Raw genomic sequence first — 576,716 nt, forward strand, 5'->3', positions numbered from 1 at the left:
TCACCTGGATATATCTCTCCTTTGAGTAATCTCTGAGTATTCCATTGTTTTATTTTTCATCCTTGTTCTGAAAGCACTCTTATTGTTTAGTAAGCAGAATTAGGGTAGCTGAAGTTTATAGTCAATGGCTGACAAACAATAAGGTCAATGTCTGTTTCATCTTGAAAAAATTGAGGTTACAACAGGTGAAATTATCATTCTCTTTTGTTTTTATGGCTCTAATAGAATGCCAGAGAGTCCCTGACCTTTGCTGCCAGTCGTGTCTTACTCTAATCACAACGTATAACCTTTGATACTCAATTAAAACAGGAAATAAAGCAAAGAATGGGTCAATATGCATGTTTAGCCAATGCAAGCCTTCAAAGTGAATTCCAAAGGGCTTTCAAATATGCCATAACCCTTATTCATTGGGCACACAGGCATTAAAGTTATGTCAGTAAAGTAAAATAACATAGAAACAAAAAAATAACCTGTATCATTTATTTTCTTTCTGACCCTGAGACCTGTGTATTAAGTTATCCCACAACGGAACAATTCACATTATGTTTCCTGATCTCTAAAGGCAAGGGTGTTTCTGAACGGGAAAAGATACATGCTTTGGGCATAGAAGGTTGCTAGCTTGAATAGTCAGATCTCTTTATTTAATGTAAATCTATTTTTAAGTAGAAGAGAACCAGAGTGTACTTTTTTTTTTTTCTTTACATAATACACTAGCATGGTTTTTGAGAAGAGTTAAGTATGACAGTGTCAGTGCTGGTAATAGTTTTGGTGATCAACTGGGGAGGCATCCGTCTTCAGGTATACTATAATTCTGATACATCCTACAAAGTGACAATTTGTTAGTGGATAAATTTTCCTCACATATGTTCAAAGATACTAACTCATGTTTTATCCAGGAAACAATGAGAAAAAAGTAGGAAAAAGGACATTCATGGCAAAAAACTATGTCAAAAACAGCATGGTTTGGGGATTGATTAGATCTATATGGAAATCCCAAATTTATTTCTTGTTAGAAATGAATAATTTAAATAATCTTTGATTTATCATTTTCTATGAATTAGGAATAATATACACCTCCTTATTTTGTATTTCTTCTTATTTTTTTTACTAAAAGTGGTAGCTTTTATTTAATTATTCAATGAATAGCATAAGACAGGCATTAAATAAATATTTTGTAGCTTGTCATTAATTTACTATATATGTTTCTCTATCAAACAAACTGATTTGATCTAATACGATATCAGTAGTTAAAGCTCCAGAAACACAGTACCAGAGTATAGTATGTCATGTAAAGTAGTGATGAATTTTAATTTCAGGTAAAATGGTTTACACAGCCTCTTGAATACACACAATACACAGAGAGACACACAGACACACATACATACACATTAGAAGAGATTTGGAAATATATGCATAAATGTCTATAGCAGCAATCTTTGGGTAGTGGGAATGTGATGTATTTTTCTTATTTTTCTGTATTGTACATTTACAGCTTTTGTAATAACAATATAAAAATCCTATTAATGTTTGCAAATCATCTACTTAGTTTAAAAATTATAAATGAGATTATTAATAATCTGTCTTAGCTTCTCACTTAAAAATATTGGGAAAATTATCTTAGTATCATCTCCTGTTTCCAGTTTTCACAGGTTCATTAATTTCTGAATGCATATATTAATTAATTGCAAATATGTGTTCCCTACATGCCAGCTAATAACTAAATTCATCGTCTCATTTTAAAATAAAACTTTATTGTGTTCATTGCTTTAAAATGATGAATGATATTACACTAAGCTAGCATTTTCTTAGACTACATTAGATATTGCATTAGACTTTGATATGTGGGAAAATTTACCTTTTTTTTGTGCAAGATTATGAGATTATAAATACGCTAACTATTTTGAATGAAGAATATGGATACTTTTATGCCATTATATATGCTTGGAACATTTTAGATAACATTCTGATTATTCACTTTTTTTAGATTTGTAGAATTTTCTTGTGGAATCAGCTGAACCCAATGCATTTTAAAAGGATAACTCTTAGACAGTTTTCTTTATCATTTCCATGTAAAGAAACATTTTACTAATTCTAGGGTCAGTTTTGAGAAATCGTATTTTCTAGAAAAAAAAATTCATTGAATTTATTGCATTGAGTTTTGTAAAGTATTTAAAGCTTTCACTACTTATTGGTTATGTCCTTCCTTCCTGTCATTAATTATTCTGTGTATTTCTGTGTCCTCCATTGTTATGGTTAGGCTATTTCTGGTTCTTTTTTTATTTATCTTTTCCAATGAGCTTGATGTTTATATTATCAGTTCTACTATTTTCTAGCTTACTAAATTCTACTTTTATTTTTAAATAATGTATTAATTTTATTTTTAGGGTACAAGTTTTATCTTATATCTGTAAGATCTACTTTATTATATTGCTCAGATCATCTATATTTTTACTTTTTTTGGACTATTTGATCTATCTTCGTCATAGAAAGTATATTAAAGTCTATTATGTTTGTGATCGTGCCTATTTGCCTCAGATCTCTGATAGATTCTGCTTTATGACAGCCTCTGCTTCAGATAGGATGGATAAATATTTACTACTATCATGTCATCATTGTAAGTTGTAGCCGTTAGTGTTATGAACTGCTTTCTTTTGTTTGTTTCATACATCTGTGCATTAAATTGAATTCTCCCTTAATTGTCTATTAAAAATTTTGCATCCTCCTTTTTTTCACATACCTACTATGCCCTTGACCTTCCAACTTACTAAATTACTTTGTTTAAATAGGTCTCTCATATACAGCAAATAACTTGGTTTTGCTTTGTGAGCAATTTGAAGAATTTTTTTTTCTTTTAATAAGACATTACTTACTTAAATCTTAGTTATATCTTTTACATGACAAGTTTTTGTTAATTCTGTGATTTATGTTATGTTTACTGCTTTAGTTGTCTTTCATTATGTAGACAGTATTCTTTATTTATTTTGCTTTTAATATTTTGATATTTATGATATTCTATGATTTTTCCTATTGTTAAGCTTTACATTAATATTAAAATATGTTGGTCTTATCCCCCTCTTTATTTATTTATTTGTTTATTTTTAATTAAAATTATTGGAATGATATTGGTTAATAAAGTAGTTTCCAAGTATACGATTCATTTATGTGTCATATGTATATGGCATTGTGTGTTCACAACACAAAGTTAAATTTCCTTCTGCCACCAAATATTCGACCCTCTTTTAACCCTACCTACTTCTCCCACCCTCTTTTCCCTCTGATAACTACTAATACACTGTCCATGTCCATGAGTCTTTGAATCTTTTTTGTCATGTTTGTTTGTTATTTTAAGTTTTATATTTCACATATGAGTGAAACCATATGGTTCTCATCTTTTTTCTGTTTGTCTTATTTTGCTTGGCCTGATTATCTCAAGATCCATCCATGTTGTCACAAATGGCAGTATTACATCTTTTCTTATGGATGAATAATATTCCATTGTATATATGTACCACATATTCTTTATCCAATCATTTTTTGAAGGACCCTTCAGTTGTTTCCATGTCTTGACCACTTGAACAATACTGCTATGAACATCGAGATGCAAACATCTTAATGAATAAATGTTTTCAAGTTTTTTGGGTAAATCCCAGAAGAAGGATTATTGGGCCATATGATAACTATTCTTAGTTTTTTTTGAGAGAACTCCATACTGTTTTCCATACTGGCTATAGCAAATTACATTCCCACTAGTGGTGTATTAGGGTTCCTTTTACCCCATAACTTCTCCAACACTTCTTGTTATTTATCCTCTTGATGACAGGTATTTGGTAGTAGCTCATTGTACTTTTGATTTGTATTTCCCTAATAGCTAGTGATGTTGAGCATCATTTCCTATGTCTGTGAGCCATTTGGGAAAAGTATCTGTCCAGGTCCTTCATCCATTTTTTTAATAGGATTATTTGTTTTCTAATGTTGAGTTGTATGATTTCTTTATATATTTTGGAAATTAAACCCTTATCAGAGATATTGTTTGCAAATACTTTCTCCCCCTCAGAAGGTTGTCTCTTTATTTTCTTGATGGTTCCTTGCACTGTGCAGAAGGTTTTTAGTTTGAAATAGTCCCATTTATTTATTTTTGTTTTTACTTCCCTTGTCTTTGAAATCAAATTCACAAAATCCTTTTTAAATCCAAGGTCCATGAGCTTAGTACCTATGTTTTCATCTGTGCAATTTATTGCTTCATGTCTTATATTCAGGTCTATGGTCCATTTTGAGTTAATTTTGGTGTATGATAGTAGACAGCAGTGTAGTTCATTCTTTTGCATGTGACTTTTCAATTTTCCCAGCTTCGTTTATTGAAGAGGTTTTCCCTTCTCCATTGTATATTTTTGGCTCCTTTGTCAAAAAGTATTTGCTCATATACATGGGATTTTATTTCTGGACTCTCAATTCTGTTCTATTGGTCTGTGTGTCTATTTTTCGGCCAATATCATGCTGTTTTGATTATTGTCGCTTTGTAGTATAATTTGAAATCCAGCAGAGTGATGCCTCCAGCCTTTTTCCTCAGGATTGCTTTGATTATTCAGGGTCTTTTGTGCTTCCATACAAATCTGATGATTTTTTTTGTTCTCTTTCTTTAAAGAATGCCATTGGGATTTTAATGGGAATTGCATTAAATCTGTAGAATTCTTTAAGCAATAAGATAATTTTAACTATGTTGATTCTTCCAATCCATGAACTCAGAATATCTTTCCATTTTTTATTTCTTTTTCAATTTATTTTAATGATGTCTTATAGTTTTCAGTATATAGATCCATCATATGTTTCATTTGGTTTATTCCTAGGTATTTTATTCTTTTCATTGCAATTGATAAAAAATTTGTAGAAGACAGCTTTGTCTTGATCCTGATCTTAAAGGAAAGATTTTTAGTTTCTGTCCATTAAGTAGGATGTTAGCTAGGGTTTTGTCATATATGGCCTTTACCATCTTGAGGTACTTTCTTTCTATACACATTTTATTAAATGTGTTAATCATAAATGGATGTCATATCTCATCAAAGGCTTTTTCTACATTTATTGATATGAGCATATGACCTTTATCCTTTATTTTATTTATGTGGTGTATCACATTGATCTATTGTGTAAATTAAACCATCCCTGTGTCCCTTGGATGAAGCTCACTTTACCGTGGTATATAATCTTTTGAATGTGTTATTGTATTTGATTTGCTAGTTTTTTGAGAGATATTGGTCTGTAGTTTTCTTTTTATGTGTTATCTTTACCACATTTTGTTAATAGGGTAATGCTGGCCTCATAAAAAGAGTTAGAAAGTATTGCCTCTTCTTCAATATTTTGGAAAAGTTTGAGAGCACATATTAAATCATCTTTGAATATTTGGTAGAATTCACCAGTGAAGCAATCTGGTCCCAGACTTTCACTTTTTGGGAGGTTTTTAATGATTGTTTCAATTTCCATATGTTGATTGGTTTATTTAGATTTTCCAATTCTTCAAGATTCAGTCTAGGAAGGTTGTGTATGTCTAAGAACTTTTCCTTTTCTTTTAAATTATTAAATTGGATGGCATATAATTTTCATAATATTCATGTATGATCCTTTGTATTTTGGTGGTATCTATCTTAACATCTCTTTCATTTATGATTTTGTTTACTTGAGTCCTTTTTCTTTTTTTCTTAGTGAGTCTAGCCGGGGGTTTATCAATTTTATTAATTTTCTGAAAAACTAGCTATCTGTTGCATTAATTTTTTCCATTTTTGATTCTCAATTTCATTTAATTATTCTTTAATTTTGATTTTTTCCTTCCTTCTCTTGACTTTGAACTCCATTTGTTCTTTTTTTTTTTCTAGTTTTTAAGTTGTAATGTTAGGTTTTTATTTGGGATTTTTCTTGTTTTTTTGAGATATGCCTTTATTATATGAACTTTTCTCTTTTTGCCACTTTTGTCACATCCCAAAGTTTTGATATGTTATATTTTCGTTCTCACTTGTTACTATTTATCTCTTGATTTCTCCTCTTATTTCTTCTATGACCCAGTCTTTATTTAGTAGCAGATTGTTTAATCTCCATGTATCTGTGATTTTACCATTTTCTTTTTGCAGCTGATCTGTAGTTTTAAAGCATTATGGTCAGAGAAAATGCTTGGTATGATTTCAATATTCCTAAATTTGTTAAGGCTAGTTTTGTGTCCCAACATATAGTCTATCCTTGAGAATGCTCCAAGAATGTATAATCTGATGTTTTGAGATGAAAGGCTCTGCAAATGTCAATTATGTCCAATTGGTCTAATGTGTCATTTAAGGATAATATTTCCTTATTGACTTTCTGTTTGGGAGTGGGGCATTTAGGTCCCCTACTATATATAATTATGTTTTTGTCAGTTTCTCCCTTTAGTTCTATTAGTAGTTTCTTTACATATTTTGGTGCTCCCCATTTAGAAGCATAAATATTAATAAATGTTATGTCTTGACGTATTATCCATTTATCATTATGAAGCATCCATCATTGTCTTTTGTTACTTTTTTATCTTGAAGTCTATCTTGTCAGATATAAGTACAGATATACCACTTTTTCCTGTATGCTAATTGCTTAAAATATCATTTTCCACCTCTTTACTTTGAGTTGGTATTTGTCTTTGCAACTGAGATGTGTCTCTTGAAGGCAGCACATAGTTTGGTTTTGCTTTTTGATCCTATGTGCTACTCTGTGACTTTTTATTGGTGAATTCATTTAGGGTGATTATTAAAATATGAGGTTTTCCTATAGCCGTTTTATCTTTTGTTTTGTGGTAGTTTGGTGTATCCATTATTTCTTTGCCCTTGCATTTCTGTCTAATATTTTAATTTGGTGATGTTTTAGATTTTTTTTTTTCCCTTTTGTTCCTGTTGTTTTATGATATGTGTCTCGGTTCTGGAAATTTCGTGTGTGGTCACCATTATATTTATGTAAAAGAAAATTATATGTATATCTAGTACTCTTTTTTCTTCTGCGTGAGCCTTATCTCTATTCCCCTTTGCAGATTCGTACCTTCATCTCTACCCTTTTCTGTTTTTTGTTTGTTTGTTTGTTTCATATTATCCCTATTTATACTGTACGCTCCTTTTTGAGTTTTAGTAGCTATTGTCTTCTTTCTTTTCAAAGTTTTTTTTTTTGACCTTTAACCATTATGTAATATTTAAGCTTATAATACCTTGTCCTTAATAAGGGTTGCACTTTTCTGTTTCTGTCTGCCTATCTTGAATTCTCTGTCATTTAAATTGCATATTTCTATATCTTTAAGTTTATTTTCTGAAGATTTTCATTTTCTTTCTCAGCTGCTTTGTCAACTTGGTGGTTCATGGTGTTCGATGGACTTTCTCCACTTGAGCATTAATGGGGATGTAATCAGCTTTTTAAAAAAATAGAATATTTATTATAGACTGATAAGAGGTTTTTCTTTTGATTTCCAGTAGGTGGCACCCATGCCTCCAGCACTACTCAAGCCTGCTGGATCTCTGCTTTGAGGTTAAGAATGCCCTTTTTTCCTCTGGAAAGGTGTGTATCTCCTCTGTGACTAGGTCACCTTATGCCTAGGGTTCCACCCCCATAGGAGAATGTAAAGGGTGATGGATGTTCGAGCCTCTGGAAAGGCCCTGAAGCCCCGGAACTGCTCCAACCGGCAGATGCAATACTCTACTTCTTTGTGAAGCAGCCTGACTAGGTGGTAGTGGGGTGAATTGGGAGAGGCCTGCTTTGTGCATGGCTGTTTTCCTTCCATTAATGCTGGCTTAGGCTTTAGCTGCTTTGCGTCTGTATCCTCTCCCCTGTTTCCGGGAACAGTTGCTGTGTATGTTTCATTTCTGGTTGTGCAATATTCCTGTGGCTTGGTGCTCACACTGGGAGAGTGGGGAGTGGGGGCACATTCCGGGATGGTGAGGGAAGGTGGCCAGGCACCCTGATAACTCAGCCTTCTGCTTGGCAAAGGCGGTTTCTAAGACACAGCTGTGACCCCTCCCGTGCTGTCTCCATCCTGCTCTCCACCTTGCTTCCTGGGCTCCACTGCGTGGAATATGCTTATCTCTGAAGTGGAACTGTTGGCCCTTCAAAAAGACAAGAAACCGTCGTGTATTTCTCTCTTTCCCCTTGCCCTGCTTGGAGATCTGGGCTGGGGCTGCTTTCCTCAAGGCCTGCTTTGTTACTTTCTCTCTACCTCCTGTCATTGTGCACCAATGGCCCACCTGAAATACTCTGATGCGCAGATCTCTCCCATGTGCTTGTGTACATGTCGATGTTATTTATTGGGATGCGGGTGTTCAGCTCCTTACAGTTTCAAGGGGAGAGATCAGGGGAGAGCTCTCGCTGCGCCATGTTTCTGATATCACTCTTATCTCTGTCGTTTTTAGACACCATCTTTTGTTTCTCCAAACTGATAAACAATAAAATTAGAATATATTCTTTTCTCACCTTTCTCCTTTCTATAGCTTCTCAGATTCAACTATTGCATGAAAAAGAATTATCTTTTGGGGTACTTTGTTACTATAGCATAACTTAGAAAATCCTAAATAAACGTATTTTTGGCTTGCTGCTGACAGTATTCTATCTTTTACTTATAGTTCAATAATTTTATCAGGAAATAGCTTTGTACTGATGATTCTAGATCAATTCTCCTTGGTACAGACTTTGTCTATACTCTATGTAAATTCACATCTTCTTTAAGTACATCTCCTGAATTATAATTTTAAATATTTCATTTGTACCATTATTTGTTTTTCTTTTAAGACTCCAGTTATATTTTGTTGTAACATATTTGCCCATCTTCAATACTTATTATTTTTTCCTCTGGACCCTTTACATCTTTTATTTCGGTTTTAGTTTCTTACCTCTGCATTTGATCTGCTCTGAACTGTGCTGTTTTTCAATTATTTCTTAGCTTTTTGTAATTTAGTCATTATTTCAGAAATAATTTTATATTTATAAATTATTCATATCTAATAAATGAGTAGGATAGATTTTCTGATTTCTCAACTCTTCTGATGTTTTAAGACGGTCAATTCCTCTTGTATATGGTACTAACACTTCAATATACATATTTATTCCATGCATTTTTCTCTCTACCTTGATTGTTCTTAGATCAATCCAGAACTTCTCCCCTCAAAAATATCAAGCACCCAACTGCAGCATTGGTTTCTCTAAGAATAAATAATGGAAATGCACCTTAAAAATTATAAGGATTATAACGGAAATTTAAGAAAATGTCTTATTATTTACTGGTAATATAATTGCCTCTGTATATACAAATTTTTATTAGAATATAATATTTTTAAAATACTATTAGCCTGGAAGATAAATTCAAGGAAACTAAAAGAAGTAGGAAAAAAAATGAGATGATACATAAAAATGAATTCAGACTATTCTGCGGCTTTTATTTAAAGCTATTAAATACAAAAATTTAAAATAAAAATAAAATATAAATTATTATATTTTAGAAGAATAGCAGAGATAATAGAAGTGTATATAGATATTATTGTTCTCTTAAGATAAAGAAACTCTCAATTCTTTAGTCTGAAAGAATTTCTCAAGGGCCAATGACTATGAATCAATTTAAAAAATGAGACATAGACTTATAACACTTCAATATTTCAAGTGGAAAAAGTCTTAATAAAAATTTTGGGTAAAGTCAGGTGAAGAATGTTAGAAAGTTTTCTTAGAGTAAGAATCATATCGATATTAGATAGCATCCTTGAAACAATAACATAATAGCTTCACAATCATGAAGACTTTTTTTAAAATTTTTGTACCTAAAATTCTATAACAAGCAAAACTAACAGTCAAGAATAAGAGCAAATAAATACATTTTCAAATTAAACATACTCAGATATTGACCTTCCATGGCCACTTTCTGAAAGAAGGAAATATATTCATTAATGTACTTTACAAAAAGGAACAGAAATCCAAGAAAGAGGAAGATATAAGTCCAAAAAATAATATATTTAATCTAGAAGAACAATGCAAGTAAATGCCTAGTTGTCAGCTTTCTCACATCCTTAGAAGACGATACTAAATTAGAAAGGCAAATCAAGTCTCCACAAAAACTATCTTGAAAAGGGTCACAGATTTCATTCCAAACAAATTGTCTAATAAAAAATCTGTGTCATATTAGCAATAGGATGATGATGTATTACTTTATTTAACAAGAAAGCACTAAAATTAGAAACTTCAGAGGATAAAAGTATACATATGAGTCATGGTTCAAATATGAACCAAATTAATATAACCCATAAAATTTGAGTAGCAAAAACATAGTAAAATGTGGCATGACTCAATAGACTATAACAAAGACGTAATCCCTGTACAATTACCAAAATTTAAAAAGTCATTTTTATGATATTACTATCAATTTACAGAATCTAGTCGGATTTTGCTAATTGTCCCATAAGTGTTCTTTAAACCAAAATAAAATCCTGAATTAAAAACTATCTTTTTAAAAATTTAATCCATGCCTTTGACTATTGTACAACTTATTCTTTTGGTACCATGTAGACCATAAATTGACATTATTTATTTTCTCTAAAATTCCCATTATTTTAAGTTAGCAATCAATTCTTCCCTGCTCCAAAGAATTAAATCCATGATAGCTGTTTGATTAGTTTTTCTCCTTTCACCTCTGGGAGACTGAATTTAAAAAAAATAAAGTTAAAAATGTGTATATATATTTGAATGAGACTCTCAGTGAATGTCCAGATGGTTAAAGCCTCAAATCACCATTATAATTTGCATCTTAGCCAGTGTATGCTCTGCTCAGACAAAGCTTTTTCTACTTTCTCCACATAGCAGATTAGAGTATAGTCTAATTTTTCATAGTGATATCACTTCTGTTCCATATATTATGCTTGCTGAATTTTCATGGATTTCTGAGGACATATATATTGTTTTGACTTTAAGAATTTCTCTGCTTTCTAAAATAACAGATGTTTCTTTTGAATAAAGCATAATTTTTCTTTAGTGTTTTCTTTTCCTATACTACCAAGTTTAAGAGAATGCTAAAAGAGGATAGTCACCATTTTACTTTATAATCTCAGATCTGCACTGTTTTATTATTCATTCTTTACATATTAACATGCTACAGAGATTTCCAAGCTCACTGCTATGCAATAATTTATTCTTTGAGATGTAAGTAGGTATATTATTAACAAATGGTTCTAGAGTCATTATTTTGGGAAATACCGTTTGTTATAACTCTGATTTAAGAATTCTCAAGCTGGACAACATATGAATGGCCCTGAAAATACCATAATTAAAAACCAATAAATTGTTTAATTTTGTATATCTGAAACATTAAACATGCATCATTCATGATGTAATCAAAGTTCAAATAGATACTGTCTGTCCCCTTAAAATTTATGCAATAAATAAACCTTATCTGGCTCCTAAATGAAAACCTCAGGAAGGCCAAGACTCTTCTCTATTAATTACCATGGAATAATGATTAAATAGCCCTAGAATTACTTTTAGTCTAAAACAGACTTTAAATACATAATTAGGGTGTCTATAATAAGATACGAATCAAATTGTGAGTTCAGTTAAGCAAATATCTTTTAACACCCTTAGATCAAGTCTGCTTTAGACTGAAAGAGAAGATACAGTTATATCTTTTTACTTATTGTTCTCCTGCCTCTCCTCTGCCCCAGGTTAGGGGTAAATGGAAGAGTAATAAAAGCATAGGAAAGGACTTAAAAACAAAACAAATAAACAATAACGACAACAATAACAAAACATGGCTCATGGTCTTTGAGACTAGGATAAGTTTACAGCTCTTGGTATAATAGGCATTTTTTGTTGGTGAGAATCTTTCCAAAAGTTTATTAAGCCCACTAAATTATACCTTCTTCTCCAGTTTCTAGATATTCCATAATCATGTCCATCTTTTTACTCTTGGGTCCCTCTACCTAACTAGGTGGTTCTCCCAGACAGAACTCAAGACTATTCCATCTTGGTTCTCTATCTTACATGGTCACGTATACCTACAGGAAGCACTCATGCATCCCTCTCCTTGATAATCTCTGAGTGTACAAGTCAATCTTAATATAGTCTCCTCTACTCTGCTGCCACAAGCCACTTTCATTTTCTCACACAGGAGTCAGGAAGCAATCTTGAGTCCCCAGACTTCAGGGGGCATATTTTCAACTCTCTGAGAGTTCTATAAAACTCCTCCGCTAGACTTGCAGTTAAGAAGGTAGCACACCTTACTGCTCACCATTGGTGAGTATAAGACTGGCAGAGACACTGTGTTGCATAAAAACAGAAAGTAATACAGCATGCAATCTATGAATGACTGAAGGTTGGGAATGAAGGTGTCCCTCACAGAAATTATAGTGCCCATTGAATTGTGCAGTCTGCTTTAATAGGTGGAGACTGGACACAGCAACAGGTATTACCACAGTTAAATATTCACAAATCCTCCCTCTTTTTACTAGTTTATATTCTTTAATTGAGTCAGAGAGTTCAAGGATCATTAAACTTGTTCTTGGACATTTCCTATGTAAATTCTGCATGTAGAAATCTCCCGCTTCCTTCAGGATCTGATATTCATCATGTCTGCACCTTAGTAAATAATAAGGCAGAAAAAAAAAACAATTTTAATACTTTTTAATCAAACATCTTTTAAAATTATTTGATTACAGAAACCATTTCCCCACAGAACATGGATTAATATTTCATGGGTCAGTGATGATTCATATAACAGTGTTTGGGTAACACTAATATGTACTAATCTGAGGTCAAATGTAATAGCCAAGACAACTATAGTTTTTATTTGCCCATAACGTCTTTTCATTCTTTTCTTTCAATTCCCTTGGAAAATTTTACCTGCTTTCCATGTCTCAGTGTCCTCTCTTTTATCAGAAAATAAGAGTGTGGGGGGTGGAGTGGAAATCAAGCCAATGAATTTTTCCACAGGATATTTTGGATAGAACCAAATTTTAAAAATGAATATCTTAAGAGGAAAATACATGAATCTGAAAATAAGAGCATGAATAGAGGCTGTCTGCAGAATAAAATCAATGTTAGAGGGAGTCAGAACCAAGAAAGGATATTTTTTGAGTTCCTGGATATGGCTGAGCCTCACAAGACAAATACATCACCAAACTTGCTAGTAACAAGAGAAAATACATTCTTCTCTCAATTGTTTTTCTTTGGGAAATAGGTACCTTTTATGGGTGTATGTTGCATTTTTTTTTCCCCAATAATGAATCCACAGGCATGTCACAGGTCAATATTAGCTGGTTTATTATTTTCTCTCAGTCTCTGTCCTATTCTCTATGATCCTCAATACAAAGCCACGATTCTGCCAGATTATTCAGTTCTGCTAATGTAATGACAAGTCTGACCCTAATATATTCTTTACAGGATGAAATAAGGAAATATCAAGGTAATATTAAATCATTTGGCTTAACTCAAAAGTATGATTTATATTTTGTAGTTTATATCAATTTATGATTAATGCTAATGACTTTTGAACCCAAACTTTGTATTTGAAAATGAGCAAGCACATTCTGTTCTAAAGGAATTATACACGGGCAACAGTTCCCATCGAGTCTTTCTTCCTTGTGCTTTGATAAATATGGCATTTATCCTTTAATATCCTTAGTGAATGATTTACATGCTCACTAAAATAGAATATATTTCTAAATCCAAAAATCCTGGACAGTTTACTTTAAGAACCTACTTGATATTAAAAGCTTCCCTGTGTTGGGACAAAATAGGAGCAACCAGGGGACATTATAGTATGAAAATAAGCATAAAACTGAATGAATTTAGGAAGCCATATTTTATTAATATCCTGCTACTATGAAAGATTATCATAGCTTCCCTTCCTCAAGTGAGCTTACTCTTGAGAAACAAGATACATCATCATAGACTGATGGTGTGTATGTGTGTGCACCTGCACCCACGTGCAACAAAATATACAACCTTTTCAAAAATTAATCAAAGTACATATTTTAGAGGAAGTATTATACAAGGAAATATGATTATATTTCCTTTACAAAATTTAGCTTCACCTCATCAAGGAATAACTTTATTCACACTAAATTTACCCTTAGTCGATTTAGACGAAAGAGAAAAATAGAAAAAAAGACAAAAGAGAAACAGCAAAAGCATACTATAGTGAAACTAAGTTAAGGATAGCATCCCCTAGAACAATGTAGAATGGAAACTTTATCCAGAGACTCACAGAGAAGCACCAGTTCTCTCCAAAGAAACATATTCACAAATCTTTGTCATTACAATTCTTTAATCTCTGAGTCAATTTGTACAGAATTTTCTTTTAATCAAATGGATAGAAGCCTGATCAACTACATTTCATAGCATTGAATGGTTATACTATTTGGTATAGGGAGATTGGATGGTTATTAAGATCAATACATGAAAATAAAAGATAAAATAAATTGGAAAATACATTTTCATTTTAATTTAAGAGCTCTTTCTGAAGACTGAAATTAGTTCATTCTGAAGGGCTTAATATTGATCTCTTTCTTTCCTGGCAGAACAACAAATGACAGAGGCAAAAGAAAGTAGACCAGGTTTTCCTAAGAGAATTTAACCGCACAGTTATTAGTGATGGGGAATTCATGTCTATCTCAAAGACTCATGTATCCATAGAACTTTAGAGCTAAAGTAAATACATTACCACCAAATACCACTTCCTCAGTTTACAAATGGGGAAATGAAGATCAGAAAGTTGAAGTGATTGCTCAATGTCATACAAAGAGATATTAACAGATCTGTACCTGAAATCGTGAACTCGCATATCTCTTAATTACTTTAGAGGCATCAAAAATCGTACCTGTTAGGTAGCTAGTCAGACATGAGCGACAGGGGAACAAAGCACTAGAGGCCTAGCCGAGAGACCGTCCAAAGAACACCCTATTGATAGAGAATCTCTCCTGCATCCCCAAAGACAAAGGACAGGAGGACCATAATCTATAGCCTGTTTAATCTGGTCACAGACACCTATGCAGAAGGTACTAGCCTAATTTTCCCACAATCTAATGTTCATTATACTGTCTTTTTAATACATGTTTTTGCCTGGAAGTTCATGAATCTAATTATAGCAGACTAAATTCTGAATAAGCATGTATGCACTAGGCAAAGTGTTATACAGCAGCCAAGTGTCAATCAAAATGACCTCACTTGTCAATCACCTAAGAACACCTTTGAAACCACCCATCATGGCCCAAATATAATTCAGAGATTCCCAATTCTGGGATGTGGTTGTTTCAGTTCTCTTCGCTAAAACCATGTTCCTCCTTGGAGTGTGATTTTTCTTTCTAAAATATACTTTTAATAAATCTTTTCTAAATCTCTCTAATCTGTGCGATTCTTCACTGCATCGATGAGGAAGAACCAAGGGAAAATGCTAATTACACTTCTGTGCCCTTATCGCTCAACCCCCTCAGCCCCATATCGCTAGGGCAACATCGAAGTTCAAATCGCCCCCAATGGTAATGATATCTTTCCATCGTCTCTGAAGTGCGAAAATCAGAATCTTAAGACTGGCAATGAGCCACATAAGAACAGTTAATCCCATCTAATCAGTGTGCACCATGTGAACATCTGCTCTCACTTTCCCAACAAAATTCTTTAATACAATAATCAAAATAAAACTATTTCTAAAAGTGCATTTGCTTTTGAAAAGTTTGATATCTTGCATATGTAGTATAAAGACTCCCTTTAGATGGAGTTTTTTTTTTCTAGCATGCAATAATTTTATAAAAAGAGAATATATTAAGTATCATTTTAAAAGCTGGAAGCAGCCATCAAACTGTTAAAAACCATCACAGAGGAATTTGCATCATATCCATGCTTAGTTTATGCTTATTCAGCTACACACAATCATAAAATAGATTACCTGAGCAATTTAACTACTAAGCTGAACTACATGGAACCATCATTTTTGTGGTTTAAAAATTATCAAATATCAACAGCTTTATATCATTGGACCCACATGGTTCTGAGTGATCACAGAATAGCGAATGGTAATCCTGATTTTCTTGGTTCTTACATAACTTCAGTATTTTGCTAAGCTGAATGTGACTCTAATATTTTAAATTACTCCCCCTCCCCTTGTTTTTTTTACCATAGGAGTCTTAAACACAACCCAGTTGCCTTGGGTTTATACAAATTAATGTGCCTTGTACTTTTTGAGAATGTATAATTTAAAGGCATTATTAAATTTATTACTTTAAAATGTAAATCTGTATAAGATATAAATTCATTTATCTATAGGTGTTTGACGTAATAAGATTTATTTTGATCATTAAACTTTTATACAGTTTACATTTTTTTTTACAACAAACGTGCTTTTATTTTATTATCTTCTAGATATTAAAGACTAGTGCCTGACAAGTTATCTAATCCACCTCCATATTATATCAAGGATTCTAGACAATAAAAAAGCAGTTTACTGAAGACTACCCAGTTCTTATGATAGTATCGCAGTCGGAAGCCATATATCTTGAGTTTCAGCCGGCTGTACTTTCTACCACTTGTCACCAGAGTGAGTATTCCTTTACCTCTAATAAATGAATCTTTTATTATTCTTTGATGTTTGATTTTATCTTTTATGAAGGCTATCCTGCAGCCTAAGGAATGCGCCTGTCAATAGCTATGCACAAAAATTCATACTCTTTTTTACTTCAGGTATGGGGCCAACAGAAGCTGAGGTGAGAGCTTATAGTGGTGAACACAAAGAATTATGAGAAATCAAATGGCATTATAACCATAGCCATTTGCTACTCAATTTACAACACTCTGAAAATATGATGGGTTCTTTGTTCTAAGGTCTGGCATTACTTGAGAGAATAATCAGGACAAAGAATCCAGCAACAGCAATTGAGGTCAGGAGAGTTGACACAGGACTTTAATGGATTGGGCGTCAAAAATGTCATGGTGAGTGTCTTTCTAAATATTTAACAGTAGAAGCAATTAACAATGTCTTTCCAAGTATTTAACAGCAGGGCAACCTAATTTTGAAATTCAAGCAGTTTCTTCTTCCACTCAGGATTCTGACTGCTCAAAAATTAAATCACAATAAAGATAAATGCAATGTGTTAAGTTGTCCCTGAGCTATTGGAATCAGATAAGAGGTGTGCAGCATTGTGGGGAGATCACATAAGATTGTGATAACTCAAATAATCAATTTGTCAAATGGCTCCTTCTGTTGGCACAGAGAGCTGAATTTCATGAGCTTGAGATCAAGATCCCAAGCAAGCACTAAAAAAACTATTTTCCTTTGTGGACGAACAAAGATAAATGTGCTCTGAATTATTAGGAGGAAAAAGTAAGTGTGATTAAACTTACATATTTCCAAAGTATTTTATTCAGAAATAAAGCTAACATAAATATTTGATTTGTTCCCAGCTCTCATTTTCATACACTATTTTTGGTCTCTGTAAAAGTAACAATAGCGCTTTACATTTATATAGCACTATTTGTCCCAAAACGCAGTAATATTGTAAATAGAAATTGTTTGATTTATCTTTGCAATGTATCTCTTATATGAATAAAGGATTTTTTCCTTGTTTTTATTTATTTATTTTTGTTTTAAGGATAGAGTGAGTCAAAATCAGCTTGAGGAAAGTTATACAAACAATAACTGTAATAATTGAAAACTGCTGCCCTATTTCATCATTATATTTCTATCAAGGCCAGGGATTTGCAATTTTTCTGTCTGAAAAATACCATAATAGAAGTTTAAAATACTCTATCTTCCTGCAGTTCGACCATTAACTAACATGTAGTTTTCATTACCAAGCCACTTGATAATCTCCCTCTTTGCATGACAGAGAAATGCGAATCTCCGTAAATAATTAATTATATTAAATTTACAATTTGGTTTAAGGTAAGATTTTGAACCAAATGAACCTTGATTCCTAAACTGGAAAAATGCATAGTCAATTGCTAAATCATAAACCAAACATAACAGCCACTTTGTATGAACAGTGGGCTTGCAAAAAAACACTCAAGTATAGTGACAACATTTAAAATAAAGTGTCTTTATAAATATATATTACATAGTCAGAAACACTGTGAACTGGATGAAACGAGTATATATCAGTGCAAAATGGCTCAGAATTATCCCAAAAATAGCTGATGAGAGGAAAACAGTTAAAGAATTTAGAGTATATATTAGGATCAGTAGGATGATAATCAAGGACTCAGAAATAATTTAGCTAGGAGACAGTCATATTTTTGGATAACTCAATAAGTCTTCTGAATATTTTTCAAATAGTGTTTTCTATTGAACTTTCAATGGCATAAGAAGTAACTAGCTTCCCTCCCTCAAAATAGAACTCTTCTATAAATTCTTTCCTTTTTTGAGATAGTAATTAGATGTGGACTGGACCTCTTGTGTACATATCACATATTCAAGAGTCTATGTTCAGGCTATCTGTCTACATCTTAATTTTATTCTTATTTCCTTTCTTTAGTATTTATTTTTGGTTCCTACATTTTCTAATGTAAGGGGAAAGGCCGCAACAGGAATTCTGAAAAACACAGTTTTCTATAAATGAAGACAGCCCAACCTCAAGACCTTACATAACACTGATAATGGTCAACATTAGAGAGTTGCGCTTTGAGTGTATTTCAGAAAGAAATACAGAGAAAAGAGAGATTCTAAAAATAAATAAGTAAATAAATAAAATGTTACCATTAGGTGTCATAATAACTATAACTATTATGTGCCCTAATAACTATTATGTGCCCTAACAACTATAAAAGACGTACAGTGAATGATGCATTTTGACCTTGAAAACACAATAAAAGTAAATTAAAAGAAGGTTCTGAGTGTGTGTATGTGAGAGTGTGTTTATACACACATCTTGACTTAATTTTCTTTTCCCTCTCAGTTATTTTCCTTGAGTTCACCTCTAATCCTTTGTATTTTCTCCTAATTTTCCATTTAATTTCTAGTCATCCTTTCTCTTCTTTACCTGTTGATCTTCCTTCTCAATTTTTTTTCACCTTTTTACTCCTTTCTCAGAGTTCTTTCAAACAGGAAGTAGATAAGCAGTATATTTTCCACTATCTTCCTAAGTTTTGTCCTTTCCACCAGCATTGTAAGACATTTGTCATTTTATATATGATTCATTTGTACTTATAGAAAGGTATTATTCACTATCCTTAGAATTTGTTGGCAAAGGTCTCTCATTAATAATTCCGACTTCAGTTGGTACCAACAGGTTTGTAAGCAGTATGCAGTGACATTTCAAACATATTTAGAATTTATAGCAATTGCAGAAATGAAAACAGCTTTTCCTCTGTCCATTATATTTTGTTTTTCCTTAGACAGAACCAAACAAAAACAGAGATGATGAGTCATAAAAAAGTTTGTTTTTTCTTTTAGTGAGCAGGATTATTAAAACAATTCAAGCAAATATATTTTAGAAAAAGAAATATTTTAAATACATTAGTGTTTTAATTTTCTAAGCATCTTAATTTTTTGAAAAGATGAAAAAGTCATAATCGATATTAAATGTAGTATCTTATAATTACTTCAAAATATATTCTATACCAAGTTTGACACATTATGACAAATACTGAGATGGTATGTATGAGGGCTCAGTGGTTAATTGTCAGGCTTCATGAGACAGATTATGCCATTATGAATCCTGACTATGTCACTTACTAGTTATATAACTTTGGAAAGAAGGGGTATTAACTTATGTAAAAATAGGGCAATAATAGTATCTTCAAAGACTAGTTGGAAAGATTAAATAACATACATAAAGCACTGAAAACTGTGTCTTAAAAATAAATAGTATTGACTCAATAAAGGTTTATCATTATTGTTTCATAAAACTTTGATATTTTTAATGTTCCCACATGATCAAGAAAGGGAGAGATTTCACAGTCTTACCCTTAATATTCTACTCTCTCTCTCTTTTTAATGGATAAACAACAATAAAGGCAAACTAATGAGTGATGCAGTTAATTAAATGAAAGCCAAGTCACTTTGTATGGAATTCCAAGTTCTGATTGGTGCAATTTTAAAGATGTAGCATTAAGTAACACCTACAACCATAAAAATGAAGAATTAATAAAGTGAATGAAAAAATGGAATGAAATGTCTCTGCCTCCAAAAATATATTTATTTGTATTTGTATCAATACTTAGAAATAGTTCATCATATTCAGTCAAGGTACAGAAAATGAGTATTTTATGTATTTATTACAAACAGATATGCTTCATTTCAATTGTTAAGAAATATTTAATATACATTATATTTTGTAATTTTAAATTTTATAAACAAACATTTTAATGCCTGAATTTAATTACAAATTAATTAAAATGATAATTTACAAATTTCACCTTATAACTATATAGGAATAACATCTTGATCATTGCATCAGAGAATTTTTTAAATGACTTTGCTTATTCTTTATTTAGTCATATTTTATATAAAACATTGTCTGCTACATCATGTTCATATTTATGTTTTCAGAACAAAAATCAAGATATATTATTTAATAAATCTAATTAAACCTTTTACATATAATTGAAGTATGGACTACAGGGTAAGATCAGGATAATTTGATTCCAACATTCCCTCTAAGGTCACTTGACAAAATATCTGAGTCCAATTTTGTTGACAAACCCTAGTACATCAACAGCAATACAAGAGGCCAGTTGATATAAGACAAAAATCTGTTTCTTGAGTCTACAGAATCTGATTCAGCATTTTTTTTCCTCTCTAAGTGGTACTACCCAATACTTCATGAGCTCAACTGAAAATGATGTCCTCTATCCAATTTTTATCTTCCTACTTGCCCAATTATGGATTGCTGAAGTACAAAGAAGACTTTAAGGTTAATTAACAAATTAAATTAATTTAAAATTTGATTTATTAACTTGGAAAATATTTTACCTAATCATTAAAAAAAAAAAAAAACTAAGAATTTGGGTGGACTACATAAGAAAATTGAAATTCATTGGGATTAAATAGTTGACTTAAGCTAATAAGTGTTGGTCCTGGAGTTTGAAACCCAGAACCTGATCATTAACCATTCTATTCTCCTGTTCCAGCCTGGATGTGAACTGCTTGACTTTACAAAATTAGCAGGGGAAGTCATATAAGATTACTAAAGTCTCATACATTCTGTTTTTGAGAATTATCTGACTAGAGTAGGAAAGGATTGGCCTTACCTTCTCAAAACAGCAATTAATTCTGTCATTAAAAATAAAAATTTATTTCCAGAAGTAATACTCTATAGCTAGGTCCTAATGACTGCTTTTCATTTTAACTCATTCCACCTTATAGCCAGTATAATCACTCAACCAAATCCAACTCTGAGTGATTGCCTGTTAAATAGATTTTAATAAAAGTTATTTAAAATGTGAGGATTGTGCAATATCACCAAATAGTCAGTTGCTGCTATTTCTGATCTCATTCTCCAATCTCTTATCCCGCTTCCTCTTCTCTTTTCCTCCCCTTCCCTCTCTTTAAAAGCCAGACACCCTCTCTTAATCTCCAATACTTTTAATACCTTCCACTTTCAAGAATAACACTCCCCACTCTTGAGATAAAATGTTTTCTCTCCTATCCTCTCTAAACTAATTCTTCCCATCACCTTTTCAGATTTTTAAAGTTCTTTACTCAGAAATGTATCCTTTCCAGAACAGTGAGAAGGAGAAAGGAGAGTTGAAGATTGGACATAGGTACACACACACACACACACACACATGCACACAAACATACACATGTGAGTGCACTGATGTAAATTTATCCTGTCACAGTACTTGATAGTTTCTTTTTCTTTTACTCTTTAGAGGAGAAAGAAAATCTGCTGGCTAAATATATGTATACTCTCATATTCATAAGTTAGTTAAATCAAAAAGGTAAAGAGAAAGAGAAAGCAGAAAATAAAAGTTGTGTGTTTTGCCAAAATAATAATAATCTCTTATATGTTTTCAAAATTTCTGTATTTTATGGTTGTAGGTTTATAGCTAAGCATTAAAAAAAAGTGATCTGGCAAATATCAAAGGAGGAAATTGATGAACTCATAACACATAATACAGAATAAATCATGGAGGAGAAGTGGCAAGGCAAAAACTAAACACAGGATAGATGAAGAACTAATTTGCTTATAATAATATAATAAAATTTCTAAGAAAGCTCATAAGTAAAAATAAAGAAGGTGATGGATATGTTGTAATAATTTGGGGCATTTCTGTTAAGAGTTGCTACTTATTATTTAAAGTATATTATACTCTCAATCACGCTTCAATTCTGTTATTTTCTTTTCCTTCTCTCTTCTCAGTATTAGTTTATCTCTTAAATAAAATGTAGATACTTTTATCACCTTTGGTAAGATTCAGTTAATTAAATATTGCATGTAAAATAAAATTTTACATCCTTATTAGTGAAAATGAGTTCTCCTTGGGTAAAGATCAGAAAAGAAATTGGTATGCTATAATAAAAAGAGTAAGATAGTTCTATATCATTTAGTGAAGAAAAACTAAAAGTAACTCCATTTTAAAAATCCTTATTCCAGTTTGAACTCTGCATATGAAAAAGAGGAAAAGTGGATATTCTACTTTCATATCTCTTTAGATTATAGACATAAAAGAACAGTAGGAGAATGTATACTGTAATCAAAAAGAATGAGAACAGTTTATACATGAAGCATTTTTCTAATTTATACTATTAACTGGAAAAAATAAAGAAGAGCATGTTATTGATTGCCTATAAAGTGAAAAAAAAGATACATATATATATATGTCTCTATATTTTTACATAATTTCTAAAAGAGTTGGTAAGTTTTTCCTTCTGGAGAAGGTTACTGGATAGCTGCCAGATGTGGACAGCAGGAGGATATAGTCTTTGTTGTATATACTTTTATACTTTTTAATTTTTTACCAAATTAACACACTTCCTATTGAAAAAAAATTATTGGGAAAATATTAGTCACTATGCAGAAATGGGTTGGCACTCATTATTATTGAGACCTAGTACTCCCTTTATTGCCTGTCTAGATTTGGGACAGATCTAAGAGTTTTGCAAACTCTGAAAGCACCTTTTATTTGTTGTAAGCACATAAATACATATTTTTAAAAAATACAAGCATTAACATTCCTATGTAATACGTAACCTGAATGAGAAGTTGCCTTGATGATGTATTAAGCTATACATCATCAGAGCCAACTGTCATTCTGATGATGTATTGATACAATAAATCTCAAGGTGTGACACATTGAAAAAGTATTTCTCAAAAAAGAATGGTCTCCAAGTTAAAAATGGATCCAACATAAAATTCAAAGAGAAAGCTATAGAGAAACGATTTATCTGTTGCCAAGAAGTGATATGCAAGCAAAGATATCTTCGCAGAGTATTTCTGTTTTGAGCATTAGACCTTTAGCAGACTCAGGGGAAATCAACCCAATATGCCTCTTCTTCCAGCATCCAAAATTGATCCTGGAGATAACTAAGAGCAAGAAGGTCCAATAAGCATCAGAGTTTTAAAGGTGACATGGGAGGGGAAAAAAATGCCCAGGCATGGGAGGCATTTTAGAAGACGGTCTGTATATAATTTAATTGAGAATCTGTTCTGAAGGCTGAAGAAGTAAAAAACTACAGTGGAAATGCGGAACTCAAGTCAAGAACATGGCAGAGAACATGGAATGCATTGTCACAGGTCAAATTCAGAAGCAGTTTTGGAAATTTTCCCTGGATTAGAAAATGACATAGAAAAGGGAATTTCCTAGGTATTCAGAATTTTGCCATTTACAAATCATATGAACTAGGAAATTTTAAAATAAGCTTTTGGCATCCAAATTACAAAAAGAAATTTGAAATACCGTCATAAGTCATCAAAGAAAGTTTCTGCATCAATTTGTCTCTGATTGTTTAGGTTTCTTTGCTTGGGAGGCCTTAAGAGAATACAGAATGTGATCTGTCAGATGTCATCCCACTTTCGAGAAAGGGGAATGCCTCCCAATTAATTCATTATGTCAGAAGTATGGATTATAGACTACCTAGAGTGTGTCAGGTACTGTGGCCTGAGGGCACCAAAGTGAACAAAGCAGACATAATAACTTTTGTCTTTGCTCATACTTTGTCTTCCTTTTTATATTCCCCTGTCCAACAATATCCTCTTAATCTTTCAATGTTACATCATGTTGCAGGTGCCCCATGTAATCATGAGTGTCCATATCACCCCAAGATCTGATGTCTCTTTTTCAAATTTCATTGAACTCCAGATCTGAATAAGACATTCTAATCTAGTTCAATATTTTCAATATACAAATGAGATAACTGTGATTAAGTTACTTACATGTTCAGAGAATATAGTTATTAAGTTGCATATATGAGTTGAATTGGGTCTTCTAATTTTTTAAAAGAATTTTTCCACTTCATCACACCTACATATTTATATATCCATGCCACTCATTTGGCATACTACTTACCACTGTCTTGTTTGCTTTTTATGTTTGTGTGTATACTTTATGCTTTCCCAACTAAAAAGAACATTTTTGAATCCAAAGAGTATTTTTAATTTATCTATGTATTCTCCCCACTCCGAACCCAGGACCTAACAGTCTTCCTGACATAAGAAAGTGATTGCAAATGTTACTCTCTTAAACTTTCCTAAATCACTACCTTCTCATAAAAGAGCCATGCCAAGTGGTGTTCTTCATGTGGCTCCAATCATGTCACCTTCTTTGAATAAATTGTGAACCTCTTCTTATATCACATTCTAAAATGGAATTTTATTTTATATGTGGAATTGTGACAAAAAGCACTTGAAGAGAAGGAACTGAGCTCCAGAGAAAAAATAGTAGATTAGCTCTTAAACTGTCCAGTTCTATTCAAATTAATTTCTTTTGATCTAGGAAAAAGAATTGGATATGATTTGACAAACACATTCAATAAAATAGTCCCTGAAAATCCTAATGTTGAATCTGACTGAAAATTTTGATATAGGAAAGTAAGCCAGTTGGCCAGACAGCTCGGTAGTAAGGATAGTTTTTTGTTGTTGTTTGTTTTTTTAAAGTTTATATTGAGTAACTCCCGTAATCGTGTCTGGCTGATGGAATTGAGGACATTGCCACCAATTCCTGCAGGATTATTTAAAAGATATAAACTTAATACAAATATTAATTACTTTTATACATAAGAAACACTCTCCACTCCTCCCCCTTTTTCAGGTTTCATTTGAAAATCCAATTATACAGAAATGCAGTTTTAATTATAATATTGATTTTACTTCTTTGCTAGGAGTGGAACTAATTCAATTAGTTCTAATTATGCACATAGAGTGGCCCGACTAATCTTTCAGGATGTTGGCCCACTAATTTTATACCACTTTTCTTCACATCCTAGTCAGAAAGGAAAATAAGACTTTGAAAGTTCTGAAATTATACAGACTTTTAGTAAAGAAAAACAAGGAAGAAGATAGAATAGTCTGTGAAGAATTTGACCAATTGTCAGTGTTATTTCAGATGCAAAATTGTGCAAATCAGAATTCATTTAGCTTTTCAATTAATAGCTCTAACAAGATTTAGAGAACTTTTATAAAATAAAACAAAGAAGAAATAACGTTCAGTGGTAATGACTATTTTTCTATTAAAAATCAAGGTAAGATCAAATGACAGTTTTAATAGTTTATATAATAATGAGCAGGACGTTTTCTGGAAATTAGAGGTGGCATAGTGCTAGACTATTAAACAGGCAGAGAAAACTTTATTCAAGACTATTCTAATAGAAGAGACCAGAATTCTAATTTCAACTCTGCTGCAACAAAGGGCAGAATGGGAAGATTTTAGACCATCTGTAATGGCTAATTGGCTTTACCCAAAGAAAAAGTTAGCTTTCTCATATCTTCATGGCAGAAGACAATTTTGATGCAGGACAGGGCAAATTTTCCCACGTGGCAGGGAGAACAAGCCCTATACTGAGAGAAGAAGAGGGTCCTTTGGCAGAGAATGTAGAAAGAATTCAACACACACATCAAAATTAGAGTCAAAATGAAAGTTTATTAGGAAAGGGTTAACACTTTCCAGAGTGTGGTCTCTTCTCAGAGGCAGAGAGTAAGAGGGACAGAGTAAAGGCAGTGAGAGGGACCCTGAGTGTTCAGGGAATTCAATTTATTTGTCATTCTTTTGATATGGACAGACAGGAAGGGGAAGAGGAAGAGTATGTAGTGCTAAAAGCCTGCTGGTTAGCATTTCTCAGCCTTTAATCCTTAGGTGCCCATGGTTTTAGCCATAGGGAATGACTCTTGGTTCCTGTTTCTCTTTCACAGGTGTGGAGAATGGGTCGTTGGCAATCCTGGTAGAAATCTTCCTTTGTTCTGGTGTCCTCCTGGTCTAGTTGCAGGGCTGATCACCATATTTCAGTCTAATTGTGACTTTATTAACATTTTAATTCTCTTGCTTCCTCTTGACTTTAATTTTATAACTTGAAGCTAAGTGCCCACTGAAGTTAGGTTCTTACCCTCCCACAGAGATTGAAAAATAGGGGCTTAATCTTCCTTAAGAGTAACTACTTTGCAAGGGATGTCTCCCAGGTCATCTGAGAAAAGCAGTCCTGGATGTAAAAATTGGCAAGAGAATTTTTTAAAGATTTACATCTCAAAGGGGCAAAGGAAAAAATTTACAATATTAAATCCTTTTTAATCAAATGCCAAGTAAAATAAGAACTAGGTTTAGTCTTTTTCCCATAGTACATTCCTCTCTTCCTTAACAAAAACACAAAACAAAACAAAACAAAACAAAACAAAACAAAACCCCATGCCTCAGACGCCTTCTGCAAATCTATCAACTAAAATTCATTTCCATCCAATACCTACTTGATCTTTTCCTTAAGATATTAAAATAACCTCAGGGCATCTGATCAATCAAAAGTCTTCTTATAGTCTCTCAATGGCTATGTAAGACTATGACCTTGAAGACACAGTCTGTCACTTTTTGTATATACTGGGAAATACACATAACTCGTGGAATGTAATCTATTTGAAATAACCTCCACATATCACCCAGATCTTTAGCGATGCTTTGGTCCCAAAGTCACCATGGTTCCTCACATATAATATTGTGACCAGTGGGATGAGATGAAATCTGTCGTTGTCATAGTGGCGTGGGGGAGGAGAAGGTGGATAGTGGAAGGTGATGTTGTGTGCTGTTCCTTGATTCTTCCCCAATGACACAGCAAAGAATTGCATGTTGGTGAGATTTAGAAAAAGTAAGAGTTATTGAAAGTACGTTGTAGATGGAGGCAGGTGGTGCTATGGAAAGTGCAACCCTGTGGAATTTGGAGGTGAAGAGATAAGACAGAGTAAGCTAAGGGAGAAGCACGTTTTCATCAAGGAGAGCTGTAACCACACAGAAGGGGGAAGTTCTGTTTATATTTACACTGTGATGGGAGGTCCTAGAGAATCTGTATGTCAGATCACCATGGCTGATAGTTGGCTGCTATATAACACTTTGCCTACTGCGCATGTGTTTACCCAGAATTCAATCTGTTATAATTAGATTCATGAACTTCCAGGCACAGTAATGATATGGTAATGATGATACAATGGTATAATGAGGTTGAAGTTATGGGTAGTACTTTTTGCGCATGCGTCTGTAGATGGTTCAGGCCGGCAGCTTTTATGGCCTTTGTGCTTTAGTATTTGGGATTATTTATGACCTTAAAAGGGAAGTGTTTCTAGAGGGTACTTAAGGAAGGTTTTTAAGGGAAGTTTGTATGGTTACAGAGATGGTTGTTCGCTCCTGTTGTTCATGCCTGACTACCTACCTAACAATGTCAGTATGATAATTATATATACTTACAGGTCATACTACTGATGCGCCCAAATTATTAGGATATTCAAATATGTAAAAGTATTTAGGGAAGGCTTGCATTAGCTTTCTATATAGTCATTTAGATTTAACCTGTCTCTATGTTGGTGACAGAAACTGGCCATCGTATGTGTTAACCTTTCCAGAAAAGAGGGCGGCTAAATCCAGATAAGCAATATTTCTTTAGAAAGTCTGTGAATTCTAGTTTCCAATATGGCTTTGTGTACCCCTGCAATTTTATCACATTGATAACTTCCTAAGCTAATAAATGTCTATAATTAGAGATGAAAACACAAACAGCTAAACATTAGCCTCAGTGTCAGAAGAGCCAAATTATTATTAAAAAACATAAAAAATAATTATATCAGTGATGATTATGGGCAATGTTCTAAACAGTTTGCTTGTATTAACTCATTTAATCCTTCTTTTTACCATTTACCTAAGAGAAAACAAGACTAAGAAAGATTAAGCAACTTGCCCCAAATCACACACTTCTAAATAGCAAAGTGCATATTCAAAGCTCACTGGTTCTAGATACTGCAAACCTTCTCATTACCACACCAGCTTTCGGGAAAGTCTTACCAATCTTTAATTCTAAAAGGCATGTAGTAAATATATAATTTTACTCTCAATAACAGTGGAGTTATTAGTAAATAATGTATTTTGTCAATTAGCAAAAAGTAGTACATATTACTTGAATATAGATTTAATTAATATTGAGTTTGAGCACTCTAATGCAATTCTGTATTTAATTGCTTTTATTTACAAGTTGTCTGTGTCCGACTCATTTTTACCTTTTGAATTAATATATATATATAATTGTATATAACATAAATGTGTTTACGCATATATGTAAAGCAAGTATGAAAGATTATTTTGTTTTGGTGTTTGCGTTTTTTTCTTTTGAATATATATCTCTGTATTGTTGAAAGCACTAAAATAGTCTTTTATGGTTACTCTCTAGTACTAAATACTTTATTCTTTAAAAGGGTTCATTATTCTAAAATGGGATAATTCATTTTGTATTTTCTTAGATATTTGTTTATACTTTATTTTTATATTTAAAGTTTCAGTACAGGTGGAATTCTCTAATGGTCAACTAATGCAAATCTCTCTCTTTCTCTCTTGCTCTCTTGCTCTTGCTTTCTTAATCTAATTAACCAGTTGTCCTATAGCTATTTATTTAAGTTTTTATGTTTTACACTGACTTGAAATAAGATTTTTATATATATATTAGGGTCTTTGTAATTTTGTTTATTTTCTTGGTCCATTTATCTGTTCTCGTACCATTTCCTCCCACACAGCTAAAACATTGAAAATTTATGTGTTTAGATTTAATTTAATTTAAGAATATTAGTATTATTTTTTAAAACACATTTAGCTATCATTGACTATGTCTACTTCAATCTAAACATTACAATTACGTTCAGTTTCAAAAGGAAAGAAAGAAGAAAAAAAATAACATTGATTAGAATTAAATTCAACTTATAAATTAATTTATGGAGAATTTATATGATGCCACAATTTAATCTTAGATCCAAAACATAGCATTTATTTCCATTTAATCAAGTCTTCATATTAGTGCTTCATGTTTCTTATCAATTTAATTCATAGGAATGACTGGCTAGAAAGAACATATCCAATAGTCATTCTTATTTTGTTTTTGCTTCACTACCGGTAAACTTATGAACTCTATATTCTTTAAAAAACGTAATATTTCAATTGATTCTACTGGATTATTTTCAGTGTAAAGTTGTTTTCTCATTTAATAATAGTTTTGGTCCTTGCTTTTTAGTAAATAAACATTATTTTTATTATACTGGATCTTGCTTCCAGTTCAACATTCAATTATTGTCTTATTCCTGGCTTTATGAAAATTTATCAAGAATATCAGATTAGAGACTTATATTACAAGTTTACTATAAAGTTTTTCTTACTATTTTATGCTTTAGGTTTGCTAATGTAAGGAGAGAATCTGAAATCTTCTTGACTCCTTATCTTGGTTTGAGAAGATTTTTTTTAGAAAGGTCCCCAGCTACTTTGATTTCTTCCTTTACCAGAGTAAGTGACTAAAACACCAATCCCCAAGATATTGTGCTGAGAAAACTTCTGGGTTAAGCCTTCCCTATTGCTAACTTAGCAACTACATAAACTGCCATCCTTTATAGTATTGAGTTGGTTTTAAAATGCTCAAAGAGTGGCTAGAAGAAAAGTTTTAGACTTTTGCTTTGATTTGGGAAGAGGGTAAAGGACAGAGAAATAGACGTTTTGGCCTTAGAAAGTGTTTCCTTTTAGTAAGGAAGTAGCTTCTGAGGTAAGAATCCAAAGTTATGGTGGCTGAATGGCAATTTCCTACCTTCTTTTCTTGGATGACCATAGTTTTTTCTTCAGTAGCTCATTCTCACTTTGAGGAATGGAAATTACTACTCAGATATGGAGAATTGCTGACCACTGGAACATTCATCGTTATGTTTCCCTGAATAATCAGCAATTCAGTGAGAAATATGGGGCTGCGATGCAATCATTGCTAGCTTTCACTGTTGAAACCAAAACGTTCAACATTGTATATACATAACTTTAGTTTAATTAAAATTCTGTGTTTCTTAAGATTTGAGAGTTCTCTCTTGAAGATAAATTAACATCATCTCTATTTTTCCCCGTTTTTCTCTTATTGTCTAGTTTATAATCTTATATTTTCCTATTTCACATCAAATATGTACAATTCTTCCTTGGCTGAGTGTATTCAAGATTATTACCAATGCCATTGTGGTTTAAGCCTGTGAGATTGGACGTTTGTACCATCATTTTTCAAAGTGCTGCTGACTGTGCTGTGTAAGGAATAGTAACACAAATTACTTCTATGTCTGAGGAGAAAAAAATCTGAAGTCAATTTCTTGAATTAATTAAGAGATAACATTGATATAGGAATGAGTTAGTGCCACAAATAATTATCACTTGAAATTACACAGTCAAAAAGGCCAATTAAAGAACCAAATATAGCTAATGAGAAAATTTAATTGATAATTTTTCAAGCTGCTGGCCTGGTCTTGCTTTTTTTCTATAGTTCAGCAACAACAATAACAATAGAAAAAAATTTAAAAGCATCAGAGGCTCTGATGATTTTATATGAGCAAGCTCCTTCTGGATCACAGTTGAAGTTTATTTTATTTTTAGCTGTATAAATTCACTTATTTTCCACAACATCCGTATGGATTTAGTTTATTATTAATTATTTTTCCTAACTAAGCATGATTTCCTTGACTTTTTAAAAATTCAAAAATTCAAAGTGGAAGAGAAATTTCTATACTTTTAAGCCTGCTGATTTAAAAAATACCAATTCAAATTCACCTTGACTGTCTTGTCCTTCATATTATCTTTGGTAGCACTGCAGACTGTATCTTCTGATTGACCTTCCTAAAGAAAATATCTAAGAATTCTGGTTAAAATATAGAAAATAATCTTTTGAAAATTAATTGCTTAGCAGGCAATATAGCAAGAATTTTTTGTAGCTGAACCAAAATAAGATCAGGAACCAAGAGAGATAAAAAAAAAAAAAAAATTATTCAAACTGCTTTTTATCTTGAGAACATTTTCCAATGACCTATACCTTTGAGTTTATTTTCAAAACTCCATAGAGCATGAATAGGAGAAAATCTAGAATTTATTTTATATAAGGTGAAGGGTAGGAGAAACAGGCATAAAATTTCACTGAGGAAGCTGGAAATAATCTTTCTCTTTTTACACATGGAGATAGAAGAAGCAGCAAAACAAGGAAAAGGAGAAAAAAGAGGAAAAAGAAAAGGAGAAAAAATAAATTGTACATTTCAAAAAAAAATGTTTTTAGAATTCGCACTTAAAATCTAGACCTTCTAATAGTTTTGCTGTTTGAATTTACATTTATTGCTTGAACTTAAATAATTTAAAATAAAAGCTCATGTTAAAGAAGTACTAGGCTGATAGTACCCGTAAGCATCTTGCAGAAGAAAACACAAATCTTCCTTAGCCCATTTCCTATTTGCCCCAAGAATATTCACTGATAGTGTTTGTGGTTGCAGCATTTAACCCGAGATAACTCATGGATCACAGTCCTAATTTTACCCCCAAAATTTGTGACAAGATATCGTGCTTTTATTATTTTACATCCTTCTAATATATAGATAGTATTTGGAAACAAATGGACGTCATTCTATGTATAGTATTTTGTTTTTAGTAGTAGTATCTCCATTTACAAAATGTAGTAATTCTCAATCGCTGAAAATGTCAAATTCTAGATATTCTGTTTTGTGTTGTTCTATGCTATGAAATTTACCACATAAAAAATTATTAAATATTGATCATTATATACATTTCTATAACATTAGAATTAGAGATAAGTTCTGTTTAAAATATTTCCAGTAACAGTTTTTGTTTTATTTTCACACTAAAAAGCAGTCAGATTTGCTTCAGTCTCAAAGAGCATGTTTATGTGAAATTAAATTAACACTAGCAGCGAGCTGCACCTTTTTTCCTAAACAGAAAATGGGCTAGAGGACTCCATAGCACCCATCTCATACCTCAAAAACATTCTTTCACAGGATCAACATTATAAATTCAGAAGAAAATAAGGCTTGTGAGAGGAAAAAGCAGAAACAGAAAACCAGATCAGATCAACAAAGGTTTCAGGTATTAGAATTACTGGATTCCGATTTTTTTAAAATAAATATTCATTTATTTAAAGAAATAAAAAAGGAAAATATAAGAAAATGGAGAAAGAGACTATAAAAATGTTCAGTCAGATTTGAAAAAATGTTTGTTTCAGGATATGAAAAATATATAAAGAAAATTATAAACACAGTGTGATATTGAACATCAACAATATAAAAAATCTACAAGAGAAGCAATAACTTGAAAGATATATCTGAAATAAGCACTAAGAATGCAGCACAGTGGAAGGAAATATGTCAAATATGAAAAGTCATGCTACCTCAAAAGTAATGACTGCTAACTTTTAAAAATTGGAAAATAGTGACAATCTGTTAGTTACTAGTTGTTAGATAGTAACTATATAGCATCTGTTAGATCAACTGTCAAATCAAAATATCATACAGAGCATAAATGTCTTTCAGTGATTTTTTTAGATAATCAAAAATGGAGAGTTTACCATATTCCTTCATGAGAGGAATTTCTAAGGGACAATTTCATTAGTGGGAAATAAAATATAAAAGGGAGGTTTGAAATGCAAAACAAGATGATAAATTTTTACATAAATCTAAGCAAATAGTAACTATATTAATCAATAATAAAATCTCTTCTGCTTTTTAAAAATGAATTAATCATCAAGAAAATACCAATCATTTGGGTGTGAGTTGTTGAATTTAAAGTAGTTTTAATACTTATTATTAAGGAGGGCAAAGGTATTCATTAAAGTTTGATTTATATTAAGAGATTATGATGTCATTTCTAATTATTAATAGAAATAATGTATGCAACTTTCGACATGTAAAGATAAATAATGGCATAATAAATAATAACTCAAAAGAAGCTAAGAGAAAGAAAAAGAAAAGACAAACTACAATTTAGATGGTGCAATTAAATTTAAATCTTTCAGTTATTACAATGTATAAATAGAATAAATTCTCCAGAAATTAGGCAGACAGAACTTTAAAAATTCTGGTATATCATTTTTGACATCATGGGTGACCTAACTGATGTTATGCTAAGTGAAATAAATCAAACAGGAAAAACAAATACTATATGACTTCACTTATATGTGGACTCTAAAAAACAAAATAAACAAAACAAACAAACTCATAGATACCGAGAACAAACTGATAGTTGACAAATGGGAGGAGGGTTGGGGTTAAGTGAAAAAGATTAAGGGATTAAGAAGTACGAATTGGCAGTTACAGAATAGTCATGAGAATATAAAGTACAGCTTAAGGAATGTAGTCCATAGTATTATAATAACTATATATGGTGTCAAATGGGTGCGAGACTTATAGGGAGGATAACTTTGTAAGTATAAAAATGTACAACTGCTATGCTGTACACCTGAAACTAATATAATATTGAATGTCAACAGTAATTGAAAAATAAATTATTTTAATTAAAAAGAAAATTCAGGTATATGCTCCTTTCAAAAGCCATCTCTAAAATACAAAAATATTTTAAATCACCAGGAAGATAAAATAATTTGAAATTTATATGTACTTAACAGTATAGATTCAAAACATAAATGGAAAAAAAAGCGGCAGAATTACAAAGAGAAAATAAGTTAATCATACTAATGAGGGATTTTCATATCTAGTAATTGAAAAATTAGACAGATAAAAGCTCAGTAAGTATATTATTTAAACAACACAATTAACAGGTGCTCACATACATGGACAACTCGTAGATTACTAATTGAAAAAATGAGATTATTATTGTATTAAACAGTAACAAATGCGATAGGGTGATTTTTAAAAGTTATATAATTCTTATTTTTGGAAAAGTTTCCTAGAATATTAATATCTCCTACTTAGTTCCTCCCTAATAAACTCTACTGAATGCCCAACTCAAATGGCATTTTTTGCAATAAACTTCCACTCAATTTATTATTCTCTTCAGTTGTGTCATTGTTCACATTGTTGGTTAATAACACTCTGTCTCCCATATAAAACTGGAGTTCTCCTTAAGATGGAAAGGAGATTACAAGCTTTGACAGCTGAGGTAGAAGTATCCCTCAGCCCATCAGGGATAAAGTGAGATTGCTTCCTCTTCTACCAAGCGTCATGCAGTTCCTTTGAGAATCCTTCTAATAAGTCACCCCTTACTGAGGTTCCAGGATTTAAGCCCATTAAAGAGAATGCTCTCATAAGTCTTTCTATCATCAAGTATATTAACAACTATGGGAGCCCCCAATAAAGTCTTTTTATAATTCTGTAACTATACCATTTTTATTCCAAGAGGCACAATTCTAAATCCTTTCCCCCTTTCATCCTTCCCTTTCCACTAATTGATACCACTACCCTTTGGCTTCTGTATAAATGAACCAACAAGTCTTTTTAATTTTATATTTAAAAAATATACTAATTTATTCCATTTCTTCACTTTCTAGTCCAAACCATCATGCTTGTAAAAATTTATTTGAACTACTGCTAAAACCTCTCAACTTGCATTTGTGCTTTTCTATCAACTATTAACCACAAACTTCAGAGGAGATCTTTTCAAAATAATAATGATAATAATAATAAAGCAGATAATTTTTTTTTGTCTGTAAACTTGTGACTTCTTCACTTAGTATTAAATCCAATCTCTTTACCTTAACCTAGTGTGGTTTTTAACATCTCTGTCTTTACCTGATGAAGCCTTCTTCTCCCTGTTAATTAAAATTCAGCAATAATGGTCTTTTCTTTGTAACACTGAGCTCATATTCCCACATAAAGACCTTTGCTCTTCTTGGTCCCTTTACCTGCCATGCTCTGCCCCTGAGTCCACAAAACTGCTTCTTCTCATCCTCAGGTCTCTGTTTAAGCATCATCTCCACAGAGATCCTACATGAACTTTCTCATTTTAATGGCTTTTTGTCCTAATTATTCTGTCAGCACCTTAAAAAATTCTTAGAGCTTTGCAGTCTGTATTCCTTTTGTTTAAAAAGTATATTTTAAAGTATATCTTCTTTATCACACTATAAACTCTGAGAGGATAGCAGATCATATTCAGCACATTGCACAAAAACAGCTCATATAAATGCCAAATAAATGTTTTGAATGAAGGAATTAATGACTGAAACGTCTAAGCATAATGCTTGTCATGTAAAAGTTCTCAATAGTTGAATGATAGCATGCATATTCCACGTACCTATCATTTACATAGTGATAGGTACATAGTGCTAAGCTTTGGCTTTGATGAACAGTCAAATATGCATTTGATGAATAAAAGGTTGGGCTATGGCAGAGATGACTATGTGGTCCCCAAATCTCATTTAATTTCCTTCCAGACACTTAGCTATGATGCATTTCTCAGTCCCCCAAATAATTAGAACTTGCCAAGTGATTGGGTTCTGGATCATGAGATGTGTACAGAAGTGAAATACGCCATTTCAGGCCTAGCCCATAAAATTCTCTCATACAATCCTCCTCTGTTTTCCTCTCTCTATGCCTGAGTAATTAATAATGACACTGAAAATCTAAATTTAAAAAGACCACTTTCCTGATAACTGCATGAAGCAGTGTCTTCCATACCTCTCTCCCTATCTTGGACTATGATATGAATGAGAAATAAACTTTTGTTATATTAAGCCACTAAAATTTGTAATTGTTTTTAGAGCATTTGACTTACTTTTATTTATATAGCCTCACAATTTATAATCCAGTGGAATTATAATTTAGTGTGATAGAATTTTATCATATTTTGCCTTTCTTTTAGTTTTAGAGTATTAATATTTTACCACAGAATGTTATACTAGAACTTGTAAACTGAAGTCAAACCACATAACAGAAATTAAATGTCATTTTATAAAATGGAAAAGAAAACCACGGAAATGTAGGATCACAGAAGAGATTACTAGAGACCGTTTTTTGTTGTTGTTGTTTATTTGTTTTAACTTGTTAAAGTAACCCTTTTCAAGCTATTTCTCTTTTTATGAAATGGTAATACAAATCTGTTTTATGTCTAAATCTGCTTTATGCTGAAACTTGTCCCTTTTTTCCTCTGCCTTTTCCAATTCATTCAGCTATTTAAGAGCTGAAAGTATATCTGATTTGCCATTTCTAGGGACTAATTGGTACTTCCACTAATTGCATGAGGTACAATATCAAGATAATGGCAGTCATCTTGTTTTGAGTCATAAGGCTACTGGTACTCCAGGCTCTATAACGACTCTTCCATTAGTACATGATATCTTTGAACTGGGTTTTAAAATTTTATTTTCAGGTATTAATTGGTGCCCTCATCCCCAGAATCTAAGAACTGAAATGTCAAGAGTGACAGCAGTTATTTTGTTGAATGCTCACTTCACACTTCCTTTCACTTTCGCCACTTGAATATTCTTATTATCTAATTATTTTACCTGTTGTTAATTCGGTACACTATAAAAGTCTTCTCTCTCTTCTCCCAAACTATTTTTACAGGTTGACCCTAGTAAAAGAAAGGCTGATATTCTTAAGGTTTAATGAGAAAATGAAATATTGAAATCACGGAAGTCAATTATAAATTTTCATTGACTCCAGAATAATTATAAAATTGGAGCCACTGGTATAGTCACAACCTTTGGAATTTCACCTATTGGTAATGTTTATCGTTTACCTTGTCTTCTAATTTGTTTTAAGATAAATTTGTCCCATATTATAAACTTATTAATGTTTTCAGTCCAAGAAAACCAATAGTATTATTTATTTTGTTTTTCTATACATTTCTGTGGTATCATTTGTGTTATTTTTTAAGTCATGGGAATAATTTTTACATGGATTCCATTTAACAAAATTTTTGAGTAAAACAAAATTTTTTGCAATGGCAGCAAAAACATGTGTTTGATTCTGTTTCTAAATATATAAATCTTCAAGGACAAAAGTATTACTTTCCTTTAAATTTGTCTTAGTGCATAATGCAATTTCATTCTTGAAACTTGTTTGTTTCCAGTAAGAAAGGCTTTTGGAGGAAAAAATTTCAAAGATAAATAATTTAATTCTAAAAGTAAGAATTATGTAAGAATAAAAAACGCATTAAATTAGAAAACTGAAGGCTTAGATTTTGGTATTGGTTCTTAAATAGGGTGCTGTTAGGCAAAATGGTTCTTTTAACCATTCTGTACATTGCTACATTAGCAATTATTATCTTACAGTTGGTTTTTCCAGTTCCTCTAGCTTTAAAAAATATCACTCTTAATGTCAGAAGTTACATTATATCTTGAAAACAATCTCTCTGAAATCCAAAGCTCTTGGAAAGAAAAAGATTCAATGATGCAGATATGAGTCAGGAGCAGAGTATTTGGGGCAAAAACATAATAAACAGGTCAAGCAAGGTAGACCTTCTAACACTGAGCTGAGGATATCCTCTGAGTACTCCATTTAAACAGGGGACACCAGAGAAACCAATTTGACATAAGAGGTGAGAATAAGAATCCTGTTCTGTGTTCCCGAGTCTTGGCATTCAGAAAATATCACAATGGTCATGTTATAACAAGTTATATCTTTAAAAACACTGTTTTTTATTGAGGTATAATTGACATATGCCATGTTAGTTTCAGGTGTATAACATAATAATTTAATATTTTTATATATTGTGAAATGATCACCACAATAAGTCTAGTTAATATCTATCACCATAAAGAGTTACAATTTTTTTTTCTAATAACAAGAACTTTGAAGATTCACTCTTAGCAACTTTCAAATAGGCAGTCAAGTATTAATTATACTCACCACTCTGAACAGCACATTCTTTGACTTATATATCTTCTAACCGGAAGTTTATACCTTTTGACCACCTTCACCCATTTCACTACCTTCCCAATGTCCCTCCTCTGGCAGCTATCAAGCTGTTCTCTATTTGTGAGTATTTTTTGTTGTTGTTGGTACCTCTGCTCCCCCCAAACTATTTCTTATAAGGGAAAATATACTGGTATCTTCTGAAACCTATGACTCTATATGAGAAATGTAAACTTTTGAGCTTGAAAAGCCATTATCTTTTTAATTTTTAAAAACTACCTAATTTCCAATTTTTAAAAAGTCCTTTTTGTTTCTTTGTAGCTTATTTTAATATTTTACTCTTTGAGCCTATAAAAATAATTTTTAAATTCTTGCTTGTGCAATGTTAACCTACCAAGTTTTTGTTAGCTTAGTTTTTAAATCAACTTATATATTACTTTATTTTTATCATTATAAACTTTTAGATATTTGGTTCCACCTATTTTTATTATATTTCAATCATGTTTACTGAAATTTTCTTAGCTTTTATTTTTAGTTAGTCTTTAGTCTAACTTATTTTGTTGCACTTTGGTTGTAATTTGGCCTGATTTATATCTTTCATTATTTTATTCCACTATTCGCTTTATTTTAATCTTCAAAAGTATGTTTATTTTACTGATGTTTTGCCTTACATTTTTAAATGTATTGTCATTATTTTATCTACACACTGTATTACACCTAAGTTGAAAATGTTTTTATTTTCTTGAGAGAGAGAGAGTGTGTGTGTGTGTGACTAGTAAGGAAATTATTTTAGTTTGCTTGTTATTTATTTATCTGATTTTTTAGCATAAGGTCATTGGACATTTTTGGAAAATTATTACTTTTTCTTAGATCCAAGGAGTCTCATAATTTTCGAAAATTCACCAGGAAAGGCTATTTAACTACAAAGGTGAATCCCTACTGCCTGTTCCTGCAAATGGACTGGGACGGCACTTGCACTAATGCTACGAACAGTTATTAAAAGCTCCATTAAGTCATGTAAAAAAGGCAGCTTGGAGACAATTTTCTAAAAAAGATATGTTAGCTGAAATGTTGGCCCTAACCCAAACATATTGTAACAAGGGAATTTTAGGGTAGAACTGTAAATGTTGGGGGGACTGGACTATGAACTGTTTTGATTGCTGATTGGGGCAATGAGAATATCCTGTTCTGTACTTTTAAGTTCTGCGAGAGAACCTATTTCATTTTTAGTGAACTTTACATTTAGAATTTCTGAATTTGTCCCAGAGTTTTACTGTTTCAGTTCTCTGTCAAGTCCATAATCCATTTCAAGTTTATTTCTGTGAGTTATGTAAGAAAAGGGTACAGTTTTATTCTTTTGCATATGAATATACAGTTTTCCCAACAATAATTATTGCAGTGACTATCATTTCCTCATTGAATATTCTTGTCAAATATTAGTTGACCATATATGAGTGGGTTTATTTCTGGGTACTTAATTCTGTTCCGTTGGTCTATGTGTCTGTTTTTATACCAGTACCATATTGTTTGGATTTCTATAGCCTCTAGCTTCGTTCTTTCTCATGATTACTCTGGCTATTAAAAACTTGTGTCTCCATACAAATTTTAGGATTTTACTCTATTTCTGTAAAAAATGCCTTTGGAATTTTGATAGAGAATATATGAATCTATGTACGGATTTGGATAGTATGGACATTTTAACAAATAACTCTTCAAATTCGTGAATATAGCATATCTTTTCATTAATTTGTGTCTTCTTCAATTTCTTTTATCATTGATCGTAATTTTTGGTGTGTGGACCTTTCACTTCCTCAGCTAAACTTATTTCTAAATATTTTTTGTAGCAGTAGTAATGTTTTCTTTATTTCTCTTTCAAATAGTTCACTGTTAGTGTATAGAAATGCAACTGATTTTTTTTTGTATGTTGATTTTGTAGCCTGAAATATTACTGAATTTGTTTATTAAATGTAATAGTTTTTTAGTGGAATCTTTAGGATTTTCTACATACAATATCATGCCACCAGTAACAGAGACAAATTTACTTCTTCCTTTCTGATTCAAATGATTTATATTTCTTTTTCTTGCCCAATTTCTCTGGCTTGGAATTCCAGTAGAGTGTTGAATAAAAGCAGTAAGTGTTGATACACTTGTCTTATTCCTAAACTTAGGAGGAAAGCTTTCAACCCTTCACCTTGGGTATAATGTTCAATATGAACTTGTCATACATGGCCTTTATTATGTTGAGGTATGTCCCCTTAACATTGGTCTTGGCAATGATTTTTTGGACGTGACACTAAAAACACAAGCAACAAAAGTAAAAATCAAAAAGTGGGACTAGATCAAACTAAAAAGCTTTTGCACAGCAAAAGAAACAATTTACAAAATACAAAGGCAACATATGGAATAGGGGAAAATATTTGCAACCCGCTTATCTGATTAAGGGTTAATATCCAAAATATGTGAGGAACTCATAAAACTTAATAGTAAAAAAAAATAATAATAACTCTGATTAAAAAATGAGTTGGGTTGAAGACTTAAGTAAAATCTCTCCAAAGAAGACATAAAACTGGTAGATGAGTACATGAAAAGGTGCTCAAAATTGAAACCACAATGAAATATTACCTCACACCTGTTAGAATGGCTGGTTTTAAAAAAGAGAGAGAGAGGGAAAGATAAAAAATGCTGGTGAGGATGTGGAGAAAAAAAGGACACTGGTGTACTATTGGTGGAAATGTAATTTGGTGCAACTTCTGTGGAAAATAGTGCAAAGGTTTCTCAAAAAATAAAAATAGAGTTGTCATTTGATCCAGCAGTCTCATGTCTAAAAATGAAATCATTATCTAAAAATGTTGAAATTATTATCTCAAAAAGATATGTGCACTTCAGTGTTCATCCCAGCATTATTTACACGGTCAAGACATGGAAGCAACCTAAAATTCCCATCGACCGCTGAATAGAAAAAGAAAATGTGGTATACGCATACAGTGAAATATTCAGCTTTAAACAAAGGAAATCTTGCTATTTGCAACAACATGGATGAACCTGAAAACATTATACTAGATGAAAAAGCTAAATGGAAGGACAAACACAATATGATACCTCTTATAAGAGAAATCTAAAATAGTCAAACACATAGATGCAGAGGGTAGTGTGTTGGTTGCCAGGGACTAGGGGTGGGAAAATGGGGAGATACTGGTCAGAGAGTATGAACTTTCAGTTAGAAGATAAATAAGTTTCAAGGATCTAATGTACAGCAAGGTGGCTATAGTTAACAATACTGTATAGTATACTTAAATTTTGGTCTGAGAGTGGAGCTTTAATAATCTCACCATAACAAAAACAATAACAAATGGCAATAATGTGAGGTGAAGGTTTTGTTAACTAACCTTATTGTAGTAAGTGTTTTGGAATATATAGGTATATTACAAAATCACATTGTATACTTTAAACTTAGGTAATATTATATGTCAATTATATGTCAATTAAGATGGAAAAAAATTAAAAATTTAAAAGACAGAATCTTGCATTTAAATTCTGACTGCCTCTGCTTTTATAGGGGGCTAGTTCTGAGCAAGTAGTATAGCTGCACCTAGAATCTTCCACACTGTGAAGGGCTACTCTGGTCATTAGCAAAGACAGAGCAGGCAGAGAGTGGGCATTTGGTGAGTACTTCAGTGTAATCTAGGGCAATCAGTAAGAGCAGAGGAGAGTTGAGCCTTTAGTTAGAATGCCCAGACTTTTACATTTCAGAATGTAAGCAATAGGACCACTCATTTAGGACAGAGAAAATGAAACTGTGTAGCCATAGGACATCCTAAAGAGTAGAACTCTAGCAAAGAATAAACTTGCCCTGATTCAAGATTCTTGAAGTGGCATACTCCATATCTCTTATCGTGTTTTATTTTACTGTATTGTTGTTATTTTCTAACATAATACATAATGTACTTGATTATTAAATCAATAGTTTATATGTCTTCTATCCAAACTAGAATAAAACCTATAGGAATATAAAATTTTTTGCTATATTAACTTCCTCAATACACACCATAATGCTTGTGACAATATAGACCAAATAGAGTAAAAACTCAGATGAATGAATATTAAAATGTAAATGATAATTTGAATAACAAATGTTTTTAAATACGAATCTGATGAAACAAGATATAATGGTTAAGTATGTTTAATGAAAAATGAATTGCTAAGTTTGGGCAAAACAATATACAGTAGATTCTGATGATTTCCAAGATACAAGCTCAGGCTAGACACCCATTAAGACATCAACACTTTGTGATTCTGAGTTCTCAGCCCAGATACCCAGGTGTGTTCTCATTCTCTCTCTCTCTCTCTCTCTCTCTATCTCTATCTCTCTCCAGATTTTTTTTTTGACAAAGCAACAAATTGCTATCCCATTTACATGCTAGAACCTATCCAAAAATCTATTGTTCATTGATTTATTTACTTGTTTAACTCATCTAGAAACAAACTTCAATATAGCAGAAACTACTCTTTCTGTCTTTTTCACTGAATCTTCAGAATCTAGAGCAAAGTAATTTTTTCAAGAAATATAAAGTCTTTGAATCTTACTTAATATAGGTAATTCTAATGTAAGAATAGTTTTGCCTTACAAACTAGATCTAATTTTGTTTTATTATAATCTTTGGAAATATAAATATGAAAATGGAATATCCTCCAAAATACTTTTCATGATCCCTTATTTAACTTTTGTTTGTTTTGCTTTAAATATTATAATACTGACACCTCCCATTTGGACAGTATCTACCACATGCCAAACTCATATTAAGTGCTATAAAATCATTATCCTTAAAATTCAATGCAAACCTATAATACAAATACTGTTATCCATACTTTAGAGTTCAGGAAGAGCCTTAAATTACATTCAAGATATGTTGATATTTTTACTCTGATTAGTCAAAACACATTTTCAATCTCATTTTTTATCCTGTGCTTAAAAATTCACATCTACTAAGCTAAGGAATGCAAAATTTATGACTTAAAATAAAAACTCGATTCAACTCAGTTGAATTCTTAAAAAAAAAAAAGTATAAGAAAACCAAAAGTAAAAATTAGATTTACATGATGAGTCTATGTAATTAAGAAGTAAATATACTTATGTGGATTGTATTGAATTGTCAGCAAAGTTTTGTTTATATTAGTCCTCAACTCCAAATTAAAAAAAAAAATTAAACGAAAGTTAGCTAAGGCATTATAGAGTGAAAGATTTCTTCCAACCATCATTCAAACATTCATGCAATAACATTTACTGACCATTAGAAAATGCAACAAATTAAGAGAGCAGAGTACTGTGATACACACAATGAATATAATACGACTCGAGTCAATGGGATTATCGATTGTAATTATAAAATAAAGGTATTGAGATACCAGCAAAAGAGAAGGAAGATAAAATAAATGGAAACATAGAAGCAGCATGTAATTCAACCATGAAAATGTTTAGGAGACAGTCTCTGTATGTCTGTGCCTGGAGACTGCATGTCTAATAATTAGTGGACTAATCAACTCAGGCAAAAAGCTTCTGCTATCTTTAAGACCTGATAGGCAGAGCCTATGATATAAAAACCTGTGTTTGGGGGATATGGTTTAGAAAAGGCTCCTGGTGTTTAGGGAAGATGTTTTCTTAACAATGCCAAAGTAGGTATATTCATAGATTGCTGAGTGTTGATTTTATGGTTTTGTTTCTCTATGAAAAGTATCCTCGTTAATCTCTGTTCCCTATGCCTGAAACTATTTTCCGAGGAGTGTGAGTTAAAATTAATAAGCGCTCTATATTGGCATTCCCTTCAGGGAGCTTTAGGAGCACAGAATAAGGAATGGCAGAGATCTCTATTTACATGAACTAAGCAATTTCCATAATTTCTCTGAGACTCAGTTTTCTTTAAAGTGACTATTCTAACTGACCTCACAAAGTGGTAAGAGAAAAAGAGTCACATACAAAATATGTGTCAGACAGAGAGTAACTGCAGCATTTACATTTATCTTTATCATTATATATTTTAATAAGAATTAGGAAAAGGTACCTAATACATATGTTACTCTACTGCTTAAAATTCTATCAATGGTTGTTCACTAAGTGCATAATATGTCGGATCTTCAGCCTCGCATTCAAATCTGTCTATGATTTCACCCATGCCCATTTTCTCGCCTTTAAATTCCCCATAAAATATACTCTCATGCACATTTTGGAATTCTCCCCAAAGATTCCCCTATTCACATATAAATGCATATATATGTATATATGTCATATATATTGATATATTATATATTTATATAATGTATAAGTATTATAATACTTATATATATACTTAATATGTAAGTATATATAAATACATATTTTTAAAATTTTTCTGCAGATTCTTAGTTGAGACGCCTTTTCAAAGGTGCCTAAGTTTCTAAATTTCTTGTCTTTTCTTTTTCTTTTCTTCTTTTCTTTTAGATTCTTTTCTCCTTCTTCCCAGCCCTGCCGCCCCCCCCCCCCACGCCACCCCTTTTCCTGTTCTTTCTTTGCTTAGGCAAGCTTGGATCTGCTTTCTCTTGCTTAAAGATTCTTAATTCATATTTCTATGAATCCAAAAACTGGAAATCTTACACATTTATTTCTTTCTCATAGGAAGTTTACATCTATTTCGGAATATGAGCTATATTCAAAATAAAAGTGCATTAAAAACAATACAATTTAGAGGAGCCATGGCAACAGTGTAAAAGGGTATAAGAAAAAGATCTGAGTTGGGCTAAAAAGGATAGTAAGATTTAAGTTAAAATCATTAAATATTAAAACATGAGCCAATGGAACTTTAAATCTATCCTCAAACATTTCAATTTTTTGTAACTTTGATTTAAATAACCTGACATAATTTGTTTCTGCATTGTAGCATTTAACAATTTCAAAGACTATATTCAATCTGGCACTATGAAAAATATTTTCTATTAACTTTTAAATGTGGTGTAATTTTATATTTAAAATCTGATTTCAGGAGTAATTATCATATCATTTGAAGAAATATTTATGTTTATCATCGTGTTTTCAATAGAATGCTGCCTTTAAAAAATCCATATAGTTAGCCAATCAAGAAGACAAATGGTCTGCAGCTGTTTTTTTTTTTTTAATTCTTATTAACACTCTAGTCTTACCCAACTCTTTCATTTATCCTTCTGTTTTCAAAGGAGCTCTTAATTACTTCCAACCCCATTTCAGTTGTAAATACTTCTTTATTGCCATCCTTTCATTAGAATAAATCCTCCAATCCATTCAAAGACCTGACACTTCACCACTGATTTACAAGTGATTCCATTTTATTAATCAGATGTTTGCCCCGGCTTTGGGGTATCTGTGCTAGTAACTGTTGATAAAAGGCCGTCTTTCTTTATTCCCATTTTTTTGAACATATACAGGGATATTTTCAGCATTTCAGGAAGGTTGAAATTAAGAAGAACTAGAGAAATTAAAAAATCTTAAAATTGTCATTATTTTACACTGTTAGCTAAGCAGGCTATAGTTGCAATGGGGATTATATGGCCTATAAAAATTATGTCTAAAATTTTTTATTAGAAATTCTTTCTTCATAGATTTGAAGCTCCTTCTGAATTCACTATCATAGGACCAAAACATAACACCACTACACACTATTCTAAAAGCAAAATTAAAACAACACAGGAGAAAACACATTAAGCAACTGTGGTGGTTGGTTGATATTAGTATTCTTCCTCATTTAGAAAACTCCTCTTTAAAATATACTAAGCATTCTATATAGCATCTCAGTCTTCTTTAATGGCTTGATTATGTAAAACTTTCCAATTTAGTTATTATTGACTATACACTAAAGTCCTTGGGATCTTTGACTGTAAAGATTTTTGACTATAAGAATGTAAAGCTTTGTGGTTGCATTTGTAAAATTTTTAAAAATTATATCTTATTAACTAATAATTCTTGTGTTGCAGAATTTTTGCAAAGCAAGACTGGAGAGAAACCAAGTACCACTCAGAGAGTTGGAGAACTCAGGTTTATTATGCCAGCAGTCCTAGAAGAACTAGCGCTCTGAAGATCTGGGCCCCAAGTTCAGGGGCAATTTTACTTTTATATCCACAATGTTATATATAGTTGGCATGGGCTGGCTGGTTGATCCTCAGACGTTTACAGACCGTGAGAGTTGCTATGGGTTACAGGATGTGCAGGAGTTGCTATGGGCTATGGGCAGTTACAGAACATGAGATTTCTGAACAGGAATTTGTTCTGTTATGCAGACAGAACAATCAAAAGGGAAGGTGAGTCTTCAGTTGATCTCGAGATCACTGCCCTTCAGCCTATGCAGCAAGCATGTCCACAGAAGCAGAACAAAGAGCTGATTACAAGGTTAGCTGTTTGAGTGGAAAATTCCTCTCAAAACATTTAACTTCCAAATGTTTTACTTAAATGTTTTGCATTAAGCATGGATTATTATTTTCTTCATTTGACATTATATGTTTTCCTTGAATATTTTGTGTTAACAGTTCAGATACCATATTGCATAGAATCCACATTCCTTTTTATTAGTTTCATTTTTTTAATTCACATACTGCTTTAAATAACATTTCAATCTCAGTTCACTTTTGTATAAACGTCTATCCTTGTATAATAGTTTATTCTTATTTCATATATTTTTTTTCAATACTGTATTGGTTTTCTACAGATGCTATAGCAAACTACAACTAGCTGAATAGTCCAGGGGACCCCAACTCTCTCTCTGCCTGCAAACTGGTATTGGTCAGTGGCCTGTTGAGCAACAGCAGGAGGTGAGCAGCAGGTGAAGAAAGCTTCATCTGTATTTGTAAGCCTTTCTCCAGCTCTAGCATCATCGCCTCAGCTCCACCTCATATCACTAGGCATTTGATTCTTGAGACATCAGTCCCTGGTGCCGAAAAGTTTAGAGACCACTGGTAAGATTTTTATTTTCTTACAATTCTGGAGATCAGAAGTCCAAAATGAAATGATCAAGTTGCCTTCCTCTTGGAGGATATAAGGGAGAATCTGTTTTCTTGACTTTTCCGGTCTACATCCTCATGGGGCTTATGACCTCTTCCTTAATCTTAAAAGCCAGCTGTATAATGTCATCAAATCTCCATCTCTCTCTCTGAAATTTAGTTCTGTCACATCTTATTCTCTATCTCGGACCTTCCTATTTTTTCTTATAATGACTCTTGTGATTTCATTGGGCCCACATAGTCTAATTCCAGATAATCCCCTTTTCTTAAATTCTTTAAGTTAATCACACCTGCAAAATTCTTTTGCCACTTAAACTAACACATTCACAGGTTCAGGGATTAGGATATAGAAATCTTTGGGAGACCATTACTCTCTTACCACAGTTATGTCTCTGCCTTCTCTATATTCGTAATCTTTTTTTTTTTTCTATGACTTTTTGCAAATCTGAGGAAATCTCGTCTTTTTTTAAAATCTTCCTTAAAGAAAAATTTCCAATAGTTGCATTCTAACCTGTTGAGTTGCAGGATATAATTTAGTTCTTGTATGCAATTTATCTCACCTTTAAAGTTGCTGAACACTAGCAGTTGGAATGTTTTGTTTTTTTCCTACTTTTAATAAATAATTTTCTATTGTATTGAGATTAGTTTGATTTTCTATTACTTCACCACTTAATATGAACCAGTCACTTAGTCACTTAGCATGAACTATTAATAATAGTTCATTGTAGTAAGGGGGAGCAGTTTGCCACCCTAAAATATACCTTTTTTGGGATATTGATTATTTTAAGCTTTTTATTTTTAAGGAATGAAAGACTCAAGAAAAATCTTTGACTCTCCCCTTAATTGCCTAGAAAAATTTAGATAGAAGACCTGCTCCATGAAAGAGCTGTCATCATAGATAACTGCAGTTTAATCTGAACAAATGTGTTATAGGTAGGAACTTAGTATGGCCCTTTGATCAAGGTCCTCTTTGTACCCATTGTTAAGGATGGACCAGCAAATATTTGTTTACCAAACATTTGCTCTTCCATTTTCATGTGAATTTCCTTCCAGTTCTTTGAAGTCCCAAACACTAACACCCTTTCTCCTCAGCTCAGGTTGGCATTTAAGCCTCAACTGCCTGATTTTTCCTCAGCTCCATATTTTTATAGAACACCTGTATGTATCCACATAATAAATGTTGTTTTCTTCTGTTAGTCTGTCTCATGTTAATTTGCTTATTAGAACAGCAAAAAGTATTTAGAAGGGTAAAAGGAAAATTGTTTCTTCTCTCATACAGTAGTTTGTATCATACACATAAGTAGAGCAAATGTATTTCCTAAAAAATATATCTGTAAAGTGTAATTTAGTTTTAATTCTAGTTTTCCTGTACATACGTAGTTCATCTTAGGTACAATAGGCACCAAATTTGAAGGAATGTTGGTTTAGGACATTTTATATCATATATTTGTCTATAGAAATATTTCAGTTTCCACATCTTTGCCATTTCTACACATCTAAATAGACTCAATCTAAAACCTTTCAGCTATCTGGCTATAGTTTTGCCTATGAAAATTGAGCAACCTAAACCGTTGATTTTGGCAAGATGTGACATCCTTCACTGTGTAGGAGAATCTCCTATGATTTTATGCTGACAGAGAACTATAGCCAAAACTGAGCTCATAGTCATAATTTGCATGCAAAAAATACTCTAACATATCAATTCAGTTAGTTCACCCAGCTCCACCTCTGAAATATAGCATAATCTGTCCATTTCTTTTAATCTTCATTATAATTTCTCTCACTCAAGTACTATATCTTTCACCTGTATCACTGTAATTTAAGTCTCTTCCTCCCCCTTACATCTCTCTGATCCGTTGTCTTAGGATAATAAAGACAAGCAGAAAGAGTCATTTGAAACCCCAGGTCACGTAAAATAAAAATTATTAGTATGATCTTCATTCAGGGCCCCAAAAGAACTACTTTCTGCTAAGCTCTCCCATCTTACCTCTTATCACTTTTCCATCATGCTTCAGTCACACTGGCTGGCTGTCAGTTATGTGCTGAGCTCTTCTCCGCAAAATAGATTCACTGTTGTTTTTCTACTGCCTTAAATTCTCTTCTCCAAAGTCTTCCCATTGCTGACTCTTTCTTCTCTTTCAGGTCCCAGCTTAAATGGCACCTTAGTAAAGAAGATGTCTCTGACTACCCTCCTTAAATTGGAACCTCCCTATCATTATCTGTGATTAAATTCTCTATTTCCAGACACTTCCCTAAAATGTTAATTCCGTATGTCAAGAACTCTTTCTTATTTTTATAGTATCTCTAGGACCTTACATACTACCTTATGTATAATAGGCAATCAACTGGTATATAGCAAAAACATGAATTAATAAGTGAATAGGTTATGAAGGGAGGGAAGTTTACCTTATTTCTCTCATCACAAATTTTTTACTTTCATACCAAATTTAGAAATCTTACAGATGCAAAGCAATGTTGGAGAAACATATAGGAAAGATATAAAATCAAAGAGAATGTCCGACAAAAGAGAAAAAAAATGTCATTTTAAATACTTCACCCACAAGTTATGACATTACAATGAGAAAACTCCTATGCAAATTCAGTCATGCAAGCTCCATTTAGCTCAGAAAAATGTGTAGAAATTGATTGAATGAGCAGCTGGTGATATTATAGTCAGGCTCTCTGGAAGTTAATTGGGAAGCGTTGTGAAAAATCCTGACATTGTAAAGGTAGCTCTACTGACTTCCATTGTGCCCTAGACACTCATCACACACAGTTGCTCTCCACTATTACAAAATAACTGGATGCCTCTGAGTCTCTGATGACTCTCATCAATAGCCTCCTAAGAAAACAGGAAGAGGGAGTGATGAGCTGGAGCTTGAACTTTTATAATTGGAAAGAAAAAGCCCCTAATCTTGTGAGTTTTTACTTCCTTCAAGAAATATTTTTATTCTTCTATAAACAAAGACAAATTATTATTTCTTCCAAGGTCTCTTAGTATATTGTTCTCATGAAAAATCTAGCATTGAATTTAATTACTTTCTTTTCCTGGTGTTTTATTTATGTGTGTATATCAATTAGTTATTTTCATAAAACAAACACCCAGATCTCATGCTTAAAACACCAAGTGACCATGCATTATTTCTCACAAGTCTCCATTTCAAGTCAACAATGCTTTTGCTCTGAAGTGGGCTTGCTCATGTGTCCAGGTTAAATGGTGATCTAGGCCTCATCTGGAGCAACGTGACTATTCTCCATGTATTTATCACATCTTTAGTGTGTATTATATTCTAGGCATTGTGTTCTGTACTGAAAATACAAAAGTTAATAAAATTCTTTGAACTGGAAGTGTATGGTCTCAAAGAGAAATAATGATATGAAAACAAATAGTACATTTAAATATCATAGGTACTATGCGAGAAATTTGTGGTGTACAGAAAGGACATCAAAGAGAAAATGCTCAATCCTGAGTTTCAGGAGGGATCAGGTGGACTTTGTGATATATGTTTTTTAAATGAAGTCTTAAAATTGCCAGATCTTTAAGCTAAGAAACAGGGTTCTAGGCATAAAGGGCAGTTGGGCACAACCACAGACATACGAGACAAGCAATATTTTGGGGCCCTGAAGAGTATGTGTTATGAATGCAATAGTGCTAGATAAAACTAAAGGACTAGACAGGGGTCATGGGGGTTTTGTATACCAGGATGAGTTTGAATTTTTCCTTAGACACTAAAATTAATAATAATAATAATAATAATAATTAATAATAAAGTTATTACCAACATTTATCATGTTTTTGCTATGTCCTAGGGCTCTTTTAAAAATGTTTTACATGCCTTTTCTCATTTAAATCTTCATACACCTCTATAACATCCTACTACTTTTATCCTCATTTTAAGATATAATTATTAAAGAAACTCTAAATAAACTTAAACGTTAATAAAATAAGTATTAATGTAGGATTCAGTCCCATATCTGTTGGCCTGAATTCTTAATCACTAGGCCATATTGCCTATCAATGAGAAGATAATAGATAGATTTTAGTAGGGAAAGAATATGATCAGATTTCTATTTTATAAAACATTTGTTTGTAGAACTGTAGAGGAGATAAGAGACTGCAGACAGACTAATCATTTGGTAAGGTATGGAAGTAGTCCTTGTTAGAAATAATGATTTAAAGTTACACATTAGCAGTGGGGACAGAAAAAGGAGATGGATCCAAGATCCTTTGAAAGGATTTGGTAACAGACTGGATATATAAGTAGAGGTAGAAGGCTAAAATGACTCCAGGGTTTTTGACATAATTGACTAAATAGATAGTGATAGCAAAGGCACTATACAGCATGAAGGTGAAGAGTCTAGATTCTGGGGAGGCTTAATTACCTGAGTTTAGACCTTAGCTCTGCCACTTACTTAAGTGGCTAGGTGCTTCAATTTATTTATGTAAAATTGGGGAAATACCTGCTTCAGCAAGTTGTTGTAAAGATGAAATGATTAAATAAATATAAAATGCTTAGCTCTGTGTGTGTTTGGTACTTAACTGATATTTAATACTATTCACTATGAAAAGAGGATGAGGAATTTGGGAAAAGTTGGTGAGTAAAGTTTGAAACATGTTTAGGATGAGGTTCTGTTGAATCGATGGATCTCCGGAGTTCAGGAGAAGGATCTATGCTAAAAAGCTATATTTTGTAATCCTTAGCATATAGACAGTTGAAGTTCTGTGTGGTCATGATAACAGGAAAACAGATGGCCATAAGAGAAAAGCAGCATTTAAGTGGTGAAGAGACTAAAATGCTGAGAAACAATGGTTAGAGGAAAAAGAGTAGTCAAGAAAAGAAAAGCTTTTGAAGTGATAAAGTACTAGACACCGTCAAATTCTACAAAAGGTTAAGTAAGATGTGAATGGTATCTCAACTTAACATGCCCAAAAGAGGATTTTGTGATTTTTCCAGCCGTTTGTCAATCTTCGTAAAGGGCACTACTAATTATCCAGGAGAGAGGCCTAAATCATGGGCACCATTCTCGATTATTCTTTTTGTTTCATTGTTCCTCCTTCAATCCTGCAGTAATCAAATCCTTCAAATGCAAAAAAAAAAAAAAAACAAACAAAAAAAAAAAACGGTCTTGCCCTTTTTCATCACTTACACCACAAATCTCTAGTCAATAAAAGAATGTACAAAATAGTTCTATTACTAAGAACATAATATTTAAAAAATTGAAGTTTCATACATGATGAACTCCCAACTTAAGTTGCTTGTCATGCTTCATAGCATATAACAGGGTGCTGAACTAATAATAAGCATATGAAAATGTTTTTACTGAATTTAAATAAGTCATTTTATCACGATGGAGAGAAGTGAAATCTTTGTAGGCTAGTTAATTTTGGCAATAAACTATTTTGTACATTCACTATAATGCTAAACGATTCTAGGGGAAAAAAAAGACTGACAATCTCAAAATACTTCTTAAGCATCTTGATTAATTGTTGAATTTGTGTTAACCTTATATTGAGGACATTTTCTTTTATTCGATGCATCCTATTTACATTCTAGTATAAAATTATTCACATATTTGTTTCTGCTGAGTAGCAGTTATGGTTTATACGTTCTAATATCTTGAGCTAATGTATGTTTCCCTTTCATTCTGGCTTCCTGAATGCTTAGAGGAAAAAAATATGAATCACATTACCTGTGTTGATCTATTTTGAAATCTCTTACCTTGGCTTTAGTGTTTTATATTTTACTAATTTATTAAATATGCTTTTTGTTATAAGCTAGCTTAAATTCTCTGCAGAAGAGGTAAGTTATAAGCAAACATATTTGATTGTTAAAAGTCCAAGAAAATGCATGAATCAAACTGAGACACGTGACCAATTAAAGCAAGTGACAGCTCTGCCATCGTTCTCTCTGTACTCCAAGCAGACGGTGATTCTGTAACTAGTTTAAAAAGCTCAAGGACACCTAACAACAACAACAACAAAAGCCAAAAACACACAAAAAAGGATTGTTTAAAGCCCAAGAGTTCCACAAGAAAAAAAAAAACTATAATACTATAAACAGGCTAAGTTATATACATATTTGATTTGTTTTGTCTCCCAAAAGAAACCAAATTCTAGGAAAGGACACTGGGCCTCCAAAAGATGACTCCTGCTAAATTGGGCCGTGAACTTGCGTGGTGGACTAGTCTTAGCAGTCCAGCCTTGGAGGTTTCAGAGACTAGTGGGTCCTAAGTAAAGTGTGAGGCTACATTTGAAAGCACTTCAACTCAGTCCCCCAAAAGCTCCTAGATGTCCTGGGAAGAAGAGAGGTATATGATACAATGAAAGATCTGTGTTGTTAGAATCACTAAAATGTCTAATGTGGGACCTCCTTTCAAAGAAGCGAAACACTGTAATAGAAAACTATTTCCCTGCAGGCTGGGAAAAGGAGTAAATCCTGGAGAAAGGCAGGAGATAGCATGGCAGTCCAGGAGGGTTAGAAATGAGAACAGATGTCTCCCTCATTGGGAGTCCCCAAGAGAGGCATGTTAGGGGAGTGTCTCTAATGTCTTCCCACTTAACAGATGGGTATTAAGTCAGCAGAATAATGAAGAGATCTTGAAATGCTCTTGTATAAGACTCAGAAACAGTTAAACTCTATGGGAACATTCTGGAGATATATAGCAAAATCTTATAAAATCTGAGCGATTTCCTCATTTCCCATATACTCATTACCCCACAGTAACTCAGCATTTCTATACTCTCATAGCAATGTACTCAAGCAATAGTCACTAATGATATCTTATTGTCAAATATAATAGATTCTTTTATCATTATTTTATGCAATTTATTCAACACATATTTATGAAATGCTTACTAAGTTCCAGGATGTATCCTGGGTGCCAGTGACACAATTAATAATATTGTAGTATTCTAGTAGAGTAGAGAGATTAGGGAGGCATACAAGTAAAACTGTTTTCTGGTAATTTTTTTTTTTTCCTGGTGCACTTGGGTTTTCTAAATTTATAATAGAAGTGTAGGTGAAGTATTGAAGCTATTTTGCTAGGGGACATAAAAACAAGTTAATTCCACCACTAACCAAACCCATTCATCTCTGTAGAGTTCCCAAATAAGATAAAATATATGTGTAAATTCAAATAAAAAGTGAGAAACAAGTTATTACTTTATTTTTATCTAGGTTTGTGCTTAATACTTTATTGTAAAGATCTTTAATAAATGCACTAAAGCATCTGAATTGACCTCAAAGCCTAAGTAAGACAAGCTCTGTTTCTAAGACAAATCTTACCATGAGTCAGATTCCAAAGCCCCAAGCAATAAGCATTCTCTCAATTTAGGGATAAAAATCACCAAAACTAAGAATGCAGTACATCTTGCATATATTGATGGATGGTTCTTGGTTTGTCTGAGCTCACTTTTTGTAGGGGGGGTCTCCTCATTAACTCTGGGGATATAAGACACTTCCCAATTCAACTGCTTCAACACGCTAGTACACAGTGTTTTGGCCTATAGTAAGTTTTCCCACATCTTCTGCACAATGGTTAGAGCACAGAAAGTATGTTTTAAACAAGAGAAAATAAAACTAAAATCATGTCCCACAGTCTTACATGAAAGAAAATAAGGAAATCTCTAAGCACATCATTCACAAAGTGATGTCAACTTTCTAAGGCTTTGCGCAATCAAGAATGCATCACTTATGCGGGAAATGAATTTTTTTACTTCAAAATATATTTTAGTATTTTCTAATTCACAATATTCGTGATAAAACTTTAGAAAATAAAAATCAGTAGTGATAATTACCCAAAACCTTTACCCAGAAATAATTTCTATTAATATTCTGAAACACATATATTTTTAGCCTTTTTAAAATATAATTTTCATTTAAATAAAAATAAAGTCACACTGAAAATATTTGTTTCTTTACACATCCTTTTCATATAATACATCTTGAGTATCTTGCTAGGATATTGATGACTTTTTGCAATATTACTTTTAAGACAATTCTTTATTCTATTTATAATATACAACATTTATATTACAAATATCCTATTATTGACCTTCAAATTGTTTATATATTACCATTATTATAAAAAATGATATAACATACAATTTTTTTAAAAAATCTTTTTACATATCCATCATTTGTTCATTAGGACAAATACATGTGAAGTAGAATTATTATGTCAAAAAGTACATGCATTTTTAAATGTTTTGATATAGACTATCAAGGTACATTCACAAAAGTTGGTAAAAATGTAAAATTCCCCCTAAAGAATATGAAAGTGTCAATTTCCTACACTTGCTCAAACACTAAACATTGCAACATATTCTTCGCAGTTCAATTGTTAATCTACATTTCTATGTTTGTTAATGGAATTTAAATTAGTGTTATTGGTTAGGCATTAGCATGTTTAGCACAAAGCTCATCACTACTTCAAAGAAAACAAAAGACTTCAAAGATAGGACATCACATACTGCTGTATTTGACTTCAGAGAAAAAGAAAATAAAAGTTCCTTATGTAGATATGTTTCTGCAGGCCACTAAATAATTTGTACTTTAACAGGAGTGTTTTAACAGCAAGTAAGTAAACCCAACCAAAGCTAGCTCAGATGATAGGAAAAAATTGTTTATTATGTTTCTTAAACAACCCTAATGAGCCACAGAAACACTAGAACTAGATATTCAAGTGCTCTCTCATATGTCGTCTCTCATCTCTGCTTCTCTCTATCCATTAATTATATTCTGTAGCCTTTAAACCTGGAGTTAAGAAAAATATTTTGTGATTTCAAATATAGGAATTATTCTGTTTCCAATTTAATGCTTTACTTGGGTCAGATTTTTATTAAGGCAATCTGATGTATAATTAGTAGCTTTCGCTACATTGGTGTAGTAGGGAGATGAAATTATACCAAGGAAAAAATATTAATCCAGTGAAAAGAAAAAAGCTGGTTAGGCAATCACTATGTGATTAGTACCTATTAATCATATCCATTCTCAAGCCTCTGCTCTGAAAATCTTGACAAAGAGTACCGTAATGAATCTTTTGCATGTTTTACATCTGGAGGTGAGAGAAGAATGATCACTTGTTTGGACATAATTTTCGTTCATGTTTTGTTTAAGCCTTGTTTAATTAAAATCACTCACCCAACTTATTCTACTCGATGTTGGAAATATAATGGCAGAATTTTGCAGGAATTTGGGGAAAAGAATTTCTTTTTGTTTATATACCCAAAGGTAGAGATGAGAAATTCAGTACCAAGTCTATCTGACTCAGAATAATGTGCTCAGTTTCAATGGAAGCATAGAACTCACTGAAACAAAATGTATGTGTGTGTCTGTTGGGTCTGTCCTAAGACCACCACCAGTTATCAATGAGAAGTGGCGTCATCACAGTACAGGATCTAAATACCTACACAGCTACCTACCCATGTAGTACCTAGTTTACATTTATCAAGGCATAATTTATCTAAAGCTACGTTATCCATTTTATATTTTCAAACCTTTAAGTCATTATTAATCCAAATGTATTGCTAAGTGAACTGTAGCTAATCATTTTCCATATGAACGATAGATATTTACTTAGTTGATTTAGTTACTAAGAATCAAAGATAAAATTGGAATTTTATATGAGAGAGTTAGTTGCATGAGTTATATACCATAATTGCTCAGTAAAGGAACCATTGACTACTCTTGTATAATATGTGTCACATTTTCTTGTGGGCATCATCAGTCTTAAAGTAATTGAATTGCATATAATTTCTGTCCTAAAGATTTTAACCGCCCTACAACTATGTTCATATGAATTCCCCATGTCTGCTCACAGATGACTAAAGAGGTAAATACTCTTCTAAAATACAAGAATCATGAATATAGATGTTCAATATACAACTCTTAGTATAAAGGTTACAAGTTCAACTCTAATATAGATTAGTAATGATGCATTATCATTATACTTTAAAGGTCACTGAAAAGAAGTCAACAATTTGATGCTAGCTTCCAGGAAAAAAAATGTTACAAATATTTTTTCTTTATCAGTAAAATTTGCTTAATTCACATAGGAAAAAGCTTTTATGGAAAGAACCCAAAATCTTAGAGAGATCAAATTAGACAAGAAAAAAAAAATAAATGCTGAAGATCCTACTACTTACTTACACAAAGAAGCATAATTTTATTTTAGCTGTTATCTATCTTCAACCTTAGATGAAAGATAATTCATTTATGCCGTATATGCTTTTTATTCATAACCATCTACTATTTCAAAGATAAACTATATCTTAGTTTTAAATAAAAAATACAATATACCATAAAATGTTATTCTTTGGAAATTATCCAGTTGCAAACTCCTTCTATTCTGTCATCTATGGAGATATGAATCATGCTAGCAGATTCAGTTACTATAAATTTTACCCAGAGATCAAGTTCATAACTACATAAACAGTTGAGAAAATTTGAAATTTAAATTTGGAACTATGGAAACTATTTAAATTAGAACAACCAAACTATTATGGAAGAATTTTATAATAATATATCAAATCGCATGCCTTTTGAACTAATTGCAATATATTTAGTGTGAATTAATTTCTATTCATTTGACGACCCCTCCCTATTAAGAATTAGTAAAATACTGGTAAATGTAGCAAAATACTAATTCGAGTGTTCTCCACTTAGCCTCATATGAATCTGTCATCTTTTCTTATTTGTAGTAATAATTGTGGATGTATACTGAATCGAGAAGCTTTTCAAATTCTGTTGGAATTTACTTAGAATCACTTTCAGACATGGGAGCCATTTTGCCTTTAAAAACCCTTGATATTGTTCTTATCTTGTTACTCTTTAATTAATTTTACTCTATTTGTCTACAAGACTTAATTTACTCATTCAATAAATCTGAGCACCTATTATGTGTGAGTCAGTGTGCTAGGAGTCAAGTTTACAAAATTAAATACATATAGATCCTTTCTTTGAGATGCTTATTCCATGCATGATGAGAAAGAGAGAAACAGAGAAAGTGTGTGTGTGTGTGTGTGTGTGTGTGTGTGTGTGTTTGTGTGTATGTGTATGCATGTGTGTATATGTATGTGTGGTATAATACTATGGAAGGCAAAGAAAAGAACGACTGTCCTTGAGAATTGGGAGAATTAAAAATAAAAAAAATGAAACAAAATAACATTTCCCCTGAGGTTTGAAGAGTGAAAATGACTTTCTATAGTGTACATGGGGGATAAAAAAAAGTTATCCAAGACACGGGGAATGACATTTTCTATCAGAGTCTCTCCTATACACACCAAACAACTAGTATTAGTTTTCTCCTGAAATATTTACAATGAAAAATATGAACGTGGATATTTTCTTGTACCTTATTTTTCAATAGTTTCTCCAGGTTGCTCTCTTGTACCCATGCTTTCCAAAGCATCTGTCTGAGAGTTCACACTCAGACCCTCACTGGCCAATCCAAGCTACTAAGGTCTTATCTCACCAGCCCCCCTGATTCCATGAAACAAGCATAACATTCACCACTCTGGATTCATGGCCAGTGGTGTTTCACCTTTACCATCATACCTCATTTGAGTGCTCTGCCATACTTCTCATTTTTTTCAGAGCCAATTATTCTCTTGTATTCTGCTTCTTGGAGTGGCATTTTAATTGCATTCAATGGCTTTTTTGGAAAGGTAAGCATGTAGAAAATTGAAAACTAGGCTGTTCTCATTGCAAAGAAGAGTATTTTTATATCTTCCTGCTCTGTTATTGTGTCTTTTGTATAATATCCTTTTTTCTTCTCTTACATTTGAAGAAAATTTAGAACAAAGCAATCAAAAAATTTTTTTTCAATTATAATAATATTCAAAATGATGCTGCTATTTCAGCAGCAAAACTCTATTCACATCCTTAACTTCTTCCACTGTGTGGTCCTTATATAGCACTGACTTGAATGGAAGAAATGGAGGAAAATCAATGTTTACATTTAATACTTTTAAAAGGTTGAAAAATCAGAAAGACTGGGCAAAATGGCATGGATGATAGGGGCTTTGTTCATCTGCTCTTGAGACCACATCTAAGTTATGATGGAAACAGCAAACAGCGGAGTCTCCTGGAGTCTAGATGAGCAGAAACTCTACAACTAGGGAGAGAAGTAAGAAATTATCTTGTAACAGTAGAAGGCAGGAGGGGCTGAAGACACGAGGCTGCCTGGTCCCCAGTGGCTGAGTGGGACAGAAGCTATGGCAGCTACAACTGGCAACTGTGAACATTCCTCTTAAAGAGACTGTGTCCACAATTGGACTTTCGTGGTGACCGACTCACTCTACCTGAGCACTAGCTCTGGGTTGACTCCTGGGGGGGTTGAGGGGGGAACCGGTATTCCTATATAGGTATAATCTTTAATTTCACAGTTATTTTTCTTACTTCTATAAAATGATCTATCAAAGATCGTCTTTATGTATTTTAGAAAAATATTTTTAATGATGTATAAATGTAGTTTAAGATTTTAAGCTTGTTCACATGCCAGTTCATTATTTTATTTTTTATATCTAATAAATACTCATTAAAACCTAAAGTCACTATATAAAAAATAGTAAAACAAAATTAATTTGTATAAAACTCCCATCCTCTTCCCAGTATTTAATGGGACCAGGTGACATGTGGCTGAATTGTACAAAATCCTTTCTACATTAGCACAAGTAGCCCTTTAGAAACTAAGTATTCAATTCCCGTACCTCCTTGGTATATTACTTTTTAACACTTGCTATATATTTTAATAAAAATGATTGAAAGTAATATTCACTAAATGTTTTGGAAAATTTCCAATCTATGTTAATACTTAATTGAAATGTGCCTCCGGCACTTAACATGTATTAGCCTTATACTGATGGTTGTTTGGTTTTGCATATGACTAACAGAAATTGTAAATAACAGTGATGCCTTTGGGGAAGGAGACTGGAAGTTATAAATCTAAGGTTAATGAAAATGACCTTTCTGCACAAATGTTAGAGGTAAAAAAAAAAATGAGTTGTTAGTTATGAAAAATAAACAAAAAAAGAGTGCTTTCAGATCCCACTCCTACTTTGCAATGTCTTAACCACTTACTTCATATTTTCTGTAAATTTCCTTTTTTTGTATTGAATTTTATTCTATCTTGTAGTATTCTACTTTTATCTAATTTCTCTAGTTTTGAGTTCAAAATATTTATCTTGTTAACATGATAAAAAATTTCCTTTTAGGTTGTTTGGCCATTTCTGTGTTTTTCCTTACAGTCATAAAAAAAATGAGTTGAGATGGATGAATTCTGAATTATGCTTAAATAATAGAGACTTAAGAAAAACAAAGGGATATGTATATGTAGAAGATTCTTTTGGATTCATTAGACAGATATTTAACTTACTATTGTATTCCACATATAAAATATTGTGCTGCTATGTAGCTAATTAAAAATAAAGAAAAAGAAATAAAAATCATTTAAGCCCACAATAATCTTACAGTTAAATTCAGTAAATATGACACAGGCATGCAAGCAATTAGAAAATCAACTAAAATGTATAAAAGTGACAAAAAACCAAGTAGTTTAGAGACAAACTTTGTTCCTGACTTTTCCTTTATATCTATGAAAAAGTCTTAATTACTCTCTTTAAGTTTAACAAATCATCAAAAAGTGTATTAGAGAAATTAAAGCACAAGAATTTCGCAAAACTTTTCGTAGTTAATTATCAAAAAGAGTTTCTATCCAAAGATTAAAAGTCATTAAACTCTATTGTTATTATTGTAGACATGTACTGCTTACTAATTTTAATGGAAGCAATAGGAATTTTTCTCTGAATGATACTAAGCACACATTTAATTAGAAATGTTTGGATTCACTTGAGAAATCAGAGCTCTTGTTAGCAAATCTTTTGTGCAAAGAAAAACTGTGGTTACAACAGAATATAAAATCATGTACAAGACACTTGAGAAAGTATGTACAAATATACATGAAATTAAAAAGGAGTACATATGCTCTGGATTTCTCTTTCTGAAATAACCACAAATGACATGGACAACCACGTGATATACAAATGAGCAAAAAGATATTTATATACAAAAACTTTACCAGTCAATAGAGGCCGAGAGTAAGAGTGGCAATATTTGCACATAGCTAACATCTACTCCCAGTTTATCTATATTCATTCAAAGAACATTTCTTAATCCCCCTACATTTAAGGCTGACTATCTTAAATCCTGTCTCCTCTCATGATTTTGTTTCTGAAAACACTTTTCTAGTTTGTCTACTGCTGCTCTGATCCTCTACTCACTTGCCTCCCCACTCTGCTCAGTTCTTCAATGTAGATCATCCCTAAGCTTCTGGAGTCTGTGTCTTATCTCTTGTCATTGTATCTATAATTCATTGTGTTCTAGTATGGCTTCAATTATCATCTCAGATGGCTCAGAATCCTATATTTCCAAGTCTGAGTCCTCTCCCAAACTTGAAATCTGAATTTTTACTTCCATCATACCTTTGGTCCCTGGATACCTCTACCTGGATTTAACACGTCTTAGACAAACCTTTCTCCACAAGAGTTTTATACTCCTTAATGTCTCTTCTTATGTCTAAAATGTCATTTGATCTCCCTTCTCCCTTCCATCACTCTTGTCTAGAGGCTCAGGTTTGATGCTTCTTTTTCAAATGTCCAGTTCTACCTTCCAAGCAGAAGGAAGCCCCCTGCCACTGTCTTCAAACTCCCATAAACAAGAGTACATTATGGCTGTACTCTTGTTTATGGGAGTTTGTTTTCAACTATAATTGCCTTTTGATTTTTAAATTTCTTTTTTTGGCAACCACCCCTAGTCTTTCCAGATAAGAACTTTGGATCAACTTGATTTTTCACCCCCTATCCTCAAAGATAGTGATTAAAAATTGTAGCTATTCCTCTGCAGAAGCCTCTGGTTTGATGCCTTATTTTAGAATTTCAGATTTCTCTCCTCAAGTAGAAACTGCTTCTTCTTTCCAAACAAAGTGTTTTATTGTTATTCCTGTATAATGTTTTATCCTTAACTATCATTATACTGGATATAACAATGACACTTCCTTCATCTGATTATCTACCAAAGCATCAAACATTAATAACTGATAAATTTCTTCATTTACTAATATGTTATTCCTCTTATATTAATCTGTACCTGTACTGATCTATCTGGTATACTAACCTCTTAAAAAGAGGTATCATACCTCTTTACTATTCTGTTCAATTCTGCTTCATCTCAAATTTTATAATCTTTATCTTCTTTATAATCATTATCATCACCATCACCATCATAATCAACACCACTATCATCATTATCATTATTCTTATAGTGCTTTACATTTATTCATAGATTTCTCATTTTCAAAAAATTTCATATGCTTATTAGTTAAAAAGGATACCATAACATTTTAAAATCATATTACTAATTTTCCAGAGGATTGAAGAATAATCTGAAGCACTTGGAAATATATAATAATAAAAATGTTCCCTGAACTTAAGAAGTTGAAACTTTATAACAAATAAGTAATAAATAATGTATACCTATAAACTTTCAACTAGGATTTGAGGACCTATGTCTTAAATTTGAATAATTCTTTACTAGTTGTCCTTGAGGTGCATAGGATTTCTTTTAAATTTTTCTTCTTTAACTGAAGTTATGCTAGTGCAGGTGTAATAATATGAGGGAAATACACACTCCTTATAACATCTTTTTGCTTTCAAAGATCCCCACTGAGCCTGTATTAGAAAAAGCTTTTTTACCTAATAGTATTATGTTTAAAGAACATGAGTGCTTCCTGAGATACAGAAAATCAATGGAAAAGATATTCTAATTTTTGAGAGAAAAGCCCATGACTATATGAAAACGTTAACCACTAAGTAGGTCAGTGCTACTAAACAAACCATTAACCTGATTTAAGAAAATAATTTTATTTTTTTCTCCTGGTTTAATGGATATATCCTCGAGTTGCCATCCTGAAGATTAATCATATTGGTCCATAATGGACCTTTAATTTTTTTACTGCTTTGAGATAGATACTGTATATTAAAAAGCCTCAAACCATTTTTATCCTTTATTTCATCACATTAAATATCAACAACCAACTTTTCACCCTAGGCAACCATAGGGTCTAAGCAGAAAGCAACACAATGAAACCTTAAAAACTAACCTTGATTTAGCACCCTAGTAACTAAAAAGGAGAAGAGAGAAGGAAAATGCAAAACGAAATGAAAAACAATGAGAATCTATTACTAGCAAAACACATGTTAGTTAGTGAAACACATTATTTCTTTTAATCTTTATAATTTAGAGTGAGAGGTTTTATTTTCTATTTATATCCAAGAAAATGAAAATCTCAAAGATCTTAAAAAGGTGAAGCTGATATTCAAATCCAAGATTAGTTTTTAATCCATTTTCTACATTCTCACTAACCAAAGAAACCAAATTTTAAACAAAACAAAATGAAAGATAACTGACAAAAAATTAAAACTCATTCATGTAATTAAGGTATCACATAAAGAGATCTTGGATTTTTTTTTACCTCTTTGTAAAGTTTGGGTTGGTTTGACATGTCAAATGGGAGGTTTAATTTGATGACCACACATATCCCTTCCAAAATAGAGATATGAAGTTATTTCTCAGTAAAAAAAAAAGATGTATATTGAGTACACAAAATCTATATAGTAACAGATGCTTGGGATATAGTAATTAACCATGCAATTTGGCTTAAAAGAGGGTGCCTAAAATATTATGACGTGGCATCAATTGAGAAAAGCAAATGTCAGTTTAGTATATCAGAAACGCCACCAATTATATCCTTGGAGGTGCATAGGATTTCTTAGAGGGATGCGAACTCTTGGTACTCCAAAGATTCCTCTGTGCTTACAAATTAAAAGAGCATTTACTATAGGGAAACTTGGTCTAAACTTATGCCCAACATATAAAATAAAGACTCCTTGAACAATCATAATTCATTGGCCTATGCCTTTAAGCTCAGGCATCATCACATACATTCTCCAAACCAATGAGTTAGCAAAAATATACCCTGAGATCTTGAAAGCTGAGTACTCCTAGATCTTTGAAGAACTCATGCTGCAACCTATCTTGGCTCAGCAAGAAAATTAGCATAACATGAATATAATGTTAATTGTTTCATGATATGTAGTCTAAATTGTATTTCTACCTGGTCAGTAAATTTTGAATCTATTTTGAAAGACAAAAAAGAAAAATGGTTTATGTTTACACATGAAACAATGAAACAATGAGCATCTAGTCTGCTGACCTAATCAAATCACTTCAAGCTGTAAGGTCAGGAGGTCCTGACAGAGCTGGAGTCAGAAACCCTTAAGTTAAAAATTCATACACTCAAATCGAATACCTAATACTTGTTTTGACCCTGAAATAAATAAATAAGGTCAGAAACAATTAAAGAAAATGTAGTAGTGTCATACCATGCTGTCATTTTTAATATGTCTTACACAGAAGCTGAGTCATTAGGTTCCGAAATTTTATCCACTTTATATTAAAACCTACTTATTTCAAATTCATAGGTATCCCTTACTGTCTTTTGTTCCTAAAATTAATACAAGTCTAAAACTGGAACTCTCAGGTTTGCTTAAGAGCTAAATCTATGTTATTTTAACTTATGCAAAATTACCTAGAGAACTAAGGATAATTATCCAAATAAATCAACCAAAAACAAAGTTTTGCAGTACTCGTATGTAATGAATATTGAAAAAGATGTTTTAGACTCGCATTTTTCTGATGATATGTTCAGTTCTTTCTTTTAGTGGTCTAAGACTAGCCATGATCTAATGAGTTTTGGAGTATTGGTAGGCAGAATAATGCCCCTACAAAAGACATGCACATTTTAAACTTTGGAAGCTGCGAAATGTAATATTATGTGGCAAAGGGGAATTAAGCTGCAGTTGGAATTAAAGTTACTAATAAAATAACCTTAAAATAAGAAGATAATCCTAGATAACCAATTGATAACGAAATTTTCTTGACCCAGTGTAACTGTAAGAGTCCTTATTAGTGAAAGAAGAAAGCAAGAGACTCAATGTTAGAGTGATGCAACATGATTAAGAATCCACTGGTCATTGAACCCCTACTGGCTTCTAAGGTAGAAAGACACCCTGAATCCAGGAATTGGGCTGTCTCAGAATGCTAGAAAAGTCGAGGAAGAGTTAACAATAATTCATTAAATAGACATAGGCTACTCTTTTCTAATAGTAATGTGTGGGTTCATATAGGAGAATAGTATCTGTCACTCTTCTTTTCAACAAAGCACAATTAAAAGTAATATATTAAATGTGGAGGAAAGGAAAGAGGGAGCAAACATAATAGTTGTAATGGGATAAAGATATGGTTAGAAATATCAGCAGGTATCTTTACTGTTCCGTTGGCCTAAGACATTAGAAAAAATGACACTACAAAAGATAGATATATAAACCTATTATCCTCATATAATTTATGGAAAAGTGTTGTTAGCTTGTTTGTTTTCTTTATATTTACACAAAACTGGGTCAGAACATGCCTATTTTGATCCCGCAAGATGAGTCAAATTGTGTTTTTCTCTGGAGTTCCTCAATGTCATGTGAGTCATAAATCATATTTGCTAGAATTCTCCAAATAAATGAGAAAACTTTGGCTTTGTCTATTCTATATTTCTTCTTTACAAACAAAATGCCATTACTCCTGGGGAAAATCGAAATCCATTATAATAGATTAAATTGATGAAATTGAGGGAGTATTTAATGTACTCTGAAACTCTGATAAATATTAACTGGTTGAATTAGGAGAGCAGCTTAAGTACAATATGAAGGGAACATGAAAAGGAGAAAGTATATTTTAATGTATAATGATAAATTTCATTTAAGTAATAGAAGACCTATGTACTCTCTCTCATGAGAATAGATGCAAAAGTCATAAACAAGATTTTAAAGAGCTGCTTTCAGCATTGCATGAAAAAGATAGTATACCATGATCAATTCAAGTTAATTCAGTAAGACAGGAATGTTTTAACATTTATATGTCTTCAGTTTTGTAGCAAATTAAAAGAATATTGTATGATCAATGCAATCTTTATGAAAAAGTGATAAAATTCAATATCAAGTCACGTAAAACTCTTTACAAGATTAAAATAGAGGGGGAGGGTAAAAACAAAAAAAGTGTATCTTCTTAAAAGCAGAACTTTTAAAATTAAAAATATTATACAGATGTACATTACCATTGTTTCTTTTTAACTAATTTGGCAAGTCATACCACACTGAAAAAAGGGAAAAAATAAAATTATCAGACTAGTTAGTAATAGAAAACCATTACTAGTCATTGATACTATTATTACTACATAAAAACATCAAATGACTCTATAAAAAATGTTATACAAGAGTTTAAGTGTACCTGAATGTAGGTTCAATATAATATAATAAAATTAAATTCACCAAGCAGAAATCATTAAAAAATGCAGTCATCATCATCATCATCACCATCATCATTTTCATCAAAATAATTATTATTTATAATAGCTAACAAATATAAAATATTTAGGAAATTCTTAACAAAAGATATGTAAAAGATTTATAGAAAAAATATAGTTTTATTGAAATATGTTAAAGAAGATTTAAATAATTAGAGAGATATACCATTCTCATTGACAATAAGACCTCCGAATTTATGTATAGATTCAAGGTACCATCAATCAAAATTCTAAGAGGTTTTTCAGAATTTGACAAATTAAATGTGAAATTTATATGAAAAAAAACAGTGACCCAAAAGAGGTTCATACAAAAGATACAATTTGTATAGAAATAAATATATAGTAAAAAACAAAACGAAACAAAAAAACAGTTGCTGCTTTCTGGAGGAATGCAGAAGCTGACTGGAAGGAATCATGAGAGAAATTTCTGGCATGGTAGTGATCTTCTATAAATTGATGACCATTTGTGTTAGATACATATATGTCAAAATTCATGAAATGATATACATAAAGTTTGTGCACTTCACTGTATGCATGTTTGATAGAGCAAATATTACAAAATTGAGGGTAAGTTTATGGACCACCAAGTAATCTCATGTAACATTTATTCAAGTATAATTGGTGTGACTTCTTTGAAATACAATATAATAGAATTATATAAAGTTGAAAGAAATATCCTACTATTCCACTTTTTTCTAGCAGTACATCTACAGTAATTTATCAGAAATCATGTACAAGATATAGCATAATTCCTAATAGCAAAACAATTTAAAACAACTCAAGTAAACCTCAAAAAAAAAAAAAAGACTAAACAAAAATTTTGTTATATTCACATAACAAAATATTTTAGGACCATAAAAGTAAACACAAAACATGCAACACGTGGATAAATTTTAGAAATATATTGATTAAAAATATTGTCAACAGAAACCAAACAAGTAAAAAAAGCAAAACAAACAATATATTTTTAGGGATACTTTTGTATCTGATAAAAACATTATTTTAAAAGGGAGAATGATAAATCCAAATTCAAAATAACAGTTACTCTTGACCACGAGTCAGAAGGATGGGATAGTAAAGAAGTACTTAGTTGATGATGCAGTGATTGTTATACTTCAGTTCTTAAATGGAGCAATGAGTTCATAGGTATCAATTTTACTATTATGATTCCTAACTGAAATATGTATGTTTTTATGCATCAAATATTAGAAAATAAAATGTAAATTATATCTACTAACAAAAAAATTTGCATTTTAAAAATTAAAAATAAAATGTCCAACAACGGAGAAAAAGAAATAATAGCAGGGAACTATGCCCTCTATAAAGAGATTTCTACATTTGCTGTTTTCCACATATGTAACTGCCATTGCTGCCATTGCACACATTGTGCTTCATACTTTAAAGAAGTGTTAAATATTTACCTTTTTAATTTATCCTTACAACAACTGTGGAGGTACTATTATTTTTCTCATTTTTACACATGAGAAAATTTTGTTTAAAAGCAGTTAAGTGTCCTACTCAAGGTCATACAACTCAATGCAAGTTGCAGAACTAGAATTCTGGATTGCCTGAGATTTATAGCATTAAACCTAGAAGCCCCAATGATTTTCAGGAATCAAGTATCTTGTAGGTCTCCAAATTGGATATACCATAAATTTATTATAGGAACATATTTTTAGAGAGCACCCAGCAGTAAAAGAATGAAGTTACAAAGAAATTATTCAAAACAGGTTGATATTGCATATCCAAAAATTTTGTCTAATTAATAAATTATAAAGAATGGCTTGATAGTACCCCTTAACCAAAGCGAACAATATGAGCTATTGCCAAAAGATTAAAAAAGCAAGGTTTTGTGTTTTTAAAGTAGTATTTGTGGATTCTCCTCATATCCACTAATATTTAAAGATTCATCAGTGTCCCCAAGATAAGGATTCCAGTCCTACCTTAATTTCCAACAGGTAGAGAATGGCCACTTAGTAGATAGGTTATAATTAACTTAAAACTTCACATCAAAATAAGACCACCTTAAAAATAAACTGTAATTATATACAATAATCACAATTCAAGTACCAATCTTCATGTCCGTCTTTTGATATCAGTCTGTAGCTCCCAGGATAAAATAAAATAAATGCATTTATCTGGCCTTCTCTAGTTGTGACATGCTTTTATATCTTTTATGTCTATAAACAGGAATAGAATCTATGTTCAATTTCTACATATACATTGCTTCAGAGAAACAGAAATGTTAACCCTTTTATTTTAAACCTCAGCCTTCCTTTTGTGAATAATCTATTGGTTATCCTCCAGATTTGCTCTAAATACTGATGACTCAAAAAAAAAAAATGTGAGTGGAGTAACAGTTCGGTATATATTCTGGTCTCCATAACCCACTCATAAACTCCACAGTGTAAGAAGCGACATAGAGCTATCAAACATCTGGGTCGTAGATAATCCTCCAATCATTTAGAATCATGTAGACAGCAGAGGGTTTACTTGGAAGAAAATGTAGTACACAACTTTGAAAACGGGTTCAGAAAGCTTCTTTTTATTAGAGTCAACTTCTTTATTACTTTTTTAATAAGACAAACACCATCATTCCATCCCAGGCGATGACTTGCACCACACTTTGCTGACAAAATAGAAAAATAAGAAAGAAATGCCTTCAGCATTCCTCCAAAAAATTTGCTACCCTACATGTATCTTTTCATGTACTATCTGTTTCCTTTCTTTTGACAAAGAACGAAGTGTCCCTAATTTCTTCTAAGGCTGGTCTTTTCATCTATGTTCAGGCTCCTATTCTCTTATCCCTATCTCCTCTTTTGGAGGGCTTTGGTCCTCTATTCATGCTCTTTCTTCAGGATCATCAATTCTTTCCTCTGTATTGTATCAGTCCCAATTTTAAAAGCAAAACAAACCAACAAACAAACAAAACTAGTTTCTCTTAATCCTATACCTGCTCATTTTGTTGTTGTTGTTATTAAGTCTTTAAATAGAAATGTCTTAGAAATTTAACATTTATGCATCCAAGATCCACTGAGTCACGTTCCAAGTCTGTTAACCTGCACCACTGACACCACTCTTAACAATATCAACAATTGCCTCAGTAATGACATATTTCATGGCCACTTCTTTGTTCTCTTTTACTCAAGCTATTCAGAGTATTTGCGCACTTAATAATTAATCCCCCAGTTGTAGGCTCTTGGCATCCCTGAAGTATCATACTCCTGGTTGTTTTTCTATCCTACAAGCTCATCCCTCTAAGCTTTCTTTTCTGGTTTTAGCATTTCTAGTTGAAATGAAAATGTTTAGGAGTACAGAGCCCCTTGTCTTTTTTATCTATATTTACTTCCAGAAGATATCTTCTACTCTCAATTTATTGATGCCCAAATTTACATATCTAGCTCTGATCTATTCCCTGAACTTCAATTGCCTATATCTAAGTATTTATAACACATTGTTATGTCTATATCTAAAAAGTCATTTAAAAAAAAAATTTCCCTTTAACCCCAGAGTAGTCAGACTGATGTTTAGAATGTAAAATGATATTCTCCATTTCCAGGGCTCAAAATCAATGGCTAGACATCACATTTAGGTCCAAATCCAAACTTCTTTTCAATGTTTGCAAGGAAGTTCTGGCTCTCAGCTACCTATCCTATGTCATTTACTGCATTCCTCTTATTTCCCTTTGCTCACTTCAATTTTATCTCTTTCAGACTTGAGTCAACTTCTTTTAAATATATAAAATTTAAAATTTCTTATGTGATTCATTTCAATAAATTCTTAAAGTTTTCTTTAAAATGGCTAAAATATTTTTCTCCATTTGTACTTCACAACATGTTAATTGACATTACGTTCTGATTAAATCAATCCTTCTACTTTATTTTTTGATCATAGTATTGTTGAAAATTTTCACCATTAATTTTTCAAATACTCTACGGAATTTGATAAAGAGCTCATACTGCTGCTATTCATGTCCCTACTATTTCTGAACAAAGATGCAAATGTCCAAACTATGACCATGTAAATGGGGTCAGCAGTGGAAAAATTAGATACAGCAGCAGTAGATTTCTAAAGTATTCTGATTTTCTTCACCTCAAAGGGATTTCTATGCCTTTTCAATCTATTTTTAATTAATTAATTAATTAATTAATTAACTTATTTATTTATTTTTGCCACACGGAAAAATTCAGAAGCTAGCTTATAAGAAGTCTAGTTTCTAATAATAGCTGATTCCAAATTTTTATCTTACTCTAACATATCATAAGGCCAAGAAGACATTAGCGACTTCCTCCTTCCTCTCCTAAGAAAGTTTGAGCTAAAAGACTGGTCAATTTCAGTAAACATTTTACCTCAGAAAGATCTCTATTTTTTTTTTTCTATTTTGTTTTGTTTCTATTTGACTTTATTTGTAACTGCTATGTTTAAAATTATTTTATGATAAGCTTTGACAAAATCTTTTTTGCAAGTAACTGGGATACATAAAATAAACCGTAGAACAGCTTCGCACTCCCTTCCAACAGTTCTTTTAAAACAGAGGTGTGGTTTTAGTAGATGAGAAATTGAAAACAAACCTGAATTGTGTAATCTGGTTTCTAAAAATCATTTTAATCTAAGGTTTCACTAATAGAAAAAGATATTTAAAGGTGAGAAAAAATAATTCCGCTATATGCTGTATATATTAGACAAGCACTGTTCAATAGAAATATCAGCCAAATCACGTGAGTGCTTTCAAATTTTCTTGTAGCCATATTTTTAAAAGATACAGATAAAATTAATTTTATTAATATATTTTATTTGAAATATACAGAATATGAAAAATGTTATAATTTCGAATTTAAATTCATATAAAAATTATTAGTGATATTAAAAATTTTCTAAGTTATTTTAAATCTAGCATGTATTTCACACTTATAGCACATCTTAATTCAAACTACTCAAATATTCTACAGTTATATATGGCTAGTGACTATCACATTGGTCAGTTTATACACTATATCTGTAAGTAAATATCAATTTTAGTCACAAATACATCTAAAAGGGTATTAGAGAAATCAAACTCCAAATCACTATTAGGTGGAAAACATGGGAAGTTTAAATAATATAAACAGAGGATGGACACATTTATCTCCCCTGAACTCCACTTTAGTGATTCCATAATAAAGCACTTTAAATCTTTCTATTCAAATAAACATGATTTAGTACAGTACTTTACCTCCTGCTGCAGCAACTTTAAAACGCTGCAAGTAAAAAGCTGCTAAAAATTACAAATTGCAACCTAAGCTTCCCTGTCTACACGATAATAATTAGTCCTATTTTTGAAGGACCACAAATTATTGCCAAACAATTAAATATATCTCTAGGAAAACTCATTTCCTTTCAAAATATATTTTTAGAAAAATAAAGTACATTAATCTGTTTCCATTCAGTTTGGGAATCTTCGCTTTATTTTGAAAGTCAAAAATAATTATTACCTATAATATTCTAGGCATTTATTGGTGATACAGGATGAATGAGATACTATTTTTTCCTTAGAGAAACTCACAAAAACCTGAAGTGACTATATATTGTTTCCCTTCAGGAATATGCATTCAGTTATCTCAGTGAAAGCTTCTAAGAGTTAGGACATTTAAAAGAAAACTAATTTAATGAGGTATAACAGACATACAAAAAGCTGTATATATTTAATGTAAATACCTTGATGAATTTGAAGATATGTATATACCTATGAAAATATCACCATAAAGTATGCTATCCATAATCATACCCCTCACCTCCAAAAGATTCCTGCTAATCTCTTTACATTTTTGTAATAAGGACATGTAACATAAGATCTTATTTTCTAGAAAAAATTTTAAGTGTGCCATACAACACTATTAACTACAGGCACAATGCTATGTGGTAGATCTCTAGTACTTATTCATCTTGTATAACTGAAACTTCGTTCTTTTTAACTAATACTTCGCTAACCATTTCCCATCCACCTCAGCCCTTGGCAACCAGCATTCTACTTACTCTCTGCTGCTATGAGTTTAACTTTTTTTAGATTCCTTACATAGTGGTACTACGTGGTATTTATACTTCTGTGTCTAGCTTATTTCTGTTAGTATAATATTCTCCGGGTTTATTCATGTTGTCACAAATGGCAGGATATCCTTCTTTTTTAAAGGTTGAATAATATTCTGTTATCTATACCTATGTCTGTGTCTATACTTATGTCTATATATCTACATCTCCACCTAAGTCTATGTCTATATCTATCTAACCACATTTTCTTTATCCATTCAGTTGTCAGTGGACATTTAGGTTGCTTCCATGTCTTAGGACATAGGAATAATGTGATGAACAGAGGAGTTCAGATATCTCTTTGACATTATGATTTCAATACCTTTGGATATGTATCCAAAGTGGAATTGCTGAATCATACAGTAATTCAACCTTTAATTTTTTGAAGACCCTCCATATTGACTTCCATTATGGCTATGCCGAATTTCCATTCCTACCATTAGTGCACAAGGATTTCCTATTTGTACATTCTCAAGGATACTTATTAACATTTTTAAAATAATAGCCATCCTAGCGTATGTGAGGTGACATCTTATTATTGTTTTGATTTCCATTTTCCTTATGATTAGTGATGTTGATGTTGAGCACCTTTCATATACTTGTTGTCCATGTATATGTCTTCTTTGGAGAAATGTCTATATCGATCCTTTGACTATTTTTTCAGGCTTTATTAAAGTATAATAGACATTTAGTTGCTTGTATGTACAGTGAACAATTTAATGAGCTTTTTTTTTTTCAATTATAGTTGGCATGCAATAATATACAAGTTTCAGTTGCACAGCATAGTAATCAGGGATCCACATAATTAACAAAGCAATCACTCCACTAAATCTAGTATCTCTATTCCCCCTTACATATTTATTACAACATATTAATCGTCTCCGCCATGCTACACTCTACATCTCCATGTCTATTCTGCAACTATTCATTTGTACCTCTTAATGCCTTTGCCTTTTTTTTTGTTGCCATCCCCCTAAACCACCTTCCATCTAGTAGCCCTCAAAACATTCTCTATGAGTTTATTTCTGCTTTTATTGTTGTTGTTGTTTATTTCATTCTTTAGATTCCACAGACACATGAAATCATGCAATATTTGTCTTTCTCTATCCAACCCATTTTATTCAGCATAATATCTTCTGGGTCTATCAAGGCAATATCTTTTCCATCCCCTTCCTTTTAGTCTGTGTGTGTCTTTTAATCTGTAGTAAGTCTCTTGTAGGCAGCATATATAGGGGTCTTGTTTTCTTATCCATTCAGCCACTCTGTATTTTTGTTGGAGCACTTAATTCTCTTTCGTTTGAGCTACTTGTTGATAGGAATGTAATTATTGTCATTCTTTATTCCTGTTTGTAATACATGTTTTTTCCTTCTTAAAAAAAAGTCCTTCCAACATTTCCTGTAATATTGGCTTGGTGTTGATAAATTCTGTTAGTTTATTTTTGTCTTGGAACCTCTCTATCTGTCCTTTGACTCTAAATGATAGCTTTACTGGATAAAGTATTCTTGGTTGTAGATACTGGGTTTTCATCACATCAAGTATTTTGTGCCAAGCCCTTCTGTCTTGCATAGTTTCCTTGAGAAATCAGCTGCCAGTCTTATGGGTACTCACTTAAGCATCATTAAGTTACTACCTAGTAGGTAACTAGCTGCTTTTCTCTTGATGCTTTTAAGATTCTTTCTTTGTATTTAACCTTTGGAATTTTAATTGTGATATGTCTTGGTGTGGGCCTCTTTGGGTTCATCTTTTTGAGGACTCTTTGAGCTTCCTGATATTATATGTCTATTTCCTTCACTGAGTGAAGGAAGTTTTCCAACACTATTTCTTTAACTCTTCAATGTCTTGTTTACCTCTATAACACAGATATTTTTACATTTAGTAGTGTCCCATAGGCTCCTTAAATTATTATTTTAGTCTTGGCTTCTTATTTCTTGCTATTCTGAATTAGTGTCCTTGGCTTCCCCATCCTCTTCGTAGGTTGTTTGATCCTCTTTTTTATTCACTCTGTTTATTCTATTTAATATACTTTTCATCTCAAATAATGTGTTCTGCATTTCTGACTGGTTCCCTTTTATTATTTCCATTTTCCATTTTTATGTTATTTTTTATCTTTTTGTTAAAGTTCTCACTGACTTCATCTTCACTTCCCCTAAGGTCATTGAGCATCTTTAAAACCCTTGTTTTGAATTCTGCATCTGTTAGTTTGCTTGACTCCATTACTTCCGGATCTCTGTTCTGTTCTTTCATATGTTTTCAGCTTCTTAGTCTTCGCATTTTGGCTGGTTTCTGTGTCTGTTTCTATGAAAAACAAACAAACAAACAAACAAACAAACAAACAAACAAAGCTTTTAAGTCTCCTGGTCTTATTAGTGTGGCTTTGTGTGGTAGGTGTCCAGTGGCACAATACGGAGAGAGGTTCAGCTGCAGGCCAAGTTTAGCCCCAGCCTGTGCCCCTCCGGGGCCACCTATTAAGATTCAGCAAGCAATTCACAGATGCTGTGCCTCAAAAGGCTACACCAGAAACCAAGGCCAGCTGCCATCAGCATGAGTCTAGGCTCTTCTCAGCAAAGAGTACCAGACTTGCTGAGGACACAACTGGATATGGCTTAGGGTGGGACCGCGAGTAAGGGGAGGTGGAGTTTCAGGGAATCCTCTGGCCGGAGCAACCTTTGTTATCCAGTTTGACGAGTCTCAGCTACAGCTGAGTCTGCACACTGGGTGTAGGGAAGGGCTCAACAGAGGAACAATGGATACCACTGGCATCTCTGTATGGAGCGAGCCTCGCCTCTGGCCCTCACTTTGACAACTCAGTGTCCTCCTCTATAGCCCTGGTGTCCCCGAGCAATTGACCCAGTGCTGGAGCTCAGAGGAAGCAGGTCCACTTGCAGACACAGCCCCTTAAAAAGGTGTCTGCAGCTGCCACCTGCTGCTGCTATGGCCTCTGTCCCACTCAGCCACTCGGAACCAGATCGTCTCGCCTCCTCACCACCATCCTACCTCTTCCCATTGCAGGGTGACTTTTTATTTCTCTCCCTAGTTGTAGGGCTTATTTATCTAAATCTCAGGTGATTTTCCTTGCTATTTGCTCCTTGTTTCTGTCACAACTTTGATTTGTTCACAAGAGGGATGAACAGAGCCTCTATCATCTACACCATTTTTTTCTTTCTCCCTTTGTCCATTTTTAATCAAGTTTTATTTATTTTTGTTATTGAGGTATAGGAGTTTCTTATATATTTTGGGTTTTGCCTTTTATCAGATATAGTTTGCAAATATTTTCTTCTCTTTAGTAGTTTTTTTTTTCATTTTGTCGATGATTTCCTTTGCTCTGCAGAAGCTTTTTAGTATGTAATCTTACTTGTCTATTTTTGCCTTTGTTGCATGTGTTTTTATGTCATATCCAAGAAATCATTGCCAAGGGCAATGTCAAAAAGCTTTTTGCCTATATTTTCTTCTAAGAGTTTTATGGTTTAGGGTCTTATATTTAGGTCTTTAATCAACCATTTTGAGTTGAGTTTTGTATAAGGTTAAGATAAGGGTCCAATTTCATTCTTTTGCATGTGACTTTCCAGCTTTCCCAGAACCATTTATTGAAGAGACTATTCTTTCCACACTGTGAGTAATATTTGCTTTTAAATTGTCTCTAAAACTAAATGATTTGGTGAGAAGTTACATAGATCAGGAAAATTAAATGGAGCAAGAGAACTTTATGCATGTAAACTAGAATAGCTCAGTAACAGTGATTCACGAACATCTTCCTATACTACTAATTCATCATCTCTCTCACTATAACATTTTTTCGGCCTTGTTTTTTCAATGACTCTAAACCAGAACTTGAAAAGAAATTTTGTTAAACAAAAAACAATATATTATGTTAGATTTTTTTAAAAAATATTTATTTTTAAAATTTTTCTTTAATTCTTTGTAAGTTTTCCAAGGTAATGACCAGACTATCTTTGGATATTAGCCAGTACTTAACACAGTGCCTAGCACAGAACAGGTACTCAACAGTGAATGATTGTTAGTTTTGTTAATTGATTAATGGATTATTTTAAAATTTCCCACCTTTTATTGTATATGTTCATTGAGACTTTATCTCTGTAATGTTCGAATAAAAACTATTAGGGTGAATTGTTGCTGTTTCTTTCCCTGCTTAAGACAGCAAGGTAAACATATCAATGTTCAAAAATTATGTGTCAATGGGCTTATGCTTTATCAATATCCATATAGACCAACAGAGCAAATAATCCTCATCATGAAGCACTTATTTTCAAGTGGCATAAAAAGTGATAAGAAAAATACTTAGTATAAACATTGCATGATAGGAGCAGTGAGATATGTAGGACTGTTGGAGTTAGAAGTAATTGAATTTAGGTTTGTTTGGTGAATGCTGAATACCTACAATAAAAGAGTATATTGACAGATTTTATAACATGGAATACTCAGTGTATTATTTTAATCTCCTATACAAATGTTTTAGATTAATTGCTTTGATCATTTTGAGACAGAACTAGTTATTTTAAAGCAATGTAATAAGGCTTATTCCTCATATTATTTAAAAATCAATTTTAATAAAAGTTATCGTAAATATTGTTGCCATTAGCTTTAATAAATCCTTTTTATTTGTATGTGGTTTTAGATCTTTAATGCACTTTAATGTATACTCACCTCATTTGAGTTTTCAACAATTTTATGAGTTGGTAATACTATGCTATAAGTAAAGGTATTGAATCCAGATGATTTTTCTGACTGCAGATTATAGAAAGGAGAGACTGCCATAAAAATCCAATATTTCTCTCTTATATAAATGTATCTTCACTTCATCTTTTGCCTTTATCAATATCCCTCTCTGATCGGCATCCCAAAAATAAAGATATAGTTTGCCACAACTACACAAAGGACGCAGGAACTCTTCCTCATCAACTTCATAATCCTGATGTTAAGCCTGATAAGTAAAAAGATAGCACAGCATTATTTTCTTTATATTTCTTATTAATAGTTTGTGTTTTTCCCCCCAATACTAATTCTGGTTGCAAAGTCTCTACTTGGTCCCACTCTTTCACCCTATACACATACTTCCAAGACTCCAAAATTAGGAAATTTCCATCTCTACACATGCATGATATATATTAATTCTACTTATTTTAACAGGATAACAAATAGAAAGAGATCATCAGAATTGACTTATTAATAAGAGTACGTAGAAAATTCAACTTTAGAAATAAAAAGTTCTCTTGTGCATCTTTAAGCTACCTTTCACAGTTGTCTCTTGCATGCTTTTCCTCCTCATGTCCAATACATTTTACACAATTATAATGTTCCTTGATATCAAAACTCACCTAGGTTCTCAGACCGCTCTGCCATACTTTTTATTCCCCATTTGACTATGTTTTAAGTATCTTTCAATGATATTGAATACAGTTTTGATCTTGTTCAAGCCCTACTACCTCTTAACTGAAACATTGTTCTAATTTATCTTTCTGATATTCCTACTTCCAGCTTCATCTTTCCTCTAATTATCTGCTTCTTGTGTAATCTTTCCTAAAACAACATCTGATAATGACATGAACTACTCTACGATTCTAAATCAATCACCTGTTGAAAGAATTTTTATTTTTTCCATTAAAAGATTAAATTCTCAGTTTGGAATTTAAGACCTTTCACTATTTGACTACAGTCTACTTTTTCAGATTTACATACAACCCTATATACCTTTTGCGTCAATCATACTACAATCTCTTTATTCCTAGAGCATTCCTTATATATCTCTATTCATATTTCTTTGATTATGTTCCCTTAGTCTTGAATAATCACCTCACAAGACCTGTCTACACGTCTTTAAAGAATCTGTTCAAAAAACCCTTTATATGAACCCTCTTCTTCCTAGATTGGAGACTTAACAATTCCTCCTTGATTTTCTATTTTACATTATATGTCTACATCTCTGCATTAGATATTAAACACTTCAAGGGAAGGAATGACCTCACAGGTTATGTACCAATGGTCAGAGATTTTGTGCATAAGCATTATTCAAATAATAAATATCTATTGAATGGAATTGAATATCGAATCACTTCAGATACAATTTTATAAAACTCTGTAAGTAGTAATATATACTTAGTATCTTTCCATCAAAACTTAGTTTGAATATATACATTTTAAGTTAGTTAAATCAAGAAAACATCAAACTGAATTAATTGAAGATCAAATTTTAAGATATATCCTTCTTTTCAATGGAATCTTTAAAGTGCATTAAATTTTTTAATAAAAATTAAAGCATACCAGTCACTGTTTATATTTGATTCAACCCGAGTTCCCAGAGGAAATACATGGCACACTGAAGGTGTATTTTTAAAATAGTTTAATAAAGGCCTGTTTACCTAAGATTGGGTGTGGTTTAGGGAAACCAGAGGAGATTGAGCAATACCCTGAAGCAGGTATTACTTACCACGGAAAAGTTCACCATCCATTGGCCAGAAGTGGTGAAGGGCTAGAACCTTTACCAGGACCTGGAGACAGAGGCCTCTGCAGAGAAGAAGGCAGAGTTATTGGAGCTGCGACCTTTGGTAGAAGGATGTAAATAACCTGAAGCACACCCAGACCTAGCAATATTTCCTCTTTCTTATCTCATGCTAATATTTCATAGTGGCCAAATGTAATCAGAAGTTAACATTGTCATGTAACCCAAAGACTAAGGGAGGCCAGTAATATGATAAATAGGAAGCAGGATGGAAAAGGATGGAAAGTGGTTATGGCAATGTTTGATATCTGAGAGTTATGTTTGGACATTTTGTTTTTATTTGACTTTTTTTATGCTGCTAAATCTGTTTCAGAGAATAATTCAGATTAATCTATCTCATCAAAAATATATCGGTTTAATGAAAATGTGAAACTCTTTTTAGTTAAAAAAAAAGTCTTCAGATCCAATTAATTTGCATTTTTATGAAGAAACTCAACATTAACTTCAATAACAGGAAAAAACATTGTGGAAGGAGAGTGGATTCAGAAACATTTTGATTATAGCTTTCTGTTAGAGTACATAATCAACTTCACAGTCAGATATTTTCACTTCTTAGAATTGTTAGTAGTACTAATGTGTCTTATTAAAAGCATAAAAGTGTTTTTATTCTTCTCAGAAAATGTTGTGAAGCACATAGATTCAGTAATATAACCTTTGGAATTTATTTGCAGGTTAATTTGGTAGCCTTCTTATACTTGATAGATATGAATCTGCCTTGAGTTCTTCACTTAAAATATATAAAGGGCCAAGCAAAGTGATATATACCAAAAACAATCTGATAAATTAATCTTTAGCCTTAAGAAGTGGTTGATAAGATAAAACAAATTTAAAAATCTGAAATAATTTAAATAACTAATTCCTTTTGTCCCAAAAGCAAAGGACATGAAGAAATAATCCTCCAGAAATAATAATTTTCTCACTTTGGTATTGTATTTTAAAACACAAAATTCAAGTTCAGATACAATATCTAACTTAAGTCTCCTAATAAACCTAGCTGTGATACATATTTGAATATATTCTATTATCCAATTTTTAAATTTGAAAAAATTGTGTATTAAAGAGATCAAGTGATATTCTTAAGGTCCACAATTAATGACAACCGCTGTAACTGAGCTGTCTGACTTGCAGTCGTAGTAGTCTTTATACTCTACCAGTATCTATAAAACATTTTGAGTATTAAAATTTGTATAACATTTACTATACTAAGAACATTTTAGAACATACACAAAAAGAATATTTTAAAAGGACACTAGAAAAATAAATGTAAATAGATGATTTGAGATTTTTTTTACCTGCTCCCAGCACAGCCTGCTTTAAAGATTATTGGTCAATAGCATATATACTAATTACCCTCTGAACTAAATAAAGTTGCATCCCTCAATGTTCACCTTACAAAAAATAAAACCCAAAGGATCTTAGATATCCTAGGTCCAAAATTATGAATAAAAAGGAAAAACTGTGAAAGGTATTTTTGAGGCAAAATTTAGAAGTCACATAGATTTAAGGATCATTGGAGATATTCAGAATGATTTTTAATTTTTTTTATTTAGTCATTAGGCAAATGCTGATTATTTGAGTTATGGAATATATGAGATAGAATATCTAAGTTTAGTTTTATATTACTATTAATTTGAAAATCTCTCCATATGCTTATTGGCTATTTAGTTTTTCTCTAATATAAAGGATCTTAAGGTGTTTTGCTTTTTTCTGAACTGCAGTTATTTTATTTTTCTTGTTTAATAGGAGTTCTTTCTAAATATTGATATTAGCTTTTGTCATTTTATATTTTATTTGATGTCTTTTCTACAATATTATGTTTATGAGACACCCATATTTTGATGTGTCATGGTAGTATTCATAGTATTATATTTTGAGTCCTATTAAGAAAATTCCCTAACTCAAACTGGCTTAAACAATAAGGAAATGTACTTTCTCACATAAATGAAAGTCCAAATGTAGAACAGTCTCCAGTAGTGACAAACAGAGTTTCAATGATGTTATCAAGATATAAATTTTCTTCCACCTCTGCCATTCTTAGAATCACATCATAGCTGCCAGGTGCAAAGGAGCTGTATTTCTGTGTTCAGTAAGACAAAGGCAGGACCTCTTTTAAAAGAACAAATAACTCTATTGCTATTTAAACTGTTCTACAACACAACGAGTGAAAAATATTTTTTGTTCTAAAATTGATACAATGTCATGCCAATTATATATCTTTCAAAAATTTTTTAATAATTACTTTCGAACTTGGAATAGTTATTCAATTTCTTTGTTCATCAGTTTCCTCATTCATAAAAAGGAGGGACTACTACTTCAGATTGGAGTTCAATGTATAGTTCCCTGTGAAAACTGTTAAATTGTTGGCAAAAAGACTGAAGGATGCTGGGCTAAAACACTCCAAGGGCTCTTTCAGCTATAAAAGTTGCAGAATGCTAGTAAATAGGAAACAAAATAAACAGAAAACATTTTCCCTCAAGTTATAAATCTAGAGTTACATATGAAATAGAGTGTTTACCAAGTATAGGCTCTTAAAATCATATTTTTTATGACATATACACTATACAGAAATGGTTCATACTTTGTAGGGATTTCCTGTATAAAATGAAATAGCTATAGTCCCTTGTTAATTTCAAACACTCTCTTATGTTTTGTACTTATAAGGATATAGTACATAGGGGAATTAAAAAGTCAGTTTTTAAAAAAATCTATAAAGCATTCACATTATGTTTCTACTTTAAATTAAGTTATATAGATTCAAAAATATTATACCTGGACATATAAACTTTTTGAAAAATTAAGTAGATGCCAACTTCCATTAAAATGGTAGTCCACCAAAATGAGTTCTCCCATTATTCCATAATAATGAAGTTATAGCCAGGCAAAAGTCTCTACAGCTTGATTACATTTCTCAGATCTCTTTGACGTTAAATGTGTCATGTGATGAACTTTTGTCAATGAAATGTGATTAGGAAAATTTACATCATTATCAGATTTGGCCAGGCCTCTCTTTTCCTTTCCCGAATTCTGAGACCTGGATCTGGAAGTAAACTATTTCTACCATGCAGGTGAAACAACGTAAGGCAGAGGGACATGATAAAAAGAATCTGCAACCTGAATGACGACTATGTGGAGCAGAGCTTTCTGACACCCTGAAGCACTTGAATCAGGAATTTTACCAGATTTAAAAAAAAAAAAACAAAAACAAAAAAAAAAAAACTTCACTGTTTTCAATAGTTACTAAGTATTGGTTTCTTGGTTCTTAGTAACAGAGTCTTCACCATAAAGGCAGATTTGTTAAGTTTAAAATACAACAGAGGTTATATGTTTAAAATGATAAAGTCAAAGATAAAGTGAGGAGACCTGGAAAACTTTTATCAGCCCTATGTATGAGATATGAGAGAAATTGTTGCTCAAGTTTCTCCTTCAAAGAACTCAATTTTTAGAGTAGAATCCTTATCATTTAAATAAGAATCAAGCACCATACAAATTCACTGTCATCTTTTCTGTTCTGTCTAAAGCACAACAGATGTCTGAAAGTCTGGGTTTAAAAAATGACTTTCTTACTAATAAATTATCATGAAATATGCAAAGATGATCCTGACAAGTAGATTCTGAATATTAATTTTATAATTAGTAAAATCTGCTATGGATAAAACACAACGTAGTTTAAAGCTGATCATTGAGAGTTGCTAAACTTAGTTTAAGGTTTAAAATTTGAAATAAGAGCAAGATTAATTCTTATAAAGTCAAAGGTGGGTATTATCTAAATGTTTTCCTTGGTCCATATTTTCAATGCTAAAATACTGTCTATATCAGATAGATAAGATATATATCAAAAAAGAAAGTTTATAGTAGAAAAGTTAGAATTTATAATTGATCAATTAATCATTAAACAGAAATATTAATAAATTGTCATTCATTCATGAAGATTTTGTAACAAATTCTCAGTTCCTTGTTATTTTGTCATCAGAATCAAAATCATGCTGCTAGTAATTATTTGGTATACAGTGATAATTTGATTTATTAAATAATTTAGTATAGCTTTATCATGGCTTTATTCATGAATTGGCAAACTTAAATCTAAGACTTTTTAAACAAGAAAAAAATGTTTTCAAGACATCTTTAAATATTTATAATATTCAAGAAGTTTAGCCAGGAAAGTATGCTCTATTATCTACATAAATATTCATTTTATATGACTTTAATTTATATCTTAATTTTTATATAGAAAAAGATAAAGTATATTTTTGTTAGTAATAAATATGTCACTGAGACATTTATTTTGCTCGTTTCTGCAAATTATAAGCCCTCTTTTCGTTGGACAACAAATTTCAAAATATGAAAATAAAAGGTCATTGTAACATGTGTAATGATATGCACTTTTAGTTCATTTTAGATTGAACTAGAGCCTAGATAAAACTTTTCTAAAATTACCTTTACCCATGTCTTGAACAGGTATTTTAATATAACACGTTTTATATTACTACATGATACTTTACCAGTTATCAGAAAGTTGAAACATAATTGGCCTTAACCCATCTTAAGGGGCATTTGTTTTCAGAATTTTTAATACTTTTAGGAATTACACTAAAAAGTAGTCCTTGTGTGTGTATGTGTGTGTGTGTGCGCACGCGCGCATGTATGCCTCTTTACTTAACAAAATATGGTTTCTCCATGTTATTTTGCACATGTTTTTAAGACAAAAGATGTTTAAAAACTAGTACACTAAATATTTTCCCAATTTGCTTAATATTGGAGTTAAAATGCCAATTCATTCAAAATATACATTTCTCTGCTCATACTCATAAAGTCATAACGGAACAAAAAACAGAAGGCAAGGGAGTGTCAGTAACATACATATTTATGACTTCCAAGTTTTGGGTTGTTATTCTCACTGATAGAGCACTAACTTTGAAGTAGGCATTTTGCATATAGCATCTCAATAAAAATTTATAACATTTTAAGGTAAATGTTATGTTTTAATGATGAAAATCTAAGACTTAGTGAGATTAATTTAAACCTAAAATTAAATAGCAGTAGGGTTGATGTTTTATTTCCATTCTTCAGTTCTTATTATCTCCTAAAAACATTTTCTTTCTTTCACTATTAGAAAATGAAGTAAAAGGGATAGAAACACTTTTCATATAACTATTCTTACTAAGTTTCTTTTCATATTTCAGTCATAGGGGAAGAATTTAATATTCATAGCAAAATATCAACTACCTTTAAAAGGCACAAAGCATCTTCAAAACCCAGGACTAGAAAAATCACAAAACTATTTTCCTTGCGAAGTGTGTGTGTGTGTGTGTGTGTGTGTGTGTGTGTGTGTAAAACCTGTGGAATATGCCACAAATAAAACAAAAACTCTAACTCTATTTTTTTTTCTAGGGCGAACAAAAACTCTTCTCATGATTTTTTTTTTAAAGTGAAGTGTTTTCCATCATGTAAACTCTTACATGATTTTTATCAGGTTTAATGGTATTCTCTTCACTTATTAGTAGGCAAAGTATTATTCATTAACAAAATGCATTAAAGTTATCTTTAGAATATTTGTTGTTAAAATTGAAGTCACAATTGACACTTAAATAGTTGTGGGACTTTGATAAACATAGAATTCATAATTTCTTTAAAATTCACAAAATTAGCAAAGTAGCTGTGCACTGACTATGCTCTAATGTCGCCTAACAGGTAATAAAAATAATTAAGCGTTTAGACTATCTAATCTTTAGCTTAAAAACGACCAGTTACATAAAGCGAAAATGTTAGTTTACAAAGAAAACCAAAGTCTGATATTGAAATATGTAAAATATACACACATGTATATTTCTTGAAGAAACGTTTGTAAAACTTTAACACGCTTTAAACAATAATCATGGGATGTTTTTAGGTTATTTTTAATGCACCAGATTTATTTACCAATTCGAAGAACCACTCATAGGCCGATACTTTAAAAATTCCCGGGGGAAGGTATGGTTAAACAAATCAACACATATTAGATGTATAAGGACCAGAGCCACAGGCAGACGTGAGTTATATTTTTTTAGTAAAAATGGTGGTAGTTTATAAGATATCCAAGTAATACCGATTTGTTAAAACAATAGTTAGAATGTTGGACATATACGATATAATGGCTGAAAACTTTAGGGGACTGAAGAATGAACAATAAACTCAACCAACTCAAAATGCGTTATTCGCCCCTCAAAGAAAATAATAATAATAAGTAAAAAGTTACAAAAGGTCCTCGCAACACAGAGAAAAGGAATTAGGTGTTGATTGGCACCCATTTCTTCCTGTTTTAAAACCCGCCCCTCGTTATTAGGCCTCTCTCCATGGAAACCAAAAGACAAGTGCTTAGCACTCTCGAGGACTCCACGAGGCCCTGCTCCCTTCTCATCCTCCGCCTGCCGAAAACGCAGCGCCTCCCGGAAGTGCCGGGCCAGGCTCTGCCAGCCAGTTTTCGCAGGCGGAGCGCGGCCAGGGCGTGCGCTAGTGGCTGGGGTCTGGGGGAGCGGTGAACCAGGAGGCGGGGCCCACGCGAAGCCCCGCCTCTCCCCGGCTGCGGCCTCCAGCTACTGCCAGGGCTTGGGGGTCTGCGGGTCCGGGACTCGAAGGCCTGGCTCAGGTTCGTGCAGAGGCGGCTCCTCCTTGTCCCCGCGCGGCCGCGGCCCCCGCTGCTCGAGGTGCAGCTGCAGCAGGGCCCGGCGGTACATGGCCTCCAGCTTCTCGAGGCGGGCCCTCAGGGCCCTGGGGCTGCCCGGCTCGTTCTCGGGACCGCCGCCTCTCGCCCTCGGGTTCGTGCCGGCCTCTTCGGGCCCCGGGGTCGCCCTCGCCGTCTCCGCGGGCGCCCCGTCGCCGCCCTCGCCGGGGAGCCGCAGAGCCTGACGGAAGAGGTTGCGGTTCTCGCGCTTCAGCCGCCGATTCTCAAGCCGCAGGCGTGCGTTCTCCTCGCATAGCCGCGCGTTCTGCCGGTCCCGTTCGTCTCGCGCGCGGATGGCCTCCAGATGGCTCGCCGCCAGGTCGGCGAACCGCTCCTCCAGCTGCTGTCGGGCGCCGCCCGCGCGGCCTCGCCAGCCCACGCCGCCGCCGCTGCCGCCACCCCCACGAACCCGGCCTGGGCGGCTCTGCCCGCGGCGGATCCCGCCGCTGTCCCCGCCGCCGCCGCAGCTCCCGCGCCTGGTGGCGCCACCACGCATGCGCCACATCGATCCCGTCCCTACCGCGCTGCCAGCGCTGAGGGCTGAGGGGCCACGCGCTTTGGCGCGGGAGAGTTCGGGCCCGGCGGGGAGGCCGGGGCAACAGCGGAGGCGGAGAGGAGGTGGCGGGCGGCGGCTGCTGGCTTAGAGCCAGAGGAGGCCGGGAATTTGCCCGGCCTGAGGCGTGTCTTGCCTCCCGTGGTGGAGCTGCCCCCCTGGGCCTGCGATCGCCTAGCCCGGCTCACGCACAATGCCCCCGGGGAGCGCGTCGCTGCTCAGCCCTCTGGCAGCGCGGGGGAAAAGCGTGTACCTGCTGGGTTCATGCCAGGGCCTTTCCGTGCAGGTCTGGGCACTATAGGAACCAGCCGGCCTCGCCCAGCTCACCAGCGCAACCACCAGTGGTTACCTTGCTCTTTACGTGGCAGTCTCAAAGCAGATAATAATAGAATGGTAAGTTCTAGCACAAGAGATATGGGGCAAATTGAAAAGCTGAACTACTTCATTTTTAGAACGTAGCGGTTTAACTCACGTATAAGCTTTGTAAAACATTCAACAGAATTGAGCTGAGCACCTGTCATGAGGCCCTTAAGTGGGAACAGGTAGCTCTTAAAGAACTAGTGATTCTCAGTTCGGCTCCACTGTATAAATTGTTTGCAACTCTAGTTAAACATGGATAATTAGTTGATTTGCTCGTGCCTGTCCACAAAACCCGGAAAACTCAAAATGTACCCTTTCCATTCAAGAAACTGAATACTCATTTCCAAAATGTCGGGACAGGTGGGTACAACTCATTGAGCGAATCTGGAGCTACTGAAACAAGTGAATGAGCAAGAACTCATGAAAACCCTGGTTCACTGAGTTGGGGTTTTCAATGAACAGTAGAAATTAAAGTAGGAAAATGCTGAGTTATTTAACTTCTTATAATTTACTTTGCCAAGATCCTAAAACCCACAAACACAAAATCTCTTAATTGACACTATCATTCCATGAAATAAAGTAAGAAAGATATAATTTCAGAATTTCAAAAAATGTAAATTTGGTTTTATGAAAGACCATATTCTTAATTTTCATTAAAAGTAGATGGTGAAAACTTTGTTGCAGATATGCACCAACTACTCTGGATTACTGAACAACAACAAAAAAAATGTATTTTCTCATAGTGTGTATAGAGCAGGCAGGAGAAAATGCTAGTATATAAAGAAAGATGATTAGTTCTCAATTTTAGACTTGTTGAATTCTAGGGACCTGTAAGATAATAGATATGCTACAAAAGCTGGAGAAAAACTCTGTATAAGAAAGATTCAGTCACCTTGTGGGCGTTTTGAATACTAGTGTTTTTTTTTATTATTTGTTGGCTCCACTTCCTCAAACCTGTGCTTGTAAATCTAGTGTTCTCTTTTTATAGTGTCCCAGGTCAAACCTGCCTTTTCACTTGTAGAATATCTGCTAAATTTTTGTAACTAACCACTGTAATGAACCACACTGAGTATCCTAAACTTTTTTTGGCAGCAGGGACCAGTGCTCTTATGAAGATCTAATGCCTAATGATCTGAGATTGAGTTGAGGCGGTGATGCTAGTGCTGGGGAGAGGCTGCAAATATAGATGAAGCTTTGCTCACTTACCTGCTACTCACCTGCTGTGCATCCCTGTTCCTAACAAGACACAGATGGGTACCAGTCCATGGCCCCAGAGTGGGGGTTGGGGGCTGGGTGGGTTGGGGACCCCTGTCCTCTAGGACATTGATGCTGGTTTTATGGGAAGGCCTCCATGCCCTTCTCCCTACACCCAGCCCAACCCCAAAGTACTCTCTTTTGCCTTAATAAGTTAATGAAGTAATGTTTAATATTATGAAAAGCAGGTAAAACTGATTAAGCAGAAGATCCAGTAAAATTGTCAGTCTGTTATGTTTTAACATTAACTAATTTGATTATACTTATATCCTCCCAAAAAGACAGAATCCATTAATACTACCTCTCTGAGGCAGGCATATGACATGTATAACTATATTTTATTGATAGAAAGGAAGGGAAGACAGGGAAGGGGAGGGGAGAGGAAAAAGAAAAGGAATGGAAGGGGAAAAAGGGGAAAAAATATTGATCCAACAAAAAGCTGCCAAAAACAGTCATGAAAGTTACTTGAGTATAACAATAAACATTCATCTTATGGTTAATGGAGAGTCCACCAATTTCCTAAATAGGACATAGAGATATTGGATATAAGTTGAAAGAAGATTTGAGACAACAGTGACAAAAATTATTGCTGCCAAACATATTACTTGTATTTAAATTTATTTAAATTTAATTAGAATAATATGTCAAGAAGATGCACATTACATCATTTCTAAATATAATAACACAAAACTTAGTAAAAATGCTTCTACCCACCATTGTTTGTTAGTAGTCTACATATGCAAATATTATTGTGCAAACAATGTAACATGTATATGAAGATAAAATGAAAAAAATCTTGGAGAGAGAAAAAGTTTTGGAACTGATAAAATTTGGAATGTGTAGCTATAGTTATCCTTAAGAGAATACAGAAGAATATACAAGATCTTAATTAGAAAAAAAATATATATATATGTATATATATATATGAAGCATCTGATCTTTTAAAAATGTTCATTTCTAAACAGTAAAATTACTTGCTTGCCAAATAGAAAAAAAATCTCAACACACCGATCACTCTTTTCTCACAGTATTTATCATCCTTTAAGCTAACCTTAAGAAAAAAGGTAAGAATTCTATAATAAATTTGACAGCTTTATCAATAAAAAATAAAAATTCCAATGGACTATTTGTATTTTGTGTTTAGGAAATTCTAAAGCTGAAGATTATTTCTTGACTAAGATTATAGAGCTTAGAGTTAAAGAGCAAAAAAAAGGCAAATCATTTAGAGCAACGGTCCCCAACCTTTTTGGCACCAGGGTCCGTTGCTCCTATGAGAATCTAATGCCTGATGATCTGAGGTGGGGCTGAGGCTGTGGTGATGCGAGCCCTGGGGAATGATTGCAAATAAAGATGAAGCTTTGCTGCTTGCCCGCTACTCACCTGCTGTGAGGCCAGATTTCTAATAGGTCACAGATAGTACTGGTCTGTGGCCCTGGGTTTGGGGACCCCTGATTTAAAGTACTTGATTTTGCTATTTCCCTAAAACTTATTTTTTTATTAAGGGGACTTTTTGTAAGTATTTAGTTCTCCCCCTCCCCCCTACACACACCCTGAATACCCATTTCCTAGTTATTCGACAACTTAAAATTTATCTCCTGTAAGAGGAAAAAAACCCAAAACAGATGAGTTTACAATCACTGTGCTTAATATAATGTCTTAAAGCAGCATTTTGTAAATACTGTCAGCAAATTGGAATGATGCTGTTTTTTGTCTTAAACTTCATCCATTTTAGTGTTTCTCAAAACCAACTTTGAATGACATGTTGAATTTATTGCTCCCTTTCTTCCATTCTCCAAACACGTTATTTCTTTCCATACATGATTGCTGTTGTATATTTCTAGGTACCCACTTGAGAAAGAGGCCCATGATTCATTCTCTTTCTCTTCTCTCTCTCTCTCTCTCTCTCTCTCTCTCTCTCTCTCTCTCTCTCTCTCTCTCTCTCTCCTCTCTCTCATAGCATACATCTTTCTTAGGTCTTCTGAACCCAAGGTGCTTTTTCTCTGTTCTAAACATTGATAAAATAATGCCTGTTATTGTAATTTGATGGTGAGGTCCTTTGCTGTGTTAACAGTTCTTGGGCAGATGTACCTGCAAATAGAATGTGAGCTTCTGGAACAACTTATATGTGGGGGGTGTGTGTGTGTGATACAAATATTTCTTAAATGACTATAATGTCAAAAACATTCCTCATTATCTTAGATTATCTTGAAAATTTTACAAGTAAAAATGCTAACTATTTAACAGTCCAAATTAACCTATATATTCAGCATACTGAGCTAATTGAAACTCACTAAGAAAGATTGTAGAATGCTGGAATTATTCAGACTGAAATAAGGAAGGAAGTTGGCATTGCTTTGTTAATGACAAGTCTTGTTAATGTCTTCTCTTAATATATAGTGGATCTTCATGTGTAGATTTTTAAATATAAATAACAGGCATTAGTTTTGGAGTAAGACAACCTGGATTTTATAAATACCACAACCCTCCCACCCCAGAAACGTGGCCTTGGACAGCCTCCTGAAACCAGTTTCCTCATTTGTACAATGGAAATAAAATAGTACCTATCTCATGGCGTTCTTGTGAGGATCCCTGAATATCTTAAAATCGGTCAGCAAGGAGTGAGTACTCAATAATTTGATGTTATTGTTATTTTGTAGCTGTTTTTATTTTATAAGACACACAGAATGAGTTCTTGTGAATAGCCAGTGCTATTTTAAACCCTCATTTGAGTTATTTGCTTAAACAGACATCACAAATATAATATGCAACCCCTTTGAAGATATGATTCTTATTTCTTGATTGTTCTCATTAAGTGTTAGGGTTTTAAAAATCCATATTTTGTAAGCCCCATGTGCTGAAGTGTTTGGTTAATCACATTCTAAGCTTGATGTTTGCTAATATTCTCTCTAAAGCCCTGGCTGAACATGGTTTATTTTGTGGAAGCAGATTTTTTAGGGCTATGAAGAGCATGTATTGATGCTTGGTAGTATGAATATCTCTTTATTGGAATAATTACTAGAGAGTTAGGAATTGAGAATATTGACGGCATTTATTTAGTCTTTTGATATGGACAAAAATATTAAAAGCCATCAAACACTAGCATTGCCCTTTGACAGCATCATTTAATTCTAGCTACAGGGAAAATGGTGACATAAACAAAAGCAGCATGACTTATCTATCTTAATTAGGATACTTTCCACAGTGGGGAAAATATCCTCCTTCCTTCAAATATTATGAAGTGCTATCCAGACTAATAAAAGAGGACAAGAATACAATAGCTTAGCATAAAGTAATGCAGCTGAGAGCAAAATGCGGCCACACAGGATACTCGGCCACAATAAGAGTCCAAAATAGTCTGTGTAAGGGGGGAAATGGCTGGGAAATGTCTGTTCATTCTAAAATAGTGTTGTTTTATGCTATGTGTTTGTAGACGCATTATTCCTTAAAGAGTCTGGGTCTGCGCTTCTACTACCCACAGATGTTTATTTTAGTTTAAATGAGTTAAGTAAAATAAAATTTAAAAATCACTTCCTCATTTACACTAGCCACATTTCAAGTACTCAGTAATCAAATATGGCTTACTGGCTAGGATGATGGATGGTGCAGATATAGAGCACTTCTGTTATCATAGAAAGGTCTATTAGATAATCAGTACTATATTCCACTTCTTACTCTAATTATTAGTCTCAACCTTCAGAAAGCCATGTTGAAGCTGATGGAAAATAAAATGAAAATGATCTCTCTGCATATTTCCAGCATTTTCTGAATGTTTGATTTCATGCCAATGAGATGCCGCTTTCATCGATGGTCCTTGTACATGAAGGACCATCTTATTCTTAAACATGTGTAACCTAAGATAGTGATTCTGTCTCAATACAAGTTCTCCAGTTACGTTATACATCACTAAAGGTAGTAATAGGAGTTTGGGAATAATTTCTAAATAGAACTAAGATATTCACAATTATTTTCAGAAGGGTAATTTAACTTTTCTCCTACCACTGTCCCTCAAGCCCATTCTGTCAGCTCTTCTTTCCATTCCCTTTTCATTCCCATACATAATATATTGAGAGGAACCATTAATTTGTAATTACTTCTGAGCATTAATGAGCAATCCTCATTTTCAGATATTAGAGGGCCATTTCAATGTAATTTCAAAACTTCAAATGATCTTCCAATTCATGGCTTCTTGTTTCCTCACAGCAGTATCACTGCCCATGCCCCAGATCAGGATTAAGCAGTTTGCAATGGACAGGAGGGTAGAATTTCCATTTTCTGGCATTGGGTCACCTGATGGCAGCAGATGCCTGCATGCAAGCTTTTTCTCTCATAGGACACCTTTCTGCATTTTTGATCATTCCACACTGATTCTCTGGCAAAGACTGTTTGTTCCCTTTTCTTCACTTCTAGTGACATCATCCTCAGCCTTTGCTCCCATGGTAAACTCCACACAGCTTCTTTCAGAGGGGTTGCCTTACCTCCCATAGATAATCCTTTTGGAGAAAGATAAAGCTAGTTACATTTCTTACTTCCCACTTTAGGCCAAATTCAAGAAGTATAGGTCACTTCCACTACAGCCTTGCCATTTTTCTCTGTCATCAAAGTCAGCCTCAGTTAACCTTTTGCCTTTAGATTTATCCCAGGAATAGTGTCCCACAAACACCAAGAGCCTCAAGGTCACTTCCATTTCACTCCACCTTGTGAGCATGTGCTATGAGTTTCTGCAGTTCAGAATATATTCTGCTGCAGGCTGAGATGCCACTTTCCTTCCTGTGGACTACTCCCACTATTTATTTGTGGTTCCTTTGAGGAATATGTAAGGAGTGGGGACCTCAAGAAAACACTCCCTGCTAAACTCCTCCAAGAAATTCATATTCTCAAATTTCCTCTCTGATTATAATGTCTTCTTTATGTGGGACATTGAACCAGTTTCTCAGCTTCAGTCTCACAATGAAAGTTCTAGATATGGTGTAGCCTCTCTTCGACAAGTAGGCACTTATAATCCATGTCTTTAGTTTTGACACTTCAGCTGAGATGAGAACAAGTTCTACCATATTTCAACCAGATAAAATATTTGTCCTAGTGAAGGATACACATTCATTCAGTCAAGTAGTATTTATTGAAATTCAACTATGAACCAATATTCAAAAATGTGAAGTTCCTAGCACATTGTAGAAATTTGAACATATATCACCATTACAATTGTAAATTCTAAAATTGCAACTCTCAGATTATGCTGGATTCCTATATTCTGTCTTCGTGTTTTCAGTAAATATTTAATTCAATCCAATGAACTTAAATATGTTTCTCTATGCTAGTGATTTCCAAACTTATAACTCAATCCAAATATTCTACTCTGAGTTCCAGCTTAAAATATATCAGTTCTCACTTGACATATCTTCTTGACTATCTCACAGGTATTTCAAGCAATGTTTTCAAAATGAAATTCTTAATACACTGCCCTCTTCTGTTAACCTATTTTTCTCCCAGACTTCTCCATATCCACAATTAGTACTACCATCTATCTGATTGGTTAGGCCAGCTGTATTTGATTCTTCGTTCTTTCTTATCACTCTTTCCCCTGGTACTAGCTCCATCTCAAGTCTTTTATTTCTTGTAAAAATGTATTGATTCTTCACAGAGTCTTCTCAACATCAGATTAGATCAAAGTACTATCGTCTATCATCTGATTTATGCAGCAACTACTTTGCTGGTCTCCATATTTATTTACTCTCTCAAATCCATATTGTATAGAGCTGCAGTGTGACTTTTTTGCAAACATAAATGTGAATATGCTGCTCCTATGCTTAAAACCCTCTAGTGGCTTCCATTATACTTCCAATAAAATCCAAAATCCTTATCATGGCCTGTGAATTCTTGAATAATCTCTGGTTCCTTCTTATTTTTTAACTCATTTGTTGCCTACTTGTCTCCTACCTTCTGCCATGCCGACTTCTTTTAATTCTTAGAGCTTGTCAATTTGTTTCCTGCTTTGAAAATTTTGAACATTCATTTCTAACTAACTGGAAAATATTCTTCCTCTACTCTGTGTGGCTTTCCTTAAAAAAAAAAAAATCCTTTAGATCTTAATTTAAATATTTTTTTCATCAAGGTCTTCCTAAATGACAACCATTTTTGCTATCTACCCCTTCTCCCTATTCACTTACTTCAGAATGTTGAAATTAGTTGTAACTGTATTTTGTTTAATTTTTCCACTATTCTCCATGTTTCATTTTAACACTTTACTTTGTTTATATCTGATTCATTTACTCCTGTATACTATCTAGGACAGTTTAGGTGCTCATTTAATATTTGTTGAAAAATGAAACTAGGGGTGATAAATAGCTTTTTTATTCAACTATTAATGTATGAAAACTCTTATTTATTAAAAATGAAGTTATTACTGATTCCACTTTTGATAAGCCTTATTTATCCAAATATTAGGGCAATAAGAAGTCTTTGGAGTTCAGATATTGATAAGTACTGGCTTAGTTTAATCATATCTACAGAAAATAACAAGATTTAGAGAGCAATTCACCAAGAAAGGACAACAATCTACCCATTAATAGATTTTGGATGAGAGTAAAACAAGGGATAGGAGAAAATACAATAGAGTTGACCAAGCACTTTAAAAGATGTTCAAGTTTAGGAAACCGACTCTACAGTGTTTTCTAATTCAAAAGCGGTGTCTTAAGTAAAAAAACAAACAGCAACAACAACAACAACAAACCATTTTGTTAATATTTAATCATATACTATATCATTGGATTCTCTCCGTGATGAAACTTGAGACAGCAGTTCAAGATGAACTTTGGCCAAGAACCAGCCGATAAAGAAGCAGCTAGAATATATTTGAAAAAAAACAACTGAGGACTTAGACATAGGCACAAATGTGACAAATATATGTAGTAGGAGAAGTTAATACCTAAGTGTTTCTGAGGATATTGGACAGATGCAATAACCCAGTCACCATTTTATAGTTAAATGGAAACTCTATCAAAGAGTTCACCAGTGATTATTTACAAGCTGAGAGAAAGATATTTGCATGAGATCGTGTAGAAGAAAAGAATGTGTTCCTCAAAATAGAATGTCATGGAAATAGGATATCTGAAAAATATACATCTGAGATGGGGGCTACACAGTAGCAAAAGGAAATTAGAGGATAGTATGTAATATTAGGTTTTAATTTTTCCTGAGTACATTTAGGTTAGAACATATACCTTGATTTCCTAAGCTTTAGCTTAGAAGTTTGTATAGTTGAAATTCAAAAAGGCATTTCAAAACAGACACAAAGATGATTGAATGATAAAATGGATAAGCAATGGGTGGACCAGGGGTGGCAAATATGTGGCAGGAGGGCCAGCACCCGCCTTTCAATACTTATACAAATATCACTAATCATTCAAGGCCTCTGTCCTGCTAAGGTTGAATTTGGATTCTCTTTAAAACTTTCCCAACGCTGTCCTCCAAGCTGCCCCTGCTAATGTGTGGGAAATCTAATTTCAATTTCTTTCATCAGCAATTCAGAAAGCAAAGATTAGAGGATGGTCCTCACCCTTCAAGGGCAGCACTGTTTGCATACTCCTAAATTATGTGCTTGAGCGTTGTTACTCAGTATTTTAGCTATAGCTGAGTAAAAGGTAATATTTCTTTGCTTGTGCTGTGAATTCCAGCTAATTCTGGATAAATCATTGAATACATTCTCCTAGATCCATAATCTCATGAATTATCTCATGACCCACATGAGACATTTGATTGAGTTTTAGATCTATTGTTTTTCAATGGATAAAATATACATGTATGAAATATAAAGTCATGAATATATTCATTTTTCTTTATTCAATTGAAAATAATTATTCCCATATACCTTTATCTTTTTATGGCATGTGGTAATAGAAACACATTTGTTTGTTCAAGGTAATTTGAGTTGATTATAACAAATACAGGATAAATTATTGGTCATATACTTCCCTTTATTTACTCACTGCTGAGAGATATACCACAATTTGGCAAGCTCCTCAGTGTAACATTAGTTATGATCCAATGAGTGGGATGAGATGGAAGCATCCCAATCATCAGTCCCACTTTGAAAGCAACCTCTGAAACTCTTTGTTTGGAAGGCTAGAAATAATACTCTTCTCTTATTCCAGGCAACTCAAACAAACAACAAACAAAAGCCAAATCTTTTCTAAAATCCTCTTAAACGTCTCAGATCAGGATAGTCAGCTGCACCTATTGTTGCTTAGAGATTCAGAGGTTTCAGGGGAGAGTCCAAGAGAAGGAATATTGTCTGCTTTAACAGCTCTGACTTGAAAAAATTTTTTTCTTGGCCACCTCGCAAGCAAGAGACATCTGTCTAGGGATGAGACAAAAGGGTGTCGGAACAGAGCTATCTATCAAAATGAGACTTCAGGGAAAAGACTATTCATATTTAGAAAAATTAAGTAGTTGAAGTCCATGGAATGAAGACTAGGACAGATACTGTATATGCTAATGGGGAGAACAGGGCTCAATGGGGAATATCTGCAAGTGCAAATATGCTTCACATTCCAGTCCCAGGGAATGTGCTGGGGTTTTTTTGTTTGCTTGCTTGTTTATAAATGTAATTTATTTTGTGACAGCTCAGTGGTTATCATTTCAGGCTGTTCTCTCCTATTTCCTAAGTGTACTTGGAGCGGTACTGCCTAAGAAAGTGAAAAGCATTTTCATGACCTCCAGTAGGGCTCAAGGACCTGTGGTGACCATTCTGAGGCTCACCGTCCAGAGATGGGGCAGGGAGCTACTTACAGGCAGCATTCCCTCTGCCAATTCAGAAGGCACTGGTTCCTGCTCATGTGGAATCTTACCCTGTCAGTGAATATAACTCCAACTTTTTGTTCCCATTATTGCTTTGTTTGTCAGGGAAACGGACAGAAGGATGCTGCTAGAAAGGCTGGAGACTCCTGTGGTATAGATCATTTTTACTAGTGAAACTTCGACTCCATTAGGGGATGATGAACTGAGATTGACTCTCTTCTTTAAAACCTATTTTATGGAGGTTTAAAGAGGAGGAAAGTGAGTTAAGTGAGATGATATGGGTTCTGGTAGATAAAGATGTGATTAAACAAATTATACCCAAATTAAAATTCCCTATTTTTATTTCCCATTTGTAAGCTTCAATTCCTGTTTCATAGGAGTTGTCTTCTTTATTCTATCTTTTTTTAATATGATAAAATGTTTAATAGAATATTTGAATCATAATCCTCATTATGGTTTTAGAATATTCTTTATATATGACCGAATGACAAATGATAAAGACCAAATTAATATTTAATAATTTCCAATCAATTCCTGTGTTCCAGGTTCACCTAGCTATGAACTTCTCAGAAGTTAAAATATATTCAAAGTAAGTGGAAAATTTAGTAAGTCCAGTAGAAAGTCTCAGGTTTTCCCAATACCAATTAAAATAAGTTGATTTTGTTGTGAACAGAACCATGGTCTCTGACCTCAAGATGTTTACAGTAAATAGTGAACACTGACATTTCAAATCTACCTATAATGTAGATAGTAAACATAGTGCTGAGTATGATTTTGAACAGTTTACTTTTTCTTTCCTCTATCTCTTCTTCATTGTCATTTTATAATTTATTTAATTACCCAGCTTCAATCCAAATCCTTCTCTGTCAAATTTAAACTTATAGTTTAAGATTTTTTGCTACTTGTAGGTAAAAGCTACAAAAAACAAAAAAAGATATTAAGCTTAAGTACATAAAAATAATCATTTTAGAGCAAATGAGGAGACATTAAACATACAAACATAGGTATGTTTCTGTTTAACATGCAAAAAAAAATCTATTTTGAGTTTTATCACTATGTATTCAGAGAAAATTCTTACATGCGTTGGTAGGCTTCACATTTGCTCCCAGCATAATCAGTATGACCCCTATTGGAACTTCTGCTGGTTTCAAATAAGACAGTTGTGAAAATTTCTGCAGTTTCTGATAGCATTAATTTATGAAAATGTCATTCTCTGACCTTGGCAGGTTACAGTTCATTTTTTTTCAATGAATATCTAGTTCTTAGAACTTCAAATTCCATGTTGTCACTGGAAGCCCATCAACTCGCTTTTTTCGTCCTGTGTTTTGGATCTGACATATGGCTGCATGTATCAGGTTCAGGGAAAAGACGTGGCAAAGAAGCCATCTTTTTTCATCTAAATCTATTCCATGGATTCATAAACATTTGTAGATGCCAAATTCAAGGAGTTAGTCAATTCTTTCTTTTTAAAAAATCACTGCTTATTGAAAGAAAATTAGTAAGTCCAGTAGAAATTCTCAGGTTTTCCCAATACCAATTAAAATAAGTTGATTTTGTTGTGAACAGAACCATGGTCTCTGACCTCAAGATGTTTACAGTAAATAGTGAACACTGACATTTCAAATCTACCTATAATGTAGATAGTAAACATAGCACTGAGTATGATTTTGAACAGTTTACTTTCCCTTGTAACACTGTTGTATATACTTCATTTAGATTCTGGTTCTGGCACCAATGCTAATGGGTCCTTCTACCTGGATATCTAGAGACAGAACACTAACTGGGTGGAGGGGGTATTTATAAACCAGAATGTAGAGAGCTTGCTGAGTTAGTGCTCATCTTTCAAAGGAACCTGAGCTATATTCTTTTTCTCATATTTTCAGATCTTATTTAATATGTCAAACTAATTAGTGTTATTTATAATAGATATAGTAGTAATACACATTATATAGTACAGTGTGACCACAGTGAGCAATTCATTTTACATAAATCTTTGAATACTTATGAAATATGTATATAGATTTGAGTATATAAATGAAATGAAAGTTTCACAAAATAACACAGCCAACTATACGTGACACGATTTTGTGGGTGTGCTCTATTTAACCAGGAAAAAACATTTTTGGTTATGATCTACTAATAAATTGTAACCCACAGCTTTAAAAATACTAACAGATGTCTAAGGATTTATGCTATATTACTAGTGGCAAATATGGCTTTTAAATCTAAAACATGTCTTAAGAGAAAATGTTATTGTTAAAAATTATATTTCTTTTGCTGCTTGTGGTGTTTCCTTTGACCATAAGAATAGTTATTTTAATAAACACATTTTGGATTTAATAATATGAATTTTAACTGATTTGGTTTTTCTTTTGCTGAACTATTTCAATGGAAAGTTTAATGAGATTCGAACAAGAGAATTTGAAAAGCTTTTAGGTTATTTCCAGAGACATATCATAAAGTGCCAGCATTTGAAAATATCAAATATCAAAATAAGAAAAATGCTATCTTATCAATTATAAGGAATCTTTAGCAAATCACTTATAATTTGCTGCATTTTTCTGTAACGTTGCCTGAAGTTAAACAATTTTAACTTTTAATGTATATGGAAAAATTTCTACACAGATCATACATAGAAGTACCATTGGTAGGAAATTTTTATATGAAAGGGCCTCAAAATAATCATTTTGTAGAAAAGAAAACTTAGACCCAAGCAATATTAATTGGGTCAAAATCTGGTTAGCAGAGAAATAGGCCTGGAATTCATATTTCTTCATCCACAGTGTGTTGTTTCCACTACAGCAGCATTTCCAAGTCTTGCCTGATCTTAAGAATTATTTAGGATGCTTATTAAAACTGAAAAATTTCAACACTATTTCAGAAGATTGTGAGTCAGTGAATCTGGAATGACACCCAGGAGTTGTATGTTTTTCCAGTAGCATCCTAGGTGATTCTTAGGAAAATTTAGGAATCACTGCTTCTCACTATTTTAATGACTGAATTATTTGTTTCTGGTACAATACAGATTATTTGTTGCTAAATGTAAAAATGACAGTTTTAGTTTGAAGAGCAATGTATTTCCCACTATTATATATGTATGTAAAAAAAAAAACTAAAAATCTTCTGTTTTGAATAGCCGTTTGTTTTGTCCATTTATAAATTAGAAAAGATGTATTAGTCATAGATATTTGAATTTAATGTAATAACAAAATGTGTACTTCCCATAGGTTAAAGAGATTTTAGCTTAAAGAGCCCTTGGCTCACAGTCTTGCTGTCTGTTATACCTAACCTGATCTCAAAGACCACGAGGACAATCCCTTTAACAGCCTTCTCTTAACATTTTTTTGATCTCTTCCCCTTCGATAACTTTCACAATGCTGCCACTTCAGCCATGTATTCCCTAGGTCACACTCCAAACTTAGCAATCATCTAGGGCTGCTGTACATTTGAAAACTTAAACTCTGTTCTTCCAGTCAATGTCTACAAATCCCCATCTTTCCAGATGCTGTCAATTTTTGTCGTACATCTTATTCACTGAGAACTCCAACTTTCTAACTCTCATTTCTTTGTTCCCCACACTATACTCTAGTTCCATTATCCTCCTTTCAGATGCTCAAACATGATGAGCTCTTTTCTCTACATAGAACAACCTTCTGCTGGCTTTCCTATGGTTTCCTCTTCAAACTTCAATTTTCAAACTGGAGGCATTTTTCATGAGTACTTACTTGGAGGAATTGATGGCTTTCCCCACTAATTATCTTATTAGCATCCTACTGTTGCCTCTTATAGCTCTTTTAACAACCTATATTTGTTTTATATAAATATTTGTTTACTATCACTTTATGATAGGCTATAAGTTCTATGAAGGCAAGGACCATGATTATTTACTATTATATTTTTGGCACTTATATAATATCTAGGTTTTTGTAGTTAGTCAATATGTTCACCCTGGTATCCATGTTTCACACTAACCTATTACTTCTCCTATAGTCATTGTCTCAACAACAACAAAAATAATATCTAGAAAGAAGATGGGGTATCCCAGAAACTACTTGGTAGAGCAGGTCAATATCTGATGTGTTTCAGATGAGGATCTCAAACAATGAGAAATGCAGCGGAAAAAAAACCAGATCATCATGAATACCCTGTTCATCAATGAGGCAGAGCTAACCTTGAAATGTCTCAGGATGTTTACTCTCAGTAACGTATTTTAAAATACTGTATTTATTTTAGTTGCTAATCCATTAGATGTTCAAATTGTTTTCACCTATCCCAAACATACTGTGCAGTGACTCATCAGACATCTGTGACAAGTAAATATACACAGTGTATTTTTAGAGTAGCAAACATGTGTGTATGCATTTATAGTACAAGCAAAATTAAACCTGATCTGAAAAAAGTGAATGTTTTAGCCCTGACCACTATTGTGCCATTTTCATCTTTAGAACTTACATTTTCATAATATGATTTTCAGATCACCTCCCACCTTTAAATGCCAGAATTAATGGGGAATTGTTATTTTTCCTGTATACTATTCTAGAGAAGCCTTTCTGCAATGAATGTTGAATGCTGTTAAACCCTGTTTATGGCTTTAATAGCCTTGCATTAATGAAAAAGTCAGATACCCTTTACATACCCACCTCAGGGGGTCATCTAGGAGATGTTCTATTGATGTGAAAGAGAATCGAATTGATTTCTGCCAAAGATGAGAAAGTAGCAAAAAGGCTCAAATTGCATGTGGATAATTAAATGGCTTGTTTTATCACAAATATTCACTGCACACATTCTCTACTTATTTATTCTAATGGGTGTCCCCTGCTTTTCATACAGCTCAAATTCTAATGTCTCAACTCTTGTGTGTCAGCAGAAAGAGGGAATTAAGGAGATCTTATAATATCATAGTGAGAAGAGAGTTAAATGTAGAGATATCATTCCTGCCTTTTGACTTGTGTGTGTTCAGGGTTATTTGGATAATTGGAAAGTTTGCTTTTTTCCCCATGAATTAAACTTCCTGGAATAATTAATCAGGATCTTAATCACTGCATCTGTAAAAATGAAGGAAGATGTGAGAGGCTTAAGAACTTTCTAGCACAGAATTTTATACACACACACACACACACACACACACACACACATACATATACACATATGTATATATTTTTCCCTTCATACCTTTAAAGTATCAGGAATTTCCAAGCTATCAAGATTTGCTTAATCTGGCCATGCAGTCTTCAAAAATAGTCTATATTTCATTTATTTTCAAAATACTTTCATTTCAATAGGTTTCCATGGTGTGAAAACATTTACTATGATGGACGGATTTAAAGAGAGCTGTTTTAGCACTGTCCTAAGTGAATAGTGTAAAAGCATTGCAAAAATATAGTAAAATAAAGAAGTAAGCCTCTTTTTTCAAAATGTGCTAAATTTTAAAATCTCATTCTGCAAATTTGACAAAACCAGATATTTTGTTAAGAGTGAGTGCAATAGAGAAGTCAGAGACAAAAGATAGAATCTGGAGCAGAGTCAGCTGGATTAGCGAGACTCTGTCTCACTGTAAAAGAAACACCACTGTGGCCAGGGGAGTTTATGGTGAAATTGACACACAGGCTGAGACTCATTGTGCTACCAATGTGGAACCAATATTGATGGAAGGTGCCTGGGGCAAGACAGAGGGACAACCAGAAACTAATGACTCTAATTCAAACAGGAGATCACAAGATGAAGCAAAAGACAACTGAAGCAAGAAGTAACAGGAAGGAAGAGAGTGATAAACACTAGCCAGAGTATGTGCATGAGACCAAGTTAGAGATATGTATGTTTTCCTGATTCATGAAGCCAGGGAGGAGATAAAATTTCAGGCAGCAAGTCATGTGGCTTTTTTTTTTTATTATTTGAATGTAAGTCATCATCACAATCAATTAATGAAATTAGTCATTCTCATCAGTTTGCATGTATGAAAATTTAAGAATTTTGGACACTCCATACAAAGATGTAAAAATGAATGAGGAAGTTCTCTATTAACTTAAATGGAGTAATTTTCAAGATATATTTTTAAGTGTAAAAAGCAAATTGTGAAAGAATACAGTATGCAGCCTTCATAAAGAAAGAAAAGTAAATAAGATAATTCAGTATATCTGCTTATTTTTTAAAAAGTAATTCAGATAATAAAATTCAGAAAAAAAAAATGAGGTGGGTTATAGGAGTGGTGGGGACAGAATGGAAAGAGTGGGGAATGGGAGTGGGTTAGAAGAATAGAAGGGGAGGAAGAGAGATTTCTCTGAGTATACCTTTATGTGTAGTTCTGCACCTTAGAATCATAGCAATATTTCATAAACAGAACCAATAAACAATTAAACTCAAATAGAATATGAGGGAATGACCAAAAATGGAATACAAAAAAAACAAATAAATCTAATCTTATTACAAATGAATAACATGGGCCCCACTGAAGGTATAGCAGAAAAATAGACTAAGAAACTGCATAAAAATATTTTGACAAGATACTGCAAGTTTTAAAAAATAACTACACAAATGGTATACTCCAGTTAGTAAATTTGATTTTCACTGGGTTATAGGTTAGCAATTCTGAAACTATCTTCTGTAAATGCATCTCATAGAAATAGGTGGTGGGTAATGGGGACCCAGTTTTTTCACTATCAGAGAAAGGAGTTACAAATAAGGAAAGGGAAAGGCTAGAATGAATTGTGTGACGATGGATTAGAATTTGAAATGTCAGTTGAAACTCATGGATTTTATTATAAGTAATCTCAATAGATAAACAGATATAGATGTGCATATAGATGTGGGTTACCATCCATATGAATATTTTCTACCTATATTCACTGAGAAGGTATAACAGCAATGAGAAAACTATAGACCTCGATAGTGGTTTCTATAAACAATTTCCCAAAAGAAACAAAAACTCTTGAAAAAATGGTAGCTTCTTGACTGGGAAATTATTGAGGAAGTAAAAGATGAGTCTAGAATATCTTAAAGTGCTAAAAAGAATGTTACAACAAATAAAGGATGGAGATCATAGAAACCAACTTAAGGAAGCTCTCAACAGCTACAGATGAGACAATTTGAGGGAATAACTAAACAGTGACAAGCAATGGATAATAACCCACAACTATCCATGACTTTATATTGAATAAGTAAATACTTAAATCCATAAACAAATGGTATAAAAGAGACAGCTCTTCCTTAGAGTAGAATGTCAAATAATAAATATAGGAGGAATGATAAAATTTGACACTTGGTATACATTATACTAATAGACATTACAGGTAAGAGTCATCAATTAATGCTCAAATAAGTGGATGAAAGTATGAGAAAAAATTTTCATAGTCTCAAAGTATCTCCCCACAAGTTACTAATTTCGAAAGGAAAAGCAGAAATTTTACAATGGAGAAACCTGGCAAAAAATCACTAACTAATATTATCAGGAGTAAGACATATCATCAATTTCTGTATGTTTTTCTAAGCTCTGTAAGCATTTATCTGAAAACTTTAACATAGAAACAGCACTTCCATTAGAGTAATTTTCTCCCTGCTGACTTTTCAGGCATAGTATTACACAGAATGTATCCAGTGGGACTAAATACTGTTGTGGACTTGCTTGTTGTTGCAGTCCGATGACAAGGAAACTGTCTAGTGTAATGTCTTCTGAGTTTATCGGAGGACCCTACACAAGAGCTGTTAGATGGTTTTGACCAAATGACAATACTTCTCTATTCAAGAAAAGGATTGTGACAGAGATAATCTGATCAACTGAATGAACTCTATCATTAGGGTGATAGATGTCATACTTCTTTTTCTTGTGTCACTCATATAGTTTCAAAGGCTAAGTAAGAAAACCTAACTTATGACCTTCATAAAGTTATTGGACATCTTCAAGGATATTCCAAACACCACAGCCATAAGCTAAACAGATGCTGTCTCCCAGATGTAGCATTTACCTTGATTATACTACTGGCAATAATCATTGGCTGTAATGCAAAAATGTATTTCCTCAAAATTATTCTGTAGAATGCTGGTTTTAAGGGATGTTAAATGATATTCAATAAAGGGAGAAGAGAATAACTTTCATTTGACCTATATGAAAAGTTAAAATATCCATTTAAAAATATCCATGCTGTCATTGTAAAAATCAAACCAAATCAAATTTAAATTACCTTAAATATTGAATTCTTAATTCAGATACCTAAATTCAGATATAATTCCTAAAGATTAAATCTGATTGCATTAAAGAAGGAATGGGTTAAGTTTAGAAAATACCTAGGTAAAATATCTTTAACCCATGAATTTTCAAAGTCTTACTTGTTGTCAAATTGTATTATGTGTTTTCAAAAGGAAAGACATAGTGGACAGCACTTCACTAACGTACTCAACCTCATGGACTACCACCACTGCCCTTTTTCCTAGAATATTTTAAGGACTAATATTCTCTGTAACACATTTTAGGAAATAGTATCTTAAGTAACAACAAATTAATCACCAAATAATCTTCAACCATAATAAACAACAATAGAAAAATGAAGGCCTTGTGCTTAAAATTGTGCCAAAAAATTAAAGCTTACATTTAGATATTAATAAAGAACCAAATAATTTAAAAATATATTAAAATGCCAAATGATTCAGATGATCGTTTCAATAGGGAATATCGACATGGGTTAGAATCAGTAGAAGAGGCAAAGGAGCAGAGATTGGAGCTGAGCTTAGATGTGTGAGCAGACTTTGCATAGGTGGTGAGCAGAATCGCACAGAGTGCTCCACACACAGTAGATGCTTGTTAAGCGCTTGTTAATTAACCAACTAGCCTAAACCGTATAGCTCTCAGAGGAAACATGGCCTGGCTCAAACTGGAGAGGAGCCACTAGTAATCTTTTCATTTATCAGTGATGCAGTGGAGACGCCTTTGCAGGAAAATCATTAAAGCATCTTTGAAGGGACTGCACAAGCACTTTCCCCAGAAACCTGCAGTGAGACCATTCAGGCTATTATGTGTGTCCTGGAATTCTTTCTTTAGAGATGAAAACTTGGCTGAAACGGTAGAGGGCTTGAGGGTGCAGTATATCATCTCTGTCTTAGGGAGCATGTATTAATATCTCTCTGCTGAGGTAGAACTAGCCCATTAAGTTATGACTATGTCATCACTCTCTGGACTTACTTTCCACTCAATCAAAAATACTGGCTAAGCAAGATCATGTAAGCAAGACACTATGACAGGTATTATAATATGGCAGGTAGGAATAGTTATATCAACTTATCTGGAATGAAGGAGGCCACCATATACTTTGTTAAAGCCTTCTTAAGTGTGTGATTCATATCTTATTTATCACTCTATTCTATTGCCAGACATTAAACATAGTGTGTACTCAGTAAATAACTTTATTCAGGTAGAACACAGTTTAAGTCATATGTACAGAAAACAGCAGAAACTATATTAGCAGATCATAATTGGTTAAGTTGTTTGGAATAAACTTTGGGAATTCTGGCAATATGACAGACCAAATAAACACTGTTTGGGGCCTCTACCTCTGCAAACATTTAAAAATAAAACCAAAATAATAGAAAACAATATGAAAGATAGTGGTAAACTGAGGTTTAAAGTGATTTTTATTGTTCAGGAGGAATTTAGATATATAAAGTAGATTTAGACTCTGCTAAACAATGTATATGGTAAAAATATAAAGCAGAATTTATACATTCTATCCTTATAAATACCAAAGCTATAAAGAAAAAAAAATAAAATATACTTAATCAATCTTTTAAAAAAGATTAAATGAAGTAAAGAAAATATATATAATAAATTAAATAAAAAATTATTTAAAAGGAAGGTAGGAGATATTAGCATATATATAAGTAATCACAGTATACAGAAATGAGCTACTTTGCCAGCTAAAGATTCTGAAATTAGTACAAAAGAAAATCTCCTTATACTGTTATAACAATAGTTATAATACATCTAAATGTTGACACAGAAAAATTGAAAGCAAATGGATTTTATCTACATATACATGCACATGAGCATAAGTGCACAGACATTCACGTACACACACACACACACACACACACACACACATTTCAAGTGAGATATTTAACCAAAAATTCCTAGCATTATTATCATACAAAATATACTTAAAAGAACAAAATCATTATTGATTTTAAGAGGGTTGTTACTTAATGATAAAATTAAAAATTCACTAAGAAGTTATAACAATCATCAATCTGTATGTGTCTGTCAACATTGCTTTATAAAATACATAGGAAAAAATGGCAAAAAGATAAATTGATAAATTCCCAAAGTTGCTAGGGAATTTTAACTTTTCTGTTTCAAAACTGATATGGTCAAGCATTCAATTCATTTTAAAGAACTTACTCTGTTCCTCTTGTTGTGGTCAGAAATAAATTATGGCTAGACAAGTAGAGAAAGGCATTCTGTACAGCAGACTTTTAGAAAGAGTTTAATGATATCAAGGTCTAAGTCTTAACCACAGTATTATGTCATATACTAATGTTTAGAGTGGCCTTTTTTTTTCACTTAAAGGATCCCACCTTTCTAATAAAATAGGAAAGTAGCCTGCATTGAAATTCAGTATTGCCCTAAGTTGCTACCATACTTACACAAAGACTTAGTTTAATTCACAAGTGACTTGAAATTTCTTTGAAGATATTTTGATATATGCCTTACAATGCCAGATTTTACAATAATCTTTTATTTTTAAGTATAATGACACAAAAGGTGAAATCTCTAGATATTAGTTGATCATTATAAAAATGCAAATTAAAAAAATCAAATTATCTCTTTTAATCTTGAATTCTTAATTCAGTTACCTGTATACAGAGGTAAATTCCGAAATATTGCATCTGATTTCATTAAATTAGGTAATGCAATCTATGATGGATAATACAGATATGATTTTCTTTAATCTCTTCTAAAACTATATGCCTTTATTGAATTCTATGATTTTCATTGTATTTAGTACTGTTAATTATAAGATATTATTGAGTATTTGTGAATAAATTATTTTAGATATGCCCTTTTATAAAGCTTAGGTTCTTAGTTATTATGTCGAAATAAGGACTTTTCATTAATAGTTACAACTGAGTGGTATAAATTACTTACTTGTCCATTAACCAGATCTTTCTATGAGGACTGGGATCTTATTTGTCTTGGTCAGCACTATATCTGTCGCCTAGGGTACAATTGAAATAAATATTACTTCAACATATAAACGAATGAACAAACAGGTGAGTAAACATGTAAATAAGTAAGCCATTTTGCACCAGGAAAACCTTTATATTAAAAAATGGATACTTTATTTAAATGGAAAAGTACCCGAGATTTTCAAGAGTTCTTCATTAGGCCCCTGACTATTCCTGGCAGATATTAACTGTAAACAAGAATTAGGAGAGCTTTTTAGAAGCTCCCCAGTGTTCCCTTATGTTCAGAATAGGTTCCATTTCTAGAAAAACCAAATATAGTCACAATCTTTAAAAGCTAAGAGAAGCTATTCACATTAATTGGACCTAAGCTGGGACCTCTGTGCAGATTTTAATTCTGTTCCAAAGCATTTGTCTAGGACAATATAACAATAGATTCTTTCTGGATGCTACTAGCCTAGGGACAAGATAACTCTACAGTGTTCATTCTTCAACTCCAATCTTTTAAGTCTTCTTGTAAACTGTGTTTTAAATCTGTATACAAGCTCCAAGTCTCTCGCTTGTTTTACTTTTTGTTCAGAGCCTGAGCTGTCATCACCAAATCAAGTTCTTGACTTCTTTGTGTTTAATACTTTCCATTTAGCTTTTACTAGGATCCATCAATCTACACTTTATATTCACAGCCTACATGAGACAAATTTGCTCTGACTTGAAAGAAGGAAGGAAGGAGGAAGGGAGGAAGGAAAAAAGGGAGGAAAGGAAGAAGGAGGCAATCTATACATCAAAGTTGTATTTCTTCCCCCCTCTCTTTAATTCTCCCTCCCACCTACTCCCACCCCTGACCTATGGATATTTCCATCTCTCCCCTTATGAACTGGATCTCTGAAGATGAGGCACCTCCTCCCAGCACTTGGGGCATGCCCACGGGCCTGGCACCCCTGGCACACTGGGAGGCCCTGCACGCTGAGGGGCTGGTGCACTGGAGGGCCCGGCACACCCAGGCTGGCGCACCCGGGGTATGGTCCATGGCTCCATCTGGGTGGGGCACAACCCCAGGACCTTCTTCATGTAAAGCAGACATGCCAACCACTACACTATGGAGCCACCCCCAAAGTTGTATTTGTTTGGATTAAAAAACATATTCTCCCAGAAAATTTTATCTAAATTCAAATAGTCCAAATAATCTTGAAGATAAAACAAACAATTATCCCTTTTTTTGAAAGAACTAATCAATTGTATAGCTTTCTGTCAAGGAAGAAAGGAACTAACATGAGAATAGAATATTGTGCATTCAGGAAAGCAGGGACCTTAGAAAGGAAATGAAAAGGGCACAAAAACAGATAATGGGATTCTAAAACCTAATTTTGCTTACCTCATACATTTCCCTGAGTTTGTATATGTGCAGAATTTGATGCACCTAAAACATTAAGAATGTTCTAACATATCCTTTAAACTGTAATTCTATTCCAAGAAAAATTTACAGACTTAAAAGTATAATATTTAATTTTATTTGGAGCAGAGGAAGACAGACCTTTAAAAGTTCTACTTGTGATAATAATCTGGAAAAGAGAAACAGTATTCTGCCATATTTGTATAATTTTTATCGTCTGACTAAAAGCTATGAGTCAAATAATATAAAAACTTTTTTTTAATATATGTTTCTTCCCCTTGAATATATGAAACTCCACTTCACTAACAACAACTAGTTCATCTTTACTGCATAAAATGTAACCTTTCATAACTGCAAAAAAAATAGTATACGCATCATTTAAAACTAAAATAAAAAAGACTTTATATGAGCAATAAATATAATAAACATGTTTAAATGTAAATGTAAAACACAAACCTCAGACAATGAGCCTACATGAACACTGTGATATTTAGACATTTGTCAGGCAGCCCTTTTCTGTTTTGACAGCCAAATGAATGTTATATATAGTGGGACTCTTTGGAAGATAGAATTCCTTGCCTGGTTTCCTTTACTCTGAATACAACTGTAAGACATTTCAATGTGTGGGAAGCATCTATGGTACAGAGAGTTGGAAAACATTCAGGCATGAAGTACCAAAACAGTTAAATACTTGCAAATCCAATCTGCTCGTCCATAATGATTCACTCTCTTGTTTAAAACACATTTTCAAAGCCTAGGGCAATCCAACCTGTAAAGTTAAAAAAAGCTTTTTGCTTTTGACCTTCTTATGAATGAACTTTAAAAGAAGGAATACAGAATCTAAATGTTAATAATTTTCAGTTCTAGGAGGTGTTTTTTTTTTTCCCCTGTGCTCAGACATGCAGCAAACACTAACTGTAGTTCTCATATCCTTAAATCTTCTGTAGTTTTTGTTCTTATTTTTTTATTCCTGCTTTGTATAAACTATAGGAGGAAAAACCAGCAATGCAACTTCCTGCATAAAAGATAGCAATGGTTCCCAAAATTTTGAATTTATTTTGATTAATATTCTCTACATGTGTTCCATTATATCCAGCTGGAAATTATCTTTGAGTTCTTTGGATATGACAAATGGGTGTGAATTTTAAATTTGTAAAAACGAAATAACAATATTGTTGATAATTCATCATTTATGTCATTTTTTTTCTTTTATACTTTTTAGGAGACCAGGGCTATAACAAATATGTCGTCTTCTCCCACATTCTGCTCCTGCTCTGCTTTCCAGGAGAACTTATTTGATTTTACCCCATGAGAAGCATATTGAATATAACTTCTTTCAGTTTTGATTATGTCTAGTGACAATTGATGGATCGAATGTCTTTCAGCCATGTAGATTAAGTATTTAGAAGAAATAAGAAACATAAAGAAATAGAAAACTAGAGGAATAGTAACAGTCTGGCAATATTCATTTTGTTAGCACTACACCAGAAAACATTCTAATACTCTAGACAACTATTAGAGTTCCTACAGAAGCATGAAAAAAAATAATAATAAAATCTGGAATGTTTTTAGTTTTGGAATTTTATTAAATTTGTAAACATAATAGATATTCAAAATATTACATTGAAAATTTCTTTCGATTCTGACCAAATAAAGTAAACCCATTAAAAAATGTTAGTAAAGTGAAAAAACCATAATTAAAAAAAAATAGTTCTTTCCTGTCTAAAAAAAAAAAGTGTATTCATAATAAGCTCTTTTCAAGGCACTTAAAGATTTAGACAATGAAAACATACAATTCTCAATATTCTACCTGGAGTGGGATCTTTATGTAGTATTATATACAATCTTCTATAACATATATTTTTTAGTGATTATAAATAAAAAAGAAAAATTAGTTCTTAAAAAATGTGAGAATGCAAATGCTTTCCTACGTTATGGTATTAAACACAGTCACTTGCTTTCCATCTAAGTCATAACTTTTATTTTTACAAATGCACTTAAAACTTCTTTGGTTTTTTAAATGAAATTGCATTTTTTATTATGCTAGTACATGTATTATTAAAAGTCATTTGATTAGATGTTATAGTGAATATTGTGTAAGGTTCCAGTGAAAATAAAACCTTATTAAGATGAATTGTTATTATAGATGTTTACTATTTCATAAATGATCTAATTAAACTCTTATTTAGTATTTATTTATTTTTTAATATGCAGAATTAAGCTTATTTTGTGACAGCCTTAAAAAAGAACATGGTTCTGAAGGTGAATGCAAAGCTCTGTACCATGGCTGGAAGCAAATTATTTAAAAACTCCTATCTACTTTCATAGAAATGTTGTGAAAACTATAAAAGAAGTCTTTAAAATATTTCAGCTTGGTGAAGCTTTTTATTTCATTTAGGTGCTCCTTTAAAAATGCAACCAATCTAAGAATATCCATAAAATATAAAGCACTGTGATAAATATATGAGAAAAGGACAATCAAATAGAAAAATGACCAAAAGACTTAAGTAGATGTTTTACAAAAGAGGATATCCAATAATTATATGAAAATGTGGTAAACTTAATTGGTCATCATGGAAATGCCAATTATAACATTTTAATGTTACTATAAATAAACCCTCCATAACATCTAAAATTAAAAAGACGGATATTACTAAGTTTCAATCAAGATATGTGTGAATTGGTACATTTTGGGAAAGTTTTAGGCAGGATCTTCTAAAGCTGAACAATAAACTCTATGACCCAGCAATTATCACTCTGGATGTATAATTATCTAAATTGCATTCCACACCCAAAGACATATAAAATAGTATTCATAGCAGCACTATTAGTAATAGATCTGCTGGAAACTGCCAAAATGCCTATTAATCATAAAATGTGTATATAAATTGTAGGATATTCATACAATGAAAGGTTATACAGCAATAAAAATGAAGGAACTACAATATGCAACAATATAAGTCAATTTCACAAATATAACGAGATAAAGAAATCAGACATAGGAGTACATATTGTATAAATCTATACAAAGTTCAAAAACAGATAAAAATAAATTATGATTTTAGAAATCAGATTAGTCGTTAACTCTGTCAAGGATAGTGATGGAGATGGAACAAGAAGTGATCTGGAAAAAGGATTATGTTCTTTTTTTTTATGTATTAGTGATATGGATGTATACATATGAAAATTTATCAAGACATATACTTAAGATTTGAAGAGAAGGGAAGTTATCTTCAATAAAAATTTTACATTAAAAAGTAATTATTTTAAGTTTCCAGATAAGGAGTCATGCCTGGGAGTGATCTAGGAATGTGTTTAAACTGAATTGTCTGTTTGAAAGATTTATAAAGGTAAGATCTTTAACTTAATTCTACACACTTTTGACTTTGATTTCTCTTTATTCCTTTTGCATCATTGGAGTAGTTGAGGGCTTTTTGGAGGTCCAGCTTAAAGAAAGTTGAGTTGCATATACATTCAGTTTGTATCAAATGAGATTGCTTTATGGAGTTCGCAGTTCTTTCCACGTATAATTACATTATTGATTGCTGTCCTTGTATAGGAATGACTTCTGGGAATTCTCTGAGGGCCCACTGCACTGCTATAGTGAGATAATGCATCAGGAAGAGCAATCCTATGGAGAGAAAAAAAAAATGTTTGCAACCCTCAGCACTGGAAATATGAGGTTAGTGGAGGAAGAACACAGTATGAACGTACAGACCAAAACCTATTCTATGAAAAGTTCTTCTGATAAATACATATCTAAAATTTTAAGTATTTATTTAGTTTGTGTCTCATCAAAATGAATGTGCTCTCCTGTCAAAAATAACACTTTCAAGGGAAAACTAGGTAATTATAAAAGCAGTATAATTTTTATGTGAATCGAAGAAAGTTGAGTTTACTAGTATTCCTGTATTTGTAGGGAACAAACTTATAGCAGTACTAAAAATAGTGAACATGTGTGCAATTTTCTATGTTTTATATACCTGAGCTGTCAATAATAAAAACAAATTTGGTCAATCATGTTAGGAACAAATCTAATTTTTATCTGTTTCCTTTATAGAAAATGATACTACATACATAATTGTTGCGGTGACAAGGATAATGCAGCCAAGAAATGTAGGGAAAAAAGTAGCTAGTCCATTACAGCATGATTAGTATTTTCTGGATTTTGTGATCATTTTGATATTTGTCTGAGCTTTTAAATTCATAATTTTGTATTTATTCTTTCATTTTAATTACCAATTTTGTACTGATTTTTGTATTTTCAATTATTAGGTAGCAAAGTTGCCTTCTTTCAGTCCACAAGGCACCTCCAATTGTGGAACAGTTTAAACCTTTAGTCAAAACCCAGTTTGACCATTACAAGTTGTACAGCTGTTGCATGGGTAAATTCCCAAGCCTTAGTCTTCTCGTGTATAAAGGGGAATGATAATGGAATTAAATGAGAGTTTAAGGGAGGAAATGATTGACTTCAGTTTTATGAGTTCCACAGAGGAGAATCCTTCCAAATGTTGTTTTATTTTCTCTCTACATGGAAAGGTAGTTGCAAAATGCTTAGCTCAATGTCTAAACTTAAAAAAAAGAAATTCTCAGAAGTTCGACCTATTATTAGGTGGAATTATTTAAAGTAATGTACTTAAAATATAGGAAAGAAAAACATTGAAATAATTTAATAATTATTCATGGTATTTTAATAAAGTAATTATGCAAATAGCTGATCCATGATTTGATAGTATATAATGAGGAAAATGAAATAATAATTATTATTACTGATGATAATGATGCGATGGAAGCTTTCTCAGCATCAGGGTGATCCCCAAGTGTCTCAAGCTATAGAAAGCCTTGCATCCCTTGCCTGTATTTTAAATCCAATTTCAAGTAATGCATCCTTGAAATATTTTTTAATTGTTCCTAATATTCCCTGACAAATGACATGGACAAGTAAAGAGAAATTTCTAAAATTTCTAATAGTCATAAATAATTGTTGACTAAACACAAAATGAGTATTTTGGAAGGTATGATGTATTTCAGGATTCCAATTACATTTAAAAGAAGCGACTAAATTTAATGTCCTTGACTGGTGACTTACATGGTCCTCAAAGTCATTATTTGGAGACTACAAATCCAATCCCTAGAGGTCACAGTCTAGCAGTCTAAATGAATTCAAAGTCAGTGGTAGCATCTTCAGTCACCTGCTGTATAGTCATTGGTAACTATTTATAATTATTGCATCACTTTTATTTCCTCCTTATATGAGGAAGTACAAAAAGTGTCACACTGCTCTCCATGACAGGCATTCTGGATTCTGATAAAATAGACAATTCTTAGATTTCTCACTAAAGAATGACAGCAGCTTGTATTCTATGTACATGCCCCTTATTTCTAGGTTCCATCAGAAAAATGAAAGATGTTTTTTGTTAAAAATTTTGTTTAGCTTGAGGTAGTTTTATATCATCTCCAGCAAGTCATTCCTCCTTGCAAGAACACACACAAAATACAACTATATTGCAATTGTTTTGTTTACTTTTAAAAGCTTCATATATATATATCACTCTATATATATAGAGAGAGAGAAAAGGAGGAAAGAAACTATTAGTGCTATTATATATATAATAGTTTCTTTCCTCCTTTTCTCTCACTCTGTGTAGAAAGGGAAAAAAGTAAAGGGGAATAGTTTTCGAGCACTTTTATTCTATATGATCTATCCTTACAATATTCCTGAAAATATGTGTCTTTATCAATCAGGACTTGAAAGACAGGGGTTTAAGATGTAAACATTTAGTTTACAATTCAGAATTTAGAACCAAAAGCAATTGTTTTTTTGTTTGTTTGTTTTTGTTTTTTCTAATTGAGGGAGAAATAACATTGGGAAGACAGACTCCCCAGTTCTGAGGAAAATAAAAACTTCCTGCCTTCCTTCCACTGCCTCACTTGCCTGAGCTGGACAGAAAGGAGGTCCTTAGCCTAAAGGAAGGTAAAGCATTACAGGCCTTCCCCACCTGGAAGCTGTGCTCATCTGGGTGGATTAGTGTGGAGACAGTGTTTCCTTATGGTCTGTGGTCACTGAGAAGTCAGATCTCTGTCTCTTCTAGTCAAGCCAATCATGTCCTTCTCTCTGAGGTTCCAGAAGGTAAAACACAAATAGCAGGTTCTGCATGGCATACACACTCCACTAAGGCTTCTTTTCAGAGAAGGCACAGAACCATCTCATCTGATGTTCTAAATATAGGAGTCCACATGGCTTTCACCAAATATGTCCAGAAAATTGTGGGCTAGGCCATACATGCACAAATAAACCAGAAATCCTTTCAAACTACATTCCTAAAGTCCAAACGCAAATTTAATTCCAACCATTTTACTCCATTAGAACAAAGTTATTTTATGCTACTTAAAGATCTACAGACTTTAATTACTGTAATAGCAATCTAGTGACCAAAAAAAAATAACAAATTGTCATTTGCTTATGGAAAACAAGGAATATTAAGATCCCCCCCCCCATAAAAAATGTATTGACTTGGGAACCCCTACCAATGGGGAATAATTTTCCTCAGAACTGGGGAGTCTGTCTTCCCAATGTACTGTTAGCTATGGGCGCTATGCTGTACAGTAGATCTCCAGAACTTCATCTTGTGTAACTGGGACTTTGTACCCTTTGATCAACACCTCCCCTGCCCCCACCCAGTTCCATTCCACTCTTTGCTTCTGTGTGTTCGACTATTTCGTATTCCACATATGAGTGAGAACATGCAGTATTTGTGTTTCTGAGTCTGGCTTATTTACTTTGTATATTTTCCTCTGGATTTGTGCATGTTGTCACAAATGACAGGATTTCTTTCTTTTGTAAGTCTCAATAATATTTCATTTTTATCTATATAAAATGTATATATGTAAATGTATATATAATGTGTATATACATATATGTGTGTGTATATATGTCACATTTTTATTCATTCATATATATATGTGTGTATATATATATGTATATATATATATCACTTTTTTTATTCATTCATTCAGTAGACTTTTAGGTTGCTTTCATGTCTTGGCTATTGTAAATAATGCTGCAGTGAAGATGAGAGTGCAGATATTTTTCAAGATCATGATTTCAATTCCTGTGCATATATACCCAGAATTGTTTGATCAAATGATAATTGTGTTTTTAAATTTTTTTGAGGAATGTTTATATTAGTTTACATAGTACCTGTACCAATTAGTGTAAATTAATTGTAATTAATTATAATTAATTATAACTTAACAGTGTACGGGGGTTCCCTTTTCTTCACATCCTCATCAATAAAAAGGCAATTATGGAAAGGGAAAAATATGTTCAGACTATGTATCTGTAAGGGGTCATGGTTTATTATCCAAAATATATAAGACTCACAATAGCAAAAAACCAAAACAACAACAATAAAAACAAATAATTTGATTGAAAAACATGGGCAAAGGATCTGAATAGACATTTCTCCAAAGAAGACATACGTATGGCCAACACAGAAATGAAAGATATTCAATATCACTATTCATGAGTGCCACAATGAGATAACGCTTCGCATCTATTAGGATGACTGTTATAGAAAACTATGTTTTTAATACATGTATGTATGTGAGTGTGTACAACAAGATTTGGTGATAGACTGGGGCAGGATATGTAACAACTAATAATAGGTGTCATCATTCAGGGAGAAAAGACATGACATTCTTAGGGGATAATGAGGTCCTAAAGCAGCCTGAGGAAGGTAGGCACAAGGCATACATGTGGTAGATGTGGGAGGTGGGATTACAGTGAAGGTGTCATGGAGATTTTGTCTGGGCAGTTGTCAAGAGCTAGAGGTAGGGAGAGGATGACAAATAGCATGTAAATTAATGTTCTACTACCAAACTATACAATTATTAGAAAGTTAAGTTTTTATTGAACACTTGTCCCAGGAGATGACTGGGGTAGAGGTGGAGTTAAGAAGGCAGAGGGGCCTTCTGTGTATTCGACCAATGAAACTTATTCATGGTTTGTATGCAGTTTTTCCTTGTTTAGGGCTTCTGTGCCATGTGAGGTTTACTTGTGGTTCCAAATGCCTCAACCCTGATTGTACTTTCTCTCCATGCCTCAGGTCTGAAGTGGTGGCAGTTTCTACTGTCTTTTAATGAACCTCAAGTTCTAGTTGGTCCTTTTAGATCTAGAACTCCTGCCTCCCCGGGATTCTCATTTTCCTGAGCTCTCACCTCTTATGGATAGTTCTATCTGTCTTCTTTGTATTGGCCTCTAGCCACTTTATCTTGATTTTCAAACAAACATAATACTTCGAACCATTCATGCAAGGTGCATAAGTTAGTGTGGCAAGGTATCTTTGCAGCAACAGCACAAGTTATTTATTATTAATTATTATTACTAAACTAGACTAAGAGCTTGCCTTAATTTTGCAGTGATATGCTGCAAGTCATTCTGATTCTGTCATTTCTGTCTCTCTGTCTTCCTGTTACATTACTTAGCCCAGTTCCTCATCGCTGCCTAACACCCTCAGCTCAGCAACTCCAGAATTATTCATTCCACAATTCAGCTCCCTATAGCTCCCACCTGGAACTTAGCTATAGATCTACCTTTACCTTTTTGAAACCCAGACACTGATTAATGTGTTCTGTTAAAGAAAGTCCTCTCTACTTTGGACCCCACACATCTTCCTCCCATAGGTATAACTTGCGGCATGCCCTTGTCTCACTTTTCAAAAGCTGAAGCAGAAAACAGTCTTTTTTCATGTGTTTCTGCTGATTCACATATGAGTGAGTGGGGATATTATTTGCCGACTTAACTATTTTTAACTCTTAGACTCTCTATTGGATAATATGTCATTTGGGGGAAGCTATCAGATGTGCCTGAAGCTCACGCTGATTCCAATCCAGTCATTCCATTTTTCAGATAATACTGTTGGACACAGTGTTTTCCTAAATGTGATCTCATCTTATCCTCACAATAACCTTGTGACTTTGACAGGACAGGTAGTGAGTGCATTAGTCGAGATCATGTCAGGGGAGAGAAAACTGCAGAGAATTTAATATGAAGATTTAACTAGGTGTAAAGTTGTAAACTACTAAAAAGTATAAAAAGAAAACTCAAAGGTTTCTTAAAGGTAACTGCTTAATAAAGCCCCTAGAACTGAAGCAACAAAGAGAAGAGGTTGTAACTGTTACAGTTCAAGAGCTTGGAGGGGATGTCCCCATGGAGTCAAAATTCAGATCTCTGAGGAGGTGATGCTACTATGCTGATGCTGACATCTCTGAGCCGGGAAGAGGGACCCTGTGGGGCAGGAGCACAGACTGTAGAGGTGGGAGCTCCAACTCATGCCTGTGTCTAGAGCAGAGAAAGGAAGCATGAAGCTGGCTTTGCAAATATTGGGAAACCAGAAAACAGGATTCAGTGGCTTCTACTGAAAGTTGCTGCTGCTGTCAGTGCAGGCGGGACTTACGGGAACTGCCAGCTGTGAAGTTTTCCCTTATTTTCCCTTCAGGACCGTGGTCTCCCTCTAGTGTTTGCCATTGTCAGAGCCTAAGAGGTACCAGCCAGCAAAGCAGACAGGTGATGCACAGATTCCAGCCCAGTATACACAGTGGAAGGTTTGGAGGTTAAGGCCAAGAATTTAATAACTAGAACAGGTAATTTTCCTGGCCTAATTTTGTAAAACAAACAAACAAAAAAGGAAAATAAAGCTTAGAGAATGTAACCAAAGCAAAATATCTTGTTAAGATAAAGCTGGTTAAGTGGTAGTGCTGGGGCTTACATTCGGATATCTTGGTTATAAATGTCATGCTCTTTTCATTATGTGAAATTTTCTGAGGCCCAAATGGTTGAAATAACCTCCCTCGCATCATGTGCTATTTCATTGGCATAGACTGAACAAAATCTCTCTCTCAAAATATCTAATTTGTAAATTTTTCTGTGTATCCCCCTAACTGAAAAATGTCTCATGTATGTGAGAGATCAGGTTTATGAGATATGAGAAGTCTAGTTTTGGAATAGAGAAAGGCCTCACACCTACAGCTTTTAGCAAAGGACAGCTAAGCTGACAGGAGGAACAGCTAAACTGAAATAATTAAAGGTCCCATTCATTTATGAGTTCATTCATTCGACAAAATTATTTCATGTCTACCTCATTCCAGATACTGTTGTAAGGGGTAGTGGCCCAGATATGAATATAAATAAATTCCTGCTTTCATGCAGTTAACAATCTAGTAAGGGAGTTAGATGATCAATAGTATGAATACCATGCATAGTATGTTAGAGAGAAAACTAACTCCTCGTGGAGAAGAAGGTCAGGTTCAAGTTATGGCCTGAAGGAAGCGAGCGAGTGGGTCATGTAGATGTTTGGGGGAATGTGTTCCAGGCCAGAGGAGCAATAACACAGAGGTCCTATGACAGAAGAGGAAAAATGAAGAAGCTAGAGGGGCAGGAGCATCATGAAGAAGTAATAGGAAATGGTGTTAGAGAAACAACAGAGGACCTGTTCATGTAGGGCCTTATTTGAAGATCTCCACTGCAATAGATTGTATCATTGTTCATTAATATCTACTGCCTCTCCTGAAGAACAATTTTACTTTCTTCCTCCTTGGTATCACGTATGGCAATGTAACTCTCTATGGTCAGTGAAATGTGAGCATATAGAGTATATGTCTCGTCAGACAGAAGCTTTAAGAGCTAGCACATGGTTCACTCCATTCTCTTCTCTTTGCCAGGATGACCAGCTCTACCAGCCTGGTTCTCAGAGGACAAGTGATGTGGAACCGAACTTAAGCAAACTTGAAATGGATACGTAAAGTTGGAAATCAACCTTTGTTGTTACAAGCCACCAAGATTTTGTTTGTTACTGCAACACACTTTGGGCTATTTTGGATGATAACTACTCGATTCCTTCAGTTATGTATGATTAATATATAGGCTTGTTTTTTACCCCTAAGTATAGTACTGTAGGGTTTACTTTTACAAGGAATATGTTACCTTGGACTTGATGGTGCTCTACTGGTGCCATCCTTTTGAGAAAGTGTTTCTAAGATGGACAGTGATGCTTTCAGTCAAAAAGAGAAAGGTTCAAGTTATATCTTTGGTTACTCCCTTTTATACAAGCTACCAGTTAAAAAACTCAAAATTCTATTCTGAAATTCTTCTTTCTTAAAGGAATTAGGTTTTGCCTACTCACCTTGTTCTAACGATTGGGAGAATTAAAGAATACTGGAAGGAAGAAAGGGAAGAGAAGAAAGTACATTATCTCTCTTCTTTATGCTGCATCCATCCCTACCCAACTGTTCACATCACGGGCAGCCATCAGTCTGCAATCTGCTCACTCAACCTCCCAAACTCACCTATATGTTTTTGCACACATGCCAGCCACTCAGTTTTCTGTTATTGCATTCTGGCTATAAATATGATAATTCTCCTTATGATTGAACAAAGAAAGAGGAAAGTTAGAATATGAAAACTTTCAAAGAATGATTTTATGAGATACCAAATATAATGAAGTGCCAACTAAAAATTAGTGCTATAATTAAAGAGAAATAAACTAAAAAATACCATTAGTCTTATATGCCTCTATCAATATCATGAAGAAATTATGTAAACCTATTTTTATAGCATTTCTATTAATCATATAACACATTCCTTAAAATTAAAAACCTGACTCAATCAGTTTGGTGTCCCCAATACCAAACATATTATGTAGAAGCAAAACAAACAAAAAAAGACTTCATTTAACTAAAATAGAAAAAAAATCTTTAAAGAAACTGATAATTTGTTTGAAAATTTATTAAAATTTAATTTGATTTTCATATACTTTTCCCTTTTTTATCTAGCAAATGAATTAGCATTGACATGTCAGAAATATCTAGATATTTGCATATATATGTAAATATATATGGTTATATATTATGTATGGCTATATTCATATAGAATATATACATATAATTTTAAGTATTTTCATGTTTTATTTTATGTTATATTTGATCAAGGCATCATTTAACTAAGAAACACAAGACCTTTTCTTTTTGTCTACAATGCAGGAAAAGCCTGTTTCAAGAGCGAATTGATTGCTTGAGTAGACATCTCAATTTCAATATTTTTTGATTTTCCTTTCATTTAATACTGAAAACCAATATACTCCTAACCCTGTAAAGTTTATTTTTATTTACTGAATTTCTGTAAGATGCAACTAGGGAGGAGTTTGAAAGGAAAAATAATGTGTCTAGAATGTTATTATTAATATACAGAGGAGCTGTCATGTTAGGAATGGCTAGAATGTTGTTAATATGACTCTAGCAGAATAGACATAGCCTCTAAATGGTGACATAAATTACAAGTAGTGTTCACATTGCTGCTTGATGCTATTATCTAAGACAATATAAATTTTAGACTGGAAGCAAGTTGGCTACAGTCTTCAATAAAGATGCAGCTCTCTCATGCTGCACCTCCTACAGCAAAACTAATTAGGACATTATGCTAGTGACAGCTAGAATCCTCATGATGTTATGTAATCTTCTGGGATTCAGTACTATTTTGCCCATTAGCTTTTTCTTTCTCAAAAAGAAAATCCCGGATTTGTTATTCTTTGACACTTCTACAGATGAAACATGAACAGCATTACATATATGAATGCACATCCTTCTCTTAATTTCGGCTTCACAGATCCATATTGAATAATGAATTTAGGAACAGCAAAAACATAGGAAGAGACACAGAAATTCAGATCTATTCATTATATTATTTATTCTTTGAAATAGCTTTGATAGGTAAAGCATTTAGAATGTCATTGGCCTTAAAGATGGGAGGAGAACATACGGATATTTTTTAGTGTCCCATGGAATCATTTTCTTCTATGTCTGTATATGTTTCTCTATTGTCTTCTTACTCTTTAATATCAAAAGCTTCAAAATGCACGTTGCCACAATCATGTGATTTTTCCCTCTATTATAACATACCCTGCATTTTAGCAACCTTTTTGAGAATTTTTTAACGGAAAAAAGAAAAAGTAAAAACTAAGTCACAATACAATACCTTTTGTTATTATATATATGTAATTGAGTATACTGTGGCTGAAACATACTGCCTAAAACATAAAAGTTATGTTTTAGATGTTGTACCATAAAACCTGATACAGCATCTGTAATTTATAATTTAGCATTAGTTGTTTCATTGAAACTACCAGGCAATTCTAGCTACTTATAATCTATTCAGTTTTCATTTAAAAGAACAAAAATTATAAAAAGAATAAAAGAAAGAAAAGAAGGAAGAAAATTGTAAAAGGCCAACACAATTTAAAAAATGCATTAATTAACATGGTTTGGAGTGTTTCATTCACTGCTTTTTGGTCAATTACTGCATTTCTTATGAAAAGTTCATAATTCAAAATAACATAAAATTTATAGATGCTTATAATTTATTTTTGAAGGTTTATTAAAATCTACATTTATTTGATTGCAAATGAATTTATGCACCTACAACTTTCTTCCTGTTAAAGATTTTATTAGCTTTTCTAGAAATGGGCCTGAATTAATCCTTTTCTTCTAGCCTTGCTGTAATTCCATTGATACAATTTATATTAATTATATACATCTCTCCTTTAGAACCTCCGGAAATCAATTTCCAAGCCTAGGTAGATGAAATACAATTGTGCATGTTACTTTCCTGGTCTGTTTTGAAATTGTCTTTTTAAATAACAACTTGAGTCTCTGCATACAGATTACTCCCTTTTGAGCACTGGTGATTTTCATTCAGTAGAACTATTGACCTAGTATTAGGTCACACAGCTGTCTGATCTTAATGACATTAATATCACTCATTCTTCTTAAATGTGTAAATTTCATGCTATTACACAGTTATAAGTGTGGAAGCAACAATAAATTGATTGAATGCAATATTTTGAATTACAGATACTCTCAAAGAAGGGGTCCAATTACTAACATTTATTTAGTGTTATATATTAAGTGCTATATTGACACTTAATCCTGCCTTTTAGATAAGTGGTATAAAGAAATACTTCACACATTTCCTTATGTATGGAAATACTTCACAAAATGCAAAGACCAAATGATGGCTCATCATATTTAGAGTGTTTAATCAGTAAGTACAGGCAGTTCTTGCTTTGCATAGGAGTGCAGGACTATAAAAATGAGAGAACAAGCTGAAAAGATGCAAAGAAATCTTAATAATCAATGGGAAAATATTTTTCTTGACTTTAAAAATTTTTGTCAACAATTAAAAACTTATTTAAAAATGTATAGGAAAATAAAAATAGTAAAAGTATCATTACTTTAGTACATTATTACTGTTTTAACAGTAGAAATCAATGAAGTATTTTCTTTTATTGAAAAAACTTACAAAGAATATTTTGAACAGTGCTTGTCTTCTTCTCATCATATAACTTATGATACGGAATGAGAATTCTTTGTATGCTTTGGAAAATCATCATTCTTCTTTCTAAGTTTGAATCAGTTTCTGACACTTTATTCTTAGCACTTTCAATATCATGATATATCTCCAAAATTTTGTTTACTGTGAGTTTCAGCTGGAGTTACTTTCTTTTAGATACCTTCATTCTTTCTATCACAACCATTTTCCTCACTTATGCGAATTAAGGTCACCCTAACTAAATTCTCTAGCTGCACATCTAGAGTTTCATGAATGGAGACATTGCTAACATTGTATTATTAGCTTTTTCTTATATAATTCCATCTCCATTCAATTTAAATTTCATGTTTGTGCTTATCACTTTTTGTTTCTTTGCTGCTTTTTAAAATCTTTTTTGGATAACTTCCCATTTTGATTATCCATTTTCGTAAAATATCATTAGTTTTATCACTGGGAAACTAAGAAGCAACAGAACTACGCACTTTTCTGTCTCTGCATGAACTGAGTAACGAAGGTGTTGTGACCAATCACCGACAGTCTTTTAGAGAAGTGATTTATTCATCACTGATTACACATTTGTTAGATAGTTGTTTGAGGATGAAATAGCTAGCAACAATGTACTTTGTGTAATTACTCAGTTATTATACCCTGGTAACTGAAATTTGAACCATGTTCTTCGGAGAACTGTACTATTTAACTAAACCGCAGTAACTAAAATGTGTGCATATTAAAACTGAGAAGTGAGGACTGCTTGTATTTGAATGACTGGTTAAAACATATGATTTTTAAAATTATGTATTGTTTTACTCTTCATGATTACCATAACTAGAGTCTATATAGTTGTACAATATAGTTGCACAAAACTATATTGCTATATCTTTAGCAAAGGGGTATGTTATTCTGGCAGGGCTATGACCTACTCAGCTGTCTCTGCAACTCTGCAATCACTTTAGGAGGCAGAAATTAACCACTAGAAAATTCTCTGGAATTTAATCTCTTTCTGATGTAATTCTCTCTAGGCCCATGGGTATGAATCCTTTTTCTAAGGTAGGCATTAAGTGGTATTAACAGATAAGGAAACAAAGGACCCAAATCATCAGGTAACATGGCCAAAAGTACATATGCAGATATCCAACATTCAAATCTAGGCTCTCCTTTCTAAGAGGAGTATTCCTCTTCCCAGGTAACATAAGTCTCTCAAGGAGATAAAACCAACATGAGGATCCTACCTGGATAAAGGATGAGATTAAAACAAGTTCTCATTTGTGAATGAAGAAACATGGTTAATATCTATGCTATAGCACTTGGAAATCTAAAAAGAAATTTTCTTCTTCCAGATCTTCTCTGTTGATCAGTGGCACAAATCTGAGCTAATGTGTTTCTATTCTTTTTTCTTCACCCTCCCTCAATTCTGCTGAAATAAAAATCTTTTCAGACCTTTTATAGCCAAAACACTCTACAGAAATAAACGAGTTTGGAGATAAACTACAGAGTGAAAGATGTCCCTAAATCTCTCCCATTGAAACAACAATAATCTGAACATCTAAAACTGAACAAAAACACCCAAACTGCACACCATGGGATCTTTGCAAAGAGCTACCACAGGTCAGAACCCCAGGTGTCGGGTGGTGGACTGGGAGAAACAAAGAAACTGCCTCTCACAGCCTGAACTCCCTGTAGGAGAAAGGGGAGAAGAGAAAATGTGGTGAGTTCCCTGAATAGCTCTGCCTGGGAGAGCTGTGAATTCCACTGGTCTGTGGCAAAGACCAGGCATCAGGACAGAAAGTAGAGAAGTGGAGACAGCAGAGAAATGAGTTGATTTTTACAAGTCATAGTTGCAAAACCAAGGCTGGCTGCAGCCACCAACTCTCAAGCCAGAAGGCCCCTCCCCCCCAGGGGAATCTGAGCAAATGCTACCGAAACAGTTGCTAATACTGACAGGGACTGAGTCATAGGGTAGAAAACATGATTGATCATCCGTAAGAAAACAAAAGAAAAGGCATTAATAAGACTTTATATAAAGCAGAGATCCAAGACGCTTAGACGCCACTTACTGGAAACCAAAAGAAAAATGCCTTATTTGCAACAGGCTAAAGAGAGACCTTTATATAGTAAATCTTCTTTCGGAAAAAAAAAAAGAAAAAAGAAAGAAAAAATAAAGCAGAATACGTTTCCATTAATGCCCAGGCGGGGAAATTATTCATTAAACATCATGAATAACAAAGATGACAAGGCAGCTCAGAAAGAAAGAGAAAAATCTCCAGAAAATAAGCTTACAGACATAGAAATATGCAACTTAAATGACAGAGAATTCAGGATGGTACTTCTTAAAAAAACTCAGTGAGATCCAAAACGATTCATATCAACAATTTCACAAACTGAAAAAACAACTAGATGAGCAGAATGAGTTCTTTAGCAAGGAGATTGAAACTCTCAAAGAGAACAGAATAAATTTTCTGGAGATAAAAAAAAACACACTGCAAGACTTAAAAAATGAAATAGCAAGCTTCGGAAATAGAGTCGGCCAAATGGAGGAAAGGATCAGTGATATCGAAGACAGCAACATAATTGAAAAGATTATACACCACGATCAAGTGGGCTTCATCTCAGGCGCACAGGGATGGTTCAACATAAGCAAATTGATTAATGTGATACTACATAAACAACTTTAAAAGTAAGCACCATATGATTATATTACTAGATGCAGAAAAAGCCTTCAACGAGATAGAGCATCCATTTATGATCAAAACATTTAACAAAATCAGTGTAGAAGAAAAGTACCTTAACATTATAAAGGCCATATATGACAAACCCTCAGCCAACATTATACTTAATGGTGAAAAACTAAAAAAACTTTCCTCTAAGAACAGGAACAAGGCAAGGCTGTCTACTATTGCCACTGCTATTCAATGTAACATTGGTGGTTCTAGAGAGTGCAATCAGACAAGAAAAAGATATAAAAGACATCCATATAGGAAATAAAGAAGTTAAACTGTCACTATTTGTGGATGACATGATTCTCTATATAGAAAACCTTAAAGACTCCACAATAACACTACTCGAAACAATAAGAAAATACAATAAAGTCTTTGGATACAAAGTCAACAACCAAAAATCCAAAGCTTTCCTATATTCTAATAATGAAGTGTCAGAAAAAGACATGGAAAAAATAATTTCTTTTACAATTACAATGAAAAGAATAAAATACCTAGGAATAAATTTAACGAAATCAGTAAAGGAAGGACCTATATAATGAAAACTGCAAGATCCTATTAAAAGAAATTGAAGAAGATACAAAGAAATGGAAAGATATTCCGTGTCCTTGAATTGGAAGAATCAACGTAGTTAAAATGACCACATTACCTAAAGCATTACACAGATTTAATGTAATCCCCATCAAAATCCCATTGGCTTCTTTTAAAAAAATAGAACAAAAAATCATCAGATTTGTATGGGAGCACAAATGACCCCTGAATTGTCAAAGCCACCATGAGAAGAAAGAATGAGGCTGGAGGCAGCACTATGCCTGACTTCAAATTATACTACAAAGCGACAGTAATCAAAACAGCATAGTATTAGCAGAAAAATAGATACACAGACCACTGGAACAGAATCGAAAATCCAGAAGTAAACCTATATTTATATGGGCAAGTAATTTTTGACAAAAAATAGAAAATAAAACAAAATAAACAATGGAGAAAGGAAAGCCTCTTCAATAAATGGTGCTGGGAAAACTGGAAAGCCACCTGCAAAAGAATAAAACTAGACTGTGGTTTATCACCACACAACAAAATTAACTTAAAATGGATTAAGGACTTGAATCTAGAACCTGAAACAATAAAATGCATAGAAGAAAACATAAGAATTAAACTCAAGGACCTCAGACTTAAAGAGGATTTTATGAATTTGACTTAAAAGGCAAGGGAAGTGAAAACAAAAATAAATGAATGAGACTACATCAAACTAAAAAGCTTCTACTCAGCAAAGGAAACCATCAACAAGGTAAAGAGACAATGATCCAAATAGAAAATATATTTACAAGTAATGCCTCCAATAAAGGCCCAATAAACAAAATATACAAAGAACTCATACAACTCTAAAACAACAGAAAAACGAAAGATCCAGTCAAAAAACGGGTAGAAGACCTGAACAGATACTTCTCCCTACAGGGCATACAAATGGCCAACAAATATTTGCAAAGATGCTTGACATTGCTAACTGTTAGGGATATGCAAATCAAAACCACATTGAGATACCATCTCACACATAGAATAGCTATAATCGACAGGACAAGTAATAAATGTTGGAGAGATTTCAGAGAAAAAGAAAGACTCATATACTGCTGGTAGGACTGCAAATTGGTACAGCCACTATGGAAAACAGCATGGAGTTTCCTCAAAAAACTAAGAATTGATTTACTATGTGATACAGCAATCCCTCTACTGGATTTTTACCTTAAAGACTTGAAAACCCATATCTGAAAAGGTATCACAAACCAATGTTCATAGCATCATTATTCACAGTAGCCCAGAAATGGAAGCAACTGAAGTGTCCTATGATAGATGATTTGATAAAGAAGCAGTGGTATATATATATAATGGAATATTACTCAGCCATAAGAATAGATGAAATACTGCCATTTGCAATAAAATGGATGGACCTCGAGATAATCACACTAAGTGAAATAAGTCAGAGAAAAAGTTGAAAATCACATGATATCACTTATATGTGGGCTATAAACCTAAAAGTAACAAATGAATGGGACAAACAGGGACTCAAGGACATGGACAATAGACTAGTGGTTACCAGAGGGTATGGGGGAAGGGGGAGGTCAATGGGGTAAAGGGGGTCAAATATGTGGTGACAGAAAGAAATTCAGCTATGAGAGGTGAACACACAGTGTAAATAGATATATACCTTAATGTTAAAGCTGAAACTTATTGGATTTCATTAACCGATGTCACCATTATCAATCAATCAATCAATCAATCAATCAATCAAAATAAACTTACTAGGTTTTATAAAAATACAAAAGCTTTCCATTTACAGTAGCTTATTTGTTTTCTCTGTGTGTTTGTTTTAAGACCATCGCTCATCTTTCTGTAATTGATCAACCTATTTATTTAAAAAAACCTAAGTTAAAATTGTAATATATTTTGGAATGTATTATAGCCTGAAAAAAAAAGATCAAAAGAATATAATTCATAATTTTCCCATATGACACTGCCTTCCAATTTTCTGTGAAATATAAAAGTTACTTTTAATTTTAAAATATAATAGATTGTATCTTTAATTAACAAAATAATATGGAGGTAAGGAACTGCATTTGAATTTTTTTCTAAGTGTCTCCAAAAACAGTTAAAAGGAGGGAAGCTTTTAAATAGATATGATACACAATAATTTTCTCATTGTACTTTGAAAATATTGGAACTGTACAGTTGAGGAACTACACTTTACCATTTGATGGAGGTTATTTTAAGGCAAAATAAAACACAAATACCCATTATTATTTTTTTCTATAATTCCCTTATAGCTTTATTCTCTGTTAATGTACACTTCAACTTCTTACACCCCACCCATTAGTTCATCTGAAACTGTCCCCATTCCTAAAACTGTCTTCAATTTCTTTTTGTTGAGGTGTCATTCTTCTTGTCTAAAGTTAATTCTTCAATCAATGCCCTGAATCTTATCCTCTTATTTCCTCTTGGTCTCTATTCCATCAATTTCCCCTCCACTCGTCTGCATCTTTAAACCTTCTCATCCTTATTCTTGGCCCTCATTATGTAGCTCATCTTTATTATCATATAAATATGATTGTATGGCAACCCTAACTTATTTTCTCTCCTTTTCTCCTCAGCCAAAATTATTGAAAGAAGTGTCTACACAACAGCGATATTTTTATTTTCTCAAATTACATCATGAAACTGGATTCTGTTCATGTTTCCCTCACTGAAATTGCTCTAGAAAGATTATCAATAACTTCCAAAATGCTAAATAATAAGAGCATATTTCAAATCTTATCTTTCTGGATTTTTCTCCAGCATTGAACCCTGATGATGACTCTTTCATTAAAAGTCTTTCCTTTGTTTCTATGATGCATCTTCCTGGTTTACTCCTTCCTAAAATTTTCACTCGTTTCAACTTCTTTCATATTTTTCTCACCTAGACTTCTATGTGTTGGTGACTTTGGCTGTCTTGTTCTCATTCTACACAAACTTCTAAATGTTCTTTTTTTCCACTTATTCTTTTGTCTAACATGGATATGATACAAATCGCACATATACCTCTATCCAGACTTCTCTCATATGCTCCAAATCATAATCTTAAAATGTCTCTTGTACATCACTAGGCATTTCAATCTTTTTAAAATTTGTTTAATTATAATTGATATACAATATTATATTAGTTTCAGGTGTACAATATATATATGTGTGTGTGTATACATATATGTATATATATGTACACACGCACACACACACACACACACACACACACACATATGCCTTACAAAGCAGGCACTCAGTCTTAATTCCCCTATCCCTCCAGCACTGTGCTTCCTCTTTTCTCCTTATCTTAGTCAATTTTACCACTGTCTATCCAATCCCTCAAGTTAGTAATGTCAAAGTGTTCTCCTTAACTTATCCCTTTTCCTCTTCTCTCACATCTACTTAGTTATTGACATCTATTGATTCTACTATGTAACTGTATCTCAAATCTGCTTCCTCCTGTGTATTCCCATTTCATTGTCTAGCCAGGGCCCTGATTATTTGGAGAGTTGATAACTGTAATGGAAGCAGGTTTTATCTATTTTCTCTTCTAAATCTACTTCATACTGCCATTGGAATGTTTTTGTTGTTGTTGTTGTTCCTTTTCTATTTAACAAACATTTTTCTGTTTAAAATTCACCAATTACCCTTAATTATACTCAGGATAAGTTTTGATGTTCTCATATGGTTAGATCAGGTTCCTTTTGTACCCTGTCTGCCTTCAAGCTTCTTTTCTTGCCATGGAGATAATGCTGCAAGGTATGCATTATTTCAAACTTAAGATGGGCAAATAAAGACCCGGAGTCCTTGGGTAACTTGTCTGGATTAGGAGACCTTCCTCCTAACCTCCTGTGAGGAAAAATGCATTCTCTGTACCAGCCATGATGACTTACTGAGAGTTCTTCAAAGATGTGTTTCTCGCACATATTTCTGTGGTCTGAACGAGCCCTTACTCTTGCTGGAACATTCTTCCTTACACATTCACTACACAGCTCTAATGTCACCCCTTCTCTGAATCATTTCCTAATGTTCCATTAATTACATAACATGCCCGCCTTGTCCTTCTTCCTAATTCAACATGATTTAAACATCCCCTGGTATTCCATCTTTACCATGATACTCAGTTTATTGTCTCACATGTTAAACTTTAATTCCTTATGCATTGAGTGTGTCTCTCATTTGTGTCTCCTGCTTTGTTCATAGTGACAATGAAAGGCAGAGAAAATCACTAATTTTTCTTATCTGTAAAATGAAAATTTAGGCTTACATGATTACTTGAGTATGTTCTTTTACACTGTGATTATTACTTCCATATAAAGTTTTGTACATATTCTTAGAATGTGCAACTATTCTAGGGTCTGTTAAATTTTATTTCTCTAGAACACATAGGTATTGATAAATTTTACTGCTGTGAAGTATATACATGGATGTGCATAAACTGTTTATACATGTTCACTGAAAGACAAGGCAGACATAGGTAAAATGTATACAAAAGACAATTTCAACCGATTGGTGTGTGCATGAGGCTATCAATCTGACACTCAAACAATTGGGGAGTTCAGTCAATAAGTTAAACTATAGACCAGTTTGGTCAAAATAAAGGACGAAACTTGAAGAATATTTCAAGTTGGTAATTTTACTAAATAAATTCATTCTTCACTAAATTATTCATTATGCCCTCAAAACTCATAGAATCATATATATATATATATATATATATATATATATATATATATAGTAAGTGACACCATTAAAAGACACAAAAATTATTTATTTTTGAAGGAAGAAATCTAGAGATAAATAATCATGCAGATTCCCTTCTAGATTGTTACTTCCAGATACCTCAGATCTTAATAGATGCAGAGATCTAGGAAAGTAATTAAGTTTAGAAATAAAAACTACTTAGATATTTGATTTGAGTTCTCTTGATATTATCATGTGTAGCACATTCAAACATAAATAAATTGCTCAAAATCAAATTTTATAGGCACTTTGTTTATAGGTTTTGCACAATCTGGGTAGCAGAGTCTTGATTCTGATGGAAAAGTGATGTCCACTATTTCTAGATGTAAGTATATAGCAAAAGGATGTTAACTCAAAAGCGTATAATGTTTGAACCTGTAATATATAATTGTAAAAATATAATGTTTATTTACCGATTTATGTATGCATTATAATACACATATCTAGAATTTGTGGAGAATTACATAGCTACATAAATACTGTATAGCAAAATGCATTTATAACAAGTAAGAAAAATGGGACAAAGAATAAGTAAGTGTAGAAAACCAATACATAGGAAGGAATATGTTGAAAACACAAAATCTAGGCAATGAGGCCCTGCATAGTTGCTCAAGGAAGACAAAAACAATTTCTCAGTTCTCTAGGAGCAGAGGAAAATAAAATAAGAAGTCACAGCATCTATAGTGTAGAAACAAGTCAGTTGTTTAGGGAAAGGAAATTATTCCTATAATCAATTAATTACATTTATCTGAAGGGTCTTCTTAAAAAGAATACTATATGATAAAAAACATAACCCTGACAAAAGCTTAAAGAGCCTAGATACAGCCAAATCTTCAGGCTTATTTGAATAACTCTAAATGGACTATATATAATTATTTCTTACAATGAAGTATGAGTATGTTCTGGTTCATGTATATTTGTGTTCTGTGCAGATTAAATCCTTGCCCTTTTGTAGAGCTATAGCTCTGAGGAGGTGAAAAATGTACTCATTTTCATGAATTCTACTTGGGAAATCTCAATTTATCTTTCTATTAACAGAGATGCTAATTTTTACCAGAAATGTCACTTAAGAGCTCTGCAAGGTATTATAACTTACTCAAAAACTCTGCTGTGCATATAGTCTGATCTTTAGGCAAAGAAGAAAGGATAAATTAAACTCCCAAATTGCCCAAAACTTTGAGAAAGACATAAACTTCCTTACTCTGATTTTCTTCCTTTTAACATTATAATAATAGCAAAATATTTTTTGAAAGTTCATCAATTCTGCTTTTATAAGTGAGGAGTAGGCAGACTCTTATATCTAAGAATATCATCTTTAATCCTAGGCTCTGCCTTTTGGCAAGTAAATATGGCCAAATAATTTAGAGGATCCATGAAATTAAAAACAGTATTATCATTGAAAGTTATAGGAAGCCTTTCCCCAACCTCCTCCCAATTTTTGTATGATCTAAAATATGGATACTTGGTCTACTTGAAGAGATGTCAGAGAAAAACTTCTCTTGAAAAGGACCTTAACTGGTACTGTTAAAAACTAACAAACAGGAAAAACTCCAAGGGATTGATGGATACATACAACTGCAGAATGTCACGTAACTCACGTAACTCTTGACTCTTTGCTAATATTTGGTCTCACTTGCCTTGACTCTCACCTTAAGAAATCAATCAATCCAAAGAGTTAACTGCTCCTGATGTATGATTCCTATACCTTTCTGAGACCATTCTACAAACAGTACAATAACATAAAGTAAAGTAAGAAATGAGTACTAAGTTCCTCTTATAGAACACCATTTTATAATGTAGTGTTTGGCCATGTTGTAGCAAGACGACAGAACTGTTTTCTCATATCATTAGTGGTTTCTTTATATGAAAAGGGAACTCTTCTCAGTGATAAACAGTAAATCCATACCTATATCTGGAGCATTTATTAAATAACTTTGAAAATTACATTTGTGGAAAACAAACAATAAAAGCTATACTGTAGGTATTTTAATTCTTTAATATAAGTTGATAAAAATCTTTCATAAATCTTGTTAGAATAAGATAAAAGGAAGAAGGAAAGAAAAGAAAACAAAGGAAAAAAGAAAAAAGGAAAAAAGAAAAAAGAAAATACAATTTCTTATTTTGTCACTGAAAAACTTGGATGAAAATACAGAAAGACATATGGAAACTAAGAAGTATGATGGACAAAGATCTTAGCACCCCATGTTTTGATTACATAAAGTTCACCTGAGGATATTAGCTCAACTCCCCAAAATTCTATTTCACTAAGTTTGGGAGGGGCAAGATTTTAAAGTAACTCCTCTGGATGGGAGACCACCTAGGAAGACCAGGTGCTGTAGGCCCAAAAAATAAAAAAATAAAAAAATAAGAGATTATAAGCTGACAAGGTCTTTGAAATCTGTGAGGTTAACCAAGGGTTGCCTTGCCTAAAAAATTAATAAATAAAAATAAAAAAATAAACTAACTCCTCTGTTTTTCTGCAAGCTTGTCTGAGGACCTGACTTTGAGAAACATTTTCATCAATTTCTTAGAGAGAAAAGTTCTGATGAAGTCAGATTCTTTTAGTTCGTCCCATTCTGATCTCCCCTTCTATCGGTGCAAGGATGTTTTTATTTGTATGTTTGTTTGTTCTTTACAATGCTCATATTTTTAATCATAATTAATTTAGATTTTGAAACTACCATTTTCTCAAAATACACTCTAAATTTATATTATGTTTGAGTTGACAAAGGTGTCACTGCATTATTTATTAATAAAAATGGGTGAAGGATGATACATGTCTCTGTATATCTCTTTATATAAATCTAAGCCTTTTGTATTGATATTTTCTCCAGTGGATATCTACTCCCTGTGGGATTAACATTCTTTGTGCATTACAGTGATGGAAAGACTGTGTAAAAAATTCTTCGGCGCAGTAAGTCACTTCCGGCCTGGAAATACCATGCAATTTCCTATATAATTTATTAAACATCCCACTACTCACTTTTGGTTATTGTACAAGTTATATTGATTCCTAGAAACCTGCATGTTGCATGAGGGTAAGGAAACTCGGCATTTGTTTTTGCCTACTTGGAAGTATCTGTTTGTTTGTTTTTACTACTTTCAGAAGAAGTGCAGAACCAGATGCAGAGTTAAAGAATGGATTACTATATCGACTGCCCTTTAGAAAAGGCAACTTCTTTCTTTATGTTCTCTTTATACTGCTCTGCCGCCTGTTTATATATTTTTTCTAGTTCTCTTTAATTTAAGGAAATAAATAACAGTAGTGACCATCTATTCTGTTTAAAAACAAGCATTTTCATTTTTTTTTAATTCTCCACTCATCTACTACTTTTGACTATTACATTATACCATTTAACAAGTAGATAAAATACAAGAGAGTGGCCCACTTGTCTATTAATTTACTCTTACGACTAAGGATAGAAATGAAGCTCCAGCTATCGAGATATACAAGTGAAACTCTTTTTATTGCATTTCACTTTATTGCACTTCACAGATGTGTTTTTCGCAAATTGAGGGCAAGAACCTCCACTAGTGAGGCTTCAGGTCAAGATGGTGAAGTGGATAAATGCTGTGCTTGCTTCTTCGCACAACCACATCAAAATCACAACTGAACTACAGAACAGTAATTATTGGGAGTCGCTTGAAGGCTAGCTAAACATAAGTCCTATAACTGGGTACACATTGAAGAGGCCAACTTGAGATTGGTAGTAGGGGTGGAGATGTAGAATAAGCCGGTCCCACACCAGCCTATGGTGGTTGAGAATTAGGAGAAATATCTCAGTGTAGAGGTCCCCCTAGAAGAGTTAGGATTCCTGGCCCCACACTGGACTTGCCAGCCCAAGATTCCAGGAAGAGAAGCCTCCACAATTTCTGGCTGTGGCAGAGTGAGACCAAGGGCTGAGGGAGTCACAAACTTTGCCCTTAAGCTGCCCGCACATGGACTTAATTGGTGATGAACTCACTAACTCTGAGCTCCAGCACTGGGGAAGCAGCTTGAAAGGATTTCAGGGACGTACAGGAAAGAACTGAGTTTTCTGGCTTCAGGGTGAGGGTTAGAGGGCCAGCTATCTCCCAGACAGAGGTGCAGGCATTGTTCCCTTGTTGAGCCCTCCCCGACCTGGCTTGTAGACTCAGGCAGATGCCATATTTAAGCCTTCATCAACATAGCTATCACAGGTCGCCCCCACCCAATGGGTGTCCCCACGAAAGCTGCTTCCAGTGGCTTTTCCATATCAATGGCCTGTTTTGGCTTATGTTGCAGACTTTCCTAAAACTGCTCAAGGGTTCACAAAACCTCAACAAGTAGAATCTGGCCTTGAGGTTCTAATCCTAATCTGTAGGGATAGCCCTTGCACAGCAGCTCCTCCACTGGTCTTGGCCAGTCATTACAACCAATTGGAGGGTCAATCTCTCCAATTGATGTGCAAACAGCAACAAAGTCTTAACTACAACAGGAGGGCATGCACAATCCATACAAGGAACATACCTAGAGCACCTGGCTCACGTGACCAGGGAAGACTGTCACTGGGCCCCACAGTATGCTTACTATATAAGGCCACTCTATTAAGACTGGGAGACATAGCAGCCCTACCTGATACATAGAAACAAAAATGGGAAGGCAGCCAAATTGGGAAAACAAAGAAACATGTCCCAAATGAAAGAACAGAACAAAGCTTCAGAAAAAGAACTAAACAACATAGAGAGAAACTGTCCACCAGATGCAGAGTTCAAAACACTGGTTATAAGGATGCTTAATGAACTTAGGAGAAGAATAAATGAACTCAGAATTTTAACAGAGTTAGAAAAAAGTAAAAGTGGACATAGAAAACAGAAAAAAGAACCAGTTAGAAATGAAGAATACAATAACAAATGAAGAATACCTTAGGAGGAATTAACAGTAGATTAGATGAAGTGGAGGATCAAATCAGAGATTTGGAAGATAAGATAGCAGAAAATACCCAATCTGAAGAGCAAGAAAAAAAGATTCCTCCCCAGCAAATGAAGATAGTTTAATGGGCCTCTGAGACAACAACAAGAGTATTAACATTCACATTACAGCGAAAGCAGAGGGAAAAGGAAAAAAGCAAACAATTGAAATCTTTTTGAAGAAATAATGACTGAAAACTTTCCTAACCTGGTGAAGGAAACATACATACAAGCAAGCCTAGGAAGTGCAGAGTTTGAAACAGGATGAACACAAAGAGGCCCACAATCAAGACACATCATCATTAAAATGTCAAAGGTGAAAGACAAAAGGGAATTTAAGAAGCAGCAAAAGAAAAGCAGTTAGTTACTTACAAGGGAGCTCCCATAAGACTTTCAGCTGATTTCTCAACAGAAACATTGCAGGCCAGAAGAGATTGTCAGAACATATTCAAAATGATGAAAGGCATGGACATACAACCAAGATTATTCTACCCAGCAAAGCTATCATTTAGAATTGAAGAACAGATAAAGAGCTTCCTAGACAAGAAAAAGCTAAAGAAGTTCATCATCTTTAAGCCAGTATTATAGGAAATGTTAGAGGGACTTCTTTAAGAAGAAAAGAAAAAAAAAAGATTTAAAAAAATAATTAATAAAATGGCAATAACTACATATCTAGCAACGATTACTTTAAATGTAAATGGCTTAAGTGTTCCAATCAAAAGACATAAGGTAGATGAATGGGTAAGAAAACAAGACCCTTACTTATGCTGCCTACAAAAAACTCACTTCAGATCAAAAGACACACACAAACTGAAAGTAAAGGGATGAAAAAAGACATTTCATGAAAATGAAAACAAACAAAAAGCTAAGGTAGCAATTTATACCACACAAAATAGACTTTAAAACAGAGACTATAATGAGGTACAACAAAGGACCCAGTTATCCCACTTCTGGGTATTTATCTGAAGAAACCCAAAACACAAGTGAACTGTGCATTCATATGTTCATTGCAGTATTATTCACAACAGCCAAGACATAGAGGCAATCTGGGTGTCCATCAATGGAGGAATGGATAAGGAAGAGGAGGTACATACATACAATAAAATATTATTCAGCCATAAAAAATAATTTAATCTTGCCATTTGCAAAATCATGGATAGATATAAGGGATATTGTACCGAGTAAGTCAGACAGAGAAAGACAAATATCATATGTGGAATCTAGAGAACAGGATAAAGAAACGCACAACATAAACATGCTCATAGATACAGAGAGCATTTTGATGGTTGTCAGATTGAGAGGTGAGGGATGGGTGAAGTGGGAGGAGATTAAAAGGTACATATTAGTAATTACAAAATAGTCATGGGATGTATAGCATGGAGAATATAGTAGTATTGTAATAACTATGTATGGTATCAGATGAGTACTGAATTTATAAAGGTGATCACTTCATAAGTTATATAAATGTCTAATCACTGTGTTGTATACCTGAAACTAATATAATGTTGTATATCAACTATAATTAAAGAAAAAATGTATCAGTAGAATGTTAAAAAAAAGACTTGCTACTAGCAAAAATATTAAAACTTACTTTATTTCAATACTCACTTTATTGTGGTGGTCTGGAACCAAACCTGCAATAATCTTCCTGCAATTTAAAAGGTAAAATGATGACATGTGTACCTAGAGCATATTTCAGCCTCACAGATCAATTCTAAAGAGTCCTGATTTACTTAGGGATCTTTGTTCAAAGAACTCCAAGTATCTTTTAGTTACTCTGTTTATATAAAATTAAACCCCTTTTTGGGATAGTCTGAACCTACTTCTATCAAAAAAGACTATTAGTAGGTAGAATTAAAAGTGGCTAACACAATGAGCAGAACTATTGCCTGGGTTTTATACACACACAATAATCGACATACAACTTAAGTAAGGAGCCCACTGAAGATTCTTCTCTCCCACCAAAGACTAGGAAATGGGAGCTCTATCTTCCTTAATAATTACATTTTGAAGAGAATTTTATCATATCCTTGAAAAAGGCATTTCTTCATTACAAAACTTGAAAAAGTTTTTAAAGATTTATGTCTCATAGGTGCAGACAAAATTCATAATTCCTAGTTTTATAAAGTAAATCCTCCAAGAAAAAAGAATTCAGGGTCTTGAGTGAGGAAGAAACCTCTTTAGTCAAACTAAGGGAAACATTAAGGTTATTTTGGTCAGCTGGTTACAATTCTCTAAGTTTCTAGTGTAGGAAATGATGAAAAAATTTAAATATGGAGGCCATGAGTGGTTAAATCCAAAAACAGATTCATGATCTCTTCGAGTAGTCCCTTAAAGAAAAGTAATATCAGAAATTTGATTATTCGTAACAGTAAGACCCCCCCAAAATCCCAGTAATAGAAATCCAGAATTACTCAATTTATTTTTTAGGAAAATGTTAGCAGTTGGCAAGCTAATATTGGGTCATTCTTTGCTAAAAGAAAATTCCAGGCTATGTCCTGAGGCCAGTTGTTTAAAATTTCTACATCAAGTCTCTTAGACAAAGAAAACAACATTTTGAAAGGTGACCCTTCAAACACAATAAGATCTTTAGGCATCGAGGAAAAAATATGGTTATTTTCTTTGTAGTCTATTTACTATGGCAGAACATTGTATGAATCACATTTTAGAACATTTCTTTCTCAGAACTGAGGCATAAAATTAAAGGAAAAAAATGTAATGTAATTTGAATGTTTTTTTTAATTAGGATTTTACTATATTGTTTTAAAAGAAAAATTATAATGTGGTGTATATCTATCAAATGTAGAAGATGATGTTTGAAAGACTTTCAGGTTCTATTTTATATTACCCTCACCTCTTGGCACGTGTTTCCACTTGCTGTCAGAGGTCTATTTTATAGTGGTTAGGTTTCAGTGAGTACTCTCAGCCAATCGACCTTCAGATTTGGCTGAGATAATGACACAAATAAAGAAGGTCAAGAAGGCTTGTTGCACTAGAACAAAGAAGAGAGGGAACTATGTTCTTCCACATAAGTAGAGTATTTTCCAATCTTTTGCTGTATAATTGCTATTTTGGAAGGGCTATAATTCTCCATTCCTGAGTTAAGCCTTGGGCATTTTTGAATTTCTGTTAGTAAAATTGCAATTCTTTCTATCAAGAATTAAGCTATTTGACCTAGGGGAAAATTTGTAATATCAAAATATAATGTTTTAAGTTTCTTTGTAAAAACTTTGTAGTAAGTTCCTGGAATCATCTTGTCTGTCACCCTAAATTCACACAGGATTATCCTTATCTTCTTGAGCAACTTTTTTTTAAGAACTGCAGAAATTTTAACTTTGTCTGAGTAAGAAGATTTAGGATATAACATTGAATTTCCATTTATTTATTATAATGTTTGGGCAAGTCACTTAAACTTTCCAAGCCTCAATTTTCTTAAATGTAAAAAAAGATAATAATAATCATGACCACATCATAATTACAACTCAACTAAACAACGGCCATCATTGGGAATTCTTTGAAGTCTAGTTGAACAGAAGTCCTATACCTAAAGATATACAGAAGAAGCCATGTTGAGACTGGTAGGAGAGGTAGAGATTTAGAATGGACTGGTCCCACACCCACGTATGGTAGTTAAAAATTGGGAGAAATATCTCAGCTGCAGAGGTCCCCTTTGTGGAGCAAAAGGTCCCAGCCCCACACTGGGATTCCCAGCCCAGGTTTCCAGTCAGGAAGAGAAGTCCCCATAATTTCTGTCTATTAATACCAGTGGAGATTTGGGCTGAGTGAAATGGAGGGTAACTAAAGTCCTAGGTGTAGCTCTTAAAGGGCCCCCACACAAACTTAGCCACCAATGGACTCACTTTGTCTGAACTGTGGTGCTGAGGTAGCATCCCTGAAGGTGCCAGGTACATATAAAGAAAAACTGAATTGTCTGGCTTCAGTGAAAGGGCTGGAGGGGCAACTTTCTACTAGACAGAAGTACTGGCATAAGTTATTGTTCCTTTGTTGAGCCCGCCCCTACAAGGTGTGCACACTTAGGCAGGTGCCATCTCTAAGTCTCCATTAATGTAGCTAATACTGTTAGCCCCATACTGCCCTACTCAACTTGTGAGGCCTCTTCCAGTGGCTTTTTCTTACAAATAGCCTGTCTTGATTCAAGCTGTGGACTTTTCTAAAATCTCTCAAGGGTTCACAAACCCCAAATAAGCAGCATCTGGCCTCTGTGTGCCTTGTATCTCTTGCTAAACAGCCCCAAGCCTGGCATTGGTGGAAGCTGGCATTGATTTGAAGTTGTCCTCTCCCAGGTACCTCCAAACCCGGCATGAGTGTAGCTATATGTGGATCCCTTTGTGGCTCATGCCACATGGTCTTGAGCAGGGTACAAGCAGTGGTTGAACTTGGCCTGCACCAGAGCCCTTTCTAGGAAGCCCTGGAGCTGGCACGCCTTGTGACCAGCCTAGGATTATCTTGGAGCACCACTTGGCCATACCCAAAGGGCAGACTGGACAGGCACCAGAGCCTTGCTAAAGCCAATCCTGCTCTATAGGGTCAGCTGTTGCACAATAGCTCCTCCACTGGTCAAGCCAGTCGTCATGACCAATCAGCCTGAGGGTCAGTCCCTCCCATTGATGAGCAAATAGCAACTGAGGCTTAATTACGATAGGAAGGCACACATAACCCACACTAGAGACACACTTGTAGCAACTGGCTTGGTTTCCCAGGGAGACTGAGCCACTGGGTCACAAATGACATCAACTACATAAACCCATTCTACTAAGACTGGGAAACATAGACTACCTAACACATAGAAACAAATACAGGGAGGTGGCCAAAATCCGGAGACAAAGGAACAGGTCCCAAATGAAAGAACAGAACAGAGCTCCCAAAAAAGAACTAAACAACATGGAGGCAAGCAATCTACCAAATACAGATTTCAAAACACTTGTTATAAGCATGCCCAATAATCTTAGTAAGAATTTCAATAAAGAGATAGGAAACAAAAAAATGAAGATAGACAAAATAAAATAGAATTAGTCAGAAATGAACAATGCAAAAACTAAAATTAAGAATAAATTGATGGGAATTAACAATAGATTAGATAAAGCAGAGAATCAAATCAGCAATTTGGAAGACAAGGTAGCAGAAAACACCCAATAAGAACAACAAGAAAAAAAGAATCCCCCTCAAAAAATGAAAATAGTTAAGGGGCCTCTGAGACAACATTAAGCATACCAACAATCACATCACAAGGATACCAGAAAAGGAAGAGAGAGAGCAAGAAATTGGAAACCTATTTCAAAAGATAATGTTGAAAAATTCTCTAACCTGGTGAAAGAAATGAACATACAGCCCCAAGAAGCACAGAGTCTCTCCCAAACATGAAACCAAAGAGGCCCACATCAAGACACATCATTATTAAAATGCTAAAGGTTAAAGACAAAAGAGAATTTTAAAAGCAACAAGAGAAAAGCAGTTAATTACCTACAAGGGAGCTCCCATAAGACTGTCAGCTGATTCCTCAACAGAAACTTTGCAAGCCAGGAGGGATTGGCAGAAAATATTCAAAGTGATGAAAAGCAAGGATCTACAACCAAGTTTACTCTACCCAGCAAAGCTTCATTTAGAATGAAAGAACAGATAAAGAGCTTCCCATACAGGAAAAAGCTAAAGGAGTTCATCACCACAAAACAGTATTACAAGAAATATTAAAGGGACTTCTTTAAGAAGAAAAAAATATATATATGAATAGTAAAATGGCAATTACTATATATCTATCAACAAGTACTTTAAATGTAAATGGCTTAAGTGTTCCAATCAAAAGACATAGGGTGGCTGAATGGTTAAGAAAACAAGACCTTTATATATGCTGCCTATAAGAGAGTCACTTCATATCAAAAGACACACCCAGACTGAAAGTAAAAGGATGGAAAAAGTTATTTCATGAAAGTGGAAACAAAACAAAACAAAAAGCTGGGGTAGCAATATTTAGACAAAATAGACTTTAAAACAAAGGCTATAAGAAGAGACAAAGAAGGACTTAGGAATCCCACTTTGGGGTATTTATCTGAAGATCGTCAAACACTACTTTGAAGAAACATGGGCATCCATATGTTCATGGCAGTATTATTTACAATAGCGAAGATCTGGTGTCCATTGCTAAATGAATGAATGAGGAAGAAGTGGTATGAATATACAATGCAATGTTTCTCAGCCAAAAAAAAAAGAATGAAATCTTGTCATCTACAACAACATGGATGAACCTGGAGGGTATTGTACTAATGGAGTAAGTCAGGCAGAGAAAGAAAACTGTCATATGATTATACTTATATGAACAAAATAAACAAACAAAACAGTGAAAGAAACAAACTCTTATATACAGAGAGTATTTTGATGATTGCCAGACCAGAGTGTTGGGAAGATGAGTGAAAAGGGGAAGAGATTAAGAAATACAAATTGATAGTTACAAAATAGTCGTGGGGATGTAAAATACAACATAAGAAATATAGTCAATAATATTGTAATAACTACATATGGTTTCATATAGTCTAGATTTATTGGGATGATCATTTTTTAAGTTATGTAAATGTCTAATTACTATGTTGTATATCTGAAACTAGTATAATATCGTATGCCGACTATAACTGAAAAATAAAAATATTTAAAAAATAAATATTCGAAAAGTTATGAACATAAGATAAAGTATGTGAAAATATTCATTTAGTTGTAGAACACAATTCAAGTATAAAAGAAAATATTACTGTTATTTATTTACTTATTATAAAGTTTTTTTGAAGTTACATATTTTGCCAATAAGCCTTGATGCAGGATAAGATTTTTCTATCTAAATTTAATTCCTTCAGAGCCTTATAGTATACTTTTTCAAAGGCTATTCCAATTACAACCTCTCTATTGGGAAATGGAAATAGCTAGAAGTGAGACATAAATATTCTAGGCTCTGGAATTTACTTCCCTCCTATTTACTTGATTTATATAAAATGTTTGAAAGTATTTCTGCTATTTCTTGAATCTTTCCCTCTTGGGAATTGCTATCTCAGAGATTACAAGTACTTGTATAGCTATCTTTTCCTACTCCTAGATCTTTGGGGTGTGTGTGTGTGTGTGTGTGTGTGTGTGTGTGTGCGTGTGTGAGCACACATGGGGTAGTGGTGGTGAACAGTTGTGATGATAGTGTTTTGAAAATGTGATATCTGAGGGGAAAACGGAAAATTAAAGGAAAACTTCACAGTCACTAAGTTGATTATCATAAAATTCAGCAGACTTTCAAGAAATTGGTAAGATCTTATGAATAAAATATGACTCTTTAAATTAATACACTATATTTTTAAAAGGCTAATAAGAAACCTATCTAGTCTACTCTCTAAAAATAAACAGATGGCATAAGAGTGCAAAAGGAAAGCATTTTTTTGCTTAGCTTTTGGTTACTTAATTCATCTTCATTTATCCCTTTTTAGTGTTTAGGTTGTGTCTCTCATGACATTATATTATTAAAGAGAAGTTTACCTAAAATCATAGCCTTTTTAATATAGATAGCAGAAATAATTTAATGACAAATTTCATTTCATAGATAATCAAGGTGACCACAAACCAGTTCAAGTTTAGACTTATAATCTGGTATAATTATTGTTCACTCTCAAATATAACTTGATTTGCTTGATAAATTATGGTAAATCTGTAGACATGGGAAATAGAGAAATCAAGGGACTTGCTCAAATCTGAATAATTACTTAGCTCTGCCTTTAGGGGCAGAACTCAAACTTGCTGACTCTTTTCCTGGAGTTCAAGTCACTGTACTCTGGATTCTTGCCATTTTTATCTCTTAGTCACTGCAATTCATGAATAACTTTTAAACAGAGATGGAAAGGCCATATCTCAACTAAAAAGTATAAGAATTATCCTACAACAACATAGGCCATCTCCTACCTAAAAGAAACTAAAATATTTTCAACTTATCTTCTCTTGTACTATATGTATTATTCTTTTATACTTAAGATTTTTAGGATAATATGCTTACAAAATCAAAAATTGTTTTTTGTTTTTTGTTTTTGTTTTTGTTTTTAATATAAGTTAATAAAATTCAGCTGCTGGGGACCAAGAGCCACATAATTTCTTTCACCATAGGAAATCAATCAGTAATCAAACAAACGTCACTGGGATCTCAGTACTCAGGAATAGGCCAGCTGCAAAATAGTTGCTGCTTGTTATTTAGCCCTGGGGAGTAGAAGAAGATCATGCTTGTTAATGGGTAATTATGTGCTATCTAAAAGAATTGGTATTGAATGCATGTTCTGCACCTTTTGGTTTGAAGGGCTCAGACTTGAAGATCTCCTTTCAGGGGAGCGGACGCGAAGCCCAAGTCCTATTTTTTCTCGAATTATTTGCTATGCATCAGGCATTGGGCAATCTGTCATGCATCTGCTCTGTTCAGGCTTCCCTTAATGATGTGGGAGGAGCACAAAGTCTAACCTGACATAATGGCTATGTAAATGTCATGTGGGTCCCTTGTACATTTGCCTGAGGGATCCTTGATGGGGGCACATTTCAAAACGATAAAGTTTATAGCACCCTGTGAAGGATTTATGCCATGCGATCTTCTGGCCATGATTTAGTTTCATAGAAGACATTTTATTTTAAATTTAGAAATTAATCATTTAGCATAGCTAGTTTTATTGGGAAACATAGAACATGAAAGAATAAGGGATAACACTTCTATATGTCATTGATTTTGTTAAATGAAAATAATAAATTCTTATACTTTCTTTCTCTTCAATGTAATTCTGGAATAAAAGAGATTTTAAATAGACATTAACCCAAATTTTCTTTTGCTTGAGAATGGCCCACTCGTTTATAATCAAATTACACTGCCTGTTAATCATTAATATAATTCAACATTGAAAAATTCTAATTCTAGAAATCAAATATAAAATCCTCAGATTAAATACTTAAGTGACTTATGGAATATTCTAATTCTAATGAGGTCCCACAATATGCATATATACTGTAATCATTATCCCAAACGATTATGTAAAGACATTTCTGGAATGTAAAAGTTATTTTCACCTAACTAACATGAATAAAATACCTAAAGAAACCTTCCTGATGTCATCTATTACAATTGTTACTTTACCCTCCCAGCCTGCAGCTCTCATCCCTGACACTTTAGAATTACCAGGGATACTTTCATACAATACCGATATTCGAAACCTACTTTTTTTCATTTGGGGGAGGCAATTATTTCTGTAGCTAGGAGAAAGCATCATCGAAGTCCATACTTGAAAGATACTAGGTGCAAGTCAATTTAAAGATGAAATACCCATAGGAAAATAGGGCTGAAACTATGTTAAGTAGTATGCTTACCACAACCTTAGGAATATGATTATTAGACTGGGAGCATTTCTAGACTTACCATACAAGCTATTTACTATTTGAAGAAAATTAATAAATAAAGTCCTTAGTATGGGGAATTTCTGAAAGCGACTGGGATTTGTATCTGGAAATTTGTACATCTGAAGTTATCCTAGAAACAGCAGTTTGATATCTGCAAAAAATAAAATAGAAAAATAAAATAAAATGCTTTCCAAATCCACCTAAAAAAGTGATCAATCATCCCAGTTTGTCTGGGACTGAGGAACTTTTTGAAAAGCAGAACTCCTAGTACAAAAAACTGGAGAACTTGGGCAAAATGAGACAAATTGGGCACCTTATTAACTGCTTGAAATGCTAGGAAAATGAAAAAGAATATTGCCAAATGCCCCCATATAGTGCAAGTATATTCATATCCTCCAAACAAAGCGATAACTCAAGGTAAATGATCAGTTCAATTGATAGCTCTGATTAACAGCCCGGTAAGTTCCTGCTTTTTCAGATATTTCTTGCCCACATTTCCCAACCCCTTTCTCCTATAATGTACTCTGATTCTGTCACTGTCTTGATTTTTGTTTGTTGTCCACATTTCTAAAAAAACACTGGATTGTTTCTGTGAACAGACTTTGAAATAGGTTCCAATATATTTTATTGTCTACCTTCATTTATCTTTGTCTAGTTTTATTCATATGGTTCTTCTTTCATTTCTTACTGTGGCTATTTTTTACAAGTTGATTCATTTTCCATTTTATTTATGTTTTCTGTTTAGTTTTTCAATATGAATGTCTTTCTTCAATATGAAATATTTTAGACATACAGAAAAAGATGTAAAATAAAATGTGAAAGGATCCATTTATCTACCACCAAGGGAAAATAAGAATATTAAAATGAAGTCAAACCCCCTTACCTCAATTGCTAACTCTCCCTACCCTATAGAGCAAATGATTATACTGAATTTCATGTTCATCTTTTCCAAACAATCTTTACATTTTTACTACAGATGTTTATATCCATGAACAGTGGATAATACTGATTGACATATTTTTAACATTGATGTAAATGAAATCTTACAATATGCATTGTGGGGGAAGAAAAATAATTTTCCCTCTATTCTTCTACGTGTATTTAAGATAGATTAACAGGGGAGAATCAAACAGAAGACATAACATGTATACTTTCTGCATACATGAAAAATAACCAAGAAAACTAAGTAATTCCCCAAAATTGACCAACCCATCTCCTTAAATATGATCACCACCTAAAGACAAAAGAAAGATATTGGGGACGGGGGAGGCCATTTATGGGAGGTTACCAAGAAAAGCATAATGAACAAGGGTAAGCAGATCTAAGTCCTTGCTTTCTCCCTTCATAAGTGTTCTAGAGACTTAGAGTCATCATCCTCTGGTACAGAGAGGAAGGGATGCTTACAAATGGAGGCTACTTTTATAAATTTCTCTTACAACAGGATAACTTCTACTCCATTTTCAGAGTGTCTTCTATGCCTACAATTTCTTAAAAATAAATCAGTCCCAAATAATCAATATGTTAGAGGAATATTTTAGGCTAGTGAATTCTTCCCTTCAGCATTATCCTGAAACATAATGTATCACTATTATGTAGGCAAGATTCAGCTATATGAATAAATTAGTCTAATTATTTGATTAGTATCCCATTTTATGAATACACAATAATTTATCCATTCTTCTATTACTGGACATTTAAATTATTTTCTAACTTTTCACTATTTAAAATAATATTTCTTTGTACCATATCTTCATGTACACATGTGAGTATCTTCCTAAAATGCATACCTAGGAGAAGTTGCTTGGTCATGAGGGATGTGTACAGAACACTTTATGAAATATTGTAGAGACTAGAGAATATAGCAATTTATACAGCCTTCAGCATGATATTTTAATCCCTGTCACACCATATTATTGCTGATATTTTATACTTCTGTAGAGGTGGAAAATTTTTTCTCCTATCCATATAAGTTCCTTGGCTGGTCTAATAATTAAGTTGATATAAGACACATTAACAGAAAAAAATAAATTTAATTATATCCAGGTAAGTAAAGCTTATATAACATCTTGAACTAAGAAAAAGAGTACAGGTCTGGGAATATAAAGAGGAGGAAGGCTATTCACGGAAAGGGAGAGAAGATGTCTGAAAAACAAAGGTTGTCCTATTATACAGATAAGTTTCTTAGGTAAAAAAGGTATCTCTGATAATAGCTCTCTTATTGGTACAGACCCGCTTCCAACACAAATTTATGCAGTTGATGGGGAAGTAAAGAGCTTTTACTGAATTTTCTGGGTTTTGATTTCCTTTAGCTCAAAAACAATCCTTATACCAAAGAGATGTATTTTGGGGTAGCAAAATCTGCTCCCTTTCACTATCAACTTCGCATTTTTGTCATCTATGTGTGAGAAATGACATTTTTTATGGCATTCATTCACATTTCCCTGAGTATTAATGGGGTTGAACAACTCTCATTGTACTTTTCTGACTATTCGGTTTTTCTCTTATATGAATTATATATGTAGATACTATGTCAATTTGCTGGGTTGTTTGTCTTACTGATTTGTAAGAATTCTTTATGTTGTAGATATTAATCCATTGTCAGTTAAATATTGACTTGCAAATATATTCTCTCAATTTGGGGTTTGTCTTTCTGCTCAGATGTAGGTAAGTTTAAACTCTCATTGAAATAACATTTCTCATCATTTCTGTTTATGATTTAACTTTATTATTAAACAAGGTCATATAGGTATGCCACATATTTTCTCCTAAATACTTCAAAGTACTGTTTTCTAAATTTGCATTTTTGACTTACTATGAAATGATTATTCTGAATTGTATGGAAAGTTTGTCACTCTTACCAGTATGGGTTGAATTTTGTCCTCTCCAAATTTATATGTTGAAGTCTTAACCCCTAGTACATCATAATGCACCCTTATTTAGAGATAGGGTCTTTATAAAGGCAATTATGTTAAAATAAGGTCATTAAGGTGAGCCTAATACACCTACTGTCCTTATAGAAAGGGATATTTGAATACAGGCAGGGCACTTGGGGAGAATGCTTTGTGAGATGAAGACAAAGATCTGAGAGAAGCTTCTATGGAATAAAAATGTTGAAGATTGGCAGCAAAGTATCAGAAGCCAGGGGTAAGGCATGGAACAGATGCTCCCTAAAATCCCTCAGAAAGAATCAACTATGCTAACAACCTGATCCTGGATTTCTAGTCTCCATAACTGTGAGACAATATATTTCTGTCGTTTAAGCCACTCAGATCATGGTACTTAGTTATGGCAGCCTTATGAATCAATTGCCCCAGAATCAATTGTCCAAAATTGAATAGTTGATCTTTTCCTCACTAACTAGAATTATCTCATTTCCTTGAAATAAAACATTTCTACATTTGTGTATCTCTCTGATCTCTCTGACCTGAAGATTATGTTTTGAAAATATATCTTTATATCCTTGCATTAATAGTGAGACATCTTATTTACTAAAGTTTAATTACTATAGCTTTATAACAGCAACCATTTTATTTCAGGAATATTTCAGCTACTTTCCTTCCATTATTCATTTATGTAAACTTCAGAATCAGGTTGTTGCCTGACCAAAAATAAAATAAAATAATTTAAAGAGTTAGCATTTTTAATTGAAATTGCATTGAATATGCAATTCAATTTGAGGAGAAGTGAAATTATTATAATATCTAGTTTTTCTATTCATGATGCTGTATATCCCTCAGTTTATTTAGGTATCTTTTAATATTTTTAATAAAGTTTTCTAATTTTTCCTGAAGTAGTCTAGGGCAACTTTTAATTGGTTTACTCGTAGGTATGTTACCTCCCCATGTAAGGACTATTTCTTTAAAAATATTTTTTCTAACTAGTAGAGGAATGCAATTTGTTTTAATATAATAATTTTAAATACAATGAACTTATTGAGTTATCATACCAAGGCCAATAATTTGCTTTTAAATTCTCTTGGTTTCATAGGAAGACAGTTCACAATAAGTAAATAATGACAACTTTGTCATTTATTTAAAATTTTCCCACCTTATATATTCAATATATTTTTCTCATTACACTGTCTAACTCTAGTACAATATTTAATAGTATATATTCTTATCTTCTTTCCAATTATAAAAGAAATGTCTCTAGGATTTTTTTATAAGTATACTGTTTGCTATAAGTTTTTGTAGATATAGTTTAATCAAGTCAGGAAGTATTTTCAAGAATCAATGTCTCCACAGTGAGACTTTCAAGTGATATTCAAAAGTAGTATGGGAAATATATATATTTGAACTTCATTTATATTGTTACCTATAATGTTTACGTATTCTATGCATTGGCAGAAGTACATGCATATTATTTTTAAAAGATACTTTGTGGTGAATGTTCGTATTTTTTAACTATTAAGGGTCTATAATCAAAAATGTGTAGATCATGTCCTAGACTAATGTTTCTTGAATGTGGCCCAAAGATCACTTCATCAATTTCACTAAAAATCATTAAAAATATAGATTTCTACATAATAACCTTTTAACTTTGGGGACATAGGCTGTAAATCTGCATTTTTATTAAACCTCTAAGTCATTATCTTGTGGCATGAAGTTTCAGAACCATTGTCCTAAATAAAAATGACCAAGAAGATTCTAAAGATTTACATTTTTTCCCCTAAGTTTAAGCCTTGATTCTTGAAAATGTCCCCTCTTATCATAGGATTTTACATATTAGTTGCTAAGTATAAATGAGATACCGAACTTGAAAAACCCAAGAAATATAAAACAAGGCATTCAGTAAGAAAAAGTTTCAGTTCTAGTACCCACTCAGAAACACACCTATTTTCTCCTCCAGTTATCTGACTAAGGAAAACAGAAGCCTATTCTCCAGTTTCTTTTATTTAAAGTCTTCTTGTTGATCTGCAACTTAGACTTTAGTCTCTTCTATGTTTTTTTTTTTTTCAAGGTCTCCATTGGAATAAACAGTATAGGAGAAGGAAGTTTTTAGCTCCTCCTCATGTATGTGAGGACAGACATTTGCTCAACTGAAAATGAAGAAACTAATAAAATCATGCTGTACTACTTTTTAGTACATTAGTAGTACATTGTAACATATTATGTACATTAGGTAAGTAGTCCTTTTATTGTATATAAATTTATAGCAATCACCAGAATGTACTTGTTTCCTACAAAGCATATGTTTCCTGCCAAAGTGTAATAGCAAAATATGCCCCAACAAATTGTTTAAAAGCACATTAATATCAATTTATCCTACACATTGATTCTTTGTCAAACAATTGTTTAGAGAAATTATTCTCCTGTTGGAAGTTCTCAGCTGGACTTCGACTACTTATTTTCTTCCCATTTCTAAAAGAATTGTTCTCTTTCTTTCCTTTTTTTTTTGAGAAAAAAATCTCTAAGAAGCATGCTGAATGAGCCAAGGAATAGATTTTATTGAATTTTGTGCAGTGTTTGTAATTTTTGTTAAATGATAAATACTAGTTATTATTTTAAAATACAATAAAAAGTTAAGGCTCTTAGTTCCTAACTATTGTGCACAGCAATCTACCAAATTAATACAAATTTAATTTGTAATAATTACTTCTGTAATACATAAATTATATGGTACAGTATAATAAGTGATAATAGTACACATTACAAAATAGGCTGACATCTTAACAAAAAAAATTCTAACACATGGTTATTAAACTGGAGGAAAACAGTATTGTGAAGTAACTACACTTGCAATTTGCTTAGAAAATGAATCATAATGTATTAATGCCTCTGAATAATTTGCAAGTAAATGAACCAAAAAATTTACATAAATGACCAGCCATAAGTATTTATGTTATTTTGGGGTGGGAGAGGTGGTAGTAAAGGGGAGAAGAATTGAAATAAAGCTTTGCATTAATAAGTGCTAAGACATCTTATAACATTTAACCAGCAGAGGTCTAAAATGCAATTACTTTGTTTTTATTATTTTGCTGATTTGTTTGCTAATAAAATGTTACTGCCCAACAACTTTGAATTAACTATACAATAATGCTCTTGAAGATCAGCTAGACTAAAAGAAAGAATCCAATGGCTAAAGAATTACTTCAGAGATCATCTAGTCACTCCTAAGTCTTCCAGTAGCAAATCCTTTTGAAATCATTGCATAAAAATACCTATTTATTCTGTATGTGGCAAACCCTCTATCCAAGATACAAATTCCTTTTTCCCCACTAACAGAGTCTTGAATTTTATCAGAACTGGAAAGATGCCTAATTAAATGTTCGCTATCTCAGCCACTTTTGTAGTTAAGATTGGCCATCCGATAGTGAAGAAGAAAGGACTTTTCTATCCAAATGGCTAACCTTGTAATCCGCTTTTTGTTCTACTTCTATAGACATGCTTGCTGCATAGGCCAAAGGGCAGGGTGACTGTTGGGAGCCATTTTGAGGAAAACAAGACTGTTTGTTAAGCAGGATGTTTTTGCGAAGTTGGCCAGCTGTGCAGTCTGCTGACTCAGGAGGAAGTGCACCTGGTGTAGGGGTGGGAAACGGAATGTTACAGAGTTTTTGTGATTGGTTATTATTCAGAGATGTTTTGCTTCTTATGCACTCAGTAAGGTATAAATATGCGTTGCAAAATAAACTCCGGGCTGCTGCAGCATTGACCGTGAGCCCTCCCGAATCTTTCTCTTGTCTCTGTCTTTTTCTTCAATCCTCACTCCCCATCTCGGGTGCTATTCGACCTAGGCCGGCTGGCTCCGGCAGGTGACTTAAAGATTAACTGAAGACTCACTCTCCCCTTTGCTTGTTCTGTCTAGATAGCAGATGTATTGCCTAAGTTCCTATCTGAAAATCTCACGCTCTGTAACCTGTAGCCTATAACAACTCCCTGGCTCTGTAACCGCTCAAAGACGAATTAACCAATCTGCCCATGTCAAGTGTAACTGCTTGGATAAGCCCTCTAAAAGCAAGGTTACCTTTGAGCTTGGGGCCCTGATCTTCAGAGCGCTAGCTCTTCTGGGACCACTAGAATAAACCTGAGTTCTCCAACTCTCCGAGTGGTGCTTAGTTTCTCACTATTCTGATTCTTTTCTGCAACAATACAGCGCTAGTAAAAAACAAAAAGTCTCCTAGATGCTTCTGGTAAATAATTTTTTTCCTATGCCAGAACAAGCGAAAGGTCTCTTTTTTTTTTTCTATTTTGAATATTAATGTAATGGAAGAAATTGCAGCAGCTATCTTGTTGCCTTGATGGAAAGAAAAGAATTAAAGAGAAATTGACCTTCAGCTAAAGAGAACTGCCTTCCACTGCATCACTGAAGTCAGGAATCTGGGAGTCAGTACTGCAACCCCCTCCTCAAAGAGCACATTGATTTGGAAACTCACAGTATGCTAGGGTCCTGTACTCAACACATTTTTTACATTAGCTCATTTAATCCCTTAACAACCTAACAAAGAAGCATGAGAGTGTTAAATCTCTCTCTGTTTATACATCTCTTTAGTAACAGAGCTGGAGATTGAACATAGATAATCTGATAACAGAATTTATACCCCACGAATTCTTACTTCTCTCTCACTCCCACATCCAATAGCCTAAGAAATCCTGACTATACTGGCTCAATAGCTGTTAAGTCAGTCTGCTTTATTCCCTTCCCATTGGCACTGCTTTGTCTTCTCCAACCATGACTGAAGGGGATCTTAACATATCACTCCTTCCATACTATTTTCACATTATGAAGATTATTTTCCTAAAGTGCAATTTGAATCCTATCTCTCTCTTTATTAAAGCTGTCGATGATTAATAAATTAATGTTTAATTTATAAATAAAACAAATTCTATTAAACTAGCCTGCCTGTCAAATATCAGGTCAGAGTTCTAACAACTGATTGCTTTAACAATTACCTAGGCTTTTTAATTATACATTTTAAAAAATAGGATAGTCATTCCTCTCTATAGAACATAACTACTGTAAGATGAAATCATCTTGCACAGAACTAAGAAATAGAAGTGCAAGGGCAAGAATCTGTGCACAGGCTGGTTTTATTTGACCCAAGTGGTGTTTTTAAAAAGAAATTGAGGTCTGAAGGTCTAGAAACAGTGGTTCTGTATTCCTTCGTGGTAACAGCTGGCTAGAATTGAATAACAGCTGCCCACTCAACAATTCACATTAGGCCCTGCACTATCCTTCTGTTTTTATACTTGGTCTATTCTGCTCATTTATACTATGGTCTGGAATCATGAAGATTTGAGTTTGGGACCCTAGATTATTGATTGCTATCCCAACATTGTCATTATTGTAGTTGCAATCTTAGGAGCAGTAGCAGAAGAAGAAGCTTGCCATTTTTAATTAGCTATATGTTTAGCATTGTAGTGGACATAAAGATATCCAATATGCCTGTAATTAACAATCTAGATAAGAAGGCCCGATGTGTCAAATGTGGAAGAAAGAAATTTTGAGTTCAGAGAGACCATTCATAAACTATGCAAATTAAAATATTAATAATAACCATGTCATATGACTGTTATAAAGATGAAACAATAAAAATAACAAAAAAGCTTCTACTAATCTGCCTGGCATCTATTAGGTACTTAATTGGATTGAATTTCCTTACAATGTGAGAGGTAATAGAACCCTCTGAGAATCTCCTGAAAGCATGAACACTCAACCTAAGGAAAAAAAATTTTTGTTTATACAAATTTCTACATATAATTTTAGGCTCTAAAGCCATATAGGGGCCACTGAAGTAGACTTCAGAATGAAATTTGATGTGGAAAATAGTAAGCAAAAATTCTTAGTGTATATGGTTTTATAACCAGTAGGTAGCATGTGGTTGTTGTAAAAGAAATAAATTTATGCCACAAGCAAAATTAAGGGTGAGTTTGTGGATTGCTTACCGGAGTGTTTCAAATATATTAGAAAAATTATAAAAGAAAATAGTTTGGTTTCCAGGCACATAGCCCTGCTAAAGACACCCTCAGATCCACAAAAACAATTCTGTGATTAATCTCATCAATATGTTTCTCAAGAACTGTTTTGTTATGCTCTCATTGTTTTATAAAACCAAAGTTTCTTCAAAATGTGACTATGAAACAATTCTTCAATAACTTAAAGAGTATGCATGTACACATAATACATTATGATTAGATTATTAATGAATCTCATGTAATAATCTAAGATAGTAGTAAATAAAATTGACTTTCTAATTAAGACTTTAAAGTGTCCTAAAACAAATACACATGAGTTTGTATACTCAACAAGATGTAGAAATACATTAACAAGTCATAACTAGGTTTTAGTTTGCTCAGAGTTTCAGTATCAATTCAGTTCATTCTAGCTCACAAACATATATCTCCGTATTCAAACAAAAAGATTCCCAAGAGTAGTAAAAATACAATCAAAAAGAAGCTTGGCATTTATATAGGAGAACAAGAAGGAAGTGAAACTAACACTTAGTCTCTATTATATATAGGGCTCTGTATTAGTTCATTTAATCTTCATAATATCCCTATGAAGTAGTTATTATTATACCTATTTCATAGATAAGGAATGAAGATCACACAGGTAGTTAGTAGCAACATATTTAGAAACAAATAAAGCAAGTGGGATGAGGGTGGTAATCTAATGTTAGCTGTGTAAGAGCCATGATGTTGGTACAGATTGATTTTAAAAGGCATCAGTCATCCATACAGGGACAGCAGTTTAGGATTCCTGGCAGTCAAGTTATATAATTATGTGGCTACTGATTGTAAGCTTAGCTGGAGTCATAAAAGTGAATGGATAAGCTAGATCACAAAGTATAAATATCTGAGCAAGGCACTACAGCATGTTTTTAATATGCCATAGTGGCGGCTTTGTTATAGTCTCTAAAAGCTAAACATAAATTGATCCATGTGTATCTAACTCTAATTACAATATTTCAGAGAGAAAAAAAAATCCTAGGATGCTTGATTCCTAGAATTTAAAAAACATATTTCGTTATAAAATTGCCTTTCTAATCTGCAAAGAAAAAATATTCATTGAAAGCCAAATCAGATAAGTTTCTGGTTTTATGCTCAGTTGCGTGATACCAGTTGCTTTGCCAATTTATTAAATCTTAATAGATTTGCTTACTTTCTTCCACATAATTTTTCCTCTTCAGTTTCCGTCTCCTTCAGCCACTTTGCCCTGTCTTCTTTTCTGTCTGATTATCATAAAATGAACATACACCAGAGCTTTGCTATTTCTTAAAAGTGTAAATGTAGAATATAAAGTCTTTGTTGGATGTTACTCTCAGGGTGCTTTCTGCCATTTACAAATTATTGGGCTCATTTTCCTATAAAGTCATGGAAATTGAGGGAGTTAGATTACACGGTGAAATATTCTAGTAGGCTATTCCTGCATGGAAGGCCACTGACAAATTTTATGGCCTCAGATCCAGAAATAAACACCATTCAGTGACTGTTTGTATAGTCAAGCCATTAAGTGCAATGATTTGTATTTCCTCAAGAGATCCCTTAAACTGTAGTGCCTTGTATTTGCAGCAGCTTGGCAGAAGTTATTTATACATTTTTAATCCTGCAGTTCATTGGCCAGTAAAGTGTGTGCAGGGCACAATATCTCCCAGTAGGTATGAAAGAAAAGAGGTGAGACCTTAGGGCTTTACAGAGTCTCTGGCTGATGCACGTTGAATATCAACCTATTAATAAGTTCTGTTGAGGCATAGGTGAGGCTGCTCACCTCATATTGTCTACTCTGTTCTCTAAAACTCTGACCAAAATGGTCTAGCTATCTCTAAGAGCTCTTAAGAGGATTCATTAAAGTAAAATCTTATGAAGATAACAAAAAAAGATATGACGATGATTCGATTACCATTCTGAAATAAGGATTACAACTGTTTTACTAAAGATTTCTCTTAAGCAAACAAATATCTCTATAAGAAAATATATTTATAAAAATTGTATTCAGTGGGGTAACCCTTCCTAAAAATTAGTAAAACTCATTTCCAATTAAATATGGACCTCATTTTTTTTTTTTTTAGCATTTTCTGACCTGTTTTCATCCTATTCTAGGTGCCCTGTGCTGTTTATATAATTTTTTAGCTTGTGGACATTCTCTTATAGGTACAGACCTTGTTGTTTTGGTTATGTGGTTGCTCAAGTTCACTTTGGTTATGTGGTTGCTCAAGTTCACTTTATAACATTCTCAATAAATTTATAGAGAAATATTTTTTTCCTTCCAATTTTCTCTGAAAAATGTTGGATGCCTGCTTTGTATATTACTTAAGGAATAGTGGCATTGTGTGTGTGTGTGTGTGTGTGTGTGTGTGTGTGTGTGCACGCGCACGCGCACGCGCACACACATGCCTTTCCCAGTACTCTGTTCTGTATCCTGATCTCTGAAATAAGGGAGTCAGGAGAATTGAAAACTTTCTGATGGAAAATCCATGCTGAAGATGAGTTTCCCACACTGGGCAGGAATATTTGCCATAAAATACCATTACCTACCTTCCTCCCTTCTCTTCCATCTCAGAAAACTGAAGGTCAATGAGTATTTCTAATTTAAACTTTTCACATATACCTTGAGCCCAAGTTCACAAATGCATAGGACCTTACACACAGTGGGAATTGAATTAGAATGCTTATTTTTAATGTGAAGCTATTTATAAAGCTACAATATTAAAATGCAATCAGTCCTTTTATTGAGTAAACATCATATTTCAGACACTGTGCTAGGCTCTAGGGATGCAAAGATCCAATTTGTGATTAAAAGGACTCAGTTTATAGTGGAATGATATATCTATGTGCAGAGTATAATGTCAAGTGTTAAAGTATAGACATATAAACTGAGTGGCTTTATAATATAAAACTTTGCTCTTTCATTGGATACTCAGCAGAATGTACTTCTTAGATGAAAAAAGAACGTGTCTATAAAAAGGGATAGATGACTAGGAAATAAGATAAAAGGAGCCATTTTATGTTTGGGGTGTTATTTTATCAAGATATTAAATAAATGAGTATGCTTAATCTCCATCAGCTATTATCTCTTAAATATTCAATCAAGAAGAACAAAGAAAATTAGGGTACAAGGACTATGGCCAGCAAAAAATTTAAATATATCTAAGACTATAAGACAACTGTAAAATTGATGCTGCAGTTTGGTAGTAGAAGTGCAAAATTTTAATTTAGGTGTAAGAAACAGAAAAAAATAATTAATTGGCTTTTCCATTTTCACTTGAGCATTCCAATTTTAAGGTCCCTTTGTGGGATATATCGTTACAAGCATTTACTGAGGTATAATTATAACATTTATAGTAACTACCATGTATAAAATACAGATGCATGCACAAATAACACAGAGCCTTTAAAAAAGAAAGTTGGGTGGGTGCTTTTTGTCTTGATAGAATGAATATTCTTAATGGCTATTTGAGGGAATTTTCCCCATTGTTCATTCATAATTAAATTTTAATTTTCCTATGATCTAAGCACAGCAAACACTATATCTCAATGTGCTTTGGCCATCTGTATCTCACTTTGTATTGTATAACATTCACATTCTCCCCTACAAGTTATTTACTTTTGCTTTGTCTCATCCTGTGCCTAGCAACAAAATTCCTGTGAATCTTTGTATCTGAAACACATTTTTAATTTGTCTCCCTCTTCCACTCCTAGTTCATTCAATGGCTTCTCTGAGTCCATCATTGCTTCAGCAGGCCACACCCTGGAGCTGATTCTTAGATTGGTTTTGGAAATCTCAACTGATACATTTGGGCTCTCTTTAAATGCACTTGCCTGTCATGCGTAGCACTTAAACAACGTCTCATGTGAGCAAATCATACATAGTTTATTTAAAAGCCCCACAGCTCCCTTGCGGCAATAACCAAGCACAGGCTGCTAAATTGTTGAGTGCCTCTGTTGTTTGCTACAAATCATGACATCAAATACAGCATCACGCACACTGAGGAGCACCCCAAAAGCAATTTATGCTGATGAACCCCAGCTATTACCATAAGTAGCAATGGCTCTAGCTGCCTTGCTGAAAGCTAGATTGGGCTAGGAATAGGGTAATCAGAGAACTGAGAGAGAGCTCATACCTCTAATGGCTTTACTGGGGTATAATTATAGCAGGTATGCATGTATAAATCATGTTTAACATTTCACAGTACAATCACATTTGTCCTTTTCAAGGGCCTATAAAAATGAATAAAATAGAGATACTAGGGATTGAAATAGCCCCAGGAATTACAATCCTCTGTAAAGGCTAAATAAAATAATGACATTGATGAAAGTGAATTTCTGGACTCCTTAGGATTATAATATTTAATTGAAAGTGGGACGATTTTACCAAAATAACAACTCGAGAAATAAACTCCCAGAAAAACTGTGCAGGTGGCTGTTACTAAGCAAATGCACAGTGATAAAAGTGGCAGAAATTTAGCCCCCCTTTTCTCCTCCTACACTACCAATGAAAGATGAAGGTCAAAACTGCACATTGCCTGTCTGGGATATAATAGGAAAGGCTAACCCAAGCATGGTAATACAATTGATCAGAGAGCTTCAGTCCAATTGCTCTACATCCATTTAACAACCAAATGTCCTGACAGCTGCAACAGAAATGATGTGTATCTAAGAGAAGTGATACAAAAATACATTCAGTAGGGGAAGTGGTATCAGGATCTAAGGCCAAAGTGCCTTGGAATCTATACCAATCAATTTAGAAACAAATGAGAATCTTGTCATGTCTGACATGGTACGTAAGATGTCATATTTTGTATATTTGAGTTCCTGATGTCACAGCAGAAACCTCCACTTATGTCCTTTTGTAAAACATATCAGATTCTAAGTTATGAAAGAAAACTTACTATTGGAAGTGATGAACAGATATGCCAGCAGGACCATGGAAACCAATTATTATATGAAAGAGGGAGCAGTCACAGGGGATGTTGTGCAGACATAATTTTCAGGAAGCTGAATGGAGTTCTATAGCTAGAGCTTAGTTACGCAAAAAAATTCTTCATTCGGATACATTGTAAAATCTATAACCTAGGCGTATTCAATTTCTTACACTTTAAAACAGTATTTAGAAGTGCTCTGACATGCTAAAATTTTGAGTTTTCTGAAGTGCCTCTTAAAGAAAAACAATATATTTTTAAACATGATCTTTGACTAGTAGTGCTGAAGAAAAATGACTAACACTTCAATTATAAGTTCTTTTCTTATTCTTTAAGTACTAACAGATTTTCAGCAAGGAATTCAGGACAGATCCTAATGTTGAAATGTAGGTTTATAAAACTTTGTTGAGGTTACCTGCAGCATGAGCCAAGATTATGGTTTGGTTCACATGGGTTTCCTTGATGTCATTAAGGAGATGTCAAAGTTTTTGAGAGCTTCTCTCTCATTTTCTTTTTTTCTTTCCTTTCCTTCTGTTTCCTTCCTTCCTTCCTTCCTTCCTTCCTTCCTTCCTTCCTTCCTTCCTTCCTTCCTTCCTTCCTTCCTTCCTCTCTTTCAACACAAAACCCATGAAAAACTATATTCTCAAGTTTCTCTACGGCAGTTCCTTGGTAGAATGTGAAAGTTTCAAGGAACATGCATACATCTATCCAACACATTTTTATTGAGTGCCTGTTTGTACTCAATCCCAGGATACACAAAGACAGAGTTGCTACCCTGGTGGGCCCAGGGGACAGAGAATGGAGCCAAAAAGGATTATATTCTCTAGTCTTAAAACCTACTATAATTTTCCTTGTTAGGTTTTGAACTTGCTCAGGATCTGTGACCATTTTCTTTGTTTTAATTGATCCTTTTAAAATGAGAATGTCTATCCTATGCTTGTTCCACCACTGTATTTTGGAAGCACATAATTTGTCTTGTTTCATACATTCATAGGTGGAAAGGAATTTTGCTTCATGATGAATCACACCTTAAGTCTTACCCATATCTCATTTAGATGATATTTAGATGAGACTCTGGACTTAGAATTGATGCTAGAATGAGTTAAGGCATTTGGGGCTGTTAGGATGGGAGTGAATGTATTTTGCATGTGAGAAGGACATAAATTTGGGAAGTTCAGAGATGGCAGAGTGTTATGGGCTGAACTGTATTCCCTCAAATTTATATGTTGAAGTCCTAACTAGGACCATACTAGGAGATAGAGAGTTTAAAGAGATATTTAAGATGAAATGAGATTGTAAAGGTGAAGCTCTAATCCAATATCTGTAGTATCCTTATAGGAAAAGGAAGAGACACCCGAGATGTGCTGCACACACACAGAGAAAAGGCCAAATGAAGACATAAAAAAGCAGTGAACCATGGGGCAAGAGAAGAGGCCTCAAAAGAAGCCAAAACTCTCAACACCTTGGTCTTAGACTTCTAGTCTCCAAAACTGTGAGAAAGTAATTTAGATTGTTTCTGAGCTATTTTTTTATGGCAGCTCTAGTAGACTAATACATTCTAAAAGGTGAAGAGAAGAAGGTAGACTGGCTTGGAACGTTGGAACCCAGAAAACAATATGGTGAAAGTGGCAAACCAGAAACGACAATAAATGCAGATAAAACAATCCCCAACGAAAGCCTATTTTCTCCAGAAAGTCTGGAAGTCTGCTCATTTTTAAAGGTAGAAAACTTTTAGATGATAATAGCTCTTCTCTAGCCAAAGGACACAGAAAAAACTGTGGCCCTACCACACTTCTATAAGCAAGAGCTGAGTGGGAAGATAGCCTTCCACCTTCATCAAGTTATAACAAGGCTGAGACAAGACATTCACTCTCAGCAGTAATGACACCTCTCTGCTGCTGGGGTGATGTCGAAGGAGGCCAATGGAGAGTTAGGACACTTATCACTCAGCACTAGCAAGGCTACCTGGCCCCTTCCTTGTCTCCCACAAATGGTACCAGTGGATGGCATTTGAAAAAGAGTTACAAGGACCTACTAGCTTGCCCAGCCAAAGAAATCTCAGCAGAGGTCTAGCAGGGAGCCAAAACTCTTACCTCTGCCCAGCAGTAATGAGGAGCCTGTCCCCCAAAAGCTGTCAACATTGGTCAAGTGTGGAACATGGATTTCTACTCCTATCTGACAGAAGGCAGTGTTTCCCTTTCCTCTACCAATTCAGTGACAGATGAAATTGGGTAAAACCTAAGGTTTATATAACATTTAATACCTATAAATAGTTACTATTAAATATCATTTAAAATAATTTTATAAGAATTATTTCAGAAAGTTCATAAGAATTTCAATAAAAAATTAATTATCAGTGAAAAATGTCAATATAAATGAAAAAAGACAACAAAGGGCTGTCAACACCAAGAATATAGCAATGTTAGAACTATCTGATAGATATTTTAAAGTAGCTATCATAAAAGTACTTCAAAGATGGATTACAAAAAAAAGTTGAAATAAAATGAAAATAATAAAATATCTCAGCAAAGACAGAGAAAATATTTTAAAAATCAAAATGAAAAATTTGGAACTGAAAATACAACTGAAATAAATAAATACAATGGAAGGGCCCAACAGTAAAATGGAGGGCACAGAAGAAATAACCAGTTAACTTGAAGAGAGAACAATAGGAATTACCCAATCTATCAACAGAGTAAAAATAGACTGGGAAAAATAAAGGAAACAGACTACAAGGACCTGTAGGACTATTCCAAAAGATAGAACCTTCATGTGGTCAGAGTCAGAATGAAAAGAGAAAGAGCAGACCTGAAAAATTACTCGAAGATAAAATGGCTGAAAACGTTTCAAATTTGGCAAGAGGCATAAACTTACATGCTCAAGAAGCTGAGTGAACTCCAGATAAGAAAAACTAAGAGAAATTTACCCCAAAGTATATAATATTCAAACTTCCAAAAACTAAAGACAAACACAGAAAATCTTGAAAGCAGCAAGAGAGAAATAATACTTTACCACCAGGGAGAAAATACTTTGAACAACAACATATTTCTGATCAGAAATCTTGGATATCAAAAGAAAGCATCAAATTTTCAAGTGCTGAAGGAAAAGAATTTCCTTTCCAGCTTTCTGTGTGCAGTGAAAATATCCTTCAGAAATGAATGGGAAATTAAGATATTCTTCAAACAAACAAATGAACAAAAAAAATTTGTCGCCGCCCAACCTACTTTAACAGAATAGCCAAAGGAAGTTCTTTAAACAGAAAAGAATAATAAAGAAGGATTCTTGGAGCATTTGCAATAAAGAAAGAACAAGAAAAGGGAAAAAATGAGTAAATACAAGACATTTTAATTCTTTGTTTTTATAAATTATGTGTGACAGTTGAAGCAAAAATTTTAACACTATGATGCACTTCTAAGTGTACTTATAACAGTGTATTTAAAACAATAATATTATAACAAGGAGGGAAATTGAATTTAAAAGGGGATAAATTTCTCTACCTGAACTGATAAAATATTGACATTCATGAACTGTGATAAGTTATGTATATAATACCTAGAAAATCCAAAAAATTTTTAAAAGTGTACAAAAAGATACACTCAAAGATACTGTAGACAAATAATATCAGAATTCTGAAAATTGTTTCATGTATCCCAGAGGAAAAAAGAAAAAGAAAAAAAAAAAGAGAACAAACAGGAAACAAAAAATGAAATAGAAGACAACTAGCATACCAATAATTACATTAAATATAAGTGGTCTAAGTGCATCAATTCAAAGACAGATATTAGTAGAGTAGATTCATAAACATAACCCAAATTCAAGAATCTCACTTCAAATATAATATTATAGGTAAGTTAAAAGTAAAATGGTAGAAAAGGTATATGATACAAATATTCATAAAAACATAACAAACTTGAAAGATAAAAATCAAACAAAAACTAGTTTATTTGAAAAGAGCTATAATATTAATAAACATAACAAGACTGACAAAAAAGATGCAAATTACCAATGTCAGAAATAAAATAGGGATTATGTCTACAAACCCTGCAGACATCAAAAAGATAAAAAACTTTGAGCAACAAACAGATCACCAAAGCATAGGTACAGATGTCAAATAAGCACATGAAAATGTTTCCACCATCATTAGCCATTAAGAAAATGCGAATTTGATCCACAATAAAATATCACTACATATCTATTATCTATCAAAATGGCTAAAATAAAGTATAATCACAACAACAAATGATGTAGAAGATGCAGAGAAACTGGATTTCTCATTCAGAAAGAATATGGGAATATAAAATTGTATAATACTCTAGGAACCAGTCTAGTAATTTAAAAAACACTTATTAAAAATAGTTTTAACACTTCTTACCATTACCCTATCATCCAGAAATTGTATCTCTGTGAATTTATCCCAGAGAAATGAAATCTTATGTTCACACAAAACCTGTATATGAATGCTTACAAAGCTGTATTTCTAATAGTCAAAAACTGTAAACAATCCAGATAGCCTTCTACAAATTAATGATTAAACAAATCATAGTCTATTCATACCAGGGAATACTACTCACCAATAAAAAGTAATGAAGTCATTCTTTTGAAGACTTGATCTATAAGAGATACTCAGCTAATAGCATTTTTGCTTAGTTACTTTACCTGTAACATTTTGTGGGCAATATTGGGTGGAAGATAGAGCTCTCCTTGGCAGCTTGTGAGCCTAGAGTGGTATAACAAGGTTACAAGGAGCTTGAGCTAACATACTAGCTTGATAAGAATGGCTAATAGAAGATGAGCCTTGTGGATCCCCTCCTGAGGAAACAGGAACCAGCTGCACAAACACAAAGTCACTCAAGTCATGGAGCTGAATGTGACATCTGTCAAGGCCAACACGGCACTTTCCATGTGTTATGAGAACAGACTTTGGGTATAACCAAAGCTGCATAGACAAAGCAGGACTCGGAACCTGATGAAACCTAGAAAAACTATATCCTTTATCATCTTTCTTCTTTCTTCACACATTCCAGAAAAACCAGAAGGAATACAAAGCTAGGAGTTTGATCTGGGACTGAAGTTAATCAAATCTAAATTTTACAAATCCCTCTTAATGCATGCCTATAGTTCATATTCATATAGGCATGCATTAAGAGGGATTTGTAAAATTTTCAGATTGGGTATTATTTTCTGTATGCTCCCTTCTGAGTTTAGTCCTCACTGTGCATTATTACTAGTATAGTATAGATCCCATGACTAGTCTATTCTCATTTGTAAATACCTTTGTGTTCTTACAAATAGTTGGGATTTCTTTCAGAATTGCTTTCACTGGGAGTACAATGGTTGCTACTCATATATCGTGTATGGTTTTATTATTCTTAGTTTCTGGTAAAATACTTCATCACTGGATTTTTTCAAAATACATTAGAAATGCTGGCTTTTCCAGTGTGTCATACTTTTTGCTGGTGTGTATCTTGTACAGCACATCTCACTTTTTTATATATTCAGTTGTATGTCTAAGAAGAGCTTGAGCATAGTTTTTCATTTTTCAAGTAAGCATGGGTTTTTTTTTTTTTTTTGTAATGAGACAGTGCTGTGTTGAACACTGTTCTGGTCAATTTATAAATGAATTCACTAATAATTGACAAGTAATAATGCTTGTTTATAAAAACTGTATACATTTTAAGCCTGTATTTATTATAAAGAACTTTCTGTCTACATAATGTTAAACATATGTCAACTATTTTGCACTTAATATGTGCATGTAAGTGTTTAGAAAAAGCATTAATCTTTCATATTATCAGTTTAAAAAGGTATTTGGTATTTTATTGAATATTTTTATTAAATAATAAATGTACATGTTTGAAAAGTTAATACTGAAAGACTTATAATAAAATGAAGCCATCACTAGTCCAAATCCTTAACTCTGCTCTCTAAGTAATAATTTTTAACCGCTTTATCTATTTCTTTAAGTATTTAAGTATCTAATTCTAAGAAAAATAATTAAACTATAAACGATTTACAAATTTTACAGAATATGAGTTGATATTAATTAATTACAGACAGGATTTACCTGTTTATCTTAATCTTTTCGATATAGTTATATGAGCGTATAGGGGAGAAAGAAACTTTTCTCTGCCCTGAAGGTTCTTTTGGCTGGTCTAATAAGCAAATGGACATGAAACAAATTAACAAGAGAAAATAACCAAATTTAATATATGTGGACACTTGGGGACCCTATATGCATGGATACTCAGAGACTCATATACATGAGATGTTTAAAAACAGAAAGGGAAAGTGTGGTATATATGACATCCTGAGCTAAAAATGAGGTAAGGTGCCTTGGGGGCTTCAAAGAGTCATTTCAGGATGATAGGAAGAGCAGATGTTTAGTAAATAGAAGTTTTCCCTGACCTATAGAGAGGCAGAAAAAAAGCTATCATTGATAATCTCTTAATATAAGCACTGCCCCTAATTCAAATTCCTTCAGTTAGTTAAGGGGAAGGGGCAGAAGGTTCTCTTGAGCCTTCAATGTCTTGGTGCATACCATTAAGGAACATCTTGGGGTGGCTCCTTCCCAACCTTCACAGGAGTTTTAGTTAAAAAAAAAAAAAAAAAAACAGTGCTCATTATCAGGTGCTATATAGATATAGTTTGTTCTAGAAAGCCAAACAGCTGTATAGTATATAGATATCTTTTTATATTTATTATATGTTCCTGGTAGGTTTTAGTAAATATATATATTTGTTTTTGTTTTTTACTTGCTAGGTTTCAACAAATGTCTATTTTTTTTCTAGCTGCTTTATAAGTAATAACTTCAAAATGATCTCTAATAATAAAAAAATATATTGATGTTCCTTATTTGTATGGAAACGTTATACAATCCTCTATCCACCTGTTTCAACTGAACCTGATGTTTCTCTAAGTCTTGTTCAGCTGACATCTGGGTTTTTATTCGCCTTGCTCCCACTTTAAATCCATTGTTTATTAACACTCATGCCATGATTTAAAGGCTCATTTTGCAGGACATCTTTCACGAATTTTTTAAAGAAATATATATATATATATATATATATATATATATATATATATATATATATAGCCTATTTCCTGAGTGCCTGTTGGTCTGAGAAATACCTATTTTTGCCCTCACACTTGATTTTTATTTTGACTGTGTATAGAATATAGAATTCTGGAATAGATTTTCCCTAAAAACTTTGAGGGCATTTCACCACAGTCCTCTAGGCTTCAGTATTATTGTGGAGAAGCCGAACTCCATTCTTCCTAATCTGTAAGTGGCCTGTGGTGATAGTGATCACGGTTTGCTGTAATCCTAAATCTTTTAGGATCATCACTTAATTTATGATGTTCTGAAATGTCTTTATGTGATTCTACTTTTATTCACTGTCATGGGCATTGGAGAGGCATTTGCAATATAGCATTTTATGTACTTCAATTATTAACATTTTCTTATACTACATTTCCCTTGTATTTTCTTAATCCCTTATTCGGGACATTTTCGGTATGACTACAAAAGGTAAATACAAATAATAAATATACATGATAGGTCCTTTCAAGAGGTTTAAGGCATTTTCGTTGATTACATGATAGCTCTTAAAGTTGTTCGGATGAGAGGGAGCATATACTTCTTCTGTTCATATTTCATTAGCGAAAGCAAATCACATGAACGAAGTTTATGTTATTGAGATGAAACGAATTATCTTCCCAAGGAACGGCTGTCATGGGAAGAGCTAGTGAATATTTTGGCAATAATATAATCTACTAAACTTGGTGTCTATTCATATTTAGGAGTGATTGTTAGTTCTGCAGGCACAATCAAGGTTGCTGATAGGTGAACTGCACTATCTAGTGATTCACTGGGTCACTTATTTAACAGGGATTAGTATGCAGTAGTGTTTTTGTCTGTGGTTATCCAGTTTCTTAAGAAAAAGAAAAAAAAAACGGACTTCTGCTTGGGAGAATTTAGTCTGTTTATAGCTATTCTAAGAGAAGAAGGGACTAGCAGTACAATCCTTCAATGAAATCTTTATTTTTAGTCACATACCTTGTCTGTTTCCCAACACATCTTAGTCTGTGATTGCCAGTTCTGTTCAATTAAGTTTCTCCAAAGTATAAATCTTTGATCTCCTGCCTGGGGACATTCATCTGGCTAGACAGGATTATGGAGTGATGATGCATAGATACAAATTTATGATCATACTTAGATTCACAGATTTACAAATAATTACCCTGTTTTCAGCCTTGTACTGAAAACAGGGTAATTATTAAATCAGGAATCAATATATCCAAGCCCTGATCCTTTTAAGAGTCTTTTGCCATGCAATGACTTGCTTTATTTTCAGTATCCTCTAACCCATGCATCTGAGGTTTTAGGCCGTCCATCCAGCTGAATTCATTATAGTTCCCTCATTTGCTTTCCAATTTATCTGCCACCGTTTCCTCTCCCATAAACTTTGTCCTTGTGAGTTTATAACACTTCACATTCTTTAGTATCATTTTAGTAGCCATTTGGGAAAGAGCAGAGATAAGCACATGTGACTGTAACGGAAAGTGTAAAGGCTTAAAAAGTATAAAAGGGGGTGAATAATGTTGAAGAATTTGAGACACTCTGGAAGAAAAGGCAATAAAGCACTGCAATGGTGTTCAAATCTACCTTGAGACTTAAATAAAACTTAAGAATGAAGACAATGAACAAAGAACAGGAAGGAAAAGGATGGACATAAATTGAGGGAGAAAGATCAAAATTCCTTAAGGTAATGAAATGGACATAATAGATGAGAATAAACCAACAAGCTATAATTAATATGAAATACGAGAAATGTGATTAAATAAGTAAAATAATATCTTAATAATAATCTTAATGAACTCTTATAAGTTTGTTTTTTACACAAGACTAAGCTAATTTAAAAAATTCTATAATATGATCTAAACCCAAGGGTGGAAAACATGTTTGTTCATTTTTAAATTTCTACTGCCTAGCAGAGTGCCTGGAACATAATTCGATTGCTGTTGCTTGAAGGCCTTATGCCTTCTTGATTTAATATAATTGAGGGTCATAATACCAATTTAGTAATTTTAATTCAGAAAATTTGTGAAATAGGAATCTGGTAACTGCAGAGTTATTTAGGCAGTTTATTAAAACACAACACAGACTATATTTGAGAAAGGACCTTATGCCCAGGAAAATATGATGATGTTTACATGAATCTTTCATTTGCAAAACATTTTATATTGCTTCTGAAATTGTTCAAAACTGTACTCTGTTTGATCATTTCAGCTACGATTAGAGATAGGATCACTTATCTTACAGGAAGTATGAAGGTTTTATGAAATCTTGAACAAGCTAAAATAACTTTAATTGATTTATGTTATTGTGGACATATTCATTAATTGAAAATATGTATATTGAGTATGTGCATGTTTCTGTGATCTTTTGTGTTTTCAGTGTACAGCAGTGAAGAAAATAGGTAGAAATCCCTTCCCTAATGGATATTATAGTGATGGTGGTAGAAACACAATGATAAAAAAAATTAATAAAAATATATAGCACATTGGATTGTCATAAAAGTTATGGAAAAAATAAAGCAGAGAAAGTAGCGGCAGAAGGTGTTTCTAAGAAGACTTTTTGGGTAAAACCCGAACTTGATGATGGCGAGAGAAGAGAGTTCCAAAAAAAGTCAGCAGTGAGTACAGAAGCCACGAGATGCCACATGCTTTGTATTTTTGAGGAATTAAAAGAAGACTAGTTTGACAAAAGTAAAGTGAGCATAGGGATGAGAACTAGTCAATAAGTAAGGTATATGACAGAAAAATAGGTAGCGTAAAAACTTTGGAGATGATTAAAAAAACTTTCACTTTTAGTCTGATGTGAAGAACCAATGAAGATTTTGAGTAGGGGATAAAGCCTCAAGAAAAATTTATTTTGTCTTAGTTCACTTCAAAGTCTAATAAAAAATTAGGCTTATAAATCTTAAGTCAGTAAATTAAAATCAGTATCCATCTTGGCCATTATTATGCTTGCTTAAGTTGAGCTTTTATTATTTTCATTAAATTTGTATGCTGTGGAAGATTAATTGCATTAATGGTGTCAAAATTTCAACTTTGCCCATATCCAAGTCCTTTGCCATGTAAACTATCAGGGCTTACCACCTTATCGCTGGGTATAACCATATGTTTCCTTTTGACCAATGGGAGTGAGAGACTGTAATCTATGCAGATGCTTGAGGTGCTTAAACTATCGCAGCTTCTCACTCTTGCTATCTGCCACGGCCATGAACACATACCTGGTCTGGCCTGTTAAAGAATAAATGACACCTGGAACCGAGCATAATTGTCCTAGTTTTCTCAGATGAAGTCATCCTAAATCAGCCAACAGCCAACCAATCTCCAGACATGAGTACAAACCCAGTCAAAGTGAGAAAAGCTGACCCTAGGTGACCCACAGCTAAACACAGGCATGTAATGGATTCCACATTGGATAAACTGGGCCAGACTCAGATCATCTGAAAGTTGCAGACTCATGGACTAGACAAATGATTATTTTTATATGTGCATGAGATTTTTGATTGTTTGCTGTAGAGCATTATATGGGAATAGATAATTGATGCACATGTTAAGAACTTTAATTAAAAGAAAGAAAATACATATAACCAAAATTAAAATAAGAGAGGATATAATAAAAGATAAAGAAGATATTTAAAATTAAAAGAGGAAACCATGTATAGATATATAGAAATAGTATATGACCTATTTATAAATATTAAAAAATGAAAAGTTTCTCAACCAATTTTATGAAACAAGAGTAACCAATAGCACAAAACATAACAAAATTCAGAAAATTATAGGCTGGTATTTATATATATTGATTCAAATTCCTAATAACAACAAAATCCTTACCAAATATAGTTAAAATAATTTATAAAATAATAGAGAATGATGTAGTAACTTATTATTTTTTAAAATCCATTAATATAAAATTAAAAGGTCATATAAGGAAAAACTATGTCATCATCTCAAAAGATGCCAAAATGCATTTAATAAAATACAAACATATTTTTGTTTAACAAAAACCTTTCAAACAAGATGAATATGTTCCCACATAATGAAAGATACTGATTTTTAAGCCAAGAACTCACATTATATTTGTAGTGAGTTTCCCATTAAAACCAGAATGAGATAAGGATCTGTGATGGTAGAATTCTAAGAAAGCCACCAAGTTTCCTGCCCCTGGTGTACATACCTGTATAATCTCCTCCAGAGTATAGGCAGAACCTGTGGAAACAATATGGTATCACTTCCATGATTAGATTATTAATTAGTTGACCTTGAGTTAATAATAAAGGGGATTATTTGGTTGGGCTTGATCAGTAGGATTTCTGACCTGCCAAAACTACATATAAGATCACGACCGTCTGCTATTTTCAACCATTATTTTATGGTAATTTGTTATGCAAAAGTAGAAAACTAAAACAGATTGCATAATGTCATCATTGTGATATAAAATAAAAAAATAGTATAATTATCTAAAACTATTCTGTGGTAATCAAGTGAAATTATTTGAACTAATATGAGTTTATTTATATATATGAAAATAATAAGGTTAGAAAAAAGACTCAATTTTCAGTAGCAGTAACATAATTTTTAAAACCAAAAATAAACTAAATTAAAAATATACTGGGTCAATATTTTTTTAAATGCATGAGACATTTTTTCTCATTTATTACCATCTACTTTTCCCACAAACCTCAATTTTCATTTGATCGGGGAAAACTTTCTCAAAGTTCATTAAACTGAAATTAATCTTCACGTGCTCACTTTTTTACTTGTGAGCATGTTAAAAATTATATGATTTGTTCTTTAATTAGTATCTATTTCCTCTAAAAAGAACATGAGAATATCTCTCTTTTTGCTGTTTTTTTTTTTTCAGGACATCTATAGAGGTTAACCCTCCAACAAATATGTGACAAATGTTTATAAATAATAGAATGAAATAGTATTTAAAAGTTGATTATCTCTAAATTAGTTTATAAGTTCAAAACAGTATCATCAAATAACACAGGTGAACTTCAATAGGGATACTTCATTATTCAGTGAAAAGGTAATCAACAAAAAATGAAGGTAAAGATTATTCAAACATGTATATACAAATATGTGTGTGTTTCTATCTTTATTGTATTACCAAATTAATTTCCAGATTATCTCACATCATTTAATTGGTGGCTACATAAAGGCAGTGTGGTAAAAAAAGAAATCATGATAGAATTTGATTAACCTTTAAACAGAGATTTTAAAAATATAGGATTATTAAGTCAAGTCATCAAATCTAGGCTAGACTATCAAATGTAGGTTAATAATGCTGTTACCTACATATATAGAAAAATCGTGCCTAGGACACTTCATTAAGAAAATTTTATTTTATAAGGATAGATTAGTAGCATCACTTCCAATATCTATGGAGGAAACTGTGTAGAGAGTACGGCTGATGAATACTTACAAATACCTACAAAGAAGGCTAGGACAAAATGGAGGAGAGAAGAATGACAGTAAGAAAAACAAAAATAACAGCTGAGAAAAAAGTAGGAGATGAATAGATCAATCATGGGAAGAAGGAGAAAGGAAATCTCAGAATATGAGAAAAGGGAAAAATATCCACTTTACGAGGAATGTATATTTACCTTTAAAGGGAGAAAAGATTAAAGAAAAGACAGTGAATGACAAGGGTAAACATAATGACAAGAGAGAAGTGATAATCAAGAGGGAAAGTAACTGAATTGCTTAGACAGAATGGATGGATAGAAGAAAGTTAGAATATAAGAATGCAAAAGAAATACAATAGGAGATAGGATATGAGAGGTAGAAAGACTGAGAGCGAGTAGACCATAGGAGAACAAATAGTTTTAGGAGAGAAAAAAAGTGAAATGAGAAGAAAAATAAAAGCAGATGAATACAAAAGACATAGGAGAATATATAAATATATGTGAGATTGTTATTGCCAAGCAATTATTATGAAAACAAAAATCAATATTCTTTATTCCTTTCCTAATAGGAGGTGATAGGTATTTGTGTGGTCAAAAAGTATAAGATTATAACTCCTCCAAATGATCATCACCTTTTCATAATTACTTTTACATATTAATTATACATCAGTGTTAATTTTCACTATATTTAGTCATTTATTCAACATGTAGAAGTAGGCCAATTAGTGAATATAAGGAATGGCAAAATCAGCCTCCCATGTGTGTGTGTAGCACTGTCTTTCTGCACCTCCCTTTCTAGCTCAGTTAGAGGAATTCATTGTTGAGCTCACCTCACAGTGTGAGAAACTGATGATTAATGAACGAGAATGTTTTGAAATCTAAGGTTCTTCATGATTGCTAAACAGTAACAACTGCAGGGAATGACAGCACACCTGTGCCAATCTTACCTAAAAATGAAAAATGAGAAGAGTGTTGCCTTTTCATCCTTTGTCTTTCTACAGAAGAGGAAAACCTTTCAAAAGTTGGTGGGGACCTCAGCATCTGGTGCCAAGCTTAAGTCCCGTTAACGTTCCTTCCATTTACTTCAAAAATCAACATGATCTCCACCTGGGTGTCTGGGAGCTTTCCTGAATAAACATTTCATTTTTATCAGTGAAAAGCAAACTCCATTTGGAAAGATGCTTGTAGGTGTTTTCAAGACAGTTATGTCTCCCTATCTGGTTTCTATGGGTAGGTGCTGCATAGCAACCTGGACTTCTAAAGAAAAATAATATTCTGAATATTGTTTCAATATGCATAGAAGTCCATGTTCACTGTGCTGTTGTCTGTGTCTTCCTTATGCAATCCTATCTTCCAATCCATTTTTGCCAATTTTAATTTGGTTTCAGTAATATGCAGGGATCTCATCAAAAATATATATTTAGCACAATGGCTAAATTACTGGGTAGGAATTTCATTTTCTTTGCCATTTTAAGATAGTCCAAGTAAACTGATAGTAAAAACATTGAAGACGGTATGTTTCCTTTATCAGTGTACAACTCACCACTCAGTGTTAAATTATTGAAATGGTTAGTTGGTGAGAATAACACTTAGAAGAGAAATATTAAATGTATTTGACTAGTATATATTTTAAATTAGTATGTTCAGTATTATCACCCTTAATTCAGTCCTATCACAAATATATTGTGTGATGACACATTTTTCAAATAAATAGGGGCCTGAGCAGTGGAATTCGCTGATACTGAGTAATTATTCTATGGATCGTTTTCAATTTATAATGAGTTCTTAAAAAATAAATATAGAAGATTCTTTGGAAATGAACTGGCATGATTCAGAAATCTATATTAACACTTCTCGGTTAAAAAAAAAACACCCTATCTAGATGCAGATTCAAGGTCAAATATCAGAGGTAGAAAGGCAGTAGGGCTTGAGGATAACATACACCCAAGGACAGGTCTTTGAAGCCTTAGATTTCACTTTAAGATAGCACTTCCTTTTTATTACTTTTCTGCTGCCACATGAAAGAGGGAATAGTCCCTGAAGCCAAATTTAGTCTCCCAGTTTAGTGCTCAGTACTTTACATGCTTCTTTAAAATGTGTGATCTTTTTTCATCATCTCTAAGATCTCCGAGGTGTCTGACCTTTTTACTGTGGTGATCTCTCAGAAAATTGCTGTTGACTTGTAACCCACTCTTCCTTTTATTTCCCTTCCCTTTGCAAAGTCATGTAATAAAGACTACAAGTCAATATTAATAATAAAATATTAAAATATGTATAGGTATATACATATTTTGAAATATATATATTCTTAAAGAAAATATAAAAAAACAAAACTATTATATAATAGGTAGCACCATCCAAACTATGGTAAAATTTCCTCCACTGACCTCTTACATAAATATATTTTTTAAAGTATGTAGATAGGAGAATATATTATTCTTGTCTGTTTCATCTCAATATGATTTACTGTCTTCATATATTTAACCAATTCAAAGTTATTATACACACATACTATATATTATACATAATATATATGTATATATATACCCCCACACGCACGCACACACACACACACACACACACACACACGTGAATTTTACCACACACACACACACACAAAAATCCCTCGGTCATACAGCTATACAGATATGATATAATCATTTTTAAAGGATAAGCAGTTGTTCCTTTAGAAACTACCTCAATTTTCATCCCACTGTATATCGCTTCTGTGGAATTAGTGAACGTCTTCATGCGAGAAAGATCCACTGTTTGGTTCCAGTTTCTCTGTCCTCAAGTAAAAGAACTGAGAAGAACAGAAAACCACCTGCAGTGTCATATTCACGAGCTGAAACACATTTATTGTGACATTTGGTGATAGTAATGTGCCTTGGTACCCTATTATTTGGTGTGTAATTCTTAGATCTTATGTTGCCATAACAACAGAATATGTGTGTGTGTTTAGTAGAAAGACAATCAATTTTTCCCCCAGTCAATTTGTTTCTTTGATCTAAAGACTTGCTTTTTTTCTCTGAAGTTGTTCACAATCAGGCATGATAGGAATACAGGTAATAATTACAGAAACTTCAATAAAAAAAAAAAAAGAAAACATGTTTTAAATGAAAGCTTTAAGTCCTTGCCTTATGTCCTGGGACTGTTAAAGATAATTGAAGTGGTTCCTGCCTATACTATCGTTACGCCCCTTTTCTCTTTTCAGAGAGCAGCCAAAGATACAAAGGTTATGCCTTTCTTGATTAATCTATTTGACAGGGGCAAATTGCCTGTTTTCTTTTTTTTTTTTTTAATTTTTTCTTTTTATTTTCTGTTTATTTCTGCTTTTTTCTACAGAGTGCCAGAGGCAGGAAACTACTATACTTCACCAGTGACTCATAAGAAACCTTAATAGAAGGTCTCTAATGCCTACTGGCCCTACAGAACCTGACTGAAGTAGTCCCAGACTTAAGTAGGCTGCTTCCATTGAGCCACACATAGGAGAGGGTATGAAAGTAGGACCCTCTGTACTTTGGTTGCGAGGAAGGTAGGTCTACCATATTTTGCTCTCAACAGTTTTTTCTACATTTATGAAGACAATATTTTGTTATCACTGTTACCTGTGGAGTAACTATATTTGTGTGTAGGTTTGCCTATCATATCGGTTTAAAATGATAGTTAATAGGATCAGATGTCCCTGTGAAATCCTCACTTTTTTAGACTGTAAAGTGAACATAATAACACATACCTCGTGGTTCTTTTGTATTATATTAGTTTATGCAAATATTTAAAAGAGTACCTAGAAAAACTTCAAGAGTGTAATCAATGCTGAGTACTATAATTATATATAGATACGTGAAAGACTCTGAAAGGAATTCTTTGGGCTACTGCTGAGCTGAAGAGATATGTTCTTAATCTCTGGAAGTCGTCATTTATCATTTCAATGCAGTATAAAAAAGTTCATTAAGTTTACATTTGTAAACTCTCTTTCTGATTTTCATTCATGACCTAAACCAACACAGTTAACTGTTGAGAAAGCGCTATTTAGGTGAGTAATACTTTGCAAGATTTAACATGGTGATATTGGGTTGGGATTATAAAATCATTCTTTTATATACTTCACAACTTGAAAGAAACTTTATATATATTTTTCAGGGTAAAATATGTACACGTACTCAATTTTTGATATGAATATCTTATTATAGTGGTTCTTGAATATAGCTGTGCATGAGAATCATTATATATAATATTTAAAAATAGGATTATGGACACCCCAGCTCTGGTGTTCTGTAGAAAAAGATGGCACCCATAACCTGCATTTTGACAATATTAAGAGTGTTCTGATACATAATTACATTTGGGAATTAGGGTTCTATAGTGGTTCCAGTATTTAAACTTAATATAATTTTGTGGTAAAAGATTGTTTCATATTCTACTTTATTTTTCTTTCCTTCCATATATTCATATACATGTCTCTAAAAAAGAGACAATATTTTACCCCACATGACAAGAAACAGAAAGCACTATATTTACTTTGACTGCAATTCAAGGTCATACCAAAAAAAATTGTTAATCAGAGAGAAAAATTCTCTGGTGCTTGCTTTGCAAACTTATTATTACCTAATTTTGTAAGAAACATTGAATTTAATTTTTGCAAAATTTTCTCTCCCTTGGACCTTAATTATTGAAGCATCTTAAGTATTGTACTGTCTTCAAATTTATCTCAGCAAAAAGCAAGTTTTATAGTCCATCATTGTAGCTTATTTTTGTATTTCAATTTATGGAGTTGGCATCATTGTATTAAGTAATTAATGAGATATGAAGGGTGAAAATATTATGAAGCCTTAAATCATTTAAAATCTATTCAGTATTATTGCATTTTCATAGGGGAAAATAAAATTTGTAATGAAAACGAGAATTACAATCTCCTCTAAACTAATTTAACTATGGTTTTTAAATACATTTTGCATAAACTCATATCAGCCCTCCCTGATAACTATCAGTTTCAATACATATGTGATTGACCCAACTTTATGATATTTTGCATAATTCCTCAGAGACAGCTGATAGGACTGCAAAATGTGTGGAGTTCTTTCCCGTGTATGTGGCATGGTCCTGTGTATTAAATTTGGCTAGTTGAAGACATTCTCTCTAAAAGCATCCATTCTTTAAATATGAGCTCCCATAAACTGTTTAATTTTTTTTTCTTTCATTATGATTAACTGGGTAAATCCTACCTAAACTGGTAGAGGCACCAACTAATAGCAGTGCTGTGAAAGGACTCAAACAGCATTTATATTTCTTGAAGATATGTGAGTATATTCTGTTCAGTTTGTTTTACTGATGTTTCATGAAATTGCTTGAAAAAGTTGCTTCCTTGCTTACAAGAGTGGAACTGTATGTGACAATCTTTTTAGATATCCCTCCAAAAACACTTGCATGTTTTTATGCATTCTAACCTTTTTCAATTCTCCTAATTGATTCAGTTAAAACTCTGGTTTTTCAGATTTTATCAATTATACTTGTCCTTTAAAAGGAAAGATCATAGGATGTTTAAAAAAAGGAATAAATAAAAGGAACTGAAAAAAAAAGATCATAAACTCCATGTAAGAATAAACATACCATAGTGATTCTTTATCACAGTAATTATGAGGTTAAGAAATAGAAAATGTATAAAAGTAATACAAAATAAGGAATTTAAATGACTTAGATTTTACCCCATCAACCTGGGGTGACCTTGGGCCAGTTTCTTTATTACTCTAAAACTCTCTTCCCTCATATGAACCTAGGAATAAAGATGCCTACCCTCTGCTTTACAACATTAATGTGAGTTTAAAATAACATGTGATGAAGCTTTGAAATTGTGAAGTATTACATAAGAAAAATTATGGTATTAAAATAACTAATGTCCAGTCCAACATCTCAGTTTTATAGAGTAGAAGAGGGAACAGGCTTTTGTATACAGCAGATCTGGGTTAGAAATTGGTACCAAGATTAGATCTGTCTTCCGTGAAGAAATACGGTTAATAATGCTTAACAGTTAGGACTGCTGTAGGATTAAGGAGATAAAAGTTTATCTCTGGACTACCTCTCTCTCTCAACCTTCATTTCCTAAAATTCATCCTGTCTTCCAAATCTATTCGGCTCAAGCTTTTGGAAGCTTTACACACTAAAAGTTGGACAAAAACGAACAAAAAAACAATAACGAAAACACCTCCCCTCTGGCTTTTCATAAGAGCTGTATAGCTCCATCATGAAATGTATCTCTTACCATGATTATATTTTAACCAATTCCTAGGTTATACCATAAACTTGAAATATAGGACAACTGACTTAATTATCTTTATATTTCCAATGTCTGATAAATGTCTGATAGCACTCACTAGACATTTGTGGAATTAAAGTAAATAGTTCAGTAATTGGCATTCAATTGATACTAAAGATATAAAAATTCTATTCTAATTCTCACTCATAATATTAAAATCATCACTTTTTCTATTATTTATAAATAATAAAAAATACCTTCTCTAACATTGGTATCATTACATTGAGTATTATAATGAGAGATGCTTTATTAAGGCAATGAGTCTTCTACAATAAACTAAAAATTACAATAAACTTCTATTTTGAAAAAAATCTTGCTATGTCTTGAAAATTATAACACCATTTCTCCTTAAGATGTTTTTCCTATATTCATATCCTTATGGAGATATTATTAGTGCTGTTTAAGTTCCTAACCACTTGTAAGTCCCACCCATGTGATTTATACAGGAGACAGAATCCACTGGGTGTGTTTATATACAATGGAATTGTAGCTTGAATAGATAGAATGAAATCAACTCTAATGTTTCCCGGAAATCATAGCCAAACAATAGCAAAAATGAATAAAAGGAGGAAGTTTTTCACTCTGCCAGCCTTTACTTTTTTCATTCTCCAAAATTAAAAACAAACAAACAAACAAACAAACAAATAATCTCAGTCTGCAGGTACAGGTAGTATTTGGAGTTCTTCCCTCGTGGTCTTTCACTTTCTTACTGAACTTCTGAATGTATACACCACCTTCTACCTTCCCCATTTTCTCATTTTTTTTTCTTTTTATTTCCCTCCAAAGTATATAGAGGCAAGTATCAGGAACAGAAGGAGGTAGTGATCGGGATTGGTAACTGAGATGGGAAGCTCTGCTTATGATCCTAAGGAATGATATTTTTCCCTAGATAAACATTAACAGTGCAAGACATGGTGAGTATCACAGATCCAGGGATGGATGATCCTTTTGAGGACAATAGAAAGAGAATTTGTATGTTTCCTGAGTGGGAAAACTTCCAGATGGCAGCCCTGAAAGTTAGTTTTTCCTGCTTAAAACACAGAGCTTCCTCAAGAGGAAGATAATACTTCCTTTCATCAGAGAGAGTGAACGCTTTCAACAGAGTTCTTCTGGAACTGAAAACCAAAACAAGTGCAAGGAATTTTTTTTTTTTTTTTTTTTTTTACATAACATAGAAGTGCCCGATGCTTTGCAGTTGGCAAGTATATGAAATAAACTAGGAGGAATCAAAGAGAACATAGAAGTGAATCAATTCATTCACCCATCATTTTATTGAAGTTGAGACTCATCTCTAATAAGGAAAATTACTCATCGATATTCAAACTTGAATATATTAAGCAAGTGATTGTATACATATTAATCAGCGACTGCATTTGTTTTCTTATTTTGAAATTGAGATGTTTTAACCCATTTCTTTGATTGGAAAGTTAAGATTAAACACAAACAAAAAACTCATATTCTCAAATATACATCAGTAGTAGATTATCCTTACAACTCCAGACAAACGAATATAATCAGTAATAAAAAAGAACAAATGATAGTTACATAGAAGAAAAAAAAAAAGAGAGAGAGAGAAGTGTTTGAGTAAAAGAATCTAAACACGGGTATGTGCTATATTATTTCATTAATATTACGTTCTAAGCCAAGCAAAACTAATCTATAGTGATACAATAATAGAAGTAAGGATAACAATTATCATCGGGGATGATTATTATCAGAGTGAAAACGGCTGTGGAAGGTGGGACCTCCAGATTCTGGTAATATCATTTTTTGAACCAGATGTTGGTTATAAGGATGTAATCACTTTGGGAAATTTTATCCAGCCATGTGACTTGTTCATTTTTGTTGTTGCCATGTATGTCATTCTTCCTTTGAAAGAATTTAAAACAAGTTCACACACCTGCTAGAAATGTGATATGTAAAAGAAACACATGGCACCATAATTTTCTTGTCAACAACTCTCATATTTAACATCCTGATCGGCATACTCTACACTTCAATGAACAATTTGCCATCTCCAAGTATCCTTATACTTCATACTTGATGCTTGGAATCATTTGTTCTCCCAACCTGGACTACCTGCCTTCACCCTCCCAGTGGGAAACCCTACCCAATCCACAAAGCCCATTGTGAGTGAACAGATAGGCTCTCTCTAAACTTCAGAGCTCCTAATCAGAACATCTTTGAACAACTCCAGACAAATGAATATAATCAGTAATAAAAAAGGAATTTTTTAGTTATGGTAATTTGCCACTTATTACAGTTTATGTGTTTTTTATAACCTTTCTTTTAAACTTTGAGCTTCCTTGCTTGAATCAGGGGCTGTGCTTTAGCCATCTCTTTCTTCTTCCTAAAGTACTTGTCATAGTGCCTGGCCTATAACAGGTGCCATATTTGTAAGTATTTGTAGAATCGAATTGTTCATTATAGTCATTTTTAACTATAATATCTTTATATTCCATACCACCATCTAGCTCATCTTTGTAGTTCCTCAGAAGGTAATGATCTTTTCATCTGTGGTCAAGGATAAGATTACTTTTGGCACTTCATCACAATATAACCAATAAGAGCAAACTTATTGTTTGATATTTCAATCTGCTACGATCTATTTAAAAGAAGAAAAAAGTGTTCCTTTCATATGGGAATAAATGTTTCAGGAGACTAAATTGATTTTTTATGCTTTTCTCTTATTCCCCACCCACCCCCATTGCTATTGTTCTTTCTCAGAGCTGGAAAAAATCTAGTTTTAAGACTAAAATGTGAAAACAAGAAAATATTCTCCATGTCATTACACAAAATTGTGAAAATTATAACACATTTTCAAATCAGAAGAGCCTAATGAAATAGCATACACTATTTGCTTCAAGTAGGCATGGACAGAGACAGGTTCAGTTTCTTGGTTGAGAGAATTATCAACATTTTCGGTTTTTTGTTTGTTTGTTTATTTGTTTCAGGGGAGTTCATTCTCTCTGAATTTGCCTTCTGTATCTCTGCAGTCACTTAAGTTATGTAGACAGTTTTTTACATAACCTTCCCACCTGCCACTTGTTTGGCACATTATGCTGCTTGAGAGAACAGTGAACCAGCCATAAACAGGTCCTGAGGAGAAGCTTCCAGATTGTAACAATTTAAGTTCTGATTGCTTTCCTACTGGCTATAAGGGTATTTTCTCCCAACATTGAAATACCATTATTCTCTTGATACAAGCTTTGCTTACTGCTTGTGACCTGTTGCCTAAGGCTTCAAGAAATTAGTCTCCTTAAATAATCCAAGAAAAAGAAATGTTCATCTGAGAGAAAGTACAGTTGCCAACTCAGTCTCTCTCATAGCTTGAAGCTGCACTAATTAGACATGCTTTTCTGTGGTTACAGATCTTCATCTGCCATGGTAGCTGAAGAAAAAAAATGTCATTTCTCCATTTTACTCTCAAGGATTTCTATAGTCTTGCTCTTGTTCTTCAAATATGCATTATGAAGAGCTCCATGAAAAATAGCATTAAGATTTAGCTTTAGTAATTATATAAAACAATGTACTGATAGTCTTGCAAAGAGCTTTTAAATGTAACACAACAAACCTAACTAGAGAAAAAAAAAGGGTCAGGGAAACCGGATTTCATTATAGCAGTAGATAAATATTTTTCATTAAACATTAAAAACAACATCTGTTACTTTCTTTAATAGTGTGAAGATTTTACTTTATTAAGTTTGGGTGGTTAATGACTTTAAGAGTAATTTGCAATTTAAATATGTTTCTATCTAGTGGCTAATTCATGACTAAGTCTTCAGTGTTAACTTGCAATTTTATTAATTTTATTAACTGTATCTTTCTCTCAAGAAGAGTGACAAAGTGGTACACCACTTTCAAATTGTGATGATAAGAAATAAATGTGTATTCTTGAATATTTACTCTATGGCTTTTCTCAATGTTTCCCTTCCCTATAATTTCTCCCTTTTCTCCAAGAAAAGTATGTTTGGAGACTAAAGTGTATTGATTCATAAAAGAAAGAATCTCTCCTTCTTTCCTGTATTATTATTCCCTAAATTGACAGCTGATGGTAGTCATTACATTTCTTGTCATGATGCCTTTATTCAGTGGCCTAGCTTAGGCTTTCTAAGTTGTTTAGCAAATGTAATTCAAGGCAGAAAATTTCAACTCCAACGTGAATGGAGATGAGAATTAGTTTTGCTGCATTAGATATACTGCATAGGTGAGATTATGAGACTTTAGAGGCCACTGGAGCTATAATGTCTGCCAGTATTGGCTCAGCCTTCACAATGAGTTTCAGCTTCAGTTTCTTGCTTCTCAGTGGGGCTATTTTCTCAACTACAACATGATTAGCTGAAGCTCTTGGCAATGTTCAAATCCTTCAAGGCTGGAAATTGCCTTTCCTATCTTCAATCAATATATACCCAAAGTCAATATGATGAAGACACGAATCCAATTCAAATCTGTGCTCACCATGCTCCTCAGGACCACATGGTACCACTGAGAACCTCTCCTTGCTCACCAGCCTCTCCTCTCCCTGGCTTCTCCTGGTCCTGGAGTCCTCCATTTACTCACTGATCTACATCAGTTAAAGCCCAACAGGTTCAGTCTGCTTAACACACACTGGTACTTTAAAAAAAAAAAATATATATATATATATATGTATGTGTGTGTGTGTATATATATATATATATAAAAATTATATCTCCATCTATTGCTCCATTTGTCCTAGCACCAAATTCTCTTGAGAATTCAGATGAAATGTGATTCCAAATTTAAAAAAGAAAATAGAAGAAAGAGAGCATTTCGTTTTAAATGCAATTATACAATTGCCTCTTTTTGGTACTATCGTAAAAAAAAAAAAATAGCTTAACAGTGGATTTCAAACAGAATTCAGTGTCGACTTTTTAAACAAAAGTCTATTTATACTTTCCTTCAATATAGCTATAAAATATTCAAATGAGGAGATTACTAAACTTTTCTAGGAACTTTCCTCTAAAGGCAGAGAGAATTGGTGAAGTCCTGTGGATGGAAGAAACAGTCTAAATCAAGCTCAATATTTTCTTAACACCTCATATTTTGTTTAGTAAATTCATGGGGGTTTTGTATTTTACTCTATAATATAGGCGTTTATTGCCATATAATATAAAAAGTCCTCTAAGACTTTACATACATTTTATGTTCCAAAAAGGAAAACTCAACATTCATTCCATGTTTTCAAGTACCTCAAGCACACCTTTGCACATCCTTAGTTTAAGAATTCACATTCTGAAGACTAATGTCTACTTCTACACTGTTGTAAGGTAGGGTTTGCTTCCATATCATGCGAAAGTATTTTCTCATCTACGGAATATATGATTTTACTTTTAAAAAATACACAATTCATGAGTTTACTTGAAAAAGGAAACAGGTTATTGAGGTATAATTAAAGATGACAGGCTGTAAATATTCGAAGTATACAATTTGATGCATTTTAACATATGTCAGTGCCTCATAAACTATCACAATCAATGTAATAAATACATTCATTGTCCCCAAGTTTTTTTAAATTGAGGTATAATTGACATACGATATTATATTAGCTTCAGGTGTACAACATAATGATTTGATATTTATATATATTGTGAAGTGATCACCACAATAAGTCTAGTTAATATCCATCTCCACGTATAGTTACAGAATTTTTTTTCTTGTAATAGAACTTTTAAGATTCATTTTCTTAGAAACTTTCAAACAAGCAATACAGTATTAACTATAGTCACTATATTGTACATTACATCCCATGACTTATTTATTTTATAACGGTAAGTTTGTAACTTTTGACCCCTTTCACCCATTTCACTCATCCTCTACTCCCTGCTCTGCCAACCACCAATCTGTTCGCTATATTTATGAGCTTGGCTTATAATTTTTAATTTTAACTTCTTAGATTCCACATATAAGTGAGATCATATGGTATTTGTCTTTCTCTGTGACCCATTTAACAGCCTAATGACCTCAAGTTTTATCCATATTGTTACAAATGACAAGATTTCATTTTTATGGCTGAGTTGTATTTCATTGTATGTATGTGTGTGTATATATGTGTGTGTGTGTATATATAATACGCACACACACATACAATGTAAATAATGCTGCTATGATGAACATGGGGTGCATATATCTTTTCAACTCAGTGTTTTCATTTTCTTTGGGTAAATAACCAGACATGGAATTGCTAGGCCATGTGGTAGTTCTATTTTTAATTTATGAGGAACCTCCATGCTGTTTTCCATGTTGGTTGCACCAATTTACATCCTTACCAACAGTGCAAGGGTTCTCTTTTCTCCATTTCCTTGCCAATACTTAGCTCTCATCTTTTACAATAGCCATTCTAACTAATGTGAGGTGACGCCTCATTGTGTTTTTGATTAACATTTCTCTGATGATTAGTAATGTGGAGCACCTTTTCATGCACCTGTTAGACATTTGTATCTGGAAAAATTTCTATTCAGATCCTCTGCTTATTTTTCAATCTGATTGTTTGGGTTTCATTTTTTGTTATTGAGTTGTATGAGTTTCTATATAGTTTGGATATAAGTCATGGGATGTAAAGATATATGGTTTGCAAATATTTTCTCCCTTTCATCGGGTTGCCTTTTCATTTTGTTGATGATTTCTTTTGCTATGAAGAAGCTTTTTAGTTTAATGTAGTCCCGCTTGTTCATTTTTGCTTTTGTTGCTTTTTGCTTTTGTTGTCACACCAAAAAATTATAGCCAAGTCTGATGTCAAGGAGTTTACTGCATATAGTTTCTTAGAGAAATTTTATGGTTTCAGGTCTTACATTTGTGTTAAAACCATTTTGAATTAATTTTTGTGTGTGGTATAAAATAGTTGTCCAATTTTATTCTTTTGCATATAGCTGTCCAATTTTTCAAATACCATTTATCGAAGAAACTGTCATTTTCCCACTGTATATTCTTCAAGTTTTCATATGCACATTTGTAACTAACTTTCTCCAACTAGTACCTGTTCCACCCCCATTCCCATGCAACCATTGATCTGTTTTCTGTCATTATATTTCTGTCATTCTTGAGTTTTATATAAATGGAATCATACAACATGCACTTTTTTGTATTTGGTATTTTTCATGCAGCATAATTATTTCGAGATTGACCCATGTTGTACTATGTATCAACAGTTCCTTACTTTTTATTCTGAGTAATGTCTCATTCTATGGATATAATAGGATTTGTTGTTTGTTTACCTATTCACTAATTGATGAAAACATGTCATTTATAGATTATGACTATTACAAGTAAAATACTGTATGGTTTCACTTATATGTTGAACCAAAACAAACAAAAAAACAAACAAAACAAAAACAGACTCATAAAAGCAGAAACCAAAGGGATGGTTGCCGGAGGAGAGAGAGATGGGCAGATGGGTAAAAAAAGTGAAAGGAAATATAGTCACTAATATTGTGATAAGTTTGCATGGTAACAGATGATTACTAGATTCAGTAGAGTGATCATATTGTAAGGTATACAAATGTTGAATCACTATATTGTACACCTGAAACTAATATAACTAATGTGATATATACTAACTATACTTTTAAAAAAGCTCCAGGAACTTATCAAATCTTGTTATACATTTTCTATTACCAAGAGCAAATACTTAGGAATGGAATAGATGGATCATATGATATGTGTATGTTTAACTATTAAGAAAGTTGGAATACTGTTTTCAAATTGCTTGTTTCGTTTCCACCAGCATCATATGATAGTTGCAGTTCCTGCATATTCTTAAAATGAAATGACTGGCTGACTGATTTCTCTCCTGGAGGCTCTGGGGACAAAATCTTCCAAAATCATTCATTTTGTTGGCAGAATTTAGTTCCTTGTCCTGTTAGGAATTAGTTCTCATTTACTTACTGCTTCAGTAGGGGAATGCTTTCAGCTCCTAGAGGCTTACTAGTATTCCATGTCACATGGCCTCTTCCATCTTCAAGGCAGCAGTGATATGCTGAATCTTTCTTGTGCTTCAAATCTCTTTTCCTTCTGCCACTGGAGAAGGCTATCTTTCAAAGTCCTCATATGATTAGATTAGGCCCATCTGAATAATCCCCCCAGTATAGGTTTAATTGTGCCAATTAACAACCTTATCAAGAGAGTAAAATCTACCATATTCATTTCCCTGGTGCTTATTTGGGGTGAGAACACGAAATCTTGAAGGCTATGTTAGAATTCTGTCTACTACATTATTCAAATATACTTATTTTCTGCTTTCCTTCATTCATTTGGAAATCACATTACATATATATTAGGCCGTAAAATTGTTCTACTACAGCTTACTCGTGCTCAGTTTATTTTTTAGTCTATTTTCTTTTTCAATTATTTTTACTAGTATGTCTTCAAGGTAACTACTCTTCCACAATTTTTGTTAATTCCGCCAGTGTATTTCTCATACATTGTAGTTTCATTTCCAGAAGATTGATTGGGTTTTAAAATATCTTCCATACCTCTAGTTAATTTTTTTGAATATATGGAACACAATCCTAAATGTTGTTTTAGCCTTCTCTAATTCTAACACCTGTGACAGTTCTGAGTCAATTTTGACTGATTATTTTTATCATTATATTTTGTATTTTCCTGCAACCGTGTAAGCCTGGCAATTTTTGATGGATGCCAAACATTATAAATTTTACATCATTGGGCCTGGATATTGTTATATTTCTGTAAATATTTTTGAGCATTTTTTTTCTGGAACACATTTAAGTTACTTAAAAAATGAATGCTCTTTTCTGGGACTTGCTTTGAATATTTGTTAGGCAGGATAAGAGCTGTACTCAGTCTAGAACCAGAGGTGACAGAAATCAAGAGCTCACTTTTGTATATATAAGATTAAGGTGCTTATTAGATGATCAAATGGAGATATAGGATAGGTAGTTGGATATGTAAGTCTGGAGTTCAAGGAAAAGATTAGTGATGAGAATACACATTATTATTCTTAATATTTGTGTTTCCCAGGCCTGGATGGTCCAAGGTCTGGCTGTGATCCAGACTCACAGGTAGGAATAGGACTTGATTTAGAATGTTATATTAGTGTAGGAGGATGCCTGCACCTAAAATATGTAAACATAATTCAGCTTATTGTATGACACATGTGTGGTTGAATGCCACTATTGTACTCTGCTATGTGTGGAGTCATGCTATCCTCCAGGAACAGTAGGGGAGCATAAGAAAGGGAAGCAGGTGAAGAGCAGAAACTGAAGCCCACTTTATGCAATAGATTACACTTCCCCCAATAGAACTGTGCTCCACACAATAAAGTTAATGCCTACCGTTTCATTCTCATGTCAGCCTTTTGTGCTTTATTCCAACTGGGCATCTCACCATCGAACCTTCCCTTCCAGATCAGGTCAGCACTGACAATGTTACAATCAAGCAATTTAACATATATACAACTGTGCGTCATTCAATTGAGGGAGACCAGTCAACAGACTTAACAAAAAGAGGACATTCTTTGCCTTTTTAATTTTTTATGTCGTTATGGTTCAATGACTGTCAAAGTGTGGTATCTTATCAGCATTAGCATCGCCTAGGAGTTTATTGATAAAGTAAATTCGTGGTCCTTAAATCAGAAGCTCCAGGGGTCAGGCCAGCCTCCTGTTTTAACAAGTCCTCCAGGTGAATCTGATAAGCTCAAGTTTGAGAACCAGTGGTCTTGTCAATAAGTGTACTTCAAAGATCACTACTTTCAACCTAGCTGCTAGATCTGAAAGAATCAGCAGAAGTTTCTAGATAGAGAATAGAGAAATGACATTTTATGTGAGGGAGCAACATGTGAAAGGCATTGGTAGACAGAAAAAGCCAAACACTATTTTATGAAACCCTGAATTTTAGAAATGTTTTATAATGTTAAAATGTGTAAATCAAAACATTACTAATTCTATATTTATCATTGTGAGACTAGGGACCCATCAGAAATTTAATGTTCCAAATATCTTTATTACTTTTATTTATTTTTATTTCTTACGTGAGTTTAGGACATCGCCTGATACATGGTATGTAGTAAATGCACATTAGCATATATAATTTGTATTATTTTCAAAAGCACTTCCACTCTTGGTGCATTTTAAAGTGTGTCACAGAGGCACTGTGATTTATAGCTAGTGCTCTAAGTAATTTCTTCCTTTTAGGTGTATGTATTTGCATACCATAAAAAGTAGACCATCATTAATGGCATCATTTATAGCCCTAATAAAGTGGAATAAATATGGACTGCGTGTAAATGTATTATTAAACACTATTCTCTTTTTTCTCCTAAAAGGTAAAAGATAAATATTACCTGTCCAAATTTCCCTTAGATGGGCTAGATCAGACACTCATAAGGAGAGCTGAACATTGAGACAAGGTCTGGAAGGATAGAAATGTTAAATTGGTTGTCAGGTACGGAGATACAAGTTTAAGACCAAAAATGGAATATGAAGCCAGAAATCTGAAGGCAAATAAAGACAGGAAATAAGTGGGCAATGCAGAGTAAAGCAGGACCAAAGTGAGACAGTCAGGATTATGTGAATTGACCTGAATCTCTCTCCTACCTGCTCAGAACTTTGTCTAGATAATTATTTTTCCCTAAATGCTTTCCTTAGGATCTGGTGCACACATTCTTCCACTTCTGCGTAATTCAGATTTCAACAATTCCTGAACAAGAGTTCCATATTGCGTGTGGATTAGCACTCCTGAAATAGATTAAACTTTCTTTTCCTTACTTTTCTATTTCTGTCAAAAGCATAATTACTCTTTTCACATCTGGGTTCAAATTTTCAGAATTATACTTAGCAATTTTCTTTCCATTAACCACATCTCCCTTTCCTACTCCGTTACTTTTTTTTTTTTTTTGGTGAGATATTACACTCAAGAGTATAATATAATACACTGAAGAGTGTATAAAACTTATGTGTGCAGTTGTGTTATTCAAGCACCATACTTGGACTCTTCCATGGTCAATTAAGGCAGCTGAGTAGTTACCACTTACCATTAAAGTCATTCAGCCAAAATATTTTTTCCTACAAAGTTCTGTAAAGAAATATGGGGTTTCAATTGGCTTGTTTTCCAAATACTTTAGCAGATTCAAAGCTCTGTTGTGGAGAAACTCTTGGCCTGATTGCAAATATCCTTGTGGGCTGTCTCTGCAAAGAAGGATAAATGCCATCATCTGGACAAGAACAAAAGTCAGCCTCCTCAACACTGACAACAGAGTGATATATGTGACTTCTTGTTCAGCTTGTTTCTGAAGCACATGAATCCCTTTCTAATCAAGAATATAGCACTCAGGCTAGAAGTTCAGAATAGAATTATAAATAAGCTATGACCCAGCATTTTCCAAAGGCTGCCTGGAGCACCTAATTAATACTTAGGAAAAGTAGCCTTATGGATATGTTAAAACTTTATTTTTCTAGTTCAGTAAAGTCTATCCTGAAATGAGGGAATCAGAAATAATGTATCAATGTAATATTGTTTCAACTGTCCTCAGGAATACCTCTGTTCACGAGAATATCAATTATCCACTGAATATCCTGTGATATAGCAGATACCATGCTGGGTGCCTTGGAATATCATAGGAAACAGAAACAAATCATTTAAGATTAAATATTGTGACTGCAACTCTTAAAGTTAACAGCAAAATTTTCTGTATGTGGAATATTCATGTATTTTTTAGAATCACTGCTGAAGAAAAAGCACAATATCCCTTATTCTCAGATTAATCTCACATGCTTATACATTCAATAAATATTTATTGATTGCTTTCCATGTACATAGAAATGTGGTAGTGAACCATTCAGACCTGGTCCCTAACTTCAGGGAAAGATGCACTTAAAAAGTCTCAGAAACATGACATTTAATGATGTACCCATATTAAAATCTTAAGACTATTAAAAATAATGTAAAATGATCAGGTTCAGGTAATGATACCTGAGGGAAAGAATGGGAAATTAATTTCACCTCAAAACTTAATCTATAGGAAGGTATTCTTATTAAGGTCATAACTTACTCAGTTTCCTGCTATTAATAGTTCTCATGAAAAGTTCATGTTAATCTTTCATGTTTTCAGTGATGGGAAGTTTATTCTTCAAAATAAAACTGTACTTAAAAAAAAAGTCTAATAATGAGAAATTATTTACTAACCCTATTTTTGACTAAGTTGCCACAAAATTCAGGACACATCCATTTCTCTTCTCTTTTACTATTTTTTTTGTAATGGTTTTATTGTCTGCTTTGATATTAAATTTTACATTTGTGTAATAAAGATGATTTTTATAATAAGCAAAAAAAATGGCCAACTTAATTAAAAACACACACACAAATGGAAAATACATCCCACACAATAGGTGGAAATTCTCAATTCCATATTAAGTGTAGTTATTCCTTATGGATACGTACAGTGTCCCCACAACTACCACATAATTTTTAAGAGCCAGCACTGTCTCTTGTATGTTTTTTGGTGTTGAGACTATGAAGAATTCTATGAGGACCATTATCAGTTTTCCACTTTCTCTTTAATAACAGGATCATAACTTTTTCCAGCTCTTTTGAGGTATCATTAACAGAAAATATTGTGTCCATTTAAGGTGTACAACATGTTGATTTGATACACTTATGTGGCAAAATGAGTAGCTAACACCTCATCAAGTCACCTAATTACGATTTCTTTTTCGTGGTGAGAACATTGAAGATGTAATCTCTTAACAACTTTCAACTGTATAATACAGTGTTATTAACTGTAGTCACCATGCTGTACACTCAATCCCAAGAACTTTTTCATTTTGTTTTTGGAAGTTTGTGCCCTTTGACCAATGTCTCCTCATTACTCCCCCACCCCCAGCCCCTGGTAACTACCACCCTAAACTCTGTTTCTGAGTCTGGCTCATTTAGATTCCACATATAAGTGATCTCATAGAATATTTGTTGTATTTGTCTTTCTCTGTCTGACTCATTTCACTTGGCATAATGTTCTTCAGGTTCATACATGTTGTAGCAAATGGGAGGATTTCCTTCTTCCTCATGGCTGAATAATATCCCATTATAAATGTATACACACACACTTGTTACATTTTTTAAAACACATTCATCCATCGACAGACATAGGTTGTTTTCATGTCTTGACTACTATGAATAATGTTGCAAGGAATATCAGAATGCAAATATCTCTTCAAGATTCTAATATCATTTCCTTTAATTATATACCCAGAAGTGAGATCACTGGATCATATGGTATTTCTATTTTTAATCTGTTAAGGAATCCCCATAGTGTTTTTTTTTTTCCATAGTAGCTATACCACTTTACATTCTCACCAACAGTGTACATGGATTCCCTTTTCTCCACATCCTCACCAATACTTTTGTATTTTTGATAATAGCCATTTTAACAGGCATAAGTTGCTATCTCATTGTGGTTTGGATTTGTATTTCCCTGATAATTAGTGATATTGAGCATCTTTTCATGTACCTGTTGGCCATTTGTATGTTTTCTTTAGAAAAATGTCTATTTGGGTCCTTTGCCCATTTTTAAATTGGGTTATTTGTGTGTTTGTTGTTGTTATTAACGTTGTTTGCCATTGAGTTTTATCAGTTTATTACATATTCTGGATATTAACCCCCAATCATATGTGAGGTTTGTAAATATTTTCTCACATTCATTGGTTGACTTTTCATTTTGTTAATGGTTTCCTTTGCTATGCAAAAGCTGTGTAGTCTCACTTGTTTATCTGTTTTTCTTGATGCCTTTCCTTTTACTGTAAAATCCATGAAATCATTGCCAAGACCAAGGTCAAGAAGCTTACCTGCTATGTTTTCTTCTAGGTGTTACAGTTTCAGCACCAGTCTTTAATCCATTTTTACTCAATTTGTGCATGAAGTGTAAGATAGGGTTTCAATTTCAATTTCTTTTTGCATGTGCCAATCCAGTTTTCTAATACCATTTATTGAAGAGACTATCCTTTCCTCATTGTATAATCTGTTCCCTTTTGTCATCAATTATATGCATTGGCTTTTTTTCTGAGTTCTTCACTCTGCTCTATAATCTATGTATCTATTTTTATGCTATATATTTTTTGATTATTATAGCTTTATACTACAGTGTAAAATTCATTGTGGTTTTAATTTGCATTTCCCTAATGATTAGGGATGTTGAGTACATTTTAATGTACATATTCTTCAGAAAAAAAAAATGGCTATTCAGTTCCTCTGCTTGTTTTTAAATGGTATTGTTTAGTTTTGTTTTATTATAATTGAGTTTAATATTTTAGATATTAACCTTTTATTAGATATATGATATGTAAATATTTTCTCCCTTTCCATAAGTTTCCTACTTATTCTATTGATTGTTCTTTTGCCTTTTCATTTTTTGACTATTTCTTCGCAGAAGCTTTTTAGTTTGATGTAGTTTCGGTAATTAACTTTTTGCTTTGGTAGCTTCTGAGGATCATAATTTTACAGTGTGGATTTTGTGAGGCATAGTACAGAACAGTGTATAAGTATCTCCCATTCTAATTCTCCACTTTCACAGTCTCCATTTCAGCTCTAGTTAGACATGTGGTCCACTCATAACCAATGAAAAGTTAGAGAAAATTTGATAAGAGAATTTCTGAGAAAGCTTTTTCTCTCTTATAAAAAGTCACAGAATTGCCTGACACTGCTCTTCTCTTTACTTTTCTTCATCAAGGAACTGGGTTGATGATATAAAAGATATTTTGTGACCATGAGATATCATATAAAAGATGGAAGCCAAGAGCTTAAGAATGTTGGGGAAGTTAAAAATTCTGGGTATGACCGTATTTTTCAGAAGCTGAACCAACATTAGCAATATCAACCTATGGTTTTCATATTATATGAGTAAAATGAACTATATCTGTAGGCTACTATTAATTGGGATTTATGTTTATGGCAGCAGAATATATTATTAACTCATATAGTGCCATAAGATTTTATTAGTAGTACTCAACAAATAATTTTTCAGATTGTTTCTTAATAAAGATGTCATGTATGTCACTTATCATCCTCCCACTTGAGTAATCTAAATTAGGTGTTCACTAATTTTTGCTTGAGCCAGTCAATAGAACTTTAATAACTGTTTGCTAAATGAAAATGAATTAGACTTTCATAATATCCATTTGTTTTCTTGCTACATCAATTCTATTCTCCTTCCAATAATCTTAAGGTCAATGGATTTATTTTTCTGGAGCATAACTTTTATCATGACTTTATTCTGTTCATAAACGCTAAATGGCTCCCCAGTGCCCGGATTCCTTACTCTATTATTTGAAGGCATTCAAAATCTAGCCCTAATATTCCTTTCCAATCTAATTTTACATTATTGGTTGTAATCCAAATAAATAAAACTTCTGTCATTTTTTTCTATATCTAACCAATTCTGAGGAGATGCTATTTCTCCTGCTAGAATGGCCTACTTCCCTCATTTCTGACTATCAATCACCTGCTTTTCTTTTTCAGTTCCATCTCAAATTCCTCCTGAAAATCTTTCTTTAGTGTCAATTCCATTCACCTCCATCAAGGTGGAACCAATCTTTTCTATTTTGAACTGTAACACAGTTCTTTATTTCTAATTTTCTAACAGCTTATATATGCTGGTAAAAATTATAGCTTATACATCTTTTCCAATTTACTATAATATCTTTGGAGTAATAAAGTTTGCTTGGCACAAACTTCACTGAAGTGTAATATACACATAGAAATTATGATATACATACAAAAAAGTATAAAAATTATAAGCATAGATGTTGATGAATTTTTAAAACCATAGCATTTCTATATAACCACCATTAAATGAAGGTAGAGAACATAACCAGCATCTAGAATTCGTACTCATATGTCTTTGCATGAGTACGGATGCATGGATTTTTTTGGCCACCAAATGCCAAAAGTAACCATTACTCTGATTTCCACCACCATATATTAGTTTTGACTATATATAAATATTAACATTCATTATGTACTATTTTGTGACTGGCTTCTTTTGCTCAGCATATGTTTATGATCTCTATTCCTATTGTTCATTTATCAGCAGTTTATTCTCTTTCTCATGTATAGTATTTCTTTTGTATGAATATATCACAATTTATGTACATACTACCAATGATAATCATTTGATTTTCTTTCAATTATTTTCTATTATGAATAAGATTGCTTTCCAACCTAATTTTACATTATTGATTTTAAATATTATTTTATGTGTAGTTGAGGTACATTAAATACATTTCTGTTGACTATGTTCCTAAGTGCGGAATTTCTGTGAGATAGTGTATGTGTATGTGTGTGTGCGTGCACGTGTGTGTGCGTGTGTGTACACACACGCACAGATTTATAAAGTAGAAACAACTATTTTTTCTCTACTTTACCTTCATTGTAGAAGACCGTATATGCAGGTCTGTTTCTGAAATTTTATTCTGTAGTTAGGTTTCTTTCCTATCCTTGTGCCAAATACCACACTGTCTCAGTCACTATAGCTTTATCATAAATCTGAATGTCTAGTGGGGTCAATCTTTCAATTTTTTTTTCTTTTATCTAGATTTTCTCTGTGATAGTTAGAATTATGCTGAACCTATTAGAGATTAATTTGGGAAAATTTAGTATATTCAAAATTCCAAGTCTTCTAATCTATGAAAATAGTATATCCCTCCATGTACAAAAGTCTTTACAAATTTTTTTTTGACAGAATTGTTTGGTAGTTTTCTATATAGAAGTATTGCATCTCTTTCCTTAGAATTATTCCCAGATATTTGATTTTACTTAATTTTCTTGCTTTATTAGACAGGCTGTTCTCTCCATATTATTGAATTGCAGTAATCATAAAAGGAGTCCTTTATTTCTCTCTTTCCAATCTCTTTAATTAAGTATTTTACCATCAAGGTGATATTTTGAGGCATAATTGACATATAACATTATATTAGTTTCAGTGTATAACATAATGATTTGATATTTATATAGTGACATGATCGCCATAATAAGTCTACTGATTTTTTCTGGATGAACTTTGTACATTTGTTTTATTATATCTTTTTTTAAAAAATTACTATTACTGGTTTGATAAATATCTTTAATAGAAATAGGGAGAATTCAATTTCCGATCATGAAATTTGCACTCCCATGGTAAACGACGTAAAAACTAGCCAAATATATGAAGCAACTGATTTTAGACATTGAGACAAATGGTATGAGACTGTGATTCCTGAGAAAAAGAAACAAATGAGTGTCCCTATGAGTTTCCAGCTTGCTTTTTCCCTCCCTCCCTCCCCTCTTTCCTTCCTTTCTTCCTTCCCTTTCTTTTCTTTTCCTTTCCTTTTCTTCTTTTCTTTTTTTCTCTTTTCTTTTCTTTTCTTTTCTTTTCTTTTCTTTTCTTTTCTTTTCTTTTCTTTTCTTTCTTTTCTTTTCTTTCTTTCTTTCTTTCTTTCTTTCTTTCTTTCTTTCTTTCTTTCTTTCTTTCTTTCTTTCTTTCTTTCTTTCTTTCTGAAGGCATTTCTAGAGTATAATGCAGGGAGGGAAAACTCAAGGAGAATACTTCAGTCTCACTGAAGTGAAGAAGAGCCTGGTATCAGAATTTCATGAGGCCGAAGCAGCTAGAATCTGTGAAATGTGACATCAAGGAGCATAATGCCATACAAAGAGCTCTGAAAATCTGAACAGGGGTACCCTGTAGTCTATTGTTGATACTAAGCTCTGAATCAAAAATATAACTGGATTATTTATGTGTATGTTTCTGTTCAGGCTACTATAACAAAATACCACAGACTTGCTAGCTTCAACAAAAAATGAGTTTCTTATAGTTCTAAAGGCTGGGAAGTCCAAGATCAAGGTGCCCACTAATTGGCTTCCTGGTGAGAACTCTTCTTGGTGTGCAGCTGGCCACCTTCTCACAGTCTCCTCATAACACTCACTAAGAGAGAGGAGCTATTTAGTGTGTCTTCCTATAAGAACTCCAATCCTGTGGATTCAGGGATCTACCCTTAGGATCTCAATTAACCTTAATTAGCAACTTTTAGGACTTGTTTCCAAATCCAGTCACATTAGGGGTTAGGGTTTCAATGTATGAATTTTGAGGCAACACATTTTAGGCCATAACAGTGTCTATGGTCTGTCTTCCCCCTCTTTCATGTGTCCTGATGTGTCTGGTAATTTTTGCCTGAACCTCAGAAAAAAAAAATATATAAAATATTATTATCTCCGGGCCTCAATCTCTTCAGTAGATGTTTCCCCTTCTTTTGGAAGGTAGCCTGTGTGGGAGGTAGATCACTTTTCCAATCAATTACAATCGATTCATAATTGGTTTATAGTGTTCATGAGGTATAGATACTTTTAATTTGCCCCATTCCTGAGGTATAGCTCTGCAGGGCTCCCAAGTGAAAACCTGGAGTGTTTACTAGAGCCCTCCTTCCTGACAGAACTTGAACTCCAATAACTATTTCCTCAGCCACCTAAGCATGTTGAAAAGTCTACTCTCTTTTGCAGCAGCTGTGTTTTCACTTCTTAGCCTCTTACTATGTCTATCTTAAGAATTGAGTATATGCCTCAAAGAGAAAATTTCCACAGTGCAGTGTTCACTTTTCCCCATCTCTGAACCCTCTGAGATCTTTATCCTCAAGTCTTATGTAACTTTCCCAAATAAAAATTATTCACAAGCCCCATGAGAGTGCCAAGACCTCATCAATTTATCTGCATTGATTCCAGTTCTTTGCCTTATTTCTTAGGTTCTCACCATCCTTGGTCCAAAACTGGAAGATATCCTCAAAGGAAAAGTTTTTGCTTCCCTCTCAGAATCTTTTCTTACCCATTTGCTTCAGCAGCAATCTGACTTTTCCAATCCAATTTTTAAAAATTGTATCAAGCCTTTTTAGTTGTTTTGACAGAAGTATATGGTCTGCTATAAGCTGCTCCATCAAAAAGAATTTACAATAGGAATTTTTCTAACACAAATGTCCCAAGAAAAGGAAAGGCCAAAGTGTAGGGTTAAAAAGAAACCTATCTACAGTTTCGTCAAGCTGCGGGGAACTTCAAGGCTGATTTGGTCACAAGCTAGCTCAAAACCTATGTGATATCACACAGAAATTCTTTAAACCTCTCTTTTTTCTTCAGTCAATATTGGAAATAACAACATAACAATACCCCTGTGGTAGTTATATTTCTACACCTATTTTATGGAAGAAGGATCCTTCACTTAGATACCTTGACCCTGGCCACTTATCTAAGTGACAGATGTCTATTTTTGAAATTCAAGAGCCTGTTTTTTTTTAACCATTGTGTTGTAAAGATGAAGTGGACCTTATCATGACATAATTTCCCCCCTTTTACAACTTTTTTTGTTTATCATTGTGTTGCCTTTGTTTAAATCACTGTGTTGAGGGAGTCTAACAAATAAGTCTAGCTTACATTTCATTAATTTTGTGCATGTTAATAGCAACTCTTAACCCCAAACATCACCACAGTTCAATGACACAGGCTATTAAAAGAAAATGTAAATCCTTTCTGTACACTATATAGTTTCAAAGGAAATGAGGAGGACTAGCATATTTTATTACCAGTTCCATCAGAGCCACATTGTAGGCAGCTGCTTCCTACCATGCCAACAAAAAGAGTAACTACTGATTCCGATGGATAACAAACACTATGTTAGCCTCTGAACAAGAGATTCGCATCTTTTCTCACATAATAACAGTCCTGTGAGGTAGTTATTTTCTCCATCTTAAATAATAAAAAACGGTTTTTGAAAGCCCAAGTAACTAGCACATAAATCATTAAAATTTGAATCTGAGATTTAATTCCATATTAGCTGATTCCAGTGTTTGTACTCAGTGGCTTCCCTCTATTGCCTGGTTCTGGGCTATTTATCAGCTTTCTCCTTTTCTTACTTTCTCCTTTCTCTGCCTTTCAGCCTTCCTTGACAAACTTTTTTTTTTTTCCAACTATCTTACAAACTTGAATAAATTAGCATTTTGGGTAACACACTTTCACACTTTCATATTTGAGTAATCTAACCTTCTAAATGGAAGGTTTTCCCTAAGATACTAACAGTAATTACAAAAAAAAAAAAAAAATTTAATTTGGGGAAAAAAAGTAAAGAAATGTTTCTGTTGTCACAGGCTTACATTTTTATTCATTTATAATTGAAATACAATAGCTTTTATAGTATGTTTCACTGATGTGTAGTGGAAGATATCAATGATCAAAAGCATTCTTCAAATTGTACTTTTCTACCTTTAAAAAATGCTTAGAAACCTGTTTTTTAATCCTCGCTAGAGAAATACCTGAGCAGTTTATAAAAATAAAAATTATAAATATACAAACACTACTCCATACTTACCCCAGAATTGTCAGGTATTTGTGTGTTTTTAAAATGTGCATAGCTGAGTCTCATGTACAGCCCGGCACTGAGAGTCCCTGTCTAATTTTTTTGATTAACATTTTAACGCATTGACCAGATTAGCTTAAAAACCATGAAAAAAGTATTTACTTAGCTTCTGTGCTATGTAAATAAGCATGTTAATGTTTCTGGATGTTCACCAAATATTTTCAGTTCTCTCTCTGGGTATCCGATTGGATCATATGTCTTAGCTCCCTGTGTTTGGGAGGAGCCATGTGCCTGTGAAATTGTACCTCTGGGCCAGAACACTTAATTGCCAGTTCAGTGAGTCTTCTGCCACTGCAAACACGGTGGGAGGACCAGTGACATCAGCATCACCTGAACATTCCCTGGAAATGCAGATTCTGCACAGGGGTACTGAATTGAAATTGATATTTTTCTCAAGATCCTCAGTTGAACTCATGCAAATTAAAGTTTGAAAAGCACTGCTCTAGAGTTCTAGTTGTCTCTGGCACTGAGGCCAACAACATTTGAAGAGCTGGCCGGGGTAGCAATATTTAAAATGGTGACCCATTTGTCACCCTGGAACTCTGAGTGACTAATGGGCAGAGCTCCATGCCATTTGAGGATAGGCAAGCAGCATGAACGAAACCTTTGTGTTTTAAGATGATTATGTGGCTGGATTCTGCAATATAACGTGTTCCTTACTGACAGTATATCTCAGATGTCTTTCTTTTCCCTTCTTTTTGAACTCAGTTATGAAATATAATGTCAAATTAAAATCAAAACAGCTGTGAATATTTTTCAATTAAAACACAGATTTTTATTATCAAAATCAAAGATTTATATTGGGAGGAAAATAAATTCAAGATTAACCAGAGATGGGAGAGTACACCAGCCACACTAGAGGAGCACTGAATAGATTTGAATTCATTCAGGTCTTTGAGGAAATAGTTTTGAGTTGAGACTAGTGAGAGGAGAAAAATGGCTGCATCTGTTTCAATATTTGAAATTCCTGGTATTTAACAAAAGCCAAATTTATGGATGAGGAGCGGGGAGAGGAAGATTATCACAAGTTGCCATATGGGCAGCTCTGTTTACTAAGCAAGGAAAAAACAGGTGGGTAAAAAAAGAGAAGAGGAAATAGAGAGAGAAGAGAGGAATAGAAATAGTAACAAAAATTTCGGGCTTACCACAGCTTGCTCTTTTATTTCAAACCTAGAAAATAGCTCTGGGCATGCTTGCCTTGATGAACTGGAAAAGTTCCACACATTAGGGCCAGCAACCCTGACATAAGGCCATATCGAGAATGAATACATCTTTTCGATGAAGGGCTAATCTTGTACAAACACATTGCAGGGCGTTTTCAGGTCCTCTAATGACCCCAGACTCTCTCTTGCAACATTTTGTTAATGGAGAAGATATTTGTGTTAAATATTGTGCAGATTAAACTGGGGGATTATTTTTCCTGCATTTTAAAAATATCATTCTGCCCTGTAGCCAGATCATTCCTGACTGAGGAATACAAAATATAACTGAATTTTCTTTTGCTTCATTAGTGGAGGCTTGAGAAAATTTAAAAGGGCTCTTTAATTTTTTTCCTTTAAAACATGCCTATATTTTTCTTTCTAGGACACCTTAGGGTACCAGTGACCTTATAATAGAAATACAATATCTATAGACTAGATGCCCAATTTATTTAATCACCTAGTACTTATTTATTAAAAAAAAAAAAAATGTGTACAGGCTCTCTATGTGCCAGACACTGTAGTGGGAGCATTTGATAGTGAGAAATGAGATACACAAAGTCTAGTTCTTGTGCAGCTTACGCTCTGGTATAATACTTTATCCTCTGTATAAATGTAAGTCAATTATTTCCAACAGGAATGCTGACCAATACCTCAGTTCTCTGGTGACTGTAATGAACACACCTCCCTTGCTAACATGGCTTCATTTTATGGTACACTAATTTCCACCTTACTTGACATATTAAGGTCTTTTTATACTTGGCCATTTTTTTCAATCTTTTGGCTAACCATTTACTTAGCATTAATTATCATAGAACTTAGCCTTTTGACAGTGCTGCTTTCTGAATATATCTCTGCTTTTATTTATCTGTAGTGTTTCCAAAAATGTGAATTAAACTACAACACAGTAAGAAGAAATTTGTGTATCAGTTTCAGCTTACACTGAAAATCTATGCCCTATCTACAAAGGATGCCAAATCTCAGCTGTACCCAGGAGGCAGGCTGAGACCATACCAAGAGTTCTATTACCCAGAGTGCTTTCAAAATTAAGCTCTAGGCTAGTGAGAAGGATTAATGTACTGATCGAAGAATTTAGTAAGCAGATTATATCTGTATAATATTTAGATGAGCGGAAGACTAAGAAAATAGTTAAAGATTGGGGTAGAGTAAGCTAAATTGGTCAAGTCAACTAATTGAAAAATTGGTTGGAAATCAACATTGCAAATTTGAGTGTTCACGTATCAGATCATTTATGTACACAGTTTTATTCACTCTGCTAAACCTGGATGTGTCTTTAAAGCCATAAAACTAGCTTATACAAATAAATAAATGTAAATGAATAAATATATTTTATATTTATAGCACATTTTATTCTAAATGAATCCAAATCTGGGAAATACATAGGGTTAAATCTTAGCTATTGCAAGAATATGGATGGATATGATTTTGGTGTCAAAGGAATCATCAGCATATCTATGATAACTCTGTTATTTCCCTCATCATGTTGTTGGGAAGGAGAAGATATTTGGGAAAGCATTTCACAATCTAGTAAGCACTTTACCTATGAGAAGTGATAAAATCTCAATTATTACTATTACTATACTTGTTTCAATGTAACTTAGACACTGAGATAGCATGGCTTGTATATTGCAAGGGCAATGTTCTCCAGTAAAGCACATTCTGATTTTGTCAGCAACATCAGTCAGATGCATTTGTGGTAGGTAAATCTGACCTGTCATCTCTGATGCTCTTGCACTGCGGAGCTAAAATAGTGCACTGTGCCTTTTCCCCTGTTTCTAGGTAAAACTGCACACATGTGTTACAAATTGATACCTATTTATGATAGAGAAAATAGGAGGGTGAAAATAGAGTGCTTGTCATCTTGTCACAACATGAGGATGCTGGAAGGTAACGTGTCATTCTCGTTATCTTCAGGGGGAAGAAAACAGATTTTCCTTTCAACAAATGTCAAAAGGAAAACTTAGGCTGCCGCATATGGTCCCTATTTCCAGAACCTAGCCCAACTTGGCAACTGCAAGGCTAAGCTGTGAATAGAGCCATCCAGAGGATATGGTTTTGAGGAGAGCAGGCAGGACATTACCAGGGAGAGAAGAGTAAGAAGATATGAATGAAGAACCAGAGGACAAGAAAGCAAATACACTAAGAAAGTATCCATGGAGAATTAATATATCAAGTTTACCATGAACACTTGTACTAACTGGAAATACATAGAGATAAATCGCTGTCTGTGTACCTAAAGGTTCCTACACACATATCCATGTATATCATACACATACTCTGTCTTAGGTTGGATTTCTCTAGAAGCAGACATTATACATTGAGTTGAGTAAGAAAAGTTTGTCTGGAAAGTGATTCCAGGAACTACCAATACGGGAATAGGAAGAGAAGCATGAATAAGGTGTGTTAGTTAGCTAGTTAGGGATATGAGCAGCTAGGACTCCATATCTTGGGCACCACTGGAAGAAGCTTCAAAACACACCTTCGTGTAATCCTACATGAGGGGCAAAGAAACTGGGACATTTATCCATCAATTTCTATTTAACTTGGTTGAAAGCTGTTCTCAACGACATTAATGTCCAGGCCCCTCTATCCTCCATATTCCTTGGCTAAGGACATACCTGCTCCCAGTAAACTCTTCAGGAAGTATTTGAGGGTTTTCAACAAGAAGCGGTCCATGTTTAAGAGATGACAAGTGTTGAAGGCACATGATCAAGGTTATTGACAGTATCCACTATATACATCAGTGTTCTCAGACTCTATGATGTTTACTTCTGATTTTTCTTACTTGAACCTGATCCTTATTATTCATTTCACCAAATACCACCTGTGGAAGGATATCTCAGGCTCTTGTATTGGACAGGAAGGCATTTGCTTCTTCCATCTGGGTATCTAGGGTAACACTCTCAAGTAAAACTGTAAGGTAAGACACAAATGCAAACCATACATGTAATTTTAACTTTTCCAGTAGCCATTTTAAAAAAAGTAAATTAAAAACATGAAATTAAGAAGAAATACAGATGGCCAATAGACATTTGAAAAAGATGCTCAAGGTCACTAATCATCAGAGAAATGCAAATTAAAACTACAGTGAGACATCACCTCACACCTGTCAGAATAGCTATCCTCAATAAATCAAAGAACAAGTGTTGGCAAAGATGTGGAGAAAAAGGAACTCTCATACAGTTTTAGTGGGATTGTAAATTGATACAGCCACTATGGAAAATAGTCTGGAGGTTTCTCAAAAAATTAAAAATGGATATACCTTTTGATTCAGCAACTGAACTTCTGGATATTTATCAAAAAAAAATAATAATAATTTGTAAAGATCTATGCACCCCTATGTTTATGGCAGCACAATTTACAATAGCCAAGATATAGAAGCAATCTAAACGCCTATCAACAGATGACTGGATAAAGAAGTTATGGTTTATATATACAATGGAATATTACTCAGCCATTAAAAAAATGAACTCTTACAACCTGCAATGACATGGATGGACCTAGAAGTTATTATACTGAGTGAAATAATTCAGAAAGACAAAGATAAATACTATATGATTTCACTTATATGCAGAATCTAAGGAACAAAAGGAAGAAACTAATCAAAAACAGACTCACAAATATAGTGAACAATTTGGTGATGGACAGAGGGGAGGGGAGTTGTGGGGCTGAGAAAATGAGATGAAGGGTTTAAGAAGTACAAATTATTAGTTGATAGATGGTCATGAGAATGGAGAGCATGGTATAGGGGATGTGATTTACATTAATGTATTGGCTAGGTGGAGAGTCAGAGGAGAGAAAGAGTAATTAGAGGAATTGTTTGATAAACTATATAAATGTTAACCAATGTACTATATACTTGAAAAAATAATAAAATTTTAAAAAACATGAAATATTAATACTTTGTTTTCTTTAACCAATGCATGTAAATTGTTATTAGCCATATATGGCTAGTAGCTACCATATTGGACTGGGTAGTTCTAGGGCCTCTCTACCCTCCATCTAGAATGAAGAGTGTTTAAAAGTGTCCTAACATTGAAAGTCAGATGGATAAACCTTTGGGGCACAAACACATTGCACTCCTTCTCGATGTTAAGTGGGACATGGTCTATCAATGACTACAGTATTTTGTCATCAGTTTTCAAGGTGAATATATAATAATACCCAAAACATGCTGCCTTAACCCTACCCTTTTAAAAACAAAACAAAACAAAACAAAACAAAACAAAACAAAACAAAACAAAACAAAACAAAACTAGGTCTGTTGCTATGTAAGGATGCACATGCAGCTCCAGGAGTGATGGTTAAGGAAACTCTTCCATTGCCTGTAGTTAAGTTTCTACACTCTAGCAAAGGGGGATATGAAAAATATGTGTGGCCTCTTCCTGATCCACTTCCTTATATATACTTTTGTGTAGTCCTCTCCCACATTATGTCACGATTGGTCTGTGCGACCAATAAAATAAAGCATAAGTGATAATACGTCACTTCCAAAATCAGGTTATAAAAGAGACCTTGCTGTCTCTCTCATTGCTCGCTCTGGGGGAAGTCAGCAGCCATGAGGGGAGAACAGCCCTATGGAGAGGCCTATGTAATGAGAAACTGATTCCTGTCAACAGCTTCATAACTGAACTTAGAAGTAGATCTTCTAGTCCTGCTCAAATTTCAGAGACTGCAAATCCAATTTGCAGACTGACTGCAACCTCATAAGAGAGCCTGGGGCAGAATGACCCAGCATAGGTGCTCCTAGGTTACAGACCCTCGGAAATGGGGTGAGATAATCAATGTCAGTTGTTTGATTGCTAAGTTTTGGGGTAATTTATTGCATAGCAATAAATAACTAATACAAGAAAATAATTATAATTACAGATCAATGAAGAGAGCACATTTCTATATATACAGACAGATTTGTGTTCATTACAGTCAGATTAAAAGGAATTAGTATGAGCCTGAGGAAGATAAAACCAAGTCATGACAGGAAAAGAGTAGAAAATGAGGAACATTAGGGAAAAGAAAATGGTAGTTCAGAATTTCTTCAAATGTAACAAAGATACCAAAAGACTTGTCTTCCTCATTTGCTACTCTACTGTAAAAGCAGGCCAAAATCGATTTATTATAGGGAGCTGCTAGTTCTAGAAGTCATCCGGTGTCATCCAGATCATCAACAAAAGGGAAAAAAGAGAAAAAGAAAAGATCATCCTCATAGAGTTTAGGACTAGTCTGAATTCTGAGACTACATATCAGAGGCAACTGAACCTATAGTTATGCCCCCAACCTGGAATTTCACCTAGTATTAAATAAGGTTTGGGTCCTCTCTGAGGCCAATGCTGCAGAAATGTTAACTACGTCTCTAAGAAAGCCATGCCATGGTACTAGGGTACAAAATGCTTTATGTGAGCTTCATTAATCTTATTAAATAACATGTCTTCGCCACTCATTGATTAGACATACAAATCATTCATCCCTATAAGGGATTGCAAAGGAATCTAAAGTCACTCAAAACCTAGCCTCGTGCTGCCTGTGGTTGTCAAGGTAACAAACATCTTACAATTCTAAGCAAACAGACCTCTGCAGATTATTTTGAAGCCACCACAGGTATTAGCCAGCCTTCCACCTCATACTTCATGTAACTGTTTCCAGAGGCATTCTCAGGAGAGCTAATCAAGATATTAAGTTTACCCACAGACAACCAGCATGCCAATACCCTGTAGCAAGTTAAGAGAAATGAATAAGGTTTTCTTTGTGTTCCTTCAAGCTTAGATGTGAAGTCCTTCAGAGCCGAATGGAAGCCCCCTCTGCTGTCAGTGCTTGTTACAGCAGCTGTGTTCAGGGCAGTGACTGCAGGAGAGCCATCAGGAGTACGGAGATGTGAACTCTATTTGCTCCTTCATCTTGAGCACAGTGGTGATTATAGATGGAACCATTTCTTAACTGCTTGTAATGGGGTTAGGCACTTCTCAACATGACTTCATGTTTCAAACATTATCCTATGAAGACTGGGTGTTATCATGCTCATTTTTAAGATGGGGAACTTGAGGCTCAGTGCATGATTGAATTCTTACCAAAAACACACAATTATTAAGTGACAGAAACTGGAAAGGAACTGAAGACTGTCTGGCTTCACCAGTAGGGAGCATATTCACTGTGATTTTTCTCACTATCACCTTACCACTTCCTGCAATTGAATCTTACCTTTCCTTTTTCTCTTTTTAGGCCACATTTACTATGAAACATTTTCTCCCCATGGCTGCAAGAATGATATTAAAAGTATTTAAAAATTGGTGTGGCATGAGAGTTCTCCAGTCAGCACAGGTGCCTACTGTGGTTAGTGCAGGCAAAGGTCCTAGAGGCCTCCAAAGCCAGAGGTAGGCCCTGAAAGATTCCAGGAGGTACCATGGAGAGGCAAGCAGGATGCTCAGGAACTCGGGACAGTGCCTACTTATCAACTGTTATATAAGTCTTTTGATATTTTAGTAGAAGGAGTAGTTATATTTGTAAAGACTAGATAAGTGTCAGTATTAACTAGCTAAACAAATTAAGAACTCTTACCTCGTGCTCTAGAATTTCCACCAGGAAAAATGTAGAAAAGTTTGTGTACTGTGTAGGAACACATATTTTGTCACTCATGTAGAGACTGGTGGTAACACTATTAAGAATATAATACAGCTGAAAAGATGGTTAGCGGTTTTAGCTATATAACCCAAGTTTTCTCAGAGCTGAAAAACTCTGCATTGAATACTAAAAAATTTATAAATAACCTAATCTTCTTCATTGGTTTCTCATACTGCATTTTGAAATATAACATGTAAAATGTTCACTGAAGAAAATTTAGAAAATGAACAGAATTTGATCTTTTACATTGAGTTTCATATCTTGGGAATAAATATGTTAATGTGCTACTTTACTGGTTCAACAAACTCCTGTCATTTTTGTCATGATAATCTCTGATGACCAAATAGTTGCATGATGTTTTATTTGAGATAGTTGACAACCAAGGGGAAGAGGGAAAAGAAGTGGAGGATGTTCCAGAGAAATGCACAGACATGCAGTGAGAAAAGTTTCTGAAGCTAACCCACAATGTGCAGACGAATGAGCACCATTAACAAGCCATCGGAGAAACTGAGTTGATGTATTTCCTTAAATAACATAATGAAAAAGTTCTGTATCATTAGTAATATCCTAAAAAGCTTTACTACATATGATGACCATTCAAAATGTCTTAAAAAACAGTTTATATCTGATTATATAGCTGTGAAACTAAAAACAAATAAACTAAAAACAGGCCAAATTAATTTTAAAATGCCTTAAAATAATGAAAACCATACTTATACTTTAGAGATTCCCATGTAATAAAACAGCATTTAATGCTTCACAGTATTTGTTTTTCTTAAAGCACCTTGCAAATAGACATTTCAGACTGATCAGGGCATAAAAATAAGCATTGTTTCTTCTGGGGCCACCATTTAATACAAAAATACTCATTGAGATACAACAGTTAATACAATATTAGGCATTTTTTTAACTGATTTTTAAAACTTTGACTAAGTCTTTATTAATTTAACCTTTGAACTAGGGTTTTTTTTCTTTGTTTTTTTTTTTTTTTTTTGGTAGAATGAAACTTTTATTGCCACTGCTGCTATCCCTGTCATCGTATCCAAAGAATTTTGGGGTGCCATGATTTTAATATAGAAAATCATCTTGGATATGACATACTTAGGCCTAATAGAAGTTGAAGACTATCAAAGTCAGCGGTTGCTGGCAGTGGTATGGGCAACTTTACAGTTCCTTCCACAAAAATACAAACTACTTCCTTGACCTTTGAGTTTAGCTGCAGACTTGTTTTGGTCAAAAGAATGGGGGTATGAGTGCCAGTGTTCTGGTTCTAAACCCAGGCTTTAGAAGGCCTCTTCTGTTTCCAGTTCACCTCTTTGCTTCCTGTTATTGCTGTGAAAGTAGCTTCCTCTGGATGGTCATACTTCCTTTGGGTTGGGCCCCAGACTGAATATGCCAGGAACAGAACCACTGGGAGCAAACCTAGCCAGTCCCATAAGCCAGGAGATCTGCGCAGCCAAATCCAACCTAGATGAGCTGTCCCAGGACATTTAGGTATGACAGAAATTAATGCTTATTGTTAATGATGCGAAGATTTTGTAGTTGCTTGTTACATAACAAAATGTTGTCAACAGTTGACTGATACGCTGGAAGTGGCCTTTTAGTAAGGAGTTAATTAGAAGTGGTATGGCAGTGTTCCAAATGACCTTCACTGTCTTCCTAATATAATCTTTCCAGTAATATTCTCTGTTCAAATCATGAAAACTCAGAACATTTTAAATGGCAGGAATAGTATCAGCAAAGGTTCAAAGGTTTCATATACTATCACTATCATTCAGCATATGAAAGAAAATTATAATGATGAAAAAATCAATTTAGACTTAAAACTAAGTTAACCAAATATATAATAGTTCATTTAACTGATTTGTATTGTCATTTTATTTATTTTTCTTCCTTTAGGTAATAGAAATATTATCACAATATCTTAAAAAGAAAAATCCAGATTGAAACAGAGAGGGCCACTAGAATTAGTAAGTAACAGTAATTACTGGATTCCAGTAATTAATCCAGATCAGTAATTAGGGTTTCTCGGCTTAAATATTCACATCTTCACTTTGATTTGATCAAAACAAATAAAAATTAATTTTCTTGGGAGAGTTCATTAGTAGAGAACAAAATAAATGGAGGTCTCTCTCTCTCTCTCTAAATATTAAATGAATGCAGTTTACTACAAATAATGCAATGATGCATATAATTCATGCACGAGCCCTGCTTCTCAGAGTTATGCAAATTTGCTTTGGGTCCTTCTTTCACATTATATTTTAGATTACACAAAATGTAGCTTTATATAGTGCATGCAAATGTAGACACAGCTCTCTCTTCTCTGAGTAAGAATAGAAATAATACAACCTGCCAAAAATTGTTTTTTATCTTAGTCAAAGTTTCTAAAGAAGAAAAATAGCAGAGCTCTCAAATTTCTTCACTGTAGAAAGAGGTTAATACAGTTCCAGACAGAGGTCAATGTATTGATCAGTGTAGCTTCAAACAAGGAGGTAGGTCTTTTCACAGTGTTTACAATACATCTCAAAATTATCAAAACATTGTCAGTTTTATTTTTTTGTTGTTCATTAAACAAAAAAATATTTTAAAAATCTTTTGCGAAACAGTAATTGTTAAATAATTCCATGTGTAGCTCCATCAGATACACTTATTTTAATTACATCGAAACACTTTTCTTTTTACAAATATCATGTAAAATACTTTCATTTGATAGATACTACATAAAAATGAAGGATTATGGATATAATTAGTTAGAATTAAAAATATAAGAGAAATTGGAGAATATACAGGAGAGGCAAAGATAATTTTCTTTCTTATTTCCCATTCCCTGGAAAGACTATCTTTTAGTAAATATTGGAATTTAGTAAATATTCTTTTTACCACACAGGGAACTAAGGAACAAAATATACCCTTATTATTATTTCAGATTACTGACTAATATCCCTGAGTCAATGACCAATGTCGTTCTTTCTGAGACAATTATTTCTTTTCAACCATCCCTTAGTGTCTCTGCTTTCACTAACCATTCATTCATTTATTCATTTATCAAATATGTATTGGACACCTGCTGTTTTCTAGGCACTGGGTATGAAGCAGTTTACAGAACAGATGTGGCCTTAGCCCTCTTGGAGTTTACAGTTAAATAGAAAAGATATATGCTAAGCATATTGATATGGAGATAAACAAATAGTTTCAAATAGTAATTAGTGTAGTGAAGACAAAGAAACTGGGTGTTCTGAAAAAGAATAAGAAAACTTAATTTAGATCAGATGGTCAACCTAAGAAGAATTGCTATTTAAACCAATACCTGAAGAATGCAAAATGACTGGCCTTGGAATGAAGCTATCTCCAAACAGTAGGGAAGGTACAAACAAGAGAGACTTGCTAGCTCTTCAAAGTTTTGGAGATATTTCCTGTATGCTTTCATCTCATTCTTAGGTCGTGGTATCTTTTATTTTCTCTTAATGGACATGTTGTTTTCAAAGCTGCTTGCAGGCAGTCAACTTGTTTAGAGCCATTTTTTTATCACCCATCATAAACTGCCATGCATTCCAAGATCACAAACATAAATGCATCCAGGGTTTAGATTGAGGAAAGTTGATGAAAAATAATTATTTTATTCTTAACCTAGACCAAGGGATTTTTTTTTTTTTTTTTTTTTTTTTTTTTTTTTTTGTTGTTGCTTCCTCTTCGAATCAGTCAGGCTTCAGTAAGGAAAACGAAAGTCATTCTATGTATTCCAAGGATAATACAGCTACTTCGAAACTCACACCTGTAGCCTACACCATACATCTATCCCTTATGCTCTCTGGTGTTTTTGCTCTTCTATCTTCAAAATCTCACTGGTGACTCTTATTAACAAACCAGAATCTGTGATTATGTAGGGCAGTGGATTCTAGGAAGGACAGTTTCTAGCATCTCTTCGGCAATGCACTTTGCCTACTTAACATTCATATTCACCCTTTTAGCCAGAAACTTCCAAATAATAAAACAAGATCCGTCTTCTATCTAGAATGATGATACTATTCTTTGAGCAACTGAAGACTTACTCACCTCTTCTCAAAAGGTTTAGAATTCCATTCTGTCCCAGTATTCATCTTAGGGTAATACTCTTTTTCTACACAGTCACATCTCCCTTTGTTTTCCTGTAACTTAGAGATTTAAATTTATAGCATTAATCACTGTTAGCATTGTTAACACAGCTTATTTAATAGATAGTATTTGGAGGGAAAATGGTTGATATATTAAAATTACATACATAACAAAACAAGCAAGAAAAATATTTATAGATACTATAATCTACATATCTGTAAGTCGTCATATCTCTTCTTCCATCTCTATCATAGCTTCCAAGTTCTACTTTATAATAACAGTGAATATCTTAAGATGATATGCAGCATGAAATGAATAATGTATTCCACTTCTTTTCCAGTTAATCCTATGCTTGTCTATTTTGTGCACAGTTAATCAAGGCAGTTTTCTCTCTCCATAAAAATATTCTTAATTTGTAGAGTCTTTTCAAAGCTGAGATAGACTTGGAAATTGTTACTAAAATTTAAAGACAAATAAAATAGTTTAGTTTTTATTAGAAATTTATATTTTCCACTAAAGGAGGGCCTGTAATTATAGTGAGAGTTAGCATTTACTCAATTTTTGAAGGAAAGAGTATTGTGCTGACAGCAATAGGTAAAGGAGGTGACATGACATAAGAAAGTATGGCTTGAAATTGCAGATTAGCAGCAAGGACAAGAGGACAAGAAAAGTGCAAGGAAAAGCACTTTTTCTTGGGCACAGACATAAATATCTGTCCTTTTTTCCCCTACCCCCTACCACTACCATACACTCAAGCTGAAGAAGCCTAAATTCATTCTTCTTAATGGAATATACTCTGGGAATGCTAAAAACTGAAATAAAACAAACCTCAAATTATTAGAATACAAATTATTGGTCATGCCTGGCAATATCTTCAACTTAGTCTCTTGGAAGATGGGGAAGGGATAAGTAGAGGACAACATTTTGGCTTGACACAGCTGAGATTTAAATATTTCTGATCTCGAAGGAGAGAAATTAGTGATATAAAAGTCAGGAAGCTAAGACAACAGCTAGCTGGGCTGAGAAATCAGTTTTTTAAACCAAAACTAAATGTATAGGCAACAACGTTAGAAAGTAGTGTTGCTTATCATCAGGAAAAGGCTAAATTTATAAGAAGAGGCATTGAAGGAGGGGAACATATCTAGATCTTAGTACAGCAAATGAAAGAAGAAACTAGACTTTAGAGTTCAATAATAGAAAACAAATTTCTGTAAGATAATTTATTTTTTACTCTCTCACTCAACGAACTATTATTAAGCATAATTTATTGTGTTTCAGGAACTTCCCAGCACCTTAGCAAAGTGAAACTGAAAGATAACCTAATCCTTAGGCCAGGTGGATTACACTGTAGCCCTTTTCTTATCTCCTCAAGACTGTGAAATGCTCTAGCCCCAAAGCTATGTGTTAAGAGAACTTTCAACTTGGTAGAATGTGGAGCTATCATTACTAAAATTGTAAACGTATAAAAAGAAAACATAAATACTCTTAGAGATCCCTCTTTTCCCCCCAGCAGGTCCCCAATTTTGAGATAAGTACAATAACATATTTAAAGCTGGAACAAAATTTGGCTTAGTGTAGGTAAAAAAATATGTGACTACAGTTTTTTTTCTATTTCATTTCTCAATTTTATGTATCAGCTGAAAACTAGAATCAGTATGCAAAAAAAATGAGCTATGGGTCTTCTTTACTGAAATGTTTGTATTCTATAAATTAGAATATTATCTTCAGCGCAGATAAAAACTTGTAGATGGCTCCTTAAACCCTTTTCATAAAGACTCCATTTCTGAGTTCTGTTTCAGTTGGCAGCTTAACTTTGGATGTCATTCTAGCTTTAAAACTCTCATATTTCCCTTTTAAATTAATTAGACTGCAACTTAATTTCTATTTGATAAGAGATAAGTAAATTAAACATATTCTCTCGGTGTGTAAATCACTCTGCGAGAAAAGTGTATAACTTTTGAGAAACGCATGCACATATACACATATGGCATCCACTGTTACTTCAGCTCTGTCAATACTCTAATGACTCAAAAAAGTTAAAAAGAATGTCTCAAATACCTAACATGTACACTAGAGGAACTTGGTTTGAATTGTACGTATAACACTTAGACAAATAGCAGAAAATAAAAAAATATAATAATAATAATAATAATAACAACAACAAGTATCTATTAATAGCTAATGTTATTATTCCCTTTAGTGGTGTTATCATAGCATTACCTTTTTTACTTTAAAGTTTCAAAATTGTCAGGAATTTAATAAAACTATGACTAACATTAAACATTAAATTTATTTTAAATATTTACATTATTTGATAATTTATCTCTACTCAAAGTGCAAATCTATGTGGCAATTTAGCTACTATCATTAATTCTTTATGAATTAGCTGTGACTATCTACTTTGCTCTAGAAAGCTCTTATACATCTAATGAGCACTAATAGCAAATGTCTTTAATTGTTCAAATTAAAACAAAAAATATGACAGTAGTTGTTCTTATCAGGAAAATACGGAGACTCGAAGTCTAAGGCATCTCATTAAAAGAGATAGCATAGCAGTCAGTTGAAAGATACCAAGGAAATCTATTCATTTTTATGTGTGACTAGTTTTTTTAATCCAAATACCTTTGCAAATTAGCAACTTTAAAATTTCTATATGCTTCTAAACAGGGAGGTAAATTGGGGGTTTTTAACCATGAATTGAAAAGAAATTAATAAGAGGAGGGAAGGAATTAAGGAAGGAGAGGGTGAAAGAAATAGACATCTAGTACTAAACAAACAAACAAATAATTAAATAAATGCTAATTATCAATCTGTTTTTGGGCTCTCTGAAGAGGTTGGTTCATTCATCTATTAATTTTTTTTCAGGAAATAATTTAGAGAGTGCCTATTGTGTTTCAGTTATCATGGCAAACATTGGGAATACTTAATTGTAAAAATGCTGTTTCTGCCCTCAAGAAGCTCACAATTAAATTGAGAGACAGACTCAAATATATTGTGGTAATTGCTAAGGTTGCTGTATATAGGGGGGCAGTGGCACATGGGGGCAATGTAGATATGTCTGCCTAGCAAATTTACAGAAAGTTTTATGGAACACAGGACATATGACCTGTCTCCTGCAGGAGGAATAGGAGTTTTTCAAATCAATTGAAAAAAAAGTGTTACCAGCAAAGGGACTGGCATATGCAAAAGCATAGAAACATCATGCTGAGTTAAAGAAACTGCAAAATGTTTTCTGTGACACGAGTACAGGCTCCATTTAAAAGATGGTCAGTTTTTGGTTATTACTACTTGGAGGGTAGACTATTTGTTCCTTGAAAGCATAATGCTTCTAACCCATGATGATTTAAATTGAGTTCAAGCGAAATGAAATCCAGACAGCCAGCAAGTGGGATAAATAACCAAAGCTTCATAAGTCACATAATGGGCCCAATGTAAGTTGCCCATGACCCAGAGCTCTGGCAAAGACCCAATTATCTGGCAACTGGAGGAAATATACATAGGTGGAGTCATGTGTACTTCATAATGATTATCAAGCAATAATCCACATCGCGGACAGGTAGTGCAAAGCTAGGTCCTACTCATAGGCAAATAGAGCAGGAGCAGGGTCTGAGTTGATTGTGGAACAGGACTATACTGCTGGGTATCTGTGGCTGTTGGCCTATGCTTTCCCAGCTTTTTAAGAGAAAAGGAGAAAGTCAATATTAGGTCAAACCACATAAAATTGCCATATTTAATCTTTTTTTGAACTATAAAAACAACATATGGTTTAATCTACTATTTGCTGAGTGCTTACCCAGTTTCCTACATACTATAAATAATTACCTAATTTAATTTAAAACTTCCAAGCACCCTTCAAGATAAAGCTCCATTCTACAGAAAGGAAACCAAAGATCAAAGTGCTGGTGTGACATACCTCAAGAGAGAAAGTTGTTAAGTATAAAAATAACAATATCTCTGGTTCCAAGCTGGAGAATTTTGCCAGGATTTCAATCTGTGCATTGAGCAGTCCAAGTAGACAACAACCACTCTGAAATCAAATAATACATAGGAGGTGGCTTACATCAGGAGAGTCAGTGAACCAGGATATAAATCCTAGGCCTACAGAATTTGGTTCCTCATTATTCTCTTTACTTCTTTTCTCTATCATCTACCTCTTTATCTTGGTTCCTATCTTTATCTCCCACTTTTTGAAATCATGAAAAAATACATACATAAAGGTTAGAGCATCACAGGTAAAACTATGTAGTAGTTAGTTACAACTTTTAGGATTACAGTTAAGATATATAAGAACATTCAGGCTCTATTAAGTGAAAAAATCAGAATTTACAATGAAGAGTAGTTGTTCAAACTATTCGTCATCCATATATCTGAATAGTTATTTTGCCAGGAGAAAATGTGGCTGGAATGTCATCTCTGAGGAGAAAGATGCTTCTGCTAATCTGTTTACTTCCTTAGTTTTCTACTGTTATTTTTATTAGGAATAAAATAAAAATATAATACTGCTATTTTCAAGTCATCCAATTTTATATCCCTATTTTTGAAAGCAACATTGCCTCAGAAATATAGTGGGGTCCAAAGAAGGCATTTCCAATAACCCTTCTCCATACTATGTTCCTTATTTTAGAGGAGAGTGCTCCATTATTAAACAGCAATAACAACCAGTTTTTGTAAATTGCAGTATTTAAAAAAAAAAAAAAAACGTTGTATTTTTTCCTTTCCTCTCCTTTGCCTCCCCAAATTGCCAAAATAATTTTTCTTTATATAGCTCATTTGGATCCTTGACCCTTTTTGAAAGGAAGAGGCTAGATGTGGTTATAAACTCAGCACAATGATTTCTTGAGTAGGACTATTAGCCCTACCTTTTCAGGTGTCACTATCTTTTTTTAACAAGCTATCGATTTCCTCAAGAAAGTGGAGAGAGATTAAATGCATCAAAGAAAATGAAGAAAGCAGGAGAAAATAAACTGTAAAGAAAAGCAGACATAGGACAGTATTAAAATGAAAAGGAAAATAAAACTCAAAATAATAGACCTGTGAGGGACCTTGAGAGGTCATAGCATCCTAGAATATCTTTTAGGTAGACAAATACCTGATAACGACCACTCCTGCAACCTATCTTGGTTTATATATTATTACTGTGATACCCTATTCTATCCTTAGCCTTAGTATGAAAAATTTTTACTAACCCTAACCCATTAATGATTAAAAATGCATTTGGTGCATTTGGTAGTTTCTATTCACCAAGAAGGAAATCCTCCCTTTGTCCCTTTAATGATGAAAAGAGAGAATGTGATGGAATCTGATTATCATGTTCCAATGTCAACCTTTGAGGAAGTTTTTCTCTACAGGTTTGCACTTTTCTAACTATCTAGTTGATGAATCAGGCTGCTAAATTTTACTGTCATCCCTTCCTTCACAGTAGAGAACTTTCAATCTTCAGTACCAGCACAAGGAGGATTTGTGTACAGATCCTCTGATCTCTAGTGCTGTGTACGATTCATACATCATCTTTGGGCTAATCCTGAAATTTTGCTGCAACTCACTTCTCTACTGAATGAAATAGTGTGTGGAGCCCATGGTGTGAGCTGCTATTTCTTACTAGAAAAATTATTCTCTACCCTGAAGTAAAAAAGAATTCGATCATACTCATGAAACACTACCTTTCATAGGTATTTCACAATAAGCATTATAATAAACATTTTAGTTCTTTAAGATACTCTATAGGCTAACATTCAATAAAACTACAGCTTTCAGATTTTCTAAAATTTAAAGTTATTTTGTTATATATTTATATTTACAAGGTTATTATTTCATTGAGATTGATGTTCTTTGTAAGAATAGATCACATGGCTATTTATTTTCTCTCTATAAAATCTATACTTTGTTTTAAAAAAAGCATTTAAGACAACTAACTAGCTAATGTGATAATTTCAAATATTATATAATGGAAAATAGCTTTGAAAATTTACTAAAAGATCCTTCTATTCTTTGCATTTTAACCTTCAAATATAATTTGAGTTATTTCTATTTAATACATCATAGCATCTGGAAAAATTTATCATGTAGTGTTTAAATCACTATGAACTTCAACATAATACATACCAACCAGCTTTAAAATTTCACAAAATATACTATACAAGATAATTCAAAGAAAATGCATAAATGTACAGCTGTATTTCTACCTTGGGAATTTTTAATATCTGATAAATAACAAGTAAAAATTATTTAAATCTCTCAACAGAAATATAACCGTATAACGGTACACTTGTCATGCATTATCCTTTATGCAGTTCTCATCATCATCACATTAGGATGGTTCAAATTCATATTAATTACATAACATTATAATTAATTTATTGCATCAGAAAAAACTTCTTATCCCATTACAGTTATAACTCACAAGCTATTAGAAGAATTAATGTGGAAGAGTGTCCAAGTATATTTATTCCTTCCAACTTTGTCTTCAGAGACTTTGGAATTCTGATAAGTGTTTCTTTAAATATTTCCAACATGTAAGGACATAAAGAGTGGTTCCCCAGGCCCTTCTTTTCTACATTGGATACATGCCCTCTGGCACAGAATAATAGCTGAATTTTCCTAGTAGGTTTTGTGAGATTTCTCCTACAACAGAGAACACTCAAGGTATGAAAAAAATCTCCATTTTATATCCAGAAAATTATATAGTTTAAATGGTATTCTCAAGGGAGCCATATCTAGATTAGGGGTTTATTTACTATAAGTAATTCTTTAACCACAGACATCCTGCTACTGGCATTCTGCAAATAAGAGCCTTTCTCATAGCAAATGATATTCCTTTATTTACACAGAGGTCCAGTCGATGAGACCAGGCCCAATCACAGGCTTCTTTTCCTCTGAGGGTGTTTCTCAGGTAAAGACAATGAATAGACAGCAGGATAGCTGCTATAACAGGATTTTTAGTAAGGTACACATTTTTTTATTTTTCTGTTTTTACTGTCTTTCTCCTTTTCTTTCCCAGAGAAAATGTTATTTACAAGTTGCTAACCTATCCATGCCGATTTTTTCTGTTTTTGTGAGAATTATCTGTGTGATCTAATTATGAAACTAAAATGCAAGTAGGTATGATGCTCTGAATAAAAGACATAAAACAAAACATTTTTTTTTTTGCTTGTTTTACTTATCTTTTAGCACATTGGGATAAGTTAATTAAGGTGCAGTAATTACCTTAAAGAAGAAGGAAAAAAGGTCCATCTTTTCTTCTGTAGTGAGAATATCTCTGGTGAAGTGAGATATCGTCTAAGGGAAGCTGGTATCTTCAAGAAGATACTCATCATGAGAACAATAAAGACATATTTTTATTTCAATAAGTAGCAAATGAGACTTTTCTTTTGACAAAAGTACACTAGCACCAGGGGAGTGCTCCTGGAATAATGACTGTGTACATGGAAGTAAAAGAAAAAATGTTTTTATAGGATCCCACTCTAATGGAAGTAAGAGACAACAGTACCTATAATAACATTAAGAGAGAAGTCTCTTGCTTCTCCTCTGGATATTAAACAACATTGTTATTGTGCCTTGATAATTTCTGCAGGAAAAAAGGTAACATTATCAAATGGTACAAATATTAAATTAGCATCCGCAGGGGCAGCCACAGTCTCACTCTCTATGTAAGGTGTTACCAAAGGATTGTCCTTTGCACATGTGAGGCTGTGAAGAGCTCCATATCGGAGTAATAGGAGGATCTCTGCATTCAGAAGATGCACTTGATTCCCAAAACAAGCCAAATGGAGCAATAAAGATTTGCCTTTGAACATGACCAAGCTATGGAGAACCAGAAATGGTGACTGAGAGGGCAACAGCTGCAACGGTATCGGAGGGTCAGGCAAGGCTTAAGTTTGGCTGCCACTCTTTCTCCCTCCCTTCCTTTATCAGCATCATCATCATCATCATTATCACCACCACCACTTAGCTGCCTTAAGTTTTAGCAGCAGCACCCCATCTCAGTAGCTTGTGATCAGCTCTCAGATGGTGGTGATGGAGTCTTGCAGTCTTCAGTGTGCAGGCTTGAGTTTGACAAGAACTGAACAAGCATTCAGTCTAGGTGAATTTTGACAAAATGATGATGATGATGATGATGATGATAAAAGAAGAGAGGGAGAAGGAGTGGCAGCCACTCTTGAGATTATGATGGGAAGAGGAATTCTGGGAAAGATAAAAAGATTTTTCTTGTAGCGGAAGTACCATCACATATAGTTGAGGAGGTTTTGCAAATGTGAATGGTCTCTGTCAAATTGCGCAGTGTATCTGCCTAATTCCAGATTGTTGAAGCTGATCGTATTGGTAATGACATCAATTACAGAGAGAAACACTGAGCATTCTATAATCACATAAATAGGAATTAATATATTTTGATTCAGCCAAATTTACCATTTGCCTATCTAAATTTGTGCATTAGCAAAAGTTCACTAAGAAAAGAGGAAGTCCTGACTTCCAGCCAGATAACTTATCATGTTGAAAGAAAGGAGAGACTCCGTGAATTGTATAACATAACTGCACTTGTCCTGCTGTTATGAAGGGAAAGTTCTAAATAACTATTAAGTCTAATCAGATCTCCTTGTACTTCCATTGTGCTTGGTGCTTGTCAGTCTGGACAGTGAGGTCACTGTGGATATATTAGGATTTTACAAACTAAACCACGTTTATATCTATATATTAGCTATCAATCTTTGCCTATACATTTTTAAATATTTTATTTGTTATATATAATATTTTTGTATAACTTTGTTTGATCCAGCATATTCCAAACTAATTTGATGCAGAAATATTTGGTCTCCCCACCATTAGCATCCCTCAGTGCTGGGGTGCTGAGGAACACCCTTGGGGAATCGTTGCTTTAAGACAGATCTGGAAGAAGGAAGGCCAGGTCATTCCTAGAGTCCCACACCTTTATCAGTTGCCACCGTTGCCTCCATCTTGAACCTAAATGAGCCATTACTTACAAAATTTTGGTTCATGAATTTTTGCACTTGAATGGTTGCTGCTTCATCTTTCTCTCTTTCCTGTGTTTCACTGCCTCAGTCTTGCAAACTTAGGTTCTGTTCCACTCATGCCAACTTTCTGCCTCCCACAGCCCTCCACAATCCTTCCCCAGGAGAGCTGGATCCCATTTGTCACACCACCAGACTCCTCTCCCAGAAGTGCAGTGAGGCTCAGGAAAGCCTGTTCCTACTCTATTCTTACTAGGTTTGACCACTTCTTCAATTAAGTACTTATGCACTAGTGAGGAATTTTATTCATACAAGAAAGTCCAAAGCCTCTATGATATCAGGTACAAAATTATTCCAAGTTCATACTGTTTTTTGTAACATTTATATGTTTATGGCCTTCAGTAAGTCATTTAGCCTCACTGTCTTGATGAGCACTTGGCACAGCATGCATAAAGACGCACAACTATTCTGTCATATTTACAAGAGCTGAGAAAAGAGCACCCCATATGTCCAACACTGGCATTTGAAGAAGTTCCATATGCATCATTCGGTTTGATGAGCTCACACTGGAAGTTTTACCAAATCCAGTGTACATCATCAAGTGTGGAGTGATAAGGGTATTATATATACTATTATTAACAAAATGTTTACTATACTGATTGATGAAAGGAAAACATGCTGATTCTGCTATATTAACACTCCCACTCTAGCTTGTGTTTGTAAATTGAAAGGGGATAGATAAGTAAGTGCCTCGACTTTCACTGCCTAAATTTCCTGCCATTTTTCACATCTTCCTGTTCCCCTGCTCACTAGATATGCAAAATTTCTCATCAATATTTCCACTGTTAATAAATATTAATCTATACAAGTTAATATTAGAATATGATAAGACATTCAAACAAGCAGAAATACATTAAAATTCTTCTCCATTCTCCCTAAGGAAATAATTACCTTAGGGCTTAAAATTTTAAATGCTCTACTTTCTGCCTCTAGATTTTATTATACTACCTTTGGTTAACTTTGGTTAACTAGGCAATTGTGAAAAAGCAAACCTTGCTAGTGCCCAATATTTTTGCTATGGTCCCTCTGATCTGTGAAATTCATATAAACTGAGATATTAAAAAGAGAAATGCTAGCACGAGCTCCAGAAATCTGAACTGGCTAGAAAATATCTAGAAGTCATGTTTATTATGGATGCTCCAAAGACTCCAGAACAAAAAGGTCATCAAAAATCTCCAATTTCTAATTTTCTGAGTTTGTTTATAGCAATGTTTATAAACTAAATTCTCAAAAACTTCTCAGTGTAAAACACACAGATATGTTAGATAAAATATAACAAGTATCCTTCTTAATCCATAACTGAACTCACTAGAAAGTAAGGATAGTCTCCAGAGGCCAGAATACACAAGATAGATAGGAATCAGAATGGCAGGCTGATGCTAAAGTCATGGATGCCCTGGGGGAATTTGTCAATCTCAGTCACCAAGAAGTTTAGGTTTAATGTCTATGCCCAACAATAGACTGACCTTCAACCCAAGCAAGATGATGTGTGAGAACAGAATTTGCTTCAAAAGGGCAGAAACTGAGTGGCACTTTGCCATCATTCAAAGGTAGCCTAGAAAACAACCATGAGAAAAGAGGATGGTTGACAAGAAAACTTGTCTATTTTAGCCTGAAATCTGCTTAGAAAAATTAAAGTCTACCCCAAGAATTCAACATTTGAGAAATTCTTTGATACATATATTGGCTTAAATATTTCCGGAAACCCCAACACTAAAACATAACACAGGTTAGTCCTTCATTGGCAGTATATTGGGGGCAACTTGCAGAAACAAATAAAAGTTATTTCTGAAAGGTTCATCCTCATTTCAGGCTTTGCTGAGTTCCCATAGATAAATCTTCAGCATACATGAACTTGCAATATAACAAACAAACAAACAAACAAACACATGAGAAAACAAGCCACCCCAAGTAGGACCAGCAGAAAAATAAAGAGAACAATTAGATCTCACAGAAATCCAGATAAAACAACCATTAAACATGGAATAAAAACTATATATATTTAAAATGTTAGATAATTATAAGTTATCAAAACTTCTTGCAAGAAAAATACAATATTAAAAATGAAAATCAGCCAGATATGGGAAAAATTAAATAGATATTTTAGGGATAAAAAATGTGAAAATCCAATTAAAATCAACTGCATATATCACATAGAATTAAATAGGTAAATCATGAATTGCAATATGCATAAAAGAATTTCAAAAACTATCTCAGAGGGACAAAAAGATGGAAACTATGCAAGAGATATGAAGGTAAAATGAGAAGACCTAACATACATCTAATTTGAGTTAGTTAAACGAAAAGCATAAGGAGAGAAAAGATAGCCTGTAATTTTCTGTAACTGATGAAGTAGATATGAATCCCCAGACTCAGCTAGAAAAGCAAATTTCAAATGAAATAAATACATGCAGACTTATTAGATTGACACTGTAGAGCATCAAAAACAAAGAGATTTTAAAAGCCTCCAAATACAAAAAAAAACAGATTACCTGTGATATCTCAACACGACAAAAAGAGGGGTTTCTATAATCTATATAAATGTAGATCAAAGTGTGCTTTTCTGCGGTGAGCTTGAGAAAATCACCTCGGTCGTTCTCCCAGGAGCAGACCCTTGTTATATGAATAATGAAATTCCCCCAAGTTACCACAAATTGGATTTTTGTATTTTTTTATATACTCCCTTGAGAACCTCATATACCTGAATGTCCAAAGTCCTAGCACTTTTCTTTTGATATTCCATATGGTAAAGTGGTAATATGCCATTATCAATGAAAATTCACGCCTAGATACCTGCCTATGCACCAAAGCCATTCTCTCTTGAATTGTCCTAGATGTAGTTGCCAGTGAAACTCGAACATTTGGAGTCATCTGATTGCTATAGTGTGAGTTTAAAGGATGGATGAACTACTCCTCATGGGTAGTTATCTCTGTACCAGCAAATCTCCATAACCTTGGCTTTCTCCATTTCTCTGTCAGAAGTCTAAGACACAATTCCTTACACTACTAAGCTGTGCCAGGTGGTACTCCTACAAGAATGTTTTATTATTATTTTTTTTGTGAATGCTTCTCAAAGGGTAAAGTGATTGGTAGGTTTAATTAGGTATATAGCACAAAATACCTAGTATGGGACCAGAATACAATACCTGCCTTATAGTGAAGAAACCCCTTGGTTAAAATGTCTACTGCTCTCAAGTTAAATGTCAAACTCCTTAGTCCCGAGTCAAGAACCTCCATGTTTTCCTCTCTGCTTTCCCTTCTGGATGCAACTAGTGTCAGCCCTTTCCCCACATACAACATCTAGTCAAGTGGAAATATTTGCTTCTCCAGAAAGAGCAAAATGTTTTCAGCATACAGTTTCTTTTGCCTAAAAGATATTTCTTCCCTTACTCTGTCGCCTACTTCTTTTTCATACTTCTCTTAAATTAGATGTCACCACTTTCTGCAAGCTTCTAGATTAAACATCTTTATCTGCTTCTAGATTAAACATCTTTCTGGTGTACTATCCTTATAATCCCATACAAACTCGTATAGTTAACATTTTTGCAGATTTGCCATATTGTGTCTGTGTTCTATATTCTTCACTAGACTTTACAGTTCTACAGAGCAGGAATTATAGTTATATTATTGTTGTAGCAAAATAACCATAGCACAGATTTTAGTAAATAGTAATGATTCATTAATATCTAGTCAATAAGAATGTGTATGCTTGTGATGACTTTTATTAATGATGAATATAATTAAAAATCAATAGCTAATAATAATAATTATATTAATTTGACAGTCTGAACCATGTAGGATTTAAATACACTCCCATGCATCTTCTCTATAAGGCTGTTAGTATTAGTATTGCAATTTTATGGATGATATAGCACTGAAGCACAGAGAAGTAAAGTAATTGTGTAAAAGTACACAGCTAGTGAAGCCAAGATTCGAACCCAGATTTCTTTGTCCACAGAATCCATGTTTTTAGGCACCCTTTTAGTTGCCTTTCTTCTTTACCACTTTTCTTTAATTCCCTTCTATCTTGGGCAGTTCAAAGAGCATAAGTTTGAATAATCAAGTGCAGAGGAACTCTATCAATCCTCCCGCACACACAAAAAGCCTCTTTTATGTGGATGAATGGAAGCGATAGCAGATTATTCAACTCAACACTGATCAGTGGTGTATACTCCTTGTTGCATGGCTGAAGCCCTGTCATTTATGAGACACTGAGGGAGTTTTGATAGTGTGTTTTGTTGTGAATGTTTGTTTGCTATTTGTTCCTTTCCTTTGCTGTAAGGTGTATAAGGTAAACTCTTACTACTGGTAAGATAAATTCTCAGGAAAATAACAAGTTTTGTGGGGTTTTTTATTTGTTTTAATCAAAGACTAACAACAACAACAAAAAAACCAAAGAAGCTGAAATACTAAAAGGAAATGGATGCCTTTTTATTCATATTTGCTTTTGGAAATAGTTTGAGGACCACATTAAAGCAAAGATCTATAAAAGGCTTTGTGGATAGACTGCCTCTGGAATTCTAAGGCTTTGAGCCAGGTTATTGCTACATGGTAGAGAATCACCGTGGAATTCCAATCTCCTGATTACTTTGAGGATGGTACAGACTGTCACCCATGCCCATGGACTCAGGAAGAGTTTTCCTGGAACCTCGGAAAGGATTAGAAAGCTCTTGAATCTCAGTAATTGCTCTACACAGTGGACCACACCACCTCATTATCCTCTGAAGCTTATTGAAGTTACATATGCATTAGGAGCTGGTTGCAGGATGAATCATATAAAATTGTCCTTGGAGAGATCATACATATGTATTAACTAAGACTTTAAAAAAGACTTTGATAATAGCAAACCACTAGGTTAAATTGTAGATGAATTCATGTATAGGAAGAATTCAGTCTTTTTTTATCATCATTCATGTGGTAAGATTAAAACTAGAACAAAGGCAAGTAATCTCAGCAGTTAATTACTTCATCTTCACTAAAATGTTATTTTCTTCACTTAATACACATTTATGTTTCATGATGATGCAATATTTGAAAGGTTGTATAAAAGGTGCTATATGCGAAAAATAAAAACTATAACTATTATTCAATAAACATGACTATTTATAAAAGACCAAAACAATGTAACTAAACAAAAGCCTTGTATCTAAATTACAAAAGAAAAGAATTTAAACAAGTTTAGGTGAAAAGGATAGGAAAATGAAATGAATTTGAGCTCTTGAAAGCAGTGGTTGCATTTTCTTAATATCTATTCTAAATTCACCAAGGCACGTAGTAGATGTTTAATATATATTGATTGAACTGAATTGTTTGTGGAATGGACTGGAAATCGCAGAAGGAAAAAAAGGTAGGCAGTCCCAAAGGACACTATAAGTAATTATGCCTACCACTTCTTTTTATAAGTAAAGCTTTATTGAAACATCGAGAAACATAGCCATGTACATTTATATACTGTCTATGTTTGTTTTTACAATACATTGTGGCCCATAAGGTTTAAAATATTTACTGTTTGGTTCTTTAGTATCTAGCCCTTTACAATAAAATATTTACTATCTGGTCCTATATAGGGCCAACTTTGGCTCTATATATTGATTTATACTGTGAAATGAAGAGAATAGCCGTGATCTTCCATCTATAAATCTTCCTAGCATCATCAATTTCAGCCTGGTTTATATTATAGAACACTTGTCCTTAGAATATGGGCACAGAAATAGAATAATAGTGCCAGATGTAAATGGAAAAAATAATGAAAATGATACAATAATGACATCAAAAATTTCTTGACTCATACAGTTCTGAGTTTCAATCCTGGGCTCTAGGCCTTGTGAGTGATAAGATTTGGGGGAGGTTACTTAACTTCTAAGTATCTGTTTTCTCTTCCAGAAAACAAGGATGGAAATATTCATTTAATAGCATTGTTAGGAGGCTTAAATGAAACAACATAGTCAGAGTGTCTGGATGGTAATATATGCAGTAAATATGCTTTATTGTTTCATAAGACCAGACATTTAATTAAACTTTACTTGTTGGACTTTCCCCAATGGTACTAAAAAAGTAGCACCTGACTAGCTATTTCAAAGTTTCCATCTAAAAGTAAAGATGATTTCTTTCCATATTTGTTTCTAATCTTCTTCAATCCTCAATAACAACAACAATAACAATAATAACAACAACATAAGACTATCAAACTGGAGTCCAGATGCTCTGTTATAAAGATCTTTGGACTTGGAGTTAGGAAATTAATCTGGTTCAAATACTAAAATGTCAACTGTCAAGAGAATTGGGATGGGAGGCATTCTCTATAAAAACATAAAATATCTGAAATTAAAATGATATAATATTGCAATAAAAATAGATAAATGGTTTAATGGAAGAGAAGCAAATCAGGAACCATGTGTGTATGTGTGTGTGTGTCTTCAGATCAATAAGAAATTATGTGGGCATTCAATAATAGATTGCTATAATTAACTAACTATTTGGAGAAAAAAATAAAGTTATATCCCAACTTCATTACATACATAAAACTAAATTCTGTATGGATTACAGAGTTATTATTTTAATAATAAAAGTAAGAAAAAATTAGAAGAAAACACATGTGGAAGACCTTCCTAAGCAAGTCACATCCTCCAGGCCAATAAAAGAAAAAAATGACAGATTTAGAATAAAAATTGAAGATGCTTTTTATGACTAAAAAAAATCCATGTAAAATTAAAAGATAAGATATAAAATAGAAGAAATTTGCTGCAATGTGTATGATAAAGGTTTACTATAAAGAACATATTTTTAAAATCCCATATAACAATAAGTAAATAAAACAAAAACAGATAAGAATATAAGCAAGTAATTTATAAAAGAACTACAAATAAGCAATACAGACAAAAAAATTACTCCCTTATCTAGAGTCAAAAATTAGAGTTTTTTGAAAATCACATTATTTTGTGCTTTAGCATGTTAAAAATTTTTAAGTTCAAAAATATTCACTGAGTCAGGAAATAGGAAAAATGGATATGTTCAAAGAAATACCACTAAGAGATAATACTTCCAAAGTGATTGCTATGCATGAGGCAATGTTTTATATATATATATATGTATATACACACACACACACACACACACTCATATATATACACACTCATATATATACATAGAAATGTATAAAACAGTTAAAATAAATAAATTTAATTATATCAAATTGGTATATAATAATCACTTTGGAAGAATTATATATATATTTATATTCTATATAATATGATAATATGTATAATCTTAACAACCTTGTAAGATGAGTACTTATATTGGCCCTATTTTACAAATGGTAAAATCAAATCAGATGGTTTAAATAACTTGTCAAGATCTCATAGCTACCAAATAACCTTTTGCATTCCAACCAACAGTGTTCAAGTGTTCAAAGTGTTCTAACTTTTTTATTACTTTACCAATACTTACCTTTTTAAAATTTTTTTGATAGTAGCCATCCTAAGAAGCATGAGGTAATAACTCATTGAAGTTTTCATTTGCATTTCTCTGATGATTAGTGATTTTGAGGATTTTTCATATGCTTGTTGCCTATTGTATGTCTTCTTTGGAGAAATGTTTCCATGCCTTCTGTCTATTTTGATTGGATTATTTTTGTTGTTGTTATCGAGTTGTAGGAGTTTCTTATATATTTTGTATATTAACCTTTTATCAGATTTAAGGTTTGCCGATATTTTCTCCCACTCTATAGTTTGCCTTTTTACTCTGCTGATTGTTTCTTTTTGCGTGCAAAAGCTTTTCAGTTTGATATAGTCCCATTTTATTTTTGCTTTTGCTTTTGGTTTTATATCCATGAGATCATTGCCAAAAACAAGGTCATGAAAATTTTCCCCTATGTTTTCTTCTAGAACTTTAATAATTTTACATCTTATGTTTAAGTCTTTAATTGATTTTAGGTTGGTTTTTGTGCATGGTATAAAACAGGAGTCTAATTTCATTATTTTACACTTGGATATCCAGTTTTCCCAGCACCATCAATCAAAGAAGCTATCCTTTCCTCATTGCATATTCTTGGCACCTTTATCGGAGAGCAGCTGACTACATAAGCATGAGTTTATTTCTGGGCTCTATTCTGTTCCATTGATCTATTTGGCTGTCTGTATGCAAGTTTTAGATAGGAATAACATTGAATCTGTAAATCACTTTGCGTAGTATATGCATACAATTGAATATTGATCAGTCATAAAAATAAGGACATCATACTGCTTTCAACAATATAGATAGACCTGGAAGACATTATGCTAAGTGAAATAAGTCACTTAAGGACTTAAGGAGAAGAATATGTTTTATTTCTCTTATATGAGACATCTAAAAATCAAACTTACAGAAGCAGACAAGAGAATGGTGGTTGCCAGAGAACAGGAGAAGAGGACATGGAGAGTGCTCAATACGTAGAAATGTACAGTTGTTATACAAGATGTGTAAGTTCTAGAATGACAATAATTTATTTCTACTTTCATCCCTCTGGCAATCCCAGGCAACACCTGCCAGGGTATTGTGCATTAAATATTTAAGAGATTAGATCTCATATTGTGTTCTTATCACAAAACAAACAAACAAAAATCCCAAAGTAACACAAGCAAACTTCTAGAGGCAACAGAAAAGTTTATTACTTTGTGGTGATGGTAACACTGGTGTGTGCATATGTCCAAACTCATTGAATTGTATACATTGATTATAAACAATTTTTGCATGCCAATTATAGCTCAGAAAAGCTGATGAAAAAGTAGATATGTGTGTACATATATAAAAGTATAGGAAACATAATTAGAAAATTCAACCTGAAGTTAAGTAGAGTGAGATTATAAGAGAGAATGGAAAGAAAGTCTCATATTTTTTATTATATGTTTCTTTTGTATTAACTATTTCAAGTAAAATATGTTCATAAATAAACTATGATCTTTACAAAGTGTGTTTAAAGACGTTCGCATTATTTACCATTTCATGGAGATCTTTCTTTAGAAATTAGCCAGGTAATTTGGTGGAATCATCGGTTGCTTCAAAGGCTAATTGAAATTTTAAAGATCAGAACACATGTATTCACAAAGGCCTAATTTTGGAATTTTGGAGTTAAGAGTTTAAGTTCAGAAAAAAAAAAAGTCACTGGCATTCTAATTCAGATACCTCATGTAACACATTAAATAATTTAAGTAATTCTTGTGAAGTACTTGAAGACTGCAGTAGCATTTTCCTAAATGTATTTTCCCTGTTTAAATTAAACCCCCACATCTTTTTCCTGAACTGGCCAAAATAATGTTTAGATTGTTTTTACTAGACTTTGGTTAGCTCCCATTTGATTTTGATTTCTGTCTGCAAGAATTGTGATAGCTCTCCTTTTGTTTATACCCTGAGCCTTATTCCACAGCCTGCTAGAACTGAAAGAAATGTTAATCACTTCTCCCTCCAAGCCCCAAATAGAACAGCTAACCTTCAGGAAATGATCTTTACCTCTAAACAACAAATTAATTCCCTCAGATCTTTTCTCCCAAGACACATTCCTTAACATTGCACCTCACTGAACTCATGGACCAAAGGTAGCTTCAGGAGTAAGGAAGCAACCAGTAACTTCTGTTCTCAAAACACTCATCCTTGATCTGCTTCAGAACTTGTGTTCTGATGCACATATTTCATTTTCTTTAATAATGAAAATAGAAAAAACTTATTCTCATCTTTTCTCCCATTGACACTCCAAAGTGAGTTAATTTTGGCTGGTGTAAAATATCTTGCACAGAGAGCTGTGCTCCTCAGTTAAGCTTATTTTTAAGGTCTCTCAAAAACAATCCCTCAGTTCAGGTAAAGATAGAACCTGGAGTCAGCGCTCTCTGAGCTGGCATCTCCACTCTCACAGTGAACATCATAATAAAACTGCTTGTGAAGTCAAATAAAACACCCGTCAGTTTCCTCAGCTTAGAAAAGGAAACATAACGAGATCCAGGAATTAGAGGATGTATTACAGGAGAGTGGGGATCCCCTGCCGGTGTGTTGTCCAGGTTCTAGAGCAAGACACTGAAATACCGTTGAAAAGAAAATTTTTATTAGAACGGAAAGTACACTTCCAGCCGTGGAAACAAGCCTGAGCAAGAGAAGTGTGATTCAAATGCCTGGTAACAAACACTTCAGGGTTTTTATCCCTTTTGGCTGTGGGCGGTTACTTTTCTTAGAGTGGGCTTCCTTGATTGACAACTAAGATTGATGGGACCCAGTAATTCATCATTTTGCTTTCTGCGCATGTTTGTTCCTAGAGTTCAGTCTGTTATGCTATTAATGAACTTCTGGGCATAGGCATCATGTTATAATGATGGTATAATGAGGCTCAGGTGAGTTGAAGGTTGTTGGAGTCTTCATTGCGCAGGTGCGAGTGACCCGCTTAAACTGGTACGTAATTCTCTGCCTACAGGCTTCTTTGTGAGTTAAAAAAAAAAAAATGCCTTTTGCTTTGCTTAATTGTGGGCAGCTTAGGGCAGACCCCTTCTAGGATAGGATGACTTCGGTGTCTTTGCAGGCAGACCCAAAACCCCCTAAACTAACTTTCCTGGCTAATTCTTTTCTAAGAGTTGTGAACCCTCTTATTATTAGTGTGGCTGGTGAGGAACAGGAGGTCTCTTCTTTCATGTCTGCTTCCTGCTAAAAATGGCCGTAGTCCCTAATACAGGGGTGTCATGGAGCTCTTTCCCTTTCTGCCTCAGTCAGGGTGGCATCTTGGGTTTCCTGCTGAAGTGCCACTTCAGTACCTAGACAAGGAAAAAAAGATAAAAACTCATTATTTAAATCATATATCTATTAATTTCTATTATTGATTTGCCTATTAAGTGAGTAAAGGGAAATAGGCTTGGTTAATATATCTCTTAAGAGTAAAAAGAAAACAAAACAAAAAAAAACCTTTGGCTTAAAGTCCCCTGCCCCCTCAGTCTCTGAGGGGGCAGGGCACTTAACACCATTTCTGCTTAACAGTAGGCTAATGAAACTTACCAATAGCCAGAGGATCTGAGTAGCCAGTTTCAGGCAATTATCTGGATTTGAAGGAGAGGGCCTTTTTTCCAAAGAAAGGAGGGAGGAAAACTTAACTAGGTTTACTAAAAAGATTAACTCTGCAAGACATATCCCATTTAATTTTCTGCTAAGGGATTAAGAATTTTACAAGTGATGTCCCATCTCAGATGGGTCCCGGTGTCAGGCTGCCTAGGTTTGATGCTGGTTCCCTCATTTTCTACCTGTTTGATTTTAGGCAGGTACTTAAATGCTCTGTTTTCTCAAATGTAAAATTAGGATGAAAAAATAGTACCTACTTCACAGGCTTGTTGTGAGGATTAAATGAAATAATATATGTGAATCTGTAAGTAGAGTGCCTGATATTCAATGACTGTTGGCTTTTAGGATTGTTATCTTGGCATTAGCATTTAATTCCTTCACACAAAGATTTGTAAAATAGGACTATTATGGACTGAATTATTTCATCCAGACTCACAGTACCCCAAAATGTAATCATATTGAGAAATAAGGTCTTTAAAAAGGTAATTAATGGTAAATGAGATCTTAAGGGATGCGTCTTAATAAAATATACCTGATATCTTTATAAAAGAGAAAGACAGAGAAAAGGCCAGGTGAGGACACAGCAAGAAGGCAGCTATCTACAGGACAAGGAATGAGGCCTCTGCAGAAACCAAACCTGCTGACACGATAATCTTGGACTTCAAGCCTCCAGAACCATGAGAAAATACATTTTTGTTGTTTAAATCAACTGGTCTATCATATTTTGTTATAGCAGCTGTAGCAAACTAAAACAAGAACATGATTCTTAATTGATTTCTACCCTTCTTGTACCTACATTTTTCAAAATATAGTCCCTCCCTTTGTGTTCTTACAATCTAATGGAGAGAAAGAGACCAAAAAAAAAAAAAAGCTTTAGGTATTTTAGCATTTTAAGAAAAAAAAATTAATAACTAAGCAAGAGAAACCCAGGGCCCAGATATTGAACTATTCATGAAAGGTGAATAGCTGATTCAATACCCTGTTGGAATTGTTTTTATTTCACTAATTGTAATCTTTTACAATTTAAAGACCACAATAACCTTTACCAATATATCTGTATTTTGTCATCTTTATTTTCCATCCCTTTGTATCGCTTCTTAGATTTGTTTCTCTAAATATTTAAAAATTCCTTAGAAATGTTTTAATGAAATCAATTTTTGAGTAAAAATTCTGAGGCTTTAATTACCTAAGATAATTTTTATTGCATCCTCACATTTAAGTGAAATTTTAGCTGGATACAAAATTCTAGGTTAAAATCCTTTTCCTTTATTATTTAAAAAATACTCTCTTGTTTTACAACAATGCAAATGTGCTTAATATTACTGAAACATTGCTACTGAATTTACTGTGAAGGGGCAGGCAACAATTTTCCCAGTGCCATAAGGAGGAAAGGTAGGAGAAGAATTCTGAGCATTTTTCTTCAGCCTGTTCCCACTATTTCCCCAGGGGCCTTCTTCCCACGCCACACCTGCCTACTTCTCCCCAACACACTCCAACTCAAGATGGTTCTCAGTCATTCTCACAGTTTTCTGTTTCAGAGTTGTTTTCTGAAATCCATGTTTTGGTCTCTCACTTCTATCATTGATACAGTTTGATTTCCACGGGGAAGTACTGATAGTCAGGAACTCTTGCTAGTTTACTGTCTTGGCAGAAATTGAAATTTGTATATTCTAATTCTACATTTAAAATAACTACATAAATGTGAAAATATGCATTTGTTCCCACTCCACATACATTATCACATAAACATACCACTAGATCCAAATGCATATATGCCTATTACATATGTTATATAAATAGTATGCTAAATTCAGTATGTATGTATTAGTATCTCATTCTTTAAACATAAACATTTTTACTAAGCAGAGAGTACTTCTAAGCTTTTCTTCCCAAAAGCAAGAAAATTAAAGCCCAATATAATAATAAACAATTATGTCTAAATAGAATTGTACAGATTCACAGAGAAATCAATAACAGCATTAAAGAGGCAAAACTCCCCCCCCCCCCGTAAAAATGACAAGAAAGTGGCTGTTTGCATATTGCAAGCAAATGAAGGGATGTGAGACTGTAATGAGTAAAAACAGGATGAGCTAAACAAGAAATCCATAAGGGCTTTAAATCAGAACATTAAAGTGTAAGACTATGCAAATTTCAGCAATTTAAAGATATTCTAGAGGTCATTCTTCATTGACATGGTAAATTTAATTTAAAGAATCAAATAATGCAGACTGTGTATGGAGACATAACTGTAAAAGGTAAATATAAGTAATTTCTCTGCCAGGTTTTATAGTTCAATCAAGCAAACTGTAAAATGCTAATCTTCAAAGTCAATATTTCTAGTTATTTGATTCAGCTTACAGATGAAATTCTTGCTTATCTTATCCCATTGTAAGAGGTTATTTTTTTAAATTAATTTTCTCTTTACTAACATTACTAGGAGAATTTATATTTGGTAAAATGAAACATTTTCTAGCATTTTTGACTTATACTTGAAAAATAATATCATTTTGTTCTGTGCTCCATAGCCACATCCTATCTTGAGTATAGAAAACTAAGACTATCCACATCCTTCCTCATTCACAATGAGAGATTAAATAGTTTAAAATAGAAAAACTTTATCTTGCTCCTTTATAGCCAGAGGAGGAAAAAAATGAGTAAGAATTACAAGCCTTAGACAATTTTTCCTAACATTAATGAGACAGATTTATAAAAATATCCTTCCAAAATTATGGGTAGTAGTTTTTAGGGCTGCCTAACAAATTATTACAAACTGGGTGGCTTAAAACAACAGAAATTTATTCTCTCACGGTTCTGGTGGCCAGAGCCTGAAATCAAGCTGTTGGCAGGGCGATGTTCCCTCTGAAGGTTCTGGGGGAAGATCTTTTTTTGCCTTTTCCAATTTCTGGTGGCTCCTGGTGTTCCTTGGCTCATAGCAACATAACTCTAATCTCTACTTTTGTCATCACATGGCTTTTTTTCTCTCTGTGTCACTTTTTGTCCTCTCTTCTTCTTGTAAGGACACAAATCATTGCATCAGGGTTCACTCTAATCTAGCATAACCTCATTTCAACTAATTCTATTTCCAAAGACCCCATTTCCAGATAAGGTCACAAGCACCAGTGGTGAGGACTTGAACTTTTTTTTTTTTTTTTTTTTTGGCTTTAACAAACAGGACATGTATTATCTCATATAACAGTAAGCCCACAAATAGGGCCAACTTCAGAGTTGGTTGACTCAGCTCAGGTATCAGCAAGAAGCTAGCTAGGTTGTGTACATATCTGTGATTTATCATTCGTACATTGCTTCATTTTCAGACTAGTTCTCTTCCTGGTCATAGCTGGCTGCTAATAGAAAAAGAAAAAAAAAAGTGTGCCTTGCTTTCATGTTAGGAGAAAGGGAGAGGGACCAGGTGATGAATGAATAGAGAGGGGAAGGTAAGAGAGATGGCTCCCTCAAATACAGAATATAAATTCTTTCATTTCATTTGATTGGGCCACACTGTCATCATGAGTCACCAGGCAAATGCCATGCACTTATTTGATTGATCAGAATTTACACCCAGAGTTTGTAGTGGGATCAGAACCCCCTGAGTCACCTCGCTCCTAGGAGAAGGATTAATTGTTGAAAAAAACTAGAATTTCTTTAGGGAAGAGGAAAAGGCACTAGATACTGAGTAGCCAGTTGACATAGGCAACTAAAAAGCTATTCTATTTTATGCCATTTCTCTACTCCTTTGAAGTCTGGTAGTTCAAGTAATTTTCATAATATCCTTATAGAACATATATTTGGGAGGATACAATTAGCCTATTATGCTATGAAATAACATACTCTACTATTCAGAGAACTAAAATCATATGACTAAATTTTCCTAAGATCAATTGTATAGCTCAATTACTTCTATCATCAAGTCACACAAGATATATCATTTTATATCCCTAATTTGGCCCCAATGTATCTCATCTTTTCAATTCCTATTTTTATTGTTTCAATTCAAACCTTCATCAATTTTGGGGGGGATAATGGCAATATCTCTCAACTAGTCTGTTTCTCCATTATCTTTTCCAAGCTCAAAATATCCCCTCAGTGTAGACAAATTAATGTGCCTAAAATGCAACATAAATTACATAATTCTGCTTCTTAACACATTGCAGTAGATCCCAAATGTCCTACCCGATAAAGTTTAAGGTCCTTAGTAAAGCATTTGAGGTGCTCTATCATTTATTTCTCTCTTGCTTACACCTTCATCCTTACTTTAAACCTGTACTCTACTCTTATGTCATAATGAGCTTCTTGCTATTCCAAAAGTATGCTAGTTAAACACACATCTATCTCCTTTTGCCTGGGATTCCCTGCTTTGCTTTGAACTATTGAAACTATGAAGTATCAGTGAGAGTTCTACTAGACTTTCTACTCAGTAGGAACTGAAGAGTGGTCGTCTGGTTTGAGGAGGTAGATCTGGAGAATAATGTTGAAGATTATTTTCCATAGACTCCTATATCAATACTGAAAAAAAAAAAAACCCACTAACTTTTTCATATCGAATAAGTATGCAATTGATCATGGTTGGGGAGAGCTCTCACCTTATCCTAAGACTGAATTTGAAGCCACTGTTGTAAAATATAAGATTAAATATACAACTATATTTCCATATAGTCTTTAAGCTAGACTTCCTTATGTTAAAAAAAAGGTGCTCCTACCCAATCTTCTACTAATAAAGAGCTATTTAATCTATTTAATATGGGTCTTGAAAGACAGGTAACAACCAGAGTTGCCAGATTCAGCAGCCAGTATGTAGAAAACTGTATGTGTGTGTGTGTGTGTGTAGACAATATTTAACTTCAGGGAAAACCAAATATTTTATTAAAAAATATAAATAATTATGATATAGCTGATTATGTAGCTCTTATTTGTATAAGAGTTCCCTAGTTATAGTAAACACTGAAAATCGATTTAGATAAAAATGGTGATATATTTGTTTTAATAGGATAGGGATAGAAAAGTTTTTAATCATGCATAGATACAATGAAAATCTAAATTCTAATGCTCTATAATAGAAAATTAACAAATAATGGTTCAAATTAAAAGCCAAGAAATATCACTATTATGATGTTATTTAATAATATGGTTATAAATAACAAGGAGAAATAAAAAGTTGAAAGCAGGTAACCTTGAAATGAGATAGTAGTGATTTTTATTATTAGTTTTGTGCCATTACTTGACTTTTAAATATACGTGTGTATATGTATATTTCTTTGATAAAATGAAAATTTCATTTAAATATAACTATATATAATTGATATTAGGGCTCTTTTAATGATGTTGTAAGGAATTAAATTTATAACCTTTGTTCATATTAACTATTTTTTTGCCAAATTGGTCTTGCAGAATAATTTTTGTTTTGGCAGTATCCACTTTAATTTTGGAGAGCCATAGATGTCAAACGTTTTCATTCATTCTGATGATCAGAACTAGATTTTCAGAAGAGCGTACCTCAGAAATAGAAGAGACATTTTTATTTTTTCTAGGAAGAAAGTGTGATTTTATAGCATATGAAACTTTCCCTAAATGTTTTTTCTAAGAGGTAACATTGTCTTTATTCAATCATGTGAATGCTAAGCATTGATCGTTCAACAATGTGACTTACAAATCTATAATCATTTCCTGAATCTAGTGATTGTTTCAATAAGGGTAAAGAATCCGATCTCATATTCAGTGATAGCTGGAGGCTTAATCAGAAACAATAGGAAGTGTTATGATCCTCATTTGCTCTACCACACTCATTAAAATAATCAATAGGAAGGCCAGGCTTATGGGAAGGTGATGGGAAGGACAATTAATATGCTTAGATGGATGATGGATAATGATAGATGATACATGATACATGATACATGATACATGATACATGATAGGTAGCAAGAGCAAACATTTCTGAAGCTCACAAAATCTTTAGGATGCTTCAATTTTCTAAGTCTCACCCAAGGTTACTGGAAATTAAAGTACCTGAGATTCAAATCCAAATCTGTCTTCCTCTAAAATCTACAATTTCTTCAGATTGCCAAAAACAAAGAGAGGCCAACTGGAAATCCATCCCAGGTCTGTAACTCTACATTTTTGTCTATGGTTATCAAATACAGCAGAGATTTTTGTGAATTTGTTATTCATAAGACGAGTTAGATTCCAACATTTATTTTACCTAAAAAATACCTAACCTATATCTGTGAATATGTAAGTTACTTAAAGTAGAAATCTAACCCCTTTTTGGAGTCTTCCCTAAGCATCTCTTTTACTGTCTTTATTATAAGATTACCTTGCAGCTTTCTTCCAAAACAGAACATGATTGAAGTTATATGGTAAAGAAAACTTCGAAATGATCTGGGTGTGGGGAAGCACAGAGGGGTGAACATTTTCTGCCAACATCATAAAGACTCTTTGAAAATCCTCAACTATTAACTAAAGAATGAGATTAGACTCATGTCAAACTTCAAAGCTTCTTTCTAACCACCTATTTTAAAAGGCTTTTCTCTGGAAATAAAATAGTTTCCTTTTTCTTCACAGCACAATGAGAAATATATTTCTGTTCATTTACACTTTTATTTTCCCCGTGGTATAAAATTCTTTGAGTTTATAGGAGAGGATGATTGTTCTCCTGACCTTTCTTGTCAATGACTTTTCAAGGTAATAAACAAAAATACATGTAAACGTTTTTCCAATTTGTGATGAGCAGTCAATAAACAGAAAATGCTAATCATACTAATTTCTTTTTACCAACCAACTGACGCATAAATAATATATTAACATGCAAGAGCCAACAGGGTTAAGCTGTTCAAACATTGTCATTGATTCCCCTCCCCCGCCCCCACCTTCTTCTCATTCAGCTAGTACTGTGTAACCTTTCTTTTCCTTTATATTGTAAAACTTTGTTCCCTTGAGCATCTCTGAGGTTCTGCTCTTAAAACATTAATTAAAGGGAGGTGAAGTATTTGACTAATCAGCAGAGGAGTCTGTAGGGCTCTAATGTTGAATGACAAATGTCGATATCTGCTTTAGGTTTGTTGGATCAACCAGCCAATATGGAGAAACTGATCCATCATCTTGTCACCAATTCCCATAGCATCCCAGAAGCCTGCCAATTAAAAGAAAAGTTGCAATCACAATACATCACTCAGCAGTGATTGCAGGAACATGATAAATAGGGACCTTTTTCTTCCTCTCTGTTGAGTATTTGATGTCTTTTTTGAAAATTTATTTCCTTTTTCAGGTTGATGCAGAACTCAGATCCAAAATGAAAAAAATATCATATATATATTCTCTATTCCTTCTTTTGAAACATAAATTAACATTTCATTGAATAGGTATAAATTTGTGTAGACTTTTGAAAAGTGACATAAATGGTTAAGACAGTAACTGTAATACTGAGAACTAGCCCAATTGATGTTTTTTTTTCTGCAAAGGCAAAATTTGGAACTTTCTTTGGTGAATATTCACAAAAATTAGAAGGCAATGTAGCATACAAATCTCTTAATATCTCTCATTCTTTCAAAAGACAAAGGTATATGACTTAAACCTTTCCAGCCATGTTTCCTGTCTTGCTCCTATACGCACTCTTTTCTCCAGCTTTTCTAACCTACAGGCACTCCTCCAAGTTTGCCAAACAGGTCTTTGGGCATGTTTTTCTATTCATCAGGAAGGCCCTTCTAACCCTTGATCAGTGTAGCTAACTCCTACAAGATCTTCCAGATTGAATCAAGTACATCTCCAGAGCTTGGACACATCCCGCCATCATCACCCAAAGCCTGAGTTAAAGACCCTTTTCTGGGTTGCCTCTCTGATCTCCCATAGCACCTGATTCCTGCCTCTATTTAAATCTAAATCCTTTTATTGTAATGGAAATTTTCTTATCTGTTTCCATTTAAATTGGTGAGCTCCTTGAAGATAGGGACTATCTCACATTAACCTTATACCCCAATTATTAGCATAATGACTGGTACCCTGTAGGTGCTCAAATCAGTTAATGAAGCAAACTGCTCTCATAAGGTCTATGCTTAAATCTCTCAGCAGTTACTCAATATCTTATAATCAAGCCTACATCCTTACTATGCCTTGTGAACTCCTAGGCAAACTGGCCTCTGACTTCATTCCTAGCTTCTTGTTAAGCCAACCTCACCTTCCCTCAGTTTGACTTACTCCCAACTGACTCTAGCTTTGTTTCCTCTTATGTGACATGTTCCTCCTTTACTAGGGGCATTTGTACATAGTATTACCTTTGCTTGAAATACTCTATCACTCTTCATCTGGCCAACTTGTCTCTTAATTTTCATCTTAAAAGCCACTTCTTTAGGAAATATTTTTTCCTTATACTTTTCACCAAAACCAAATGATGCCTCAGTTGTATGATTCCATGACATTCTTCATGATTCTTATCACATACCTATCATTGATATACAAATGCAGTCCTTTCTAGACTGCAAGATCTAGGAGAGAAGGTGTCATGTTTCTTTCACTTACAGTTAAATGTGACATCTGAGAGGAGACACTCACTAAGTATTTGTAGGTTGTCTGAGTGAATAAATCTTGACTATATAAACAAATTTTGAGACCACAAACCAGAATAAAGGCTATAAACCTGCCATAGTACTATTTTAAAATTTAAGCTTTTGTAGTAAAATTTATGAAACATGCTTCTTAAAAAGTTATATTCTTTACTTTGCATTCTTTTTGCAGTGAGCCAATCAACAAGCTTAAAACAAGAGTGGCTTAACTTTCAAAAGCCAGGTGCCCTAGTTTTCATAACTCTGGCAAGTGTCCAGAAACCTGAGGCTATCATCAAATTAGACTGAAAATGTATATAATTGTTTCTCCTTAATACCCCCAACCCCAATAATTACTTGCACCTGTAATTTCCTTTGGCAGGTGTTAGTGCCACATTCCTTTCCTTCTCAGCCAGGTGAGGAGTAAATACATTCACTTCATGAATTCCACACTCTAGATGCAAAAAACACTGGCATTCCCAAACCAAAGGCTGCATACGTTTTCACATTCCATGGCTTACATCTCAATCCTAAGACCCACACTTTTATCTCCCAAAGTAGAAGACAAAATAGAGGAGGGGAATGTGGAAACCAGTGGTTTGTGCTAGAACATCAAAAAGGCCTGAAAAGGCAAATCGTGCTGTGTCTTGTGTCATCCTTTTCAGTTGTCTGTCGAGGCTGCTCACCTACCTTTCTATTTGCTTCCCCTATAACTGTTCAAAGTCTTCGAGTGGTAAAGAAGTGATGTTAGCCTCAGAAAGGAATCGTGGAGGGCTGGAGTCTCTAATGCAATCATGTAAAATACCGATGGCTTAAAAATAATGCATCCCCAGTGACAAAGCCTGCTGAAATCAGGGGTATTTATCAACTTATTTATTTATTTATTTATTTACCTTCTGTCTGAACAAGAATATTACCATGGAATTAAAATTCAACAGACAGAAACCCAAGTTGAGAGCTGCACTCTAGGTACTGTTTTTAATCTTTTATCTGATTCACACAGATGAACAAGACATTAAAGCTCCTTGTCATTTTCTCAAACATTACAAAGCAACAACAAGAAGCAGGATTACTTTTAAAGTGAATCCTCACTAAAATATTCACAGACTAAACAAAGACAAATAAGCAAACAGAAGGCCAGGAAAATTTAAAAATTCACATTTCAAACTGCCAGGATTGGTACATAGCAAAAAAGGATACCAGCTTCAGAATACATCATTGAATGTCCAAATGTATTTTCAATGCTCTTTAAGAAACTTCTTACAGCTGATCTAAATTTCTAAAAATGAAATGATAAAATTTTGCTATCGCTATAATTTTATGAGCTGTATTTTAGGTTTTATTTAAGTATGAAACTGTCTTAAAAAGAATTTTATATGATGTGTAGAAGTAATCTTTACAGAAAGTTGGCAATGTAATAGTTTCTACTATTTTCTTTAAAATACAAAGACAACACAATGGTTTTAAGAAGATATTAATATATATTTTAAATTAAGTATATTTATGAGACTCCTTTTTCTCTTCCCTAGCTGAATCGTACTTATTTTGTTATTTTCTTACCATTTCTGATCCTCCATCCATGGATAGGAAGATAGAATAGAGTTGATCTGATTCATAAAAGACTTGAAAGGTTTTCTAGTTCACTTTTCTGATCTCTACAAAATTTATACCATTTGTCCATTGCTATGGCTATAAGCTAACAATGTTACTACTTGACTAGTAGTTAAATCATCAATCATATTAATTGCTTGGTAGCATATATGCAAAACACTGAATTCATCAATCTATTTACTCTCACTTTTTAAAAGGTTATTTTAGTATCTTCTTAACTATGCAGAATTAAGACAGCCCTTGTTACATTCCCATACAATTCCCAGCCCACTATGAAATTCTATACAATTAAAAGGGAAGAATCGCTAATCCCCCTGATGTGCTTATATTTTAATCTTTTTGTTTAAAATAGTCAAACTGAGGCAAGAACAGGTATCAATGAGTTTATATTACATGAGCATTTCCATTTTAATTTGTGAAATGACAGGCAAAATCATAGAAAAATAAGATCATGGGGGGAGGTTCTCTTTGGGGTCTGAGAATAGAGTCAACTCAGGTTAATTCTGCACTGGTAGTGACATAACTCATTGAAGATTATTAAATATACTGATTTTTCATGGAAGGAAAAATAAGTAAATTTGCCTTTTGCCATTATGGGCCAGAATTTCAGTAGTAACAGTCAATTCTAGAAAGGTCATATTGTCCTTACTTTTCTTCATGGTCAGAGACCCCAAGAAAATAATGTATCATGCTTTCCATACCTAAGAAGAAAATAAAAATGGGTCTCAATCATCCCGTGAATTTATCTAGGAGCACTGGAGCAGGGCTCCCAAAGCCTATGTAATTGCTTATAGACTGGTACCTCTGCAAAGCTACATATACCATCATTGGGAAAAATGCTGTCTATTATTTTGCTACTGTAGCAAGTACAGCTATAGCATAATGAGATGAAAGAGTTAACCCAATTTCCCTGAAATATTGTAGAAATTTATATCCTAAGAGATTATGGGTCTTTTTTATTGCACTTAGTTTTACATGTGGTTGCTTTTGTTGGCTATTCACTAATTTTTGGCAGTTATTTCACAGGAAGCAAACCATACTGAGCAATTTTAGTATTTTATTACTTATTAATAAAATAGTAATTTTATTAAAGGAATAGCTGAAAGGTAGTGTCCTATACATTAGAATTTGATTTTCCTCCTCAAATTGCTTCTATATTTTTTCTAGTTTAACTAAAATGTGACAGTAACTTTACTAGGCACTATATTTCACATTAATTTAGTTTCCTTTGAAATATTACTTTATGATATTGCCATTTACTTTTTTTTTTTTAATAACCCTAAGCAACAACATTTCATTTTTTAGAGAGAAAGATAAAAAACTACTATGAATAGAGTGGTTACAATCTGCCAGACCTTGTTCTGGGCACCTGACCTATGTTATTTTCCTTCATTCTTACAATTAAACTATGAAGCTGGCATCACAATCCCTTCAAATTCTCTCTTCTTAATGAGGTGAGTTTAATGTTTTGGAAACATCAAAGGAGAAGGCGATACAATAAACAATATAATTATGATTAAAAGAATGTAATAGTTACCCCAAATCTTCTAAAACCCTGTCCTTTGTTTCAGAAGTAGAGATGTGGTTAAGACTTAGCAACTGCTGTATTTTACAATTGTCTATGAGCCAAAGTAGATATGCTGTATTCTTCAAAGTACTTTTGGTCTGAAAATTTCTGTCGTTTCAGGACTGTGAGAATTAAAATGTCCTCGTTATAAAAACTGCTAAAAAAAAAATTGTTCCAATAATGGAAATGACAGTTCAGCTAAAAAATGTATATGCTATGGTGTCACTGGTACAAGGGCTGCAGCAGACAGGAACATTTTGAAGCATTCCAATTCTATTTTGGGGGGATCCCCTCCCCCACACCCATTTATTTGATTAGTAAAGTAAGGCTGTGTTTTAGAAACTCTAAACTTAGGCACAAATACTTATACCAACTTTCAAACAATATGTGGATTTAATTAGGTAATATATTTCTCTTGTCTTTCAGAAGCAAGACACCATTATGTGTCCCTGCATTAACATTTACATTAAATGAGAACTGCTTGTATTTGATTTTTATGAGAAAGAGGGAGAATTTTTGAATAGTTCTGTTGTCTTCTGTGTAGCACATGGCTGGTAGGCTATAAACTAATTAGCATGGACAGTAGATACTTGAGAATGGTTTGTCACAGAAGCTGATAAGACACTACAGAGTCTCGGAAATGGCACCAAATGATCTCCTTGTCCTCTGCTTGAAAATGATAATGCTAATAACAGTTTATTAAAATTTGTAATCTAATATCCTCTGTTAATTTCCTATTGGGAATAGTACTTATTTTGAACGAGTTGCTTATTTTACATGTATTCAAAAACAGAGTCAATGAATGTTTGGAAGCTATGTTTTCATATTTTTAGTTTTCATCTTTATTATCAGATGTGATGCGTTCTGAGGGAGAAAACTTGAGTATGTAAAACCATTATATTTTCAAACTGATTGTTTTCAAGACTTTAATTAAAATCTCTATGCTTTTTATAATGTTCTGAGCTTAAGCAACTGCAAAAATAGTAGGACTACTTGTCAGCTGAGGAGGATTATGAATAGCTTTACCAGTTAGAGAAGAAGGATTAAATAGAGTAGTAAAAAGAAACATTTGTCTCTATTAATTAAAAAAAAAAAAATCCCAACCATAGTTGTAATTATAGAGCAGGTAATGAGTATGGAGAATCCATGGTGAGTATGATATAAAAGAAAGATCAATGTTTTAGCATGAAAGACAATAGAGTTTGAATCCTGACTTTAACACATACTCACTGAATCACATAGGTCAAACATTGTTTTTTTTTTTTGAGTATCAGTTTCTTCATTAAAATAAAAGTAAGTATAACTAATTCAAAGTTGTTAGGTATATCTAGCTTATAATAAATACTCAATAATTATTATTGTTTTTCTTTCCTATTCAAAGTTTTTAAAATTCCCACAAAAAGCACAAAAAATAAAGAAGTAAATAACTAATATGCAACTCCAAATTCACGCATGTTTAAAACTAGTTGTCTGTTTCTTCTTTATAGCTTCAATACCAGATGGTGAGCTTGACTAGATGCTATAGAATTTTTATCTCTTTCTTTCTTTGATTTAAAAAAAAGTTTTTGTACTGTTGTTTGTTGCTCTTGAGGAATCTGAAAATGGCAAGGTTTTCTTACTTTATAATGTATTTAGTATTTTTGACCAGGAGTCTTGAAGCTTTTTACTTTATTTTGAAGTTTAAATGCTTAACTGAGATAAATCTTGGAAGCATTGCTTCTATGTCAATTTTCCCTTGTGCATGACATTTTTTTCAATTTCAATATCTAGGTACTATTCTTAATTCTGGAAAGTTTCTTTGGATTTTTTTTTTTTTTTTGCAGTCACTCTATTTTGATTCTCTTTCATTTCTCTAGGACTTTGAATTTAGTCTTGCTTTCTCCTCTTTCCATACTATCAAGCTTTTAAGAGATTCTTCCTCCATTCAAATTGTTCTTAGGCAATTTGGAAGCAAAATTTTATTGTGACTGCAATATATTTTCAAATGTTTCAGAAAGAATAAAATTTGAATATGAATAGAGAGATAAAAAGATATATACACACTTAAAGAATCAGACAAAACAAATGTGGCAAAATATTAACAATTGGTGAATATTTGTGAAGGGCATATAAATATTCACTGTATTGTTTATTCAAATTTTCCATAAATTTATATTTTTTCAAAATAAAAAGTTGAGGTTAAAAATAAGTCTCATTTAGAAAATTACCCAGCTACAATAGTTTTATGAAAGCCTACCTAAAACTTCACACCATAGAAATTTCAGGGATGCTTTTATTCAAAGCTTTATTTATAAAGAGAAAAATGTAGCAAAGAGAGTTTTGTGATGTTCCCCAAATTACCAAGTTTATCAGTTTCAAAGCTAAGAATCAAACCCTCCTCTTATGAATCCAAGTTTAGTAGTTTTATTTTTTATTTTTCCATTTTTTTAGAGTAGGTCCAGCAAACTTTTTCTGTATAAGGTTTGATAGTAAATGGTTTTTATCTTGCTGGCCACATATGGAATATGTTACATATTCTTTTCCTTTAAACCCTTTAAAAATGTAAAACTATTCTTAGCTCAAGTGGCCATACCAAAACAGACTATAGGGTAAATTTGGTCCAGGGGAAGGTATAGTTTGGGGTCCCCTTCCCTACACTACTGATTGTTTTTAAGTCCCCTGAATTTGTTTCCATTGTAAAACATATGTAAACAACAACAACAAGAGTATAAGAAAGCCATACACCGCAGTTAACTATGTGTGGCCTAGTTTGGGTTACCATATTTAGCAAATAAAAATACAAGATAAAAATTCCATTCCAGACAAGATGGTGTTAACCCATTTATCTTTCCTCTTCCAAACAACTATCAACTCAGCAAACAGTGCAAGAAAAAAACAAAGAACTATGGAAGGTAGTAAGATGCTAAATGGGTTTTGACCCCAAGATTAGAAGAACAGCATAGTAATAGAGAGTCTTAAGTCCACCTCCCAGGAAGTTCAGGAGCCGGTACACCTAGTGGCCAGCTTAAGACTGTTCTGGCTACATGCATGGATGGTCCAAAGGGCAGACTGAGCAGGCACCAAAGCCCTGCTAAAGCCAACACTGCTCAATAGTGTCAGCCATTACATTGTCCTCATAACCAATCAGCCTGAGACTCTTTCCCTCCCACTGACATGCAAAGAGCACCCAAGGCTCAAATAGAATAAAAGGGTACACACAATGCACACAAAAAACACACTTGCAGCACGTGGCTCATTTGACCAGGGAGACTGCACCACTGGGCCCTGCGGGACATCTATTACATAAGGCCATTCCAGTAAGATTGGGCGACATAGCAGTTCTATCTGACAAACAGAAAAAAAACACAGGGAAGCAGCCAAAATGAGGAGATAAAGAAATATGTTCCAAATGGAAGAACAGAATAAAGCTCCAGAAAAAAAGAAGTAAACAACATGGAGACAAGCAATCTACTAGATATAGAATTCAAAACTCTGGTTACAAGGGTGCTCAATCATCTTAGTGACAATTTTAACAAAGAGATAGGAAACATTAAAATGAAAATAAGAAAAGTGAAAAGAGAATTATTCAGAAATAAAGAATTCAGTACTGAAAAATAGGATACATTAGAGGGAATCAACAATAGATTAGATGAAGCAGAGAATCAAAGTAGCAATTTGGAATAAGAAGTATCAGAAAACACCCAATTAGAACAGCAACAAGAAAAAACACTCTCCCCCTCACCCCCCCAATAAGAATATTTTAAGGGGCCTCTGGGACAATATCAAGTGTACCAACATTCACATCATAGAGGTACCAGAAGAGAGAGAGCAAGGAATTGAAAACCAATTTAAGAACTAATGACAGAAAACTTTCTTAACCTGGTAAAGGAAATAGACACACATATCTAGGAAGTGCAGAGTCCCAAAGAAGATGAACTCAACAGGCCTACAAATATACATTGTAATTAAAATAGCAAAGGTTAAAGACAAAGATAGAATCTTAAAAGCAGTAAGAGAAAGGCAATTAGTTATCTACATGGGAGCTCTCATATGACTGTCAGTCGATTTCTCCACAGAAACTCTGCATTCCAAAAGGGATTGGTTTGAAATTTTCAAAGTGATGGAAAGCAAGGACCTACAACCAAGATTACTTTACCCAGCAAAGCTATCATTTAGAATCAAAGGACAGATAACAAACTTCCCAGACAAGAAAAAGCTAAGGGAATTCATTAACATCAAACCAATATTTCAAGAAATGTTACAGGGACTTCTTTAAGAAGAAGAAGATCATAAAAAATATAAATAAAATGGCCACAACTACATATCGAGCAACAATTACTTTAAATATAAATGGATTAAATTCTCCAATTAAAAAACATGGGTGGCTGAATGGATAAGTAAACAAAAATCTTTATATATGCTGTCTATAGGAGACTCACTTTACATTGAAAGATATACTCGGACTAAAGTAAAAGGATGGAAAAAATATATCTTGCCAAAAGAGAAGCCAATAAGCAAAAAAAGCTGGGATGGCAATACTAATACCAGACAAAATAGACTTTAAAACAAAGGCTGCAACAAGAAACAAAGAAGGACCTAGTAATCTTGCTTTACTTTCCTAAATACTTTTGAGTATTTATCCAAAGAAAGCCAAAACTTCACTTTGAAAAAACATGTGAATCCATATGTTTACTTGGCTATTTACAGTTGCCAAGACATGGAGGCAAGCTGGGTATCCATGAGTGGATGAATAAAGAAGAGATGGTACATATATACAATGGAATATTAGTCAGCCATAAAAAATAAAATCTTGTCATCTGCCACAGCAAGGATCATTCTAGAGGGTATTGTGCTGAGTGGAATAAATCAGACAGAGAAAGACAAATGTCATATGATTTCACATATATGTGGGATATAGAAAAAAGGATAAACAAACAAACAAAACAGAAACAAGCTTATAGATATAGAGAGCATTTTGATGATTGCCATGCCGGGGGTAGAGTGAGGGAATAGGTGAAGGAGGAATTGATTGAGAGGTACAGATTTGTAATTATGAAGTCATGAGTCTCTAGAGTATAGCATGGTGGATATAGTCAGTAGTATTGTAATAACTATGTGTGATGTCAAAGGGTACTGGATTTATTAGTGATCACTTTGTGATATCAATGTATAATCACTGTGTTGTCACCTGAAACTAATATAATATTGTATGTTGACTATAAATGAAAAAATAAAAAATATTATTAGCAAAATAAATATATAAAAATAAAAACAAAAATAGAAGATAAAACAAGAACCAAATAGACATTATAGAACTGAAATATACATTAATAGAAATTAAAAAAAGAATACTGGATGCACTCAATAGTAGAGTAGAGATGAAGTGGATAGATTGGAGACCTAGAGAACAGATAAATAGAATTCACATAATCTAATTAGACTTAAAAAATCAGGCTAAAAAAAATAAACAGAATCTCAGAAATCTGTAAAATAGTAGCAAAGGCTTTAACATTCATATCATCATGATTCCAGAAGGAAAACAGAACATGTTAACACAGAAAGGAAATGATAAAAGAAAGAATCTTGGGGCATCAGGAAGAAATAAGAAACAACAGAGCAGAAAGATGGGTATGTACAGTAGGCTATACAAAATTTATTTTTCTAATGAATTTTATCAGTTATATTCAATGATTAAAACACAAATTGTAATACTATCTAACACTCAAGGCAATAATATTTAAAAGTGGGGAAAAATAAAAAATCCTAACTGAAAATGAGTTTCCATACTTCAGTCAAATTGGTTATATACTTTATAAGTCTAATATAAGTCTATATAGACTTTTAGAGTCTATTGGTGGTTAAATGTGTATATGTGTGTTTATATTTTAATGTCCATAGCCACTATAACAAAAGCTATACAAAGAGATATACTCAAATATATCATGAATAAATAAAGATGGAATCTAAAATATGTTTAAGTAACCCACAAGAAGGCAAAGGAAAAAAAAAATGAAAACCAGAGGAAACAATAAGGAGTAAGAAAATAATAACATGGCAGTTGTAACTGCCGCCACATCAGTAATTATCTTAAATGTAAATAGTTAAATATGCCACTCAAAATACAGAGTTAGTATAGTGAATAAAAATGACCCAACTATGTGCTATTTGTAAGAAATTCACTTCAAATTCAATGACATGTATAGTTGTAAAGTAAAAGTTTAGAAAAAGATATACTATGCAAAAAGGTAGGGTGGCTATATTAATATATAATAAAATAGACTTCGGAGTAGTAAAATTACTAGAGCTAAAAAAGAAAATTACATCATGATAAAAGGATCAATCCACTAGATAAACATAAGGATTCTAGATGCACTGTGCCAAAATACAGAGCTTCTGAGTATGTAAAGAAAAAAACTAATAGAAGGCAAAGGAGAAATACAAAATTCACAAATTTATTGAGGATTTCAACACCCTTCTCAATAACATATAGAACTACTTCATAGAAAATGAGCAGGGATATATAAGCTAACTATCCAATGCAATAAACCAATAAAATCAAATTGACATATATAAAACACTCTACCCAATAACAACAGAATATACATTTTCTTTCAAGTGTATATAGAACATTCGCAAAGATGTGATTTTTTTTTCTTGGTTATAAAATAAACCTCAAGAAATTAAAATCATAGAGTATGTTCTCTGAACAAAGTGGAATAAAATTAGAAATCAATAACAGAGAGTTAACAGAAAAATCTCCAAAGAGTTGGAAACTAAATAGCACACTTCTAAATTATGAATAATTCATTGTCATAAAGAAATTTTGAAGAGAAATAAATGCATGGAAATCAATAAAAATAAAAAAATACAATATATCAGTATATGTGGGATCCAGGTAAAGTAGTAATAAGGGAGAAATGTGTAGTCTAAAGCTTACATTAGAAATGAGGAAAATTCTCAAACTAATAATAAGAAAACAGAAAAAGAGGAGAAAATAAACCTGAATCAATCAGAAGGAAGTATATAATAAAGATCAGACCAGAAATATATAAAATAAATTAAATAGAAAAAACAACAGAAAAATAAATGAAATAATCAGCTGGCACTTCAAAAAAATCAATAAAGTTGAAAAATATTTAGTAAGACTGATACAAATATAAAGAAAGGAGATAAATCACTAACACCAGGGATAAAATGCAGATGATACTACAGATCCCTCTGCCATTAAAAATATAAGGAAATATTACACACAGCTTTACACTCATAATTTTGATAATGTAGAAGAAATGTGCCAAATTCTAAACACCTACAAACTACCACAACTCAACTAGATTAAATATTTCAATAGCCCTTTAACCATTAAGAAATTAAATTTATAATTTAAAATCTTCTCAAAGAGGAATCTCTAGGTATAAATGGTTGTACAGGAGAATTTTACCAAACATTTTAATAGAATTAACACTAAATTTTACATAATCTATTACAAAAAATAGATGAAGAGGGAATACTTTCCAATCCATTTTACATGGCCAGTAATATTTTGATACCAAAATCAGATGAATTTAGTATGAAAAGGTAAACTACAGAACAATATATTTTATGTTCTTGGATGAAAAAAATCCTTAATAATATACTAACACACTAAATTCAAACAAATATTAAAATAATTATATGCCATGAGCAAGGCATAGCAAGGGTCGTTGGACATTCTAAGATCAATGTAATCTACCATATCGAAATCTAAAGGAGAATAATTATGTCAATTATTAATGGAAAAACACTTGTCAGTATCCAACTTCTATTCATGATAAAACTCTTAGAAAACTAAGAATAGGAGGAAATTACTCACCTTGATAAAAAGTCTCTACAAAAACAACAACAAAACCATAACTACATAATTCTTAATTGTAAAAGATTGAATTCTTGCCTTTTACTATTGAGAATGAGGCCAATGGATGTTCATTCTCAATACTCTTATTCAATACAGTACTGGCAGTTCTAGCAGCTGCAATAAGAAAAAGAAATTACAGGCATTCAAATTGGAAAGAAAGAAATAAAAGTATTTATAGATGATGTTCTTTATAGAAAATACTAAGGAATCCAAAAATCAAAACCAAAATACCTAGAAACAATTAGTGAGGTCAGTAGAAGCAATTATACAAGATTAAACACAAATTGAAATTATATATTAAAGGGCAACAGAGGAGATCTTTGTAGTGATGGAACTGTTTGAGACCTTGATTGTAGTGGTCAATATATGCAAAATATGCTATGATAAAAGTGTATAAAACTAAGCAAGTGTGCGCGCATGCACACATACACACACTCATACAAATGCAAACTGAACTAGGGAAATCTGAATAACATTAGTGGGTTGTATCAGTGTCAATATTCCTATGTCAATATCCTTATTGCGATATTGTACTGTGATTTTGTAAAAGGTTACTTTTGTGGGAAGCTGTGTAAAGTACACGTGGGTCTCTCTGAATTATTTCTTACAACTGAATATAAATTTACAATTATCCAAATATAAATTTTAATTAAAATACAGGATTCCCAGAAAAATTTGAATTTCAGATAAAAAACATACTTTTTCATTATTAAATGAGTCATATACATGAAAAAAACTATCCATTTTTTATTTGATGTCTGTACATGTAGCAGACTGTGTTATAGTAGAGGAATGTTGAGTTTAGGGCACTCATCACTTTTACAGCAAGCAGTAAGCAAGCCTACTTTCATCTCCAAAGGAGACGTTGCATCATCTCTCAAGGTTGTTTGCTGCAAACACAACTCTGAGAAATTGCCCACGTGATGAGAAGTCAGGGCCTTTCATTCTAGGCACAGAAATAACATATAGGGATGCTCAGAACATATGGAAGATTGTCTCTCCCAATAGGAAGCAAAACTAATAATATTTGCTGACTAATTGAATTTGGAGGATTACAGGAGAATCAAAACATTGTGTAGACTTTTGGCTTGAGGAACTAGGGGGACAGTGATGTCATTTACTGAGATAAGGAATGGAAGTAAATCATGTTTGGGACTAGAACAGGTAATCAATGTTCTGTTTTTGCTATGTTAATTTTGAATGTCCTAATATTAACCCTTTAAGTCCAAATGCCAAATAAATTAATTTGAAATATTTTACATGTGTCTTAAATTTAGAACGCCTTTTAAAGCCAGAAAAGATCTTACTCAACTGCTTATCAATCATGGATCATAGCTACAAAAAAAGGGGAAAAAAGGAAGAATCTCTTGCCTATTACATACATCCCACTAAAAAGTATCTGTATAAAAATCAAAGTTTCAATTAATATGGCCTTTAAATATACCTAAGAAGTTTGCACATAAAATTATTCTTTTTCAGTGTGAGTTTTTGCCACTCTCTAAATCTGACCATATTTCAAACCATTTGGTTTTGTGGCTTTTTTGTGGTGGGAAAAGTTAGAATATCCTAACTATTCAGTGAATCTTTAGGATTTTTTGTAAGAGACATATGTAATTATTATAAAAAAAATTTGTTCTTTCTTTTTATGACACCACATGTTGTTTAGCTGAATGTCTTTTCTTTAACCTATTTGTGAGAATTCAGCATCTTTTATTGACTTTATATTTTTCATTAAATAGGATTTTTATTCTACACTCAGAAAATGTAAAACAAACACTTTTTATATGAATGATCTATCTATGGTTGAAAAACTCCACTGTTAATAATTCTATCACTGTCATCATCTTCAAGTCCACTCCTACAAGAGCTTCCAATTTCTTCCTTTGAAGGACTATGAAGCTGAAGAACAGAGGATGTACATAAGTGACACCTTCATAGCTTGTTAAAAAGAGAAATATCCTATTTAAAATGGATCCCCGCCCCAAACCCATTATATATAACTGAACCAGTTAATAACACAGTAAAGCATCTATAACCATCTGCGACTTCTCTTTTCTCTGTGAAGTTCCTATCATTTGGTTTCGGGTTTCAAATTTAAAGCTCTAAATGTGTTCCAAGTAAAAATTAAACATTCCATTTCTTGTTCATAGAAAATACATGACATTTGTTCCAGATCTATGTCAATCAAGTTAATGTACTGATCTCCAGACTTGAGATATATGGTATAGTGAGCAATTTTTTTTTTCCATGAAGGAAGGAATTAACTATAGAAATAACATGTTGGGGGTCAGGCAATATGACAAGTATTTTCTGTTTCACTCTTCAAAGGAGCCTTTGACGTAGGCATTATTTCTTCCAATTGTTATATACTTGTGAACAAGACTCATTCAATATCATTTAACAAATATTTTTGAACACCTATTACTTGTCAAGGCACTCAACATAAACTGAGTGTATCTTAATACACTTGATAGGTAGAAATCCCTATAATTATAAATTATAATTATTGCTTGTACTTAGGAAGGTAGATCATTTAATAAACTATCACCGTCAATTTCAATGAGCCCCTGTACAGTATGTTCTGACTGGTTCAAATAAGAAGTTTTTCATTGCAGAAAAGAGGGAGATAAAATTTCAGAAAAAAAACCTACAATGTACTAACAGAGTGAATAAAAGCTCACCTCTGAAAAATATGTACAAATCACTGTGCCATAGAAACAAACAACAATGTTTGAGCCAGAAAACTTGAACAGCTGAACTTGAGAGAAAGCAAGGTACATTCAAAAATTGAAATGACAATCTAATGATGCATAGTGAAGCAGGTGTGGACAAGTCACACAGGGACCATTGTCAGGTCCTTGTAAGCCGTATTCCAACCATTTCCTATAACCCTAAGCAATGTGAAGCTACTAAGAAATTTTGAGAAGTGGCAGAAATAATTTGTGTTGAGGGGAGGGAAACATTGAAATAAAATCACATTGGCAGAGCTGCATCCCTTCTCTCACACCCCCATCCCCAAATATTCTACCCAAAGTTTTAGAAAAAGATTGAGAATATCTTTTTTTCTGGCTTCAGCTTGAATCTATTTTCAAAATAGATCACTCTCTGCACCATAGGCAGTTATATATAATTCTCATAATATGACTCTGAACTTGTTAAGAAAATATTCAGAAACAATAACAAAAACTTAAAGCTGTGCAATATTTTCCTTAATTGAGGAAATGGAGAATAAATTACTACAATTAGTACAGTAGCACACTAAAAACAGAAAAAAATGTGTGAAATTTTCATTTTTTCAAAATCTTTAATTTCTTTAATCTAACAGTCAGTAACAAATTTCTTTAAAAATATTACAAGTACAAATAGATATGTCCCTATTTAAACACAGATTTTGCTATTTTTTAAAGCTATACTTTTAGCAACGATTGAAATAGACACCAAATTTAGATTTAATGTACTTAACCAATGTATCATTATATAGTATAATTGCAAAAAGTTATAGTGATTAACTATTGAAATGAAAAAATGAATCAGAGGAATAATTTGGTCATCCCTACAAAGAATTAACTGATACAAATCACAAAGTTTTATAAAAGAAATTGCATGTGATAGTGGTGATATTAATAACAATCCTCATGGTACAACTGATTATAACATAAGTTAGCTAGAGCTGTGTTTTTCTTAAATAAAACTTGCATACTCATTGACTGTTTAATCTGATAGAAATAAAATCAATATTTTGAATAATTTTATGCACACTTGCATTTTTCTCTCTTCAGATGTCTAGAATTTGATCAAAAGAGGTTTAGAATAAACAATTATTTCTGTTTTTGATTCAGGAAAATATGGCCCACCTTTATTATAAAGAAAAATTGCTAATATCATAGTTTTTCTCTTGTCCAAACTTTGTCTATATAGTTGTTTTACAAATTAAACACAGTTTTAACATAAGAGCAGAGATTGAATGAGGAATTTCACAACAGCATAGCTATTATGACTCAATTTAATACAAATGAATAAATAATTTTTAAAACCTCACATTTTGGACAATCGGTTTGGCTGAAATCAGCTTTTGTTCTATTCTATTTTTCTTACTAAATTGAAATTTCTGTAATTACTAACTGAAGTACTTTCCCGGCAATTATCTCACCTGTATAATTAAACAGAGGATTTGGCTTGGTAAAATGCCAGATTTTAATCTGGCCTTCCCAAAATAATATCAACTTCCAAATCATCATCAGGAGGGGCTGAGCTCATCCTGCTGAGTTTCTCTTAGAATGTGCTTCTCACTCACTTTGATCCCAAAGTGGAATTAAGCCAGAAAAGATTGGTCTTCCTTAGAGGGCATGTGATACCAAATTAATTATTAGGTCAATGGAGAGCCTTGGTTAACTCCTGGCACAAATAAAGAGAAGCTATCAGAGTAGCTAAAGACATATTTTATTTACTAGAGGAAAATATCCTTGAAGAATTTCAGTACCAGGCCAAAAAAAAATAAAATAAAATAAGAAAAAGTGGTTAATGCCAGTCGAAGTTTGTATTTAATTAATTTACTGGTAATTTATACCAATCTCTTTTCAAAATGAGCTATAAGCTGCTTTTAGTCAATCTCTATCTACTGCCATTGGAATATACTTGTTCATTAGAATATGGGAACCAGGACTTTCCTCACTGTTCTCAGTTTAAGTGTGTGAGCCTATCTTGGTGCCTATAAAATAGAAAGTCCTCAATGAATCCTGTTAGATGAGTGAATATTCCACTAGCCCTTGGTATAGAAGTTCTCTAAAGGCTTCTATGTTGATCTCTTCTCCACCCCATTCAGACAAAGCATAAAAGAAAGAGTTGAATTGTTCATCAAAGACAAATTTCTCATTGCCTTTAACATCATCACTTTGGGTTATAGAATAAGCTGTTAAAAAAATTTTCTTTTCCAAAAAAGGCTCAGTTCTTAAGATGGATAAAGTAATTTCATTTTGTCTTGAGAAACTCATTGTCATTTCTTAATAGATTTATTAGAGCATTACAAATAATTTAGACTGCAGTTATATAGTTTAAGCCAGTGATAACCTGCTGACTTTAAAACAGCAGGAAAAATGAAATATGTTATAAAAACTTTTGAAAAATAATTCTCTAATCCTCAGAATATCTACTGTTAGATGCTCACAATATATTTGGAGAAGCAGATTTGTAGTGGTTATAACCATGGGTTCTAGAATCAGACTGATACAAGATGCAATCTTAACTAGCTCATTAACTGGAAAGTTTATCTGTTTGAAAGATCAATTTTCCACTCATAAAATTGAAATAACACTAAAAGAATATAGCACATATGTGTATTCCATAAACAAAAAATGTGCACGACTGACTGCTAAAGGAAAAAAGTATATCACATAATGGGTAATAAAAAGCCTTTTGCTACATGATATCTGTGCATTTAAAAAAGGGGGTTTCTGGAAGTATATAAACCAAAGTGTTCATTCTAATTACTTCTGGGAAATCAGAGTGGAAATAAAGGGAGAGATCAGTTTACTTTATATATATTTTTGTAATTTTTTTTGCAAGGTACATCTTTATAATAAAAAATTAAAAAATAAGATTTGTCTATGAAATTATTTTGAGGATTAAGTAAATATGTCGATAAGCTTTACACTACATATCAATTAGAAACGTGTGTTAAATATTACAAAAAACAATTTTCATTGATTCACTTTTTTTGTTTTGTTATTCTACAGTTAATCACATGTCATGAATTAATAAAAATTTGTTGTTAATAATCATAACATATGCAATTTACTTACTATAAAGCTGCAATGCCTCCTATACTAGCAGGACTTCAGAATGTATCTACAGGAAATGAAGTAACAGATTAATAAAAAATATACAATATGAAGGAAATAAGGGTATAGTCATCTCTTTCAAAACCACCGTTTCTCCCTGCATACTTGCATCCACTTGAGCATATTAGGACAGCTTATGATAAGTCTAATTTCCTTCACATGTATGAAGAACTCAAAACCACAAAAATATAAAATAAACTGGGAGAAAATACTGCATAGCAAAATAAAATACCTTTTGTTAAAGTTTAAGTAAGATAAATTTGTATCTACAGAGGACATTTCACGCAAGCCATCTAATTGCAAAATAAATACTATTCTTAGCAAGTATCATCATCTTTTTTTACACCATTGCTTCTGGAAGGCACTCAATAGTACCCATGAGGCCTGAATGAGTTAATTTGCTTTCCTGTGCCTATGGAAGTACTGAGAAATAATTCAGGAAGCTGGAAATATCTGGTATAAAAGGTCATTCTTTACTTCTTTGCCTTCCCTTTACTCCTTCCTTTTATTCACTTTGTTAATAATAATATCTAAGAAAATGTGGCTTTGTTATTAAGGAAAGTATCCTTTCATATACAGGTTGCTGAACTTATTTTTCTATCAAAAACTATTCTCAAGAACAGCTTATCAGAAATGCTGACACTCACCCTTCCTTGGGTCTCATTTGAATTGTCAGTGCTCTCATAATTTTAATGCACATACATTGAGATGTGAGTAGCTAATACAAATGTATGTATTTGGCATAATAATATTCATCATCAAATTTTCTCCTATTTTTTATGACCAACAATCCTTCCACTAGGCAGATCACCCCAAATTGTGATTTTCAGTGAATCATCTGGTAATAAAGAAGTATGTGCTGCACAAATTGGACCTTCTTCCAGGTGACATGAACAGCTTCAACATAAATTATCTGTAACAGGTTTGAGATGAACTGCAGCCAAAATACCTTGATGGTGAAGTTACTGCCTGCATCTTAAACTCCCCATCAAAATTTTTTTTATGGCTTTTGAGTTAAAGCTTTTCTTTCAACAGCTATTCTGCTCTAACATCACTTATGAGTCCTACTGAAATTAGATAGTTAGAGAAGATTAGCAATGCCAAGTTTCTCAATTGTGACTTATTTGGCAGCTTGTAACCATATATCCAGGAAATATGAAGATAAAAATGAAGATAAAATGAACATATAAAATATTCAACGTTAGTCAGTGCTAGTCTTTCACATAGATCAATTCATTTGTGCTCATATCTTTAGGAGATATGTTTTATTAGTAACTTCATTTTACAATTACACAGATAGGAAACCTAGGCTTAGGGAGATAAGATAGCCAACATCATATAGCCAGTAAGTAATAGATCCAGTAGAAAACCCGAGACTCCTGTGTTCCACACTTTTAACCAAACCAAACAGTTTTTCAATTCTATACAAAAGTCCTATGTATTATTTTGTACAAGGCATTTCTGGTGCTGTAGGAGAGATGACAGACAAGGCACAGCTCCGCCCTCAAGTTGCTCAAAATACAACAGAGGAAATAGGTATGTACATACCAACATGTATGAAGGAAATATGTAGTAAGGGGTAGAACATGACAATTTCTAAAATGGGTGATAGAAAATGTGAATTTGGGAAACAAGATATAGAATTGATGAATTCTGACTTTGGGGATCTAGGAAGACTTCATGAAAATGGTAGCAAGAATATTTCATGCTGACACATTTGATTTTTCACAAAGGCAAGGGAGTAAGAGGAGCTCAGGAATCATTTGGGGAATGTCAAGGTATTGTCTGTGTCTGATATAGATAAATTTATTAATTTCTTACAACTTTATGTAGGTACTGATATTGTATATGTTTTATAGACAAAATATATATAAGTAATTTGCCTGAGACCTTAAATCAAAAAATATATAAGTGATTTATCTCAGACCTTAAAACTGGCAAATACCAGAACTAACATTGGAACACAGGTGGTCTGACTCCAAAGCCCTGTACTTCCCTTTATTTCATGGGCTGCAAACTTAAACATTTTCAGAGTCCAAAAGATACTGGAAGAAGCATAAGATAATCAGGAATGTTGGGTCCTGCGGCGAACTATAGAATACATTCCCATCCCAAATATTCAAATATTCATTTTCAAAACAATCTATGTAAGAACAATAACAAAAAAAATATATGTGTATGAACCAAATTCAGTCCACAGACTGTGATATTACAGCATCTGCACACTACGATTTTTCTTTAGGGCATCTAGCCACATTAAGTCAATGACTGAATTAATATTTGGGCAGTTTTAATTAAGGAAAGCATTTCTTAGGTTAAAAAGAATAAAAACTGACTGGTGTTTAAAAATGGTAATTGAATTCTTCTAAAGTGTGTCATACCTCCAAAAGAGTTTATATTTATACATATAAATAAATAAATACAGAAAAACATAAAGACCATATTGGAGAAAGTACCTGAGACTATACCATACATTAGCATTTTAATATATATCATTTATTTATTTGTTCATTCCACACATATGCCAGGCATCATGCTAAATGTTAGGGGATATAATACTGAGCACAAATAGACACATTCTACTATTATGCAGTTTGCATGCTAATTGTACAAGAAGGAGAGAATGGAAATTGACTAGATAGCTATTTTGAAATTAAGTCTTAGAGGTTGCATGCTAAAGAGTTTTAACTGAAAATACCATAAGCAACTTCAGTAACCTAGACGTGTGTGGAAATAGATAACCAAGCAGCTCCCCCACACCACATGCACACACACACACACACACACACACACACACACACACACACCTGAACTCAAATGAGGCTCCTCCTGGAAAGAAAAACAAACACGCAGTCCCTGAAGGAAGTTTCAATCATCAGGGCCTGGCTAGTAACCAGCAGGGAAGCCCAGCTGCCTGGCCCATAGCAATCCACATTGGGCAGCAATCTATTTTCTGTTAGCAAACGCTGTAGACCATCTGTGAATTTAGAAAAAGGAGGCAAAAACAGCATCAGCTCAGCCAAAAGCAAAAGCATCCAAAAAAGAAAGTACAACCAATCTGTGCAAAAGGACATTTCATTAGGGATCCAGCTTTTTAGTTACAGGTTGACGTGCAGGTCAGCTTGGTTTAAGCAAATAAACATTTGTTGAGCCACTCCATCAGCCAGGGAAAATAAGAGGGGCTGAAAATAGAAATATAAGGAAGATTTCTTGCCCTCCGGGAGCACATAGTCTAATGGAAGAGTGCTTGGCAAAAAGCACAACTTGGTCCAACTGGAGAGATCTAGAAAGTTCTCTCAAAGCAGGGCTTCTCGAATGAGATAGGATATACAGATCACCTGGGAAATGTCATTATGCAGATTCTTATCCTGTACATCCAGGGTTGGGGCCTGGGATTCTGCATTTCTAACAAGTTTCCACAGGAAGTGGAAGCTGCTGGTCTGAGGACCACATCCTGAATGTCCAGATTAGAGGAGACCACCATACTTAGACAAAGAAGCTGAGAAAGAGTGCTTTTCTAAAAAGATCTGAGCAAAGCTAAGCATATGTGATCCAGGTAATAATCTGTGGGGAAACTGAAAGCAGTTCCCTTTTACTAGGGCACAAGGCTGAAAGTGTCTAGAGAGATAGGCAGGAACCAGGTCTGGGGGAGAACTTGCATTTAATGCTGTAGGGGTATCAGTGATGCATAAGCTTTGAATATTCAAAGTCACCTTGAGAGCTTGTTTATGATCCAGATCCCTAGACACTCTCCCACTTGATTCTGATTCTCAAGCCTTTGGTACAGTAACCCCAAAATTTTACAACATCTCTCCCCAAGTGATTATTAAGCAGATGATTTACAAACCACACTTCAAAAGAAATGGCAGAGATGATGGGCAAAACTGAAGAGTTTTAGCCAGAGAAATGAAATTCACTCTGGAAAGTCATTGTGGAGCTATTGGTTTAAAGTGAAAAAGTCTGGAATTGTTGAAACCAGTTAAGAACATGTTTAAATAATGTAATCAAATGATGAGACAAGTCTGAAATAGAGCATTCAGAGGAGAGGACAGACTTGAGAAACATGTAGAGATGGAGAGGTCAGCTTTCTGACCTAAGTGATTGGCAAGATGATGGAGCCACTACCCAACTAAAATAGAGAAAAAAATGATTAAGCATTGGTTTAGGTGGCAGTGATGATAAATTTTAGTTTGGTGTAGTTGGCTTTTAGGTTTGAAAGGGTCAACTCAGAGTAAATGGGCATAAGATGGTTGGCTAAGACAGGAGCTCAGTAGAGAAATTAGGGCCAGAGATTTCACACAGAGGAAGAAATTCAAAATCCCTTAAGTCACCTACCTCTCACATCCCTCATAACTCAAAGCTAATGCCTACAACGTCACTGGTAGAATTTAATGTTCTTTGTATACACTTTTGTCCCTTGGGAAAGAAAATTCTTTTATGATTTTCAGCCACAAATAGCCCAGAGGAAATTAAAGTGAGAGTTTTAATAGAAACCATTGGAGGGAGGCCTCTGGGAACCTGTGGATAAAAGAGGTGCTACTTTACACAAAGGAATCACCATTTCAGGCATTATCTTCTTACACCAAGTTCAGGCAGTTGTGAATGGGTACAGACCCCTAGGCAGTGCATGACTCACTCTAAAAATGATCTTATTGCAAAACTGAAGGTTGGGAAGAAATGTCAAGGCATGTAACCCGATTATCATCTGGCAAAAATAAATTAATATAAGCTCTGTGTGAGTACACCCATTTATTTAATTAAGCTAATGTAGAGTAACTAATTCAAACACCACCCACTGTTATCAATCAATCATGGTTTTTGGTTGAACAGATAATATTATCAATAATGAGATTCATTCTTCTTCTGTAAGTGAAATCCATAATTTTGTTAAACATTAGTAGAAAATGTAGGTTGTACTTATAATTTTTGGTGTTCCTAAGACCTATTTTTACTCTTAATTATATGGATATACATAGATATAGAATATTCCACTTTGATGAAAAGAGGACTTTTTTTTTTAAGTAACAGGAGTTTGATTTCTCAATTCCCTTTTTTAATCTTTGCTACATACAAAGTTGAAATCTAGGGGCATTTCATCAGTACCAGCCTCAGACCCTCTGTTCAACATTGGGGGAGCATTTACATAGACCAAGGTACGCTCATATGGTGGAATAGTATGCCAATGTTAAAAATGATGTTGTAAAACATAGAGAAATATATAAGACATTACTTTCAGTTTTAAAAAAGCAAAATACAAAATTGTGCAACAGAAATATATGCATTACACTAAAAAGTAACAAAAAATTTGGACAGAATACTCAAATATCAAAGATGATTTCTTGGTGATGAGGTTCTAGGGCTTTGAGTTAATTTTTCCTTGTTTGTTCCAGTTTTCTATCCATTTTCTGAAATAAGAAATGTTAATTTTATAATCATAAAATGTAAAAGATCACACACAAAACAATTGTGTCCTTTCTGTTTACATATATTTTCTCTGTGCTAGTTCTCTAAAAGCTTAGACACTGGAGGGTCAGATTAGTGATCAGCAGAGAAGGGGTCACAGCAAATAAACAGACATAAGGCTGGGCCAACACTAGAGGCAGAAAGGCCCAAGGCAAAGGAAACAACCTAGATTATTGTCACCCTCTACTTCATTAAGGCCTTCAAATGACTCCTCATATAATAACTGCTTAGGGGTATCAGGTCACTTGATGGTTCAACCAGATTTTTTATTGTTGTTGTTGTTATATTTGTGGGGTAAAAATTAATAGCACATAGAACATCTCTATTTAAGCTGTTTTTCATAAAATGTGGTATATCGTGTTATTTCCAATTGGAGAAAAGCCTGTTTATATTTAAGATATAACACCTGTTACAACAGCTATTATCAACAAGACAGGAGATAACAAGTGCTGGCAAGGATGTAGAGAAAGAGGAACCTTTGTACACTGTTGGTGGGAATGTAAATTGGTGCAGCCACTATGAAAAGAAACTGTAGAAGTTCCTAAAAAAAATTAAAACTGGAACTACCATATGACCCAGCAATTCTACTTCTGGATATACATTTGAAGGAAATGAAATCACCATCTCCAAGAGTTATCTGCACCCCCCATATTCATTGCAGCATTATTCACAATAGCAATGACATGAAAATAATCTAAGTGTCTATCTGCAGATGAATAAAGAAAATGTGATTTTATATATATATATGTATATGAATATTACTAACCCATAAATAAAAGGAAATCCTGCCATTTATCACAACATGGATAAACCTTAAAGGCATTATTCTAAGGGGAATACGTCAAAGACAAATTCTATATGATATTACTTATGTGTAGAGTCTTAATAAATAAATAAACAAACAAACTTACCTCATAGAAACAGAGATTAGTGGTTTCCAGAGATGGGGGAAATAGGTGAAAGTGATCAAAAGATATAACCTTTTAGTTATAAAACAAATAAATTCTGGAGATGTAATGTACAGCATGGTGATGATAATTGACAATACTGTGTGACATTTTTGAAAGTCGCTAAGAAAGTAAATCTTGAAAGTTCTCATCATCAAAAAAAAGTAACTGTGAGATGATGGATGTGTGAATATATTAACTTACCTTATTGTGGTAATCATTTCATAATATATACATATATTGCATGACTTGTCACATTGTATACCTTAAGCTTACACAATATTATATATCAATTATATCTCTAAAAGCCTGAAAAAATGTACATCTAAACCCTTTCCAAATATTGATACTTTAGATCTATCCATTGCAAACAGAAATAATTGTTCTCCTCTTTACACCAATATGCACCACTTCCAAAGGAAAAAAAATGAGCAGATTAAATATTGATGATGATATTCTTAAAGCATTTTTCCATTGTACAAAATGATATCCCACTTAAGAATTTATGAAACAGTGATCCTTATAAGAATTTCAGAACCAATCTGTTCTATCTTTAAGAACAATTCTATTTGGTATAGTTCTTGACAATTTGATTTGCATACTATATTCATGAAGCTTAATTACATTAGCATAATTGTAGTACTAGGCTTTAAAATATGTAATATAACCCTGTCCCATTTAGATTTTGGGGACTTTGTGTAGCATTTGAAAAACTTTCAATGACAAAAAACAAAAATAATAAGCAAGGTCCTTTTCCAAAAATCTCAATGAATTGTAGCGTCACAAAGAAAAGCAGAAAGTTAACAATCCTTGACCTGGACCACCTTTTCCAGGAGGCAACACAAATAATACTTCAAAAGTCCCTAATAGCCTAGTGAAGCAAGTCAGGATTCCTGCTGTTTTCTTCTCTCTTGCACCTTCATCAAATCATATAGCTTTGTGCTTGAATATTAGAGCATCTGTTTTATATAGGAAGAAAGTAAAAGGTGAAAAGAAGTTCATGAAGAGAAAAGAGAGCATGAAAAAAAAAAAGAAAATTATTTAAAATAGAAAAGGGTAAGAAAGGCCAAATGTGAAATTCATGAATACCTCTGAATGATAGAAACTGGGATAATAATATAGTAACAAATAGGCCTATAATTTTTGTCTAACTATTGTATTTTTATGCATATAAATATTTAATTTGCAAGGATGTAGGCTAATCTTTCCTACTTAAAACATTTTCAAAACTATGGTTTTTAAAATTGTTTCTTAAAATATATGACAAATAATGAGATACAGGCTTGCATGTGCTAGAAATTCAGTAAATTTTAGAGCTACTTAGAATTCAGAAATCAACTCATCCAACCCTTTGTATTCAATGTGAGCATACTAAGGTCTGAGTGGGAACTTACTCACAAACACTTAGGCAGAGAGCAAAGAGGCTTGCAGATCCTGACTCTGTTTTATAAAAATATTGCCAGTGGTTTCACACTGTTAGCAGTAGAACCACAGGAATTTGGCTGGTACAACTCAAAAGTTTCCTAAAATGACTGTTTTCTTGGCTCCTTTTCATTGCAACCTAAAAGCAGTTCTGGGCCAGAGCCTGGTTCTGAGTCATAATACTCATATCATCTTTCATGGATCTATGAAGAAAACTGGGGTGATTTAAATAATAGTAACTAATAATAACTAATATATTCTGAATGTCTCCTCTATATCAAGTACATTTTAAAGCATATACACATACCATGCCATTTAATCTTCACAATAATCCTATGTAGTAGGTACTCATATTACCCTTCGTTGACAAATGAGGCAACTGAAACACTGAAAATTTGTACGATTTCCCCCATCACTCAGTTATATAGTGGATATTATTATCATATTTGATTTAATTTTTTAAATTATGATAATTCATTAGTATTATTATTTCAATTGTATAGACAGGGAAATAGAAGAATCAAAATGCTACTCTAAAATGGCTTAAACAGTTGGTGGTTAAGCCAAGGTTTGAACCAATCTCCTTTTGAATCAGAATCTGAACAGTCTTTATGTGTACTACCTATGGAAGTGCTCCTTAAAAGAAATTACTTCTACAGGCCATTTCTGGATATCACTTTGATGTGTTTGTTGCCTCTTATGTATCTTCTTCTACTGCTTGCTGGGCATTAATACACCCCACGGGAGGGTGGAAAGTGAAGCAACACATTTATTAAGGGACCTTTCTGCCAATGGTATTCTGATAGATATAAGATATGTGACTTCTCAGGGTTCAGTACAGCATGGGTGCCTTATTGCAGAGAGATACAGCAGCCCTGGATCACACCCTCAGTTTAACTCAGGTGGATTTGGATGACGAACTCTAGTGGACACGTAATTGTTACCATAGATTAGGTTACCAGCTAGTTAGTGAAGCATCGGAATCTCTCGACTAATGAGCTAAGCATATCTCTAAAGAACTCAAAGACATAAACATCATATGTCTAGACATACAGACAAATATTTCTGATAATTATGGCTATCAGTGAGGAGCAGGCTCTAGTCACTGAATTGATTCAGCTTCTACACTGATTAAAAGGTGCTGTAAGAGTGTGGCAGGATCCAACCATTTGTGTGGGGAATAAATGGGCTTCATCTGAATGACAGAGCAATGGGATACTAAGGGTGTACATTTAGAAAAAGGTAGATGCCAGTACCAGAATTGACATTATAAATGGGGATAGAATTTAAACAAGGGCTAGAGATGGTAAAATATTTCTTAACACATCAGCTTTGGTTCTGGGAATTGGGGAATGACTTATTGTGAAGGGAAAGGCATGAGGCTGGGAATTCTGTGAGCTTAATACCAATTATGTTAGAGACATATCCTGCTGCCTAGAGACTCTCAAATTTAGACAAATATACACTGGTTCATAAGAGTGTATGGCAGCATTCTTAAAGATAATATCAATCATACCTTCAAGATACAGATCCTGAAACTGAGAATAAAGATGATCAGGAGCATATATCCAAAGATGTACATCATAGAGTAATAACAGGTAAAAATAAATGAGTTCTTACCATGTGTGATTTAAAACATTAGGACAATTAGCCATTATACTCATCCTCTGAGGAAGAAGCTATAATTATCTCCATTTTGCAGAAGAGATAACTGAATTATGGGAAAATTAAAAGGCTGTTTTAATGACACAGGAATTTTAGGTAGCAGAGCAGGAAAGAGAAATTTTATTTTAAGCAGGCATGGATGAGAACCCCAAGATGAAACTATAGTATTTTCCGGATATAAATTCATTTCCCAGTCCCCTTTCACTGAAAGCTAAAAGGTACCACAGCCTGGTTTTTGACTCTTTAGCACCATATTCTGCTCTTCTGTGAATAACAGCAATAGCTAACGTGGATTGGGTTCTTATTCTGTGGCCAGTACTATCCTAAGTGCTTATATCCTGGGGCAGAGCCAATAATGTGCAACAAACATTTTTTTCTCTCCTCATTTTGAGCTTTCTTTCTGTTAGCCAGAAATGCTTGAAGTGACATTTGTCACTTCTCAGCGGTGGCAGGGAAAAGTCCATGCCAGTCTGTATGTCTTCTCTTTCCCTGACACAGCCAAATGATAGTCTCTTGTCCAGATGGACAAACTACAGGACTCAAGCAGCCTGGATTGCTGAGCAGCTGCATGGATGTCAGTTGTCCCAAAGGCCTACCCTAGCCCATAAGTGACTTTGTCTAAATGAGAAACAACCTTTGTTGCATTAAGCCACAAAGATTTTAGATTGTTTTTCAGTGTATTCCAATATCTCCTGACATACGTAACTCACTCAATCCTCCTAACAGTCTAATGACTGTCAGTTGAGAAAAGGAGGACCATACTTTTTGTTTTTACATTCCAATGACAAATTATTGCTAAAATGTAATTCCAATGAGCGATGCCTATCAAAGCTAGAAATGGGATTCTGCCTTGTTTTAGCTTCTGAAAAAAGTTTATAACAAGGTACACCTGAAAAATGATTAGGTAAAAATAGTATAAAGAAGCTACCTTCATAATTAGAAAGATTCTAAATTCAGCATGCTGCAGATAACACAAACATTGCTCAATTGAAAGATGGGAATAAGGAAAAATGATTTCGATTTTTATGAAAATATTTCACAGAATAAAATAGGCAGGTAAAGGCAAATCAGTAAAAGGATTGGCTTCATTAGTAGAAAGTTACTAATAGTAAATAATGACTCTAGGGGAGTTAAATTTGTTTTTCTTTTTTTAATGAGAGAAAGATTTATTTTATGATGATTAAATGCTAAGCAATAGAAAACGTATCTAGAGAGAGAAAGAGGGCAAGGGTTGAAAGAAAGAGATTAGTTGCCTTTTGCTGAGCAGTCCATAATGAGGATGATTAGAGGAGACCATAATTGATTACTAATATCTCTCAGCCTGGACATAAAAGGAATTATAGAGAATTAATCTTCAGAGTTATAATAAAATAGATGATGATAAATACCATATGTAACTATCAATGTAGAACAAAACAATACATGAGAGAGGAAGTTAGTGACTTCTTGCTTTTTTGTACTAAGTACTTGGTAAGGGCACTACACAAATGCATTAAAAGAAAAATAATGTTAATTGTTGCTAATAATATATATAGGGTGATTTCTATGTACTAAGCATTATTTGAGGTGTTCTTTTCTACGAAATAACTCATTTAATTCACACAATCTACATGGTATTAATATTCCATTTTCAAAGAAAGAAAACTGAGAAACAAATTATAACAACTTGCCTAAAGTCACAAATGTAGAAAATAGAGGCAGATTTTAAGCCCAGAATCTGGCTCTGCAGGCTGTTCTCTTAACCAATATGCTTACTACCTCTCTCCCAAATCACCGCTTATGGACAGGTAGTAATAAAGCTTCATTTCCAAGAGCATGGAAAGAGCATGAGGCTTGAAATCAGAAGAGCTGAGTTTCATTTCCACTCACTTTCATCCTTAACCAAGGTTGATAACAGGGACAGGTGCTTCCTTTGTCTACTGAGACATCTATGATCCATGATCCAAAGCACATGGTTGTTGACATGATAAAATAAGCAAGGGAAGATATGGAAGGTGCTCTGTAAACTGTTAATTGCTTTGTATATATGAGAAATTAAGTCCAGGGTATAGCATAAATGAGTATTGAAAGCACACCGTATAATTTCCTGGGCATATTAGTCACCTCAGGTCCCTTTTATAAAGTACCATAGACTAGGAGACTTAAACAACTGAAATTTATTTTCTCACAGCTCTGGAGGCCAGAAGTCTGAGCCCAGGATATCTAGAAGATGCCTGATTTCTTTGTTGTATCCTAACATGGCAGAGAAAGACAGAGGAACCATAACGAGCCCTCTGGTGGCTCTTTTGAAAAGGGCATTAATCCTATCATGAGGGCCCCACCCTCATGAACTTCTCTAAACCTAATTATCTTTTAAAGGTTCCATCTCTAAATACTATTATATTGGAGATGAAGGCTTAAATATATGAATATTGGTGGGACATAATTCAATTTATAGTGTTGGTCAAAAAAACAAAGTATTTTTTTTTTTTGGTGTGTTTATGTTGAATAGGGAATCCAGAAGAAAGGTTGAATATAGAAAACCTCCTGAAAATAGTATTAAAGATTTGATAAATCCATTATGTCACAGAGTAAAATAATGTATGACGGATCTGGTGTGCTTATGTGTTCAAAATGATTATTAAGTGTTTTGGAAAAGAGCGTAAAACTCTTCAGTGGAGAAATGTTAGAAAAACAAGCTACATTTTATTAGGCTCTTTACCATAGTGGGTAAGAACAGGCTGTCAAGATCTAAGCTTTGATCTTGACTTTGCCATTCTTTGTGACCTTGGCCAAGTCATTTAACCTTTCTGCATGTAGCATCCCTTTCTTCTATTGCAAGGATTCCCTGCCCAGCAGCCTACCACTGTCCTTAGGTCTTACAGATGTTCCAGAAAAGTATACATTATCCATTGCCAAAGATAGCCTTTCTCTCAAATCTGTTCCTTTGGCCTTTGATGCTAAATTTTTAACGTTCATATATCTAATTTCTGACTCGATGTAATCCCAAAACATATCCACCAGACTTCTTGGTACCCAGTCTCATGCCACTTATTTTTTATGAAACTGTTAGCAATTTGATTTTTCCAAATGGCCAAACAAAACTTCTAAGTTATTCTTGACTCTTCTCTTTTCTCACATTCCATATCCTAACAGCTTTGCCTTCTGAATCCAAACATTTCTGATTATTTTCACTACTTCCATCCTCATCTAAGATATCGATGTTTCCCAGATGGATTATTGCTAAATCTCCTTGTTATGATTCCTTTTCTTTCCACTTTTGCCTGCCTACAGTGTGTTCCCTATGCTAGAAAAAAATATTTTAAATGCTTGTGTTAATGCAAGTGGATCAATTTATTATAACTTATTCTATTAACACATTTACACATGGGCTAATAACTTGAATAACTGAGTTAAAACCTATTTCTGACTCTATCTAAGAAGACTTATTGAGTAATTTTGAAATATATAGCTATAATCTGAAATAAAGTGGTTAACACAATAGAAAAGCAAAAGTAATGTGCACACATACACAGAGAGTAAGAGACTATGCAAATCAAGTTCCTGAGGATGTTGGCTAATTAAGAAGATGAAGTTTGGATTCTTCATGTAAAGTATTTATTTACTAAAAGAATAAAAATTGAGTCTATGTATCCAAGTCCCTATTGCTGGTGTGAAATTCATGTGCAAAGGGTCTATAGATTCCCACTTGGTCAGAGGCTTAGGCATAACATGCTAAGGGAGGAGAAAGAAACTGCATTTCATGAACTGAGGTTGAGAGTTCTCAGCCAAACACACAGAATTTTCATTACAGATATAAGACCAGCAGAAGCAGAGTCAGTCGCCTGATGGCAGTTCCCAATCGACAACAGGTGATGCTCCAGCAGTTCATTTGAAAATTGATTGTGTGGAACTCACAGCATTTTCTCCCACAGAAACAGTGTTATAAATGGTGGTAGAGTAGGTCTCATGGCCAACACATAAAAGCTTATTTAGCCCATAATAAAGCTGAAACTCAGCACATTTGCTGTGGAAAAATAATTCTCTTGCAACTAATAATGAAACAAAACAGTAAAACCTATAAACTTGAATAAAAAAAGAGTAGCTTATTTCTCCTGAGTGCTACTGCTTATAAAAGCACAACTTTAATTAAAAGAGGATGAGGGAGTAGATGGAGGTGTTGATGGAGAGTCTAAAGGGGACTGCTGATAACTTATGAGTATGGCTTTGGTTATTGTATAATTTCACATTGAAACGTAAGGCATTGATTCATCTTGTAGCTGTATCTACTTATAGCATTGCTTTTGTGTATATGCAATGATATGTATAATGTATAATTTTTTTAATCCTCAAAACAAATAATGGGAGATAAAGGAGATAGGAAATATTAATTTGCTTCTAAAGTAACCTGAAGAAAGTTAAGAAAAGACAGATGAATTGAAGGACAGATGTGTTTGTGCAAGAAAATAGTTTCATATAGAAGCAGCTGAGAAGAAAAAGGTAGATTGAGCTTCCACTTTATACTTGAGGGAGAACAAAGGATACAGCAGATAAATGATTATGGATCATAAAATTCCATAAAAAAGTAACTGGACAGTCTTGTGGCTGTCTGGAATAAGACAGGGAACAGAAAATCTATTTAATCAAACATTATATATGTAGGGATATGTTTGTTGGGAAATTGGTGCTTATGACCCGGAAGTCCCTTTCTAAACATCTGTGTGATGAGGTCTATGGCCACGCCACCATGAACATGCCCTATCTGGTCTGATCTCAGAAGCTAAGCAGGGTCGGGCCTGGTTAGTACTTGGATGGGAGACAACCTAGGAATATCAGGTGCTGTAGGCATTAAATAAATAAATAAATAAATAAATAAATAAATAAATAAATAAATAAATCATCTATGTGATTACATAATATCTCATTTCTTAATAAAGCATTTGAACTTAGCAGAAAAATTAATTCAAATTTTTAATTATCTTTATATTTTCCTTAACTCTTTCGGTATTTCTTATCCTCGCTATGATTAAAGTTGCCAAAACGGCATTTTAGTGATAGCCCCAGACTCTAATCACAAGAGAACTTGAAGCCAGTAGGATTATGCAGTAATTAGATGTGTTGAGTAAAGCAATAAAAAACCTTTTATTTTATCTTTGGTTGAATAATACAATGTTTTAAAATTAATGCCTTAAAATTTCATTATTAATATAGTTTTGTTGGTGCTTTGAGTAGCTAAGAATGCTATCAGCTATTTATTTGGAGGGACTGGGTAGGGGCATGCCACAGGTCATCAATAGCAGCGCAGATTCTATAGCCAACTTTCCTAAGTTCTGATGGGTTTTCTTATACTAACAGTTAACATTTATGTGTCACAACTTTCTTACTGTAAAATGAGGTTGATGAGAGTCTTACATGAGTTAATCCATGTAAGAGATATATATAACTTGCTGGCACATAGCGAAAACTCAATAAATATTAGCTATTATAATTTCTATTAAGCATTTTGATTAACAATTTCCATATCTGCCAGAAATTTGATTTTAGTCCTGAGAATTCAGAAGTCCATTTAATGTTAACCTATGCCAAGAATATATTGACTTTTCTTGTATATTTTAGGAGGCATTTAAAGTAATGTAGTATTTCAAAGTCATTTTCACTGATCATCAGATATCAATTCTTATTATGTTTTTGAAGAATGCCTATTGTAGTATCATAAAACTTGTGAAGAGATTCAGGTTCAAGTGTTCCAATTTAATTTTAAAAATTATTGCTAAAAAATATTCTGTATATCACTTCAAATCATGATCTCTAGAAAGCCTTCTTTGACCACCAGCCATGACAGATTAGGGGTTTCTTCTATGTGCTCTCATAGGACTCCTTCCCTAGCACTGGTCATGCTGTCTCTTTCCCCAACCACCTCTCCAGGGCTATACAGACAAATATAAACTAGACATTTCCACGTGCGATAACTAATGCCTCAAGTTCAACATGTCTAACATGTATACCACCCCAATTCAAACCTCCTCATTCTCCATATTCCCTATTAAGAGTATTTCCTAGTGAATGGCAAAATTTGTTCCCAAACCTATCACATGAAGTATTATACTATTCTTACTCTTCAAGACACGTATCTAGTGAATCGTCTAATCTGGCATTTCTCCCTTACTGTCTCTGATCTTTTACTATTCTCAAGCCAAGAATCTCTACTTTATTAGTAAAGACTGCTACTAAGATTGACATTATCTCCTCTGGGTTGCTAAAGTCTTGTCTTTCCCTGCCTCATGCTTTTCCCTCTTGGTAGCCACTAATCTTCCTGAAACACAAATCTGATAACACTTAAAGTACACAATGATTTTCTATTCTCACAAACTAAAATTCAAGATTATTAACTTAAGATACAAGGGTATATGTGACCTATTCCCTTCTTTTTCCTTCATCTTCATTTCATATTGATGTTATCACCTGTGGGATGAGATTGTGATGAGCATCGTATGAGTCACTTACAGGTACTTAGATCTTTGCCTGGTGTATAGTGGTAGTGCTGTTAACGCTGTAGGTATATCATTATAGCTAATGATGCTAAAATAGGTAGCATTGTTAACTGCTAGTCATTACAATTTACCTCCAAAAAGACCTACACTTCTGTCATGCTGAATTACAGACAGGCCACAGTTCTTCCCACCTCTGGAATCTAATATGTGTTACTATGAGAAGGTATTCCATCTTCAATTCAGTGCTCACAATTATTGTATTTTTATCCTGATAGATATATCTTTGTTTTATTGGCATTCTTTATTGCTCAGTATGTAAGTTCAAGTAGGTAAGGACCACACTTGCTTCCTTAACTATTTTTTAGCTAAAATAAAGCTCAATGGCATGCACAAAATAGGTGCCCAATAACTATGTGTTCATTAGATTGATTAAATAAATTATTTTATTCAAGACATATAACTAAAAAAGTTATATAATGGGTTCTTTAAATATTTATTAAATAAAAGAATGGATGCAACACAGTGGCAAAACTAGTATTAGAACCCTTGATTTATGGTTTCTCACTAATCATTTATTCATTTATTCATTCATTCATTTGTTCATTCATTAACGAACCCATTATGTATCAGATATTTTCTGTTTTCACAGTTTATTTAGGGAGGAAGACATATTAAAAATACTTTCAGCACAGTTTAGTAAATATAGTGAGGTAAGTATAAGGTGCCACAAGGACATACTAGATGAAAGAGTCGTATCTATCTGGTGGAGTCAGGAAAGGCTTTCTGGAAAACTGATGCTTGAACTGGGTCTTAAAAGACAAGTAATAACAAGTTTATCAGGCAAAGAACGTGAGAGTGCAGAATGAGAGGAACAGGAAAATGCAAGGGCACTGGAGGCATTTCATATCGAAAGGTAGATGGTATTGAGGGAGGAGCAATAAAAGTTTAAAAGAGAAGTAAACAAGGACAAGCTTATGGGTGGCCTCTCTTTAGGGGATACCATCACTTCTCTCCTCCTCCTGGATTGTGGCTGGCACAGAAAATAGCAAGTGCTACTTTCTTGGAGGTACTGGAGAATGTCTTTTATCCAACTCTCTTTGCAACTAACCCTTGCCTAATCCTTTATCTGGTTACTGAGAGGGAAAGAGTTTGGGATCTAGTTGCAGATTTAATGTGCTGAGTCATCCAATTCATTTTTTTTCTCAACCCATCTAGCACACCAAGTAACTGTATTCTACGTTTTGATCTTGAAGTAATAGGTGAGGCCCCAGAGGTTGGAAGCAGGGTTTCTCTGCTCAGTAATAGGATGATTCAGGAATGGGAAGAAATAAAAAGACAATTCTGGTCAGAAATCTAAGTCATTTCCTTAAATACAAATTTTCAAGGAATGAGGGGGAGGGTGGTGAGCTTTTATTTGGCACCTGAATTTTATATCTGTTTCTCAGTTGGTTCAGAATCTATAGGGAATAGTATGGCTGGTTCTGAAAAGGTTCTCAACAGCTTTATTGGTCACGTCAATCAAGTTTGGACATTTACCTTGCTCAGGTGGGCAGCTTTGTAGGAGACGTGTATAGAAGAAACTGTTTTACAATTTACTATTAAAAAAAAAATTCAACAGGCAACAGTATTGATATATCTAATTCTTTTCAGGGAAAACCACATAAACTTTAAAATAACTATATAGAATTGCCTGAACCTCATATGGATCACTAGAGGGCAAATGGAGCTATAAAGAAAGGTAAAATTATACTTCGAATTTACCTACAGTAAAAATGTTTCAAAGTACGCTTGGGAAGTTGGGTATTCTGCATTATGAGCACAATTTTGCTAGAAGGAACAGGATTGGACAAGTTAATTTCTCTGATGGGACTCTGAAATCCTTTTACTATAGTCTACATGAGGATTCTTTGTAAAGAGACTTGACATATAAAGATAACCTGGTTATAATTTTGTCCCATAGAAAAACAGAAAATGAGAATCTACCTACCACAGGTATCTTGGTTTGGGCTGAAAGACATCACATTAGTATTATTAATGGAATATGTACTTGAAGAGACATTTTTCTTGTAAAGAAGCTTTACCAATCTTATTGTCAGCTAGGAAAAGGATGTAAGTGTGCATTTTAAAGATCATAATTGGAAAAGAAAATATGCTATCCTCCTTTCGAGAAGTAAAAGGATTATACTGTTTAATCTTCTATGAGTTCAATATGTGTAGTTCAATCCGGAGGAACTCCTGTGGGGATTTAATTAACGATATTTTGTGGCTCCAATTAGAATGAGATTCTTAACCTTTCTAATGTGCTGACCTACCTTTAGAGGGAAGAAAAATTATACCACGAGTACACCAAGTAATTAAATTTACATTAATGCTACTAAGAAACGTGAGCAACTTTTTCTTATTAGGAAGTACTCCAAAAGGTCAGTAGGTTTGACAAACTTTCCATCCTTAAACATAGTAAACAATTCTTGACATGACAGCCATATCCGAATCCCTTGTTCCAGTAATACGAAAAACCAAATATCACTCGAAGGCTGTGAGTTGTCACTGTGCCTCAAGTGAGACAGGAACTAGGCATTCATCATAAATTCCAATAAAGAAGTTCAAGTTACAGTCCCCACTTAACTCAGACCTGGTAAAAAACTCTAAAAAGGGACTATGGGTTCTGTTTTAAAAAAGTATAATCTACTCTTCAATTGGTACAAATTACCTAATGTTTATACTACATTTAAGTTTACAAACAAATGTTTTACAAAGTGAGGAAGCCGAACGGAAAAGGGCAAATACTGTATAATTTCACTTACATGAGCTACCTAGAGTATTCAAATTCGTAGAGACAGAAAGTAGAATATTGGTTGCTAGGAGCTGGAGGGAGGGTGGAATGGGGAGTTTGATGAGTGGAGCTCCAGCTTAATTGGATGAAAGAGTTCTGGAGATGGATAGTGGCAACGGTTGCACAACAGTGTGAATATACTTAATGACACTGAACTTTACACTTAAAAATTATTCAAATGGTAAATTTTGTTATGCATATTCTATCACAATTAAAAAAAAAAAAGTTTGACCAGATCCCTAATTTGAAAGATGGAATACTTCCTCAAGCCATCTGAAGATTACCTTCCAAAGGTTCTAACTCACTTGGCCACCAAAACCAGAATATGGTGACATCAATAGAGCCTGTTTTGTTTAAACTCAACTCTATATTAGACATCATATTTGTTTCTCATTTTTTTTCTAAATTTGCATTTTATATACTTCAAAATTGATTATGTGTCTACTGTGTGCTGGGCATTGCTTTAGTTTCTGTATGTAGTAATGAACTGAAGAGTTAGAAAATATCCTTCTTATAAAGCTTATGTTCTCAAACTCTAGCAACATGTTAATATTTATTCAAAATTCTCTAAGCACTGGTGCTATAAAACAAAATTTCAGTCAAGTAACAATGGGATCATCAGAGGGCATGCTACTAAATAACCTGTTTTTGTAGCTCTTTCTTTAAATTTATTAAACTGATCAAAATTTTCGGCATAGTAGTCAGTTTCTTAAGAAAGATATTGAAATTAACTCATGTTTGTCAACTATTTTTAGACCAGGTGCCTCTTAAACCATGACGTACTAATCATAATGAATCAGTGTATGTGCTGTGCTGAAGGGAGCACATCAATACAGTTGTTTCTTATTACAATTATTTATTCTGAAAAGCCTAAAATAATTAATGTATCAAATCAACATCTTATCAAACCCAAATGGTTGACACTGGCCAAAATTATAAAAGCTATGTAAATCTTTGAAAATTAAAACTGATTGTCTTTTTTTATTATGTGAATTTAAGAAAGAGGTGTATCCAAATAAATAATTAAGAGGGTTTTGACAATCAAAGAGACATGAAAAATAATGCACGTGAGGGTGCTCCCGGGAATATGGCATTTGCATCCTTCAGATGTTCCAGGACAATGTATGTTGTCAGAATATTGTGAGAGACCACACACAGAATTCTGGCTTGGAAAATTCTTTTAGTATTCTTCTAAGATGAAGGTAAAAGGATCAATTGTTTATCCTTTAATAAAAGAGGACTGCAGGTACACCTTCTGTTTTTGAAATGCAAAATAAAAAGAGTATAAGAAAAAATGACAAAAACTTACAGTGGGATAGTACACTATTTGAGACCGAATATCTGATTTTGTAGATTCTACCAAGTATAGAAGAAGCAGAAATATCCTGTTTTAAGAAGTATTAATATTAAATTAATATTAAATAGGGTAATAAAATTATATTAAATATATATTGATATTAAAATAGGATGTTAATATTAAATTGATATTAAGTAAGAACCCTAGAAAGACAGCATGTGGAGAAAATCCCTGAAGTCTAAACTATCTTTTCCTCTAGATTTCCTACAATATATACAATTCATAGCCTTGAGTGTTATTTGCAAGGATGTGCCAGAATAAATGGGGACCCACTGTTAACCTTTTGAAGCATACCCTGTTGTGAATCAATGTACCCTTTGTGATCAGTTGACTGTTTTCCTCATAATTACTAACTCCACTCAAGAGAGGAGTTGCCTTTTAAAAAATATATATTTTTTCACATGAATGTCATAAAAGAGAAATATAATATATATGAATATGAAATATAAATATACACAAAGAAGAGAGAGAAAAAGAGAAATCTTCTTCCTTTATGTCAATACTTTATCCTGTAGCCCTACCTATCCATGTAAGCAATATCAACAATCTAATACACTTCTTTTCCTATTTTTCTCCATACTTTTATAATCCTAAAGATATATGTATAAATAAACATTGTGTAATCATGGTTTTTGTCATTGTTTCAAAAAATGAGATTATAGTATATACACAGTTATGCCTTACATAAATCTCTTCCAGTCATCTCCTAAAACTCAAATTCATTCTTTCTAAGAACTGTGTAATATTCTGCAGTGTGAACATTTAGTAATTGTGAACAAGAAACCTATATAATTTCATTACCAATGTCACCTCAATAAATCTAATAATTTTTTTAAAAAAGTTGTAAAACTTGGGGGAAAAGATGCTACAACATGGATGAATCTAGAAAACAGTAGGCTCACTGAAAGAAACCAGATACAAAAGGCTATATACTGTATGATTGTTTATATGAAATGTTAAGAATAGACAGATCTATAGTGATGGAAAGTCAATTAGTGGTTCCCAGAGAGGGGAAAATGGATATTGTTTAATAGATACAGAGTTTCAGCTTGGGCAGATAAAAAACATTCTGGAAATGGATGGTGGTAATCACTGCACAACTCTTTGAATATACTTAATACCACTGAACTGTACACCTGAAAATGATTAAAATTGTAAATTTTATGCTGTGTTTATTTTACCACAATGAAAGAAGTATTTCCACGGAGAAAAATAAATTTAAAAAATAAATAAATAAAAATAATCTGCCCAGGAGGCTGTGATGTGTAGCTGAGTTTGGAAAGCAGTTATGGGAACATTTTGATTTGGGGGCATTTTCTTTTCTTGACTGTTAAAAAACAACACAATACTGGCAGAGACTAATCAAGCAGGGACATCTAGGTCACATAAATACCAAATCTGAGTACATCAAAAGACCCAATAAAGAATCAATGACAATGTAGGAGACATTGTGGATATCATTCACAAGCATTCTAATGGTATTGAGCACAGCGTTTTCTGTGCCAAGTACACATACGAGTCAGAAAACACTCAATTGAATTCAATATAAGCTCATTGAAGATATCACACCCACGCAGCTTCTTAATACATGGAATACAAAGAGATTTAAGAAAGCTTTCAGCAGAAACCAAAGTTTAAGATCAAACAAAACATTAAAGAAATGCATAAAGTCTCTTAAAAAAAAAAATCCAATACATATCCTTGAAATGGCTTTATAAATTGGTATTTTTACATCTATGGGATAAATTTCCAACAGTGAATTTGATCAGTCCTAAAGGGTCTATGTATCTTTTATTTTAGTAGGTGCTATTAGATTGTCTACCAAAAAGGTTAAATACTTCACTTTTTTAAAAAAAAAAATCAATTTAGGACTCAGTAGGAGTCAGAGTAGACTCAGTTACACTGTGGCGACTACCTGCTCTAAAATTTCAGAGGCTATCACAAAAACATTTTTTTTCTTCATGCAAAATCAGATATGAGCACAGGCAATTCTCCAAGCCAATTGTCCTTTATGAAGTAACTCAGTCTTCTTTGAATTTGAGCTGTCATCTGGAAGCCTCAGTCACGTGAAGTCTCATCCACAATTGTGATAGCAAGGGAAAACAGGAGACAGGCTAACCTCAATGATAATTAGTGCTTTGACAGAGAATTCACACATATTTATATTGCCCATTGTTTCTCCAGAATTAGTGATAGTGCCACATCTTATTGAAAAGGGGCAAGGGAGTGCAATCATATGTGTCCAGCAAGAGAGAAGACCAGATATAAATGAGTGTTCGCTACATGTCTCCATTACAGAAGCTTTTACTCCAAATCCTCTTTATAATAGATTCTTTAGATCTTGCAAATTTTTGCCTATGTAAAGGGTTTAAATGGTTCATTGATAAGTTAATTTACATTCCCCTAACTAATATGACTTTATTTTTTTCGTATGCTAATTGGCATTTTCAATTTGTTCTTCTATGAATCTATTCATATCTTTTGCTCATTTTCTGGTGGTAATCTCCCTTTTCAGACTTATTTCTCATTTTTCCTGTCATAAAACGTGTAGTTACCCAAAGAGATTTCTTACTTGTCTCTAAATATATCAAGGGCTATAACATTTCTGTGCTAGAGTTTATCTTATTAATCTTACATTGACTTTCCTTCCCTTTTCTCTCTTCTACATTTATCTAAGTCCCTATCAATATTAAAGACCAAACAAAAAGCTCACATCCTCTCTCAGACATTCCCGTGCTCACAAGCCCTTCTTTCCACTAATTTCCTGTATTATTATTTTGGTGCTTAGCCTATACAATCCTCATTTGCTATTTATCATTTTGTAAATATGCTGCAACCCTTGAAAAACTAGGGATTTCCTATTTTTCCCAGTAAACGAGCATCCAACAAAACTTTCTTCTTTATATGATGAAAATTCTGCTCTGTTTTGTTGACAGAATGAAGGGCCAAACTATAGATTAAAGATATACAGTCTAAGTGTCTGAGCAATGTAGGGTCTATGAGACATGGTGAATAATTTACTGAGTGTGTTGTGTTCTTGCATGTAGCGACCCAAATATGAGAACTGTAATTCTCACAAGAGCACCAACTCGATAAAATACTTTTCAGGTATTAGCTACTCAAGTGAGCCATACTGAATGGTCAGCATGAGGGTACTTGAGGCTAAAGTGGGCCATTGGTACTTTCAGATAGCTATGGTGCCCTCTTATTAATATGGAATATATTCCATGAAACTCATGTGAATTAAAATATCAGTGCATCATTGAAGGTACTTAACTTTCCCCAAAGGAACAACTTCACAATTAAAAAGCTACAGATCAACATATTAATATATTCATAGTACTATTTTCAAATCAATTTATATAGAGAGCATCAAGAAAAAATTCTAAGTAACCCACTTTATAGATGTGAATGATCAGGGAGGTAAGGTATGAAGTTGCTACCCTGTGTATTAAACACTAAAAATATTATTCAAGACCCCTAAGACAGCTCATTTATGTTTGCAATACTTTGCTTGTTAAGAGGAGTGGAGATATACTTAGTAACAACAAAAATCTTTTAAGTCCATGTCCTCCAACCAACTTGATTAATTTTCCTTCCTTAATAATAAGTAGTCTACTGGCTTATACCTGCTCTTTGCCTTCCTGAACAGTATAAGTGCTCTTAACACAGGTCAAGGGGTGGGGGTGGGGCTAGCCAAGTCACATTTTAAACCAAAACAAAGGATAAACAGTTGGTTTTTACTGCATGTCATTTCAGTTTGGATTATTCCATTTATGTGCTAGTAGACTACTAAATCCTCATGTATGTGATTCTTATTGAAAGTAAACTTGGCAGCATCAAATTCAGTTGCAAGCATTAATCTCTGATGCTACACTGGATATTCAAAAAGTATATATATGTGTGTGTGTGTGTGTGTGTGTGTGTGTGTGTGTGTGTGTGTGTACATATATCTATATACAGATAGATATATAGACAAATAGATATATAACCAATAATCTCCCTTGCTTCTATTTCCATGTTCTTGCTGGCTAGGCATGTTTGCGATAAATATTATCACCAGTCCCTTTAAAATAAGTCATGGCGTTTTGGCATGTGAAAGACTGGAATAAGCGTATTGCTCCATAGGCGATAACATGTCTAAACCAGAGTAGGAGTTGTTTGCTTCTGATCTTATTGGATTGTTAGTCTGTATAGTAGAAAGTGGCTTGGTATTCTACATAAACGTAGCTTTGAGTTTTTTACATTCTTGGTTTTATAATACATTCTTATCTACTGTAAATAGATGATCTGAAAAAAAATGATAATATTAAATCTGCTAAGATTAACTAAACAAAGACAGAAATTCTTTTCCAGGTTTTAGACTATCTATAGGGACAGCTGATTGTGATAGCTTCCAGTAAAGTTTCACAACTGCTGTAAATTTGATACTGAGATTGTATAATGTTTTGTTTTTATTGGAACTGACTTATTCAAACTGGCTGGGCAGTTCATTCAAAATGTCAAAAAAAAATTGAGCATAAAGTTGCTCATAATGTGTAGAAATCTTAGGGAAGGAAACAGCAAATTGAATTTTGCATTTTTCTTTCCATTTCCTCAAACTTTCTACGGAGTAGAGTCATTCAAGAAGAAATTCCAAATTATAGATTTGTGGGCTCTACATGAAATCTAAGTGAGGTTCTCTGTATTATAGTCTAAAAATTCACATTTAAAAATAACTTAGCCAGAAAACTATGATGGATAGCTTTTGGGAATAGCAAGATAAGCCTTTAACTCTCTTAATATGATAAATGTATTCCTTAAGTAGGCAAATAAAAATATTAAAAGAATAAAAATGTGCTAAACTAAGGTATCTGTTGCATTAAAATCTATATTTTAAAAATAAATTTTCATACATGTTTGGTTTTCCTACCATTGCAGAGTGAATTCACTTGGAAATTTCCAGTTCTCTATTCCATTTTTCTGCCCAAGGCTCATAGTAAAAATCTATGTTCCAATTCTAGTGGGTATGCTCCATAGAGCTGGGAGAGTTGCCAGACAATAAGAGGAAAAGGAATAGGTTTGAGGAAAAGTAATAAAGGTGAAAGATCTTGATTAATCATTGAGTAAATGCACATTGCTGTATCTTTTCTTCTGATTTTTCTCATTAAGATTTCAGGAAAGTATAGAAGATATATATAATTCTTAATTGTTTCAGGGGAGATGAGGCCCTTTACTAAATCAAACTTTCTTAAGCTAGAAGGAACACAGGGGAATTTAGTTCAATAGCTGTAAACTTCACCAGCCTCACACCCAGTGAATGGTGCCTGAAGTCAGACTGCACTTTGTGCATTCCATATGTTGAATGACTCAACAGAGATTCTAAGAGGCAGCTCAGAATGGAGCAGAGAAAAGATTGTCATTAGATTTTAAACAAAACCTGAAGTTCTTGTGCATAATATATAGCACATCCTCAATTACTTAAAACAGGACACTTGAGCTACTTTTTCCTCTTTAAATACAACCTTCTCGCACTGTTTTTCATATACCCTTTTCTCTGTTGCAGTTGCTATTAATAACCATTTTAACATAATATTTTCTTAATTTGAATATTAATAAATTAAAGTTTTAGAGCTATAAAGGGAAAATAAGTAACTTGGTCAAAAAATGAAAAAGGAAAAAAGAAAACAATGATTTGTAAAAGTAATAGATATCATGTAAATTATGAAACTAAAATAAATTATGTCAACCTGTACAATACATATTGAAAGAACTGACTTCTTATTAAAAGACAGAAGCCATCAGATAAATAGGTGAAATATAAAAGAAGGTTGTCATATCTTATTTTTAATGTATCATTTTTTTATCTTTTTATTTTTCATTTTTTTAATTAATTTATTTTTTTATGGTGACATTGATTAACGAAATCCAGTATGATTAAGGTGTACAGTTCAATAGTAAGGCATATATATTGCATTGTGTGTTCACTGCCTATAGTTAGATTTCTTTCTGTTACCACATATTTGACCTTCTGTACCCCGTTTCCCTCCCTCCTTTCCCCACCCTCGAGAACCACTAGTCTATTCACCATGTCCATGAGTCTCTGTTTGTCCTGTTTGTTTGTTGCTTTTAGTTTTATATCTCACATATAAGTGATATCATCTGATTTTCAACTTTTTCTATTTGGCTTATTTTGCTTAGCATGATTTTCTCAAGGTCCATCCTATTGTCGTAAATGGCAGTATTTTATCTCTTCTTATAGCTGAGTAATATTCCATTGTATATATGTACCACAGCTTCTTTAGCCAATCACCTATCATAGGACACTTTGTTTCCATGTCCTGGACTCCATGAATAATGCTGCTATGAACATCGGTGTGCAAATATCTTTTCAGTTATATGTTTTCAAGTCTTTGAGGTAAATACACAGTAGAGTGATTGCTGGATTATATAGTAGATCAATTCATAGTTTTTTGAGGAACCTCCATACTGTTTTCCATAGTGGCTGTACCAATTTGCAGCCCCGCCAGCAGTGTCTGAGTGTTCCTTTTTCTCTGCATCCTCTCCAACACTTATTATTACTTGTCCTGTTGATAACAGCTATTCTAACCGGTGAGAGATGGTATCTCATTGTGGTTTTGATGTGCATTTTCCTAATAGCTAGCGATTTTGAGCATCTTTTCAAATATTTCTTGGCCCCATGTATGTCCTCTTGCGAGAAGTGTCTGTTCAGATCCTCTGACCATTTTTTGATTGGATTGTTTGTTTTGTTGTTGTTGTTGTTGTTACTAAGTTACATGAGTTCTTTGTAGATTTTGGATATTAGGCCCTTATCAGAGGCATTGCTTGTAAATATCTTTTCCCATTCAGATGGCTGTCTCTTTACCCTGTTGATGATTTCTTTTGCTGTTCGGAAGCTTTTTATTTTGAAATAGTTCCATTCTTTTATTTTTGCTTTTACTTCCCTGGCCTTTGAGGTTAAAGAAATAAAATCTTCTTTAAGTACAAGGTCCATTAATTTAGTTCCTGTGTTTTCTTCTATGCAATTTATTGTTTCAGGTCTTATATTCAAGTCCTTGATCCATTTTGAGTTAATTACGGTGTGTGGTAATAGACGTCAGTCTAGTTTCATTCTTTGGCAAGGGACTTTCCAGTTTTTCCGGCATCATTTATTGAAGAGGCTTTCCTTTCTCCACTGTATTTTTTTGTTTTTTTTTTTTGTCAAAAATTATTTGCCCATATAAGTATGGGTTTACTTCTGGGTTCTCGATTCTGTTTCACGGGTCCATGTGTCTGTTTTGCTGCAGATACCATGCTGTTTTGATTATTGTCACTTTGTAATATAATATGAAGTTGGGCAGAGTGATGCCTCCAGCCTTGTTCTTTTATCTCAGAATGGCTTTGTCGATTTGGGGTCTTTTGTGCTTCCATGAAAATCTGATGATTTTTTTGTTCTACTTCTTTAAAAAATGCCGATGGAATTTTGATGGAGATTGCATTAAATCTGCATAATACTTTAGGTAATAAGGTCATTTTAACTATGTTGGTTCTTCTAATCCAAGGACACTGAGTCATATCTTATTTAAAAAGTACACATTTAAAAGGAATATGAAATAGAAATGTTGAGAGTAAGGAGGCAGGTAAATGTGAGCCCCCCCCAAAAAATTTAAGAGAAAGTAAAAAAAAAATCAAAAGTGACAATATTTTAATCACAAAACGTAGAATTTTTGGTTAATAATACTAAATGGAATAAACAGACTATAAGAGAGAAAAAGCACAAGTGATAAGAAAAGTATCTAAATATATACATAAAAACTATTAGGTATACATGAAGAATTTAGTAAAAATTTAAGTTAAAGTGTGATATTTTTAATACATCTTTCTAAAAATTGAATGGGTTTGCAGAAAAAATAAATAACAGGAATTTAATAATGTCAGTACATTTAATATCGAATACATAGAAATATCTTTACATGCCTTGGATATAGACTATGAATTTTCATTATATTCATGGAGTGTTTAAAAAGATCGATCACATACTTGGTCACAGATACATTTTTAAAATTGAGATTTTCGTAGGTAATATCCTCTGATCATAACCCCATTGAAGTAGAAATTTAAATAACAAATCACCAAATTTAAGTGAATATTTAAAAATTAAAAGTTAGATCTTAGGCAACTGAATAAAAAATAAATTTAAAAGCAAAATTACTATTTAGAAATGAAGGAAACTGGGAATAATTCTTATCACAAACCTACAGGTGACAGCAAAAGCACTAATTAGAAAGAAATGTGAAGCCTTATACACCTTGTCTATTAACAATGTAAATTAAAGAATGAAAGGGAGTGGCTTCAACAATATGGTAAAAAAATAGGACGCTCTGGCTCTTGTTTCCCCTATAGAAACACTGATTTAATGAAAATATATAGACCAAAAGAGCTTTATTAGATTTTCATAATATAATTAAGAAGTTGCTGTACTCTAGGAAAATACAAACCTGAGATGAGCTACACTGAAGCAAAGAAGAGCAATTTTACTTTATCCTCATCAGCTCCCCTGCTCCAAATTGGCACATCTCAGAACCTAGAGAGAATGGCCTAGTTTATGGCTTCCCTCTTGATGGGTGTTGAGAAGAGTGGAGCATGTGTACAAAGATTCAGCTTTCGAGAGAGTTGCCGAGGGAAGTAGTTTCTGTCTCACCTCACTAGCAGCTCAGAAGCTCTGGCACAGTTGGCATAATTTGGTTGCTTGGAGGTCACTGAGAACAAAGGAGAGCAGAATGGTGGGTGGTTTGTTGTTAGCATGATCTGCAGAAGGTGCATAACTGAAGGTTTCTCCCTCAGGGAAAGGAAGAGGAGTGGAGTGTGCACCCAGTGTCCCAGGGAGAGGTGGCCAAGAGATTAGTGTCTCTCTGCTCTGACTCTTGGGGACATGATAGAGAGCCAGATATTTTTTGGATGCCTGCTGCTGAAAATGAGGGCGAGCGGGGAGGCTTGCTGCTATAGAACCAAAGAACTTGCAGTGCTACAGACAGACACTAGAGAGAACAAGAGATTATGAGTGCCTGGAAAAGAAATCAGCAAACCCCTCTACTTGAGAAACATGCATGGATGATCCCAGAGAAGTCACATCACACGCCACATAAAAAGGTTTCAGAGGCCCCCAGCATCTCCAGCCAAGCTGAATGTTGAGGGTCTTCACCTGTATGAAGACAATCTGTAAAGATTAGGAAAAGTAGCTGTTTTTTTCAAATACGCATATCCCAACACAAAATTATGAGACACATAAAGAAACAGGAACACATGACCCAATCTAAGGAACAAAATAAATTTTCAGTGAGTTAAATAAATAGAAGAAATAAAAAAAATTACCTGACAAAGAATTTAAAATAACCACTATAAAGATGCCCTATTAAATCAAAATAATGATGCATAAATAAAACAAGAATATCAACAAAGGTATAGAAATAAATAAATAATACTAAATATGGCTAAGCTATCCTTCAAAAATGGAGAAATAAAACTTTCCAAGACAATAAAGCGGAGGGAGTTCATCACCAGTAGATCTGCTTTATAATGAATACTAAAGGGACTCCTTCAAGATGAAATGAAAGGATGCTAAACAGCAACACAAAAGCATATAAAAGTATAAATTTTCCTAGCAAAGGCAAATATATAGGCAAATGCACAATACTGAAATACTCTTAATGGTGGTGCATAAATTACAGTTTTAAATATGCATTATTTCTTACAGCAGTTTTAAGTTTAGAGTAAAATTGAACAGAAGATATGAAAATCTCTGTACCCTCTGCCCTCATGCATGCATAGCCTCCTCCATTAGCAATATCCCACACAGCAGCAGTGCATTTCTTACAACTGGTAAACCTATACTGACACATTATCATGCAGAATCCATTGTTCACATTTGTATTCACTCTTGGTGTTGTACATTCTATGGTTTTAGATAAATTTATAATGACATGTATCCACCATTTATAGTATCAGAGTATTTTCACTGCCTTGAGAATCCTCTCTGCCTGCCTGTTCATTACTCTCTTCCTTCTAGGCCTTGGAAACCACTGATCTTTTACTATCTATAGTTTTGTGTCTTCTATAATGTCATATATTTGGAATCGTGCAGTATGCAGCCTTTTCATATTGGCTTCTTTCATCTATTAATATGCATTTAAATTTTCTCTATGTCTTTCCATGGCTTGACAACTCATTTTTTTTTTTTAGCTCCAGATAATGTAACATTGTATGGATGTACCACAGTTCATTTACCTATTCACATACCAAAGGATATCTTGGTTCCTGCCAATTTGGGGCAATTATGAACAAAGCATCTATAAACATCCATGTGCAGGTTTTTGTATAGCTAAAAGTTTTCATTTTCTTTAAGTAAGTACTAAGATGTGTGATTGCTGGATCAGATGATAAGAATATTTTTAGTTTTATATGAATTGAAATCAGGATCTTGAAGAGATACTTGCACTCCCGTGTTTATTACAGCATTACTTACAATATCCGAGAGGCAAAAACAACCTAAATGTCCACTGACAAATGAATGAATAAAGGAAATGTGGCATATGCATATAATAAAATATCATCCAGCCATAAATGAGGGAAATTCTATCATATGTGATAACATGGATGAACCTGGAGGATATTATGCTCAATGAATTAAGCCAATCACAGAAAGACAAATACTGCATAATTCCACTAATATGAGGTATCAAAAGCACTCTGACTCATAAAACCAAAACGTAGAATGGTGGTTGCAGGTGCTTTGGGGAGGGAGAAACAGAGAGTTGCTGTTCAAAGGGCTTAGAGTTTCAGTCACGTAAGATAAAAAAATTCTAGAGACCTGCTATACAACATTGTGTTTATAGTTAACAAGACTGTACTGTACACTCAAAATTGTGTTTAGAGAGTAAATAGCCTCTTATATGATTTATACCAAATAAAATTTAAAAAAAAAAAACTCTATCCTGATGCAATAAGTAACTAGCACACTTAGAAATTTTTTTTATATATGCAAGTTGAAAAAATGCATTATATTCGGCATAGTGTTTTGAACACATTTGTTCATTAAAATAATACTGTCCAGATTCATGATCACAGGTAACAGTCTTGGAAACACCTTTTATTTATGTAAAGAAAGATAAAAAGAATAAAGGAACTAAGTACTTGTCATAAGAAATAAGAAAAAAAAAAAGTATCATACAACAAAAGAAAGCAGAAGCAGTAATGAATGTGTGCTGGTCCAGGCAGTTTGTTTGATTTTACAAACCTGGAGGATCCAGCAAAGGACTCTAAACAAGACAGTGACAAAAGGAAAGAAGTATTTTTGTACAATTAGTCTGAATACAGTGCGCGAAATAGCAGAAAAGAAAAGAAATGTGGAATAGGGCACCAATTAAAAGATTTTGCCACCAATCTAATTGACAAATGTATAGCACCTGGACTAGAGCCACGCTGGTAAGAATATAAAGAAAAATAGACATGAGATATACTTTCAAAGAGACATCAACAAACTTAAAGGTGGAATGGATGTGGAGAATGAGATAACAGGTAAAAAAAAAAAAAAAGGATGCTTCTGAAATGTTAAGTCAACATGAAAGCATGAGAAATTCACTGAAAGAAATTCAGATGACTATATTTAATTTATCAAAGTGATTGCTAAATTCAGTGGCCTTGCTAAAGGTGAATGGGAGGAATTTGAACGCTGATTCACATTTCATTCCCTGAACAACCAGCTTCAAATCTAATCTAACTATATAGTGTCAAGTATTTTTTTACATGCTCCCTATCAACTACTTTTTTCTAAGCCACACATAGAAATTAGACAGCTACCTCTGTGCTAATTTCAAATGATGGAAGAACACAATGCAGAAATGCTTAGCAAGATGTTTAAAATACTAAGCTGGTGGCTTAGTAAATATTTTAGGCTGGAGATATGCAGCTGCTATCAACTGTATGCTCTCGAGCAAGATTCTTATCATTCCTGGACCTTGGTACCCTTATCTATATAATGTCCAAATGCCTGTTGTACTAGAGAGCTTATAATTATTTGAAGTTTGGCATCCCTTCACATGTAGAGCAACTAATATTTAGAAGATACCTTGGGGTGTTTATATAAAACTTATTTTAATATCCATGCATGAGTGCCCTGATGAGTGAAACTATTTTAAAAATAATTACAACCTTTTACAGTTTTTACTATCTTTCATGATGGCACTTATTTATTCATCAGTCATATATCAGATATCATACTTGACATTTTTCTTAAAATGTTTAATTCTTAGAGCATTACAGCAAATTACTCTCATTTTACCAATGGGAAAATTGAAGCCAGGTTAAATATCTTACTAGAAACCATTCAACTGATAAAGAACAAAATCAGAATATGCAAATCTATTGATTATAAGCCTATGCCTATTATCGTCCCATTAAATTGTGACTTATTGACAACATTCAAATCTTACATGAAAAAGACTTGAACATGACACATTATTGCCAGTAGAAACAATGAGTTCAAAAACCATAGCATTTTCCATTTAATCATTCCTAATACTTTAAATGCCATCTCTATATTTTAGCTACTTAGGATAGAAATCATTTTCAAACATACCAACATTTCTACAATTTCTTCAACAGAATATATAGTTCAAAATATCATCATTTCTTGGTGATTCAGTCTTATCGTTATTAATGTATATTATTAAACTGCCTAAGTGTTTTGCTTTACATATCCTTCTACAATGGTTTAAATTTTCTAGGCTTACATTAAATAAATTGGACTTCTTCCTGTGTTGCTAGCTGTCAATTTCATCTCTCACTAGTATTCCATTGTTTCTAAACTAATGCTTTATTTTGATTCAAAATTGCAAGAACCTGATGAGTCTGTAGGTTGATTTTAATCTCCCATGAAATAAGCCATTTGGACTTCACTGCACATTATTGCTGCTCAGAGGACCTTTTAATTTGTGTCTGAGCCCACAGTTCAACATCTCAAACCAGTTTAAAATTGAAGCAATTCTTATCGCAACAAAAGAAAAAAATAGAGAATAAAGGGGGCTAGATGGTTCAAGGGCTAAGGCTTTGGGAGATTTGTTGTATCACCAAGCCATCCAGATAATAGGATTATAAACATTGTAATAAATGTGGGCTTTATTCTTTAGCTAAATAAATATTCAGCAGGGTCAGATTTAATATTAGTATATATACCATGAGTCTCTAGCATATGCATTTTAAGAGAAAAAGGAGTTACTCATTTTGGAAGATATTACAAACAGCAGGGATAGGAAAAGAGAGAACCAGTTTGAAAAGTGTATCCGCGATAGCTATACTTGTAAAAAAAAAAAAAAAAGAAAGAAACAAACAAACAAACAAACAAAACCCTCCAAAAAAATGAAGACCATTAAAATTATTTCAACTGGTATGACTCCACAGAAGAAACAAGAAAGTACTCTGAGAGGCTTAGGTCCACACATGTAAGAAACTAGAATCTGAATAGTGGTGTTATGTGCTGCAGTTTTGAAGAGACCATTCAGTTTTGCTCAGAGCCCTAATTGGTAAAGTAAAAAACCAAACAAACAAAAATATCATCTCATACTGATAAAGAGTTAGAAGGACATGAAGAACAGGCAGACAGTAAAGATCCTACTCAGAGAAGGCTAGGTTGGATGGTTTGGTGGAAGAAAATTGGAAGATTAATTGGAAATCAAGGAAGAAGCCTCATCATGTTGATTGGGTGGCTCATTAAGAAAATGGCACAACTGGGTCAAGGCTCTGAGGGGTAGAATGGATAGAAAACCTAAAACCATAAAACAGATGCCAGTCTTTCTTCCCAGTGGAGATATGTCTTGCTAGATTCATATGAGTTCAGCAACTGGGTGGAGATAAATCTCCAAATTTAACTCTGCTTTAATATAGAAATTTGTAGGTGCTAGTAATGTCAGAATGAGCCACTAAAAATCAGATCGCATCAGTTCCTTTAGTGCTTAAAATGATTCAGCGTCTCCATATTGCTTTCAGAATTAAGTCCACACTCCTTAAAAGACTTCTCAAGCTTCATTTATATCTATATCTCTAGCCTTAGCACTTACCACGTTTTATATCACATCCTACAGTGATACATTTCAAATGTCTTAATATGACCATATTTACCTCCTCCAGGCTTGCAGACATGTTATTCCCTCAGCCTGGAGAACACTTAGCATTTCTCTTCCCTTGGATTAATCAGTTTAAATAATATATTTTCCTTTCATCCCCACAGACTGGAACATTTCAATGTTATATGTTCCTATAACATTCTGCACTCCTGCTAGCAGAATTGTTACACAGAGTATTGTTATTGTTTTTCTATATTACTGGCTAAACCATAAGAACTGCAAGTGAGCAGAAACTTCACCTATGTGGCTAACGGTTTTATCAATTTTATCTTCCAAGTTTAGTGCAGGGCCTGGCACATAGTGAGTTCTTAATAGACATTTTTAATTTGATTAATACCAATAATGGTATATATATGGATGAGTAGGTGGTAGGAGGGTGAATGAATAGACAAACAATGCAGACTCTTTTGGGGGGTCATTAGAGTTGCCAGAAAAGCAACTCCAGTTGTTACTGTTTTAAGAACTTTGGACTTTTTTTTAACTCCTAGTACTGTTCTAAAAAATGGATAATAATTTTCTCTTTATGTTTCCCACTATGTATAGCATGTAACAATTTATGAATACCAAGAACAATGTATTTACAGAATAGAACAATTTTCACATCAACAAGAACTATATCTTCTTTTTGTTGTTCAGAAAGGATGTCACATTTCAATATAATTGCTTAGCATTTTCAGTGTGCTATTTATAATCAATGGGGCAACTTAAAGCAAATGTATTTGCAATGGCTGTTGCTGTGTTATAAATGAACATAATTTAAAAATACGTCATAAATCCTTTGTAAAGTATTTCTACATTGCATTAATATAGTCTATATATAGCATGTTTCTAAATATATTCATTCTTCGAAACAGTTCTTAAAAAAAAAATACTTGAAATAAGACTGTTGTCAGAGCTCAGGGAGTCTAAATAATAGTTTCTAAAGTTTTTAAAACCATTTCCATCTTGTCCCACTGAGTAGTCTCTGACCTCTTTTAAAGACTTCCACATAGAAACATACATAGGCAAAATCTTACTTTATGCCTAGAGCATGCTATTGGTTATTCTGAAAGCCACAGGAAGATAATAACCTCCTATAAACATAGAGAAAGATTATGGCTGGCAAGACTACTCCAGTATTAGTGCTTATAGTGACATATAAAACGTCGAATTTAAACACTTCAGAACTCAGAACACATAGTTTTCCTCAGAAGTGCTTCTCCCCAAGAAGCTTCTTTCTTTTCTTCATCTCTGTCTCTGAAGATTCCGAGCAAACTGAAAGGGTTAGTTATTTTAATTAAGCACAGTACTCTTCTGCTAAGATGAAAGCAGTAAAGAAATGAGGGATAATGATATGATTATAACATTTATTAATGAACTGTGGTGGCAAGCCTATATTGTATGCTTTATACTTAATTAGGAACTATTAACTTATTCCAAAAGATGGGGAAACCCAGACACAGAAAATGTGAGAAATTTGTCTAAGATCACAGCACTAAAAACGTGTAGAGTTCAGATTCAAAACGAGGTTCGAAGATACAGCATCATAGAGTAACAAATATTGAGTTTACCACCTGACTGTTAGCAACCATAAACTGTGTAAAATATGTATAGCAACCATCATCAGTCATTGGAACACAAGCGGTGCAAGGCTATTATACTTGAGAGATGGGAAACATATAGTGAACTCTACATTCACACGGGCTTTGGGGTACTTTCTAAATAGCATGGCAGGGAAGTAGAGAACAAGCAGAACTGCCATCTCACTAGGAAAAGGAAACCAAGATAAGAATATGAAAATGCTAAGGTGGCTTAAAAATACATGTCAGGGTGCCAGAAAGAAAAGGACTAAGAAGTAAGGTAATAACAGAAACCAGCACAGGAGTTACCTTGCATCTTTGGCCAAATCCTAAACTACATATGCTGAAAGCAAGACAATGAGGCTTAGCAGAGAACTGTTACTAGACTGTGAATGAAAGAGGATTTTGGAGGAGGTATAGTACTAGGGGATATTAGAATTAGAACCAGTCAGAACTACTAAAAAACCCAGGCTTTTAGTTAAGATCCCAGAAAGTCCACAGTACCACAGTAGTTCTACAGTTGTTCTTGAGTAAACACTTCTTTAGACCTGCCTCAAAAAATTCTAAAATTCTCCACAAAGAATAAGTCTAATCACCAAAATATTTAAGTGCTCTCCAGAAAAAAAAAAAAAAAAAAAAAAACAGATATCCTTTAAAGGAAGACAAAACAAAAAACTTAAATGTATAACAATCCATAATGTCCGGTATAAAATTTTAAAATGTTGCAAAAAATCAGGAAAATGTGACTCATAACCAGGAGAAAAAAAAAGTCAATAGAAATCAAGAGATCAAGAGATGACACAGATACTAGACTTAGGATATAAGGACTATAAAGGTTCTATTATAAATATATTAAATACACTAAAATAATTGATGAATATTATTAATAAACAGTATTTCAACAGATAAAAATTATAAAAAAGAATTGAATGTAATTCTAAATATAAAAAGTACAATATCTGATATTCATTGAATGAGATTAACAGCAGACTAAAGGAAAGCAATGACCTTGAAAACAAGTTAATGGAAATTAAACTAAAACACACAGGAAAAAAAAGACAGAACAGACAAACAACAACAAAAATAAAAAAGAATCATAATGATCTTTGAGATGATATCAAGTGGTCTAACATACATGTGAGTGGAACTCCAAAACATAGAGGAAAAAGATTGGGCCAAGAAAAAACAATTAAAGAAATAATTGCTATTATTTTTTCAAATTTTATAAAATGATATCAACCCACAGATCCAAGAAAATTAACAAATGTAAAGCAGGATAAACAAATAAAGCCACATCTAGGATCATTTTAGTCAAATTGCTGAAAATCAAAGCTAAAAAGAAAAATCCTAAAAGTAGCTAAATGAAAGGAGACTCTTTATATACAAGGAAACAAAGGTAAACATTATCACTGACTTCTTATCAGAAACAATGTAAATTAAAAGACAATAGAATAAAAATATTACAGCACTGAAAAAAAATGTCGCCTGGAATTCTATATCCTACAAACATAACCTGTAAAGAGATAAAGGCAAATCAAAAACATTTCCAAATAAACAGGAACTGTTTATTTTTAGGTAAACAGCTGAGTAAATTCATCATTCGTAGACTTGAATCATAAGACATGTCGAAGAAAATGCCTTTGCCTTAAGGCAAATGATACCAGATGAAAACTTACAATTACACAAAAGACAGAACAGCAAAAGGTAAACATATGAGTCATTTTAAAGATTGCTTAATTCCTTCTTTCTTAATGTTTTTTATAAAATAACTAGATGCAGCATGCCTCACCCCTGCCTGCCCATGTCTCCAGCAAGATCAACCTGTGGAGGCCAATGTTGGCCCTACCCCCGAGTTTTTGAAGTAAAAACAAAGAAGACTATGTTGACACTAGATAACAGACAGCAGTAGAACATAAAAACAGACACAAGGGGAAAGAAAGTCAGTAGTTGAGGTTACATCCTCTCACTGGGTGCTACGGTTGATATGATCAAAAACCAAAGGTAGAGCTGTCTTGATAATAGATAGCCATGAACATTTACATTACTGCACTACATTATCCATGACAAAGGATTAGTGGATATGTTTAATACCTTAACAGTGGACTACAGTAGTGACTACACAAGAAAAGGTATGATATATTTGAGGATGTACAAATGTTTGAAACCATCCTTATCTAAGTCAACACAAAGGAGAATTGACTGATGTACATAACTTTGTCCAAATGGTTACTATGGGTATTACATTCACCAGCCTCCCCTTCATCTATCTAATGTCATGCTAATGGCTCAAACAGACCCGTAGAAAGCATGCTTGAAAGGGCTGAGTCACCAAGAGAAGAAGCACAGGCCTACAAAGACCTTAGAGCTGACCAGGAAACTGGTTGAATTTTGTAAAGACCTCTGCTTGTGACTGTGAGAAATAGCAGCTATGTTTGTGGGCTGTTGTTGGTTGTATATTTTACTTACAGTAGTGTCCTACTTCAGAAGCATAGGAAAGACTATTTGGACATTTTGGGAAAACTCACTTATTTCTGCAACTATAAGTAAAGGGTGACAAATCTACCTTTCAGGTTTTTCTTACATGCCTAAATGGTAAACAATAGCAGTAATATCATTTTGGATTGCAAAGGCAAGAATGTGCAAATATGTTGGAAATTAAGAGTGCAAGAAACAATGATTTTCTCAGGAAGAGCAACAGTTCCCAAGAAATATCTGACTTAGGAGAGTTAGTTAGACCTCAAACAAACCAACAAACCAAAAACAAACAAACAAACAAACAAAAAAACTCCTCAGCACATTGATATTGATGGACTCTGAATAAGAAAGTTGTTTTTGTACAATAGCAATGTGTGTGCACCCATAAGAGATGGAATATGTGATTAAAGTAAAGTAAATCTCACATATTTATTCAGCCTGAATACAAAAGTTCCTTGTTATGATCAAATTAATGAGCTGTCTTGCATTTATATTATACTTGACCCCAAAAATGTTTCCAGGTGTTGGGTTGCTTTCAGTAATTATCATTTCTTGTTCTAAGTCTCAACAGAAAGTGAGGCACAGAATCCATTTTGAGGGCTTGCCTAAGACACTTCCTGATAATAACATATTAGATGTTAAAGTGAATAATCTTCTAATATTTTGTTTAGCTGTCACTTTCTGTCAAGTATTTCCCTAAACTGAATGATGAAAGTCAGCCAGGTTCAATGGAAAAAAAGTTTAGAATTTGGAGTCTGACCTAAAAAATTCTCCACATATCATTGTGTGAAATTTGGTAAATTACTTAGTCTTTCTCTATTCTAGTTCACTGTAATATGGGGAAAATAGAGTAAGATCATAGAGTAAGATCAGGTCTACACAACCACCATCACCACTGGCCAAGCTTCAGTTTCCTGTAAGGGAGGAGAAAACAGTTAATTCTTCTCTGTATGTTACAGAGAGGCTCCTTTCACCCTTGGAGAGAAGAAAGGTATAAATTCACCAAAACCCAAGATATCATATTGCTTCAAGCTATAAAATTGAAAAGAAAAATAGGTTAGAATATAGAATATCTGGCCCATGACCATTCTATTAAAAGATCAACATTCTCTGCTTACATTCTTCTGAGAAAGTATTGATTGGACATGAGCATTATTTGTAGGTTTTATCTAGAGAAAATATTTTTACTGTATTCCAATTTTTTGAAGAGATTACTTCTAAATCTAACCCATCCTGTGGCATACTATCCCTAAATCCAACACTACCCTCAATGATAATAAGAAAATAATTATTTTCTAGAATAGGGATAAACAATTTCTCCTACTGAGGGCATACTTTTTCAATTTTCAAGGAATCCACAAAGTCTATATTTTTAATTTTGTTCTTTCTATTCTTTGAGCTGTCTAAAAAGAACAATCATCAAGATACTTTGAAGACAAGAAAATTATAGGTTTAAAGAACATACAGCTGAATTTACTATTAAAATTGACTAAGTATATGTAGTCTCTACATATTCTTCTAGCTTATTCCTATTTTAATAGCAATTTTCTTGTTGTTAAGTAATTGTCTAGGTCCGTTCTCTCCCTCTAGACAAATTCACCTAGTATTGATAACTAATAATTCAGATAGGCACTTGGAGATGGAGAACGTATTTATGTTCCCAGTATCTAGTTCTTAGATATTCACAATGTGCTTATATATTTTATAGGTCAAGATATTCATACCTGTCAAAATTGGTGGTGTATTGAGACCCAGATTCAAAAGGATGTCAGAAAAAAGGATATAATAACAAAATGGAAAAGATCCACCCCTCTCCCCAAATTTCTTATGACACAATGTTTTGGGTTTGTTTGTTTGTTTGTTTGTTTTAAATCTAAGTTTCTTATTTCAGGACAGATTGAGAAAATAATTAGGCCTTGCTTCCCCAGAAAACTTTATACTTTCTGTATGTGTATCTTAATAACTAAGATTCTAGTGTTAAATAAAAACCTTAAGTTTAAATTTCTGTGTCACAAGCTATAAAACCTTGGGAAAATTCATCTCTTTTTGTCTCAGTTTCCCAATCTGTAAAATGTTACATATTTTGTATTCAATGAGTGATTGTGACTAAAATACTTAGTACCATGTCTGACATAGAGTAGGCACTCATAGGAGTTAGATTTTATTATCATTATTAAGTTCACCCAGCTGATTCAATAATACATATAGAATGTGACAGCATGAGGGCTCCTCTGTGCCTAAATAGTCATGGCCTTTGAGTGACTGTACAATCACAGCCCAGTCTCTATACATGAACAGTACAGAATAATTAAAAAAAAAATCATTACACAACATAATCAGGACTTACCATCATGAAGATAATTATATTAGAGTATTTGGATTAACAATAATAAATATGGACCTTTATTGAAATAAAATATTCTCACAATGTTTTCAGAAAAAGAGCAATTAAAAAATTTTTTTCATATGTCTACATCAAAATTACAACTACAGACAGCCATCATTAAGAATCACCTGAAGTCTAACTGATCAGAAGTCCTAGAATTAAAGACACAGAGAAGAAGCCACCTCAAGACTGGTAGATGAGACAGAGATGAGACACAGGCCAGTCTCATGCCCATGTGTGGCCATCAAAAATTTTGAAAGATATGTTAGCTGCGAAGATTTCCCCTGAGGTGCAAGGAGTCCCAGCCCAGGATTCCAGTTCCAGGAAGAGAAGTCCTCACAACTTCTGAATGTGAAAGACAGCAGAGAAGAGACCGTGGCCAAGTGAGATAAAGGGCTGCTGGAGTCCCGGACATTCCTCTTAAAGGATCCATGAACAATTGTTCATTGATGGACTCTCTCACTCTGAGCTCCAGTACTAAAACAGCAGCTTGAAAGGTGCCAGGGACATACAAGTAGAAACTGAATTATCTGGCTTCGGGGAGATGTCTGGAGAGACAGCTTCTTCTGAGACAGAGGTGCTACCAGAAGCTATTGATACTTTGTTGAGCCCTTTCTCCTCCCAGCATGCATATGCAGCAGGCCCATATTTCAGTCTCTATCAACCTGGCTCACACTGTTTTCTCTGCCTTAGTGATTTCCTGAGACGCTGCCCAACCCAACTTGTGGGCCCACTCAAGCTGTTTCCACTGGTGTTTCCATAAAAATGACCTGTCTCGGCTGATGCTGCAGAATTTCCTAAATTCTCTCAAAGGTTCATGAACACTAAACAAGTAGCATCTGGCCTCAGTGTGCTCCATACCTCTTGCTAAGCACCTCAAGCCTGGCACTGGTAGCAGCCAACCTCTATTTGATGCTTGGCCTCTCTTGGGTACCTTCAAACCCAGTATGGGTGGCAGCCATTTGTGGATTGCTTTGTGGCTCTTTCCAGGAGGCCCCAGGCAGGGTGCAAAAAACAGCTGAACTTGGCCTTCACTGGAGTCCCTCTCAGGAGGCCCGAAGGCTGGCACAGTCATTGGCTAGTTTAGCACCATCTGGGAGCACTACCTAGCCACCTCCATGAATGACATACCCAAAGGGTAAACTGGGCATGCACCAGAGCCCCACTAAAGCAAATCCTGCTCTATAAGTTCAGCCCCTGCAAAACAGTTCCTCTACTGCAGTCATAGCCAGTCCTCACGACCAATTATCCCCACGGTCAATTCCTCACAATGACATGAAAATATCAACCGAAGCTTAACTACAATAGAAAGATACACACAACCCACCCACACAAGGGACACATCTATGGCAAGTGCCCAGCTTAGGTGACTAGGGAGACTGTGTCACTAGGCCATTCTACTAAGACTGAGAGACATAGAAGCTCTATCTAACACATAGAAACAAACACAGAGAGGCAGCCAAAATGAGGAGACAAAGAAACATTTCCCAAATGAAAGAACAGAACAAAGCTCCAGAAAGAGAACTAAGCAACATGGAGACAAGCAGTCTACCAGATGCAGAATTCAAAATAGTGACTAGAAGGGTACTTGAAAATCTTAGTGAGAATTTCAACAAAGAGGAAGCACAAAACTGGAGATAGAAAAAAATTAAAAAGAACTAGTCAGAAATGAAGAATGGAATGAAATAGAGAATACATTAGAGGGAATCAGCAATAGATTACATGAAGCAGAGAATCGAATCAGCATTTTGGAAGATAAGGCAGCAGAAAATACTCAATCAGAGCAAAAAAAAAAATCCAAAAACTTAGGATAGTTTAAGGGGCCTCTGGGACAACGTCAAGTGTACCAACACTCGCATCATAGGAATATCATAAGGAGAAGTGAGAGAGTAAGGAATCAAAAACCTATTTGAAGAAGTCATAACTAAAAACTTCCTTAACCTGGTGAAGGAAATAAACATACAAGCTTAGGAAGCACAGAGAGTCCTAAACAAGATGAACCCAAATTGGACCCCACCAAGACACATCATCATTAAAATGCCAAAGTTTAAAGACAAAGAGAGAATCTTAAAAGCAGCAAGAAAAAAGCAATCAGTTACCTATGAGGGAACTCTCATATGACTGTTAGCTGATTTCTCAACAGAAACTTTGCAGGCCAGAGGTGATTGACATGAAATAGTCAAAGTGGTAAAATGTAAGCACCTACAACCAACATTACTCTACCCAGCAAAGCTATAATTTAGAATGGAAGACCAGATAAAGAGCTTCTCAGACAAGAAAAAACTGAAGAAGTTCATCGCCACAAAACCAGTAGTAGAAGAAATGTTACAGGGACTTCTTTAAGAAGAAGGAGAAAATCAAAAGTATGAATAATAAAATGGCAATAACCATATATCTATCAACAATTACTTTAAATGTAAATTAATTCAATTCTCCAATCAAAAGACATAGGGTCACTGAATGGAGAAAAGAAGACCCACACATATTTTACCTACAAGAGACTCACTTCAAATCAAAAAATACAAAAACTAAAAGTAAGGAAATGGAAAAGATATTTCATGAAAATGGAAATGAGAAAAAAAAAAACTCATGTAGCAATACTTTTCCCGAACAAAACAGACATTAAAACAAAAGCTGTGACGTGAGACAAAAAAAGGACCCGGTAATCCCACTTCTGGGTATTTATCTGAAGAAACTCAAAACACTACTTTGAAGGAATATGTGAATCCATAAACCCATTGCAGTATTTACAATAGCCAAGATATGGAAGCAACCTGTGTGTCCATCAACAGGTCAGTGGATAAAGAAGTGGTACGTATATATACAATGGAAGATAGCCATAAAAAAGAATGATATCTTGTCATGTGCAAGAATATGAATGGACCTAGAGGGTAATTGGCTGAGTGGAATAAGTTAGATAGTGAAAGACGAATGCCATATGATTTCATTTATATGTGGATTCTAAAGAACAATATAAACCATGAACAAACCAGAAATACTCATAGACAGAGAGAGCATTTTGATAGTTGTCAGATTAGATAGAGTTTGGGGATATGGGTGAAAAGGAGAAGGGATTGAGAAGTACAAATTGGTAGTTACAAAAAGTCATCGTGACATAAAGTATAGCATAAAGAATATAGTCATTAATATAACAATTTTATATGGTGTCAGATGAGTACTAGATTTATCAGAGTGATAACTTCATAGTTATATAAATGTCTAATCACTATATTGTACATTTGAAACTAATATAATATTGTATGTCAATTGCAATTGAAAAACAAAAAAATTTTTAAAACACACTTTTGCAACTAACATAAGCAATGTGACTTTTGAAAATTATGTCAAAGAAGTAAAAATGAGCTTTGCCCATTCTTTTTACTTTTTAGTACACACACACACACACACACACACACACACACGTAAATACCCTATGCTATTTATGTCAATACTTTTTGAATGTTGATATAAGCTTTCATACTCCACTCTTCCATAATGCCTCCTGGAAAAATACTACTTGATGAAAAATTAAGCTAAATCACTTTCTTTTTTCAGAGTACAGAGATGAGAATGACAATAAACCCACCGTACATTTCTGGCTTACTTAATTTGCTCTTAAACTGTCTCTTTAATTATTCTTGAATTGTGAGCTTGCCTCCAGGCAAATTTCACAGATATTTTAATAATCCATTTTATAAAATATTATTCTGGACACCAGAAAAATATTAATAATAAAACGATTAACATAAAGTTTAAAAAATACATGAAGCCCATTTATTTAAGGACAGGTAAACTTTTAAAAATAAAGCTTGACATATTTCTGTGTAGGCAACATGCTTGAAACTTGGAGGCAAGTGCTTCTTTCAGTTTTTACTTGAATCATTGCCACGGAAAGGGAAGTGAAACTATTGCTAGAGACTTTGAGGATACTGTATATTGTAAAAGAATACTAAACAGAGCCACTTTAAAATGGAGCCAAAGCTGCCATGCCAGAAGTGCTTTGAACCTCTTAAGCCTCAAACTTTTGAGATGTTAAAACAGGGACAAATGATCGCCTGATTGGGCTTAAAGCAACATTGTTACCCAAAGAACTGTTTGCAAGGATAACAAGAAAGCAGATATTATAACTACTTGACTGATGGCTACCGGACTAAACATTAAAATCGTGTTTAAAATTAACATCTGCGGCAATAGAAATGCCTTCCTTCTGTTGATGTAATTGTTTCCTTTCCCTTTCTTATAAATACCTTTTGCCTTTGACTCCTGATTAAAACATTATTTTGGTTTCTGCCTAAATCAATGCTTCCTGAATAGCTCCAAATGCAATATGTTACAATTTTTACATTCTCCCCCAACCAAAGCTCCTGTCATAGCTACTATTTATTAAATCTCCAATATGAGCCACAAATGAATTAACTTCTTTAAAATAACTTTTTTATTTAATGTTCATAGCAATGATACAAAAAAAAACAAAAACAAAAAAATGCTGAACCCGTATCTATCTCCAAAGCCCATGGATTTCACTGTACCACGTGGTAAAGATTGCAACAATCTTTTCCTTTCCTGGGAAGAGCAAGGGAGAGGGAAAAGGAACAGATAATCTCCAAGCTTTTTTTTTTTATGTGATCAATGTGTACAAGTTAGTATCATATTACCTCTGAATCTTTTACATCATACTGCTTCAATGAAATGTATATGAAAGTGTTGGAAAATGACCTGTAACCTGAGGAATATGTAGCCTAGTTCTCTGGGTTTTATCCATCTAATCCAGCCCCTAGAGCTCGGTATTCTTAAAGCCACCTGAATTCCAAATTAGCCCTTCTTTCTGGTCTCTGCCTACAGAAATTCCCTGAGGAAGCCTTTCCACTCTTCATATTTCATAGTTGTAGCAATAACTCACTCTGCACATTGCAACCTCTCTTCAACTGACAAAGTTTAAATGTCTTAGTACAATTAATAGTAATTATTTTTTATTGGGTAAAAGCAATGGCTTAAGCAGAAGTTGGTATGTCTAAGGCAATGTATAATAAAATAGGCAGAATGTTCTTTAGGTCCAGAGAAAGAATAATTCTAGCACACTTTTGTAGACATAATAGGGTGGGTCCTGAGTAACTATTTTATCTCCTTCCTCCCTCAAATCTCTATACAATAGAAGCTAGAACATCTGAAAACAAGTAACAAAAACAACTTATTTTTCCAGATTTTCCGTAGTTATACGTAGGTGACTCATTTCTGGCCACTGAGATTAAAGCAAAAATCTCTAGCTTTACCTTCTTTTTTTAAAATTTAATTTTAATTTAATTAATTAATTTATTTATTTAGGTGAGGCAACCTTTGTTTGATCTCAGTTTACAATCCCTTATTATCTTTATTATTTTTTATGCCTATAGCTCCTGATCTTCCTAGCCTATCCAAGTACTAAGCAGGCCCCCCCACCTTCTTAGCTTCCAGGATCAGACAGGATCGGATTTGTTCAGGGTAGCATGGGCATAGACAGCTTTTACCTTCTTTTTATGCTGTTTTTTTCCTATATGAATTTACTGTGATGCCTGTAGTTATAGTAGCCATGATGAGACCATAATCTGGTAAATTTGAAGGAAAGGACAAGATTATTGTGAAGGCGTGGTCAGATATTGCTAAGTTTCTTAGGAATGTGAACAGCCACGTACCTTCATACTTCTTATATGTAACAGAACACACTTGGATTTTTCTGGCCTTGATACAAAACATTTTACTAATTTTACACTAAGAAAAATAATCAGGAAAAAAGCAAAACAAAATAACAACCCTATGGCTAAATATGTAAATGTTATTAGCATGCACTGAATATGTCAAAAGATCTGACATACCCGACAAATAAAAGACCTAACTATGAAGCAGCTCTTTCTATGTAATAGAGGCATAGCATTATTTTCTCTAGGTACTCAGATGAGATGCCTCCCCTCAATATTTCTGCCTCTCTGGTTCTTAATGCTTCCTCAGTTCAATACCACTATTTATGTTTTAACTTCCCAGTTATTTTATGCATGGGATTGGTATTTTCTGAATAGGAAATAAGAGCACCCTACTTCCTAGACAGAAAGATTCTCCTGTTAAAGATAAATATACATCCTCACCAATATATCAGAGAACTAGCCAAGGTAACTAACACCACCAGTTTTATATCACAATGCAAAATCTCGGTGGCCTGAAAGATTTATTTCTTGCTCATTTCAGAGCTGGTGAAAATTGGGTGGTTCTCCTGGGCGACTTCTCCTGAAACACTGACTGAAAGATCCCTTCTCCAGTCACCTTGTGGATCTGCCAGATTTAAAGTTCTCTCTACAGCCATCCTCAGGATCCATTCTCTTTGCATAGCCAATATGTTAAGACACAGTATGGAAAGTTGCATGTGAAGCTTACAAGTCGGTTCTGGATATGACAACTATCACTTACCCCCAAATAATACTGATCAGAAACCAACCACATGGGACCTACCTGATACAAGGGAGTCTGATTATACAGTCTTTCTGAGTGTCTTGGGAGAGAAGATAAGATTGTTATGTACATATATAACCTCAGTCATAACTGATCTCCTATGAATTAAACCAGGGTGATTCTATCCTTGGAGATACATTTTCTGTGAATGAACCAATAAAGCCCAGCTTCAAACTACTAAGGGATGAATACAAGACTTGTTATATGGCGATTCAATTAAGAAACCCTGTCTACAGCCTTTCAGCAATGGACCCAAACCAAGACTCTTCAAAGATAAGGAACTGATGCCTTTGCCTTCTGGTGCCAAAATTTATGCTCCTATGGAAATGATTGAATTCAAATATTTATATTTTATGAAGATAAAATTGTTTCAAATTTTTGTTGTTCTGTTTTCATGAAAATACAGAGCAAAAGAAAGGTTATCAAAGTATCTCTTTGATAACTCGTTGCAAATTAAATCTCACACAAGAAAAATTAAGGATGATTTTTACCTTGTTGGTTGATGAAGAATGACAACTCTTAGTAACTATATCAAATGGCTTACACATACACATGCACACAAATGATAATATGTTGACTACAAATAATAACAACCATGTGTTTAGCACTTTTTATGCGCTAAATCCTGTGCTAAGTTCTTTATTTACTTTATGATCAATCTATGACTCTGAAAAGTGTTTTTTTTTTTATCTTCCTTTTATGTAAAAGGAAGCTGAAGTTTAAAAGCCAAAGGAACATAATAAAAATTGTCAATAAATATTCGTTGAATGACTGAATGTGCAAAGTCACATGGATAAAAAATGGACACAAGCCTGTCTCGAAGCAACGATTATATTTAATTTATCAACTACATAGAATAGAAATGAGGTTGGGAAAAATATTCTGGAAGTCATATTCATCAGTAAGCCAATAAAAAAATGGTATTTCTTGATTTTAAATTTTATTTATTAATATAAACCATACAAAAGAGAATATTAATTAAAATTATTGGTATTTATTAAGCTCTTAGTATGTGCCAAGGACTATATAGTTAAATAATATATATGCATTTTTAAAGTATATTGGTCAGCTATTATTACTGCAATAATGTATAATTAACAGTACCAACACTCATTGACTTGACAACAGACATGAATTCACAGCCACTCAGCATGTATAATCTGTATTTTATGTTCCAAGCTCAAGGCAGAAGATTGGGTTTAGGTCTCTTCTATAAAACTCTCATTCTACCTGCACCAAAAGCTGCCTGGACAATGTTTTTCTTAAGACAAATAGCAGGAATGCAAGAAAGTAAGCAGTAATGCATGATGTCCTTTAATGCCCTTGCTCAGAATGGATACAGTATCACTACTATCTACATTCCACTGTCTAAACCCACCATCGGTGCATAGCAACATCAAGTCAAAAGGGAATGGGCACAGGGAGGGCATTGTAAAGTTGCAAAAAAATTTTTTGAGTCCAGTGAATAAAGTAATCCTGATAAAAACTATCTTAGGAAGATCCTTGGAAAAATTAGTAACTTCTGTTTAAAATCACACAGGAAGTTACAAGTGTTGTATTTTAAACTCTAGTTTGACTCCAGCCTAAGCACTGAGCTACTATACTCTCAAATTGAGAGTTCTTGAATCGAAGATATGAATATATACCAGTTCATACGTAACTTCAGGTCACTGGCCACAAAATACTTTCATGCTATATCATTTATGATATCTATATTATAATAAGTTTAAGAACTGGTTTATTTGACCAATTGGGTGTGTCAAAAAGTGGCTGTCAAATATCTGGTTTATTGTTATAATCCTCTAATATCACTCATTTCAACTGAATAGGACTTTTTGTGTCACCATGTATTGAAAGATAGTTTATGACATTTAATTTGATAAATACTTTGTTGTAGCCTTCTTTAAAATAATAATTTACTTATTTTTATAAAGTTCTATGATTCTATAGAATGATAGACTTTTCATGGATTATGAAAATTTCAAACTTTCTTAATTTGCACATAATCCTAATGAGATCTTTATCCATTTGAGAAGATGTGTTTACAGATAAAATAATTTTGAAGAGAATTACTGTTAAGAGAAAGTTACAAAAGCATACATTCATTCACATATAAGTTGAATTGTTCTCTGTAGGAGATAGAGCTGTCTTACCTTCTCTGAGAAGATATTTTTTATATATAAAAATAAATATGAATGTCTGTTTCCTAATTCAGTTAATGAAAATTTCATAGATATTTTTGTTTTTTAGATTGAAGAAGACTTCAAAGGCCTTTAGTAGCTGGTAAATGAAGTAGAATCACATCTAGCAATTAGAATCATCACATATCATCTTTATCGAGACTTTGAACTTTCTTCAAAGGAACGAGGTTCTTAGTAAGCTTTTACTTCTTTTTAAGATACAGCTATATTTGATAAGTTTCTGTTCAATTCAAATATTCTATAGTGGAATTATACCAGGATATCTATAAAGAAATATTTTAGAGTCTTTATGAGAAAATTATTACTTAGAATAACAAATTATTATTACATTTCTTTCTAATAATTTTTACTATTAGAAGAATTAGGATTGCATTCCAGTAATGCTATTCTTTCAAACCATTAATATTTACATTTGAGAAAAAATAAAGTATCTCATATTCTAAGGCATAACAGTCTAGTAAGACCTAAACCAGTATGACTTAAAAGGGAAAAAGGTGGCAAAATATGGCTGGAATAGAGACAAGAGAATTTATATATCCCCAAACCAGGACATCAGAGAGGATAGCAATAATAAAATTCAAGAAGAGACCCAGGCAAGACCCAAACTGAGAAGACGGAGATTAAATCTGAGATAGGACAAATTAACCATCATATGATTTTCTAGATCTGGGATATGAGAAATCACATTTTTAAATATTTTGGAGAGCATGAGGACAAATGTGAAAAATATAGTCTGCATTTATATATTAGAGTGCAGGAATGAATTTTTCAGGTAATTTGGTATACCACAGGAATCGTTCAGAAAGATAAGATGCTTAGGCTTGACAGTAGCGACTTTAGATATACCGATTTCTAATTTGAATGTAAATTAATCTTTTTTTCTGAATAAATAAACAAATTATTGAGATAATAGCAGACATGATTTTGAAATATCACAAATTTATGACCTAAGGGTAAGGAGGAAATCCAGCCAATTATAGAGTTTAAAATATAGCGATTTACTGAAGGTAAGGATTATATTTTTTAATATAATAATGATATAATAATTTATAATATAAATGTTAGTCTTCAAAATGTTGATGATGTATTCTATTACAAAAAAAAATTAGCACTCCAAAGTCTATATTTAGATACATAGATTTATGCATAAATGTATGCACATACAAAATTGATTATGATTATATGGGTACATGCACATGCACACATACAGACACACATTAATATTGAGTCCACATTTCCAAATATACTCCAAAGTAGAAATTCAGAAATGACAGAATATAAATGGAAACGTATTTCCTAATATTTTATGCTCAGATTAGTGGGTAACTTTTTACATACTGCATGATATAAATATTCTGCTTTAGAGGTTAGATAGAATCAAATCTAATTTTTATGATATATTTTTTAAAATACTGAATGGAGGTGTACATAATCAAAATATGTAGAGAAGAAGAAATCTGTTCTGTTTCCAACATGTGTCTTTTCATTTTAATAAAATGAGGTCACATATCAGCATACTATAACAGACTAAATTAAAGCTGCTTTTTTAATTGAACACCCATTGGAAAAATATGCCATTAAATCTCATTTGTGGCACTTGAAATATGGTATTTAATTTCCTTTGTTAAAGAACTATTATTTTCTGTCATTTGATATATGATATATAAAAGACTAAGCTGTACATGGAAGCGTAACAAAGAAATTAAAAATTAATCTCTGAATTGCACCACCTAGAAAAAATAACATTATTAACATCTGATAACATGTTCTGAGCATTAATGGAGATAGTAAGATGGATGATATCATAGGATATCTGTGGTGTGAAGAGGAGGGTGAGAAATGTGCTCCACTCTGGATACAGGCAGTAAGATGGTAGACAATTTGGGAACATTAATAAAATCAACTAAAAGTCTCATTTTTATTACCACCCTGTGCCAGCAATTCTAAACAATATCGGTGATGAAATACTGCTCCTATGAGAGTGAACCCCTCCCAACACCCCTTTACCCATATACATTAATAGAATGGATAGGTAGATTATAAATGTATTCACAAAATAAAATTTTATAATAAAATTAACTTATTTTAACTTAACAAAATAAAAATAAATTCACATGAAATTGAAGAAAAAGCTGAAAATCATGGAAATATAGCTTTACTACATCAGATATTTCCATTTAAAGTATACTTCTAACATTAACAAGGATTACATTAAATGCTAAGCTATAAGAATCATTATTTTAATCACAAGTTTAACTTTAGATGATAACTTGATTCTCTGCTCTGAAAGATAAAATAATTTTTTCCAAACTCTGTCTTCCTCTATATTATTATTTATACATTGTCAAGATTTATTAAATTACACTCTATTCTGTAACTGTAATTTTCAATTATTTTCCTTCATTCAATATTTAAATCAATCCATGCCTACTGCAAGTCCTAGTAGTACAATTATTCCATCCTTCAATTCTTTAATTTTTCCTTTATTTTATCACCTTGTTTCGCTATTGTACTCACTCAAAAATGAGATCTTGGACACTCTATTTCCTCCCTTTGCATATTTTTAAATCTTAATCTGTTACACATGTTAATATACATAATTTTTGTTAGTTTTTATAAATTCTGTTGTATATTTTAAGTTTAGTAATTTCATCAGAGTAGTTTTTAGATATAGGAAACCAATTTAATTTTTGACATCAAATATTTATTTCAATAAGTCAATCTTTATTGTATCATTGCAAATATTAATACTATCTATTTTAAATTAATTCCTCTTTTTTATTTATTCTTTTTTCTCTTTAGGAACATCAGTTATTATATATATTTATTTTATGTCTTTATTTCATATCTTCTCTCTCAAGAGATTTTTATTGTATTTTTTGGTCTTTCTCACTTTATTTCATATGATCTCCTATACCTGCCTACCATATTCCTGTATTTTCAGTCATGTTTATATTTTTTCATTGTTTTAATGTGGCTTTCACCTATACATCACTTTAATTTTACTCTGTTATTTCCTTTGAGTCCTATAATTCTATAATCTGTTCTTCGAACATTCACATATATTCTCTGTGTGTTGTGGCATGTGTGTGTACGTTACTTTAAATGTTAATCTTCCTTCATTTTCAGGATTTAAGGAGTCATTGTGTCTCAGTTCACAGGTACCTTGAATTGTGATAGTAGTTCCTGTTTGCTACTTTTCTTCATTTAACTTTATTTCTTCAATTTTACTTGGCTAGGAGATGAGAAATAGCATGTCAGCATACTTTCTCCTTCATTTTCACCTCCTTGGCATTCTACTATGTAGACTGAGTCTCTGCAGAGACGGTCTCCATTTTGTTTATGGCCCACCTAGTCGAAATGTCACTTGTTATACTATGTAATATTTTATACTTATGCCTTTGCCTCCTCCCTTTTTTTAAATTTCTTGATCAAGGTTAGAAAATGTATGAATTTTCAGAAACTTACCCCATTTTTGTTTATATTTCGTTGTGTCTGTTTTACAGATTTTTAATTGGGGTTATGGCCAATTTATTTATCCTTATAAAATTTCTTTTTTTTTCTTTTATATGTGTATGTTACTTTGAATTTGTTTGTGTGCATGTGTGTGTTTGTGTGTAATTTTAGGGGGTAAGATAAAGGTAAAATTGTTCTGATCCACTATTATATTCCATAAGTATAATATATTCAATCTACAAGTGTAGATTAAAAATACATTATACATTTTAAAAATAATAAAATATAACTTTCTGAGATAAGCAAAATAAATTTTTTAAATTAAACACCTAGCATTATAATGTCAAGTCAATAGGTACAGAATGCTACAACCTAAAAGATTAAATTGTTTAGCATTGCACTCTCCAATTAAATACACATGCCATATATATAATTTTTAATTTTCTAGTAGCCACATGAAAAATAAAAAGAAACAAGTAAACTAACCTTTAATTTAAAGTACTACATCTAAAACTATACATTCATCATGTAATCAATATTAAAATTATTAATAAAAGTTTTACTCTTTCTGTATTGAATCTTCAAAATCTAGTTTGTATTTTATACTTATAAAACATTTCAATTTTGACTAGCCCCATTTCAAGTACTCAAAAATTCACATGCAGCTTGTAACTACTGAATTGGACAGTGTAGGTCTAGTATGCAATATAGCAGATACTCTAAAATTACAGTTGATATTATCATCACCATTATTGACATACATCAGTATTGATGATGAAATTGAAATCTTTAATCCATACCATAGAATCAGACACAGAGTCTTGAATTTCAATATAGAAGATTTTAGGTTACTATTCCTCAGAGTAGTCCCTTTTCATCTATAAACAAGAGTAATCTGGGAAGCTTAAAGAGTCAATGAGATGGTGTTGGTAAAATTGTCTATCAAAGTTTCTAATGGTAGTAAATATAGAATAAGTCATAATATTAATTATGTCACCTTTGAGATTTTTGGTTCCAGTAAAAGAAATACTTATCAGTATTCACAGATTTTATTGGTGGAACTTAATGTTCGCTATACAAAAACTATACTTTTAGTTCCCATCTCCATCTCTGCCTCTGTGCTTCTTTAGCCAACACTGTCCTTGAATTCCCTTCCTTTCATCAACCAGATTATGAGAAGAGGGCCGAGATAAAATCAGGAGTGGGATAAGCAAGATGGGATGACCCAGGAGTGCGGTAATAAGTCATTTTAATTGGAGAGGCCATCTACATTTGTTAATTGGTGCTTATCTGCTTATATATCAAAGTTAGGTTCCTACCTTCCCACAGAGACTGGGAGACAAGAACCCTGCATTTCTTAATAATTATATTTCAAAGGGATGGTTCCCAATTCCTTGAGAAAGTCATTTCAGGGTTATAGAATATTTATATCTTCGAGGGCAGAGAAAGAATTTATAATTGTAAGTTTTCTAAAGAAAAAGCTATATAAAAGGGAAATTAAGGCCTATAATCAGGAAGATGCCTGTCTAAAGATTACTCAAACCAGAGGGATTTTTAAGGCCATCATGGTCAGTGCTTTCTGGGTGAGGTATTATAGATAGTTTGTAAGACAGACATGGTCCCTTAAAGATGGGGTAGGAAAGTGGGAATCAGATACATCTTTGGAGACAGGAGAGTCTGGAGTGATTGTTCATGAATGACAGAAAAAGTAGAGCTATCACAAAGAGAGAGAGAGAGAGCGCACGCAAAATAGAGAGAGCGAGAACTACATTATTCAGAGAAAGTGGAGGCAGATTAGGCTGGTTACTGACATGGGGGTAGAATGGAGATTAATTACCTAAAAATCTTAGAAGTGATGACAAACTCAATGACCAGGGCCAGGTAGACAAATACATGAGTTTACTTAGCTAGCTCTGATGCACCAGGGAAAAGTGTGGCTGAAATAAATTTGAGAGTATTCGTCCAGACTTGTTACAAATGCACAGTCTCAGGTCTCACCAACAGTTATTGAATTACAAGCTGAATTTTCACAAGATCTTAAGAACACATTAAAGTCCGAGAAGCATGGCTTAAACCACATCTCCCCAAATAATAATGTTTTTCTTACCACTTCCTTGCATTTGATCATTTACAATACTTCATCTACATAGCAGCTTTTCAAAAGGAGGAACTTTTTTTTTCTCTCTCTCTAAATATTTGCTTTGACAACAGACTTTCTGAGTGAATGAAAGCATTGCCCTATGTGTGACCTATGTAAAATTATTCTTGCAGGTTGACCCTCAAGTCACTCAGGATTAATCACATGTATTTACTTATTATGAAGGTGAGAATTTCAAATATAACCCTGAATCACATTCTGGAATACATTTTGGTATGCAGAAGGAAAAGACTAACACATAACCATTACATATTCTTTAAAACAAAGGGAAGAAACAGCAACAGAAATTATATTAATGCAAGTTTATGACCGAGAATTTTAAAACGAGTGTCACAGAATGTAAAGTAATGGTCCTCACAGGAATCATAACCAGGCTGTAAGGCAAATATATATTAAGACATAAATATAAGAGTCTATACAGTAATAGAAAACACTACAACCAGATGTGGCAAGAGACTAAATTATAATTGACGTGGGAACCATAGATTTGGAATTTCATACTGCTTAGAATTTAAATTTTTTTGAAACACCAAAGTAATATGAAGGAATCTAGGTACCACAGCGTGGGTATGATACAAATATAAGAAGGTCGTATCAGCAACAAAATGTTAATATTTTATTTGTGTCATCTAGAAAATGTAATTAAAGGAATAATCAATTACAAACATTCAAATAAAGGTGTTTTTAAGTTCTATTTAGTACATAAAAATCAATTGTTATAACTATACATGGAATTATAGGGAGCCTAAGTTTAGGTGGCATTTAAAGTAATTAATTTTGACTCATTAACTTGTAATTTATGATAATGTAAATGAGGACTCACAGGTTTGTATACTGTTCACAGTGGAAGAAGTCTTAGGAAACATCAAGGCTAGAGGTTTGTCAACTGCACTGCGTGTGTGCGTGTGTGTGTGTGTGTGTGTGTACGTGTGCACGTGTGTGCATGGGCACGCGTGTTTTGACCAAGAAGGCCTTAAGGCTCCCTTCAATTTGACTAAACTTCAGACAGCTTTCTTTCTAACTTCTCAATTTTTAGAGCTTTTTTTTTTTTTTTTTTTTAAGAAAATTTGCAATTGTAAATTCTTTCTTTGTTCTTTGGAGATGTAAATCTTATACAACCTGGGGATGTTTTACTCAAGCAACTGAAGCTATCCTTTTGAAGCATAATCATGAAGATAGGACCCTCTCCCACAGTCTCTGTGGGAAGGTAGGAGGCTAATAATAAGCTGCAGTAAGTGCCCATTAACGAACACAGGTAGCCTAATCATGTTGACCAACCTCCTGCTAATGGCTAATCTCCTCCACTATTTTGCCACTAGCTAGGTCAAATCCAGTGCTTAAAAACTCTCCCACATTTTTTTTTTTTTCTGGAGAATTGAGTTCAGTCTCTCTCCTCTATTGCAATTGTCTTGACCCTTACTGCAAACATCATGAATAATGTCTTCCTTGCCTATTTAATTCCATCTAGTATCATTTTTCTTCAATAGTTCATGCGGTGCGGTGCGGTGCGGTGTGGTGTGTGTGTGTGTGTGTGTGTGTGTGTGTGTGTGTGTGTGTGTAGAGGGCCTGCCAGAGGACCTGATGTCAAGCCTTCCCCATCCATACTTCACTCAAAGCAGTTTTGTCTTAAATCTGTTTTATATCTTGAATTCTTTCATAAAATTTAAATAAAAGTTGCCATGGTTTTAAAAATATTTAGAAACACTTTAGGACATTTCATTTTTTAGGTATGATAACAGAAGTTTCAAGAGGAAAAGAGATTCACCAGAAAGCCCAAGATCCCACAGCAAACAGCAGCTCTGGGGCCCTGGGATGCTACTTCATGTTCCGTAGATATTTCCTTTGTATCATCAAAAAAGACATTGGGAATTTAGTAACATAAGAGAAACATGAACCGGTGGTTAACCTATTTTAAAGGACAAATAATCTCCAAGTGCCTTAAAACATTCATTTGCATGCAAACAATTCATATGTAAATTAGAAATGATCTTTATTCAGAGCCTTTGTTTGGGAACATTTATTAGCCATTAGTTGTGTTACTTTATTTACTTGAATGCATATTTTCCTAAATGCTGCATAACCATGTAGAGGATTATAAATCTAACATTGAAAGATGTACAACAAAGACATAAATAGAATCCAGGAGCACCAGTATAAATAGTGACTTTATCCAGTTTATTTACATTAACATGAATAATTCCTTAGTATTTTCAGTTAGAAGGTGACTTAGGGAAGATAATCACACAGTTATGAATTTGGCTGAGATGCTTAGCTTTGCAGTTTCACTTTCTCATTTGTAAAATGATAGGTAATAATTCCTAATTTTGTACTGCTTTTATGAAAATGAAAAAAATATATTTAAAGTGCTTAGACAGTACTGTCTAAGCTCCCACTGTTGTTAATATCAAAATGGTAGTGTTATATCCAACATCAAAATAAGTATCATCATCATCCTCCTCCTCATCATCATCATTATCATCGCCATCACTCCTTTCCATCTTCTTCAGCCTCTATAATAAATGGCTAAGAAAATTTGCCTAAATGATAATAGTTATCTGTTTTGACACTGGTCCCAGTTATGTGCTATAGAAACCTACAACTTGAAGCTGCAAACTTTGGTTCCAAATTAAGTATTGCATTTATTTAAGCCAAAAAATTCCAATTATTAAAGATTTTTTCAGGTATTACTAGTGTTGTGGTGCGGTTAAATTTGAGACCCACGGAGCCAATTGAGATTATGAGCCTTTATTAGCCAGCTGGCGACTGACTCTCCCCACTAGAGAATCAGCCCTGAGCCTGAAGGAAGAGCTTAAAAAGCCTCAAAACCCCCTCTAGCAAGCAAGCAGGTTTACAGAAACAGAGGCTGACCATTAACATATCTTTACACAGGATATCTCCTAGAACTGCACCTGTTTGACATTAAACAATGGAAGCAGAAGTTGGCCATTTGAAAATTTCCACCCTTAACACTAGTACTAATTTAAGGCAAATGTTAATAACCTATTAGTTGGTTTGTGTCATTCTATCTATATAAATATGGTCTATATACTTTTTGACCTTTTTATTGATATCTTTTTCTGAAACTCTAGTAAGCTATTTTGCGAGAATGAAAAACAAATAACAAAAAATTGTAGTGTTAGTAAGAGATAGATGCACCAGATAAAATAATGCTGCCACTATGTTGTTGTCTTATAAAAGGTCATTGCCTACTCCAATTCTTCAATATCTCCAGAAGTCAAGTCAAATTAATAAATTTAAGAAGAAAGTAAACGGTCAGTATAGGGTAATATCTTTGCCAAAATTTGACCTGGAAGGCCTTATTAAAATAAAATGACCTGGGTTACCTTCATATTTATTCCATTTAAACATCTGTTTTCCTTAGGAGTGGGAGGGAGGCTGTAAATTAAATCAGGGGAAAGTACTGTCATGCTGATGGAAACAAGTTCAATACCAAAGATTTATCTACTTAGACAAATGAAATCAGAGTCAGTATATCCATCTGCAATGTTCTGAAGCATCTGCAGAAATACAAAGTTTCAGGCAAATGTAATTTTACTTCAGTTAAATTTGGTGCATTTGTCTAGAGGTTGCTGGCCATTAAGGGTAGACTTAATCAAATCAGTCCCATGAATTTCATAAGACTGAAAAACAAGGTTACCAGATAAAATACAGGTTTCTCAGTTAAGACTAAATATTTTATAAACAACAGATAATTTTTAGCATGACTCAAATATTGCATGTATATAAAATACGTACATATGTGCGTATATTCATATCAACAAAATAACCAATAATTCCTTGGTTATACCTAGGTCAAATAATACTCTTACTTTAATAATACAAATTGAGTAATTTCATTATGTATTCATATTTTCAATCAATGCATTCAAAACTAGTCATTCAAAGACTATATACACAGAGGGGGGGGAAAAAAAAGGTTGTTAAGTAGCTAGTCAGTCGTGAATGACTGGGAGCCAAGAAATGGGGGCTTAGCCGAGAGACAGCCCAAAGAACACCCTATTGGTAGTTAGAGAATCCCTCCTGCATCCCCATAGACCAAGGACAGGAGGGTCATAGTCTTATTGGTCTAATCTGGCCACAAATGCTTACACAAAAAGTACTTCCCATAACTTCGGCCTCATTACCATCATTATAATATCATGACTATGCCTAGAAGTTCATGAATCTAATTATAACAAACTGAATTCCAGGTAAGCACATGTGCCCTAGGCAAAGCATTATGTTGCAGCCATCTGTCCATCAAGGTGACCTCACATAGGGATCATCTAGGACCTCCCATCAAGGCCCAGATAGAAACAGACCTTCTCACTTCTGTGTTGTTACAGAGCTCCTGCCTGGAAAACCACTTTTGCCTTTGGGGCGTACTCTGTTTCATCTCTTTACTTCCTAAATTCTACAGGGCTGCAGCCTTCCTCAGCATGGCCAATCTCCTTTTAAAATGTACTTTCAATAAACCTTATTTTTTCTAAATCTCAATGACCCGTAATTCTTTGCTGCATCAGCAGGGAGGAACTGAGGGACAACACACAACTCCATCGTCGTCATCCTCCTCCGCCCCTACATCGCTGGGGCAACTGGGCAATGTGGATTTTACATCACCCCAGCAATGACAAAGTGATTAAAAAAAAAAGAAATTGAATACTAATACTTTGTTGTGTCTAGTCAATAGAAAACAATCAGGTTAAACATCTTTATGATATTTTAATTTACATAAAAATTGAATCTTCTAAATTATCTAGTTTTTAAGTTGTTTAGAATGATATAAATTTAGTTTAGCTTGAAATTTTTCAATTTCCTAGGCTACTCAAAAATGGAAAATGCTTTCTATTCATTCAAATAATATTTATGTTTATTACCACTTAAAATATACAGATAAGTTTTATATCACCCTTTGAAGACCTAAACAAAGGAGTGTAAGTTTCATAAAATTATTAATCTTTATATTTTGGTCATTCAGATACTTTAAAAAAAATTTTAAAGCAAAAACATGTAAAAGTTGATTGCTGAATGCTCTTGTTATATAACTATCAATAAGAATTTAATATCTATATTTTTATAAGAAATATAAATTGATTTGTTGAATTATAAAAAACAACTTTATACATTTGTTGAAATTTTCTAATTCTTTTTAGATAAGTAGAGCATATTCTATGACATCAATAAACAAGACACATTCTATGTTATCAAAATAAAGTAGTATTCCATTTAGGATATTGTTTTGTATGCCTGGAAAACGCTTAGTGTAAATCTACTGGTAACAAAATATTTCAGTATGGACTTATATAAGAATATATTTATTTTAACTTTATTTCTAAAGCATATTTAACTATATATAAAATTCATGCTTAGGGTTTAGTTTTTTTCAACTTATTTAAGCTACACTCTCGCTAGTGTTTATTTTTTTCTAAGACAGCTACTAATCTAAGTCTTGTTTTTTTTAGAAGTCACATATTTTTTTCATTGGCTGCTTGCGTGCTATCTGATATTTTTACTATAATACCAAAAATGTGAATTATTTATTATTATCATCATTATTATTATTATTATTATTATTATTATTATTATACTCCTAGGGATTTACTACAAAGATGTTTTTAATCAGTTCCAGGAAATTCTTATTAATAATCTCTTCTAATATTTCTTCTTTTCGATTCTCTCTTACCTCTCCTTTTGGGACTCCAGTTAACTATTTTGGATTTTCCTTCTTTATGCTCTATGGTCCTACATTCTCTGTGTTTTCAACATCTCCATACTTCACTCTAAATTTTCTTTCTGCTATATTTTTAGTCAATTAATTTTCTCTTCAGCTTTCAAACCCAAGTCATTAAATTCTATATTTTATTTGTTGTATTTTTCAGTTCTTAAATTTCTATTTTATTTCAAAATTTGCTAGGTCACATTTAATATTTCGGTCTCTGCCATAAGTTTCAAGCTTGTTGTTTATCTTCTTGAATGTGGCAAATATAGTTATCTTACAGTCTGTGTCTGATAAATATAGTGTCTGGAGTCAAGGCAGATCTCTTCCTTTTGTTTGTTATTTTTGCTAATTCTTAATTATGAGGCCTTTTCTACTCTTGTTCTGTTTTTCTTTATTACACACTGGCTCTTGTATTTGAAAAATTATTTATAGGAAGTTTTTAAGGGAAAAAATGCTATTATAATCTAGGTAGAAAGTACCTAGATTACAGTCATTACCAGATAATATTTCTTTATTTTTTAATTAAATTTATTGGGGTAACATAGGTTAATAAAATTATATAGGTTTCAAATGTACAATTCGATAATATGTCATATGTCTATTACATGTTTGTTCACCACTCAAATTTAAAATTCCTTCCATCACCATATATTTGACACCCTTTCCCCACTGCACCCCCTTCCCTCTGTTAATCTCTAAACTGTTGTCTGTGTCTATGAGTTTTTGTTTGTTGCTTTCGGTTGTATATCTTTCGTATGAGTGAAATCATATGATTCTCAACAATTTTTGCCTGACTTCCATCACTTAATATGTTAATCTCAAGATCTATCCATATTGTCGCAAATAGCAGTATTTCATCTTTTCTTATGGCTGAGTAATATTCCACTATATATATATATAATATATATATTATATATATATTCTAATATATGTGTGTGTGTGTGTATATATATATATATATATAAATTCACATCTTTTTTTAACAAGGGCACTTTGGTTGTTTCTATTCTTGGCCATCATGAATAATGCTGCAGTGAACGTCATGATGCCTATATCTTTATGGATAAATGTTTTCAAATTTTTGGGGTGGATACCTAGAAGAGAGATTGCCGGAACATATGGTAATTCCATTCTTAAATTTTTGTGGTATCTCCATACTGTTTTCCATAATGGCTATACTAATTTACATTCCCACCAGCAGTGTAGGAGGGCTTCTTTTCTCCCACAATCTCTCCAACATTTGTTATTACTTGTCTTGATGATAATAGCCATTCTAACAGGTATGAGGTGGTACTTAATTGTAGGTTTGATTTGCAGTTCGCTAATAGCTACTAAAGTTGAGCATCTTTTCATATATCTGCTGGTCATTCATATGTCTCCTTTAAAGAAGCGTCTCTTCAGGTCCTTAAGCCTATTTTTTAAAAAAAATTTAATTGAATTATTGGGTTTTGTTGTTGTTGTTGAGGTATATAAGTTCTTTATATATCTTGGATATTAGCCCCTTATTGAAGAGTTTGTTTTAAAATTTTCTTCTATTCAGTTGATTGTCTCTTTGTTTTGTTGATACTTTCTTTTGCTATGGAAAGCTTTTTAGTTTGATATAGTCTCATTCATTTATTTTTGCTTTTATTTCCCTTGCATTTGAGGTTAAATTCATAAAATCTTTTCTATGAAAAAGGTCCATAAATTTAGTACCTATATTTTCTTCTACATAATTTATTGTTTCAGGTCTTATATTTAGGTCTTTGATTCATTTTGAGTTAATTTTGGTGTATGGTGACAGCAGTCCAGTTTAATTCTTTTGCAGGTGATTTTCCAATTTTCCCAACATCATTTGTTGAAGAGGTTTTCTTTTCTCTAATGTATATTTCTGGCTCCTTTACTGAAAATTATTTGCCCATATATATATGTAAGTTTATTTCTAGATGCAATTCTGTTCCATTGGTCTGTGTGTCTGTTTTTCTGCCAATACTGGACTGTTTTGATTATTGACGCGTTGAAGTGTAATTTTAAGTCGAACTGTACAATACTTCCAGCCTTATTTTTTTTCTCAGAATTACTTAAGCTATTCAGGGTCTTTTGTGATTCCATGCAAATTTGATAATTTTTTGTTCTATTTCTTTAAAAAATGCTATTGGGATTTTAATGGGCAGGTGCATGAAATTCGTATATTGTTTTGGATAATATGGCCATTTTAACTATGTTGATTCTTCCAACCCATGAATACAAAATATTGTTTCATTTCCTTTGTATCTTCTTCAATTTCTTTTAATAATGTCTTATGGTTTTAGGAGTATAGGTCCTTCACATGCTTTGTTAAGTTTATTCCTAAATATTGTATTTTTTTTGTTGCAATCACAAAAGGAACTGTTTTTCTTACTTTTTCTGAAATTTTATTGTTAGTGTATAGGAATGCAGTAAATTTGTGTATATTAATTTTGTATCTTGCAACTTTATTGTATTTGTTTTTTGTTTCTACTAGGTTTCTTTTTGTTGTTGTTTTTGTTTGTTTCTTTTGTTTTGTTTTGTTTTGTTTGGTGTGGAGTCTTCAGGGTTTTCTATATAGAGAATCATGTCATCTACAAAAAGTGACAATCTAACTTTTTCATTCCTAATTTGGGTGCCTTTTATTTCTCTCTCTTGCCTGATTACTCTAGCTAGGACTTCCAATACTATATTAGTTAAGAGTGGTATGAGTGGCGTTCTTGAATTGTTCCTGATCTTAGAGGAAAAGCGTTTAGTTTTTCACCATTAAATATGATATAAGCTGAGAGTTTGTAATATATGGTCTTTATTATATTGAGGTACTTTCCTTTTATACCCATTTTATTAAGTGTTTTAATTATAAGTGAATAGTGTATCTTATCGAATGCTTTTTCTGCATCTATAGATATGATCATAGTATTTTTATCCTTAATTTTGTTTAAGTGGTGTATCATATTGATCAATTTGCATATGTTGAACACTCTTTGTGCCCCTGAAATAAACCCCACTTGATTGTGATGTATAATCTTTTAAGCGTATTGTTGTATTTGACTTATTTTGTTTAAGATTTTTGCATCTGTATTCATCAGAGATACTGGTTCTGCAGTTTTCTTTTTTTGTGTTATGCTTACCAGGTTTTGGTATCAGGGTAATGCTGGTCTCATAAAATGAGTTAGAAGGTATTGCCTATTTTTCAATATTTGAAAGAGTTTAAGAAGGACAAGTATTAAATCATCTTTGAATGTTTGGTAGAATTCGCTAATGAAGCCATCTGGTCCTGAACTTTTACTTTTTGGGAGGTTTTTAATGATTCTTTCAATTTCCTTACTGTTGATTGGTCTATTTAGATTTTCCAGTTCTTCATGATTCAGTCTAGGAAACTCATATATTTCTAAAATCTTGTCCATTTCTCTAGATAATTATATTTGGTGGCATATAATTTTTCATAGTATTCTTGTATGGTCCCTTGTATTTCTGTGGTATCTGTCATAACCTCTCCTGTTTCATTTCTTATTTTGTTTATTTGTGTTTTATCTTTTTTCCTTGGTGATACTAGGCAAAGATTTTTCAATTTTATTGATTTTTTTCAAAGAACCAGTTCTTTGTTGCATTAATTTTTTCTATTGTATTTTTGTTCTCAGTTTCATTTAATTCTGCTCTATTTTTTATTATTTCCTTCCTTCTGCTGACTTTGGGCTTCATTTGTTATCTTTTTCTAGTTCTTAAGATGTAATGTTCAGTTGTTTATTAGGGATTTTTCTTGTTTCTTGAGACAGGCTTATAATGATAAAAACTTTCCTGTTATTATTGCTCTTGCTGTATCTTCTGTACATTTGTTGCTATGTACCTTTTGGTCTCTCTTTTTATTACTTCTTTGATCTAGTCATTCTGTAGTAATGTGGTGTTTAATCTCCACCTATTTGTGGTTTTTTTCCACTTTCTTTTTGCAGTTGATCTCCAGTGTCAAAGCATTGTGGTTGGAGATATGCTTAGTATAATTTGAATCTTTTTACATTTGTCGAGACTAGTTTTGTGTCCTAATATGTGGTCTACCCTTGAGAATGCTCCATGTGCACTAGAGAAGAATGTATAATATAGTATTTGGGGGTTGAAAGGCTCTGTAAATGTTGATTAGTTCCAACTGGACTGATAATGTCATTTAAGGCTAATACTTCCTTATTGCCTTTCTGTTTGGATGATCTATCAATGGGATATTTAGGTCTCCTACTATGATTGTCAATGGGATATTTAGGTCTCCTACTATGATTGTGTTTTTGTCTGTTTCTCTCTTTAATTCTGTTAGTAGTTGCTTTATATATTTTGGTGCTCCCTGATTAGAAGCATATATATTGATGTGTTATGTCTTCTTAATGTATTGTCCCCTTTATCATTACAAAATGTCCTTTTTCTCTTGTTACCTTGTTATCTTGAAACCTATTTTGTTAGATATAAGTACAGCTACACCTGCTTTTCTCTGGATTTCATTTGCTTGGAGTATCATTTTTTACCCTTTCACTTTGAGTCTACATTTGTCCTTGCAGGTAAGATATGTCTTGAAAGTAGCATATGGTTGTGTTTTGTTTTTTGATCCAGTCTGCCACTCTGTGACTTTTTATTAGTGAGTTCAATCAACTTATGTTTTAGGTGATTATTGATATATGAGTTTGTCCTATAGCCATTTTATCTTTTGTTTTCTGGTAGCTCAGTGTCTCCATTGTTTCTTTTCTCTTGTGTTTCTGTCTGTTATTTTAGTTTGGTGGTGTTCTATAATTTTTCCCTCTGTTTCCTCTTGTTTTATTTTATGTGTCTCAATTCTGAATATTTTATGTGTGGTTACCATTAAGTTTATGTAAAGGAACTTTTTTATACATACAGTAGTTCTTTTTCTTCTCCATTTGTCTTACCTCCATTCCCCTTTGCAGATTTGGACCTTTACTCCCTCTCTTTTTATTTTTTGTTGTCTCAAATTATCTCTATTTATTCTGTGAGTTCATTTCTGAGTTGCAGTAGCTATCGTCTTCTCTTTGTAAAATGTTTTTACCTCCTTTAATCATAATGTAATATTTAAGTCTATAATACCCTATTCTGAATAAGGGTGACAATTTCCTATTTCTGTCTATCCATTAGTCATCTTACTCATAGTTTGTATCTTTTTGTCTTTTTGTTTCAGGTAGAATGACTCCCTACAGTATTTCCCATAACTCAGGCCTTGTGCAGGAAAATTCCCTCAGCTTATGTATGTCTAAAAAGATCTTTATTTATTCTTCATTCTAAAAGAGAACTTTGCTGGATATATCATACTTGGCTGATGATGTCTCTCTTTCAATAGGTCGAATATTTGATTCCACTCCCTCCTAGTTTGTAGAGTTTCTGCTAAAAAAATCCAGTGAAAATCTAATTGGCTTTCCTTTATAGGTTACTGTCTTCTTTTCCCTGGCTGCCTTGAGAAGTCTTTCTTTGTCATTAATTTTTGACAGTTTTAATATAATGTGTCTTGAAGAAGCCCTTTTGGATTGAGATAATTAAATGTTCTGTGTGCTTCTTGGATTCGAGGGTCCAGTTCTTCCCCTAGGTTTGGGAAGTTGTCATCTGCTATCTTGCTGTCTCTTCCCTTCTCCCTCTCTTCTCCTTCTGGCATACCTATTATTCTTCTATTGCTCTTTCTGATGAAGTCAGGTAGTTCTTATAGAGTTCCTTAATTATTTTTTTCTCTCAAGTTTCTCTCTTCTTCCATCTAGGTCATTTCCAGATTTCTGTTTTCAATATCATTAATTCTTCCTTCCATCCAGTCAGCTCCATTTCCTAATCTTGCTATTTCATTCTTCATCTCTTTTGTTGAGTTATTCAGTTCCATAACTTCTATTTGGTTCTTTTTAAAAATTTCAATCTCTCTGATTTTAATTCTGAGTTCATTAAACCGCCTGAGTTTTCTTGTATCTCTTTGAGTGTTTTCAGAACTGTAATCTTGAATTCTCTGTCATTTAAATCATGTATTTCTATATCTTTAAGGTTATTTTATGGAGATTTTTCATTTTCTTTTTGAGCCATATCATTATCTTGGTTGTTCATGGCATTTTATGGATTCTTTCTCCACCTAGATCTATGGGCATTAATTCTACTTTTTAAAAAATTTGACTATTGTTAAGAGTGATCCCTCTTTAGCAGGTTAATCAGAAATTTTTCTTTTGTTTTCCAGTAGGGTGCACACAAGCTTACTGCATTGTCCAGCTTTCCCGATCTCTGCTGGATGGCAGGGGGGAAAAAATGCTCTTTATTCCCAGAGGAGGTGTGTATCTTCCCTGTGACCAGGTCACCTCGGTCCAGAGCTCCACCCCCATTGGAGAATCTGGTAGGCAAAGAGCTTCTGAGCTTCTGAAGAGGCCCTGAAGTCCCAGTGCTGCCTCAGCATCCAGGTGCAGTGTTGTGCTGCCTGAGGTGTCCCTAAGATCAACCTCCAATAGTAGGGATAGAGTGGAATGGGAGAGGCTGTTGGTGCGCTCGTATCTGTTTTTCTTCCAGTAATGGTGACCACCAGTCTTCAGCTGTCTGACTTCTGTATCTCCACCCCTGTCACTGGAACCATCTGCAGTATGCTATTCAGAAGCTGTTTCCTCAGTTCTCAGGGTGCAGATTCCCTTCTCTAGAGTCCAACACTTGCTGTTGCAGTTTCCATCCCAGCTGCTGCTAGTTCTGGGAAGGTGCGGGGAGGTGAGATCTGGAAGGGTTGAGGGAGGCAACCAGACTCTGTGACTTCGTTTTCTGCCCGGCAATAGTGGCTGTGAACACAACTGTCACACCTTTGTATTCTGTCTCTGCCCTGATCACTGGATTCCACCATAGTATATTCTGATCACTTAGGCAGGAATATGCTCGGGCTAGAAAGAGAGAGAGAGAGTGGATGTAGCATCCTGATTCCTCTGCTCTTCGTGAGTCCCACAGCGAGCTCTGGACTGCATCCGTGATGCTCATCTCTGTTCCTCTCCCTTTCCTCCTCCCCCTTTTCTCCTCCCTTACTCACCCAATTTGCCCACCTTCAGATGCTTTCATGTGTGGGAATCTTCTGTTGGATTATAGCTGCTCAACTTCTAGTCTCAAGGAGAGAGATCAAGAGGACTCCTCCTGCCATGCTTCTGACAGCACTTATTCTTAGATCATCTTAATCTAAATCCAGGATTAAAATTTTTCTGATCATGGAAAACCTTCGAAGCTGGTCTGAAGTCTTTTTAAGGCCTGGTTTACTACTGATTCATTCTTGCCAGAAGAGTCCAACTGAAACTAAGAAGTAGTTTACCATGCTACTATACTTAAGACTCTCTCCTATGTCCTGGAGTCCCTTAATTTCAAGAGGCCAGACTATCAGCTGACTTCAAATCCCTAATGCTGTCAGAAATAAAACAATTCTTAAAAAAGGCTATGTCTCTGGAATGATATCATCTTCTGGGTATTAATCTGGTGATTATTATTATATTTATTATATTTTATTTACTATTATTATTAATTTTATTTAGTATTGCTTTAATTATTTATTTAGATTTTGATTAGTATTTTCTAGCTCTTTAAAATTAAGTTCAGCTGAAAGTTCTGTCCAAATTATTTAATTTGCTATTAGCAGAGGAAATATCAAGTTCTTGACAGCTAAAAGTTAATTTTTAAAACGTGGTTTATCTATAGAAGACAAAATCTATTTTATTGTATTGAAAAAAGGATGCTTTATTCAAACCCAAATATGTCCAGCTTTCATGAGCCATGTTCTATAAACTTAAAAAGTTAGTTTTTTTGTTTTTGTTTTTGTTTTTTGTTTTTTGGTTTTTTTTACCTTCAACCACAAAGTAGAAAATAAAAAACCTGGCAGGATATCTGAAAAGAAACTAAAAGTACATATTCTAATTAACTTGATAGTAACCAGAGAGATAATTGAGGGAATTAAGTCACTTTGTTGATTCAACAACTTACTTTTTAAAGCAAGTTCAGTGTGTTCTCATTTAATATATTTAATTCAGTGGTCCCTAACCTTTTGGCACCAGGGACCAGTTCTACGAGAATCTAATGCCTGATGATTTGAGGTAGAGATTATGCAGTGATCCTAGCACTGGGAAGCGGCTACAAGTACAGACGAAGCTTCGCTTGGCTCACCTGCTGCTCACCTCCTGCTGTGTGGCCCATGACCTGATTCCAAACAGGCCATGAACCAGTACTGACCGGTCTGTGGCTTGAGGTTGAGGACTCCTGATCTAATTGACTTATATTCCGAATAACATAAATCAAAATGAAAGAGGAGACAAACTAAATAGAGATTATTACTCCACTCAGAAAGGGAAAATGTCTGTATACAAAATAACCAGAAGAAGAAAAAAAAGCTAGAAAAATAATCTACCTCTCTAAATATCTCTATAGGTTGCGAATGGCCATTAAAATGGTCAAAAATTATGTTTTTATAAAAAAAAAGTTCCTTGGCTGGAAATTAGGTGTCATTGTGTCCCAGCTTGGCTACTGGTTTTGTAAACACATCATATCTCTTACTCCATGTCTCAACAGCCTCATTTGTAAAATACACAATTTGAACATATACTTTCCAAAACACATTTCAACTCCAAGATTTTATGATGATACATTTCAAAGTTATACTTTTCTTTAAGTTTTTGATAATTTCTTAAGTGAAAATTACAAAAACCTATACATGCATATACACACACGCACACACACACACATGAATAAAGAAGGAAAAAGTTTTTATTCACAAAAAATACTTCTTGCAAAGTGAACAAAGGCATAAAAACTACATAAGATAAAAAATGCATTTTTAAAATAGGTCAAAATCAATCCACATTCTTAAAGTAATAAAAACTATTTGTAAGCACATGCTTACAAAGAATATTCATTATAGTTAAAATATAATTTCTATTCTCTATGCAGTTGTTAATAGAATCAGTGAATATTTCCATAATATCTTTTATGTTTATGTCAATGAGATAACAATTTCACATTCAAAGATTTCTAATTGATTTGACCATAAGATAAGAAAGATGACAATTTAAGATGTGCTGCATACAGATATTATAGGGCCATTAAAATACTGAAACAAGAAGTCTGGACAATAAAATCATAAAAAAAAATGATTTAGCCACAATAACAACACAAGGGCACAAGCATATCTTTATGGAGCTGTTTTGAAAATGAAAGCTGGATTTAGTTAATTTCAGAGAAAAACATCAGTGTTTATATAAAAGTTACTTTGCAAATAGAAATGTTAGGAGAATTATTCAATAGCACCACTAAAGCAAATAACTTCTAGGAGTTTTGTTAGTAAGGTTTGAAAATATCCCTGGCTTGTACGAGATATATATATATATATATCTCTGTCTGTCTGTCTATCTGTCTATCTATCCATCATCTATCATCTATTTATCTAACAATCTATCATCTATCTATCTATCTATCTATCTATCTATCTATCTATCTATCTATCTACTATTATCCATTATCTATCAGGTATCTCTCTTTTCCTTTGATTTTAGATGAAATCTGAGTATTGAAAAATAATTTAGCCCCATATTTAAATTTCTAAATCTCATTTCCTTCATTTATAAAATGTTGACTATAGGATTATTATGCACATGAAAAGCTATAAAATAAATTCAAGACTTTTTAATTTGAGTAGATACATAAAAGTATGAGCTGTTCCTACTTTCTCCACAGTAAGAAAATAAAAAATTGAAAGCCCTTATCACCAGAGTAATCTGCCAAGTGTTTGAAGAAAATATATAAGTCAATAGGGAAACCACAAATGGTGTCCTTGAGCCACAGTAAGTTTAGGTCTGTATTTTTAAAACAAGCAAAACATATCTAGGTATATATAAGTATTCATCTCTCAATTTAGATCAAGTAAATCAATAAGCACTATCTTTGAAATTGCTCCCTACTACTTTGGCTACTTCACATCTCTTCAGGTTGTTTTTACTTTTTCACATCTACATTCTCTAGATGTCGTTTGCCCCCAGTGTTATCCTCTTTATCATCTACCTCTTAAAATAATTATCTTAAACTTGTCATCTAAAGTAGTTTTAACTATTTTCACCAAGTGGGTACACCCCCAAATGGCATTGTTTATCCTGCCCTCTGACTCCAAATCCAGTTATATTACAGAGAGAGCATCTCTGTTAAGATAGTCTCCGCTCGTCACTTCAAAGAAGAGTGCCCCAAATAAACTACTCTTTCTCTTCCTGACAAATAAATTCTCCTTTCCAAATATCCTAGTTCTTCTGCCAATGGAACCTCAAATTTCCAGTGAGCCTTTACAGACATTTTTTACTTCACCTCCTGCTTTCATTTTTCCTTCATATACTAACTCCCGTCTGTCTGTAATGTTCTCCTGGATATGCCTCTGAAAAGTCTATAAATTGGTCCTTTACTTGACTCTTATTGCAATCAGTCTAGACCAGGATTCTAAGGTCTCTGGGTTATTTCAAAAGCTAATTAGATTATAGTTCAAAACAGAGTGCAGATTAATGCTTTCCTTAAAATTCTACCACAGATGGCAAAAGTGGGGAAATAAAAAGAGTTGGAAAAGAGGAGCTTAGTCATAACTATGCTTACTCGCATGGAGGGCAGGAGAAATGGGAAAGAGTTGAGGATGGGCAGGTAAAGACTTGGGGAGCATACAGACTTGCATAACTCTATGAGAATTCAGAGTCGAACGTGGCAAAGTGCTGTGGTGAGGAAAAAATGAGTTTCTTAAATCACTCAGTTAGTTGTGGGTTTGAATCTGTTGCTAGTGATTTCTATGCTTTGATAACAAATGTAAGATTTTATATATATATATATATATATATATATATATATATATATATATATATATGTCTCAAAATGATAAGCCCCCCTGCTCCTTCTTTAATGTGCTGTGCTCTATTCCTTCACATCCTGCTGATTTAAGACTTTGATTTTCATTAGATGTCACTCTTGCTCATAAGTGTAGAATGATTTTCTATTATAATTTCAAACATGTTTGAGTTCTTCTGCTAACTTTCTAGGCCTTCTATTACCTGCCTTTGTACTTTTTATCAAAACTTTTTTCTGGTTCTCTTGATAAACTAGCTTTCACCAGTTAAGTTGCCTCATTACCCGCTAACTACACCTAGCTCCTTCCGGCCCTGACAGTATTTGTGTTTTGTTTTTTGTTTTTGTTTTTGTTTTTTTTCCTGGTCCTGGAACTCTCTACTCCAGGTCAACAAATCTATACATTCTTCAAAGTATAGCAAGAATTCCACTTACTCCATGAAACTGCATCTACCTTCTCTAGACCATTTCCCCCTCTCTAACTTCTCTATTGTACTTAGAAGCAAAAAATGATTGGATAACATAAAGATTAGTTAAAATCAGAAAATCTATTTAAATATTTTGGACTACTTAGAATCAAATAACCATTTTGACTTATTGCTTGTTTTAGTTCGGCTGGTACTATTTCTACTAAATTAAAACAAGTGGTAAATGGAATTGCCTTGGTTTATCCAATTTTAAAAACATTTCCAAAGTTCATTAAACCAAATATATTTTCCAGCACCACTTGTGGTGTCACAACTCTTTGTGTACCATATCAGTGACATATTCTTGCTGTATGTGCACAGACCAAAACAGCAGTGTCAGACACAACTGTCAAATTTGATGCTGGGGGCATCATTTTTGATAAAGACAGCTGTGGATGCTAAATCGAGTATTTCTCAATAGTCAGTACTCTCACTGCTTTTGAGAAAGTTGCCTGTCGATAGGCTTTATATTTTTGTGTTTTGCATCTGTATTTGGATGCTGAGAAGACAAATAATACAGTAGCTACATGGTGTGGAGAGAGGGGAAGGAAAAACACCTGTTAAATGTAGAATCCTCAGTTACATCAGAAAAGAAGGTCTCTGCTCTTACTGACAGTGTCCTTTGGAAACATGGGAAAGAAGTGAATCTCTTCAGAAGACCATTGTTATGCTGCATTTAAAAGGATTTTTTTTTCTACAAAAAAAGAATTGTGTAAATTTCACTCTGAAGGCCTCACAATTTGAAGGCATCACACTTCCTTTCCTTTCCTCTCTCATCAGTCTATACCAGGGGTCAACAAACTTTTTCTGTAAAGAGCTAAGGAGTAAATATTTTAGGCTTTGTGAGCCATATGGTCTCTGTCATAACTACTCAATTCTGTCATTGTAGTGAAAGCAGGCATAGATAATATGTGAGCAAATGGGTGTTGAAACACATCCAACTGAAACGTTCCAATAAAACATTGTAAATCACATAATTCTGAATTCTATATTATTTAAACATGTCACTAAGTACTATTCTTTTGAATCTTTTCAATTGTTTCAAAATGTAAAAAACGTTTTTAACTCACAAACCATTTTAAGAAAAGGCAGTGGGCAGGTTTGGCACACAAGTCATAGTTTGCTCACCCCTGGTCTACGTAAATATGCCTTTTCTTTTTATCTGATGTTAAAATAAGAAATGGATATTCCTTGTGAAGCACTGTAATCTCCAAATACTGAGATATCTGAGCCTAAGACTTGTCCATTGTCTTTTTCAGTAAACTGAGAGTCTAAATGAGAGCCATCACTGTATACATTTTTCAAAGGTCAGGAAAGGAGTCATCAAATCCCAAAATAAAAGCAGCCTCCTTTCCCCTTGAAGCAAAATTCAATCATGTTCTGGCTTGTCTAGACATTTTAGGTTAAAAAGATAGTCACCAGCAATAATGGTACTTATAATTTCTGTACTTTCAGGGATTTCTATTTTTGTGCTATTGAAAACAAAAGTGTAAAATTTAGTACATTAAAAAAAATTGTATTATGGCTGAATGCTAAGCTCTAGTGGCATTAGTGAGTTACATTTGATGCAGTCTGGCACTACATTGAATTCCATTCTCAAAATTGCTATTGCTAATTAATCAAGAGTATTAGGTCTTGAGTGCTTTAACTTTGGAGCCACTTATAAACATATGTCATATAACATTGTTCTAAGTTTATAAACTATTTAAAAGTGTCACTAATCAAGACTTGACCCACTCACCAAGTTCCTGAAGAAGATGGTAATTAGAAGAAGGAGCTGGTGAGTCTACAATTTTCTTCAGCATCGGGCAACTACTAAGGGTTATTATGTTTCATTATTTTGTTTGCATCATCTACTTTTTGTGTAGTGTCTCTTTTTTTGTTTCCTTTGTTTTGTTTATTTTGTTTTATAATGCATCAGTAAATAGTGATACAATAAATCTATACATCTGTTGTTAGCTTAAAGCAGGTACAAATCATAGACTGAATGCCAGAAATAGATGCTTGTATAAGCGGGTTAGCCTGGGCTGGTTAACACAGCGGTGGCTGGCTGCGTTTACCAGATCCCCTCAGTGATCCATTCAGCCTACTGTTCTGTTTCTGAGTAATTTGCCAAACACTGTAGTGTAGCAGAACATCATTTTCAAACTGGAGTTTATGCGCCACAAGATCAAAAATCTTGAGTTTCTCAGGGGACATATGAAATTACGGAATATTGTACTTATCTCCCTGGAGCTTTAATTTCATGCAAAATCTATCGGAACTTACTATTTATATAAGTATAAATAGATTACAGAGTACAATTCAAATTCTCATAGAATTTGATAATTAAATGAAAACTCAAAAAAAAAGCATTTGTCTTGCAAATGGGCAATTCATCCACTTCCTTATTAGACAAAGAAAATAACATGACTCTTAAATGTCATTAGTAATTTTTGGTAGAAAAATTGAAGCATTGTTAGAAGCTCCTGACAACTTCATGATGGAGAGGGCAATGAAATGTTTCTGTGATCCAATAAAAACTTAGGGAAAGAAGGAAAAGGAAAACTCATCTCTTAGTTCTCTCATCATTCAAATATATTAAATGTTAAAAACTTTAAATGGACTCATCCACTGCAAACTGCACACTATTATGATTATTATTATTATTTTTATCATCATCATCATCATCATCTCAGGTATTATTGCTTAAAAGCCACAGGGTCTAGGAGTCTTCAGACCTAACTTCTCCTTTTGAGTCTGTGTGAGTCCTTATATGACATAGGTCACGTCTCTGTTCTCTCGGCCTTGGGAAAGGAGCCTCTACCTTACCTCTATATATCAGAGGGTTTTAATAAAAATTTTGAAATAATAAAAGCAGATTGAAAAGCAGAGAGCAATGATTAACAAATATTTAGGCCAGAAGAAAAAATATTCTTTCTCGATATATAAAGTCGAATAAAAATGAAGTTAAAAAAGAGATGAAGATAATGTTTTCCCTCCCTCCTTCCCTCAACTGCCATTTCTTCTCTATAATAATGGGAGAAATTGAATTAATCATTTTTTAAACTATGAACATAACTGTGAAATGCTTCATTTTGTTAGAGTGAAAGGCAAAAATCGCACTGGCTTTTACCCTACTAAAAATTTTGTCTTTCCCTTACTTTTTCTTTTTTGTCATTGTTTTGTTTTGTTGTGTTTACCAACAGTGCAGAATGACAGATGTGTGAAAAGGAGAAAGAGAAGCAGGAAAATACAACAGTCACAACTGGCTTCATAGATTTATTTCCAGTGGATTTTACATCTGGTCCAACTGTGTTGTTTGTTAATATTCTGTTGGCAGCAGACATGAGCCGTATGTCTCTCTTGCTTTTATTAACATTTTTATATCTAGACAAGAGAATTTGATGAAAAATTATAGCAATGGACTGAGTGATCTTTGTATTACATCCCAAAGTTGACATCTTTTCACTTCCATATTCAAAATTCCAATATTCTAATCTAGTCGGTTCTGGGTATTTGTAAATATCTCTAGACCCTCCCTTTTCTGGTTCAAAGGATCATCATCAAATTCTCCCTGATTACAGCACTAGCTTCTTAACTTCTTTCTTAAGTGAACATTTCAAGCCACCCATTTTACTAGCACTATCCTTAAGATTTTCGAATTAAAACATGATCATGGTCCTAGCTAATTTTTTAATCATGTCAGTTGCCTGTAAAATAAATTCTCAATACATCAACAAGGCATGAAAAAATTTAATATGGGTTCCCAATCTACTTTGTATTTCCAAGCTCTAATCTGTTACCATTTATTCACATATTTCAGCAAGTTTGGACTTTTCACCATTCCTCAAACATTCCAGACCCTGTCATAACTCTGGCCCTTCACACATGCTTTTTACTTTGCTTGGATTCCCCTAGCTGCCATTTATCCTTCTAGACCTATCTCAATATCAGCTCCTCTGTGAAGCCTTTATGGACATCCCTGGCTGTAGCAACAAAATAAACCCCTCTGATGATACAGTGAATTAATTTTCCCCTAGGAATGGCTCACGACTCTGAATGTCTTTTATAATAATACATTTAGCAAGAGAAAAAATAAATAGCATAAGTAACAACTTTAGAAACAAATCTAAGTTCTCCAAATAGTATTTTAATATTCCAATGGCTTATTTTTTCAACTACCTGATTATGGTTAGATGAATAGTTGCTGACAATTCCTTTTTCTTTCTATATTTAGGCTTTTAATCTATATCAAGAATATCAAGAATATCAAGGTTCTTCTGGTACATTAACTTTTTCCATATGACTGTAATGTACTGACAGTGCTACATAACTATAGAATTGGAGAAAAGAAAATTGAGCATTTGTGATTTATGTAATGCTACAAAAGAACTCCATTACCAGGGAGGAGGAAAAAAAATAATCTCAGACCCTCCAAAACCACATAATGGAGAACAAGCATTCAGAAAACTGGTGTCCAACCTAGCTCTGTGTGGTACCTTCTACATACGTTCTTTTCCAACGTTAGTAGATTCTGTAACTACCTTCGAAACATTTTCTAAAAATAGACTTGCGAATAAGTAATGTTAGGTCTGGAGATAGTGAAACAGACACGCTGATAACAAAATGAGATTTTCTTCATCCTGGCTCCAACCTCATAAGAAGCAGGATCTCTGGTCTTTAGCGCATTATTTTTGTGCATCTCCTACAAATGGATCAGCCATCTCAGTATGTTATTCCATTAATTCCTCCGATAATTATTTAATGAAATTTTGCCATGTTGGCTTAATTACCTCCTTCACTGCCCCTTGGAGATTTTGTCAATATGGGATGTTTTTGAAATAAAAAACGAATTAGTTTTCAAAATAGCATACAAAAAAGATGATTTACTGTTTTCACAAAGGTTTGAAATAATTTTCACTATTAAATCTTCTTTTTATAGATTTGTTTTCACTCCAATCACATGGCTAAAGAGTTTGTATTCCTTCTCCTACCACTTTAACCTAGGGTCTAAACCAAGCTATTACCTCTTGTTCTTCCTGAAATAACATCACATATCTTATCAAAATATTTAATTTGGAGTGTTATTTTGATGTCAGCCCCTGAGATGTCATAGCTTTCTAAAGGGAAAAGAGGGGAAATGTCTCTTCTTTTCTCTATAATGCCAACTTGATATTTCTCAGCAAGTTCCATCTTTTTGTCTTGATTAGACAGTTAGTTTTGCTTTTTATCAATGCTTCTTTTTCTAGCAGTTCTATGAGTCCCATCTCTACTTGGGAAACATCCATGGACTGTTGCCATTTAATAGCCATATATGTATAAGATGGATGATAAATAGATAGATAGATAGATAGATAGATAGATAGATAGATAATAGGTAGATAGACAGACAGACTGACTGACAGGTATTCCTTTGTATTTTAGTTGTTGGTATAATGGCTTATGACTTCAACTAAATTTAAAACTCCTTGAGTGAAGGGATCTTGGAATATTCATCTTCACATTCCCAAAAGGGTTTTAGCACAGTGCCTTCACATCGTAAGTATTCAAAGTATGTTTGTCAAAAAAATATTAAAAATAAATAAAATAAATGATGTGATATATAATAAAGCACAATGGAAGCTGAATGAGAATAGTGCCTATTATAATATTGACCAGCTTTAAGTCATCATATGCAAACCTTATAAATATGCAAGACAGGCTTTTATGTGGTGAGGCAGATCTGTCCAGCCACATAGTCAGACAGAGAGACTTCCTCTGGGATTAAGCTTGCATGCCTCTCTTCTCTGAGCTTCCACAGTCCTGGAAACCAACCAGGTCCCATGGATCACTAGTGAAGCCACCACACCTGTACCTCACAGGCTCACATCGTGTTTATTACCTGTCAGCTTCAATACACTCTAGTGATTTGAAAGAGTTAATCGTCTCCAAAAATTGAACAACTCACTCCCGTCTAAGTTAGGATTGCCCCATTATGTTTCATTTGGAAGTTTTGGTTCTTTCTTCCTTTTTCTCTCTTATATAAAAACATCGGATCAGCTAAATTCAATTTAAACAATTTTACTATTGTTCTAAAATAATATTTTAAAAATATTTCAAAATACTTTTTTCTTTGCTCTATCCAAAAATTATCTTACTGTAGACATACATATGCTGTTAAGAACATCTAGAACACCAAAATTCAAATATAGTGAGATGCTGATAACTATAAAGACTGAACTACAAAATTTTCTTAAATGTCGAAATGCCTCCTCGTATTTGAAAATAATATGAAAATAATAAAAATATATCTTATATAGTAATGACTAACCAACAGAGAATTTAAGAAATTGTCCCTATTATTAAAATATGCTGGGTTCATTTGAGAAATAAAGAAAAAAAAAAGTGATCGAGTGACTGATGAACTGTGGAATATCAAGAAGATGTAGATTGGAGTGAGGTAGTATCTTCAAAAAAATGCCTTATAAAAACATAAGCCTTTAAGCCCACAGATAGAAGTCTTTCTGCATTGATCAGAGCAAGCACTTGGGAAGGCCAAATGGAGGAGAAAGAAGAACCAGATATATTTGAGTGTGAGTAAAGCTCTATTACATTATTAATCCAGTGATTCCGAGTAGGTAACTGATCAATTCATTCATTCATCAATCAGTCTATCTCCCCATTTATCTTCCATCCTTCTGTCTATACATTTATCTACGATTTAAATGCATTGGCTATTCAAATAATTCTGATTAAATACATAAATAAACTAATGAATTATAGCTTGTTTATTATGTTAATATTTTAATTTGGTTGGTTGCTTTTTAAACTTAGGTAAAATTCATATAACATAAAATTTGCTGTTTTAACCATCTTGAAGTATACAACACAGTGGCTTTTAGTACGTTCTCTATATTGTGCAATCATCACCACTATCTAATTCCAGAACATTTTCATCATCCCTAAGAGGCATCTTGTACTCTTTAAACACTGTCTTCCCATTTCCTCTTTTCCCTCCGTCCCTAGAAACTACTAATCTACTTTTTGTTTCTAAGAATCTGTCTATTTTGGAGACTTAATTTAAATAAGATCATATAATATGTGGCTTCTTGTGTCTAGCATCTTTCACTAAGCATAATGTTTTCAAGGTCCATGCACATTGTAGCATGAATCAATATTTGATTGCTTTTTAAGGCTAGATAGAATCACAGTGTATGGATATAACACATTTGTTTATCCTCTCTTCAGTTGATGGACATTTGAGTTGTTTTCTCTTGTTGCGTTATGAATAATGCTATGAAAAACAGTCATATGCAAGTTTTTGTTTGAATATGTTCATTTCTCTTGGGTATATACCTAGGAGTGGAATTGCTAATTCACATAGCTCTATGGTTAACTTTTTGAGGAGCCATCAAACTGATCTCTAGAATTACTGTACCATGTATAAGGATTCCAATTTTTCATATTATCACTCTTATTTATTTTCCTTTCTTCCTTTCTCCCTTTTAAAAACATTATAGCCATCCTTGAGGGTTGAATTGGTATTTCATTGTATTTTGGTTTGCATTTTCTTAATCAGTAATGATGTTGAGCATCTCTCCATTGCTTACCGATCATTTGTACATGCTCTTTGTAGAAGTGTATATTCAAGTCCTTTCCCCATTTTTAAAACTTGTTTTGAATTTTAAAAAATCTTTAAACGCTTATCAGATATATGGGTTGCAAATATTTTCTCTCATTTTGCAGTTTGCCTTTTTCACTTTCCTGATAGTGTCCTTTGATGTAAAAATGTTCATTTGGATGAAATGAAATGTATCTATTTTTTTCTTTTGTTGCTTGCAATTTTGATATTATATCCAACAATACATTGCCAAATCCAAGGGCAAGAATAGTTACCCCTATGTTTTCTTCTAAGGAATTTATAGCTTTAGCAGTTAGATTTAGGTCTTTGATCCATTCTGAGTGAATTTTTGTATACAGTGTTGAGGTTAAGGTCCATTTTGATTCCTTTGCATGTGGTTGTCTAAGCCCTATTTGTTGCAAAGATATTTTTTTCTTTGCTGAATGGTCTTCACACTGTTGACAAAAACCATTTGACCCTCAGAGAGATACACAAGCTTATTTTTCCACTCTCATTGTCATCTATTGATTTGTATGTCTTTCCTATACTAGTACCAACTGTTTTGATTACAGTAGCTTTATAGAAGTTTTAAAATGAGCAAATATAAGTCCTCCAACTTTGTTGTTGTTTTCCAAGATTGTTTTGGCTATTCTGGGTTTTTTGAAGTTCCATATGAATTTTAGGATCAGCTTTTTCATATCTGAAAAAAAGGACTTATGGGATTTTTATAGGATTGACTTAAATCTGTATGCTAATTTGTAGAGTACTGTCAATTTAACAGTATTAATTGTCCCAACCCATTATCAAATGGTATCTTTGCATTTATTTAGGTCTTTAATTTTTTTCAACGATGTTTTATAGTTTTTAGTGTACAAATATTACACTTCTTTTCTCAAATTTATTAATATTCATGAAGGTTAATAGACGTAGTAGGTATAGTGATAAAGACACAACTAAAAGCCAAATCCTGAGTGGCTACTGGCTGCACTAGGGATTGAGTGCCCAGCATCCCTCCCGAGAGGCCATGCTCCACTCAGTGCTGTTCTCTCGGTGCACAGTCTGAGTGCCTCTCAGCATTTCCAGGCTTGGGGCTTCCACCTATCCAGACTCCCTTGGCAGAATTGCTGGAAAGCCAGGCATTAGGGGGCCCCAAGGAGCCAGGGGGAAAACCTGAAGACTCTAAGGGAGCCCCTCACCTCCCACCTCCCTGCGCCCTGCCCGGAGGTAGAGGCTTTAGACTATGCAGCCTGATGACCTATTGCTTGTAGTTGCCAGGGAGAGCGGGTAACTCTCACACTGAAGGGTGAACACCGAGAAGAGCGTTCCCTGTGAACTGGAAGAGGAGGCCATCCATTCCCAAGCCTCTCTAAACAATGAGCGCTCCCCAATAGAATATGCCAATCTGCAGACATGAACTGTTCCACCCCAAAACTTGGTGCTTTTTCACAGCTGAGAAATGGACGCTTTAGAGCTTCTTATAATCGTGCATTTACCGTAAAACTTGACTGGTTTCGCACTTTCAAAGGGAGAGGCAATTTCAGAATTAGAGAATTGGCAAATGAAGGATTGGCTGGTAAATATTTTGAAAATAACAGTTTTTAGGGAGTGTGAGGAAATAATGCCACACTTAAAATTCCCACATTCCTTCTCTCCTTCTTGTCCCTTCCTATTTCCTCATAATTAGCAAAAAGTGTAATTGATGGTTGGGAAATTTTACAGTTGGGAGCTGGTGCAATGCCAATGCAGAAGGTATGGTGGAAGGGTTGCAGTGCACCTTTTTGTGGATGGCCACCACCACCTGGGCAGGAAGCCGCTGTTAACGCAGCCTTCCACATCTTGTGGCCTTGGCCATCTGGCCAGGTGTGGTACTGTATTCTGCTACTCTCAAGGCAATGCTGTGGGGGGCTGTTTTTGTTTATTTATTTGCATAAGGAAACTGGAATTATAGTGGCAAGGTAACACATTACTGCATTTGTGGAGTTTCTAATAACTACTAAAGTGGACTCTGGAATATTTAAGAGATTGAAGAAATAGTGTTATGAAGAAGTAATTTGTAAAATTCTAAAAAGCAAAAAAGCCATGACAATATTTAAGTATTGTTATTTGCTTGAAAGATCTCAAAATCAGTGTTGTTTTCTAATGATACAAAATCAACTGTATGGATAGGCATAAAAGTTTAATCATTGATGTTCTTAAGACTTTTAACATATTACCATGGGTAAGCATTAAAGGAAACTAAAAAAGCATTGCCTAATGCATTTTTTAAATGCCAGAGACCTAAATATGGGAAACAATGGATTGTTTTCTTAGGTACAATTTGTTTCCTAAAACAAAACAAACATTTTTTTAAGCCAAATCTTAACTTCTTTTTATTTATTTATCTTAATAGATCCATTTAGATTGAGATGGAGGCCCCTACTCAGGACTGCCAATGCAAACCCAAACTTCTAAATTTTGACTGCTTGTACTTATGCCAGTAACCTTCATGGCTGCTTAAATAAATAAAACAGATAAAAACAATAAGGCTTCGAGGCTTCCCCGTCTACCTCATGATTCTTAATTAACAAACATTCATGGAAGAGTTTTGAAAACCATTTCTGTTCTCATGAGAAACTTACAATAACCTGCAAATATTTGGAATCATAGGACTAATTTAACTCATGCTGATTATGGGAAAGGTCAGTTTGATAGTCCAGGAATGGTTTCAGGTTTGAAGTAGGAAATGCACGCACTGATTTTGCTGTTACTCTCCTCCTATAATTATTCTTTATATATCTGCCAGATTCATTTCCTTAAGAAGTAAGTAAGATAACTAGAGTCTTCTCTTGAAATTCTTTCAATTTCTCTTAAAATAAGATCCAGACTCCTTTCTGCAGCTTACAAGTCTGACCTCCCCTGGCTGACTTTCATCTTTGTTCTCCTACAATCCTCCTTCTTGCTCAACCTGTTCCGGCCATGATGGCTTTCTTCTCTTCTTTGAACATGAAGCTTGATTTGATCTTTTTGCTATGTTCTCTTTCTGCATGAAATGTTTTGCGTTTAGTTTTTCACATAGCAAATCCTTCATCATCCATGTTTCAACTGAAATTTTTCCCATTCATAGAGGCCTCCTTTGTCTACATGATCTAAGAGAAATCACTCTTTGCATTTTGCACAATCAAAATTATTGTTTATATTTATTATTTTACGTGCTTATATCTTGTTTTGACCCCATTCTCTATTTTCCCAAAGTAAGAACCATTAGAGGGACATGTCTGCTTTGTTCATCATTCTATGCCCAGTTCTCAGAAAAATTCAAAGAACATGGTGTTCCTTCATCACATATTTGTTGAATAAATGAAATGAATAAGGAGTACACAGAAGGTAGCCCCATCAACAAAATTTAGAGGAAATAGTGAGTGTAGGGTAGAGAGCCCAAGATAATCCTAGTACAGCCTATAAGAATCTAGCTGATCATCTATCACTTGAAAGGATGGTTTCTGTATATCTGGTATATGGCTCATCACTTCTGCCCTTTCTTTTATTTTTACCCTTCCTAATTCTTCTTTTTAACACCAATACCCTTGGTCCTTGTTTTTGAGCGAAGTGATTTTTTGCAACAGTATTCCTAAAGAAACATGAAACAAGGAAAAATGTTTAAATTCAAAACAATACAGTCTTGGTGAATATATTATAGATGGTGAGCTGTCATCATAACCATGCAAGTTATGCCAATTTAAATGATAAATGTGAAAAAGCATCTTACAACATTAATAAGATGCTTACTCAGAGTCACTTGCATTATTGGCAAGTGTATACACACTAAAAAGCTATTATGTAGTTTCTTGCCTAAACTCACACTTAAGGTTCACATTTCACCAAGAGAATATGATTGAAAAGTCACTTCTCACAAACCATCTAGAAAACTGTCTTAAAGAACTTTTGATGACTTAAAGAAAATGGATGAACTAAAAAGCACTCTGACTTCAGGGTAGAAGAAAATTAAATTGGTTTCCACTAGGTTGGCCACAATCGAGAAATTCAGACTTAACTCCAAAAGTGAGAGAGACATTTGAAGACTAGTAATATCGTTTCAGGGAGAGGAAGATGAATTTAGCCAAAGTTTTTGAACTCTCTAGTGAGAAGGGAGGTCATAGATAGGAAGACCAAGCAGATGTCTGCAATAATCCAGACAGGCAATGATTAAACCATGGATGAAAACAGAAATTATTGACTGTCTAAAGGGAGAGTGATTGGGGGAAGATAATTTCCCTTGCTTCTCTTCCTTACTTCACACAAATAAATCATTATTTTCACCTATACATCTAAAAAAGATATGTCATGAAAAAAGAACTATCGGTGGTGAAAAAAAATTGAGGTATAAAAAGCTAAATGCTGCTAGAACTGAATTTGTAAAGATAGATATATAAACTTAAATTATTAATTACTAGAGCCAACACTGATTCCTATATTGCCAGATCCTGCTGAGATTTTGAAAACCAATATGTTTTTGTCTTGAAGGGTGTTTGAAAGAAACTGGTTAACCTAAAAGGCCTTAAGATACTAGGGGAATTACATAAGAGAGACTCTGTAAATCAATACAATTTCTTCAGCAAATACTGTATCAAAAAGAAGGACATTGAATACAACATTGTCGGCAATGAAGAAAAAATCATTTATATCCAAGGAAGTATAAACAGCCTCAGACTAAATAGTTGGCAGCACAGGAGGAAACTGAAAGAGGCTCTCATCACACTGCACCCGTACAATCTTTGATTCAGTAGGAGACCCATTTACAAAGATTTACTATTTGTTTGAAGAATGACCATCTCCTCCAAGGATTACTTTTTAACACTTGGTAGAAAGTATCCTGCTCTTTCCTTTTGGAATAATAAGGGCATTTCCCATCCTTAACAAGTGATTCCAACTAGTTAAAGGGTTAAGATGATGTCTCCCACTTTATAGATGGGACAGAGGAGTACTGAAAATGACACAGGTATTTTTTATACTAAAATTTAAATGTTGACTAATTATGACCTTAAGAGTCTAAAATTGCTCCAGAATTAAAGACAGAATGTGCAAAGGAAAAAGTTAGTGCTAAAATAAAACACAAAAATATGTGAGGCATTTAGCCAGCTGACACAAATCATTTACTCTCTCTAGCCTCAGTTTCCTTATCTTTAAAACCAAGAAACAATACCTTCTGATCTGGTGGATACCTCCATTCAAATATTCAATTATTATGTGTCCCATGTTATTGTTAACATATCTAGCTCCTACAAAGTCAACAGAGCAAAACAAAGGCGTAAAGCTTTTTCTTTCTCTTCACAAGCATTCCTCTATTCCCAGGTCAAGTTAAATGGAACATCCTGAGGAGATGCCAGAAATTCAGTAACTGTATCAAAATAAGAAGAAAAATGAAGGCTTAGATTAAAGAGAAAGAAGAACTAATCCATCAATTACTAGGTGTTTATTGACCATCAACCATGACATAAATCCAGCAGTAAGGCATCATAGAGAATACAGAAGCATGTGAATCGTGGTTCATACCTTCTAGAAATCAACACTCTAGTATCTAGAAAATAAAATTACATATAAAGACACCAGATAACTCTATTTGAATATTGAATATGTATATATCTTCAATACTAATATCCAATTTCATTTGGTTTGAGTTATACCTGAGAGATAGTCATTAGGGTAAATAGGGTAATTCTCCCACAGCCCCCATCACCATATCTTGCCAGCAGTTTTGGCACCAAGTTACATTAGGACGTACAATATAGGATGTATATTCAGTGGTCAATGTATTAAACTGGTAATTTCCTCACTGAATATCCTATTTCTTCTTCTCACAATAGCTGATGTTCAGATGCTTTCCATTTCGGTTTATCTATCAGTCATAAAATTTCTAAATACTGAGGCATTGACCCTTGAAAGTCTATGTGCTTTACTAATTAATAGCTCTTCTGGTGTCTGTAAGTGTTTCAAAAAGGGCTGGCTTCTCAAATACCCTCATACCTTACTCTGATTCCCAGATAGTAAACAACAGCAGTTTCGTTTCGCCAAAGAGGAATTTCTTTTCCAATTTCTACTAGATAGCAATTATTTTTTCTCTACCAAAATGCCTCCTAACCATTTTCTTTTTTTGAAAGAGTTCCTTCTTCCACCAGAGGAACTTTCTCCCTCTTTATATATATGAGGCAATGCAAGCTAAGGAAGTATGACCTATCTCCCATTTTATACCGGAATTAAGATGTTCTTATGGTAACCCAACCCATAGATCTCTCTCTTCCTGTGGCTCTCTTGCAAAATCCTGACTCTTCCACTGACTTTAGGCTCTTAATTATTTAAAGTCATAATCACTAAGCGTTGATTTAGCTCCTCCAGAGAAAATGGGTATTCAAAATAATCCTTATCAATGGTTAAAAAGCTTATAGTTGTATACCTACAATTCCAAGTTTTAAAACAACAAAAGCAATCACTTTTTGTGATTTGTAGTTGACTTGGGAAAAAAATAGACAAATCAGAAACTAATACAAATTGGTTTCTTCAGTTTTAATTACTATATAAATACAACAATATTCTACACATTTCAGTATTTCACTTTAGATGTTTATTTTCTTTTAATTTTAAATTTAGTGGATTTTCGTTACTAACAGTCACTGAAAACCAGCTACTGAAATGAAAGTGTAAGGTCCCCAAAGAGGATAATGTTAATGATAATAAAGAAGCCAATGATATTCTGAAGATACTTTAGACTATTAATCTGTTTGAAGGCTGACGCTATGGTGGGCAAACATGGACACCGTGTTACAGACAGGGAAATCGAGCTCATGAGTATTAAGTGTGTTGCCCAAGGCCAATTCTGAAATCATGAGAACAGAGCTTCGACTTAAGACTGACAACTTAAACTAAACAGTTTTTTTAGGAGTCTGAAACAACTGATCATATTTGATGAACCTTAGAACTTCAACTAGGCGAAGAAAAAGCATGTGATTTTAAATATGGCCAAATAAGAAGATGCTGGGATGTTTTGGCAATGTTGCATTAGACTTATGGTAAACCGACCATCCCTGATATTGACCTGTATGCCTTCTATATATCTTAAAGTATATCATACTCTGTCAGATGAATGATATACCAGCCTAGTGCTTATCTCTGATAAATGCAGAAGGACTCTTTGTGGAAGACAATGGTAACTATTTCCCATGATGCTATATTAAAAGTTTAGAATTTGTCCTATTTATACAGTTTATATGTGTCATATTTGGAGTACAGTTTCATGTTCTCTCTAATAGCCTCTGCAATGTATCTTGTAAAAATTAGAAAAAAAAAAGCTAGTATATATTAAATCCTGCTATATTTCAGGTGCTACTCGAGGCTCAGTACTTCTGATATCATTCAATTTCTACAAAAATTCTACAATGTAACTAGTGACCTCATTTTACTGATGTAGAATCTTCTGTCAAAAATGGTTGAATATCATACTAAGGGTCACACAGTTAAAAGTTAGATTTTTTTAAATACCTCATTTTAAAGTGTCATGATCATTGTATTACATTTCAGTGTGTGGTATATAGTAATACCGGAAACTATCTTCATTTGTCCTTGGGACAGAAATTAATAAATTTAGGCATGTTTCTCTTGCTGAACTAGGCCATGGCCCAGAGAATACTTCAGTAAGTCTTTAAGAATCTAGTGGATTAGATCTGATGAGATAAAAGCTGTCATTTCTTCACTGAACTATTTATACTAGATAACACACACACACACACTTTTGTTTTTTGTTTTTAAATTTTAAAAGAGGTTGCTACAGTCTTCCACCATGCATAGAATTAGAGCCATATGCAAGCACCATGGATGCGTAGATGCATATCTCTGGAATCCATAACTAGATAAGTGGTACTTTCCTTATTCCTTGGCAGTCTGGGAATGGGTCTTCTCTCAAATAGTTTCTCCAAATGCTGATGCCTAAAAACATTTTCCTCCTCTATCTTCTTCTAATCCAATCTAAGTTTCAATCTCTAATTGAGGCCCTTCTTATCCTTTATCAGGCCCACTTGATTGCTCCAACCCACATAGGTATCTTTTATCTCTCAGTTCCTTTTTAGCATAGAAAGGTCATATTCACATATCCATCACTCCCTCATACGCTGTCTTGTATATACAGTCATCTCGTTATTTTCTTTTACTATTTCTTCCAAAACTTTTGTACTGCAAACGGGAACAATTTTCTTGGTGGCAGTGAGAATTTGGGGCCTCTATCTCTAAACCAGGTACCCAAAGTCACTCATAATAAACATTCAATCTAAATAAAAACATTGTGATTACTATGCAAATATAGTTTCAAGAAAAAATTCTTAACCTCTTTCTATACAAATATTTCTAATCAGAAGGCTGTTTCTTCCAAGCCACTTTTATCTAGACATTTTCAAGTCACCACCAGTGGAAATGATTACTCTAGCTCAGCATCTCATGATGTGTAATAGGCCAATGGTTTTAACTTCATAGGAGTTCAGAATTACCTGAAATATTAAATTAAATTTTTTTTAAAAAACTAATTCCCTCTCTTCTTTTTAGGCAAAGCAATGTGTATTTGTAAATACATGATTTATGTTCAGTATAGATTTTCTTAATGAAGAAAACAACATGTCTGACTGAGTATCCAAGGGGTTTTCAAGCTTGAGAATATGGTTTGACAATGTTCCAAAATAACCTTATATGATACTAAAAATATCACTTTAATTTTTTTTCCTTTTTGTTGCCATGTCCGGGTTCTCATTATGGACATACTGTGACTGCGTTAGACTCATAATAATTTTAGGTCTTTTTGCTGTTATGCCAGTTAAATATGGATAGTTGTTTGGTGTTATAAGCCATCCTCTTTGATGTCTGCCTTGTCCCTTCATTCTGGGAACTCTTAATAACCCTAATACTGGCTAAGTTGCTTTGGTGTGTGATTAAAATTATACAAGAACTTTCTGTCCTGTTTCCAAAATATACTTTAGATGACAATTATAGTTAAACTGACCTGTCTTTGTAGTTGTTCATCTGTTCTTCTTGTACCTTTAATTCAGATTCATGGCAGGAGCCATTTTTCCTGGCGATGTTTTTTTTTTTTTACTAATATCCACTTGTTTCTAAGGTACTGTGAATCCTATTTTTAGACTGTATTTTATCCTTCTTCCCTGTGAATCCCTGTGTCACACATCTGAGCAGTTAGATAGTTTAAGAGCTTCTTTTCTTGGTTGATATTTGCTTTGACATCAATAGAAACTCACATGTGTAAATGAAAACTCTTCTATGGAAAGAAACTTCTTTAGGACCCATCTGGGTCAGCCAGATAAGTCCGACAATGGTTTTATATTACTGTAAAAATTCCAACTGTTTATTGCTGCTAGGTACTCTGAGAAGATTTATATATGAATGCATTAACAATATTTAAAAACATTTCATAGCATCATTTGAAAATATCTCCTATTTTATAGATTTTCATATAATAATTTCTTGTATAATTAAAAAATTACATCATTACACAAGATCTGAAAAACAATCATGTAAAGTAGTATGGGTATATGTTATCTTTGTGTCATTTTTAGGTAAACTAACTAAAGATCAAATCATAAGATCAAATCATTTAATCAAGACAATAAAGAGCAGAATCAAGTTTAATATTTAAAATGCTCTGATTGCACACAATATAAAGAATGGATGATGCTGAAAGTGTTTTTAAGAGACCACAAAATAACTGATTTTGAAAGTTCATTCAATTAAACCAATATTTTATACTCATATAATGCAAAATGATTAATTCACTTATTCATTTATTTATGTATGATATGGTGGTATTTATTGAATAAGGATTTATTAATTACCTAATATATACCAGAAACTGCTACACACAGAGGCAGATGTAGAGATGAGTAAGACAAGATTTGTGCATTATGTGGCAATATAGTACAGATCTTAAAATACTAGCTCCTGAATCAGAAAATTTTTATATATGTGTATGTATATATATGTATTCTGTATGTATATATTCATATATACATATGATGCGTAATAGGCCAATATATTCATATAGAATACATATATATGAGTGTACGTATTAGGGAATTGTGTCTGAAAAGTCAAGGACATAGAAAACACTCTGAAACATTAGTAAGTTGCCAATCAATTCAATATGACTGGAGCATAGATTACACTGAAGGACTTGGTGAAAAGTAAAGATTGTGACATAGACGGGGTTGAATGATAGAACATCTCTGTTAATTAGAATTAACTCTAAAGACAATGGGAATAATTTAAGTCTTGAGTATCGGTCATTTTTTTTTTTGAGAGCACAATGGCATCAGTGAATAAGGAAAAAACAAACAAAATTAGTTTGCAATATCATTTAAGCCATCGAATTGATAACAAAAAATTATAAGCAGAAATGTCTAGAATTAACACAGCTAACAACTATTTGGAATAATGAGAGTGGTGAAATTTTGGGAAAACTCCCATGTAAATGGGAAAAAAATTGTCTGATTCTCTATAGTCTTACAAAGTGACCTTGACGTTTAACAGAAGAGAAGGTGAAATACTGATGTGATAATTGCTAATTGGCCATACCCAAAGAAAAAAGGGTACTTTCTCATATTTTCATGGAAAGAGACAGATTTACAACTTGGAGCAAAATAAATGCCCACAGAATTTAGGATTTCCTTTCTGTAGTCTGGGTGATAGGGGCACAATCTTTCTTGAGAATTACATATCAAAGGGATGACTACCAAGTCCTAGAAAAAGACATTCCTGAGTAGTTAAACAGGCAAGAGACATTTTAAAAGATTTACATCTGAAAGTGGCACAGGCAGAATTTACAATTACAATTTTTCTGATGTAAATGATCTAAGAAAGGGAAGGTCAGGAAGCTGTCCTATCTTAGCCAAGCTAGGAGGAATGTTAAGGTCCTCTTGGTCAATGGGAAGAGAATAACTAAAATGTTACACATGGAGTCATACCTAAGTGATGGAAACAGGAGAACCCATCAGAGAGGTGGTAGATTGGAAAGCAATGAAGACATCAAGAAATTAAGTGTTTTTATGAGGTCTAAGAACAAAGTATAGGTAGAGAGTGAAAGACTGAAAGAGGTGAATGTACAGATGGCAGTAAATATTGATATATTTCTGTAGTGCAACTTAATATTCATCACTATGAATATGGGTTCCTGTTATTATGAGTGAATGAAAGTATTAAAACTAAAAACAAACATTATAACAGTAATATTATAACGGTAATAAGATATTTTTAGTGTATTCTTTGTGCTAAACATACTGCATATAACTACCTCTGATCCCCACATTCTGGAAAATATTGCCATAGAACTTTTCTATCATTTGAACATACTCTTGCAATGCTTCATTTAGAAGTACTGCTTGAAACCTGTTATAAACTAGATGTTCTGGATCATCATAATTTTGAAGTATTTGCGATTGTGTTAATATGGTTTTTTTGGGTTTTTTGGTTTTGTTTTCTGAGGGTTTTTTTGTGTGTGTTTGTTTTTTGCTGCTCATTTTTGTTTCTGTTCTTACAGAATGTTAGGGCTTCCAATTTCTTCTGGGTGCCCTCCTTGTTCTTCTAATTGGCTGTTTTAATCTAACAAATAAAACTGCTAGGCTTGCTGAGACTGGAAATCAACACTTTTTGTTGCTGAAAGTTGAGTTGGAATTAGGGAGGCAGCAGAGTTACTTTTTACTGTAAGTATTTCTGCATTATTAGAATTATTTCACTAAATCTATAATTCCTTTTAAATTCAAAAAGCCTATTAAAATTATATGTAAATTAATTACTTTAAGTAAGCTCTTCCCCTAACAAAAATTAGTGAATGCTAGTGTTATCAGCATTATGGCTCCTTTTCTGATTGTCCAAAGGTCATCTTGGTATCCACTCCAGTTTATCAGTGCATCTAGATATGTGAGGTCACCAAGTTTTTAAGTTTTGCATGCATAGGGCATTATTATAGGCACACATTTTCTAATTTCAGAAGACAAGAATAGTGACAAAAAAAAAATTCTGAGATCCAATAGGTTCAGATATTTAGCAGTGAATTGGTTAAATCGCTGCAGCTAATTTCAGTGTTTTAGTGTTATTTGCACTTGAAAAAATGCTTTCTCTTGTCATCACTAGGGAGTACTCTGCTCTTCTCATGTTATGCAGAACAAATCTCAGAATAGGAAAAAACATCAATTATTAATTAGACATAAATTATTCCTAATCTACACACAATGCCTAATCCCTGGTTCACAGAAATGCAAATTGTGCTTCAAGAACAATATGTTAACAAGTCATTCATCTCCAAAAGACAGGAGCCCAAGTTCAATATAAAATATAGAACAAATACTTCAAGCTCATTTCAAGTAATATGCTGATGGAAGGTTATCCTGAACTGCAAGGAAATAGAAAACCATGCAGCAAGATACCCACAAGGTGAATCTGCTTTTTGGTGCCTAAAGAACTAGTACATCATCATAGCTATTTTTCAATTCTTCAAGAAGGCTAATTAACTAGAAAATTGTATTAATATATTCTTTACTAGAAGTAGTAAAAATAATAAATAAATAAATAAATAAATAAATAAATAAACAAAGAAACTGATAATGTCTTTAAGAGGCTGATTTTTTTTTTTTTTGCCTTAGTAGGAACACTGAAACTAGGCCCTTAATCAATCACAAAAAACAGCTGTAGGCTGTAACATTATAAGTGACTGTCATCTGATAAAAACAGACTCCTTGACTAAAGATAATCTACAAAGTCACTTGGCCCAAACCATGTGGCATGTCTGTCTTCTATATGAGTTAATTTCAACAGGCTTTGCAGGAATAGAAGTTAGATGCTCATTAGGATTTAAGCATCCTCTATATGACCAGCTCCATATATCCTCCATACATCCAGTGTCAAAGTAACTGATTTAGGAACATTTTTATGACTACTTTTTTCTAGGAAGATGGGGGCTTTTCCTGATCTAAAACATTTCAAATTTCAGGTGTCAATATTCCCACTGTTTGTCGAAATGTATTTTAGTTATACTACTAAAAGAAAGGAGGGAAACTTTTTCTGTATTCTATCACTCACTTAACTTAGCCATTCTAGACAATGGCTTTAAGGATATGTCTTCAGAGTAATGCACCATTTTCTAAAATATTTTCTCTCACCCTGAAAAAAAAAAAAAAAAAACTCTGTGGTCTTTTTTAAAAATTTGGTCAACTATGCATCTGTAAGGTTGAGGGATGCTCCTTTTTCTAAATTTCTCTTATCTTTCCCTGTTCCTCCACAAATGAGGATTTATTATCCCAATTGGATGGATTGGACATAACACTTATTTGAACCTCTTTTATTACTGAGTGGGGTAAATGATACTTTAAAACATACACCTGTAGCTTTTTCCTTTTTAATTTCTGTTTTGGTGCAGCTGAGCAGGTTAGTCAACTTTGGCCACTTCTTTGGGTCTTGTTTTTCTTTCTCTTTCTGTGTGTGTTTTTCTTCTAGCAATCTCTGCCATGTAGTTTGGAGAGTAGGTTGTCTCAGAACTGTAATTTGGCTCTTGCTTTTCTCCTTTTCTCTCTTTTATGTAGTCCCTTCATGGAATGTGTTAGGAACTATGTTAGTATTCACTCCATGCAGGTTCACCACATTCTGCCATCTATTTCCTATTTTCATTTAAAAGGATAGCATACTGACTAGGTCAGCTGGTCATATTGGTCTTAGGATAAATAGAATCGCATTGGTAAGTTTGAATGAATGAACAGAAATTCTTTATTCCTGTATATCTTATCAGCATACTTAAGAGACTTCAGGTACTCACATATTAATATTAAGATGGTACTTTGAGTTCCTATTTATTAGTTATTGCTTTTTCCATATACGGCTTCGTCTGGGGACCTCACAGAGAGAATATGTGATTAGTACGAAGCAGGTTAGGACACACCTGAGTTTCCTGACCAGAAACCTTTCTAATGCTATCAAAACCCGCTAGTACTTCTAATATACACTGTCTCTGTTCAGAGAGTCTCCAAGTGCTCGTGTGTATTAAAACACCTGAGAAGTTTTAAAGAAAATAAAGCTCTTTATGTAAGCTATGTTATGAAAGTTATTTAAACATGGGATTTTTTAAAGGTATCTCCTATATTGTTATGAATACCCCATGAAAATGGTATCCCAGAAACATTATTTGGGAACTTTTGCTCTAGAATGGTCTGTCATCTAAGAAAAAGTATCAATTTGCCCCCAACTGTTTGTGAAACTGCCCAGTTCTCTACCTCACTCCATATGCATAGATTTTCCTTAAACCAATGACACCAGAAACAAAAAAATTTACTTAACTAAAATGTTACTCAAAGAGTTGATTTCCTTAATAACAGTTCACTTCTAATCTTTTTATATATGTATCCTAGGCATCTTCCTCAAGATTATTAGATCTTAAAGAAATCAAAACACTTAAGAATTTAAAAATTAGTTATATACCTTCTGTTTCTTGTTAAATATCTAATCTTAAGCCACAGATGAAAATTTATAGAAAATTAGTAACCTAAATTCATCAACATCAGTTCATGTTTAGGACACTTACACAAATTCCAAAGAGAATTTATTTTGTAGAGTATTATTATGTTATAAAACTCTTTATCTCTCCATTACTCTTGAGTCTCTTTGAAAGTCAGAATAAACTCTCTTGCTATAGGAATTATCTGAATTGAAATTAACTAAGAAGAATAATATATAACTACCACAAATTGGTCATTTCACATGAATGTACGAGTTTTCTGTGTTGTCCAAAATCTCAACTTGGATGTATTTTTTTTTTCACTTTTTTCCAAGACACATATCTGTATTACAGTCATGTCATATCAGTGAAATTCAAATGTCATTTTAGATGTATTAAAAAATAAAAGAATTGAACACAGACTTCTTCCTGAGTATTTTTCTGAGATTGTGAAAATAATATATTTAATATTGTTTATTTTTAAAATATCCAATAGGTCTTTTAGTCACAGAGAAACCAAATCAATTATATGTTTTTAATGTAAAAAAAATTTTAGATACAAAGAACAATCTGACGGTTACCCAATGGGAGGGCAGTTGTGGGGCTGGATGAAAAAGATGAAGGGATTTAGAAATACAAAAAGATAGTTACAAAATAGTCACAGAAATGTAAGGTACAGTATAGTGAATATAATTAATAATATCATAACTATATACAGTGCCAATTATAGACTAATTGGGGAGATCACAAATTATATAAATGCCTAACCACTACACCATACACATGGAACAATTACATAAAATAATATTGAATGTCAATTGTAATTGAAAAAAAAAAACTTTTTTAAAATAAAAATTTGCTTGTATAACATTCATTAGCAAAATTGAATAATAATTAAGGAATAATGTGTCTACCAGGTAGTAGCATGAACAAAGCCAAATTTACTCATACTTTGGCCAATAACTTATAGCTTCATGTCATAATGAATGTGAGGTGAGTGACAGTTCCATAATGCCAGGTTAATTTAGGTCTGTTTAAAGTAAGTGAGTTCCTAAATCTGATGTATCTATTTAAGAAACTCAGGAACTCAGAAACCCAGGCATGGCATTTTTGTTCCCTACTTCTGCTCAAGTTGCCTCAATTCTAAAAACAAGAAGATGACAGAAAGCCTTTTGGGGACTTTGTGGTTATGAGTTGTTTGGAAGAGTAGAAGTTTCTTACCTCAGAAACCAGAGTCTGAGTGGGCTTCTCTGAAATGCATCAAGAACTGCCATATTCAGATACTTCCAACACAGACCAGATTTAAAATCTGGAAAGAGAATTCATAGTGGAGACTCCAGACTCTACTTCAATCAGAGTTAGTAATAAGAGTCTACTGCTCCCTTAATGGAAGTTTATAATTCCACTCCAAATTAGATTTTAGAGACATATTTCTCAAATATATTTTCAAAGAAAAATGGTCTCTTGTACCAAATGAGTTTCATAAAACACAATCTGTCATCCAAGAGTGAACCTTAAATTGCTACAAAGCTGCATGGCTAGAAAACATCAAAATTAATTGATGGATCAATTTCTCACACACAAAATAAACATAAGCAAACATTTCATGTAGGAGTGGACCTAAATCTAGGCTCTCTCTTACTTCACATCATATACTCAGCTGTTCTCATCTGGATATGTGAGTTACATTGACTATGTCTTAGATTGAAAGTCAAATATTCAAAGTTTTCTAGGAGAAAACGTTCCATTTTCATGACACTTTTTTCAGAAAATGAAAATCTTCTGTGTCACATGCAATTGTCTTCTTCTGGTCTGCATGACCTATAAGATATTCACAAAGCATGGTTGCAGTAAAGCTCTCGTGCCAGAGAAGTTGGCTTATTTCCTGTCCTGTGCATGAGTGATGTCCACTCCCACCTCTACTCCTTGACCCTAGGCTTATCTTCCAGCCATTTTTCTCAGGCTTCCCATTAAATATTTCCAGGCTTCCCTATTCCAAATCCTTTCAAAGACCCATGACACTGATTTTCCTGGAGCCTTACAATATACTCAATTGAATTACAAAATAACTTTTCATGAATGTCTTAAAGATTTCCCACTCCTGAAAAGAGACACATTGTATCCTTTCAAACATCCAGCACAGGGCTTTGTACCCGGTAGATGCAAAATAAATTGGATCTACTATGTATTACTTTGATCTCTCTAGGATTTGTTTAGATTCTAAACACAAATGTTCTTAAAAATCCAGTTTTGATCAAAATGTGTTTTACCATACCAGAATCCCCATATTAAATGTTTGTACTCTGCTTTTCACCAACAATGTGTGAATTCTGTGAAACATGTAACAAAGTCTCTAAGCCTGTAAATGTATCTCTAAACCAAATGGAACCTCCAACCTCAAGTTCAAAAGAGAAGGCCTGTCACCTATGTCACTAAGCAGTCCAGCTAGACTTCTTTCCTCCTCTGCTCGGTCCAATTTCCCCAGCTCTATTGTCAGTACAGTGATGAATGCAGAAATGGAAAAATGCAATAGTGCATATGATTGATTGCATGGCAAAGGGAGAAACCTACAGAAAACTCCAAACTGAGAACTTATTTTATAACATTTCTGTTTGCTGCTCAGTGGTGAATGCTGCTGTGATTTTTTTCAATACTTTGTAATCTCATGGTATTTGTAACATGCTCTGAATCAGATATAAATTGACTGTGCAACCTTACTTTTTTTTTCAATTGAATTTTTTTTTTTTTTTTTTACTAACATTTAGCAACACTCTTAATATTGCTTACATATAGCTTTTATTTCTGCTCAGGGAAGAAAAAAGATAGTTTAACCTCGAGAAGATAAGAGAGCATTGTGTGGTTTCTGTAAAGTAATCACTTTTCCTTATGTGTTAGAAAGCATGCCTCACTGAAATAATAAGATAACTAGAAATATTTTTAAGATTGAATTATCCCAGCGTATTTTTGAATGAATGTATAGGTACTAAATATATATAATATAGTTTAGAAGTGCAAGTTTTGGTCACATCAGATGATGACATATGTCTTATATCTTAAAAGCATTCTTACTTAAAAGATTAGCATTTCATATAGAGTAGTCAATAACAGTATCAAACAAAAAATTGCTTATTCAAACATAATAGATGTTTAGCATAGTCCACAAATGATAAGACAACTTATGAACTTCTGTTTCCTAAACAGAGCACAAAATATTTAGTGTTTTTGGTTTCAGCTAATTGTCCCACATGAAATATATTGGTTGTTTGCTCCACATATGTTCTAAACATGCAAGTTTTAATAAGCAATTTAGGATTCAAAGGCCAACTTGGTAAAATCAGGCCTCTTTGACATTTTTGCTATCCAACATTTTAAAAGACAACTTGCAATCTTGCCTGCGTGTTTCCTCTAGGTAGCAACCCATTAACACAGGAACAGATTGCCTATTCCACTGGTAGCTGGTAGGAATCAAGCAATTTGTAAAAAGATTTCTCCATAGATTAGCTTTTTTTAAGCATGAATTCGGTAGGTGAAGAATTAGGACAATAGGGCTTCTAAAGCCTTGGAACAAGCATTATGTTACACTAACTTCAACCATTAAATATTTTTATCCAAATATGACATTTAATTTCCCCTCTCAACAGCTAGATGTATCTTGGCCTAATTAGATGCATCATGAACCCAAGGTGTATTTATTTGTAGTTACAACTTATTTAGCAAAAAAATACTCTATCAAACCTCAATACATGTTCTTATAAAGCTAAAAATGATCTGATCAACAATTTGGGCAGTATGGTAGTATTCCTTTGCATTTCTTAACCAAAATGAATGAGTTCCTTTGACATCTGCTATTTATAAAACCCAAGTTCCAGTAAGCCAGACTCTATTAATGATAAAACCTCTCCACATCAGTGTACACTTTGAAATAATAAAAGAATAAGAATAAGTCATTCATCCTGATTTGCATCCTGTCTCTCTCCGTTACTACATATATGTTCTGGGTAAGTTATTTAAACTCACGGAGCCCCAGTTATCTAATCTGCAAAATAGGAAAGCTAATATTTATTCTGTTAAATGAGATAGCATGTAAATTATGTAACACAGTTTCTACTAAATATGAGCCAACAAATGAAGTATTGTTAGTCTAATCACAAAGATTCTGAATCTTTCAACCTTATGGGGCCATTCCCTCTTTTAAGTAGTTACAGACACATTATATTTACTATTGGTGGAAGTCCCAGTGACTACTTTTCTGCCAGTATTATAGAGGGAGGAGGCTTGGTTTATATTCTCCTGGGATCTCCCACTGTATTCTGCTGAAAGCTTGATTTTAATTACCTTTCATAGCTTTTCATGATTTCTGGAAATTTTTTCTTTCCATTCCATTTTGTATCATACATGAAAAATAAAATCTCTTTCTCCATGTGGTTCCCCTAAATCACCATCTACCAGTAACAGAAGGCTGTTTCTGAAGTATCTTCACTGCATATTTGTGAATAATGAAAAGTAATTTTAGTATAAAGAAAAACACACCTTTAAAATAAATGCCAGATAAAACCGATCCTAGAAATCACCAGAAGGAAGAATTTCTTATTTGTTTTATGACTCCAATATAAACTGGCCTGCTGCCATGTTGGTGGGAATCTCTCTCTTTCCCTAGATACCTCTTTCTTCTTCTTTTTTTCCAGATCTTCCAAACCTATTTCTTCTCAAACTGTCATGGAACAATTCTAAAATTCCTGTCCTTCAGTGCAAAAAAGTTTTGTTTCTGATTCATCCATATGAACACATGAAATACCCATACACTCTTCTATATTTCCCAGATGCTTTTGAAATTAGACTAAGGCCATGTGGCTACTTCCGGTCAACTGCCTGAGAGCTGAAGTGATGAATTTCACTTTTGGAAAAAAGGATTTAAAATCTAGTTTGCCTCCTCTACTTTTATCTTCCCCTATTAAGCTGACACCGAGGACATGTGTTCCAAATGTAGATTACAATATATAAAAAGGCAACCAAGCATGTATTAAACTTTGTGGAAGTACAAAATAAACAATACATTAAATAACTTAGATTCAGAAAGATCTTTTTCTTACTAATATTATCTTCTCCTGAGATTAGCCCTTTGGAAAGGTACTCCATATTTACATAGAGAAATGCCATTTAGTTGAGCTCTTGAAAACACAAAGTTCTCAAAGAGAAATTATCCTACAGCAGCAAATTAAAACTGCTCAGACTGCCACTATAATTTAAAATACCTTTATGATTATTAATTAAGGATTATTAATAATGATCATACACATCATCTCATTAAGTTCCAGAAAGAACTTGCTTTGGGCATTAACAAAATTTGTAATTATTTTCTACCCTTCTTAATGTTATCTAGACCAATTCAAGTGAGAGAAAAAAATGAGCAACCGATAATTTTAGGATATTGCTAGTGATGAAAGGTTAAATTGTAATTTTAGGAATTTCCATATGGTTGAAGTAGCTTGGCAATCTCCTGGAAACACATACTTCTCAGGTGATACATTTTGCCCTTTGCTATTTAAAAAAATTTTCATCCACGAAAGACCCATAAAGATAGGCCTAGAAAAAGGAAATATGAATTTAAAAATAGGACTCAAAGAGGAAAAGTAACATCAACAATTATTATTTCCAGGGAACTAAAAGAGGACCAAAACATTATTTCTTACAGGTACTGATGACAGCATTTGTAATGTTAAAAAAAAAAGTAATTTTCTCATGAAGCTGCCCCCTTTAGAGTAGTGACTAGACATGGAAGAGCCCTATACATATGAGCTGACACACATAATGGTAAACGAAAATGCCTTTGTGTGAGAGGGATTTTATTATTTTGGGGGAAAAAATTGTGTTTCTGTGTCTCAGACCAAAAATAAAATAAAATAGAAATAGAAATACAAGTTTCATAAAAATTAATTTCCTATGGCTTTAAACCATAAGAAAATACAAACAAAAACTATACTGATGTGTCATTTTTCTACTTTCAGAGTGGAAAAATTCAAGTTTGACGACATAATTTTTTATGAAGTAGTTTAAGCACAAAATTCTCATACCTTACTGGTGGTAATCAAACACAAGCCTTATAAAAAGAGATTTGAAAATTTCTATAAAAAGTATATACTTATTTGCATTCTGATCTATAAATATTACTTTAGGAAACATATTTTTAAAAATATGAAGATTATACACAAGGTTATCCTATGGACTATTATTTAAAATGGTACAAAAGTTGGAAACAACTCAAATGCTCAAAAAATGGAGATCTAACTAAATTAAATATAGCAATCCACACTATGAAATGAAATATAACATGTCCTAACAATGCAGTAGTACAGAACTTTAAGAAGTAATGGGGACTATCTCCATATGTAATTATGGAAAAATCACCATCAAAAATGTTAAGTGAACGAAGCAAGGCAGAGTGCACTGTATATAACAAACTACCATTTATGAAAAGGTAGAGGACATATTTATGAAAACGCATTTGCTTATGTTAAAAATAATGGAAGTTAATAATGAGATTTTTTTTAAAAATACATAAAATGGGTAAAAGAAACAAGGTAAAGAGTGGTCAAAAAATCTGAATAGACATTTCTCTAAAGATGTACAAATGGCCAATAAACACATGATAAAATACTCATTATCCTTAGCTATCAAGAAAAATGCAAACTGACACTATAGCAAGATACCACTTCGGAACCTCAAGATGTCCATAATTAAAAATACAGATAATAACAAGTGTTGGTAAGAATGTAGAGAAATTGGAGCATTCATATCCTACTGGTAGGAATGTAAAATGCTTCAATCGCTTTGGAAAACAGTCTGTTAAGTCCTCAAAAGGTTAAACCCCTTAATTCTACTCTGAGATAGATATATCCAAGAGAAATGAAAACATGTATTTGTGTAAAAATTTACATACAAATGTTTATAACATTATTCAAAATAATGAAAGAAGTAGAAACAAAATGTCCATCAACTGCAAAATGGAAAAATAAAATATGTACTAGCCATATGATTATAATTCAGCCATACAAATGAATGAAATAGTAAACTACGCTACAACATGTATGTACCTTGAAAGCATTATACTAAATGAAAGAAGCCAGATGAAAAGGCCACGTGTTATATAATTCCATTTATATCAAATGTCCAGAATCAACAAATCTATTGAGACAAAAAGTACACTCATGGTTAATTAGGGCTGAAAGGTTGGTGGGAAAGGGGAGTGACTGCTAATAGTGGAGGTACAAGGTGTAGAATCTAGGGTGATTCTTTCAATAGACGATTTTTTATAGATTTGACATTGGAGTCATGCAAGTTCTATATATTTATAGACATTTTAAAGTAGACCCTAAGTTAAAATAAAAATGAAACAAAAAGGCTTTACTGTATACTCATGTGTAAGAACTACACCAAGCTATTTAAAAGAGTGATTTGTGACTTCAGTTAATAATTCTGCATTGTATTTTTGAAAGTTGCTAAGTGAGATCTTAAAATTTCTGACACTGTTGTATATGGATTTTGATATAAAGAAATCTACATTGTTGTTGAGAACTAGTATATGGAGTATAGAAAAGAGGGTATACAAACGTAAAATATAGAAACAAAGTAAAAATCTTTTACTCCTGAATTTGAATAAGAAAGATTAGTATCCACTCATGATCTATTTTGGTTTAAGAATTCTAGCTCTCATTTAGTGGACAGAACCTTAATAATTTCCCACTTCCACTGTTCACACCTTTGTGTAATTCCCTCCCCCTGAGTATGAGTGGGATATGTGTTAGTCCTCATTAGTAGAATATGGCAAAAGCTATTAGATGTTACTGCCTTGATTAGAGTATGTTATATGGCAAATATGATGAGGTTACCCCTATGATTACATTATGTTATATAAGACTCAAAGATACTTTTCTTGCTGGCCTTACAAAATGGGTGACCATGATGGAGAAGTGCTCATGGTAAGGAAATATGACTCTCTAAACTATGAAAGTAGCTTGCAGCAGAAAGCTGGGACTTTTAGTCATACAACTGCAAAAAAAAAAAAAAAAAAGAATTCCAACATAAATGGGCTCTGAACTCAGAAATATACCCTCCCCCAGTTCAGCCTCCAGTGGCAATATGACAATACAGCCTGGCTATCACTTTCATTGCAGCCTTGTGAGACCCTGAGAAAAGGGCCAAGCCAAGCCATGGCCATGATCCTGACCTGTAGAAACATATATTGATTCAAGCTGCTAAATTTGTGATAATTTATTATGTAGGAATGGAAATCTAACACATCTCACACTATTTTTAATAACTTACAAACAATGACTAATGCAGTAATAGTGAGCACACTAATACCCAGACCGCAGACTCTTGTGTTTTTGCTGAATAAGCTAAAGTTTCTTAGAGAAATGACTAATTATACATTTGAAACAGGTTTTGTATGACTGTTGTAGCCAGTCAGTAGAGACCTGAGAAGATACATACCATAGTTTTAGATCCATATTAAAGAAAATGTAAATGTGATGAGGAGAAAAATGGAAGCTATCAAAAGAACCAAAAAGTATTGGGAGAGTTGAAAAATATAAGTTCTAAAATGAAAAGTTCAATACATGGGCTTAATGGCAGATTAGAAACTACAGATCAATAAACTCTAACACATACAGTAGAATCTATCCACATGAAGATGAGTGAGATAAAAGACTGAAAAAATGAACTGTCTTGGTTATATATGAGCCAATATTAAATGGTTTAAGCATACATGTACTTAGAATCAACAAAACAGAAACAGAATCAAATTTTTAAAAAATGACTAACAATTTTCTCCCAAATTTGAAGAAATAATAAGCCCACAGATGTGAGAAGCACATCCAACTTTAAAAGTAATAAAGACAAAGAAAAAAACATCAAGACACAGAATGCTGACAATCAAATTGCTAAAAATCAGCTAAAAAGAGAAACTCTTGGAAGTAGCCATAGAAATAAAACATACTACACTCAGAGGAGCAAAGATAAGACTAGTGAATGCTTTTATTCTGAAATAATGCAAGCTAAAAGAAAATGGTATGACACTTTTTACATGCTAAAAGAAAAACAATACAATATAAAATTTTTAATTCAATGATTATATTCTTCAAAAATAGTGACAAAAGGACTTTTGGGGACAAATAGGAGCTTACAGAATTCATAATCATAAAAGCTACATTTTAATAAATTATAATAAAAGTTATTCCATGTGAAAGAAAAATGAATAAAAGACTGACAATTGTATCCATGCAAAAGAATTAAAAGTAATAGTAATGGTGGTATGAAATATTGTTCAAGCTGCTAAGGTTGTAATAATCATTATGAAAGAATAGAAAACTAATACATCCCACTGTCTGAAAAAATCTTACTAATAACATAATAGCAATAAGCATCCCAGTACCCAGACAGCAGACTTTTAAATTTCCACTAAAACAAACTAATGTTCCTTAGAAGAATTACTGATTACAACTATGGTACAAACAAACATATGTGTATGACTATAAATATTTTTCTTTAAATTTTCTTTAAAGATAATTGAAAGTTTAAAGGGAAAGTATTAACAGTGTATCATTTCCTGGGTTACAATATATGTAGTAGTAAAATGTATGATGACAAAAGCACAAAAGAGAAAATTGGAGAGATTGAAGTATAGAGTTCTAAGGGCCTTATATATAAAGCAGTGTACTATTATTTGAAAGTAGACCATAATAAAATAAAGGTGCATATTGTAAATCTTGGAACAATACTTAAAAAGAATAAAAGAAAGAGATAAGTGGAATTATTTAAAAAAATAATACACTACAAGGCTAAAAAATGAGAAAATGGATACAAAGAATAGTTGGAGAATACCACAAAGACAGAAGTAGATTTAAATTCAACTGTATCAATAATGGCATTAAATGCAAATTTTATAAAGACTTCAGTTAAGAAGCAAAATGTATTAAACTTAATATAAACAAGACCCAAATGTAAATTCTCTATAACACAATCACTATAATCTGAAGGCAGTTTTCTGAAAAGTAAAGAATGGGAAAAGATATATAAAACAAACAATAAAAATTTAAAAAAAAAACTGGAATATCTACATAAATATAAAGTAAATGTATTTTAGAAAGAGAATCAAAGATACATATACCAAGCCCTGAAAAGGACATATCAATTTTAAATAGCTATACATATAATAAAAGGGTTTCATAATTCATGATTCAGTGATTGACGGAAACAGAGACAGATTCACACAAATAGCTGGGTATTTTATTTTACTCTTGTTAATTGATACAACTAGTAGAAAGAAAATCTGTGACGATATGGAATAACATCTCAACCTACTTAGCCTAGCAGACATTTATTACAGCACACTACTCAACACAGCAGAGTCAATAATCTTTTTAAGTGCTCATAGAACAATCACCAAGATACAACAAAATTAATTTAAAATGATTTAAATCACAGAGAATATATATAAATTAGAATTAAATTAGAAATAAGTATAGACAGATTTATGGAAAATCTCCAAATATTTGGAAATAAAACAAAAAAATTTTAAGTACCCTATCAGTTAAAGAAAACAAATCAAAGAGAAATTAGAAAATATTCTGAATAAAATAAAAATGAAAAGTAATGTGCCAAAGTTTATGAAATGCAACCAAAATAGTGCTCAGCGGGAAATTTATCATTGTAAATACTTATATTAGGAAAAAATTTCAAATCAGTTATCAAAGTTTTACCATAAGAAGCTAGAAATATAAAAGAAAACACTAAAGATAAAAACAGAAATAAAGTAGAAAAAACAACTTATTATGACAGAAAAAAGACTGGTAGTTTCCTGAAGCTGGGGTTGAGTCAAGGGAAAATTGAGAAAGAGCAATAGGAAATTTTGGGGATGAATAAAATACCTATATCTTGATTTTAATAGTGGTTAAATATCTATATTTGTTAAAAAGTATGTAACTGTACATATAATTGGTGGTTTTTATTTTATATAAGCTGTACCTTAATAAAGTTTATTTCTGAAAATTCTTAGATATTTTGAGAGTCAACAACTGAATATTTGAATAGCAACAAGTTGTTATGACTTAGATAAGATTGTGATATTTTTACAAGAGTCCTTATCTAATAGTAATATATATCGATGTATTTGTGGATGAAGTAATAGATCCTCTGGGATTTGCTTCATAGGACTGTTAGTTACTAGGGTAGTATTGGGGGTATAGATTAAACATGATTTGTCATAAGTTGATAATTGGTTAAGGGAAGTGATGGGTATATAAAGTTTCTTAATAATATTCTGTTTACTTTTAAATTTGTTTAAAATGCTCCACAATAATATGTTTAAAAACATATATCCTTAATACATTTTAAATCTGGCAGATTTAACAAAACAGAGACATTTTAGTAGAATTCTTTATCAAGTAATTAATGGCTTTTTTTCACAATATTTTTCCAACTCGTTCCAATTCTATTGCCTTATCTCTATCCCTATTAATAATAATCTGTAGGCCCAATAGTTTTACTCCTACTGAATAACTTTTTTCAGAGTCAGGGTTTTGTAGAGGTTAGTGATCAGTCATACCTTAGACTAAATTTCGGCTCAACAATTTTCTAGTTATATGAACCTTGAGAAGAACACCTGACTTTTCTGAGTCTGATATTCCTCATCTATAGAAAGGGCCAGTACTAGCCCCACCACATTTTTGTAAAAAATAAATGAGATAACCTGACATTGTATTTAAAAATAAATATTAGTTACCGTAGTTATTTTATGGTGGCACCTTGCAGCACCACTTAAAATTACCTAAATCCATAAAACAGACTCGATGTAGATCTCTCATTTTGCCTCCAGGTCTAGACTGTTGTCATCATTTAACTTCTTTTTATTAAACTTTACTTTACCATCGATAACAATTACATGAAAAAGATTGTATCCTACTTCCAACCATTTCCAAATTAATGTAGACGTTGGCATTAGATCAATTATGGGCTCTGAGCTACTTTCAAATTTGTCATATGTTTGGAATAGTCCATTCTCCTTCCAATCTGTCCCAAAATAATTGCATTATTTCCCCAGCTGTCGGAACCTTTTCTTTTTTGGCTTCCGGACCATTCATGAGATAGGAAGCACAAAGTCAGACCACTGACAATTGGAACTCCATGACTATTCCATTGAAAGTCAATTGAATTTCAATTTCCTTCAATGGAGAAAGCCAGGAGGAACCAATTATTGTTCCTTTAACATTGTGCAATTTTACCTCAGGCACCATTTAGGATCCAAATGAAAACATTTCAATTCCTGCTTATTACCTTCTTCCTGATAAAACACTACTTTTCTTTGGCTCCTGAAAATAGTCCTATATCAAGGGAAGCCTCTATTAAAAACATTTTACCATCTTGGCTGATTAACAACTATTAAAAGAAAAAAGATATACAGGGACCAATATTCCACATATAATGCTATTTGCTGTTTATTTTGCCAGCCATTTTATGTGGTGCTGCCCTTATTTCCACTTGTCACAACTTGCTTGAGAATGAAGTCAGTACAATTTACTTTCTGTTTGGGACATCAATTCCCTATCTGGAAGAAATCTCATCTCCATGCTGAGTTAGTTTGCATCTGTCACAACCACAGGATTTCTGGGAGGCTATTGGCACAACTCACACATTTCCACTGTGAAGCTTGGCTTTAGGAGGGAGTGAAACTGCTCTTCCCCTAGCAGTCATTCAGAGCCCCAAACTGTGAGAGCCAGAGCCACCTAACAAGCTGTGAAAATTTCAGCCACCTGAGGAGCTATGAAAGACAAAGATGGTGCTAGCTGAGTAGATGTGAGCAGGCAGGAGTCTCTAGAGTAGCAGCAAATACCCTGGGCCCTCATGTCAACGATGAAACTGTGCACTTTTTAACTGAGTAACAAAGTCATCAGGGACTGAAAAACACAGATGTGAAAAGAAACTCATTTGTGTTAGAGAAAGACTATACAAGAGTAGAATATACTGTAGATCCTTTGTATCCAAAGAACACAAAGTATAAGGAAAAAAAAAATACTTCAGCATCAAATGTATCCAAGCCCCAATACTTGAGTCAATTTCTAAGCCAGACTCTTGATTCTGCAGCTCAGCATGTGAAGAACCTATATATATAAACCCCAAAACTCTAGGGTAGCCCAGACTGCAAGGAAATATGCTGTGTTTTTCCCAGTCCCCTCTCATGTTAGAGCAGTAACCAGGAGTTTTTATGGCTCATTACTTCTCCTTATGTTCTGCAAAATAGACTCCATTCTGCCCAGGACACATCTGGCACTCTGCCTTTACCCCCTAAGCCCTCTGACTACTGTTTTTGTTTTGGTTTTGGTTTTGTCCCAGTTGGACATGAGATTGCCATATAGACACAACTTCATCACTATATCACTCTTCATGCTAGTGTGATCTTCATCCCAGTTTTTAAGAATTTAAAGGGCAATATCAATTACTCTTTCAAAGCTGTTTCACACCACTGGAGAAGCTTTGAAATTAGATTTAAGTTTGTGTTGTCAACTTATCTTGGGGTTATGTTAGTTCTCAGAAGCTAATTTTTAGCCAAGGTATGATGAGAAGTAAAGAATAACTTTGACCTTTGTTCTGCATATTGGCAATGCTCAAGAGACCAAGGGCATTGATTTGACTAATTTTCCCAAATACGTCTCTTGAGACTTTTTCTATTCTTTTTGTCATCTATGATAGACTCTGGTGTTAAACTAGTTGGGAGGTTGGAATCTTGTAAAAATGCCTTTGGAAATTTAGAAAGGCTTTTAACATAGGGTAGAAAGGCATGGGATTTTGTCTTTATGATTCTTTCCTTTAAGTTAAGGTTATAAAAATTAAGAATTATATATTGAATTCAGACTGCATTCTTATTAAAGGATAGATTTTTACAAAGAATAAAGCCATGATCCTTATGCAAATATAAAATGAGCATATGTCAAAAATTTTAACTTAGTGAGGGAGCCAGTAAGATGTTACAACCAGTTCAAAAAAACCACACACATACCGTCAATCAGGAATGCTAAATGAATTTACAAATAGATGGTAAACTTAAACAATTATGCACTTCAAATATGATTCATTTGTATTGCTATGGATAAGAGTCATCTACATCAGTATTAATTTTCTGCAAATTGGAATTGTAAGATGAAAGACAGATATAACTTGGAAAGGTGACCTAGGCAATGCCTAGTTTTCTACTAAAGATGGTGTCTTTTTTAGTCCTGTCCTTTTTAAACAAAATTTCCTGTCATTCTAAACAAATTGTTGAAAGGGGTAAAGAAGATCTACACATACCTTGTTTAGAATTGGTAGTTCAGAAAACCCAGATGGCTCCCTTGCATACATTAATACTTAATATTAAATTCTCCTGTTGTCATTTATTTTGTACAAATTACATATATTGATGTATAGGAAAGTTGTACACATTTATAACATGGTACATTAATTTCCTAAGAAGTTACAACAAATCACCACAAATGGTGTGGCTTGAAACAACAAATATTTAGTTTCTTATAGTTTTGGAGACTAGAAATCTAAAATCAAGATGTCAGCAAGGATGATTCCTTCTGGGGGTCTGAAGAAGAATCTCATTCCCTGTCTCCTTTCTCCTAGCTTCTGATGGTAGCTTATAATCTTTGACATTTGTTCCCTGGCTTATAGATATATTCAATTTCTACCGCCATTGTCACATGTTGATTACCCTGTGTGTATGTCTTTATTCAAATTTCTCTCTTCTTCATATTAGATTTAGGGCCCACTCTTGCCTAGTATGACTTCATATTAACTTGATCACATCTGCAAAGACTATTTCCAGATTAGGTCATATTCGTAGGTTCTGTGTAGACATGAACTTTTGGGCAACCCTATTCAACTAAGTAGACAAGGAGATATCAAACACAAAAGGGAAAGGTATATCTTATAAAGTGATTTCCAGGGTACCCTAAAAGGCAGACCATTTTAAAAGGCAATAGGCTTAAACCAGAATACTTGATTTAAAGAGCAATTCTTGTTTTTGATCAGGTCTAGATCATCTGCAAAGAGCAAACCAAGCAAGTAAAGGTGATTCCAGACTTCTGGGCCAATGTTCCAAGGCAGCAGGCCACCCATATTCTTTGGGATTCAGGAGAACCAGCTTCTAATTCTAGCTTCACAGCTAATGAGCTGTATAAACTCAGACGTTCTCTATCGAATTGAGCCTTACTCCTCTCTTTTGTCAAATGATGGAAATAGACTAGAATATTTTTAAGTCCTCTTCTACCCCTAAGGTGCTGTGATTTATGATCTCTCTATAAATACAAACTATTCAACTTAATTATCAAAACATGAGCTAAATTGTCTTTTAAAATTGTTGAGACCTGTTTATATCCACCCATGCTTTCAATAGTTAGAATAGAATCTTTAGGTTCTTTTTGTTGTTGCTGTTGTAGGATGCAAAGGTTGACATCTTTCGCTATCCCTTTTCCTATGTCAGAAACAGACCCCTATTTCTACATTTTTTCTATATGACCCTGTGCCCTTGGCCACAGCTGTAAGACTTAACATCCCCTGGGCACAGGGTTGGGGGTTATGTGGGGGTGTGGAGGGGCATTTCTACTGCGGTCTTTTCTCAAAGGGGTACCCTTTACAATGGAGTTACAGACTCCATTGTGAACAGTGTTCTTGAAGCTATACAGGGGCAGGGGCCTTGAATAGCTGATTAGATCAGAGTGGACACTTAGGCATGCTGGAATAACTAGTGCTCTTTCTTGAAAATTTAGAAGTAAGAATAAGATAGGATCACTCTAGTCTCTTCTCATAAACTGAGAAATGTAAACTGAAAAACTACCAAGTACATACATAAGCTAAGCCAGTCAATGGAGAAAAAAAACAGAGAAAGAAGAGTGAAAGTTTTTTTTTTTTTTTTAAATGTAGATATAGTATACTACCTGAGATCCTAAGGTCTTCTACTCAAGAGACCTAAATACATTCCTACTTATAAATGTCCTTTTTTATTAAGATTCAAATACATATGAATTTGTCCACAAAAGGTAAATATTATTTTATCTGAAAGGTTAATAAGTTTAATGATCATTTTAACAATGACCAAAATGAATATACTACATGAGCCATCATCTGAAGGAGTTTTTAAAAAAATTAATATCCTAGATAGTTTTTAATGTATAAAACATAACTTTTTTTGAGGGATTATTAATTAATATCTTTTGTTTAAACCTTTGGATGCCTAATGTGCAATATGCAAAACATATTTTGGACTCGCCTTTCCCTAATCTTTGAAATGAAAACATGTGGAGGCCCTTTGTCCTAAGATCCATGAAAAGATAATTTCTATCACCTGTCATAGGTCAACTCCCAACAACGGCAGCACGCACAGGTGAAGTGCATGAAAGACTTCTCCACACACCCCCGGAAGCAAATGAAATGATCCATGACATCTTAGAAGAAAATAACCAGAAACTTCAATGTGTATTAGATAGTCAAATGGTGAAGTCAATCTAAGAAAATTTAATTCGTTAGAATTCTGTTCTTGGCAATACATAATGGAAACCATTTTTGTAGAGCATACTGAGAGGTAGCATGGGGCTCTAGCCTGTGCCTAATTCACAAGATGAAACTTGATCAGAACTTGATGCTCCTACCCATGTTTCCCTGACCCTTAGAAGTTGACATCTATTTAGCACATACTACATTCCAGGCACTGTGTTAGATACTTTAGAGGCATTAACTCTTATAGTCTTACACCAAACTAACTGCTCCCCCCTCTAACATTATAAGCATCAAGATGATATATAACTGATATATCTATATAGTTTTTCAGAAAAAGACATTGAATTTAAAATTCTACTAAATTATTTTACATCCGCATTACCTGTATACACTGTTTTGTTTTTCTATACATAATGCTTATAAATCCATGACATCTCCTAAAACTCACCTACTTATATAGTCATTACAAACTCATTCCTGTTTCAGACTATATCACATTTAAAGAAACATGGCCCATACAAAATTCTATGCTCTTCCTAAAACTTCCACAAACATTTAAAGGAATATAAAAACAAAGCTAGACCTTAACAAGTCACTTGTTCCCTGAAAACTCCAAAGAGCCTTCCTCTCTCTGCATTAATAGATCTCTCTGATCTCTGCTACCATAGTCCTGTGGCTTCTTCTCTTTTCTGGACTAGCTTGTTTAGTCTTTATAACCTGTTCCTTACATGTCAACTCTCTTTGCCATGAGAACACTCCTGGGCTTGAAGCCCTTTTTCTGCTCTGATTGCTTTCTGGGGAATATTTGCCTTCATTGCTTTTATGGTTGTCCTTTGTTGGAGGGAAAATACGATAAAGAAAACTGGGTAGAGGAAAAGGGAAATACATGGCAATAAACTTTATACTGTAGTATGTTCAGCAAGAAAATTTCTGGTAATGTTAAGTACAAAATGACCTCTGGCTCAAATTGTGTACAATTACAGTGGAACATTTGTATTATTTGTAATAGCTGTCTCAATAGCATTTTATCCTTTTCAGAAGATTTACTTCTTAGAGGTAGGAAAAAAAAGAGCATGGGTCAAGATGATATTTAACAATATAGATGGACTTTGAAGACATTGTACTAAGTGAAATAAGTTAGTCATTAGTCACAGAAGGTGACAAATACTGTATGATTCCACTTTATATGAGCAATCTAAAACAATCAAATTTATAGAAGTAGAAAGTAGAATAGAGGTTCCCTGGTAACTGGGGATGGGGAGTTGTTCGATGGATATAAAGGTACAGTTGTGCAGGATAAGTGAGTTCTGGAAATCTGCTGTGCAACGTAATGTCTATAGTCAACAATGTAGCATGTGCACTTGGAAATTTTTCAGAAGTAGATCTCATATTAAGTGTTCTTACCACAAAAACAAAAACAAATAAAAAACAAAGGGCAACAAAGAAACTTTTGATGGTGATTAATGTGTTTATTACCTTGAGGATGGTGATGATATCATAACTGTATGCATGTATCAAACTCATAAAAGTGAGTAAATTAAATATGTGCAGTTTGTGGCATGTCAATTAATTGTACATCAATAGAGTGGAATTAAGTTAATATTAAAATATATATAATGTAAAAACCAGAGTATCAGAAAATTATACACATATAATTTTAACCACTACATTTGTGAAAACATGGGCTCTGAGGTCAGAATGTGGAAGATTATTTTTAGCTCACTTCATTGGTGGGCATTGCACTATCCTCATCTCTGAAATGTAATAATAATAATTCCTACTTCATAGAGATGGTATGAATGCCAAATGGGAAAACAATATAAATAATTCTAACTTATAACTGTATAATGATGATTATAATGATAATTTCTTAACTAACTTTCTTAGCATTACTACATGCCTGATAGTAAAGCACTTTATATATGATATTTCATTTAATTCATACAATTACCTGTGAAGTAGAAATAGTAAATATTAACTAGCTATTGGAATAACTGACCTATTATATCTCAGTAAAGAATAATTAAAATAGTAGTTATTATTTTAAATGCTATTGTTATAAGTTGTCAATGTTATAATAAAGCTTATCCTGGTTGGAAGCATTTTTACCATGGGTAGAAATTATAAAAAAATGGATACCAATGTATTCATTAGAAATGCAATTAATATACATTGTTTTTACTCAGGGAGAAAGAGCAAAGATGATAAGGGATAGGATTAATAAAGAGAGAAGAGGCATAGGGCCTGAATCTGCTGAGAGAAAAGATGAAGAGGTATGTCTGTGACTGGCACAACTGCTGATTTAAAATAAATATTTAGCAAGGAATCAGGGATAGAAACTTTTGGGGTGATGTTCAGTTTTCCTACCTGGACAACCCACCTGCACAACCATTCCTGTTGTGTCATCATCTCTTCCTCCAAGTTTTCTGATGATATCAGATTGAAAAGACCATGGACCAGCTCCTCTAACTCATTCAGCACCACCTAGACAATGCTAAAAAGACAAAATCAGATGTTTCTACAATGCCAGCTGTTGAGTGATTTCAGGGACTCCTCTGCACTGTCCCTGAGTGAGGAAAAAAATCTGTTCGCTGACGCTTGAAATTCCTTTGACAAGAAGGGGATGGGGCAGACTGTGGTCTAAAATTAGAATAGGCTAAAAAAGAAAATGCATGTGTCTGGAGGGTAAAAATTTCAGATGAAATGTGATCAATCAAGTGTAAATAAACGGTATTAGTCATTTTCCTGTCTTGATAGAGGAGTGGAGAGTGAAGCGAACAGGAAGATTTTAGAGTAGCAAGTGACCTAGAACAACAAAGGAGACCTTCAAAAGACTGATCTTGTTCACCTGGGCTGAATCTGTGTACTTCCAACAAGGCCAGGACCTGCAGAAGCTACGCTCTGGGCTGTCTCAACCTGTCTGGAAAAGCAAGCAGAGCTGCCCTAGGAAAGCAACTTGGTAGTATTTTTTTATTGTTTTATTTTAAGATATAATTACCGTCTCTGAAGAAATACTAATTAAGTTATAGCTGTAGTTTGAACTTGGACAGATGAACATCTGTTTATTTTTGTACTCAGAGTTGGAGAATAACCAAGAGTTTAATATCAACTATGCTTTTGTAAGTCGGGAAGTTATAACCTACCGAGAAACCAACTTTTTTCTCCACACAACAACTATTTAAAAAAGGGAAAAAACAAGAACTAGGAAGGGCGATGAGTCAGAAGAGCTATTTGGGTGTACTTTGACACAACAGAAGATCTTAATTTAGGAAGGGAAGAAAGCTAAGAGTTAGTTTTTTGTTGTTGTTGTTTTGTTTCGTTTTTTGGGTTTTTTTGCTTTGTTTGTTTTCCGTATCAGGAAGGCAAGAACCAAGTGTTCCTAGAGAATTTATCAAAGTTCTCTTCAGGTAAAACACATTCCTACTGGCATAAAGCTTCAGACCAGCCTATTTAACAGCCATTTCTGAGCTGTTTCATATTGATGTCGTATGAGATAGATTGCACCTGGATCAGAAAGGGGTTAACCACTCAGAACATTTGCTAACAACACTGACATTTTTGTCTGCACTATAATGACAGGGTAGTGCAAGTTCCCCTCCAAAATATTGTGGAGTTGAGAATTAGGTAGTGAGGTGAAGAATGAAAAGTAAGCAATGATGCTGACGAAGTGGTATGTTAGGCAAAGAGGAAGTATTTGTAATTGAGCAGGGGAAGAAAGAAGAAGGGAAAAGAAGGCATATTGACCACAGTTGTTGGGCTCTCATAGCAGAGCCAGTGGTTTCAGAGGGAGATTTTCACTGCTAACATAGCATCGTGAGGGCTGAGAGGAAAAATTTCTTCTCTATCCTCTTTGAACTCCATCTAAATGGGAAAAAAACTAAACTGCTATTTCCAATTATAGATTCTGGGTAGAAAACAGGAGAAACAGAAATAGAACCTTCATGGTATCATACGATGGCTCGTCTTCTGGCCTCTCCCATTTTAGGGCTTCATAGCCACTAAAATAAACATCAAGGAAGATGCTAAAGTGAGACGAGTTGATCATGGATAAAAGAACCGGTATTACTGACCGTATAGCATGAAAATCCACTTCGGTTTATTTTAAAATCTGCATCATTAAGTATATAACACAATGAATTCAAATTCTTACTGTAAAGTAAGTGTAAATGTATCTCATGCTGCATTGTTTTTTAATTAGCAGAGCAAGTAAACAATAAACATAGCACATTTAAAGGCATATTCAAAGGCAATAATATTTCCACTTTTCCCCAGACCTATTGGTTTATCACTTAATTTATAGGTTATAGTCCCTAAATGACCTCTCTGGGTATCACAACCAAGTTCAGAATAACATTCATAATGAAAGGGCAGCGCAGGGACTTGGGAAGAGAAGTAGGGGACACTTCCAAATTATTGGCCTGTAAAGTTTGTCAGCTCTCAGACTTGAGCACCCAAGCCCTTCTGTAGTGGATGATAAATGGGCCACTGGTGCTCTCAGCCTCAGTGCTGGGGATACATTTATGGGAAGGAGTAGAGATGTCTTTTGCATAATTAGTCCACCGAGAAAGGGAAGGACGTAACTGCTGAACCTGCTGCGTGAAGTGTACTGGTAAGCCTGAAAATGCAAAGAAAACAATTTCCACTGGGACATGTAATGCTCTTTCACAAAGAAGACACTGAACTCAGGAACAATTTAAACAGCTTGGGCTAGGGTGACGGTTCCAGCATGAGGTTTGTCAAGCTAATTCATGGCTGTATATAATTGGATGGTTGCTTTTCCTCCAGAAAGATGAAATAGCCAAGCCAAGAGAGATGGGTATCTCACTATTTCTAATATAGAGATAAAGATCTTATTTTTAGTGTGAAGTGAAAAAGAATGTGGGAGTGGTAGGCAAAGATTAGGTTTTTGTAGTGTTGCAAAAAAAGCAAAATGAATGGGGAAATGTTTCAGAAAATCAGGAGTCTAATTACTCAAACTTTTAAAAGTTAACTCTTGAATTTCCCCCAAATAACAGATGTTGCTTCTATTAAGTTATTTCAAATTAGGTTAAGACATTTCCCACAACTACAATTCAAGAGCTTTTCATTTAAATCCCTGCCGTGCGAAAGCTTTATTTTTATTATTACTTTTAAAATGTGCTTCATTCCGGCATTATAAGAAATTCTAAGTCCCAAATAATAGCCACAATTAATCAAAGCAGTTGGTTATACAATATTAGATTGATTTCAAGTTATTTTTTACTTCAGTGTCTAGAGGAGAGGAAATACTTTCAGTTAAATAAAAATTGTATGGGAATGGAATCTGAGTTGCGATATTGAAAGGACTAGCTGGTTACACCAACCTCCCAGATTGAGCTTTTTTTCAGAAAAAGCTTCTGTTAATATGGCTGTAAAAGGAGTATCAGTGTCTAGAGCACTGGTGAGCAAACCATGACATGTGTTGTTTAAGCCAGAGTCTTGGTAATACAAAACAAAATCCATTCTCTGCACTGGGAAAGCCGGGAAAGCTGAAACCTGACAAATGGCACTGCCTTTTTTATTCTTGAATCATATATTGAATATGATTCTCAACAGCATGAATAGTATGATTCAAGTAATGCTATGACCCCAGGCCATATTTTCGTCCTGAAGGAAAATGTACACCTGCTTTTTGATCAAGAAGAGTAACTTAAAAGGAATGTGGGACAGGAGCCAGCTCTTCCTTTTTGTCCACAGGCCCTGTCATAATTTTTTTAGTAGCCTCTGCTATAAGAACTTTGATTTAATGAACACTAAATTTGGTTGGGTGGAATAGGAAGAAAGGTAAAATAAGTTATTTTTTAAATAAGAGTCACTCACTTAAGTTGTGGGATGGTATCTGGAAGATACTATAGCACATTGTCTCGAGTTCAAGAGAAAGCAATTATTGTGAATTCCTGTAGCCCCTCCAGTATGCTAGAATTAATGCATTAGACTTAGTTCCCCAATGGGAACTAGATTATGGCAAAGGCAGCAACCAGACTCCCCAATTGCTCATGTGGTTTATCACAACCTAGGAAAATCTTCCAGACCACTCAGACTTTCACTAAATCTTATTTCCTTTTACACAGAGATCCTTTATATTATTCCTCTAATCATTTAGGAGCCATCTAGACAGTGATAAATTCATTATGCAAGGATTAAAAAGATTGTTTTCTTATCTAGAAGATGAGAAGTACACACATTTTTCTTTTCTAACATTTTCCTATCACATGGGTGAGAGGAGAATAGCAAACACAACCTCTCCATTGGCATCACAGTATAAATCTCTAAAACCACTCTCTGCAATTTTTTTAAAAAAAGTTAAGTATGTTGTCCAAGGGTTAAGACATCTCAAGTTTCTATGATTTACATATGTTTTATCTAGCTTGAGTAAATTAATTAAAAGACCAAGATAATTGGTTCAACTGATTTCTTATAGGTATTAAAGCAGGACATACTGTTTTAGACTTTCATTCTAGGGAAATCAATTTTAAGCACTAGCCGCTCAGGTATGTATGTATGTATGTGTGTATGTATGTATGTATTCATTCATTCATTGTTTTCATTTATATATTTAAAAAATTATTGAACTTCTATTCTTTAGCATTTTACTAGGTACTGTAGATATACTTGAAAAATTTATAATTCAACAAGTACGGAATTTGGTTTGGTCGGTTTAAAACTCAAGAAACTCAAAATACAAGAAAATAAATAATTATAGAATAAATATTGTTGAAAGAGTTGTACCAGGCAGGAAGGAGTAATGGAGAAAGTTAGAAAATAGTGGAACAACTAGAGCAAAATCAGAAGGTACATGTCAGAATACGGTGGAAGACAAGGTTGAGAATGCAGGGAAGGATCATATCATGCTGGATCTCTGACATGCTTAGGAATTTGGACTTAATCTTATAGATGATGAAAACATTTTGAAAAAGTATATATGAAGGAGAGAATATTATTTTATATAATCAGTATTGGGCTTTAGTAATATTGCTGTGATCTCACTACAATGGAGATTTGAAGGTAAGTACGAATGGAAGCTGAAAGTAGATTTAGGAAATTATTGCCAAGATCCAGATGAGAAATGATGGAAGCTTGAATTAATGCAGCTCAAATATTGTCTAAGAATTAAAGTTTTAAACATGCTGAGATTGAGACTACAGGACCTGACAATTAATTAACCCCAATAGGAGAAAAAAGGGAGAGGAAAATCAGATGACTGACATTTTGAACATGAGTGACCAGCACAATTATGGTACAATTCATTGAAACAAGGCAAGTCCTGAGAAATTTTAACAGTAGAGGAAACAATGATGACGGTCAAGGAGATGATAATAGAGGTTGGACAAACTGGTTCAGATTAGGTAATAGTGAATTTTGCATCTTTTCAAGGTAGTTTACATTTTCATAAAAATATTTCCTCCTTTCCCAGGCAATAATGCCATATCTTTAATCCAGACAAAAAAACTTAAGGAAGACTTTTTAAATTTCTACTTCCAAATTATTACACATTTTCAAAACTTTTTCTTTTTCAATATGGTTGATATTTTTATTACATAAAATATAAATTTCTGAGGAAATAATTTTTGCCTCAATACATTGCAAAATGTATAACAATAAAAAAAGACAGAAATATTATCATTAAATTATATGGAAAGGTATTCAATATCATGACATTGACAACAGTAAACAGTAACAGTAATTGAAAATAATTTAAATGATAATACACAATTATGGTGAGGGTTCCAGGAAATGGAACTCTCATTCTGTTGATGGTGTCATATAGTGGCACAATACTTCTGGAAAGCAGTTGGACTCTATATATTAGGAGTCTTTAAAGTGGTCATTTTCATTTTCAAAACTTTTGATTTACTTTTTATATATCTTTATAATACAAACTAGAGTTTTAAAAAGTTGAATAAGAGAGTTTCAGAGAATATCCTTTAATGAGTGGATGAACATGTTATATCATCATGCCGCTATACAGAAAAGCATATATTAAAAAATCTAATACTTTTATCTTTATTAAAATTTTATTTCTGTTATCTAATAATTTTTGTTTAGCTACCTCTGTTGAGAAGCATTGAATTTTTTAATTGGATGTGAATTAATATGGTGGGCACCAAATATATATTAGTATTTTCACTCCTTTCATTACTTTTATGTTTTTTTAAAAAAATGATAACTTCCCTGGAGTCACAGGACAGTAAATAGCAGAAAAATTACACAAACTCATGTTGGTCTGACGGCAAAGACAAATGCCATAACACTAGTGAATACAGAATGTGGTTTTGGTTCTGCTATGCAGGATCTGTATATGGGATAATGCCCCTTTTTTCTCTGAATTTCAGTTCTCTCATCTGTAAAGGTCAGAGTTCAAACCCAACAGATCATGTATGAAGTTAAAATGATTATATCTGTGAAAAATCCTTATAAAGTGCTATAAAATATAAATATGCTGTGTGTGTATACACATACATGCACACACACATGCATATATAGTAATAGTAAAAAATAAACTTCATTCCATCTTTCGGTAGTAATCCATGAAATAAAAATATGAAAGTCCTGCCATCTCGATTGCCTTTTGAAAAAATATGTCCAGAAGCAATTGCTAAGTCAAAGTGTGCTTGTTCTGTACCATATGAGATCACATTCTAGTGACTGGTTCTAGGATTAAGATGGAGGGCATCACTATACCAGCAAAATGTAATATAGCTTCAAATGTGAGCCATACATGTCATTTTAGAATTTCTAGTAGCCACAGAAAAAAACAAGTAAAATTAATTTTAATAATCTATATTGTTTCTAAATATCATAATTTCAAAATACAATTTTATGTAATCAAAAATATGCTTTTATGTAGGCAATGTAAAATTGGTTCATAAGACATTTTACAGTACTTTTTCCATTCTAAGTCTTCAAAATCATGTGTCTATTTTATACTTCTAGCACATCTCAGTTCAGACTAGCCACATTACAACTAACTGCTCAATGGCAACATGTGGCTAGTAGCTGCCATATTAAATAGTGAAGTTCTATAACACGGTGGTCAATGAAGTACTCTATCACAAGAAGTCTGTCAAAAAGAATACTCTGTGCTGATAAATAAGACCATTTGGGTATCTCTCATGCAGTTTGCACAAGAAAAAGAAAAGAGTGAGACATAGGCAGAAAGATTAATAAAGGTCAAGAGACACAGGAAGAAGGTAGGAGTCAAAATTATGAATAAGCAAAGCTATCAGATAGACAGGAAAATACAGAGTAGTCTGTAGTAACAATAGCAATACAAAATATAGACAGATCTAGACAAAGTCGAATTGTAATAACAGCAGACTATTCAAAATGTCAATTGGCCAATAAAGCTGCAAAATATAGCCTAAAATATCACTTCAGTTAGTTATGAGGAAGGCCTGGCAATGTAGCTTTTGAATAAGTTTCCTATCTCTCTTCATCATCATATTTCTTTCAATAAACTTCTATCACCTTCTATGTGCATTATGTCAAACAGAAGCAACTATATTTGGTCTTCTACTATCTCTTTAAATTTATAGAGTATTCCTTCTCTGGCCCTGAAAAAAATCCAACTAGCTCAGTGACCTCCTTGTTTATTTTAAGATAATAAAATATCTATGATTCTTTTAGTTTGCAAAATTATCCATACTTCTGTAATTGAAATGTCTCGGTCTCTGGTAATAATCAAAACTGCAAATTTTTTCTCCTTGTTATAGATAGGAAGTCTGAAGTCAGGAAAATGGGTTTTATTACCCCAACAATTTCAATTCCTTATTTCCTATCTTTTTAATCACAGTTTTGTTTTGTTTTGCATCTCTATAAAGAAGCAAGTTTGAAATATGAGAAGAAGGGCAGGAAATTATTACTGGATGTCTATGATAGTCAAGTATTGGCATTTCTGAAATTGTCAAGTACTTAAAATGGATTCTTCCTCTTTTGTCACCTTTGTGGATTCTTCAGCGATACCCACCTATCCCATCAGAGTTGAGGGTCTTCGCTTAGCTGAGGGCTTTCCTTGATATGAGTAAATATAGCTGGTTGCATTTGATTCCTTAGGCGGTCCTTTCATATCCTGTTATTTACTTCTAGCTTCTTTTCCTGAGGTCTGTTCAACACAGCTTGATCACTGCTATTAATCTGAATTAACAAAATATATCTACTCTATATTGTAAATGGCTTTGCTAATGGAACTAGAATATTGAAAATCCCTTGACTGAAGGCCGAATGGACATTTCCAAACTTTGCCTCTACTTTCTTTTTCCATGCTTGACTAACCTCTTCTTACTGACTCTATAATTATACATGTTAATATAGTAAACCCATATATTAGTCAAGGTTCTCTGAAAAAAACAGAACAAGAAAGATGTATATAGGAATTGGTTCACCCCATTATGGAGGCTGAGAAGTCCCATGATCTGCCATCTTTAAGCTGGAGACCCAGGAAAGCCAGTAGTATAATTCAGTCTTAGTCGGAAGGTCTAAAAACCATGGGGGCCAATGAAGTAATTTCAGTCAGAGATCCAGAGAAGATGAAACTAGATGTCTCTCAGCTCAAGCAGTGAGACAAGAAAATAGGGGTGAATTCCTCCTTCTTCTGCCTTTTGGTCTATTCAGGTCCTCAATAGATTAGACAATGCCCACCCACTTTAAGGAGGGCAATCTACTTTACCAAGTCCAGCAATTAGAACGCTAATCTCTTTCAGAAACACTCTCTGAGGTCTTCCTGGAAATAATGTTTAGTCTTGGCACCTATGGCTAGTTGAGTTGACACGTAAAATTAACCATCACAATCAGCATACCCACTTGAGCCCTTTATCCATTGTTATTGCAACTTGCAAGCCATTTCTCTGTTGCATTTTGTGTTGATTTTTAGTAACTCTCAAAGGGTATTTAATATTTTTATATATCCTAGTTTTAGAGAAAAGCTTTAATATACCATATATTTATATGGAAAACAATAAACTTTAGTTTGAGGATATTTTAAGCAAATTCTATGACAATATGCTTGTTGTTTTCAGCACTTTGCTCTTTCTGTTTTGCATATTAAGAGCCTGATGCTTAGAGACATAACTTTTTAAATGTTTTAATAAGCAACTCATGAATATTTAAACTCATACCGAGAAGATTTACTTATTATGTTCCTTCCTCCTTGAGTCTACCCTGAAAAATGTCACACTTTCAAACTTTGGCTCACAGCTCACGTTGGATTGAATGAACAATGAACAATTCATTTCTATTTGCACTATCACCTAGAAAACATGCAAAAAATATTGCTGCTTGGTTGAAAGAAAGAATTTTAAAAGAGAAACAAAATTTCAAATTATAAAACTTACAAAACAGATTAATTCACAAATATTAGCACCAAAAGTATATATTTCTCTGGTTTAGAGAAAATTTTTCTAAGCAGATTTGAGTAATGGAGTTCTGCCTCTGCAATCACTAACTGTCACATCTCTGAAAAGTCTAGAACCATTTTAGAAATGTGTACCAGTCTTCAAAGGCATCATCTCCGAACAGGCCTTAGATGACTGGTGGTAAGCTAACTGGGTCACACTTCAACCTGAAGAAATCTAATTGCACACTACAGAGTAGGTATATGTTTGCAAAGTTGAGTGTGAAAATCAAGATAATTGATCTGATAATTCAGATAAAATGCATCGCTGTCAGATAACGCCAGATAATGTAGGCATGAATAACATTTTAGTATTGACTTTTTGGAATCCTTCAATGTCATAAGCTTCCATTTAAAATTTACAGCTAGGTACTGTAAAAGAACACTTACTAATATGAAGTGACTTACTCTCTGAATTAAAGCTGAATTGATGCTTAAAGGAAGTATTTAGTCTAATAAATGTGTCATTATTGTAAAATGCCACTCATCATTTAACTTAAGACTAAACGACAATTAACAAAAAATAGCTAATGTTTATTGAGAAATTACTGCTATGTGCCAGGCATTGTGTTAAAAGCTTTATGTGGATTATTATGTACACATAAATTACCATAATGGATGGGTTACACGGTGATCCCTTCATGCCTCAGAAATGTGTAGCTTTGAGCTTAGTGCTCACCATCCCATGATTAACTCATGATTGAGCCTGAGCATGATTGGTAAGATGGTAACTTGGAATCATTCTGGAATTAAGAAATGATTATTTTCCTTGGTATATAGATTAAAACCATGATATTATTCTAAAATTCTTTCATTAAAATGACTAAAAATAGTATTATTGAGGTTTTCATCTCTTATCTTCAAACTAGTAGGATTTGTTTGCATCTCAGACACGTTCCACATGGTCTCTATTCAGTACTTTGCCCTTGTGAGTCTTATAAGCATTTTTAATTGGGGGTTTTAAATCTTTTTCTTGCCCCGTTGATGGCATATATTTTCTGAACACAGTGAGTAAAACAGCACGCAGGTCTCAGAGTCTTTGATGTTATTGTCATTTTCTCCCTTCCCACATGTAATAAATAAATTAGAGAGTGTTGGAGCCTTTAAATTAACAAAAGGTTAAATAAAATTTTACACTCTCCCTTGCTGATATTCTGGCTGGCACCACATTTTGAGGAATACATCATTAGAGAAATCACCCTCTAATGCATAATTGTAATATTATAATGGGAGAGCTGTTACTTAGAGGCACCTCCTTAAATAGACTGTTAGCCCTGGGAGCCTTAAATAAGCCAAGTGAATTTCCCTTTCCAGTTTTGCTGAGAAAGATCTACAAAAGGCCTCAGGAATTGAGACAAAGTTAATGGCTTTAGATGACACTTTCCCATTAATTTAGTAAGCCTGAGGCAACAAATGCAAGTCCTTGGTTTGTCAAATTATATCATTATTATCTTGCAAAACATTTCAATGAATCTATTTTAAAGACCCAAGAAATACCTATGAGTAGAAATACCTAGGAGTTTGAAGGTGAAATCCACCACACACATAAAAAATGAATTCAAATTTGGCCATTTTCTCCCTGATTCCTTTTCTACCACCAGTTTAAGGACCTTCATATTATTTTAGACCGTTTAAGTGAAGAGGGTTGTTGCATAATACACAAGATGAAGATCTGAAAAACTGCTAACAGAATTCAGCCGATATATAAAAGTTATCTAACACAGAGAGGCAAACAACAGACTTCTCTTTCTTTGAATAAAAACATTTTTTGACAATATAGTCTATGTTTTTCTTTGACTTTCCACCCTCTCTTTACTCATAGAGACAAAGAAAGGAAGCTATTTTATCTATATTTTCCAAGATATTTCTATCTGTCCAAAGGTGACTGCCTGTGCCTAGGAAAGCTGAATTTGAATCTGCAAGGCTTGGTTCCAGTCTAAGTGTTGTCAAAGTCCCTTGTGACTTTAATGCCCCTAGCGTTTTTGGCAGCCAGAATCGAATGAATTCTTAATTATGCCTTTGTTCCCACATTAACCACTCTTCTTGCTAAACAAATTTTGTTCTCAGAGTATAATTTTGTGTTACTGATGTGCTATTTCTTTGTCAGGCAGGAGATAACTTCAGGGTCTTGAGGAGAATTTATGAGTTTGTTTTGTAGAAGGAAAGAATGTCCCCCAGATAGCTATGACCTATGATTGGCACTCAGTAGTCTGATGTGCAGAAGTGCTTTCCATGTCTAAAGAGACATAAACTTCTCTCTTGATTCCCTGGAACTCTTCCTCCCCTTCCCTTCCTCCCTTTAAAAATCCTCTGCTTGGTTTAGAATTTTAGAGATAGTGTTTGGACATTAGGCTACAGTCTTCCCAGGCTGCCCGTTTCCTGAATAAAGCAACCTTTGCTTTGTACCCAAAAGCAACCTTTGCTTTGTCCCTTGAATAGTGACTTTTGAGTAGTGAGCACCCTTACTTAGGTTTTTTTGTAATGTAAGTACATCTTTAACCACAAAATGGCAAGTTTTAAGTTTTAACTTTATTATTAAATTCACATGTTTGTAGAAAATGGAAGTAGAATTACAAATCATTTAAAAATGCTCTTACACAAGAAGAATACATATAAAGGTGGCCTATTTAAAAAAAAAAAAAAAAAATCATGCTGCTCAGAAGGAGAATCACTTGAAGTATGCATCCTTGTAGCTCAAATCTATCACTGGCAATAATGAAATTTTATCCCAGATCAACTGTCAAAGTTGTTCAAATCAATTCTCTTTCCTTACTCTTATTAAGCCTTTAAAATACTTATCAAAATAAGTATTTTTAACAACACAGTGAGCCTTTGTTACTTGCTCTTTATTGGTGAAGAATGGTGAAGACAGAACAGTTAAATGTCATTGCTGAGGGCACATGGCAAACTAGGGAGGGCAAGCCAAGGACACAGTCAAATCTCTAATTTGTTTTCGATCATTCCTCCAAGAGAGCTCAAATCAATTACATTGTTTTTTGCCATAAAGATAACCGACTAATCTTCAGACCATATAGTCTTAAGCAAAGACACATGATAGGGTATGAAAAAGACAAAGATAATAGATAATTGACTGCCTAAAGTAACTTTTATTTGGTTCTAAAGACTTCAGTCTACAAACCATGCCAAAGACAACAGTTCTGCACAATCAGTAGAAATAGGAAGTAATTTGATTTCCAGATTAAGATCAGTTAGGATTGTTAAACTTTGGCAGATAGTACAAAGATTTTCAATATAATACAAACTACCCAACTTTTACTGCTTCCTTTGTTAATATCTTTACCATCACCAATAAGACAATAATGAATGACACCCCTTTGAAATAAATAGTTGGTGCAACTTAGAAAAATGAAGAGAGAGAAGAAAAAAGAGGAAGAGTAGGGGAATGGAAGAAAGAACTGAGAACAGCTACAGGAGGTTGTATATGTACAGCTGTATATGCATAAAGATTTGGAAGAAGAGTATAATTTTACTTTTTGAAATTGTTTTACTAAGTTTGACTATAATTTATAAATCTCTCTTGTCCTTACATATGCCCTTTTTATTTAGATTCTGGCATCACATATCTATAACTCCAGTAAGAGATGAAAAAGGTGATAAAACTATATCTGCACTATTTCTTCAAAGAAGAGTGGAAGGAAGAAATGAATCGAGAGAGGGAGAGAGAGAGAGAGAGAGAGAGAGAGAGAGAGAGAGAGAGAGAGAGAGAGAGAGAGAGAGAAGTAGTAGGCAGGGAGGAAGAAAGTTAAAATGTGTGGAATTTCTACCATTTATTGAAGTCCAAATATTTGCTACACACACTAATAGGCATTTTCTACATATTTATTTTCAACTTTCAAAAAAAACCATATTAATTCTCAATAATACCCTATAAGAAAGGCATTCTCCTCCCTCCTCTCTCTCTAGATACATCTATATATCTACACTTGTATCTACATCTATATATTCTCCCTCCCTCCCTTCCTTCCTCACCTTCCCTTCCCTCTCTCCCTCCCTCTCTATATCTCCCCACTTTCTCTCTTTTCCTCCCTCTTTCACTCTTTCTCTCTCTACCTGTTGAGAAAGAAAATATTAGAAAGATCAAGCTATATTCGATTATTGCATAGTTTGAAGGTGATAGAGATGGGATTTGAAATCAAGTTTGTCTTGTTAAAATTTATTTCTATACCACTTAATACTGAGCTTGCATTTAGGTCAATAGTCATGATATTAGTATTAGAAATGAAGAATGAACTGTTAATAACCGATGTTACCTATGATCAAAACAGATTGTCATATTTTCACTTTTCAATATCTAGCATGGTTATCTAGCATGAACACTTTACCAAGATCCTAATTCAAATGTTGCAGTAGAAACACCAGTACAATATTAAGAGTACATGGCCCATGGATGCATTCTTCAAATAAGAGCTCTCTGAGATTCTATTCATAACTTCGTAAGATATCTTTTGGAAATGGTGGAAACTTAAGTCAATAAATAACTCTACCTATCTGAATAAAGTGTTCATGAGCATCTGTCATTGCTCTCACCAACAATAGTTACAGGTCACCTAGTATAAAATAGGTGTCTAATACAATGTCTGGCCCATCTATTAAATGAAAGAATTAATAAATGTAACTCAAAAAAAACCTATTAAGTGGGACTTTCTGTCTTCATCTACAACCTGGCCAAAAACATACTACAAAGATGTCAAAATATCCCTCTTAATACATTTGCCAACATTGTGATAACAAGAGATTCAGAAGAAACTATGTTAGGAAAAACTTTTTGGAAACAGTAAAAAGCCAGAAATATCTACAAATCACCCTATTGTTTTAATTTACTCTTATATTTACTGGCATATTACACTGCATGTATATAGAGTATGTTCACAGACAGTCTTGTGGAAATATTACCTTTTCTGTTAAACTATCAAATTCTTGGAAATATAGAGAGAGGTTTGCAGGTAAAGCAGGAAGATTGTTGTTGAAGGAGTCAATTGAGATGGCAGTCATTCATTGTTATGAATTACCTATGTCCTTAATCAAGTCACCGTACCTACCTCTGGCTTAAGAATTCCTAGGAAAATAAGCGCACGAAAATAATTATAATTTTACATAAGTTTTCTTCTTTCTTGAAGCATATAGTTGAAGGAGAGACTAATGTTATTCATTATCACCTTCTTCCTTATTAATAGAACTTCTACTTGTATTCAAATGAAAATAATACCATATTCCTTAACCTCCTTTACACATAAGGATGACCAATTGAATCTAAGTGGTTTTGGAAGGGGATTTCAAATTATCTCATTTTATCCCTCTGCATTCTCTCTTATTTCTTGCCTGGAATATGATTGTAATAGTTGGAGCTCCAGCAGCCATATCATGATTCTGAGGGTAGAAATCACAAGCTAAGAAATGGTAGAAAAATTCTGAGTTCTTAATGGCTTCCTGAAATTGTCATACCAGTCCTAAACTGATGTAGAGTTGTTAATATTCATGCTTATTAATTTTATCTTGAATGTGAACATGAGTGCTCCGGCTCAGAGGATGATTTCTTATTAATTACCTTATAGTAATTAAGTCTATTGTCCCATTTCCTCTAGTTCCAGGCCTTATCCCAGGAGTGACCTGGTAAAAGCTAGGTCAAATGTCCTATACTAGCAGGTAGGCACTCCACAGATGAGGAAAACACAATATACTTTCTCCATTTATATTTGGGAAAGTGACAGCCATCTCTACAACAGAAATGAGAAGGAAAATTTTTGCTGATGGGATGGCAAGGATCCTGAGTTCTCACATTCTAACCTTTTGGAATGTAAATATATCTTTCCAGGGATGGATAAACCACTGGGCACCTTTTTTGACTTTTAAAACAAAAGGTCTCCACTGTCTGAATTTCTTCTCTTTCAAAATGAAAACACCTAAAGAGATACTGCTCCAGTCTTCATGTTACCTTGGGCCTTAACTTAGAACCTATTCTAGGCTGTAACAATTTGGTTGTCTCAAATCAGAGCAATTAAGTAGAAAAATGGTTACTAATCTAACTTTCTTGGTAAGTGAAGTGTAAAGTGTTTAGGAAAAATGAAGACAAGTATTTCCAGTTTTTGTATTATACATGCATCTGTGACTGGGGGTGGGAGGGGCTAGGGAAGTTTATAAGAGTACTGGAAACTACAGAAAACTTTTATTTCTCCGTTACAGGCTACATCTAGTCTTCTACAAGGGAGAATGAACCCTTAAGCATTTAAGCCACTGTAATTCCATTTCTGTTATTAGCACCAAAACACAACTCCTATTTGATACAATGGTTGACTTTAAGGTATCAATAATTTAGATAAAATCCTCTTTTAGCTTATAGAAACAGTGATCATGATAGTATTAGAAATATATAAATTACTGAATACAGGATTGTTGCATGGATAAAGAAATAAATAAATTAATATACAACCAGTAGAAATCACCCAAAATAATCCACATTACATAGCAAGCAAAGGTAAGAGCATAGAATTCAATATGATTGCTGCCTGAATGAATGGTCCTGGTTATACTGACCTATGTTGATTTTCCTTGCTGTTCTAGTTTTATTTAAACTCCAGTCTTATACATTCACATTTTTCTTCTGAACCATTCAATCTTACCACTTCCAATATTCACCTAAGTCAAGACTCCACTTAACTGAAGCTTTTCTGGAGAAAGGTATTCCCCGCCCCCCCCCCCCCAAAGTTTATTTTTTTTTAATTTTACAATTTTTAAATTAAGTTTATTGGGGTAACATTGGTTAATACAATTATATAATTTTCAGGTGTATATTATAATTTGACAAATATATATTCTATTGTGTGATTACCACTCAAGTCCATTTTCCTTCAGCTACCCTATATTTGATCCCCTTTACCCACTTCACCCTCCCCCAAACCCCATATATTTGATCCCCTTTACCCTGCCTACCTCTTCCCTCCTCCCCCACTCGCTACTCTTTGGCAACCACTAGTCCATTGTCCATGTCCCTGAGTCTCTGTTTGTCTTTTTCATTTGTTGCTTTTAGGTTTATATTTCACATATAAGTGATATGTGATTTTCAACTTTTTCTGTCTGGCTTATTTTGTTTAGCATGATTGTCTTGGGGTTCATCCAGGTTATTGCAAATGCCAGTATTTCATCTCTTCTTATGGCTGAGTAATATTCCATTGTATATATGTACCACTGCTTCTTTAGCCTATCATCTATCGTAGGACACTTTGATGACTTCCATGTCTTGGCAAACCATGAATAATGCTGATATGAACATCGGTGTGTAAATAACTTTTTGGATATGGGTTTTCAAGTTTTTTGGGTAAATACTCAGTAGAGGGATTGTTAAATCATATAGTAGGTAAATTCTTGTTTTTTTTTTTGAGGAACGTCCATACTGTTTTCCATAGTGGCTGTACCAATTTGTAGGCACAGCAGCAGTGTATGAGGGTTCCTTTTTCTCCACATCCTCTCCAACACTTGTTAATACTTGTCCTATTGATTAGTGCTATTCTAACAGGTATGAGATGGTATCTCATTGTGGTTTTGATTTGCATTTCCCTAATAGCTAGTGATGTTGAGCATCTTTTTATACTTTGTTGACCATTTGTATATTCTGTAGGGAGATGACTCTGTTCAACTCCTCTGCCCATTTTTTTATTGGATCGTTTGTTTTTTTGTTGTTATTGAGTTGTATGTGCTCTTTGTATATTTTGGATATTAGGCCCTTATCAGAGGTGTTGCTTGCAAATATATTTTCCCATTCAGATGATTATTTCTTTACCTTATTGATGATTTATTTTGCTGAGCAGAAGCTTTTTAGTTTGATGTAGTCCCATTCATTTATTTTAGCTTTTACTTTCCTTGCTTTTGAGGTCAAATTCATAAAATCTTCTTTAAGTCCAAGGTCCTTAAGTTTAGTTTAGTTTAGTTTTTGTCTGTACGTTTTATTGATTCCAGTCTTATATTCAGGCCCTTAATCCATTTTGAGTTAATTTTGCTGTGTGATGATAGACAACAGTCTTGTTTCATTCTTTTGCAGGTGCCCTTTCAGTTTTCCAAGTACCATTTATTGAGGAGGCTTTCCTTTCTCCACTGTATGTTTTTTGCTCCTTCGTCGAAAATTATTTGCCCATATAAATATGGGTTTACTTCTGGACTCAATTCTGTTCCAATGGTCCATGTGTCTGTTTTGCTGCCAATAACATGCCGTTTTGATTACTGTTGCTTTGTAGTATAATTTGAAGTCAGGCAGAGTGATGACTACAGCCTCTTTCTTTCTTCTCAGGATGGCTTTTGTATCTTTTGGAGTCTTTTGTGCTGCCATACAAATCTGGTGACTTTTTTTGTCCTATTTCTTTAAAAGATGCCAAAGCGATTTTGATGAAGATTGCATTAAATCTGCATAATGGTTTAGGTAATGTGGTCATTTTAACTATGTTGATTCTTCCAATCCAAGAACAAGGAATAACAGAATAACTTTCCATTTCTTTTATCTTCTTCAATTTCTTTCAATGGGATCTTGTAGTTTTCATTACATAGGTCCTTCACATGTTTTGTTAAATTTATTCCTAGGTATTTTATTTTCTTTGTTGCAACTGAAAAAGGAATCGTTTTATCTATTTCTTTTTCTGATGCTTCATTATTAGAGCGATTTAGTATCCAGAGACTTTACTGTATTTGCTTATTGTTTCTAGTAGTGTTCTTGTGGAGTCTGTAGGGTTTTTTATATAGAGAATCATGTCATCTGCAGATAGTGACTTTTTGACTTTTTGTTTCCTTTTTGGATGCCTTTTATATATTTCTCTTGTCTGATTATACTCACTAGGACCTCCAATATTATATTGAATAAGAGTGGTAATAGTGGACAGCCTTGCCTTGTTTCTGATCTTATAGGGAAGGTTTTTAATTTTTTCATCATTAAGTATAATGTTGGCTGAGGGTTGCTTATATATGGCCTTTATTATGTGAAGGTAGTTTCCTTCTGTACTGATTTTGTTAAGTGTTTTTGATCATAAATGGATGCTGTATCTTGTCAAAGGCTTTTTCCGCATCTAGTGATATGATCATATATTCTCATTTTTTAATTTGTTTATGTGGAATATCACATTAATCAATATGTGTTTGTTGAACCATCCCTGTGCCTCTGGTATAAAGCCCCCTTGATCCTGGCATATAATCTTTTTAATAAGTTGCTGTATTCGATTTGCTAGTATCTTATTTAGGATTTTTGCATCTATGTTCATGAGAGATATTGGTCCGTAGTTTTCTTTTTTGTGTTATCTATACCAGGTTTTGATATCAGAGTAATATTGGCCTCATAAAATGAGTTGGAAAGTATTGCCTCCTCTTTGATTTTTTGGAAGAGTTTGAGGAGAATGGGTGTTAAATCTTTGAATGTTTGGTAGAATTCACTGGTGAAGCTATCTGGTCCTAGACTTTTACTTTTTGGTAAGTTATTGATTGTTTCAATTTCCATACTGCTGATTGGTCTATTTAGAATTTCCAGTTCTTTTTGATTCAGTTTAGGAAGGATGCATTTTTCCAAGTACTGATAAGTTTCTTCTGGGTTATTAAATTTGGTGTTATATACTTTTTCACAGTAATCTTGCATGATACTTTGTATTTCTGGAATATCGGTAGTAATTTCCCCTCTTTCATTCCTGATTTTGTTTATTCGTGTACTTTCTCTTTTTTCTTTAGTGAGTCTAGCCAGGGGTTTGTCAATTTTATTAACCTTCTCAAAGAACCATCTCTTTGTTGCATTTTTATTTTTCTATTGTTTTTGTTGTTATTGTTTGTTTTCAGTTTCATTTACTTCTGCTCTAATTTTTATTATTTCTTTCCTTCTGCTGACTTTAGGCCTCATTTTCTCTTTCTTTTCTATTTTTCTAAGAAGAAATGTAGGTCGTTTATTTGGGCTCATTCTTGTTTTTGGAGATAGGCCTGTAATGATATGAACTTTCCTCTAATGACCACTTTTGCCATTACCTAAAATTTTGATATATTGTACTATCATTAGCATTCATTTCAATATATCTCTTGATCTCTCTTTTTCTTTCTTTCCTGACCTAGTTATTCTTCAGTAGCATGTTGTTTACTCTCCATATATTTGTGATTCTTCCTGCTTTCTTTTTGCAGTTGATCTCTAGTTTCAAAGTGTTATGATCAGAGAACATGCTTTGTATGATTTCAACCCCCTTATATTTGTTGAGGCTATCTCTCTGTTTCAGTATATGGTCAATTCTTGAGAATGTTCCATGTGCACTAGAGAAAAATGTATAAGCAGTTGTTTTGGGATGGAAGGCTTTGTAAATGTCAGTTGGTCTAATGTGTCATTTAAGGATGTGATTTCCTTATTGATTTTCTGTTTGGATGATCTGTCCATATCTGACACTGGGATATTTAGGTCCCCTACTATGATGGTGTTTTGTTCTATTTCTCCCTTTAGTTCTGTTAGTAATTGCTTTACATATTTTGGGGCTCCCTGATTGGGAGCATAGATATCAATAAGTGTTATCTCTTCTTGGTGCATAATTCCCTTATCATTATGAGGTGTCCCTCAGTATCTTTCTTTACCTTTTTTATTTTGAAGTCTATTTCATCTGATATTAGTCCCGCTACTCCCACTTTTCTCTGAATGCCATTTGCTTAAAATATCATTTTCTACCCTTTCATCAAGTCTATATATGTCTTTGGAGCTGAGATGTGTCTCCTGGAGGCAACATACAGTTGGGCTTTGTTTTTTGATCCACTGTTGTTTTTGGAGATAGGCCTGTGCCTTTTTATTGGTGAGTTTAGTCCTTTTCTTTTAGGGTTATTATTGAAATAGGAGGTCTTCTTATAGCCGTTTTATCTTTTGCTTTCTAGTAGCTCAGTGTTTCCATTGCTTCCTTGCCCTTGTGCTTCTGTTTTCTTTATTTTGGTTGGCTTTTGTGGATTTTGCCCCTAGTTCTTTTTGTTTTATTCTTCAGTTGAATTCTTCAGTTCTGAATCTTTGGTGTGTGGTTACCATTACGAATATGTAAAGGATAGTTATATATACAGTCGTACATTTTCTTCTGCACGTGCCTTATCTCCTTTCCCCTTTATGAGTTTGGATTTTTGAATCCTCCCTTTTTTCAGTCATTGTTATCTCAAATTGTCCCTATGTATGCTGAACGTTCATTACTATCTTTCTATATCAATTCTCTTATTATTATTTAAGCTTATGATGCTCTTAGTAAGGGTTGCACTCCTTTGCTTCTATTTGCCTGATAGTCACTTTTCTCCTAATTATGTAATTTTTTTTTTTTTTTTTGGTCATTTTGTTTTAGGTGAACTGATCCCTCAGTATTTCCTATAGTGCAAGCTTTGTAGTGGAGAATTCTCTCAATTTTGTATGTCTGGAAAGGTCTTATGTTCTCCTTTATATCTAAAGGAGAGCTTAGCTAGATACATTATTCTAGGCTGGTAGCTCCTTTCACTTAATAGTTTAAATTTTTTTTCCATTTCTTTCTGGCTTGTAAGGTTTGCGCTGAGAAGTCCAAGGATAATCTAATGGGTTTACTTTTATAAGTTACCGTCTTCTTTTTCCTGGCTGCCCTGAGAATTCTGTCTTTGTTGTTGATTTTGATAACTTTACACAATGTGTCACGGTGAAGGCTTTTTTGGGTTGAGAAAATTGGGTGTTATGTTGATCTCTTGAATTCCAAGCTCCAGCTTATTCTTAGATTTGGGAAATTCTCATCCACTATTTGTCTGAAAATGCTTTCTAGTCCCTGCTCCTTTTCCTCACCTTTGCTAATGCCCATTATTCTTATGTTTTCTCTGCTGATAGTATCAGCTAGTTCTTGAATTTCTCCATTATTTTTTATTCTTCAGTTTCTCTCTCCTTCATTCTGATTTATTTCTAGATTTCTGTCTTCGATATTACTGATCCTTTCTTCCATTTGGTCAATTCTATTTCCCAAATTTGCTGTTTCATTCTTCAACTCTTGCAGTGTGCTCTTCATCTCCAGAAATCTATTTGATTTTTTTTGAGGGTTTCAATCTCCTTGCTCTGCTCATTTAGTTGTTTTTCAGTTCCTGAAATTGTTGATTAAAGTTGTTTTGGATTTCACTGAGTTTTTTCAGAAGTACCATCCTGAATTCTCTGTTATTTAACTCATATATTTCTATGTCTGTAAGCTTATTTTCTGGAGACTTTTCTCTTTCTTTCTGAGATGGCTAGTCACCTTGGTTGATGATTGTGTTTAATGGACTATTTCTCTGCATGGGCATTAATGGAAGTATATTCTGTTGTTTTTCCAGAATGTAGATTATATAAAGGTCTCTCTTTAGCCTGCTGCAAAGAAGGTGCTTTTATTTTGGTTTCCATTAGGTGGTGTCTAAGCCTCTTGGATCTCTGCTTTATATAAAGTCTTAATAATGCTTTTTAAATTTTCTTGTAGATATTGAATCACGCTTGCTGCCCTCAGTTTCAGTCCCTGTTAGTGTCAGTGATAGTCTTGGCAGCGTTTGCTTAGATTCCCCTGGGGTTCTGTGGTAATAAGTCTCGGAGGGATGTTGGAGGGGCACTCTGGGTTGGGGGTTGGGAGCTGCAGCTTAGCCTTGGTTTTGCAACCGAGGCCAGCAAAAATCAACTGTTGTTTCTCTGTGGTCCCGTCCTACTTCTCCACTTTCTGCCCTGATGACTGGACACTGCTGTAGGGTGTGTAGAAGTCCCGGCCCTTCCAGACAGGGCTGTTCAGGGAAATTACTGCATCTTTTCTCCCCCTCCTTCCTCCTGCAGGGAGCTCCAGAGGCTGTGAGAGGTATCTTCAGTCTCAGTAGCTTTTGCTCAGATTCCCCTGGGGCTCTGTGGTATTCAGTCTCAAAAGGTATTGGGGGAGGGGTCTCTGGTTTGGGAGTTGGGAGCTGCAGTTCAACCTCGGTTTTGGAACCAGAGCTGGTAAAAATCACCTATTGTTTCTCTACTGTCCCGTCTTGCTTCTCTGCTTTCTATCCTGATGACTGGGCCCTGCTGCCAGCTGCGTAGATGACCCAGTACTTCTACACAGGGCTGATTAGGGAAGTCACCACACCTTTACCCCTCTGTTTCCTCCTTCCTGCAAGGAGCTCCAGAGGCTGCAAGAGGCAGCTTCTTTATTTCTCCCAATCCACTGCCCAGCACTCCGGGTTCTGACCTATGGTAGTTCTTACGCAGAGATCCCATGCTGAGACGTGCTAGCATGCAGTCTATGTGTTTTTTGTTCAGTTTTAGATGTTCAGCTTATTGTTGTTTGAAGGGGGGAAATCTGAGCATATCATCTCTCACTCCACTGTATTTCCCAAAATCCCTCAAAGTTTACTGATTTGAGCCCACCGGAAAGCTACACAAATATTTCTCCTCTGGGAACCCATGTTATGGCTGAATCTGAATCAGCTAGATACAGCTCAGCAACAACCATCTGGGAACTTTTCGCAAAGGTATCTTGACCTACTTTACTATTCATTACTTTAATATGTTTTATTTAACTTATTGCAGAACTTTTTACATTATAATTGTCTATCAGCATAGCTAATTTGAAGCTCAGAGAGGACCAAGAATATGATTATGTTACAAGTGACTGAATTCCCAGAATCTAACTCAATGCCTGACTTTGTATGAGAGTATATATATATCAACATATTAATCATAATTTCTTAACAATAATCAGTCAGCAAATAGTTTGCCAGAACTTTGGAGGGAATTTTCACAATGCATCATTTTCTGGCCGTGAATCACTATCCTACGGTTGTCTACTTTGCAATGTGGCAGTGGACGAAATTACATTCTGCAAAAGAGACAGGAGCAGATGATACAGCCCTAGGCTTAAGAACTGATTTCCTGGTTCAAATATGTTTCCTGATTGAAGATTGCACACCTAGGAGGTGAGATGAGAGAGCTATTTTATAAAAGTGTCCAGCAGATGTACGGCAGTAATTCCCACTGTATTCATCATTTACTGAATTGCTCACACACCAGGGGTATAATCCAATGTAAATGATCTCATCACCCATCAGTATGAGGGCTCACAAATCCAACTCGGCCTCAAGCTAAAACTTGACATTTCAAGGTTTTCAAATCCATGGTAAGTAAGCAGTATATTGATGACTTCCAAACATCTCTTCTGAAATGGCCCAGCTTTTGAGAAATGCAGGTGTTTGGGATCTAGAAATAGAGTGGCTAGCTGCCCTTGAGGTACTTGGGGCACATTTCCATATTTCCTACCCCTGATTTGGCCCTGAGAAGGAAACATTTTGTGCAGAAGATAATAGGACTGACACCATTTGCATTCTGTTCAGACAAAACCTAAAGAATGAAATATAAATGGTTTAAAGTATCTAGCAGTTTCACTGGTATTGCTATATGTGGGAAGACATGAGGCATTCTCAGCTGTGAAATCAGAAGAACACAGAGAATCGCCATGATGGTAGAGATCTTGAGAGGCCATCTATGCATGAGACCACTCTAAATAAAGGTTACTAAACTTGAGATAAGTCCACTAGCTTTTCTGAGTCTTTTTTTCTTGTCTATGACAGAAGAGGGCCAGGCTAAATTGTTGTAAACTTACCTTTCATGTTTAACATTTTCTGATTACAAATTCTGAACAAAATTACATTGAGAATAACTTCATTTGTGCTCATTATTGATCATATCCCCCATTAATTCCCTGTAAATAATGTGATGTACTGGACAAAACTTTGGTTTGTCTCAAATTTTAATCTAGTGCTTGCTCTGCCATGATATTTCCTAGCTGTGTAATCTTGAGCAAAAACACTTATTCTCCTTAAGTCTCAGATTTTTTACTATAAGTGAAGACAGGAATAACCTTTCTTTAGGTTAAAGATTAAATTACTTGGAAGCTAAGCAGGGTAGGGCCTGGTTAGTACTTGGATGGGAGACCACCTAGAAAGACCAAATGCTGTAGGTGTAAAAAATAAAATAAAAAAATAAGGGATTGTAAATTGACAAGGTCCTTGCAATCTGTGATGTCAATGAAGGTTTGCCTAGCCTAAAAAAAAAAAAAAAAAGATTAAATTAGATTATATTAAAAAGTTTCTGGAGAGAACTAGTGTTTAAAGAGATGTTATTTGCTATAATTCCCTTATATGTATTTTCATGCACCTAAAATATATATAAGAACATCATTACACTAAATAAATTTTTATATATTTCTTTTCTTCAGTGGATCCTTGATTTTTAACACTGCAAACTGAATTTTCTCACTTCTTTATCTATCCTCTGGTTGTAATTTATGGCATTACTTTATTTTACAATGTTATTCTACAGTGCTAAGTTCATCATTTATGGCTATAAATGGCAGATAATCAACTTGAATTACTTTTAAAAAAAGGAGCAGTGGTATTTATTAGAATGATTTTTCAGTGGCCTAACAAAAGAAACTCAATAGGAACTAAATAACCCCAGCTCCATGGTTTTAATTTCAATCTCTTTCTCTCTCCTCCTCCTCCTCCTTCCCCCGCTCCCTCTCCTTCCTTCCCTCCATCTCTCCCTCTCTTCTTTACTTTCTTGTGGCAGCTGTTTCTTATATTCAGCTCTCTCTGCATTGTACAGAACACAGTTCCTAGCAAATCCAGTCATAGTCTTATAACTATTCAACCAGAGAAGAACTGGAATTTATCTTTAGTATTTAAAAAAAAAATGCAAGGAAGTATTCTGATTGGCCTATTTTGATCACGTTTACCCTCTAGACCAATCACAGAATTTGGAGCCATGATCTTATAATTGGCTTACCCTGATATACACATCCCCTAAAGCAAGTATAGGACAGTCTTTTACCATAACAAGCAGGAAAAAATGTTTAAGATAAACAAAACAAAGTCGGGCGTTTGTGTATATGCTAGAAATCACTAATTGAAACCCTAGTGGTTGACATAAAAGGGAAAGATGATTAACTTGAATCGAATGATAGATTTACTTATAAGAATCATACAATTTGGAAATTGTAATTGGGGTAAAGTATAAACATAAAATATTTAATTTGTTATTGAATACTTTTCTCTTTTTCATATGGTAAATGAAAAAAATTAAATATAGTTTACTATTTGCAGAAACAAATTCCAAGGGCATAAAGAAGACCATTTTACTTCTCTAAATTTTCCTTACTGACATCTAATTTTTTTTAATGGGTAAATTCAATAATCATATAGTTTTACCAAAAAAAGAAAAAAAGACTATCCTGGAGGAGCTAGCTCATTGAGAAATTGAAATAAAGGTAGAAATGAGTAAACTCAGTTCTCTTCCACAGAATGTTTATAGAACAGAAAGAGGAGAGTCTACACAGAGTTTCTGAAAAAAGAGTGATGTGAGACATACGATTAGCGATATGATTGAAGATTTAAATTGGAATAGAAAAAAGACTGTCTTACTAATTGGCTGAAAATAGTTCAGTCCATTAACAACCAGAGATGCACTGAGGTTTCCAAAACTATAGCTCATTTTCTAATTAAACCTGAAGCTATTCTTGTGAAATGTCTAGGAACCAGCAATAATTATCCCTATTTTGCGAATAAAGGAACACAGTGTCTGAGAGGTGAGATAGTTTAAGTGTATAATCAACTCTGTCACGCTTTAAGAACAGATGCAGAAGGCAATGAGTAGAGAATGCCTTTTTCTTTGCATGTAGGGATGCCAATAAATAGGCAAGTCAGCTGGAGTATGATAGAAAGTTGGAATTGGAACCATAAAACACATATTTAAGTATAGTTTTCCAACTCATAAAAACCATAACTTGGGCAAGTTACTTACATTATTTACATTACCTATGAATTGAAAATAACAGTAATCACTATATAGCACTGTGGAGATGATTAAATGAGAACATACAAGTCTTGACATGATAGAGTGGTGATGGTGAACCCATGGTTCCTCCTTTTTTTCCAAACTCCTCCTGCAAGTGAGTAGTGCTTACTTGGATTGACCAAGACCACAAAGTCATTTCTGGGCTCAACCTTAGTAGGTGCCACTTCCAAAGGATTTATAAAATTAATGTTCATGAATACTGCAGTTTCTAATCAGGATCTGAACACTCTAAAGAGGGAGTCTTCATATTGAAATAAGAGGATGTCTATATCAAGTATCTTTTTCTTTCTATATAAGAACTGTTGGGAGAGTTAAAGAACTAATCTGCATAAATGTTAAGTCAACTGTTTTGACTCTTTCGTTTTATAGAAAAAGACAATGAGGCCCAGAGAAGGTATATGATATACCTGTCAATAAATTAATGAAGATGTATATTGAATTCTCTATCTCTTTACTCTAAGATTGGAGCCCTGTCAAATATCACTCAATATTTTTAAAGACAATTTCTTCCAGATATAAAAAAGAAGATAGAGTTGAAGTTTCTTTGGCTACCCCAAAAATAAAAGCTCTGGATGGACCACCTGAGCCAGCTTTATCTCTCCTTGGTAAAAACTAAACTGTCAAGAAGTCTGAAATATAGTATCCTATATACAGCTCCATCCTCTGCAGTGCAGAAAATATCATAGAAGAGAGATAAAACTGTGCCAAGATGTCAAAAGTAAGTCTAATACAAATGCCAAAGAAAGTACGTCATACACAAAGACTCTACCAAAGACTCTGCTTATGGCTTGAGGTCAGCAACTTTGAGTAGTAATGTTCATTTCTGTTGATTTCTCTCTTATGCATACATCTTTCCTTCAGAGTCCATGTAGAAATGGGTCAACATCAAGAATCAAGTAATCCTTGATCTAAGGCTAATACTAGCTTAAAGCCCTAAATAGAACTAACATATACAAAATCCCCTTGTGAAATGTAAAGCACAGTCTAAAACTTCACTCCTAAACCCACCCTTTCCCTTAAAGTTTTCTCAGTGCTCTTTATAAGGAAGAAAGTGATACATGTTAATTCCTTTTTACATTTTCATACTGAGCCAAGTGCAATTCCACTGTTTTTGGAGTACTTATGGTGGAATAGATATTCTCAGCACCAATGAGAAAAGGCTGATGAAATCATGTACAGTGTTAATAAACCAAATCACCAAATTTGATGCTCTAACTTCAAAAGATTTTCCAAGTAATATAATGTTTTGCAAAATTAATCAAAGTGATTCTTCCTCTGAGCATTTTTTACTCTTTGTCTTCCTCCATTCAGTCCATGGCACCTGGGAGAGGAATGATTAAGTTGAAGAACACAGAATGAAAAGGTAAATTCTCAGCCTTTGAATTTTAAAATATGCTTTTGAAATATGTGACAGAGATAAATTTTTGAGAAAAAAAATTTTATGTTGTAAGAAACTTAGCTTTGAATAAGAAGACCAGAAGCCTGACAGTTCAAGAAATAATCTATAAAAAAAAAATAGACTAAGAAGAATAAGTGAACAATTTGATAGTGTTTTTTTTAAGAACCCGTACAAAATGATAACCTAGAATTCAAACTAAGATAAAGCCAAAGAAAATTAGAACTTAGTATAGGCCACAAGAAAGGAAACTATATCATATTTTTCTAATCATTTCTTCCCCAGATTCATTTTCAGGATTAGGCATGTAATGAGATTCCTAAATGAGTTTAAGATCCAAAAACCCAAGGAACTTCTATACCTCAACCTAGGAAAATTCTTGAGACTTGTGAAATTTGGATAAACATTCTCTTATCAGCATGGCATAAGGACCTATATAAATTTCTTAAGGCTGCTATAACAAAATACCACAAACTGAGTAGCTTAAAATAAAAGAAATTTATTACCTCACAGTTATGGAAGCTAGAAATTCAAAGTTTAGGTGTTGGCAGGGACTTTCCCTGTCTGAGATTCTCAGTAGAATCTTTTCTTTCTTCTTCTTAATGTCTGCTAATGTCCAGCAATCCTTGGTTTTCCCTGGCTTTGTAAATGCATCACCTCAACATCTGTCTCTGTAGTCACATGGCTGTTGTCTACCTATGTGTCTGCCTTCACTTCATCTTCTAATAAAGATATCAGCCATATTGGATTAGGGCTCACTCTAAGGAACTCAACTGGGTCACATCTGCAAAAATCCTATTTCAAAATAAAATCACATTCACAGGTACCAGGATTTGGGACTTCAACGTATATTTTGGAGGGACACAATTCAATCCACGAAGGGCCACTGAATAAAAATTGTTACCTAATTATATCTATACAAATTTCTTAGACAACAATAGACAGCTTTTAGTAGCCTCAAGAAAAACTTGAGAACAACCAATTATTTTCATACTCCCAAAGAGTGATATAGAAGTAATAAAGAGGGGCTGGAACTAAAGAGGACTTATCAGGATAAAGTGCATCCAACTGCCTTTTATGAGACCAGAAATCATTTAAGAACATAAATTTCTCAGCAGATGGAAGCATTACAGATACTGAGGTCCACAATCAGATGGGATGCTTTAAATTTACAAGGATATCAGGATGGATAGTTGACTAAAACTTACAATGCCCTACTCTACTTCCATTGATGTCTTGATGTTACTTGAGGCCCTCTGAAGAGCAGATTAGGTATAGCCTGGAGATAAATTGGAAAGGAAAAAATTTTGAATTGGTCAAAAAGCATTCAATTGAATAAGTGAATTTACCTCACATTGGCTAAGATTAAATATTTTCCAACTAGCTGAAATAAGAGGCTGAAGAAAAAAATGTTGTGTCTTTTAGGAAACAAAGAAAGTGACATTTTTTGCCATTAATTTGTGATCTGAGAATTATGTATGTTACCTATATAATAAAGGTAGGACACACTGGGCAAAGCTACATCAACACAAAAACTGTCTTTCATAGAACATGTTGCCAATGTAAAAAATAAAGACCCTATTAGACTAAAACACTGAAACATGGAGAGCTGTAATTTTACAGGAATCCTGCAGACTCTAAAGTGTACATCAGAGGTAAAGACTATAATCAAACCTGGTCACTTTTATTCTGGCAGTACCTATCATTTTTGTTTTGATGAGGGAAGATCGTTTGCACTGTATTGATCAGGATACAGTTTGCAAAGGCAGATTCATTGCACACACACAGTTTGCACCCCATGAAACTGTGAACACTATATAAGTGATAAAAAAAAAAGATATTATATTTGTTAAGTGAATTTGTCTGAAACATTACATAGATAAAATCACAATAGGTTTTCTAATATGGAGATTAGATAATGAGTAATAGCTTTAAATATTATAAATTTATGTTTATCTCAGCTTGTACTAGCTGATTGATTTGGGGCAGGTTACTTAATATTCAGAAACCTTGGTGTCCTAAGGTACCATATGGCCATCCTAGTACTAACCTCACATAGTCATGAGGTTTAAATGAAATAAGACATGTGCAGCATTCAGCATAGTAATGGGAACATAGTGGGCATTTAATAAACATTTATTATTTTCTTCAGTTTTTTACTCATCCAAATCAAGTGTTGTCTTTAAAATAACAAGTGGAATAAGAGATAGATTGAATCCTTGTCCCAGTTTTATAATTAATCATTATATAATCCTGGGTTTGCCTATTTTTCATATGTGACATAATTAGATCGGCTACTGGATGGTCTTTAATATCATGCCCATGTCTGAAATTATATCATTTGTAGGGATAAATAGTTGATGAGATACAGTTGCCTTAGAATCATATATTTTTCTAGCTCTACAAAACTTTAACAGTTATCTCTTATCTAATGAAACACAGGACTAGGAAAGGAAATAAAGCCCCAATTAGCCAAGTGAGCTACCAAGGATCACTTACTGTTCATTCTTATTTTCTACAATCCCACACTCACTGACCTTGATACCATTTTATATGTATATAAAAAATATACATATTTCTTAACATAGAGTATTATTCTTCTTTGGTATTAAGTGTTAAGTTAGAGCTTCAAACTAATCATTTAGCTACCACTTCTAATTCTACCAGTATGTCTTAATTTTTCCTGCCAGCTCAAATTCAGCAATTAATGAGTGCTGCTGTTCCCTCATTTCCCTTTTAGACACATGAAGTGCTAATATCCCAGTCAACCTGACCTCTGAAGTTATCATTATCTTTTTATGCATACCTTCTGTTCTGTTCCTGTTGAATCAATATGGCCATTATCACACTTCAGTTGTCTGTTCATGTCTATTGTCTTTTAAGACACAGCAACATGAAGCCAGGACCTATGATTTATTTATGGTACTTAGTATAATACCTGGAGAATGGAAATTAATAAATAGTTATAGGATCAATTAATAAATAAGTGATTGGGTAAATTTTGTTAGCTTGAATCAAGTGAAATTGACTTTTTGTAGTTCAAGAAATAGACAAAGATAAAAAATTTCAATCTATGGAGCAAATGCCAATGATAGACCTAATGTCTAACTCTCATTCGACTGGGGCAGATTTCAACATTAGTAAAGTATGTTATTCAATTCTTACCCTTCTTTTTTTTCTTTCATTTAACCCCTTTCTCATTTCTACCTTAATTCTATTCCAGGACTATGTCTCAATTAAGTTTTATTCTTTTATTCACCAAATCATTCATTTGAAAAATACTTATTGAGTATATTTGTAACAGGAACTGTGTTGCATTCTAGGAATAAGATTTTAAACAAAACAAAATGTGATTCATGTTCTAATGGAGTATTTAACCTACTTAGATAGAAAGATATTAACCAAATAATATGAATTACATATGTAATTATAAACTAAAAAGAAAGGAATGTTGTTTTAGGAAAATGCATAATAAAAAAAATAATCCTATGGTGAGAAGGCTCAATTGTGGCTTCCTTAAGAAAGTGATTCTTAAGTTGAAAACTGAAAGATCAGTTGAGTGAATTAGACTTCATATATGCTGCAACAACACCCTTGTTTACAAAAGCTGAACCGCTAAATCATGATATTAGAAGCTTAGTTCCACATAATCAACTAGCCTTTATATATGTAAATGTTTTATAATATATTGAGGTAGGGAGAAGATAATTTTTGACAGTGAACAATGTATCGAAAGTCATGGGAAAGAAAATGACACATGGAAAAAACTGAGAGAAAAAGTCACTGTAATTGAAGGACCTTTGATAGGACAAGAAAAGTGTGCAGAGACCAGACTGGGATCTTGCAAGCCATGTTAAGTATTTTTATCATAATCTTAAGAGTTATGGGAAAATGTTGAATGTTTTATACCAAGTAGGTGTCTTGATCATGTGTGCTTTTTTATCATATTGCCCTGGATACAGCATATATGATGGTTTAGAGTAAGAAATGTGAGAATTCAATTAAGTAGACTACTACTGCAATAGTTACTATGAGAGATACAGTAACATTAATTGTGATGATGGTAATAGTGGTAATAGAGACACATATATAGACTTGAGAAATATGTAGGATACACATTTGACAGAAAATACTGATGAATTAACTTTGAACATTAGGATGAGAAAGAAATCAAAATGACTGGAAAATCTTTTTGGGGAAATATAAAATCAGTTTTGAACATGATGAGTTTGAGTGCACCTTAAGACATGTAAGTGGAGATGTTGAATATGTAGTTAGGTAACTATACCAGGTACTCAAACCTGAGGTCTGAGTTGGAGATGTATAGATAAAAATATAGATATTGATATAGATATAGATGTTTGCGAAAGGAAGATGTGTGCAGGAGATGGTGACTGAAGAATATATGTGAATGAGACTGTCCAAGCAACAGGTTTAAAGTGAAAACAGAAGAGGACCTTGAGGAATTTAGCATGTAGGGAAAAGCCAGAGAACTGATATAAAATGAAAATAAATGAGAAACCTTTATAGAGAACGGAGGTGTCTAATACTTTAGCAGACTGGGAAAACTAGGATTTATAAGGTCAACTATGTCAAATTTTGTCTTGAGACCAAGTAAGTTGGGGAATAAAAAATAGCAATTGAATATGGTTAATTTGGATCATATGTCAGCATAGAGAGTGTTGTTTTGACTAGGTTATAGAGGGAATAGGCTAAAAGAAAATAAAAACTTCAAAGATAGATAATTTACTGTAAGAAGTTAGGTCATATGCTAATATTGATGGGAACAGTAGGCTTGATGGGGAAAGGTTGCCAGAATATGTGTATGAGAAAGTTTGAAATAGTCATAAAAATGAGAGAACAAGTTGAAAAAAGAAATATGTAGAATTATTAGGCAATGTGTTGGACCTACTTGAAGTTGGTGATATCAATCTGGTGGTATCATTTTCTCTGATATTGCACAGCCACTCATATTTAATTTAACGTCAATCCACCAACATTCACTGATGCCTTTAGTACTATAGGGCAATATCAGATGTGGTGGGGAATCCAAAAATTGGTAAGCTAAGACTTTGATTTTTACTTAGCCAAGATAATTAAAACTTCATGTCTTGGAATATTGGTTCTAAATTCAATTTAACTAATAATAGATTAATCTACTAACAATAGCAATTACAATCTCTGGAAAAATATTAAAACATATAGAACTCTTTCAAGGCACTGGGGAGCAAACAAAAGCACAAAGAAAGGATAGATAATTCAAGCTTGCCAAGAAGTAAGTTGCACAAGGTGAGAGCTATGTTAATTTGGCTTTTCTCCTGAAAACATTCAAAAGCCCATATAATAAAAGATTTCTTAAACTCAAATAGAAAGCTATAGTCTTACTGACTTGTGGGGTCAAAATATAGAGTTCAGGGCCACAAGAAGAGCTGATAATTGAGGGGTGAAATCCCAGAAGTAATGAAGACATTGGATGAAGGAAGTTTAACTGTATAGAATTCCCCACAACTATTTGAAAAACTCCTGAATGATGTATGGGAGGAAAATCCAAAGACCACAGCAAAAGCTAGAGGGAAATTTTAGTTGCTACCCATAAAGAGTAGTCTGGAGTTTAAATATCACCTACTTCAAGTGGCTTGGAAAATGTCTTAGGGTTTTCACCAATACTCAAAAAGGGTCATTATGTCTTAGAAGTAAATACTCATTTAGATGACTAAGGATCTATTTTCTTCAGGATTAAAGATAAAACAAGTTAATCCATTATAGGAATTGTTAAAGCAGACTCCACAAGTTCATAGTAATCAGCCAATAATTTATGTAGCTTTCAATACAAAAGTCAATAGTTTTATAGGAAGATAAGAGTCTCTAAAATATATCATCCGAGTCCACCATACAATAAAATATTAGAAAAGAGACAGAAAACTAAATACTATAGTAAAGAGAAAAAGCAATCAACACACACACACACACACACACACACACACACACACACAATTAAGATAATTTAGATTTTATAATTACCAGACAAGGAATTAAAAAATCAATTATTAAAACAAGAAGAAAAGAAAAGAAAGTTTACGATAAAAAGAAAAAGGTATAAAAACCAGTGAATAGATTGAGAATTTCACTGTGAAAATGAGAAACAATAAAATGAAATACAACTTTAGTTCTAGCATTAATATGATAATATCTGAAATAGAAAATTCACTGGGCAAGATTACTGAAGGTTAGAGGCAACAGAAGAAATGTTAAATAAATTCGAAGACATATAAATTATCCAGTCTAAAAAACAGAAATAGATAAATAAATAAATAACAGAGCAGAACATCAAGCACCTGTATAGCAACATTAAACTGAATAACATATGTGGAATTATAATCTGAATTAGAAAAATAGATACATAGTATTAATGAGGCAGACAGTGTATTCTAAAAAGTAATGAGGATTTCCAGTTTCCAATTCCACATATAAGGAGCTTGAAAGTCTACCCTAACAAGTAAAAAGCTGATTAGACTGAAAAACCTACAACTCTCCTTGGATGCATAAGAGGAGGACCCAGGATTAACCACTGTCTCCAATGTTGGAGAGATACAAAAATACAAGGAGTTGCAACATACTGGACCAGAAACTCATTAGCAGAAACCATTGTAGGAAGCAATTTTGGAAGAAAAGAAAGAGAACTGTAATTAATGAATTGTTGGAGGCTCAGTTTGAACAATTCTGAAAGTTAAAAATTCCAGGGGAACTCAGTTATGGGGGGCCCCACAATATTGTGAGATTGACCTCCAGGAGCTTGATTAGGTTCCCATAGTAAATATAATAGAAAAATCCCCTCATGTTTCCAGCAAAGAGAGAAGAAAAGGGACCATTTTGAATTATGCCAATGTACTCTTTTCTTACTAAAAAGATCCGTCCTCAGAAGAAACTAGTTAACCAGACTGCATTTCTCTGGGGTACGATCAGAGACTAATTGACCTGGGGGAAGGGAACCACCTCAGGGACACAGGGATGGTTTGACATAGGCAAATCAGTTAATGTGATTCACCACATAAACAAATTTAAAAATAAGAATTATATGATCATATCACTAGATGCAGAACAATCCTTCAAGAAGATATAGCATCCACTTATGATCAAAACACTTAACAAAATCAGCATAGAAGGAAAGTACTTTAACATAATAAAAGCCATATATGACCAACCCTCAGCCAACATTATACTTAATGATGAAAAAAAAAAAATCCTTCCCTCTAAGATCAGGAACAAAGCAAATCTGTCCACTATCAGCACTGTTATTGAATATAACATTGGAGGTCCTAGTGAGTACAATCAGACAAGAGAAAGATATAAAAGGCATCCAAATAGGATATGAAGTCAAAAAGTCACTATCTGCGGATAACATGATTCTCTCTATAAAAAACCCTAAAGACTCCACAAGAACACTACTAGAAACAATAAGCAAATACAGTAAAGTCTCTGGATACTAAATCAAAGCTCAAAAATCCATAGCTTTCCTATACTCAAATAATGAAGCGCCAGAAAAAAAGAAGTGGAAAAAGTAATTCCTTTTGCAATTGCAACAAAAAGAATAAAATACCTAGGAATCAATTTAACAAAACAAGTGAAGGGCCTATAAAATAAAAGTTATAAGACCTTATTAAAAGAAATCAAAGAAGATACAAAGAAATGGAAAGAAAGATATTCTGTGTTCTTGGATTGGAAGGATCAGCATAGTTAAAATGACCATATTACCTAAAGTATTTTACAGATTTAATGCGATCCCCATCAAAATCTCATTGGCATTTTTTAAAGAAATAGAACAAAAAACCATCAGATTTGTATGGAAGCAAAAAAGACCCTGAACTACCAAAGCCATTCTAAGAAAAAAAAAGAAAAAAAACCCCAAGACTGGAGGCATCACTCTGCCCGACTTCAAATTATACTGCAAAACAACAGTAATCAAAATGGCATGGTACTGGCAGCAAAACAGACACGTGGACCATTGGAACAAAATTGAGTACAGAAGTAAACACATATTTATATGGACAAATAATTTTCAACAAAGAAGCCAAAAACATACAGTGGAGAAAGGAAAGACTGTTCAATAAATGGTGCTGGGAAAACTGGAAAACTACCTCAAGAGAATGAAACTGGACTGCTGCCTATCACTGCACAACAAAATTAACTCAAAATGGATTATGGACTTGAACATACATAAGACCTGAAACAATATAAATCATAGAAGAAAACATAGAAACTAAACTTAAGGACCTTGGACTTAAAAAAAGATCTTATGAATTTGACCTCAAAAGTAAGGGAAGTAAAAGCAAAAATAAATGCATGGGACTACATCAAACTAAAAAGTTTCTGCTCAGCAAAATAAATCATTGACAAGGTAAAGAGACAACCATCCGAATGAGAAAATATATTTGCAAGCAAAATTTCTGATAGGGCCTAATATCCAAATATACAAAAACTCATATGACTCAGTGACAACTAAATAACAAATGATCCAATCAAAAAATGGGCAGAGGGCCTAAATAGACGCTTCTCCCTAGAGGACATACAAATGGCCAACAAATGTATGAAAAGATGCTCAACATCGCTAGCTACTAGAGAAATGCAGATCAAAACCACAATGAGATACCATCTCACCTGTTAGAATAGCTATAATCAATAGAACAACAAATGTTGGAGAGGACGCGGAAGAAAAGGAACCCTCATACACTGCTGGTAGGACTGCAAATTGCTACAGCCACTATGGAAAACATTATGGAGGCTCCTCAAAAAAACTAAGAATGGATCTACCATATGATCCAGCAATACCTCTACTGGGTCTTTACCCCAAAGAGTTGAAAACCCATATCTAAAAAATATTTTCACATCAATGTTCATGCAGCATTATTCACAGTGGCCAGGACATGGAAGCAACTGAAATGTCCTACAATAGATAATTGGCTAAAGAAGCTGTGGTATATATATATAATGGAAATTTACTCAGCCATAAGAAGAGATGAAATACTGACATTTGCAACAACCTGGATGGACCTCAAGGTAATCATGCTAATAAGCAAAATAAGCCAGACAGAAAAAGTTGAAAATCAGATGATATCACTTATATGGTATATAAATCTAAAAGCAACAAATGAGCAGGACAAACCAACAGAGATTCATGGACATGAGCTATAGGCTAGTGGTTACCAGAGGTTTATAGACTAGTAATTACTAGTGAGGTGGGGGGGGAGGGGAGGTAGATGGGGTAAAGGGGGTGAAACATATGGTTTAGAGGGAGGATGAAGTTGATAAAGGGAATCATGGTAGCTGAAAGAAACTGGACTTTGGGTGGTAAACACACAATAGCATATACAGATGTCAAATGATAATGTATGCCTGAAAATTATATAATTGTATTAACCAACGTTACCCCAATAAATTTAATTAAAAATTAAAAAAAGAAAAAAAAGAACAGATAGTCAATGTAAGCAGAGAGAAATTCTAAGAAAGAACCAAAAAGAAACACTGGAGATCAAAAACACTGTAAAATAAATGAAGAATGCCTTTAATAGACCTATTATTAGACTGCACACAGATGAGGAAAGGATCTCTGAATTTGAGGGTATATCAGTAGAATCCTCAAAATCCAAAAAGCAAAAAGAAGAAAGACTAAAATAAAAGACTATTCCAAGATTACAAGACAACTGCAAAAAGTGTAACATACACGTAATGGAAATACACGAAGGAGACGAAAGAGAGAAAGGAACAAAAGCAATGAAGAACTAAAAATGGAGAGATATAGCATCTTCAGGGATAGGAAGACTCGATATTGCCGAGATGTCATATCATTTCTTTCCAACTTGATATATAGAGTCAGTGCTTCCCAACCAAAATCCCAGCAAGTTGTTTTGTGAGTACTAAGAACCTGATTCTAAAGTTTAGGTGGAGAAGAAAGAGACCCAGAATAGCCAACACAATCTTGAAGAACAAAGTTGGAGAACTGAAACTACCTCATTCTAAGACATACTACGCAACTTCAATAATCAGGATAATGTGGTATTGGTGAAAGAACAAACAAATAGATCAGTGAAGCAGATTAGAGAGCCCAGAAATAGACCCACATAAATACAGTCAGCTGATATTTGACAAAGGAGCAAAGGGAATACAATGGAGCAAATATACAAAGGGTGCCGAAACAATTGAACACCACATGTAGAAGAAAAGTGAACCAGACACAAATCTTACACTCTTTACAAAAATTAACTTAAAGTGCATCACAGACCAAATCGTAAAATGTTATCTTCTAGGAGAACACCAGGAAGATCTTGAGTATGACAATGACTTTTAGATTCAACACCAAAGTATGATCGATTAAAAATAACTGGTAAACTGAACTTAATTAAAATTAAAAACTCTTCTCTGAAAATTCAATGTCAAGAAAATGAGAAGACAAGACATAGACTGGGAGAAAATATTTGCAAAAGACACAACTAATAATAGACTGTTATTCAAAGTATACAAACTCTTAAAAATCAACAATAACCTGATTAAAAATGGGCCAAAGATCTTAAAAGACATTTTGCCAAAGAATATAGGTACATGGTACATAAATACATAAAAAGATGTTCCACATCACACATCAGGCAAATGCAAATTAAAACACAAATGAGTATCACTACACACCATTAGAATGCTCAAAATCCAGAATACTGACAATAGCAAATGCTAAAGAGAATGTGGAGAAACAAGATCTGTTATTCATTGCTCATGGAAATACAAAATGGTACTATCACTTTAGAAGAAGATCACTGGCAATTTCTTACAAAACTAAATATACCCTTACCATATGTTCTATCAATCATGTTTCTCATTATTTATACAAGAAGTTGAAAACTTATATCCACATAAAAACCTCACACGGATGTGTAGCCATTTCATACATAAATGCCAATACTGGAAGCAACCAAGATGTCCTTCACAGGTAAATGGAAAAATAAGCTGTGGTACTTCCATATGGTGGAATATTATTCAATGCTAAAAAATAAGTGAGCTATCGAGCCATAAAATGATAAGGAGGAAACTGAAATGCATATTACCATTTGGAAAAAAATCAATCTGAAAAAACTACGTACTGTATAATTCCAATTACAATCATGTACCGCTTAATAACAGGGGGACATTCTGGGAAATAGGTGATTAGGCAATTTCGTCATTATGTGAACATCATAGAGTTCACTTCCACAAACCTAGATGGTATAGTCTAACTACACATCTAGGCTGTATTGTATACTACCACTGTATATATGGCCTACCACCAACCAAAATGTTGTTATACAGTGCAGGACTGTATATGACATTTCGAAAAAGGCAAAATTATGAAGACAGTAAAAAGACCAGTAGTTAGCAAGGTTTGGGTGGAGAGAGAAATAGGCAGAGGACAGAGAATTTTTAGGGCAGTAAAAATATACTGTCTGATACATAACAATGAACATATGTCATTGTACATTTTTCCAAATTCATAGAATTTACATCACCAAAAATAAAATTGAAGGTTCAACTGTATGATCTTTATAAGAAATCAACTTGGTATATCATAGTAGATATTAATTATAACTTCAGCAATAGAAAAACAAACTACATTCCATACAAACATTAATCAAAAGGAAGCTGCAGTGGCTATATTAATATCAGACAAAGATTTCAGGATAAGGAATATTACCAGGAATAAAAAGAGATGTGTTACAATAATAAATGGGTCAATTCATTAATAAGGCTTAATATTCTCAATGTATATGCATTCCATAATAGAGCTTTAAAATACATAATGCAAAATTCATAAAACCAGGTGGAAAAATAGACGGATCCACAATTAGACTATCAGATTTCAATACTTCTTACTTGGTATATAGAAAATGCAGACATTAAGTATTTTAAAAATATAACCAACTTGACCTCAGTGACATTTCCTGAACGGTCCAATCAAAAACAGTGAAATAATATATTTTCCAAGTGTACATGGAACATTCATCAAGTTAGACTATGAGAGAGGTATAAAATAATTCTCAATAAATTTTTAAAGTTTGAAATTATATAGAGTATGTTCTCTAGCTACTATGGAATTAAATTATAAATAAAAACTAGTAAAATATCCAGAAAATTAACATGATTTGGAAATTATACTACACACTTGTAAGTAACAGAAAAAACAGCGAATTAAAAATATTTTTAACTGAATAAAAATACAAAAACATAACATATCAAGTTGTGCAGAATATTGTTAAAATTCATCTTTCAAGGAATTTTCAGGCTTTACATGTTTACATTAGAAAAGAAAAAAGTCAAATCAATGACTTAACCATCTATTTTAAGAAAGAGAAAATTAAAATTGAAACCAAATTAATCAAAACGCCAGAAATAACAAAGATAAAAGCACAAATCAATGAAGTAATATCATAAAAGAATACAAATTCAATAAAGCTAAAAGGTGGTTTGAAAATATATCAATAAACTTGATAGACCCCTCAGCAAACTGAGTAAAAATGGAGAGCACAGATATACTCTGAGTATAAGGAATAAAATCGAGCACATCATTACCATACTATAGACTTAAAAAAATGTAATGAAGACTTAGGGAAAGCAGCATAAATTCTTCAATAAAGTCTTCAACTTATGGAAAGTATATCATAAATTCTTCAATGTAGATGAATTAAAAAAATTTTTTTCAAAGATATAAACTCTTAACACGTGGTCCAGATAATATAAAACTTGAGTAACTCTATATCTATTGAAGAAATTGTGTATATAGTTAAAAGCCTTTAATGAAGTATAGGTCCTGTAGCTTTACTAATTATTTTACCAAACATGTTAGAAATAATACTAACTGCACATTAACTCAGAAAATAGACAAGGAAGGAAAAACTCTCATTTTTTTAATGAATACTATTATTCTGATATTAAAACCAAATAAAAGTATCAAAAGAAAATTATAGACCATTATCACTCAGAAGAGTAGCATGAATCCTTAGGAAAATGTTAACCAAACAATGTAGCAACATATAAAAGAAACAGCACACATGATCAAGTGGAGTTTGTCTCCAACATCAAAAGTTGGCTTTAAACAATAAATCAATGCAAGTTATATTAACTGAAAAAGAAGAAAAAACATATGATCAACACCTCTCTTAATATCAATATCTCAATGTATTCAGAAGAAATGTTTAACAAATTAAATATGCATGCATGAGAAACACTTTCTTCAAAGTGTAAATAAATGGTAGAGAACTTCCTCAACATAATTAAGAGTATAGACAGAAAACCTACAGCTAACAGCATCTCTCATGATGAAAATGCATGCTTTCCTCCTAAGAGAAATACAAGTACATATTAAATCACTGTTTCTACTAAATATTGTATTGAATATCCTAGCCCATAAAAAAGGAAAAAAATCAATAAAAACTAAAAGCCTAAAACTAATATAAAAGAATATTAAATGTCAACTGTAATTGAAAATAGAAAGAAAAAGAAATGAAAGGAACACAGTTTTGAAAAAAGAAGTAATTTAAACAATTTTTTCAGGTTACATAATCATGTATAAATATTATGAAATCTGCAAAAAAGCTACAAGAATTGAAAAATTAATTTACCAAGATAACATGGTATAGGTCAATATAGAAAATCCAATTTTTTTTATGCTAGCAATGAATAGTTGGAAATTAAATTTTTTATTAAATGTTTCATAGTAACATTGGTCAATAACATTATGTAAACTTCAGGTGTACAGCTTTACAATACATCTATATTTCATTATATGCTCACTATCCAAAACCTAATTTCCTCTGTCACCATATATTTAAGCTCCTTTATCCTCTTCAACCTCCTCCATACCCCTTCTTCTCTGGTAACCATTATTCTGTTTTATCTATGACTTGGTTTTGTTTGTTCATTTGTTGTTTTTTGTTTTATATCCCAGATATGAGTGAAATCATATAGTTCTTGTCCTTTTCCAATTGACTTATTTCACTTAGCATGATACTCTCAAGATCTGTCCATGTCGTCTCAAAAGACAATATTTCATCTTTTTTATGGCTGAGTGGTAGTTCAGGATACATATTGCATCTTCTTTACCCAATTATACATCAAAGGACACTTAGGTTGTTTTCATGTCTTGGCTATAGTGAAGAGTGCTACAATGAACATAGGAGTACATATATCTTTGTGAACAAGTGTTTTCGAATTTGGGGTAGATATCTAGAAGAAAGATTCTGGGTCACATATTAGCTCTATTCTTAATTTTTTGAGAAATATATAAGAGCTCATACAACTCAATGACAAAAAAAGGAAAAAATCTGATTTAAAAAAAGGACAGGGGACCTGAACAGACAGTTTTACAAGAAAGATTACAGATGGCCAACGGATATATGAAAAAAATACTATCACGAGTTATAAGGGAAATACAAATCAAAATCATGAGATACCTCCTCACACCTGTTAGAATGGAAATTAAGATTTTAAGATATCAGTACCAATAGGATGAAAACTGAGTCAATTATAAATACATTTAGCTAATTATATAAGACCTTAAAACTACAAAATTTTGCTGATATTAAAGAAAGCCTTAATACTAAATGGAGACAGTCATCATGTTCATAGGTCGAAATACTCAAAATCTTTAATATGTAATTCAACTCCAGATCATCCTATAGATTCAACACAATTCTAATAAAATCATTGGAAGAACTTTTTGTAGATATTGATGAGCATATTCTAAATACTCAAAATCTTTAATATGTAATTCAACTCCAGATCATCCTATAGATTCAACACAATTCCAATAAAATCATTGGAAGAACTTTTTGTAGATATTGATGAGCATATTCTAAAATTTGTGTGGAAAAATAAGATAGCTAATATGGCCAAAACACTTCTGACAACGGGAAACAAAGTTGTCACCTACTATAACTAATTTCAAAACTTACATAAAGGCAGAATAATCATCAGTTTTAATTCACTCAAGGATACAACAGCAGATAGATATGAAATAGATTCACACATGTAAGGTGAATTTAATTTTTGCTTTTGACAAATAGGCAAGGATTAGAGAAAATGAAAAATACTGAAGATAGGCTAAGAAGATTTAATATATGCTTAATAGGAATCTCAGAAATCCCCTAAAACAATGAACCACAGCAAAAACTAAAAATTATCATTTATAAATATTTTCCTAAAATATATAAATATATACAAATATATATACTCGTGCATATGCTTATTGGAAAAAATATACCGCATACCTGAGAATATTGGCCCAGAATGTCCAACACCAAGAGATATTCTTGTAAATAACCAGTAAAAGAAATAGAGTTTAAAGCAATAGAAAGAAAAATCCTTTGAACATCTAGGACATAAGAGAAGGTAACTTATAATTAAAAAACAGATAATATTTAGATTTGTCAACAGCAACACTTTATGCCAGAAGAAATGGAACTAACACATTTAAGAGACTCAAAGGAAGAAAATTTGAGCCAAGGATTTTAAGCAAAACCTATTTTTAAGTGCAAGGGGATAAAAAAATTATTAAAGGGATATAAATTAGGAACTATTTTCCCAATGATCTCTTCCTAAGGACTCTACTAGATAATAAGCTTCAGACAACCAAAATGATAGAGGTACACAGAATTAATATTAAGTCATATCAAATACAGAGTTACTCATGAAACTAACATTGAATGAAAATTAATAGGGAGAAAGTATAGTATATAATAGTAATACACTTTTATAAAGTAGAAATCATGAGCTATTAAGAAATCGGCAGAGTGTATATTAAAAATGTAACTATTTCAGGAAAAATAAGAGTGATAGCAATCTTGATATTGAAATTTCAATTTTTTTTTTTTTTTTTGCTTGTAAGGTGTATTAGCTTACTAGAGCTCCCATAATAAAGTACCACAAACTAGGTGGTTTAAATAACAGAAACTTATGGTCTCACATTTCTAGAAATCTGAAATCAAAGTGGCAGCATGGTAGGTTTCTTCTCAGAGCTGTGAAGGAGATTCTATTCCATGCCTCTGTCCTAACCTCTGGCAGCCTCAAGCATTCCTTGGCTTGTAGGTGGGGTTCTCCATGTGGCTTCAAATCATCTTTCCTATATGTGAGTCGATTTCTTTGTCTAAATTTCACTTTTTTTTAAAGGACACAGTCACACTGGATTAGGGCCCACCCAAATGACCTCATCTTAGCCCAATCATCTACAAAGACCTATTTCCAAGTAAAGTCAAATTCACAGAAACTGGAAGTTAAGACTAGCATCTTTTGGAAGACACAATTTAACTTATAACATGGAATAAAAAATGAATAATCATGGGAAATTTTAATTCTATTATATTTTTAACTTAGAAAATGAACATTCTAAGTGTGGGAAAAGGAGATATAGCTACAATATAGGAGTTAAGTAAAATTTATTGTCGCAAATCTACATCAGTTTAAACTCAACTGAGTGTTTATGAGCACACATACATGTATATGTGCTTGTGCATACACATGCATGAACAAACTCTGGGTTTTTTCAGTGAAATGGCCTAGAAATAATAAGTATCCATAGTCCAAGTATAGAGCATATTTAATATATTACATTTACCTCTTAAAGCATATGTACATCTGCAAATGAGCCTGTTATAAAACAACATTTTAAAGTGAACATTGTGACTCAAGTGAGTTCAGAAGACTTTCTAATAGTTCCTATTTGTCTTTAGTTTTCATGCTCATTTGATTGGGCTCCTTAGCTTTGTAGTACTTTTCTCATGTAGCGCTTATATTAGTCTGTTTAAATACCTTAATTCAGTAAAGTATGAAAAAATATTTTAATGAGTGCATAGATCAGTATCAGGGACAGCACAGAAAACTTTCAGGAATTGAAACATATATTGTACTGTGCTATGGTAGAAAATTCACAAGTTTGGATCTAGTTTGGGCTTTATCATTACTTAAAAGCCCCCTTCCCTGAATGCTTTCTGAATAATAACAGAAAATATGGGAAAAGGAATAACAATTTAATTTTCAAAAAGTAAATATTCCTTAGAGTGGAGTTGCAAAACATGCATGGATTTTTTTTTTTTCCACAGAGTAACACAAAAATAAATGGATGTAAACTTTGAACCCTGGTGAGTAATATAAACCCAAGCAGCTTCAAGAAAATGCCTGACTTTGGTTGCAACTGTACACATACTTTGATGATAAATTATTTGTTACTTGCAACAATTAACACCACACTTAACCACTAATATGTAGAAAGAATTACAAATAACAAAATAGGAATACATTTTAATCAGTGGCCATGAAGAATGAAAATAGTGTTGGAATAGACATAGCTCTTTATTGTAATGATGAATGTGATAAGTTATTTTACATGTTAAAGAAGTAAGAATAGTAAATGTTACTTGCCCAACAGAGTTGACCCATCCCAGCACACTTCAATAAAGGATCTGAATGAAGACTCTTTGAGAAAGACACTGAATAAGGAAGTAGTCTTTTAATGTTAACTAATGCTAATTATGAGTAGTTTGGATTGTTTTATAAAGATATAGAACCCTTAGTTACTGATTACTATAGTCTTTTTTCATGTTTGAATTCTCATTGCAATTCCTTTGTACTTTTCTTTTTGTACATATAATATTTTCCTTTGAAGATATTTATGCATTAATTTTATGATTATATTAATATCTAACATATATGAAATACTCCTTATATATTAAGCTTTCTCTTAAATGATTATTATATTCTTAAGTAGTTTCTAAAACAATCCTCTAAATGGGAATTATTTTATTCACATTTTAAATTGAAGATACTGAGGAATAGAAAATATAAGTAACTTGTTCACAGAAACTCAGGCAGTGTGATGTGATCTTTTTTCGAGCAGAACTGGAGATTCACTAATCTTTGTACACCTTGTATTACCTAGAGCACCTCCTGGTCCCAAGTTTATACTTCGAGATCATGACCCAGAAAATGTGCTGAGTGAGATGATTCTTGATGGATAAGTAAATCTTTTCTGATTTTGGGGGGTGGCATTGGTTAATAAAATTATATAGGTTTCAAGCGTGAAATTCTGTAATATTTCATTCTATATTACATTGTGTGTTCACCACTCAAAGTCAAATCTCCTTCCATCACCATATATTCGACCACATTTATACTTTTCTATCTCTCTCCCAGGCCCTTTCCCTCTGGTAACCACTAAACTGTTGTCTGTGTCAATGGGATTTTGTTTGTCCTGTTCATTTGCTGCTTTCAGCTTTATATCCCACATATGAATGAAATATATAGTTCTTGGCTTTTTCAGTCTGACTTATTTCACCTAACATAATATTTTCTCAAAATCTATCCATGTTGTGGCAAATGGCAGTATTTCATCTTTTCTTATGGCCAAGTAGTGTTTCATTGTGAATAAGTATCAGATCCTATCATCTGTAGAAGGACTCTGGTTATTTTCATGTCTTGGCCACCGTGATTGGTACAACAAACATAGGGGTACATATATTTTTACAAATAAATGTTTTAAAATTTTTGGGTTAGATACCCAGAAGAGGGATTGCTAGGTCATATGGTAATTCTATTCTTAATTTTTTGAGGAACCTCCATACTGTTTTCCACAGTCGTTTTATCGATTTACATTCCCACCAACAGTGCTCCAACACTTGATATTTCTTGTCCCGTTGAGAACAGCCATTCTAAGAGGTGTGAGGTAGTAACTCATTGCAGTTTTGATGTGCATTTTTCTAATAGCTGGCAAAGTTGAGCATCTTTTTAAATATCTACTGGCCATTTGTTTGTCTTCTTGAGAGAAGCATCTGTTCAGGTCCTTCACCCATTTTTTAAATGGATTTTTTTTTTCCTGTCATTGAATTGCATGAATTTTTTATATATTTTGGACATTATCCCTTTACTGAAGGCATTGTTTGCAAATATCTTCTCTCGTTTGGTTTGTTACTTCTTTGTTTTGCTTATTTTATTATTATTATTATTATTATTATTTGCAGTACAAAAGCTTTTTAGTTTGATATAATCCCATTCACTTATTTTTTTGCTTTTATTTCCCTTGACCTTCAGATCAAATTCATAAAATTCTCTTTATGACCAGGTCCATAAGTTTAGCACCTATATTTTCTTCTTTACATTTTACTGTATCAATTCTTATATTTAGGTCTTTGATCCATTTTGAGTTATTTTTTTGTGCATAGTGACAAATAACAATCTAGATTCATTCTTTTGCATGTGGCTTTCCAATTTCCCCAATACCATTTACTGAAGAGGCTTTCGTTTCTCCATATATGTTTTTGACTCCCTTGTTGAAAATTATTCACCTTATATATGGGGGTTTATTTCTGAATTTTCAGTTCTGTTCCATTAGTCTGTGTGTTTGTTTTTCTGCTAATACTATGTTGTTTTGATTATTGTCATTTCGTAATATAATGTGAAGTCAGGGAGTGTGATACCTCCAGCTTTGTTCTTTTATCTCAAGATTGCTTTGATTATTCAGGGTCTTTTGTGGTCTCATACAAGTGAGATGATTTTTTGTGCTATTTCTTTTAAAAAATGCCATCAGAATTTTGATGAGGGTTGCATTGTTTGTATATTGCTTTAGGTAATATGGCCATTTTAATTATGTTGATTCTTCCAATCTGTGAACACAAAATATCTTTCCATTTTTTCAAGTCTTCTTCAATTTACTTTAATAATGTCTTGTGGTTTTCAGTGTATGGGTTTTTCACATCCTCTATTAAGTTTATTCCTAGGTATTTTATTGTTTTTGTTGCAGTTGCAAAAGGAATTATTTTTTACATTTTTTTTTCTAAAATGTCATCATTAGTATATAGGAACACAATGGATGTTTGTACATTGATTTTATATCCTGCAAATTTACTGTATTTGCTTCTTGTTTGTAATAGTTTTTGGATGGAGTCCTTAGGATTTTCTATATAAAGAATTCTATTGTCTGAAAAAAGTGACCTTACTTCTTCATTCCCCATTTAGATGCCTTTTATTTCTTTCTCTTGCCTAGTTGCTCTGGCTAGAACTTCTAGCACTATGTTGAATGACAACAGAGAGAATAGGCATCCTTGTCTTGTTCCTAATCTTAGAAAAAAAACATTCAGTTTTTTACCATTGAGTATGATATTAGCTGAGGGTTTGTCATATATGAACTTTCTTATGTTGAGTTATTTTCCTTTTATTCCCATTTTATTGAGTGTTTTGATCATAAATGGATGTCGTATCCTGTCAAATGCTTTCTCGGCATCCATTGATATGATCATATGATTTTTATTTCTTATTTTGTTTATTTTTATTCCTTGTTTTGTATATCACATTGATTGATTTGTGTATGTTGAACCAACCAATATCTCTGATGAACACAGATGCAAAAATCCTAAACAAAATACTAGCAAATCAAATACAACAAGACATTAAAAAGATAATACATCACAATCAAGTGTTCATTTCAGGGGCACGAGGGTGGTTCTACATTAAAATTAAAATGATTATGGTTGTTGTACACTGTGTAGGGGTCTTAGACCTGGGGAGACTCCTAAAGCATTGGAATTAATTCAGTCACATTATTATGAGATCTTTGCTCTTGCATTGCTTAATTCCTAAGCCAAGAGTAGTTTATTATAAGACTCAGTCAGCAGTGTTTGGACTGCTATAAATGCCTTGACCAGGATTAATTTGGGTGATGAAAAGAACAAACGATAATCTAAATCATAAGAAACACATTGATTTTAACACTATGCTAAAATGAATCTGGATAATTACAGTGGGTAAAAAGCTAAAACTAATTGCTGTTGATCAGATTGCCTACTTTTACTACTAGGGCTAATTAGCATGGTGATCAATATTAATACTAGCTTTATCATTTAGAATAACTTACTTCTGGTTTTAGGGCTAATTAGGGCTAATATGTTTGGAGCAGTTACTAATTATTAGTGTCCAATAAATTTCTGATCATTCTTAGGACCATTGTAAAACAAGAAAGCCATTACTCGAGCAGAGAAAAAAACTTTTCTAGGTAATAAGGTCCAAATAACAATCATAATCACATTATGTCTAAATGCTTTGAGGGGAATTTGAAAATACTGACACTGATTTATCAGAGACATGCCTATATATACTCTAGCCTATCATGCAATGAATACAATAATTATATTATCATCCTAACAACAGAATAAATATATAATTTTATATGCATTTAAGAGAAAATATTAATTAACTGTAAATATCTGATAATAGTATCTTGATTAATTGATAATATAATTAAGAAACAGTTAATCTAACATGACAATTTCCAATCATTTCAAGCATTCTCAAATAAAAATTAAATATCCTAAGGTATTTCAAAGGCAGTTTGGAGAATTACTGTCTTTTTTTCTGAGTAGTCAAACACATACACATTTATTGTTCATATTCAAAAAGGTAAAATGGTATGTCTGAGCTTGCAAGTTATAAAATGAAAAACAGTAAAATAAAATAAATTTATTTTTGAGGCTATGATCAAGTCTTATACTGAATCACATCTTTTTATAGGTAGAACACCATAGGAATTATTGAAGGAACCCAAAACTAGTAGCCATTCTAGTAAGACTCATGAAACTGTAGCAATGCATGATAATGATTTTATCCTGATTAAATACTGTACTATAGGTATTGAAATGGCACTAAGTAGTGATTTCCCCAATAGCACCTAGAAATATGAAGAAAAGACAGAGTAAATATTCTTCAAACATAAAGGATAAGAGAGAAGGCAAGAAATGGTGAGGGTGTGTTTCAGAAATTAAGAAAAGCCCAAAGCACTGGTTTGAAGGCAATGTCAAGTTATAATGAATAATTATAACACATTTAATTCCATGTGTATAAAAGTTTCTTTTACATAATAACTGTATTGGTGTTGGGGAGATTTTTCTAAACATGTTTTTAGCATATAACCTATGATGTTCAAACTATAGTTTATACTATTTTAACTGTATATTTTAATAGACACCTTTGCCTTAATGGGGTAATAAAATAGCATCCCATTTGTTGATTTTGGTCTTAACTTACTAAGTGACATCCTAGCATATTAAAAGAGTTAACGTTGCTTCTTTCTTCTGAAATATAGTCTAAAGCTCCTTAAATCAGGGGCAATAGTGAGAGTAAAATAGATACATAGGGAAAAATTGTTTTAAATTGTTCTTGCTCTTTATCTCACCCAAGCACTCTGTAAATACTTTCAGATTTCTTATGTCTTTTTGGTTTTACCCTTCTCCCAAATTCTGACTAAAACTTGCCTTCCAGGATGAATGTGATATTAGTGCCTTAAGGCAATGTCTATACAAGGACACATTGGATACACTGTAGAAAGATTTAGGTATTATGTTGGAATCCATCCAAACAGGCTAAAATGGCTACTAAGTGTTTATGTATTAAATGTCAATAGTCAAGTCCTTGTGTTTTCTTCTAAGAAATATTTGCATTTTAATATTACATTATGCCTGCTGAATGAAAAATTTGGTCCTTTATAAAATGAAACTTAAAAATCATTGCTCAGAGCACTCTGGGACTTGCTTCCTGTTACACATAAAATCAGACCAAATGCATTTCTTGACTTGTGCACTTGTTTCTTCTATCTGAAAAGTCAGTATGGAACACCTTTGCTTCTTTCATAAATTATGGGAAAGGGCTGAGCTATTGTTATCTTCTACTATATTCCATCAAAGACTTTTAAAGACAGAATTCTTCTTACTTAAGAGATAGTGAAGAGAGCATTGCAAATTGGCACCTCAACAACGGAGGAATTTTACTTCATGAATGAAACACATGATACAACCTGGTAACATAAATATTTTTAATTAAGAATTTGGCTATCATAGAAAAGACACAACTGATTAACCTACTTCATAGGAAAGTGTGGTCACAGGCACAAAAACTTTATATCTAACTTTTATAACAAATACAATTGTTGTTTATTCTCCTTCATTGTTATTATTGGAAGGATTGTATTGAGTCTTTGACAAATTTTTCACATTTAATTCTCTTAGCTGGCTCACATAATGGTTATCTCTGCTTCAGTGTACTGTAGTTTTGGTTTTTGTTTTCCTTTAGGATAAATAGCTTTACTGAAGAAGATATTGAAGGTTTACTCAATTGAAAAGATAAAGACAAATGAAAGAAATATTTTATTCAATTTCTGAGTAGCTTATGGGGCCCATTTTATGGAAGGTTATGAATGAGCTCTGACTATGTCACCTTCAAACAATTTCTGTGCTTTTTCACATTCCAGGAATCCTTACAATAAACCATTATCATCTGAGATAACATAAGCTCCTCTCTCCCTCTCTCCTTCTCCCTCTTACCCTGGTGCCATCCAACCAAATTAAATATAATGATATGACACTTCCCTAATTACATTTTCCAACTTCCAAATTCATGAACCTGAACATTCTATATATTCATGTATCTGGGTCATGTGATTTGGGGCCACAGCGTGCAGTGTATGTTTCCTTAGACATGTCGATGTCATTGGACATCCTACATCTTTCTGAGACATTTATTTCTTAGAATCACAAAAACTTAGATAACTTGAGCCAGAACCCTCTCATCACAATTTTAATATGGTCTTCTAGCTTCTGTTTAAATGTGTTTATGCATTAAATGTCTCCAATAGTGGGAAATCTCTCTTTTAAGAGATAGCTAGGTAAGAATTCTTTTCCTTTATCAGTTCTGGGCACTTTGAAAACAAAGAAACAAAAAATTCACTTCCTCTTTGGATTGGAAACCCTCAAATATTTAGAAACTATTGTTAGATTATCAAATATTTTCTCCAAAGCAAATCTCTCCAGTCCTTTTTTACTATTTTTATTTGACAGAATGTATATACCCATTGATTTAGAAGTTTATTGTCTGTCAATATTTCTATTAAATGTGCTATTTGATTTAATCTCTTCTTTAACAGGAGAAAAAAGCCAGCACTTATTGAGTTCCAATGATACAGCAAACACTGTGTTTAGTGCTTTATATATGTCATTTCACTAACTCCTTTTTAAATAAGAGAAACAGTGTGATTTACTGAGCTACATCTTACATTCGGTAAAACATATAAATCTTAAATCTGCAATTTGATGAATTTTAACATCCTTGTCATCATTACACAGATCCAAATATAGGATATTTGTAGCCTACTTGAGAGTTTCCCGAATGCTTCTTCCCAATCGAAAGGTAACCTTACTTCGATCCCTGTGTTTATAGTAAGTTGTACCTGTTTTTCAACTTGATAAAAAAGAATTATATAATAAGGACCCTTTATTGTCTGTGGGTTTGTTGTTGTTGTTGTACTACATTATTTTTCTAAAGTTCATCCACATTTCTTTTTTATAATAAGCCTTAATGTAGAAATTTTTATCCTCATTTTACAAATGAAGGTACTGATATACAGACTAACAGAGAAGTCATTTGTTCAAACCTGGCCAGAACTTTATCTTTGATCTATCAAGAGCTAAAATCCAGGATCTTTTCACTAGACCACCATGCTTGATAGGTTTATTCAGTGTTTTTTTTTTTAATCTCCTTGTTTCTCCTTTTAAAGTCTGAACCATTGTTTTACTTATTCTATGATCTCTCCTCTCCTACAAATCCAAAAAATGCAGATTTTTTCAGCTGTTCAGCCTTTTACCTATATTTAGGATGAAGTGGCAACTTCCAAGCTCTTACGTACAGAACCAGAAACTGAAAGTCAGTTTTTAAAAAATCATAGAGATCAGTTTGCTTTTTAGCCCTTTAAATCTCACTAGTGTCCCATGCTGTCACCCATACAAATGAGGAAATCCCATCTCAATTTTAGCTTCTGACCCTAAGTTCACCTACTAGGATTTCCACTGAATACCTGTTGACTCTTTTCTCAGATCTCCTGTTCTCAAGTCCAACACAGATTTTAATATTACCAAGGTTATGCAGCTATTAGTGGTTGTCCCCAGATGCTTGTAATCTGTGACTCAGGGGGATAGCTTGTCACTTAGGTTAATTGCAAATATCGTCCATGACTTGTTAGTCTTAACATTTTTACATGGGGATTTGGAGAGATTTAAAATCTCTCTTACTACTGCCACCATATCTCTATAATCCTTCAAAAAAATCCACTTTTGAGAGTGAAATATGTGGTATTAATAATTATTATATGATTAATTATAAAATATATAAGAACTGCTCTAGTCAAACTGAAATGTATGGCCAATGTACCAATAGTGTAAGGATAAATAAAAAATCTTTAGCTTGGCATACAGTATCCCTAAAGATTTGGTCCTTAAAGATCTGGTCCCTATTTACTTCTTCAATATATTGTGTTCATTCACTGATTTATCATATGTACTCTATTTATTAGAATAATCTAAATGCAGTTTCCCAAGTAAGCAATTTTCCCGCCCTGAATTACACCAATTAGAATAATAAAGATATTTTAGTATAGATCATTATCATTGAGGGATCACAAACAAACCATAAAATGCTTAGGAAGGCTTTCTGTCTCTTTTTCCAAATTTTAATGTTAATCCTGAAACTGAGCCTTAAGTATTGTTGAAAGGTGAGAGGTATTATAGTGTTAATTGATTGTCATCTGCTTTTGGTAGGACTTAAGACTTCAGATCCTAAGCCTCTCCAAATAATATGTAACAGTGTATATTCCTAGTTCAAAAGCTGAGCTTATGTGAGTTAATGGTTTCAGCAGTAGAAAGAAGCTTATTTCTTATATCCTTAATCAATTGGTAAATTGCTAAATTCACTACTCATCATATTCAGGTGTTTAATAGTGGAGGCTTATTTTTTAGAAGACTCAGTGGAAAAGTAGAAAGCAATAACATCCATCACTCATATTGTCTAATTTTCCATCATGGATCCAAAATAAAGATTTTCCTACTGTAGAAGACTCCACTTGACAAATGATATTTTTACAGAAAACATGGAATCGCTGAAATTTAGAATCTCAGAGAAGAAACTCCGTAGACATAACTCATGCTCAGACTTCTAAGGAAGAAATCCCACCTTCTCTGTCCAAGCTGACTTTGAAAGGGCATGCTGAGGTTAACTCTGTGGGCCCTGAAAGATCCTGAAGGTAACTACTTCCACTGAAGCATTTCTAACAAGAGCAAAAGATCACAGAAAAGGTCTTCCCTCCTCCTGCCTCTCCATCTCCCTCTAGTACTATTATTGATTGATTTTATCAGAAGCCATTTGGCAAAGTCTAAGAAATGTTTTCTGCAAAGTCCCAGCCCAGGCATCATAAAGCAGAGTCTAGAAAAATAAGTTTGGATTTAAGACAATGGAAAATAACTGATATGCCCAATTTGGATGTAATTTGATTTCTGAACAAAGTTTAGATGCAAGGGAAGGATACAAAAAGAAAAAAAAATTCTCATTTTTCAAATATCTGAGAACCAGACACCATATTAAGCTCTTTAAAATATTAATAATTATAGGCAAATCCATAGAGACAGAGAGATTTTTGCTGCCAGGATCTGGGGGAGGAAAAAATGGCACATGACTGCTAGTGGGTAAAGCATTCCTTTTGGGAGTGGTTAAATGTTCTAGAATTTAATAGTGGTAATGATGGCATAACAATGTGAATTTACAACATTGTGTATATACTGAAAAACACTGAAAAAAAATAATCATTCAACAAATATTCATATGGGCATATAATGGATATTAGGCACATTATCCAGCCACTGCAAAAAACCCTTCAAATGTAATGGTGGAAAGATAGACATTATCTTTTCTTTCATAGAATATAGAGTTAAAAATGGATAAATATGTGATTATAATAACATGTATAACTGTCTAAGCTGAATCATGTAACAACCTTGAAAGATATAGTCAGATAAAGAAACTGAGGATAAAGAAGTGATTTAATTTTTCCAGGATCATAGATACCAAGTGGCACAGACAGGATCTGAATCTGGAAATGTAGGACTCTGAGCTTCATGTCTTTTTTCAGGCACCTCTTTTCTTTCTAGGTGAGAGAAATGTGAAATGACAACTTGGTCTATTGGTACTGCTGAGTTCTGTAGGCTTACACAGGGAAAACGTAAAAAAGTAAATTATTCAGTTTGGCTTTTGTTCTTTAGCTCCCTCCCAAATGGGAAACAAATATCTTCCATGGATATCCTTACCAAGAGAAAATTAATTTTCACTAGTTTAATCAAAGTTCTTATATGCTACATCTGTATAGTTACATTAGAACCCTTTTTCTACACTTGGAGTTAACTAGACACTTATTCTATTTATCAGTGGGTTTAGAAAAAGTCCTTTATTTCATCTTGTAGTATGATTCCCTGAAAGAGCATGATGCCAGATTTTCACCTGCAACAAGAAGTATTGTTAAAAGCTATGAAAATTCTCATTTTTGCCACATCCATGAAGTTGACAGTTGGTATTTTATGTTTCTGTGTTTGCTTTTGTCAGTTTAAAAATGCTGTTAGCTATTTTTCATGGCTACCTAGTAGCTGTGAGGTGTAAGAACTGAGTCACTAGGAAAAGAGAGAAAGGAGAATTCATTAGGCCTGAAAAGAATCTTTAGTGACTTGAACTATTTGATTTACTCATAAAAAAACTGACACTGGAAGTTAAGTGACTTATCCCATTATAAACTTGTAAAGGAAGAAAAATCTACAAAGTCTTGAGGTCATGGATATAGGTATAAGCTCTTGTCATGAGGTCAAATAAGTTAAATATGTCCATTTCTTCACAACATAAAAAGAATAGTTGAATGAATTGGTGTGAAAAGTTTAACAGCAATAAAGATATGGTTTAGAAATTCCTGGAGACCTAGGAAGTAATGCCTAGTGATTTCACCGTTTGAAGGGAATGATCTGAAACAAAGAATTTGAGTTGGGAAGAGAAATTCAAGGTTAATCATTTAAAATAGAAAACTCAAGTAGGTGAGAATGTAAGATGAGAAGATTTTGGCAGAGTATGTTTGGGTGATGCCATGGAGGCAAGGGAAAGTTGTTCCAGTAATTTGGAATGGAACTCTGACACTTGTTAGTATACAAGAGGCTGAGAGTGTTGTGGAGAGAAGGATGTGGTAGAATCTTTTGATAGGTTTCTGTATGTCTTGATGGGAGATCTTCACAAAAAGAGAAAGGATAAAGGTTTTTAGCTCTATATGTAGCTCCAAGCAGTTATATTGACAGTTCGGTGTTATACTGACCAGTGGAATAAAGTTGCTTAATATTTCCTTTTTTCATTTCCCAGGTAGTCTCTGAGTGGACCTGGAATAAAATTCAACTACTCAGATGCTAATAGCTGGCATGAGCAAACAAAGACTAAGCGTATGCCATAAATAAATTCTTATAGACTGAAAACAAATGAGAGAAAAAAATAGAAGCCTATTGTGAGCCCTCTAATATTCTGAGATAGAGTAATAATTTCCACAAGGGGATCCCATCTGTTTTATAGAGGTTCTGAATTAAGCCATACTTAGAGAGATTCTTTTTTGGCTCTTGTTTTCAAGACAGAGAGAGCTAGGTTTCAATCCTGCATCCTACATTAAACTAGAGTGACTTTAAATAAGTTACCTAACTTCTCTGAGTCTGATTTTTTTTTTTATCTTTACAACAGAAATATTTGATAAAGGTTTCAAAGTTTTCCTATGATGTTTACTAAATTATCTGAGATGAAATTTCTAGAATAATGGTTGGGATACAGCAGAGGAAGTACAATAAATATTGAGAGAATATTTCTGGAAAACCTGAACAAGTTCATAGATCAGAAAGTTCCTATGAGGAAGAGAAAAACTGTCTGATATCTGAGAGATGGAGAGGTGTTAACTAGGTGAAAGCGTGGGGAGAGAAAATCTTGTTCTGAGGCCTCAAGGTAGGAAAGAACATGGGAACATTTGAGAAACCACATGAGAGACAACTGGGTTAAAATACAGAAAAGAGAGGGACATCAAGGATAAATATGGTCTTGGACATGAAGAAAGAAGCCAGATAATTTAAAGCATGCAGGCTCTAGCAAATATTTGTTCCTTACATTAATTACCAAAGGGTTTTACATAAGAAAGACATTATAGAAATTGCATTTTTAAATACTAACTCTGACTATTCCTAAACAAGATACTGGAAGGAGATAAAAGTTGTTTCTGGAAGGATGCATTTTAGTAAACAGATGTGGTAGCTTAAATTAGGGTGATAATAAAAATGGAAAGAAGTAGATGGATTCAAGAGTTATGAAGCAGGTTTATTTACTTAAATTTGTTGGTGGACTGGATATGGAGGACAAGAGGAGGTAAGTGACAGCTATGCATTGATTGAGATCAGAAGAAGAGGGAGAGAAAACGTAACCATAAGTGAGAAAGTACCACTATAGGTCGAAATTATGCTCTGACTTCCACATGTTCTAGTTCTTCCAAGAAATCCTTACTGTGCAGGTGTAAAGTAAGAGAGAATATATTTAAATAAGAGGGGCTTGGCCCTAGTGCACTGTCTTTTTATATTTTCATCTGTTACATGGAGACATCATAGGTATGGATATTTTGATGGTGCAGAAAATTTTCTGAATATATAGATGCAGTTTGTGATAGCCAGTCTCCATAATTTCTTCCAAAGGTCTTCACCTTCTGATATTACACCCTTGTATAGTCTCTCCCATACTGAATGAGGAGTAGCACCCATGTGACCAATAGAATATGGTGGAAATGATGTGCTTATTCGACTAATATCCAGTAAACATATAGTATGTTCCAGGTACTCTTCAAAGCAATGAGGAAACAATATTGAAATATTCAGCGAGTCAGTAAAGATGGAAAAAAGGTAACATTTTATACTGTATCATGTGATAATTTTAATGAAGGTATATTTGCTGAGAAAAAATTTATGATTTGATGTGATCTTTAATATGAATGATATTTGTCATTATTCTTGACCTAGTAAAATTCGTTGTACCTAGTAGGTATTCTAAATGTTTATTGTATTGGATTAATTAATTCATATTGATCAATTAATCAGAAATAGGATAAATGAAAAGTTCTATTCTTCACTAAGCATTGGGCTTTGCATACTATACTTCGTTTACTTAACTGCCAATAAAGCTATAACTAGTTAGACTTTGTAGATGCCTATGACTTCACACCTATATAGAATAAATGGAAACAGGCCTGTACCTCTGATATTAGCTTGATGACAGCTCCTTCTTAGATCAAAAATTATTTGGAACTAGTCAAGTACTTGCTCATATTTGAACATAGATCATCCCTATCAGGTATTATGATGTTTATTACCAAGGACTATTATTTGTTGACATGACCTTTTCTAAAAAGGAAAAGAATGATAATGGCAATTAGCATCAAGTAGGGGAATCAATAACAATATTATACTCACACACACATGCACACATTCACACATGCACACACGCGAGATTTTAAAACTCTCACTAAAAGATTGCATTAACAATTCTTAAATTTTCTACAAAGGTAAATTTGAGAAAGCTAAATTGGTTCCCTTAAATATATATTAAAATTAAGAGCTGAAGAAAATATGCTGGACCTGATTTAATCAATTAGTTTCACCTTGGGAAATTAAAACATTTTGTGTACTGCTAGTATAAAAGTATGCTCCAAAGGATAAATTATTAAATGAATTAGAAACCTACTGTAGTAATGACTTGAAAAATTTTAAGTTGCTGGAAAAATTATGGAAGCAAAAATGAATCTGTCCTATTTTTAACCAGTTAATAATGATCTGCACAAAGAAGTGGAAAGAAATTTTTTCAATCACAGGACATACAAAATTAGAACTAGTACCAGAACCAATGACAGAGAAATCATATTAAAGAAAAAGAAAGATAAGACTTATGGGGCAAAAAAAAAATAACAAGATGAGATGAAATTGAAAAGTTTAAACTAATGTATAAGAAATGATTTAGAATATAAATCTATTCAGTTGGAGAGAATTGGGAAGTAGCAAGCAAGAAAAAAAGATTAGGCATCAAAATGGACAGTAAATTGAATGAGAAGACCAAAATGACAGCAAATAACAAAAGTGTCACTGACTTACATTTGGAATAATGACTCATTATGAAATCATAGGTGTAACCATTTCCTATATGTGCAGATAACGATGCCACACATGCTGTACTCTGTAGGTTGTGTGCAGATTGTCAAGAAGAAACCAGGAAAAAAAATTAGTCAAAACATAACTTTTAAAGTCATTTTAAGTTTGGGGTACAAAAATAGCAGAATCTCATTACTCATGATGGTCTCAAGAACATCTCAAATATTAAGAAAAAATTGTAGCTTACCAACAAAATACAGTAGAGCAAGGCTTCTCTAGAGTTTATGAGCAAAGAGAAAACTCCACTCAGATGCAGAGTGTAGCCACATTCCCTCCCTCACTCACTAAGAATGCACTCCATAAGTTAGGGTCCATGATTCTAATTCATGACTCAGAGAAGTGACAATTATACATTACAATATGTCATGCATCTTTGGGGTCATATACAAATGATCTTAACTAGTAGATCTCAAATTTACATTGAAAACTTTTGGTGTACTTATTAAAATGCAAATTTATACGTTCAGGGACTCTGTATTTTAATAAGCACACAAAACTATTTGGATACAAGTAAACTTTAGCCTCCACAAGAGGTTAATATTAAGTGTGTAATTCTAAGGGGATTCACTATATGTTTATCCAAGACAGCAAATAGAAAGACACAGTGCCTACAAGGATAACAGATTGGCAATTAAATTACATATGAGTTGAAAACAAAAATAATGTGTTATATAATCAAAGTATCCATGAAAGTTTTGATGTAAATATAAAACAAAAAAAGGGACAAACTGATGGTCTCAAATGTTCTTCTATGTCAGGATTTTCATAATGGTAGAGATTATCCTTGAAAGACAGTTCAACTGTTTTAACCTTTTTAACTGAAAAGCAAAAATGCTTCATAATATAATTTAGGAAACCTTTAGCTAAAGAACAAGTAATAATTATAGTTCTATAAATTGACTAGTAGGATTTCATCAATTACAAAACCAAACAGCTTGACTTCTCATTATTATTATGTCACAGTGCATAAACAAATACAGGTTTTATTGTATTGGCTATTAATATTTTTAAAAATGTGTCAAGTAGGTACTTACATAAATACTATATTTTGGGGCTCTTCTAGTGGAACTGTTTCTGTTGTAAAAGAATATGAGATTAACTAGCATTGCCTCCCCCATTCCCTGCTTTGTTTCTCAATAATAGACACAAATTTGCTCTAACTTTGAGACTCAGTGGTAAATAAACAAGCCATTAACTACACTGAGGAAGAGTATAATAATGTGTAAACTCAATCATTCTGCAGCATATGTGATTAAAATTACAGTTACAATTGAGAAAAGGAAACCAACTGAAGTGGTAAAAAGTAAAATAATTAAAATAAAATAAAACGAGGCTCATATTACTGGATATAAAATTGAGAAGTCTTGCATCTCAAGGCATGTGATTTAATTAAATGCAGTGTATCCATTTAAAGTAATCTCACTTTGTTTATACACCTGTTTCAGGAAATGCTTTGACTCTAACACTATCTTAGTGTTGTTCTCTTTCACCTTTTAGAAATGATCCTGCATGAGGATTTCCATTAGGTTTGTTTGTCCAAATAGAGTACCAACTGAATTCAAACTTGTTAATTCAACTTACTGTAAGGTTGCTCTGTGAGTGAGAGTTTTCTCACTACTCATTCTCAAGAAGGTGGACTGAGTACCAGCCAAATGGCCAGAATCAGAAGCAGGATTCCAAGGCATTCACGCTCATAGAAGCCATGCTGCTTCAATGATCTGGTGTAGGAGATGGAGGTGCGGCTCCAAGTCAGTAAGGAGAGTAAAAGTTTCAAACACAAAGTACAACGGTCAAAGGCAGATCAGAGTTGTAAGAAAGTAAAGATGTTGAGCATCTTTCATTAATACAGTAACTTTATCATTTCACTTTATCGCTTCTTAGAAATTACGAGGTATCATTTAGCGGTAGAAGAGCAAACCAAATTTTCTGAGTCTAGTTTAAAGCCAACCTGTTAGATATAGTACTCTCCCAGGGTTGGGAAGAGGCCTGATCTTAAGATTACTAATCATTCCTGACTACTCTCTAGAAATGAGAATCTATATTGCTTCACTGCTTTTCCATAGCATCTGTGTTTAACCTGGCATATCATCTTCAGTGACTGATTTATTATTTTTTAATTTTTTTATGTTGAACTACCAGGATATCCTTGCAACTCACTTTAGGGTCAAGATATTTAATGAGAATTAAATGGTAAATCTGCTCTGAGAACCCTGAGTCTTTGAGGAGCTTAATGGAAAAAGGATGTGTAGGAAAGTCAGAATCCAATCCACTGCTCTTGCTTGAAAAGCTCATTTTTAAAACCACACCTTTTTATTCTCCATGTTTTCTGACTCTTATTTTAAAGTATTATACAAAATAAAAGGTAAATAATAAAGCACAAAAAGGTTAAGATTAATCTTTGCCTGGGAAAAAGGTCAAATTGAAAAAAAAAAAAAGACAGCTATGGTCAAGCATACAAATTGATTCAAATATCAACCTTAAAGAATCAAATAAGGCCTTTTATCTGAATGATTAGAATTCGATAATAATTGTTCTATAATAGAAATTCAGAAACCTCATAAAGGAGTAATTTTAAGTAGGCAGCAATGCCTATAAAGCTTGTCAACTTTAAGATTGCAGATCAAAACCCAGAGGCAGAGGGATGGATCTTTTCCATGAATTTTAGGAAACCATAAAAAACATTATAGAAAAAGCACTGTCTTCTTGAGTTCTGGACTGCTTCTTAGTTTTCTAAGCTCAGGTAAGTATCTGAGTTTTGTTGTTGTTGTTGTTGTTGTTGTTGTTGTTGTTGTTGTTGTTTTTACTATAAGGTAGAAATAATAAGAACAACCTGGATACTTTTAGACTAATGTTGTGAAGGTATAAGAAAAAATTAAGGTATACAAAAATGTTACAAAACCAAAAAGCGTTAAACAAATGAGTTGTTATTACTTATCTGAGGAGACAGTCATGCTTCCTGTATGCTCTGCAGAACTTTGATTGCCGCTTTCCACAATAATATGTCACAGTCTGGCTCCTGTGATACCTTTATTTTTCGAGACATTGCCTTTTTAACCTTTGACAGCTTTATCCTTAGCCTGCCCACACAAGCAAATGCCATCCTCATTAGCCCTCCTTTACAAGCTAATTAGGCTTAGCAAGCAAAAATATACTAACCATTAATTATATGGGTGGCTTATGTTTCTCTAGAAAGTGCTCTTGTCTCTGGTGGCTTCTGAAATATTGTTAGTGTCTCATTGGTAGCTGGACTCCATGGCACACAGGAGACCTAACTGTTGAGTTGAATCCCTCTCCACCCCTCTATCACTTTGTATCAATTAAGTTTGCTCAGTACCATAGTCACGGATTTCTCTTCTGACCCCTGTCATCTCAAAATGATTGCCCAGAATCAAAAGACATTCCAGAAGAAAGGTTCTAGAAAATTCAGTTTCCATGAGGAAAAAAGCAGTATTAGAGAATCAGTTTTAAATGTCAGTAAAAACTCCAACTTCTTGAATACTTACTGTGGGCCAGTCATTGTGACAATGGTTTTACACATGACGTAGAGTAACAATTTAAAGTATTAAATTTAGATGTTTTCTTTACCTGGATTTTGCCCCTTTTAATGCCCATCCTCTTAACTTTCATTCAAAGCTCAGGACAGAATTTCTGTTTTCTTTCTTCTACAAAGTCTGGGGAAGAGTGATTTGTGTTCAGAATTTCCACACCAACTGAAGGGATAATGCTGGATGCTCCTGAGAGAAACATGGAAAAGGGTATTTGTATGTCTAAATTAAATATCTAGTAGAAGCAGGGTACTCCCCATATCTTTGTTAGTAACAGATTTATAGCTTGAGCAAAAAACAAAGTAAGAGAGAAAATTGTATGGATCATGAGAGCAGAGAAAACCTATCCCCTGGTTTACAGCAACAAAGGCAACAGGACTGGAGAAAGGGGCACTTAGGACATGAGCTTCTACACTAGAGAACGTGACAAAATACTCTATATTCAAGCTGGGCAATGGAGAGAGAATTAGAGGCCTGAGATCTGAAGGGGCCATGCACAATGATGCAGTGGATGTCTCCAAGGCCAGCTGGGTTAACTTATGCCCTCAGACAAGACTCTAAGTCTCTCACCAAGATCTAAAAGTATCTTATCTTATCACTGTGTAATAGCCTTAAACGGTGAATATTGTTGCTCAAAGAAAATGAGAATAAAATTGCAGGTACAAATTAAATTGAATTTTTATCTTTGTATCTCTACTAGCCCAATAGAAGAAACAGTCTGAGTCAGAAATTATGAGCTAAAGAAAATTAAGAAAGCTTGTTTTCTTCCAGCCCTGGATTTATAAGTATAGATTGATTCACACCATATATTTAATGATTTAATTAATCCCTATAACAGCATTATAAAGTAAGAATTACTCTCTCTCTTTTTATAGATGAGAAAACCTAGATAGAGAAATTTAAGTAGCTTCTCAAGATAGCACAGCTAGTTTATGACAGTGCTGGGCTTCAGCCCTAAGTCTTTTTGACTCCAGAGTTATCTTATCTGCTATCCTGTAGGGCCCATACCTTGAGGCTGAGTGGACTACGGAAAATTCAGTGTTGGATAATTATACAACTGACTCTTCTTAAAAGTAATATGAACCTAGAACACACTTTTGCCCCTTCATATTAGCATAGAGAGAAAATGAAAAGAGATTTTTGGTTTTCTGGTCATAAACGTGAACCCTTTCAAACAATATATTTCATAAACATTTATACTTGTCTATAATAGCTGCTATTACAATTTTGAAACACTAACTAGGTTCTTCATAGGCATTTTCCAGTCTAATTTCTCCGCATGGTTTTGCATGGTGATTCAGAAAAGGACAAAGCTTGTGAGGGATAAAAATCCATCTGTAGCCATCAAGTAATTTTCTGAAGATTAGAGACTTGGCTGGTCTGGAGCAAACTTTGGCAAGCCCCAGGAGTAGAGGAGGAAGCTGGGAATAGTTCACAGCCTCTCCCTGGGGCCCCACATGCATCAGACAGAGTCTGGCAACATAAGGCCTCAGAAAGAGCTGCCAGCAGAGATTGGCACTTATGCGCTGACACCGAGAGGGAGACAAGTTGAAAGATAGTGTGCCAGCTGGAAAAGTGGTGCCCTATGAAAGGAAAGAGATGAGCTCTTGTGGAGGTTACTGAATAATAATTTCTGAAGTGTGCAAGGCAGATTGAAGTGTGGACCTAGGAGACTGAACACATGCAGGGAAATAATGCAATTGAACCAAATGAAAGGCAGGAATGAATGAAGGATGGAGAAAGGAGATGAAAGGAAAGATGTAAGCCTCGATTGACTTAAGAAAGCCAGCCCATTAGCAAATCCCTATAAAAGGAACCTGGTAGAGTTGATTTTGTATCGATTATATTAAGCCATCAGGTAAGGAAAGATAGTCGAGAAATACAATTACTGTGTAAGGAAGGGAAAGACAGTACACAAATACATATTAAAAAGCAGACCAATTTAATTTTTTCCCAAGATCTTACACTTTAAGATGTATAACCTTCAGGGCTTTTCTGTAATCATTTTAACATCAGTTTTCTCATTTGAAATATGATATTATTATAGTTGATATTATTATTACTACCAAAATTTATGACTGAATAAGCAGTTGATATATGCTGGCACTGAGGTGAGCATGTTAAATGAATTATCTCATATAATCGTTCTAATAACTGAATGAGGGACCATAGTTGAAGTTCTTTATAAAGTGCCAGACTCATACTAGGTGCTCAATAGATTATGGCTATTATTAACATTGCCATTGATATTGGGTTTTTTTAGTTAGTTAATTCCTAATCTCAATAATATTCTTAATACATGTCTATTACTATTCTGATGCCAGATGAGGTTGGAACAGAGCATTTTAATTCTACTTCTAACCTAAATTTCAGATAGATGTTTCTTCTCAAGGAGATGCAAAACGTGTAGACTGGCTACAGATGCCTTGGTATCAGCCAGGATTCATAACTGCAATGCATCCTAAGCTGGAATTTCCCATTTATGCATGCAGGCATCTCATTGATGTCCAGATGAAATTTTCTGTCTACTTTCTACTAGCTGAGCAAAAACGTGTTCTTTACTCTTCCATTCCTACACATATTTTTTACTGAAAGTTGTGTCCACATGTACTGTGAGAAGGCTGTTGATCAAATATTTATAATTACTACCCTTTCCAGCATTTGCAAGAAATTGAGTGCTCTCTGACTATTGCTTTTAAAATAATTATCAAAATTACTTCTCAAAATGTGTATGGTATTTTATTTCTATGCTTTCTCGTATTTGTCTTTAGCACCCACTCCAAGGTAAATTCTGTGATGGCAGAAATCATATTGGTATTCTCCCATATGCCGAAATATTTACTAAGCACACACTAGGTGCCAGGCATTGTTTCCAGTCACTAGGATACAGCAGTAAACTAACATTCTAGTAGTGGGAAACAGACAAACACAATAAAAAAGTAGGTGTGATGTTATGAAGAACATAGCAATATGAGGAAAAAAAGAATATGCCTGTGTTGCAGCAATGAGAAGCTATTGGGATGGATAGAGTGTATTTTATCAAAGGTAAACAGAGAAGGCTTCCTGATAAGTGGGCCCATAATGATAAATAGAGGAAGACTATTTCAGGTAGAGGCGACAATAAGAGCAAAGATCACGAGCCTGGGGTTGGCTTTGGTGTGTTCATAAAACACCAATCAGGAATCGTATCTAGAGCAGGATGAACAGGAGAGAAGGAAGAGATGAGATTGAAATGAAACAGAGCACTATGAAGGCCATGTTGGAATGGTAAGGTCCTTATTTTATTCTGGGTAAGGTGGGAACAAAACTGACGAGTTTCGAGCAGAGTGACAGGATCTGAATTATTTTAAAAGGACTGCTCTTGCCTGTTGTATGGAGAATAGCCTGGTAGGAGAGAAAAGTTAAGAGATTATTGCAGTAGTTTAAGTGAAAGATCAATGATGATGACAGAACAGAGCATGACAGAATACAGTATTGCTATGAAGGTAAGAGACATAGGTCAGATTCTGTATATATTTTGAAAGTAGAGATGATTGAATTTGCTGAGAGATTGGATGGGGAATGGCAGATTGAAAAGTATCAAGAATGACTCCAAATTTGGGGGGATGAACAGTTTGAAGACTAGAGTTGCACTGATAAAAATAGGAAATACTTGGAGAGAAGGGAGTCTGGAAAGTAGAAATTAAGAGTACAGTTGAAGTGAATAAAGCATCAGCTGTGAAAAAGTCAGGTAAACAGCTGGATGTAAAATTGTGGAGTTAAGGAAAGAATTTTGCATCTGGCGATATATATTTGGAAGTTATTAGAATATGGATAGCATTTTAAATCATAGGAGTAGATGGATTTGCTTATGAGGAAAACAAAGTAAAGTTCTGAGGTTTAATTTCCTGGGTACCCCAGCATTTAGTGCTTGGGAACATGGAGTGGAAATAGCAAAGAAAACTAAGAGGGATTCATCTCTGACGTAGGAGGAAAACCAGCGGAACATGGTATCCTGGAAACCAAGGGTCTACTGAGGCTGCTAGGTTAAGAAATATGACAACTGAGGATAAAGTCTTGGGTTTGGCAATATGGTAATGCCTGATAATTTTGATATGAGCAATTTTGTGGAATAATGGAGATGAATGCTTGAATAGAGCAGTTTAAAGAAAGCTTAGAAGGAAGCAAAGTGGGGTATAGATGACTCCTCAAGGGATTTTGCTATAAAAGGGATAAGGAAATGGTGTTATAGTTGAAGAGTGATGTGAGATCATAAAGACATATTTCGTAAGTCAGATCCCATTTATTAAAGGCATAAGTATGTTTACAGAAAGAGAAGAAAACTGATAGGGGATGAGTACAGGAGTAAAGTCCAAGAGCAGGAGAATGAGGATGGGGCACACCACTGGAGGCAAGGACTAGGCAATAAATAGGAGCTCAGGGAGTTCTTTCCCTATAAAGAAAGAAAAGGGAGAGTGCTTGTGTACAGATGCACTAATAGTAGTAGTTTTGGTGTGTGAGCATATAGAAAGTTTCTTTCAACTCCTTGATTGAATTCTCAGTATCTATCAGACTACCTAGCACATAGTAAGTGTTCAAAAACTTATTGAATGATGGATGTACATTATTAAATCTGCTTCCAGGAAATTTCTTAAGACTGATGATGTGAGTAGGGTCTCTCCTTGACATTTAGCTTAAACCTGCATGATAAAAATAGAAGAGAATGAGAAGAAAAAGAGAGAAGTTTTTCAAATAAGCTTTAAAGATTTACTATATAACCTCCACTCCTTGCCTTTCCTTTTAAAACAAAGATGTGAATAGAAGGTATGGGATGTTGTACTTCTATTATAGAAGTAATTGGATATCTGTGACTCCTCTTACCCTCTCATAATATCTATTGGATATAACTCTTGGCTTTCTCATTTTGGCTCACTTCCCAGAACTGTATGTAAAGTGTTTTCCTGAAATATTGAAAAGGAACCTACATTTTAAGTTCATCATCTCTTTGCCTGAAAAGTAGCTTATTCTTTTCCTGTTGAGATTGTATTTTCTGTGGGCTTTTCTCTTCCTTTACTATTAAAGTTAAAATTTGGTAACTGCAGACTGCATACAAGCCAAGCATGTTGTGGTGGATAATTAAGAGATAGGCACACCAATAAGGAAAAGAAAGTAAAGGTGACTGAAATGTGTTTTTAATGTGAATTAATGGGATGAGAGGAATCCATTGTTTACTCAGATCCCACCAGATGCTAGCTCTCTCTGTCTATTATTTATATTTATCCATATCACACACACAGACACACACACACTCACACATACACCTGGAAAGTAGATATTAGCTATTTGTTACAGAGAATGAAATGAAGTTCAAGGAAAATACTTTACATGCATCATTGGTTTCTATTTTAGAATAACCCTGTAAGGTTATTCTATTTTAGAATAACCCTGTAAGGTATATATTTTTACTCCACCTTAGAAAATGAGAAAACTGAAACATCGAGAGGTTTAATCATTTGCTGAAGTGAGGGTTCAATCCTAGATATGACAGTTTTTTAACACATAAACTTCCTGTCACACTATGTGGTTCTTCAAGGGGAGCAGAGCTGCCAGAGAATTGAACAATATGTGAAGATAAAGCAAAGCATAATGACTGAGTAAATTTTGATAAATAGCATCAATGGTCCAATAGTTTTGTTGATTATATTTACTAGCTAAGTCGTAATCAGTTATATCTAGTTGCATTCCTCTAAAAATGAAGAAGTTTTCTTTTATTTCCAAATCTCTCTTAATGCATTTTGACTTGAAAATTAACAAAAATGTACCAGTACAGTGTAGATTCTTAAAATTCAGTCCAGGATGGAAACATCTTGTGTTTTTTTGTTTCTTTGTTTGTTTTGATACCTTAACAAGTAGCCAGCTAGATTATAATGAAATGTAAATAAAGAAAACCTTACATATCATATGTAAATGTATGTACATGTAATTACATGCATGTACATGTAATTTTCTCAAATACAATTTCTCCACAGGCAACTTGGGAGACATAGTAATTTAAAACAGTCTTTAAAATCAGAACCGAGTTTCCATCCTGCCTTCCCAGTTGCTGAATGAGACATGCACAAGTTACTTAGCCTAAGCCTCACAGTTTTCATCATTGAGGAAGGGATGACATACTATTACCTACCTCACAGAATTACTGAGACTAGCATTGAAATAATCCAGTTAGCACACTGGCTAACATAGAAAATGTGTCCAATAAATTGTTTCTGTCCCAAATGCCATTTGGAATACAGAGTAAGACACTAATGGTCACTTTAGAACCTGTGATAAGCATGAAGATTAACCTCAAATAGAGTACTGGTTTTTAAAAAGGTTCTAATGATTAAGCCTGATGCAGATAAATCACAGCATAAGCCGCATGATTAAATTGCACCTCCTATTTAATTGCATCTCAGGTGCCAGGTGCTTGTTACAATTCCTATCTCTGCTTCAAGGAAAGGCTTGTGTTCTATAAGCCCAAGAAAGTGGAAAGGGGCCGAAGATGTTTAAATATAGAAAAGACTGCAAATAGGATTTGTGTACTCTTCTAAGAATATGTGTGTGTTTGTGTGTGTGTGTGTGTGTGTATACACACAAATATATATATATATATATATTTGATAAATTTCTAAAAATATTTTGAAAATCTAGAGAATTTAAAATAAAGAACTTTAAAAAATTTTTAACTCAAATTAGTTTTGGATTTCTTAACAAATCTCAAGTATCCCTGGCCAACTCCCTAGGTCCTGTGCAATTACCATAATTATTTATTTAAAAGAGGAATTCATGCCAATTTTTAGAAAGAAAGAGTAGTTTCTCTTTCCAACTATCATGTCATAATCATACACACTTTTTGCTGAGGAAGTAACCTGGGGGAAAAATGACTTCATTTCCTCAGAGCTTTATCTCAATATCATAATATTTCCACAAATACAAATATTGTCCAATATTTCATGTTTCCATTCAAAGTCACACTTCCTTCACAAAATTTTCCCTAATACCTCATCAAATACATTTTATGAATTCATATACTATTTAATTCTGTTTCTCTCTCTCTCTCTCTCTCTCTCTCTCTCTCTCTCTCTCTCTCTCTCTCTCAGAACTACCCTAAGTAAGTTCTAATATGACACCCATTTTGTAAGATAGGAGGCAGAGACTCAGAGAATGTGAGCCATGGACCCAAGGTGCTAGAGTAATGATGTCTTTGTATTTCTTACTCCAGCATTCATGCTCTTGACCACTATGCCCAACATAACCACTGTGGGCACACGGTAAATTCTCACTCTTTGAACAAATAGAAAAAATTTAGGGACTATGTTTTGCGTTGCTATTCTCCAACTCTGAGATGAGATATAAGCAAGTGATCACACTTTTTAAAACACCAGGAAATTCCTCACCATAAAAGGAGTAGATAAAGACTAACACTTAAATATTTCTTCGCCTTTGAATAACTTAATGATGCATACATAATACATCCTGGGTACTATAGAAAGCATTCAAGTTTATTCTCAGTGACTTGCAAACTCTCAGTTACTTAGACTTAATGAGTTATAAAGATCTTGGCGTTGCATTTAAAGTTTCAAAGTGAAAAAAGAATTATTGTCATTTCCTTTGGGTAGTCAGACCAGTTATTCAGGCAATTAATTTTCATTTTCTGTTAATAATACTGTATTGTATACTTTAAGTCTGCTGGGAAAGTGGATCTTAAATGTTCTCAATACACACAACACAAAAATGTGGTGACTATGTGGGATTATAAGTGTGTTAACTAGCTTAATTGGGTAATCATTTCACAATGTATATGTATATTGGAACGTCATGGGGTACACTTTAAATATATACAATTTTATTTTATTTGTTAATTATGTTTCAATAAAGGTGAAAAAGTTAACCTTTACTTTTTATTCCACTCCAAAGGATGTGAAAGCAATGATATCAAACCTTTCCTAATAATTGTTAATCCTCAAATATGATACATATCATGAACAGATGCCATTGCTTACCAATAGTATAGAATAAAAAATTGATCCCAATTAAAGCAAACAAAACAGAATAGATATAAGCCTTGAGCAGAAGTCTGTTGAGAAGAAGAGGGTATAGCTAGTGTGGTGAGTATATTCATCTAAGATTTTTCCTAAGTGCAGTGTGCTCTGAATTATTATTATTATTTTTTTATTCTGGGCTCTTAAGCAGGAATTTAATGAGATAATATTGTAGTTCCTAGAACTGTGAATTAAATAGAGAAAAATACAGCATGTTTCTATTAACTCTAGCTGAGCTTGTCTTATCTTGAAAATCAGGATTTATCTTCTGTAATATGTGAAAAGCCTGTGCTTTCCGTGGAAAGGAAACAAAATGAGAAGGCTATCCTTGAGAGTATAAAATATACATGTTAATTTCCTCAAAGGGGTGCATAAAAGGTTAAAATATGCAAAAAAAAAAAATCCAGTGAAAGTTCAAGCCCTAGCATTTTCTAAAGAACCAGACATGGTCAAACACCCTGGTAACCATAGTTGCTTGATGGGTGAACATTGGCTTCTGAACCAAGCTCAGCATTCACTAGCTGCATACCCTTAATGTGTGTGACACAGCGTCAGTTTCCTGAATGAGAGTTCTGAGACAGCAGTATCTGCTACTAAGTGAGTACTCCAAATGTTAGCTATGATTAGTGTTTTCATTTTTTTAAGTGGTTAAAAGTTTCTAAAATCTTACTAATAAAAGAACAAAACTGCATGAGGAAAATGAAGATGCAGATATTGCTAGAGGATCTCATTACTCCATATTCATTTTAAGTCGAGCAAAGTCAGTTGCTTGAGGAGGGTATTGTGTTAATACCTTTGCTTTTTTGTGTTTTCATTTTCAATTTTTCTTTTGAAAGATCTTGAATATGTCTAAAGAAGTGGTTGTCTATGACAATTCTCACTGTTATGTGAGTGACAAGGTTAACACCATAAGGACATTCCAGAAGGTGAAATAACAAAATTTCAGTCCACAAATAACTGTCTACAAGATGTTTTTTCTAAAAAGTTTAGTGCATATAAGTTCTATTTTAGATGCTGTAGGAGAGCTCATTGTTTGCAGGAGGTTATTCAAATAGGGTCATTTTTGTTTGCAAAAAAATAGGGTTGCTCAAGTTACCTCAGAAAAATAAGTGATTTATGGAAAGAGCACTTGCAAACAAAACAAAACAATACAAAACAAAGCAAAACAAAACAAAACAGAACAAAACAAAATACTAAAGAATCCTAGCTCCAGGAGTTAAGAAACTAGGTAGCTCCAAGCCCAAAGCTGTCCTTCCTTATCTCCTTTCCTTTTCCTCTCCCTTCCTCTCTCTTTTCTGTTTTTGTCATCCTCTTCCTTTTTCTATCTTTTCTTTTCTTCCACTCACTCTTCAATAATCTATGGTCAAGAGCACTGTATTACACAGCCCACTTCCCACTCAACAAAGTTGGCTATAGGGGAGAATCTCTAAGAAGAATTTGAAATGGAATAGGCACCCTAAAGCATTCCATCCTTTGCCTGGCAAGCACTCTTGTTCCTGTCAATACATCAAAAGTAGGGTCACTGTAGCATTATCCATCTATTATACATACAACTATCACAGGGCCCAATTTTTAAAAACATATGTCTTTTAAAAACCTAAAATTTGTAAGAATTAATTTAATTTAAAAAATTCCTTAATCATTTATGACTTCTAATTAAAACTTCTAATCAAATAACTAAGTTTGTGAGGTTCTTAGTTCTAGCTCAAAGCAAAGAAACTTGGCCTTTTTATTAGCATGTTTTAACTTTATGTCAAGTAAATGTGCCAATTTTTTAAAGTTTTAAAAAAATATTGAAGAGGTTGTAAAAATAAAAATACTGAAGAGGTAGTACTAAAAAATCTATCCCAAGTATCACCTTCAGAGACCGAGGTTTGAAAAATGATGAATTCCAAACTTCATACAACAATGAATTTCTTTTGTAGGAAAATGGTGAGATAGAAAATGGTTTTATGCCAAGAGAAAGCGTTGATATAGTTTGCACTGATCTGTGTTTCATCTCAAGATGAAAAGGGGAAAGAAATCTCACTTGAGAAAGCTATGAAGTTTTCTGAGATAGAATGTTGTTGGAGCACTCTGTAATTGATGAAAATGTCTCTTGGACAAGTCTGTTTATATGTGATTGGTGTGCCATGACTAGACAAGCAGAAAAAATAAGCCATCATTTCAGGAAAGATGGGTAGACATTTTCCAATCATTTTCCGAGGTTTAACTTGGGCTCTATTTAGCATCAGAATCTTCAGTTGATTTTTTAACTGAAATATCCTTTGTGGCAATACATATGGGAATTGCCCAAGGCTTATTTTTTTCTCTTGAAGTTTTAATCCAGAAACTGGAGGATTTTGTAAATCTCCCAGCTGACCAAAGACTCTAAAACTCTAATGATTATGAATATTCAAATAGGATATCTTTCATTCACAAATAGTGAATATGGTAGGTATTGAAGATATAACTAAAAACAAGACCATCATGGAATTTCTGTAAAAGAACAATCACCATAAAGGGGAATGCATCCTACACCAGAGGAAAAATAGAATGTTATGGGGGTCATTATTGTCAAAAAAAGTTCTGTATTTCCTCCCAAGCACGTGGTATACATCCTGCCCTGTTAAAATTCATGTGGCTACACGACTTATTTTGACCGTTGACATGGAGTAGAGCTGATATGAATCACTTCTGGATAAAATCTTTAGGAACAAGGATCCAAGTTACCATGCTTTTGTTTTTCTTTCCACAGTAACTGACATCATTCTCAAGGAGGCCTATCTGGAAACCTGGGTCATGAAGTGAAGATGATGCGGAACAGGTCTCTTGGCAGATCTTTGAGAAATATGTAGCATGAGCAAGAAATAAACATGTAGTATGCTAAACCTCTGAGATTCATGGTTTGTTTGTTACTACATCAGAATCTAAACTATCCAGATCTGTGTGGGTGCTGCGTGAGGCATACGGAAAGTGTGCCTAATCCAAACTAAGGGAAAAAATAACTGTTTCCTTATGTATTACATACTAATGCACAAGTCATTTCCATTATCTTTTTACATACTCAATTGTAAGCAATGAGAACATAGCACTTAGTACGGAGTATTTACAGTAAATGCTGGTTTGAGTTGGATGAGCCAAAAATAAAATGGTAGCTCTAGAAATTCAGCTTTGGTCCTTTTCTATAGTACCTGTTAACCAGAATACTCGGTTCTAGACAAATCCTGGCTCTGTTACACTACATAATGGGGAAATTTACATTGATTTCCTTATTTCAGTGGTGATAGATCTTTCCTCAGCTTAATTGAAATGATAGTTTCATGAAATATATCATGATGTTTGTTCAAAACAGGTAAGCAGTCAAATGCTATTTTTCTCCTAAAATCACTGTCCTCTGCCTTTTTCACATACCAATGCTGATAAACTCTAACCTAGACGTGGAAACCAACACACTAACTTGCCACTACGATACTGGAAGACAAGACTGAAAAATTGAAAAGACGATCACTTTTCACAAAATTAACATACATTAGATGTATTTCTCCTTAAAATAAATAACAATTGATACAATATTGGTAAAATGAAATACTTTGTTGTGAAATTGACTTCAACGTTACTTTTAGATGTTCTATTCTGAAATTGCTAAGTGCCCTGCCTAGAAATCTCAACTGTTTTGTTTCTCCTTTATCATTATCATCAGCTTCTGAGTAGTCAGAAAGGCCAATGCAGACCTAGGTCAAATTTAATTCTATACAGTACTTCAGATAATTTGAAATTAAAAACAATTTTGTATGAGGAATTTTAACAAGATTGGGTACTTAATGATTTGACTGTATATTTATGATTTCAGGTATCCTATGTGCCTTAGGTATTCTCTGCTAAGTGCCGTTTTAGTTCCTGCAACTCTTAATAAAGTAAACTCTGCTTGTCTTCCACTAAATAATCTAAAAAGAAAGCTACCATCATACTTGCGAAAAACATTCTCCATTGCACGATGCAGCAGTTTCAAATAGATATTCATCCAACCACACACAAAAAAATCTGTTTAATGATCATATTTTCATGATTTATAGTGGTTAGCTGAAAAGAGATTAATCTAAAGAGACTTGATGAAGTCTATGCCAAAATCATGGGTAAGAAATATTCAACTAAAGCAAAATGTTTTGCAGTGTATCTCACCTTTCACAAACTCAGGTATTCCTCTACATATAAAATAGACTGCAGAAACAGACTAAATCTTCGTAAATGTTTTACATTAACCTTCCTATTAAGTGATCAAAAACAAATGAACAAAAATTCAAAAATGGCTGATGGTATCTCTAAATGTGTGTCTGAGAGGAATCAGGAAGCTTTTGATAAGATTTGTTCAATGAATCTAACTGAAGCCCATTTTGAAATGTGCCGATCACCTTGTGAGTTAAATTTCTAAGATGGGGCTTCGTTTAGGTTTTTCTCCATCCAAATCTGCAGGCTGAGGCTATTCGCATATAATTTGGATGAGCACAAGATTAGCAGCCATAGTGCTCTGATTCATCTGATTTTTATGGAACCCTTGGGGATTGACTCAATGCAGCTGACTGGTTTCTTGCTGTATTAAATTGTCCCTAATCTGATTGGCTACATCATAATATTACAGACTATTTGTCACAGTATGATTCTATGTTTGGTTTTCTGTGAGTTCAGGCAAGTTAGCTATTTTCTTAAAGCTCTGATTTCTGACTGCGAAATTTGAGGATATGGTCATCACTAACAAATATCTTTAGGGTGCAAAAATGGAAAGAGAGATTATCAGTAATGACACATTATATCACTAAAACAATGATGTAGGTTGTGAAACTTTTAAATTCTTGAGTCTTTTTTTGCAGCATTTTTTAACTTTGCTTTTGGAGTAAGTGTGTCTGTGTGTATACACGTGCATGCACACACAATCACATGTGCACAGGATTAGGCCTTGCTTAAACTTAGCCCAGTAGCTTCATTTACATAGGACATTTTATGAGCATCAGTGTTTCATTTCATGACTTATCATGTGTCCCAGTGCTAAAGATACAGATTACAGTGTGAGAGCTAGAGTAATTACAGCCTTCCAAATCCTAGACTCTTAAACCTCCTCATTTCACAGGCACCATTAGTTTACTTTCTCAAAGCTGATTTCAGCATTTTGGCAGATGTTTTATGAATGTTATAAACGGGTACAAAATGAAGAAATATCCTAATACTGAGAGTAGTAAATATCACTGTCATGAGCCTAAGGCTTACCTATATACATTAGAAGATAGTACTCTCCAAAGAGTATAATTAGGAGTTAAAAAAGAATAAATCATTATTGTAATAATCATAAAAAGCAATTGCATGCCAGTATTAGGTATTCTCTGGGTAACCAGGTGCTAATAATTTTACCCTATCAATGAAGATTTAAAGTCATATTGGTCTACTCATTTGGATAGTATTTGCTTCAGCATTAGGAAAGCTTGATGTATTCCTTTTAAACTCAAGTTATTAACTTGACCCTGTTATTAAGAGATTGCTATCCTCAATTTAAGGCTAATTTACAATGGCATCTATAACATTAGATACAAATGGGACATTAGCTAAGGATGGAATAGAGACTTTCATGCACTTTTATGCTCTATTATGGCTGACAAAGGATAAGAACTGCAGCACAGATGGCAGATATTTACACCCTGACTTTTTCCCCATATCCTCCTCCGCTCAGAAACCTCGGACCAAGAAGAGGATGCAAAAAAAATGCAAATGTGGAGGTCTGAATTATTTCAGGTCAAATGCAAAGGTCTAAAGCATTATTTCTCTACACGGTGTTAAAGAAACAGTTCCTATAGAAGTCTACATACTCTTAATTCTTCGGTGTGTGTGTGTGTGTGTGTGTGTGTGTGTGTGTGTTTAAGGACACTAATTAAAGATTTTTAGTTCAGTAATTATCAAGATGCTTTAAACAAGTCTTTTTTAGATTTGAGTCATTTGTATTTTGATTTAAAAAAAAAAAAACATTTGATAACGAAGGGATTGCTGGAGCACATAATCCCTACTGGGGATTCATTATCTTCAAACAAAGCAAGTAAGGGCTCTAGTAGTCAGTAGAAATTTCCAAGAAAAGCTCTAATAGCCTGTTTCTCACAAAGGCAGAAAACAATGAAGTACCTGCTATTCCGCATTTATCTTGACCTTTTTTGGTACTAGTTATAGCAAGGATAAGAATTGGTTATATCTATCTTAGTAATTCCCACACCTGGCTACATACTAGAATCATCTAGGACGCTTTTTAAAGACTTTGAAGTTTGAATCCCATGCTAGGCAAACCAATCAGAATTGTAGGGGGACACTTGAGCTTTTAAGCTCTGCAAGCAATCCTAAAGTTTAGCTAAGGTTGAGAACTTTATTTATTTGTTGTGCTGTGAGAAACAAACAAACAAACAAACACATACACTTCAGACCAAAAGTATCCTTTGCACTAACTTGTGATAGTACCTGATATTCCATTATTAAAATCATTCAATATATATCTCCTATGAGCTATATTGTCCAATAAATATAGTTGTCATTAGCCAAACACGTAGGCTACTGAGTGCTTGAAATGTGGCTTGTCTGAACTGAGGTGTGCTCTAAGAGTAAAATATACACCATATTTCAAAGACTTAGTAGGAAATAAAGAATACAAAAATACCACAATAATTTTAAAGTTGATTATATGTTAAAATGATATTTCGAATGTGGATAAAATGTTAATAAAAGTAATTTCACTTATTTTTTAATTAAACCTAGTAGAAATTCACATATATTACTCACTTTATATTTTTATTAGAAATTGTCATGCTATGAAAATGATTTCAATGTGTTAAAGATAGTACGTTGGGAAAATTGTACTGATTTGTCAACAGATTAGCCTATTTAAAACTTAGTTTCATGACCATAGTGACAGGACAAGAAGGTCTGAGAATGCGGAAAATATGACAGGTGAATGCTGCTGTTGAGAAGACTGAAAAAGTCCAGATTATGGAAGATTTCTTTAGTTGGGAACAGGGCTGTCATGTTGAACTATGACAGTTAGTGACACAGATTAGATAACTTTTGCTTGCTTCACAACTGGGAGTTATTCTTGTTCTTGTTGTCTTCTCTTAATGTTAAGCAATACTTTGAAAAATCATCTTTCCTTTTTCAGGATATTATAGAATTACTATGAGCCTTTTGATTTTGCAGATTTGGGCTCCTGTTTCAGCTATTATAGCACTGCCCATGTCATCTTGAAGAAGTTGCTTCATCTTTCCGATCCTATATTTTTTCATCGTAAAGTGGAAATAATATTGCTCCCAGGGTTAATTAAATGTTATCTTCTGTAAAATAAAACCCAACCTGGTGTCCGCACATAACAGAGTTTGATCAATGCCTGTCATTTTTTCTCCTCCTTCTCCATGTGGACAACACCTATTTAGCCTTCATATCTCAAATTAAAGTCACCCGTTCTTGCAAAGCTTTAGCTATGTACTTCCCCCTCTATTTTCTATAGAACATTGTTCACACTTTACTTACTTGGTAACATATCCATTTTCCCCACTAAATTATTGTGAACTTCTTGAGGTCAGAGCCTTTCTAATTCTTTGTAACTCCAGTGTCTAGGCAGAGAGTAAAACACAGCAGGTGCTCAAGATTTGCTGGATGGATAGCTGGATGAATGAAAGAATGAAAGGATGGAAGAATGGGAGGACGATGTTTTTGATTCAGCCATTGAAATCTTTAAATTTGGAGTACAATAAAAAAAAATTTCAATGAATTAGTAAAGAATAGTATATTGACAAGGTAAAGAGAGTATAACATCTGTTTTTATGTTCCATTAGGTGTAGTTGCTCGTCTGCCCTGGGTTGGTCATCTGGCAAACAGTTCATTAGGTGCTATATTATGTTTGCTGGAGGAACAGAGAAAAGCAAATGTGCCTAGTATTGGTGTTATTCTTAGCTTTACATGAAAAACAATCTGAAAAGCCACTAAGATACTTGCACTATCTTTAAGTCTTGCCTCCTTCTACTAAAGACTGGCTCCACTTCCAACTATGTTCATCTACAAGTCTTTCCTAGCCAACCTTAACCACTTTTGGTTTCTGTTCCATTGCTCACACAAATGTCAAGTATTCCTTCTCTTCCTTCTCCCACTCCTCTACTGCCATCCCCAACCTGAGCCTTTGTAAATCCCATGTTCTTTAAGATACAATTTAAAGGTTGCTCCTACTATCTTTCCCAATCAGACTAATGTAAATGATTTCTGGAAGTTCCATCTTCACATGGCACATTGTTTATGGTTTAAAATGGCAATTAAGAGCTCTTCTTGATACAACAATTATTTGTTTGTCAAATACTCTGGAGTTAAGATTCTGAATGGAAGGAACTACATTCTATTAACTGTACCCATTATGATGCCTGCCACTGGCTTGTACTTTATAGCCAGTAAATATTGTAGTAGGATCCAAGTGAATCCTCAGGATAAAATGGAGAGCATAGCTTTATACAGATTTTAACTTTTATATTTCCAGAGATCAATTCTGATTTTATTTGTAGATGACATTAATTATATGAGTCTAATACTTCATACCATTCGAATCTTTCCCAGCACAGAAGAATTCTAAGTTACCTTTGAACAAAAATATGTTACCTGGACTCCATGTATCTTGCAGGCAGGGGTCATCACTCAGCATGTGTGAGGAAGGGGCAAGGGTTGAACCGTTACCCAGAACAGAATCTGGTAAAGATGTTAAGGCACATTGGGCAAAGGAATACTTTAATGTCCTACAACTGTTTATGTTATTTATTCAAAATCTACCTGAGATGCAGAGGAATGAGCTTTCAATAAAAAGTTGAATCTCTTTAGGTTTAAAATATAAGAGATTTGTTATAAACACAACATAATTTTTAATTTTTTTGAGTTGTCTTTTATTTCAGTATTTATTAATTTCTAATTAGATATCACACTTAGCCAACTCTCATTTAGGATAGAGATAACTGTAGAAATAAAATCTTTAAATTTAATTCTAGGTAAATTGCATTATACTATGCATTATTCAGAAAAATTTATCTTGCATAATTATCAGGTGACTCATATATGCTATAAATTTAGTGGTTCAGCCTCTAGCAGCCATAGGTGAAAATCTGAGTTAACTGGCAAATTATTTTTCTGACTTATCTCAGAGATATTTTCTTATTGCTTGTAGATTGAGTTCTAGAACTGTAGCCTGGCTTGCCAGGCTCCCCAGTTCAGCAATAGTCATGAGCCAAAGACTCTAAGTCTTTTAAGTAAGGGTGATCAAGATAATTATTTGAATCTGTAACAGCGAGTTTGAATACCTACTGAAATCATTCATTCTTACTTTTTTGAGTTCTTCCATCAAATTACTGAAGAATCTTGGCATTAGATATTGATTGTGTCACCGAATAGAGAAAGAATAAATGAGAAGTAGAAAAAAGAGAAGGCCAATTTATAGATGTGCCTAATCTAAGAGAGCATCACATAGACCTCGAAGTAAAAATTGAGTAGTGGCATCCAGTGGAAAAAGTATTCAGTGTCAATCAGTTCTGGGTCTGAATTCCAGATTGAAAATTTACAAGCTGTATGATATTAAACAGACTATTTAATTCCTCCGAGCCTCCATTTCCTTATCTGTAATAATTTAATAGCAAATGCCCCATAAATTGTGAGGATTAAGGTAGATTGCAGATGCAACACTCTGACATTTAATTGATGGGAAAAGAAAATGTAAAAGGGTTAAATTAGTGCGACATTTGAATGTGGACTGGTCTGCAACAGTTGTTAATGTGAAACATGTTTTGTTTACTTGGCAATTCTTCCTCAAATACAGACGAAAATAGGAAGCCTTATACCAGCAGCCTATTTAAAAATAATCTTCTGGCTAAGCTACAGCTGTGCTACGTTGTTATCAATTTTGGGGCCAGGAATGTATTTACCTGTTGAATTCTTTAGACAGGATATCAATAAGCAGGAAGAGCACTTTTAAAAACTGACTATCCCATGAACAGTCCTCAGAAAGAAGCCCAGTGAGCTGGGTGGGATTACCGGGATGCTGCATAGAGGCTAAAGTAGGCTGGAAGCAGATTAAAGAAATCATGTTTCAGTGCTTCATTGTGATAGAGTTTGTAAAGTGTTTCTTCCTAAAACACTCACAAATTCTTCCTCCCGAGTACCCTGGGATTCTTTTATGGCCCTAAATGACATTTATCTTGTCCCATCCATTCAGATAACTCCAAAGATATGATTAGCTTTAAATTTCATTAATTTGTTCAACTCTAAACTTTGGCCATACTAACTATCCATTAAGTGTTTCTTGAATAAAGAAAATAATTTATTCAATATTAAATACATAATTATGATGGCACAGGAAATTGATATATCTTCTTTGGAAAACAATAGAGAATTCATAACAAGAAATAAAATGTTCATTACCCTATGATCTTGTAATTTAGTTCTCTGTAATAATTCAACAGAAAATAAAAAAGCTCTATCCATGATGATGTTCTGTGCTGAGCAATATCATTTGAAAAGTGTAAATATCAAAACAGAATTTCTGAACTAGACTATGGCATCTCATCATAAAGTTATGTCTATCCTAAGATAAACAATTATAAAGCTATTATTGCAATATTTTACAAAACAACTTTTGACAACAACCATAGCATACAAAAATCCCAAATATGCCATGTTAATGACTATACAAAATACATATGACAATGGATCACTATAACGAAAGAATGAACACACTTGAAAAGCTGTTGACTTAGAATGGATAAATCATGAGTACTATCCTTGACAAAAATCTTTACTATTGTTTTATTTTTTTAATTTTTATTACATTGATTGGTTAATAAAATTATGGAGGTTTTAAGTATATAATTCAATAAACATCATCTGCATATTATATTGTGTGTTCACCACCCACAGCAAAATCTCCTTTCGTCAACATCTATTTGACCCTTTTATCCCTATCTACCTACCCCCTTTCCCCTTTCCCTCTGGGAACCACTAAACTGTTGTCTGTATCTGTGAGTTTTTCTTTATCTTATTTGTTTGTTGCTTTTAGTTTTATATCTCACATATGAATGAAATCACATGGTTCTCAACTTTTTCTGTCTGACTTATTGTTGCAAATGACAGTATTTCATATTTTCTTATGACTGAGTAATATTCCATTGTATATATGTACCACATCTTCTTTATCTAATAATCTATTGAAGGACACTCAAAATGGATCAAAGACCTAAATATAAAACCTTAAACATTAAATTACATAGAAGAAAACATAGGTACTGAACTCTTGTACCTTGATTTAGAGAGGATTTTATAAATTTGACAAGGGAAGTAAAAGCAAAAATAAATGAATGAGACTATATCACACTAAAAGGCTTCTGCACAACAAAATAAACCATCAACAAAACAAAGAGGCAACAAACTGAATGGGAGAGAATATTTGCAAATAACATCTCCAATAAGTGGCTGATATCCAAAATATGTAAAGAACTGATATGACTCAAGAACAAAAAAAAAGCAAATAATTCAATTAAAAAAATAGACAGAGGACCTGAACAGATGGTTCTCCCAAGAAGACATGCAAATGACCAATGAACATGAGAGAAGATGCTCCACTTCACTAGCTATTAGGGAAAGGCAAACCAAAGCCACAATGAGATACCACCCAGACCTGTTAGAATGGCTATCATCAACAGGACAAATAATAAGTGTTGGAGAGGTGGTAAGGGAAAAGATATCTTCATACACTGCTGGTGGAAATGTAAATTGGCACAGCTGCTATGGAAAACAGTATGCAGTTTCCTCAAAAATTTAAGAATAGAATTACCATATGACTCAGCAAATCCTCATCTGGGTATCTGCCCCCAAAATTTGAAAACATTTATCTGTGAAGATATATGCACCCTGATATTCATTGCAGCAATATTCACAGTGGTCAAGATATAGAAATATATAGTTTTATTTTTAACAATTAAAGAGAAATAAGAGAAGAACCTTATAATATTTCTTGTTATTCAAAATATTAAATACTAGGAACAAGAACATTAAGTACAATTGTGTGTTCATGTACCAGGTCATCAAAGAAGTCACAGACTTATCACAGAAGTCATCATGTTTTGTAATGACAACTCAGTTCATTGCCTTTCTTCCTGATTAGAGGACAAGCTTTGTGAGGCACTGTGATTTGGTAGGGAGTCTTAGTATGTATGTCTTAGTTAGTGCTTACCTCCTGTAAAATTTTTACAATTTTAAGAGATATGCGAATCTGTTTATTCAATGAAAATAAGAGAGGCAGACTGCCTAAAACATGTCATTCACATACATTGTCTATTTAAAAATTTACTGCAAATTTATCTTTTTAATTTCAAGAAGGAAATATTTAAACTGTTGTCAGTCATTTACAGCTGGAATTTCCTGAGAGCTGACTTTGATAAGGAGAATTAGTCTTAAAGTGGAATGGGAAGTCAGAAAACACTGTCAGTAGAAGGAATACCAAAGATATATTTTGCTTATTTTACAACCATGTGAGGTCTAGTTCCTTTGATTTGAATCTGTTCTATTAGTAATTCAGTTCTAATATAATGTATAATAAAAAAGCTACCCTAAAACCATCATTCAAACTAATATGGGACCCTCAATTACTTAAATATGTATTGTACATTGTAGCATTAGGCTTACAGATGAACACCGGTTAATATTGAGTATTTTTGGACAGGCGGGAATGTAAATTGGTACAGCCACTATGGAAAACAGTGAAATTTCTACAGCATATCTAAGACAAAGAGACAATTTTTGAAATCTTTTGCTTATTTAAGTTCACCATACAAAGAGCCGTAGTTTTTAGTCCTAAAGAAATTTGAGTTCTAGAAAGAGCTCAGAGATGAAACTTTAATTTTACAAATGAACAAATGGAGGATCAAAGAGGTCAAGCAATCTATTCAAAATTCAAATATTAGACTCCATGTCAATGACACTTTCTCATACACCATCAATGAATTCCTGAATGATTTCTCTGAAAGATGATCAAATTCAATGTTATAAAAGAAAGATTTGATTGTGCTTATAAAATTATATGTATCAAGGCAAGGAAAACCTCCTTCTCTGAGAAAAGACAAAATCCACTCAAATTTTCCTCATAGCTTTATAGTCATACCAATGAACATTTCAGAACTAGGAGTTACAATAAAAATATGTTTTTAAAATCTTTATTTAACCAAAAATATAACTTTCCTCAGAATTTTATTTGTAGATTTTATTTACATGGGATTCCTTTTGGGAATTTTAAGCTATAGTCAAGTCTCTTTCCAATGTCTATCTATATTGCTACACAGAGAAAAAAAATGAAAAGTTGATTTAAAAAAATAAAACAATTTCAATAGCTTCACACCTCTTAAAACCTCTGTGTCTGGGAAGATAAAATGAAACTAATTTCTAGCAGTCAGCTTTGAAAGTCATCCTTCTAACATGCAAATTCTTTGATTTCTAGTGGTCACTGATTGAAAATAGAACACATTGTATAATTTACAAACTAAAGACATAGCTAACTCATTTCAAAAGATTACTTTGAAGACATTTATTTAGCATCATTTCTGATGTTCAAAGAAATAATATCCACATGGAACTTGGGCACATATTTCTCTACCAACAGGATAATTTGCCACAAGCAATTACAGAGCATACATTTAATGTAATACCACCTTTTGGATTTTTCAGACAGTCAAACTAGTTTCTCTTGTCAGTTGCAAAGGTGTGAGGTACAGGGACATTTAAGACCTATTAAACATAATGACCCTTCAATCTTGTTAAAGAAAACTAAAGGACAAGTTCCTTAATAAGACTACTTGAAAAAGATGAAGGGCAACTAAAGACAAACAATTTGCAGAAAATATAGTATATGAAAACGTAAATCTTTGAATTCTTAGATCTGTCTCTACAGTTTCAACCATTTTTCAGATAATTTGTATAGGTCATATCAAATTATGTCTGAACTAGCTGACTGGTTTTCAGTAACAGTATAGACTTGATAGCTAAAATTTTGATTTTGAGGTAACTTAGAAATGTCATTTCTAAGCATTAATTTCTAAATTATTAATTTTTAAAAGAAAAAAGATAAAAACTAAAGTACTTATTTCTTTTATGAGTCTTTGTATTTTTGACCACAGAATATTAGATAAATATGATTTATAAAAATTAAACAAAAATATGGCTATAAAGATTTTAACTTTTTCTGAATTTATGAAGTTAATAATTTTTTAATCTACTTCTAGTTTAGCTAGCCCAATGCGCCTCAAAATATAAAAATGTAACATTAAGAGGAATATACAAAAAGAAAAATTTGTTTCCAATAAGTTTAGAACATTCTGGGTTAGCATTAAACAAACTTGTTTACTTCAGGATGTTTGTACAACTTTTGAAATGCTAATTTCTGTCATGAATCTGTACTCCCAGTATAGTATAGCATTTCCCCAAGAATATTTAATCGTAAGTCACCTTTTCTTATGAAGCATCACTGTAGAGTCGAATTTACAGAAAACATGACAGTAAATATAGATTTAATTACTAATCACAGAGTTACTTTTTTCAGTCTTTATGTTTTTTGGAAACATCAGATAAAATATTGAAAATTACATATGGGGTGACAGAATTAGTTTCTGTTACAACAAAAAGAATCCAATTAGTTTGATTAAGATATGGTGAGTTTGAATGAAAAGTACAACTTAACATAAAGATACTGTATCCAACAAACCACTGGTTAAACAAAAATGGAATTTAAAACATCAGACCAGGAAATATAGATTAGGAAGATATTTGTATTGATGAATCAATTTAAACCTCTTCCAACACCTATTCCCAATGCTTCCAGTAATCCTGGCACCCATAAATAACCAACTTATTATTTCAAGTACCTACCAGCAGGTTATCCTGTCCCCATTCTCTCTTCAAGGGCATCACTGCAAACTTACCTCCTCAAAATATAATAGTCATAAATTCTAACAGAAAACATAAATATCTTCCTCTTACCCATCAAATCACTTATAAACTCACATCCCTGCTAGTATTTCCATTACCTATTCCTGTATAGGAAGGAAAAATGATACTTTTACCCTTCTGAGTTCTTAGCTGATACCCTTAATAAAAGACAGTTATAAGAGAAAATAAATGAAAGTTTATTAACATTATACTGCACATATATACATAGGAGATATCCAGGAAAAATGATCCCCAGGGTGGCTTAGCATTCAGGATTAAAAACCATCTTAATAGGAAAAGGAGAGGGGACATAGCCTTCTGTGGGGAGAATAAAGGATTTTTAGGAAAGATAAATGGGCCCTTTGTAGAATAGATGGGAGGTCTGATAGTTTATGAAAAAGTTTGTTTGAGTGTGGTGTCAGATACTAGTATTCTCTTCTATGATAAGAGTCAATCCTCCCTAGTTAATTAAACTCCCAGAGACAGAATCTATGACAACTAAGTTTCTTCTAGAGGATTTTTCTTTAGGCAGATAAGAGGAATTCTGTGAAAGCGACTCCCTGTATTTGCTGTTTTTCAAGATCCTACAGCTCAAAATTATCAATATACTAAAGAAACATATTTTGGGGTGGCCTGTTCTGCTACCCTTCACTTGTCTAATTATCTATTCAAAGAGATCTTTGGTCAAATTCCCCTTTATAGGCCTGAAAGTCCTTAATTATCACAACAAATTTTATAATTGTTTTCTTTCCTTTGGGATGAAAAAGATTTAAATAATTTATGACTATTAACAATGATTCCCAAGTCACATAAAAATCTGTGAGCATTTAACTTCTAAAGATGTACTTCATGTGGCTCTGATAAATGAACTTTGTAATAATTGCAAAATCTTTGTGTGAAATTGCTATTAAAAATTTCTACCAGCTTGTAGTTAAGGTAGTTACTGAAAGAGCAACCTGCTCACTGAACTTTCCTTTTAGGAGCTAATACTTGTGATTGGACATCATCACTGTCAATCATTTCCACAACAGAAGAGGTTAAAGAAAGAGCCAACATGCCCTTTCCCTTGAAACAGCAAAACACTGTACATGTACTCTCCCCGAAATGAAAGTCCTGACTCATGCTTTATAAGTCAGACAGAAAAAAATTGGTACCCTTATGATTTCATTCATATGTGTGATATAAAACTTAAAGGAACAAATGAACAAAGCAAACAAACAGAAACTCATAAACACAGACAATCATTTAGTGGTTGGTTACCAGAGGGAAAGAGAGGGGAAGGTAGATTAGGGTAAAGGGAGTTAAATATATGGTGTGGGAAGGAGATCTGACTTTAGGTACTGAACACACAATGCAATATATAGATGATATATTATTGAACGGTGCACTTGAAACATATAATTTTATTAATCAATGTCACCCCAACAAATTTAATTAAAAAATATAAGTGGAAAACTAAAACCAATTTAGCAACATCTGAAAACTGCACAATAAACTTTGATGCATGTGATAAAAAGTTAGAAGAAAAGAATTTAGTCTTCTGTTTTTTTTCTATTTTTAATTTTTGCCTCATTTCTTATATTTAAAAAATGAACAAAAAGAAATAAACAAAAAACTCTGACATTAGGGCGAGTCAGGTGAAGAGTCGCCCTGATTTTGACCAGGACCTAGTACACTGTGTCTCACTTTCACTCTGAGCCAATTCTAGAAGAAAAATAATTGGGATAATTTCTCAGGACTCCAAACTTTTGAAGTTATTTCAGTATTAAGATCATATACCCCCCAAAATAAAAAACCTTTTTATGTATTAATTCAGTATGCTAACCCATCAAATCCTCAAGACAGTTATGCAAGATTTCTACCATTGCCCCAGCCTTCTATCTTAGCAGTGGCATTGAGTTCCTTTCTTTCTGTTCCCTACTAACCTTTATGTCAGGTTTATTCTGCCCCTAAAATGACCAAGCAAACCAGACAAGATTCTCCTGGCCCTGAAACAGGTAGGGCTGGCATGGGAGTCTAAAATTTCTTGAATTCCTAATAAAGGACCTTGAAACCAGTTATAACCTTGACCAGTTTGCAAATTCATTTATATCTCCAGCAACTTTTTAAGCTATCCACTTCCTTTTAAGTGCCCTTATCCTACTATCTAGTTCTCACAATCGGACCACTCCTTCAAGGGGCAATTCCATCACACCTCTTCCTAATCTCTCCAGTTCACATTGGCTTTTCTCTGTTTTGTTATCCTGTTGCACTTAGAGTTCTTTCTACTAACTTTATTGTTGGTTTTATAATTTTCTGATTTTTTTTCTTTTATCCAAATTTCTTCGAACCAGCTTTAATGATTACCCAGTTGTATTGTCTGTTATTTCTTCTTTCTTTACTAGATTACAAGCTCCTAGATGAAAAATCTAGATCCTATTTCCCCAGAGTGCTAGGAGACCACTACTTAGTCAAAATTTCTTGGTTGGACAATGGTAGAAAATTGATGTTGCCATCTTAGTCACTGGTATTGATTCATTGGCATGTTATATCTGCCTTACCACTTCATGACCAGGACACACACTATCCCTCTATTTGGAATACTGCTTACCTTACATCTTGTGTAGCTAAACAGTCCTTACCCTTCAAGTCTCCTATTAGGTCTTACGTAATCAAGAAAGCATCCCTTAATCCCTAAACCCATTTCTTTACTATAGCATTTTTCACAATTATAGTAGAATAATTGGTAATTAGTTAATTACTGCTACTCAGTGTTTCTCAATAGTGAGTGATTTTGTTCTTCCAGAGGACATTTGGCAATGTCTGGAGTCATGTTTGATTGTCACAACTGGGGTAAGGGAAGGTTGATGTTGACATCTAGTGGGTAGAGGTTCGGGATGCTGCCAAACAATCTGCAATGCATAAGACAGCTGTTCACACACACACAAAATCATCCAGCCCAAAATGTCATTACAGCCAATGTTTAGAAATCCTGCCTAGCTCAATGGCATAACATTACACTGAATGTGTGCTTTGACGTGAACCCTCAAGCTACTGAAAATATTATAAAACTCAGCTGTTATAAATTCTGAGATATTGAAGATGTTATCTACTACATTGAACATTGTTCCCTTTGAGAAAAGAAAAAAAAGTTTTTTTCCTCAGGAAAAGTCATACTTTTTTATTCAATAAATCTTTAAATTATTGTTTTTCTCTATTTCTTTGGCTGCTAGGATGATTAGAGCCAAATTTGCTCCTACCTATGACAATAATATATGACTATATGATATTAATTTCTACTAATATTACTGGCTTTATTATTTTCCTATTTTTGTTTCTTTTTATTCAAATTTCTTCAATTGTTTCTTTCCTTCTGTCAAACATATACAAATCTAGTTTTTAATAAAGCAACATTCTTATACCAGTTCCGCATCAAGCTCAACACTGAACAGCTCATCATTAAACAATATGCTTTGGATCAATACAGCTTTCAAAGGAAGAAAAAAGAGAATAATTTTATTAATATTTGCAGTGTTATAGAATAACAATAGACTGTAACGTGACCTAGAATGTTTTTAATTTTAGTGTGAAGGAAAAGTTTATTCAAAGAATTAAAATGCATTGTCTAAGTTTACACAATAGCACTAATATTGTACCTAAGTTTCTAGACTTCCTTTTTTGGGGGAAGCTATTTGCATAAATTGACAATAATACAAATGTCTGTTGCCATGTTCTTTGGGTACTGCAGATTTGAGAGCAGTACCAAGACTACCATTTAGGAAGTGAACATTTTAAACTTTGAGGAGCCTGTGATTTGTGCAGGAAGAACATCATGGAATGTAACACCTACCATTTCAGAGTTCCATTGCCTCTACAGCTACTTTTCCAGCAGAAAATGACTAGTCAAAATGCTGCTGCTTTCTACAACACCCTTGGGAAAAATAATTGCTTTAAATTCATAGATTAGTATCTGTTTTGAGAGGGAAGAAAATTTAAGTACCTCTTAGGGATTCTGTTTGATAAATCACTCTTTTTAAAGAGGCTCACATTAATCCCTTATCAGATATGTGATTTGCAAATTTTTCCTCCCATTTCATAGGTTGCCTTTTCATTCTGCTGATACTTTCTTTTTGCTGTGTAAAAGCTTTTTGATTTTATGTAATCCCATTTGTTAATTTTTGCTTTTGTTGCTTGTTCTTTTGATGTCATGTGTGTGTGTGTGTGTGTGTGTGTGTGTGTGTGTGTAATCATTGTCAAGACTAATTCCAAGGAATTTTTTAAATTTTTTATTTTATATTAGTTTCAGTGCCAGAAGGTGATAGAGTAATTGAGAGAATAAACTTGTAAACTATATAAATGTTTAACCAATGTACCATATAACAAAGAATTTTTTCTCTATGGTTTCTTCTAAGGGTTTTATGGTTTCTGAATTAAATATTTAAAAATTTAATCCATTTTTGGGTTAATTTTTGTGCGTAGTTCAGTTTCATTCTCTTGAAGAAACTATTTCCATTGAGTATTTTTGGCTCTCTTGTCAGAGATTACTTGACTGTATGTATATGGGCTAATTTCTTGGCTCTCAATGCTGATCCACTGGTCTACATGTTTTTATGGCAGTATCACACTCTATTGATTACTATAGTTTTGCAATAGTTTGAAATCAGGAAATGTGATTCTTCCAGCTATGTTCTTCTTTTTCAGGATTTCTTTGGATGTTTGAGATCATTTGTGGTTCCAAACAAAGTTTAGAATTGTTATTTCTATTTCTGTAAACAATTTCATTGTAATTTTGATAGGGATTTTATTGAGTCTATAGAGGGCTTTGGCTAATATTGGCACTTTAATAATATTAATTCTTCCAATCCATGAACACAGGATATTTGTCTATTTGATTATGTCTTCTTCCATTTCTTTCATCAAAGTTTTACAGCTTCATTGTACAAATCTTCTATTTCCTTCATTAAATTTATTCCTATTATTCTTTGATGCTATTGTGAAAGAGACTGCTTTATTTCTTTTTTAGAGAGTTGTTGTTAGTGTATAGAAATGTAACTAATTTCTGTGGGTTGCTGGTACCCAATAGGTTCTTTGTTGAACTTTTTATGTTCATGCATTTTTTTCCTAATTTCATTTACTTGTCTATGTATACTTATAGTTCACCGAAGAGGATTATTTTGAATTCTTTGTCAGACAGTACATAGATCTTCATTATGTTAGCATCATTATTGGAGCTTTATTAGTTTCTTTTGGGGGTGTCATCCTTAACTGACTTTTTATGATTCTTGATTCTTTACATTTGTAAGCAGTCTTCTGTTCCAGACTTTATAGGTTCACTTCAGCCAGAAAAGACTGCCACCAGTCAGCTTAGTTTGGGGTACTAGACAGGTTAGTTGTCAGGATCTGTGGACAGGCAGGGCTTGGTACTAGGATCTCTAGTTGGGCAAGGTCACTGCTTATGCTCTGGGGGTGGGGGGGAGCGGGGGAGAAGAGTGGTACCACTGGCTGGGCTCCACAGTTGGGTGGGGCTGCAGTCTGGGTTCTGTTTTCAAGTGGGGCCACTGGGCAACCTCCTGGATTAGCCAGGGCTGCTGGTTGTATTCCATGGTCAAGTGGGGCCACTAGTTCAGCTCTGCAATCACCTCTGTTCAGGAGAGGTCACAGACAATGAAGTCAGAGTGCATTACCCTTCTAATGCAGTTCTGCCCAGATTCTATGGTACAAGGGTGATTCAATATCATGGTCTACTCATAAAAACAAAATAATAAGCCCACTTTTTATTTATAAACCCAAACCAACCAAATAAAAAATATTGTCAAAACTCCCTTCATCATATAGAGTAAAAAGATTTTTAAAAACTTAGATGGAACTTAAAATGAAATCAGCTTTAACAGTTTCTGTGAATAAGCAGAGAATAAAAACATAAGTGAAATAAATGAAATTTTCTTTTTTTCTAAAAATAGTTGCATATTTTGTTGCAAATGGTTATTTCCAGGAAGCTACAAAAATCAAACACATCCAGGTTTAATTGTTTTCTTTTCAAAAATGAAGATACATATAAATTATACATATTTTGTCTCCCCAGTAGAACTTTTAGGTCATATTGTTACTCAGAAAAGTGTTCTTTCTGACATAATCCCACATATACATGATATAAGATCTTGTCAGTCATTTCTTTATATCTTTCATTCTTAGAAAAGGATCCTCAAAGAATGTCTACCAAGCAAACTGGAATTGAAAATCTCAGGCCTAAAATAAAGCTGAATAGCTAAACATAAATGTAACTGCTCTGAAGAAAGTATATTTTTTTGTATGAACCACACACTACAAATAGCTGGCATTTTAGGAAATGCAACGAAAAGTTTTCTCTCTATTTCTCCTTCAGCTATGTTTCCATGTAAGCTTGTATTGCAAAGTTTAAGAGTGGGTTAGCACTTTTGTTATTAACCCCATTTTTCAAGAGTTTATAACAGTGTTGAAATTTCTCTTCTACCTTTCTTACTTGATATTACCAGAAAATTCAATCATATGCTTGGAAACTTGAAAGAATCATTTTAAGTGTTTATTTTTAAAATTTCTTTTCTACTATTTTATATTGAAACAAAAATAAACTTCTCTTCCGACAACACAGGGACTAAAATTTCAACACTCAACAGAAATAATCAGGTTTATTTTATTCTCGTTACATCATCTAACTCTTTTCTATTTTAAAGAAATAATTTAAGCAAAACAAGAAGACTGAAGAGTGACTTCAAAATTTTTTTACTCAATAATTTTATTAAATAATTTTTTAAATTAAAAAGCTTATCTTTCATTTCTTCTTCTGTTGGAATGGCAAGATTGTTGAACTAAATTAGTATTATAAAAGAGAATGATACAAAATAAATGTGAGGTCAATAGTTTCTGAAAGATCCACAACAGATTTCAGAAACATTTACTGATAGCATTTGTGACACTCTAGAGATATAAAATATAATTTATATATAATGTTGTATATTCAGTTTTAATAACTAGAAGAGCTTTTTCCCATATATAAAATATTATTTTAGAAGTATATTTGATTATTATGACTAGGGAATCCTTATAGCTTTAATGTGTTATAATAATATAATTGAATATTACCAATGTGCATATAGCAAAGGGAAAATATCCATTTATCCATTTAGACTACAATAATAAATTAAAAACAGAAAAATATCCTTTTCACATTTGTCTATGTAATGCCTTATGTTTCATGCAGTTATCACAGGGGTGTCTAAAGTTAGTATGGAACAGGAAATAAAGACTAATGGGAGACTTCTGGTCAAGAGGGTGGAGTAGGTAAATGTTGTGCTCACCTCCTCCCACAACCACATTGAAATTACAACTAAATTATAGAACAACCACCCTTGAGAACCACCTGAAGACTAGATGAACAAAAGTCTTAAAACATAAATAAGAAGCCATGTTGAGACTGGTAAAAGTGGCAGCAACTCGAAATGGGCTAGTTCCACATCCACGCATGATGGTTAAGATTTGGGATTGGTATTCTTGGCTTCAGAGGTACCCCCTGAGAAGTGAGAAGTTCCAGCTCTACACTGAGGTCCCCAGCTCAGGGTTCCAGTGCTGGGAAGAGAAGTCCTCACAACATGCGGCTGTGAAAATCAGCAGGGATTCTGCCTGGGTGAAATAGGGGGCTGCTGTAGACCCAGGTGTCCTCTTAAAGGGCTGACACGCAGACTCATTTGCTCATAAACACTCATCTTAATCTCCAGTGAAGGAACAGCAGCTCAAAAACCTCCAGGGACATACAGAAAGAAACTGATTTATCCGGCTGCAGGGCAAGAATTGGAGGGGTAGCTCTTGTTAATGGCCGCAGATGCCATTGTTTCTTTGTTGAGTCCTCCCCCGACACAGCTGGAATGTCCAGGCAGACACCAAATCCGAGCCTCCACTAACCTTGTTAACATGGTTCTCATCCATTCTGGTAATCCCAGACCCTGCCCCACCCAACTCACACACTGGCCCAAATTTCTTTTAGCAGCTGTTTCTTATAAGCTACACCCATGGTTAGGAATTTCCTAAAATCTCTTTCCAAAATCTCCTAAAATCTCTTTCCAAAAAATACACAAACCCCAAATAGCAGCATCTGGCTTCAGCATGTCCTATACTTCTTACTAAGGGGCACCAAGACCGGCACTAGTGACAGCTGGCTTCGGTTCACAGCATTGCCTCTCCCAAGTACCTCCAAGCTCAGAACCGGCAGCTACCAACTTCACATCGCTTTGTAGCCCCTACCAGGAGTCCATAGACTGAGCACAAGCAGTGTCTGACTTTGGCCTGTATTGAATGAAGCCCCTCCCAAGAGGCCCCAGAACCAATAAGCCTGGTGACTGGCTTCAGACTACACCAGAACACAACCTAATTAGCACCACAAATGACACACACAAGGGTAGACTCAGCAGGCACCAGAGTCCTGCTAAAGTAAAACTCATTTTAGGGTGTTAGTTCCCCACACAATGGCTCATCCACTGAAGTCACAGCTGGTCAGCCTCAGGGTCAGTTCCACCCATTGACATGACAACAGCAATCAAAGCTCAACTACAACAGAAGGGCACACATAATTCACCCAAGGGACACCTCCAGAGCACCCAGCTCAGGAAACCAAGGAATGTGTACCACTGGGTCTCACAGGACACCTAATACACAAGGTCGCCCTGCCCAAATTAAGAGACATTGCAGATCTACATAATAAAGAGAAACAAACACAGGGAGGTAGTAAACATGAAGAAATAAAGAAATATGCCCCAAATGAAAAAATAGGACAAAAGTCCAGAAAAAGAACTAAACAAAATGGAGGCAAGCAGTCTACAAGATACAGAATTCAAAACACTGGTTGTAAAGATGCTCAATGAACTTAGGTAAAGAATAGTAAATCAGTGAGAACTTACACAAAGAGATAGAAAACATAAAAAAAGAACCAGTCAGAAATAAAGAATAACAGAAGACTAAATTAGAGGAAATCAACAGATTAGAGGAAGCAGAGATCCATCAACAATTTGGAAGACAGGGTAACAGAAAACACTCAATCAGAACAGCAAAAAGAAAAGTAATTTTAAAAATATGAGGATAGTTTAAAAGGTCTCTAGGACAACATCAAAGGTGCCAACATTCACATAGGGATACCAGAAGATGAAGAGAAAGAACAAAGAATTAAAAACCTATTTGAAGAAATAATGATGGAAAACTTCCCTAACCTGGAGAAGGAAATAGACATATAAATCCAGGAAGTACACAGAATTCTAAACAATGAACCCGAAGAGGACCACATCAAGACACATCATAATCGTAATGCCAGAGGTTAAAGACAAAGAGAAATCTTAAAAATAGCAAGAGAAAAACAGTTAGTTACATACAAGTTAGCTCTCATAAGAGTGTTAGTTGATTTCTCAACAGAAACTTTGAATACCAAAGGGATTGCTATGAAATATTCGAAGTGATGAAAATTAAGAACCTGTAACCAATATTACTGTACTCAGCAAGGCTACCATTTAGAATTAAGAGACATATAAAGTTAAGGAGACAAGAAAAGCTAAAAGAGCTCATCACCAACAAACCAGTGTTACAAGAAATGTTAAAGAAACTTCTTTAAGAACAAAAACAACAACAACAAAAGATCAAAACTATAAATAATAACATAGCAATAACTACATACTTATCAATAATTACTTTAAATGTAAGTGGATTAAATGTTCCAATCCAAAGAAATAAGGTGGCTGAATAAAGAAAAGACCCATACATATGCTGTCTACAAGAGACCCACTTCAGATGTAAAGACACACACAGACTAAAAGTAAAGGGATGAAAAAAGATACTTCACACAAGTAGAAATTTTAAAAAGCTGTGTAGCATTACTTATACCAGATAAGATAGATTTTAAAACAAAGGCTACAAAGGAGACAAAGAAGGACATTTCACACACAATAACCAAGACAAGAAAGCAACCTAAGTGTCCATTAACAGACGATTGGATAAAGATGTCATACATACATACATACATACATACATACATACATACAATGGAATTTTACATACATACATACATACACACACATACATACACACACATACATACATACATATAATGGAATAGTACTCAGCAATAAGAAAGAATGAAGTCTTACTATCTGCAACAACATGCACGGACCTAGAAGGTATTATGCTAAGCAAAACAAGTCAGGCAGAAAAATACAAATACCATTCGATTTCATCTATATGTGGAATCTAAAAAACAAAGTAAACAATCAAAAAGGAAACAAATTCATAGATACAGAGGACAAATAATTAATGGGTGCCAGATAAGAGTCAAGCTGGGCAGCTAGGTGATAAAGACTAAAGGATTAAAAGGTAAAAATTGTCATTTACAAAATAGTCATGGATATGTAAAGTACAGCAGAGAATATAGTCCAATAATATTTTAATAACTATGTATGGTGCCAGGTGGGTGCTAGACTGACAGTGGGGGGTATCACTTTATAAGTTATATAAATGTCTAACCTCTATACTATACATCCAAAACTAATACAATATTGAATATCAACTATAATTGAAAAAAATTTAAAATAAAAAAAGCTATGGCAGAACCAAGTTTAACTTATAAGTTTAAAATCAGATTTTAATTTAAAAATTCAAAACATGCTCAGTGTTCCAAACTCTCAAAGAGGTTAAGTAGTTGGCCCAAGTGTTTAGAGGGCTCGAAAATCAGATCTAAACACAATCGTAATGTTACACTGCCTCAAAGACAGCCTAGACTTGTGCTTCGAATCATTTTGAAAATATTGCAAACAATAAAACAAACAAAAACAAAAGAAAGAGAATAATAGTTGTGATGGTTAAAGAGAGACAGGCTGGTCTTAGTAATTGTACCATTCACTAGGTCACTGGTATAGTAAACAATATGAATCTTATTAATTATATTAAATTTAATATCTGATTAGCAAAGATTTCCTCATTTTTGATATAGTTTGAGATTACATACTGGGACTCTCTAGCTTCAAGAATTGTGCTGTTATTATAATTGGTTTAGTAGTAGTAGTTAATATTATTAGTAGTTATTATTATTAACATTATTTGAAGTACCAGATATTAAAAACTACAAGTGTTTTGCTTTGGGCATTAATTATTCCCATATTAAGAGCAATACTTTGAGTAGATTTCTCAGAATTGCACCTTAATCTCAACAAATTTCTGTCCTCTTCATTCATAATTGACAACAAATACATATCCAAATAAAAGCTTCGGTCTAGTCTAGGTCATGATTATCTTTAGGACCTATTATGTTCTTTTTCCTTTTTTTACCTTTTTGTAGTTGAAAGAAAAGTTTCAGGTAGAATGTGAATTTTAAAGCATAACCCATTACATGTTTTCATTTTGCTACAGTGGCTTCAGAATTAAACATAGAAAACAGATGATATATTATTACTTCCATTCTAAGTTTCAGTAGCTGCTGGCTGAACCAAGTGTGCCTGGGAAAAACTAAACTTTAGTCTAAAGAAATTCAATTAAAATCGCAGAGCAAACTAGTTTGTTTCCAATAGCGAACTAAAGGTATTTCATCATTGCCGCATAAGACTAGAGGAATCAAACTCACCATGAAATTCAAAGATCAATTTAAAATACGTTATGAAACAACAAAATCTCTTTTTGTCTGTCATTTAAAACCTGGCAGTGGTAACGTCTTTTGTTTCAATTATATGTCTAAGTTGAATTTATATAGCACAAACACACAGCAAGTAATCTCTCCTGAGAGCTCTGTGAAAGCTGACAAAATCATTTCTGGGGTAAAATACTTTTTTTTTTTTTCCATGAAAAGCCTCTCTTAGTAAGTTATATATGCTTGAAAAAGCTGTTTATAGATTTTTTAAAAATCCAATAAGAATTGGAAAAGTGCAACAGAGCAGCATTAGACTCAAATCAAAATTTCTGAGAAGTATTGACTAGTGATACATTTTTATTGAACCATTTTCGAAGATGAGTCTTCGGTAAAAACCACTAGTTTAATTTAATCAATAACAGGATTAAAATGGTTTAGAATCTAATGAAGGAAAACCTAAAACTGATTTGTATTTTGTAGATATATTTTGGATACAGTTAATATATTCTGCTCTGTTTTTGATACTACTACACTATCTAATAATAATTTTTAAAAAATTACAAGGTAAACATTTTTAGCAAAACCTAAATTATAATAGTTTTAGTATCTTTACCTTAATTTGCTTGACCTCTGTTAATAATTAATATGAAACTATAAAATTCCATGATTCTTATAATATTTAACTCCCTCAATTATCTTTAATGACTTTCAATTATAATTTTGTAGGTAAATTTAAATTTTGAAGTCTGTATTTAATTTAAACAAGTACAACTGAATTGACCTAAGATGCTTTACCAGTTGAGAGTGGAGTCCAGACAAGCTTCATCTACGAATCAAACATTTGCTATTTACTGCATAAAACAAGAGCTATGGAGTACCCTGTGGCTTCTGGACAATATATAAACTATATCATATGAAAGATGTCTTTTCAGTCTGTTCTTCATGCTATCTCCACACTGCTCCATAATCTATCCTAGCATTTACTAAAATATTTTTAATGGCTTATTCTTACTCTTCACATTTTTCATATGGTTTTATTGTTATTCTAACTAGAGCAGTACATACTCAGCAAAAATTCAAACAGAATGAATTAAAATAAAAAGCTCATTGTTCCCTCAGTTCTTTACCTGTCCTACTACATTTTCAGATCTTTCCTTTGATCATCATTTTTATTTTACTTCAAATAGCAAACACAGCTGAATTCTGATCAAAATCTTTCAATATACCTGAAGAGAGATATCTGATTATTCATAAGGTTTTATTTGGCTGGAAAATACACACAGTTGTTTGAATTAAAAGTGTTCCTGTCTAAGAACATTCTTATAGAGCTATCCCTGTATTTGATTTCGGTACTGTGGTGGTCTTCAGCTTCTATCAGTGATATCTATTTGTCCAGCATCTCCTCAACCATCTGGCTGTTTAACAGTGTTTGACCATTCGTTCATTCTTAAATTGTCCTCTCAATTGCCATCTATCACATGCTAGTTCACTTACTACCTCTTTGTTCTTTCTTTGTTACTTTGTTTAACGTCTAGGCCTGCTTCCACCTCCAAAGTCTAGATTTCTCCCGGGATTTTTATCTCTACTATTCTCTTTTATTTTGAATTTTTATGAGTTTATTTGAGCCAAACTGGTGACATTGACAAGAAGCAAAAACATGCAAATTTTGCTCCTTTTACTATTCTCTTTTCTCTCTGTATTTATCATTATAAATTTGTCTTGGTTCTCCAAATATCATCTCTATTTATCAGGCAACCAAATACATAACTCTAGCCTTAGTCTCTCATGAAAGAAATAGTCCAGCCTTCTTTTCCACCAGCATCACTTAAAAGTAGTCAGGAAGTTCTGCCAAATCTATTACCTAAAGATACCTAGAATCCATTTCTTCTTATATAATATCCTCCCACTCTTAACAGTTATTTTGTGCCCTACTTACATCCCTACTCTTATTATAATCTCCATGTCTTCCCTGTCTCCTATCCTAGAATAGCAAATTGCTTTTGTCCACTGAGTCAATTGATTGGTAATAGAAGCCCAGAGTGCTACCTTGAGAAAGATTCTAAGGTCACTTTTGGACTCAGTAGGAGTTCTATCTCAGATTAGTGAAGTCGGCCCTATGGCGCTGCTCCAATTCATCTTCTCTATCACTGTCAGAGTGTTTTTTCTTAAATCAAGGAGCAGTATGAGAATTTTACAGTACAACTCAAATCAGATTATCTTTCTGCTCTAAAGTTTTCATTTGTACCCAACTGACTGGCAAATTAAGTTTCAGCTCTTTGAAAGTTGACATTCAAAGTTGCCTAGTGATCTGGTTTCAAACATCCTTTATTGCTTCTGTCCCACTCCATCCCCCTTATGTTTAATTACACTGCTATTTCCTACACATTATTGTATTTCTCCTTATATATACTTTTATTCATACATAGCTATTGGTTCAAACCATACTCACACATTAAAGTCCAGCCAAATGCCACTTCCTTTATCTGATTTACCCCCAAAATTCAGGCACTAATGACAAGTCCCTCTTCAGCTCTCCAATGGCCTTACTTTTTTTTTTTTTTTCTTTCCCAGCACACATCCTATTCTGCTATTGTTATCCATCACTTTGAGAAACATGTCTTTCTCATCTTTGGATCCCTTCAGACTTAGGACATTTCAACATAGTATGGGTTCAACAAATCTTAGTTTAATAATGGAGTCTCATGAAGAATTCATAAAATTATTTGAATCAGCATATATTTATAAGTATAACTTTAGCAATCCAGTACATTTTTTATATTCTTTTTTCCCTTTGTATAAATGGTGTACTTTGTAACAGCAAAAAAAGTTAAGTTTGAGATTATCAACTAAGCAATGCTATAGTCAAAAGAAAATGAAGCAATAGATAAATCTCTGTTTTAACATACTGTAGGTATTATAGTTTATGGTTGTTTCAAAGCCAAATACCACAATATGCTTTTCCAGATTTTGGAATGTATTTGAATGGAAAAATAGTGTGCATGCACACACACATACACACAAATAAACCTACTGCCACCACTAAGTCTTGACTAAATTTGATCAATTATTCTTAGATATATTAATGCTGGGCTATAATTTGATGCATGAAAATTCCAACCTTGCTAAAAATGAAATATATGTGGAAACCTTGGCAATGTTTCTGATGTACTTCATGGATGATATAAGCCTGTGAGAATGATCTAGAGTATTGCTAATCAAAGTATGGTACATGGCCCAGCAGCATGCTACAACCTAGGGGCTTTAGAAATGTAGTATCTTAGCACCCACCAAAGTTCTACTATAACAGAATCTGTATTTTAACAAGATTCCCATGTGATTCACATATGGATTAACACTTGAGAAGGACTGGTCTAAAAAACAAAATCACCTTAGAGCGAAACAAACAAGAGTCAGATTTAAAATGGGTAGGAAATCTGAATAAATATTTTCCAAAGACATACACAGGTCAATAGGTACCAAAGATGCTCAACATCACTAATTATCAGATAAATGCAAATCAAAACCACAATGATATATCACCTCACACCTATGTGAATAGCTATCACCCAAAAAAACAAAAATATAAGTGTTGGAGAAAATGTAGTGAAAAGGGAACGCTTGTGCACTGTTGGTAGAAACATAAATTGAAGCAGTTACTGTGGAAAACAGTATAAAGGTTCCTCAAAAAATAAAAAAAATATAACTACCTATGGTCCAACAATTCAACTTTTAGGTATTTATCTGAAGAAAACAAAACACCAACGTGAAAATATGTGTACCCCCATGTTCACCACATTATTTATAATAGCCAAGATATGAAAACAACCTAAATGTCCATCGATGAGTGAATAGATTAAAAATGTGGCCTCTCTCTCTCTCTCTCTCTCTCTCTCTCTATATATATATATATATATATATATATACACACACACACACATACACATATATATATTACATTTATTATAAATTATTATATATTATATGTATTCTAATGAAGTATTATTCAGCCGTGAAAAAGAATAAAATCTTGCCACTTTCAATACCAGGGATAGACCTTGAGGAGATTATGCTAAGTAAAATAAGTCAGAGGAAAATAAATACCCTATGACCTCACTTATATGTGGAACCTAAAAAACAAAACAAGCTAACCCAAAGGTATATAGAAGATTGATTTTTGGTTGATAGAGGTGGGGGATGAGGGGTGGGCAAAATGGTGAAGGAAAGGTACAAACTTCCAGTTATAAAATAAACAAGTCATGGGGATGTAATGTACAGCATGGTGACTATAGTTAATAATACTGTACTGCATATTTAAAAGTTACTAAAAGAGTAAATCTTAAAAGTTCTCATCACAAGAAAAACAATTCTGTAACTGTATGGTGATGGATGTTAACTAGACTATTGGGGTGATCATTTTACCATATATTCAAATATCAAATCATTAGTTGTGTACCTCAAACTAATATGATGTATGTCAATTATACCTCAATTTAAAAATTAAGGGAAAAAAAAAAGATACTGATACATGGACCACCACCTTTACAGATTCTGATTTAATTGTTCTGGGTATATTCTATGCTTTGGGATTTTAAAAAGCTTTCCAAATAATTTTACTATGTAACCAAAGTTGAGTAAGCTTTTAATATGTATTGGAATCACCAGGAAACTTAATAAAAATATGAAGTGTTAGGCCATATGCTACTTTGAGAGTCTGGGCTTCTGAGCTATAAAATCAGTTCTTCAGGTGTTTCTGACACACACCAAAGTTTGAAAGCAACTAGTATAAAGATATTCTATTTTAGGAGGTGTGGAAATTTCATTGGCCAGACAGTGAATATAGATGAGATGTGTCTATAAGCCTATGGGGAGCAAAATTCCAAATTTCTGCCCTGCCCTCAAGATTTCTATTGTCTGGTTATTTACTAAAACACTAATCTGAGTGGTACTATGAAGGGATTTTGCAGATGGAATTAAGATTACTAATCTGCTGACCTTAAAATAAGATTATCCTGGATTATCTAGGTAAACCAAATGTAATTTCAGGAGCCTTTAAAAGCCACAAGAATAAATCAGAGGAGGTGGAAGGGGAAAACATGAGAAATGTAGCAGACAGGTAAGTCAGAGAGATTCCAAATGTGAAGAGAGTTCAGTGCATATTGCTGGTTCTAAGATATAGGGATGAAGGGCAAGGGCAAGAAAGAGACTTTAGAAGCCAAAGACAGGCTTCAAATGATAACCAGCAATGAAATGGGGACTTCAGTCTTACAACTACATAAACAATACCAAAACATCAAAAAGTTAAAAAAAAAAAAAGTATTAAGATCCAATAATTAATATTGAGGAATATTAATCTTATAAAGTAGGTTATCCCCCACTCCCCCTAAAAATACAAATCTGAGTTTAGATAAACCTAAATTTTTGCAACATATATATTGTAACTCCTTCTTTTTCCTTTAAAATTGCTACAGAATAAAGAAATTTAATTCAAAATTTCTATTGAATTAAACATGGGAGATTCAACACTCTTGTTTACCTGTTCACTCTTTTTAAATTTCACTAAAATATTGGTAAAAAAAATAATAATAACCAATGTTAAACCATAAAGATAAAGAAAGAACAGTTAACAGTGAGTCTCAAAATTTAGAAGGTGGCAAAGAGAGAATAAATGGTATAGACTTAGCTGACAAGAATAAGTTGAAACCCACGTGGCTATGGTCAAAAGACAAAAATTGATTCAGACCATATAATGTCTAAGAGCTCAGGCACTGAAAGTGGGAGTACAGAGTAAAAGATAGTAATCTTCCAGAATCCTTCCTAAATCCATGAAGTTAAGAGCTTTCCCAGGTATAATAATACTAGAAGCCTACTTGCCAGACTCTCTGTACGTGGGTATACCTGGCACAGGTGGGTACAGTGATACAGCAAGTAAAATGATGCACACTGAATTTTGAAAATTGTTTCCTATTCTTGGCTTTCAGGAAGCTGACAGTCAAGCTCATGCTACCTAGTTAGGATTTTGCATAATTTCTTTCCAATAAAATTAATACACTCAAGAGAAAGAAAACTTCAGACGCTCACTTTTGGTGTCTTCTCAATGTACTAGAAGATATTCATATTGTCACAGAATTGTGAAGGCCACCAGTCCATTAATTCTCACCATGCAGAGAACATTGTTCTTTTTAGTGCTTCTGTCTTGAGTGGGAATACAGAACTAAGAATCCCAAAACCTTTGAAGAATAGCTCTTACATGGAAAACAGTCACCAATATAAACAACCAGAAATGGGAAAAGTAAAGTCGGGACGAAGAAGAAAATATTCAAAAGCTACATGTATGTTCTCAGTGAGGTAAGACGTTAGAGTATGTTTGCAAGTTTCTAAAACAAGAACAGGATTCTACATAATTTTTTAGAAAACAAGAAAAATTCTAAGAAATTAAGTTTACGATAGATTTTTTTCACTTTTTTTCTTCTTTTCTTTTTTATTTTCTTATTTTTCTTTTCTTTTTTTTTTAATCCATAGAGGGGTTAGAAGATACAGGTAGAATATACAGATATCTCAGAAACAGGTAAAATAAAAATGTAAAGAGAGGAAAAATAGTCACCAAATCAAGAGAGCAAACCAAAAAGAAGAAACATGTCCAAGGGGTGAGAGAGGGTGGGGGCGGGTGGGGGGTGGGGAGAAGAATTAACTTAGTATTGAATTGAGAGGAGAAAAATAATTCCCAGGATCAATAAATGAGTGTTTCTAGAAAACAGCTGTGCAGAGGGCCTAGTAATCAGTAAATTGAGGCTGGAGGAAAGGGACAGAGAACTCTGAGAAAGGTGTTTGAAATTTTTTTTTAAAAAAAGACATAGGTGGTTACCCTCTGGATTTGACCAAGGTTCTGATGATTTTCCTTATCAACATTATAGGACTTTTTGACTCAAAACCCTAAACATCCATCACATAGATAATTTGTAATAAATCAATTCAGTTCAGGTTTTTTGATAATGTAATGAACACTTGAAATAACCACTTTTTTTCTCAAACAAAAATCATTCTCCTTTTGAATATTTCTTTAAATCAAGAAATAAATTGGTATAGCTTACAATAATAAATTCTCATTTACTGATTCCTTAGTTTTTATTCTCCACAAATTTCCCTCAACGAACATAGATTTACTTTATATTTAGTAGTTCCTAACTTATTCCTATTTAAAATATTCATCTAATAAAGAAAACTACTGGCAGTGTTTATTTTGAAATGAAGTGTGGTTATAAATGCATAAAGAAATAAATCAAAATTATGATGTGACAAAAAGAGATTTTTTTGTAATAGTTCTTGCTCAAAAAATGTAATATCATTTCACTTTATATTAATAAATTCATTAACCAAATTAGTCACAAAAATTATTAATAAACTTTTGTCTCTATTGATCATATTGATATAAATGAGTACACTATTTTGATCTCCATTTCTTTATTTATAGATTTTTCCTCACCTGGAAGTCTCTAGAGATAAGAAACAACATATTGTCAAGTTGGCTTGATAAGGTTGCTACTTACCACCTATTGAAACATTAAACGAGGCTCAGCTCATTTCCTTGAGGGAATCATGTTAAACAAAGCAGCCTAGAGTATGCTGTCCAGTACAGAATAGGAATAATGGCAAAAATCAAACATACCAAATACTGTATAGCTGCTTAAAATAAGATTTATTTCTCTCTTATGGCTTCTGACAATACCTACCTATCTATTTTGTCAAGTGAACATTCCCAAGTTACATGGTATGACATGGAACAGCCTAGACGCTGAAAACATATTTTTAGAATATTGCACAATAAAGAAGCTGTATTTTTTTTTCTATGGGCTATACTAAAAAATTGGATTAAGACATTTCTAAGCGATTTATTTTTAAAAGTGTATTTAGTTAGATAATAATTTCTGATGTCATTCCATCTATTTTAATCTCTATGAACAATGTACCTTCTCAGTCTCTGATTAGATGGCCTCCACTGGCCCAAGTCATTGAACTAAAATAAGTGACAGAGTTATTTCTGATATGGACACATATTCGGTTGGTTTTCATAAAAGTAGGGAAATTAGAATTAGATGAGATGTTAGAATACTCTAACAATTTCATTTCGTAGGTGTCAAAACTGAAGTTTAGGGGAAATGATTTGTCATGCACTTTTCAGGAGGTGCCATTCTATTCTTTTTAATCATCTGAATTTGTTTCTTTTTACATGACAATTAATGATGATATTATTACTAATCACTAATATGTATAAAACACTAGACTCGATATTTCATATGCATTATTGATAATCATCATAACAGTCTCAGTGTTATTATTACACATGAAAACTCTGATCCTAAGATGAGTAACCTCCCCAGCACCACATAGCCAATAAGTAATGGGATGAGACCTTTGAAGCCTACGCTATTCGCTGTGCTATACTGATTCCCACTTACACTGGCCATGTTTTCTTATCCAGACATAATTTGAAAAGGAGAAAAAAACCTACACCTGTCAAGTTTTTCATAACATGAACTCAGGTTTGGACACAGAAGTTGAGTGAAATCATTATGTTTCAACACGCTGATGCATTGTTTTCATAACTTAAATTATTGTCATTTAAAAATGGTGAACCAAATTAATAGGACACTATCAAAATCCAAAGTTTGTTATATTCTGTTTTAACAGATCCAGATCTACTGTAGTCTAAATAATGTTTCTCAAAACATTTACAACTTTATTCTCAGATTTCCTGATGTCCTATGGGTAGAATTTAATTTAATTATAAAGATGAACATTAACATAATCATAAAAATTGTTTTATCATAACTTTATATAAAGGTTTTGTTTTTAAAAAATTAAATTACCTAATTTCATTTACATAAAGAAGTATAGACAAAAATAGTTAACATAACATCCAATCATAAACCAATGCCACATTAGAATTAATTTATTGTTATACAGTGAAACTAGTCTCAGGGTAGAAATATGGAAAGACCATTTTAAGCCTTGAAATCTCAGTGGAAGGAAAATGGTTGTTAGCTCCACATGTACTGGACAGTAAACCAGTCTAGTAATTTCTAGAGATTATTAAAGGTATAAAAATCAAGATACAAAAATAAAAATGGCCTAATTCTGCTATCTTTAGGAATTTAGAGAAAACAGTTTAGGAATAACAGACACCTGTACCTATTGGAAACTTAATCAATTATTACAATTCCTCATACTCTACACTCCAGAGGATTCATTCTTAAAACTTTAAATTAATTATTTAAATAAATATTTAATTTTTAATGGTGAATCTTAATGGTTACCAAATTCTTTAAAAAATTCAAAAAAATTTTGTAACCTTTTAGATTATAAACTCTTTTGAGATTCTGATGCAAACTGTGAACCTTGTACCCACAAAAATACCCTTGAGCTCACATACACACAGTGTTGCCTACTATTCCAAAGAATTTACAGATATTTTAATTGAGACCTTCTGCCTACTATCAACTTGAAGCAAAGAAATATTGGCGACCTGAAATTTCATCTGTGTAAAATTATCCTTAACATTTTCTAAATTTTTAAAATATCATTTTATGGGTTAAAGATTATCTCAAGCCATAAAATATCTTTATCCATGTTCCTGGATCTTCACAGCATTTACTAACTGTCATTATTTTATCCTAATTATTACTTTTTATGCAAGCCTGGACTTACTAAGGATTTTCCTCTTCTTTCTTTGGGCACTGATTTCTAGCCAAAAAAAGTTTTCTATTTTAGCATCTACCTTAAATTACTGCACTCTTTATTTGCATCTATATTTCCACTAATCAATAAGGCTTCTGAAGACAGGGACAATGTCTTGATCATTTTTTAAAATCCACATTATCTACTATAGTACTTCATACACAAAATAGGCATTTAATAAGTATTTACTAAGTGAATAAAGTACTGAGATTATGGCTTTACCATACTTTATCAACATTCTCCATTCTCATAATCCAGCTTTTCTGCCAAGTTCCAAATTTGTTTTCAAGGAAAATCCTTCTGATTGAATTTTAAGTTTTATATTTGAAAAATCAGATCATTCAGTCATAAGAAACAATTGTTACTTAGCACATATTTGCAAGCCCTTAACAATTTTTAGACTTAAGAACTCACCTACTACTCTCCAATTTCATAAATTAACCATATGCATAACACATTATAGGCACACATTAGTGCCAGTACTATAATTAACTTATGCCTTTCAATAACATAATTTCACATCATGATTTAGAATGTTTTGTGAGTTAATTTCTTAGGGGTTAGGATTTTTATCCTGTATATTCTTTATAAAGTTCTTTTTCAAATGCATTCTTTCTAGTTCTAATTTGTCTATAAATAATTAATAATAATAACTTTACATATTCTAGGCAAAATGTTGGAGGATATTGCTAAAATTTGCACAATTTTTCAGCAAGAATCACTGAACCAGTTTGAAGACTTTCCATTTTAGAAGATAATAGTACAGGAATAGTAAAAGAGAAAACTCTATATTAAGCTTTAAGAATAGTTTTCTGTAAATAATAATAATAATAATAATAATAATAATGATGATAATAACGCTAATAAAGAATTATTGATTGAGAGAAAAGACCCAAGAGAAACAACATACATAAATGTGGAGCTGACTAGGAAAGAATCAGATAAAATTCATAAAACAGATTTATCGGTTTTCTAATTTGTGTTCATGGTTTCAGTGGAGAGAGTGAAAAAGTGCGCTGCTCCCATGACACCGTGCCCTGCCTTCAGAGCAGGGTGAAAGCTCTTCCTGACAATAGTCTAATCAAGAGAAAAGGAAGCATCTTGTTTACAAGAGGAATGAAACAGTATATAAGTCAGAATAAGATCTTCGGTAAATACTAAATATTCTTTATGATGGGAAAATGAGATAACAAATCCTTCCCCCATAAAAAACAGTCATATATTGAACTAAATTGTGAGATCTTAACAATCATTTTGCCATATTCATTGAGGAAAGAAAAGTGTGAATGGGGAAAGAAAATAAATCAGGACCTTTTAAGAACCTACAGTTTTTTAGACTTTTCACACCATATTTTTATTGAATGTTCACAAGGTGCCCTGCAGATAGACTGTTATTATATACTATCAATGAAGACAAAGTAGCTAAGCAAATTGGTCCAAGACCCTCAAATAACTGTCAGAGGCCAAACTCAGTCAAGATATGTCTGAATCCTCATCTTTTTCTTTCCACTTACTATACACTATGGAGAAAATGAGGAAAGACATTAAAATAGATGGCATGTTTGTGAAAAAACATTTTAGTTAACGTTGATTGATAGTGATGGAGGTGGAGTTCAGAAAAAGAGACAAAAACTATCATATTTGTTTTTGATCTGACTTCGGATATGGATTTTATTTACATAGTAGATATGTGGTGAGCATAGGGGAAAAAAAGTTGTTTAGGATTTATTACTGTAAGGGTTAACTCAGAACATAGCCCCTCCACATATTCAGAAGATTGACAGCTGCCTGGCCAGCGGCCAAGGAAGGCAGTACACTTGGGAGTGGTGCCTGCTCCTATGGACGTTATCTGCTCCTGTAACCAAGCAGCACATCTTGCTCCCATTCGTCTGAGAGGGTGGCTACTCCCCCAGTGAGATAATCCCTCTCTCTAATTGTGGGCATAGCAAACTCTGCTTGTGGACATAAAAAAACAAACAAACAAACAAAACCCTCCGATCGTCCGCTTCTAAAGCTCCCCTGCCTCATGAGTAATAGATGCCATTTCTCACCCCTCTGGTCCTCCTGGTGGTTTTTCTGGAATATCTAAATGCAGGTGCAAGTTCCAGGCCTAAGGATCCTGTGTTACAATTGCCATGAGTGATTTCAACATGAATCTAAATAGCTGCACATGAAGTCCAGTAACAAGGCAAAGATCTTCAGAAATCAGAGTGAAAAGGGAGCAGACCTCTTCAAAAGTGAAAGATGCAAAATCCAGATGTTATATCTAGTTAAGGCATGTGAGTCTCAGGTAATGAGTGAGGCATAAATTCCTAATGTAGTTGATTATGAGGTGTCTGATTTATTTTTATTAGTTCAAGAAATAATAACCAGTCTTAATGGATACGATCCAGTCTTGATGGATATGAGGTCCTTCTTCATACTTAAATAAACGATATTAATTTTAGTGGCAGAGAATGACCTTTGGGTATGTTTTGGGTCAAAAAAAAAGCAATTCTTTGCTTTTCTTTTATAGAAAGGAAAAGTTCTCATTTAAATATATTTCTTCTTGGACCCAGCATTTGTATTTTCATTATTTCTTTAATAATGCCTCTTTTTCTTACCTTGTCAAATATAGTTGAACACATTCAGAACAGTTAAAAATGTGACCAAATTTGACAACAAAATAGTGAATCTTTGGAGGCAAACTACACACGGATGCTCTTCCTCCACTCCCCATTACCAACTCTAAAGTGTCATTTACACTCAGCTAATCTCTACGGGAGACTAACAGGACAACTAAATGGGTAGACTCTATCTTTCCTAAGAAGTTCCACCAAGAGGTACACTAACACTAATTTAATAAATATTTAAAGGAAGAGATTAAAGAAATTTACCAGGAAATAATGACCAGTCTTAACAGATATGATCGGTCTTGAAGGCTATGAAGTCTTGTGGCGAAATCCTCTAAACAGTCTGAGAGGTAACAGGGAACTAGATCCTGTAGCTCCTCATTAGATTCTGAAAAATTATGTTATGTATTGGAGGGCTGAACAATGAAGAGACATGGTACAACTTAAATTTCAACAGACTTATGCCGGTTGCTAAGTTGAAAAGCTGAGGAAAGTGGGACAAGAGCGGCAGCAGGGATACCAGTTAATTAATGAGGCTATTGCAATGTTCTAGATAAATGGTGATGACAGCATAGACAGTGTTTGAAATCTGGAAAGAAAAGAACATTGTGGCAGAAAATAAGGTAAGGATACAGTCTGAGCATCTGACTATACAATGACCTTTTAGACAAACCATTTCAGATCTTCTCTTCTAGAATCCAACACCTCTTTTCTTCCATTTTCCCCTTTTGTATCTTACTCATACCTGAATATGTCCCTCAGTATTTACCTCCTTTACAAGACTTCATGAATACAACAGCAAGAATTGCTCTCTTATTCCTCTGAACTACCTTAGTCCTTTGTTAAGAACCATATTTACCTTTGATTTACACACACACACACACACACACACACACACACACACACACACACATTTTACCATTTTCTTTATGACATCATTCACCAAACTTTGAATGAGCATGTATTCTGTGTTAGGCTTCACATTATATGGTAAACTCTTTGAAAGCACTTTGTCATGTACCTTGAACATGTGAGGCCCTTGAATAAATGAAAAAATGAATAAAGAGTTTGGCTGAAGATGGAAGCAGAACTCAGGTTTGCTAACTTCTAAGAAAATGCTCCCTCCTCTACCTAATACCTCAGCGAATTCAAATGTCCTTTCCTCTGTAGAGGTAGCAAATTGGCTTTTTAAAATAGACCATACAACAATAAATGTAAATCCTTTTGGATAATTAGACTTATTCACACATCAGTTTTTATAGAGTAATGCAATTCATGCCAACCGAACATCTTAAAACCACTTCGTTTACAGAAGAATGAATTATTCTCACATTAACTCAGTTTTCTTTATCTATAACTTCTTAAAAAAACACAGGTGTAATTAAAACAATGATGAATCAATAGAAATGACTCCCATATCACCTTACATGGCCCCCGTTTGTCATCTCTATTTCTGAGAATGCTCTGTCTTTACTTATTATTAACAACTCACAAAAAAATTCTTTGAAGAAACAGCATTATTAGTCACTGAACATTCACCAGGTTCTAATACTTTATATGTATTAGCTCTCCCTTCAAATTATTCATTGAGATAGCTGAAATTGTTCACATTTTACTATTTGAAGAAACTGAGCCTAGAGAGCTTAAGTAATTTTTCTAAGACTGCATACCCAGTAAATGATAAAACTTGAAACAGTTTCATATCTATACTTTTTCTAAGTTGTACACATAAAATTCCAAAGGCCTAATTTTCTGCTTTTTAAGAAATAAAGCCCCCTCCTCCAGAGACAACAGCAAAGTCTCAAAAATTCGAAAACTAGCTAGTTCCTTTCCTTTGTCTTCTGGCCCTAATAACTAAAAACACTTGAATGGCGTTACTTTTGTATTTGTATTACAGGCCTTAAACTTAAAACAATAAATCAAAAAAGAAAGCTTTTTATGCAAAATACTTTAATTGCATTAAGTTACTAAAATTCTACATGTTAGATCAGGCAATTTCCATGGAAAATGAATAAGAAAATAAGACTACATGCCTCAAAATAATGCATTATAACTAAAAGGAATACCACCAAGACTCGAGGAAAGGGAAGTACATATTTTATTGTCATTTATATAAGAAAAGGTGTGCATAGTTCATTAATTTTAATTAATTACCTTAAAGCAACTTAATAATTGATAAATTTGATAATCATCATCTAAGACATTTTAAAAGCATTTGTGTTTAAACAACATTTAAAGGAAATTTTGAGAACTTGTCTAAATGAAATATGAATGATGTCAAGTAAACAGCAATGAATAGTGAATGAGGTTATAGGAAACACATACATGAAAATGCTGTGCATGAAGAGAAGACAGCTTAGGAATTTATCCTATCCCTGGTTATTTTTAATATATTTTTCTAGCTTATAATAAGAAAAACAAAAATGATGGTCATGGATTTAGTAGTTTAATAAGAATTAAACTAAAACATTCTTGGAACAGAATCACATACTGGTACTATATGCTAGTTTTGATGAGCTCAAATATGAACAAAGGATCACTTGTGTTGTAACCCTTCAATATTGCAAATTTAAACTTACATATCATTTTTCATTCTGTATTTACAAAATTCCTCAGAGTCCTTGACTTTCATTTTATTTTTAATAAGGTTGAGAATTTTAATTATCCAGAAATATTTGCAAAATATTTTGTGGGGAAAAAAGAAAAACAGATTGAAGGAACTGTACCCAGGAGTTCTGTGTATTATGGTTATGGGGAACAAATGAATCTCCTGTGCCCTTTGGGCATCCTAGAGTGACTCAATATTTCTGAACACAAACAGCTGAAATCCTGGCAGCCCCTTCCAAATGAGAAGCAAGAGATGTGGAATAGAGCAGAGAAAGGGCAAGTGAGCTAGAGAGGAGTTTCCATAGCATTGAGAAAGAGATAGTCAGTATTCAGGGGATGAGAGCCTCTGGAGAGGCTTTAGAATATGAGGAAATTGGGAAAGAGAAATCAAAGACTTTAAGAATTGGTGCCATAGGTTGTAATTCAGATTTCCTTTACTGTGCTTCAAGAGATGCAATTCAAGTTTGGAAATACTTTGCTATTAGTTGCTGGACTATATATAACTGCATGTGATAATACAGGATATCTGATATGCCCGTGGTCCTGGCTTATATTTAGTCCTTGTGATTATCCAAAATGTAGAAGTCACTATTGTGACAATCATTGTCATAGTAGTGACTTGTTTAATTCTTCTTGCCTAATGAGTTAGTCCACACTGTGAGCATGCTGCTTTGTCAATGAATCATACTGTAACCAAGGTGATATTATTCCAGAAGAATGGCCCTTAGCAAGGGCTAAGTAAAGGAACATGAGGATTGAGATGGTGTATAGGAAGAGAAAGAACAGTCAGAGTTTCCTCAACTCTTACCTAATCAACTATAGTTAGAAGCCCCACTCCTTAGACACTGACACCAGGCATCAGATTTTCCTTTTAGATGACTAACTTTTCAGTATGGGATCAGAGTCTGGGACTATCCTTTCATTAGAAAGAAGTAAAAGAAGCTGTCAGTCTATCACATTGTGACCTACCAGAGGCCAATCCTGCTATGTGTTCTTCAAAACCACACACCTAATCCCAACACCTGTGTTCTAGCCTTGTTAAATGAAGCCAATATCTTGCCTTAAAACTCACCTCCACTTCCTGGGTTATGGTTTAGGCCTGTTGAACTCAGGCCTAACCATTCTTGCCCCATATGAGAATCTCTCTGAATCTTAGGCCCCCAACCTAACCCCTACATTTCTCAGGGGTCTGACATTAAGCCACTGATCCCTGGGGCCCTACATCCTGATAAATACTGTTTTGTCATGTCTACAATCATAGCTTATAAAGAAACTATTTCTAAAGTCCTTGTAAATCACAAAGCCTATTACAGTTGACCATTGGACAACACGGGGGTTAGGCATGTAATTTTTGACTTACCCAAAACTTAAATTGTTCCTCGGTATCCATGGGGGACTGATTCCAGGACCCTGGTAGATAGCAAAATCTATGGATGCTCGAATCCTCTGTATAAAATGGCACAGATCAATGCATACAGTCTGCCCTCCACATCTGTGGACTCCCAACCAGGGATGGAAAACAGTACAGGTATTTACTGAAAAAGTCCATGTAGAAGTGGACTCATGCAGTTCAAATCCAAGTTGTTCAAGGGTTAAGTGTACTTTGTCAGATACCAACTGTTTACCCAGACAACCACTGATTTTTCTCACAATTTTGGCTCACTATCAAAACAATTTGTTTCAAGGTCACATTTTCAGATCCAGACCCTCCTTCAACTGACTGAGACCAAATTAAATAGAAACAGAGAAATATGTCTGAATTATAATGCAGGACTTGTGACAATTAATGAATTAACATAAGATTTGTAGAATTTCTTCGAGCCACATGAAAAAGAATTATTATTTCATTATTGTTGTGGAATTATAATTTCTCACATTTTGACATCTGAATTAGAAGTACCTGAGCCCTAAGGGAGAAAATCTCATTAAAATTTATGTTATCAATAATAGAGATAGTTAAAAAAAAAAATGGCCTTGCTAATTTCTGTGTAAATATCATGTGCTTTCCAGTTTCCTCTGCTATAAACTTTCATCAAGTACCAAAAGGACACTTTTTGAGATTTGCAATTAGTGTGGTATGAGGAGTGAGGAATACTAGAAAGCATTAAGGTCTCACAGACTTCTGCTCCCCTCCTTTCTCCTCCTCTCTCCTGGATTCATAATAAGAACTGACTTGTTTTACAGAAAAAAGAGATGAAATGACTGTAAATTGTCCTTGCTTGTGAGGGTTAGGGGGAAGCATAAAAAAATTAAAAGCTACCAGTAAATTAATAAATAGTAATTTAACCTATTATTTCCCTATTTGTATTTCTACTAGCTCCTCCACAAATGTTCAAGGAAGTGGCCCCTTTTTGTGATTGACCTTCAAGTTCAGAAAACGTCCATCTGACTCTGATGAAATAGCTAAAGAGAAGTCCAATAATCACAAGGAGATATTGGACAAGCAAAGGTTTTTAAATATCTAAATTGCTGTCTAGGCCCTAAATAATAAAACTGCTTCGAGGACATATAAAGTTAGGGGAAATTCCACTGAAAACTTTCAGGGTACTGGTTAGAGAAAGTTGATTGTTAATTTCCAGGTTCACGGTCATTATCAAATCAAGCTTACTTAGTGCTTGATAACGTCAAAGAACTTCTAAGTACTTAAATTATTTGAGCCTCTCAAAAACCATTTAAGGTATTAATAGTGTCCTCTCTGTATATATGAAGAAAAGAGTTACCAAGAGGTCTGAGAAAAGTGTTACACTAGTAAGACCTGGATTCAGGTTTTCTGGCTCTTCTCTGTGATGCAAATATTAAATTTAAGAAGAAATACATGTAATGTGCAGATTTTTGTAATATCCTTCAAGAAACTAAGGAAGTTTCCTATTACTTCTAGATTTTAACAGGTCTTATTATGAATGGGTGTTGAATTTTGTCTAATGCTTTTTCTGCATTGATTGAGATAATCATATGATTTTTTCTCCTTTTCCTTGTTAGTATGATTTATTGTGTTTAAAATTTTAAAGTCACTTTGTATTCCTGAGATAAACCTACTTGGCAGGATGCATTATCCTTTTTATATATGCCTCTATTTGATAAGATTACATTCTGTCAAAGATTTTTATACCTATGTTCTTGAGGGATATTGGTCAGTACTTTTCTTATAATGAACATATTTATATAGGAATTATGCTGGTTTCGTAAAACAAATTGGAGAATGTTTGATTCACAAATATAGAGGACAATCTGGTGAAGAACAGAGGGGAGGAGGTTTAGGGGGCTGGGAGAATGGGGTGAAGGGTTAAAGAAGTGCAAATTAGTAGGTGATAGATGGTCATGGGGTTGAGGAGCATGGCATAGGGAATGTAGTTAGCATTAATGTAATGGTTAGGAGGAGAGCCAGGGGAGAAAGAAAGAACAATCAAGGGGATCATTTTATAAACTATAAATGTCTAATCAATGTACTTTATACTGGAAACTAATAAAATAAAATTTGTTTAAAAAATTGGAGAATGTTTCCTCTTCCTTCTTTTTCTGAAAGGGTTGTCTAAAAGTGCTAATTTTAATTTGTTTATATTTTTGATAGAATTTACCAATGAGGCCATCTGGGCCTAGCATTTTCTTGAGGAGGGTTTTAATTACTCATTAAATTTCTTTAAGAGATATAAGGGCTATTCTGATTTATTGTTGCTATATACAGGAGGGTTAGTTTAAGACATTCTGCCTTACTAGAACAAACTAGACCTTCAGAGTGATCTTTTGAAAAACTCATACTTTGTCAATGTATGCCTCTGATTTAACTCATTCAATAGTTTTCTACTGTTCTTAGGCTAAAGTTCAAAAGATAGAGTATGGCCAACAAGATCCTCTATTTCCTGCCCTCTCTCCCTCAGCAAACAATGTTCTATTTATTACCTAATCTCAGCACTTTATGCATTGGTTTTCTTTCAGTTCTTCAAAGCAGCATGCTTCCTACTAACTCAGGGCATTTCATACTTGTGTCCAACTGCCAGGGACATATGAAGACCTCCTAAATCCCCTCAGCTTCAACTTCCAGTTTGTATTTCACATACCATATCCAATGTCACTTCCTTGGGGAAGCTTCCCCTGAAAGCTCTGACCACATCAGGTTCTTCTGTTCTCCGCTTTCACTGCTCCCCATTACTTTTCTTCCCTTGCTTCTGTGATAGTTTATAACATTGTACTTATATTATTTAATGGCTCTCTCCTCCACTAAACTAAGAACTCAATGAGAGCTAGGATCATTTCTATTTTTTTTTATGATGGTATCTCGAGACCTAGTATATAATAACTGATAAATAAAGCTTAAATATTTTTAATGGTTAAATAAAGGAATTAATAAGTGTAAGATGGCTTTTAGATATCCCTGTCTATTTTTATGTCTCCAGGTTCTATTATTATGAGCTAATTCACTTTAACATTTCAGTAGAGTATAATGACTGTTTTTATCAATTTAGCTTATACTATTGATAAAACATAAAATGTTACAAGAATCTATGGGGTTGTTAATGGTAACTTTGGAGTTGGGAATATTTACCTTGGAAGTATGCATTTATTTTCCTTTAAGTACTAATTCAAAATGTATACAACAAACTTTGGAGGAAAATATTTCTAGAAAAAATACTGGACAAAAATATTTCTAAATTTTCTCTAGGGTTTCAGCATTGGCATTTATCATGAGCATGGGGTAGAAACACTAATCCAAAATGAGAGAGAAAAAAAGAAGCATCCTATTTAGAATACTGTGACCATGCCATTAGTGTTTATTACTATTTATTGTCTCTATGGGTTATCCCACCTTACTGTATTTTTTATTAGTGCCCTGGGAAATCTCCCTCAGGTACCACAGTGAAGGCTCCTTTTTGATGTGGAAAGCAAGCCACCTCAGCTTGGGACCTGGGAGAGGCTCTTGTCCAGATGTAGGAGGAGGACAAGATCTACTGTGTCCCAGCCAGTCCTTCTAAGTCCTGGAGTTCTTTGAGATGCTGGGAAGTAAAATGACTCAAAGCATACAATCTGGAATTAGTAATTCAGAAGTCAAGTGGCTGCACTGACACAGTGCAAGGAAGATAACAAAACCATTCAACAATTTTACCAGCACACGGGCAGCACTGACCTTGGAGAAGAGCCATAATGACGGCCAGAAATAATTTCAGCTGCCATCAGCAACATTATATATTCATGAAGTTATGTTTATTTGTCCTTTGCATCAAACATACTTACAAATTAACCAAGTTCTTAAGTTGTCTTTGCCCTCTTTGACATCAAAATGAACAGCAACAATACACATTACACATCTTTCAGCCACATAGAAAAGAAGTATTTTATAAAATATAAAATTATGATGTTGAACTTCTGTTTTTCTCCTCCTACTCTTCCTGCTGTCAACTGAGACCTGCAGATGCTTTTTACAGTTTTCAATGTATGGGTATAAACATTTCTTAACCTCCATTAATTCTAGAGGCAAGATCCAGGCAAAATTTAGAAGAAAAATGAAAGGAAGGGAAAAAAAAACTATCTCTGCATCTTTAACTGGATGTAGACAAATGTCCTGTTATGAAACACATTTTATGAGTTGAATTCTCTCTTCTAATTATAAATTTGAAAATTCGAAATAAAAAAACACAGTGACGCGACAGTGTCTCCTGAGAAGCAGTCAGGCTGGCTTCCAAGAAGCTATAACAGGACATTTCCTTTACTAAATTTATCCCAGTCCAAGGTCTTCCCTTCAGTTATCTAGGCTCAGAAATCTAATTTATCAGATCTGGCAAGAAGAGGGCAATCCACATTAACCAAGCTTATAGCGAATGACATGTAAAGCAAACTAATATGTCCTTAATCAACAATGAAAGCTGTAATAATCATGCAGAATAGCATGACTAGAATATTCTTTATCTCTTGAATAGATCTGCATTGGATACTACATTATAATCATTTAGTTGTTTGGAGAATAGGGACTCAAAGACAAGAGAGTTACCTGGATAATTCACATATTGAATGCCTTCAGGATAAGGTCACTAAACTCATTCATCCATGTTTGCTACAAGGGATCTGTTTGTAAACTTGTCCAGTCCACTATATGATCAATGCTTCCCTCTTATTTCTTTTCAAATATGGCTCACAAGTGAGAGTTTACCATAAACTTTAAGGGTGTTTTTTGTTTACTGTGGCTAATTATAATAAATTTTTGTTAAGCTCTCAGAGACTAATCAAATTGTTAAAGACTAACTTAAAAAGCATTGATACTCTGAATATATACTATATATATGATATATAATAAATATATATTAAAATATGTTTAATATATCAATATAAATATAATATATCTAATATAAATATAATATATATTTAATATAGTACATCAATTTGTCTCTTTCTCATACTCGACCATCCTTATTAATATCCTGGAACTGTAGAATTGCTTTCATTTGTTTGTTTTTGTTTTTTTGTATTAAGGGAAATGTGTTTGATGGAAGTACTAAATTTCATTTCACTCTATTCCAGAATGTACATCCTAATACCTAGATCCAGGCTTTCCTTACTCACTAATTTATTATTTAAAAGAATAAATATATGAAATGGTATAATTTTCTAAAGTGGTCCCCCTATAAAGCATGAATAAGACTTGGGGTAGATTCTGAGAACCTTTCAGGGTACGTGTGGATGGCAAATTGAAAGGGGGTGGGAAATAGAAGTGGGTGGGAAGCACAGACAGAAAAGGCTGGGAATCTCAAAGATGTGTTTTCACTACTTATAAATTTTGCTCAGGACAGGTCTCAATCACAAACAGAATATTTCAAAATAAAATCGCCTTTACATTATAATGGTCTCCTTTTTAGTTGTGTTCAGAGAATACTCTTAAGTTAGATTTTAGGGAACTATCCTGAGGAAAACCCCCTCCCCATCTTGTTTGTTTTATTTCTCTTCTCCTTCCTCTATGCAAATTCCAGAAACTTGCTGATTTCAGGCATGACTGAATGAAAAAGAAATAGCAGCACTGGGGTAAGAGTTAAAAGGAAAGGAGCAAGGCATAAAAAATATTCTTCAAGTTTACAAATTGAATTGCTACTTTGGTAAATTCTCCTTTATTCATAGGGATGAAAGTAAATCAGAATTTACTAAGATTCAACAGAAATGTTCCTACTTCTAAGGAATAAAACCGTATCTCAAAGGACTTTGCTAAATTAAATAACAGAAGCCAAAAGAAAGCATTTTATATTAATTACACGAAGAAATAAATATAGACATTACAAGATGAAAAAAATCCAAGAACTCAGCTATAAATTCAATAACAGAAGGGATACAAATTATAAAATTTAATCTGCCAAACTACTGCAGAGTAAACAGATTCCATTTTGCCCCATGAGATTTCAGCAGAATTGTTGGTTTATTTTTTCTTTAACTTTTATTATTTTTTAAGAATTGTGTAACATTCTTCCTCAATGCAATTTAAGAAACCAGGTAAGGGCAATGTGCACACAAACAGGGGTTCTGACATCTAAATTGACCTGTGTCAGAATTATAGTCTGTTCTTGCTACAAGGCAGCCTATATAAAGTTGATTCGTCTTTCATGAATCTAATAGGCACAATGTACCTGTTTTATTCTAATTGAATAATTATTATAACTCATAATAATGAAACAGATAACAACTTGATTTTCAGATTCAGGGTAGGAGTGCCACCAATGCAGTTAAGTTTCTGCCCATAGCAAAAAGAGTTCATGGAAGTCATAGAGACCCCTGTATGAGGTAATAATTTGTATTAGTATTAATTTCACTTTCATGAACCCAGTCTTTACAAGCAGTTAGAGATTTACAACTGTCAGTTCTTCAAGTAATTTTCTATAAGTTGCTCAGATTTGAACTCTACAAAGATACAGAAAAGTTTGAATAACAAATATCTTCTCAACAAGACTTTAAAAAAAAATTGGGATAAAAGAATTTGGGTGGTGGTTGAATCTGATTCCTTTTTGCCCAGTAAAGTGATACAATAAATAAGAGCATGGGCAGTACAGTCATGCAGCCAGGGCTTGAGTGCTAGAATTATAATCTCTTAGCTGTGGGTCCTAGGGCAAGTAAAACTCTCTAATCCTCAGTCTTCTCATCTGCATAATAATAACAATATCATTTAACATGGAGAATTGTTATGTTGATTAAACAACATAACACATGAGAAAGTGGCACATAGTAAGCAGTCTATAAAGTTAGAATTAGAAAAATCCTAGAATATATATATTTTTTGTGTTCCAAGAGACTTTAGAGATTTTTAATGATAAATAACTAATAGAAGTAACGTATTATTTTATTTTTCCTCAGGAAGAAGAAGTTAGTCTCAGTATAGACAACTGAAATACCTAAAAATAATAAATATGCATTGTCATATTTTGGACCATCTTCCCAAATGGGACTCAAAGCCTTGGGACTTGAAGTCAATAGAGACATCACAGCCTTGCTATTTATAAAGATAGTCAAAAAACACAAAGAGAAATTTCCAAAGACATGAGCAACATGATTGATGAACAGGAAGATTTTTCTAATCCAACTTGAATTATTTAAATTCACACAGAATCCATGTGGTAGATAGAAGAAACAGATGAAAGGAACCACTGCTCATTTTATCTACCTATAAGTGTTTCATCAACTTTCTTTCCTGACACAATCTTCAAGCTAGTCTATGGTTTGTCCTTCACTGCCATTCAGCTGCCCTGAGAGAAAAGAAAACTAAGACTGCATAGCTAGCAATGAGAGTGTAGAGATACAGATGAGAAGATGCATGAATGGAACAAGAAACATCCCACAGAGAAGCAAAAGTAAATCACACACTCAGAAAAAATATGTATGTTCTCACTTTCTAAAAAGTCCATATTGTTATCATTTTCGGTGAAAAGTAAATAATGGTGTCAAATAATGGCATTAAACCATAGGCATGGTGGTGAAGACCATGCACTGTTTTGACAGCCCTGGTTAGAACTGCACTTGCTATGTGGCTTTGAATGTTCACTCACTTTCAACTTATTGACATAAAAAATGGCTAATAAGGTATCCATTTCATGGTTATTGTTATGATTAATTACAGCACAGGGTGTGACACACAGCACCATTCTAGAATGTTCTAGCTATTATTATTAATATTATTACTAATATTATTTACTATGAAAATATCTAGGAGAATATTTTACTATGTTTTCTTATTCTTGAATGCTAGGGGCTTAAATTAAAAAACAAACAACAAACAAACATCAGATACACCCTAAAAGCAAAATGATACTCAAACATAGGAAAAAACAGTGAATCAGTAATGGTTCTTTGTGTAGGTATGTTCCCATTTAAATGATATTCAAAACAAGGGCAATGTGCCTATGAACCTGAAAGGTTATGTATGTAAAACAGGGTCCATGGAGACATGAATTCATATAATTTATAAGTTGGAGATGAATGTAGAGAAGATTTAATCCTATATACTTATTTTAGAGATGAGTAAATTCATGCATGGAAAATGGGTGTCCCATGATTACCAGATGGTTAGTCACAAATAATGGAAGCCAAATATTTGCCAGTCTTTTTAATAAGACCACTAGTTTTAAATATAATTCATTCCTGACCTTAACTGTCAGCTATGGTAAAGTTTCTTGTGAGGAAGATTAGATTCCTAAAGCAGTTTTGGGGTGTCCTTGAACACTGATAAAGGAGAGAATTAGGACAGTGACACTTTATATTAGATTTGAGGGCTATTTTAAATAATGGTATTTCTCAATTTCATTTCGTAACCATATTTCTGGGTTTTATTTTCATGTTTCAAAGCAATGAAAGAAAGTCAAGCATAGAAAGTAGTGTTTACCTGAATAATTGGAACAGCTTCTGATGAGCTATTTTATTTACTCTTTGGGTAAATATATTTATTATTCAGGCAGTTTACTTTTAAGCATTAAATATTTATGTAACATTTTAAATGCATATGGTTTTATAAACCTTGTCTAACATACATTGTATGCTGACAATAATTATCAGAAATTGAAGTATATCATAAAAGACTGTATGAACCTTCAGAGAATTTCTAGCCTCTTCTATTATATTACTGATATAACCACTTCAGGATTTACAGAATGTCATTGCCAAACCATCTGAAAGAACAATGATTTTTCTCCAGTTATATGTTTATAATTGAAAACTAATCTTTACAGTGAACTTACAAAATTGGTATTGATTTATAAACAAATAATTACAAAGTATTTCCAGATTATTATTTAAACTCACTCAATAATCTCATTCTTTTTTTCCTCCTGTGCCAAGAAACCTGTTAAATAAGAGCTTTACTTTAGCTTAGGACTTCTCACTTGCATAACTCTTGACATTTGCAGCTGGAAAATATTTGTTGTATGGCCCTGTCCTGTGCATTGTAGGATGTTTTGTAGCATGTCTAGCTTTTATCTTCTAGATGGTAGGAAAGGCAATCAGAAATTATTCCAGACATTGCCACATGTCTCCTGGGCAGCAAAATTATCCCTGCTGAGAACCACTGCTTTAGCTAATTGAATTCTCTCAATAATCCCATGAGGTATGTATTATTTTCTCCATTTTCTAGATGAGGTGACAGAGCTTAAGGCGTTTAACAATTTGCCAAGGTCACACAGATAGAAAGTAGAAATCAAATCAACTGCAGATCCCAATAATTTAATCATTGGATGATACTACCTTACTCAAAGACACAAATGAACATAAAATCAAATTACAAGTATCCACAGAACTCTCCTCTGCCTCAATGAAATGGAAAGACTCCTTTGAAAAGGAGCACATACCATTCTCCTGGAAAGTTTTTACTCTATACATACGACGTATACATAATTTTGAGTAGTGCTGCAGCCACAAGGAATACAAAAATTTTAGTGGCTTAAAAAACAAAAGTCTATTTCTGGCTCTTGTTATACTGTCATTGTCATGCAACATGGGTTTCACATCATCATTTTGGGATGTAGGTCAAGGATGAGGACCTGTGGGGGACAGACCCATCTCTGGCAGGGCAATAACAAAAATATATGGTGCACTTAAACATTTTTGCTCAGAAGTGACACAGATCCCTTCCATTCAGTTTACTTGGCAAAGCAAGTCAGATGGCAAAGTGAGAACTCAGTGGGCAGGGCAGTATACTCTTCCCTCACAGAGGGGTCAAGTAGGGAGGGGCTAGGGGAAGAGCATTTTAAAAAGGAAGACAGTAAATATTTTTTTAAAATAATACGACCTTCATATAACTACATTGAAAAATAATGAGGTAATATCATCTAGTAAAACAACTTGTTTTTTACTCAAATTGCCCATATCTGTATGTTTCTTGGAGGCATCTATTTAGGAAAGTAACCCTAATGTGGCAGCCAGCTCCCAGAAATGGAATTGTGACATGTTCAAAATTTACAGCCTCGAAACAGTAATATAGCAGAGATACCACAAGACAAATGAATGTGGTCTCCTGAGTCTTTCCTGATAACTTTCCCTTAGAGACTGAACAAAATCTTTTCCTTCTCTGTGAATCTGTTCCATAATCTTTTAAATGAGAGCTCAAATAATTATTCAATTTCTACTGGATTACTAGACTATTCTAATAAGAGGTAGATAAATTTCTAAGAGTATAGAGTTTTTGTGCTTGGTATTTGGTGAGAAAATATTGTATCTATCATGAGAGTCAGTGGAAAGATAACTCCCAAGCTATTCATTTTAAGGCTTTCACCACACAAACCTTCTTTTTCCACTCCACCTCTCTCCCATGTTACTCTTCTCTCCCTCACAGTAATATACCCTACACTCTCTCAGGAAAGCTTATAATTAAAAATCATAGAAGGAGCTATAAAACAAAAGGTTCTATTTTTTTAAATGTTCTTATATATCAGTTATTTAGTGGAGTTACATAAGTACATTTAACTTAAAGTATACTTGGGAGAAAAATAGAAGGATAGAGAGTAGAAAGGAAGAAACGTAGGAAAGAAAGGAAAGGAGAACACGCTACATTAAAGAAAGTGGTAAATCCTTGACACTCCTCCCATTGAGACATGAAATCTAATTTTTCTACTCTTGAATTTGAACTGGCACTAGTGACTTTCTTGATAAATAGAATGAAGCAGAAGTGACATTCTAGGAATTTTGAAGGTAGATAATTATATTTTTAAGTCCTACAGTTTCAGCCCAAGCCTTCTGGAATATTTAGTGTTATGTACTAAATTGTGTCCACTCAAAAGTTGAAGTCTTAACCCCCCATACCTATGAATGTGACCTTATTGGTAATAGGGTCTTTGCAGTTGTAATTAAGAAGAGGTTTATATTATATTACTGTGAGTGCTAAATTCAAAGATTGGTATTCTTATTACATATCTGGGGAAATGTATTAGGAAACACAAAGACACACACTGAAGGAAGTTGGCCATATGAAGACAAAGGGATAAACTGGAGTGATACAGCTACAAGCCAAGGAATGCCAAGGATTGCTAGCAACTACCAGAAGTTAAAAAGAGGCAAGAAAGGACTCTTCTCTGGAGCCTTCAGAGGGAGCATGGTCCCACCAACACTTTGATTTTAGACATCTAGCTTCTAAAGCTGTGAGAGAATAAATTTCTGTTGTATTAAGCTGCTAAATTTGTGGCAATGTGCTATGTCAGCCCCAGGAAACCAATACATTTGGTCTTGGAGTGCTCTCTCTGGGAACCAACACTCCTCACTACAAAAATCATGAGCCACCTCAGGAGACATGGGACACTCATCGACAGCTCTAGTTGAGCTTCCAGTCAACAACCAGTATCAAGTGCCAGACATTCCAGTTGAAGCAACAGGTTGTAAGGGAAAAAGTCATCTTGAAGCTGAAGTCCTGAAGATTTGAGATGATCTGCCTAACAAACCCCTTCTATAATGCCAGATGCGCAACTCTCTGAGAAAAATAAAATTATTACTTCCATCATTAGGTTTTGGGGTAATGTGTTACACAGTCATAATTAAATGGAATAGAATCTGATACCTAAAAATTGGTTACATAATAAAAACACAAAATATATACCCTTGGCTTTGGGACTAGGCAGCAGGAAGAAATTAGAAGAAATTTGAGCAGTCTGCTGGTTAAAGCTTGAATGACAATGAGGAAAATATTATTAGATTCCAAAGAAAAGGGAGTCATTGTTATACAGTGGCAAAATGTTTGGCAACCTGGTTGTCTGCCATAACACAAAAAATAAAGTTGGCTTAATTCACCTAGAGAGATTTTGATTGACCTAGAGAGATTTTTAGACACAAAGTATAATTTGCCAACTGGCCCAGCAAAACCTCTCCCAAATTTATGACCAAGAAAATAATCAGTGAAATAAATGATGTTTTAAGCTACTATGTTGGGGATAGAGAAATAGAAGAAAAGAGACAAGAGAACAGGAAAGGAGAGTGTGATAGATTAAGGATGATGACAAATCCTTGACACTCTTCCAACTGAGGTTGAAACTGAATTTTCTTACCCTTGAATCAGGACTAGTGTTACACAGCATTTATTACACAGCAGTGAATAACTGAAACAGGGGAAATGGTAGTAAAGGAATAAGAGAAGACCAGTTTAAATTGTGAATGATCTGGAGTGATAATAAAATGTGAGATATGTCTGTCTCCTAATTCTTGACCACTTCACCATTTACACATTATTCAAATGTTTAAAGAGTTATATACAGTCACAATATGGACACTAACATAAACCAACTTTGCAAGATGTTTGACCAAAGAAATAGCTATCTGCTTAATTCTAGAGGAAAATCTAACTGTTGCATTTATAGAGATGTACCATTTTTGTTTCTAACATGGTATCTCTTTCTATAGGATTTGCAAGGTTAAATTCTTACATTAGGCACTACTTCAGAATCTCAACTTGACCGCAGAGACGACTTCATTATATCCTTTCAAATAGAAAGGATTCACACAAAGCAGAGCACTCCTGACACAAGTGTTTGAATAAGTGTTAAATGATGAAGATACAATCTAATACTTGTGCATTTCTTTATAGGGAGACTTTCTTATCCCTAAGTATTTAAAGTGGCTCACGAGTTATATAATCAACAATTCACAAAAAATAAAAAATATGTAAGAATACAGAATAAGAGAAAATCCAAGTAGAATAAAAGTAATAAATTATAAAGGAATACTCAAACATGCTATATAGCATTAAACTAAATTTGATTCTGAGCTTTCAGACAGCTAAACAAAAAAGGGAAATATCTGTTGCATTTTTCTCATTGAAAGTGAGAAGGAAAAATTTTGCTGCAAAGGAGAAACAAAGTTATTCATGTCATAAAATTCTGAAAGTAATGTTTCATAGGGAATAACCTCTAAGGGCATCAGGATCTCAATGACATCTCTGTAGGTAGCATTTTACACAGAAATACATTTCTATTAACTACTATATTTCTTCAAGATTTTCTCAGTGACTAAGAATATAATTCCAAAGCTTAATTCAGTCATAAATACACATGAGACCAAGAAAACATGTTCAAAGTCACATCTCTCTCTCTCTCTCTCTCTCTCTCTCTCTCTCTCTCTCTATATATATATATATATATATATATATATATAGAATAAAAAATAAAAATAATAAAAAATAAAAATAAGTCATTTCCTATCACAGTTGTTAGACTACTTCATCTTCAGACTCAAAAAAAAAATTTAAATGAGATTCTTTTATGTTGTATTGGAATGCATAGTACTACATAAAAGTTTGTGTTCATATATGGGATTCTGGCAAAGGAAAAGCTAATATTACTGTGGGAGTTATCTGGATACACTTCTTCCCTTTTTCACAATGCATCACATTGTGAAATGTTTATAGCTCATAGCTCAGTTAAATATTAAAATATCTGAAAAGGTTTATAAAATATCAAGACTACCAGTATCATTAAAAATAGGCATCATTGGTAGCAACTGTAGTATTAAATCTGAGTTGTGGGATGGGAAGAGGAAATCATTACAAGTTTGGTGGAGTTTTGCAGAGAGTGCTTCACAGGGCTGTTTAATGCTTAGGCAGCTGACTTTTATTGCTATCTCAAGGGCCAGATTTGACTAAAACTCTCCCTTGTCTTCCCTCCACATTGTGCTAAAATGGAATGGAGCATCTAGGCAGAGATTTAATATCTTAACTATTTGCAAAATCAAAACCTAAAGTACTATAGAGCAGCCTGGTGAGTACACTTTCCGCCACAGTAAAGAGCAATTTGTGCTGTTCTTTGGGGAAAGAAGGGCCAATGGCAGCCAATCCCATCTACCTTACAGCCTTAGGAGTGCTTGAGGTGGCAAGAGGAGAAGATTAGACTGGAAAAAGTGTTTAGGGGCTGATGTTGTGGGACAATGGGTGTATTCTCATCAAAACAACTGATACTTTTATGAGTATATAACTCAGACAAATGGACAAGATCAAACAAGAACCTAAAGGGCAAAGACTGAGTGCTTTCCCACAGGGAGCTTATGATTGAGCCAAGAAGAGACTATTGAGATGTGTTCTAACAGGTCATCTGGTCTGGTGGCTTTCAAATTCTCCCAGTTCTAGAAGAGTCACTCAGAGGCTGCCGTGGGAGAGAAAGACAAGTTTGGCAGAAAAGTTTCTAGTGTTAAATAGAACAGTTCTACTCAATATGTCTTACATAGTGTTTAAAAAAAAAAAAAAAAAAGCTTGCTTAATGTTAGTCCATTGATAATAAACTCTGAAGGCCTTTTTTAAAGAAAATGATTAGTCATTTGTGATGAAAATCTGTTGCTTTGTTTCTCAGCATCTATTTTTATCTTTTTCGGCCCCTGATAGATTGAAGGCACCACGATTCCTTCACTGTGACTTAGGAGGAATTAACCTTACCATTGACTATAGTAGTAAAAGAGCTGGTAAATTTATTAAATTCAGTCTCTAGCCACAGTACCTGGTTAAGGAAACAGTGTATGACTCAAGACTGATCAAACAGAGCCCAAAAGACTCAGATCATGGCTTTTTTCTTTTAATTATTGGAATGACATTAATAAAATCAAGTAAGTTTCAGGTGTACAGTTCAATAGTCTAATATATATATATATTGCATTGTGTATTATAAGCTTATATATTACATAATGGCTAAGGATTAAAAAAAAAAAAAAAAACACTCTAAAAGCAGAAGTAGGCAATAGCTACTACAACTCAGTTCAAAGTTTTCTCAGGTTAGAGAAAGCTTCATCCATCGGGATTACTAAAAGGATGGAATTGAGCCTGAAGTTGTTGGAGAACACCTCCTGAGAATGGCGCCGCCGAACCCAGGGGAAAGAGCACCTGTGTTCTGCTCTGTCCGAAGCCAGTACTACCCCTGGCGTTCTAGTTAGATGACAAATAAACAAATTCCCACGTTTAAAAGTTTGTTTCCTCTCCTTTACAATGTAAGAATCATGCCTCATATGACATGTGATTGTAAAGATAGAGAGAGTTGAAGTCCTCATTAGGTTGAGTGATTTGCTTAGGGTGACAGTCAGTAAGTATCTGTACCCAATTGGAAACCAGGGATTCTGACACTTGGCCTAGTGCTTCTTCCACTAAAATCATCTCAGATATTTTAGGTAGTATGTACTCACTGAAGGAGTGGAACTTTAAACACAGTGCTATTTTGGAAAACTGAGCTAAATATCTAAAAAAAAAAAAAAAAAATCACATCTTATTTTATATTTACCAAAGAAATGCATAATCTAGAAGAAACATGTAATGGATCCCTTCATTGTGCTTGTGAAGCGATCTTCTCATACATCGTGACTTGAATATTTGATTTCATTTTAATGGATTCTTGTCAGTCCAAGGCTATGGTTCAGATACCCTCAGAAGGCCTCCTTGAATCATCGATGCCTTGTGAGTATATGTTGGCACTTTGAGAGCGTGCTTTTGCTCATTGACTCTTTGGTCCTCTCCCTCAAAATAGAAATACAGTAGCGGTAATTGACCATGTCAGTGTAAAACCAATTATTTCGTGTCAATTGTTGTTTAGATAATCCTCTCTCTGCATCTCTCTTCCTATTTTCACTTATTTTAGATAAGAAAGTTTTACATATGTATGTGCTCATACAACATATAGTTGACCCTTGAACGACATGGGTTTGAAGTGCACAGGTCCATTTATATGTGGATTTTTTTTCCAATAAATATATTGGAAAACTTTTAGGAGCCTTCTTTACTACCAAGAAGCAGCTACGTAGATTACACTAGGCTACCACCAAGCAAGCATACTGCTGGCTCCTTTGTTATCAGCACATGAACTGCTGTATCTGTGAATACATACGAATCTCTTTTTCACATCATCTTTTCATTTTTGATGTTGTGTTAGTAATTTGTGTAACATAGACAGTATTTTGTATCACATAGACAATATTGATATAGACACTGACAGATGATTCATCTTGTAAACAGATGATGTAAATTTATGGTATTGATATAGTATAGTACTGTAAATGTATTTTCTCTTATAATTTTATTAGTAACACTTTTTCCATCTTAGTTTATTGTAAAAATACAATATATAAGACATATACAAAATGTGCATTAATCTACTGTCCACATTATTGGTAAGGCTCTGGTCAACAGTAGGCTATTAAATTATTGAGGAGTCAAATGTTATTGGTGGATTTTCAACTGTGCAGGGGGTTAGTGCCTCTAACTCCCTCATTTTTTCAAGGGTCAAATTTAGTCCTTTTGATCTATAATTAACTAGCAGCCCTGTTGTAACAGGACATTTCAGTGTAGAAGTCACTTCTAGAAATCTGCTTTATAAATGTTTTTTTGTCTATGTTTTTCCAAAAACTGTGTGAAAATGCTCAAGGTAAACAGTTTCTATTAAAACAGTAACTCATACAAATGTTCAAAGATGAGAAGCAAAACTTGATATTAAAAAAATTATCTCTATTAAAAAAACTATTGATCTATAGGTTTATGAAAACCCAGGGGCCATTCACATTGTATAGTTAATGCAAATTTTTCAAACTTTCTAGGGAGCCTATAAAAATATTTTAGGATATGAACCTTTAGATGGAAACAATTCTCTAAGTATGACTCAGTAAATAGATGGAATAAAGTGTTGCCTTTAAAGTGTTGTCACTGTTATCATAATTCCACATAAAATAGAAGCATAGTGTGATGAAAAACAGTTTGAACTTGGGACACAGACCCAGTTTAAATCAGAGTTCAACTGGGAATTTATCAGAAGAGACCTTGGGCAAGTTCCCAAACTCTCTGAAGCTCAGTATTAATTGATGGATATACAGCATCCTTTGTGCCCTTCTCAGAGAATTCTTTATCCCTTACCCCAAGTTCCAAATGCCTGGTTGGATAGAAGTCCCTTTCATGGTCTTATCCTAAATCTTTCTCCTTTCCCTTATATTAATTAAAATCTGACCTCTCTCATTTGTTTGTTTATTTGTATTTTTTCCTCTCTCCCTCCCTTGTACTGTTCCTTCTTTCATCTGCTTTTCTTTCTGAGTTGGTCTCATTCTCCTCTTTTCAACTGCCTTACGTGGAATTATGCCTCTATCCCAAATTCTTTCCTGATTTTTTTTCAAGCCCAACATGTTTTGGCATATCACCTTCTGCTTCATGCTACATTTCAATGTTAGCTTCAGAATTTATCTTACAACCAAATGATCCAGCAAAAGGAAAGACAGAGTACAGGATTACTTCTGAGGCTCTGTGGGAGGAAGGAAGTGGTACTTTCAATAAAGGATTGGTTAGAGGGAGTGGGGGAGAAATCACTCTATAGAACCATTAACTCAGTTGAATGTACAGATTTCAGAAATCTTTGTTACAAACAAATGGGACCATCAAAATAGTGTTAGATAATGAAAAAAAAAAAAATAGAAACATTTAGAAAGACAGAAGCGAGTAAAGAAAAAGGACTTTGGGAACTGAGACAAAGAGTTACCTTATCCTGATTTTTATCCATTTTCTCTGTAGAACTCATAAATCCCCAAGTAGAACTGGCCTGAGGTTTGCAGAAGGAGATAGCTGGGAAACCTCTGCTTAAGTGAACAGAGAGAAAAGAGAGGATCTTCTTGATAAAAACTATCTTGAATATCCTCTTCAAAATAGTCTCAATTTAGTCATACCACAAACTCTTATAAAATTCTCAAGTTATAATAGAAACATAGAAGAACTTATTTATATTTAATGAGAGACAGCAGCCTATTTTTTTTAAATTTGAGAGTTGAGAGAGTTAAATGCAAAGCGAAGACAAAAAAATTTTATTTTCGATACAACTTTTGATATAATCTATTCAGTGAAAACAATATTTACTTTGCCCCATTATTTATTATTAATCAAAGGTCACATTAAAATTTTAGAAGCCGGTATACTTTTAGTTGATGGAATGAAAAGAAAATTATCTTTTTTATTTCCACTCATCAAAAAGTTTATTGATATAAATTTACTAAAATTTTAAGAAAAAATATTAATTTGTGATTTAATTTTTTATAACTTTCCTCTAACATAGAGTTATTTTAGGGACATACTACAGTCAGTATATGCTAGGTTATGTTATAATAAAAATCACCCCCAAATCTCATTGCCTTCTGATAACAATCATTTTACTGTTTATTCTGCACATTCTTTGTGGATCAGCTGGAGGATGATTAAACAGTCACTGTTTTGAGGATTTCATGTTTCTGTGTAATGTGCTAACTACAGAGATGTTTTGAGATTATTGTGTTCTCAGTGACAATTCACTAAGGAATATTATTTTCAGAATTTTATAACAAAGCAATATATATAGTGATTATATGAAAATAAGAAAATATATATATGCTTACCAAAGTACAGAATAGCTATGTAAGCATACATAAAAGAAAATGGAAAGAGTGGTTGATTTGAGGGAGAACTAGATAGCTCCAAACAGAGTTGGATACAGAATTACTTTTCACTTCATATCCATCTATATATTTTTATTTATTTATTTGCTATGTGTATGAATTTTCTGCTAATTGTAAATAGTCACTAAAATAATTATCTTTAAATGCCTCTTATCATCAGGGTTAGGGTATAAAGAATATGAACATGAAATATTATAAAGTCGGTTAGTTCATCAGAAATAAAGCTCATGCCACTGTTCTCACCACTTTGAATCAACACCTGGAACGATAAATCCCAAATAACACAGAATGACTCAGACAGTATAAATTATGATTTCCAAAATATTAGAGGTTTCCACCAAATAGTCCTCTCACTCCACTTCAACATACACACTAAGAGAAAGAAAGAAAGATAATTTTACAGAATCTCAGCTCCTGGAGAAACTTTAAAGCCATCTGGTTTAATTCTGTATATCAAAGAATTCTTAAACTGTGTTCTATGTTGCTGTAGAGTCTACTTGGGGTATAAGAAGGTAGCTACATGGATAGGATCAACTCATGCTTCAACTAGGGCAGCTCTGTGTTACATAATGAGTTGTCACCATACGTTTTTATCTGAAGAAATGATTCTAAAAAATGTTTGAAGGTCACTGATGTGAACATCTCCTTTATAACATGCTGTTAAGAAACAATCCAACTTCTGCTGAAGGACCCTAAATGCTAGGGAATTCACCATCTCATTATGTGCTTGGGCAGATCCAACTTTTAGAAAGTTCATCTTATGCTAAGCCAAAATCTGCCCCCCTATAACTTTGATCAATTGGTTCACATTGTTGCTTTGGGCTATTTAATTGCTGGTAGAGATTTTAGTTGCTTCCCTGAAGGCAGAAGACTTAATGTTTTGTAACTACTATTGATCTTTGGCCAGCTTTGGCCTGTAGCTGGGCAGCTAGATAATTTATTTCTCTGTGAGGTTCTCTGATATATTTCTGGGCTACATTTTCTGTTTTACTTCTTGAAGCTTTCATTTCTTGAAGAAATTTGAACACATAATCTTTTTGGGGAGTATCTATGGGCTACACAATTTTAAACACAGATACCAATTAGCAGTTAATTATTAAATGAGTAGGTGAGGGGGCACAGATACATATCTACAGCTCAAATGAAAGCTTGGGATAATTTAGATTAAATATTATGAAAATATTCATAATAGTAATATTAGAAAATCAAGTAATGGAACAAGTTGCCAAGAAAGGTTGCATAATGACTGTCACTAGAGGTATTCAAGGCAGAAATAGCCACCTGTTGGAAAATGACAGTTTGGAGCTAATTACATCTTCTGGTTATTATCTGTGAATATTTATCCAGACTACATTCTTCAGGTTACTTGAAATTTTTTTGTGATTTTAAAAGGCTCAATTTAAGCATATTCATGTAAATGCATCCCTGAACTATCTCATCAATGCTACTTTTTAAAAATTGTTATAAAATGTTTAGAATTTTCAGTCTTTGACTCAATCCCCGGGAAATAATCTGAAGAAGAAAAATAGAAGCATGAAAACGTTCACTCACTGTAGCTTTATTTATGGGAGTACATAACTTATAAACAAACTAAATGTCAAAACATAGTAAAATGGTTAATAATTTATGGTATATGCATGCAAGAAAATATTTGGTAACTAATTAAGTTATATTTATAGTTTGTAATAACATAGAAAATCTTACTGTTATAATACTAAGTTGAAAACCAAGGACTTAAGTTGCATACAAAACATGATTTCTGTGAAGAAAACCGAACAGAAAAAAATGGCGTAGCATTTCCAGCAAAATGAAGGACTATTTTAATGTAGACCACCTCCTCTGCTACAAACACGTAGAAAGGCCAGATGAAAAGATATGGAAAACAAATATAAGAAATTTAATCAAAATTAAAATTTAATGAAAGAGGAAAAAGAAAATTCCCAGATGCTTAAGTAAAGAAGGAACTCAAAGCTATTATCATCAGCTCTAAATGATGCCGATAGACCTAGAAGAACAGTGCCTCTGGGTAGGGCTGAGAAATAGGGGGCAAAGGCTTTAACACTCCTAAATGTAATAGGCACATGTGTATAGATGTAGGTCCATTCAAACCATGAAGATAAAACTGTGGATTATTCATAAAGCTAGAACTCTAAAAATCCCCATTATGAGGATAATTTAAAAGCTGCAAACAGTCCCATAGAAACGAGAAAGAGACTTGATAATTGCTCTGGACTCTGGGTGGGTATAGTGAGGTAAAGGGTATTTTTCTGAAACCTTTGCCATGCTCATATGTGAAATCCAAATGTATATAACCTAGAAAGTGCAGAAATTCTGGTCTTAGATCAAAGATACACCTAGGGCTCAGCAGAAGGGAATAGCAAAAAGCCATGTAGGTATTCATCTACTGCTTATGGTACATAGGACTTGTAAATGAAAACAACCTTATCTGAAGTTGAGTTTACACAAAAAGTTACAAACAAAACACAAAATAAACAAATCCAGAAAAGAGAGCCTACAAACATAAGAAATAGATGTGGCACTCAAAGTACAAGAAATAAATAACGAAGTAGTATAAAGTACAGAAAATAATATAACAAAGTAGTATAAAAGTAGTATATTTGAAGAACCCAAAAGGATTTAAAGAGATCTAAAAGACATAATGAAACAAAAACGATGCTCTAAAAAAGTAATGGGCAGATTTTGATAGGTACAAATAGAAATTGTAGAAAGATACAAAACAAAAATGTTAAACAAATATTAGATATAATTAGTGGGCTGTTGGGTTGATATAAGGAAATCATCTAGAATGCAGCCCAGAAAGATAAGATGTGAAATATACAATGAATATTAATAGGAATAGAAATTAAATTAGAAGGTTCAAAATAATTTACATGGCTATTAAAAAAAAGAACAAAATGATTGGGAAGAAAAATATATTAAGAAATAATGAAAGATAATTTTACTAAGAAAAACATGAAACTTTGGGTTGAATTCCCTAAAATAATTATAGAAAAAAAATTCATTCTGGGTCATATGTATTATGTTTGCATGCAGAGCACCACAGAAGAAAAAAACAAACATTTAAAATGCTATCAAAGAAAAAAAAGGCAAATTACCTACAATGGAAGGACAATTAGAGACAACAAATATCTCAGATCAAAGTCAGAAACCGTAAGTCGGTGGACTCATATCTTCAAAGAACTAAGAGAAAAGAAACACAAACCTAAAAGCCTATGCTCAAAAAGGATGAGGGCAAAATAAAAACATTTTCAGAATAAAAATGACTTGGAAAACTTACCAATCACTGATAATCAGTACAAAATGTACTACAGAAAAAGGAAATTAAACCTTTAAGGAAGATGTGGGATGAAAGAAGTAATTTGTACACAGAAAATGATAAATCTATGGATTAATCTATACTTGCCTTTAAGATACCCACCCTAGGTATAATAACAAATAAAGATTGAAAATAGTGGATGAAAAATGATGAAGAAGTTAAGGCAAAAGGCATTAGGGGAAAAGAGAAATGTTTCATAATGATTCAAGGAATAATTCAACATGAAGATATCGTAATCTTATTGGACTAAGGTAGACACAAAAACGTAGCATCAAAAATCAACAAAACATAAATGTAGAATAATATTAGAGAAATTCCCTTCTAAGGGCCTCAGTTTCTCCCAACTTGGCTCTCCATTTCATATATAAAATCACAGATATTAAGAAATGTATTATATATTAAGTAGGAGGATGTTTTTGTAAAAGGATCAATTTTATAGGTTAAGGTGAAAATATTTTTTTTGGCACACTTTATCAAGTACCTGAAGAGTGGAATGGATATGATTCAAAACTAGGTTCCAGAAAGGAACAGTGATAATGGAAACTTAACTACGAATCAAACTAAGGGCAACATATTTGTATCCTCTCAACTACAGAATATTGACTAGCTGTTTCTGCAGAAGAGATTTGCCTACACAAGTTTCCCGTTTCCTGATCTTCCCTGCATCTGCTCTCTGGACTTCTCCCTCCACTCTACTGATTAAAGAATATTCAGGGAGATCCATGGCTGCTGAAATCCGCCTTCACTTTCCAGTTGTAATAGCCTTCTTTATCCCTGTTCCACGTGTCAGTTACTTGGTGAGATTTATACTTTGTGAGTGACCTTAACTGCATGTCTTTTCCCAATTTCCCACGTGATTAGACCAAGCCTATGGAAAGAAGCAACAGTATTCTCTATCATTCTGAAGGTATGATATTTATTCCATGTTATCCTACTCTCTCCTATAACTATAGAATTTCTGCATCACATCCAAAAATTATATGAAATTTGCTGTGCAGTATACATAATATCATCAGTTTGCCCTTGTATACGGGCAGTTTGTGAATGTCACTTGTCTCATGGTGAGAATGAATCTACTCTAAAGGTGGGTCTGGGAATTTCAGATACATCCGTGAGATCAGACTTGTTATACTGAAATTCAAATATTCTATATCCTTACTAATTTTTTTATCTGCTACTTCTATTAATTGCCAGGAGATAATTGTCCTTAGTAAGATTATGGATTTTGTTGATAGGGTCAAAATTTTATAAAATATTAAGCTTGATCTAATGCACATATACAGAAACTTACATGTCATTAAAAGCAATTTTATTCCTTTTTGGAATACAAGAATCGTTCTTAAAAATGGAGCACGAACTATACAACAAAGAGAGTCTTAATAAGTATAAGGGCAACTATCTTACAAAATAGGGTCTTTGATGATTATGTTAGAAATTAACAAAAAAAATATTGGCAGAGATAAAACTTAGAAATTAAACTGTCAAGTATTTAATATATTAAAGTAGAATTCACAACAGAAATAGTTACTTATTTAAAATAATGAAAACTCTATGTCTCTAGAAATTGTCTGCATTTATAGAGAAATTTATTGCCTTAAAAACATATAATGATACAATGATAGTCTAATCACCAAATGGTATTAGACAAATGCAATATATAGACTAAAATATAGACTGCTGCCTCATACCAAATAAAACGATAAATTAAAAATATATTCATCGGTGTAAATATAAAAAGTACAAATTTTGAACTCTTGAAAGAAAATACTGGAGAAAGTCTTTATGACAATAAGACAGATAGATTTCTTAAAGAAGACAAAAAGTGTACACCATAAATTAGATTTTTTTATGAATTTGATTATACTATTTTTAATGTACCAAAAGACACCATATGTCAATCTTAAAATATCCACAGCAGACTTGGAGATGATATTTGCAAGGCACAAAATTGTCAAAATTAATCGACTTACATATACATTGAAACCAATATAAAAGTCAAATGATAGTATAGAAGGAATTGCAAGAATATGGATAGACAGGCAATAAACGAGGAAATAAAATGGCCATTACATTTACAAAGAGATAGTTAACCTCAATAGTAGTCTGATATCTATAAATTAAAACAACAATGAAATAATAGCACATTATCGCATATAGCCAAAAATAAATACATAAAAATATGAAAATGCCACTTGCTGACAAGGACAGAGAAATGCACTATGGCTTCCCCAACAGGAAGAATTGTATATTTTATATCAGCTACTGAGAACAATTTGTCATTACTAAGTTGTAAATAGCCAATGTGTGTACATTGCACAATAATGTCCATTAAAAGATTCTTTATAATATCAAAAAAAAGTAAAAAATAACCTAACTATTCATCAATAGGAGAAAGGATAAGTGCGTACTATTTATACAGTAAAAAACTTTAAAACAGTCTTAGTGAACGAATTGCATTAACATGATTAAACAAATGAATATGGAAAACAACGTTAAGTGGGAAAAAATGCCAAAATATATGTACAAAGTATTTATATAAAGTGTAAATATATGCAAATCAGAGCTCTATATTTTTTGTCATGGATACACATGTTGTTTACATGGTAAAATTACACACACATACCTCAAGATAGTCAGAAGGGAGGGACTGTAATAAGATGGCAATGACATGCAACAGGGGATTCGATTATAGATTTGAAATTTTGAAATGAAAAAAACAGTATCACAAGCAATTATGGCAAATGGTTCACATTTGGTAAATCTGAGTTCTGAATACATTTTTTTTGTGAGTTTATGTGTAATTATGTATAGTCTGTTGTACACTGTAAATCATCTAAAATGTTTAAAGTTTATATTAAAAATAAAGATTTCCTTTGGTGAAAAAAAGTATGTCTAGGTGAAAGAATTACAGACTCTTGTTTTATACTTCCTTTTACATCTAACTTTTTTCTAATATGTCTTTAATGAGAATGTTTTACTTTTATTATTAGAACAGAATTTACTTTATTTAAAAAGAGAGTGTATCTAAAGCTCTCCTCTGAAGACTTCTTCAGAAACTAAGATTCTATCACACTGAAAGTAAAGGGCTAGAGAGAGTATTATTTCTTTGAAAAGTTAACTAAAGTATATTTGGATTCCTTTCAGTCCCATTATAAGGACTGACTGCCTTTACTTTGTAACTGCTGATAGGATGCTAGTATTTATTATCATCAGAATTAGTGGAGTGGAATGAGTCTTTCTTGGCAATGAAATTCAGGATCCTGAGGAATAAAACTTTCCCCGAAATGCAAATGGTCAAATTGAGTACATTATTTTTTCCTCTGTATTTCTAAAGACTACTTGGACCATGTAATTAACGCAGTTTGCTTCGCTAAAATCAGATCAGTGTCTCCTGCCTGATACTTGTTTGCCTGGAGTTATAGGGAGGACTTTTATAAGTGTGCCTCATGATACAAGGTTCTTAAATTTATTCTGATTTTTCGAAAATAGTAGGATTTTTGTACTGAGTTAAACACCAACATGTCAAAGGAGAAAATGGATTTCTGATCAGTGGAAAGCATAGCTGTGTATCCATATCTTCCCTAGCACCCAGTCACGCTTATTTGATACAATTTACACCTAAATTAGTTATATTTTTAGAACTTTTTTCGCAAGAGTTATATCTAAAAATTACATTTGCTCCATAGACATTTAATATACCACTGGATGATTATTGATTTTTTCAAGGTCTTCCAAAACTTTGATATTTTTAAGAGAAATCGTCACCTTTAGCATCTCTTTCCCTAGAGTAAGAAAAAATGATTTTATCATGTACAATGGGCTTAAGCAGCAGGCAAACTTTTTAGACTGATCACGTATTCTCAAGATTACTTGGGGTTAATTAAAAATGATACTGTAATATTATGCGAAGTGTAAGCTTGCTTTCCTAGAATGGAGGAGAATGAACAATCAGTTTTCTCAGTTTTGTCAAGTACTTTATAGACATCATAAAAGAAGACTGTGAGACCAGTTGTTTCTAGAAGAAAATAGAGGTAGTAAACTTGTACTTTTCCAGAAATCTTAGGTTTTGATCTTTCAAGGTATCACTTCATTTATAAAACACACACACACACACACACACACACACACACACACACACACACACAGCCTGAATTAGATATTCTATTGACATGTTTTCAAAGGAAGGAAGATTAAGCTAAGTGTTTTGAGATTCAAACCGACTGTTCCTTGGTTTCTAATCATTGCAAACCTAATGTTTTAAGTCATTAAGATATTCCCTCTAGCTTACCATGGGAATATATTTCCATATAGTTTGCTGTGATATATTGAGAGAGATAAGAATTAAAATTCATTTGCCATTTAATTTTTCTCCCAACGTGACTTAAAAAGGTCATCTGATGCTCACATTTCTTCTATTTCCAGAATACTTTCATTTCATCTATCAGAAACCTTTGTGTCATGGTTATCTATTTGACTAGACTTTTAAGATCTCAGCACCATAGTTATATTTATTTGAATAAATCTAGAGTTCTAACTGATTCTAACCAATAAAATATGGAAAAAACACAAAGTGGTAATATTTAACAACTGCAATTTATCACGAAGTAGGTCCCTTACGCTAAACAGATCTCAAAATATTACAGGTGTCCATTTTCAATTTTAATATTAGTTTATTCTTAAAACATCCTAAGTTATTCAGGTAACTTTGATCTAAAATAAATTTTCTTGCATGATTATTTAGTTTCACTTATTTTTTCTGAACAACATATATATTCCTCTCCTCCTCCTTGTCAATTCACAATTCCTCAACATCTAAGACTCTGGTATAACCAAAATGATAAAAATAATAAAGAAAAGAAACAAAAATAAGTAAAAAACGAAGCGAAAGCTGCAACTTAGAAACTCCAAAAGTGGGGTCTGGAGAAATTTCCAAATCAAGTAGGAGAGAATGCAGTTTTGAGACAGGAATCTGGTCATATTTGAGAGCCAACAGTTCTGAGCCTCACAGAACTTATAACTGGATGGACTCCAGAGCAAAGGGGTAAAAGAAACATTATGCTACATTTCCTTCATTACCCCAGAACTTAGCATGTATCTGATATAGAACAAATTCTCAATTAATAAATACCTGTGAAAATAAAAAAGAATACGTGAGTAAATAAACAAAAAATTAAAACCACAAACTCTAAGTAATTTAAAAGGGCTCTCTACATCCTAAAACCAAATCATGATCTCCTTTTTTTCCTTTTATCAGAGATTTCCTGGTTCAAGTTCTGATAAAGTGGCTCAACAATGGCTGAGGGATAAAACCTTCCAACCAGCATCTCATCAAAGATTCTATATTTTAGGATGTGAAAGTACTCCCAGACTTGCTCGAGTGTATCTCAGTGTGTGTCACACTCAGGCCTACAACCCAAAGAATCTGATTCAGTGATTTAGAAATAGAAAATAGAAATCTACATTTTTAACAAAGACCTCAAATGATTTGGGTTCAGATAGTTTTGGAATTTCACTTTATAAAACAATAAAATGGGCCTTCAGTACATGTTGAGTGAATGAATAAAACTTTATGAACATGGCCCTAGTTAGACTGTTGTTTTTACTTCATTGGCGATAAACCAATTAAAGTTTTGGGAGATAGGTTTTTGACTGAAAGGTAAAAATAACAATAGCAGCAATTTCTTAAGTGTTTATGAGTGTCATTCACAGTTGTTTGCCCTGGAAAATCATCTACACCATAGCCACTAATGACCACCCATTTTATAATTCCCTCTCCTTGAGACCCAAAGTAACTTTGACCTCCTTGGTTCTGCTAAATATCTGCTCAGGAGAAAGTACTAAAGATTTATATGAGGGCATGGCATCAGGACCCTGGAGACAGGTCGAGCCTTCTCTCCACCTCACCTCTCCATTTAGTAAAAAACAAAAATGAAACAAAACAAAAAAACAAAATGTGAAACATTACTCAACTTTCCTAAACCACAGCATAATTTTTACCTTAGAAGAAAATTTAGAAAATAAAATAATCTCATTTACTCTTATTTTGTCTGTACATCCAAAATAATGGAGGGCACTGCCCAGGGCTTACAGTCCATCACTTCCACTCATTAAGACCCATAATCCTCATCTTTAGGAATAATTTTCAGATGGAAAAACTTGACAGGTAATCCCTTCAAATCAGCTGTATTCTAAAAAGAAATAAAATCTGGATTCTCATCTACCATTTCAAACCAGCCAATTTATATCAGAGTCCCCCAGGTATGTATTACATGGATATTTCCAAGGGTAAAGAAGTCATATGTCACTTCTTGATGTGCAGGCAATTGCACATCAAATGCCTCTGTGGCTTGTTGCTGAAAAGTCATACCTCCAAACCACAGATCAGCTTAATTTAACCTTTTTTTTTAAACATGTTAATACATTTCCTCATTTTAAATTCCTGCTTGGTAGAAAGTTTCCCCACTGAACATCTGATTTAATTTTGTCTGCTTGGATGCCCTTTAGGTAACAGATACCATTCAATATCGGAATTAGAAGCATTCTATTCATTTATCCCCCTGCAGCCAGAGAAAGAGAAAGAAGAGCACAAAGAGGCAGAGACTCACACAACTCTAGATGCAGCAATTCTCCAGCCGCTGAGCAATGAGGTTTCATATGCTGCTGGAGGACCCATTCATCTTAATCCATCTGGAAAGAAGGCTACACGCAATATTTCACTATCTAAGTACTTTCTGACAAATCTATTAATTATGCACTCAAACAAATTATTTGCTGCCTGTGGAGAATTGCTACTAGATTTTCTCTTGTGCCAGGATCCATGATCTCTTTTCTGCTTTTAACTCATTGCTGTCATTGACACAGTCATATTAGTCCCCTATTTTCAATCATCCATCATTTTAAATTTAGATGTGGTCACTATTAGAGAGAAAGTAACATGACACCTAATAGTTGAAAGGCATTACTTACTTCCAGACCTTTTGTCTTCTGTTCTCCTTTACAAACTGTATGGAAAATGTCCCTTCTCCACACTAAACTAATAGATGAGTCCATTAGTCTATGGCTTACTGATGCTTCCCACCCACAACTTCTTTCCTCAGTTCTAAAGACAAGTCCTCCTCCATAACTCATGAATAATAACTTTATGAAATGTGCATGATGTTTGCAAAGAAAAAATGGAGTTGCAATTTATTCTTACTAACTTGATGATTATACTCAAGTTCTAATATCATTTAAAGAGCTTAAATCATTATTTTTTAAAATTTCATTTCCTAGTCTTAGAAGTACTACATGCAATTATAGAAAAATGTTTAAAATAATTAGAAAGAGATAAAATTTTTAAAAATACCCATAATACTACCTTTTTAAAAAGTGTGTATGTATTGTTAGTCTTTGTATTATCTATTTAAAATGTATGTACTACATACTGAAAAAAATACATGTATATATAATTTTATATGGATTTTTTCTTATCATTTTATACATATTTTCTATATTTTTAAGACCTCACATATATTGAGAAAATAAATATAATTAAAGCCAAAATCTTCTCCTAACCCACAAATCCTCTCTAAAAGACAGAAGAAAGAAGACACTTTTATTATTGAACAAGCATTAAACCGAAATGTGATGTGCATTACAAGCAATCCACTAAGAATTGCAAAGATAGAAAGAAATCTCATCTGTTATAGAGCCAAACAGATACAATTCCATTATATACATGTTTCCAAGATGATGATGATGATGATGATAACAATTCTCAACTAAGAGAACTTAGGAGCATTATTTTTCACACACAGTTCATCCTAACTTTACCTGATAATTGAGGTGACATTTGTGTTAACTTATGCTTTATCCAAAGGAAAAACAAACTTCTCATATCTTAATGACAGGAAGTACTTTGCAACTTGGAACAAGGGGCAAAAGTTATTTTTGACTTGTATTTCTCCTTTAAATATACACGTTATTTTTAAAATCTTGTAATATTCCGTCATAAATGTACAGAATCATTTACTTAACTATGATCCATTACTGAATACTAATTTTTAAATAAGTAATCCTATTTTAAATAATTTTTCAATGCACATTCTTCCAAATGAAGCTTTCAAGCACTTCTATTCTTACCACATGAAATATGGTAAGTGTTCTTTTTGGTACAAAGAAAAAATATTAAATATTGCCTTCAAAAACATATACTTTTGTGCATTGGAGACATTCACAAACACATGCCATTAAGGCACTTATAATTTGAAATGCATGAAGCAAATATATTCAGTAACCAGCTGCATGCATTCACCAATAGATCAAATGCTTAGAAAAAGCCATGTTCAGATCCTCATCTTTAAATCCCAAGGTCAGAACTGACCTCCTTAAGGACAATCCATAAATTGGCCAACTGTTCATGAAAATATGGAGCATTTGTATCCTATCTTATAACTGCTAGATCTGCTCCTTCTATAAAATGATCAAGTGTTTAGATTTGAATTGTCAATGGCTCTTCTGATAAGAAATCATTTTCCAAATGGCAGTTGGGTGGTCTAGAAGAGTGAGTGTGCTTCCAAAATAAAAACAGAGTAAAAGATTTTCTTTTCCTATATTAGAAAGATGATAAGCTATCTTTTTAATCTTTCAAAAACTGATTTTTTTCTTTTGAAGTAGGTAGTCTTTTTGCCATTTATACCTAAAGAAAATGAGGTGTGAAGGGGTCATACACAAGTGGTAGAACAAGGATTTGAACTCATTATTGTTGAATTTCAAAACACCTTTTCTCTTCCTTATAGTAGGATGTGATGACCATAAGTTATTCTCTGCTTCCTGCTTTGAAAAGTATCTGTGCATAAATTGTCATTTCATTATTACTAGAGGGAAAGAGGGCACTAAAGGAAATGTAAGAACTTGCAACCAAACAAGCCGATGGCAGCAGATTTTAAAAAGAATTCATAGAAAATTTCAGAACCTACACTCTGTGACTAGACAAAGGAAACAAGAAGACATACTGAAATGCAGACTGAATGGTTTTCTTGCTAAAACTTTCTTTTCTAATTTTGAGGAGAAAAAATCTTTCCAGCCAGGATAATTTGCTTCATGAAAAAAAGTAACGAATTGATAATAATCTCATAGCTTACTCATAAATTGCACTTTCCTGAATTCATTTTTTTCCTTGAGATTTAGCAATGATCATCAAATATTTGCCTTAAATCAACAACAAAAAAATTAAATGCTAAAACTTGTAATTAATAATTTGTCTCAATATAGCAGCAAGCAATTGGTTTTTAATTTTTTAAAAAAACATTTTAGCTAAGTATCAAATTATATAAATTATGTTGGACAGAATTTAGTCATAGCAACTATGATTTACTTTAGAGAATGCCACTTATTTTGCTTATATAATATTCTATGCTAAGAACTGAAGATTATGTGTTCATTAATCATTAACATAACCTCTGCAAAAAATGAAAAAACATGGTAGCCATTATCTTGCTCTTTAAAGGATTATAGTTAATATTTAAAATAGTCCTCTTTGATCACAGTATAGAATTTCAATCCAATCATAGCTGACAGCAAAAAAGTTTAGTCATCGAAACAATATCCCCTGATTTAGCTTTCTCTAAGAGATGTAGTTTCAAACCTTACTGGTTCAGGTGTCTCTGTGTGTGTGTGTGTGTGTGTGTGTGTGTGTGTGTGTGTGTGTAAAGAATAAGGGATGTAAGAAAGAACCCATGGCTTAGCCCAAGGGACTAGTCTTGAGCCTCAAAGAGAAGGAAGAGCAAACATGAAGGGGCCAACTCAGATGACAGGATCACCTTGAAGCACAGGACCAAAAAAAACCGTGAGTTCAGAATGGGATGGGTGTTGGACAGGAGGAAAGTGCAGATATCTCCTTATGTCAAGACCGAAGAGAGCCACAGAATTAAATCACGACTGCAAAGCAGAAACACAACAGCCACCATACCCGGTTGACACAACCAAGTGGCAGGCCAAGTGTATCTTATACTGGGCCCTGGAAGAGACACAAGAGGGAGATTAATTATCCATTAGCAAGTGGATTTTAGAGTTAATAAAATGAAGATAATCATGTTAATGGGATACAGTTTGTACCCACTTCACCATTCAGTCCTGGGCCATGAAATTTATCCAATGTATTGTGCTTTCATCATCTTAAATCATTGAGATTTTTTACTTTTCTTGTGACTGCTACCAACACAGTCTTTCTTTCACGTTAATGAAAATTTCCAAAAGAAAACACACATACCTACATCTAGACATTTCACATCATTATCCACTAAGGAAAGCAGCCCTATTGAAGAAGCCTGAAACAATACGTATTCATTCAAAGCATTGTTTAATCTTCCAGCCTCATTAGAATCTTTTCAGGGAGGTTGAGACAGTGATCAAGGAGAGGAAAGAACAGGATCAAATGTTAATCAAGCATGTTCAACGTACCAAGCCCTATGCCAGGCATTTAACAATGTCATCTGAGTTAACTCTCACTTCTATTAAGAAAGAAGAATTATCAATCTGTCACAGATGAGAGAAAAGGATTCAGAGTTTACAAACTAGTTTCATAACTAGCCTTTGAAAGGCCCTTGAGATATCATCCACGGTAAGCCATGTTTCTTTCCTCTTATAGAAGTCCCGAAAACAATACCCTATCTCTAACCATATCCCTAAGTTTACTCTAATTTCCCATGTTTCTTTTCCAGCCAACCACATGAGAGTCAGGCAGATAACCTTTAAGCAAACAGCTTGCATGCCGGCTTGACACACCACCAAGAACCTGAAAATATCAACAACTGGAATAGTTCATTGCAAACAAAAGAAACTGACCCTGGATAATTTGAGCAGAAAGCAGAATTTCTTCTAGGCATATGCAGTAGTTTACGTAATCAAAAGGAACCAAAAGAACCAGGGCTCAAAAAAAAAAAAAAAAAGAGCAACCAGGTTACTCTGGAGAACAGAAGCAAATGAACCATGTTGTCAAGGCGTTCCTGTCTGGATGAATCGGCAGCAGACTGTTTCCAACATTATATCACTCCACTCAAGATTCAGGTTCAGGAGGAGAGGGAGACTGTGGTCCAGGCTGGGTCACGTACCCATGCCTTGGCAGGGAAGAGGAAGGCTTTAGTAACTGAGTGCAGGCAAGGTTGTGTGCAGCTAAAGAGGAGAAGTCCCCTACAGGAAAATCAGAGTGTGGGGCGGGCGAAATAATAGATCCGCACTACAACAACGAAAGGTCTCCTGTGCGCTCACAAATGTCCTCCCTTGTCACATTACAGTGAGTGGTTTCTGCTTACTCACACATTCCTCACACAGAGCCCTCTGAAGCTGAGGCTGAGCCACAGAGAACACTGTCTTCCTATCACCATGCACCAGAACTACTTCCAGCTTTGATTCATTACACACATCACTTCTATCTTACCCACCAGAACATGATATATATGGTAATTTATTTCAGTGTTTTGTACCTGCTGCCGCCCCCTCACGTCCTATATCATTTAAGCTGAGTTCTGCATCAGCAGCAATGAACATTAAGACACAGCCCTCAGTCAGAGGGAGGAAAAAATTCTACCCTCTCTCTCTTTCCTCCTTACAGAAGAAGTCACCCCACTGCAGTCCAGACATTATAGGCTATTCGCAAATCCTCTGCCAACATCTGTCTTTCTGAGAATGCTGAGTTCTACAAATCAGAGAAGGAGAAAATCAGCAGACAAATTGTATAACTGAAATCGAAGAGCCAACAAGAATAGCTCTGAAAGCACACAAAAGCCCTTCTACAATGATACCCTGTTATTGAAATTAAGCACTGTAGACTGTCCACAGATAATAGTTTAGAAATCTCCTGAACAGGCCAGAATTTGCGATTCTAAAATAGAGATAATTTGTTTGAATCATCCACTTCATTAAGATACCAAAAGGGTTTTCAATTTTTTAATGTGACATTCAAAATAAAAACATGGGCAAATGTCACCCTTATAAATTAATAACAGTTTGTATAGGGAGAAATAGATGAAGAAATGGTTTTGTCAACAAAAGGAATGAAATATAAAATCTGCTTTCACCTGGTGGCCTCTGGAGCTGAATATATGACATGCTCTTAATTCTTGTAAATCTGACTTCAGATAGTTTTCCAGGGGATAATTGGTGGGACAGCTATGCTCTCCTTTCATTGCATCTACTTAGTAGAAAAACCTGAAAAGCCTACCAGGCCCTGGAGAGAACAATACACAGCCCCTAATAACAGTCTACTTCCCATCTTGCCTGGCAAAGTGATGTTACCCATTGCAGGTGACCCAAAGTTCTGAAAGGGAAGAGGAGACAGGCTAAGAAAAGGGGAATATATCTGCTAATAAAACAGGAGGGCTGTGATAGTTTTGTCCTTATTGTTAATTTCTAGTCAGTTTTTGTTTCCAAGGAAAGAGCGGGAGTAAAAGAGGAGAGGGAATAAGAGTCACTAAATAAGAGCTTTGAAGACAGAGATGTCAAACATTCAGTGTTAAGTATTTTTTTATGCCTGTGACCTAAGGCTCTCCATCTCCTCAAACTTGAAAAGATCTGCCTCATATAAAAGTCCCGTTTGAGTGGAAATCACAGAGTGGGGAAGGGAGGGGGGAGAAGAGAGAATCCACCGAGCATGAGGGTGAGGCCCCTTAGACTAACTTATTTCAGGTGTGGAATAGGCAATTGAGCCATTCTTACTAGGGCTTAAGTTGCAGATTGGCTATGGTATTTTGGTTATAGATGCAAACGAGTATATTAATACTATTTTAAAATGATACATAAATGACCAACCAGTCATGTGAATACTTTTTAAATGTTTTCTTGTCCTCATTTTCCTGAATGAGTCTCCAGTTCAAAAATGGATAGCAGCTCCTGCTACTCGTTAAAATAAAGTTATATCCTTCTTTTTGGGTTTCATGCCCTCTGTTAACTAGTCCCAATTTGCCTATCTGAACTTGCCTCTCTCCACTCATAAAATACTCAGAACACTCTGACTTAGTTAGCCAGGCTGATTCACATTCTATGTTCCAAATATGTTCAACTTTTTCTAGAAGTTAAGCCTTTAATAACATTTTTCACACTGGAAATGGCCTCCTCAGTTCAAGTTCTTTGTTCTCATTAAGCCTTAGTTCATGATTTGCAAACTAATTTCTGCCCCAATTTCCCTGAGGCTAAGCTCATATTGACATTTTAGGCTTTCACCGCCATTATTTGCCTGTCCATATGCTATCTGTAGACTTCCTATAGCTACCCATGCACGAACTGCTTTTATCTCCACAAATAGATTATGAGCATTTCAATGGCAACAACCAATTTTTCCATGTCTTTGTGGCTCTAACACCACTAAACTTGGGGGATATTGGAGTACATACTCTGTAAAGTTTTGGTAAATAATAAAGTTGACCTCTTTGAGTGAAAACAGGTTGTACTCAAAGCATAAAATAGGAAGAAGATGACATAGAAGTAAAAAATAAGTTAAAAACACAGTCCCATTCCCTTAGGGACTCAGACCTACCTTTGGAGACACTAAAACCAATATGAAAAATAACAAGAACATGCACATCAGACACATAAATTCACATTTTGACCTCGGGGAATTGTAAGTCACCTAGGTGCAGTCCTGTGACCCCATACGCACAAGAGCCTCTGCATCTGTGGGGGGCATGTTAAGTTCCAGGGATTGATAGAACCAACAGACCCAGCAAAGGGTGGACAGCTGCAGCAGGCTTTGCTGTGACGAATCAAGGTCACATAGCTTTAGGGAAAGGACATGGTAGAAGATCACTGAGGTGCCAACCAAATGTGTGATGCTGTTGGCTCTCACCCAGGAGTTCTGTCAATGTAGCTCAAGAGATTCCTTTTTGTTTGTTTGTTTGTTTTTTGAGGTATGTCTAAATATATTTATGTATTTCTAGCTTTAATGAAGCATAATTGATATACAAAAAGCTGCACGTAATCAATGCATAAAATTAGGGAGTGAACATATGTATACACTCATGTTACCTTCACCACAATCAAGGTAATAAATATATCCATCACCTTCAAAAGTTTCCTCGTATCTGTTTGTTGCATGTTTTAGTTTGGATTTTGGTTTGTGTGTGTGTACTTCTATGTTAAAAACACTTAACATGAGATGTACCCTCCCGAAAATTTTAAATGTGCAATATTTTATTGCTAACTATAGGTACGACATGGTGCAGCAGACCTCTGGAATTATTCATCTCATGTAACTTTATACCTAATATTCATGTTAAGGGCAGAATCTGTCAGACTGCCCTCTAGAGGAAGGGGAGTAAGGTTGTGCTGTCCAGCAGGACAGGAACTTTGGAGGGAAAGCAGCAACACTTTCCTATAGAATAGTCTAATCAGCTTGGAAATGCAAAAGATGTGGGTAGAGGTTCACTCTGCTCCTTTTTTCTAACTCCATTAGGAAGTCCATTGGCCTGCTTTGTTGAGCATATATAACACCACCTTACATAGTATCCATTTATTTGCTTCTTTATTATCTTACTTCTACCATCGTAATATGAGAATAGCTATTTAATCTGTTTTGTTTTGCAGCTTCTAGAACAGAGCTGGCACTTGGTAAATGAGCAGGAATATTTGTTGAATAAATATAGTATCCCTAAATAGTTGGGTTAAATAAATTAATAGTTCAAGACATATTTCAATACCTTTATATTTTACTTTTTAGAATTCCTCTTATTCTCCATTGAATAGATACAGCCTCAACTTCATCTGATGCTAAGAAAATATCACGAATCCTTCTCAAAGTAGTTAGGATGATTAAATAACATAATATAGTACCTGCGATTGAAAATTAGTTTAGTAAATTGTGTTTATCTTTACTACCAGGAATGGCTGAATTCTCCCTACACATACATACAGTCTTAATGGTAAAATATCTCTCTATTTTTCTCCAGTGATATACAAATACCTTGCCTTAGGTATGTGTGTTGTTATAGTCTAGAAATCTAGCTCTTAATAAGTACTCACATAATGGGTCCTTAATAAATTAATTAATGAATTCTACAATAGACAGTCTCTAATAGGACCAATGACACCTTTTATAGTTAAGGAATAACAATGTCTATATCCTGAATAGTGCTAATATGAATTGCAAATGTGCTAAATTTATTAATATCATAAATAACCAGTCTTAAAATTAACTACTCTTATTATCAACAACATTTCTGTTGTGTTGGAAATGAGATCGTGAATGCCTTTCTGCTTTAACTTTTTAACTTGTTCTTAACAATGGTTATGAGTGAGAAATGACACTTACTTATATGCAATCATTTAGGAACACCCGAATTTTTGTTTTTCATTTTTGAAATTGGATGCTGATTCATGTATCTCACCTTCTCATCTCTTCTCTACCTTAAAGTTAATTATTTCAATTCTATCTAAGAACTGCTCTCCAAATCTTCCCATGTTCAGTTTTGTGCATAGTTAGCCAAAAAACAGTGGCTCCAAAAAAGACACATGAGATTTTACTGATTTTGAATGTAATGAGAGAAAGCAACATTTTCCTATTTTTCTCTGTATTTTACAACTGTTTTTCAGTGTGCAAGTATGAAACTTATGTTTTAAATAAATGCTAAACATAAAATGGACAGAATTAGGGGGTTCTGTAAAGAGTAACTAAACTCAAGACATTCAGCTCCCCCTTTTCAACACTGGTCACACTATCTTCATTCTGCTGTGGTCTTATACCCTTCCCCAACATCCAACTGTAAATATTTCACTTCTGCTTCCACTGACTCAACTGCTCATAGATTTTTTTTTTCACAGGTTTCCTATGCTTGCATCTCCTCCCTGGAACACTTATTTCTTATTTTGCATCCTCTTTAAACTCTGAATCACAGTCAAGGGCATAGGTAGGACCAAGCTTGACAGGACATAAGACCTGCCTGGTCTCAAACTCAGAACTTTGTCCTACCCCACTTCCAATTTGTCAAAACGTGACTCAAGTATAATATCTCATTTTCAACCTCTTCAGCAAAAGTTACTAACACTCTCTTCAGTTTTCTGCTATCATTTTGTTACTGCTGTCAGTATCATATTTATCAAAAATTTAGGGAAAAAAGTTTTTCCACTCTTTTCTGTTTCCAGTTCAAGAATAGCACCAGATATAGAATTTTGTAAAAATGAAATGTTCTGTCTGCACTGCCTGACACCTCAGCCAGTAGCCACAAATGACCACTGAGCTCTTGAAAGGTGGCTAGGGCAACTGAGGAACTAAATTTTTTTTTTTAATTTTAATGAATTTAAATGTCAATAGCTGCATGTGGCTAGTGACTACTGTGTCACACAGTACACGTTTAGAGTAACACTCCTGGCTGCTTTCAGCAACAGCTCAGAGACCCTGTAGTTTTTTTTTTTCTTTCTTTCCCAAGGTATGTAATATCTTCTCTTATATCTCAGTTTCATTAAAGAATAGTTTGTTTTAGAATTCTTTTTCTCTCACATAGACTCTGTTTTCTACAAGATGCTTTTTCTATTTTGTTTTATTTTGTTTTGGTCTTTTTCATAGTAGAGATTCCCTTCCAATCTGATGTTGTGCTTTTTTTTTTCTTATATGAGTATAGAAATTAATAACTGAATGAAAGTCTGCGCTTGTGAATAGAGCTTGTGGATGATATTCTTTATTGCACACTAAAGTGACTGAAATACTGTTGATTGTTTATTTTTTAAATTAGAGAATCCCCATGTCAGCTCTTTCAGGTTGGTAGGTACAATACAAAACATTTTTTCAAGATCTGAATAAAATGTATACACCTAGCTATCAGTGTCCAGAGACCTGATAGAGGAAAAGGTGGGGGAAGGGTGGGGGGGGCGGAGTAGGGGATTCTGAACCTTCAGCATATAATTTAGTATCAACATCAGTACTGTTTTCAGTAGGAAACTCTGCCTTTCACTGTTCCTGTGTTTTACAGAATAGAGATCTAGTGTCCATTCCTCACCAGATAATAAACCTCCTGTTTACTCTATCTAGAGGGAGAAAGGCCATCTCCTGGCTGGGGGATGTGAAGGAGAAGCTTTTGATATTATAGCTGCTTTTTATACAGACTTTCAACTATTCCTTATGATTTAAGACTTGCCTAAGCTTCTCAAGGGTCCCTTCATATGAAATGGGTGGTTTCTCAGATCTCCCTACTATTAACCCATGAGTCGGCTTTCCAGGGATTTCTAAATTAGCTACCACACATCCTCTCCTTCTGTCCATCTTTTTATGAGATCAATCTTTTCATGTGTTCAATGCACCATTTTTAACCATATATATCTCAATTTGCTCTTTCTTTATAAATGCAAAGTTGTATTGAGGGGTGGAGGAATCTTATCTATTGCTGTGTTTCTAGTGCATGGCGCACAGAATGTGGTAGACACTGTAAAGTACTCTCTAAATGAATAGACACATCCATGAATGGATAGATCAATGGAACTGTAGATAGGTAGATGGACACGTGAAAGAGAGCACCTTCTTGGTTGCTCAAGAGATTGCATGAGCCATCACCTACGTACGGTGAGCTGTCTTTTATAGTAGCATGTCTTTGGAGATGTTTTTCTGCCTCATGAAAAGGTACATCTGCTCTGTAGTTCACCAAAGGTTTCCCAGTTTGAATTATAGGACACAGATACTGACTCAACCCTGAATGATTATTTGCCTCTCTTTAGTGCTTTCTCCTCCCTTCAGGGCTACACAGAATCCTTAGCCCTAATGGCAGCCAGCTACCTCCCCTGGGAGTCTTCTTACGAATAGCAATACAGAAAGTAAAGATCATTGCTCCTTCTCCTGGAAATTTGTGAAGCAATGTTGCTACAATAAGAGAGAGTGCCTTGCAATGAAGATTTCGTGGATTTTCTGTGAAGCATTGTAAGGTAACAGTATACTTTTCAAAGGCTTCTGCTCTGCATAAGAGTTTTTGATTGCATCTAGGATACCATACCATAGCGGCAGAATTCATGACTATTTTACTTTTAGAGAGAAAGGGAAAGCTAGCCTGCCTAAATAAGCTTTTATTTTGTAAGGTTTTAGATTTAGTTTTTTTTTTCCCCTTTCCCAGATTCCTTTTTTTAAACCCCACATTAAACAGCTGCTTTGAAAGTTTCTTTCTCTTTAAGTGTTTTCACATTTACAGACTGTGCTTCTATGATCTAATAAAATTAAGCTATCAGGAGGAAATCATCGCATCAGAAAGGGCTGGGGAAGCATTGTAAAGCACCAGACATCTTGCTAGAAGAGCGTCTCTTGGGAGTTTGCTTCAGGAAAGAAGCAGTGGGTGGAATTGCTGAGCTCCTTGGTCTGTTAAGCTGATGCCTGCCTTCCCACACTTGTCTTCTTTATATAAGCATTTTCCTTTTAAGGCAGCCCACAGTGGCACTAGGAAAGAAGCCATCAGGCACACTGGTCAGAACTAAATATTCCAAGGAGGAGATAAAAATAAAACATTGTACCAGAGTGAATGGCCTTCTAACATTTAAAATCTTGAGCTGCTTTATGAATGCACTTTTATTTCCCACCTTACTCCCCATCCCATTTTCTGATCTCCTTGTAAATTTTAACTTCCAGGAGGCAGAATGTGCTTCAGATTCTTAATAGCTAGAACAGCAAAAAGACTGGGGCTTTTTTTTTTTTTTTTTTTGTCACATGAGCTGTTTTATCCTAACCAAAATGCAAAATGTGAAGGAGGTCAGCTCCAAGTATAACCCACTGGAAATTTACACTCCTATGATGACTCATTTAGACAAGCATATTTTCTTCTACTTAAATCCTTAAATCCCTTGCTTTTTTAAGGATTGGCTGACTATTGTCCCTTAAGGACGATGTATCACACACATAAACTGACTTCTTTAGGTAACTGGGTCTCAAACTTTAATATACATCTGAATCACTTGGGAGAATTTTTTTTTAAACGCATATCTGTGAGTCCTATTCCATAAATGCCAAATCAGAATGTTTATAATCTTTTGAGAAATGCATGAAATCTAATCACCAAAATGCAACAAGGTATTTAATAAGAAACAAAATATTTTAGTTTAGTGATTTAAAACATTATAAACTGGCAAAGTTAGAGAATCCTAAGCTTGAATAAAGTCCTTCCCAGACCCTACTACCTTTTCCCAGACACTTTCCTAGTGTTTCTTTTGCCCCTTGTTTACCTGTCCAAGGTTTACATTTCATTTCAACTTGAAAATGCCTTTCATTTCTAATTTCTCATACGCAGCACAGTATTTGAAATGAAGCAAGCAGCCCACTAGTGTTAACTAAGTATTTGACTACAGGTAAGAGGCAAAGAAATGGTGCTTTGAAAGGAAACTGAAATATAATCAAAGGTTCTCATGTTCTAATTGCCCACTGACAGATTAATGGATAAAGCAGATGTGGTACATTTATATAAAGGAATATTACTCAACCATAAAAAGGATTAAATCTTGCCATTTGTGACAACATGGATGGACCTAGAGGATATTAGGCTAAGTAAATTAAATTAGACAGAGAAGACAAATACCAAATGATTTAATTTATATGTGAAATATAAAAACCAAAATCAACAAAAGGAAATAGAAACTCATAGATACAGAACACAAATTGATCATTGCTAGATGGGAAGGGTATGGAATGGATAGATGAAAAAGGTAAAAAGGTTTTAAAAATACAAATTGCTGGTTATAAAAATAGTCACAGGGATGTAAAGTATAGCATAGAGAATACAGTCCATAATATTGTAATAACTATGTAAAATGTAAGATGGGCACTAGACTTAGCAGGTAATCACTTCATAAGTTACACAAATATCTAATCACTATGTTGTATACTTGAAACTAATATAATATTGTATGTCAACTGTAATTGAAAAATAACTTTTTTTTAAAAAGGTCCTCATGACTTTGGAAGAACTTTAGAACAGGAGAAAAGTGTTGTATTTAAAGAATACTTCAAACATATTTCTGTGGCCCCAGAAGAATAGTTCACTTTCATGAATGTATATAGTAGATTTTCTTAATTAAATGGGTTCTTTTGTGGATTTATTTGACTAGGACACCTTTTAACATAGAGGGATACCTGGGTTCTCTGTTCTTTGGCTTTCTCTAGTCACATACTGAGTATGCTCTTCCAACATCTACGGAGGAGCAGAATGAACATCTCAACTAGGTTGTCAAGAAAACAATAACTACCCAATATGCCAAGAGCTACAATTCTTGGCAGATGTTTATATATAACAAAAAGTACTCTGATATTCTGAAAATAATTGAGGAAGTCCCTTTCTTTCTTTTCCCTTTTCTCCATTTCCTCCATTTCTTTCTTTCTCACTCTTTTACATAAATGTTTCAGCTACAATTAGGTATAAATCAGTTACCCATAATCAGTAGTATTTTGCCTCCTGTGTGAAATGCCTAGAAAACATGGTACCTTCCTCAGAGCATTCTTCTGGGAAGTAAATGGGATAATACTTGAAAGGCTCATAGCATATGATCCGGCACATAGTAGAGCTTAGTAAATATCCTCTGCACTGACACACAGCACGTAAAACAGGTTTGGGTGTGTTTCCAATAAGTAGTCTAGGTCAATCCCCTGGAGTCCAATTTCAAATGAAATTTCTGAAAAATAATGCAGGACCATGCCAGAAATAAATGAATATACTCTAGTCAATAATTTCATAAAAAAATAGTATTATATATACCAGATTTTTCTCATTTTGGCTATCACTAAAGTGTACATACCATCTAAGACTCAGTGCAAAAAAATGTTAGATGACTATTCCATCCAAAAGACATCTTTTGTTAAGCAAGATAGATGTGCTAAAGACGACACATCTTTCTTGGCCATTTGAAAACTGAAGAGTAAATAACCCTGGACTTAAAATACATATAACCACCAAACACCTTACTTGCTCCTTCTGAGTAATTACTTATATCAAAAACCTTAGTTGACAATCATATATGTTTAATGTTTTTAATCAAGCCAAAGGCACTTGTCTTTCTCGCTTTCCTCAGATTAGTTATCTACAATAAATAGGATTTCACATTTGTGACAAGTCTATTAAGAGTAAAGTACAAATGCTAGTCTGAAATAGAGAATAATAAGAAGTTATCAAAAGATTTTTTCTTCAAATATATCTCATTATGTTTATTATACTCATTCTCTTTTTGAGAATTTTATGTTCTAAGGAGGATAGTGACACTAACAAGAGGGTACATCAGAAAGCATTCTTTAGAAGAAATTTCAGCTGTAAAGCAACACACTCTGTAATATATTTATTGTAATATTCATTTCCCACTACAATCAACCTCCTAACCTCATCCATTTTGAGATCTACAATCTAGTTGTATGTGAGAAAAACCTAGGAAGTCATTCTTCACATCTTTCTTGCTTCACTATCTATATCCAACTTCTGTCACTTTCATCTCCTATACATTTGTCAAATCAATCCATCTCACTCCATCTCCATAGCTACCACCCTAACATAAGTCACTTTTTCACTTACCTGGTTTACTATAACATCGTCATAACTAGTTCATCTGCCCCTCTCTGGCTCTGCAACAATCTATTCTCCTTATTGAATCTCAAAGTATCTTTTTGTATTACAACAGGGATCATGTGACCTGTAAGCATATCTTATTTCCCCTAAAAAAAATAAAATAAAAATCTTCAGTTTCTCCAATAGGCCTGCAAAGTCTGCCCCTGCCTACCTAACTACCTCCCCAAACTCCATCTAGCTTTATTCTCCTTCTGACATTCTATACTGATTTCAACAAGAATGCATGCCTAAATTGTGAGGTACAATAGTTCCTCTCCTCCAAATTATCTTGCAATGAGATAATTGAGGTACATATTTTGAACAAATATTCAGCATAATAAATTTGGTTCTACAGCTTGAGAACTAAGATTTGGGTATTCATAAATCTTGAATCAAAATTTCTTTCCCTCAATGCATCATTATAGCATAAATATTCTCTATTCATGTAGAATCTATTCAATAAAGAGGTGCCATATGTATTACAGCCCATAGTTACCTAACTTTGTGTGACCAAATAGGTCTAATTCAAATAAACAGAGGTCTTCAAAGCATCTCATTTGTTTTACAGAATGATAAAAGTGTTTTTTTCCTCCAGATAAACTTTTCCAAAACTCCTTAAATATTGTATTTTGGTAGTGAATTGGCCAAACTGCTTCATTTCTCTGAGTCTTTTCCCTTTAATAAAATAACATATAGGTTGGTTGTGGTGATTTAAAGAGCTTGTATGCATAAAAACATAGCATGACATAAAAGCATGGCATGTGGATTCGTTCCCTTCTCATTTTTTTTTTTTTGTACCTTTGGCTGCTTCACTTACATGATTTTGAAAAGTGAGAAATGCACTTCAATTAATACCCACTCAGAAACACAGAATATTTTTATGCTGGAAAGGATATAACTATCATTTAGTTCAACATCCTCATTTTACAGATGTGAAATCTAAGGTCCCTAGTGGTGTCTCAGGTCACAGAACTACCTAGTAAGACAGTTAAGATCAAAATGAATGTCTTCTGAATCTCACATTAAGCCACTTGTATTAAATCACACTAATTTGGGTAAATTTCTTTTTTTTTTTTTATCTTTTTTCCCCTGTTTTCATATTTCAATTTAAAACTAATGACTGCAAGTGTATATTTAAATTTGGGCTAAATTTATTCCATAATTTTCAGAAAAGAATCCTAACTACATACAGATTATGCTGAAGAGCTCAGTCTTTGAAAGAAAAAGATTTGATTTTGATTCCTGAATCTTCTATTTATTAACTGAATAACCTTGGGCAAGTCATTTAATTTCTCCAGACCTCCATAACCACATTTGTTAAATGGGAAATGTAACACCTATTGCAAATAATTACTGTGACGATGATATATGTAGATAAACTCTGAATGCAAAGAGCCAAATTAGAATAGTGCTGAAAATCTAGTAAGTCCATAAAAAAGTTAACTTTCTTTCTCTTTCCCAGAGTCTACAGAATTGAACCCCAAAACTGTGGCATTATACTTTGGAAGAATTTATGTTAGAACACCTAAGTCAAGGTGTGAGAAATGATAATGGAGACGTGTACATTTGTGACTGCTAATAGAATTCAGAATATCAGTTTAAGTTTGTTTTCAAAGTTAAATAGAAATTCAGGCAGCTTTAAAGTGTCTTTGAAATGCACTGGCTTTCTTCTACTCCTATTTCTGTTGAAAAATCATATAAATTCTCCTTTTTTGATAACATGAGAAAAGAGAACTATCAGCAGGAAAAGTTTACCTATGATTGATGCTTCTAGTCAGCTTAAAAGAGCAAGTATCTCAGATGTAAAAATTCTAACACATCACTTTCTACCAAAACTACATAAAACAGCCACAAGTTTAATCCAATAACTCAACTCTGTAAAATGACAAAATTAAGTCTTTGATATTAATGATCTTCAAACAGTTCTCTTCCTCCCCAACTCCCCACCTTTTTTTTTCTTTTTCTTTTTTGTCTCATTTACCAGGTGGGATTGCATTTTACTCTGCTTTTGAGTGGCAGGATAAATAGATACTGTACAAGTTTACTTCTTGGACATCAGATTGTGATGCTAGATTGTGCAATCACAGGGAAGCAGAGCTGGGATAAAGGAGGTGAGAAATGGAACTGCTTTACTTCAAGATTCCCAGTGTGAGTATAATATTTTAAATTGTATCTTGATTTTTTTCTGCTTTTAGCTTCTGAAATTATTTTCTTTCTGTTATTATAAGGATCTGAATTCTATAAAGGAAAAAGATGAATATGTTTCAGACTCCATTTAGTGGCTGAGAAAACTGAGGCAAAGTGATAGAGCAAATATATCTGGATTAGAAAACTTGTTAAATAGCATTGCATAAATAAGTATTCTGATTCCCAGCCCAGAACTCTTCTGTTTGTAACTTAATGGAAAAATATATAAGTCCAATGAAACAAACAAACAAACAAACTATTCTTTAAGTATGAATAATAGGTTGATCTTTATTACTTTATACTAGTATAGGCTCTAACTACCCCAATAAACTAAATATTTTCTTAAAATTAGTTCTATATCTTGCACCCACTGAAATTTCATATGTATATATATAAATGAGAGATACATACATACATACATACATACACACACACACATATATAGTATTCCCTCCTTATCCATGGGGTATTTCTTCCAACATCCCAAGTGGATGCCTGAAACCATGGATAATAATGAACCCTATCTATATTATGTTTGTTTAATACATATATATCTATAATTGTATAATTTATAAATTAGGCATAATAAGAGATTAGCAATAATAACTAATAATAAAATAGAATAATTATAACAATATACTATAATAATAGTTACATGAATGTGGTCTCTCTCTCAAATATTATTGTACTGTACTCACCCTTCTTGTGATGATTTGAGATGATACAATGCCTATGTGATGAGATGAAATTAGGTGAATGACTCAGGCATTGTGAGGTAGTATTAGGCTACTATAATGGTTGCTGAAACACAAGTACTGCAATATCATCACAGTCAATTTGATAACAATGCCAGGTACTCAATGACTAACAAGTGGGTAGGGTGCATGATATAGATAGTTGGGCAAAGGGATGACTCACATCAAGGGCAGGATGGACAGGGATAGCATGAGATTCATCACACGACTCAGAATGTACACAATTAAAACCTTAGAAATGATGTCCAAAATCTTCTATTTAATATTTTCAGATCATGGTTGGCCACAGGTGACTGAAACTATGGAAAGCAACACTGCAGTTAATGGTGGCCTACTAGAGAGAGAGAGAGAGAGAGAGAGAGAGAGAGAGAGAGAGAGAGTGTGTGTGGTGTGTGTGTGTGTGTGTTAGGAGTTTGACATATCAGGGTAATAGAAGTAAAAATAATAGAAGAGGTCAAGTTTCAAATTTCTTTCAAATCTACAGGCAATAGGATTTGTTACTTGGTTGAGGGTCAGATATAGGGCATGAGAGAGAAGATGGTTTAAGGTATTTCTTTTGCCCTAAGAAACAGAGATTGAAGTGAGTACTTGCAGAGATAGGTAGATTATAGAAAGAGCAGATTGCTTCAGAAATGGATGAGAATCAAGAGTTCATTTCTGGACATTTAAGTCTACCCATTAGACATCTAAGCAGGAATACAAACAGCTAAATATGAATCTAGAATTTATAGGAATTGTGTGTCAAGAGATAGAATGGTAAAGTATTTACTTTATATCCATGAGAATGTATGGGATCAAATAGGGAGTAAGTGAAAATAGAGAAAAAAAAGTTGGAGCTTCGAGCACTCACATGCTCAGAAGTCCCAAAGATAAAGGAGAATTAGTAAAGGAGACTTTAAATAATCCACCAATGAAGTGGGAGAAAAATTACTAGAGAGAAGTATTAAGAGATCGAGAAAGAAGTGTTTCAAGAATACTCATCAGCTCTGCCCAGGGTATCTGACAGGAAGAATAAGATGAAGATTGAGACTTAATCAAATTTGGCAAAGGGAATGCCACTGATGCCTAATTAAGACCATTTGGTGGTGAGCAGTAAATGTGAATGTCTTTTTGAGTGATATAAAGAAAGACTATTTTTGCTAAATAGGAGAACAGAGAAATAGAGAAAGGGGATGCACATAGAATGGAGGCCAATAGAAAAATTTTAATGGGAGATATTATTGCACATGAATATTAAAGTAAGTAGAATGGTATGGTGAAAAGCCAACATAACTGAAATCAGGAGGACTGAGTTTATACTCCAGCTATTTCTTAATTAGCTATGTTACTGTAAATATATCTAAAAAAGTTTTAGGCCTCAGTTTCTTCAATTTTAATGTGAGACCGTTGAATGGATGATGTTTGATATTTCTTGCAACTCTAATATAACATGATACATAGTTTATTACTTAGGGCTTTGTAATAAAAAATCTAATAAAATTCTTATTGTTTCATCTACAATAAGTAGTCAAATCAATGTATAAGAACCAAAACAATCATTGAATCCATATATATAAATATAAATATGAATTGTCACTAAAGACAATGCAACACACAATACAAAAGTAAGTTTCTAGAATTTGGATTTTTATAAATCTTCATTGGCAACAATACCTGGCCTAAACTGAGTGCTTTGAAAAGGAAAAGGAGAAAAAACATACTGACATAGTTTAACCACTACAATGAGCCAAAACCTATGGTAGGTGATTTCTATATTTCTTTAAATCATTCACACTGCAACCCAAGAGATGAGGATTATTAAAAATCTCTATAAAAGGACATAAGCAAACTAAGATAAGAAACAATAAGCAACTTATACAACCTCATATAGGTGAAGAAGAGATTCAAATCCAAGTTTTCTGACTCCATTCACCATGCTTCTTTCATTATATCTGCTAGCTTTCTATGTGAAAATGTCATTTTACATTTCCTTTGACCTTTCTTTTCTTCACATCTCTCCTTCTGACCCCCTACTTCTTCCTAAGATAAGGAAAGAAGGACAAAATTGCAAAAGACATGCTATTAAGCAAGTGAATGATCAATTTACTTGATTACAGATGCAAAAAAAAAAAAGGAGATTTAAAATTCTAAAGAAAGTATTTACAGTGTTTCTTTAGAAGGTCACAATGAGCATAATCTTTCAATCTTCAGAAAAACTCGTTACAAAATTAGACCAATCTTTGCATACTATACGGTGGCGCATTTGTGACACAGCTGCCTCAAGACACTCTTTTCCCACCTGGAGTTTTAATAGAGCTTAGCATTGAATACACCCGACATGGAAAGTTATTTGGATAACATTTCTTTGCCACTTCCATTTCATTCTCCTAGGAAGGCCAAAAGTGGGGGAAAGAAATAACAGAAAGTTTCTCTCTGATTTGAAATTTAAAGAAAAATAAGCTGGCAGGAAAAGTGTCTGAATGTTTTATGAGTAAAAGAGACCAAGTTATATCATAATATTTTTCTCTCAGTGAAAATCATGACCTCTTCTGCCCTCACAGCACACTCTACAGTATTTTGCAATTACCATTTAATATTAGGTAAAGATTAAAATCCAATAGTGAAAGAAATATGGTTAACAGATGTTTCAGAATCTTGGAGAATGAAGGTGAGGGCAAGATACTCAATGGGCAAGAGAAATTATAAGTGGAGTGATAGGGGTAAGGCAATAAGTAGGGAGATAAGGGGAAGACAAGACTGGGAAAGAAAACAAACAGGATAGAAAGAGAGATAGGTTGGAGAAATAAAGGTAAAAAAAAGAGGATAAGAATAGGAGAAAGAACACTAGAAAATAACAAAAATAAACTTAGTGACTTTGAATAATCCAATACCAAAAGTCTTCATTAAATGTCAACCCTTTTATGTTATTTCAAAATACATCTTTTGTTTATGTTGCACACACTTTTGTTATTCCCTCATTTTTAGTATGTTTCAGGCTAAGAGCAAAGATGCTTTTGACTCATCATAAAATCTAAAGTGATGTGGATAGTAAAAAAAAGTTAACACTTTAACTGATTTTATAATAAATCTTTACTAAAACTTTTTCTAATTAATGAAACAATTCAGATATGCATAGAAGTTTCAAAAAAGAGTGAACTATATATATTTCCTCTCCACTGATACTAGACAGATGATAAAAATTTGCTATATTTTATTGTGGTATACTTTTTAAGTAAAGGATTACAAATACAGCTAAAGTCTAACTCATTATCCATTCAAACTAGCCTAAATTACCAGGAGACATTCCTCATATATTTGTGTGTATTATTTCCATGCACCTCACTACCCCCTTGGCCCTTCCACACTACAACTCTGGATAGTCCAAATACATCTAAGACATCACGATAATAGGGGTAGATATAGGTGATCTGTCCATGCTGCCCTACCCTCTTCTAACTCCCGCATCTTAAGGATATGCTTTTATAGCCTCCACTTTTAGTACAACACCTTAGGATGTCCCTATAATGATTTCATTAAGCCCAGATACAACATTCTTAGCATAAGAATGATTATATAAAACCTTGTATTGTACCTTTTGTCTTGTTTATATACTTCATTCTTACTTTTAGTCAATGTACTTGAGGACTGATTTGTCTCTATATCTGTATGAAGCTCCACTCTGATGCATATGTAGATCTTAAGGTGTTTACTATAACAGAACACTCTTTTTCCTTTTGTTTCTAAATTCTTTGTACACTGGCAGCACATCACAGTATCTAATCCATAACCAGTGCTTACAGAGCCAGACCTAAACTTGGTGGGACTTCTCAAACTAAGTACAGTACTTTCCACTCTGCCAAATTAAAGATCAAAACAGACTTGTAGACATCTGCTTATACAGTTCACATTGTTGAGATATAAAGGGAAAATGGTTTTCCAGCTTAAGATATACAATTTCTTAATATGTCCTCATTCTATATCTTACATAACCTTAGTTTCCATAAAAATGATAGCTGAAATTCTACACGAGCTCATGTCAAATGATTCCTGTATTTTTTCCCTAAGAGTTTGGTTTTAGCAGTGAAACAAACGGATCATGGAGGATGAATGCAGTAGATCATTATACAAGTGATCAGTCAGCATCTTTGCCTATGCATAAAGGTTACTGTGCTCAGATTTATAACAGCTGAATTTTGTGCCAGTATAAGAACCACAACCTAGCCTGAGTTATCATGAGACATTAGGAAGAAAGTATGGTGATAATATATCCACTCAATTGCTACATAAATGGAAACACTCTAAAAAAGTTGGCTGAACACCCTGATAACCTAATTCATAATATCTCCAAAAAGCCATACAGTGATTTAGAGGAAATAATACATGCCAGATAAAGACACGTGTGATTTAAGATATGTGTGTATCATACATATTTCAATCCTTAAACTCTAACAGTATGTTAGATTTGTCTAGAACTGTCTACAAAAGCTAACATGTTCTGATTTTTTTTCTGCTTCTGTCAAGACATACTTACACAGTTTCATTAAAGTTGCTAACTTTGAAATGTTTTGTGCCTCAAATTTTTCTAAAGAGAATTTCTGATGTAATGAGATTACACTATCTTTCAAGACAGATAAATCAGTCCTATCACATACTAGCTATGTTACCTTGGGTAAATTATTTAACCTCTCCAAGATTCAGTTTTCTCAGTACATAAAATTAGCTTATTTACACTGCAGCAGAAAGAAGGTAATGTGTTCTCCAAAATAAGACTCATTTTTTATCTTGGAAAGACTAACTGACTTACATTTCCCAGCCCCCTCTGTTGTTAGTTTGGGGCATATGACTGAATTGGTCAATGAAATACTGGTGGAAGATAAATAAGCCATTTATCTGCCTGGTTCTATTCCTTAAATCCTCCTATGTTGTCCTTCACTCTTTCTTATGCTTCCTTCACCTGCTTATCAGTCTTCTAGTGGAAGACTTCAAAGTTATAGCAGGTGGTGGTAGAACTATAAAAAATGGAAGAAGCCTGGGCTCTGAATGATTATAATGAACAGAACTTGCTTGTTCAGGCATTCACTCCACAACCCCTGCTGACCCATACTGGACTGTGATTTTATTGTGTTGAACCATTAATATATTGAAATTATTTTTTATGGTGGTTAGCTTACCTGGCTAATACAAGTATCTACTTTAAAGAGCTATTGAGGAATTAAATAAGATAATGACTATAAATATCCAAGTGCAGTTTAATATAGTATCTGGCAGTTGATATCAGGTTAGGTCCCTCTCATCTCTGCTCAGCAAGGGAGATCTAATCATGTCTGATTTTTACATTTCGGTGTTTGCATTGTTTAGACTTTATATTCTTGACCCTTTTACAATCATGTGTGAAAGAATGAATACCTTCTAGGAATAGAAACTAACTTTACAATGATAATGTGCAGTTGTTTCTGAAAGTATATTTTTTATTATTAAAACACCATTTCTTTTCACCTTCTCATGTAACTCTTTTTGACATATACAGATAAACGATCTGAGATAGAGTTTGAAAAACTAAGTGATTCATGTTATTTGAATTTATGCCATAAAATTTAAAACCTAACTTGATATTCTGTTTGGGTACATTAGAAGAAATCTATGAGAGATTTTCTATAATTGTAATGAAGTACATGGGTGACAGCCAGGCAGCCATTGCCCTCTGGTATCTATGGAAAATGAGTGGGATAGAAAAATGCCTTTGACAATTTAATTCTTATTAAAATATGTGGGAATTCCAAAATTAGGATGTTTTGACTTATTTTTTAAAATTTCTCTTTAGCAAAACCCAATTTAAACTGAAAATAAGCAGTGATGGAGTAGAGCCATTTATCTAGGCAGAGGAAATTTATGGTCTGAAACATCCTAAAATTTGTTTTGAATTACCCTGTGTGCATTTCACACTTTAAAATGAGCATCTGGGAGATGTGTGTGTGTGTGTGTGTGTGTGTGTGTGTGTGTGTGTAGTGTCAAGAAGCCACCATATATATATATATTTATATATATGTATATATTTATATATTTATATAAATATATACATATATACATATATATGTATATATGTATATATTTATGTATATAAATATATACATATATATATATGGTGGCTTCTTGACATTAATTCAACTCTTCTTAGAGGGTTGTTTGAGAAAGCTTTACAGTCGTGACCTCTATATTCAGAACACATATGTTCCTGAAAATTTAGTGCAACTTTAAAATCCAAGAATCAGTGTCACTTTACCCATGGGTCTCATTGTCTAAATCTCCCTTTTATTGAATGCCTACTGTGAACTAATCTTGCATATGCTATTTTATTCACTCCTCGTGCCAACCCTGTGAGGTAGACAGCATCAATCACTATGGTGCACATGAGGAGACTAAGACTTAAAAAGGCTTGACTCTAAAGTCTGCGATCTTCCTTGTCCAAATGAGACTTGTCAATAACGAGAACACAGACAATAGATTTGCAATGTAAACTTCTGAAAATGCAAAATTGCCTCTTTTTACTCTGCTACCAATAGAGTGTGTGTCTGGGTATCTGAGTTCCTACCTATTGATTTCTCTTCTGACCACTCACCTCTCCTAGGCATGACAGTGGATGGTATGTCCATTTACTAGGTGTATGCATCCAGAAAACAGTTTCTACAGCTTATGGAGTTTTGATTACTAACTCAGCAAACTGCAAGACTGCCCACGGCTTTGGAGACTTTGTCCTAGCCTTTTGCTCATTACCGCTCACCAGCTTATTCTCAGTAAGCCACTTCAGGTTGTCTGTTCCCGTTAAGGAGATGAGCTGATCCCCACACATGATTCTTGCTAAGTCCCTCATCTCATCCTCTGGAGACAATGCCAGAGGCAATAATATGAATTCCACAACTCAAAATGTGTACAATTGGTTAGAAATTTCAAATTCTTTCACCACCAATTTAACACTCCACATTGAATTGGGTCATAATTAAAGACAGTGATTTTATGGTAAGACCTAAAATTTTAAGTGCTATCTTAACATCTTTGAGTCTCATGGAGCTCCAAAGGTCTATCCATAAGTTTCTCTACTGTCAGCAGATATGATCCCATACCCACCCAGTGAGAGAAATTTCCCACCTGACTAGTTAACTTATCAGCCAGACCAATTTCACTTCATCAGGAAGATCCTCAACATACTCTGCCAGCTAACAGAATTATTCAAACAACCCAATCACATCCTCTTGCCGGAATCAGGGGGTACCCAAACCTCCTGTTACAACAAGGCCTATCTCCAACGACTCTTTCTGCATTTCCTGTATGGCTCTGTGGTTCCTTCCATCCTCAGGCTATAAGTGTGACAAATAAACTACTGTCAATCTCATTTGTCAAATGTCAGGTGTCATTTGTTCAGCCATCTCATACTACAGTGAAAGAACCCTCCTTCACCAACAATATGAATAAGAGATTATATGAACATTGGTGTGCAGCATTTAGGGTTCACAAGCACATTTGAAAAAAAAAAAACTATTTTGTTTTGATTTTGTTTTACTATTTACTATGAATTCATTATAGAAAAGACATTTTAACTACTAAAATTAAAAAAGAAAATCTCAGGATAAAAACCAATCCTTTAAATTCAACTAATTAATTTGAACAAGTAAATCTGATCTCATGGAAAACTCACTGCACCTTCCTTATTTTTCTCTTTGTGCTGCATAATATTCTCAGTGAAAGCTTCATGAAAAGACATGTGAGAAATACTGAACTGTGTTTCTAGAGTTATTCACTATGACTAGAAACACCGATTTCCACTACTCTTGTCTACACCTGCATAAGACATTTTCCTAACAACTTCATATTTGGGTAAAATAAAGCTGTTTACCAATATTTGGGCTATTGTTATTGCCAACTCAAATTGCCAGTCAACCTGAGGGTCCTCTCCATGACCCTTGGATATAATGGTAAAACCATTGAATGTTTACTTTTTGTAGATATTGATAAACTTGGTCCACTTTGCCCATTCCATATAGAAATTTCCATATCTATTTAATCAACCTGTGAATGGTTAACTATGACATTTAGACCTCGGACCAAAAGTCTTTGGCATATTATGAAACATCTTGTTAGGGCCTTGGCAAAGTTACTTTAAAAAATGTTCATGGAAATTACCTAATATGTCCAATAATATTTTAAATATGTTTTAGCAGAATTATACACTGTAAAATTATGTGACCATAAAAAAGAACAAAACATATCTATATGTGTCAATGCAGAAAGATATTCTAGAAAGGTTGTAAATTTGAGGAATGGACGCATATTATGCCCCAATCATGTAAGATAAAAGAAAGATTATATTAGCATGCAGATATGTTTGTTTATGCATCAAATTTTATGAAAGAATAACAAAAATGGTTAAAGTGTCATCTGTTTAGCAATGGACAACTGTCTGTCAATTAAAGACTCGCAAGTGCCTGAAGTATAGCCAGACATGTTAATTAAGCAATATCCATATAGTTAGACTTCTGATTTATGGAGTAGCGAAGTTGACATTTTCTTAAGAAAATATAAAGGCCTAAAATATATTATTGTCCAAGAGCAGTCTGTCCAACCTCCCAAAGGGCTGGGATAATAAGGGAAGTCCTAGATAAGGCCAACATGTTGTTAAACAGTTTCTGTCTACCCTAATGCTTTCACTAATACTACCTGGAAAGATCAAACTTACACAATATTTAATATGAAGACAACTCAGAGAACAATGGCTTCATGGCACAAGTACAACATCTAGGTTTTTATAGCATCACTGATAATATACACAAGAAGGTAAATCTAGCTTCATCATGTAACTCTCAACTATTTTAATTAAGTAACCTGTTAGGAGAGCTGCTTTATTACTGTCCATTTAACCATTTAAGACTCTTGAAACAGAGTAAAAAAATTAGTTTTCACTAGATAATTAACACTGAACAGGCCTTATAAAATACAAGTTCAACAACTTAAGGATAATCCACACCCATAATAGCAAGATTATATCATGCAAGTAACCTGGGCATCGTCTGTCATGGATAATTTATTATAACAGAGGCCATGCTTATAGTTCTTTTTAGTAACAAGTATATTAATTCTTTTCTTGGTTACCAATTGATGCATAATAAATCACTCCAACTTTCCTAAAATAAAACATTATTTTATTAGTCTCAGAGATTCTGTGGCTCAGGACAGGGCACTGTAGGGATGACTTCTTCCTACTCCATGATGTTTAGGTCTGAAATCACCTAGAACATGGATCAGTAAACTTTTTCTTTAAAAGGGAAAATAGTAAATATTTCAGGATCTGTGGGTAACACACAGTGTCTACTGAATATTTGTCTTTTTTTTTTTTATAACCCTTTACAATGTGAAAATTAATTTTAGCCCATGGGTCTATAAAAACAGGCTACAGGCTATATTTGGTCATTTGGTCCAAAATGCAAACAACGGCATTGTCTTAAAAAGAAGTATCATTATTATGATTTTCTACCTGTTTTTAGAATAGTATATGTGTTAAGTATTAATCAGAAACACTTCACGAGAGGAAAAATTTAAAAAGACAAATTAATTAGAGAAGTCATGACTTGTAGTTCAAATTGATATCCCTCTTATATTTTGTTTTTCCCAGCTCTTTTTCTTCACAGATCTTAGATATGGTTAATGTCTTCAAGGCATATAAAGTCTCTTTTCAAGTAGATGTACTTTATATTATGTGCTGCAAGATGTAAGCCTCATTTTTTTTTAAGTGAGCAGGTACAGCTCAGCCACTCAGTCTTTATGAGACATTTTTTTAATTTGGAACATAAATTAAATTAAATATTTATGCCAGACCTGCCAAAACGAAGACAAATAGCTCTAGCAAACGATTCTCTTAATAAAATTCAATCACTATAATGCAAACTGTTGTCAAAAGGGTAAATGCAAGTTAAGTTTTTAAAAAGTTTTGCTTCATGATCCATGGAATTAATAACTCATGTCATGAATACTGAAAATTGAGTGTATCTTTATTTTCTTTGCACTCCTTTGTGTGCTTGCAAGTTTCTTTTTTTTTTAACTTACTGTCCATCTTTCTTGCAAGGGGTCCTTTCAGAATTAAAAATATAATTATACTTTTTCATCTAATTAAAATGTCAATCATTTATTTTAGCATATTAAGTGTAATGGCTGTTACCCAAGTTCTCTTTTCATTCAGATTCTGATTATTTTGTCATGTCACTCAAAAATCTATGCTTTGCAACTTGTCCAAGATTTTTTCTCCTCATTAGCATAAAACATCTTAGAGTCCTGCTGGTAGTGCTTTATCTAGTACAGGAAATGATTTAGATAATAAACAGCTGGAAACCAAAATGTTATATACTGGCAGAGAATGAAAAATAGATTAGCAATTATACAAAATGAACATAAACATCCTTTCTCTACCATCCTTTGTAATTTTATATATTGAGTTTTAGAATTAAAAAATAAAAAGTTCTAAGAAAGTTTACTGGAAGATGGTCTACTAGATTCTTTTCTATATTTTTTTCTTCTTCTATCTTCTATTTTCTTTTTTACCATTTCTTCTGATTTTCTACTTCTTTACTTTATCCTCATTGTCTATTATCTCTATAAGATAAGGTGGTTGGACTAAATGATATCTAAAATCATTTCTAGCTTTAATCATTCTAAGTTGCAAATACTTCTTCATATATTCTAGAGGTTCCAGGATAGCAAATATGTTAGAGAAACAGGCATGGAAGTCATATTTTCGTTTTCCCTTTTCTCTTCTATTTATGACAATATTTTCTCCCATTTTTATTTCTGTGTTCTTCCTTTTGCCTTCTCCATTTTCTGCCAAGCTACAAACACAGTTTCTCTTTACATAGCTCATTTTGATTTAAAATCAACTGAAATATGTGTGTCTCTCTCTCTGTCTCTCTGTCTCTCATATATATATATATATATATATATATATATATATATATATAATTTCTCTTTAGGCCATTCTCCATTTAGGAGAGGGGAAAAAATGGCACATAAAGAAAATATCTGTATATTTAAGGTCTTACACCCTGAAGCTCCTGTGTTTAGCTCTTCTGAAAATGACACATTTCCTTTGGAGGAGACTACTATCTGAAAGAAAATATCAACCTTCCTGCTATGTAATTGCTGAGCTATTATAGGGATTGAAAATGAGCAGGAAATTTGACAAGTCCTCAACTGCTAGCCATAGCTAAAATTCTGACATTTAGATGAAAAAGCATAAAGCAATTATTGATCTCTGAGGAAACCAGGTGATCTCTGATACACAGGACATTCCTAACTGCATATGGTCAATTTAACCCCAAGAGTTTTCCGCTCCTAATTTATAGAAAATAAAACTGAATCTGGTTTAAGAAAAAAATAAAATACTAGGACCATAACATTTGTATTAATATTAGTAAGTGGCTCTTGGCAATTTGTATTTTACAGTTTACATTGCTTTATATATAAAATCAGTACAAAATAGCCTACTAACTCATTTTAAATCCTTATCTATGATAATGATGATGAAAAGTTTTAGTTTCACATTGAGCGGACTAGAAAATAAGACACAGTTATACCTCAGGAAGCAAAAAGTGTACTGCTTTTCCTCCAAAGTCTGTGATTTGGAAAAGTGCCTATTTTGGAGAACAGCTGTTACCTGAGATGAATGCCAATGTACCAGTACTTTTTGTCTCAAAATATTTCAAGAGCAGCTGCCCCTCTCTTTTTAATTCTAACTCTGCACTGGCGCACGTGCACACACACACAAACACACTTAGAGGTGAAACATTGAGCAGATATCTTGGTGTGCTGTATTTTGGTTCGCAGACATCTTCTGTAAGGTCACTGACATCAAGACTGTTCTTGCATCCCAATAGGAATAACCAAGGATTAAGGCATTCAGAGTTTAGACTAATTTGGCCAGAAGACTTGGTCATGCTCAGTCACAATTTCCAAACTGGAAACCATTCAGTATTAAAGATGTCAGACACACTTTGTTCAGAATAGCCCAGAGACTCAGGGTTAATTCTAAGAGAATGTAACAGGAACCCTTTTGTCTGAACAGTTTCTAAATCAAATCCTACAGCCAAGCTACAAATGCCTGCCTGCTTTTCTTAATAGGAATTAGTACCATCCTATGATATGGATTCAGTAGCTGACAGGTATCCAATTAATTACTTCATTAAACTGTCTTTTAAGAAGGTAATTTCAATAAAATAAGTGTTTCTTGATTTCCTACTTCCAAATCCTTTATTTGTATAATCACTTCCTGAAAGCTTATATTCAATAAATCTCATCTATTTTACCTTATTAAAAAAAGACTATTCCAGTACTTTTGAAGGACAAATGGACTAGTAAATATAAACATGGTCAAAGATTTTAACTTAAATAAGAATTTCATATGATTGCTTACTCAAATTTCATGCAAACTTTTAAGGTCTTCACAACTTTCTTGGATATATAAGTGGATTAAAAGACTATCACATAGTAGGTACTCAAAAAAATAGGTACTGATTTTTTAAAGTTCAGACACTTAGTCACTTGATATTTCAAATACTTCTGATTTGTTTCCTTGAGATATTATAAGAAGAAATTAAAATAATTTTCATTTGATGATATACATGTCTCTTTAAATAATCTGAAGTCTTTCCCAAGCTTTCCAACTCCTGAGTACAAAAACTTAAGGTACACTATTGTTAGTTGTTTGTTCTGTGGTATTACTTGGTCTGAATCTACATTTAAGATACGTATAACCTTTTAATCTAAATCATTCTGTCAGTAATAACTCATCGAGTTACTTAGTCATTTACTTATCCTATATTGACCCTTCAATTTAGTGAAATATTTGACACTGGTATATCCCAAAATCAACCATTAATTTAACTTAAACTATCTAAGAGAAAGATGGATTTATAAAAAAGATAGTGTTGTAGTGATTGAAACTGAACAAGGAGTAGAATGCTTAGAACAAAAACATATTTAAGTGAGTGGATTTCTTTGTTCATAAAAATACATAATACACTTGTATCATTTGTTTCCTCTGTTCCATAGAGAACTTAAAGAGTAGTTGCAGTGCCCAGAGCATACTGAAAACTGACTCAGTGAATTTGTTGAAAGATAAATGAATGAATGCCTTTTTTGTGTAGACATATTAAAAATTTCTGCTATTAGATTCCAGGATATGAGAATAGATGCTGACATAGTCTCTCTTAGGTATACATTATCTCAGTCATTTTAAAAAAAAGTTTTCAAAATTGTCCTTAAAACAGAGCCTTGAGATTAGAAGTTCAAGTCTGAATAATTTGAGCAATAATATATAAAAGTTAAAAACATAGGCTTTTAAAAATTTGACAAACTTTGTTTTAAATTCTGGTTCTGCCACTAATTTAATGTGTAATTCTGAGCATTTTGTTTAATCTCTTTGTGCTTGTTTCATGAATAGTTGAATAGAGAAAATAACATTTATTTTATAGGATTATTCTGAACATTAAGATAGTGCCTATAAATAAATTGCAACAATGCCTGGCACATAATAAGTACTCTGTATATAACTTTAAAAATATAGGGGGAAAAAAAACAGTTAAAGCTACTGTACAAGGCAGATAACTAGGTATTAATAAATATAGAACAATGACTTGAAGATCAAACAAGTTATCTCTTCAATGTTTGAGATTTCTTTGTCTTCCAGAGAAGTAAGGCCTTGGAATTTCCACTTAAATTTATTAATTAGTATGTAGGTAATATGCTTTTTTTTCAAAAAATGTACAATAGTCAGAGTCTCAAAATCCAAAACAATTGGTAATATATTTATACAAATATATCAAAAGAAAAATTATATTTCAAGTCGATTTAAAATGAGTAATATCAATAGCCCTAAAATCAAGAATGCCTGTATCTGTCCAGCTCTGGCATATAACATATACAGAACATAGCTTTTATTAAAACTAAACTGTTCCCAACTGGGCTATCCACTCAATAACTTGTAAAGAGATTTCAAAATTCATCACCAAGTTCACTAGCCTTCAATGTACTTTCTTATTGGTTCTCCCCTTCATCAATTAATTTGCCAAGTCACCTGGATGAAAGCCATTCCAAAACTAATGTACCAGATAGAGGCCAGAATTTAAATAGTCCCTCTAGCTTTTCTCTTTTTACTCCTGTGTCCACCTTCTCAAACTATGTGGCAATGTCTTCGTTCACTTACTTTGATTTTTTCAATACTATTTGTGAAAATCTTTTTCTATCCTGTTTTAAATCTTATTTAGGAAACCTCCTTTTGTTAATTGTTTTTGTTTGTTTGGTATTTATTTTTGCTTTGTCAAATGTCAATTAAACTCATGTTCACTGTACTTATCTTTTATAGAGATTCACTGGTCTAAAGAATGAAAATACTATAATAATATAATCACTAAAAGACCATGTAATCATAAGCCAAGAGGATTATGGCTGTTTAGCAGAAGAGCAGAACGAGAGTGGGAGTTTGCAAACTTGAAGAGCCAGGGAATCCACAAGAGTAAGCATTTGTTGAGCAGGTAACACTTTTCTCTTCAAATAAGCCTCTATTGTGTGCATGCCATAAGGAACACCAGAATAGGGGTGAAATGGCCTTCTGCCACTTTGAAAAAGAGGTAGCTCATCTGAGCTATTTGTGAATAGTTAACAGTGAGAGATTAAAGGCAAGCCTGTGTTTGTGTGATGCTCGTTTGTCTTATAACTACACAACCATATCTCCTAAGGATACTCATTAAGTTGTCAGTGGCTGTGCCCACATAATGTCATAACAAGTGCTCTTTCATCAGGCAAACTACAAACCAGTCCAATGTGGTGAGGGGCAATAAGTTCAATAGTTAATTGGTCTGAATTCAGTACTTTGGTAACAGGAGTTATATCCATGGCCCTTACCAGACATGAGCTACTTTTACCAAAGAACACACTCAATTCCCCCCCCCCCACAAAAAAGCTTTTTTAAACAAAAGAACATTAAAAAGGGAACACTGCAAAGAAGATCACAATAATATAGTATATTGGAGACAATACTGTAACTGGATGATCTTTAAACTAAAATAGAGAAAGGAAAGATATTTGTCATAAATCTTTCTGGCTGGGAAAACATTCATGATGATTCAGTAAATTCCAAGGTACACCTCATTTGCTACAGGGGTCAATAACTAGAGCTATAACTCAACTCTGTCAAATATCTCCTCTCTGGTGACCACAAGGCAGGAAAAAGTAGATGATAAAATCATTCCAGAATTCAGTATAAAAAATATATATTTTTCTAAAATACTGATTTCTTTAATAAATAATATAAAATTATATTATTAAATAATATTTCTCACTTGAGCAGTAGTAATAACCATCAGTGAATGCTGGGACCATTTTTAAACTTAATCTATTTTTAATGAAATTTATATAATATCGCTCACATATTTAATGAGTAAATATCTATAAATCCAAATTAATTGCGCTGTTATAGATCTTGGTATTGGGTTTAATATTGTTCCAAATTTTGATGACCCAACATGTAAGAACATACATACATACATATAATAAACTACTCCAGATCAATATAAAACTATGAAAAAAAGATTACTCACCCTTTACCCTGCAAAATTAAAGTACCAATTAAATTAGTCCTTGACTTATTTATTTTAAAATTTTGTAAGAAAATTATTTTTTTAATGCAATTTCAAACTTTAAGAAGTTTACTTACTCTAATCAAAATAGGAGAGTAGGTAAACACTGTACTGGCCTCCTCTCATGACCACATCAAAATTATAACTAAACTATGAAACAACCATCATTGAAAATCACTTGAAATCTAGGTGAACATAAATCCTATAACTAAGGATATACAAAAGAAGCCATGCTAAGACTGGTAGGAGGGACAGAGATGTTGAAGGGGCTGGTCCCTCACCCACATATGGTGGTTAAAAATCAAGAGGGATATCTCAGCTGTGGCGGTACCCCTTGAGGATAAAGGGGTTCCAGCCCCACACCAGACTCCCCAGCCCAGAGTTTAGCACCAGGAAGAGAAGTCCCCACAACTTCAGGCTGTGAAAACCAGTGGAGACTGTGGCTAAGTGAGACAGAGGGTTATAGGAGTCCCAGGATTCCTCTTAAAGGACCCAGATATGGATTTACTCTCTGATGAACTCACTCAATCTGAAATCCAGCACTAGGGCAGCAGCTTGAAAGGTACCAGGGACGTACAGAGAGGAACGGAATTATCTGGCTTCCAAGCCAGTGCTAGAGGGGTAGCTTCCTCTCAGACAGACATGCTGGCAGTGTTCAGACACAGGCAGGCACCACATCTGAGTCTCCATCAACCTGGCTAACACTATTTGCCCTGCCCTGATGATTACTTGAAACCCCATGCCGCCAACTTATGGGCCCACTCAAGCCACTTCCAGGGGCTTTTCCATAAAAATGGCCTGTCTTGGATTATGCTATAGACTTTCCTAAACTCTCTCAAAGATTATCAAATCCCAAACAAGCAGCATCTGGCCTTATCATGACCCATACCTCTTGTTGAGTAGCCCCAAGCCTGGCATTAGTGGCAGCTGGCCTCAGTTTGAAGCTTAGCCTCTTGTAGACACCTCCAAGCCCAACATAAGTGGCAACCATCTAAAGAGCACTTTATAGCTCATACCAAGTGGCCTCAGGCAGGGCACTGGCAGCAGGTGAACTTGGCCTGCAACAGAGCCCCTCCCAAGAGGCCCCAGAATGAATACACACGGTGGCCAGCTTCAGACCATACAAGAGCATCACCCAACTATTTCCATAAACAACACACCCAAAGGACAGATGACACAGGCACAAGAGCCTTGCTAAAGTGAATCCTACTCAGGAGAATCAGACCCTAAACAATAATTCCTCTACTATAGTCATGTTTAGTCCTCGCAACCAATCAGCATCAGGGTCAATCCTTCCCACTGATGTGCAAACAGAAAGCAAAGCTCAACTACATAAGGAAGGTACACACAACCTACACAAGGGATACATCTGGAGCACCTGGCTCAAATTATCAATGAGACTGCACCACTGAGTCTCAGAAGACACCTACTACATAAGGCCACTCTGCTAAGACCAGGAGATATAGCAGCCCTACCTAACACATAGAAACAAACTCAGAGAAGCAGAGAAAACAGGAAGACAAAGAAAAATACACCAAATGAAAACAAGAAAAAAAGAAAGAAAGAAAGAAAGAAAGAAAGAAAGAAAGAAAGAAAGAAAGAAAGAAAAACAGAGCAAAACTCCAGAGAAAGAACTAAATAAAATGGAAATAATCAATCTACCAGATAGAGTTCAAAATTTTTGTTATAAGGATGCTCAATGATCTCAGTGAGAACTTCAACAAAGAGACCAAAAACATAAAAATGGACATAGAAAATATAAAAAGAATCACTCAGCAATGACGAACACATGATTGAAATGAAGAAAGCATTAAAGAGAAATCAGCAGTAAAATAAATGAAGCAGAGGACCAAATCAATGATTCAGAAGACACGGTAGAAGTAAACATGCACTCAGAAGAGCAAAAAAGAACAAATGAATCCTAAAAGAAATAAATTTTAGTTTAAAGCTTTTCTGGAACAATATCAAGCTGCACACCAACATTCACATCAAAGAGGTACCAGAAGGAGAAGAGAAAGAGCAAGAAATTGAAAATCTATTCCAAGAACTAATGACAGAAAACTTCCCTAACCTGGTGAAGGAAATAGACAAAGAGTCCCAAACAAGGTGAATTCAAAGAGGCCCACATCAAGACCATTGTAATAAAAATGTCAAAGTTTAAATACAAAGAGAGAATCCTAAAAGTAGCAAGAGAAAAGCAATTAGCTACTACAAGGGATCTCCCATGAAACTATCGGCTGATTTCTCAGCAGAATCTTTGCAGGTCAGAGGTATTGACATGAAATATTCAAAGTGATGAAAATCCAGGACTTAAAACCAAGATTACTCTACCAGGCAAAGCTATCATTTAGATTTGAAAGACAGAAAACAAGCTTCCCAAACAAGGAAGACTAAAGGAATTCATCACCACCAAACTAGTATTATTAGAAATATTAAACTGGCTTCTTTAAGAAGTAAAAGTAAAATGAAACAAAAAGATAAAAATATAAATAACAAAATGGCAAAAATCTAGGTATCAACAATTACTTTAAATGGAAATAGATTAAATGTGCCAATCAAAAGACACAGGTGGCTAAGTAGATAAGAAAACAAGACTCTTACATATGCTGCCTAAAAGTAAAGGGGAAAAAAGACATTTCATGAAAGCGGAAATTTCGAAAAGCTAGAGTAGCAATACTCATACCAGACAAAATAGACTTTAAAACAAAGGCTATAACAAGAGACAAAGAAGAACCCAATAATTTCAATTCTGGGTATTCATTTGAGAAAAACCAAACCCTGCTTTGAAGGGACATGTGAATCCACATGTTCATTTTAGCATTATTTATAATAGCCAAGATATGGAGGCAATCTGGGTGTCCATCAGTGGATGAATAGATAAAGAAGAGGTGGTACATATATACAAGATAAAATATCACTCAGCCATAAAAAATAAATAAATAAAATCTTGCCATCTGCAACAATATACATTGACCTATAGGGTATTGTGCTGAGTACAAAGACAGACAAATGCCAGACGATTTCACTTATATGTAAGGTGTGAAGCACAAAATAAGGGACCAAATGAAACAGAAACAACTCATAGATATAGAGAACATTTTGATGGCTCCCTGATGGAAGGAGGGTTGGGAGATGGGTGAAAAGGGGAAGGGATTAAGAAGTACAAATTGGCAGTTACAAAATAATCATGGGGATGTAAAATACAACATAAGATGGTCATTAATACTGTAATAACTTTGTGTGGTGTCAGATGGATACTAGATTTAGCAGGGTGATCACATAAGTTATACAAATGTCTAATAAGTATGTTGTACACTGAAACTAAAATAATATGTCAACTATAATTGAAAAAATTTTTAAATATTTTTTAAAAATCTAAAAAACCATTTGCTGTTACTTCATTTTTCTATTAGAGGCTATCATCTGGTGTTACTTTCACCTTGCAAGTTTCAGAGAGTCTAAAGACCAATTATTCAGAAACATCAATATGAGAAACATCCACTTTCATGTATTAGCATCTGATTTAATAAGCAATGCTAGACAGGAACAGGCAGAGTGGTCAAGTGACAGGCTGAGAGTCCCAAAACTAAAGATGCACAAATGGGGTACAATGAATAATTCCTATCTCTATATGTTAAACTAGAAGGTAATATGACAGCAGTGAGGGATGTGTAAAAATCACTAGGAACAATCCAAAGAGCAGAAAAAAAATGCTCACAGATTGGAAATGGAAAGAAAAGATGGTACACAGTGATGAGATGATCTTGCATAGCAGGATCTTTTAGTGTACAATTTATTTCATAGCTGTATTAACAATACAATTTAAAATGCTATGATCTGATTATACACTTGAGTATTCAGATTATATTTATTTTATTAGAAGCAATAAAGCAAGTCCTTTTTAAATCCTTTTTTATTCAATAAATAAGAGAGTTATTGGATAAAAATGGGGAGAAAAGAGTATTTCTCACAGAGGAACTCAGGGTTGCTACTTGTAGAATATCCAGGAGATTAAGTTATAGCATTGGACATTTATGGGAAATTTATATGTTTCAAGAACTCCAGAAGCTTATTTCATGGCTGCATTTCATCTCTGGGATTGATGTACACTTTAAAAAAGTATTCTGCCACCACATTAGCTCTCTCTATAATGAAGAATCCATGCATAGAAGCCATAAAAACTGACTCTGCAATTTTCTGAGTCTGGAAATAATTTTATTCCTTTTCTGTCTGGTTAAAGAACCAATATCCTCAATATTTTTCAACACCCAATATATTAATTTCATGTCCAAAATTATGAATTTAGTTTCCACATTTCAACTTCTGCTGTGTCATTTTTATAATATAGATGAATACTAAAGGTATTAAAATAGATGGTTACATTAGGGCCAAGAAATAACTTGTTTAGTCCAATGATATTTACAAAGCACCAAAGTCAAAAAATATGAGATTATAGCACTAGCAATGCAGTGCAAAATGGTACTGATATTTTGCAATCTACTTATAACTGTTGTTTTACTGCTATTATTCCTGTCAGGTAAGTTATTATAAGAGCCAGTCTTTCTGGTCTTCCCCTCACTACATGGTAGGCAGTGGAAGAAATAACTATCATATTAAAATAAACATCCAAATGCCTTAGTTTTAAGTTTGAAGAAATATAAGTACATGTGGTATCATAGAAGAATAGAAGCCACAGAATAATTTTAACACTATATGAAACAACAATTTTATTCAATGGTATTGTACTTAAAACATTCATTTCCTACTAAAACAGACATGGCTTATTCTATCTATTTATGATGACGTTGGTTAACAAAATCCAATAAGATTCAGCTGTATACTTTAACAGTAAGGCATATATATATTTACACTGTGTTCACCTCCCATAGTTAAATTTCTCTCTGTCACCACATATTTGATCCCCTTTATCCCATCTACCTCCCTCCTACCCCCTCCCCTCTGGTAACCACTAGCTTATCGTCCATGTCCATAAGTCTCTGTTTGTCCTATTCATTTGTTGCTTTTAGGTTCATATTCCACATATAAGTGATATCATGTGATTTCCAACTTTTTCTGTCTGGCTTATTTTGTTTAGCATGATTATCTCAAGATCCATCCATGTTGTTATCTCTTCTTATGGCTGAGTAATATTTCATTGTATGTATGTACCACCGCTTCTTTAGCCAATAATCTATCATAGGTGACTTTGGAGATTTCTTAAGAAACCCAGAAATACAGCTGGTACTTACCTTAGAACTGTCTGTTTCACAGATACACCAATAGGAAAATATTACTTGAATGAGACCTTGCTCTAGTACCTGTTAGGATTTTGGGCCAGGCTTTAACCTTTACTCTCAGATTCCTCAACGGAGAAACAAGAGGGTTGGGCTAGATTTCAAGGGTCCCTTACAACTCCAATCCATAATCTGTATGGGCAGAAGTAAAAGATGTAGAGCTTCTGGAAGATCAGAAAGAGGTCTTATGTTACTTGAGGTAAAAATAAAGGCATTTGGTCTCAAACTAGAAGTGGAAGATGGATGGAGGGGAGCTGTGAGAAATACTGTGATAGGATGAAGCAGTGCTGTTAATTAGAGCTATTGTTTACTTTGTTACATGCTTTATCACATTTAACTTCACAGTTGCCCTAAATGTAGATAAAATGATTTCCATTGTACTGAGTAGGATGCTGAGGATCAGAATGTCACTTCTAAAATGTCATACAAGGAACCAGTAGCTTGATCCCCCAAATTTCTATCTTAATCATTCTAACACACTGCATGATTACAACTCACAGATATGCAAAGACAAGGATTGCTCTTACTCTGTCAATTAGGAACTCAAGATTTTCAAGTTTGTTCTACCCTCAGACAAAACAGAAAGCTTCTAAGTGACATGAGTTCAGATGCCAACATGGTCTCCTCACCAGTTCCTTCAAAGACGAAAGGAATAAAGGCTAGAAAAGTAAGGAGGAGGAAAAAGAAATAACCCATAATTCCTAAATTTTCTCACGAAGTGCCATTTAGAACATATTTTTTTTTAATGAATATGTTTGATAAGGGGCACACTGGGTTCTGAATTATTACCGGTCATGTGTACTTGTTGTAAATGGAGTTCCAATTCTTTCCTAACAGCAGATTTTGAAAAGGGGGGTACCTTGTACATAGTCCTGATTGTACACTCAAACCTCAACACTCACTGATTATGCCTACAGGGGTGTCAGAAAGCACAGGTTTGTGTCTCTGATCAATAGGCCAAGGATGATCTAAAAATTAGATTCCTTTGGTTGCAGATAACATAAATGTCCTTGAGCTAAAACTCATAAACAAGGTTTAATTATTATAAGAATACAGCGTATCTGGAAAAATCCTCAGGAAAAAAACATGAAATATTTTATGGGCCTCTGTCTGCCTTTCTGCTTTGTTTATTTGTTTGTTTTTTTTTTTTCATTCTTCTCCCTCAGTGAAGACTGGCTTTGTCTGTTTCCTGGTTTTCAGAGGGAAAACCACCACTGTCAACAGCTCCCTACAGCTCCCTAGCTCACATCTCCTCCATTCTAAAGTTACTCACACACTAGAATGTATTTGGACAATAGAATCTCTTAGATTCCATTCCATACCATTAGCCCCTCTTAGGTCACTTGAGGCAAGATTATATTGGGGATCCAAACTGCTATTCTTACAACCATGTGAATGACAAAGAGAAGTAGTTACACACAGAACAAAAAAACACTGAGTTGAAGACACAACACAATTGGGATTTACTCTTGAGAATTAAATATTCTCCAGTGAAAACTGGATAATTCATGAAATATCTATGAGTTTTTTCTTTTCCTTCAGAAATGCCAAAGGCAGGATTTTATTACTTAGATGGTTAGGCTGCAACACAATTCTCCAACTATCTCTAGAGAACAACTTTAATGTTGTTGTATCAAATTTATTTATGTCTTTCTAAAAAGGCTTTGAGGCAGCTTACAAAAAAGAAATATGATTCTCTTAATGTGGGCATGGGATATATTTTAATGTTCTATCAGCTTTGAAACTAAACTTGATATTAAGATAAACCATTGGATTCTAACTAGGTTAGAAACAGTTGTCTAACTCAGGAGAGGAGCACACCAGATGCAGCTATCTGGGACATGTGATGCACTGACCCATTTGTCAAACGACCAGTTCTATCTCTATATAATTTACATGAAGTCAGGAGAAAGCTTTCAATACTCAGCAATAAAAAGAGCCCTTGCACAAATGAACTCACAAAAATTCTATCTGCAACTGTAGAATTCTATTAGGAGTACATATAGTACAAGAAAGTGCTTGGCTTTGCTTATTTTCATTCAGTCAATCAACAAATATTTACTGAGCATATTTACTCAGAACCAAGCACCATGATGTGAATAATAGAATGGATAAGAGACAGCCTCTGATCTGCAAGCACCCAAGTTTAATAAAACAAGGCAATGTGTTCAATGCTATGATAGATGGAAACACAGAACACCGAGAGCATATGAAGAAGGGGTTTGGCCATGATAATTCAAGAAAGGCTTGCCTCAGAGGAATCTTCATGGCAGTCTAAGAGAGTGAAGCAAAGAGAAGAGAGTTTTTGGCAAGAGGTACAGAAGGTTCAAATTACTAGGGTGGCGGGAGAATGAGGCAAGTTGAAGGGACTACAAAGAGTTAAACATGGCTAGAATATAGGGTGTGAGAGAAAAGACAATGTGCAATTATGAGAAATTAGGCTGTCTTCCAAAACACTCTTAAAATATTTGTTCCATTAATAAATACATAAGAAACACCTACTATCTGTTCTCGGTATGTGTATTCACTCAGAGATCTCACTGAAATTATGTGTACTGAATACCTGCACACTCTGCTTTCCCACCCTCACAAATATTTCCATAAAACTCAATGTTCTTAGTTGCAACCAAGGTCCCTGATCACACCCTCCCAGACTCTATGTAAGCCCTTAACCACTACTGCCAACAGTGTTCTCACTGATCTAATAACAGGAATTGAGTTTTTCTCAAGTACAGCTCTTCTTAGAGTCAATTCTCCCAAGCACCTAGTGGCTTTTTCACTTTAGGATATGATATGAATGAATTCTGAGTGAGGTTATGATGTAGGAGTGCTTCCCAAATTTCTCCGCAGATGGGTAGCATCCTGTTGATTCTTCTAGCATGCAGCATAGTAGCCCTCAGACTCTAACACTACTCCCCACTTATCAAATGCTTAACTTTCATAGCTTCTCCTAGGATTTATCCCTTTTTTAAATCTTTACTCAATTTCTGTTCTGAATTCACATATCACTGGGTACTTCACTGTCATGAAGCTCAAGGCTCTTCAATTCAAAAGATACTTCGGTCCATGCAAAAAATTCCATGACTCCAGAATATTCTGTACCTCAGTAGCCCAAATTATTCCCTACCATGTCCCATAAAATTCTTTTATATCCACCCTCATCAGGCCTCATGTCCACATCTATTCTTCATGAATTGTATTCAGTAATTATACATATTAAATGAATAATAAACTCATTTTCACATTTTATTTATCAAAAACATTCTACCTCTTTTTTTAATAGTGTCCTGTATTGGGTCCTCTTATCATCATGATTAATGTTAACTACCATTTCAACACTGAATTGACAGCCATCTAGCTAAAATGTAAGTGACCTGCTATTTTCTTTAGATTGGACTAAATAATCACAAGGAATAGTAAAATGTCTATCAGATATTCTCAATTGCAGAATATAATACAAGCTCCCTCTCTTTGCTAATATGAAGGAATCCAGGCTAATTAAAAGATCCTTTGAGATCTGCTTTTGGACATGCAGCAATTTCATGGGCCTCATAATTGGGGAATATGAGAGTTTACAAAGAAAGCTAAACCATCTCTCCTTTTTCTAGGGAGGACATATGAAATAATATTAAATTCAGAAAGACTTAGGATAAACCACTATATATTAAACATACTTAAGTCCTCTTGTCTCTGTCCATGAGTGAAAGATATAAAATCTCTCTATCCCTAGAGTTCTTTTAAACCTAAATAGTATACATATCTCAGACTGTTTATTCAGATTAAACTCTACTTTCACCTTGGAGAGAGACTGTTCAGCTGAATTATATGAGTTACAGCTCTCTCTTTTGTTGAACTTGGATATTCACTAGACTTGGTCACCATCATACATCCATTTCCCTCTCAGTTTCTTCATCTACCATGTTAGAACCCTGGCAGAGAAATATTATAAAGTTCTAGAAGTGTCTTGGTCCTAACATTTAAAATGCCATCTTCATCAAAAAGCATTTACCAAATGTTGATGTGCCTTGGAGATAATGTGAGAACTCTCACCAACTTGGCCACTGAGATGGATTGTCTTAATGATATTCAAGCTTTTATTACATAAGAAAAAATAATAGCAGGGGGGAATCTCTAAAATATACTTTGAGCTAAATTATTCTTAAAAATCTAGGAAATGCTCTGTTTTGAACTCTGAAATCTTCTCAATTTTAGAGGGATAAACTACCACCTTAACTTATAATATTTTCCTGCAGGAGTCAACTTATTTTAGTGCAATCTGCAGAAGCATTGTTCATTTTACTTTTCAAGGCAAGAATTTTAAGTATATCCTTAAGGACCATCAGCAAGTGAAAAAAAATCATCTGGTTCAGATCTAATGAGCTAACACTAGCTTCAGTTAGTTAAAAAGAAACTTAGCAAAAATAAAATAGAAACTAGACTTTTGCCAGACAGGATCTAAATCACAAGAACAAGAAATAAATGAGAGAAATGAAATACCTATGAGATACATCTGAGAAAAAAATGTAGAAGTTTTGAAAGCAACAAAGAATACTTTCTTTAAACATGTTTATGAATTAGTTGTAGCCCTTCAGTATTTTCCAAAATTACAAGGAATGAAACTTATCTGAGAGAGACTTGGCAGATTATTTGCAAAACTTGGATGCTTATCGTATGTACTAGAAAGGCCATTTTGAGAAAATGCATTTGCTGTTACTAGTATCAAGATTCCCTCAAATAATCTGTTAAAGTAAAATCTGTGTAAAAATGCTCCCATTTAAAATATATAAACTTGAAAACTTGAAAAGATGTTCAACATTGCTAGCTATTACAGAAATGCAAATCAAAACCACAATGAGATACCATCTCACACCTGTTAGGATGGCTATAATCAACAGAACACATAATAACAAATGTTGAAGAGGATGTGGAGGAAAAGGAACTTTCATATACTGCTGATGAGACTGTAAATTGGTGCAGCCACTACGGAAAACAGTATGGATGTTCCTCAAAAAACTAAAAATTGATCTACCATATGATCTAGCGATCTACTGGGCATTTACCCCAAAGACTTGAAAACCCATATTGAAAAGATATTTGCACACCAATATTCATAGCGGCATTATTCACAATGGCCAGGACAGGGAAGCAACCAAAGTGTTCTATGATAGATGATTGGCTAAAGAAGCCATAGAATATTACTTAGCTATAAGAAGAGATGAAATACTGCCATTTGCGACAACATGAATGGACCTCGAGATAATCATGCTAAGCGAAATAAGCCAGACAGAAAAAGTTGAAAATCACATGATATCACTTATATGTGGAGTATAAACCTAAAAGCAACAAATAAACAGGACAAATTGAGACTCACAGACATAGATAATAGACTAGTGGTCACCAGAGGATAGGGGGGAGAGGGGAAGTAGAAGGAGTAAAAGGGGTCAAAGATGTGGTGACAGAGAGGAAATCTAACTAAAGGAGGTGAACACACAATGTAAATATATATATGCCTTACTGTTAAAATGTACAGCTGAAACTTATCTGATTTCGTTAACCAATAACATCATAAAAAGTAAATAAATAAATTTAAATGAAAAAAAGAAATTAAAAAATGTTTAAAGAATAAAGTATATTAACATTAGAATGCATATGGCTTGCAAAGTGTTTTTTTCTTAGCTTTATGTGAACATGTTCATTAGATGCTAATATCAGAAATTATCCATATTGATTGTAATAACTTTGTATGATTAAGGGAAGACAAGGAGAGAAACTAACATCTATATGTTGCCAAGTGCTTTGGTCAGTGTTTCACCCACAAGATTTCATGTGATACTCTAAGAACTCATTCTCATTTTATAATTGGAAATTTGATGCTTAGAGAAGTATGGTGCCAAAGAAGCTTTAGCTACTCACTAGTAGAGTCTGAAGTTAAATTCTAAAACTAATTCCACTGTATCATACTGACTCAAATTTTCTTGAGATTTTGCTAAGAGTAATTACAGAAATGTATGAAAAAGTAACAATAACTACAGAGCCTATAAATCAAAATAAAAATTCTTAAAGTTTGAGTTATACTATGATCAAACTATATGCTCGCTTCACAAATTGCACTCTAATTTTAAAAGAACAAAGGAATCTTGATTAGCTACTGTTAATTTATATGATTTTTCATGGCTTTCAGAATTTGTGCAATTTAGTTTAGTTTAAGGTAGAGCATATATAAATAACTTTTGTAGTATAAAATATATGTTAAGGACATATATATTATATTTCAATATAAAAAATTTCTAGAGAATATCTAAATTAGTTTTTGGTGCTTCTTTTTAAATTTTGTTTTAGAAAGCCACCAAAAACTAGGAGATAATAGTTTTGTGTGTTAGATGTATTGTAATGATCATTGGGAGCATGCAGTCCTAGCGATGAGAAGTCTTTCCTTGTAATTCTACTGAAATGAACAGAAATATTTTTATCAGAAATAATTTCTAGGAATTCTACCTCCGCCCCTTACCCCCAACTTGCTCAGATTTTTGATCGCCAGGTCTAAATATAAAAGGTCATTTCCATTTCAAAGGGTTTTTTTTTTTGTTAATAATATTCTCATATTTAATTATGCTTGAAATATTTTCAAGTTATAAAGGATCATAAGAAATGATCCCAAAATGCTATTTTTCCCCCTCTATAGAGACTATATCAGTGGCATCTAAATGGCACAAAAAGTACAAAAAGATTTCGAGGTAATTTTCCCAGAGTTCACTTAATCCATTTCTGACCATGAGCACTCATTATGAAAAGTATTTATTTAGACTAAGTGGAATTAAAAATATAGATTCTCTTGAGCTAACAATTATGAATCATCTAGTAGACAACCAGATGCATTCAATATTTATTATAAAGTCCAAAACTGATAAAAACTTTAAATGAAAGTCATGCTCGGTGGTGGGGAAGCGGGGGAGGGAGGACCCTAATACTTAATGTTATCTAGAAAAATAAATTAAGTTTACCTCAGTACTAAGAGCAGCAAGCACATGCTCTGGTGAGAAACATTAATTCCTAGGTTCTCTGCCATTATTCTATATGATAAATTACAAAACAACCAATGACAATGCCCCTTAAATAATATGCTATTTTAGTTATTTTGTTCAGAATGTATGACACTACATATATATTTTTTAAAGCCCTCATTTGTGAAAAACCTTTTAAAGAAAATCATTCATCTCTTTGTGATATAACTAGGTTATGAAAGAATGCATAATCAAAGCAATATTGTATTTAATACAAAAAGCCTACCAGCTGGGGTCTGGAGAGGACAGTGTACTGTAGTGTGTGGACGCAAGATTAAGGCTGCAGGGTACAGGCTGGAGCTGCTCCATAAGCTGCAGAGGCTGCACGTGATCCACACAGCGTGCAAGCTGTGCATGGGGACTTCACATAGGTGGCCAGGAGATCAGGCCCAAGAACCCAGCAGAGAGACCTGGGAGCTAGTCCTGGGCCACATGGTGGAGCCCAAGTAACCACAGCATCCGTGGCCACTTCTGGGAAAAGTTTTGGCTGAAGCACCAGTATATCTGGTTGCAGAGCATGGCTCCATGCATAAGTTCAGCCTTCACAGAGAGCACACTGCTGCAGGCTGTCACCAATACTCAGGCCATACGTGGCTTCTTTAAGGAGTGCACAGAGGACATTAAGGAGTAGCCTGTCTACCCAGTCTTCTTGACAATGTGCCTGCAGAGACTCTGCAAGGGCAGCACCCTTATGTGGTCACCCCTGGGGAATCCCAGCGGACCCTGAATCAGGGGCTAGTCCCTCCCCAAACCGTCTGTGATCACTCTTCACTTTCAAAATGGGAACTATCAAGAAGGCCCAGTTGGTGTGGAAGGTGTTTTCCTGCGACTGATGCACAAGTGAGTGGGGAGAGGGCAGCAGCAGCCCTGGTGTAGCACCCTCCAGCCTCCTAGTTACCTATGACACCCGTGTCATCCTCCATGGAAGAGGAGAGGCTTCTGAGCAACGTCATGTGTGGGCCTCTGCAGAGGAATCTGGGGTCCTCTGTGAGCAGAACCTTTTCTCGGTTCTACTATAGCTTCTGCACTCTGAGCTGAGCACCACCCAAGCCCCCATCTTCCTCCCCCATCTAGACTAGGGAGCCTTTTAACCAGAATCTTGTGGGCTAATAAGAATCTTAGTGTTTGAACAACAACAACAAGAACAACGAACAACAACAACAAAGCCACCTAAATTCCAATTCAGTGGCTATATTAAATACCAAACAATTGTTTCTTCTCCTTTGCAACCAAACATATGGGTTCAAAGGTAGTTCATACACAAAATTTTTATTACATTTGTTAAATAAAATTATCTAATTTAAAAATGAGGATGAGAGAGGAGGCAGACTTATCTTGTTATTGATCCTCTAGCTGCTTTGGTGTTCGCAGCCCATGCTCAGTGGGTTTGCCAGATGCAGGTAACCTCCTATAGCAGGCCTTTTTTTGGTCTTTGAACTCTAGAATCAAGTTTAATGTTTTTTAAAAATATTCAAAAATATTTTAAAATGTAATGCTTTTTTTAATACAAGAAATAAATCCAAAAAGGCTACACACTATATAATTCCAACTAAATGACATTCTGGAAAATGCAAAATTATGAAGACAACAAAAAGGTCACTGGTTGCCAAAAGTTGAGGGTGGGCAACAGATGGATAGCAGAGCACAGCAGATTTTTAGAGCATTGAAATTACTCTTTATGATACCATAATAATTGATACATATCAATACACATTTATCCAAACCCATAGGATACACAACACCAAGAGTGAACAATAACGTAAACTATGAACTTTAGGTGATTATTATGTGTTAATGCAGACTCATCAATTATAGAAAATGTACCACTTTGGTGGGGAATGTTCATAACGAGGGAAGCTATGCATGGGTGGGGACAGGAAGTATATGGGAAATCTCTGTACCTTGTCAATTTGCTGTGAACCTAAAACTGCTCTAAAATAATGTCTCAATTAAAACAAATAAATAAAAGTAAAAATAGTATTCAATCCAATTGGAATAAATGGGGTTGGAGTTAGGAGCTCTGGTGCTTTAAAACCACATCATCCTGAGTCCAGACCTCAGTCCTAACAGTTACTAACATTTAATCTTACACAATAAAAGACCCTCTCTGAACACGAGTTTACTATCGAGGAAAGTGAGGGTCAATGTAGTATGTATTCCGATAAATTGTCATAAAAATTTAATACTATAAAGCATATAAAACACTTAGTCCAGTATCTGGTACAAAGCAGATGCCCAATAAATAATAACCATTCAGCTTAAATTTAGTTTTACTTTCCAATACTATTTATGTGTATATTGGTTTGGCGGTGGGAAGTACACAAGATAAAATCCCAAAATATATATTCAACACAGGGCAAGTAGTTTTCGAATCTTAATTCTTCCCTCTTTAAGTAGAGTATTTCCCATTTGTGTGTAGAGCTGTATTTTCAATTTTTTGTACCTACTCTTTAAGAAAATATTTTAGATCTCTTGATTAACTTTTATTTCTTTTCTAAATTCTTTCTAATTAGCGCCCTCCTTTATTAATGATAACAGAGTTTAACCTATCTAATCCACTTTAACAATATTGTGTGGAAGGGAGAGAATTAATTCATTTTTTGTACATATGATCTGTATAATGACTAATTTATTTTCTGTCTACACAGACCAAAGGTGAAATAGATAAAAGGTGAATTTAGGCAGAATAAGATTTGCCTAAGAACAATAATTTCTTATCAAAAAAATGGTTTCCACTTTACTTAATTAAATAATTATAACTCTCTATGTTGCTTCTGTAGGCATGGACTAGACAAAAAAAAAACTTAAAGCTCTTAAACTAAACCAGAAGTCTTAAAATATGTTTACTGGTTGGTGAGATCCAGGATTTAAGGGTATTTATAGAAAGCTAAATATAAATAGGTATAATTAAAAACATACATACATATATAAATATACAGATCTATGGTACTATGTAAAATTATCAGAAGTCTAAAACATATTTGGACTTCATTCGAGCAGAGCTTTGGACACTATAGTTTTATAAAGATAGTGTAGCAATAATAGCAGTTAAGATGTTACATCCTTAGTAACATTTTGTTAGACCTAAAATCTGAATGAGTAGTTCACATTAGCAACACATCAGTTATTCAGGTAACAAAATTCATAATCCAAGTCCTCTTCTAAAAATCATATGGCATTTGTCTAATAATAACCAGAAGTGGATTCCATTTATTTCATCAAGATATTAATTTATTTATACCCTGGCATTAATCATTAATCTGAACAGGACAGAATTCTACTTCTAACACTATTGATTATAATAGATTATACATTCTTCCTTAGAAAGTAAAAATTCTTTAATATGTCAGATATGATATGATATGATGAAACCATTTAAATTTTTCCATAGTGTCAAACTGCTTACTTACATTATTGAATGTCAAGAAACCCATGGAAAAGAGTAAAAATATAATCCCCACGAGTCACCAGAAATCATGGATAAAGTTACTTTGAAAAAGAGAAAAATAATTAACGGATTTTCTGATGTACAGCAAAGAGGATTTCCTTCAACAAATGCTAAACAGTTAAAAATTGAAACCATGGGAAGTACTTACATTTATTTTTCTTTATTACAAAGTATATGCAGTGGTTGGGGAGAAAATATTAGCTAGAGTTTCTAGATTCTTACTGGAATGAGTAAAATTATGTTGTGGATGCAGATATTAAGATTATTTTTACAAAGGCTAATGTTTAACCATCACAGAAATATTATCAATAAATACGATATTCTATAGCCAAATTTATCTCAGGCTAGATTTTGCCTTTTAGGTTCAGATTTTAATAGTACACTAAGAGAATACAAAATCCTAGACTTATGTTAATTGTCTCAGTTCATAAACTTGAAATATAAAGAGAACCCTTATACATTGTTGGTGAGATTGCAAATTAGTACAACTGCTTTGGAAAACAGTCTGGAGGTTTCTCAAAAAATTAAAAATGGATCTATCCTTTGACCCAGCAATAGCGCATCAGGGTATTTATCCAAAGAAAACCAAAACAATAATTTGCAAAGACCTATGTACCCCAATATTCATGGCAGCACAACTTACAATAGCCAAGATATGGAGACAACTTAACTGCCCATCAACAGATAAAGAAGCTATGGTTCATATATACAATGGAATATTACTCAGCCATTTTTTAAAAATAGATTCAGAGGTTTTGGAGAAATATGGCAGAGTGAAAGACATCCCCAGATCTCTCCCCTTGAAACAACAATAAATTAAAAACCAAAAACTCTGAACATGGAATCTGCACATAAGAGCTACCACAGGTCAGAACCCCAAGTGTCTCGTGGTGGACTGGGAGAAATATAGAAGCTGCCTCTTGCAGTCAGCAGAGTTCTCTGTAAGAGGATAGGGAAGGGAGAAGGGGCTGTGAGTTCCCTGAACAGCCCTGCCAGGGAGAGTTGTGAGTTCCATATAGCTAGCAGCAAAGCCCAGTTATCAGGGCAGAAAGCAGAGAAGCAGGATGGCAGAAAAACAAAAGTTGATTTTTACTGACTGGAGTTGCAAAACCAAGGCTGAGCCATACCCCACAAATCCCAAACCAGAGGCCCCCTACCCCATATCCTCTGAGACCAACACCTTGGAGCCCCAGGGAATTTGAGTAAACACTACCAAAACTGTTGCTAACACCAACAGGGACTGAGACAGAGGGTAGTGAGCATGATTAAACATCTACAAGAGGGAAACAAAAAAGGCATTATTAAGGCTTTATAAAGCAGAGATCCAAGAGGCTTAGACGCCATCTACTGGAAATCTTTACAATAGGCTAAAGAAAGACCTTTATATAATAAATCCTCTTTCTGGAAAAAGAAAAAAAGCAGAATACACTTCCATTAATGCCCAGGCAGAGAAATAGTACATTAAACAAAATGAAAAACCAAGGTGACAAGGCATCTCAGAAAGAAAGAGAAAAATCTCCAGAAAGTAAGCTTACAGACATTGAAATATGCAACTTAAATGACAGGGAATTTAGAATGTTACTTCTGAAAAACTCAGTGAGATCTGAAACAACTCATATCTACAATTTCAGGAACTGAAAAAACAACTAGATGATGAGCAGAATGAGTTCTTGAGCAAGGAGATTGAAACTATCAAAAAGAACAGATCTTCTGAAGTAAAAAAAAAAAAATTTCGAGAGTTGAAAAATGAAATAGCAAGATTGGGAAATAGAGTCGACCAAAAGGAGGAAAGGATCAGTGATATAGAAAACAGAAAACTAGAAATAAATCAGAAGAAAGAAGAGAGAAACCAAAAAGAATGAAAAATAATGAAAGAGAAATACATGAACTAGCTGATATCATCAGGAGAGGAAACATGAGAATAACGGGCATTTTCAAAGGGGAGTAAAATGAGCGGGGTTTAGAAAGCATTTTCAGACAAATAGTTGATGAGAATTTCACAAAGCTGTGCAATAAGCTAGAGCTTGGAATTCAAAAAGTAACAGAACACCAAATTATCTCAACTTAAAAAGGCCTTCACCAAGACACATTGTATTAAAATTATCAAAAGTCAATGGTGAAAGCAGAATTCTCAGGACAGACAGGGAGAAGAAAACAGTAACTTATAAAGGAAAACCCATTAGACTATCCTCGGACTGCTCAGCATAAACCTTACAAGCCAGAAAGGCATGGAATCAAATATTTAAATCATTAAGTGAAAGGAATTAATTACCAGCCTAGAATAATATATCCAGCTAAGCTCTTCTTTAGATATGAAGGAGAAATAAAGACCTTTCCAGACATACAAAAATTGAGGGAATTCTCCACTACAAGGCCTGCACTACAGGAAGTACTGAAAAGGGTCAGTTCATCTAAAACAAATGAAAAAAATACATAATTAGAAATAAAATGACTATCAGGCAAATAGAAACAGAGGAGTGCAATCCTTATTAAGAACAGGGCATTGTAAGCTTAAATAATAAGAGAATTGCTATAGCAAGATAGTAATGAATGTTCAGCATACATAGAAACAAATTGAAACAATGACTGAAAAGGGGAGGATTCAAGGATCCAAATTTGCAAAGGGAAGTAGAGCTAAGCCATATGCAGAAGTTATATATAAATATATATATACATATATATAAACTTTACATATTCATAATGGAAACCACACACAGAAGGTTGGGAATTGAAGTATATAACATAAACCAAGAAGAACCAGAGGGAAAACCCACAAAAGCCAACCAAAACAAAGAAAATAGAAACAAAAGAACAAGGAAGCAATGGAAATGCCAAGCTACCAGAAAGCAAAAGATAAAATGGCTATAAGAAGACCTTGTATTTCAATAATCACCCTAAATGTAAATGGACTGAACTCACCAATAAAAAGGCATAGAGTTGCAGATTGGATCAAAAAACAAAACCCAACCATATACTTCCTCTAGGAAACACATCTCAGCTCCATAGACAAATAGAGACTCAAAGTGAAAGGGTGAAAAATGATATTTCAAGCAAATGGCATCCAGAGAAAAGTGGGAGTAGTGGTACTAATATTAGATGAAATGGAATTCAAAATAAAATGATAAAGAAAGATACTGAGGGTCACTTCATAATGATAAAGGGAATCATGCACCTAGAAGACATAACACTTATTAATATCTATGCTCTCAATCAGGGAGCTCCGAAATATGTAAAGCAATTACTAACAGAAAAAAAAAGAGAGAAACAGACCAAAAAATCATCAGATTTGTACGCAAGCACAAAAGACTTCGAATTGCCAAAGCCATCCTGAGAAAAAAGAACAAGGCTGAAGGCATCACTCTGCCCAACTTCAAATTATGCTACAAAATGACAGTAATCAAAACAGAATGGTATTTGCAGAAAAATAGATACACAGACCAGTGGAACAGAATCGAGAGTCCAGAAGTAAACCCATATTTATATGGGCAAAGAATTTTTGACCAAAAAAAAGAGCCAAAACATACAGTGGAAAAAGGAAAGCCTCTTCAATAAATGGTGCTGGAAAAACTGGAAAGCCACCTGCAAAAGAATGAAACTAGACTGTTGTCTATTACCACACATCAAAATTAACTCAAAATGGATTAGGGTCCTGAATATAAGACTGGAATCAATAAATTGCATAAAAGAAAACACAGCTCAACTAAACTCAAGGATATTGGACTTAAAGAAGATTTTATGAATTTGACCTTAAAAGTGAGGGAAGTAAAAGCTAAAATAAATGAATGAGACTACATCAAACTAAAAAGCTTCTGCTCAGTAATAGAAATCATCAGTAAGGTAAAGAGATAACCATCTGAATGGCAAAATATTTTTGCAAGCAACACCTCCGATAAGGGCCTAATATCCAAAATATACAAAGAACTCGTACAACTCAATAACAACAAAAAAGCAAACGATCCAATCAAAAAATGGGCAGAGGACCTGAATAGACACCTCTCCATAGAGAACATTCAAATGGCCAACAAATATATGAAAAGTTGTTCAACATTGCTAGCTATTAGGGAATTGCAAATCAAAACCACATTGGCATACCATCTCACACCTGTTAGAATAGCTATAATCAACAGGACAAGTAATAACAAATGTTGGAGAGGTTGTGCAGAAATAGAAACCCTCATACATTGCTAGTGGGACTGCAAATTGGTACAGCCACTATGAAAAACAGTATGGAGATTCTTCAAAAAACTAAGAATTGATCTACCAAATGATCCAGTAATCCCTCTATTTGGGTAAATCTCTCTATTTACCCCAAGGCTTGAAAACCCATATCAAAAAAGATATTTGCACACCAATGTTTATAACAGCATTATTCATAGTGACCAGGACTTGGAAGCAACCAAAGTGCCCTGCAATAGACGATTGGCTAAAGAAGCTGTAGCACATAGGTACAATGGAAATTTACTTAGCCATAAGAAGAGATGAAATACTGCCATTTGTGACAACATGGATGGCCCTCGAGATAATCATGTTAACTGAAATAAGTCAGACAGGAAAAGTTGAAAATCACATGATATCACTTATATGTGGGATATAAACTTAAAAGCAACAAATGAGCAGGACAAACAGAGACTAATGTACATGAACTATAGCCTAGTGGTTACCAAAGGACTATAAACTGGTGGTTACTAGTGATCCAAGTGAGGAGAGAGGTAGATAAAGTAAAGGGGGGTCAAATATAGGGGGGCGGGAGGGGATAGAACTATAGAAATTGGTCTAAGGTAACATTATTGATATGCTTAATCAAATCAACCCTGAAGACAAACCGTGGAGGTTTGAGGATTTAAAATATGTCCACAAAAATTTTGATATATCTCCTTTAATAGATAGAGCTTAATTTCTCACTTTCCTTAACTAAACTTAGTGACTTATCTCTAATGACTAGTGCGGAAAAAGTAACAGCATATAACTTCCAAGACTAAGCAATAGATGGTATCGTAGCTTCTTTCTCTTTCTCTCTCTCTCCCTCTCTCTCTCTCTCTCTCTCTCTCTCTCTCTCTCTCTCTCTCTCTCTCTCTCACTCTCTCTCAAGGTCCACAAGGCATGGAACTGAGATCCAGGAAGGAACTGAGGCCTTCTACCAACCATAATGTGAGTGAGCAATCTTGGAAAGAGATTCTTCAACCTCAAGCACTTCTTAAGATAACCACAGCCCTAGCCAACATCTTGATTACAACCTCATGAAAAACTCTGCGCTAGAACCACCTAGTCCCTCATTCGCAGAAACTGTGGGAATATATATATATCTATATATATGTCTTAATCTGCTAAATTTTGACATCATTTGTTAAACATCAGAAAAATTATACACAATCCAACCTCTGGAATGTTTAATCTAAAGAGTCTATGATTACTCTTTATTATTTTATTACTTTGAATAGGGCCTATATTTTTTCATTATTAAATAGAGTCTTAAATGTTACAAGGTAATATTATATATTTCTATAGTGATTCATGACATATTAATATTTTAGTTTAATTCTAAAAGAAAATTTTTCTTTATTTCCAAATTCTTGGGTGAAAGAAGGGTGAAAGAAGGCACTTTGTTGGTAGAAAACAAAGTACTGGAAGGAACAGGAAGGAAATACTGTTTTTTAAAATAATATGGAGAAGTAACCAAGAAAAGGTTCTATTCTCAGGCAAAGTAGCTGAAGAAGATAAAGATGTCCAACATTAAAATCTACCATAGATCTCTCTCTTCAAATCTGATATATTGATCCCTTGCCACTTAATCTGTTGTCTCTAAGTCTGAGGACTTAGGTATCTCAGCTTTTATCATAACTGGCTTCAAGAAACGATATTAATGTCAGACTATAATGCCCAAGATGTAAAGTCTAAACAAACTCAAATTATGATGAGGATGTTTGGTGAAGGGCTAAAAGCTTCCTTATTCTGGGGACAAGAGTATAGAAAGATGATCTGCAACAAGACAATAAAGACAGTTGGTTGAGTATTAGAAATCCATATCGGGGTGAGGAAGAGAAACATGACAATCTCAACATCTGAAAATTGGTAGAGACCAAATAGATCGATGTTAAGCAACTTAAAATCTTAAAATATGGTATGGAAAACTCAGTCATTAGGATTCATAAAAGTCAAAGTATAAGCCACTTGGAGAATAAAGTAGAAAACTGTAATGTGACAAAGGAATCCAGTGATTCAGACAGAGATAGAACTGACACTAAGCTAAGCTAACATGTGTGCGCTGAACGGATCTATCTGTCAAGAAAAAGAGCAAAGATGGTGAACAAAGGAGGCAATTATTTTAGTGACACTCATCATGAAACTATACTGACTTTTTATACTGACTCTCCTAAAATCTATTGTACGCATATAAATATATTTATAACAGAATCTCAAATAATGTTGTCACATTTTTACTTTTCCCAAGGTTTCTATTATCATTCACTGGTTTTCTCATTCTGGTTTAGGAAGAATAATGGTTGATATTTATTTCAATATTACATGCGCTGAGATGGGGGGAAGCTTTTTTTTTTTGTTTAACACAAAATCCATCCAGAATGGATTTTTTTTTTTTTAAGATGAGGGACCTAGGATCAGAATTCATACTGTTCTAAGTAAATAATGAAGTCAAGATTCAAATAAGTCCATGTGCCTTCTAAGACTTTATTGCATTCTTTACTTTCTGAGGGATAAAACTGTTCTGGAGACAAATCAAAATTTTATCTAATGCACTGACTTTAGAAAAATGAAATTCTGGCAATTATTTAGAAAGTTAACATTAAGCATTATTACAGTGTTTTGCTTTTGTGTTATTTATATAGTAGTAGTGAAGTAGAATCCACAGGTTCCTTATAATGTAGATAATCACTTATTTTTTCTGTTTTTCTTACACAAAAATTCTTTTACAAATAGCACCTTATCAATACAGATGTTGTGTACTGCTATTCCTCTTCTACATCTTTCTAATCCTTTCTTTCATGTATGCATTTATTCAAGGAATATTTATCGAGTGTCTCTTATAAAAGGATATGCTTCTACCTCCCATCTTATAAGATATTTGACTAGAATATGTCGCCTCTGTTTAAATATAAATCTACCAACTGGTCTATAATTTAATGGTCAGCATTACACACACACACACACACACACACACACACACACACGCACACACACACATACACATACATATATATGTATAATTTACAATGTATATAAATGTATAATATAGTAATAATGTAATATATAAATACATATATTTAGAAGAGTCCTTGGAAGAGGCCCTATTAAAGTTAAGACTTTATAAATTAAAGTTTTTCTGCTAGATTATTAAAATGAACTCACATGAGATTAAGACGACAATACGATAAAAAAAATCCAAGTTTTAAATAATACCTTTTTTTTGGTAACTTCATGGCAATATGCTGGATTTAAATTTGAATGCAATTTCCAGGAAAAAAATTATTTATTCAAGCCCTACATATGACTATAGTTATCCAAAGAAAAATAATAAAAATATATTCTGTTCTTTGATGCATATACAAAATTTACCAGTGATAAAGGACAAATATATTTGAATAAATATATTCATTTTTAAAATCTAACACATTTGTGTTTCCCTTACTCTGATTTTTAATTTGCATTTTTATGTCCATCACGTAAAAGATGGGTTTTCTGTTGCTTTTATTTTATTAAAGGTCTGTGGTGGAGCACACATTTCACATTCAATGAAATGTTTTCATAAAAAGAATTTACATATTCTAAAATTAACATAAATTTTTCTGCTATTTATGCGTTCTATCTGGTCATACTGAGGCAGGTAATGGCTGTTTGTCTATGTTACAAATTGGAATAACCAAGTTATTCATACATCTCAACTGCAAACCCATCGCTTTGATCTTTTACACTTTTGCCTTATATATTTGCGTCTTAGCAGTATATCTCAACTAGGTACACTGAGACAGAAAGTTAAATGTTTAGTTTAATGACTTTAAACTCCAAGGAAAGTGTCTTCAATAATTCGGTAAGGAATGCAGTATTTACTGCTATATTGCATAGCAGCCTTTCTAACTCCATCTTTATCCAGAGTAAAATTAACTACCTTCATTTCTGCAGCAATTGTTAACAGGCCTTCAGGGATACCCCACAATTTCCCTGGTTTCTCTCTCCCTCTCCTGTTAAGCACAATACCTCTTGTATCTCGTGCTAGGCAATCCCAAAGGTCAAGAGAAGTCTTGCCCATTTCCACTTTTGGAGGTCCCATGAATATTTAGAAAAATAAAGAAAGAATAAGACTGTTACAAAAATGGTAGTATATCTAAAATACTTATATTTTTAAATCATTTGGTTTCATCATATACAAATACAATAAAACTTAATTATGCTATTTCAAGATAATTGTATGATTTATTAAAAATAATTAATTAATTAATCAGAACATTTAAGGCAGTGAGGTTCAGCAAAAAAACACAAAACTAAAATTCTATAATAGAGATGTTAGCCTGATAGGGTCTTTCTGGGGTTTTATATGTATTTCATTAGTAAATAATGTTATAATTCTAAACTTGAGACCTGTCATGGATATGAGGCCTGCACTAAATGGCCCTTTTGTCCTAGGCCGCATCAAGTTCCAAAACCAATCTGAAACTCAACACGGCAATAACAAAGTACCTCGTGGTGTGATTATAAACTTTTTTATATTAAACTTTTATATATAAACTAGTTGACATTGAAAAGTATGAATACCAAATATAAAAATCTATACATGGAAAGCAAATATAATAAATAAAAATAAAATGGAAATTTGGCATAAACGTAAAAAATATTACTTGAGAAATAGTTTGATTTTGACTATGACAGCCCATTTTTCAACCACCCTTTTTCAAAACTTGCCATATTCATATGGACATACCATCTTAAGTTAGAAAGCAAAGCCAAAATTGTGGCCATCCTTCAAGCTGTTTGATTCTTTCCCTGAAAAGTGTTGAAAGAGGAAATCACAGGTGGCTGAGCAGGTAAAGAAATATTGCAGCTATGTCATGTCACAAAAAAACTGAAAAGCAGTGTCACTTGAAATGCTGCTAAAATGATATGTTCATAAAATATGTTATTCACTAAGTACTCCAGAGTGTGTTTTATTTTTTTAAATGTTTTTTTTGTGTGTGTAGATCCTCCAAAAGACACATGGGCAGAGTCGTGGAGGAAAGGAGCTTAAGTTACCTCTCCAAATAAGCAAAATGTCTACAAAAGAAGATTTGAGTCTAGTGATAGACTTTTTGTTTTTGAAAAAAAAAAAAATGATTATGATGCATTACCAGGTCCAGAACTCAAGAAAAGAGAAGCCTTTGACTTTCACCTGGCAATATTACTGGATAGCCACACCAACTGTCCATTAGGTATTAGAACTTTGATATGTATATCTAGACTTGGGTTAATCAAAATCAATTACTACAGTTGTCTAGAGATAGTATTTTGTATAAGCATCCATTTTCAACACAAGGAACACATTCAGAAACTGCAGCTATATAGATGACAGTAGTCTAAATATTCCTAATTAGAAATATTAGTTAATTTATTCTAAGTTCTTATCCATCTAATATTAGGCCCCTTATTACCATTATATTATTTACCGTATTTCACAATACTAGTAAGTATTTTTGTGTAATTTTACATAAAGTGTAATAACTACCATTAAATCTACCATGGGGCTATATTAAACCAGTTATTTCAGAATTCTTGATGACTTGACTGTGAGCCAGAGAATCTCATCCTGAGCCTGGCTCTGACATGATGTGATCATGTGATCCTGGCAAGTCTCTGAGCCTCCCTTCACTCATCTTTAAATGAGATGAAAGGAGTTAGGTGACAACTATAAAGGAAAGAGGGAGAATAGATCTTTGTTTCAGCTCTAAATGTACATGATATAAGAAATTAGTGTGAAAAATCACTACTCATTCTCCTAGACAAATATCTCAAGGAAAGGTAAACAAAACCTAATGCTCATTTCATTAATTTTACTAACTAACCTATCTCTAAACTTGTAAAGCAGTCTGATAAAATAGGGCCCTCTGGCCCAATCCATTTGGGAAACAAATTGAGGATGCTATGAAAAATATGCCACCCACAACAGCTCAGCTTTAATGTGAAAGTTCAGTGTTTAAAAAACAAACAAGCTCACGGGTTTTTATGGATTTAAAATCATCTACATGACTCCTGAGTAAATCTACCTTACAAAAATTGAAGCACTAAACATAAAATCTACCCAGCAGTGATGTGGCATGGTCTAAAACTAAAAAGATTTGTTTTTCCTCTCAGTAAAGAGTCTGTTTTATTTTCATCTGTAAGAATGGAATATGAAATACAGCAGCATCTCAAACTGATGAATTTGAAGTAAATACAAAGGGCAATGTAGCAGGTATGCATCTGCAAGATAAGGAATTAATGATTCTGGAATAAATGGCACTGCTCCCATTAAAATTTGGAAGCATGTTCTTCATTGCTCTGCATGCCACAGACGACTAATGCCTGCTTTCTCATTTAAGAGAAAATTAAATTCATTTATTAATGAAGTGGCTAGCTGCAAAGCAGAGCTTCAAAACACAGTGCAAAAATTGCTGTTTGAAGGTAAACAACTTGAAATTCAGACTTAATCTCACAGCTAAACATTAGGTTTATTACATGTAAGAACTTTCATAAACATGCCATTTTTCTATTGTGTTTGTAATTTGCAGATTTAATTTACTTTCTGCACCTTCAGAAACATCTTCATCTTTCCCTCTCACCCAGGTTCTATGAGATATTACTTGGGACATTTTTCTCAATGTTGAAAATATTTTCTAAAAGAATAATTTATTTTGCTAAAAGGCTTTGTCAAAACTTTATTTGATGTAAAATTACTATTATAATGTGTTATTAGGCAAAGATCTATTTTAGTCAAAATGTAAATACCACAAAATGTAAAGAGCTTAATATTTGATCATCTTAGAATTTAAATGCCTTGGTCTATTGGAATTCCTGTAGGAGAAACTTCAATGGGTTTTTTGTTTGCTTGTTTTTGCAAGAAGAAAAAAAAAAAAAACATTTCTTGAAAGGAAAATAGACTTAAAGCAGTGAGAGGGAGAAGTTTAAATCTAGTCTGAGAATAAGTCCATATCAAAGAGGAGGGGTGATTTGGGCGGTAACATTGTGTTCCACGTGTTCTCTGGTTTGAATTCCTCTGTTGGAAACTTATATCAAACACCAGAGAAGGAAAACAAAAAAAATAAAATAAAGAGCTGGATCTAAAGTTATTAAAAGTCCAAGAAAGCACTCCTTTGTGGTCTCTATAGAGAAAAGTGAGAGAGAAGATTCTCACTTAAGGAACACAAAATCAAAACATGAGCAAGGACATCAATCTTAAAAACCAACAGGAGAATGAGGGAATGACTTGACAGGGAGCCATGCTAGTCTGCATCCAGGAGCGGAGCAAACCTGCAGGAATTTCCCTGAGCATGCCTGACTCAAGAAGGTGCTTTCTTGAGCATATGTAAGGCTAGGAAGGCCTATGGAAGAAGCAGTATCATTTTCTGACATCTACCTGAAAATCAAATTATAATCCCTACCTTATATTATCCTAATTTTTCCAATAGTCATTTTTTAAAACATTATCCTCATTCTTGGAGATTTGATGACCTACTAAATCATGTTCTGCAATATTTAAGGTATAGCTATGTTATTGCCTAAATTCAACCACTCAATTCATCCATAATACAGGTCTTCTTCCTATACAAAAAATTTCATTAAGACACTAGTTTTCGTTCACTCCTGTCGCTTGCTTAAAGACCACGCTAAGGTTTCCTGGGACATCAAAAAGATAACAGTGTGCTGTTGCTCACAGTTATTCTTGGACAGCTGGCTGTGGCCAAACAAGCCCCACAAAATAAAGGATCTCAAAGCTTCTCTCAACTTTCAGAGTAATTACAGTAAAATAGTTACTATATATTTTAAAAGAGAATGAAAACACATAACAATTATTGTGGTTCATTATATCAACTTCTGATTGTCTGATATATCCGTTTTTACCAGGAATTAGTCTTATTCGTTTTAATGAAATGCATTCTCAATGGCATATACAGCACATACTCGCCCAAGACCTTGCTTGCTCCTATCCAATAATTAAACATCTCTTTGTCTTCTAATTTCATTCTTACCCAACCTTTGGTACAAAATACTAGCTTATGTTTATGGAACACCAACCATGGGTCCAGAACCATGCCAGTGCATTATTCTCCTTCATAGAAATATAGCAAGATGGGAAGTTTACATATGAGGAGACTGCAGTACAGAGGGTCAAATGACCAACCTGCGTTCACATAGCTGGAAAGTTGCTGAATCTGTGTTCAAAGTGACATCTATCTTCCTCAAAAATCTGTATTCTTCTTGCTTATCGCACTGCTAGTTTAATTTGTCCTTACACAAATAGAAAGTATAATATAGATCTCTAAAAGAGATTTAGTCCTGGTCTGGGTGGGCCACCACGCTCCTCATGCTTTTTGAAAACATTTATTCTTCCCTTACCTCATCCACATCCTATTTCTTTTCCTTCCCCCTCATACATGTTCCTCTTCCTGTACTGACTCCTTGAAACATTATCACAGGAACTCACATACTTGCTGGGCTGTTTGTAGATGGGTTTCCAAACCATGCAAAACAGTTATATCAGTTCGTTTTCTTTGTATGTTGCTACTTATAATTGAACACTTAGTTGGAAGAATCCAGAAGCAAATAGATGCTTTAAAATATCTCACAATTTTCTTAGTTTGTGTAGCCAAGGTTATGATTCTTTCAGGTTTAAAGCAAAAAATGCCTTCAGTGAGTCTTTTACAATTTAAAGGAAATCTAAACAGGAAATGATAGTTACAGTGCCTCATAAGTATGTAAATACAGAATTTTTCAAATCCCTCTAATAATCACTTTATCCGATCATAACATTAATTACAGGAGGTAAACAAATGGGGTTCAACTGATAAAACAGGGTTAAGAGATTGTCCTATCACACATCAAACAAATACCAGAAAATTACCTAGAATTGAGATAATTTTATCCCATCCCAGTTGAGTAAATTTTCAACTGCAACTACTCAGATGCCTACATTGAAGATAAATAAATAAAATACTTAAATATTTATTGAGCATATATTCTGTTTAATTCCAGGCCTTTAAAAGGATAGAAAATCGTGCACATGAACTTTACCATCTAAAACAGGTTTTTTAAACCCTAGGGGGCCACTGATACACTTTAGAACTCCATGAAGTTCAGGAAATTATATACAAAATGTTGTAAATTTTACATTTTCCTGAGGAATAGTTTGAGAGTTCATATCAATTTTCTAAGTGTCTCTGATCAGAAGAATTTTAAGAACCACAGATTTAGAGCTAATAATCTGGTTAAAATATAGAATAAATGAATTACTGACTTCTAATGGGAGTTGACTATCATATACTTGTTCAATTCTTGGTTTAGATTGAGATGAACAATACAATGGCAAAATTAACTACTTTTTCCCAGAGGTCTCATACATTTTCAAAATCACATGATCTGAAAGTAACATCTCAAACAGGTTTTGTTTTTTGTTTTTTTGAATCAATATATACTCCTCAGGCTGTTTCAAGCCTTTCATCAATTTTCAGAGCCCTGAAATAGTTGACTTGGATAATTTTTAAAATTTTTATTAAATGTATTGAGGTAACATTGATTAATAACAACATTATATAAATTTCAGGTGTACAACTTTATAATATGTCATCCATTTATTGTATTATGTGCTCAACTTCAACAATTTTTGTCAGTGTTCTCATTGCTTTTATGAAGGAGAAGCTTTTTCAGAAGTCCTTAAGTGCTTTTCCAGAAGTGCTTCTCCAGCTATGTACTGGAATGATCTAATTTGGAGCTCTACATTAAAGCCCCTACCTAGGTGCTTTATTGAAAATAACAGCAATCTCAACCTCAGTGGCAAACAGTCAAGGAAGGACAACATTACCACCACCTGAGACTTTAACACTGGCTAGGGCAAGTAAAAAAGTCAGTCCCAAAATTAACAGGGATCTCTAGGGAATGAGATGCCATAGTGAGCTTCAATCAGCTCCCAGATATTCTGCAGAAGGGAGATGAGAAAGTTGCATGGAAGCTTGGGAGAGACTGAAAAAGGCCCCCCTTACATATTCATACCTAGCTAAATCTAAAGCCCTACAGAAATGGAAAGTGAAAGCTAGAGAAAACTTGTTAATAGTTGGAACTTTGAATGCATGTCAACCCAAATCTAGATCCCCTCAGCAGCAGCTGGAAGCCAACTGGCTCAGAATGTCTAAGCACAACCTCTAAACGACCATTGGCTAACCTTTAAGCTATGCTAACCCAGGAAAGAAGCAACACAAACCAGAATAAAAAGAAAAAGTAGAGACATCAGTGGTTACCATGGGAGATGTCCTTTATAGAATTTATCCAATCGAGTCATTAAATAATCAAACAAAGAACAGCAGCAGCAGCAGTAGCATCAACTATCAGCACCAATGGGTAAAAGATCAGAATCCAAAATTGTTACAATAGATCATCAAAAATATCCACTTTCAAACAAAACTTATAACACACACACAAAGCAAGAGAGGGTCATCAATATAAAAGAAATAAAGTAGTCTATCAGAGCTGACTCATTGCATAGGAATGAAACTCCAACAAAAAACATTATTGTGAATTAGCCAGGATTGAATAGGCTGCAATAGAGGCTTAGTTGTTCCTGATAAAAGAACATGTCAGAGTTTCAGAGAGTAACTCAGGTGCCCTAAACACTAAAGTAGTCTAATTCTACCATTTAGACACCAGTCTGCAGTATTTTAAACACCCAAAACACCCATTCTTCTGTATTTAACCCACTGGCTATTATTCCAATCACCCAGTCACCGCAGCTGTCTGTAACCACTTACAGCTCCTGCTGTGATCATCTCCACAGAGGATGGGCATAAAAATTAAGTATGGAGGGATGCCATTATAAACTGGGCCTGGAGTTTTGCCCTTCCCAATGCTTAACACTATAACTGATTAGGTTGGAAAGGCACAGAAGAGCATCTGGGCAGGAAGGAAAACACCTTATTATCTCAAGAAGTACACATTTCAGTGGGTCTAACAGACTTCTCCTGGTCCTAGTGTCTGAATTGCCTTTCCCCCTATAGTTAATAATGGAAGAAAAACATTACCCATGCATTGTCTTTTTAAAAGAACAAAATTAAGTTAGCAAGAAAATAGATTATAAAGAAAACAGCAATAAATAAGGGAGACAAAATCAGTGATTTTAGTATGTTCCCATTATTCCTACTATAAATTTCATTACTGAGACTGTTTTTTAAAGAGACTGCACTAGCACTTTATTTTCTCGCTTTTGCATTTTCACATTTATAGAGTCAGGTTGAACCTCACAAGATTTGCGTTCTGTATGGTTGTGATTGGTTTAACCAATTTTATTATGTAGGCAAAACAGAGCAGCAGTAGGGCTATATCCTCCCACATAGATGCCTAGGGTGAGCATTTTCTCCCCAGGGTTTCTGCGGGATGTTGAAGCATATTCTTTCCATAAAAGCATCTTGGGCTGTTAAAGCCCACAGGAGCACTGCTCTCTGGAGATACAAGGCCTGTGAAAACCAAGGGAGTGAAGGCAGGAGAAGATGGCTGCTTAGCAGTAGGGCCAGAAAGGAAAAGAGAAAGGAATTTAATTGTCTCAGGAGGAGGCACACTGTAAAGGGAAGAGACAAACTTCAGTAAAAAGTATATTAGGAAATGTAAAATGAATCTAATCATACGGGAAATCAGTTTGGGGTAAGCTACTCGCACTATTGCTTAGGGGGCAGAACTGTACCTTACTGTCAATCTATTACACAATCTAATAAACACATATTTCTGCTCTGTATCATTAAGAACCCAGAAGTAAATGGAATCCTCCTAGTCAGACCAAATACAGCTTAGTCCGAAGCCTACCCATACCCCAGGTAGGTATTTGACTTGTATGTGGAAGTATAATCTTTTATTCGCAGTTCTCACTGATCTTAGACAGTATCTGTGCATTGTTTATTTGTTCTTAAGGAATATTTTCAAAAAGATTTAGTGGATTTAGTCCTGCATTTTGAAATTTAAAATATTAGAAGTTGCAAATCAAATAGGAAATGGGATGGGAAAATATCAATAAGCTATTTTATATTTTCTATTAACTACAAAATCTAAGCAAAACAACATACTCTCAGCCTGGAATGCTCTTCCTCTATCTCATCATGTAATTATCAACTTAACTTCCTAGGAGCTAATTATTTTAGGACAACACATTCTAAA

General features: G+C 33.6%; 1 protein-coding gene and 1 pseudogene across 1 annotated transcript; one reads left to right on the forward strand and one right to left on the reverse strand.

Annotated features, from left to right (window-relative positions):
• Positions 1 to 84,735: 84,735 nt before the first annotated feature.
• TUSC1 (tumor suppressor candidate 1) lies at positions 84,736 to 86,677 on the reverse strand. The gene has a single exon (XM_016148609.2). It carries the CDS (start codon positions 86,464 to 86,466, stop codon positions 85,834 to 85,836), a length of 633 nt encoding a protein of 210 aa, XP_016004095.2. The 5' UTR covers positions 86,467 to 86,677; the 3' UTR covers positions 84,736 to 85,833.
• Positions 86,678 to 270,883: 184,206 nt separating this feature from the next.
• LOC118600824 lies at positions 270,884 to 271,002 on the forward strand (annotated as a pseudogene).
• The last annotated feature ends 305,714 nt before the right edge of the window (positions 271,003 to 576,716 follow it).

Source organism: Rousettus aegyptiacus, unplaced genomic scaffold (genome assembly GCF_014176215.1).
Source record: "Rousettus aegyptiacus isolate mRouAeg1 unplaced genomic scaffold, mRouAeg1.p scaffold_m13_p_3, whole genome shotgun sequence".
NCBI lineage: Eukaryota > Metazoa > Chordata > Mammalia > Chiroptera > Pteropodidae > Rousettus > Rousettus aegyptiacus.

What these genes read in the sequence shown, in the direction of transcription:
- TUSC1 (XM_016148609.2), bottom strand. Translation starts at nt 86,466, where the DNA reads ATGTGGCGCATGCGTGGTGGCGCCACCAGGCGCGGGAGCTGCGGCGGC.